The sequence below is a fragment of the Gopherus flavomarginatus genome, chromosome 1, assembly GCF_025201925.1.
Source record: "Gopherus flavomarginatus isolate rGopFla2 chromosome 1, rGopFla2.mat.asm, whole genome shotgun sequence".
Taxonomy (NCBI): Eukaryota; Metazoa; Chordata; order Testudines; family Testudinidae; genus Gopherus; species Gopherus flavomarginatus.
In genome coordinates this window covers 259,291,084-259,719,070 of record NC_066617.1, presented here as the reverse complement: position 1 = coordinate 259,719,070, position 427,987 = coordinate 259,291,084, and the positions used below count along the sequence as shown (strand labels likewise).

At 42.6% G+C, this 427,987-nt stretch overlaps 4 protein-coding genes, 1 long non-coding RNA gene, 1 other non-coding gene and 1 pseudogene across 18 annotated transcripts; 5 read left to right on the top strand and 2 right to left on the bottom strand.

The window, feature by feature from the left end:
- The first annotated feature begins 44,076 nt into the window (after positions 1 to 44,076).
- MCF2L (MCF.2 cell line derived transforming sequence like) lies at positions 44,077 to 324,512 on the top strand. Of its 10 annotated transcripts, none has more exons than XM_050947197.1 (34): positions 44,077 to 44,163; positions 59,687 to 59,894; positions 202,802 to 202,885; positions 214,758 to 214,872; positions 257,511 to 257,601; positions 276,632 to 276,751; positions 278,020 to 278,136; positions 278,653 to 278,802; positions 280,223 to 280,347; positions 289,890 to 290,004; positions 290,661 to 290,780; positions 291,540 to 291,731; positions 292,017 to 292,208; positions 293,702 to 293,861; positions 294,004 to 294,080; positions 294,570 to 294,646; positions 298,097 to 298,163; positions 298,990 to 299,105; positions 300,850 to 300,919; positions 304,922 to 305,014; positions 305,133 to 305,225; positions 306,881 to 307,006; positions 308,879 to 309,100; positions 309,843 to 309,935; positions 311,266 to 311,344; positions 311,495 to 311,561; positions 312,470 to 312,585; positions 313,691 to 313,783; positions 315,393 to 315,467; positions 319,789 to 319,869; positions 321,061 to 321,188; positions 321,867 to 321,979; positions 322,125 to 322,228; positions 322,348 to 324,512. In XM_050947197.1, the coding sequence occupies exons 2-34, from the start codon at positions 59,717 to 59,719 to the stop codon at positions 322,425 to 322,427; spliced, it is 3,729 nt and encodes a 1,242-aa protein (XP_050803154.1). In that variant the 5' UTR covers positions 44,077 to 44,163; positions 59,687 to 59,716; the 3' UTR covers positions 322,428 to 324,512. The 10 variants fall into 10 exon arrangements, with proteins under 10 accessions (XP_050803154.1, XP_050803176.1, XP_050803166.1 ...); XM_050947228.1 differs by lacking the exons at positions 44,077 to 44,163; positions 59,687 to 59,894 and adding exons at positions 99,454 to 99,539; positions 99,793 to 99,871; XM_050947219.1 differs by lacking the exon at positions 313,691 to 313,783.
- Positions 324,513 to 329,252: 4,740 nt separating this feature from the next.
- Positions 329,253 to 332,697, top strand: LOC127049610 (uncharacterized). Its single transcript, XM_050950676.1, has 2 exons — positions 329,253 to 330,160; positions 332,097 to 332,697. Exons 1-2 carry the CDS (start codon positions 329,638 to 329,640, stop codon positions 332,600 to 332,602), a joined length of 1,029 nt encoding a protein of 342 aa, XP_050806633.1. The 5' UTR covers positions 329,253 to 329,637; the 3' UTR covers positions 332,603 to 332,697.
- Positions 331,092 to 331,515, bottom strand: LOC127050833 (uncharacterized). Of its 4 annotated transcripts, none has more exons than XR_007774294.1 (3): positions 331,479 to 331,515; positions 331,321 to 331,373; positions 331,092 to 331,164 (listed from the first exon to the last, which is right to left on the bottom strand). It is a non-coding gene; the product is annotated as an uncharacterized LOC127050833 (long non-coding RNA). The 4 variants fall into 4 exon arrangements; XR_007774296.1 differs by lacking the exon at positions 331,479 to 331,515 and adding an exon at positions 331,427 to 331,463; XR_007774293.1 differs by having other exon boundaries at positions 331,144 to 331,216.
- A 17,946-nt stretch (positions 332,698 to 350,643) lies between the features above and the next one.
- Positions 350,644 to 364,106, top strand: F7 (coagulation factor VII). Its single transcript, XM_050950258.1, has 8 exons — positions 350,644 to 350,746; positions 353,823 to 353,983; positions 354,336 to 354,360; positions 354,451 to 354,564; positions 357,470 to 357,610; positions 361,147 to 361,253; positions 362,351 to 362,471; positions 363,565 to 364,106. The coding sequence occupies exons 1-8, from the start codon at positions 350,644 to 350,646 to the stop codon at positions 364,104 to 364,106; spliced, it is 1,314 nt and encodes a 437-aa protein (XP_050806215.1).
- A 3,231-nt stretch (positions 364,107 to 367,337) lies between these two features.
- On the top strand, positions 367,338 to 388,844 carry LOC127049111 (coagulation factor X-like). The gene is made up of 8 exons (XM_050949490.1): positions 367,338 to 367,450; positions 371,543 to 371,703; positions 374,337 to 374,361; positions 379,685 to 379,798; positions 381,040 to 381,171; positions 383,165 to 383,460; positions 384,745 to 384,862; positions 388,269 to 388,844. The coding sequence occupies exons 1-8, from the start codon at positions 367,372 to 367,374 to the stop codon at positions 388,814 to 388,816; spliced, it is 1,473 nt and encodes a 490-aa protein (XP_050805447.1). The 5' UTR covers positions 367,338 to 367,371; the 3' UTR covers positions 388,817 to 388,844.
- A 16,077-nt stretch (positions 388,845 to 404,921) lies between these two features.
- Positions 404,922 to 414,707, top strand: LOC127043545 (coagulation factor X-like; annotated as a pseudogene).
- On the bottom strand, positions 410,256 to 410,424 carry LOC127043392 (U1 spliceosomal RNA). Its single transcript, XR_007772250.1, has one exon. It is a non-coding gene; the product is annotated as a U1 spliceosomal RNA (small nuclear RNA).
- Positions 414,708 to 427,987: the final 13,280 nt, after the last annotated feature.

The following is a 427,987-nucleotide window of genomic DNA, read 5'->3' as shown; positions in this document are numbered from 1 at the left end:
AGCTTGCAGTTTACTTTCTTGCTTGCATTAGCCTGTTTGTCTTGATCCCACTGGCTGCAAGTATAAAAGAAAACATGTTAAACTGAGGAACTGCACTATTTTGGAAAGCCAGTGGGATCATTGTGATCATGCTATTGTCTGTTAACAAAGCTTTAATGGAAATTTGTCAAAGTATTATGGAAGTGTAAGTATACATGATTCTACTTTGCAGAATCAGTTTATGTGTAGCTTTAATTTTTTACCATATGAAAATATACAGACTTTAAAATGTGGCTTTCTGACTTGTTATATTGTATGCATATACTGTCACTTAAAATGTCCTCATTATATAATGTAAAATAGAATCTGCAAAAGTGCTGTTGGGAATGGGGGGAGTTATCAGTGCATTAAACATTAAAGATGTCTGTAGTTATCTGCACCAAATACTGACATTTATTTTTAATTGTACAATGATAGGTGCATTTATCTGAAAATAAATCAGCCTTCAAATCTAACGTTTAGATTATCCTACAACACTTCATTCACCTGACCTAAACAGTCAAATATTCATACATTACTGTAAAGTTTATTTTCAATGCTATTTTTAACTTTCATTTCTATAGATACCCACACATAACTTGTTTATGTATAGTCATTCATATTTTGGACATTTCAGTAGACTATATAAGCAGGAGATACAAATCTGTTTGCAATAAAATAAAAATTAAAGACTGGTTTCGCTTGTTGATAAGCAATTAAAATCATTTAAGGATCAATATGAAATGATTTCTTATTAGCCTGTAATAAACTGTAAGAAGATAATAGAATAATAGAATAATAAAGTAGTGTTTAAATCAGTTACTGATATGTTTGTACTCACATTTTATTTTAATCGTCTGATTGTGCCAGTTTCAGTGAGCTTTGTTCATCATGACCAAGGGTTTTTTCTTTCGCAATAGTTTGAAAGAGATGTTATATTTTTAGGAAGTGTGTGTAGCCAGAGGAGGAGCAGAGTGATGAAAGTGAGAGTTCACTTGAGGCTTAGGTTTAAAGACAAAATCACTCACTCTGGATTGGTTTTATTGGAGAGGTTCTGAGTTAATACAAATTGGCACCAGTTTGGCAAAGCTTCGTTCCTTCCATGCAGTTTTACAGCCAGCAAGCTTAAAAAAATTTTGAAACCAATAAAAACTATAAACCACACCATGTAGCATATATTTTTCCCTATAATTCCTTGCCCTGGAAAACGGCAGTTTTCTACCCCATGAGTAAAACCCTTCTTTTAAGATAGGTAGGGTACTACCAAATTCATGGTCCATTTTGGTCAATTTCACAGTCATAGGATTTTAAAAATCATAAATTTCATTATTTTGGATATTATTTTAGATATTGAAATTTCACTCTGTTATAAATGTAGGGGTCCTGACCCAACTCTGAAGGCAGGAGCGCAGAAGTAAGGGTGGCATGGTATGGTAATGCCACCTTTACTTCTGTGCTGCTGCTGGCAGAGGCTGCCTTCAGACCTGGGTGCCCAGCTAACAGCTGCCACTCTCCAGCCACCCAGCTCCGAAAACAGTGCAGAAGTAAGGGTGGTAATACTGACCACCCCCCAAAAAATAATCTTGTGAACCCCCCCAACCCTCTTTTGGGTCAGGACCCCCAGGTTGAAAAACGCTGGTGTCCCCCATGAAATCTGTATAGTATAGGGTGAAAGCACACACAACACCAGATTTCATGGTCCATGAGGCGTTTTTCATAGCATGGAATTTGGTAGGGCCCTAGATCAGGTGCACTTAATTAGCTCTCAAAGAATAGTTCCTCCCTGAGCTGTCTCTGAACTATGGTTGGGAATTAACCCGTGAAGTCCCAGGCCATTGTCTGGCTTGTCAAGGACTCCTCTGCAAAATGCTCCTGGGGCAGACAGCAGCAGGGACTTGAAGTTCTTACCCAGGACCACCAAATATTTTTATGCACCATCGTAGTGTAAGGTAGATAATATGTTTGTAGACTGCTAGTGTTAAAATAGGTGTATTATTATAGCCATGATGACAAAATAGCTCATTGGAAGTCTGAAAGACAATGATTAATGAGCCCATAGCAAAATGTATGGATCACATCAAATGTTCAGGAAAACTTATTTTTATTGATTTATTTATCATGTCAGAGGATATTGTTAGGACCATTTCTTCTCTTTTGATCAGATTTTACTTCTGCATAACATTTAGTCATAATCCTGGACAGTAAAAATTAGAGATTTTTATGAAAGCTAAAGATTTCCCTCAATCCCATCACAAAATGTGAGGTCAAGAAATCCCATAAAAGTTTTATTGTAAGACACAATCATTCAGAAATATTCATTAGTTTAACTGAACTGTTTCTGTTGCTGACCCAAGTTTTAAAGAAAAGCTACATCATAAAACTTCATCTGACGGTACTTTAGATTATAGATTTCCCACTCCTTGGTTAGAATTAATTAAATACCCAGCTAGACAGAATTCTTACTGAAACATTCTAAAGATCAATATTTAGTATCTGAACAACAGAAAAGAAGTAGAAGAGCTGTCAAAAAACTGTAATTCTCAAAACAATACTTACATTTTCCATAAGTATTAATATTACATAAAATAAAATATTGTTTAATAATGTCTAATCTGCCTAGTCTTTGTTTCAGTATTTATGCACACTGAGCTGTGGAGAGGTTAGAGTAAGAATCATTAGGCAAATTAACTCCCTGATTGTAGTTATTCACAATTCTGAAACTTTTACCTTTTGATGTTGATATTTTTCATACTAGGTCTCTGCTCAAAGTGAATTTATTTAGGAAACTTTGAGCAAAAATAATTAAATTTTTCCATAGAAGGGGAATGGAAAAAAAATACACTTTTCCCATTTTTTTTAAAATTTGTTTAACTTTGTTTTGAACAGAGTTTCAGTCAAAATGGCAGAGGCTGAAATTTGGAATAGAAATAGTCCTCACTGAAAAGAAGTGTTTTTGTGTTCTGCAAAAAATTGTGAACTTTTGTAAATTGCATACTGAGCATATGCAGTAGATATTTTTGCTAAGTTGGTAAAGTGCAGAAAAAAATAAAAGTTCACTAAATGTATGTATGTGCCTAAGTTAGCTAGCAAATGAAATGTGTCATGAAACATTGCTTTGTATCAGCAGGGACACCTATAACTGAGACTTCATAAGTTATACAAAATCTCCTTGTAAGGCATGCAGAAACGAAGGAATTCTTGGAGAATGAAGTTCCTTTTTGTTGTTTTTAAAATCTTTTTGAGGTAAAAACCTAGGAATTTCTGTACCAAAATGGTTTATATATAACGTTAACAGAATATTAGGGTTGAATTATGGTTCATGGTCACAGTAAGCAGCCCAAGCCCCCTCTTGGCCGTAGACCAAATTGTTCCCATAAACCCCCATGTTCCCATTCAAACAGTTTGAGCTGTTCAGGTATTATGGCTTTGGATTCCACATGTCCCCCACCCCCATCCCTTTGGCTAGGGGAAGCTGGAAATTGAAATACAAAAAGTTAAGATTTTCTTTGTAATGTTACTTTGGCTAATTTGTGGTATTTTATAGGCCGATAGTTCTTACATATGTATCTTAATATATTATTTATATTTTAAATCCCTAAATTATAGGATGCAGAATACAGCAGAGGTAACATTACTATGAGAATTTTTTCATTTCCACATTTCTGTATATTTAAATTAATAAACATAACACTGGAGTCCCAGACAAAAAGTATGTTAAGATAGAGTTATGGTTGAGGGCACATGTTCATATTTTAGAATATACCACCACTGTAGAGTATATTAATTATCCCATAACGAAGCATTAGAAGCCTAGGAAATTCAGAGTTAAGATTAAACCTGAAAGAAATCAGAAATTATTAAAAAATATAAAGGGATGGAATGTTTAGTTAAGATAGACATGGTTTTCCTGTCCCGTGAACATTTTTGAGATTTCAAATTTTTTCCTCTTCAGCATTGGGGCCCCTGGTGGCAGATAATTTTTCTCTGACCAAAAGTTCCATCCTGGACCTAAGAAATGTGCCACGAAAATTTTCTATGAAAAGTTTCAACAAATCGGCATTTTCTGCCATCCATGTGCTAAATTACTTGGCTACAACCTGTATTTTTTCTGCCAGACATTTGAAATGCATTTTACTGCTTTGATAGTGTTCTGAATATTGGGGATGATGAGGTATATCTACTTAGCATTTCAATTGCTTTTAAACCCCTAACCAAAGGGGTTTACTCCATAGGAAGAGGGAAGAGATCATCACAGTGTGTAAATGAAGGAGCTTCCACTGCTACATAACTGCACTCAAGAACAGATACATTTTGTGCTTTGCTGGAGTATGTTTAACATAGAAGTTCAAGAGGAAAGGGCAAAAATGGTGGTATAAGGATATAATAAACTGCAGCAAATAGGAATGTTGGGGGCTTCAGTAAAGACTCATACATTAAGCTAGATGGAATTATAGCCTCATCCTTCAAAATGTGGTTTGTTGGACTGCTGGTCATGTATTCCACACGTTGGTACACATGTGGTTCATGCACCTGAGACCAGAGATTTGTGGCAAGTAGTGTCTGTTGGTCTGTGCATCTGCAGTTGCTCTCTGAACCAAGGGCATAAACAGTGGCACAGACTGATGCCTCTCCAGTCCCTTCTTACCACCACCTGGTCCGAGGATTCTGTGTCCATTTCGATCCTCCTCTGCTTTTAATACCTGTAAATAGTTTTCAATAAGTTTAAACTTTGTGGTTTTATAGTTAGTATAGTTAGTTCTCCCTGCCTCAGGGAGCCTCTCCTCATGGAGGATCATGCCAAGACTATCTCCTGCCCCAGTTCCTTCTCCACCTGTGATGAACACCGCCGCTGCCTTTACTGCCTTGGAGAGCTCACACCGCCAGCAAGTGCAGCATCTGCCACTCCTTCTTGCCTCAAACCCTTGAGGGATGAGAGCTCCACCTGCAGAAGCATCTCATGAAAAAAGCCATGAGACCCCAGTACAGTGGCCTCAGACTGTGAGTAGCACCCTTCTGAGCACAAGCTCTGGAGTAGACACCAAAACAATTAAGTCTAAGAAACCTTCTCATGAGAGTAGGGGGGTGACTACAGCAATAAGGACAGATCCCAATACAGATCTGCCTGTAAAATAAATAAATGAAAAGGATCCTTCCTCATTTTGGTCTGAGTCAGGTGAATCCTCGGGCACAGGTCCTAAAGAACTAGATCTGGATAAACCACCTTTCCAAAAAGGTAAGGTGTGGATGAAAAAGGAGCCCAGAGTTATGGCTGCATCCCACAGGCCAAAGGATCAGTGCCCACCAGTCCCATCTGGGAGGTCCATGTTGGACCCCCATTCAGTGGTCCCAGCACACTCTGAGTGGGATCCTCTGCAAGCTCCAGGAAGGACTGAAACTCTTATCTTGCTGGAGCATATTTTCACTCTGTCTTATCCACAGTTTTCTCTTCTGTCAGGCCTGGTCCTCCTTAAAGATATTTCAGTGCCATAAACCACTTTGAGAAGAAGATCCTCCCCTACCGCATGCACAAGTCAGAGCATTCTTCCACTGGTACCAATGGCACCACTGGTAGAACAGGAGCCTACCTTTTCATTGGACATATCTGATGCTCCAGACTAGTCTTCCCCCAGGCCCTCGAGGGAAACAAGCCCCAACAGAACCCATGAGCAGTCTCGGACCATCCTCCTTCTCTAGGTTATGACTACTTAGGGGACTGTTGGTACTCTGTCTTGGGAGCCCCTCTGAATGGTTGATCCTTCCTACTGGCCTTACTGGGACCCAGGGAATCTGTATCACAGACAACCCAGATCCGTGCAAGAATTGCACCGTCTTCTCCCAGTTGATACCAGCTATCAGAGTTTGCAGAGAAAAAAGTCAAACGGGTCCTAATGAGTGTCATTCTCCTGACTTGATGAGGCAATTGCTCCATCATCTCCTTCCCCCTCTGAAGACCATAGGCAATACCAAGAGTCATTACAGAAGGTGGCAACCGAGCTCCGGGTAACTCTTGAGGAGGTCCGAGACACACAGCATGGTCTACTGGACATTCAGCAACCCTCTGGCCCTAGTAGGGTGGCCCTCCCAGTCAATGAGGCCATTATGGAACCTATCAGGTCTTTGTCATATCCCTGCCGCCTGTGCCCCTACTGTGAAAAAGGCTGACAAATGTTTTCGTGCTGACTAAAAGGGCAGAGGTTTTTAGTAACACAAACAGTGCCCAAATCCTTAATGGTGCAATAGCTACAGATGGGTCCAGGATGCGGCACCCCAAGACTGCTCTAACTGACACAGGTGCTAAATGCCTTGACCTCTTGTGGAGGAAGGCATTGTTATCAGCTAGTCTCCAGTTCACAGTTGCTAACTACCCTTGGTGCTGTTAGCAAAGTACAATTTCATAAATTATTCTAAATATTTGGAATCAAAGACAAACTTTCCCAGAGAGACATGGCTCAGTTTCAAGCCCTCATTGATGAAGTCAGGTTGATGTCTAAAACATCATTCCAAGCAGTAGTGGACACAGCGGACACTACATCTAGAGCCTTGTCATAGTTGTAGTCATGAGTTGCGAATTATGGCTTCACTCCTCAGGGTCCCTGTGTTGGGCTAGATTAGGCCCAGAGGCCCCTTCTGGAGGCCTCAGGGTCCTACCACACCCCATCCCCGAAAAGAGCAGTAGAGATGTCCTCCAAGTGGCCTAGAGTGGCTGGGGGGAAGCAGCCACTCAAGCTGCAGGGAGTAGCCAACCAGGGCCCAGGAAGGCCATAAAAAAGTCGCTGCAGAGCTGGAGACAGTGAGTTGCTGCCTGGAGTTGGAGGAGTGAGGACTGTGTTCCTGGCTGGCTGGCTGAAGGAGCAGCAGGACCACAGACAGTTTGGTGAGGGCAGGGACCAGGGCAGTGAAAAATTGCTCCTGGCTGACTGCTGGGCCTGAACACAGAAGAGCCCTGAGTGAAGGGTGAAGCATCAGTGAAGGCCAGGACCAGTTCAGGGAACTGAAGTCAGTTTTGTTAAAGGGGCACAATGATGCCTGGCTGCTATTGTTAGGGTCCCTAGGCTGGGATCCGGAGTAATGGGCAGACCTGGGTTGCCCCCATAGGCCACTGGGAAAGTGCCCTGCGATTGGACAGTGATAAATCCCCAGAAGGGGATCTGAACTACTTAGTGACCCAGCTGGAGAGCTGGGCCCAGAGAGTTTCTGTTGCCTGCAGAAAAAACCCTGGGGATACAGCCTGACACTAGGGCCAGAACTGTTTATAGATTGCAGGCACACCCAACCCAAAGGAGTGCTTGCAAGAAGTGCTTGCTGTGCTGTTACAGTTCCCCAGGGGGGTCCAGAATACCATCGATGAGTTGCCCTTTGATAAATATAATTTCTTGAGTGAGAAAACCAAGTCCCTACATTCTCTTAAGGATGCTAAGACAACTCTCCACTCAGGCATTTGCACCTTGTCCCAAAGAGAAATTACCACAAACAAACCTACAGATCCAGCTGTACCCACCAGGCATTTTATCACCAGTGCCCTTATAAAACATCACACAAACAACAAAGGGTTCAAAGACCCACATTTGCAGCTTCCTCTGCTTCCGTGACTGCTGCCAATCCCCACCCGCTATCCAGGGGTTTTTTTGAGGGATGCTCGAGGACTGCATACTGATATTAATGCCATGCCATATTGCCCCCTAAACCTTTGGCTACCTAACCCACTTTGCACACAACTGGAGGGCAATAACTGACAAATGGATACTAGAGATCATCCACTCTGGTTACACAATCGAGTTTATCTTACCTCCCCACCACAAGCTCCCCTCCCGGCCTCTTCTCAAGGATCATTCTCACAAGGAGATCCTTCATCAGAAGGTGAATTCTCTCTCCTCCGGTGAAGGTCCATAGAGCAAGTTCCATTCCAACATTAAAGGAAGGGGTTCTATTCCTGCTATGTCACAGTTCCCAAGAAAAATGGAAGATGGAGACAAATTCTTGATTTACACCAACTAAAGATCTTTATTTGCAAATCATAATTTCTTATGGTAACACTGGCACCAATAATTCCCTCCCTGGAGGAGAGCACATGGTTTGCAGCCCTGGATATAAAAGATACTTGCTTTTAGGTGGCTATTCACCACTCCCACAGATGGTTTTTCAAATTCATGATAGGACAACAGCACTACCAGTTTGGAGTACTCCCACTCAGGCTGGCAACAGACCTGGGTTCTCCATGAAAGTGTTCTCTGTATTGGCAGCCCAGATGAGAGACAATGGCTACACCATCTTCCTATATCTGGACCACTGGCTACCAATGAGCAGATAGAGCTGATAGGTCCAGTCAGCAGTCCTATTCTTACTCCGCCTCTGACATCACTGGGGATTTGTACAAACAAAATTCCACTTTGACTTCCATAAAGACTATTGATTTCATAGGAACAATCTTAGACTCATCCTCAGGAAAGGCCTACTTCTCTAGAGGTAGATTTCAGACTGTGGACATATGGATAAATCAAGTCACCCTCAAACCACAATAAACATCTGTCTTTTCCTCCTAGGCCATATGGCTGCATGTCATAGATAACGCTGTTTGCCATGCTCCATCTCCATTGCCTGTAGGCCTGGGTTTGGTCTGTTTACTCATTAGACAAGGAAAACATAAATCCCACAGAAGGTCAGAGCCTTTTTCATATGGTGGACAAAAGTGGACTAAATGTGAGTGGGAGTTCCTCTTCTTCCAGCCATACCCAACACCAACCATAATTACAGATGAATCCCTCATAGGATGTAAAGCCCATATCAACAGTCATACTGCACATGGTCCCCTAGGAAAGCCAAAATGCATATCAATCTGCTAGAGATGAAGGCAGTTCACCTATCCTGCAACACATTCGTCCCCCTCATATGGTTTCGGCACATCCAAATGATGTCAAACAACATGGCGACCGCTTTTTATATAAACAGGAGGGATCAAGATCTAAGGTAAATTGAGCTTGAGACGCCTGCGATAGGATCTAGGAACCCTAGTTCCAGACCAGGACCCCACTGTGCTATACACTATAGTAACACAGAACAAAAAAAACAGTCTATTAGATGTCTTCACTCACGAGGGGGTTGGGTTGAATTCTGTGTAGCCACTCCAACTCCACAAATGTAAACACTAACACGCACATGTTCGTTCTCTCTCTCTCTCTTTAATTCTTATAGGTCCCTCAAAAAGAGACACTGCCTCCTGTAATGCTGCAAAGAATTTCTTGAGTGGGGGAAGGGAAAGGGAAGAGTAGCCCTCCACGCTGCCTACACTCACTCACTCTCGCACACACAGAAGCAGGTGCTGGGGAAAGACTTCAGGAAACTTTCAGGGACAGATCTCTTCCTTACCACCCCCAACTCCCTACAACATAGTTGTATCAATCCAAGCATATATTTGCTGGGAAGCTTATGGGCAGAGAAGCATTTTGTGATGGTAGGGGCTACCTGCCCCTGCTTGGTTCCTCAGTGATTGCAGTCGGACTAGCTTCACACACGTGTGTATGCTGCCACAGAATTTGAGGTGCAATCCAGACCAGTAAAGGCTTGTCACCTCTTACCCTGTAACCTTGAATGCCTCACAGTGCTTTGCTACTGTAGCACCTGCCCTGGGACACTAACAGTCAGCAACAAACATGCAGGTCACACCGAGTGTCTGTGTATAACTGCAGCCCTGGTCCAGCAACTATGACCCCAGCAGTCTGCCAGCAACGCACCCATCACTCTACTAGCCTTAGTTTTACTACTTGCAGGGTATCCCCAACTCACTCCCAGTCCCAAATTTTCCCGAATGTGCTCTAATGTCTAGTCCTCTCCTGGACAGTTTGTTCCTCAAAAGGCACACAAGTACATCAAAGCTTATTAACATCAGTTGGTTAAATACACCCTTCCATTTAAACAAAGCACTGAGTTAATTTCTAGTAAAAATAAATGTATTAACAATAGGACATAGGTTAAGTGATGCCTGATAAAAGGAATAAAGTCAGAAAGGGTTGTAACCAAAATGCATCTAATAGTCTAAATCTTAATCTAGCAAGATATAGCCTTTATCCAAGATGATTTATCGCACCAATCATTCTTCTTCCCAGCAATGACTGACTTTGCATCAGTCTGGACCTTCCACAGAAGTACAAAATGCTGGTTTCCCCTCTTGTCCTAGGCGAAAAATCTTTCCCTAAGCAGGGTTCTGACCTATTTTCATTTTCCAAAGACTTCAATCCCTCCTTGGTTGAGTGGGACCATCTTTCTCAGCTTATCTGATGCCGAAGATTGCTTCTGTCTTTGCTCATACCTTCTGAAGTTCAATTATTTTATTCCAAGAGGCAGGATGATCTCATGCTGTTCTTACCTTCCTGTGGATTTCTCATCCCTTTGCTGATTTCTATGTAAATGAGGCTTCCATTGTTTTAGTTTACACCTTGCTTAATCTTACAGGAGGGACCTTGTTTGGCCATAGACTTTAAAACATAATACTATTAAGTATTCATAGTTCATCGTATAGTGTTCATACGAACATTTCACAATGATATTAACCACCAGTATGGCATTAACATTCAGAAAACACCACACTATATGCACTTTTATAACACAATAATATTGTATACAATCAGTTGGTTCAATTGCTTATCACTTGAGGTTCAGCCTCGTCTTTTATAGAGCAATAAACCTTTGCAATATACTCTTTGAAAAGTAAAACCTAGACCAAGCTCTTCTCTCCTACTGGGGCATAGATGCCACGTTGTCTCCTCCCTCACTTGTTGGCTTGATAACTTTGTTTACCTAATATGTAAAAATGGACCTTCATTGTCTTTGCCTGAAGACTGGGCTAGTCAGAGAAAGAAATACACATTCTTCTTTGAGTGCTTGCTCATGTCGAATCCATTCCAGGTGTACGCACGCCCACGTGTGTGGTTGTCAGAGCTTTTTGCCTTAGCAGTATCTGTAGGGTTAGCACTTGCACTCCCTTGAGTACCGCACTCTTGCGCCAGTATATCAGGCACCACTAACCCTACACCCTTGTGGTTCCTTCTTACCATCTGTGGTAGTTAGTTGGATGCCTTCCCTTGCATTGCAAAGGCTAGCATTTTTTGTCTATTTTCTTTGAGCCTTAGAGTCAATAGTTTTGTTCATAGTAGATAGTGTTAAGTAGTTAAGTGTAGTTGGTAGTTAGCAGTTAGTGTCCCAGCAGGGAGTCCTCCCCAGGTGAGGCATGCCCCGATCTCCTGAGTTTAAGTCTTGCACAGACTGCAACAGGCCAATGCCTGTAAATGACTCCCATAGCAGCTGCTTCAAGTGCTTGGGGGAATCTCAGGTTACAGACAAGTGCCAAATTTGCAAGAACTTCTGGTCCCGCATGCAAAAGGAGTGGGATATTCGGCTTTGGGGCTCTCTTCTTGGAGGCTGCCCTGAGCCTGGCCTCCATGCAGCCCCACCAGGACTTGCCGAGTGCCTTGGCCTCCCTGTGCAGTGTGCCACTGTCACCGGACTCTGTGTGACACTGTTCCCAGTTGCCAGTGCCCAGAAAGATGAAAAACCTGGCACCAAGCAAAAAGGGCCATGGGCCATAGGGCAAAAGACCCACTTCGGGCCACCCAGCTGCTCCAGAGCCGTGTACTTGCTCTCCTCCAGCCAGGGCCACCCAGAGGATTCAGGGGGCCTGGGGCAAAGCAATTTTGGGGGCCCCTTCCATAAAAAAAATTGCAATACTATACAATACTATATTCTCGTGGGGGCCTGGGGCAAATTGTCCCACTTCCCGCCCCCCCGCATGAGCTGCCCTGGGAAAAATAAACCTTCCTGCATCTTGGCACAAACCCAGTTTTGAGAAAACTTCTTTACGAGGTATGACTGGTTCTCAGCATCAGCTAGTGCTAAAAGGCACTAAAGCTCATTAAAAGGATTGGACAAATATTTTCCGTCAAAACTTTTTCTGGATTGAAAACTAGGGGTTTTTGAAAAGCAGAAAAAAATCACGGACAATGTCTGCTTTCCTTGAAAATTTGTTGAAGGGAGCAGCAGAGGGCCAAAAACCCTGGTGGCACTGACCGCTTCACAGGCTCCCGCAGCACCAAGAGCACAGGCCACCCACACCACCGACACAGCATGTACCCCAGGAACTGGCAAAGGCTCTCCACCTGGACAAGCCAGCCACTAAGACCTTTCAGGGGACAGTGAAGCACCGCTGATCCTCCAAGATGAAACAGCACTCTCCACCTCTGCGCTACAAGTCACTGGAGCCACAGCCCTGATGCTCTGGGACTCGTCCTCAGTCACTGGCACCAGATTCCCAGTCACCGCTGTCTCAACATGGAACTTGTAGAGGAAGACACCAGTCTATGTACTACCCATGCCACTTACCCTCCCGTAGATTGTCTTCTAGACGCAGGTCCTGGTCACTCATATCATGGGAACACTCCCCATCACATCTGTGGTTCCCCTGATACCAGTACCCATCACCTTGCTCCTGGCACCGCTCCCTGATGGCAATGGGCAGCAAGCAGACCCAGGCATCAAAAGCCCCACCGTGGTCATCAGAAGGGGAGTCTTGCAGCATGGAAGCCCAGTTCAGCCCCTTGCCTAATCTGCAACAGTGCGAATGGGCACCTGAGGCTGCGTTGACATCAGCACTGACTTGGCAGCACGGCCAGTGGCTGGCGTGGTAGCCTTATTGGGGTGCACGGGGAATGCCGCTTGTGGCAATGCCCCCTTCTCACCATTCATTGGCTGCCGCCTCAGAGCAGCAACTGGAGGCACTGATGGCACCGGGCTCCGTTCACAAGCCATTGCCCAGTGGTCAAAGCAGAGGGAACGGTGACCACCCCTAAGCCTCCCCATTCCCATGGGGGAAGATGCCCCGGAACCTCCGCCATATGTATAATCATCATCCTCTTCCCCGGATGAGGCGGTTGCAAGACCCTCAAGGGCAAGCCCATGGGACAATTTCAAAGAACATCAGGCTCTGCTGAGTCGGGCAGCCAAGAACTTGGGTCTAGAGGCAGAGGAAATGGCTGAGCAGACAGACACCGGGTTTAACTTCCTGTTAGCCTCCACCCTGACCCGTGTCACACTACCGGCATCCTTAAGATTGCCAAGCATCTCTGGCAAAACTCCATCCCTCCCACCTCAAAGAGAGCTGAAAAGAAACACTTTGTTCCAGCCAAGGGGGTTGAGTACCTCTATATTCCCCTCCCTCGGGCTCACTGGTGGTCTCTGCAGCAAAGGAAAGAGACAAACAGGCATACCAGTTCAACTTCCAAAAATAAAGAGGCCAAATGATTGGATCTGTTTGGGAGAAAGATTTATTTGCCATGCAGTTCCGGGCAGCGAACCATCAGGCTCTGGTTGAGCTGTTACAACTTGAACTTATGGGACTCCCTCCATAAGTTCAAGGAGTCCCTTTATCAAGGTTCCTTCCCCACTCTGAACTTTAGGGTACGGATGTGGGGACCTGCATGGACACTTCTAAGCTTAATTACCAGCTTAGATCTGGTATTGTTGCCACCACCCCCAAGCACTACTTTTCTTCCCTGGCTAGTCTTGAGAGACTTCACCAATTTCCTGGTGAACACAGATCCAAACCCCTTGGATCTTAAAACAAGGAGAAATTAACCATCCCCCCTCCTTTCTCCCACCAACTCCTGGTGGATCCAGATCCAGCCCCCTTGGATCTAAAAACAAGGAAAAAATCAATCAGGCTTTTAATTAAAGAAAAGAAAGGTAAAAGAAAGCCCTCTGGGAGAGAGTAGCATACCAGCTACTCTCACAGACAACAGATTCAAAACACAGAGCAAAAACTTTAATACACACAAGAATACCCAAATTTGATAATTCCCTTAATGGTACCATGACAAGTTACAAAGAAAATAAACATAAACCTATTTATCCCTCTCTAAAACTTACTACTCTGATAAGAGGCTGGTTCCTTGATCTTTTTCACTCTGGCTGAAACTGAAACTCTAAACAAAGGAAAACTTCCCTCCTTCCTTTTGAAACATCTTGTTCCTCCATTGGTTCCTCTGGTCAGGTGTCAGCTAGGCTAGGTGAACTTCTTAACCCTTTACACGTAAAAGAGGCATTAACCCTTAACTATCTGTTTATGACACCCTTCCACAGGGGTTGGCCCAAGAATTTGGCCTCTGATGGAGGAGGGCACTGCAGCTGCCAGATGCTCCCTCCAGACAGTGTGGGACATGGCGGGCTTGGCATCCAGAATGGTCGCAGTTGTGATGAGGCACAGCTCCCAGCTTCAGACTGCAGGTCTCTCCCAGGAAATGCAGATCTCCATCCAAGACCTCCCATTAGATGGAAATGGTCTCTTTTCAGACCAGACCGATGCAATGCTGCATGGGCTGAAAGACAGCAGGGCCACCCTTCGCTTGCTGGGAATGCATTCACACCACAGCCTGCAAGGAAGCAGTTCCAGCTGCCCCCGCTGCTTAAGCCTTGTCAGTCTCACCAGGGACCTGCAAAAAGAAGGGACAGAGACCCTAATTTCAGCTGCCATTGCCCTTCTTCCTCCTGCTCACCCAAGCAACCCAGCCCAGCAAAACATTCTGGGAGACAGAAACGCTCATTTTGAGGACTTGGTTGAGAGTGACACCCCAGTCGCCATCCAGGATCCATCCCACTCTTACTTCAACCTTCTGCATCCCTTTCATTCAGCCTGGTCCCAATTCACTTCGGACCATTGGGTCCTGGACATAGTGTCTCATGGTTACACCCTGCAATTTTGGGCCATCCCTCCCTCCTGTCCCTCTTCAGCGACCCTTCTCATGAGCAACTCCTCGTTCAGGAGATCAAGAACCTCCTGCAGATGAGGGCGGTGGAAGAAGTCCCACAGGATATATGGGGAAAGGGGTTCTACTCCTGCTATTTCCTAACCCCAATGGCAAAAGGGGGCCTCAGACCCATTCTGTCCTTCCAACTCCTCAACAAGTCTCTCAAAAAGTTGAAGTTTTGCATGGTCTCCCTGGCCTCCATCATCTCCTCCCTGAATTTGGGAGACTCGTATGATGCCCTCGAATTGAAGGATGCCTATTTCCACATCTCCACATTCCAAAGTTACAGGCATTTCGTCCAGTTTACAGAGGGCGAATGCAATTTCTAATTCACAGCACTCCTCTTTGGCCTTTCATCAGCTCCAAGGGTTTTTACCAAATGTATGGTCCAGGTGGCCATTTACCTCAGACGTTGAGGGGTCCAGGTATTCCAATATCTCGACAACTGGCTCATCTAGGGTAGGTCCTGGAACCAAATTCAGAGAAGCCTTGATCTGGTGTGTTCTACCTGCCATGACCTGGGCCTGTTGATAAATGAGAAAAAATCCTCCTTAAGGCAGGTCCAGTGCATTGAGTTCATAGGAGTGGTTCTTGACTCCACGTGAGCCAGAACCTTCCTTCTGGAGGCTCATTTTCAGGCCATGTCATATCTAATCTCCCATGTGACGAGCTGCCTGCTCACCACGGCTCACACCTGCCTGCAATTGTTCGGCCACGTACTTGGTCAGTGATGCCCGGCTCCACCTCCAGCCTCTGCAAGCGTGGCTGGCATTGGTTTACATCCCCAACACACATGATCTAAACTGGGTGGTCAGGATGCCGGATCACATCCTGTCATCCCTGGATTGGTGGTTGGACACTGAGGGTCAGTATTGCAGGAAGTCCCCTTCACGACCCCCCCAGGGGCCCTGATGTACGCCTTCCCGCCAGTGCCACAGAGTCCTAGTGAAAATCAAGCGGGACAGGGTGAGGGTTATCTTGATAACTCCCAAGTGGCTTGCCAGCACTGGTTTGGCACGTTGCTCGAACTTCTTCCTACAAAGTGTCTGAGCTCAGGGCACTTATGTCAGGCTAAAAGGGGTTAGGCTAAAAGGGGTAAAAAACACAGGTGATGTCGTGCTGGGAGTCTACTACAGGCCACCTAATCAGGTGGAAGAGGTCGATGAGGCTTTTTTCAAACAACTAACAAAATCATCCAAAGCCCAAGATTTGGTGGTGATGGGGGACTTCAACTATCCAGATATATGTTGGGAAAATAACACCGCGAGGCACAGACTATCCAATAAATTCCTGGACTGCATTGCAGACAACTTTTTATTTCAGAAAGTTGAAAAAGCTACTAGGGGGGAAGCTGTTCTAGACTTGATTTTAACAAATAGGGAAGAACTTGTTGAGAACTTGAAAGTAGAAGGAAGCTAGGGTGAAAGTGATCATGAAATAATAGAGTTTGCAATTCTAAGGAAGGGTAGAAGGGAGTACAGCAAAATACAGACAATGGATTTCAGGAAGGCAGATTTTGGTAAGCTCAGAGAGCTGATAGGTAAGGTCCCATGGGAATCAAGACTGAGGGGAAAAACAACTGAGGAGAGTTGGCAGTTTTTCAAAGGGACGCTATTAAGGGCCCAAAAGCAAGCTATTCCGATGGTTAGGAAAGATAGAAAATGTGGCAAAAGACCACCTTGGCTTAACCACGAGATCTTGCGTGACCTACAAAATAAAAAGGCGTCATATAAAAAATGGAAACTAGGTGAGATTACAAAGGACGAATATAGGCAAATAACACAGGAATGCAGAGGCAAGATTAGAAAGGCAAAGGCACAAAATAAGCTCAAACTAGCTATGGGAATAAAGGGAAACAAGAAGACTTTTTATCAATACATTAGAAGCAAGAGGAAGACCAAGGACAGGGTAGGCCCACTGCTCAGTGAGGAGGGGGAAACAATAACGGGAGACTTGGAAATGGCAGAGATGCTTAATGACTTCTTTGTTTCGGTCTTCACTGAGAAGTCTGAAGCAATGTCTAATATAGTGAATGCTAACGGGAAGATGGTAGGTTTAGAAGATAAAATAAAAAAAGAGCAAGTAAAAAATCACTTAGAAAAGTTAGATGCCTGCAAGTCACCAGGGCCTGATGAAATGCATCCTAGAATACTCAAGGAGTTAATAGAGGAGGTATCTGAGCCTCTAGCTATTATCTTTGGGAAATCATGGGAGACGGGGGAGATTCCAGAAGACTGGAAGGGGGCAAATATAGTGCCCATCTATAAAAAGGGAAATAAAAACAACCCAGGAAACTACAGACTAGTTAGTTTAACTTCTGTGCCAGGGAGAATAATGGAGCAGGTAATTAAAGAAATCATCTGCAAACACTTGGAAGGTGGTAAGGTGATAGGGAATAGCCAGCATGGATTTGTAAAGAACAAATCGTGTCAAACTAATCTGATAGCATTCTTTGATAGGATAACGAGCCTTATGGATAACGGAGAAGCGGTGGATGTGATATACCTAGGCTTTAGTAAGGCATTTGATACGGTCTTGCATGATATTCTTATAGATAAACTAGGAAAGTACAATTTAGATGGGGCTACTATAAGGTGGGTGCATAACTGGCTGGATAACCGTACTCAGAGAGTAGTTATTAATGGCTCCCAATCCTGCTGGAAAGGTATAACAAGTGGGGTTCCGCAGGGGTCTGTTTTGGGACCGGCTCTGTTCAATATCTTCATCAACGATTTAGATGTTGGCATAGAAAGTACGCTTATTAAGTTTGCGGACGATACCAAACTGGGAGGGATTGCAACTGCTTTGGAGGACAGGGTCAAAATTCAAAATGATCTGGACAAATTGGAGAAATGGTCTGAGGTAAACAGGATGAAGTTCAATAAAGATAAATGCAAAGTGCTCCACTTAGGAAGGAACAATCAGTTTCACACATACAGAATGGGAGGAGACTGTCTAGGAAGGAGTATGGCAGAAAGAGATCTAGGGGTCATAGTGGACCACAAGCTTAAGATGAGTCAACAGTGTGATACTGTTGCAAAAAAAGCAAATGTGATTCTGGGATGCATTAACAGGTGTGTTGTAAACAAGACACGAGAAGTCATTCTTCCGCTTTACTCTGCGCTGGTTAGGCCTTAACTGGAGTATTGTGTCCAGTTCTGGGCACCGCATTTCAAGAAAGATGTGAAGAAATTGGAGAGGGTCCAGAGAAGAGCAACAAGAATGATTAAAGGTCTTGAGAACATGACCTATGAAGGAAGGCTGAAGGAATTGGGTTTGTTTAGTCTGGAAAAGAGAAGACTGAGAGGGGACATGATAGCAGTTTTCAGGTATCTAAAAGAGTGTCATCAGGAGGAGGGAGAAAACTTGTTCACCTTAGCCTCCAATGATAGAACAAGAAGCAATGGGCTTAAACTGCAGCAAGGGAGGTTTAGGTTGGACATTAGGAAAAAGTTCCTAACTGTCAGGGTAGTTAAACACTGGAATAGATTGCCTAGGGAAGTTGTGGAATCTCCATCTCTGGAGATATTCAAGAGTAGGTTAGATAAATGTCTATTAGGGATGGTCTAGACAGTATTTGGTCCTGCCATGAGGGCAGGGGACTGGACTCGATGACCTCTCGAGGTCCCTTCCAGTCCTAGAGTCTATGAATCTATGAATCTATAAAACCATCCTATACAGTGTTCTACAAGGACAAGCTTTAGTTGTGGCTGCACTCGGCATTCCTGCACAAGTTGGTTCACAGTTTCATGCCAGCCAGGACATTTTCTTACCTATCTTCTTTCCGAAGCCACATAATTCCGATCAGGAGCACAAGTAAACGCTCTGGATGTCTGGAGAGTGCTGGCCTTCTATATCAACAGGACACAGCTGTTCTGTAAGTCAACACAACTGTTTGTTGCTGTGGCAGACAGGATGAAAGGTCACCCAGTGTCTGTTCAAAGGATTTCATCCTGGATCACAACCTGCATCCGATACTGCTAGGAGCTCATCTATGTGCCTCCGCTGGGGATAATCAGAGCACACTTGCCTAGAGCGCAAGCATCATCAGCGGCCTTCTTGGCTCAGATCCGATCCAAGAGATCTGTAGAGCTGCTACCTGGTTGTCTGTCCACACAATTACATCATATTACACATCAACCCAGCAGGCCCCAACAATGCTGGCTTTGGCAAGGTAGTGCTGCAAGCTGCAAAACTGTGAGCTCCGAGCCCACCTCTATTGGCACTGCCTGTGAGTCAGCTAGAATGGAGTCGACACGAGCAAGCGCTCAAAGAAGAAAAAGCCTACCTTTTGTAACTGTTGTTCTTTGAGATGTGTTGCTCATGTCCGTTACCTTCCCTCCTGCCACTCTGTCGGAGTTGCCAGCAAGGAGGAACTGAGAGGGCATAGGGTCAGCGACACTTGATATGCTGTGCTCATGAGCATGGCACTCAAGGGGGCGCCACTGCCGACCCTACAGATACCGCTAAGGCAAAAATATCTGACAATGGTGCACGTCGGTGCACGCACACCAAGAATGGAATGGAATGGAGATGAGCAACACATCTCGAAGAACAACAGTTAAGATAAAGTAGGTAACTGTTTTTTTCTTTGTCTAAGGCAGACTGTTTGCTTGCCAAACACATTTTAAGAATATAATTCTAGCACATATTCATAACTTTTCGTATACACTCTATGCATACATCATATAAGAATATTAATCTGTTAGTTACTAGTTTTCGAATCAGATTTTACATGACACATTTTAGATGCAATTTATAACCATAGTGAGTTGGGCACATAGTACAGTGTGTTGGTCAGGCCAGCTGAAACTCATTACTTGATAACAGTGAGACCCTTACCCTCTAACTCTGGGATGCTTTTAGTCATAAACACCCCTGTTGACGACAGGGAGCACTCCTACCCCTAAAATGGATCTTTACTGGCTCCCGGTGGAGCAGATTGTCATACCAGTGAAAAAGGTCCACAGTAATTATCTTCAATACACAGCAGTTTATTGAGAAGGAATTACACAAGCAGTAAAGGATTTTGGCTACTCAGTTTAGTAGCATTGATTCTTCAAGCGTCATTTAAGGTATCTCAACCACGGTAATTTACTTTGCTTGATTCTTATACTCTTTTTTCCTCAAAGGAGTCACATGTCTTAAAAGCATGCCTAGTGGGCGTGTGGTTACTAATTTTTACCTAATTAGTATTTTAGAAGGGAGGCTGGGGGTGGTGGTACCGAACGAAGATCACCCCACGTTTACTCACTCAGCAATCATTCACTCTGGCTCTCTGCCTGGGGTCTTTGCTGTAAGTTTGCTAAAACCAAGTTGACCTGTGCTTCATGCTGGAACTTTATACATGTGATGTTTACTTTTGCATGGGCCCATATTTGCCAACCAATATGTTCAATATCGATCTTACACGCAGACTTAGCCAGTTCTTTATCAAATTTGCTTCTGCTTAAAGGGAGCCTGTAGTGCAATCTCTATTCTGAAAAATGTAACTTACAAATGAGATTTTTTTTGTTACATAATGTGAATAATTTGATCAAGAGTATTGTCAAGCTTATTCAGTGTTAGGTCTAAAACTTCCAGAAGCCTCAAAGATCAAGCATAGCTACCAGAGCGAGTGAAGCAAGTTCAAACTAGGAAATATTGTAGACTTGTGGTAAGCTTCAAAAAGCAGGCTTTACAGAATTAGATATGGACTTGTGGTCAAGGTGTAAAGCAACCAAACGCTTCTTTAGACTGATTCAAATGTTTTAAGTCTGACAAATTAACCACAGTTAGGACAATTGGCTGCATTTGGTTAATATAAGCTGTGCACCTGTGCATAGATCATAATTTCAAAGTAAACACAACTACCACAGTGAACATTTGGCCTAACCTGATTGGCTGGCCTGCTTCAAAACATGGCGGGCAGATGAGAGAAAATGTGTACAGCCTCAGGTGAGTTTGTGTGTGTGTCTTGGTCTAAGAGGTCATTCTCTTTGATTGGTCTGACCTACACCCCCTGAACCGAGGAAACTTGAACTACGCTATCTGTACCTGGCCAGTGCAAAGAATGGTCTACTAAAGAGTAACATATTCGCGGCAGGGTAAGGTTTTGAAGTAAAAAAAGTATGGTTACATGCAGTATAAGGTAATGGAGTAAAGAAGTTTGGGTTGCTCGAGCTGATTTGATCTCAAGTTGTATCGGTGCTATTGTGTTAAAAATAGTAGCGTCGAACCAATTTGATCTCAAGTTATATCGATGCTGCAGTATTAAAAGTAATATTAGAAGCTGCTTAATAGTATCAAACTGCTTAGGAATAGTAGTAAGTTGTTAATATATAAGGTCTGTACTTGTACTTACTGAGGGCAGGGACAGTACATGTGACGTTAGTAGTCAATAAGTAATAGTAGCTTTGTATGTACCCATGTCTATGTATAAACTGCCAATGTTAAAGACATGCTTTTATAGTAGTAAGTAGCTAATGCATAATATTACCTGTACTTATGCTTGTTTGCAATATAATTTGTCATTTATATAAATCCTTATTCAATGCTGGTCTCTATTTCTCCTTTTCCTATTGTCTGCGTTGCATTTATAGATGTAAGTCATTAAACTCCTCTTTTAAGAAATAATCAGTAGTCTTAGTTTTCTCTTATATGGACACTGCTCAACCTCATTACATCTGTGTTGGGTGGTGGAAAGTAGCGATCACTCGGGGAGCCACTGGGGTCCTGACGTATGCCGCCTCCTTCCTTTATCTCCGCACAAAACTGCACTCAAAAACAAAACCATGCAAAATTTCAGAGCCTACAAATCCACTCAGTCCTACTTCTTGTTCAGCCAGTCGCTAAAAAAAGTTTGTTTACATTTACAAGAAATAATGTTGCCTGCTTCTTATTTACAATGTCACCTGAAAATGAGAACAGGCATTCGCTTGGCACTTTTGTAGCTAACGTTGCAAAGTATTTACGTGCCAGATATACTAAACATTCATATGCCCCTTCATGTGTCAGCCACCATTCCAGAGGACATGCTTCTATGCTGATGGTGTTGAAATGCCTATAGTTATCCTCACGGACCCAGCCTACTCCTTAATGCCATGGCTCATGAAGCCATACACAGGCACCCTGGACAGTAGTAAGAAGCAGTTCAACTATAGGCTAAGCAAGTGCAGAATGGTGGTAGAATGTGCATTTGGATGTTTGAAAGCGCGCTGGCGCAGTTTACTGACTCAGTTAGATCTCAGCACAACCAATACCCCAATTGTAATTGCTGCTTGTTGTGTGCTCCACAATATCTGTGAGAGTAAAGGGGAGACTTTTATGGTGGGGTGGGAAGGTGAGGCAATTTCTCACAGCCAGACAACAGGGCAATTAGAAGAGCGCAGCAGGCTGCACTGTGCATCAGAGAAGCTTTGAAAGCCAGTTTCATGACTGGCCAAGGTACAGTGGGACAGTTGTGTTTGTTACCCACACCCTATATATATGAAAGGAAATAAAGTCAAAATTGTTTAAAAACTGTTCTTTGTTATTTTATGCACAATGCATTGAGAGAAATTATAAGGTATACTGGGGGGGGTGTTGGGTTAGGAGGGTGGAGGAGGAGGGAAGGATAAGTCCAGAAACCAAATCAAAAGTTCGCATATGCCAGCTTTCTGGTGCTTGGGTGATTCTCTGGGGTTGAGTGTGTGGGTCCCTGTAGCCTCCCCCCTCGTCGTCTTGGGCATCTGGGTGAGGAGGCTATGGAACTTGAGGAAGAGGGAGTTTGATTATACAGCGGCTGCAGCGGAAGTCTGTGGTCTTGCTGCCTTTCCCGCATTAGATCCACCATACAGCGGAGCATGTCAGTTTGCTCCCCCATGAGCTTGACCATAGCGTCCTGCCTGCTCTCATTGAGCTCCTCCCTCCTCTCTTCGTGTTTCTTTAATGCTTTATGGGACTCTGCAATTGTTTGCCTCCATGCATTCAGCTGGGCCCTATCAGTGCGGGAGGACTGCATGAGCTTGGCGAACATGTCGTCTCGAGTTCGTTTTTTCCACCTTCTAATCTGGACCAGCCTCTGGGACGGAGTAGATAGGGGCCATGTTGAAACATTTGCACCTGTGGGAGGAGAAAAAGGGAAGGTAGTATTTTAAAAATGCATTGCAGAGAACAAAGGGGGCACTTTGGTATGAGTAAGCCATCGCATAGGGCCAGGCAACAGAATTCAACTTGCAGGCAGCCCCTAGGGGGATGTGGGGTTCTGCTTCTTCTACATTAATTTCAATGCTTTCAAACTGCTGGGCCCTCTTTCCCACAGCAAGCAATGCCTGGTGGGTTTGCCATATAAAAAGAGGGCCTGAGGGCTCTCTGGGATGATCACTGCACGCAACAATCACACACACACACACCCTCACCCAGCTCTGGTCAGGCTCAGAACAGGGATGAGCCATTTACTCTAAACACAAACAACCCAGTGCGTCTGGGTTCCACCCCTCTGCCACCCACTGCATGGCTCCGATCAGGCTCTCATCAGAAGTACCTTCTCCAGGATCCTGGAACAGGAGCCCGCCTTGGGAGTGAGGGGAGGCTATTGGATCCAGCGTTAAGATTAGTTTCTGGCTAGGGGAGAAAACGGATTCCCCACTTGCCGCCTGTGCACTGTCCTCTTCCTCCAATGTCTCTTCCTCCTTGCTCCATGCAACTCCCCCTTTGGAGGTGTCCATGAACAGTGGTGGGGTAGTGGTGGTGTCACACCCCATAATTGCATGCAGCTCACAGTAAAAGCGGAATGTATGGGACTGTGACCCAGAGTGCCCGTTTGCCTCCCTGGCTTTTTGGTACACTTGCCTGAGCTCCTTGATTTTTGTACGACACTGCTCTGTGTCCCTGGAGTAGCCTCTTTCCGTCATGGCCCTGGAGACTTTAGCATTCGTATTTGAATTCCTTTTTTTGGAATGTAGTTCTGCCATAACACACTCATCTCCCCAGCATGTGATGAGATCCAGTACCTCCTGTTCGGACCATGCTGGGGCTCGTCTGCAAATTCGGGACTGTGTGATCTCCTGTGCTGGTGGACTCTGCATGGTCGCCTGTGATGGTGGACTGTGCTGATGGTCACCTGTGCTGCTGGTGACCAAACAGGAAATTAAATTCAAAAGTTCCCGGGGCTTTTCTTGCCCACCTGACTAGTGAACTGGAGTTAAGAGTGCTGACCAGAATGCTCACAAGGGAGCATCCTGGGATAGCTCCCGGAGGCCAATAACATCGAATTGCGTCCACAATACCTTTAAACCAGGATTGTGATTGCGATTTAAGCACTACTCCACATGCCGAGGTGGAGTACAGAAATCGAATTAAAGAGCCCTTTAAATCAAAAAAAAAATTGGTCAAGTGGATGGAATAATTTTTTTTTTGAAATAAATGCTAATTCCGAAATAACAGGCTAGTGTAGACCAGGCCTGAGAGGGGTGAGGTATGGAGAATGCTTTCAGAAGTCTTAAAAAAGCAACACGCTGATGCAGAAACTACAGAACCCAAAACACCAAAAGAGGAAATCATCCTTCTGCTGGTGGCATCTGACTCAGATGATAAAAATGAACATGCATTGGTCCACTCTGTTTTGGATCTTTATGGAGCAGAACCCGTCATCAGCATGGATGTCTGTCCTCTGGAATGGTGGTTGAAGCATGAAGGGACATAGGAATCTTTAGCACATCTGGCACATAAATATCTTATGACACCAGTTACAATAGTGCAATGCGAATGCCTGTTCTCACTTTAAGGTGACATTGTAAACTAGAAGCGGGCAGCTTTACCTCCTGCAAATGTAACCGAACTTGTTTGTCTGCATGATTGGCTGAAGTAGGACCAAGTGCACTTGTAGGCTCTAAAGTAGGGCTGTCGATTACTCGCAGTCAACTCATGTGATTAACTCAACAAAATTAATTACGATTAATTGCAGTTTTAATAACACTATGAAACAATAAAATACCAATTGAAATTTATTAAACATTTTGGTTGTTTTTCTACATTTTCATATATATTGTGTTCTGTCTTGTAACTGAAATCAGTGTATATTTTTATTATAAATATTTGCACTGTAAAAATAAGAGTATTTTTCAATTCACCTCATTCAAGTACTATAGTGCAATCTCTTTATTGTGAAACTGCAACTTACAAATGTAGTTTATGACATAACTGCACTCAAAAACAAAACGATGTGAAACTTCAGAACCTACGAATTCACTCAGTCCTACTTCTTGTTCAGCCAATTGCTAAGACAAACAAATTTGTTTACATTTACAGGAGATACTACTACCCATACCAGAAAGTGAGAACGGGCATTTCAATGGAACCTTTGTAACCAGCATTGCAAGGTATTTATGTGCCAGATATGCTAAACATTCATATGCCCCTTCAAGCTTCAGCCACCATTCCAGAGGACATGCTTTCATGCTGATGACTCTCGCTAAAAAAAAAAAAAAAAAAGCATTAATTAAATTTGTGATTGAACTCCTTGGAAGATAATTGTATGTCCCCTGCTCTGTTTTACCCACATTCTGCCATATATTTTATGTTATAGCAGTATCTAATAATGATCCAGCACATCTTGTTCATTTTAAGAACACTTTCACTGCAGATTTGACAAAACACAAAGAAGGTACCAGTGTGAGATTTCTAGAGATAGCTACAGCATTCAACGCAAGGTTTAAGAATCTGAAGTGTCTTCCAAAATCTGAGAGGGATGAGGTGTGGAGTATGCTTTCAGAAGTCTTAAAAGAGCAACACTCCAATGTGGAAACTACAGAACCCAAACTACCAAAAAGGAAAATCAGCCTTCTGCTGATGGTATCTAACTTGGATAATGAAAATGAACATGCGTTGGTCTGCACTGTTTTGGATTGTTATCGAACAGAACCCATCATCAGTATGGATGCATGTTCTTTGGAATGGTGGTTGAAGAGTGAAGGGACATAGGAATCTTTAGTGTATCTGGCACGTAAATATCTTGCGACGCCAGCTACAACAGTGCCATGAGAACACCTATTCTCACTTTCAGGTGACATTGTAAATGAGAAGCGGGCAGCATTATCTCCTGCAAATATAAACAACCGTATTTGTCTGCGCGATTGGCTGAACAAGAAGTAGGACTCAGTGGACTTGCAGGCTCTAAAATTTTACATTGTTTTATTTTTGAATGCAGTTTTGTACATAATTCTACATTTGTAAGTTCAACTTTCATGATAGAGATTGCACTACAGTACTTGTATTAGGTGAATTGAAATACACTATTTCTTTTGCTTTTTACAGTGCAAATATTTTTAATCAAATAAATATAAAGTGAGCACTGTACACTTTGTATTCTGTGTTGTAATTGAAATCAATATATTTGAAAATGTAGAAAACATCCAAAATATTTAAATAAATGGTATTCTATTATTGTTTAATAGTGCAATGAATCACAATTAATTTAATCGCTTGACAGCCCTGAAATATATATGTGCCTATGCACGTGTGTGTAAAATATATGCAACATAGAATCATAGGAGATTAGGGTTGGAAGAGATCTCAGAAGATCATTTAGTCCAATCCCCTGCTCAAAGCAGGAGCAACACCAGCTAAATCGACAGTGCATATGCATATATGCAGTAGTAGTAGCAGGCTGGTTGCAGCTTTCCATCTCCCAGAATAAAGCAAATAACCTCTCGGCATTCAGTTTCTGAAAGTGATAGTCCAAACTTAACAAAGATTTGGAATGAAGTAAGAGCTCTTAGGCCATGCAACTAAACTGATGTTTTACTGCATATCTGTTCTGTTTTTAAAATTCATGCCTGTATATTGCTTTTTGTTTGTGAAATGGGGTCAGGAAAGGCATTTAATGGCAGTTTTCACCACTAGGTTTTGATCTTGCAACTAATCAGTTGGAAGGATGGATGAGCAAGCAACTCAGAGAGGGGATTAGACAAAAGCAGAAAGCTTACAGGGAGTGGAAGGAAGGCAGGATCAGTAAAGAAAGCTACCTTGCTGAGGTCAGAACATGTAGGGATAAAGTGAGGAAGGCTAAAAGCCGCATTGAACTGGAACTTGCAAAGGGAATCAAAACCAATAGTAAAAGGTTCTACAGCCACATAAATAAGAAGAAAACAAAGAAAGAAGAAGTGGGGCCGCTATACACTGAGGATGGAATGGAGGTTAAGGATAACCTAGGCATGGCCCAACATCTAAACAAGTACTTTGCCTCGGTTTTTAATAAGACTAGTGAGGAACCTTGCGATGATGGAGGGATGATAAACGGGAATGTGGATATGGAAGTGGATATTACTGCAACTGAGGTAGAGGCCGTACTTGAACAGCTCGATGGGTCGAAGTCGGAGGGCCCGGACAATCTCCACCCGAGGATATTAAAGGAACTGGCGCGTGAAATTGCGAGCCCGTTAGCGAGAATTTTTAAGCAATCGATAATCTCGGGTGTTGTGCCGTATGACTGGAGGATTGCTAATGTAGTTCCTATTTTTAAGAAAGGGAAAAAGAGCGATCCGGGTAATTATAGGCCTGTTAGCTTGACGTCTGTAGTATGTAAGGTCTTGGAAAAAATTTTAAGGGAGAAAGTAGTTAAGGACATAGAGGTCAATGGTAATTGGGACGAATTGCAACACGGATTTACTAAAGGTAGATCGTGCCAAACCAATCTGATCTCCTTCTTTGAGAAGGTGACGGATTACTTAGATAAAGGAAATGCGGTAGATATAATTTACCTAGATTTCAGTAAGGCGTTCGACACGGTTCCGCACGGGGAGCTGTTAGTTAAATTGGAAAAGCTGGGAGTGAATATGAAAGTTGTAAGGTGGATAAGGAACTGGTTAAAGGGGAGACTCCAGAGGGTCGTATTGAAAGGTGAACTGTCGGACTGGAAGGAGGTCACCAGTGGAGTCCCTCAAGGATCGGTTTTGGGACCGATCTTATTTAACCTTTTTATTACTGACCTTGGCACAAAGAGCGGGAATGTGCTAATAAAGTTCGCGGATGACACGAAGCTGGGGGGTATTGCTAACACGGAGAAGGACAGGGATACTATTCAAGAAGATCTGAACCACCTTGTAAACTGGAGTAATAGAAATAGGATGAAATACAATAGTGAAAAGTGCAAGGTCATGCATTTAGGAATTAATAATAAGAATTTTGGATATACGTTGGGGGCGCATCAGTTGGAAGCGACGGAGGAAGAGAAGGACCTTGGGGTACTGGTTGATAGCAGGATGACTATGAGTCGCCAATGTGATACGGCTGTTAAAAAAGCAAATGCGATTTTGGGATGCATCAGGCGGGGTATTTCCTGCAAGGATAAGGAGGTGTTAGTACCGTTGTATACGGCGTTGGTGAGACCCCATCTGGAATACTGTGTGCAGTTCTGGTGTCCCATGTTCAAGAAGGATGAATTCAAACTGGAACAGGTTCAGAGACGGGCTACGAGGATGATCCGAGGAATGGAAAAACTGCCTTATGAAAGGAGACTCAAAGAGCTTGGCTTGTTTAGCCTGGCCAAAAGAAGGCTGAGGGGGGATATGCTCCCCCTATATAAATATATCAAGGGGGTTAACGTTAGGGAGGGAGAGGAATTATTTAAGTTTAGTACTAATGTAGCCACGAGGACGAATGGGTATAAACTGGATATTAGGAAGTTTAGACTTGAAATTAGACGAAGGTTTCTGACCATTAGGGGAGTGAAGTTCTGGAATAGCCTTTCGAGGGAAGTAGTAGGGGCAAAAGACTTTCCTGGCTTTAAGACAAAGCTTGATAAGTATATGGAGGGGATGTTATGATAGGATCGTTAATTTGGGCAATTGATCTTGAATTACCACCAGACAGGTCTGCTCAATGGTCTGCGGGGTGATGTTGCATGCGATGGGTACTGAGTTGCTGCGGAGAACTCCTTCTTGGGTGCTGGCTGGTGACTCTTGCCCACATGCTCAGGGTTTAGCTGATCGCCATATTTGGGGTCGGGAAGGAATTTTCCTCCAGGGCGGATTGGCAGGTGCCCTGGAGGTTTTTCGCCTTCCCCTGCAGCGTGGGGCATGGGTCGCTTGCTGGTGGTGTCTCTGCAGCTTGAGGTCTTCAAACCATTTTTGAGGATTTCAATAACTCGGTCCTGGGATAGGGGTTGTACAAAATTGGATGGGTGGGGTTCTGTGGCCTGCCTTGTGCAGGAGGTCAGACTAGATGATCAGATTGGTCCCTTCTGACCTATGAGTCTATGAGTCTATGAGTCTATGAGTTTATTGTAACCCACTGATACATTTGAGTGAATTGTCCATTTGATTCTTCCACCCACCAGGGCACTTCAATACAATCTGATTTGTTATGGTTAAGTCTCTTGTTTCATTAGGGACTTGCATGGGCACCAAAGCAGTCTGGTGAAACAACAGAGTCGTCCATCTATAACAAGTTAAATCTTCAACAGCACCCTCTTGATGGAAACTAATTTACTATAGGCTAGAATGTTTACTATAGCCTATTATAGTTTCTCTGATTCATTCAGTCTTGAATTAGTCAGCTTTAGAGTAACCCTGAAATCAAGAGCCTCCATTATTAATAGAGAAACTGCAGTTATTTCCAGTGAATTCTTGGGATTCATATTCTGTTTCTTTGTAGCACCCTGTATAGAAGCTCAAAGGCTAATGTTTTCACCTCAGAGAAAGAAGGATTTCTAGAGTTACTTTGACCCATCAGGGAGCCGTGCATTTATTGTATGGTGCCTTCTAACCCTGTGAGTCACGTTTGTGCAGCATTCTAGTACATTGTTTAATAAAAAGGCAGACTAGTATGATCAAATTTAATTTTGTGCACATTTTGCTTGAACATAGAACATTCTAGCCTGAAATCCCTATGAGCAGGATTGTCTGTGAGGTCACTTGTTTTTCCTCTTATTTTGCTGCCTTGTAGTGATTGTAGCTGCTAATGCATCTTTCATCTAGTGCTGCATTATCCAGCTTTCTTTTGCTTGTATTCTGTTACTTTCAGCTTTTTATTGTTTAATCAACAATAATTTGATGCCACTTGGAAGAGACCTTGAGAGGTCTTTTAGTTCAGTCTCCTGCACTCAAGGCAGGACAAAGTATTATCTAGACCATTCCTGAAAAGTGTTTATCTAACTTGCTCTTAAAAATCTCCAATGACAGATGGTCCACGACATCCCTAGGCAATTTATTCCAGTGCTTAACAACCTTGATTGTTTTTCCTAATGTCTAACCCAAACTTCCCTTGCTGCTACTTAAGCCCCCTGCTTCTTGTCCTATCCTCAGAGGTTAAAGAGAACAATTTTTCTCCCTCTTCCTTGTAACAACTTGTGTTTTTTAAAACTGTTATCATGTCTTCTCTTCTCCAGACTAAACAAACCCAGTTTTTTCAATCTTCCCTCATAGGTCATGTTTTCTAGACCTTTAATCATTTTTGTTGCTCTTCTCTGAACTTTCTCCAATTGTCCACATCTTTCCTGAAATGCGGTGCCCAGAACTGGACACAATACTCCACTTGAGACCTAATCAGTGTGGAGTAGAGCCAAAGAATTACTTGTTCTGTCTTGCTTACAATACTCCTGCCAATACATCACTGTGGACAGTCATTAATATTGACCCTCTCATCCTCAAGTGTCTCAACAAAACAAAATCTCCCGCACACACTTTGGTGCTTGTTTCATGAAAAACTTTGTTGCCTTTGTTACTTAATTTTCCTGTTACTCTTTTCTCTTGTGTACTATGAATTCTCTCTGGTATATTGGCTCTTCACTGGATAATAATTACAAGTTCCAGTAGTGTGATAATGCTCTACAGTTAAGGTTGTATGGCAGATGGGCAGTTTCCGGTTTTGGACAGGATGTAAATTAATAAAAATTAGTTCTGCAGACTTCAGACATCAGACAAACACATTTCCTGTAATTTCACTTGAAAAGAAAAACTTGATATCACAAATTGTAACACCAGTGATGAGAGAAGCTGCTTTTTATTCCTATCTTTCTGTTTTATAGCCTATACGCTATCCATTTACGGCATGTTGGGCTAGCCCTACTGACTTCAGCAAGCATTGTTTACTTCAGGCTTACCCTTCAACTAGTCAAGTTTCACATGAAATGCGATGACCTAAAACAAGACTTAACAGACACAGATCACACTAACAGAACTTCTTTCCTTGACATCTTAGTTGTATAAGCACCTTACTAATATTACTAATTCCAGCATGCCTTTACAACGTATGCTTTTGGAATTGTACCACCTGGACGGCCAAAAATATAAATATACTCTTAAAATGCTTTATAACATTGTAGACTTGTATTGTATTGTATTTTTTCTTGCTCCTTATCTGTGTAACTGAGCCTTATTTTTTTCAGATGGAGGCATTCTCCAAACTTCTAATATGTTTAATTGCTCGTTTTCATTTCTGCAATGTCCTTTTTGTGGTAATGTAATACATACCCTGTTATGGCCCTTTTAAAGTCTACAGAATTGTTGCCATTGACTTCAGTGTTGTCTGGTTTTCTCCATTCTCTTCTTATTGCAGCTTAACAGCATGGTGAGATTTTGACTTCTGTTTCACATGCTGCAGATATGTGCATCGAGATATCGGGCATATCTATAATGACTTCTGTGTCTGTTTACCTGAGAGATCATAGTTAATGCAGAAACCTACTTGTACAGTTATTTTAAATTGCTGCTTCTGACATGATTTATCTTGCACTTTTCTCTGTCAAATTTCATCTGCTGTCTTCTTGCCTAATCAGATATTTCTTTATTTATAGAGAGATTTATGTTGCACCATTGCCACATAGTCTCTGGATACATTTATAATATAAAACAATACTTTCTCCCAAAGGCAGCTACAATCATCAGCCACCAGCTGATTAGCCACCCTCTCGGCTTGAAAATGCAGCACTCTAATCCAAACTCGTGAAAATGTGTGGGTAAAGAGGCCAGCATTGCATCAGGCTTTGGTGGCTCAACAGAGGAAGTCAGTGCTAGAGCTGAGGCCTCCCCACTGGAAATACTGCTGCCTGTCTTCTGTACCTCAAAGCTAAGGCCTGGCAGCAAGAGTACATCAGCTACTTTCAAACAGTTGGATGGCAGAGTGCATGTAAAGTCTGTACAATAGGTGGGTAAGTCCATCATGGTGCCTTTTTTTTAGTTCTGAAGGTTCTTATCATTATCCTAACTCTTGGCTGCACTAAATAATTTTGTCTTCTGCAAAAGTCTCTTGACGTCTTGTTCACCAAATTTTCTGTTAATTAATAAACATATTGAATAACTCCTGTCTTAGTAATAGTGCACATCCCAATATTAACCTCTTTCCACATGGAGAATTAGCTATTTGTGACCACCCTGTGTTCCTTACCTTTGTTTAGGCTAGTGTTTGAAAGGACTTTACTTCTCACCACGTAGTAATGATATTTAATAATACTGAGTACTTACAATGTTTATGTTTAAGAGCAAACAGCTATCAGTTATGATTTTCATAACACTGCACTGAAGTCAATAGGTAAGTATCCTGTTCACGGCCCTTTGTATTCCATGGCACAATGGGATCAAATTCCATGGCAGCAACCCCTAAAATTTATGGCAATGTACAATTATGCTATTGCCGTGACATAACCTCCAGTTCTAATCCCAAAGCTCCACAAAAACACACACAGCTAGGGCGAATACTCAAAAATACTCAACATAAATGTTGTCAAGTATCAGAGGGGTAGCCGTGTTAGTCTGGATCTGTAAAAGCACCAAAGAGTCCTGTGGCACCTTATTAGACTAACAGACGTTTTGGAGCATGAGCTTTCGTGGGTGAATACCCACTTCGTCAGACCCACTTCGTGGGTCACCCACGAAAGCTCATGCTTCAAAACTTCTGTTAGTCTATAAGGTGCCCCAGGACTCTTTGCTGCTTTTAACATAAATGTTGTTGATTGTTTGAGAATGAGGTTTTTGTTACACTCCCAATGCAGCCTGGCTCCATGCCTCGAGTCCCAACTCTCACGATGTATCCAGTTGGCCCAGTTCATAATCATCTTCCTCATGTTTTTCAGGCGTGAGGAGCTTGCAGCTGGCCAGGGCAGCTCATCTCTCTAACTCCCTTGACCTAGATGGCTCTGCTGGTCCCCAGCCTAACAACAGCATTTATTTCTGGCTCCCCCAGTTTCCTGTTTGCATGTTAGATTATTCGAGTTCAGGCTTCTCAACCCTTGCTGCCTATGTCCAAGAAATGGTGCAGAGAGCATGGATTGTGATCAAATTAACTCCTGGTTGTGGGGAAAATGGGAGAGCAAGAAGCAGCTGTAAACAGGTCTTGGCAGGACAAGGGAACAGCAAATAAAATGGCGACTGCATGGCTGCAGCAAACTCGTGAATTTTCAAGCATTCTGGAAAAATTCCACGTCACTTGACTATATTCACTATATATATATTGCTTAATAGCTTATCAGGAAGAGTGTTTAGTGAGAAAATTTAAATGATTATTCCATGATTCTCCTTTTGTCCTTTTAACCCTTTCAAAGAATTCAAGCAAGTTAAAAAGAGACACATTTTATCCACATAAAAGTTGTGGTGGTCCACAGTAGCACTCCATTGTGTTTTATATCGACCTTTAATGTTTTTTTCACATTTTTCTTATATATTAAACATTTTGATTTCAAGAGACGTGAAAGTCCTTGGGGCCCTGCTGTACAAACACAAGTAAGCAACCATCATTGCTGTAGAAAACTTGCTATCTTGGAGACAAGACCAGACCAATGGTTAAAGAATGAGGATATAGCTTACAACCAAATGAAGCTAGCGATAAGTGGAACAGTTTGTTAGTGTCGTGATACTGAAGTAAATTTCATAACTCTTGATTACCCATAACTCTTTTTTAAAAAGACAGATCTCCGGCCAATTTTCAGTCCTCTTGTATTACAGCTGTTTTAATGTAGAATCACAGTTGTTCTAGTAGCTACGCTACTTTGTTCATTAGTTCTTTCAGAACTCTCAGTTGCCATCTGTCTCTGACATTTTCTTGCAATTTAACTGCTTCCGTGCTGAAATCTATGTCAGCCTTTAGGCAAGGGTAGAACAAAGATGGCACTTTAAATAGCATGTGGATCCTCCAATAGAAAGCTAACATTACACTAGTGATCACTGCCACATTCCACAGGGAGCAGTCCGGAGCAGCGAGGAGTTGTGTCCCCAAATGTCCTGCAAACTTGGGTGTCTCACAAGGATGTGGTGCTCTAGTTCTCAGCCCTGGCGGCTCATAAACAGCCAAACAGCCTGCAGGTCGCACCCTGAGTGTCTGTACAACTGCAGCACTGCTTCAGTAACTGCTATTGTTGACCAGTGAGTTATTAGTTTTCATATGATACCTCACAAGCCATATTTTGTACAAAGATTATTACAGTAGTGCATAAGGTATGAATACAGATGTGAATTTGGTCAAAATTGGGGGGAAATCATCTCCAGAAGGATAGAAAACAAAGAAAAAAAGCATTTATAATTAAATAAGCCCCCTTTACAAATATTGCCACTAATGCTAATTATTCCATCTATTCTTCCAAGTGAACTTTTCAGTAGAAATCCTGCTGAATCAAATAGTTTTCAGTCTTTGTATTGCTTTATTATTTATTACTTGTATTATGGTAGTGAATAGAGGTTCCCATCAGGGACTAAAGCCTCATTATATCAGGCACTTTACTTGCATATAACAATGGACACCTTCTGCAAAGAACTGAAATAGCAAATATCCTATTAAGGGCCCCCTCGCTCTCTAAAACCTTTTTTGATATCTCTCTCTTCTCTGCTATTTCATATCTTCTTTAACTGACCATCATTGGAGTAATAGAAGATCCACTTGCTTACTCATAAGGTTTTTGTGCTCTACTGAAATATTTCTAATTATTTGTTGATATCCTCTTTTCTTTTTGTTCTTTGATTCTGTTATTCTTATGCATCATCCCTATGCAGTCTATGGATTTTAATTTCTTTTCCACTCAGCTTGTTTCAAATGAATTTGCTCATTTTCAAAAATCCCCCATCTTGTACTTGTGTATACTATAGCATCAGAGGCTAGTAGGTGTAAATTTATATTCTGATTCCCTATGCACAGTGACTCAATCGCTCACTCCTATCCCAACTCAGGTTCAAGAGCAGCTGCTTTGTCTTCCAGAACAAGCTTTTTCAAGAAGAAATAATTTGATAGTGAGAGATTGTTTCTGTAAACTATTTCCTGACAGAACATTGAGTCACTTCAGAGTAGGAGAGTGTATGGATAGTTGTTATGAAAACATCTGTAAATTCCATACCTGTGCCATTCAAATACTAAAATTGGTTCCTGGTGCCCCCTCCAACTAAAGAGTGGAGGGTGCAAAGAATGCCTATGTAGCTGCCTACTAGCCAGAGAAGCAGCTTGAGTGAACACATGCTGCCCAGTCATAGATGTTATATTTTTTAGGCTCTGGAGACATTAATACATTCTGGAATGCTATTATCAAAAGGTTGGAAATTTTCAACTTGAACATGTGATCCAGTAATCAGACATTTTAAATAACACTATTGGGAAGTGAGTAGGGAATCAGAAGTCTGGAAGGCTGCTGGGCAGGAAGACTGATTTGATAAGTATGTACTTTCTGAGCTACCCAGACATGCTCAGGGCCTCTCTCCTGACATATTTAGTATGTAGTTTTCAAATATTCATAAACCAACATGTTCAAGCTTATGAAAGCATGTACTTTTTACTGAAGACTTTCACTTACATTTGGCCGGGTTGGGATTTTTAGAGTACAGCATTGGCCTCTACCATTTGAACTAATAGAGTAGCTGGTAGTAGTAGAAGGCTATTTTCTCTGTGAACCTGTCATTAGGAGGAATGTAGAATCACACATTTTCCAGCAGATTTCATGGATATTTGTGAGACAGTAAAGGAATGAGGAGATGCAATGTCTTAACGATTCCCTCCAGAATCTGGAATTTATCTAATGGTTATAGACCCTGCTGTGCCTGTCCCCCGAGCCTCTCCTGCTTCTATCCCCAGCTCTTGTCCTCTCCCCACCACCTTCTGCTACCCACCCTTGGCTCCTGCCTGTTCCCTTCTCCAACACCTGTCCAATCCTTTGCCCTGCTCTTATTCCCCACCGTTACCTGGCTCCTGTCCATATTCCCCTCCTTTAAAGCTATCATCACCAATCCCTATCTCCTACCCCAATCTTGTTTCTGTCCCCCTCTGCTCCTAATCTCTCATCCCCTCAGAATTCCATTTGTCATGGCCTGCATCTCTCCCCTCTATCCATCCGATTTCTTGATCTCTGCATGTCTGTCACTCCTCAGTGCCTGGGCACTAGCAGGGTGCACTGAGAGCAAAGGTGAAAATCTCCCTGTTCTCAGTTCTGTTGCCCAGTAACATAGCAGCCCCAGTTGCCAGGTGAAGCAATTTCAAGGAAGTTCAGCCGTATGTCCAGGATGGAGCCATGGTCAGTAGCGTGAGGATGGTACTTAAGCTTTCTGGTTGCATGTAGGAGCTGTGAGGGGCACAGAATGCTCAGTGCAGACAGAATCTTCAGAGAACTTAGCTGGCAAACTCCAAGAAGCCTCGGCTGAGCTTGTGCAAACAGACTGTTTGGAGGCTTGTAACTTTCCCAAATGTAGTGAATTTTCATGTGGATGGCAAAAGCTGACACTTGGATAAATATCAAATTTCGAGTCCCTGCTCCAAAGGTGGGCGGCACTAGAGCGTCAACAAAAGATGTAGGCAGTAATATGGACAAAATTTATCTTTCCCTGGAAAGGGCTAAACTATTTTAGCTGAAAGGTCCTTAAAATATTCAGCCTAAGGCAAACATCTGGCATGGAAAATATCAACCTGCATGTCATAAACAGATAGCTAAGGGTTAATGTCTCTTTTACCTGAAGCACCTGACCAGAGGACCAATCAGGAAACCGGATTTTTTTCAACTTTGGGTGGAGGGAATTGAGTGTCTAAGTTCTTTTGTTTTCTGCCTGCCTGCTTTCTCTGAGCTTTGGAGAAGTAGTTCTACTTTCTAGTCTTCTGTTTCCAAGTGTAAGGACAAAGAGATCAGATAGTAAGTTATATGGTTTCTTTTCTTTGGTATTTGCATGAATATAAGTGCTGGAGTGCTTTGATTTGTATTCTTTTGGAATAAGGCTGTTTATTCAATATTCTTTTAAGCAATTGACCCTGTGTTGTATTATCTCAATACAGAGAGAACATTTGTACTTATTTTTCTTTCTTTTTATATAAAGCTTTCTTTTAAGACCTGTTGGAGTTTTTCTTTACTTCAGGGAAATTGAGTCTGTACTCACCAGGGAATTGGTGGGAGGAAGAAATCAAGGGGAGATTTGTGTGTTGGATTGCTAGCCTGACCTTGCATTCCCTCTGGGGGAATAGGAAAGTACTTTTTGTTTCCAGGATTGGGAACAGAGAGGGAGATTCACTCTGTTTGGGTTCACAGAGCTTGTGTCTGTGTATCTCTCCAGGAGCACCTGGAGGGGGGAAGGGAAAAAGGATTATTTCCCTTTGTTGTGAGACTCAAGGGATTTGGGTCTTGGGGTCCCCAGGGAAGGTTTTTCAGGGGGACCAGAGTGCCCCAAAACACTCTAATTTTTTGGGTGGTAGCAGCAGGTACCAGGTCCAAGCTGGTAACTAAGCTTGGAGGTTTTCATGCTAACCCCCATATTTTGGACACTAAGGTCCAAATCTGGGACTAAGGTTATGTCATGAGTGGCAGCTGGTGGGAGATAGACAGAACCCAGAAGCCAGTAGAAATATTATATTTTTCTTTTCTCTGCTAAGGGCTTTTTAGCAGAGAGAAGCAGTTGGTTTTAAAAGGGAACCAGAGAGAATTTTTTTTTCTGCTCTCTCTCGCAGTTTGTGGCTTGCATGTTAAGGGTCTTTTGTCATGCAATAGCCCTCCCATTAGGAGGCAAGTACCGGCACTTATATGCATGCAAATAAAGTGGTTTTTCTGGTTTCCTTTCATTGAACATTAGCTAGAGAGAGAAAAGGAAAAAAGCACTGTTGCTAGGCAGACTTCAGGAGGCAACAGAACCTGCAGTTCAGAAGATAAACACCGGAGGGCACCCCAACACAAGAAAACAGGAACCATGACTTCTAAGGCAAAAATTGATGCCGAAGAGCAAATCAAAGAAGCTGAACACAGGCGACAGATGGAGATGAAAGAAAAGGAAGAAAGCATGAAACTGGCAGCCTTCCAAAGAGAACAGGCAGCCCAAGAGGCAGCACACAAAAGAAAACTAGAAGAAGAAGAGATAGCCTACCGAAGGAAACAAGCAGAAGAAGAGTTGGCCCACCACCGAAAAATGGAAAAACACCAAAAAGAAATGGAAAAACAACAAAAAGAAATGGAAAAACAACAAAAAGAGAATGAAGAGAAGGAAAAACAGAGAAAACATAAACTGGAGTTGGCAAAAGCTGGGCTGCATGTGCCAGCCAACCCTAACAACCCGGCGCCAAATATTGCTCCACAGCACAGGAAATTTCCCACCTACAAGGCAGGTGATGACACCGAGGCCTTCTTGGAAAATTTTGAAAGAGCCTGTCTTGGGTACAGCATTCCCGAAGACCAGTACATGGTAGAATTGAGGTCACAGCTCAGTGGACCTTTAGCAGAGGTGGCAGCTGAAATGCCTAAGCACCAAATGAATGACTATAAACTTTTTCTAACCAAGGCCAGATACAGGATGGGGATAACCCCAGATCATGCCCATCGGCGCTTCAGAACCCAAAAGTGGAAACCAGAGGTGTCATTTCCCAAACACGCCTACTACATTGCAAAAAACTATGAGGCCTGGCTAACAGGAAACAACATTCAAACCTTGGAAGAACTGAACCTCCTCATACAAATGGAGCAGTTCTTGGATGGTGTTCCTGAAGACATCACACGGTACATACAAGATGGAAACCACAAGAATATCGCTGAGGCGGGGGAGATTGGAGCCAAATGAATGGAACTGGCAGAAAGCAAGAAAGCTACTGTCAAGGGGAACGATTACCCCAGGGGGCACACAGACCATAAACCCTACAACCGAGGACAGCCAAAGACCCCACATACCACCCAAGTAAAGCCACAGATACCCTACCCTTCAACCTCACCAGTCTCCAGTAACTCACCTCGGCCCAGTGACCCATCAGATGGAAGATGCTTTAAGAGTAATGAACTGGGACATATCAAGGCCAACTGTCCCAAGAACACCATGCGAGTGCAATTCATTACACCACCATCACACCAAAGATCCCCAGGCCCGGATGCCTCTCAAATACCCTTGGAGCGAAGGGAAAATTTGAGAGTGGGCGGAAAGAAGGTTACTGCGTGGAGAGACACGGGGGCACAAGTGTCAGCTATCCACCAATCCTTCGTTGACCCCAAATTCATCAACCCAAAGGCCAAAGTTACAATTTACCCCTTCATGTCACAAGCTGTAGACTTGCCTACAGCTCAACTGCCTGTCCAGTACAAAGGCTGGTCAGGAATGTGGACTTTTGCAGTCTATGACAATTATCCTATCCCCATGCTACTGGGGGAAGACTTGGCCAACCAGGTGAGGCGGGCCAAGAGAGTGGGAATGGTTACACGTAGCCAAACCAGGCAAGCTTCCAGACCCATTCCTGTTCCTGAACCGTCCACAGAGGCCCCGTCTGTGTTACCAGAGACCCAGACAGAGGTAGTGGACCCGGATTCCATGCCTACCACTGAAACAGCCACAGCATCTCCAGTCCCAGGCCCGGAACTGGAACAGCAACCAGCACCAACAAGTGCAACTACATCTTCAAACTCAACGCCAGAGGGCGCCAGCGAGCCAAAACTGGCAGAAGCCACAGACAGCCATACCCAAAAGGCTCGGCCAGAGCCTGAAATACCCTCAGGTGCACCAGCGGAGAGCGGTTCACCAGCAACGGAAACAACCCCATCACCTACATCGCTTCCAGAGGGACCAAGCCCAAGTCCACAGTCTGAGGAAGAACTGGTGACCCCAGACTCAAGGAAACAGTTCCAGACTGAGCAGGAAGCGGATGACAGCCTTCAGAAAGCTTGGGCGGCGGCACGAAGCACCCCACCGCCTCTCAGCTCTTCTAATCGATCCCGGTTTGTTATAGACCAAGGACTTTTATACAAAAAAATTCTTTCTGGTGGACACCGGGAAGAATGGCAGCCGCAAAAACAGTTGGTGGTTCCAACTAAGTACCGGGGGAAGCTCTTAAGCTTAGCCCATGATCATCCCAGTGGCCATGCTGGGGTGAACAGAACCAAGGACCGGTTGGGGAAGTCCTTCCACTGGGAGGGGATGGGCAAGGACGTTGCCAAGTATGTCCGGTCTTGTGAGGTATGCCAAAGAGTGGGAAAGCCTCAAGACCAGGTCAAGGCCCCTCTCCAGCCACTCCCCATAATTGAGGTCCCATTTCAGCGAGTAGCTGTGGATATTCTGGGCCCTTTCCCAAAAAAGACGCCTGCACTCTCCCGTGAAAGTTTCCCACAATTCAGTAGTTAAAAAGTGTTCTTAAAATGTACAAGTCTGTTAGTTATATACTTAGGAGTATATGTAAAGGTGTATGTGTTGTATTAATCTGTTTATTTTCAAGTTCTAGAAGGAAATCGCCGCCAGTGAGCTTCCCCACTGTCTGCAATTTGGGGGGCGTGTCATAAACAGATAGCTAAGGGTTAATGTCTCTTTCACCTGAAGCACCTGACCAGAGGACCAATCAGGAAACCGGATTTTTTTCAACTTTGGGTGGAGGGAATTGAGTGTCTAAGGTCTTTTGTTTTCTGCCTGCCTGCTTTCTCTGAGCTTTGGAGAAGTAGTTCTACTTTCTAGTCTTCTGTTTCCAAGTGTAAGGACAAAGAGATCAGATAGTAAGTTATATGGTTTCTTTTCTTTGGTATTTGCATGAATATAAGTGCTGGAGTGCTTTGATTTGTATTCTTTTGGAATAAGGCTGTTTATTCAATATTCTTTTAAGCAATTGACCCTGTGTTGTATTATCTCAATACAGAGAGAACATTTGTACTTATTTTTCTTTCTTTTTATATAAAGCTTTCTTTTAAGACCTGTTGGAGTTTTTCTTTACTTCAGGGAAATTGAGTCTGTACTCACCAGGGAATTGGTGGGAGGAAGAAATCAAGGGGAGATTTGTGTGTTGGATTGCTAGCCTGACCTTGCATTCCCTCTGGGGGAATAGGAAAGTACTTTTTGTTTCCAGGATTGGGAACAGAGAGGGAGATTCACTCTGTTTGGGTTCACAGAGCTTGTGTCTGTGTATCTCTCCAGGAGCACCTGGAGGGGGGAAGGGAAAAAGGATTATTTCCCTTTGTTGTGAGACTCAAGGGATTTGGGTCTTGGGGTCCCCAGGGAAGGTTTTTCAGGGGGACCAGAGTGCCCCAAAACACTCTAATTTTTTGGGTGGTGGCAGCAGGTACCAGGTCCAAGCTGGTAACTAAGCTTGGAGGTTTTCATGCTAACCCCCATATTTTGGACGCTAAGGTCCAAATCTGGGACTCAGGTTATCACACTGCACAATTTAAGTTTGGCAAAGTTACAAGTGACTTTAAGAAAGATAGGGTATAATAAACCTCGGTTAAACAGATTACTCATGTCACCTTTCTTAAGGTTCTTTGGATACCAGTTGCTTACCTAAATTAAAAGGACACATGATTTGATTGTATAGAGTTTTATTATCTGCCCCTAACAACAGCAATCAATAGTATAGGATAAAAAAAGTAAAATAACATTGGATTATGATTGGATTTATATATACTAGAAAAAAACTGGTAAACATGATAACCATTCAGCCTTTAAGAATCTCATAACACAACCATGAAAGAATACACCATTATTATTCAACAATTATCCTGAGAAAGTGACCTTGTTTGGAATTTTGACTGAGCCTCTCAGAACAGATCCTCACTTGTGCCAATTAGTTATAAATGCTAGTTAATTAACACAGCAGAGGAAAACACCCAAAGCTAAGGCATAAGGCAGTGTGGTCAATTACTCACATGCCACTTCACCAAGATTGCCTTCCCAATGGATCTATAGTAGTCAACCCTTTTAACCTATACCCACACAAATCATATTAGCCCCAGGATATGGTTAACACTCTTAAATATCTAACATGAACTTCTATATTTTATTCACAGATTCTATAGACTGAGTGCAATTCATGAGGTTTTCACACTTAATCTTAGTTTATGTCCGTATGTACCTAGAACTCAAAATGCAGTATCTAACCCTTAATTTATAATAGACACATGGACAGTTTGTCACAATCCTAGTTAACAATAGTAACAGCTTCAGTTTTAAACTTCCTCCACAATAGTCTTGATTGGAACTGTTACCAAACAACAACACTGACAATCCTTAAAGCACCTACACAAGCATGTACACTTCCTTACTAATTAGGCACCTGATTTCAGGCACTATTCAATTGACTGATCTTGGTTGCCACCCAAGAGAAAATCTGTATCACCAGAACTTTGATCAGCCATTCAGCTGAATTACTGTTCACCAGGAGTTAATCCTGCAAACACAAACTTGCAAGCTACCTAAACTGCTGCAAAAAAAAAGAGATTTAAAGTTACCTATTCAAGACAGAATGTGTCTGACGAAGTGAGTATTTATCCAGGAAAGCTTATGCTCCAATATGTCTGTTAGTCTATAAGGTGCCACAGGACTGTTTGTTGCTTTATTCAAGATAGGTACTTGGTAACACCAGGAGCAGGGCCGGTGCTACCATTTAGGCAGCCTAGGCAATCGCCTAGGGTGCCAGAATAATTGGTGGGTGCTGTTTTGCCGGAGGGGGCAGCAGGTGGCTCCGGTAGAGCTGCCACAGTGGTGCCTGCAGAGGGTCCTGACCAGGAGCACTTCCAGATTGTCAGCCTTGGACCTCAGTCTTCTCCCTTTACTTTCTGAAGGTAGAGGACCTAGTGTGCTGAATGAAACTGGTCATTTTATCCCATTCTGCTGAGCAACATAACTTCTTCCTGGAGAAGCTGGTGTATCTAAGGGTGACCCATACTCTAATGTAGACTTGAAATGTCCAACCCAAATGATTATTGTGTCATCTCCACCATCCAGCCAGAGAATGAGGCATCATTTTTGAATTCTTACAACTGCCTTTTGAAAATTCTAATCTTTTTGTGTAAGACTTGTGTTATACAAGTTTGTGATAGAGGAGGAACAGGACTGGCAACAGCTCTGATCATGGTAAGTATTAGGCAATCTTAGCTATAGGTGGTGCTATCTATAATAAGTAACAGTAAGAGAAAACTTCAGCCCCAAGCACACTCTTCAGAAAAGTTATGAGTGACTGAGTTTGGGTTAGAATGGAAAACAAAAACTTATCACCATCCACCTGTCCATTTGTTCAGCTATGTAGCAGTAAATATAAACAAAAATTCAAAAGCCTTCCAAAAAATTTAAGTTTTGGACAGACTTTGAGACCAAAAAACCCTGGATTATCTTCTCCCACTGATCATACCAGGTGAGTCCTGATGGTTCAGTGGTTTCCCGGGAGGACTGGAGTGTTATAACACAGCAGGTGCGGTCACAGGCCCAGCAGCAAAGCAAGAGGAAAGGAAGTTTGCACTGAACTAAGATCTTTTGTGTAAGGAAGGAGAAGCTGGGGCGATTCTCAGCTCTGCGCCGCGTGGGTGGCTGAAGTGGACAGACTACTCTGGCAACTAAGGCGCTGGCTGGGGGGGGGGTCCAAGGTTGCGAACAGAAGCCTGGGACCTATTCCCCGCGAGCTCGGTCCGGGCTGGCTGCGTGACCTCAAGCAAGCGGGAGAACTCTCCCGCGCCTCAGTCCCCCTCCCCACAGCAGTGCTGGGAAGGGCTCCAAGAGCCTTGGAGGGCGGACGGCAGCTTATGTTCCTTTGCATTGTTCTTATTCCTGTCACCAAGGGAGCCCAGCCCCGCGACTGGACGCGGCTGCGTTAAAGGGCTGGCCCAGGTGCGCCAGCTCCTACCCACAGCGAGTGCCTGAGCAACGGGCCGGCGGGAGAGTGCCCAAGGCGGGGGTGGGCGGGGCGGACGCGACAGCCGCTGCGGTGCTCCCGCTCGGGGCTGCTCCCACCCCGGGAACAAAGGAGCGCGGCTGCCACCCCCTGCGGCGAGGGGCGGTAGGGGGCGGAGTTGCTGCCCCCCACCCACCATACCACGCCCCGCCTGGGCGGGGAGGGGGCGGCCGAGAGCCGCGCTTATTTCTCCTCCCTGCCGCGCCGGGGGCGCCTGCCCGCTGCCGCCTGCAAAGGCAAAGCGCTGACACCAGCCGCGGGCGCAGGGGGACGCGGAGCCTGGCGGGCGGGGTTGTGCTCGGCGCTCAGCCCCCGGCAGCAGCACTAGCAGCGCTCCCAGGTGAGTGTGCTCGGGGCGCGCCCCCTTCTCATGCGCTGGACTTGGGGCTGGTCCCCTGGGGGGGCAAACAGCGGAGCCCCCCCCCGCTTGTGGCCGCACAGAGCAGCCTGGGGTGGGGGGTTAAAGCCCCGCCCTTGGCTCCCCTCCATGGGGCAGGAGCAGCCGCTGCAGGGATGTGGCGGCTGCTGGGGGCTCGCGGCGGGGGCACGAGGTGAGAGGCGCGGGCGAGGAGCCGCACCGCTCGCCGAGGTCTCTTGCCTGAGTCCGGCCCGTTCATTCCCCGGGGAGCGCGGCAGAAGCCTGCAAGTGCCCCAGCCCGGCCCGCGCTGCCCCTTTCGGGGCTAAGGGCGCTCCGCCTGCCCCCGCATGGAGCTGCCCGGTCTGAGTTGTCGCTTGGGGTCAGGGCTGGGACCAGCGCTTCATCTCCGGTCGTGGTGTGGGTTAAAGCAGAAGTGCGGGGATAGTTCCCGGCTGCTGGGAAAAATCTGCCACCCGATTGTCCAACCCGGGTAAATCTGATCCATATTGCAGGGTGTCGTCTTTTCAGGTTGCATTAGAAATGAATGAGAGTGCTAGGAAAAAACAAGCCTTGTATTGTTTTTTCCATAGTTGAACAAAGAATTTTTCACATCAAGGGACACTTAAATTAATATTTATGTTCAAAAAATCTCCCTCGTGGTGTTGCTAATAATACCTGATATTATTAAATGTGAAATAGAAATCTATCTAGATATAGAGATATGTCACTTTTTTTTTTCTGCTTGTGCTAGCTGTTTGCATTTTATATTTCACTCAGTTTCAGTTTGGACTTTCAAAATGGATTAGCCAGGCTTCCTTTTGTTTGTAGCCCTTTTCTAATGAGTGTTTCATTCTGGTTTCTATTTAGGAAAAGGGTTATTTACAACCCAAAGACTACAGGGAAAGATATGTTTAAAAACACCTTTTACTGATATGTTTTTTAAAAATAGAAATATTTCACCTGTTAGGTGTTGCAGAAGATTTGCAAGTCCTAAACTTTGGGCCTATATAGATCTAACAGTATCTCTTTTAAGGCCCCAATCCTGTAAGTAATATATACCTGAATGAAAGTACTGCATTGCCAGTGGGTTTAGTGGAATCAGCTTTGCCAACTCTTGCAACATTTGGTTTCTGTCTTAAAGCCCCAGTCTCTGGATTCATTAGGTTCATAAAGTTATGTGATAATCTCAGTTTTTATTTATTTTTTAAGTAAATTTCTAGCCGTTATTGCAGAGGAAAGGTTGAAAATGTGAACCATTAAGGTAAATAGAACCCAACATTTATTATTTAAACACAATCTCATAGTTTTGAAGTCAATCTTATGAATCTTTTGAATGGTTGGGGCTGATTACTGGGAAGTATTTGAATACGTAAGATTAATCACATGGCTGTTTGCAGGATCAGGGTATGTATAAAGAATAACTCATGACAAACAAAATACATTGCTAATGTCAAATACTGTATTAAAAGACAAAACCAACTGCTATTGATTTAATTCACAATTCAGGAACATACTTGAGCACTGGCTTAAATCTTGTTTATTTCATTGGGATTTAACCTCATGTATAACTTTAAGAATATGCTTGTGTTCTTCCTGAATTGGCATGCTTTACTGACTCAAGAATCTACTGTCCAAGAACAACTGAGCATCCATAGAACCTTTTTTTATTGACTTCTGTATCTTTGGTGGAAGAAGGGCCCACTTATGCAACACTGAAGGAAGTTGCATATGTGAGTAGCTGGGGGAGGAGAGAGACCTACAGGAGATACTAGGCCAGGCATGACCAAACTGTGGCTTGTGAGCTGCATGCATCTTTTACAGTTAAAGTGCAGTTTGTGGAGCCATCCCGCACCTCCTTTCTCCTCCTACGGGGCCGGGGTGGGGGGGAAGAGGCAGGAGTGGCGCCAGGGTTTTTGGCGCCCTAGGTGGGGGTCCTTCCGCACTCCCGGTCTTTGGAGCACTTCGGCGGCGAGTCCCAGAGCGAGTGAAGGACCCGCCACAATTGCCGCTGAAGACCCAGAGCATGGAAGGACCTCCTGCTGCCGAATTGCTGCCGAGGGTGGCAAAATGCCACCCCCCCCAAATCCTAGCGCCCTAGGCGACCGCCTAGGTCGCCTAAATGGAAGCGCCAGCCCTGGGAAGAGGGAAGTGGCAGGGCTTGTGGCTTCTGCCCTGTGGGGAGTGTGGTTTTGGGGCTTTAGCCTTGCGGGGGGGCATTAGGGCAGAACCTCCGTGCCCCGGCAGGTGCCACCCAGCAACTCTCAAACTTTTGAAGATTGTAGGCAGCTCAGAGGATCAGTAGGTCTGGCCACCCCATACTATGCTGTAATATTGTAAACTTATTAATTTGAAATGTTAATTTTCCTAAAGGCTTTTAAGTAATTTCTGTAGTTCTATTTTAATGCTGAAGAAGTGTTGTCAATTACCATCTGTTACAAGGTAATAGAACCTGCCTATTAAATCTACACAAGTTTCGTAAACAAAGTGTTCAATATCCAGTTACTTAATTGAATTGAAAAAAACAAGCAGATCAGAAATCAGCTAACTGATTTCTTCCGAAAGGAGCAGAGTGCATGTTTTCCTCTGATCATGCTACAGCAGTTGGATGCTGTCGAATGAACTTTATGCAGAGGAGGGTCCCTGACATTCAAACTTAATTTTTCAAGACAATTATATCATCTCCACAATAAGTAAAATACCAGTGATAAATCATGTGATATATACATTAACATTAAGGAAAGCAGAATACATTTTACATCAAGGTATTCAATAGGCAGACCACAGGCAAATCCAGACTGCCAGATGGTTTTGAATGGATCACAAAATCTTCTTCTTATCGTTGCTGCTGTTGTTCTATTATTTTCTTGGGATTCTGCCTCAACCTAGAAATTTGGACTTTAATGAAAAATAATTGGTTACCCTTTCTCTATGTTCTAAACTGAAGGCAATCTAGTCTGGTTTTTAGGATTCACATACTTAGCCATTGGTGAGCCTGGGTGAAACAAAACTGTGTATAGAATATTGGTAGCATCCTATTTTGGGTATTATGTTTGTCATATCTTTTACATGAGAATAGTGCGCTATTGGTAGAGGTGTTCTTATGACAAATTATAACTCCTATCTGGAGATTTATCAGTGTTTCAGACAAGAGTGTCAACCAACCAACCCACTTGATTTACTTAATTGATCTGCATAGCAAATTCAAATTCTGCAGTATTAATGTTTACTATTTAAAATAAGAAGTAAATTTCTAAGCCTCCTGGTTGTCAAGATAATGTCCAAAATGTGAACCAAGAGGAAGAAAGGAGACCAAGATGGGAAGGGATCAAAAAGGAGGATGAGGAATAAAGAGGAAACAATGGGCTGAAAAAAGCAGCCCTCTTAAAGGGAGAAACTCATTTTCCCAATGAGTGAGGAGGATGTGATGCTTTGGGGGTTCACCCAGATCAGTAAGGTATTATGTCACTACCTGCCATGTAACCCCGGCTGCTTCTGTGGTGTGCAGCTTTGGCTCAGAACGCAATGGCCTCATCCTGGTTTTCACAGCTCGGTTACTCCTTGCCAGGTGGCCCCAAAAGCCCTTCCAGAACCAAGTTTTCCCCAAACTGTTTCCTCTGAAGTGTTCAGTCCCTCTCACTGGACTCTCACAGAAGTTATTCAGTTTGGAGACAGCAAAGAGACACAGAGGCAGGAAGGTGTCAGAAGGAATGGACTGAACAGAGCATTGAGTGATCCATCCCATCATCCACTCCCAGCTGCTAGCAGTCAGTTTTGGAGACTCCTGACACAGAGCATGCATTTGCATCCCTGATCATCTTGGCTAATAGTTGTTGATGGACCTATCCTCCATGAACTTATCTAGTTCTTTTTTTAACCCTGTTACACATTTGACCTTCAGAACATCGCTGGCTAGGAGTTCCATAAGTTGACTGTGCGTTGTATGAAGAAGTACTTCCTTATGTTTGTTTTAAAGCTGCTGATTATTAATTTCATCGGGTGACCCCTGGTTCACGTGTTTATGTGAAAGGGTAAATCGTATTTCCTTATTCACTTTCTCCACATCATTCATGATTTTTATAGATCTCTATCATATACCCCCTTAGTTGTCTCTTTTCTAAACTGAGCAGTCCTGGGCTTTTTAATCTCTCCTCATATGGAAGCTGTTCCATACCCTTAACCATTTTTGTTGCTCTTCTCTGTACTTTTTCCAATTCTAATCTTTTTTTCTGATGGGATGAATAGAATTGCATGCAGTACTCAAGATGTGGGCTTACCATGAGCTTATATAGTGGCATTATGAAATTTTCTGTCTTATCTATCTCTTTCCTAATGGTTCCTAATGCCTTGTTTTATTTACATTGGAGATACAGTCAAGCCTGAAAAAAATAAAATTCCTTTGTCTAGGACCAGGTGGGCTTATGCACAGTCTGCCAAACACATTTGAGGATCATATTTCCAGCAAATATCTATAATTATTTATATATGGCCCATAGATACATCACATTATAGTATTAATTACTAGTCTGTTACCAATTTTCCAATGAAATATTGCAAGACAACAGTAAGCTAGTCAGGTCAGCTGAGACTCACTGCTACATACCAGGGAGCCCTTGCCCTCTGGCATTGGGGTGCTCTTAGAGTCACAGATGTATGTGACAATACTGAGGAAATCGTTACTAAGTTTAGCTATTATGTAACTAGGTCTTTCTGCAAATCTCCCATTGGCATCAGTGGAAGTTGTGTTTATGGGTTGTGGTTAGCAGGTAGTCAGTAAAGTATACCACAATCCTGAACCATAGTTAAAGATGGAATTTGGCCTTCTCCAAGAAATTAATTTGGTGCCCCTTCTCTAATGTGTTAGGGTGGGTACAAACAGCATACTCCACTCAGTGTATGCAGGTAACCTTTGTTAATGTTAGAAAATTGCACAATAAATTCACAACTTAGCACACAACTTTCCTGTGAGGACAAACCCTAAGTTTTTAAACAAATATATTTATACTAGTATAAACCCCATTTAGGCACATCTATTCCGGTGCAACAGCAGGTTTTGTCAATTTAGCTTATGTCTTTTGGGAATGGGTTTTAGTTAAGCTAAAATAAGGTACTCTTATACTGGACTAAGTGTCTTCGTGGGCTGGGTGGGGAAATTATACTGGTATAATTGATGAAAACTTTCCCATAGTTTCTTAAATTTTTAGAATAGTTCTGCATGGCAGGATGCAGCATGGTGGTATTCTAGTGTCTGTCGAGGTATTTCAACATTTCTTAAAGATCTATGCAAGCTAGGTCCATGGAAAGTGAATTTTTTTTGGTAGGAGACAGAGGGCATTTGAGCAGTGGGGGCACAGCACATTAGGTTTGCTAATAATGCTCTAAAGGTAAGTACAAATATTTGGCATACCCAACAATTTAATTGGTATATGCCAGTCCAAGTCCAAGCTGCTTCTGTGGTGCACTTGTGTGAGTGCCACAAGACCCACATGGGTTCTACAGGAATGAAAATTAACACAGATCTTGAGGGCAAGCTCTCTCCTTGAGCAGCCACCTCTCATTTACACATCGGTCAAATCTCCTTTTTAACTAAGGGGCCCTGATTTTTTCCCCCTCTGCTGGTGCCATGAAGAAAATATTTCCAAATCTAGGGATCAAGCTTGTGAGGGAGTTAGGGTCAAATTCATGTAAGGCTGCTTGGGAAGTGGGCAACTCATTTACATAAATTCACTGTCACCTGAGCAGTTTTGCATCTCCTACCTGCATGACAATGCTGATCCCTTATATGTTTCCCTTGCCTTGTGCTCTAAGCAGACTGTACTTAGTCACATTGTGTGTAGTCAGTTTGTGACTGTAAAATGGATGCATGATTTGACCTCATATTTTCAGTTGTTCACAAGCAAATTATTTTCCTAGCATACGCACTATACAAATGGGTTTCCCTGAGTTCAGAGTGTGCATGTCCATGATCCTGTGTTGTGGATGTTGCATTAAAAAAAATTCTTCTCCAGAATTTTGTAATACTTCGTCAGGTGTCTTAAACTGTCATATTTTGGATTAATTTGCAAAACATGTAATTAACTTGTGGGGCTGTCCTCACTAGGTAGGAGGAGAGACTGAGAGAAATAATTTTAATGTATAAATATTGTCAATTTTCATACTAAAAAGAGGCAAGGCTACCTGAAACATGAAAAGATTAGCATGAGAGAAGCTTTTTATTACACACAGTTACACTTGATTATCTTAATCCCCTTTGAAGACTTGTTGGGTCTCAGTTTTACTCGCACTGTAGCTGCGACTGCTCGGAGATTAACTTTCCCTTCTTAAAATCATATTGGGAGGTTGATAATCCTCTACAGGGGATTTTTTTAATAGAAAGTCAAAGTTTATCTTGGAGGACTAGACATCTCTGATAGTTAGATTAAAGCGATGATCACAGTAAGCTTCTGAAGGAGAAAAAGCTCTTCAATCTTAAAGTATCCTACACCTTTTAAAATCAATTTAAATATACCTTGGAGATAAAATATGCTCTCCCCCCCCCTCCGAGCAAAAAGTAAAATGAATATCCTTAGGAAGAAGGTTGAACTTAAGAAATAAAGCTTGCCAGTAGTTTAATTGGCCTTGTTTTGTTAATAGTTCTAAAGTGCATTACATTCTTTATTGGAATTACATGAAAAAGTCTGTCATCTATCTGTAGTATGTCATACTGCATTTAGGCAGATAGTTTCTATATTGTTTTGTGTAAATGAAACCTTCCTAATTGAGAATCATGATTTGTAGACCCATTGTAAGGAAGCAAACAAATATGAATGTGAAGAATATTGCATCATGTGTTCATTAACTTGTTTTGACAAGTGTACTTCAATTTTATTTATAATACTTCATAGTTTTAAATAACAGTGAATGTACTGGAATATATATTGGAATGTTAGTACTGTTAAACCATGTTCCAGCAATGTACTATTAAATCTTTGCTGAAGATTGGGTAAAAACTCAAAATTATTTGTGAGAATTACTGGGTTTGTAGGCTCAGAGGGGAATTAGACACATTAATACTTTAAGTGTAAAATGTTGCACTTACATAGAAATAATGCACAAAATAAATGCCATCAGTGAAATAGCTCATGCAATATAGATCAGTTCAACATGAAACAGCAAAGAAATCCAATAGCATGTTGGCTTGCAATTGGAGGGATATTATGGATTAACATAAGTGATCCATCCCCTGTCGCTCATTCCCAGCTTCTGGCAAACAGAGGCTAGGGACACCATTCCTGCCCATCTTGGGTAATAGCCGTTGGTGGACCTCTCCTCCATTAATTTATCTAGTTCTTTTTTGAACCCTTTGTAAGCACTATATCCAGATGTACATATACCCTTTTCTTAACCTGTGTACTATATAATTTTTTTAACATTTGCTTTAATAAAGTCACAGCCAATGAAGGTTGATGACAATAGAAAATTGAGTTATGTTAACACGCTGAAAGACCATTCAGATTTCATGTACTGTCTGGGTAAAACAGACTGGACCAGCTTTACCTCTTTGGGTGAGGATTATGAACTCTCATGTGTCCTATCCACAGTGTGCAAGTCTTTGAGCACAATCTTCATTAACCCAAGGTGCGCACACCCACCTTTTTCTCCTCAGAGCTTACGACATATAGCTTTCATATATCATATACCTCCTGCAATAAACATCTGTTACATATACCCCCAAAATATTTGCATTCATTGCACACCTTGCTGCACATCCATTATAAATGCCGCAGGCTGGCTTTCTAGATAATGGGCTTGATGCACACATTTCTTGACACGGAGATGGAGGTGCAATTTGCAACTATGCCTCTCAGTTTTGCACTAGGTGGAATGGTTAACCAGACCTCACTGCTAACCCCTGCTGGCTGCAGGGACCCCAGCGCTAGGTTGGGGCTGGTCCAGGCAGGACCCTAGCCAGAGCCATCCCGGTTAAACAACATAATTTTAATCGTTTAACCGGTTAACTTTTTTAACCAGTATTTACATCCCTAGTTTGCACCCTTCTCCTGGGGTTCTGCCAGGGAAAAGCAGCCTTAACTTATGGTTAGGGCTCTATAGGAGCTCTATGAGCTGTAGTGGTGCACTGAGTCATTGCGTCTTCTGGAAGCCCTGGCTATGTCTCTTTTCCAGCCAACAGAATTCACTTACAATCTCTAGGTAATCTTGTCAGAAGACATTTATATTCTGACTGTTTGACTGATCCGAGAACCAAATTTTTATTGTGTTGCTTTGTTGACACATTGACAGATGGTTCCAAATTCTGCCCAGACTTCTCCCATTTGCAACAACATTGAAGTCAATGGGGTTGTTTGCAACAGTAGACAAGTCAGAGCAGCATTTGTATGTAGGAACTCAGAGGGCAGGCAGAACTTTGAGAAGTGGAAACATTTTCATTCTATTACGTTGTGTCGTGAAACAAAAATCACATATCACAGTTGGCGAGTACTGAGCTGAAAATTAGTTTTTTTCCAAAATGGTAATCTAGTTTTGTGCGACTTTTCTGGGTTTGACCAAATCCCAAGACTATTATGAACACTATGTGACTGAGGATACTTCAGTATCTTTGGAATGACCCTCATGGACCTCATATCTGCCAATGGCACAGTGAATGATGCAGGCACATGATAATAGCTTTAACGTCCCAAAGAAATTGCATGTCCTTTTTCCTCCCTTCTGCCCTTTCCAGTCCACCTCAAATCTCTCTCCAGTGTACATGTGACCCTCCACGAGGGCTACTTATCCCTCCATGAACTACATCCACCTTAACTGTTGAAGCCCACACTTCCATCTCCTTTAGTCTCAGGGTATGTCTACATCTACAATTTTGCAGCGCTGGTTGTTACAGCTGTATTAGTACAGCTGTATAGGGCCAGCGCTGCAGAGTGGCCACACTTACAGCAACCAGCGCTGCAAGTGGTGTTAGATGTGGCCACACTGCAGCGCTGTTGGGCGGCTTCAAGGGGGGTTCGGGGAATGCGAGAGCAAACCGGGGAAGGAGACCAGCTTCGCCGCGGTTTGCTCTCGCGTTCCCCGAACCCCCCTGCAAACCGCAGGGAAGGAGACCTGCTTGCTCGGGGGTTCGGGGAACGCGAGAGCAAACCGCGGGGAAGGAGACCTGCTTGCTTCGGGGAACGCGAGAGCAAACCGGGGAAGGAGACCTGCTTGATTACCAGAGGCTTCCTCAGGTATGCTGGGATACCTGCTTATTCCACGGAGGTCAAGAAAAGTGCTGGTAAGTGTCTACACTTGATTACCAGCGCTGGATCCTCTACACCCGAGACAAGACGGGAGTACGGCCAGCGCTGCAAACAGGGAGTTGCAGCGCTGGTGATGCCCTGCAGATGTGTACACCTCCTAAGTTGCAGCGCTGTAACCCCCTCACCAGCGCTGCAACTTTGTGATGTAGACAAGCCCTCAGTGTTTGTGCTTCCTTCCAGTACAACTTCTCTGCCTCCTGAGTCACTGAGCCCATAACCCCCAAATTAAGTTTACATTTACTTATTTTATGTTGTTTAAAATAAAATAAATGAACTGGGCAAACAACTTCATTAAGGCAAAGTTAAGGTTGTAAATATATATCTCTTTAGAAGTTTCTTTCCTTAAAAAAAAAAAAGGAAAGGCAAGAAATCCAAAGTGAAGGTTAAACTAATATTTATGAAGTAATTTCTGATCACTGAGGTGTAACCGTGACACTCTGTATCTCAGGGGAACACCCTGCACCCCCATGTTGATCCTTATAATATGATTGTGTGATATCTAATGCAAAATTTGTCATGTTGTCTCTCTTCGGAAGGCTCATGGTGTACTGAGCATTGTTATAGTAATGTTATAGGTTGTAATTTCATGTATATAGTTATGAGGCTGAAATCGTGTCCTTGTGGCTTAAAGCAAGTCCAGGCAAAAACTCTCTAAGAGCAGAAGGGCAATTCACACCTTATCAGGGCATGTAAGGGACAAACCCAGCCCAGCCTCACAGGAACAAAGGACATTAGCCTAGGCAGCAACCAAGGATCTGTTGGACTCTCCCTCCACCTTCCTTTGGTCAGTTTGGGATTTCAGTGAGGTAATGGTCACCTGACTCTGAAGGTGGGGGTAAAGCCAAGAGGGAAGGAAGAACATGATAAAAGGGAGAGATGTTTGCCATGTTCTTCTTCTCTCTTCTGCCTAGGTTGATCAGATGTCCTGATTTTATAGGGACAGTCCCGATTTTTGGTTCTTTATCTTATATAGGCTCCTATTACCCCCTATCGCCATCCTGATTTTTTCAAACTTGCTGTCTGGTCACCCTCCATCTGCAGACATCACCACTAAGCAACTGAAGCACTGATCAAAGGGGAGAGCCTGGCTGAAGGGCAACCAGCCAGCCTGTGGTGAGAAGAATCTAAGTTTGTAAGGACACTGGAAGTGTCAAGATCAGCTTAGAATGTGTTTTGCTTTTGTTTCGTTTGACCATATCCGACTTGTTGTGCTTTGACTTAATCACTTAAAATCTATCTTTGTAGTTAATAAATTCATTCTATCTCAGTGGTTCTCAGACTTTTGTGCTGGTGACCCCTTTTGCACAGCATGCCTCTGAGTGTGACCCCCCACTTATAAATTAAAAGCGCTTGTTTATATATTTAACACCATTATAAATGTTGGAGGCAAAGTGGGGTTTTGGGTGGATACTGACAGCTCGTGACCCCCCCCATGTCAAGGGTCGGCAACCTATGGCACGCATCTCGCCAGGATAAGCGCCCTGGCAGGCTGGGCCAGTTTGTTTACCTGCCGCATAGGCAGGTTCAGCCGATCGCAGCTCCCACTGGCCACGGTTTGCTGTCCCAGGCCAATGGGGACTGTGGGAAGTGCGCAGGTGAGGGATGTGCTGGCCACAGCTTCCCATTGGCCTGGGATGGCGAACCACGGCCAGTGGGAGCCGTGATTGGCCGAACCTGCTGATGCGGCAGGTAAACAAACTGGCCCGGCCTGCCCGGTGCTTACTTTGGCGAGCCACATGCCAGAGGTTGCTGACCCCTACCCCATGTAATAACCTTGCGACCCCCTGAGGGGTCCCGACCCCCAGTTGAGAACCCCTGTTCTGCCTGAAGCAGTGCATTTGGTTTGAAGTGTGTCAGACTCCCGTTGGGATAACAAGCCTGGTACATATCAATTTCTTAGTTAAATTGACAAACTCATATAAGCTTGCAGTGTCCATGAGGCATAACTGGATACTGCAAGACGGAGGATCCTGGGGTTGTGTCTGGGACTGGACGTATTGGCTAGTGTCATTTGGTTACACAATCCAATGAGCAGTTTACTTGCCAGAGGCTGCGCATGAACAGCCCAGGAGTGGGGGTTCTCTCAGCAGAGCAGGGTCAGGCTGGCTCCCAGAGTCCAGGATTGGAGTGACTTAGCAGATCACCGGTCTGGATAACACCAGAGGGGAACATCACAGTAACCCTACTGCATTTCACTTCACTTTTGAGAAGGAAAAACTGCTCTGTGATGGTGTCCTCCTCAAAGGATTTTTTTTAATTTCTCTTGATTAGAAAATTCCAAATATTAGCCAAGAAATTAGGGAGAAATATTTCCTTAAATATACCCTGTGAGATAATCAAGAGAAACAATGAATAGTACCGTATCAACAAATAAAGTACAAATGCTGTTACACTTTGTAGTATTTATCTTCTGCTAAACTTCCAGCATTACATTTTATAGTTATCTCTGCATGTGTAGTCTCTTGTTTTCATTGTTGCCTGTGATGGTTTGAACACCTGCAGAGAGTTAAATACAAATTAATTTATCATAATATTCATTTTTGTGTATCTTGCTCTTGTAATGCTGCACATGCTCCAGTAGAGGTCTCCTAGACAGGAACCGTTTACTTGTATTCTTTTACTGGTGGGAATGTCATATTGCTTTTTAAAAATGTATTTATTTCTTGCTCTCAGGGTACAAAGCATATGCAGCTTCCATTAAAGTCAGTGGGTGCTATGGATGCTCAGCACCTTAGAAAATCATGCACTCTGCTTTTTATTTTAAAAGTAGACTTAAAAGTACAGCAAAGCCTATAATATTTAGAAATGAGGCAGGGGTGGGAGAAGAGGAGAGTTAACTTGTTTTATTTGCAGCCAACATGACATTTTTATACACTGAGAAAATACAGTTTATAACAGTGTTTAGAGCAGAAGGGCTTTGGTAGGAATGGGGTGTGTGTGAGTGAAGTATAGTAATTAACTCTAATTAGATAATACTTAATCCTTCTCAGACTGTTCCTGAAGGATTTATGGTTAAAACATTGCTAGTTTCATTCTTTATTTACAAACAATCCTTTTTATTCCAGGCTACATTTGCTGAGTCAGTTATTTTTACATCAGTAAGATTGTCACTTTCACATATAATGCAGATAATCCCTAAGTGTACCAGTACTACCATCTATACTCTTGGATAATAATTTTATTCTCAGGCAGTCAAAGTCAGCATTTGGAAATATGGAGAAAGTTAAAGGAAAAGAATCAATGAATATTTTCTTGCTGTAAGTGGAGAGTAGAATACATGGCAATATACCTATCTCATAGAGCTGGAAGGGACCCCAAAGAGTCATCAAGTCCAGCCCCCTGCCTTCACTAGCAGGACCAAGTACTGATTTTTTGCCCCATATCCCTAAGTGGCACCCTCAAGGATTGAATTCACAACCCTGGGTTTAGCAGGCCAATGCTCAAACCACTGAGCTATCCCTCCCCAGTAATCATAGGTCACATCCTTGTCCAGTGCATACTAAATGTGAGTGGAGATGTCATCACATGTCCCTTCGTCCCTCTTGTTCACCTGCCCAGAGTTACTTAGCATAGCTATTTGGGTCTCCAGCAGCTTTGTTCACTGTATTTTCTTTGGCCCTATATTGACTTAAATCTACAAAGGTGTTTATTAGACTGATAGGAAAAGTCTGTCTCAGGTTGCTTCACTGGTGTAATGTGATGGATGTTGACAACAGGGGGCTTGATCTTTACTTGTTCCCGGTGGATTACTGTCATACCAGTGGAAAGGGTCCGCAGTAATTATCTGCAATACACAACAGTTTATTGAAAAGGAATTACACAAGTGGTAAAAGGAGTTATATGCTTAATATACCCCGTGTTAGACATTAAGAGCTATACATTCCTCTTTTCCCCATGCTTATTCCCCTCCACAGTTCCTCACATCTCCTTGTCAATTGCTGGAAATGGGCCATTTTCATTACCACTGCAACCAGTTTTTTCTCTCCTGCTGATAATAGCTCACCTTAACTGATCACTCTCCTTATAATGTGCATGGTAACACCCATTGTTTCATGTTCTCTGTGTGTGTATATATATCTTCCTACTGTATTTTCCACTACATGCATCCGATGAAGTGGGCTGTAACCCACAAAAGCTTATGCTCAGATAAATTTGTTGGTCTCTGAGTTGCCACAAGTACTCCTGTTCTTTCACAAACATACACGATCAGGACCTGTGCTAGCCTTCCACAGTTCCTGCTTGGCAAACGAGAAGGTGGTTACCAATTTTATAGACTGCTTCTTTCCTCCTGGTCTGTTGTTCGTAGCCCTCTGGTCTGTCTTGGATTTCCTTCGAATCAAGCCTTGATTGCCTTGACACCTCTCTGTTCACAGTCTACTCGAGCTCACAGAGCAGAATTTTGGCTACTCTGTCTAGCAGCATTGCTTCCTCAAGTACCATTTAAGGAATTCCAACCACAGTAATTTACTTTGCTTGATTCTTATACTCTTTTTCCTCAAAGGAGTCACATGTCTTACAAGTATGCCCAATGGGCATGTGGCTACTAATTTTTACCTAATTAGTGTTTTAGAAGGGGAATGGTTCCGAATGCAGATCATCTCACATTTACTCAATCAGACATTCACTCTGGCTCTCTGCGTGGTGTTCTTGCTGTAAGGTCACTACAACCAGGTCGACCTGTGCTCCGTGCGGGAACTTTTTGCATGTTATATTTACCTTTGCATGGGCCCATATTTGCGGACCAATAAGTTCAATATCAATCATACATACAGATGTTGCCAGTTCTTTATCAACTTTGCTTCTGCTAAAAGAGAACCTGCTCCCAGCATCCTCTGCAGCCATTCAGCCATGTTTGTCATGTCAAGTTATGCTCACACCATTCATTCAGTATGGCCACACCAATCTGGCACCATCCCAACAATGGAGGGGAAACTTCCTCTTGCTAGAGCCTTGTTTCTTTCTAGACTTTCTCAATGAAGAGCTCTGTGGAGGTTGAATACTTGTCTTTTTCACTAATGGAATTTGGTCCAATAAAAGGTATTAATCACCCACCTTGTGTCTCATATCCTGGGATCAACACTGCTACAACACTACGAACAAATAACTTGGCAGTTATAAATCTCAGGAACTAAGAGATGTCTCCCGCAAAGTTAAAAATCCTATATGAAATAATATAGCTTTATTCCCCAGTTAATGATGATTTATCTTTGATTTCAAGAACAAGTGACTTTGAGGTCAATACACATTTTTTCCACCCATCTATTTCTGTAAATGCAGAAACCTGTGTCTCGCTCCCATCCATAAACACACAGTTAAAGCTCTCACCTTTTTGTATAGAGAATTAACTTTTACATCTCTCCCTACCCCCCAGTTCTTCCCTTCCAGGCGTAGGGCAGCCTCAAGAGGCCCATACCCTGTGTTAGAAGCCAAAACAAGTGGAAACAAGAAGACTTTTAACTTATTAAGTTACTTATATAGCATTTCTTCTTCCCTGCCTTGGTCCTCCTCCCACCACCAAAATGCTCTCAGAGTTAATTTGTTTCCTAACATGTACTTTTCAAATCTGTAACAGTCATTTTACCTTTTCATGTTGCAGGAAATATTTAAATAGTTTTGCTTTTTGCAAATCTTGTATTCCTGGGCCATTTTCTTTATCTAAGCTACCTTGTTCGAGAGATTTTTATATAAGCATTGGTCTCACATTGAAAGTACCCCTCTACCCGGATATAACACGAATTTGGATATAATGTGGTAAAGCAGTGCTCTGGGGGTGGGTGGGGCTGCGCACTCCAGTGGATCAAAGCAAGTTCAGTATAACACGGTTTCGCCTATAATGTGGTAAGATTTTTTTGGCTCCCGAGGACAGCGTTATATTGGGGTAGAAGTGTATATAGAAGTATCTTTGGCTTTCATGCACTTGTTTATAAGTTGTATATTGTTTTCCATTAGGATGTTACAGTTTGTAGTTAAATTGACTTAATCTGTCTCAAGGCCTCTGGTTCAAGACTCAGTGAAGGGCCTTTTCATGCAAGGAAACCTGATGTTACTTTTGGATGAAAGCTAGTTTCACTCATCTGATATCCTGGATATGCACCTGTCCTTTTAAGTATAAAGTAGCTCTGTTCTTTTCCAAAAATCAAAGGTGCTGATAATGTGTGTAACTATCACTGTTTTTAAACTTACCTTGAATAATGCTAAATGTTTTAATTTGTCTCAGTTTTGGCAGAAGTCAACATAAGGCATTTTAATGTCTGCCTATTGGCACTGGAGGGTGATCCTATGTAAGGAAACTGGCAGCTGCAATTGTTTCGTAACAGACAGCCAGTCGAATGAGGGGAAAGAAGACGATATTGAGCCACAAATTGTGGTATCGGACATCATCCAGCTTGTGCGAAAGAAGCAGCAAGTGCCAGCCATGCACGCAGGTGAGAAAAATCTACCAAATGTTGCAAATGTTCCTTGCTGGTGCCAAGCTATTGAAAGCCTTCATAACATACTATCCAAGTGTTGGCTGGTAGGATGGCATAGCTTAAAAATGGTCGCATTCAGCAAGGATTCTTCCTCGAGGGTTAGAATTTTTTAATAAAAAAAAAAAAGTTAATTCTGGAAAGTAGACTGAGAAAAAATATCTAGCCTGGGGTTCAGCTTGACTGTCCTATGAGCTGCCCCTTTGTTCTCCAAGCAGTCAGTTTGAAAGCTCTTCCTCTCAGCAACTGCTCACAGCATTTTCTTGTCTAGGTCCACAGTAAGCAGGATCCAGTCGATTTGGTTAACTGATTGCGGCTTTGATTCCCTGTAAACACAGGGAACATGCCGAGAACATAGGTGCATTGTACCCCAGTGTGTGGTGGTTAAACTCTGCCCTCACTCGAGTAGTAGACACTCATCTTAATCATACCATGAGAAATATCCCAGGCACTTGTCTGTATTCCTCCACTTAACATCCAGTGTTAGAATGCAGCCAACAAATGGATCACCAAAGCACAGCAAATGCCACGTGTGCCACTGTTCAGGGATATACCCCACTACTGACTGCATAGCAGAAATCCTATCTGGGCAGTGCTGCCCACTTTCCATCCAACTAATAACATCATCAGTTCTCAGCGATGGACAGAACAGGAGAGAGCCTCTGCCACTTCAGGAACTCCCACATCACCACCAGGCTGCATGAATGGCTACTTGGCGTTGGGCTCCCACGCCACCTCTGGAGCCAGCTTAACAGGTTCAGGTTGGTGTGGTTCACTGTGCCAGATCAACCACCATGTCCGGGGCATCCAGAATAGCCCCCTGTGCACCTGTGGTGCTGTGGAAGATGTTACATGCATGTTGTATGGTGGTTCTTTGTGTTTGAGCTTCCTGGAGGTCTTCCCAGGCTGAACACTGCTGAATCAGAGGGCATTGACTAGTTCAAGACCACTTAGCTGTTTTTATTTTTGTTTGCCTTGTATGTCTTGTCTGCACATAATTGAATTATATGCTGCTCAAGGCAAGTGAGAGACTGAAGTGATATTGACCGTTCACCAGGTAGAGTCCCTGCATCCCTCATCCCACTTCAATTACAGTACTGTGTCCACTCTGTAGAGAATGTTGTTGTAGCTAATATCAACCTCTAACAGAGTGAGACTAAGAAAAGACTTCCTCTGACAGATTATTTTATAATTAGTTTCTTGTACCTTGTTCTGAAGTGTCTGAGATATTAATAAGCGTTAAAATTAACTTTAAAAGCAACATTTTTTTTCTTAAAGAAGAGCCTACTATTTTACTGAGAAACCTAGTTTATGTACTTGGCTGTAAGGCCTAAGGGATTGTAAAAAACATTAAGTGTAGGGTGATCGGGCTAGGGCAGGAAAAGAGAAAAGAAAGGCAATTAAACTTTTTCTCTACCTGCTGTTTTTTGTATTTGTTACTTTTACTAGTCTAGACTTTTTTATACATTGCTATTAATTTAAAATGTTTAAACTTCAATTTCTAGTAATTTTAAGCAAGAATTTTATGCTGGATTTGCACAGAATACTTTTGCTTTAAATATCTTGTTAATTTCTTAAATTGAAACACTTCAGTGGCTTCAAGCCTGGTGGGTCCGTATTTGGTTCTTAAACGAGGCTTCATGATGATCCTTTGGACACTGTGGATATCCACAATTGCATATACCTTTATCTGGCTATCTCTGCTTGGTGTACTTAAGCCAGTAAGGAAAACAATGTACTGTGCATTCAAGACTATGGTAATTTCAGTTGTTAACTTTGGTTCCAGTGTTGCTCTCAGTGAAGTTTAATACAAAATTCTTAGACTTCAGTGACAGCAGGACTAGGCCCTTCTTCATCAATATGGTCAGTTCAGTACATAGCAGATTCTTCACTGAGGACTATAGCCATCCCAAGTTTTGCACATGTGTTCCAAACTATTAATCACAGTGCAAAAAAAGCACCTTAAAATTCATAGTTGCAACAAAAATTGTTTTCATTCTAAAAAGTCAAAAGTTATAGGAATGTATTTTCTTGAAACTAGATGGCAGGCACAGCCATTAATGTGTTTTTTTTTTTTTTTTTTTTTGGAGGGCGGAAGTTATAAGATTATAAAACTAAGAGCTCAGCATGAAAGCTCCTTCTCCATCATAACTAACAATGTTGCTGGCAACACTAATCAGACTAAAAGAAATTGAATCATTTGTGTTTGTGGCCATGTTTAGTGAGTTCTGATTTTAATAAATTAGCCTCATTGATGATAGAGTTCTATGACTGTTGTCAAGGGATTGCTTAAAAATCAGTTCTAGAAAGAATTACAATTGCATAATTTACATATTTAAAACTAACCATTTTTATATAGTGGGTTGTGTAGGAGGTGGATGATGGATTAGCAGTTTCAATGCTTGTTCAAATGATTTATTCAAGACAAATTAACCTCATCCCTTTGTGAGTTCTGCTTTTAAGAAAACCAGTGTGAGCATAGCCCATTGAAACTGAACACTGTCTTTGGTCGGGGAGTGGGGGAATAGTGCTATAAAATATTGCTGTGGGGAATAAATTACAGAACTTGTGATGGACTTTCTCTTTTCTGTGGCTGTTTTTTGGTTCTCATAACAATCTCTCATGCAGCCTAATAATCTGTGATAGATCGCATTAGAGAGCATTTTCACTGCCTTTATTTGTTTAACCGTTTGAGGTTAGTGGTGTGTTTAACCTTCTGCCTCTCTTTCAAAAGTCAACTTCCTTATTGTATTAGGCATTATTTATATTGGAATACCTCCCTGGAGACCCAGTCAGGATTGGGGCCGCATTGTGCTAGGCACTGCACAAATGTAGAGCAAGGGACAATTTCCGCCTAAAAGGGTTTAGAGTCTAGATTAAGATATGACATGGGGAAACAAACAGTGGAAAGAATAGAGGGCAAGTTTAACAAGGACAGAAGTGTCACATCACACAGCCAAGTTGTGTGTACAATTACTTTTGAAGTAGCATCTGTAATACTCCCTCTTTCCTTGGTTGCCTGTGGAGCTGGTTTTGGGGGGAAAATTGATGATTATTTGTCCCTATTCTTTTATGGAAGAATTTCAAAAGCTTTCAACCAATGCTAGTCAACCTGCCTCCTTTCCCTTAGGGCACAATGTCTTTTTAAAATGGCACTGCCTCCTCCCACTGCAGCTCGGCCTGAGTCAAGCTCCTGAGTGCTGTGCTTGCAGGCGAGTGTCAACTGCCGCCACCTCCTGCGAATTATTTTCCAGAGTATGCTCATGTAGCAATGGTGTCTTTTGACCAGTGGGCTGACCTAGCTTGCTTCCGTGCCTGCAAGCTTTCTGGAGCCTGGTCTTCCTGCAGTTTTTTTGTTCCACTCTCCTCCTATGGCTTAGTGAGGTCAAGGTGGCTCTATAACTTGCTGAAAGGTAAATGTGCTACTACGGCATACTGGTGATAACCATCGTGAACACAGCAAGGAGGAATGCTGTGGCAAGCAGCATCCAAATGAGGGTGCTACAGACAAAGCTTTTACCAAAGTGAAGACCTAAGAACAGCTCAGCTTGGGGCTTAAAGAATCAAAACAAGCAAAGATCTGGAACAGAAAATAAAGCTTGAGAAATCTCTCTGGTGCAAAATTATGCAATAAGATATACTTACCGAATAGAAAATACTTTTAAAATGTAAAACTGAATAAAATGGTTTTCTTTTCTGTTAGTTTTTATGTGGAAAAATTACAAGAGAACTGAAAGCAGCTGAATGTACGTGTGTATCAGCAATTCCTATAGAAGCGCAAAATTTTGTTACAAGAGTAATTAAAAAACAATTTAACCATTGTTGTAAAGCTGTAATTCAGACTCTTGAAATGCTCAACTGTTACATTCATAAACTCTTTTGAGAATGTTTCTTGGCCTCTACTAAAAATGTTAAATTGCATAGTTTTCTGTGTACAGCAACCAAGAGTTTTTCAGCCTTAGATTGCTGGGATTGCTTGCTTTGAGATGTTCTAGCAGGTGTAATTTAATAAATCTGAAACAGATTTTCAGCTAACGTTGTATTACCAAGCCACTGGTATGTACTCATCTTAATGACAGCCTAATGGAAGTACAAGCCAAAAAAACATACAAGTTCTACTAAGCATTTATAAATTCTGCTAAATCCACTTATGCATCGCACTCAAATCATTCACCAGCAGCAGCAAAATCAGGATAAATGTGAGATGTGGTAATGTTTGTTGCTTACTAAATAGTGATCTATAACTGTTTTATCTTCAATTACCTAGAATTGACTGCTCTCTCAAAAAGGGATGGGAAGTAATGCATTTGGATTAAATCCATTCTACTTCTGAATGTCCTGAATGTAACAAATTTCCCTCACCACTTAAAAAAAAATAAATATAGAATTGGAATGCTGAGTGTGCAGGAAAGATAAGTTAGGCAGTCTAGCTAATCCTTTATTTATTCTTGCACTTTACTGGAGAACGTTTCCCAAGAAACTCTTTCGTGGAACAGGTGCTATTCCTCAAGAAGCTTTACCATACTCGATATTTCATTGGAATTAACCTTGGTTTTATTTGGAAGGCTGCAGGGGACAATCTGAAGAAAGTTGTTTTTCAAAGAACTTATTGCAACAAATACAACTGACATGTTTATAGAGAAAATATTGATTAAAAACAGTAACCAGAATGGATGACCAAGTTCCTCGTATATAGAAAGAACTGTAAAATTTGTATATATGTCTCAAAACTGTTGACATTTGATGCTTGGTTTTATATTAGAAATCACTGTGTGATATGGCATAGCAGCAAAAGGATTGTATTTACGCTGATGAGTAGAAAACTACAAGTACCAATATATCGGACTTTAATTTGGCCTTTCACACTCATTTAAAAATGTTGGCATATCTTTTATATAACAAAACAGGTTTGTGTGGGTGGAGCTGTGCAGATAAGCGCTTGTAAACCTAGGTACTGTAGATGGAAACTATTCCACTTTTATTTATATATATAAATTTTAAGACTAGAGATGGGTGAAAATATCTCTGTTCTCCCCCACTCCACTCCATCTGTATGCCAATGTTCAGTCCTTCTCCTAGGAGTGGTTGAATTTCATTGGTGAGACTGTATGTATGTACATAGAAAAGTTTGCGAATTTGCATTAAAGACTAGAAGACCTACTGTGGATAACTGAATCTGGTAAGTGAACAAGTTTGTAGATTTTGGGCAATGGTGATTGACTAATCTGGCCACTGACATAACACGGGGCATAGGGACTAGCAGCTGAGCCTGGTGCAGGGTAGGAGCCACCAGGTAAAGCTGGGGACAGCCAGGTGCAGGATTGTGAGGCTCAGGGGATGGGGGGAGCTCTGGATATGGATGCATGGAAGTTGGGTCTGACCCAGCATGCTGGGGCATCCCCAGCCCTGCCCCCCACCACCTGGTAGTGATTTACCTGTTTGCCAGCTGCTCTGGCTGTCTGCAACAATGCTCCTGTGGTGCTGGGGAGAGGTGCATGGCCTTGTTTGCAGTTTCCCTTTGTTTTCCTGTCAGTCTTTTTTGTTTGTTCTGGGGGGATGCAAATCTGTGGTGGACATGAATTCTGCGTGCATGCATTGATGCAGAATTCCCCTAGGAGTAAGCCATTGGATCTTGTTACACCTTTCTGTGTTTAGACTATCAAATTTCAGTTGCCTGTGTAGGTGTTTCTAGACCATAATCCACTCATCCCTGAACCTTCTCTTTGATAATCTAAATGGATAGGCTCCAGGAGCACAGTTGCTATAAGGCATGTTTTCCAATCCTTTAATCATTCTCGTGGCTCTTCTCGGAATCCTCTTCAGATTATAACTATACTTCTTGCGTATCAGAACTGCACACCATTTCCCACTAGAAGTTGCACCATTGGGGGTGAAAAAGAGGTAAATAGAACTGTAATGGGGAGCACAAACCCCACACAGGCTGGGAAAAGATAATTGAACTGCTATGGACTCATTAAGCCCTGTCTTGCTACACCTGCAGTAGGTGTCAGGCTTGGATGGAGGAGTTTAAGAGGGGAGCCCAGCTCAGTTGGGGACTGGCTGGGAGGAAGAGTAGACTTCCATCTCTCACTCTGTAAGAGGAGCCTGCCAGGAGTCAGGAACTAACTACAGACTGCTACCTGCCAGAGCATCCATGAGGAAAGGTAGGCTTGATGTGGGGCTACTGTTTTGAATTTGCTACCAGCAACTTGTCTTGTGTTGCTGACTGAGTGCTGCAGGTGTTGCCCTGCCTGAAGGGGGTGGCACCTGAATAAACAACTTGTCTTTTTGCACCTGACTGGGGATGCAGCAGTGGTTTGTTGCTAACTCAGGACCAACCCTGTGACAATAACATCTCTTTCTACTTCATATTTCCCTGTTTATGCATCCAAGGATCACATTAGCTGTTTTGGCCACAGTGTTGCATTCAGAGCTCATTTTCAGCTGATAATCTACCATGAACCCGAAATCTTTTTCAGTGTCACTGCTTCTCAGGATAATCTCCTATGCTGTAAGCATGGCCTAAATTTTTTCGTCCTAAATTTGACTTTCCGTATGACAGGCAGTCCTTGACTTCACGACATTCGACCTATGACCCTTCTGAATTGACACTTTGATTTGACTTATGACAATTGGTTTAGAATTTACGATTCTTGGTCCTGCAGTGGAGTGGATTGCAGTTCCAAGTTACAATGTTTCGACTTAAGACGCACTTTTCATGAACCAATTGTGTTGGAAGTCTGAGGACTGCCTGTATAGAAATGCATGGTAAGCTGGCACAAGCAAGCAAAGTGATTCAGATCACTATCTATCCTCTTTGTTGTTTACTAGTGTCCCAATCTTTGTGTCATCTGCAAACTTTTAGTAGTAATGATTTCCTCCTTCCCCACCAAGTCATTGATAAAATTGCTAAACAGTGGCAGGGGCAAGAACTGACCCCTGATGAATCCCACTAGAAACACAGCTGCTCAACTGTGATTCACTGTTAAATTATCTCAATGTAATTATAATTTTGCTCGTTTTAATCCATTTAATGTGAGCCATATTGATTTTGTATCCTTCTCGTTTATTAATCAGGATGTCCTGCAGTACCAAGTGAAATGCGTTACAGAAATCTGTTGCATCAAAACTATTACATTAAGTTTGGTTGATAAAGGTATTAAAGAAGTTACTTTGGCAAGACCTGTTTTCCATAAACACATGCTGATTGACATTACTTATATTATCCTTTAATTCTGTATTAATTGGGTACCATATCAGCTGTGCTTTGTGTATGGTGTGTGCGTGTGCAAGATCTATATATAATATATACATATTCATCATACACACAATGTGCAGGTGGAGTTGGTGGTTTTCTAGAATACTATGAAATGTTACATATAGTGGTGTGATATATTTATAGTAAATATATAAATCCTAGTAATATGAAATTCATTCTTGTCCTCTGTTAAGTCTTTACTGTGAAGCTGGGTGATAGTGGGTTTTTCTTGAATTTTAGCAGGTTTGCAGACTAGTGAAATGACAACTAGCAGGTCGCATTTGAGTATTTTAGGATCCTTTGGGCATGAGATGCAGTTTTTAACTTACATTACACTCATATAGCAAATAGTTATAATTTATGTTCTGAATAATTCATAAAAAATTTAAGTTTAAAGGAAAGAATATCCTATTTCCTTAACAGGATGCACGTTTTTTCTTTACTAAGGTATTCTCATGAAGACGGTGAAGAGAAGTGCCAGTTGGCTAACTGTTAGTGGACTAGATTGTCTTTCGATATGTCCATGAAAGCTCTTTTCAAGTTGGATTGGAAGTGTTCTTATTTATCATTATTTATCTTGAGGAAGGTGGCAACACTTTTATTGAAAGGAGATCTCATGACACAATGACGAATTCTAAACTCTGCCACTAAGAGTGGTTTTGTACTGATACGTTGTTTGCAGTGAAGTCTGATAGCAAAGTAGCCACTTTAAATCTTAAAGACATAAAGAATTGAATCTGGAAACTCATTACTATTTAAAAAGCTGTTTGTTTGTTAAAGTAGGACTACAAATGTCCTTTGTGCATCAGCCAGTGATGTCGTTCCCAACAAAACCCTGTCTTCACAAGATTAAAAATACTATTGAACTGTGCAATTTGACATAAACTTTTATCTGGTAAAAGCTTTGTTCTGCCAAATAGATGTATAGTAGAAGCTTATATCATCTTCAGCTAGAGATATTGTTACGTTACATTAATAATGCATTTTTAAACCATTGGTTGATTGTGACTAAGAATTATACATCATCACTTCTGAATGTATTTTTGTCACACGGCTCAACATTATTCACATTTTTTCTCTTTCATATCTATAGAGCTTGTTTTGTTTGGTCTCTCCTGCATGGATATCTCCATCACAGAGGCGGTAAGGTCTTTGTTTTAAAAAAAAACTTGCTATACTTGTTTAATTCTTGCTGAATAAAAATAGCCTCTTAACTAGCTTGTTCCTTTTTTGCTATCAATTTAGGGTGAAATTCACCCTGGTGAAGAGGGCCTCTTACAAGATCTTCCACAATTCATACCACTCAGTCCCTCAAAGTGTGTGTGTGTGTGTGTGTGTGTGTGTGTGTGTGTGTTTTTGCAGATGGATCAGCTATGCATGTATCTGGCTTAAATGTAGGTAAAGTGAATTTCACCCTTAGGAAGGTGCACATATCACCTTTTGTAGTGGAGTATATGTGATGCTAACTCAGCTTCTAATGAACTTCACATTACCTGTTGGTATACTGGAAGTTAAAGGAAGAAATATTGTATTTTTAAAATCTCCATGCCCAGCTATCAGTTTTAAGGCAACTGCACCTGTATACCTCTTCCATGGTCCACCCAGGGTACCCACTTCTAGATTTCTGTCTCCTTAGCTGTCACTCTCTTGGGCAGAGACTCGCATCTCTCTCTCCCTCCTGACTGGGTTGTTAAGGCTGCATAATGTCTTGATTCATGCTGTGATTTCTAGCAAGCCAGTCTGTCTAAATAGGCCAGTGTCTGCACTTTGCTTTCTCTCCAGAGGTTATGAATAGCATAATTGCAGGCAATTGAGTTTCCACACAGGTCTTCCTAAGCAAGCGCATTTATTCTTAAGGTGAAAACATTACAGGTCTGTCACATCTTAGGTGCATTTAACATGCATGATTTCAGCTTTACGCGGTCAGCAAAAACAAGAAAAAAACAAAAGAACAATTTAAATACTGTTTTCGTAGTGCAGGTGATTCCGCCCGCCATTACGCTCAATGTAATTTTGACTATACACGATTTTTGCTTTATGCGCTGACTGCGGAACGTAACCCCAGTGTAAGATGAGACAGACCTGTACAGAGAGAACCACCGAGAACAATAAAAGAATCTACACATGTTAAAAAGCTTCCCAAAGGTCACTCCAGCTCCAACCTTGGGGTCTTGTAGGTGTCAGTCCTTCAAATCTACAACTGGGTTTTTCGCATTGTTAAAGTTCATGCCTGTCTTCAGATTCAGAACCAGAACCCAGACTGAGCAGATTAGCAGGTTTCTTCATATAGCTTGGGCCTTTGAACTCTAACCTACAGGAACAAGTAATTGGCAGACAGTCCCCCTCATCCCAGCACTTAGCTTCAAAAGGCTGCTTTTGCATATCCGGAGAAGGGAAATACCGCTGCCTAGGTATTCCCCAGGAAATACACTTTATTCTTATTATCCCAAAAGTCCATTCTTGTCTGGCACAATGTCAGTGTAGTCCTTTGAACTCCTGGCCTGACGTTACATTACCCCCTAGAGAGGTTACAGTACAATCGCAGCCCACAATAATACATAAACTGTGTATTAAACTGTTACATACCAGAGTGCTATCCAGACCAGTGGGAGGCTGTGTCACCCCTGCCTTGCAGCCTTGGGTGTGTTACAATGCCTTGCTGAAGTAGCTTGCACCTGGGATGCTCACAAACAGCCTTTTGGCATGCAAGCTACGCCCTGCGTGTTTATGGGTAACTGCAACCTGCCAGCCACACTTGGGTTATGCTCTGGGGTGATGCCAATGCACTCAAAGTCCCAGGTTTTCCCTCACAGACATCTAAGTCTTGTACTGCACAGTCCTCTCCTGGACGGTCCCAATATACTAAGTCCCATTATTCCTGTAAGTGAATAATACACAATAGTTTGTTCCCCCAAGCGGAGTTACCCAGACACTTCAATTTAAACTTGTTTTATCTAATCCAGTGTGTACATTTAATTACAAAGAGAAATGGAGTACAAGTAATGATCCATAAAAGGTCAAAAGTAGTTACAAGAAAAATAAAGATAAAACATTCTCTAGTGCTTCACTTTTAACAAACTATGTTAGATTAAAGCAATTTCTCAACCCATGCTTCTAGTAGCATTACTAGCCAAACTCTTCAGGTCAGGACCCTTCCCCCAGAGTCCAGTGGCTGTTTCCTTTTGTCTTCTCAGGTACAGAGAATGAGATGGCAGGGAGAGAGAAGGGGTTGTCTTGGGGTGTTTACCCCTCTTTTAAAAAAACAAAACCAAACCTATTTTTAAAAAAAAAAAGTCCCTCTTTGCAAAGCATTTCCCGCTGAGAATCAGGAGACAGGCAATCTGCTGGAAGGAGGAGACTCCATGCTGTTTCTTTGCCAAGATGCAGTTCTCTTTGCCCTGCCCCCCTTCTTTGCCAAAGAATGGCCACTTCGTAGGTAATGGCCCGTTAGCTTTGTTAACACTTAGCTGGTTGTCAGCTTGTGGTCTTGTTTTTTGGGAAACTGGTTGAACCACTCCCCAGACTTACCTGGAAAATGTGCTTCAGTCACGATTTCAGCTTGTGTTTATAACATTACATCTGATGTTGCTATATGCATTTTACCCTGATATTACTGATCAAGTTGTGAGTTTTCAAATGGTATAACTCACATGGTGCACTTTGTACAAAGATTATTACAGTAGCATGTAGGGTGTGAATATGGATGTATTCTGTCACATTCATACAATAAAGTTTTTCAAGGATATTGCGGGAAATTGCCGTATCACACTAGGTACCCCTCTGAAGGATCAGGGCTCCATTGAACTTGGCATTATACAAAGAAGAAAGTCCTGAATTACAGAGCTTGTAGTAAGTATCTGTTTGTTTTTGCACAGACTCTGTGTGTGCATTAGGCATGCTCTCTTCTATATTCATCATAATATGCTGACAGTCCTTAATTATAGGTACTACTGACACTATTATAGAAAGATTCTACAGTCAGTAGTAAAGGGACAGACTTTATAGATTTTTACAAGTCTGTTCCTTTACTGACTATAGAACTTTTCTGTAATGGTGTCAGTAGTGCCTATAGTTTAAGGAGTTTGTCAACATGTCTGTTATGAGCCAATATTTTCAGAAGTTTATCAGCTAATATTTTTCTGCTCTTTAGTATAAAATAGTTTAAATTTTTGGAACATTCTTAAAACTCTAGATCCTCAAGGTGAGAGATGCTTACTGGCTAATTGGAGCTATGCATTTAATCATATGGAAATAGACCCACCATACGCTTAGTCTGTTGTTGTCTCATTGCTTCAAATAATAATAAAAAAGGTTGACATCCTGGTTCCATTGAAGTCAGTGGAACTCTTTTGACAGGACTTCACTCAGGATGTTTAAGCTGTGCAGATTAAATCACACCTTAAAACAATGGTTTTCAAACTTTTTTTTTTCTTGGTGACCCACTTGTAGAAAACTGATGCCCATGACCCTGTGACACTGGGGATGAGAGGTTTGGGGGGTGTGAGGGGATCAGGGCTGCAGAGTGGGGCTGGGAATGAGGGGTTCAGGGTGTGGGAGGGGGTTCTGGGTAGGGGGTTGGGATGCAGGGGAGGCTCTGGGGTGGGGGTACAGGCTCTGGGGTGAGGCCAGGGCTGAGGAGTTTGGGGTGCAGGGGGTGGGGCAGGGGATTGGGGCATGGGGTTGGGTGCAGGCTTACGGTGGGTGGCTCCCAGTCAGTGGTCCAGTGGGGGTGCTAAGGCAGGCTTCCTGTGCTGCACCCTGTAAGTGGCCAGCAGCAGGTCTGGCTCCTAGGTGGAGGCGAGTGGCTCTTACCTGCCACAGGGCTCCACACACTGCCCTGGCCCCAATAAAACTAATAAATAAAAAATGAAAGTTTCTGGTGCATCAGATGTTCTTAAATGTCATCTATACAATTTCTTGTCACTTTTTTTTCCTGAGTGGTGGATTAGCACTTACAAGGGTATGTCTTCACTACCCGGGTAGTGGTCGATCCAGCGGGGATCAATTTTTAAATCCAACCCCCAAGCGCACTCCCGTTGACTTCTGTACTCCAGCGCCATGAGAGGCGCAAGCAGAGTCAATGGGGGAGTGGCAGCAGTCGACTCACCGCGTTTAACTTACTGTGGTGTCTTCATCTAAGTACGTTGACTTCAGCTACGTGAGTAACATAGCTGAAGTTGTGTAACTTAGATCTATTCTCCTCTCCCACCTCCCAATGTAGACCAGGGCTAAAAGAGGCTAATGAGGGGGAAGGTCCCCCACTATATCTACCTGCTCATTTCAAAGGCAATAATTTAAAATGCTCTGTCATCACAGATTCAGAAAGGGAGTTAAACATTTCTGGTTTGCTTCAAAGTTGGCCTAGGACAGAATTGATTGAAGGTTATCTGATTACTGTTTGAAATGAATTCATTGTCTTGAACTACTTCCTCATCACATAAAAACCATCAGCACAATTGGAGTCCTTGTTAGAAGCATCAGTAGAAAGACAAATACTGAATTGTCTCACTCCTACAGGCAAATTGGGAAGGTCACTGCCTTGGGTGTGGCCAGAGACCTCTGAGCTGTGGGAGCTATTAATCCAGCCACTGTCGCATGTGCTAAAATGTTAAGAAATGCCAGTTATTTTTTAAAAAATTCTGTTTTATACCAATTTGTTTAGGCATAAAATTTTGCTTTTTAATCAACTTTAGGTATAACTTTCCTTAAGTTTCTTCATGTTAGAGAATTGAGTGGTCCTTTTGTTATGTACTGTATAAAAGATATATTTTTAAATGTGGAAGGAAAAAAACAAGTCATTTTTTTATGTAAACTGGTGTAGCTTTCATGGCAGCAAAAGCCACTATAATTTAAGATTGCAGTGCAGTTTCTGTTATAACCTTTCACTTTAATTCACTTATCAGTTTCTCAGATATTCACCTTGTATTCTGAAACTTTTGATTCTTGTTCAGAGCTGAAATAGGAATATTCCTGGAAGCTTTACCAAATCCATGTAACCACTTAGCCAGATTTTCAATGGCATCTAAGCACCTAAAGGTGCCTAGTGGGATTGATAAAAGTGCTTAGGCAGGTTAGGTGCCTGACTCCCATTGATTTTTCAAATCTGTAAATCTGGCCCACTGTCTACTTTAGAAGGCAGAGGAACCCATTCTTTCTTGTTTAAAATTTTTATTTTTGTGAATGGATAACATATAGAACTTTAAAACTTTATACCTCAGATGTGACTCGTCTATAATGACAAATATGTACATGGTAAGTTTAGGATTTTTGATGTAGTTTATTAAAATTGATTAAAAGTGGTTTCTTTGTGTAGATTTTGAATTTTATTATTGCTCATGGCACTTAGGAGTTGAAACAGTGTGGTTTTTTTGTAATTATTTTTTAAACTCAGTGAAATAAATTACAAATAAAATTTGTAATACTAAGGTTACAAACTTGGGCCCTAATCGTGTATCTGTTTGCTGGAGTGGACCTGTGCAGCATTCCACTAAGTGACATGAGTCAAACTCTCATCACCTAAAGGGAGAAAAAACTCTATATTATATAAAATCCTATTCCTATGAAAATAGGAAAGGGTTGTGCAGAAAAACTATATTTTTATAGTTGAAGATTGATAGTTCCTTTTTTTCATCCTGTTGGACAAACTCCAGACAAAATGCTTATCATTGAGTTCTTTGTCTCTTAAAAATATATACTATAGGTTTTTTAGAATTGCTTATAGTTTAAAAAAGTCATATGTCGAATATACTTTTTGCTAGAGGAAAATGTGTTTTTTTGTTTTAATTGTTAGAGGTTAAAAGCAGGATATTTAATCTGCAGAGTCATTTAGTGAATTGTATTATTTTTTTCAGATCAGTTTATCAGATTGGTTTGAACCTATTTGATTATAAGGTACATTAGAAAAATTATGATTCTTTGAAATTAGTTTAAATTGTTCATAATTACTGTTCTTAAAATGACAGCTACGCTAACCAGTGAACAAGTTATTCTTCAAAACAGATAAGTTTAGCAATTGCACATGGAAATATATTTCTTATGTGGAGGAGATCCTGCTCATATTACATCTGATTAAGTTTAATCCTGTCAAAAGTGTATGACATGTTTTTGAAGAAGCTCAGCTGTTGAGAAGTACTTCCATGAATTACTAAATGCATTGGAAGGAAAAATAACCATTGTAACAACCCTCTTTATGTGTGTGACTTTCTGTCAGGAGGCACCTCAGGGTAGAGTTGTTCCTAGCTATTGCCAGGGAGATGGTGATTCATTTCTGCTTCCTCTTGGGACCCTGCACTAATAAAAGATTGGTCCATGCTGAACTGTTGCTGTATGATCTCTAACTCCAGCAATCCAGAGAGGATTGTCAGTGATGAAGGCAGGCTAGGGTGGTGAAGGCACTTCTTCGGTGCTGCCAGTGAAGTCTGTGGGAGGTGGAGTGCTGGTCCCTAAAAGACTGGGCAGTTCTGCTGGTAGATGTTTCCTGAGTTGTGCCTCAACAACTGATATGATTGGGCTGTGTGTGGAGGTGGTTTGGCCACCTTTGACAGATCCCAGTTTTTACATCTGAAGGATCCAGAGGGAGACTGAACCGTCTAACATAAGAAAAGCCATACTGAGTGAGACCAATGGCCAATCTAGCCCACTATCCTGTCTTCTGACGGTGATCAATGCCAGGTGCTTCAAAGGGAATGAACAGGTAGTAATCAAGTGATCCATCCTGTTGTCCTTCTGGCAGTCAGAGGCTAGGGACACTCAGAGCATGGTGTTGCATCCCCGACCTGGCTAATACCCACTGATGGACTTAACCTCTGTGAATTGATCTCCATTCTTCTTTGAACTCCATGATAGTTTTGGCCTTCACAACACCCCCTGCCAGGGAGTTGCACAGGTTGTGTGAAGAAACACTTTTTTGTTTTAAATCTATTGCCTATTAATTTCATTGGGTGGCCTGGCTCTTGTTTTATGCAGCAGAATAAATAACATGTCCTGATTCACTTTCTTCACACCATTCATGATTTTATAGACCTCTGTCATATCCCCTCTTAATCATCTCTTTTCCAAGCTGAAAAGTCAGTCTTTTTTATTCTCTCTTTATATGGAAGTTGTTGTACACCCCTAATTTTTGTTGCTCTTCTCTGTACCTGTTCCAATTCTAATATATCTTTTGAGATTGGGTCTGGATGTATCATGGATTTATATAGTGGCAATAAGACAGAAAAGATCATATCTATCCCTTTCCTAATGATTCCTAACATTGTTAGCTTTTTTGACTGCTCCTTCACATTGAACGAATGTGTTCAGAGAACTGTTCCCAATCACTCCAAGATCTATCTTAAGTGGTAACTGCCAATTTAGAGTCCATTTTGAAAGTTTTTGTCTTTAGTCATCCTTTATAAAGGGCCAGGGGTGACGGATTCTTCCTAAAAGTGGGGGGCCATGAGGCCCTGCCCCCTCTGTGGCCCCACCCCTGCCCTTCATCCCTTGTCTCTTCCCCCCCCCCAGGTCTGGCCAAGCAGGAAGCTGGAGTCACGCGGGGGAGCTCAGACCTGTTGACCTGAATTTGATGCGTTAGTTCAGGGTTTCTCAAACAGGGGTCACCGCTTGTGTAGGGAAAGCTCCTGGCAGGCCAGGCTGGTGTGTTTTACCTGCCCCATCCACAGATCTGACCAACTGTGGCTCCCACTGGCTGCGGATTGCTCCAGCCAATGGGAGCCGCTGTAAGTGACAGCCAGTAAGTCTCTTGGCCCACGCCACTTCCAGCAGCTTCCATTGGCCTGGAGCAGCGATCGGCCAACCTTGCTGACAGGGCAGGTAAACACACTGGCCCAGCCCGCCAGGGGCTTTCCCTATACAAGTGGCGAACCCTGTTTGAGAACCCCTGGGTTAGTTATGGCTCGCAACTGATCGCATCTGACCAGAAGATTTACAGGTTCTTGTCCAATTCAGTCTACAGAGTTCAATAACTCAGAGAGCTCTATATCGGGAGAGGACTCTCAGGGTGCTTGGCAAGAACACATACACTGAGGACAATACCAAACTGATAAAACCTTTATTGAAATGAACATAAAAACAAGGAATGCAATGAAACTTATAACTTTTAAAACAGTAAAAGAATTCCAAAACTGCTGGTGGTAACATTTCTATTAGACGTACCTTAACCTAACATACTCTCACCCTTCCTTGAGGACCCAGTAATAGGAGGTGAAGGGCCAGCCTTACTCCTGGCACGCCCGATTACGCAACGGTGCTGGCTTCCCCAGTGGTTAGGAATGTTGAGTAGTTATACTATACTGCACAAGCTGAGCTGATAGAGGATAGAATAGCCCATAGAGTATAGGAGAACTAGAAAACACTCAAAGAAACCAAAGCTTCAGGACTTAGAAGAGCCTAGAACAGCCGTCTTACAAGGTATTATATAGGATCCTGACCTATGTAATTCAGGCCCAACCTACTATATCCAAATTTTATTTCCATACCCTAAGAAACTTGTGGGTACCCTTCTCCTGTACGTTAGTGAATTATTACACTTACTTTCTAATATACTAATAAGGATTATCTCACTCCAAAACTGCCAACGTAGGCTTTCTCGGTGCCCTCCAAGTTGTGGTGTATCCTGCAGTTATCAACCGGTTGTAGATGCCAGATAAACCTGTGATGTGGATAGTTCCTCCCTTTGGTTCCCCAAAGTTCAGGGATCATTCTTATCTGTGCCAAAGGTTGCCAGCTTTTATGCTGACATATTCATAACTGATTATACTTTTTGCTATATAGCAGATCTTACAGGCTGGTAGGCATCTTGCATTTCAGCAAAACTTATTAGGAAACATAAGCCTTAACCCATCCTGAATTCCAAGGAATTAATACTAATGAAATATAAGAATAAAATGGATTAATTTCAGAAAAAGAAACATTAATTAATACTGCTGGCTGAATTAGTAGGATATAATAGCTAGGAAAATAATCTTATGGGACACACACCCACACCCACCCACCCCCGGTGGAGGGTCTGCATCTCTGCACACTGCCTGCCCGGCTCTGGCCTGGGGGTGGGATCTCATGGGTTAAAGAGATGCAGCCTGCCTATGGGCTGCCCCACCCTGGGTAGGTGGAGGGTCTGTGGCTTCTCACAGCTGGCTGGGCTCCCCAGACCACTCTTTCCTGGGCCAGGCTCCAGCCTCTGGTCTGGCCAGGGGGTTGGGCCTCAGGGAAGAGGAGGAGTAGGGGGTGGGGCCTATGGCAAGAAGTGGACAGGCTAGGCCCATCCATTTTCAAAAGTGGGAGGGCCATGGCCCCTTGCTTCTCTGCTCTCCTCCCCCCCCCTTTGGTTCCAGCATGCCTCTGAAAAGAATGTAAAGGGCAAGCCTCCAAAAATAATGTGTGGTTTTTTTTGTGTCTTTTTAAGAGAGCGTGTTCATTTTGCACATAGGGAAAGACTCACTCATCTCAGGCATTCTGCTGGCATTGCAAGGGATGTTAAGAGGTATGCTGATAAAGCGGCCTCCTTTGTGTGATCTCATTTTGAATGACGTTCCTTGTATTTCATACCAATTTGCTGTACCTTCTCTTCTATTGTTGAAAAGTATTTTAGAAATAAAGAATTGTGAAAGTGAGGTTATAGAAAGCAGCATTTACACTAAATGAATGCATCCCACCACTTTTAAATTTCATACATAAATATTTTCTCTGTCCCTTATTTTGAGGCTTTTTTCGTACGTTATAGCCCATATTTGAGCCTTGGCACGTGACACGTTTGTCAGTTCACTTTCTACCCCCTTTAAGCAGTTAGTCCTTAATGGACCTGCACATAGTGGACTTGCTCTCTGAGATGTTTGAGAACCTTTACTTGATATGATGGCCTGTAGTTGAGGCTGTACTTTTTGTATCACTGTCATAAATATAAAGGAAAGGGTAACAACCTTTATGTATGCAGTAACGTAAAATCCCTCCTGGCCAGAGGTACAGAATCCTTTTACCTTTAAGGGGTTAATCGGTTCAATTAACCTAGTTGGCACCTGACCAGAAGATACTTTCAAATCTGGGGGTCGGGGTGGGGGGAAGGTTTTATTTGTGCTCTTTGTTGTTCCTTCTGGATAGAGGGAGAGACCAAGCAGGTAACCCATCTCTTGAAAAGATACCTTGAAATGATCTGTCTAAAATTACAGAAATTGTAATTAAAGGCAAGGAAATTTTAGATTTTTGTTATAGCTTGTGAATTTTCCCTATGCTAAGAAGGTTTCTTCCTGTTTTTGTAACTTTGAAGTTGAGCTGAGAGGGGAATCCTCTGTGTTGTAAATCTTTAAATCACTGTGTAAAATTACCTTCCATCTTGATTTTACAGTGGTGCTTCTTTTACTTTTTTCTTTATAATAAAGTTCTTTTTAGGAACCTGATTGATTTTAGTGTCCTAAAAATAGTCTGGTCTGTACTTTTATTAAAGGCAGTTGGTTGGTATATTATTCTTAAGCCTCCCCAGGGAAAGGGGCGAAGGGGCTTGGGGATATTTTGGGAAAATAACTCCAAGTGATCCTTTTCCTGAATCTTTGTTTAAATCACGTGGTGGTGGCAGCAATCTCGTGTAAGGACAAGGAAGGGATTTGTGCCTTGGGGAAGTTTTAACCTAAGCTGGTAGAAATAAGCTTAGGGAGTCTTTCATGCGGGTCCCCCCATCTGTACCTCAGAGTTCTGAGTGGGGAGGGAATCCTGAGAATGGCCCATTTAATTAGCCTAGCTATGAGGAAGTGGAACTGAATAGCTAAAAAGAATATAATAGTAAAGCTCTTCATTGCCTACAGTGGAGACTGTTTAAAGTTTTCTATTTGTGCAAAGTTAGCAGGTTCTGCTTAAGGACAATATTAAGGACCAATGGAGATAATTCATTGCACTCTTAGCATCTGGATATGAAGGGTCTGGGGGCTTAACCATAATTCCTTTTCGTTGCTCTGAATGCAAATCTCATAGCCCAGCAAATCTATCTTCCTAAAATCTGCACTGAGTTTTTTTTCAGAAATTGAATCCTACTTCTGCTCAGCCAGTAGGTGCTGCTGTTGAATCAATAGGACTGAGGCAGTGTAAGGGTGATAGGTTTTGAAATATTCTGGAAACTTGGATTTAACACAAGGGGGGAGAGAGAGTGAGAGAAGGCATTACTGTAAAACAGCAAATACAGTGTACATAATGTTTCCAGTAAGGTATGAAAACATAGCAGATTGGGGATCTGTTTAAGACATCTGCAAGTATATTTATGGAAATTGAGTTATGAGTTGAATGCCCAAACAGTAAGATTGAGTGGTTGTGGGGGGGAGAGAAAAAATAACTTTAATTTTGCCTTCTTACTGTGTGGTAGTTTTGCCAATATTTTAAAATTTGTTTACTTGCATCCTAAAGAAATTCAAATGTTTCATCACTGATGACTCTAACCTATGAAACAACACAACTCTGCAAAAACAGTTCAGGGAGATGACCGATGAATCTAGGAAGCTGAGTAGCACATACTGCCTCCTTAGCTGCCCCAGAACCCGTGTGGCATAAAACAATAAGCAAAAACTTTTCCGTGCAAACCTTGCAACTGGCATCTGGCGTTGGCAGCTGTGCCAGGGGGGCTTAGCTTGCCGGGGGGGATTATACCTGCAGCCCATAGAGCAGAAGTTTTCAGAGAGCTATCCACATATGTACTTCAAGATCTTTACTGAGTGGTAACAGCTAATTTAGAAGCCATCATTATTTATGTGCAGTTGGGATTATTTTTCCAATGCACGTTACTTTGCACTTATCAATGTTGAATTTCATTTGCCATTTTTCATCTCGTCACCCAGTTTTATGATATCCCTTTGTAACTCTTCACAGTCAGCTTTGGATGTAACTATCCTGAATTATTTTGTATCATCTGCAATCTTTGCCACTTCACTGTTTGCTTTCTTTTCCAAATCATTAATGAATATTGAACAGCACAGGTCCCACCACAGATCCTTGAGGGCAGGACCGGCTTTATGAACTGCAGGGCCTGATTCGAATATCTGGTGGCAGTCCGGGGCTTTGGCGGCGGGGGGTCAGCTCCGGGGCTACTGTGGCAATGAAGGACCCCCTGCTGCCAAAATGCTGCCGAAGACCTGGAGTGGACCCCCCCCCCGCCGAAATGCTGCCGAAGACCTGCCCCTGGGGCAGGTGGAGGTGTGTAAAAATAATAATAATAATTTTAAAAAAAAGCGCCTAAGGCACGGGGCCCAATTCCGGGGAATTGGCCTAAAGCCGGCCCTGCTTGGGGGATCCTACTGTTCACATCTCTCCATTTTGCAAACTGACTCTTAATTCCTACCCTTTGCTTCCTATTCCTTAGCCAGTTACTGATCCATGGGAGGACCTTCTCTCTTAACCCACAAGAGCACAGGAGCCACTTCTGTAGCTAGCAATGAAAAGACACCAGTGTCCGTAAATATTATTTACAAATTCTTTTAGACCCTGAATGAAGAATTGTGATAGAACATACGTGCTGATTAATTCAGGTAAGACATTTATCTTTTAATTCCTCCAAAAAATTCACTTCTATCAACTTTTACCTAAAATAAGAGAATACGTTTTCTAAAAATACCATCCATCACACTGCAAATCACCAAGTTGACATTCTGTATCATAGCCTTTCTTTTTCTTGGCACAATTCATGTCAAAAGAATCGAAGTATACTACTCCTAATTATAAGGTGTAAAAGTGAATTGATGAATTTGGTGCTCACAACAATGAAAGGGATGCCTGCCATGTTCTGTTTGCATGATGAGATTCCGTGCTGTGCCTTTAAGGGAGCTTAGCTCAGGGAGAGGGGGAACTAAGGTGGCTTTATGGCTGGACAGGTCCTGGCACAATTTTGACAGGCCTGGGGGATGTAAGTGTATGTTTATGCTGCAATAATAAACCTGCAGCATGAAGCCTCAGAGCCTGGGCCGGTTGATTTTGGACTCAGGAAGCTCAGGCTGCCTGGCTAAAAATAGATGTGTAGATGTTTGGGTTCAGGCTGGAGCCCAAGATCTGAGACCCCTCCCCTCCTTGCGGGGTCTCACAGCCTGGGCTCCAGCCTGAGTCTGAATATCTACATTACAGTTTTATAGTCCCATGAGCGAGCCCCATGAGCCTGAATGAGCTCACCTTTGCCAGCAGCCATGGTGGTGCTGCAGGTCTTCTGTTACAGTGTAGCTGTACTCTAAAGTACATCAGCATCTTTGTGCTGTTCTGTGTCTGCAGCACTGCCTGGAATCTGCAGAATGCTGCATGCTGCAGCTCTGCCTCTTTCAGGACCCCTACTTCACCGTTTGTTAGGGGATCCTTCCAATGCCAGATTGAGTGGCATAAAGGGGTCCTAAAAACACTGCATGCCTTTTACCCAGAGTAATGAAGTCAGAGTGAGGATGAAGATCTCTCCCTCAGTCATTAGGGTAAATGGTGTTTGCAAAAAAAAGTTGCAGAATTCTGTTTTGCAAGTAAGCAAGGATCACACTGCAGAAATGTCTTTCCCTACTGACTGGTAAAGCATCTGCAGCCATTGGTTTCTGTGGAAACCAGTTTTTCTGGGAACGCACTAAACTGAATTTGTCAGTTTTACTGAACTTGAGATTTGTGTTCTCTGGAGTTTAACATTCCTGCATGGAGCTTCTTACTTCATTTGGCGCTCAAACACTGTGTATTGTACTTTTTTTTTAAACTTACGAAGTAAATGGTCAAAGGAAGAGATTAGCTAAATGCTTGGAATTTGTGACAAAGCAACAAGACAGGTTGGTAATTATGAAGCTAAAAGTTAAGGGTGTCCTGTTTTTGACTGACTGCAGAAATATATTTTTGACTTAACCGCTAAGTCAAAAGTTGCTTCTGTGTTACAACATGTTAATTTTTTCTTTTTAGCAATATTAGTTTAATGTTGCTGTTTGTACATAGCTATAGCTGCTTTGCAGAGTTTGGTATTGGAGAGTTGGTGGAAGAGTTATTAATGTGTTTGTTTGTTTCCTAATAAGATTTTGGCAGGAAGTTGGTCTAATTTGTAGTTTGTTGAGATTCATTCAGTGTGAACTGCATGCACATGTGCTCTGACAGAATGGTATTTTGGTGTTGGTTGTAATGTAAGTTTGATTTCACATTTAAAATAATGCTTGTTGCACAGACTTATTTTGGCTTGGAAATTTGAGATGGGTAATTTATAAACACTAAAATATGCTAAATTAATTAATGCAGTGTATTTTGCTTGACACTTAAAAATATCTTGCAGAAGCTAACAAAATGAATAAAAAATGTTTTGAGAAGAGTTTGAAGAGTGAATAATTGTATTTGTTTGTATAGTCATGTTTTGACTAGAACATTTAATGTAGCTTCATGTGAATTACTGAGTCAAAGATATATGAAGTAGAAGTCAGTTTTGCTAACAGGAAGACAGACACAAATCTGTTTCCCATATGTAATTGGAAAATAATGCACAGTACTGAGAAAAGTATCCTCTCTACAGAAACACTTTCATAGATATGTTGATAAAACATTGGTTACAGCTTGGCAAATATAATGGAGGCACCTGGTCATAATTTCATAGCAGGGGTTGCATTTTAAAGTAGGCTTAAAATGGGGCATACATTTCTATTTTTCTCTTAAAGGGGGCAGTCAGTGTGAAATGTCACAGATGGTTAGTTTTTGTGTACTTTGACCTTTTTTTTTTTTGTTTTTTTTTCTTTGTAAACTTTTAATAGGAAGCCTTTGAACTTTGGGCTCAGGCCGAAAATTTTCCTTGACCATTCCCCCTTTCATTGCTGACGATAGGTGTCTCTCTTGAAGTATTGTCTGTCTACAAAGGACTTGATAGAGTAGTTGAACTGTTGCAATGGGGATGTGTGGGTTTTTTGATTTTTTTTTTTTTTTTTTTTTTTTTTTTTTACATGTTTGGATTTAGGATTTTGGCAGTTAGTCATGTTACAGCTGAAAGGTTGTGTGCTTCGTGGTTGTGTGGGTGAGGGTAGAGAGGAGGGTACACACGAAATCTTTTCCATAAGGAGCTAAACTTTTCTGTCTCCTTATCCTATGAAGGGAAGGATTCATGGGTAGCTGCTGAGACTTATATTAAAAAAAAAAAAAAAAAATCTCCCACTGCAGTTCTACCCCCAGGACTAGTCTGTCCCCACCTCATCCAATGCCCACTATCAATTAAACATGAAAAAAAAATCAAATGTAATCGTGAAGCAACTAGTGTTGTTACACACACATGCACATGGCTGACACAAATCCACAAATGTAATGAAAGGCTAGATTAGCAGCATATATCTCTTCCATCCACAAGCGCACACCTTACAGTTACCACAGTTATCATATACTATAGACCCTAGGCCTCAACCGTAACTGTCCCCCAGGAGTGCCAGCCTTCCATCACCCCTTTTAGCTGCCCTTCTGCAGACAACCATTTTCCAGTCTACTTTGTCTCAGCACAGCTAACTGCTATACCAGACATCCACAACTACTAATGTAGGGTGAGGGCAAATGTTCTGGTGTACAGAAGGGTGAAAACTGAGTGGAGTTCTTATGAGGAACAAACTATTGGAATGGATATCAAAGTATCTGATCTCAGCTTTTTAAAACTTTCGTTTAAGATCTTCCTTTCTAGGTTATTTACATCTTTCCTTTCTAAAGTTTCTCTTTATGCTAGAATTAGAAACAGATGAGTGGTTTCTGAAGCAGATGCCAATGTACATCTGTACCTAGAGACCAGGCAGGTGGCTGTCCTCTTAAATGATTTTATTACCTCAGTACAAATTCTATGCATTTGGGATCCTGAGTTGTGCTTCCCAGTGCATTAATCCAGCATCATCAAGCCCATCACTGAATGTTTTGCCTTGATGATCACAACTTTTTGAATAGATTTCACAAGTTTGGAATCTCTTGAAAATATCTGCCCATGTTGTATTGTACACATTAACAATATCCAATTCTGAAAATGCTCTAACTCTTCCAAACCTGCAGCAAATTCACAGAGGAACATGCCCTGTGTCTTGTGTTCTGGTGCAGTAGACAAGAAGCACCCAAGAGAGAATGCATTACCAGATAAACTTGACGTGTCAGCTTCTATCATAGCTGTACAATAGTGGCACTTATTATGGAAGAGGATGAGCAAAAAGGAGTCTGGGGGCATGCCTTCTGTTTGCCTCCTCCCAATAGTTCTTCTCTCTTTCCCCACACACTGTGGCCCACAACTGGTACAATCACTTGACCTTCATTTTAAAGGATAGTTTTTATTTCATGTATAATGTAAGCTCAATGTAAGAGACATTTTTGCATGACTATTGCCATAAATCATATGCTGAGATACAAATGCATGGTTTGTACCATGAAACATCATGATATATTTTTTGTCTTGTATTTTTCGTACAGTTCTCCTTCGTTTCATTGGAATGTAGATGGTCTTCTGCATATTCTGGTAAACAGTACTTGCAGGGCCGGCTCCAGGTTTTTTGCTGATCCAAGCGGTGAAGTAGGGGATTGGGGGGGGAGGGGGAAGGAGAGAGCGCTGCTATTGGTGGCACTTCGGCGGGAGCTCTACTGCGCCGCTTCATAATTCGGCAGCGGGTCCTTTGCTCCCAGAGGGACTGAGGGACCTGCTGCCAAAGACCTGGACGTGCCGCTCCTTTCCATTGGCCGCCCCAAGCACCTGCTTCCTTTGGTGCCTGGAGCTGTCCCTGCGTACTTGATGAGAAAAGGAGCAAAATGTGCACTATAAATATGCCATTTGGGCATGACATAAATCCAGTGTTGGGTTGGAAGGAAATCTTGGTGTAGTGGTAAAGTGTGAATTGCACCTGAAGAAATATAACATGACTTTGAACTGTACTCAAAACTCTGGGGTAAATAGTTTAAAAATTAACAAAAATAAATGTCATTTCAGCCTGTTTAAAACTAGGCACCTTGAGAGAAAACTCTGTGCTCGCAAACCTTACAAAAAGAACAGAGACAGAGTTTTTAAATATCTGTTCAAATGGAAAAAGAAGCTCCAGGATTGTGCCCTGGCAATGAAAACTTCAGTGACTTACATAAATGGATTAAGTCTTGGTTGAAAAACACACTGCCAAACTTCGATCACAATTGGACAGCTAAGTTCAAAGGAGATTCCTCCACAGATATAGATATTGTTATCCTGTTTACAACAATATGTTCTGAGGCTGGAATATAGCCCAGACAACATGTTGTTCATGGCAGCTAGCCTATCACAGACATTGCTCTCTAAGACAGGATCAAGGCGAAGAAAGGGAAAATAAAATAGCAGTGCTGGTAAGTCTTAGTGACAGAGCAATGTTTGTTATATGATAAAAGAAAATTTGCACCACAAGGGTGAATTTGGTGAAAGGAATTGAACCATAATTCCATATTTCTTAAGATAATAGGTTTTGCAACATGGACAAGACATAACAGTATAGGGAAAACTGATTGATTGAGAATCATGTATATAGACCTAGCTTAAACAAGAAGATATAGTAATACTACAAGAATATTTCAAAAATTCCTGGGAAGAAAAAGCAAAATTCTCTTCTTCCAACAGAGTTGTGGCAGCATGGGTAATTTGGAGACCTTCATGCTTATTAATTGTGGGGTTGTTTTCAAATTTTCTTGAAGTAGCAACATTACCAGATACAAGCACAAAAACTCTGATTTTATAACCCACGTTTGCAAGACATGGTATACCATAGTAATTGTTGATGGACCACTATTCGAAGATTCATAAGGAATAGCTGACAAATGAGAACTCCAACCGCTCATTTCAAGTTAAGGCTGTCAGCAATCAAATGGATTGATTAGTGTGTGGAATTAAAATAGTGAAACATCTCCTCAGAAAGTCTCTAGGTAGATGGGGGAAGATCCATACCAATGTTCAAGATTCAAAGCAACACTTTTTGAAAAACAGCAAACCTTCAGACTGCTATTTTGAAAGAACTCTGTAACAGTGAAGCCTGGGAGGGACAGTCTGATTTTTCTATTAAAAATACAAGGCACAAAGTAGTGGTTGAGTATCCCTTCTACCAGGGTAGTCAATTCCCCCCCTCCCCTCACCCCGTTTCAAATTTCTTGGTCAAGGTATTGTCAAGGTCCAGACTCCAGAGAAAAAAAATTTCAAACCACAATAACTATCAAGTTTTTGTGGTCCATTCAAAAGCATCTGGTACAGAGTTGGCCTGCAATCCACCTATTGACTACTGCTGCCTTATACTGCAAAGGAGGAATAAATACATTTTTTCTTGGGATCTACAATTATAAAAATAGAAACTGTAATGTGATGAGCAGTTTTTGTCAGGGGCATTTAGTATACGCTGATTTGTAGGAAAGGTTTAGTTGGTTTGTGTGTGTGGTTTTTTTTGGCTTGTTGAAAAATGGCTGTTTTCTCCCCCAAAAATATCCATTGAAACAAATTTCATTTCATACGAAAACTTTTACAGATTCTTTGATTTTTTTTTAAATTCAGTTAAAATGAATTTTAATTCTGAATTGAACACCTTAATTTTGACAAAAAAAGGAAAAATTGGAATTTTCTGCAAAAACCATCATTCCCTTAAAGTGATTTTTTTTATCCAAAAAGCAAGCAAACAAAAAAACCCAGACCTTCTTCCTGTCTTCCCACTATGGCCGCCACACTTATTTGGACCGCATGTCCTTGTCACCGGTCCGAAGGGCTCTGCATTTTAATTTAATTTTAAATGAAGCTTCTTAAACATTTTTAAAACCTTATTTGCTTTATATACGACAGTAGTTTAGTTACATATTATAGACTTATAGAAAGAGACCTTTATAAAAACGTTAGTGTATTACTGGCACGTAAAAACTTAAATTAGAGTGAATAAATGAAGACCTGGCACACCACATCTGATCTAGTCTGTGGATCCAGAGACACATTTGTCCTTGTAAACAGCTGACGTATTGCCAAAACTAGAATATTGCCATTGCTGTTTATGAATCCGTTTGAAAATAACATCCGAGTTTCTTTGCATAATAAAGCCAAACTGGGCTCAGTGCCAAGAGAATTCAGTCATTCAGAAAAATCAAGAGGGAAAAACCAGTTCCATGAAGGAAGAGCTGGTGCCTAAAGGAGACTAAAATGGTTAGAAATGTATCAGACCATATTGTGCCACAAATGTAGTTTAAAATAACGTGAAAGATACAAGTTTTCAGATATGATCCGTTCCTAACTCTAGGCTGGGAAAAAATATTGATTTTGACTAAGATGTGTGCTGGAGCTTGTGTTGTAAAACATGCCACAGGAAGAGCAAGGACGGTCCAGTGCTTTAGGCTTTAACGTGGGACACATGAGATCCAGGTGCCATGGGGCCACAGACTCCCTTGTGACTATAGGCAAGTCAGTTGGTCAATTTGTGCCTCAGTTTCCCATCAGTAAAATAGGGGTGGCAGTACTTTTTTGTCCTTGTGTGGGTGTTCTGAGGATAAATATGTTAAAGATCGTGAGACATTCAGATACCACATTAATGAGAACCATGCAAGTACCTGTGATAGGGCTGCTCAAAGTAAATTTCAATCTAGGCTTGAGCCTTTTATGTCTTTGAAAGTGTCTTATGTTTCATAGGTATGTATTTTTTTTTAAGGCCAGATTGAACCACTATGCTCTTTGTTATGCGGGAGGTCAGGAGTAGATGATCAAAGAACCTATCCCAGTAATTTCTGCATCAAACCTATAATTTCTGTTTAATCTAGAATATATGTTTTAAAAGGAGATCGTCTTGATTTAAAGACTTCAAGTGATGGAGAATCCACTAAGTCCCTGGATAGGTTATTCCATTGGATAATTAATGTCACTGTTTACAAAGTTGTGCCATATTTTAATTTGTGTTAAGACGAATGTTAAAAATCTTATATTAATCATAGCTTCGTCCATTGCTGCTGCTACTACTAACAGCTAATATAGGTTTGCCATTGCATATTGCAGCTTGATAAGTAGAACTGTTTTTAGATCTGCAGGTCTGTTGTTCATTTTGCAGCAAGATTAATTCCTATCACTTGGCAGTTTATTACGTGTGTGTACAGTGCCTGTTGTCACAGTTCAGGGTAACTGCACCTGTGTTCTCCCTCTGTATGGTCCACCAAGGCCATTCACTCTCAGAATTCTGGTTCTCCAGCTGTCACCTCCCTTGGTGGATGCATGTGTTTCTCCTCCTCCTGAGCAGGATCTTTCCAGGCTTCATAGTTGTTGTCTGTGTTGCAGATTCCCCAGCAAATCAGACTGCCTCAGCAGGCCTGGTTTGCCTTCCTTTTTCGAAGGCTATAAACAACCTAATTGTCTAAAGTTATAAGCTGCTGCACAGCTCTTTCTAAGCAGGCACATTTATTCTTAAGGTAAAAGTATTACAGAAAAAACATATTTAAAAGAACCTACACATGTACTAATAAGCTTACCAGAGATTCTCCCAACTCCAACAAGGTCTTCAAACACCACCAAGGTTTTTTTCCTGTAGTCACAAATTTATTGCTCAGAACAAGCACCCCATGAGTTTCATTCTCCTTCATAGTGTTTGGGTCCTTGATTCTTAGAGACCATAGATTTCTCTTCAAGGCGTAGCTTCAAAATCTTGTGTTCAAGGTGGGGCATCTGTGCATTCCCTTCTCCAGGTATTTCCTAGGAAATCCATTTTACTTGAAAAATTGATATTTTTTCAAAGAGTTCTTTGAGGCTCGTAACACTTCCCGAGGTTTATATTAGTCAGGTCTCCTCCCTGGAGAATTTGCGTACAATCTCACAATAATACATCAACATTTTGCATTTTAATACAGTGAATTTCAAGATATTGCAGGAAAATGCCTTATCTGTCACGTCTATCAGTGGGGCCATCAACTCTGATGATGGTCTTTAGGTGCTGCTGCAATATATATACTGAATAATAATAATACCTAAACCCTAATTTCTGATTTGAATCATTTTTATGAAGTCCGGTGCAACTTAGTAGTTACTGCATAAAACATCACTTCTAAAGATGGACATAAAGTGGAACACTTGAGTCCAGGCTCCCTTGAACTCTGGGGAATTAGGTTCTGAATTTGGAGACTTGGACTCTAGTTAGAACATCTCTGTTGTGATTTTTGAAGCTGAATACTTGGTTTACGTGTGGGAAATACCTGATCTTCTCTCTTGGAAGTAGATAGAAGCATGTAAAGAGGACCTAAGTGCTGCTACTGCTGACAGATAATGGAGGTGGTTCCTCAGTTCAAGTGGTAGCAGTGCAACTGTTGAGCTCACATTTGAGGATCAGCAAATGTAGGTCCTGCAAGGCTATAACCCATACTTGATCAGTGGCTTTTAAATAAATATTCATTTCTATATGTCAGCATTTGTCTTTGCATATTTGAAGTTCCTGTAATGTAGGTGCTGTACAAAGATCATATATAAAAATAAAACTGATGAGATCTGTCCTTTTGATTTAATTTCTTTTGCACTGGTTCTCTGGGGAATGTTGTGATGAAACAATGAGTCTCACAGCATGATATGAAGATAGTGAAGGACTCTTTCTGATTTCCTGGGGAAAGCATTCCAGAACTTTGGGCCTGTTGTTGATAGCTTTCTGGAGTCTACACCTGAGCTCTTTGAAACAGTGTGCTGGGTAATTGCAGATACCATGGTGGCCGTGGAACAAGAGGTTGTTACTGAGGTAGCATGTGGATATCAAGTTAAGGGCTTGGCAAATCCATATCAGAACTTTGAAGTGGATCTGGTAATGCACTGGCTCTCCATACAAGTTGACATGCCAGTGAAATATACTCTTCAGCTCTCTCCATTTAGAGGATGAGTTGCTGTGCTATGTACCAGCTGCAGTGTCCTTGTGTAGGTCGAGGAAGAGTGAGTTACAGACAGTCCAGCCTGGATGAGATTGACGTGTGAATTACTATGGGTAGGCCATGATACAAGTGGAAGAGGTGGAATTGTCTTGCTAACCAGAGATGAAATCAGAGCCTTATGATGCAGGATCACCGAGTCCAGCAAAACCTGTAGAGAGCAGATGCCCCAAGTTGAGGGTAAGGTGTTGGTGCTTGTTGATTCCTCAAGTTAGAGTGAAGAGAGAAGCAAAACCCTGTATAAACCATAGAACTTGTCCATCCCATTGCTTAGCTGCTAATGCTGTAGGGCATGCAACTGTCGCTATCCTTTCTTCTCTAGCTTTTTGTCAGAGAAATCTTGGCGTTCTGAATGAAGAGCAAGAAATATTTATATTTCCTACATGTTTCCTCAGACAATCCAAATATAAGGATGGGAACATGGGATTGTAACTAAAAATCTTAGATTATTAATTAGGAAATTTGGTTTCTGTTCCCTGCTCTGCCATATTCTTCCCGTGTGATCCGGGGCAAGCCACCTACACACTGTACCTCTATTCACCATTTGCAAAAGGAGGATGACAGTACTTCCCTACCTCACAGGGATTTTGCTGCCTAAATAAATGAATGCTTGTGAGGAATCAAAATACTCTGGTGATAGGGGCCATCTAAGAACCTAGATGAGGTCAGATATGAGAGAGCTTACCTACAGAGCAGATAGAGGGTGAAATCCTATCCTTACTAAAGTCAAGGCAAAACTCCCATTGACTTCATCGGGGCTAGGATTTTACCTCAGGGTATGGCTACACTTGAAATTTCAAAGCGCTGCCGCGGCAGCGTTTGAAGTGTGAGTGTGGTTGGAGCGCCAGCGCTGGGAGAGAGCTCTCCCAGCGCTGCACGTAAACCACATACCTTACGGTTGTAGCTTGCAGCGCTGATTACACTGAGGCTTTACAGCGCAGTATCTTGCAGCGTTCGGGGGGGTGTTTTTTCACATCCCTGAGGGCGAAAGTTGCAGCGCTGTCAAGTGCCAGTGTAGCCAAGGCGCCTCAGTCTTTATGGATAAAATCATAACCACAATATATCTATTCAAAACTCTTTATTCATGTACAGCTGGGTTCATAATCATAGTACCTTGTGTGACCCAAGGTGCCTAGAGTAGCTCACGCTGAAAATGTCAAGGTCAGAGAAGGCTGCAAAAAGGAGAGCCAATTTCCCCCAAAACTGGTGGTTAACACTGAACTAGATTCACCAACCAGTCATAAATTGTGCTCCTAATCCCGCACACTCGTTATTTAGGACCTAAATAAAAAAAAGAAGGGAATCGCACAGCCCCGTTACTGCATTCCAGTCTCAGGCTCCCAATCAGCAAATAGCTCAATAAAGTGAGGAGTTATTTAAAGCTTTTTTCACTATACAAAATGTTCTTCTGAACCCCAAAGGGCCAGCCACGTTACCAGATCAATACTAGTTCAGATTTTACCCAAAATACAATGCTGCTAGTCAGTCCTTTAGCATCTAAAACCAAAGGTTTATAAGAAAAGAAATGAATGAGAAGAGAATTGTTACATGGTCAAAACAATCTGGTATATGGATTCTGAAGTCATATGTATCTATCAGGTTATTAATCGTATTGGTGAGTTTTCTGGCTTGTAAAAATCACTCTGGAACACATCCACAGCTTGGATGGATCATTCAGCCCTTTGTTCAAAGCTTCAGTTTGTAGAGAAATTACTCCAGAGGTCAGAAGCAGGATTGAAGACAAAATGGAGGTGTTACAGCTGCCTTTTTGTATTCTTGGCCATGTGGCTTGTACATCCTTTGTCCCAAACACAAACTCTCAGCACATGGGCATGGAAAATTATTTGGAGTCCCGACCATAGGCATGTTGCTACATTGTCCTGCTGATTCATAGGCGTAGGCCCTGTCTTCTCTCAAGGGGTTAATTATACAGCTGATTGTGTTTGATGGGCCATCAAGCAGGCTGGATAGTGCTGATGCCAATCTCTTGCGGGGAGGTGGGGTCACCGAGATGCACAGCACAAGTTTGAGATCTCAATATAACATACATATGTATAACTCATCATACAAAGATGATACATACATATACACAAGCTTGTCATTTAGCAAATCATATTTTTTCCACTGATACCTCACATGGTATATCTTGTATAAGATTCAATATAATTTTGTAATATTTGTACTGATAATATGAACGGTTACTCATATTCTATACTAGTGGTCCCCAACCTCTTTGTCTGGCGGGCGCTAGACGAAGGACTGTGACGCCTCTCGCCGCCAAAATGCCCCAGAAATTCAGCGGCATTTCGGCAGATGCTCGACCGCCAGCCAGGATGTGGGTGCATTTAAATGCCTCTGTGGGCACCATGGCACCCACAGGCACTGTGTTTGGGACCCCTGTTCTATACAGTGTCACACCTTGCCTTGCACCAAGGAAGCATGGAGGTACAATCCTTCTGGGACTGATGCCATGCTGTGAATTACTTGGTAGGGACTGCTAAAAAGATCAGTGTCTCGCACCATCAACTTGGATTCCAAGGGCATCTCTGCCACAGTGTATTCTAGGTTCATTAGCAGAAAGTGCTGGAGTAGATTGTTTGTTCTTCAGTGGTCTCCCGAAAAACCAGTATCTGCCAAGTGACCAAGATGATGTGCTTTTCAAATAAAGGTTGAAGTGTAAAACCTTGAGGGATCCATATAATACAGCTATAGATGTTCTGATGTACATAATGGTTGCCAAACATTTTACAGATTTTCCATGTTCTCCCTGAATTCAGGTGAAGGCTTCTTACTAGTAGAAAACTTCAGGGATTCCTGGTTGTGCAAGAGTCTTTGATCTGAAACAGATGTAACTTCTCAAAGGACAAGATATCACTCATTGCCTAGAACCATGTGAAAATTAGGAGGTGGTAACACTCCTGCATTTGCACATGATCTACAGACATGTATAAGCAAAGCTAGAATTACAAATTGAATTAAATAGTGTCAGAGTGTAACAGGAAAGAACAGTACTAAAGAAAAGTTGATAACTCTAATCTATGGTTGACAGGGCTCTTCAAGAAGTACCAATACTACTCAATTTCTATAAACTATGCAAGCTATTGTGCTGCTTCTTGAGTAAGCCAGTGCAGAGCCAGATGGAAAACTAGTTAACTGAACTAAATTGTGTTTTTCCCCTCAGCCCATGTTCAGCTCTAAGGAATAAAACTGCATTATAATGGATGCCGAATCTGTGTTTAAAAATAAAAGTAGGTGTAGAAAAGAGCATTGATAGGAAAAACTAATTCTCTTGCTGCTTTGAAACTCAACATAGCTTTAAGAAAAGTCCATGTAAACCTGCAGAAATTGGGTCAGATGTAGCCCTCTATGATGGCGGATCTCATTAAGATCAGGAATATTTTTTTTTATTCCTTGCTTATTTATTTTGTTGTTTCTCCTGAGAGTGTAGGAAATGGGAATGTAGACTAGATAACAATGTTTTCTATCCACACTTATCAGCTAACAGAGAATGAAGGGCATATACTGCAGCGTACTTCACGTAACTGGCATTTTCTTGTGTAGCACAGCAGTTTGAGATGAATCCACTTACTGTAATAGTTTTGCGCAGGAGTTGTTGAACCTTTCTTACTAGTGATGATGCATAGATTGGAAAGGATCCAGCTAAGCTCTCATAGCCTGGGCTGAGTTTGCAAGGCAGTCTGTTTTTTAAAATAATTTTTAAACTTGAAAACAATACATTTGATCTGAAATAATTGAGAATGTGGAATCCCACAATGCCACTTTTCAGAATAGAACTGCTCATTAAGGTTTCCTACACAGACCTCATATTTTGTTGTTCAATGAGACCCGCTGAAGAATGAGTAAAAATAATACTAAATCAATGTTCTCTACTCATTTTGCACAAGTGGAAACAATTTCACAAGATGCATGGCAGTAGTGGAGAATCAGGCCCATTATGTTTACTGACTCTGCGGAGAGCTAAAATAACTTTTGTTAAGCTGAGGGCAGACAACATAAGAGAGAGCCACTGCTGAAACAGCATGCTCTGCTCCTGTAAATGACTGTGAAATTGTGTACGTGTATCTTGCATTTCTTGCTTCCCAGGAAATGGTGTAATCTCTAGGTGGCCTTCGCTGTTCAGTACAAACTACGATTTCTTATTCTTTTGTATTTAACTGGAAGGAGTCAACAAGTCCATCTGATCTCCTGAAATCTGGAAATCCTCAGAGAATTTCTTGGACATGGTGTTCCATGGCACATCCTGTTTCAAAACAAACTTTAGATGTTAACAGACAAGCTGCGTGTGTGTTGTGTGCTCTAACTCATGACCCAATAAACTCAGAAATAGAACTGTTACAGAATCATACTATTACTATGGATCTTTTTCCCCTTGCCAGGGTACATTCTTAAATGGATGTCAGGTATATGAAATATCTATCGTACAGCAACCTTTATACACACAGTTTTTATAATATAAAATCTTGCTACAAAAAAATTGATAAAGGGAATAAAGTTAATCTGCTTAAATAAAGAAACCCAAAGCATACATAACAAATTGAGATGTTGTAGGCCTATTGAACTTGGAATTTCTATATGCTGTTAAACTTTGAATAAATTTAATATCTAAATAAGGAAAAAAATTCATATGACTGCTGAGAAAGACCTGATACATTGAGGGATATCTCTTCTCAATTCATTTTATTACTCCATGCCCTATTTACCTTTGTTGTATTAACTGATTTGTCAACACAGGGATCCGTGTATTTTCCTGGAAAGGCCGATTTTCTTCTTGACAGCTACATGGTATTATAGAAATTAAATTTATTTAGCACTTTGTGCTAAATAAAATAAGCCACTTTACAAAAATGAATGTATGTTTATTCTTTACTTATTATTTTAGAAGCAGAAATTTGAGAACCATTTTTTTAAAAAAGTAGTTAAAATAACATGAATGTTTTGAGATACAGCAAAAAAGCTGGACATTCTCACTCTTGTGAGAATGATCAGGTCACCGTTCTACTTTTTACTGTTATAGAGGATCATGTGAATGGCAACATCTAGGCAGTCGAGTTCAAGGAGGATGCAGTAACAGCTTTAATTCTGGGGTGTTCTTGCTCTATGTATAGTTAAGCCAGATCTTTACCACTTTAATAAAGATCTTATATTTAATATTTCATGTTTTTACATATGCAAATATTAGAATCTAATAATATTTTGCTCCTGCATAGCACTTTTGATCCATAGATCTCAGACTTTATAAAAAGAAGGTATCATTTGCCTTTCCTAGATTGGTAAACTAAGGCATAGAGAGGTGAAGTAACTACCCCCAAGGTGTTGTGTGTCAAAGTATGTCTAGGAACCAGACTAGTACAATGGAGCTGGTCCTGGCCCAATGAAAAGCAAAACTCCCATTGATGTCAATAAAAGCAGGATTGATTTCAGTGGAAAAAATATGGAAACTATTTTTTATATTATTTTTATATACATCCATCCTAAAAGTTGATACCCAGCTGAGAGAAATGCATTAAGCATGAGGTATTAGTTTAAAAAAAAATGTGGTATGACAGTCACCTGCTTTTTCTTCAAGAACCGATACACCTATGCAGACTTTCTTTAAACTGCAGGCATGTGTGAATGCTATAGCAAGCAAAATAGGTCTGGTAAAGCCCATCCTATTATTACAAAGCAAACTTCAGCTGAAATGTATCAGGAAAAACTGGGAGAAAGTGCTAGTAGATAATCTAACATTTCTCATTACCAGTGCAGAATTGCTCCCTTTAGTATATTCTCCAGCACTTTTGCCCCAGTTTTAAAAATTTCAGGTGATCAGGCATCTATCGTTTTCCTTGGGAGACCATTTCAGTTGAGTAGATTTCACCATAAGGACACCTAAAATAGGTGTTTGTAGCCTGAAAAACTTGCTGTGTAATATAAATTGTAATGTTGACTTGACACATGCTAAGGGCTTTATTTTGCATTCCTTGTTGTCATAAACAGATAGCTAAGGGTTAATGTCTCTTTCACCTGAAGCACCTGACCAGAGGACCAATCAGGAAACCGGATTTTTTCAACTTTGGGTGGAGGGAAGTTTGTGTCTGAGTCTTTGTTTTCTGCCTGCCTGCTTTCTCTGAGCTTTGGAGAAGTAGTTCTACTTTCTAATCTTCTGTTTCTAAGTGTAAGGACAAAGAGATCAGATAGTAAGTTATATGGTTTCTTTTCTTTGGTATTTGCATGAATATAAGTGCTGGAGTGCTTTGATTTGTTTTCTTTTTGAATAAGGCTGTTTATTCAATATTCTTTCAAGCAATTGACCCTGTATTGTATCATCTTAATACAGAGAGACCATTTGTATGTATTTTTCTTTCTTTTTTATATAAAGCTTTCTTTTAAGACCTGTTGAAGTTTTCTTTACTGGGAAATTTCAGGGAAATTGAGTCTGTACTCACCAGGGAATTGGTGGGAGGAAAAAATCAAGGGAGATCTGTGTGTTGGATTTGCTAGCCTAATTTTGCATTCCCTCTGGGGGAATAGGAAAGTACTATTTGTTTCCAGGATTGGGAACAGAGAGGGGGAGTCACTCTGTGTAGTTTCACAGAGCTTGTGTCTGTGTATCTCTCCAGGAGCACCTGGAGGGGGGAAGGGAAAAAGGATTATTTCCCTTTGTTGTGAGACTCAAGGGATTTGGGTCTTGGGGTCCCAGGGAAGGTTTTTCAGGGGGACCAGAGTGCCTCAAAACACTCTAATTTTTTGGGTGGTGGCTGCAGGTACCAGGTCCAAGCTGGTAACTAAGCTTGAAGGTTTTCATGCTAACCCCCATATTTTGGACGCTAAGGTCCAAATCTGGGACTAAGGTTATGACACTTGTGCAACCCAAACTCCTATTAGTTTGAGAGAAGCTGCCAGAAGCTGGGAGCAGACAACAAGTGGGATGGGTCACTTGCCTGTTCAGAAAGAATGAACAGAAGCACCTGGCATTGTACACTGTCGAAAGACAGGATACTAGGCTGGAAGGGCCATTGGTCTGACCCAGTATGGCTGTTCTTACGTTAGGAGTTGTTGGTACACTAAGAATGTACTGTCTCGTTCTTATATTTTATAAAGTAAAATAGTAGCTGCATATGCTCGATATTTTTTTAATAGATTGTGTATAGTGGAATTCAATCTAGTCTTTTCATAGTTAAGGTTGAAACCATGTTATATTATAAACATTAGTTTAGCTATTCCATCCCCAGCCCAATTGCTTTGGTTAGCAACATTGTTTTTGACTGAAAAATGCCAGATTTGCTCCAACTGCTAAAGAGAAATTCTCTGCAAAAATTAAAATAAATAAATAAATGAAAATTGTGGTTTAGAAGACAACAGGCTAATCTCATAATCAGAATTGGGGACGATTTCTTACAGATCTAGCTATCATTTCTAAAATAGATCAAAGATGAGACACCAGGGTAATACAGAAGTTTTATTGTAAAACCAGTACAGTATACTGTAACTTGAAATGAAATATATTTTTTTTTCTCTGTCAGGAAAATATAAGTATATAAACAAAATTTTGAGATGTCATTGTCTTATTGTCTGTAGCTCAAAAGTTGCTTGTTACTATCCTTCAAATTTTCCACACAGCTACATCTCCTTTTGTAATTATTGTATCTGCTTGTAGTTAATCTTTGAAAATAAGACTTTTAAAAGTATCTAAAGTTTTAGGTCCCTCTTCCCTTTAAAGAAATAAGCTTGATTGTAAAACTTCAAATTTTACAGATTTTAAATAACATTAAAATCTAGGACATACGTTAACTGTTGTTTTTAAAATATTTATGAAGTTTGGTTATAATTTGGCACACTGACAGGTATCATCTTAAGTATCCGTAGGGCTTTATATGCAGAGCAAGGAGAAGTGGAGAAAAATGTATCTACTGCACCCTTTATGCAAGTTGATCTTTGTCGGCTTGCTGAAGGAAAAGAGGCATTGTCCCTTTAAGGGCTCCCTGACAGCAGGTGAGGAGAAAATGCGAAGTTTATGGGGATGGACAGGGTCCCTGAGTTGCCTTTCCTGTTGACCAGAAGAGCGGAGAGGTATTATACCCCATGCAGCCACAAAGAGGCCCTCTTGAGCAGGAGCAGGATTTGGCACACTGACAGGTACAGAACTCCAGGACTTTATAATGCTTATTCAGGGCAAGGAGAAATGAGCCTTGCAAACAATTCCAACGTGTCACAGAGCAGTGAAAAGGCAATAGGAGCTGAAGGGCCCAGGGCTGGAGAGAGAGAGAGAGAGAGAGATCAAGCCAGGAACGCCATGAAGATTTTAAGTTCTATACTGGGCCAGTAGTTTTAATAATATTATTATAAAGGGCAATAGACTGAAAAATATGAGTAAGAGTTAAAGTTGCTACTGTGTGTGTGCATATACTGAGGAATGTACAGTTGGGGAGTGGAAAAAGTAGTTGGTTGGAAATGAACAGTTAAGAAAAAGCTGGTAAATATTCAAAATGCACCATTAGGTCAGCAATCTCTTAAATGTACGTGTGTGAAATACTGGGCTGCACATTCCAAAAACAACCTTACTTTAGCCCCTTATAGCTACCCATTATCCATTTATTAGGGTTCAGTTACTTCATGACTGAATACATGTTGACTCCTTCGTCTTCCTGTGGTAAATAAGTAACTTGATTAGACAGGCACTAAAGAAAAGCATCAAATACTTGGGATGGCACAAAGCAGTATAATTGCAATTAATAGGATGAAAGTAAGGAGAGAATTTAGCTGAATATCAGCAAAAGCAACCATTCTGACAGTGAGATTTATTAGCCCGTGGAATAGTCTCCCAAGGGAAGTAGTGGAAGTCATTGCTTGTGACTTTAAAAAGAAGACTGGATACATGCACGGAAAATGAACTTCAGGGAACAACCATATGGAGGTAGCATAATGGACTAGGTGACTTAGATCTTGTCCATCTCTAACTAGGAATCCAATGCCATAAAGTCAGACATTTTGGATTCCTGAAAATGGAGATGTAGAAGATAAATGGGCTGTTACCAGACAGGATTTTAAGAGCTAAGCTCATCCAAATTATCTTGAAAATTGGTTCTAATATTGGGGATTTTTAAAGCAAACCCAGAGGAGGTCGGGCATAAATGCAAAAAGTAATGTTTTAACTATAACTAGAAGAATGTAAATATATTGTGGACGCTAGTAAAAGTTTATTGCCCTTCTATCTGCAATGAGTGAATTTTCCTATGTAGCAGTTGAATTGGCAAGAGGGTAAAATGAAGACTAATGCTCGCTTAAGAAAGAGGTTACTGCTTTGTTCAGGTTTGCTGAATTGCTTGTTTAAGCTCAGAAGGCTTGCTGTTTCCAATGTGCTGTTGCTTCACTGCAGTTCTTCCCAGTGCTTGCTTCAGTCTGATGTAGAGATTTGTGCTACTGTCTCATCAGTGCTTCACATGAATTTTGATGTTTAACAGTGATGCTGCAGACAAACCAGTGCACAGAAGAGAGAAGTTTTAAGTGATCCTGAGGTAATTAACATTCATGGCTCTGGCTTCGAGCAGCATCCGCCAAGCCTATGCATTGCAAGGGGTAGGGGGAGGAGAGTGTGCACTCACACCTCCTTTTGTGCTGATAGGGGATCTGTGTGGAGTAATTGAAATGCAGGGCTGTGAAGCACTGCTGTAGTGCAGGGTTGTTCTTTTTTCCTTCGTTTTTTTTTTTCTTTTTAATTTCTGGAGCTGGGGGAAACATGTTTGCTGTGGATCTCTTTTGTTTTACCAGAGGATATGTTTGCTGAGAACTGAAGAAATGGCCCTAGAAGAATTGGTGCAGAGATTAAATGCGGTTTCCTGGTGCACTGGTAGGAAGAACTGCTGGTCTGAAATAATGTTTTGTTGATGCTATCAATGAATTTATACGTTTTTTAGTAAATCCCTGTGACTTGAATAGCTTTATGTTCAGCTGTGTTAATGAGAGAGAAAATGTTTGTTATTCATATAAGACTAACTTGTGTTTACATTGACACTCATTATTTTTAGTAACGTTTCATTGTGTTTAAAAAGGTTTTAGTTATTGGAAATTAATGAAGCCAGGTTTAGAAAGATCCTGTTGAATAGGTTCCTATTCTTAGATAACTGCTAGCACAGTCAAATAGTATAAACCCATCTTGAGTCTTTTGCAGTTCAGACCAAGCGGCAGCCACAGAGTGGTGGGAGCTGTAAAGCAGGCTTTAGAAAGCTAATATGTGAAACGAAAATCTAAGGCATGGCAACCTCTATTTTAGGTAGTTCTAAATTGCACTTCCAGGAGGATGAAGCCATGACTCCATAAGTTATAGCAAATTCAGTGGTGCATCTGAATAGGAATAAAACCTGCAGCAAATATCTGTACATGGTTTTAGGGTTATAAAAAGATTAGTTTGATTTCTGACAATTGCTTAGTTTTTAAAGGTATCTGAATTTAAATATTTAGAACTGAGTAGCAGCATATAATGTTTTGATCTGTGGTTGGCTGAGGTCTAGGAGACCTTTCATGGGCAATTGTTTATGCAGAAATGTGAACATATTATAGAATCTGCAGCATACACCTCTTCATAACAGATGTAATGGTTATCTTGAAAGCGCAGGGAAATATTTTTTACGTCCTTTGAAAATATTTTTTTTGCTAGTTATTCTTAGGCAGTTGACAGATGTTGCAAGTTTTGCATCTCCTTGTCATCCAAAGTATACTGATGGGTTCTTGATACAGAAATTTCCAAGTATCATTCCTTGCAAATATTGAAATTTAGAGGATTTATTTTCTTGGGATAAATAACACTCTCATTCCCAAGGAATGAATATAGTATTTTTCATTATTGCATATTGTCCTTTTCACTTTTAATCTGATAGTAGGAGCTAATTTTCAAGATGGCTGACAGCGTTTTCCAATGAAGAGATTAAATACCAAATTTGAAATATACAGATGAGCTGCATCAATTGTATTGACTAGAAGGAGTGCTAGTTTCAGGGAAAGATAGTTTAATAAGATGAGCACAAAACAGTACATTATAAGAGAATGTCACTATACCCATTGTTTTCTACTTGGATTGCTTTTCACATGCCTGAGTCCACCACATACCTTTATCGTTTCTCTGTTTTTGGAAAAATTGAGTGTTCTCAAATTCACAGGTATTTTTTTTTATTGCCTCTCTTGATTTAGTGGGGGGTTTTGATAAAAACAAAAAGCCTGTGACTTATTTTTGTGTACTAGTCATCTAATAACATAAGATGCTGTGCAGTAACAAAAGTGTTAGCTTGAATAATTCCTAAACTAAAAATGTTCCTTTCCCTCTCAGTTGTGGCTGTACTTTGTCTAGGGTATGACCAGCTATGAAGTGTACCTTACATCAGTGATGCCCAGTGTTTACCAATGTAGGTAACAGACTTGTGACTTGTATGGGAGGTTTTTCTTCCTGAACTTCTTCGAGTCTGCAGGCTGGGCATGGGCAGTCTGCACACATTGACAGGCACATCTCCCAAGGCTCCATCTGTGTGCACCCTAACTCACAAGACTGCAAGCCCTAGTTTCTCTCACTGAGGCAGGCACTGACTTGTGTTGCTATTTATTTATGCAAATATATATAATATAATCTATCTTTATCTCAAAATGGGGTGATACTTTACTTAGAATGACACCTTAATGGTTATATGATTTAGCTGTACTTGTGTACACACACGCGTGCTCTCTCTACCCCCCCTTCCATTTCTAAAGTGCCAACCACTGTAGTATCTAGGAACAGTCTTAGCAAAAACTTCTGCATCCTCTTTTGTCTTCCATGAGATTACATTTCTAGGTAACTTTACTTCAGCTGTTGTACTATTTAAACCAAGCTTTGATTTATTTTTTTCATCCTCTTTTTTTAATTTTTTCCTTAAGACTGATTTATTGTAGCCTTCTCGAAGGGCTCTGTTGGCCACCTCCAATTTTTTTCATTGTGCTGCTTGAGTAAAGTCAACCACTCACATGACTTCCACTACCACCCTCTATTCACTAACAGACTTCATTACTGCAGAGTCAAGGTTGCACAGTGGTGTTTCATACCCTTTCAGGAAGTCAAGTTCAGTAAAATTCAAACTTCTGTAAACCCAGAAATCTAAAGTTATGGTGCATACCCATGTAACTGTAACTCTGCCCCCTAGAGCTGGAAGTAGTCACCGGGAATTTATCTGCATCCACTCCAGCTACATTCACCATAGTAAGTTTAAATGTATGGGATGGTGGAGGGATTAGCTAGAGCAGCTTGGAAGAGCTGTAACTGTGATATGAAGAAGTCTAGGGGATGGGGAATGTGAGACCCTCTGTCTGACCCCTCTGTGTGATCAAAGTAAAGAGGTGGAAGTGTATCTTGAGAGAGCTAGTATGCCTTATTTCAGCACTGTGCTGTGTAGGTTGTCAGTAGTAGGGCACAGGGGTCTTCTTTCCCTGGGGATTGTCAGCAGTGATGTGGTTTTAATGAAGGGTAAGTGAAAATATAGTGTTAATGGCATCATGTCCCAGAGGGTGAGAGAGTTGTAAAATTTTACAGATTTTGGTGATCTTTTTGTGGAATAAGCTAAGGGAACGTCTACACTTCGAGCTGGAGGTGTAATTTCGAGCAAGGGTAGACATATGCATGCTAGCTTTGGTTGAGGTAACATGGTAAAATTATCAGCGTAGCTGCAGCAGTGCAGGTGGCAGGATTGGTTAGCCACCCCAAGTACAGTCCCACCCAGGACCCTAGGTACGCACTCAGGCGGCTATCCCATCCAGCTGCGTGCACTGCAGCAGTTATGCGTCTGTTTTTAGCAAGTTAACTCTGTCAAACCCAGTGTGTGTACATTTATCCAAGCTGAAATTTAGACCTTCAGCTCACAGTGTTACATGCCATAAGAGTTGCTTGCACCTGTGGGGGTGCCCTGCCAAGCATCCTGACCCTGGAGGCTTCCACGGAGGCCTGGTCTTGACTCGCTGGGAGTGTAGCCTGCATATCCCTGTCAATGAAAGCCAAGCAGGGGGAACCACCAGGTGTGAGAAGAGTGTCTGTTGGTGGAAGCAGGCAAGAGAGCTGCAGGAAGAGGTGGCTCGTCCGTGTGGCATCTGGGAGTGCCAGGACTTCATCAACAGGACACATGGAGACATGCAGGATGGAGGATACTAGCTGACTATAGATAACTACAGCAGCATCCGAGGAGGAAGGAGAACTATCTGCTTTGCGAGGAGGAAAAGAGCTGCTGGTCGCCTCAAACAGTAGACAGTTCTCCACCCCACACCCAGGTCCCCTGTCCATCAAGGCGAAGAACTGTATGCCGCAGTGGCAACGGGTGGTGAGGAGCGGGCCCATTAGCTAAGGAGGAGGAGGAGCTATTTGCCCCCATGACTGCGAGGCTGATGGCTGCTGCACCCAAGGGGAGGAGACAGAGTGCTGGTGGTCAGTGACTCCTTCTGAGGAGAATGGAGGCATCCATCTGCTAACCTAATGTTATGTCCCAGGTAGTGTACTGCATGCCTGGAGCCTGTATCCAAGATATTACAGAGAGGTTGCCATGGCTCGTCCATCCCTATGATCACTACCCCATGCTGCTCACCCCCATGGGCACTAATGGTACTGCTAGGTCTGACCCTGAGCAGCTTGGCAGTAACTATGGCCTCTGAGTGCAAGGGTGAAGGGGTCGGGGTGCAAATTGTGTTCTCATCCAGGCCCCCAGCTGAGGGTCAGGGCCCAGGCAGGGATGTGCTCATCCTGGAGGTGAATGCATGGCTGCACAGATGGTGTCTGTGGGAGTGATTCAGCTTCCTCAACCATGAGATGCTATTCCAGGAAGAATGACTGCTGGGAAGAAAAGGGGTCCACAAGACCAAGAGGTAAAAGAGCATCTTCGTGTACAGACTCGCCAACCTAGTGAAGACGGCTTTAAAATAGGTTCAAATTGGGCAGGTAAATATAAAAAAGGTTACCTTAAGAGAGTGTTCTGGTGATAAAGAGAATATGCATATCAGATAAGAGAATCAGTAGGAAAGCGTAATCTTCAAGCCCTGGGCAAAATATATAATTTACATTGGCAGCACTCTCTTAAAGGCATCATTTATCTTAAACTGACAAGCCAAAGGGAGCTAAAAGTAGGAAGAGTTCAGAAGGGACATGTGACATAGTGAGATGGAATAGAGACATACAATTTTGTTGCTGCTGAGTCAGACTGAAGACTTTTCTGTACAGGATTTTCAGGTATCTGAAAAAATACATTTAAATGGGAGATTTGAACCTGCTTCATAGAATCTTTCTGAAAAGTGTGTGTGTGTGGTTTTTAGTTCATGATTTCTTTTCTCTCATCCTATTGTGCCAATAAATTCCGCTTTTAGGATAACTTGGATACTGTTAAATGGATCAGTCATTGGTGGGTCTCATGGAGAGTGACTGAACTTAGACTTTGGGAAAGACAGAATCAGCAATGAGTTTTGGCCTGAGTACAAAGTCAGGAGCAAAGGGTTTTGTGATGTCCACCCCCAAACCGTGTTGCCGTATATGGAGGCTGGCAGCAGCCAGTGAGTATGGAGAGAGCCAAATAATCTGAATGATCCAAATCTAGGCCAGAGTATAATATTTCTTAGGGTACATTTACACTACGGGATTATTCCAATTTTACATAAACCGGTTTTATAAGACAGATTGTATAAAGTCGAGTGCACGCGGCCACACTAAGCACATTAATTCGGCGGTCTGCGTTCATGGTCCGAGGCTAGCGTCGATTTCCAGAGTGTTGCACTGTGGGTAGCTATTCCATAGCTATCCCATAGTTCCCGCAGTCTCCCCCGCCCCTTAGAATTCTGGGTTGAGAGCCCAGTGGCTGATGGGGCAAAAATCATTGTCGCGGGTGGTTCTGGGTAAATGTCGTCAGTCATTCCTTTCTCCGGGAAAGCAACAGCAGACAATCATTTCGCGCCCTTTTTGCCTGGATTGCCCTGGTGGACGCCATAGCACGGCAACCATGGAGCTCGTTCAGCTTTTTTTTTGTCTGTTTGTTTGCTTGTTTTTTTTTTTTTGTTTTTTTTTACAGTCACTGTATGTGTACTGGATGCCTCAGACAGAGGCGATACTCCAGAGCTACACAGCAGCATTCATTTGCTTTTGCATGATAGCAGAGATGGTTACCAGTCGTTCTGTACCATCTGCTGACAGTGTAATTTGGCAATGAGATGACGGTTATCTGTCCTTCTGTGCTGTCTGCTGCTATCATGGGTGCCCCTGGCTGAGATCGGCCAGGGACGCAAAAGCAAAACTGGGAATGACTCTCCGAGTCAATCCCTCCTTTATGGTTTCTAAAAATAGAGTCAGTCCTGCCTAGGATATGGGGCAAATGTACTAGAGAAGCACTGTATCAGAGAGCACAGCTGCTCTGTGTCAGATCCTGCAGAAATGATGAGCTACATGCCATTCACGAGGGGTGCCCCTGCAACAACCCCACCCGTTGCTTCCCTCCTCCCCCAACCTTCCTGGGCTGCCGTGGCAGTGTCCCCCCCATTTGTGTCATAAAGTAATAAAGAATGCAGGAATAAGAAACACTGAGTTTTTAGTAACACAAAATGAGGGGGAGGCAGCCTCCTGGTGCTATGATAGTCCATGCAGGACATTAAGCAGTGTGGGGGAGAGGAGCCCAGCATCCCACTGCTATGATAGTCCAGGCAGTACAGAATCTTTTCTTTTCACATGAAAGGGAGGGGGCTGATTGAAGCTCAGCCCTCAGTTATGATGAAGACGGTTACCAGCTGTTCTGTACCATCTACTGGGAATGACTGGGAGTCATTCCTATTTTCACCCAGGCACCCCCGGCCAGCCTCACCTGAAGCCAGCCAGGAGCACTCACGGGTTCATAAGAAGATTGGTTACCAGTCCTACTGCACCGTCTGCCACCATGGAGGGGAAAGGAGCGGATACTGCTCTTCACTGCTGCAGCATCGCGTCTACCAGCAGCATTCAGTAGACATAGGGTGACATTGAAAGAAGTCAAACGATTTCTTTCCCTTTTCTTTCATGTGGCGGGGGAGGGAGTAAATTGACTAGCTATTCCCTGAACCACGCCGGACAATGTGTTTGAACATACAGGCATTGGGAGCTCAGCCAAGAATGCAAATACTTTTCGGAGACTGCTGTGGACTGTGGGATAGCTGGAGTCCTCAGTACCCCCTCCCTCCCTCCATGAGCGTCCGTTTAGAGTCTCTGGCTTCCCGTTACGCTTGTCACGCAGCACTGTGTAGCCTGTAGATTTTTTTTCAAACGCTTTGGCATTTCGTTTTCTGTAACGGAGCTCTGATAGACCAGATTTGTCTCCCCATACAGCGGTCAGATCCAGTATCTCCCGTACAGTCCATGCTGGAGCTCTTTTTGGATTTGGGACTGCATTGCCACCTGTGCTGATCAGAGCTCCAGGCTGGGCAAACAGGAAATGAAAATCAGAATTTCGCGGGGCTTTTCCTGTTTACCTGGCCAGTGCATCCGAGCTGAGATTGCTGTCCAGAGTGGTCACGGTGCACTGTGGGATACCGCCCGGAGGCCAATACCGTCGATTTGCGGCCACACTAACCCTAATCCGATATGGTAATACCGATTTTAGCGCTACTCCTCTCGTCGGGGAGGAGTACAGAAACCGATTTAAAGAGCCCTTTATATCGATATAAAGGGCCTTGTAGTGTGGATGAGTACAGTGTTAAATCGGTTTAACGCTGCTAAAATCGGTTTAAACACATAGTGTAGACCAGGCCTAAGGTGCAGGCAGAGATTGATAGACCACTTCTTTGCAGAATGTCTTCCTCAAATAATGACATAACGTTTAATGTAAGAGTAACCACTTTTGAGGATCACTGTCTAACTCTTTTTTTCTGTCAGTAGCCTGATTTCTTATTTAAATGTTGTACCTGGAGTAAATTAAGATTTGGAGAGTAAAACATGCTAAAATATTGGTGTCACTGAACAGCACTCCATCACCCTTTAGTCTTTGGGCTTTCAGTGTGCTCCATTTTTGTTGCAGTCACTGTATCTACAGCACTTCTTGTAGTGAGCCCTGCTTCCACATTTATGACTGACAGTGCAAGTTGGTGCCTTTTTATTCCTCACCCAGCTCTCATCAGCAATTTTTCTTCCCCCCCCCACCCCCAACAACTGTTCATATCCCAATTAATTTAAAGGGAGGATTATTTACAATAGAAATTAGAGAATCAAACTAAACTGAAATGAAGCAGAGTAATAAACTTGTCTGATTCTAGAAATAACACTCACCAGTTAAATTCTTTGCATTTAAAAACATTACTTACAGCATGTCTATAAACAGCCCTGTCTGACTTCCAGAGTGAGCAAAGTCCCTTATTTTGATTAGTATCTTATCCCAGCCAGTCTCATGTCTATCTGTGTATTACAATCCTTTAACCCATGCTGCACCTCTTTCGCAGGCTGCTTTTCAAATCCAGTTTCAAACCCTATTTTGGGCAGTGCAACGCTCTTGCAAAACCTGTTGAGTAGGTAACTCCTATCTCTCTTCTTTCTTGGTATTTCTACTCTACTCAGCGCTATGGTGCCTGAGCGCCCTGCTGCTATGGTGGGAAAGCTATGCCAAAAATAAGGGTCTTGTATCTTGTCAGGAAGACAGCAAGTTTTAGTGATCATTCTTAGCATTCACATGAGGGAGTTCCATAGCCAAGCAGAGGCTCACTCTGCTTCCATTAATCTTGTTGTCATGGTCCTTTTTCTCTCCTAACTCTCAATGCTTGTGCACCAGGAACCTGGCCAACTATCTTCTGTTCATGTTAGTGTTGAGATTAGCAACCTTGCTAATTCTATCTTGCTACTTAAAATCCACTGACAATGTTTTTCCATTTTTCTTTGCAAGAATTATGGGTTTCCATTATTTGTCTGCTCAATCACAGGTTTTAAATTTAAAAAAATGTAAACCAACGCATAATGATTCCTAAGAGCTTAATATCTGGGCCCATTTAATTAAATGTTTGATGTTAAGCTTCTTCTCTAGAATCTCCCCATCCTTCCCCCAAATTTATACAGTGCTTGATTTTCACTTTGATTTAGAAGATAATCCTATCTCTTTCTCTGCTTCAGTAACATGATTTCCTCTTAATCAGTTTCTTTGGAAACTATAGACTGAGCTGCTCTGAGAACAGACAAGACAGGAAGCAAGGTGGTTATTTTTAAGAACAGCTCCTGTCCTGTGCTGCTGTGGAGGGGGGGAGGAGGAAAGGAAGAGTTGTCGCAATATGATGGGTGAAGGTATCTTTAAATATAGACAGGTTTTTTCTTTAATTGAGCAGTATGACAGGAAATTAAGAAGGTTGTGTAAGGAATACAGCTCAAAGAAGTACACCATTATTTTCACATGAGGGGAGTGGAAACATTTACCAATTTCTTTGTTGTTAATTTTGCACAGTGTGCTTCGCAGATTTCCAATTGATTGTATCAGTGAGAGATCCCTTCCTGTTAAGAACTGATGAGACAGGGAACAAACATTTCCACATCCTCCTCCTCTGATCTAGTATTTGGACACAAGAATGATTATTTTAGGGTTAGACTGATGTATTTAACTTCCTTCTTTATTTTTCTTTTAGTTAGCCATTATAAGGTGCTGATCTAGTGCTGAATTAAATAAACACTCCAGCTGGCATCTGTGATTTTCTATTTATTTATTTTTTAAAGGCCCTGAAAAATTCCTGCTGGGGGCTTATGTGAGCCCTGTGTTGTAGAGCAGAATTCATTTAATCATAACTGCTAAGTTTTATGTAGTTCCATGTGCCACATATTATGCAAGTTACTTAATTAGCTAATTTGCACATTTCCTTATATTTGACTATAATCACAAAACATCAGTGTTGAAAACACTGTGGATTTAGTGGTGGTGAGAGGGTGTTTGAGGCTACATTTCCCGTACAGGGTTTCTCCCGAGAGATAGAAGCTGGTGTGGGGAGGCAGGACCTTGACTCCTTGCCCCGCTAAGTTTGGGCAAGGATTTGAGGAGATCTAGAAGCCGCTCGGGGGAGAAGTAGCAATAACTAGGGCAGTCTGATGGAGGGGAAGCACAGGGGGCTGCTGAACTACTTCTTCCACAAGTAGTCCCTCATCTCCCCTCTCCCTTCCCCCCCCCCTGTGTTGGGTCATTGATGCTGCCACTATGCCACCACCTTCTCCTGGCTGTTCCATGTGGACAGGAAAGTCAGGGGGAGCGGAGAGCACCAGAGGGGAGGCACAGGTGGTCTCTGGACTCCTCTGGTGCCATATCAACCCCTGCTGGTGACCAGGCAGGACTGCAGCCCAAAACTGATTGCTAGCTGAGTATGTGATATCCATCGTGTGCTGCAGAAATGATATTGGGGCAGCCTGCATGTCATTCTCCCACCAGATGCGTGACACTTGGCAGGTCTGTTAAATTAGCCCTATGACCTTTATTAGGGACAAACCCAGAACCTAGAACTCTGCGCAAAAAAAAAAAAAAAAGATGCACGTGGAGTGAGAGGGAAGGAAAAAGACACTCCCTGCTGAAGGCAACAGAGCATCCATGGAGGAATTCCATAGAGACTGCTTCAAGTCAATAGCTGAAGTAGCCTGTGTGGGGCCTTTAAAGTATGTTTGCACGACAATTTAAGCTCAAAGTTCAAACTCAGGCTCAAGCCTAACCCTCCCTTCCCTGTACACACACATTGCACCAACCCAGGGCTCAAACCCATGGTCCCATGACTGCATGGGGATGGAGAGGTCATGCCAGGATTCAAATCCTATTGCTTTGTAGTGTAGACACAGCTCCACTGGACTCATGCTGTTGAAGTCCGCCCAAAGTATCTCTCAATTATATGGGCCAACTTTTGGACAGTCGAGTTTGGTGGACAGTCAGATTTTTCCCACACTGCACCATCACTTTGCATAAAGAATCCAAAGCTTGCTGTGCCTCTGATTTATATTGAAGTATGAGTTAGTAAGGAAAAAGTTATTACAAGTGTCAGGGTTTGTTCTCTGACACCCTTACTGCTGAAACAGAAGGCTGTGAACATGATCATTAAATGTATGACTTCCTAATTGAAACAGCTTAGTTTTAACCCTAAGTAGCAATAAAAAAAGGTAATGATTAAAGGATGTTCTCAGGATAAAATCCTATTTTAAAAAATATGAATGTCTCAAATAACACATTAAATGAATTTAAAAAAAATCTTAATTTGCTTTTCACTCTTTGCTTGCTATTAGGTTGCATTGTGTATTTTGTGCAGACTGTGAACTAGGCTGACCTGTTTCTAATTGTTTTTGCTTTGATTCTGTCAACGCTAGAGAATATAGGCATTGCCAGCATGGTTGCAACTGCGTAGCATGCTGTTAATGCACCGTGTGTCCACATGCTGGTGTGTGCATTTGACTGAAGTGGAAGGAAGTGGTAGGGAGCAAATGACTGAATTCATGGAAGTACTAATAATAAGATAATTGTTCTAAAATTAAATGTGCATTTGGTACGTGAGAGTGCCGGGACTAGAGTTTCCTGAGGCACTAGCTCTTTCTCTATCTCTCTCCCCTCAAAAGGGGTACACAGGAGGTGAGGGGCGATAGCTCTCCATCTTTCACACCAGCCAGTGGAGTTAATTACCATAGAGAGGACTGTTCACTGCATCCTTTTTTAAGGTTGCACAGCAGGCATGAACTACGTGCTGGGGAGATTTGCAAGGCCTTTTGACTAGAGCTGGTCAAAAATGGAAAAACTTCACATGAAAATGTTCTTATTTTTATTGTCAAAAAAAATCCAAATTAACATTTTTTATTTTATTTTGTTTTGGACCTGCTATAATTGTGACCTGAATGCAGATCAGAGCATACGTGGCACAATCCAGCTCATAAATAAATCTTTAGTATAGCAAATGCTTGACTGACTTTACGTATGATATACTATCTGTCTTCCTCAATTTGTTACCTTTTCCCTGCCATGACTGTCCACTATGACCAGGACGCCTCAAGATAGATGTCCCTATTAGGTTAACAATTTAAATAACAAGGATTTTTAGGCAAAATGAGAAACAAAAAAATAAAAAATAATGGTATTATGATTCCATATGGGACAGGACTTTCATAATCACTCACTTGTGGCATCTCTGATCCCACAGAAGTTACTGAGAGTTTCATCATTGGTCTCACTGAGACCAGAGTTACACAAAACTGGAGCACTTGAAAATCACATGCATTGTGTAATAGTGTGTTGTACATGTGTGTCATATTTACTCAGAAAACTTATTGCTGCTGAGTGCAGTCATCCACGGCACTATGATTGAATATAGGGACCGTGTTTTTATATATAATATATAAAATACACACACACACAGTGCCAGAAGTGTGCATGGTACTTTGTAGATCAGCCAGACTTGACAAGAAGGAAGTTGAAATCTAAATTAGATACAACAAAAGGTGGAAACATCAGACAAGTACCTACGGTCTGGAAATGTAGGATAGTCATCACATAAAATAAGGTCATGAGCATTTGATTTTACATAATATGCATTGTGACTATGGTTTTAGAGTTTTATTTTTGTGAGGGTTGGAGATGGAAGGCTTCCTGAATGAAGTGGATTTCAAATAGATATTTGAAAGACAAAAGAGAAATTAAGTGACACGTGGGATTAGGGAGGTCTACAAATTGCAGTGGGCTACAGGGGATTAAATATAGCAGTACCTGAGTAAGGAGGAGCCAAAGGGACCATAAAAGAAAGGAGGCACAGTGAATGTGTATGTCAAAAGATGAGAGGGGAAGGAGTTTAGGTAGCCCCACTTGACATCTTAGAAGTGGGAAATATGAGGGACATCTGTCTAGAAGCACAGGATAGAGGATTGGGAGAAGGATAGGGAAAAAAATATTTTGTCAGATAGTTTGTTCCTCATACCACCATAAAGGCCAGGTCTAGACTACTGTGGTAAATTGATCTAAGCTATACTACTTGATTACATGAATAACGTAACTGAAGTTGACGTAGGTAGATCCATTTACCACGGTGTCTACGCTGCGCTGTTGACAGGAGAGCATCTCACATCAACTTCCTTTACGCTTCTCAGGGAGATGGAGTACAGAAATAGATGGGAGAGTGCTTTGCCATCGACTTAGTGGGTCTTCACCAGATCTGCTAAATTGATGCCACTGCATCAATTGCAGTAGTGCCGATTTAGCTCCATAGTGAAGATATGCCCAAAGAAACTGATAAACCCTTAGCCCAAGGTGGGGAGGGTACAAGTGGATAACTAGCTTCAACATTTCATGCTCTTTGCGGTAGTTCCTCTTTTTTGGCTGTGTATAAAGCTGAGTAAAATAAAATTAAAGCGTTTGTTGATATTGTCATTGTTGTATCATGCCCCTTTAGGTTCCTCTTTGTGCCCTCCGTTAATCTTTCCATGACACCATTTTTATGAAGATCACATGTCACCTGGATACCCAGGCAGTGGCCTAAACTGTTCTCTGCCTCGCTCAGGGTTAGAGTTTGGTCTTACTCGGTCAGCTTTAAAAAGTCATGAAATAGAATTTTTGTTCCAATATTGCTACGCTAGTCATCTTTGTGACACTTTAAAAAAAATAAAACTGAATGGAAAATGGCATAAAATAGCACCATTGAAATTGCTCAGTGTGATTTAGTACAATGTAGAGTGGCTGGGTACAACTTGCTTCTGAAAATATGGCCACTTCATTTCGGTTTGTAAATATGAACTGTGCTTTTTTGAAAGTCTGGGTCTTGCAATCTATTTGCGATAATGTGCTTATGTGACTCACTGAATTTTCTTTAGCTAGCAATTATTAAATCTAGAGGACTTTGAGGGTGGTGAGGAAGAAACTTGTATTGCATTCAGACTCCACAGTCTATAATGTTGCCTCTCTGATCATAGAAACATAAAAATGTAGTCCAGTCTCTTGCTCTGAGATGGGGCTAAATTAACCTAAACCAGGGGTTGGCAACCTGCGGAATGCATGCCAAAGGCAGCACATGAGCCGATTTTTAATGGCATGCTGCCGCCTGCTGGGGTCCCAGCCCCATTCAGCCCCTCTGTCCACCACTCTGTCCTGTGGGGGCAGGAGGCAGAAGCTTGGTCCTGCCAGCAGCCAAGCGCCCCCCTCCCCTGCTTCTTCCCCCAGTGTGATGCTTTCCTGCCCCTCCTCCTCTCCTTCCCTGTGCTGATCAGCTGATCGCCCTTGCGAGAGGGAAGGGGGAGTGAAGCAGCAATGTGCTCGCTACTCTGGGGAGGAGGCAGAGAAGAGGTGGGGATGGATGGGGCCCTGGGGAAAGGAGTGGAATCAACATATCCCCTCCAGCTCCCTGCCGTGAGCCTCTCATGGCATGGTGCTGGGAGCACCCCCACGAACTGAGCACCCCAGCCCTCTGCCATGACCTCTGAAGCCATCCCACAACCCCAGCCCTGACTTCTGCACCCCCCACACATACCCAGCCATCTCTCACCCCGACTCCTGCACCCCCTCACACACGTCCAGCCCCGTCCTGACTCTTGCACCGTCCCACATCCCCACCCCTACCCTGAGCACCAAATGGGAGCTCCTGCATGCCCCCCCACATTCCCACCTGCACCCTCAGTCTGGGGTCCCAGCCACTAGCCCTGCTCAGCCCACTGCCAGTCTGGGGTCCTGGCTGCCAGCCCCTTCCCAGCTGGGGTCCCGGAGGCCCACTCAGCCTGCTGCCAAACTAGGTGAATGGAACCCCAGGCCAGCAGCGGGCTGAGTGGGCGGGCGGCATAAGATCAGCATTTTAATTTAATTTTAAATTAAGCTTCTTAAACATTTTGAAAACCTTGTTTACTTTACATACAACAATAGTTTAGTTATGATATAGACTTAGAGAGAGAGACTTTCTAAAAAACGTTAAAATGTATTACCAGCATGCAAAACCTTAAGTTAAAGTGAATAAGTGAAGACTCGGCACTGCCTAGACTATCGCTGACTGACAGGTGTTTGTCTAATGTGTTCTTAATAACCTCCAATCATGGGGATTTCCCAGCCTCCCTTGGAAGCCTGTTTTAGTACTTAACTATCCTTATAGTTAGTGGGTTTTTTTCCCTAATATGTAACCTAAATCTCTTTTGCTGCAGATTAAGCTCATTCCTTCTTGTTCTACCTTTAGTGGACATGGAGAACAATTGATCACAGTCCTCCTTATAACAGCATTTAACATACTTGTAGACTGTTTGTCAGGTCCACTCTCAGTCATCTTTTCTCAAGACTAATCATGTTCACTTTTTTAACTTTTCCTCATAGGCCAGGTTTCCTAAACCTTAAATCACTTTTGTTGATGTCTCCAATTTGTCCACCTCTTTCCTAAAGTGTGGCACCCAAAACTGGACACAGTATCCAACAGAGGCCTCGCTAGTGTCAGGTAGAGTGAGATAGTTACCTCCTATATCTTATTTACAACAGTCCTGTTAATACACCCTAGAATTATATTACCTTTGTTTAGCAACTGCATCACATTGTTGACTCATATTCAATTTGTAATCCACTACATTGCCTCCCACTGCCATCCTTTTCTGGAGTACTACTGGTTGTCCAGTTGTTCTCCATTTTGTAGCTGGGCATTTGATTTTTTTTTTTCTTCCAACATGTAGTACTTTGAACTTGTCTTTACTGAATTTAATCTCGAGTCTAACTGGGACTGAGATTGCATGGAAGACTGTTATGTCAAAAGATGTACAATTAAAGGAAACAACAATGTAGATGATTTGTTTTCTTAAGCACTTGGAGGAGAGGAACAGGAACAGTCAGCATGGATTCACCAAGGGAAAGTCATGCCTGACCAACCTGTTTGCCTTCTGTGATGAGATGACTGGCTCTGTGGCTATGGGGAAAGTGGTGGATGTAACATATCTTGACTTTAGCAAAGCTTTTGATAGTCTCCCACAGTATTCTTGCCAGCAAGTTAAAAAAGTATGAGTTGGATGAATGGACTATAAGGTGGATAGAAAGCTGGCTAGATTGTCAGGCTCAGCCGGTAGTGATCAACTGGTTGATGTCTAGTTGGCAGTTGGTATCAAGCAGAGTACCCCAGGGTTCGGACCTGGAGCGAGTTTTGTTCAACATCTTCATTAATGATCTGGATGATGGGATGAATTGCACCCTCAGCCAGTTCGCAGATGACACTAAACTGGGGAGAGAGGTAGATCTGCTGGAGGGTAGGGATAGGGTCCAGAGTGACCTATACAAATTGGAGGATGGGTCCAAAATAAATCTGATCATGTTCAACAAGGACAAGTGCAGAGTCCTGCACTTAGGACAGAAGAATCCCATGTACCACTTAAGACTGGGGACTGACTGGCTAAGCGGCAGTTCTGCAGAAAAGGACCTGGGGATTACAGTGGATGAGAAGCTGGATGAATCAGCAGTGTACCCTTGTTGACAAGAAGGCTAATGGCATATTGGGCTGCATTAGCAGGAGCATTGCCAGCAGATCGAGGGAAGTGATTATTCCCCTCTATTCGGTACTGGTGAGGCCATATCTGGAGTATTGCGTCCAGTTTTGGGCCCCTCACTACAGAAAGGATGTGGACAAATTTTGGAGAAAGTCCAGCGGAGGGCTTCAGATGATCAGGGGGATGGGGCACATGACTTATGAGGAGATGCTGAGGGAACTGAGCCTGTTTCTTCTACAGAAGAGAAGAGTGTGTGAGAGGGATTAGATAGCAGCCTTCAACTGCCTGAAGGGTGATTCCGAAAAGGATGGAGCTAGACTGTTCTCAGTATAGTGGCAGATGACAGAACAAGGAGCAATGGTCTCAAATTGCAGTGGGGGAGGTGTAGGTCGGATATTAGGGAAAAACTATTTCACTAGGAGAGTGGTGAAGTACTGGAATGAGTTACCTAGGGAGCTGATGGAATCTCCATCCTTAGAGGTTTTTAAGGCCTGTCTTGACAAAGCCCTGTTGGTATTGGTCCTGCTTTGAGCAGGGGGTTGGACTAGATGACCTCCTGAGGTCTCCTCCAATCCTGATATTCTGTGATCCTTCCCGTATTTAATTGGCAGACTCAGTTGTTTGTATGTTTAACTGGATTTTTGTATGGCTTGTAATGTAGTTTTTATTTTCTGTGGAAGGTGTTCAACTCTGGCTGTTTCAGAAGATTTTTCTTTTTCTTGGTTTACATTAAAACCTACACATTTGTGTTGTTTGTGTTTTTGGTTTTTAGAGCCGATCTCATTTTCTTATTGCATTTAATATGGTGATTTTTAGACCCAAATACTGCAACAGGCTCTGTGCCAATGGACTTCTGTGCCCACATGAAGCCAGTTGTGAGATCAGGGCCTTAGGCTTTACAGTGCCAATCACTGGAAGGGTCCAGTTCAACTCCCACTGAGGTCATTGAGAGTCTGATCAACTTTGTGGGGAGTTGGATCAGTCTTCCCTGGTAAAATAAATTTGCAATATGTGGACTTTGAGTTGTCTTGTTCTCTGCCCAACCTTTATGATTGAAGGAGACTCTAATTTTATAAGATAAAAGATGTCACTTTATAAGATCCCAATGCAAATTATTTTAAACAAGATCTAACTTTAGTGTCACTGTATAAATTAATATAGCTTGTGTTTTATATAGCACATTTGTCCAGAATCTTCCCAAAGTTCCTTACGTACCTTACACAAATACACAAGGAAAGTGCACTGTTTAACATCTCTGGCAACACTCTAAAGCTGGCAGTGAAGGTGAGTAACTTAATTCATTGAAATTACAGGGAGAATTTAAATGGACAGAATGTGGTTACCCAATTTTGGAATTTGCTAATTTACAGGTTTGTACTCAGTGTCTAAGTAAATAGTGTGTGGGTGTAATGAGTAAGCTGCCTCCTTTTGATTACTAGTAGTCTTTTGGAACTGTAGTACGTGTATCTTTGGTCTCTAAATATTTAGCAGTTTCCACCGGTTGTTAAGTTTTTTTATTTATTTTTAATTCGTGATAAGGGAAAATACAGTTGATGTCAGAATGCAGATATTTTATACATACTTAGGAGCTAATGGCATGTACACGGCTAATGTAATATAGAGGGTGAAATTTGAATTTAGAGCTTATTCAAGCTGTCTGGTTTCTTCTTATGGTTGTGATAATCCCTTAAATCGAGGACTTAAGAAGTCCATGTACATCTGAAAGTTAATGAAAAAAGGGCAGGATATATGCAGTGTAGTTTGAGTCAGACTTCCTGGTTTATTCCATACTCTCACTGATTTGCTATGTACCCCTCAGGACCATGCACTTCCCTCCCGCACCCCAGGTGCCTCAATTGACCCATCTATGAAATGTGTAATAGTACCTGTTTTGTGGAGGTGCTGAATCTCAATTCCTTTTTTCTGAGCTTTTTGACATCCTTAGATAAAATTGAACTCTCTGATCAAATCAGTAAATTTAATACCAAATTAATAGATAATCTACTGATACCCGTGTGTGTGTGTGTCTGTGTGTGTGTGTTTTCTATAGGGAACAGTCTTGCATTGATAGGGTATGGATTAGATCACCTAAGTGATCTTTTTCTATCTCTTTTCTGTAAGATACTAGTCAGTAAAATGTCTTTAAACAGTATTCAGAGTACAGTATTTTTCCCACATGTCATTCAGCTATACCGGGTGACAAGTTTCTGAAAGCTTCGGTACATCAGCAGTAAATTAATATTCTTTAAAAGTCTGAATTTGTGAGAGAAATCACAGCAGGGGATCCCAAGCACGATAAAATCTCTTAATGAGAGAGGGATGAACTAATTGTTACTCTTTCCCAGGGTCTTGAGAGAGGCAAGATATTTTCTGCCAAGGTGGTTTTATTTACAAGGGGGGCAGATGCCTACTCATAGAGCTGGTTAAGAAACTTCAGTTTACCCATATTGCGACAGAATGTACAGTTCTTTTAAAAAGAAAAAAAATTGTGCAATTGGGTCAATTTCACCAGAATTTCATTTTTTGAAGAAAATGGGAATGAAAAGTTGTGACAACACTGAAACATCCTGAAATGAAACATTTTGATGATTCATTTTGAAACTACTGTACATACTTGTTCATAAGCCGATTTTTTTAGTTAAAAAGGGAAGCATCAGAGAAGGGGGTCGGCTTATGAATGGGTATAGAGAGGGAGAGGTGGGACACAGCCCCTCCCCCCAACAGAGGGAGCAAGGAGAGGCAACACAGCCAGAAGGGAAGAGTTGGGGCCAGAGTCTCGCTGCTTCTGTCCACTCTGCTCTCCCCCCAGCTCTGAAGCAGCTGCAGCTCTGGGGCTGGCAGGCTGCAGCTGTGCCATTCGGCCCCACTCCCCAGGGCAGGCTGTGCCCATGCCACTGGAACACGCTGCAGCCGTGCCACCTGGCCCAGCCTGCTGGAACATGCTGCGGTTGTGCCGACCAGCCCAGCCTGCTGGAGCAGCTCCAGCCAGGTCAGAGACATACTCCCTTGGCCCTCTCCAGATAAGGTGGGAAGGGATGGGATGGGGAGAGTGTGTGGGTCCCGGGCTAGGCATGGGGGCATGTGAGGGGTTGTCACAGAGGTTACTCCCCTGACTCCCAGTTTCCTCCCACCAGTTGCTGACCCGACCTGTCAGGGTAAGCAGCTGGCACACTGGGACACTTTGTTTACCTAGATTTACTTCCATGCCTGTGGATGCTCGAGGTAAACAAACCATCTCGGCCCACCAGTGGCTTATCCTGATGGCCTGGGAGCCAAAGTTTGCTGACCCCTGAATTATAAGGTCGGCTTATGAATGAGTTATAAAAAAATTTCCATTTTTACTAATCTATCTTGGGGGCGGTTGGCTTATAAACGAACCAGCTTATGATAGAGTATATATGTTACTTTTTTATTTGAATTTATTTAAAAATGTGTATTATATTACAATACAAAATAAATAAAAAAAATTTTAGTTTTGTCACAATTAAATGTATTGATCAAACTAAAACTTTTTTCCCAGAATTTTCTTTCATGGAGAACTTTAAAATTTTTGTTTCTTTAAGTGCTTCCTTGTGTCAATTCCACGTTAGGTGTGTGCATGCTGCGTGCACTGTTACCACTGAGGGAAAAATCTCTGGAATCTGTCAGGCTGGCTGTAGCGCCCTTTGGTGCTGCATGCATATGCGTTGGTATAAGGGGTGCCACTGGCCAGACACTCTGTCAGTTCCTTCTTCCCACCTGTGACGGTAGCTGGAACTACTCTTCTTCAGCAAGGCTTCTTCTCAGTGGTTTTTGGACTCTGTTTTTATAGTTTTAAATATAGGTTAGTGTATATATATTGTTGATATGGAGAGGGATCTCTAACTATTTACATTAACAGTATTGTTGAGGGGCTCTTTGCCCCCAGGGCCAAGAATGCCCTGGTCCTCAAACCTTGTGTCTCCTGTGGCAAGCCTCAGCCCATGAGTGACCCACACTCCAGTTGTCTGAAGTGTTTGGGAGAAACTCACGTGGGAGACCAGTGCCTGATAATTGTCTGGGCTTTCAACCCCACAGAGAAGAGAACAGCTGTAAGACTGAAGGCTGTCCTAATGGAAGCCTCTCTCAGAGCCAAGCTGCTCTGATTCTGCACCAAGCACATCAGCCTCGGTACAAAGTACTCCTCCAGCACTGCGCATGTCCCGGCACCATTCCCCATCTCCGGTGTTGAGGAAGAAGTACAAAAAGCAGCGCACTGATAGAGGGCGCTCACTGGTGCAGAAGAAGGAGAAACATGAGGGAGGCAGTGGAGTGCAACCCATGCTGAGCAACTCCTCCACCCCTGGTCCCACAATGGTATTGTCAACTCTGCCCAGAGTGTCAAGTCCAGTCCAGGAGACTCTGCCAATGCCTGGAAGCAATCATGGCACCAGTAGATTGCTGGTACCATCAATCCCAGAGGCCTTTGTAGCAGCCAGGGGCTTATTGACACTCCCACTCCCACCGATTCTGATGGAACAGCCACTGGCTTCAATCACCATGAGCAGAAGAGCGTGGGGTTCTGAGCACGGGCACTGGGCCTTCCAGGACCTTCTAGGAGCAAGCTGACCGGTACCGCTCCTCATCGAGGTACCGGTCGTACTCGCTGCACTGTTTGAGGTCCCGGTCGCAGTCCAGATACTATTGGCACCGCTCCAGATCTCGGCACCACTCGCGGCACCGTACCTCTTGCAGCTGATCTTGGCATTGCTATTCCAGGCACCAGTCGACCTCCCGCCGCCGCGCTGGTCGCAGGGCCCGGTCCCACTCCCGGCACCGTCACGACTCTCGGTACCATTCTCCATCACCGCGTAGGGACGGTTCGAGTGGACGCAGAGACCCACATCAAATGGTCTCCACCCCCCCTGTGGCCATCTCGTCATCAGTCGATCTCCTCCCATGCAGACACTGCATCATATGGGGATTCGGATAACCACCAGGGACCTCATCAGTGGCCCTTTTGGACACCTTGGGCCTACCACAAAACCCAAGGTGATCCACATATACCATTGCGCTCCGGCCCTTCTCAACATCGGGCGCCAGAGACCACAGTGAGCAGACCTCCCCCGGCGGGTACGGAGGAATCTCCAGCCCACATACCAGACCGCAAGATCCGCCGCCTCAGAACATCCCACAAGACCAGGAGTCGATCCAAGACCCGCTTGTTCCCAGGGTTTCATCCTCTTCTTCCCTGAATGAAGCGGTGGCGGGGACATCTACATCTGGACCGCCCCCCATCGACCTCAGGTCACACCAGGACCTTCTGCACCACATCGCCCTCAATATCAACTTGCCCGTAGAGGAAGTTCCTGAGGTGGATGACCCGGTTGTCAGTATACTGTTGGCGGAGGCCCCAACCAGGGTGGCCCTCCCCTTCATCCGCTGGGTCCAGGCTAGAGCGGATACCATCTGGCAATCCCTGGCATCCATACCCCCCACAGCCAGAGGGGTTGAACGTAAATACATGGTACCCTCCAAAGGGTATGAGTACCTGTATATACACCCCGCTCCTTGTTCATTGTTTGTACAGTCCATCAATGAACGGGAGCGCCATGGCCAGCAAGCCCCTGCTCCTAAATCAAGGGAGGCCAGGCGAATGGATTTGTTGGGGAGAAAGATCTATTCCGCAGGAGGCCTCCAACTCAGGGTGGCGAACCAGCAAGCCCTCCTGAGTAGGTACAGCTACAACACCTGGGAGGCAGTAGGGAAGTTTGCAGAGCTCATCCTGCAGGACTCCCGCCAGGAATTCACAGCTCTCCTGGAGGAAGGGAAGAAAGTTGCGCGGACCTCCCTCCAGGCCTCGCTGGATGCCGCCAATTTGGCAGCTAGAACCATCGCCTCTGCAATTGCCATGTGGCGTATATCGTGGCTGCAAGTGTCATGCCTGCCACCTGAACTTCAATACACTATACAGGACCTACCTTTTGGTGGCCAGGGCCTCTTCTCCCAGAAGACGGACCCTTAGCTACAGAGTCTGAAGGACAATCGTGTAATTATGCGTTCGCTGGGAATGCATACGCCGCAGAGTCAAAGACGATCTTTCCGGTCGCAACCTCAGCGCCCCTGCCTCGGCCGAGGCAAGACTTCACCAGAAGGCGAGGTCGTACCTCTCGCAGACGACAGTCTGGACCTCGAGGGGTAACAATTCTGGTCCCACCAAGCCACCGGCGGGACCGAAGCCAAAACTTTTGAGGGTGCGCCCAAGAGCACTGTACCAATGACCTCCCAGGATCCTTTTCAGTTCGCCAACCGCCTTGCTGCATTCCTCCCTGCGTGGTCCCAGCTAACTTCAGACCATTGGGTCCTCTGCACGGTGGAGTGTGGCTACCGTCTCTTCAGTTTGTTTCAACCCCACCTTCCCACCCTCCCTCCTCGTCCCTCTTCAGGGACCCCTCTCACGAGCAACTCCTTCTGCAGAAGGTTTTGAGGCTCCTTGTGATGGGAGCTATAGAGGAGGTTCTGGAGGAATTAAGGGGCAAGGGGTTCTATTCCAGATATTTCCTAATTCCCAAGGCAAAAGGGGGCCTCCGGCCTATCCTGGACCTGTGAGGACTGAACAAATTCATGAGAGAGTTCAAGTTCCGCATGGTATCCCTGGGAACCATCATCCCTTCCCTGGATCCCGGAGATTGGTGCGCTGCTCTCAACATGAGGGACGCATATTTCCACATCCCGATTTTACCTTCCGCACAGACGGTACCTACACTTTGTGGTGAATCGTCAACATTACCAATTTGCGGTCCTTCCCTTTGGCCTCTCCTTGGCCCCTCAGGTATTCACAAAGTGCATGGCGGTAGTCGCCGCCTCCCTCCGCTGTCGTTGAATACATGTCTTCCCATACCTCGATGACTGGCTTATTCGAGGGACCTCCGAGGCTCAGGTCAGTGCTCATGTAAATGTCATCAAGGCCCTATTCACCCGTCTAGGCCTGATAATCAGTCTGGACAAATCCATTCTGCTACCTACGCAGAGGATAGAATTCATAGGGGCCATGCTGGAGTCCAATCTTGCAACAGCCAGCTTGCCCCCACTGTGGTTTCAGGCTATAGTCTCCCTTATACAACGACTACAAAGCTTCCCAACAACCTCTGTCCGCACCTGCCTCAGCCTCCTCGGTCACATGGCTGCGTGCACCTTCGTTACGAAGCACGCTAGTCTGCGCATGCGTCCTCTTCAGACTTGGCTCGCCTCAGTCTATCGTCCACGCAGGGATGCCATAGACATGATAATCACGGTTCCACCAAGTGTTCTGGGCTCCCTCAACTGGTGACTGACGCTTTTCCTGGTGTGTGCTGGTCGTCCGTTCCATCCGCCGCAGCCCTCTGTGACCCTGACAACAGACGCTTCCTCTCTCGGCTGGGGTGCTCACCTAGGGCACCTTCGCACCCAAGGCCTTTGGTCCTTTCAGGAGCTGGCACTTCACATCAATGTCCGCGAACTGAGAGCGGTCCGACTGGCATGCCAGACCTTCCAGCATCACCTACAGGGCCATTTTGTTGCAGTATTCACAGACAACACAACGGCCATGTATTACATAAACAAGCAGGGAGGGATGCGATCTTCCCCCCCTTTGTCAAGAGGCGATGCGACTGTGGGACTTCTGCATAGCCCACTCGATAGACCTGGTAGCCTCCTTTCTCCCGGGAGTCTGGAACTCTCTCGTGGATCACCTGAGCAGGTCCTTCCTGTCCCACGAGTGGTCCATCCGTCCGGACATCCTCCTTTCAGTATTCCGGAAGTGGGGCTTTCCCCAGATAGACCTCTTTGCCTCCCGAGAGAACAGGGAGAGCAGGGCCTGGTGCTCTCTTCGATAAGGGTGCATCTGCCCGCGATTTCCACCTTCCATCCTGGGGAATCTGGCAGTTCGACCTTCTCTCACCCTATAGTATCCAGATTCCTTAAGGGCTTGGAGCGGCTCTACCCTCAGGTTAAGCGCCCTTCCCCTGCCTGGGATCTCAATCTTGTATTAGCTAGTCTCACGGGCCCTCCCTTTGAGCCGTTAGCCACATGTTCGCTGCTGTACCTATCCTGGAAGACAGCCTTCCTCGTCACTATCACCTTCGTGCTTTCATGGTAGATCACCCGTATATGATATTCCACAAGGTACAGCTGCGACCGCACCCGGCTTTCCTTCCCAAGGTGGTCTCTGCCTTCCACATTAATCAAGACATTTTTCTACCAGTCTTCTTCCCGAAGCCACACGCATTGCGCCGGGAACAACAGCTACATACCCTGGATGTCCGCTGAGCCCTCGCCTTTTACATCCAGAGGACCAAACCTTTCAGACGCTCACCTCAGCTATTTGTAGCGGTCGTGGAGTGCATGAAAGGCATGCCTATCTTTTCCCAGAGGCTCTCATCCTGGGTGATGTCCTGTATCCAGACATGCTACGACTTGGCCCGCGTTCTGACTGGCCATCTCACCGCCCACTCTACTCAGGCTCAAGCCTCGTCTGCCGCTTTCCTGGCCCACGTTCCCATCCAGGAAATATGTCGCGCAGCTACCTGGTCTTCTGTCCATACTTTTGCATCCCACTATGCACTGGTCCAGCAGTCTAGAGATGATGCCGTCTTTGGCTCAGCGGTCTTACATTCCGCAACGTCTCGCTCCGACCCCACCGCCTAGGTAAGGCTTGGGAATCGCCTAACTAGAATGGATATGAGCAAGCACTCGAAGAAGAAAAGACGGTTACTCACCTTTGTAACTGTTGTTCTTCGAGATGTGTTGCTCATATCCATTCCACACCCGCCCTCCTTCCCCACTGTCGGAGTAGCCGGCAAGAAGGAACTGAGGAGCGGAGAGGCCGGCAGGGGTATATATCCAGCACCATAGCAGCGCCACTCCAGGGGGCGCCCTGCCGGCCCACCGAGTGTTGCTAGGGTAAAAATCTCCGAACGTACATGTGGTGTGCGCACATCTAACTGGAATGGATATGAACAACACATCTCGAAGAACAACAGTTACAAAGGTGAGTAACCGTCTTTTCAAGATGTGGCGCTCTCGACATTGAGGCTAAGGAAGAGGAAGAAGTCCCTCCTCTGATACAAGCCTCTTCCTTTTCCTCCCCGTACAGGGACATCTCTGGGCTGAGTAGCTCACTTCCACAGGATGACCTCAGGGTCCATCAGGACCTTCTTTAGCAGCTAGCAGCTAACCTGGGGTTAGAGACTGAGATCCTTAAGGAATCATCCCACTGCCTTAACAGCATTCTGGCTGCAGCAACTTCATTCTAAAGTGGCCTTACCCATTAATGAGGCTGCAGTGGGTTTAGTCAAGGCCCTGTGGCAAACTCCTTCTCTGCCTCCTACCTCAAAGAGAGTGGAAGAGAAATATGTGCCAGCCAGCAAGTCTAGTCTTCCACCACCCTTCAGGTTCCCTCATTGTGTCAGTAGCCAACAAGTGGGCCAGATGGATGCTACCCTCCAAACAAAAAGACGTGTAAAAACTGGATCTGTCTGGGAGGAAGGTTTATTCAACAAGTAGTCTGAAGCTGCATATCTCAAACCAGCAAGCCCTACTGGTTAGATACAACTACTATCTGTGGGACTCCTTGTCCAAGTTCAGACTCTCTCTTCCTCAGGACTCGAGACAAGAATTCTCTGCCCTCTTGGTGGAGGGTAAGAACGTGGTTACTAACCTTCCCTATCTGTTGTTCTTTGAGATGTCATGTCCATTACACGACCCTGTCTCTAACCCCTCTATTGGAGTTGGCGGGCAAGGAGGAACTGAGAGGGTGTGTGGCTTGCACTGCCCCTGATACCGGTGCATAAATGCTTTGCACCTGAGGGTGCTAGAGCTGGCCCGACAGATGCTACTGATAGAAAAATTTCCAGCAACGACGCAAGCGGTGCACACACACCGAACGTGGAATGGACATGAGTAACACTTGAAGAAAAACAGTTACGGAAGGTTAGTGTGGTGTGTTTTTTTTTTTTATTGCTTAGATATGAAATGAAGCCACATTTTGAAATCCTTCACAAAACAGAACTTCCATCCTCTAGTCATCTCTACACATACCCCTTTACAGTAGTTCCTGAAATGGGGCTTTCTTATGATATAAAAAGAGTAACATGCACAATTATTTCAATTTAAAAATTCTACGTCACATTATACCATGATTGTTCTACTACTGAAGATATCAAAATTCTTATAAGAGCCAAGAATATCTTTTGTATTTACTTCACAAATAACTTATTGTACAGTCATTGATATGCACAATGAAATTGCTTTTATTATTTTAGGTGTTTAAACAACTATTTTATGCTGCTCATCTGCAGAATCTCTGTTGGGTCCAAAATACTGTATTCTTAGGATAGAATGTCACTTCAGCAAGAAGTATTTTAAAGGGATGCTCTCATGTATGTTAAATATACCATGTGATTTGTGTTAGTTTATAGTTTGTTAGAAACCATTTTGGATTATCATCCTCATTCTATTTCCCCCCCCACACACACACATACGCCGCCTTGTTTGCAAAAATAAATCAATACATTTCCAAGAGATTGAGGAGAAAAAGCTCAGACCTTGCTCCTGCTGCAAGGTTTTGAATCTGGATTCCAAAAGAAACTACTTCAACATTTTGGGATGTTCAGGTCCAGAGTTCTAGTTTGGGTCAGCCTTTTTAATTTTTTTTAAATCTTCAAAAAGAAAATAAATACTTGGATTTGCATAGCATCTTCCATCTGATTTACTTCATAGCATTTCTAACCATTAATGAATTAATGCCACAGTAATTCACACCTTATGTATGTTGATTCTTGGTTGGACATTAGCATGGTTGTGGAATATTTTGGAGCTGTGCTGTTGAGTAATATCAGTTATCTTTATTAAAATATTAATAATCTGAAAACCAGTTTTATGCCATTTCTGACAGCGCCATTGTTTGTGTTTTAGTCAGATAGAAATTGCATGGATGATTTTTATTGAATTGTGCCCTTAATTTTTTTTTTTAATGAAGGTAAGACAGCACTGTTGCGGGTAAAACTCTGTCAGAGCTGTACTAAAATACATGCTTCAGTTCAACCAGAAGTTATGGGCTCAATATAGGAATTACTGGGTGAAATTCTATGACCGATGTTATGCAGTAGGTCAGACTAGATGATCATAATGGCCCCTTCTGGCCTTAGCATTTATGAAAAGCTTCGATTGTTTATGAAGGCTAGGGAATAGTTAAGAGCTAACATCATGTACATCAGACATGTGGATGCTTAACAGCAAGACATGTAAATTAAAGGGGTTTTGTATCTGTAAAGGTTTAATAGATTTTTGCCACTGAGTTTCTAAGAATAAATGCTACTCTGATGCACTCTACTATAGAGGAGCTCACTTCAGAAGAGAAAGGGAAGCTTGTTCTGATGATCCTTTAATGGAAGTGGGGGTGAAGGTGCTAGATAGCCAACCGATTGTTCACAGAAGGGCCTTTGTGTGGAGATTGCAACAGTATGTATTCTGAAAGATGAACAGACGCTTAGGAGGAAATATTTTTTTAAAGCAATTTTCAAGAAAATTTCAAGTTATAAACCAGTAAATTGATATGAAACGGTATTTTGTTCTATTCCAGAGTTATTTTGTATTTTCAAATAAGAATTCTTAACAGTTTCAGATCTGTTTTCTGGTTCTTAACTTTTATTTTTGGTTTAATTGTATGAGAAAAAGCTCGTTGAACTGCATGAATTAAAAAAAAAAAGACTAGCTTCATAAAGCATTACAAGGGTGTTTGTAAGGGGCTGGATATTGAGGAAGTCTGTTCCCAGCATTTGTCTGCATCATTTGTAGAGGTTCTTTGACTTTGTATAGAAGTTCAGCAATTGCCTATTATTTCCTAAACGTTTGTTTCCAGAAAACTGAAAGAAGAATACATAATCCTGATGTTTAAGCAAGCTGAATGAAGTTGGTAAATTGGAGAGTGAGAGAGCAGACTTTGCATCTGCTCAGTATTTTATAGCGTTATCCATCCATTACAAATGAACTTTGAATTTACTCCTTTTATCTTTGATAACTTAATCAGCTGCTTGTGCTTGATAGTACTGAGCACCAGTGACTTGTTCAGTTATGTTCCACTGAGATACTGAATAGAATCTTAATTGACTATAGTAGAAAATTCTTCCAATAGAATTGTAAAATCCCATTACTTTACTTCCAGACAGAATTGTGTTTATAGACTAGTAGTGTTGAAGTTGGCTGTATATCTGCACTATCATAAATGCATTTTTCCAACTCTTGCTAGTGTATAATAAGCTAATACAAATCTGAAGAGCATTTTTGTGTCTTTTGAAGGAGTTTGACTGCCGTGCTTAGAAATTGCTTTGTTTGTGACCAGTTGGTAAATATTTCATGATATTTCTACACTGTGTATGTAAACAATTTAAATATTTTATTTTTCTACTCTTTCCGGTTACATCACTCTAAAGTAAACAAGATATAATTTTATTAAATTGTTCAGGGAGAAACTGAAACAGCCAAATAGCTAAGGGCCAAAAGTTTATCTCATCCTCTGTGGATGCACAAAACCCTGAATTCAGCTGGACCATAGTGGTACTGGTACATATGAGAGGCAGATTGCACACATGGACTCTACATCTTTTATCAGCTTAGGGCAGGGGACTCAAACACGCGGCCCGCAAGGTTATTTTCTGCGGCCTGCGAGTTCCTCGTGGCTCCTCCGCCATCCCGCAGCGTTTACCTAGAGTGACTCCGGCCTGACGCGCCTGCCTGCTGTGCCCCCGGATTGCTCCGGGAAGCAGCTGGAACCTGGGGGAGGAGGGGCACAAGGGGTGTGTGTGTTGATGTTGCTTCAGGCACTGTGCCCAGCATCTCCCATTGGCTGCGGTTTCCTGTTCCTGGCCAATGGGAGATGTTGGGGGCAGTGCCTGAAACAACAGCAACACCCACCCCCTGTGCCCCTCCTCCCCCAGGTTCCAGCTGCTTCCCGAAGTGGTGCGGGGACAGAGCATGCAGGCAGGCAGGGAGCCTACCCTGCCCCTGGTGCGCACAGGGCCAGAACCCACCCCCAAGGCCCTCCTGCAGTTGAACCCGCTGCCCATAGCCTCTTGCCGCACCCTGTACCCTGACCCCCTGCCACACCTCTCCAGCACCCCGACCCACTGCCCTGAGTCCCTTGCCATGCCCTGTACCCTGACCCCCTGCCACACCTCTCCTGCACCCCAACCCACTGCCCTCAGCCCCTTGCTGCACCCCGACCCCCTGCTGTACCCAGCACCCCTCCTTCACCCAGACCCCATGCCCTCAGCTCCCTGCTGCACCCCTCCTGCACCCGATCCTCTTCCCTGATCCCCTGCTGCACCCCTCACCTCTCCTGCACCTCACACCCCAACTCCGAGCCCTGAGTCCCTGCCAAACCCCACACCCTCCTGGTCCCCCTGGGGGCAAGGAGGGGCGGAGTTGGGGTGGGGATTTTGGGGAAGGGGTTGGAATGGGGGCAGGGCCTCATGGAAGGGGAGGAGTGGGGATGGGGCTGAGGGCAGCAGGGGGGAGGGGTCAGTCATGTGGCCCTTGAGCCAATGTACTAGTCCTCATGTGGCCCTCCTGGTCATTTGAGTATGAGACCCCTGGGCTAGTTCAAATGTTTGAAGAGGGAGGAAGACATAATTTGATTGTGGTAGAGGATGCTACTATAAATCTTTAGAAACGTCCAGTACAGCAGCAGTGTCTGTGTAAACTGATAGTTAAAGAGCTAAAATGGGCCTGAACCAAACCCCCATTTCTTTGTACCTGGATTTTGGAAAAGTTTTTATCTGGATCTGCATTATGCAGAAAAATTATCAATAAATCAGCATTCTTTGATTTTTCTCTGTGTATTAGCCACAAAACTTTTTCTAGCATGATTTTTGTTTGATTGAGATTCACTATACTGTATGTTGAAAACATACAGTCGGTGTGTGGGCACAAGCACGCTTATAATTATTAGGTATCTGTCATAGGAATTGCAATTTCTGTGACTTTCCCATTTCCCTTCTCTGCTTGGATACATCCCTCAGGATGTATCAGGAAATCCAATCTGATTTTGTAATGGGGGCAGGTCAATAGGTGTAGTGCTCTCCAGTTCTATTTTCTGTCTCTAGGGGTACAGAGCAGATGTATTCAATGCAGTAATGCTCAGAGCTAATGGAGGGGTCCCCATGGTCACTGTCTCCATTTGTTACAAATAGGAGCAGAGACAGCTGATATGGCCAAGTCTGACTTGGGCTTTCTGATTGCACAATGCAGAGGACTATATTGCCCATCCCTGCTTCTCACATGAAGCTTACGGCGCAGCAGGGATGGCCGACATGCAAACTTTGACTTGCAAATGGGAAGCACCACTTATAATATTGGAAAAACAGTCTGGACACAGCAAATGTGGCAACTACCCTATAAGGCCTGATTTTTGCAGGGAGGGAGATATTCATTAGGAGGACCCTTAGTTTATGGAGATCTTGGGCATGGAGGTTCCCAATTTCCATACCATTTGTTTGTAGGTATTACTCATGTGAAGGATCTTACAGTAAAGTGTTCTCCTCTTAGGATGTAGGATAAGATTTTTTTTTGCAGGGATTCATTTGTTGTGTCCTTTCTTTATTATTGGTCCCATCTTCCCTGCAAGGCTTCTTGCATAGTGAAGTCATGTCATTTCATCATCTCCTATGTGCATTCAGTGTGTGTAGTTTATTGGTGTCCTTCAACATCATCCTTTGACCATTGTGTATAGACAGAGTAGTACAGCAAATCACTTAAGTGCATTGAACATCTGAGTTCTGGAAATGCCCTGGCACAGTTATAGACAGTGCTTAGACCTGATCTAGTGAATCTCTGAAGAAGACTCTCTCTAAAGAGTCAAAAATCCAAAGCCAAGAATTAGTGAAAGCACCACTGAATACAAGAAAAAATTATGTAATATATTCAACTATGGGAAATCAGTAGTCTCTCTTTATGTATCCAAAAGCTTGGCACATGACATCGAAGCTGATTGAAATGTGTTGTTTGGTTACTGAATTAAAAAAAAAACAAACCCCAAAAAACAGCACATGCAGGCAAATAATTCACTAAGGATAGAATGAGCTGCTCACTTTCTTGAAGAATTGTAACCATGGTAACTGCATCATCCTATTTGTGCCAGGCTTTGAGACAGAATGTGGGATTTGATTCCCAACTGTCAGAGCTTTTCATTTTTACACCTTGACTCTTAGTGACAATTCCAGATGATCTAAAAAGGCCTAGTCTCTTACTCTGTTCAAATCTTGTTTGTGTGAATGCCTTTCATTACCTGTGGTTTTTAAGAAGTGACTATGATAGTTCTCTAACTGATAAGCAGTCTGGAAAAAAAATTCTGATCACGCAGTTTAGAACTAAAGTTTGCTTGTCTGACTAGGAAACTGGTAGACCTCCCTCCTTTAATGTTTCTCACAATTTTGTTTAATTATGTGTTAATTTGCATAAAGACCCTGTTGGAGGCCCACTTGAGTGGTGGTTAAAATGAGCAGTTCAGTATGAATTCTGTGTTTAATTATATTATGAAAATCTCATCCTTTATTCAAAGTTTTACATAGGCCTTTGTCATTTGTCAATCTTGCATCCCTATAGACATTGTCCAATGGAAGGAAAACACAGTGCTGCATTATAACAATGAACTAAAAAATTCTTTTGTCTTCTGACAATTCAGAGATTTTCTTAGCATTTGTTAAAGATCTCTCGAAGATATCATTTATAACACGGCATCTTTATAAGATATTACAAGTAACATACTTCTGTGAAAATGAAATATAGCTAATATTGTACATTTGCAATCAATGTAATACTTCAAAAATATGAAGAATTTCTAAACATATACTTTAATCTAAAACAGTTGTACCTAACAATATGCCAGATAAAACAAGGGGGGAAAAAAGAGGATTATTAAATGCAGGGAAAGGATTAGGACAGACAGTGGAAGAGATGTGAATAGAATTCAGGCTCACTTGACTCCTAGGTCAGTGTATATTGTCCTACCGGTAACCAGAGGGAACATTTTTCTGAAGAAAGCAATGGTAGCAGCAGAAACATCCCTTTTAATACTCCCTGCATTTAGCAGCGAGTCCTGACCTGACTGGAGTAATTCAGTTGACTGAGAGGGAGAAACTAACTCAACTATGTACATAGCCACAAAGCAGCCATCCTCCACTGCATACTTTATTTGTGTAGATTTATACAAACAAAACCTATCCCAGATAAGGTTGCCAGACGTTCACTGCTGACTGGGCCGTTAAAAGTCCAGTTGGCAGCATGGTGGGGCTAAGGCAGGCTCCCTGCGTCTCCCGTAAGCAGTGGCATGTCCCCAGGGGGACATGCTGCTGCTTTCAGGAGCCGCCTGAGGTAAGCACCACCTGGAGCCTGCCCCCCTCCTACACCCCAGCCCCTGTCCCAGCCTTGATCCCCCTCCCACTCTTGAACTCCTTGGTCCCAGCACCCTCCTACACCCCTAATCCCCAGCCCCATCTCAGAGTCTGTACCCCCAGCCGGAGCCCTCGGACCCCCGCGCCCTAACCCCCCCTGCCTCAGCTCGGAGCCCCCTCCTGTACTCCAAACTCCTCATTTCTGGCCCCACCTTGGAGCCCCCTCCTGCACCCCAACTCCCTGCTTCATCCTGGAGCCCCCACCCACACTCTGAACCCCTCATTTCTGGCCCCACCCTGGAACCCACACCCCCAGCCCAGAGGCTGTATCCCCTCCCACACCCCTGCCCAGAGCCCCTGCCCATACTCTAAACCCCTCAGCTCCACCCCCAGCTCAGAGCCGCTTCCTGCACCCGCAACCCCTCATCTCTGGCCCCAACCCAGAGCCTACACCCCCAGCCAGAGCTCTCACCCCCTCATGCATCCCAACCCACTGCCTCAGCCCCCTCCCGTCCCCTGAACTCCTAATTTTTGGCCCCACCCCAGAGTCTGCACCCCCTCTTGGACCCCAACCTGCTGAATCATCTTGGTGAAAATGAGCGAGTGAGGGTGGGGAAGAGCGAGCGACGGGGGAAGGGCAGATGGAGCGAGTCGGGGCAGGGCCTTGGAGGAGGGGCGGGGCAAGAGTGTTCAGTTTTGTGAGAGTAGAAAGTTGGCAACCCTTATCCCAGGCTCTAGGTGCCCCTGCCAACTATTTAAAAGTACAGATCCAACAGCAATCTACAGTATATACACCAATAACTAACTAAGTCTTACAGCAAAATAAATCTCTCTCTTCATAGTTATTACCCTCAAGCAGTGTATCTCTCCTGAAACCCCCTCAGATAATGTTGGGCTCCAGGGACACTGCAAAGCCCATCAAGTTTAGGCTTTTCAGAATAACTGGGAAATGTGTCCCGAAGTTGCCCTCATGGAGGATGCTTCCTCTTTTTAAATGAAGGAAGTGCCAGCTTGAGTTCCCTCAGGGCTTGTCTACATCACAAAGTTGCAGCGCTAGTGAGGGAGTTACAGCGCTGCAACTTAGGAGGTGTACACATCCGCAGGGCATCACCAGCGCTGCAACTCCCTGTTTGCAGCGCTGGCCGTACTCCCGTTTTGTCCCAGGTGTAGAGGATCCAGCGCTGGTGATCCAGCGCTCGTAATCAAGTGTAGACACTTACCAGCGCTTTTCTTGACCTCCGTGGAATAAGCAGGTATCCCAGCATACCTGAGGAAGCCTCTCTGGTAATCAAGCAGGTCTCCTTCCACGCGGTTTGCTCCGGTGTTCTCCGAATCCCCCCCCCCCCAAGCGGGTCTCCTTCCCAGCGGTTTGCAGGGGGGTTCGGGGAACGCGAGAGCAAACCGCGGGGAAGCAGGTCTCCTTCCCCGGTTTGCTCTCGCGTTCCCCGAACCCCCATGCAAGCAGGTCTCCTTCCCGCCGTTTGCAGGGGGGTTCGGGGAACGCGAGAGCAAACCGCGGGGAAGGAGATCTGCTTGCTTGGGGGTTCGGGGAACGCGAGAGCAAACCGCGGGGAAGGAGACCTGCTTGCACGGGGGTTCGGGGAACGCGAGAGCAAACCGCGGGGAAGGAGACCTGCTTGCACGGGGGTTCGGGGAACGCGAGAGCAAACCGCGGGGAAGCAGGTCTCCTTCCACGGTTTGCTCTCGCGTTCCCCGAACCCCCATGCAAGCAGGTCTCCTTCCCCGCACCCCCGAGCAAGCAGGTCTCCTTCCCCGCCGTTTGCAGGGGGGTTCGGGGAACGCGAGAGCAAACCGCGGGGAAGGAGATCTGCTTGCTCGGGGGTTCGGGGAACGCGAGAGCAAACCGCGGGGAAGGAGATCTGCTTGCTCGGGGGTTCGGGGAACGCGAGAGCAAACCGTGGGGAAGGAGACCTGCTTGCTCGGGGGTTCGGGGAACACTGGAGCAAACTGGGGAAGGAGACCTGCTTTCCCGCGGTTTGCTCTCGCGTTCCCTGAACCCCCCTTGAAGCCACCCAACAGCGCTGCAGTGTGGCCACATCTAACACCACTTGGAGCGCTGGTTGCTGTAAGTGTGGCCACTCTGCAGCGCTGGCCTTATACAGCTGTACTAATACAGCTGTAACAACCAGTGCTGCAAAATTGTAGATGTAGACATACCCTCACTAATCTCAGTTGTGACAGAACAGTGAGGAGAGAGGCAGTATCTTATCAGGTTTTACGAGCTTAGCAACAAAACTTATGAAAGATGTACTGTGCCCCTGTTAAAAGCTTATAACTGGAACCTATTTACTTCAGAACACTCAAAGCCCCTTCTCTCCTGCTGTTTGTGTGTCAAAATTTGGCTTTTTGCATCCATCTTGTTCTGTATAGTGTTGTTTTGGGAGGGTCAGAGAGTTGTTAAACAGCCTTATCTAGAATGGCTTGTGACCAGTGCCTCCATTAGTTTGTGTAATAATCACCTTCAGCCCATCTCATTACCTGTGTGACCAGTACGCACTGCTACCCGTGTGCCATCTCCAATCATAGCATTAGCACACAGGTCATAACTTTCTTTTTTTAATCCAATACAATGCTAGAACTGGGAAATTAAGACCTACAATATGAGGCAACTTTCAAAAAGGTTTGACAGCCTTTACCTTTAGGTATTATTTCAAGAAACATAAATATTGCCTGTTCTCTCTAGGATACTGTAATCTTTTTATGGCTAGAAGGGAAGATATATGATGGAATTTCATAACTTGTGAAATATTTTGCTTCTGTTTTAAAATGAAATAATTAAACTGATCTTTAGTGATTTTTAGGGCATGGCTGAACAGTAATGTGGTTTAAAAAATCAAGTGAAGTTTTTTGAGAGCGGTAACTATTTAAATTCCTGAGAGTGAGGGATTGGCCGCTGGGCTATAGTGCATGTATAAATAGACATGTTGTCAATTTACCTCAGTCCTGAAGGGCTTGTATTCATCTGCTATAACAGTCATGGTCCACCTTCGGGGATAGGCTGTCAGTTAGGGCTAAGATTGGACAACTAACCTAATTTTCACATGCAGCCTAATTCAGGGTTTGTCTGGTTTTCTAATGAAGTCAGTAAAAGCAGCAAAGAATCCTGTGGCACCTTATAGATTAACAGACGTTTTAGAGCATGAGCTTTCATGGGTGAATATCCACTTCGTGTGCATCTGACGAAGTGGATATTCACCCACGAAAGCTCATGCCCCAAAACGTCTGTTAATCTATAAGGTGCCACAGGATTCTTTGCCGCTTTTACAGATCCAGACTAACATGGCTACCCCTCTGATAATGAAGTCAGGTGGTGCTTTAATAATATACTTGCTAACCTCCAATATTTACTGGCAAGGTATTGGGGATTTGTGATAGCTCCCTTTTATGGACCCATGCAGCCAGTTAGCTATAAAATTCCTCTTAGTAGCTGTTCTCTACTTCCTTTACCTGTAAAGGGTTAAAAAGTCTCCCTACATAAGTAGAAGAAAGGGAGTGGGCACCTGACCAAAAAAGCCAATGAGAAGGCTCGAACTTTTGAAAATTGGGGGAAAAACTTCCTGTCTGTCTGTCTGTGGTGTTCTCTCGGAAAGAAGGGTCAGAGCAGTTATGCTGTAAGAGCTTGGGCCAGGTATGAAAAATCATCAAATCATACCTAGAAACTACTCATTAAAAATCCCAAACATGTAAGTAGATCAGGAAATGCCTAGGAAGATGCGATTCGGTTTATCTCTGTTTGTTTATTTAGGGCTCGTGGACTCCTCTGTGCTAACCCCAAATGCTTTTCTTTGCTTGTAACCCTTAAGCTGGGCCTCAAGAAGGTTTTTCTTAATGCTGAATTTTTGTAAGTGGGTTTTTTAAATCTAGCAATAGCCTAAGTTTTTTTTCAAATATTTTCTTTTTTTGTTTTTAATAAAATTTACCTTTTTAAGAACAGGATTGGATTTTGTGTCCTAAGAGGTTTGTGCACATGTTTAATTAGCTGGTGGCAACAGCTGTTTTCCTTTTTCTTTCTCAGCTCTTCCCTGGACAGGGGGGTGAAAGGGCTTGAAGGTACCCCACAGGAAGGAATTCCCAAGTGTGCCTTCCTGGATTCTCAAAAGGGTTTTTGCACTTGGATGGTGGCAGCATCTACCCATCCAAGGTCAGAGAAAAGCTGTAACCTTAGGAGTTTAATACAAGCCTGGAGGGCCTCTCTCTCTCAGCTCATGCAAAACCAATCTCTCTTGCCTATGGTATTTGTTCATCTTGTGAGTTTATTTTAAAAAAAATATAATATATATATACACACACAATCACATCATCCTTTGAAAGAGCTATCACACGTATTTATAAAACAAATATAGCACCAGTGCAAGATAATTTACAGGTTCTATAGATAGCATACCTCTATTCAGACATCTGAAACAAGTAAAAATACAAAATAGGAATCACTTTACACTAAAATTTCATACATACGTGCGATGGAATCAACTTATTGGACAATATAATAATTCCAGTTGAGATGTTTTTATTTGTATGTTGGTTTTTCAGCAAGATCAATGATCATTTGTGTGCTGTGAGCTAATTAACAGCTTGAGCTTTTTTAATAAACATCCGCCCTTGTGACGTGCTTTCTCCTCCAGTTCATTGATTCCTGATCTCATTGATCATGTGCTGCTGTTGAGGGACACACATGGCACCTTAACATTTTTTTTCAAATATACAACATGTAAACTGGTGTACACTCTTTAATTTAGAGTGATTGCAAAGCTGTGCTTGCAGCTCTGTCTGCAGAAGCACCTAAGGTGTCCCCCATGCAGGAGCAGTGGGAAAGAAGATGGACTCCTCCATAGAGCAGCAGATCCTTCAGCCCAGCCCACCACCTTTTGTGCTGGGAGCTGGAAGGCATATAGGGTATGTATGCCTCCTGTGTGCCTTGCATCCTCTTGTGCACCAGAACTGCACTGGTGCTGATACCAGAACTTTCTGCACTCATGGAGGAGGATCATTTTGTGCTACATGTGAACTTTTCAGAGCTATGTAGTTAATACAAGGTTGTAGGAAATAACTTACTCATCAGTGTTGGAAAAATTATGTCAGGGATTTCAAGATGTTCAGCAAGATAAGACACCTGTGTGCACACAAAGGAGAAGGAAATAATGAGTGTCAAACAGCGAATTAATTTCATGAGCTCAAAGAAAAACTGAACTTATTTTACTAGGGAGTGGAGGAATGCTTGGACAGTCATAAATTCTCAAAGGAAGATTCAATGATAACTTATAAAATGCAAATTAATGGAATGGTAAGGTTCTTGTGTGCAACCGAAAGTAGAAATTTATTCAGATAAGTGGAAAAATTAAACTTGCTCCATTTCATGATTTTTTTGATTCTACCACTCTGTGCATAGTCATTAAATGTAGTCACAGTGGTGTTCCCCTGTGCATATTACTGTTTACAAAGTAGAAAGAGGGGATCAGGTGCCGTCTAGTTAGTATTGCCAATTAATGTTCAAAGAATATTGCTATCTTTTCAAACTGCTAATTAGCTTGTTGTTGCAGTACAGAGTACAGAAGAAATCCTGTCTCTGTACTTTTTTGTTATAGTAACCCAACAGTAAGGAAAATACTCAGATTTATTTTTTCTGGTGATATGAGGATGGCTGCTGTTTGGGAAATGCTGCATCACACCATCTGTTTCCTTCAGATTGTGAATTGCCATGGACATTGTTGTGATTAATTTCTTTGCTGCTAAGAACAAATTTGAATGCATGAAAGAAAATTAAAAGCTGCTTGTAGCAATGTTATTGTGACTTAATGCTCCGATTTCATTGGGATTGTGGGTCCTTGGTACTTTTGCAGTTTGAGTTACAAAGCTTCATCAAGAAAGGGTACGATCCATCCTTTGTGGCACAGGGAACATAGGAGGTAGGTGGAGAGAACACACAAGTTTTGCTCCTGCTTAAGTGTAATGATTCCCCACATGGGTCATCAGCAGAATTTGAACCATGAGCCTTCAGCAGCACACCACAATCTAGCACCGTTTGAACTAAGAGTAACTTAATTAGCTGGTAGCAGTAGACAGCTGTTTGGTCTCCAGGGAGTCAGATACTATGGGGGAACATTGACACAGATGGTTTGTCAGTGTTCTGCATAAGCATCAGGCGGCTCAGGAGAGTGCTTGACTAGCACGCACTGGCTAGCACAGAGCCCGAAGACCAGCAGTGGACTGCCAGCTATGGGGAATGTCCAGTTGACTGGCATATACTGTCTGCAGCAAGTGCTAGCTGATCACGCACAGTGCTTCTGCTCAGAAGCTGAGTAGCAAGCTGTGAGGTGCACTTGCTCTCCCTAAGCCACCATGCTGTGTAATTGCATGTGACCAGCAGCATCTTACTGCTGCTTCTAAGTCTTTTACACAAGAAAAGGTGGACCTTTGCCCAAAGTTTAGTTTTTGTATGTCACAAAAATTAAATTCCATTCTCACTCGTTTTGCTATTGCTTAGGCATTAAACATCTAATGCAATGCAAATGTCCAAAACAATTTGTTTTTGTACATGTTTAAGCTGATTTTCCCCCACCCCATTTTCTGTTTTTGTGCGTAATGAGTCTTTTTGGTTGAGAGTAATCAAGCTAGCCCATCAGTTTTGTAATGGTTCAAGTATTTTTTTGTGGCAAATTTAATAACATGGAAAGGGAATGAAATTTGCATGAAGTATACCAGTGTTTGTGTGTGTGTGTCTCTTCTTAGTTGTCAGATTTTGCAATTGTCATGTTTATCAGTGTTTTGTTGTTGAAAGTTTAGCATTCCACAGGCCACAACTGAACAATTAACCTTTCTCAGGGAGGCAGATTCAGCCTGTCCTCTTTCTTTCCTGCAGCAGAGATGCAATAGGAACTTTATGCACAGCATTTCACCTGTGGGGCTCCTGATTTCCCTATGCAAGTGGGAGTTTGTCAGCACAAGTAATTTGATATGAATCCTTGCTCCTCTTCTTGACACCCAGCCTCCAGCAGCTCTCAGGGTTCAAACTGTGACTACAGGTGAAAAGTATGTAACTATTAAGAATGCCCTTTTCAACCACCCCTAAGAGTTCCATTGTGTCATAAATTTCACTTAAATAAAAAACCCTCTGCAATCCTTATCATGAGTGAACAAAATTTTACTGGTCTATTAGTATATATGATAGAATTTTTTATAAAACCCCCCACCAAGAGCAGAAACAGGTTTGCTGATGGAGTGGAATACATGCTAGCTAGGGCCCTTCCACCAGCAGAAACTGGTTTTAAATATATATATATATATACCTCACCTGCCTTGTATCTACAAATATTCTAGGAAGTTAGTGATATTCAGCATAATGGGACTTGAAACAAGGATTCTATCTTTAGTTCACTTTTAAAAAGAGAGAGCTAGTTGATATGCTGTATTCAGAATATTTTTTCTGATATATATGTGTATAATGGGACTTGAAAAATATACCACAGATTTACCACAATCCCATTTGTGTGTATGTGTGTATATATAAAAATAATAAATGGGATTGTGGTAAATCTGTTACCACACAAGATATAGTTAAACATAAGTCAATGGAAATAATTGACTGCCAAGTAAAGCAGTGTTATCAATTTCCTTTCTCCCACATTGAAAGAGACGCGGGAGCGGACAGTGCAGAATTTCCTGATATGTTTTAAGAAAGCAGGGATCCATTTCCTTCCTTCCTTCCTTTCCATTGTTAGCTGTTCATTAAAGTCCCAGGAAGTTTCAAGTTTTTCTTTAAGACCTTTCAGCTTGCTTAGTATGAAAACTCACTTTGACTTTGAAAGGTTCAGGTCTGTTCTATGCAGGTTTTCTGTGTGTTGCGGGGATGGAAAGCCCAATCAGACTAGATTGGTGAAAAAGTACACCCTTTCTAGCGTACAGCATTGTACTGGCGTCAATATTTTCTTCTGATTTGCTGGTATCCTGGCCTCGGGGATACAGGCTGGTGCAGATGCGGGCACAGAAATTGTAGTGAGTGTCAGCATTAGATTTCTGCCTGACTGAGTGCTGATTTGTGAATGCTTGAAAAGGACCTCCAAGTGCCCTTCTTCACTGAAAACCTAAGATGTCACTTTGTGACAGTGGAACATTCCTGCACTTCAGCGAAAAGGATGCGAACATAGAGCCAGTGTTACTTGGAAATGGAAAAACAACTCTTTGATACTGTGGGACAGTGCATGCTGCCGTAAAGAATTATCTAACTGGATGTGTCTTCTCTACTTCATCAAAAACAGCTTGAAGTTGTTTTAAAAAGTTGCAGCTCAGTGCAAAGTCACGTTGAAAAATAGGTATTTTTGAACACTTTTGCTGTTGGTTTTTCTGCTAGCCTCACCTGCGTAAGTGAGAGAAAATTTTATCTGCTGTCACTGAAGATGAGAGCTGTGAATGTATTCTGTATAAAGATGTCATATGTTCAGTATTAAGGTGCTAAACGCACTTGAAATTGAAAGAATGTTGTAGCTTCATCTAGAAATTATCTTGGCATTTTCTGTCAGTGAGATACAACTGCAGTAGTTTATTATATCTGTTTGCTTTGGTTTCTGAGGAACAGCATGAACAGTACAAATTATTGACCTGCACCTATTTCTAGTTCTTAAAACTTCTGTCTTTTTCACACCCTTTCCCTTTTTATAACATTTGAATGCCCCCCTTCCCCCTCCCCACTGGGATTACTGGAGGAGAAAAAATTTTTGTGGTGCCATTGGCATAAAAAAACTTCTTTTGGACGTGTCATCAGAACACAGGTCTGAAGAATTAACTTTTTCCCCTTGTTGAATAACTTTGAAAATACAAGAATACATCCATGTCTCTACACGGATTTTTAAGGGACGGACGAGAAGGTCATTACAGATTATTAACAAGAGTCAGCCAAACCCTTCGCAATGTCTCATCCACAGTACTTCGTTCCCTTCCAAAGAGACACTCGCGAAATAACACACGTCGAGCATGGTCTGGTGAGATGTCTTCATGTTTGGTTTTTTTTGCCAGTTAAATATTGTATCTCTTATTGAATAATTGATTTCTAAGCTCCTGGCCCTAAATTATAGTGACATTTTTACTAGGTTTTGCATTTTTCTTTTTTCTTAAATACTTTAAAAAATGCATTTAAAGTTGGAAGTCAGACTGAAGAAAAACTTTGTTTTGACAGTCCTCCTAGACTGAACAGAAACAAGTTGCATTGAGATGTGGCAAGTCATCCTCTTGTTTAATTGTATTGCTAATACTAGAACCTACTTGTGAAAGAAAATAGGAAAATTATCCTATATTTTTATATTCTACCTATGCCAGTTAAGAATTATGAAGTGGCAAAAGCAGCCAGATGTCTGGTGGGGTTTTTTTTGCTTTTTGTATTGTTTTTAAGGGCTGTAAGTGGTATTTAGGTAATGGTTTTCATAGCTACTGTGATAATTCCTCCATTACTGATGTTTTTTCTTAAATATCAGAATACTGAATAGGCATTTTCTAAATTCAGATTATATACATCTGTTGGAATCCAACAGCTGTTCAGAAATTTTGGATTTCTTGTGTATTATATACTATTTATTGAACAGTGTTTATCCTCCTCTCTTCCCCCCTCACCCTTTTTTTCTTACTTTTTAGTATTTACTGGGATTAGTCCGTCTCTTAGGAGACATACAGGAACAAACATATTGGAACATATGTGATTTTGTTTTTCCTTACACTCCTGAGCGTATTATACAATTGATATCCAGATAGCACAGCTTCTTAGTAGGGCTGTTGATTAATCGCAGTTAACTCACATGATTAACTCAAAAAATAATCGTGATTAAAAAAATTAACAATTAATTGCAATTTTAATTGCACTGTTAAAGAATAGAATACCAATTGAAATTTATTAAATATTTTGGATGTTTTTCTATGTTTTCAAATATACTGATTTCAATTACAACACAGAATACAAGGTGTACACTACTCATTTTATCATTTTTACAGTGCAAATATTTGTAATAAAAATAATATAAACAAAAGAAACTGTATTTTTCAGTTAACCTCCTGCAAGTACTGTAGTGCCATCTCTTTACCGTGAAACTTCAACTTACAAATGTAGATTTTTTTTTTTTGGTTACATAACTGCACTCAAAAACAAAATGGCAAAATTTTAGAGCCTGCAAGTCCACTCAGTCCTACTTATTCAGCCAATCGCTAAGACAAACAAGTTTGTTTACATTTATGGGAGATAATGCTGCCCACTTCTTATTTACAATGTCATCAGAAAGTGAAAACAGGTGTTCACATGGGACTCTTTTAGCCTGCATTGCAAGGTATGTACGTGCCAGATATGCCGAACATTCGTATGCCTACTCATGCTTCAGCCACCATTCCAGAGGACATGCCTCCATGCTGATGATGCTCATTACAAAAATAATGCGTTAATTAAATTTGTGACTGAACTCCTTGGGGGAGAATTGTTTTCAGCTCTATTTTACCTGCATTCTGCCATATATTTCATGTTATAGTAGTCTCAGATGATTACTCAGCACATGTTCATTTTAAGAACATTTCACAGCAGATTTAATGGAACATAAAGAGAGTACCAACCTGAGATTTCTAAACCTAGCTACAGCACTCAATCCAAGGCTTAAGAATTTGAAGTGCCTTCCAAAATCTGAGAGGGATGAGTATGGAGCATGCTTTCAAAAGTCTTAAAAGAGCAACACTTCGATGTGAAAACTACAGAACCCACACCACCAAAAAAGAAAATGTGTTGGTTGCATCTCACTCAGATGAAGAAAATGAACTTGCACCAGTCCGCACTGCTTTGGATTGCCATCAGCATGGACGCATGTCCTCTGGAATGGTGGTTGCAGCATGAAGGTATTATACAGACAAAACTACACAGGATCTTTTCAAGGGGGCAAGACAAAAATGCCACATTTATTATAACACAATTTGATTTATGACCAATAACCAATACCTACACACACCCATCAGATGTTCTGCAGCTGCTGTATGGTTACCAGTCCTGAACATAGCTTGAGTCTGTGGCTTGATTTTACAGCTTGGGTTCGTACCTTGTGGCGGCTAACTGGCCAGGAAAGCCAGGCACAAGGAAGGGCTGGGTCTGCCTTCCCATGTTAGCAGCAGAACGTTACCCTCCCAAAGTCTTCCATTTCACCCATCCTTTTTGTAGGCTTTAGTTTGAATCCAGAGTCTATAGGTCTTGCTGTGTCACGCTGCTTCTGGGTTTGGTATGATTGATCACCCGTCAGTTGCAGACATGACTTTCAGCCTCGGACCTGGCTTTGATCTTCCCTCTATTGTACCTTTCATTCTTTTCTTTTAGGGTGGACTCTTCTTACTTTGTTAGGGCTGTTGTCTGCATCTTCAGCTGTTGGTGTTTGAACTCTGTTTCATCAGGACAGGCTGGCACTGGAGGTTGATTCCATCATCCATACGTACCTCATTTGCACATCTAAACTAATAAGATTACAGCAGAGTTTTGCAAAAATGAAGGTTGCAGCAAACTTTTACAAAATGGAGTAAGCATTGTAAAGTGGAGTTTGAGTTACAATATGGCAAACAGTGAACAGAAGTAGGCAAGTGTAATGAATGGCAAACAATGAACAGAAGTTACAATACTGAAATGGTGCAAGTCTCGGGATTTAAGCAGGAATTGGATTGATGGTGAACCTCCAAGGGCAACTGGCTGAACTATGGCTCTTAACAAGCATTTTAATTGTCAATTAGTCAGTCATTGGGGTAACCGGTTTTATGAATGAATGTTTCATTCATAAAACTTTACGTGTGAAGTTACATTAATAAAGTGAACAATTAAACAATTTCATTCATCAGTTCTACAAAAGGACATATTAATCTTTAGTGCATCTGGCATGTAAATATCTTGTGATGCCGGCTATAAAAGTGCCATGAGAACACCTGTTCTTGCTTTCAGGTGACGTGAACAAGAAGCGAGCAGAATTATTTCCTGCAGATGTAAACAAACTTATTTGTCTGAGCGATTTGGCTGAATAAGAAGTAGAACTAAGTGGACTTGTAGGCTCTGAAGTCGTACCTATTTTTGGTACATAATTCTACATTTGTCAGTTCAACTTTCATGATAGAGATTGCACTACAGTACTTGTATTAGGTGAATTGAAATACACTATTGTTTTTTACAGTGCAAATATTTGTAATATAAATAAAGCGAGCACTGTACACTTTGTATTCTGTTATAATTGAAGTCAATATATTTGAAAATGTAGAAAACATTCAAAAATATTAACAGTGCAATTAATCGCAATTACTTTTTTTAATCACTTGATGAAGCCTAAGAAGTAGGTCTATGCCTGATTTTCCTTTAGTACTCATTTTCTTAAAGACCTTCATTGATTGCTTCAGTCATTAAAATACAACTAAAGCCACTAAGAAAAGTTAGTATAGAAGAATAATCTGAACAAGAGAAAATGTTTGTTGTTCAACCAAATGAAGGGTGTGGTTTTGGTTTTGGTTTTTTTAGTATATGGAACATGCTGAATTTACAAGCTAGCTAGTAAATGACCAAGATTTGACTGTCAAACAGCCCAATTTAGTTCAGATTAAACGAGTTGTGTTTATTGGCAATTTTACAGCAATATAAGGAAAAGTCTAAAATCTCATTTAACTACATTTTAAACATGTAAGATTGGACAGTTTGGATTAAAAAAACAACCATCTTTCCTCAAATTTAGGTCTTGTCTGTACTTGGGATTCAGCAATCAGTGGTCAGCAACTAGCATAGCTGCACTGGGGCAACCTGGAGCATAGACAGACAGAGAAGCAGCCATTTGCACTAGGTGACCTTCTTCCAGTTTCAAGTAGTTGTAAGCTCTGCTAGTATAGAAAGCTACACGTTCTAGGATAGTAAAGTTGTCTCTTGATTTTAGCTTGTCTGAATCTCAAAGATACTCCTACTATGCCTGAGAGAAATGTTGTAATGTTATATAATCCTCTTAGTTACAGAATTCTTCTGTTATATTATGTGCAGGTGTTGTTGTTACAAAACTTGTCAATTTCCCTAATGGAGTGTCCCTTTTCTATCTCACCCAAATTTTATTGTTGTTCCAAAATACTTTAGATTTTTAGAGCAGTTTTTCTTTTTAAAGTCTTCCATTATACAAAAGTTCAATTTCCTTTTCTTTTCCCCAATTTACTCTGAGCGTGGAGCAACAATAATTTATTTAAAAGCAGCAAAGAATCCTGTGGCACCTTATAGACTAACAGACGTTTAGGAGCATGAGCTTTCATAGACTCATAGACTCTAGGACTGGAAGGGACCTCGAGAGGTCATCGAGTCCAGTCCCCTGCCCTCATGGCAGAACCAAATACTGTCTAGACCATCCCTAATAGACATTTATCTAACCTACTCTTAAATATCTCCAGAGATGGAGATTCCACAACTTCCCTAGGCAATCTATTCCTAACTACCCTGACAGTTAGGAACTTTTTCCTAATGTCCAACCTAAATCTCCCTTGCTGCAGTTTAAGCCCATTGCTTCTTGTTCTATCATTGGAGGCTAAGGTGAACAAGTTTTCTCCCTCCTCCTGATGACACCCTTTTAGATACCTGAAAACTGCTATCATGTCCCCTCTCAGTCTTCTCTTTTCCAAACTAAACAAACCCAATTCCTTCAGCCTTCCTTCATAGGTCATGTTCTCAAGACTTTTAATCATTCTTGTTGCTCTTCTCTGGACCCTCTCCAATTTCTCCACATCTTTCTTGAAATGCGGTGCCCAGAACTGGACACAATACTCCAGTTGAGGCCTAACCAGCGCAGAGTAAAGCGGAAGAATGACTTCTCGTGTCTTATTTACAACACACCTGTTAATGCATCCCAGAATCATGTTTGCTTTTTTTGCAACAGTATCACACTGTTGACTCATATTAAGCTTGTGGTCTACTATGACCCCTAGATCTTTTTCTGCCATACTCCTTCCTAGACGGTCTCTTCCCATTCTGTATGTGTGAAACTGATTGTTCCTTCCTAGGTGGAGCACTTTGCATTTATCTTTATTGAACTTCATCCTGTTTACCTCAGACCATTTCTCCAATTTGTCCAGATCATTTTGAATTTTGACCCTGTCCTCCAAAGCAGTTGCAATCCCTCCCAGTTTGGTATCATCCGCAAACTTAATAAGCGTACTTTCTATGCCAACATCTAAATCGTTGATGAAGATATTGAACAGAACCGGTCCCAAAACAGACCCCTGCGGAACCCCACTTGTTATACCTTTCCAGCAGGATTGGGAGCCATTAACAACTACTCTCTGAGTACGGTTATCCAGCCAGATGTACATGCATCTGATGAAGTGGATATTCACCCAGGAAAGCTCATGCTCCTAAACGTCTGTTAGTCTATAAGGTGCCACAGGATTCTTTGCTGCTTTTACAGATCCAGACTAACACAGCTACCCCTCTAATAATTTCTTTGTTAATGGTAGCCGTGTTTGTCTGTATCAGCAAAAACAATGTGGAGTCCTTTTGGCACCTTAGAGATGAACAAATGTATTTGGGCATAAGCTTTTCATGGGCTAAAACCCACTTCATCAGATGCATGGAGTGAAAAACACAAAGCAGTATAAATATTACAGCATATGAAAAGATGGGAGTTGCCTTACCAAATGGGGGGTGGGGTCAGTGCTAACAAGGCTAATTCAGTTAAGGTGGAAGTGACCAATTCTCAATAGCTGACAAAAAGGGGTAGAGTCTGTTTTTGAAATCAGGCCTGAATAGTTCCAGTTGGCAAATTAATTCCCGTTCTGCAATTTCTCATGGGAGTCTGTTTCGCTTACAGACAGCCCCCCAACCTGAAGCAAATACTCACCAGCAACTACATACCACACAACAAAAACACTAACCTAGGAACCAATCCCTGCAACAAACCCTGTTGGCAGCTCTGTCCACATATCTATTCAAGGGACACCATCATAGAACCTAACCACATCAGCCACACCAACAGGCTCTTTCACCTGCACATCTGCCAGTGTGATATATGCCATCATGTGCCAGCAGTGCCCCTCGGCCATGTACGTTGGCCAAACGGGACAGTCTCTATGCAAAAGAATAGACACAAATCAGACATCAAGAATTGTAGCATTCAAAAACCAATAGGAGCACAATTCAGTCTCATTGGACACTCAGTAACAGACTTAAGTGGCAATTCTTCAGCAAAAAAAACTTCAAAAACAGACTCCATCCCCAGGGGCGGCTCCAGGCACCAGCGCAGCCAGCACATGATACGGGTGGCCTGCTGGTAACTGTGAGGGCAGCAGCATGCGGCTTTTGGTGACGTACCTGCGGGAGGTCTGCTGGTCCCATGGCTTCGGTGGCAATTCGGCAGCAGGGACGCTGATGGCGCGGGACTGGCGGACCTCCTGCAGGCATGCCACTGAATCTGTGTGACCAGCGGACCACCTGCAGGTTTGCCATTGAAAGCTGCCTGCCTGCTTTGCTTTGGGCAGCGAAAACCATAGAGCCGCCCCTGTCCAGCCCGTCTTCTCAACTGTTGAGAATAGCCCACTTCCACCTTAATTGAATTAGCCTTGTTAGCACTGACCCCCCATTTGGTAAGGCAACTCCCATCTTTTCATGTGCTGTAATATTTATACTGTTTTCTGTGTTTTTTCACTCCATGCATCTGAAGTGGGTTTTAGCCCACGAAAGCTTATGCCCAAATAAATTTGTTCGTCTCTAAGGTGCCACAAAAGACTCCTTGTTGTTTTTCCTTTTTTAATGTTATCTGTATGTATTTTATAAGGTTTTATACCATTACTCTTTAGTCAAACAAGCCATGTGTATTATCAAAGATTCCCATAGCTTTCTAGTAACAGACGTGAATTAGCATGTTTGCTGCAATTCCAAAGGAAGACATCAGCCATGTATTGTAAAAGGAAAGTCTTGGTTTATGGACTGAGAGAATATCAGTCAAATCATATATCTTGTAACTGTCAGGTAACATTCATATTGAACTAATGGGCGCTTGTCAGTCATCGTAACAGACTTAACATGGTTTCAGTGAAAACGCCATGCGACTGTTTGTGAAATGCAGATGATGTCTGACAAGAAAGCCTCAGTTGTATCTTAACAGTAATTTATATCAGCTTTTACTTTTTTATCTTGTGGGCCCTAAGACTTTAGAAGTTGGTTAGTTGCTTTCAACCTTTTCTTTGTCACTGAATTAAACCACTCTTTCCATCCCAGAATCCTTTGAGAATTGGATAGGTATCCACTCACTTTCACTCCGATGTTGGCTACTGGGGATGGGGGAGCTCCACTCTTACTCCATATCCATCCAGGCAAACAGTCCAGAAATCTGGAGACCTTATGCAAGTGATTTATGCCCTAGTTTGTATATTTGATGACTCCGCATTAGATTGTTCACATAAACGACAGCAACTGTTCAGCCTCGCAGGATCTGAATGTCTCAAACGATCTTCAATTCATTTTCTGTTCACATTAATGAAAAAGCAGCTCTTCTGTCCCCTCTGAAAGGGTGGCTCTCTCCCCTAAGCCAAGGTCCTAGCTACTCCCTCCCCTCTGTCAGTGGTGGATTGGAAGAGTCATTCCCCTGACCTTGACCATTTTTCCTTCTCCCTCTTGCCTTGCAGGGGGTCACACTACTACTAGGTTGGTCTCCTGGAATGCAGACACCTAGCCTTGAGTGTCACACAGCCCTACACACGGCTCTTTTCCAACTATAGAGCTAGGGCCTAGATCACTATCCCCAGCCATTGTCTCAGATATACAGAGGTCACAAGTGTTGCCTTGCATAGTACTTCTCTATCTGTAATTCTGATTATGAGTGGGTGGTGGCAGCCATCAAAGTGAGGGTTCTGGAGGACTCCAGCCATGGAGATGTGTGGCCTAAAGCAATGCCCCACAGGTCTGTGGCTCTCCCATCTCTGTGGCAAGCATCCCCTGCACACTGATCTGCCTCAACCCCGATATGGGTGACTTCCTCAAGTGGTGCCAGGGGTAGATCAGTCTCCATGGCCCATGCAGTGTTCTCTGAGTCTGGCAATAATGGAAAGCATCGTAGCAAGTTTGTGGTGGGGGAGCTGGAATGGAGAACCTCAAAACAGCTCTCATATAGGAGTCCCCAAACATCCACTGGATGGGAACAACCATCAGTCTCTAATAAATTTTGTATATATACAAGCTGACCTACTGGTGAAAGACCATAGCTCAGTAGCAAGGCCTCCAAGCCACTTTATTAGTTTATTGATGACAATTGATGCAGCGGTGGTGCATAGAGGCCTCAGCTCTATTGTGCTATGCACTGTATAAACATGCAATGAAGGCAGCCTATGCCCTGACAAGCTTACAGTGAAAGTAAGTAAGTGCTAACTTAAGGTATAAATAAGCACTATTGTAATACAAATATTTATTAACAATAGTAATATATTATTTGTATTAAAATAACACTACGTTTGCAAAGACAACCACTTAAAAATTAGGAAAGGCCAGAATTAAGATTGCCCTTTCTGTCTGTGCGTATGCATTATACTAGTATTTAATTAGATGATTCCTTTTTCTTTCCATCCCTTTGTGGATTGTAAACAGAATTTGAATCCAAGACCTTCAGGCCTACAATACAGACCTCTGCCACTTGAGTTCAAGGAGTATAACTGGTTGATAGCAACAGAAAGCTGTTATAGCCTCTACTTAAACTGGCCGCTAGATGGAGATGTAACACATGCTTTGCCAGTAGGTTACGCAGGTATTTGCTAGACAGCAATAGAATGTTGGGAATGGACTGTGGCCTAATGTTTGTAAATGGGATAACCAAATACTTAAATTTGGCAGATTATTTCAGAAAGGCAGCGTGCTTCAGATTTGGGTCTTCTAGATCAGAAATCTGGGTTCTATTACCAGCTCTGCTAGAAGTGCCAGAACTGTGCTACCTTACATGTAAAATAGTGGGAAAGTATAGATAACCGTGCTTGAGAAGGGTTGGGAAGTGTACAAGAAACATTGACAGCTGTCAATGGACAAAATGAGACCTGAAGAAGAGCTGTCGCTTGCAATCTAGTCTCTTTCACAAACAAGTTGGTCTAATAAAAGATATTACCCCACCCACCTTGTCACTTGAACTCATGGTCACCTGACTTCAATGCATCTTCTGCAAGAGTACAGGGTATTTTGTGGGTCTCACTTGCAGACTACCAGCATATGCTCATTCCCGTCAATGCTTAAAACAGTAAACAAAACCCAAACCCAAAATATTTTCCTGAAACAAGTGCTAAGACTTCAAGGCTTAAGTCTACTGCCAAATGTCAGATGTTGGGTATATCTACAGTAGGTAAATATCTGGGGTGGAGGTAGAGAATATTATGTTTAAAGAGAATTGCAAGAAGCAGTGGAATTACTGGAGGAAATTGTTTGAGTAAAGTCATCTTGTCCCTCCTCTTGCATTTAAGGAACAAAGTCCAATCAATAATAAAATTTGTGCATAGCAGAATAGTGTGATCTGAGCATAAGAAGGGAAAAGTGGAGGTTTTTTTTCCTTTATGATTTTGCATCATCATAGAGATGAATGATGTAAGAATTTCTATAGCTGAAATGAAGAGCTATTATTTTTTCTCTGAGTGGTGTTCTTGGTTGGATTCTCTGGCTCAGGGTAAGTCATCTTAACTTTAAAATAAGTCCCTGATCTTTTAACAGTAAATGTACAGGTTTCAGAGTGGTACAATCTGTTTAGTAGAGCTGTTTGATGTATGTGTCCTGTGTGTGTTGCAGGAAGAATTTTGAGGTAAACAGCATGGTTTATATAAGCCATAAAAATACGTGTTCACACAATCCTTCCTATAGATTTTTCTAGTTCATTCTTTGAATCTTGAAAACACATCTATTTATAGAATGCATCGTTTGAGAAATCTAGACAGTTTATGGTACTGATCAGAGCTTTAAAAATCCACTCTTCTAGGAAGAATAGGGACCCTTCCTGGGCAAGTACCATCAAATTCTGCAGGATCTAAACTTTTGTTTAAAAAAAACAAAACAAACCGTTTCTAACACTTGTATTTGGAAAAGATTGGTTAGGTTTCACTGTTGCTATTTAGATTCGTGTGGGCAGCAGTAACCCTAACAAGAATCGCAGCTTGAGAAAGCTGAGCAACTGCAGAGGTAGGAGGAATTGGAACTAATCTCTGATAGGGGAGTGGGGACCGAAAATAAAGGCTGCGGGAGAGGTAGACCCCTGGCCCCAACCACCCACCCATCTCTGTGGTAGGAGTGGGGGACACTCCTACAGCCCCTTCTCCTGGTGATTAAGTATGAAGGTCTTCACGTTTATCAGACCTATTAGCCAAAGGCTTCTGCAAAATATGGACACCCCCTCCCCCCCCCCCCAAGCAAGGTCCAGGGACAGCAGCCTGATAGAATCCCTCCCTTTCTCAACAGCAGTAAGACGAGCTGGTGATTTCTTAAATGGGCATTGTTCTTGGGCAGTGGAAGATATCTGGATATCTGGACTGGAGGATGTCTTCCTTGTCAATATGAGATTTTGTTTTTGTTAATGCCCAAGCTGTGAATGGATGTGTGGATTGGTGTGAGAGTAAGCATGTGATGGGAAAGGAGATACTGATGGGGTAAATTATTAAAGAGAAACGTAGTGAGAGATGTGAGGACACCAGAATTCTACCATTTCCTGACTTCAGAGTGCTTGACTTTTTTAAGAGTTACAATCTACATTAAAAGAATGTTATGTATAACTAAATAGAAAATTGATCAATAATATGCTTCAGTTAGACACAATGTATAGTTAACTATTTTACTCAATTTAATTGATGAGGCAAGACTTTGGGGAGGCATGGGGTCATAGACTTTGTCCTCAGGCTGATGCATGTCAAGCCCTGGGGCTGCTTTCCTCTATCTCTTGGTCACTAGTAGTGAGAAAAAAAGTTGTTGCCATTTGGTAACTGAGGGTACATCTACGCTACGGGATTGTTCCGATTTTATATAAACCGGTTTTGTAAAACAGATTGTATAATGTCGAGTGCACGTGGCCACACTAAGCACATTAATTCGGCGGCGTGAATCCATGGTCCGAGGCTAGCGTCGATTTCCGGAGTGTTGCACTGTGGGTAGCTATTCCATAGCTATCCCATAGTTCCCGCAGTCTCCTCCGCCCCTTGGAATTCTGGGTTGAGATCCCAGTGCCTGATGGGGCAAAAATCATTGTCGCGGGTGGTTCTGGGTAAATGTCACTCATTCTTTCCTCCGGGAAAGCAACGGCAGACAATCATTTTGTGCCCTTTTTCCCTGGATTGCCCTGGGAGACGCCATAGCATGGCAACCGTGGAGCTCGTTTTGCCTTTTGTCACTGTCACCATATGTGTAGTGGATGCTGCTGACAGAGGCGGTACTGCAGCGCTACACAGCAGCATTCATTTGCCTTTGCATGATAGCAGAGACGGTTATCAGTCGTTCTGTACTGTCTGCTATGCCATTGTAAATTGGCAATGAGATGACCGTTATCTGTCGTTCTGTACTGTCTGCTGCTGTCATGGGTGCCCCCGGCTGAGGTCGGCCGGGGGCACAAAGACAAAAATGGGAATGACTCCCCAGGTCATTCCCTCCTTTATGTTGTATCTAAAAATAGTCAGTCCTGCCTAGAATATGGGGCAAGTATACTAGAGAACCAGAGAGCACAGCTGCTCCGTGTCAGATCCCACAGAAATGATGAACTACGTGCCATTCTAGGGGGTGCCCGTGCAGCAACCGCACCCGTTGCTTCCCTTCTCCCCCAACCCTCCTGGGCTACCATTGGAGTGTCTCCCCATTTGTGTGATGAAGTAATAAAGAATGCAGGAATAAGAAACACTGACTTGTTAGTGCGATAAAATGAGGGGGAGGCAGCCTCCAGCTGCTATGATAGTCCAAGCAGGACATTAAGCGGTGCGGGGGAGAGGAGCCCAGCATCCCACTGCTATGATAATCCGGGCAGTACAGAATCTTTTCTTTACACAGGAAAGGGAGAGGGCTGATGGAGCTCAGCCCCCAGTTGCTATGATGAGGACAGTTACCAGCCGTTGTGTACCATCTACTGGGAATGAGCGGGAATCATTCCTCTTTTTACCCAGGTGCCCCCGGCTGGCCTCACCTGAGGCCAGCCAGCACTCACGGGATGATGATGATGATGACGGATAGCAGTCATATTGTACTGTCCCCCACTGGAGAGGGAAGGGGAGAGGATGCTGCTGTTCACTGCCGCAGCATCGCGTCTACCAGCAGCATTCAGTAGACTTAGGGTGACATTGAAAAAAATCAAGAAACAATTTTTTTCCCTTTTCTTTCACGGAGTGGGGAGGAGGTAAATTGATGAGCTATACCCTGAACCACCCCAGACAATGTGTTTGACCCTGCAGGCACTGGGAACTCAGTCAAGAATGCAAATGCTTTTCGGGGACTGTGGGATAGCTGGAGTCCTCAGTACCCCCCACCCTCCTTCCATGAGCGTCCATTTGATTCTTTGGCTTTCCGTTACACTTGTCACGCAGCACTGTGCTGTGGACTCTGTATCATAGCCTGGAGATTTTTTTCAAATGCTTTGGCATTTTGTCTTCTGTAACGGAGCTCTGATAGAACAGATTTGTCTCCCCATACAGCAATCAGATCCAGTATCTCCCGTATGGTCCATGCTGGAGCTCTTTTTGGATTTGGGACTGCATCACCACCCGTGCTGATCAGAGCTCCACGTTGGGCAAACGGGAAAGGAAATTCAAAAGTTTGTGGGGCTTTTCCTGTCTACCTGGCCACTGCATCAGAGTTCAGATTGCTTTCCAGAGTGGTCACAATGGTGCACTGTGGAATACCATCCGGAGGCCAATACCGTCGATTTGTGGCCACACTAACCCTAATCTGATATGGTAATACTGATTTTAGCGCTACTCCTCTCGTCGGGGAGGAGTACAGAAACCGGTTTAAAGAGCCCTTTATATCGATATAAAGGGCCTCATTGTGTAGACGGGTACAGCGTTAAATCGGTTTAACGCTGCTAAAATTGGTTTAAACGCGTAGTGTAGACCAGGCCTTTGTGTTTATGTAAAATGATGTGTCGATCTCAGTGAAGTTCTTAGGAAGTGGATACATAAAACCAGCACCACAACTGATATCCTTCTGGCAGCTTGGAGGGCTGCCCAGGGTACTGAAAATTTAGGGGCTGGAATCTGAGTGATTGAGTATTTATCTCTAGTTACTCAAATTTTGTCTTGCCAAGGCACTTCTTGACAAATAACCAGCCTTGATTGGAATTTTTTTCCACTGCTGACGATTCTGTTAAATTTATATGGTTCATATACTCCTGTAATCTCCTTTTCTTAATCAGCGAGTAAATTCTAGTTTGAATGGAGAGTTTATAAACTATTTCAGAAAAGTTAAAATCTCTAGGTAAACTATGCAAAAGAGATGTCGTACAATATGTGGGTAAGTGACTGGGATTGATTTAACACATTATCAGTAGAAACAAGGACTGAACCCTACTTATTTGGAACTGAAGACATTTAAGAGGTTTGTTATATATAAACAGTTACCATGTGAAACTTAATTTCAACTAAATTAAAATGTTCTTTTACTATAATAGTTATAGTGTTTCATTAATTATTCACAGTGTGGTTTAACTATTCCAAGAGTTTGTAAAATGGTTTGATATTTTCTTTTAAATAGAAATCCAGCTTTTAGTGCTGTAGCATTGTGTGTGATGTCTAAGGAATGTAACTGTTTTGCAAAGCGTGTATGGCATTTTTTTGTAATTAAGTTGTAGCCATTGAAATACTAACCTATGAGGCTGCCATTTTTGATCCAGTCTAATGATGATCCATCCAAGAAAGCAATGGGTTCAGTGAAGTGCTAGGCCTGATGTTGCTTGTTCAGTGAAACTTCTTTACAGTGATGGTTTAATATAATAAGCTGTCATCTAAATGTTTTACAGTAGGAAAGTGAAATCAGTTGCCATTTCCAGTGAGAGTTTTCTCTATGGTGTAATGTTGAAATGTGAGGAAGCAGAAATTCATTGTGACCTGTATCTGCATTCGATGTATCAGGCCTTTTTTTTTTTTTTCTTTAAAAGCCTACAACTAAACACTTTTTTAAAACATTATTTAAAATTAACATTTAACTTAAAATATTTGCTTTTACTACAAACATTTTGAAAATGTTTTGTTGTACACTTTTCAAATGCAAAAGCACACTATATTTATATCTGGGTTTGTCCTGTTATTCTTGAAATTGAAGATAGACACATCCTGTTTGTTTGAATCTGGATTACTGCACTTTTAAATTCTCATCCTAATAAATGGCAATAATGTACAGTGTCTAGGTGATATAAGTAATAGGAAATTAGCTGCTTGTACGTTTTAGTTACTGAAAAAAATTAGCCTGTATTAGGAAGGGAAATGGAATTGCAGAAAATGACACTTCAGTATCGCTCTTATTCAATTACAAGAGAGGTTTTATTTCTTTAGAATTTAGAGCAAAAGTCGCTTGCCAGTAATCTTAGAACAGGTTTTGTTTTTTTTCTGTGTCACCAATAAGCGAAATCACTATTTACATTCTGGGCAGAGCTATTTGGAGTATAATTTTACTGGTACTCTTTCTCTTTCGATGTTTTTACATGTTTGCAATCTTTTGTGCTTGTTGCAAGCTGTTTAAGATATTCTCCCTATCCTAAAGCAGTGTTTGTGTGGTGGCTATACCTACTTCCTCCTACTATATATACTTGTTATGCATAACAAAACCCCATGTGTTCATGAAATACGTTGTACAGATTTCAAAAGGTTCTCAGGTTCACTATACCCACTGGGCTGGAAACAGCAATCTTTTTGGTGAGGGTTCTAAAATTTAAACTGGGCCATATTGCCACAAGAACAGCCTGTCTTCTATTTTAGTATTTCTACCTCTGTTCCAAGCCAAAATCAGGAAGTACAGAGCCACAAAACTTTCATCAATTTGTTTAGTTTTTATTAAATGGCATTTTTTTAAGTCCCTAAAAATATTGGACAGTTGCATATATATTATACACAACTTAAATTTCTTGCCTTCTGGTTTTTGGATTGGCTGTGGCATGGAGGCTCCATTAGTCTTCTAGGCTGGCTAATTTTTTCTAAAAGCAATGGGCAAAGTTCTGTTGTACATAGTGTGGGTGGGTGGAAGCAGGGTTGTTTTAATTTTGTTTTTTTAACATCTGTTACCAATGGGGTTGCCAACTTTCTAATGGCACAAAACCAAACACCCTGCCCCACCCCTTCTCTGAGGCCCCACCCCCCACTCACTCTCCCCCAACCTACTCGCTTGCTTATTTTCAGGGGGCTGGACCAGGGGGGTTGGAATGCGGGAGGGGGTGAGGGCTCCAGCTGGGGGTGTGGGCTCTGTGGTGAGATCAGGGATGAGCTGTGGTTCCCGGCCAGTGGGAGCTGGTGCGCAGAGTGGGGGCTGTATGCAGGGTGGAGGCAGCACGCGGAGAATTCCTGGCCGCTCTTATGTCTAGGAGACGAGGGACATGTCTCCGCTTTCGGGGAGCCACGTGGAGCCGGGTTGCGAGCCTGCCAGCCACACGCCAACCACACTTTAAACAGCCTGGTCAGCAGTGCTGACTGGAGCTGCTAGGGTCCCTTTTCAACCGAATGTTCCAGTTGAAAACCAGATGTGACACGGGTTGGACCCCCTGTCTGGGATGCCATCTGATATACTGTGGTCCTACTGAGCCCACCAGTTCCACCAGGCTGGACTGCCTCACCCTGTCTTGCTGTGCCAGGTCCTCAAGCCTTCTCTAGCCAAGACACACAGATAAGGCCATACCCAGCTACAGACACAGACTGAAATCAGCTCTGTGAGGAAGGATTCATCTTGGCGATTTACTCAGCACTCATGTGCACACCTCCTTTGGGATGTAAACCCAAAATTATATTGTGCGCTGTACAGAGAGATTTGTACAGCGCAAGCTCATAAAAATTGCCCCCTCCCTCAATTTGGAGGGAGATATAGCTTTTTGCCGCCGGCCCCCCCCCCATATGAATTGTACAAACTGGTTTATAGAAAAAGACAAGTTTATTAAGTATAAAAGACAGATCCTAAGTGATTATAGGGGATGGCAAACAGATCAAAGCAGATTAGTGAGTAAATAAAACAAAATATGCGAACTAGGCGTAATACATTAAAGAAACTGGCTACAAATAGTAATTTCTCACCGTAAATGTTGTTTGATGTAGGCTGCAGAGTTTCTTGAAAGTAAACTGCACTGCTTGCAGCTTAAATCTCCTGGTATACCCTTCACAGGCTGACCTTTCTCAGCCTGGGTCCCAGTCCTTCTCCCCAGATCAGTCCTATGTGTTTCCAGCAGTCATTGTGGGCAGGGATTCAGTGAAGAATCTGTGACCGTGATTAACACATTCTCCAGCCTTAAATAGAATTTACGTGTGGTGGGAGTCTTTTGTTTCCCAGTCTGACTTCCCACCCCCACTTAATGGAAAAACACTGGAAGCCCAAGATGGGGGTCTCATTCCACATGGCATGATCACTTGACCCTGTAGTGTCAAAGCAGCAACCCAAGAAGCTTCTCAGGAAGATGGGAGATTAGTATCTTCAAAGTTTAATTGTTCTTCTAGCTAATTAAGGGTAATTGCCTACTGTTTGGGCATTTCCCAGATGCGAACACTTTTGCAATTGATGCAGAGCTTATATTCCTCACTTCAGATGCAGCAGTGATACATGCATGCAAATAAGATAATCATATTTGGTAAATCATAACCTTTTCAGTGATGTATCAGAAAGGTAGCTGTGTTAGTCTGGATCTGTAAAAGCAGCAAAGAATCCTGTGGCACCTTATGGACTAACAGACGTTTTGGAGCACAAAAGCTCATGCTCCAAAACGTCTGTTAGTCTATAAGGTGCCACAGGATTCTTTGCTGCCTTTTCAGTGATGTCTCACAAGACCCATCTTGCATCAAATACAACTTAGTTATGCCATATTCATATCATAAACATATTTCCATGAAGAATATGGGTGTGATGTGACATCGGACACCTGGCAACCCTTGTTATCAGCCTTTGGTCCCATTGACCACAAGGTCTTATTAACTTGTCTGCAGTTCTTAACTGGGTGAATGCTGTTGTTGCTTTTGTGTGTTTCAGCTCTTTCCTTCTAGAGGGCAATTTTAGGCCAGTGATTATCTGCCTCCAGGAATCTTATATGGGGTTCTACAGAGTTTTTTCTCCTCCTCCTTTATAAGTGACTGTCAGATTGTTTTCTTTGGTCTGAGGTGTCGTCAGCATGCAGTGACATTCATCTCAGTCTAACTTTTTTAATCAGATGTGCATTTGTTTCTAATTTCCTAGTGTTTGGCTGAGATTAGGACTTGAAGGAAGGTAAAATGACTGAACCTGAGTTCAGAGAAGATGGAAGTGATGGTAGGAAGGCAGTGTCTACATTGCACACTTTACATTGGCGTGGCTGTGCCGCCGAAGCCATACCGTTGTAAGGTGTGCTGTGTGGCTACTCCTTATTGCTGGGAGAGTGCTCTCCTGGTGACAAAATAAAACCTCCTGCAATGAGGGGCAGTAGCTTCATTGCTGGGAAGGCCTCTCCCACCACCAAAGCACTATCCACGCTGGTGCTTTTGGTCACTAAAACTTTTGTCATTCAGGGGGTGTTATTTCACACCTTTGAGCGACAAAAGTGTCAGTGTAGACTTAGCCTAAGTTAGGAAAGGAGAGTCTGGAGGATATAGTGTGAGGACACCTCTACCTCGATATAAAGCTGTCCTTGGGAGCCAAAAAATCTTACTGCGTTATATCGAACTTGCTTTCATCCGCCAGAGTGTGCAGCCCCACCCCCCGGAGCGCTGTTTTACCGCATTATATCCGAATTCATGTTATATCGGGGTAGAGATGTAATTATAATCTTCTGCTGAGTAGTCTTGTACACCCTTTGTCCAAGAAGTTCAGAATTTAGTTGTTTTTAGATTCCCAAATGTCCTTGGAATCTCATGTGTACTAGTGGCCAAAATCACATTTTAAAAAAACAAAGAAAAAACTGACTGGTAAGACGATTGTGATGATTTCTCTGAGTTGGCCCTTGTCACAATAATTGTTGCCTGTGATACTTGTAGATCCCACTGCGATATTTCAATCTACACTTGAAGAATATTTAGAAGCTTTAGCTGGTATGTAAAATTGGTGTCATCCCAGCTCACTGGTGCTCGTTACAAAGGATTCTCTAATTACTTTAGTGTCAGATTTAATTCTGGCTTTGTACAGTTAGGGTTAGGAATTCCCCACACCACCCCTGAACTCCCACATCCTCCTGTAGTTGTCAGTTAATTACATGTAGTGTTGCCAATTTAGTCTTTTTTCAACCCCTCCCCCCATGTAAATTTGAACACACCTCTAATTTCAGTTTCTGGGAAAGACTCTGGTTATGGCTGCCTGAGAAATCACCTCCTGAAGTCTCCACAACAGCTGAGACAGACCATGGAAATAAATATTGGAGGACTGGTGGTTGGGCTTATGCTCTGAAATGTGCATCAGATATTGGTCCAATACAGTCTGTTGACTGTTTCCCCTTTTTGACCCAAGCAGCTAGTCAAACTTTGGGGCCCAGAAGATGTTCCAGATGGAAGCAGAAATTAATGGAGTCTGGTATTTAATTTCATGTAATCTTGTTTATTTACAAGGAATGTACAAAATCCTGCCCCACCGAACACAGGAGGGACCAAGAACAAAAGAAGCAATTTCTCAGTTTACAGCCCCAAGTCTCTTTAGCCAACACCAGACCCAAAAGCTCTCTTTCTAGCTTTTTCTGTGGTCACACCATATTCACAAGCTGCTTCTTGGCTTTTTTGCCTCCATCTCTTTTTCTTCTCTGTTCTTGGTTTCTGTGTGTTCAACGTGTGCGCACACGCACACACCCCCCTCAGTTTCTGTATGTTCCATATGTATGCGCACATCTCCACAAAAGCCTCCGTCCATTCAGTCCAAAACTCCTGGGTGCATTCACGTAACCTTTTGTCTTAGATAAGGTCTTGTGATTATCCTTACCATTATGTTAATTGAAGGGTGAGTTCACACCTAGGGTGACCAGATGTCCTGTTTTTATAGGGATGGTCCCGATTTTTGGGACTTTTTCTTATATAGGCTCCTATTACCCCAACCCCCGTCCCGATTTTTCACACTGGCTGTCTGGTCACCCTATTCGCACCTGTCAATCTTTGCAAGGTTTTGACTTAGCTCATAATAAGGCTTCGCCCAACTCATAACTCCTCTTTGGGTATAGTGTATGATCCGTCACCTTTATCGGTGTTGCCCTTTGTACTTTTAGATGACAGTTGTAAATATTTTTTTATTAAAAATCATCAGTGTCTTGTGTTCTGTGATTCTACAGCTGCAGAATTAGTCTGCATATTCTTAGATTTCATGATAAAATAAATACATTTTCTCCTACGATTCCCCATTTTAGCAGAAAATCCAGCTAATGTGCTTACCTATTTTTGTGGATCCAGGGATGGATAATGGGAGGTGAGCAGCCAGCAGTGAGGCTGATAAGGATTTCTAGGGTATATAACTAAGAATTTGAGACTTCCCAAAATATTTCATCCTACAAGGAAGATGCATTTCTTCCCAAGTGCAGAAGTCTTAACCACCTCCTTTGTGCCAGAAACTCAGAACTTCTGCCTCTTCCAGTAAGACCAAAGCCCCAACCCACTGCCAAAATCTGCAGGTCCCCCTGCCCCAAACCCCAACAACTTCTATACTGTGCTATTTATGCTTTAGGTCATAGCTAGACTATAAATTCTGTGGGTGCAGAGAATGTGTTTTCCTGTATGTTTTTACAGCACCTAGCACACTAGGGCTCTGACTTTGAGGCCTTTAGGTTTTACCACAGTACAAAAAATATCCACCACACCCTTTAGTAAACTTATCTAATATTCATTGTTAAACATTTGCACTTTCTTTTTATTTTTGAATTTGTCACTTCCAGTGGTTGGAACTTATGTGTTTTGTCTGCTAGATTAAAGAGCCCTTTAGTATTGGATACCTTCTCCATATGTAGGTATTTATAGGTACATGAGTGGTGGAGTAACAAGAACATTATTCAAGTACTTCCAAGGAACTGGTAATAAATGTTAATATAGTAACATTCCCAGTATTACATATTTTATATATACCACATTTGTTATATCTAATAATTCTTCTTTGCCCTTTTTAGTCCTCTACATTTTTTTCTTCTTGAAGTACATTCATTATTTTGGAAACAATGACATTTGTATTTTAGCTTCCTCTCAGAAGAGAATTCACATACAGTAATGTGGGGTTTAAGGAGAAGGCCTTGCTTTTTTGCAATTCCAGCAATTCATAAGCACACTTGGTACAGGGATAGGTACCTTGAACAAGCATCTGATGTTAAAATAAAATTGTAACAATAATATGTTTTGGAGACTCTTCTATGTGAATTTAGCTTTAAATATTCTTTTAAATATACTTTGAAAATCTTTTTCACATGATAAAAACCACACTGCAAAGCTTTTTAATGCTTTGTGTATGTTTTAGACTAGATGGTTATTTCAAGATTGGAAAGTAAAATCCTGTAACATTACGTAAGCAAAATCTTACGCTGTGTTGTCCCTTCAGAAATATAAAGTGATTTCTTACCCAAATCAGACTGGACATAAGAAGCACTTCAGATGCATGGGCTGACTAATGATAAAGGACATTGATCTATTATTTCATGCAAATGTTGTCAGTTCAACTAGATGAAATGTATATATGTCTTCCTATGAAATCGTGTCATGCTTCCCATTAGACAGTTTGTAGGCACAACAGAATGCCTTGTGGCAGAAAAACAGTCACTTGGAAGAGAATTTAGATCTAGTCATCTTTGTTTAACTCAAGCAGTGAGACAGCACATTTTATTTTACAAATAACCTAAGGGATTGCCTTTTTTTTCTGATCTGAATTAGAAGTGTGACATTGTCATGCTGAAAGCCATTGCTTGGTGCCATCAGAAAGGAGCTGGGCTGGTTTGGTCAACTTACACAATGCCTTAATACAGTACCGTAAGTCACTAATTTACTACCTGAACTACTGGAATTTGTCTGAGATATTGGGGTTAAAACTCTATCTCCTGTGAACAGAGCTATGGAATCTTTAATACTCAGGTCAGAATCTTGGTTTTAAATCTTCTCCATCAGAAGCACCTCTGATAACACAGTACCTATTCATGGCATTCTGGACAAGTGTGATGTAGAACTGACTCATAAAACAAGGACATTATCTGAATCACCAGTACTACTTATACAGCATCTGGTGATATGTTTGGATGTTTAGGATTTATTTTTTATTTTTTTTTAGAAAGCAGGTGGGTCATGGAGTTGGCATTCAGAACCCTTTGTTAAAATTCTGCTACCAATGGAAGGCAGGGTTTAGTGATTTTCTTGCCTAAAGTTCATCTGGTCTTTCTGGATAATACTAAAACATCTGTGCTGAAAATTACTTACCCTGGGGCCATAAAAATGATTCTGAAAAGCAATGGATGTCGCTTTCTGGAATTGCAGAATGCATTAACTGGCAGGTAACTTTTTGAAAATATTTCCCGGAGGAGGATACTCCTGAAATCCCCAACATGGCTTTCTGTTGTCTGCTCCCAGTTTCCAATGTCACAGGTTGAACACTGTACTTTACTGTTAATATACTCAGCATATTTTTCAGGAGGCAAGAGCTATAAATGTTTCCACTAAAGTGAATGCAATATAAACTTAGGTTGCATTGCCCCCCCCCCTTGGTTTCGAGTGTGTGTGCATTTTCCCCTATTTAAACAATCAGATTCCCCAATCCATCCCCTCCCCATGTGAACATACTCAGATTTTATGCACAGTATTTATCACAAGCTAAGGGAGTGAAGTTTGTGGGAGACCCTTGTTTAAATATTGATGGGTCCCTACTGCTTCTAAGTGTCCCATACAAAAAGTGGCCACCAATCCTGGTTAGTTTGAGGTTTTTTGGCATAATTCCCCTCCACACTCCCAAAAACTGTACTTTCGTTACTCTTTTATTTATTTTATTTACTTACTAGATTCAAATTATTTGTACCTAGGCTCCCTAGAACAGGAACTTCAAATACAGGCAGACATACTTTATAACATTTTGGTATTGCCACCAGCTAAGCAATTGGGGTAGACTTGTGATTTAAGGCAAATGAAGTAAAATGCATACAACAAGAACAAAGCACACGATTTACAGTTTGCCAGATTTTGGCATACCTCGGGAGTACATTGACTAGGTTCTCTTCTTGGTTACTGGTGTAAATTTAGGATAATTCCACTGAAGGCTCTGACTTCAGTGGAGTTGTCCTAGATTTGAGCTTGTTTAACTTGGATCAAAATCTCTGTTCCTTGGTGTTTTAAGGTTCCAGTAGAAGTCTCAGCAGTTGGTTTTACATCCTCTCTCCTTTTGGGGATCTGCCTGAAGATCAGCGTTCTGTAGTAGAATTGAATGCTGATTTCCCTCATTACCTGCTAAATTATTATTCCTCCTCTTGTGACTCTCTTTAAATTAGTCACAGCTGGGCTTTCTGAAGCCTAAAGATAGTCAGTTGTCCGGAAGTAGATGACAGATTCACACTTTTCTCTGGATAAGCTGAAGAGGGAACAACTACTATTTTTTTTTCCACTGCCTTCCCCTCAGGGACAGTAAGAGCTTCTACCTTCTTGAGCTGAGGAAGCACAAGAGACACAAGCTAAATTAATGAAGGCTTTCTCTACAGGAGGAGGAGTTAGCGTGGACACAGGTCTACAGGAGAATATCTTCAGAATCTTAGAGGGGAAAGAATAGAATGCTCTTGGCCCCTCCCACATCCTCTTTCCCCAATGCATGTTAAGAGCTCTATTCTAGGGACTTCTTCATCAGAAACCCTGCAACTTGCCATGCAGTTCCTTGGGGAAATCACCTTCCCTGGGTTCCAAATAAGTCAAACTCAGAAAAAACACTCTTGAAGAGACTACTCTGCCACCTTTTTCCTTTCCCAATGTTTCTCTGCTCTACACTCTCAATGTCACACATTTTGGATCCTGGTTATGCTTTACAAATTAGATACATGCAGCAGCAAGGAAATAAAGTGAGCTCAAGAGTGATGGTGGTAGTCAGGTGAACTAGACACTACTGAACATTTTCAAGGGTGGATTTTAGCCAATGACACTGTACACCTTCTCTTGTATTTTCACTGTCTGTGAAGGAGAGACAGGACTTCAGTTATCAAGATCATGTCTGAGGGATCCAGGCACAGAACTGGAAAGAGTTCAGTTTTACTTACCTTTATTGAATTAAGAGCTTCCATATTGGAAGGCTGTATGCTAGTGCGAACACTGCCGTGTTTTGAACCCGTGGTTTCAAGGTTTCTTCCATAGATGGCAAAGCCATCCCTTTTGACTTCAATATAAATGTATTCAACCAAAGTAAACAAGCCTCAGCACCATGATGACCATCACCACTGATGAATAGATGACTTATTTTCCATCTAGCTAGGTTCTTTCTTTGGTATCCATCATCAAAGTAAAGGACAAACTTAATATTTTTTTTTCAGTTCTAGAGCAGGACTATAACTGTGCCACTACTCCAGTACCCCATCCCTGATTGGCTTACCCAGTCTTTGTCTTACTGCAGATGCAGTAGAAGAAAGTGATTTAACATTGTAACTGATCAATGATGCGTTCTATAAGTAAGTTTACATCTCTGTGAGCAAAGTTGTAGAAAACAGATTTTGCTGGTGGTGGGTAGTGTTCATCGGACTGAGAAACTTCTGTAAATGACTGGTTTGAGTGGTAGCCATGTTAGTTTTGTATCAGCAAAAAGAACGAGGAGTGCTTGTGACACCTTAGAGAATAACAAATGTATTTAGGCATAAGCTTTCGTGGGCTACAGTCCACTTCGTCAGATGCATGCAGTGGAAAATACAGTAGGAAGATAGAGACACACACACACACACACACACACACACACACACACACACACACACACACACACACACACACACACACGTCACTCAATTCTAGACCTAAAAGTTGCAATTCTCCAACAAAAAAATTCAAAAACAGACTCCAACAAGAAACTGCAGAATTGGAATTAATTAATTAAAGACTTGGAGTGGATGGGTCATTACACAAAGTAAAAACTATTTCCCTGTGCTAATTTTTCCCCTACTGTTACTCTCACCTTCTTGTCAACTGTTGGAAATGGGCCATCCTGATTATCACTACAAAAGTTTTTTCTCTCCTGCTGATAATAGCCCACCTTAATTGGATTAGTCTTGTTATAGTTGGTAGTGGCAACACCCATTTTTTCATGTTCTGCGTGTGTGTGTGTGTAATCTTCCTACTGTGTTTTCCCCTGCATGCATCCGATGAAGTGAGTTTTAGCCCACGAAAGCTTATGCCCAAATAAATTTGTTAGTCTCTAAGGTGTCACAAGTACTCCTCGGTTCTTTCTGTAAATGACTGGTGGTTCAGATGCAAATTCTGGTATAGGCAAGAAGATGCGGTATCTATTAGCGGATTATTTCTTTTACTTTTCTGCTCACACACTCTAAAGAAATAAAAACTCTCTATAAATAGCAAAATAACTCTTCATAGAATTTAATTTTCCCTTTTAATTTTCATTTGAACCTGGAAAAAAAAAGTAAGCACATTTGTCTGTATCTTTGAGAGTCTGAAGCCCTGCAGTGATGATCATGACACAAATAAAATGGAAGAAAAATGTGGTAGTGGCGAGAAAGAGGATAGAAATTAAAATATCCCCATTTTATTAGCACCAACAAAGCATGTTAGGTTTCTTTCAGTTTGTTTGGGGGGGGGGGGGAAACAGTGGGTGGGGAGCCAGAGACAGGAAAAGATGAGTGAAAATGCTAAAATCTTTGCAGAGTAAACAGGAAAAAAAGAGGCAGAGGGGGGCATTTGACGGCTGTCCCGCACTCATATTAGTCACATGCGTATTGGCTCAAATGATGAGCATGTGTCAGAGCACATAGAATTCATTTTGTGACCTTCGACTCATCCTGATTATGACAGTCAAAAGTTTTTTTGCTTTGCATTATGGAGAAACAGCAACAGAAAACAGATTCATAGAATATCAGGGTTGGAAGGTATCTCAGGAGGTCATCTAATCCAACTCCTTACTCAAAGCAGGACCAATCCCTAGGCAGATTTATGATTCAGTGGACTTTTTGTTGGTGCGGAGGGAGTATTCAACGTCTGAAAAAAGGCAAACTGCCAGTTTTGCTTTATGTACAAAAAGTTTGTTACAAATCTATGATCATGAGGTTAGGGGATTTTATGGTAGTTTGCCAAATCTTATTTCCTTCCTCCACCAACCCAACAGATGTGCATTATATTTCCCTATTGGTAGTAAGTTTATGCTGATTACTGCTTAGCTGAACAAGTTGAACTATAAGGATTTTGATGCATATGTGGGAATGTGAAATTAAAGCTTTTGACTAACTAGACTGTTCTTCAGCTGACGTTGTTCTGCTGTCTGAATCACAGCAAGAGTCCCGCCCATTCTGTCACACCTAGTGTAAAAGTAAACAGTGTAACAGTGCAAATAGCAGTTCTTAAAGTGGTAAATGTTAGCTTGTGCTTCTGTGAAAAAGCTTTGTCTCCACACTTCTACCTTGGACTGGCCAGGAAACACCACAGGAAAACAAAGAAAAATGTCCTTTGTTTTAGGGTAATTACATGGACTGACTGCTTTTTCAATCAGGTAAAGGTATATGCTTCCTGTTTGCCTCACAGAGAATAGGCGTGGGACACAGTGACAGCTGCTGTGTATCTTTTGTTATAATGTCCATAAACAATCCAAACGCTTTGCAGGTTTTTTGTGTTTTAAATTGTATGCAGCGATCTATATTTGCGGGATTTTATAGCTTATTCAAGTGGTTCTTTACAAAGACAGTTTCCATAAAGAAGAAGAGGGGTGAGTATTGTAGGTGATCTTGTTTTTATTTCTGTAGTATAGCTGCCATGAGCAGCATCAGTTTGGTTTCTCCTTTTAGTAACTGAGATGCAAATTGTTTTCCAAAAGCAGAAAAAAACATTTGGGGCCAGGATTTTAATTAGTTTGTTATACTGGGATTTTCCTTCCAGGGAAGAAACCTGAGCTTTGGCCTCAGAATCTGAAGAGTCCTCCTAAAATCTTCTGGAGGACAGAATTATCTGTGCTCATTTGCCGCTGCTTCCCGGCCCCACGCTCCCTGGCAATACTGCTCCAAATGAGCCCTCCGCTGGCCTTTTGCTGATTCTGGGCTCCCTCTCCCTCGTGTGGGGACTGTGGAACCTATTGAAGCCCTGGAGAGGGAGGGCAGGGCAATGGGAGGAATTCAGACATGGCTTTTGAAAACGTTAGCTGGTGCATGGCGAGTTTTCGGGGGCTATGTGGGGCTTGTGCTTCCCTTTTCACCCTTGTCTACTGCTGGACTGGTTAGGTATGTGGTTCTGCCAGCCTTTAGGATTCCAAATTGAGTCAGGCCCTAAAATTATGTTGTTTGGCTTAGGAGAAAGAAATGTGGGGTCTTTTTATTTGCCTGCTGGTTTTTGAGCCTTTACTGCTCACGTTTTCAAGCTTTTGTATGCAACTATGAGACCTAGGAAACATAATCTTTTGTTTATTTTTCTTCTGAGATTCAGCAGGAGATGGAGCATTTAAGAAAAACTCCAGATATCATGAGTTTTGTGATTAATGTCGACAACACAGCAGTGACAGTGGTGGGCAATCTTGGACTCTGGGTGCAGGGTTGAGTGGCCTCAGAGCAGATCCACAGTTGAAAGGAAGCTCCCTGTTCTGGATGCGACTAGCGTACCTTGGGCAAGGAGCCTAATAAGACTGGAGAGCTCTCGTGGGGCCCACTACCCACTAAGCACTAGACTCAGAATTTGGCCCATGATCCCCACCTTACAGATGGCCAGGTAACCGAGGCAAGGAAGTTAATGGGCTGATTTTTCAGGTCCTTTTACCTCCTGACTACATAGTTATTCTGTAAATACTGTGAAGGGTGTAATTTTGCATCCCAAGGAAGGCTCTGTTAGTGAAAGGCTTGTTTCTGATTGATTTGGTTCATTAAAGTGCGGGGGAGGGTGGGTGGAGAGAGGGGAGCTGCACTTCCTCTGTTTTAACAGATCTGTGTTTTTTACTATTGTTCATGTCAAATAATATGTACATAAATATTTTTCAAATCAACACATCTTTATTAACCCTCTTACAAAAACAAAACAGGTCAACTGTACTTTCTCTTAGGTTCCTTCCTGTTACCATTCTGACCTGCGACCTTTCTCTCTCTCCCATTTCAGTTTCCATTCAACTTTCTTTCCACTGCAGATCCATATCAAAGCCAAATCTTTTTCTGGTCCCTTTCAATGGCTCCCAACCTGTTTCCACTGTAATAAAGGATTACCATCTGTCTCCACTTCATTTGAACTTCTGGCTCCCACCCAAGACATTTGGTGAACCTGCTTCCATCCAGACCTGCCTCCCTCTCATGAAAGTATCCAGTTCCTGCTATCGCTTCTTCTCCTGCTCCTTCATATTAAATGATCCATAGAACCCCACAAGTCTGGCATCCTTTGTACTTGGGCGAGAGATGCATGACAGAAGGATGTTGAGTGTAGTTGTGGAGGAAGAATATTTGCTTGATGATGATCTCAAAGGAGTTTGGACTTGAATGAAAATATTCGAAGTGAAGATTCGGATAACCAACTCAGCGTTTGTATACTTAATCATACTGAACCTGTGAACTTATTAAGCTTCACACATCACTGCTGATAATTTCAGCACAGCCCCAGGAGTCTTTTCATGTGACTTCTTCCACTGGAGTTTCAATGGCCACCTTTTAGTAGTAAACATTTCCTTATGCTGTTGTTCATAACCATGATACATCACCCCTGGTAGTACGATATGTGGACCAAATTAAGTTAGACGTGTTAAAGGTAGGTTATCGATTTTGCTGCTGGGATGACATAACTGTGACCAAATGTCACCTGATAACATAACATATATAACCAAATGTTGCACGATAAATTTGGCATGAAGAAATGTCCCATTCTGCGAACTCTTTGCAGCCTCACCTCTTAAGTGGAAAAACCCACAGTGAAAATCCTGCAGCAAATAGAGGTAGATCTAGGCCTAATTATGTATTTTCCTAGGCTTAAATACTTAATAACCTGTTCAGTGGGGGACATAAATAGGATCTTTTGATTCTCTTGATTTAAATTTTAAGCATTTTTTCCTGTCTGAAAATTAGAAATGGATTTGGAAATGTACTTAATGAATCTTGAACCAACTATACCTTTATATCATAAAAGCTAGAGACTGCTTGTGCTTTATTTTGTACGGGAGGGCCTAGTGGTGCAATGTAATCCCTGAAGGTGGCTTTCCTCTTCTGTGAACCTGGAACAAGGAAGTACAGTCCCTAAAATAGTGTCTTGCCTCATTCTGTAGTTATCAGCTAGCAATGATAGTTTATGCCTTCTGTTGAGAAACACTGTTTTTACTGCTATAATCATTTGCAAGGACTTTTTGTTTTTATTCAGAAAGGTATCAATTAACAGTCAAAATATGATGCTTAGTAGCTTCCCCTGCAGTGGTAGCATGTCTCATTAGTGGAGTCTAGATTATTGCAGGATTCACCCTACTATTTTAACAGCGATCTTTATATTGTGAAGTGTTGAAATAAATATTGATAATATCAGCACCTTCATTCTCAGAGGAGTAGATTTTTCTCCCTCATAGTTTTATCAAAATTTCTGACTGAATTAAAACTAGGTACAACAATCAACACTTTCAAACTTCGATGCAGTGAAGGACTTTATTTAGATGTTTAGCTTTAAACAACCAAGTTTGAAAATTGTTATTGCGGTGTCAAGGTGTGGCAAACAGCTGACACGGGTTAGCAAATAATTTATTTCGACAGTGGACTTGTATGTAAAAACTGATTTTCTTAAAGTGCTTTGGGATCCGTTGTAAACCATATAAAATAAATGGAAATTATTGTTTAGTGGTATGAGAGAGAGAAAATAACTTTTTTAGTTTTCATTCTTTTAAATACCATCACAGAAGATTTAAAATGTTTTAAAACCCCTATTAATTTTGTCCTTTTAAATCAACCACTGTATTCAATTACAGTTTGCAAGAAGTGGCACACTAAATCTTTTTTCATCACTTTAAGAATCAACCCTATTATATCTCCTGAGACATTCATTGTCAGGAAGGCGTGCCAGAATGTGTATTGCTGATTTTTATGCAATCTGACAAGTTTACAATATACTTTCTCAATGTAGTCTATAAATGACTCTGGACATATGATGTGTCATGTCAAATCAGGCAATTTAACTGGTCATTGTTTTTTAGATTAATTGCTCTTTTAACAGGCGCCTTCTTCTTTGTACCCATTGTGGGAGGAAACATCTTTAACTGTAACATTTTAATATTCAAGTTTCATTAATATTAAGGCCCACATTCTGCAAACAGTACGCTTAACTTTACTCACATAAATAGTCTCGTTAACTTCAATGAGACCACTCACCTGAATGATGTTAAGCAAGTAATTTTTTTGTAGAATTTGGGCAGAAATTAGTATTTTCATGGCTGACCTTGACCCCTGGGGTTGGCTACCTCTGTCAAGCGCTTCTTCAGTGGCTCAAGAACATGAGTACTGACCTCAGCGCACACAATTATGAAGCAGGGCACAAACCCGAAATTGGCTGAGAGGCCTATACTTAAATTTCACCAACCAAGTATCAAGAATAAACTACTCAGGCACTGTAGCAGCCTAACCATTGAGTCAGACAGTCCCCTTGGGCACTCATATCAGTCTTGTCACCTAGGCAAGCTTACCTTTGTGATTGATGGTCCCTTACACCAAAAAAACAATGATATTCAGGTTAGTCCTAGTCTCCCCCCCACCCAAAAAAAATATTATTTATCCCACATCAGTTGCATCTCAGATCTCGCACCAAAGACAATGCTTGCAAGCCAATCCTATAATAATCTAAAGGTTTATTAACTAAGACAAGAAACTAAAAGTTATTTACGTGGTTAAATCAGGTAAATGTGCATACACTTGTATGAGTTACTATTAAGTTTCAAAAGGTAATAGAAGCGTCTATAATAAGCAAGCTTTATACGTCCTTTAGGGTTAGCCCAGGGCAAGCACTGGGAATATTTTGCTTATGCCTAGTAATCTTTGTCCCTCAGAGCCCAAGCAGCAAAAAAAGATGCAGTTCCTCCTTGTTAGGGCTTTTTATTCCTTTCTCCTTCCTGCTTCCAGGTACAAAGTCAACTGTTGGGAGGAATTCAGTTGCAAGTCTCCTCTTCATGACAGGAGGCGGGATAAAGAGGGGAAGGAAGCAATCCACAAAGCCTTTTGTCTTCTGACATTCCACAATGGTTTGTCTGGTATTGATGGGCCTCCTTTTGTTAGGCAAGAGATAACATCTCCTGTTGGAAACTAGTATTTAATGCTTCTCTGTCTGATCTACAGCAACAGAGCAAACATTCACATATTTCCTTATAACATGGGATAGAGGTAATATAAGTGAGGTTAATGCATGTAGCATTTCATAAAGTCTAAACATGAAACTCCATTTTTGTAACTCTAATACCTATTCTAACAACATTAATACTACAGGTGAGCCTGACTGGTTCCAGCTATGTGTTTGTCAGTATTCAGCTGAGACCTAGGGGCCTTGGCATGAGCTAGCACCTGGTCTGCCAGCATCACAATCTCTTTGGGCTTCTTGTTGGACTATTTTAAAAATAACACAACCTTCTCCCTCCCTTGACAGTCCACACATCTTTATTAAGCCCTTTTCCCCTTTCTTCAATAGTGTGACTGATGAATTTTGAACCCTTCTCTTTCAGGACATGCTGAGGTGTCAGGGGAGCTTGATCTGGGTTTTGTATCAATCTGATGTTTTTTTCTCTGAAGCACACAATCTATGATTCTACGAATAGGAAGCTGAGTCAAAAATAACATTTTAAAAGGCAACTTGTTCATAGTGCCCCCTTTCCTCTTGCTCTTGGCTGTCTCCCTCCCACAGTAGGATACCTATTTCTGTTTTTGTGACAGTGGTTTAGCCCCATTTTTCATTTTGCTTCTGCTGTTTTTCCACAGATGTCATTAAAGGCAGTCTGTGTCTTTCCTTCACGTAATCTAAAAGAAACGTCATCACTTCTGTGTAGTTAAATACATGGTGTCAAGGTATGAACCCCCACTCTGAACCTTAGCGTCCAAAAGATGGGGTACCTGCATGAACCCCCCCAAGCTTAATTACTAGCTTAGAAATGGTAGAGCTGCCACCACCCAAAAATGTAGTGTTTTGGGGCACTTTCTGGCCCCCAAACCCTTCCCTGGGGACCCCAAGACCCAAACCCTTTGCATCTCAAAACAAAGGGAAATAAACCATTCCCCTCCTTTCTTCCTCCCAGATTCTCCCCTCCCTGGGTAACACTGGGAAATCCCTCTCTGTTTTAAGATTCAAGGAGTTGAATCACAGGAAGTTCACCTTCCCTCTTCTCTCCCTGAGAGAGAGACAGTAATCCTAACAGAGAGAGAAATCAGGCTTTTCCTTTCTCCCACCAATTCCCTGGTGAGTGCAGACTCCCTCCCTTTGGGTCTCACACAAGAATAAAAAAACAATCAGGTTCTTAAAAAGGAAAACTTAATAAAAGAAAGAAAAAAGTAAAAATTGTCTCTGTAAAATCAAGATGGAAAATGTTACAGGGTCTTTCAGCTTATAGACACTAGAGAGAATCCTCCCCCCCAGCACAAATACAATCCTTCCAGCAAAATACACATTTGCAAATAAAGAAAACAAACAAAAAAAGACTAAACCGCCTTTCTAACTGGTACTAATTTGAACAGAAGAGATTTTTTCAGAAAGATTGGAGGAATCTGCTTACATGTCTGGCCCCTCTTAGAACCCAGAGAGAACACACAGAAAAAAACCCAAGAAGCAAAACAAAAGCTTCCCTCCACCGAGATTTGAAAGTATCTTGTCTCCTGATTGGTCCTCTGGTCAGGTGTTCCAGGTTTACTGCTAGTTAACCCTTTATAGGTAAAAGAGACATTAACCCGTAACCATCTGTTTATGACACATGGTATCTGAGGACTCAGTTTTCCACATGCTATGCAGCAGGTTAGACCAGTGGTCCCCAAACTTTTCACACCCCCTCCCCCCCAACCTCTGTCTGCACCCACCCGCAGGAGACGGGGCCAGGAGCAGGGCCGTGGCTGTGGTTGGTGGAGGGTGTGGACAGGGGTAAAGAAGCCAAGGCTGGGGCTGCAGCTGGGTGGGGTTAGGTCTGGGACCAGGAGTGGAGCAGCCACTGGGGACCAAGGCTGCGAGCAGGGCCTGGAACGGAGCTGAGGCGGTCGGCAGGGCTGGAGCAGAGTGGGGCTGGGTAGTGCTCCCTCCTCACCCCTTGCGAGGGCTGGCCCAGGCCCAGCAATGCCCTCCTGAAGATTCCTTCATGCCTGCTTGGGGGGTGTTCCCCACAGTTTGGGGACCACTGGGTTAGATTCTTGACTCCCATAGCTGTTAGTAGTTGTCTAATCAGCCAAATACAGTGCTGAGTTCACACTAGCTGTTGCATCTAAGTGACTGTGTTGCTAAATAAGAAAAAAAAATGGCAGCATGCGCCCGTGCATATATTTTAAGATTAATAGAATTTCTGATTTCCAAAACACTGTTGTGATATCCTAATAGGGAAGAGGAGTAGCCCTGCCTGGGAACATTTTATACTGCAAAAACTGTAAATGAGGTAATTTTTAATTACAATTGCTGTCTAAGGTTTGGAATTCAAGGTCTTGAGCCAATGTATAAATAATCTCTACATGCCATTCAGGTGATGATCTGTGGCAATCTGTTAAACTTCAAGAGGGAGTGGGTATAGGCAGCGTATGAACCATTGGCTGGTGGAGGCTAGTCCTCGAGCCCCACCCCTTCTCCCTAAGGCCCTGCCCGTTTTGTGCCCCCCCGCTGGATCCCAGGGGGGGCCCCCCCACCGCAGCCACGGGCCCCCACGCCAGGCTAGAACCTGGAGCCCTGGAAGGGAGGGCGGCATGGCCCCAGTCCTCTCAGTCCCAGAGCGCTGGGAGGGAGGGCGGACAACGCGGCCTCAGCCTGAGCCGGGGCCACAGCACAGGGAGATGCAGAGCAGGAAGCTGGGAGGGCCTGGGAGCGGAGAGTTCACGGGACCACACCTGTCTGTTTGGGGCAGAACAGCATCCCCAGCCTATGATACCTGCTGCCCATGGCAGTAGGGTCTTATGCTTGAGGCAGAGTACAGAGAGTCAAGAGATCTGGGTTCTGTTTCTTACTTTGCCAAAGATGTATTGTGTGACATAGAACGACTCACTTGAATCTCATTGGTTCAACTTCCACATTTGTAAAATTCAGATACTAGTTCACAGGTATGATGTGAAAATTAATTCACTAATGTTTGCAAGATGCTTTGAGTTTTTCAGATGGAAGGCACTATGGAAGTCCAAAGAGTTTTATATGAGATCTAGAGCAGTTAAAATATTTTCTATGAGGTGGCTGGTTTTTTAGTCTAACTGTAACTTTTTAAATATACTTTAGGCTCCAGCCACATTTAGTTTTTATAGATCCAAGAAGCATAATAGTGAATGCTAAGAATGAAATAGCTGCATTTCTTTAGTTGTTGTTTAGTTACACTCTCAAGCTGTATTTTAATGCAGTGTACTGTACCAGCTTGTTTGATATTTATATTTAAGGTATATGTATTGTAATAAATGTTAAGTGGGTTTGAGATTATAAGCATTTCTGCCTCACTAAAAATGGATGTGTGAAAGGCAGACGAGTAAAACTTTTGCAAGTACACAGTTAAAATATTCCGTGCAATCCATTGGTCACTTGTTTTCTGCTGGTTCTGTATGTATAGAACTGGATGATAGCCTGGATTGCTAAATATATAACTGAAGTTTTCCCCATGTAAATGGATTGTTGTGGACAGATATAAGCATCAATCCAATTTGTTTATCCCTGCTGTTCTATTTTCTTGACCTCTCTTGTTGGAAAAGAGCTCTTATAAGAACAACTGGGGGAGGGAACCCAGGAATTTTCATATAGGACATCTAATTACTTCTGCTGCCACTCTCATTTATCTTCTTGCTCTTCACATTAGTGAGTCTGGATTGCTGCTAAATAATCTTGAGACCATTAATTAACAGATAATCTATCCTTCAGCAATTACTTTAAAGGCTCAAGTAAAGCAAAACTGCTAAATATTTAGTGTGTGAAGGGTCATACAAAAATAATTGGTTTTCATTGATTTTCAAAAGATTGCCTTTTGTTTTTAAAACCTGATGAACGTTTTCACCACTGTGACTTTGTAAGTAAAATAGGGTTCTTTTTAGAGAAGGGAACTGTTTGTAGCACATTTGGATTTATACATCTTCATAAGGAACAGATGCTTTATGGATTTACTATGAGGCAAAATATTCTGATCTAATTCAGTCAAAGATGCAAGGGTGAGATTTCCCTACTAAATATGAAATACCCAGTTAAATTCCAAGGGATTTGCTAATCAGAATGGTCTTTGGGGAAGACAGCTGTCTGTTGGACAATATATTTCCTTGTGTTGGGAGGGAAAAAAGATCGTTTTACTTGAGAGGTTACCATTTGTTAAATGTGGGGCTCGTAAAGGGAGGTTTTTGACATGCAACATTGAGAGCTTTAATTTTTTTAACACATTCTTGTTCTGATAGTATTTGAACAGCGAATGTGTTCATACTCTTAGTAAATAAACTGAGTGTAATACGTGCCAGTTCTTTATACAATAAGACTGAAACTGATAAATAGCCAGTAAACAGCTAACCTTTTGCCAGACCTCTGATCATGTTGAAAGGCACACTTGCTTTGCATGTAATTTGAAGAAAGGTATTGTATCCCGCGGAGCTTGGCTTTGACTGAAAGATGGAATTTTGTGCTTGCTTTGTGTTCTGAAGGCAGGCTTACAGATAAATAGGTCACTGTCTATGGAACTGCTTTGCACTACATTGATTTGTGGCAATATGACCTTAAGTCTGATCTCCTTGCTGTACAAGGATGTTGCAGAATTGTGGCTCCTTCTGAAGAAAAGCACAGGTGTGTCCAGCTTTATATTTGTTTTCCGTTTTTTCCTAGTGACCTAATTGCATTGAAGTTATGTCTTACTCAGTAACTTTGGCAAATAACGCTATCCTATTGAGGAACATGTGTCATGGGGTGGAGTGTAAGGGCACAAAAAATTGAACTCTTACGTTTTCAGCGTGCATAATATTGTATAAATATACTGTCGGGGGTGGGGAAGAGATTATGTATATGTAAATTTGCAATGTATCCTTCTATTTTTATGCGTATTACATAATATATCACACTTACCAACTACATTGCTTTGCAGTTGCAAAAAACCAGTTTTGCTAGAGATTCATTTAGTAAATTTTTATAACAATTAGAACCACTGTTATAGCTAGTAGGAAGAGGGTGCTATCTTGGAAAGCTATTCTGCTCTCCTTAGACTACACTGCTTGAGCTGTAATTTTCACTCTGACAAATATTTGTTTTTTGTACTGATCTCTATGAGAAGCCCTGTGCAATAAGGAGGGGGGGAGGGAAGACGGTTGCTTTTTCAGGGGGCATTTGTCATTCTAAAATTGTTAGCGTTGGAGGCTCAAACAAAAATATTGTTTTAAATACCTTAATTAAAGAGTTCAGCTGAAATCTTGTTTCACTTGGGAGGTAAATGGAACATGGAGATATTTGCTATAAATAGTACAGCTGCAGTCCACTAGAAAACTGAAAAGCATGTTTTGTGGAAATAGTGACATCCAAAAATTGCTTCCTTATTCTCCTTCTTCAATTCACATTTCCAGTTCCGTTTTCTATTATTTGGTGTGCATGATTGTTGTTGAGGAATACCAGAGGAAGGACTGTAACTTGCTGGGATGGCATTTACATTCCAATGTTGCTGCTTTTCAAATGACACATTTAAATGAAACTGGTATGCGTAAGGGGTGGCTTTTCTGTTTAGAATAACTAATTAAATTATTTGTGTGTGAGCATTCACTGCACTCTGTGTTCATCAGTAGCCATTCCTATTACTGCACTTGGTATGGAGGAACATACTACAAGGCATGCTGCATACGAATGAATATAAGGAATAATTAAAGGTAAGGCTAGAAAGATTAGAAGGCTGGGAGGATTAATCATTAGATAAAACTTTTTTGGTACTTGTGTGTTGTAGGGAGGTGTCTATATTTTAAAACATGCTGTATATTTAGAATATATTTTATCTTGTAAGATCAGTGAATATTCTAGGTAGAATAAGATCATTTTATGAACTGTAGCTATCCAGCCCAGCCATGATAGTGGTGTACGAATTTAAATGTATGGGTCTGAGTTAAGTGCTAAATAATGGTGAGAGTTTCTGCATATCACATCACTGAGCTCCCTCTTTCAGTAAGGTTTTATTAAAGTTGAACAAAATGTAAACACGTTAGCAGGCAGCTTTGACTGGCAACTTCCAGGGCACAGTTTTGATCTCAAATATGTAGCTACATATTGTGAGCCTGCTCATTATGGCCCAGATCATCCCTCCCTGGGATCCATGTATGATAGGGGTCATTCCAGAGACAGGTGGAAGGAAGGGTCAGCTGTCTTCATGGCACTGTTACTGCCCTCCTCCAGACCCCATGGGAGGAGTTATAGGGTCCAGGATCCATGAAGGGGAGGGAATAAAGATGAGGCAGGCTGAGGCAGAAGGAGGAGAGACATTGTCCTTTTTCACCCTATGAGGATTCTCCAGAAAGTAAAGTATTTTCCCTTGCTGAGCTTCCCTGGTGGGGGCAGCCCTGGTAGCAAGGCTCCAGTGGAGGGGGCCGAAGGACAAGGGCAAACAGAGCAGAGGGATTGTCTGGAGGATAGGACACTATTTCTGGGACTCAGGAAAGCTGGGTGTAATTCCCTGCTTTGCCTGCAGCTATCTTGTGTGGCTTTGGGTAAGTATCTCTCCCTCAGTTTCCCCTCTGTAAAATAGAGCAGTCATAGTTCAGTACTTCAAAGGGGTGTTGTGAGGACAACAGTAAAGATTGTGAAGTGTTCAGATACTACAATAATGAGGGCCATGATCAGCCCTTTTGATAGGACCACGGGCAGGCTGTCTGGGATTAGAGTTGATGCCTCCTGCGTCTCCCAGGGGAGCCAGGCAGATAATTGGCTATGGGGGAGGGCCCACTAATGGGACAGTGTGAAGTGACCTTTCTACAGGTTTTCTCCACAATGGCAGGGATCTTGGCCACGAGAGCAGCTACATTCCTATGTATCTGAAATCAGTATAAAGCCCTACAAGCTGTAGGTAAGGGCAAAGCCAATGGCAAGGGGGTAATTTGGAATAAAAATAGGTATGTTCCAGTTACTGATACATGCAACAGAAAACAAGAAAGGTCATATGTTGAGGAGCAGAATGCAGGCTGAATCATCCACTTCTGCTGTAGCTCAGCATTTTGAGTGAACTAAGGCCCTTCTTGTAAAGGAAGAAAACAAAACGGAGCCATTTTTCTGTCCTTGAGTGAGAGTTTCAATGGAGTGTGGGGTGGCCTGGTCATGGACAGAGCCCTCCTACTGTAGCTATGTGGGATACGCCATCCTTCCGGGAGGGGCTGCATCCTGCTAAGCCATGAGCTCTTAATGTGAGGACACAACCCCAGAGGGTCATGAACAGGCTTCAGAAAGCAATCTGTTTACAAGCTTTCTTTAAGAAATATTTTCTGAAGTTACCTGTTTGTGGCATTTGAATATTTTCTCTTTCTGTGCTTTTTGGCAATATCAGATCTTCATTTGTTTTTTTTAATCCTAGGTCTATACCAGACACTTCAGTTGTTTTTGTTGCAGTTGTCATATGGATTTTGTTAATCTTTAAGGCAATTTAAGGCACATGGACCTAGATAACTGAATTTTCTGTATCCTATTACGGATGGATTTTTATATTATTTTTACAGTTTTGCAGGCCAAACACCTGTAGCTTAGGTTGCACATGTTTCATATCAGTTGCTTGTATTTATCGTAACACTGCTTTTGCATGTTTTTTCTCAACCCAAGAGCATGAGTAGTTTGGTTTGTTTTTTGTTTTAATTTGAGTTTAAATGGTTTAGCCATTTTCAGTAAGGAAAGAGAACAGAAAACAAATATATGTCTGCTGTCATATATAAATGTTTGTTTACTTTTTTGAATCTCTAGCACCTGATCTGGGAGGTCATTGGAATTTGAAATTTGGCAGGGAACTGGTCCCTAGGTAGCAAATGTGTCTTTCGATGATCCAGTGAGTCTAATGATCATATTTAATTAGAAATATAGCTCAGACAAAATCCCAAATCTGAACATCCCTTACAACTGAGGAAGCTCAAATCTAAAGTTTGCTGTTACACCTCTTAACTACATTTAATCTATGAAAGGTTCTGCCTGTCATCCATGTAATGTTATCTGGAAAGAAGGAGACTCCTGGAGAAATGAGTTTTTAAATGAGCTTTTCAGGCAGCTCTGAAATGGGCCTTTGGGATGTTGATGTTGTCATCTTTTGCTCTCTGACACTTTTTAAACTATTTAAGCTGGCTTGCGCAACCTACATGATCTTCTGGGAGCATTTCCTCTTCAAAGTGCAGTCCCAATGCAGTGTCTTGGGTGCTCTGTTCTGTGCAGAGAGCCAGGAGCCTTTGAAACTTAGGGTATTTCTATACAGCAGCTAGACACCCACAGCTGGCATAATATAGAATAATAAACTGCTATTGGTTTGTTTTCAAGCTTTGCTCTGTAGGTTTCATACACACGCGCTTGGAATATTCAAATGTAATTTGAACTTTCTTCTTATTACATATGGAAGGAAAACTTTGCGTGTTTCCAATTGTGGGTAAAAAGAGTCAGAGAACTGAGAAAATCTCTCCCCATTAATTTGCTTTTCACAGTCAGCCCTCAACAAAAATAACTTGGAATCCTTGCTCAGAAGTGTGGAGTTGATGGCTGAAATCCATACAATACAGTGTACCTTCCATACAATATATTTTTTTTAAGTTTTATAAAAAGCCATATGCCAGATCAGATCAGACACTGAGCAAGTGCTCATTTTGAACCCTAGAGAGGGGGGAGAAAAGAGAAATCCTTCCATGCCTAATGTGCCGATCCATCTCCAACATGCCCTTTGTGCTGAAGAATAGGGAAAACTTGGAGTGTGTGGGATAGAGCCAGCATGGTTGACTACTTCAGCCCCTGGGAATTCTCATACATCAGAGGAATGCTTAGGTGCTCCATTAGAGAAGCTAGACTAGGGATCCTGTATCTGCTCCTATTTCTTTAACCTATAACAGTTAAACATGGGCAGTACTTTACAGATGCATTCAGATGGGTCAGGGAGAGCTCATGTATTTAATTGGATTTTCACAGGCTCAGAAACAGGGCCGGCTCTAACTTTTTTGCTGCCCCAAGTGCCAAAAAAAAAAAAGCACCGCTCCACCGAAACAACCCCTCCGAGCACTGTGCCGCCAAAACAACACCCCACTCCAACCGCCACACTGCCCCACCGAAACAAACAACCCCTGAGCACCGCCTGGCTGAAACAAACAAAACCAAACCTTGAGTGCCAAACCAGAAAAAAATAAGAGCTCCGAGCACCCCTCCGCCACCCGAAGATTGGCCGCCCCTTACAAAATGCCATCCCAAGCATGTGCTTGGTCGGCTGGTGCCTGGAGCCGGCCCTGCTCAGAAATGCCAGAAAAGCTTGCTGTACTAACTATAGCAAAGAAATATTAAGGAATGGCTAAAATTACTTAGTAACTGCTTCTCTTCTTTCGCATATCCAAGCTGCTCTTTATAAATTTTTTTTAATAATTGGAGATATACCTATCTCCTAGAACTGGAAGGGACCTTGAAAGGTCATTGAGTCCAGCCCCCTTCCTTCACTAGAAGGACCAAGTACTGATTTTTGCCCCAGATCCCTAAGTGGCCCCCTGAAGGATTAAACTCACAACCCGGGGTTTAGCAGGCCAGTGCTCAAACCCCTGAGCTATCCCTCCTCCCATTTATAATGGTGGTCTTGTAGATAGATGCGTGAAGCACAAATACCACAAAATATATTGATCAGCAGTGTTGTTTTCATCCATTGATTGAAATTGTCATGCTTGAGTGTACAGGAACATACTCTGTGATCAACTTTCACTGAGGTAAATACCCCACATCTGCCTCTCCAAGTAGAATACAGCATAAGTTCACACTGCAGCAGTATCTGGTGGTAACCTGAAAATTACCTCAAATTGTAGGGGGGGGAGAATATTGTATTTTTGCAGTTTTGCACTTTGGCTCAATGTATTTTTCTAACCACGTAAGATTCAAAGTTTAAGGCAGACTGCCAGGTGGAGAACCACATGGCTGTGGTGCCAGGGCTTCCAGGCTGCAAGGGAGCCTGAAAGTCCTGGGAGCCCCCAGCTCTGAGACAGGCCTCCTGGTGGACTGTCCGGGAATCAGCGAGCCTGGAAGCGTGGGCTCCCCAGCAGCCTGTCAGATGACATGCCAAAGAGCAGGGGATCCCCAGAGCTGGGAATGATTTTTCCAAATAAACAAACCATCACAATTTTCAAATAAAGCTGAAATTTTCCTGCAGAAAGTGCATTTTCTATCAGAAAATCATTCCAACAGAAAATTGACTTGTTCCAATTATCTGCTGTCACTGATGTACCACGTGTACCTTCTGAGGCCACCTTGATGGTACCTAGGGTGACCAGATGTCCCAATTTTAGAGACAGTCACGATATTTGGGTTTTTTAAATATGGGCTTCTGTTACCCCCCAACCGCTATCCCAATATTTCGCACTTGCTATCTGGTCACACTAATGGTACCTGATACCATGATCCATTGCAGCTGAGATCCTCCTAAGCACCTAACCCAGCCGTTTTCTTGAGGAAGCTGGAGAAGGAATTTTCAGAAATTTTGGAACTTGCTCCCCTAGCTGATCCTGCAAAGCCTGAGGCTGCCTCTCAGGGCATGCTGCAAGGAATGTGCGTTCCCATTGGTTTTTCTCTTCGGGGGAGCTCTGTTGATGGAGGGTGGAAATAATGTTGGGGTGTTAGGCTGGACAAGACCATTTTGAACATATTTTCAAACATAATTGTGCAATTCCCTCAAGTTTTAAAGGGAGATGTATTTCTTTTAAATCTTGGTAAAAACAACACCCTATCATTTTGATAAGGCTTTTATCAAATTTTCTTAATACAGTAGGTCTCTCCAAATTCCGTAGCTGAGGTACTAAGAATTTTGTTTCCTCTTAATTCTCATTTCAGACTAATATTCAGAAAACTGTATTAACTTTGTTTGAGTCTTAAAACTGACTACAGCCAGTCAGTTAGAAAAGTGTAATATTCCATTCAGTCCACAGAGGCCTGTTTGATAAAGTACTAAATCAAACACATTTGGGTCAAGTTCCATTTTTCTCATTTAAGAACTTGCTAATGGAACAATCTTATGTTCAGTCTATCACGCGTTTTCTATGAACATGTTTCTCTTCTTCAGAAATGTCATATGTGATTGTCATATGCAATTATAGACACCCTCATGTACTTAGAATAATAAACTGAAATTGCTAAAGTTAAAAATGAACATTTCAGAAATGATTTTAATATTCTACACTGTGTGCACATATACACCCAATAGTAATTGTTTAAAATATTGTCTATTTCAGAAATGTTCCAGCTTTTATTAATTTAACTTTGATTTTGTGGTGGCGGTCTTGAGGAATCTGAAGTTAGAGTACTGATGTAGATAACCAACATTGAGATGCACACAATCAGTGCTCCCTCTCCTCCAGCCACTCAAGGTGAATGAATGAATGATTTCTAATCTCTTGATATGCAATTTCTTTTTGCTTCAAACCTGGGTCTTCCATGCATTGGTCTCGCTATGCTGGGTCATCGTGAAGGTCTTGAGCACAGGTCTGTCTGTTGCTGACATACTGCAGCTACCGTATACAATAATGTATATGTGACTTAGTTCATGATAAACTATGAAGTAATCAAGAATCCCTGCTGTCACCTCACATTGGCGGTAACGAACATTACTTGGAACAGAATAGGAAGCATCTAAAAGTGTCAAGACAGTGTTGGGATACTTGAGAGCAGAATAAAAACCAGAGTATTGAAGCACATTATGACTCAAACTGTGATTACTAGACTCTGTATATATGAAAGAACTGGAAATCTTCTGTAAAAAGAATTCCCTTTTTTTCCTCATTTATTATTTTTTTCCTCTTACTTTTTTGTTTTGTGTTAAGAAAAAAAATCTTAAGTGTTCAGGATAGTAGAAACCATCTTGGATTTCCTCAGTACAGGAAAAAACAATTATTAAAGGAGTTCTGTTTCTGATCTCTAAACTGATGTGTCCTTGTTTCTTAGAGACTTTCCTTAAACTAAACCAGACATTGATTAGTGTTTGGACATGTCCACTTGAATGACCTCATTTTAAGTTTGTTCTGAATTACTCAAAAACTTCAGCTTGTTCTGCTGGGTGGACATGGGTGAAATAGAAAAACTGACATGGTTTCTTCTGCCAGGATATGTGGTGTGCTGTTACACTCAGAGTATCTTGCAAGTACAGTTAAGTTAGACTATACATCCTAAGGAAAAGAGCAACCCTGAATCAGAAAGTGCCTCAAAGGTGCAACGCCCGCATGTGCCTGGAGATGAAAGTAGTTAGACAAGGTGAAGCTAATGCTCCAGTATCTGGGACTCAGTATCGCAAAGGAAAATAGTAAAACATAGACAAGCATTTAAAAAATGGTTTAACACTAATTAAGTGTTTGGATTAGAGGCCCTTAGAGAAGCATTTAGAAGAATTCAAAACCTGAGTTGGCTACTGACACTGTCAAGACATACATGTGAGTGACTGGAAATATCAGAACAGTGAGCATCTCACATGCTGCATTGGGTGCTGCTGTACTGGCACACCGCCATCAACATGCACTTCAGCAAATTGTTTGCAAGAATGATCAGTGCGTAATCACCATGTATGAAAGATGACCGTCGTCATGCTGTGAATGATTCTTTGCCAAAGCCTCAACTTATGATTTTAATGAAGAACCAGATGGAGACTTTAAAAGGAAAAAAAAATGCCTTGTGCTCATGGTAACAGAAAGCCATAGTTGGTGTGAGCAGAGCAGGTGGCATAATCTGCATCTGTGCAGTGTCCTTTTATTTTTTTTCCCCTCATTACATGCTTTGCAAGTGCCTGCTCTGGAATGTATTTTTATTGCTGGTACAGTTGTCTCCAGGAATTAAGCTATGTGTTTAACATATAGTGAGAACAAATTAACACAAATTTAAAATGCGCATTTGGTGGGAGTTGTTTAAATGGTAGCACTGAAACTTACTGTATCCACACTGCTGAGTCTGTAATGGAAGGGTAACTGTGTGGTTCATTTTAGTTTGTATTCACTTATAGTGTTAACCATTTATCTTTAATCTTCATATCTTCCTTGCTTGTGTGGTATGCTGAAGTTACTGCTGGGGCTGCTCAGCATAACTGCCGACAGTGCTTTCACTTGAGATGTAGATGAGCCTTCAGAAGGTGTTCCATGATCAGACTCCTCAGTTAGCAAAAATATCCCTCTTTTATAATTGAGCCTACTAGACGGTTCTGCGCCATGCCTGCTATTAATCTCTTTCCACTGCTTAATCACACCAAAACCGCTCTATTTTTAATAGAACACTGGGGTCAAGCAATGCAGTATACATTTTGACTGTGTGGTTGTGCATATGTGTGCTTTAAACATGAAAAGTGCTGTGTGAGTGCTAAGTGTGAGGGAGGAAATAAGTAATGGGGCTCTACTCATGACACCACGTGCTTTCCTCACTCCCTGGATGACTGTTCCCTTTTCCCTTCTTGGGTCAGCTGTGCTCTTTCACAGATGGTTGCTATTTACTTCCCCTTTAACTATTAGCTGTTGACTCTCTTTCCCCCCAGCCTGCAGCCTACCTTCTTCTCTTCCCTAAGGACACTGTTCCCACCCCCTGCCCTCAAAATGGGGACCTCCATAGCTAAAAGCATGAACTGCTATATCTTAAGCTAAAGAGCTGGACTCTAGTTTAAAAAAAAACAACCTAGAAGTATATGTAAGGGAAGGGAATCTTACAGGTGCATCCTCTGTGCTGATCTGCAGAGGATATGATCCTGTTGAAGCTCCATTTATAAACAATATCCAAACATGAATAAATTCTAACTGAATTAATATTGATCTTATATGGGTTCAAAATGATCTTGTATACCATAAATAACATACATGTATCATTATTTAAAAAAATCTAATTTATCCTTTCACCACCCTCATTGAAATGCAGACATTTCTAAAGGGAAGACTGAATGATTGCACATAGCAATAGCAACAGTATGTCACAGTTTAAGAAATGAAGATAATGAGAATTCCATATCCTGTTGACAATGGGAACTCAGACCTTAGGTGGCCAGAAGGTAGCTGCTCAAATTAGAACTCATCCAAGATGCAAGGACTAGCACCTGTCGTCTTGAAGTGTCATGGAACATTTTAATGACTAAAAGTGGTCATATAAAAGCTATTCAAGCAATAAAGTGCCTAATATCACAGTGCTCGGGCTTATAAGGGAAGGAATGCCACTTACTGAATTCCCAGTATCGCTTCCTCTAGCAACCTGTTTACTTTCTTTCTGAAGGGCAAGACCTTGATTAGCTTGTACAATTTTACATTACTGCTCCCGGTAGCATGTTAGCGGGCTGTTTCAGTCCTTCATAAAGGACATCCTTCCTTCCTGTGATGAAGTATATGTAAAGACATCCTTCCCTCCTCCTTAATTGTATACTTTTCAACTCTTCAACTGGCTAAAGCAGGAATAGGCCCTGCTGCTGTGAGCTCACCCTGCAGTGGCAGCTCCTGTCCCAGAAGGCTGGTTGAACTTGGCTTCCTGCTCTGGGTGTCGCCACCTGGCCTCTGGCACACAGTTGCAGTGCTGCTCAAGTTTGAATGAATAGTGCTGTGACCCTGTGCATCAGGTTGCAATGCCACTCACTTGTAGTTGGCTCAGCCTCCCTGCATCAGGAGCCAAGTCGCAACGCTCAGAGCAGGGAGCCGAGTCTAGCCAGCCCTATGGGACATGATCTACTCCAACCATGATGGGATTTGGGGGGTCAAAGCAGGACAGTCTTGTGAACCCTAGACTGTTGGAAGGTATGAAATTGCGATGTTTCTCAATGTGAAGTTGTCAAGGTTCCTTCCCCACTCTGAACTTTAGGGTACAAATGTGGGGACCTGCCATGAACTCTTCTAAGCTTAATTACTAGCTTAGATCTAGTAACTCTGCCAGTGTTTCTGTCATCCAGAAATTTCAGTGTCTGGATCACTTCTTGTCCCCCACCCCAAAAAAAAACATTCCCCTCCCTGGGCAGCCTTGAGAGGCTTCACCAATTCCCTGGTGAACACGGATCCAAACCCCTTGGATCTTAAAACAAGGAGAAATTAACCATCCTCCCTCCTTTCCCCCCACCAATCCCTGGTGAGTCCAGATCCAATCCCTTATATCTTAAAACAAGGAAAAATCAATCAAGTTCTTAAAAAGAAAGCTTTTAATTAAAGAGAGAGGCAAAAATCATCTCTGTAAAATCAGGATGGAAAAATACTTTACAGGGTACTCAGATTCATATAGCCCAGAGGAAACCCCCTCTAGCCTTAGGTTCAAAGTTACAGCAAGCAGAGGTAAAATCTTCTCAGCAAAAAAGAGACATTTACAAGTTGAGAAAACAAAAATAAAACTAATCCGCCTTACCTGGCTGTTACTTACAACTTTGAAACATGAGAGACTGATTCAGAAAGATTTGGAGAGCCTGGATTGACGTCTGGTCCCTCTTAGTCCCAAGAGTGAACAACACCCAAAACAAAGAGCACAATCAAAGACTTCCCTCCACCAAGATTTGAAAGTATCTTGTCCCCTTATTGGTCCTCTGGTCAGGTGTCAGCCAGGTTTACTGAGCTTCTTAACCCTTTACAGGTAAAAGAGGCATTAACCCTTAACTATCTGTTTATGACAGAAGTAAATTAGAAGCTATGTATCAAATAGACTGATATTCAGGGTAGGTTTAATACCATGGAAGTGGAATAACATGATTCTATGTAAAAAACTCAGAATGTGAAGATCTGTTTTATTTATCATAGTTCTAAAGAGGAACCTGTTTCTCCTGAATGGGTGGAGAAACATGAGCTGTCTCCTACCAGTAAGCCTCAATCAATTGTCTAGTTTCAAAAATAAGACTTTAAATATTTAAATGATTCAGCTATGTGTCGGATACCTAATGCTGAATTTGAACTGACAAGGCTATTTGTTTTCCTTAGTAGCTGGCATTTAAAGACACTTTTCAGGTATATAACCTGGCTAATTTGATGGAATGTTGAGGAAGATGAAGCATTAGTGTTTTTAAGTTTACATGCCACAGCCTGACTTCAGTGTACCAGAAACAAGATATTTCTGATGGAGCTGTTTTATATAATTTACAACTTGCCTTCTCATGGCACTTCATAAATTACTTGCAATGGAAAGAGTCCCATTGTGGGTTAAAATCTTGGGGGATTGGTCACTTACAGTTTCTGATCCAATAACAGAAATTTAGGTTGCAATGGAGCTAGAATTGGGTGAATAATTGATTTTGTTGGTTTGACAGCAGTTCTGAAAAATTGGGGGGTCGGGGGGTGGTTTGTGTTGAACCCAATCTGAAATATTTAGCAGTTTTTGCTGAATCAAAAAAGTTCATTGCAGGTCTCTTCCAGAGCAGGGATTTGAACCTGGGTCTCCCAGATCCTCAGTGTGTGCCCTAACCACAGGTCTAAATGTTATATTATGAGGGCTTTTGGAACTGGCAGCATCACCACTCCTCTGGCCATTTGGGAATGACCAAAACTATTTATGTCAAATGCAAAATTAGCTTTGGATCAACCAAAATGGCTGTTTGGGTCATCAGATGAAATATTCATTCTAAAAGTTTTTTGTCCAGCTCTAAATGTACCTTAACATTAATTCTACAAAAGATCATTTCTATTGGCCTGCCAGTCAGGCTGGTACTTTAACTGTGAAACAATTCAACATGGTTACAAACAGCGCACAAATCAACCAGAATAATGCACTACACTGTCAGGGATTGGAGAGAGAAACTCCTGTTGAATACTGGCTTAATGGTTCAAAACAACTTCTTAACTTGCTTTATTTGTGGAGCTAGCAAATATCAAGACCACTACAAACAGCATTTCTAAAAAAAGCTACGGTCCATTTCAGTAAACAAGAGCTTTTAGGGGAGAGTTCCCTCAGTGTCTTAACTGGTTAATTGGACCCAGTCCTCCACTTTCAGGGCTACACAAAGAAATTGACTGTTGGTGATGGGGGAGGCAGAAATGATGACAGAATGGGAAATGAAAGCTTTTCCCACCTTGAGGAGTTGAAGGGAATGCTCTGCAAGTCATTATGTTGAATGTATGATTACTAGACTGGATAGTGCTTTAATGAAGATTTTCTGTTGAAGACTTTCTTAGTACAATACTGTTTGTGTAACTTGATTCAGAGGGGACACAACAAAATCAAAAGTGGGCTAAGCAACAGAGTTTTTTTTAAAAGAGGGGAAAAAATCAACCCAAAACTATTTACAGTTTCTAGTATCAAGGGGTACCTGTGTTAGTCTCTATCTGTAAAAAGCAACAAAGAGTCTTAACACTTTATAGACTAACAGATCATGTTATGGAGATAATATTAGTCTATAAGGTGCCACAGGACTCTTTGTCGCTATTCACAGTTTGTTTTCAATCATGTTGGACTTGGTTCAGAAAGACTGTAATAGTTTTCAAGAGTTATACAAAAGAACTTGCCTTTAAATAAAAATAAAGGGAGAAACAGGTTGGCTTTCAACTCCATATAAAGTAAAATACCGCAGCATATTGCAATTGATTGCAAAGAGTCTGATCCAATTCCCATTGATTGAATGGGATCTGACCCTAAACAAGGGAAAACCGACTGATAGGATTATCTACAGATCCACCTAAATATTATTTTCAGCCTCTCCTCCTTGTTCAGTTGTGTTGTAAGAAAAGATTTTGCTTTCTCATATTAGAAAGATGAATTCTCTTATCTGCAAAGAATCTGAGCTTGATATGAAAAAGCACAGAGGCCTTTGTACCAATAGATATAAATTCTAATGCAAGCACCATCATTCCTTTCTTCAAATCTTTGTTGTTCTAGCTACAGATTTTGGCCTTCACAACATCCCCAGGCAATGAGTTTCAGAGGTTGATTGTGCATTGTTGAAGAATTTCCTTTTTGTCTGTGTTTTATCACAACGATGTCACTCAGGGGTGTGGATATCTCACACTCTGAGCAATGTCATTAAGCCAACTTGATTTTCTAGTGTACTCCCGGCCTTAGGCTCCAATTCCCAGATCCTACAGACTTCTGCATAGGGCCTCTGTTCTGGTGCAAGGATCTGCACTGTTGCATCTTCTGGCAGGATTGGGGTGTTCAAGGTACTCTTACATATAAGCAGCATGGTTTATTTCACCTGAAATATTATTTCTGATTTTAAGAAGAGTTCGCTTTGTTTATATGAGAGGACTTTTGGCACTGTTAGGTAATTTGATTCACCCTTTAAGATGACCTCAGATAAAGATAAAGAGCTTTCCAGATGGAAAGCAGCTGTAAATTGCTAGCCATTAATGGGACCCATGGTCAGGACAAACTGAACAAAAGAACCATGCCGATGGAGTTTAAAAAAAAAAAAATGTGAGGAGACAAACCTTCCCTTGGGAGAGTTTTATCTTCCCAGTCTTTTTCAGTGTACTTGGCCTCTCCAGAGAGGGTTTTGCTTCTTTTCTTTTCTTCCTTGTACTGTGGCATGAGAAACAAAATAAAAAGAAAACACAAATTGATTAGTGGGTGGTCCCTTATCTCCTGGAGAGTACCTTGACCTTTCCAGGTCTCTAACTGATCTGAGGGAAGGGAATTTATATATGCAGCTACATTCCCAGAAGACCCTGCCAGAAACCCAAATTACAGTCCTGGCTTCCCTGGAGACAACTCCTGGCCTGCCTTGCTGTTCTGGTCCTCTGTGTGAGTGGGTCAGCTTGAAGAGACATTTTGATCCACCCCATTGAAATGTTGGTCCCCAGCCCTAGACCAGAGTCAGCAGTATAGACTTTCACACACTGTAAACTGAGACTACATCATCCTTCCCACCTGTGACTGCATTCTCTGTCCCAAAAGCATTGTTATTAGAATGGCTTGGGAGGGAGTGGCTAGGAGTCCCCTCTCAAACCTTCAAAGGCCAACACACCCCATTATAGGACTTCTGTCAGTTACTGTAGCCTCTTTACTTGTGGTAATCAAATGAGGCTTCCCAGACTCTGAGACAGACACCTGTTTCTAGAATTTCTGGAGTAAAGCCTGTAGTAAAGGGGGGAGAGGGGTACTAGCATTAAGTTCCCTCTCCAGCACACCTAGTCTAACTAGGTGACCTGTGACAAATAAATGCTTGCTTCTCAGTTGGCTCCAGATTTGTTTTCTCTGTAGACATACCCTAAGTTTCACTGAAAGTCAAAAGAACTTAGATTCCTAAGTCTCTTGGGTACTTTTGAGAAGTTTTTAAAACATCTTTTAACTTTCTTGGTTTACTTTGTCAGAACTTGAATATATTGATCACAGATGATTTTAATGTCCTCTTTTTAATAGGCCTAAACACCTAGGGCCAGATTTCCAAAAGTGCTTAGCACCTGAAGTTGGGGTTCGATTTCTTTTTTCAAGAGGTCAGCTCTTATTTAGGCATCTACTTGAAGTGGTCAGATTTTCAAATAAGCTAAGCGTGCAGCAGGTCCCATTGTACTCAACATCTGAGTGTAATGGGATCTGTTGGTTGCTTAGCTCATTTGGAACTCTGGTCTTTCCCTCATTAACCCCATCTAGCTTTTTATCAGTATGGGAAAGACAGTGGCCAGAAATCCCTCCTGTGATGTAATTCTCCACTTCCTGCTCCCTTTGATAAATTTCTTATCTAAAATTAAGCTTTGCGGGGCATATGTTTTTGAAAATCAGTGGCCCCTATAAGAAAGGACCGTGCTATGACAGAAGAGTGCGTCCAGCACTTCAATTATATTCAGTCACCTAGTCCGTTTTGTATTTATTACATTTAGTACCTTTTCAAGTATAGGCTTAGCAGATAAATATCTAGAAATGGGAATCTGATCTACAGCCCAAGGGAACTCAAAAGCTGATGTTTCTGACAATCCTCTTCAACACTTCTGTTTTTAGAATTTAAATTTCTTCTAGCTACAATAAATACATCATGCAAAGTCCTCCCTTATTGCTGTAAAAATCTGTTAGCTGAACCACAGGTTTTTTATTGGTTTTTTTTTTTTTAACATCTCATACCATTTTAATTGATGTAAAAATAAGACAAAAGATCTGGGACTCCCTTTCAGGGCTAGAGTTGATGCTGTATTTGTGGGGGAAAGTACCTGACCATCTTCCTGTCCTAAGGTGAAATCCTGAACCCATTGTTATCTATGGGAGTTTCCAATGACTTCAGTAGATCCAGGTTTTTACCCCAAGCGTTTGGTCACTTTTACTGTGTTTGGTCTCCTGCTGGAATACATTATGGAGCTGAGATTTTGTGCTGCTGGGTGAAAACATGGATGTTAATGAATAGTAGCATAATCTTGATTCCTACTCTAATATAGCACAGGCTTGATCGTGTTGCCGTACTGAAAACCTGAGGCAGCTTGTGGAGGTAGGATTCTGGCATGTGGTGATGACATTTATTTATTTATTTATTATTATTTTGCATTGCTGACATAACATGGTATTTTGTTACCATGTTAATGCAGCCAGACGAGCTTCTGATTTTATGGGAACAAGTGCTGCAACATAGTTTATTTGGAGTGCTTCTGTTGTAAACTGAGCCAATTAGACTGAGCTTTTCAAGTTGTTTTGTCCTAGGGTGGTACTTTAAAGTAATTTTACTACTGTTTGTTTGATCCTGACTCTGGGCTGAAGAACCGTGGGACAGGACTATGCTTTCGGATGGCAAGTAGAAATCACACCTCTTTCTAGATTTAATATAATATATGGAGATATGCCTATCTCATATAGGTCTCTTGATGACCTTTCAAGGTCCCTTCTAGTTCTAGGAGATAGGTATATCTCCAATTATTATTATATTATGGAACTGGAAGAGACCCTGAAAAGTCATTGAGTCCAGCCCCCTGCCTTCACTAGCAGGACCACATACTGATTTTGCCCCAGGTCCCTAAGCGGCCCCCTCAAAGATTGAACTCTCAACCCTGGGTTTAGCAGGCCAATGCTCAAACTACTGAGCTATCCCTTTTCTTTTGCAATGTCACAAATGACATTTTCTGTTTTTTATATTCTATTCTCATAATTTTTCTATAATATCTTTGATGGTCCTCTGATCTATAAGATACTTTGAACCATTCCGCAAAAGTTTCTGTTGAGCTTTGCCTTTGTTTTGTTTTTTACTGCATTTTGGCCTTTGTTTTGGTGGTTCATTGCAGAATTTTCGTGGGAGGGTATGGATGCATCAGGAAGATCTGATATAACAAAACATTTAAAATAACTTCTGTTTACCCATTCAAACAATTGTCTAAACCAGTGGCTCTCAGCCTTTTCCATATTAGGATACCCTTTTCATCCATCAATATGGAATGGACAGGGTGGTCATAACCCCACATGTCAAACTTAAAATCATAATTTAGTTTTAGAAATGTTCTGTCTTTTTGACAACTAGTTAGGCTTCTGTTGGTAATTCAGAGAACTGTACTCTAGCACATTTGTACAACACTTGATTGAGATCTTCAGGTAGAATGAATTATAAAGAAAAAAATCAATGTGCTTTACAAACATTAATTCTTCTGTACTTCTTATGGGTGTTATGCAGTAGGTAAGTTACCATCATTTAACAGATAAGGATGCTGCAATATAAAGAGGATGTGTGACCTTGGGAAATTCACAGCACTTATGTAGCAGAGGCAGGAATAGAAACTGAACATGCTGAGGCAGTCCTATGATTTAACCACAAGACCATCCTTCCTCATATGTCATGGTAGTTCTTGATTTCTAAACTGATCGTGTATGATGTTCACTGTTCCTCTTTATTCTGTACGTGGGCACCTGTATTTGTCTATCTTACCTTTCTTTCTTGAGATGTTGGTCTTCTATTTTAAAGGGACTTTTTTCTTGCTTAATTCATTTGTCACTGAGAATGGCTTCAATATCCACTGTGAGGTTTCTAAATATTGACTGAGTTACTAAAGATGATAACTTTTATGCCATTTCATCCTTACAAATACTGGTCCCAGTCCAGCAACTTCTATTCCTGCTTGTAGTCCTATTGATGTCAATAGGGCTAGTGGCATGAGGATGAACAGAGGTGAAGGATTATGCCTAGAGTAGCTATTCTGTCTACATTTCTGATAGTTTATAGGGTTTTTTCCTTATACCAGACCCTCTATTGTAAATTTAAGTTTGACCCGAAATTTAGGCTTCTTTAAATTTAAAGAGAGAAATTAAAATTTTTACTAGGTTAATATGAATGGAATTTAAAATTTCATGTGTGCTATGTAACTTGACAGCATGTTTCTAGTGCAAGAGAACCAGAAAAGGAAGCTGACTAGACACAAAATTGAACTTGATTAAAATAAAAATGATAGTATTTTATCTTATTGTCTGACTTCAATTAAATGCAAAACGTAGCGTATATTAAATTTTAAAAAAAATTCTTTCTAATAGTCTTAGGTTCGGATTCTGCAAGGCACTTTTTGCAGCTGGGCCTCTACACCCTCTGGCAACCTTGCCAGACTGGGGTCAAAGATGTTGTTAGTTACCCTCTAAACATGTTTTTAAATTAATTAATCTTGATAGCGTCCCTGTTACTTAGCAGTTTGTCCCATCATTTTAAGCCATATATTCACCACTGTCAGTCTTTGATCTGCTTTCTTTCTTTGTCAACTCTTTCATTCTTCTGAAGTATTGGAGCATTCATTCAATCACATCTTAAGCACTCTAGAAGTGAGAACTACCTCATGCTTCCTTGGTATACAAGACAAAGATGAGGCGACTTTGGATATGTCTACACTGGAGCAGGAAGTGTAATTTCAAGCTTGAATAGACGTGCCTGCGCTAGCTCTCATTGAGCAAGTATGTTAAAAATAGAAGGGCAGCCATAGTGGTGTGAGCAGTGGGACAGGCTAGCTGTCCCAAATACAGTCCCATCTGAAATCCCGGGCACATACTCAATTGAGGCCAGTTAGGCTGCCTGTGCATCATTAGAAGCGTAAACCCTGCATAATCCGGAGATGACTTGAGCTAAGATGTACTTCTCCCTCCACCAGCATTTCTGATTAAATTATTCTGCAAACAGAATTTTCCCTCATATCTGTTTTGAAGCATTGAATAATTTACTTTCAATGTCATAAATCTATAATGTGATATAATTAGTTTTGTTGTTACTTCAGATAAAATTAGTTTGAGGCAATTTTGATTACCAGCGATTTGCCTTTGCAGTTTTGATGTTCCCTTTCTTGTTTTCTCTTAGCAACCTTTGCTTTTATAAAGGCCTGGTCTACACTCGGGGGGGGGGGGGGAAGGAAAAAATCTAAGTTATGCAACTTCAGCTACGTGAATAACGTAACTGAAGTCGATGTACTTAGATCGACTTACTGTGGTGTCTTCACTGTGGTGAGTCGACTGCTGCTGCTCCCTCGTCAACTCCGCCTGCACCTCTTGCGGAGGAGGAGTACAGGAGTTGACTAGAGAGCGCTCAGGGGTTGATTTATCGTGTCTAGTCTAGACATGATAAATCGATCCCCGCTGGATCAATCACTGCCTGCTGATCTGGCAGGTATTGTAGACGTATCCAAAGAGTGATATTTTATTACATTCCGAAGTATATTAACACAATAAAGTGCATGCAGGAAATAATTTTGTAAACCAGTTAGTTATACAAATTATGCATTACTGAAAATATGCTATTGTGCATTGAGTATGTTACTTTAGACAATACTTCTTGAAATTCAGGAACAATAGTAAGAGAAAGAGATGTATAGGAAGAAGAGGAGGCGGGAGAAAGAACTACCAGAGTCCAAAGTAACATAACTGAGGTTGTTAACCAGATAACGTATTGTGACAAAGTTCTTCCCTTGACTCTGTCGGTCCTGCGTTTCCTGGTGGATTTTGCTAGCCTCAGAGGCTCACTGTGATCCTCCCACATAGCCCTTCTCTCTCCAGAGGCAAGGGTCACAGCTTACTGAACCATTTTCATCATAAGCCAACAACGGAGGTGAGGAGAAGCAATCTCCCTCTCACAGTCTCTGTTGTCTCCCAGTCTCTGATTAATCATGGAGGGGAAGGGGGAACCTGGGCCCATCCTCTACTCGGGGCTCCAGCCAAGGGACCCTAAAATTAGCAGCTATGGTAGCTGACTTTTTGGAAATAGGATGTGTGCAGTTCCCTGGGCCACTTCCCTACAGCAGCCCCCACTCAATATCTCCTTCACCGTTACCTCAGGGCCTCCGTCCTTACACCTGATATGGATTTGTAGTGCTTCTTTCCTCTAACAGCACAGCTCCCTCCTATAGCTCCTGACGCCCACACCTCACTGACCAACTGGGAGGCTTTTAACTAGTTCCAGCCAGCCCTTGATTGACTTCAGTTGTCCCAGTCAATCTAGCTATCTCCACTGCATTCTAGAAGGATCTTAACTGGCCCCAGGTGTCTTGATTAACCTGGAGCAACTGCCATTTGGTTACCATAGTAGTAGGGATTTGTTTAGCCTGGGGCTAACATACCTGTTCCTCACTACTTTTACTGTAGCCATCTGGCCTTGCTGCATCACAGTATATACAGATCAGAATGGAAATAGCTCTACTTATAATGTTCTGTGGAAAATGTCAATATTTCACAGCAGTTTTTTGTTCTGATTTGGAATGAGAACTTGAAATTTTGAATTTTCCCACAGAAAAAGCATTTCAGAATTTTTGAATTTGGAAAAATCTAATGGTTTTGGTTTGTATTTCCCTCCCACCCGCAAAAAAGGAAATGGGGCAGCCAGCTGTTCCAAGTCCAAGGACATCCTCAAGCTGCCCCATAGTCAGTGGGAGTCAGAAGAATGCCCTGCCGTGAAGCAGAAAGTCTAGAAGCCCTGAAAGCCCCATCTTGAGCTTGTGCTTCCAGGGATGCCAGGCTTCTGGCTGTGAGAGTCCTACTTTGAGCCTCTGCTTTTATGGTATGGCGCCTGGAAGCCTTGGGGTCCCCAATCCTGGAGCAGTTAGCATGGTGGGTCTGCTCCGGAGCCACAGACCTTGCATGTGTTTTCATAAAATGTTATGGGTTGGTTCAATCTGCATTTTCTGACAAATTCCTAACCAGCTTCAATTATAAGTCTTATTGTGGTATGCGTGATTTAAATGATTAATGTATCAATTTGATGATGAAACTGACCAATTTCATGGTTGTATGCAGTGTTGGTGTAGCCGTGTCAGTCCTGGGATATTAGAGAGACAAGTTGAGTGATGTAATGTCTTTTATTGGATCACACCTGAGAGAGAGCTCTGTGTAGCTCGAAAGCTTGTCTCTCTCGCCAACAGAAGTTGGGTCCAGTAAAAAGAGATTTCCTCCTGCACGTTCTGTCTCCAATTTAATGATGTAATCCGTTGATTTCTCTGTCTGTCTCTAGGTATATGTTTAGTATCAGAGGGGTAGCCATGTTAGTCTGGATCTGTAAAAGCAGCAAAGAATCCTGTGGCACCTTATAGACTAACAGACGTTTTGGAGCATGAGCTTTCGTGGGTGAATACCCACTTCTTCAGATGCATGTCATATGCATCCAGATGGTTAGCAAAACGTCTGTTAGTCTATAAGGTGCCACAGGATTTTTTGCTGCTTTTAGGTATATGTTTGCATATATACATATACATGCACACAAAACAGGTGACATGACAAAGCAGAGAATGAGATTTGTCCCTCTGAATATTTACCTGAACACCAGGATTTACAGTGCTGATGGTCAGAAGAGCAGGCAATAGGAGAAAGCCATGGAGTGATCTATTTCCACAATGTTCCTGTGAAAAGACTTTTTTGAAAAGATATGCAAAATATTTTTAGAAGACCTCATATATCCTCATCCTCACCCTGTGTGTTCGGAGCAAGGAGGGGGAGGCGGAACAAGCAAGAAACAAGAGATTCATCTGCAGGTTAAGTAGGGTGCAAGGGGAAACTGTTTTGAATGTTTTCAGAGTATGTAATTTGGTAGAGGTTTAACCAACTAAGGCTCTGATTCACTAATGGAACACAACATAGGCACTAACATTTTGGTCTTGGCATCAGTGAAATTAGGCTGTCTTCAGTTTTTTTCTGAGGCTTCAAAATCTGTTTGGATAAAATGAAGAACGAGCAATCAAACTCCTTTATATAATGCAAACAAGGGCACTAATAGGATTGTTCACATGTGGGGACATAAAAATGTTTCCCTGAATTTTATGAAAAATGATACCTTGGATGCTCAGGTGCGTGCTGGACTCCTCAATTTGTCGAAAATTGGGCATGCAGAATCTTTTATTGTCAATATTACTAGGAGCTTAAATTTCTGTTTTGTTTGTTCCTGCAGATGTGGGATACCTTACTGTGTCTGTACATATTTTTGGAAAACATAGACTTTGAACCTGTAATTAGATCTGTATGGGCAAATTGGTTCACCTGTGCACATCTGTTTGCAGGGCCAGAACCCTAGGTTTTAAAGTATGTGTGACACTGCAGATGGAATCTTCATTATATTTCTGTTGTCCAACAGTAAACTCCCCCTGCTTTTGATGGACTGGATTTTTTTTCTCTGTGGGAGGGCTGATCATCCAAGACAGATCTTTCAAAAGAAATTAAAGAACGTAATTCAGTTATCTCCTGTACATATCAGAGACTTGCGTAACAGGAGGCCCCAGAGTTAAATCATAGTTAACTGTTAAACACATCTTCTTATGGATTTGAAAGTAAAGTATGCAGAGGCCTTTTGGCTAACTAGAGGTTCACTAGTTACAGAAAGATTGGTTCAATCACTGCGTGACCTTGAAAGAAGTGGTCCGTGCTTCTTCTGTCAAGCTGCCAGAAAGAGAACAGTAAAGTTCTGTTTCAGAAAATAAGTTGCTACTTATCGGGAAGAAATGAAACTGATAATTCTTTGGCTACTCTTAAAAAAGCACTTCTCAGAATTTTGCTTGGATGAGATTCATTCAATTAAAAAATATTTCTCTCTCGCATTTTTAATCTTCCACAGATTTCAATCAGCCTATGGTTGCTGTTTGCCACTTTACTAGTCTTTAAGTTCACTTAAACATTTTTCTTTCATGGGTGAGATACTTATAATTTTCTACTCCACACCATGCACTTTTGATCTATTGCCAAACATGATCCAATTGTAAGAAGTAAATTCCAATGATCTACACAGGATGTACTTTTCTGAAAAGAAATGACAAAAAAATAGCTCAAATGCTTAAATTTAACCAAATGAAAATGCCAAGTTGGGATTGAAACTCCATCCTTACTTTGATTAATTAATCTAAATATTAGATATAATTAGAAACGTGCTTGAATGAGGCAGAAAAGTGCATTTTCGATTAAGTTCTTTAACTTTTCATTATTGCTGTAGGTTTCACATCTGCAAAAGCATAGAAATTAATTGAAGGTTTTATGTTTTTGATCCCTTAGAATGATATATTTAAATGTTCTCTTATGTTGCCATCAGTGCTATTTGAGCTCCCAAAACATCCAGATGGTTAGCACTGAGTTAATTATGAACAGACAGATGAAGATGAGCCATAGCTGTCAAATTTTAATCCAAAATCCCAAGTGTGTTTGGACTGGGATTTTGGTCTGAACCATTTATGTAGTGATAAAGGTTAGCTGTTAATTTTGATGTAACTCTAGACTTGATAAAGGTTGAGGATCCTTCAGATTTGAGGTGTTGTTGCAATCCCATTTCTCAATTCCGCTCGTAAATCAAAAGAACGTTTAGAGACAACTGCTGATGTAAATTTAGTGATCTGATTTTCTAAAGTTGCACTTAAATACCATCCAGTCCACAACAAATGACAGAATAGATGCATACTCAACATGGCTTTTAATTACCAGGCTACCTGCAGGATATATTGCTCTTGTGAAAAATACTTCTTATTGTCCTATAGTGTTGCATTGGCAGACTACATGCTTTCCTCCATTATTGTTAGCTAAATAGGCCCAAATGTTGTTTACATGGCAAAAGCATACTCCAGGACTGGAAGCAGAAACAACTGGACAGTCTAAGGCCTAGTCCACACTGTGTTTAAACCAATTTTAGCAGCGTTAAACCGATTTAACGCTGTACCCGTCCACATGAGGCCCTTTATATCGATATAAAGGACTCTTTAAATTGGTTTCTGTACTCCTCCCCAACGAGAGGAGTAGCACTAAGATCGGTATTACCATATCGGATTAGGGTTAGTTTGGCCGCAAATCGATGGTATTGGCCTCCGGGCGGTATCCCACAGTGCTCCACTGTGACCACTCTGGACAGCAATCTGAACTTGGATGCACTGTCCAGGTAAACAGGAAGAGCCCCGCGAACTTTTGAATTTCATTTCCTGTTTGCCCAGCATGGAGCTCTGATCAGCACAGGTGGCGATGCAGTCCCAAATCCAAAAAGAGCTCCAGCATGGACTGTATGGGTGATACTGGATCTGACCGCTGTATGGGGAGACAAATCTGTTCTATCAGAGCTCCATTACAGAAGACGAAATGCCAAAGCATTTGAAAAAAATTTCCAGGCTATGATACAGAGTCCACAGCACAGTGCTGCGTGACATGCGTACTGGAAAGCCAAAGAATCAAATGGACGCTCATGGAGGCAGGGAGGGGGTACCGAGGACTCCAGCTATCCCACAGTCCCAGCAGTCTCTGAAAATCATTTGCGTTCTTGGCTGAGCTCCCAATGCCTGTAGGGTCAAACACATTGTCCGGGGTGGTTGAGGGTCTATCTCGTCAATTTACCCCCCCTCCCCCTCCATGATAGAAAAGGGAAAAAAAATGTTTCTTGACTTTTTTGTATGTCACCCTATGTATACTGCATGCTGCTGGTAGACATGGTGCTGCGGCAGTAAACAGTAGCATCCCCTCTCCACCCCTCCCTGGTGGCAGATGGTACAGAGCAGAAGGACTGATAGCTGTCCTCGTCATGAGCCCATGAGTGCTCCTGGCTGGCCTCAGGTGAGGCCGACTGGGGGCGCCTGGGTAAAAATAGGAATGATTCCCGGTCATTCCCAGTAGATGGTACAGAACGGCTTGTAACCGTCCTCATCATAGCAACTGGGGGCTGAGCTCCATCAGCCCCTCCCTTTCATGTGTAAAGAGAAGATTCTGTACTGCCTGGACTATCATAGCAGCTGGAGGCTGCCTCCCCCTCATTTTATCTCACTAACAAGTCAGTGTTTATTATTCCTGCATTCTTTATTACTTCATCACACAAATGGGGGGACACTGCAATGGTAGCCCAGGAAGGTTAGAGGAGGAGGGAAGCAACGGGTGGGGTTGTTGCAGGGGCACCCCCTCTCTCGTGAATGGCATGTAGCTCATCATTTCTGTGGGATCTGACACGGAGCGGCTGTGCTCTCTGGTTCTCTGGTACACTGGTTCTCTAGTACACTTGCCCCATATTCTAGGCAGGACTGACTCTATTTTTAGATACAACATAAAGGAGGGAATGACCCCTTGGGTCATTCCCATTTTTCTTTGCGCCTCCAGCCGACCTCGGCCAGGGGCACCCATGACAGCAGCAGACGGTACAGAACGACAGAACTGTCATCGCATTGCCAATTTACAATGACATAGCAGACGGTACAGAACAACTGATAACCATCTCTGCTGTCATGCAAAGGCAAATGAATGTTGCTGTGTAGCACTGCAGTACCGCATCTGTTAGCAACATCTAGTAGATCTATGGTGACAGTAAAAAAAAGCTGAACGGGCTCCATGGTTGCCATGCCATGGCGTTTCCCAGGGCTATCCAGGGAAAAAGGGCGCGAAATGATTGTCTGCCATTGCTTTCCCGGAGGAAGGAATGACTGATGACATTGACCCAGAACCACCCGCGAGAATGATTTTTGCCCCATCAGGCACTGGGATCTCAACCCAGAATTCCAAGGGGCGAGGGAGACTGCAGGAACTATGGGATAGCTACGGAATAGCTACCAACAGTGCAACGCTCCAAAAATCGACGCTAGCCTCGGACTCTGGACGCACGCCGCCGAATTAATGTGCTTAGTGTGGCCGCGTGCACTCGACTTTATACAATCTGTTTTACAAAACTGGTTTATGTAAAATAAGAATAATCCCGTAGTGTAGACGTACCCTTACTGTTTTTATCCCCATTCAACTCTTCTCTGCTGGCTTAGTGGTATCAGGAACCAAACGTGTGGACTCTGTCACAGTGACCATTCAGTAACCACAGGTAGTACTAGACTGGCACTATTCTATTTGATCAGATCTACATTTTAAAATGGATATTAGCTATAGTATTTTAATTGAAAACTCACTGTCTCACATTCTCAGTTCCGTCTGTCAGACTCAGTCATGTGCTGGCAGTGGTATTTCAATGCATGTTAATGTGAGGGCAAAATAAAATATATAAAAGACCAAGTGAGAGTCAGACATACTAAAAACAAGTGGATGAAAATGAGACACGGTGGCATGATGGTCCACAACAAAACAAGAACAATGCAGAGAAATACTTTCATACAATCACAAGAGCAGCAATATTTAATTTTTAGATTACCTGAGAGAATGAGACCACAGCTGGAATAAAGAAACCACAAATCTAAAACTAGGACAGTCACACTTTCTTGTCCAACAACCAAATTTTGAAGTTTTAGCTGTCCCAAGTCAAATAATGTGGCGGGAAATCAAACAATTGGAAAAGTTTGGTTATATTTGTCGTTAACACCTACTATCTTAGCTTGATTAAAATCCTATGTTTCCAGGAATAATTTAATCACTGAAGGTATCAGGAAATATGTTCTTCCAAGTTTATTATAGCTCAGTTAACTCAGGTGCATTACCTGTGTGGAAGGCTCCTTCCTCTGAAGTTTATCTTACTCATGTGATATAATGTGCCAATAATCGTCCTGCTATTTAGACACCAGACTAGATGGACCAATGGTCTGATTTGGAATAGTAAATCTTATGTTCCTATCATAAAGAATATTCATTGTAAAAACTTTTATTATTCTTAAGTATTCGTTCAGCTACATTTGGATTTAATAGCTAGTGTAGTGAGTGCAATTCTGAATGTATATGTTGCTTTAGACATATTGAGAAGTCTGGAGATGCCTACATAATTTTATAGAACATTCTGAAAATGTTACTCTGTGTACATTACAGGAGGGTTTTAGGAAGAGTTGACTGTATATGAATAGCACCATTTTCTGCTTTAAAAAAAAATGATCTGAGCAGGCTGTAATGAAATTTGAGTTTGAACTTCAAGTGCAAAATCAGATTTACTTCTATCCTATAGTATAATCACTCCAAAAAATATTGGACTCAACAGCCATCCTATCCTCCTTACTCTCAGCAGAGTTATGTTACTTATTATCATTTGTGAATATATTAGTCCTGGCGCACATGGAAAACCAAAGGATTGCTCTTGCCAGAAGACTGAATGACTTTCTCCAAACACGTGACAGGTGTTTCAAAATTTGAATAGCTCTATATGTCGCTGCTCTGGAACTGAGAGTTTGTGTGGACCATGATTCTCTGTAAAATTACATAGCATTGTTTTTTGTTTCAGAAGAAATCATGCATCAGGATATCATTCCCCTCTGTGCTGCAGATATTGAAGACCAGTTAAAGAAGCAATTTGCCTATCTGTCAGGTAAAAATTGGAAAGTTCCTTCTGAATCTTTTGTTCAAATGTGTGGTTTCAGCTGTTTCTATCCACGCTTTCATATAGTCACTGAACACTATTATCAGGGCAGCCATCATTTTGTGATCTGTATTTAGAATGATTCATAAATATGCTATTCTGGAATTCACAAAAAATGTTAAATATGATTAAAACGAATTATTTATATAATCTCTAGTAGTGCCAGCTGGCTGGCTTAGTGGGCAGCATCGCAGTGCTCCTTATAGATCTATAGATAAGGAGATCCAGGTCTGAGGCTAACCTCAGATAATCACACAAGGATCAGTAGGAGATAACGTTGTAAAAAACTGGAGGAGGACTTCAGGATTTAGCCTACTGTATAGAGGACTTTGTGAATTGAGACTTGAAAAACTCTGTATTTGATTACTCTAAACCCAGTTACTAAAAGAGCTTTTTAAAAAAAACCAAAAAAACCCCTAAATATACATTAGATGTTGCAAACTTACTCACCTAGGGTGTGTCAAGAAACAAGAAAAATGTAGAATATAGTTTCTTACCCTTTTGACATGCAGAGAATATAATGGTAGGTATAAATGTCCCTAAGGGATTACACTGAAAAAAACACCCTATTAGTTTCTCCTTACCTCACCCAGCTGCTCCACGAACAGAACTAGACTTCTTTTGCTTTCTACCCATCTCTCAAACCACCCACACAAGATTGAAAACTAGCCATTCCTTTCCCTCAAAGGCCAATTCATTCCTAATCCCATACTGTCCCCAAATCTCCCACTTTGTTGTTGTTAGCCAACCATCACGATATTGCTTTCTCGATGTCCATGAGGGTTCATTCCTAGACATTGCCTTCCTATGCTCCAACTATAAGAACAGAAGAACAGCCATACTGGGTCAGACCAATGGTTCATCTAGGCCAGTATCCTGTCTTCCAACAGCTGCCGCTGCTAGGTACTTCAGAGGGAAAGAACAGAACATGCTTTGCTGAAGCCACACCATATCGAGTAAGCCTGACACCTTACTGAAACCACTGAGCAAGTCTCTACACAGCACTGAAATACAAAAGAGCATTCTGAGAGACTACTGTTCACACCGGCGCTTTTCGTCGGCAAAACTTTTCTTTCGGAGGGGGTGTGTGTGTGTGTTTAACACCTCTTTTAACTTTTGTTCAGTTGCCAGGGTAGAGAGAGCCTTAATGTCCAGGGGAAAATAAGCAGAGATATTTTGTCTTGAAGTAAAGACATACTTGATGTTGGAGGGGAAAGTTGGAAGTGAAGGACCCTCCTGGTATTTAATGTAAAATTCTCTTGTCATACATGAGGTCTGTTATGCTCTAAGGGCTTGTCCTATGCTTAAAACAAAATTACAGTGTCACAGCTGTGCCACTGCAGTGGTGCTGCTGTAGCACTTCAGCATAGACAATACCCACACCGATGGGAGAGGTTCTCCCATTGCTGTAGTTGGTCCATTTCCCCGAGGGGCAGTGGCTAGGACGATGGAAGAAGTCTTCCGTCAACTTAGTGCTGTCTGTGTGGGGACTTCGGTCTTCTTAATAACGCCACTCTGAGTGTGGATTTTTTACACTCCTTAGCAACATAGTTAAGGCCCTACCAAATTCATGGTCCATTTTGGTCAATTTCATGGACATAAGATTTTAAAAATCAATAATTTCATGACTTCAGCTATTTATATCTGAAATTTCATGGTGTTGCAATTGTACGTGTCATGACCCAAAAAGGAGTTGAGGGGGTGGTCACAAGGTTATTGTAGGGGGAGTTGTGGTACTGCTACCCTTATTTCTGTGCTATTGCTGGCAGCAGTGCTGCCATCAGAGCTTGGATCTTAGCTCTGAAGGTAGCATCAGCAGCAGCACAGAAGTAAGGATGGCATAGTATGGTATTGCCCCCCTTATTTCTTCACTGCTGCTGGTGGGGCGCTGCCTTCAAATCTGGGTGCCCAGCCAACAGATACCACTCTCTGGCCACCCAGCTCTGAAGGCAGCACAGAGGTGAGAGTGACAATACTATGACTCCCCTAAAATAACCTTGCAACCCCCCTGCAATTCTCTTTTGGGTCAGGACCACCAATATGAGAAATACTAGTCTCCCCCATGAAATCTGTATAGTATAGGGTAAAAGCGCACACAAGACCAGATTTCACAGGGGGAAACCAGATTTCAGGCTGTGACACGTTTTTCGTGGCCATGAATTTGGTAGGGCCCTGAACATATTCATGCTGACCTAATTTTCTAGTGTAGACCAGGCCTAAGTTTTGGTTTTCTAACTAGGGGCGAAAAGGTGCTCATGATCATATTATATAAGAAAGTCTTACTAGATAACTGCAAGAAGCATTTACTATTTTTCCCCCACTGTGTTAAACCCTATTTTGAATAGAATAGATGCAATCCAATTGAATGCAATTTTAAGCTTCCTTAGCCCCCCAATATTCTTTTTCACACAGCCACAAGCATATTCAGCACTCATTATGTCCACAGTGCAGTGGAGCTTAACAAGAGCATCTATTTCTCATTCCAGTTTATTGAATTTGTACTTTACTCATAATAGATTGAGGGGTTGACATTTTTGTTTTAAAAGCTAGTGCAGCTGTTTAATAAGGGGATTGTGATAATTATTTACCCTTTTTTTGCAGTTTACCATTATAGTGCAGTTTGACTTTTTTTATGCAATTTAACTTTTTATGCACTCCACATTTATCCTAGTGTTCATATTAAAGTGTGTTAATAGTTAACTTTTCAGTGCTCTACTATACAGTGTTGCTAGGGGTTCTGGAACGCAAGAGCAGTGTTACATAACTTCAGTGACAGAATATTAAACAGCTTACTCACACTTGCATGACTTTGCTGCTCTGCTGTTTAGGATATTTATTTTTGTCCGTGAGAGTGCTGGGGTTTTTTAATACTACTTTGACCTTGTAATATAAAATAAATTACAAATAATGGAAGTATATAGATTAAGATTTTTTAAATAATTTCCCTTTGAGTTTTTAGGCTTGGTGCATTATTTGTTGCCTTAGGTAGATACACTTAAAATGTAGCAAAAATAGCAGTGCTGCATATAGTTGAATATGCAGTAATTTCTCTAACAAAATATATTATTTATTTAGCTTTGTGAAATAGTTGTCTGAATGTAGGACCATAACAGGAAGTCAATGAACCTCAGCACAAAGCCCTATCCACCTTGGGCACCCAGGGCCGCCTGGGGGGCGGGCAAGTGGGACAATTTGCCTCAGGTCCTGCAGGGGCCCTGCGAGCCCTGGCCCAGCAGCAGTCCTGGTCTTCGGTGGCATTTCGGCAGCGGGGGGCCCTTCAGTGCTGCTGAAGAGGTAGAGCGACTGAAGGGCCCCTGCCACTGAAATGCCGCTGAAGACCCAGACTGCTGCCGGGTGAGTACAAGCGCTGCAGCTCCCCCGCTTCGCCCCAGGCCCCCTGAATCCTCTGGGCGGCCCTGTGGGCACCTCTTATGGGTAGGATACCATGGCCTTTTCCAAACTTCTTTTTGTGATTGTGGGTACCTCTGGATCAGTTAACTCTATCTCTTTTTCCCTTAAGGGAAACAATTATTTCATTTCCTCTGGTGAGCAGACAGCATTTCTCTCCCTATGTCAATAGCCCCATCCAAGTTATACTTGAAATTTAACAAAATACTTCATATTTAAGAAACAGAGAAATGAAATAGTAAAACTAAGAAAAGCTTTTAAACGTAACTCTATTTAGTCAAAAGCTATGAAAAATCAGGCTAGTACAGACTGAGTTTAAAGACTGTGGCTGTTGCTCTTAGATGTGTAGATGTTTGTTCCACCTAATCTATGGGTAGCAGTCCAGCCAAATACCATTTTAGCTCCAGACAGGGGTCCAAGTGATCCGTTTGTGTAGCAAGTTCATGCCCAGCCCTACAATTAAAATGATGTTCCTTGGCATGTCCCTTTTAGTCATTGTTCTGTCTACAGAAGAACTTTTCTTGTTTTGGAAAGCATGTAACATTTTCATCAGAATGTTCAGACCTTAGGTCAGCTGTTCTTTTCAGACATCACTTTGAATAACTCACTCCCTACAGTGGTATTTTTCTTTTACTTTACTATTGTTTCTATTTTACTTGGTATTTTACTCTATTTTTATCTTTGTTACTCTTTGATATACAATCTTCTAATTTCCTTCTGTGCTTCAGAGTTCTCTGCAGCCTTTGGGCTTGGCTACACTCGAAACTTCAAAGCGCTGCCGCGGGAGCGCTTTGAAGTGTGAGTGTGGTCGCAGCGCCAGCGCTGGGAGAGAGCTCTCCTAGCGCTGCACGTACTCCACCTCCTCATGGGGATTAGCTTGCAGCTCTGGGAGCCGTGCTCCCAGCTCTGGGGCACTGTTTACACTGGCGCTTTACAGTGCTGTATCTTGCAGTGCTCAGGGGGGTGTTTTTTTCACACCCCTGAGCGAGAAAGTTGCAGTGCTGTAAAGCGCCAGTGTAACCAAGGCCTTTGTTACCTTTTCCAAGGACATTCTCTCCCTCTGTGGGTGATCAACACTTTGCTTAGGGCTTTGTTCCTTAGCACTTCATGTTGTTTTCTCACTCAGACACTTGCTTGGATTTTTTTTTCTCCCGAGTGAGAAGTTTCCATATTTCCTTTATATTCACACTTAAACTCCCAGCAATTGTTTATGCACAGGTACGTTATAATAGAATATAGATGAGTAAGAATAGACAGACAAGTGTATCTTATCAAAATGTTATCTGCCCAAGCTAATTGTCACAAGCACCTTGAATATCATAAAACATGATAAAATACAAATGACTTCTGGCCACCACGAATACTGAACCACTCATTCCAGCACCCTTTTCTGTGTATTGTTTTCTGGTATAACATGTAATGTCAAACAAACTGTAGATTAGATAATCATGGTAAGAGATTCACTATCTCCTTTAGTAAGTTTTATAATACACATTTACGCCTTTGTTTGTAATTCCCATGTTACCTGCCTTTTCTGATAATTATGCATACTTTTTGCAATTGCAACTTGAAAATTAGGTTGAAGTACTAGTTTTTAAAGTATTTGTTCTTGGTCCTTGAGATTTGTATGGCAAACCCAGGTATTATGTTCCTACTTTGCATCTTTGTTTTATATTTTACTTTAGTATTAGCAATACTCTTCCTTTATACAGTATGCAAATAACAGGCATTGCAAGCTTTGTACACTAACTGTGGAACTCTTTTCTACAGTAGCCACAGGAATGACACTGCTTTTAAAGATTTGTTCAAAACTGTTGGCCAGATCCTTTCTCATGTTCCAGGCCCTTTTTACTGCCCATAAACTGTCCAGAGAGCCCTATAACAACTGTGTGGGTAAAATGAATTCTCATAGGAAAATGACAAAAAAAAAACCTGGCACCTTTTAGGTGAACGTTTTTTGCAAAACAGTCACTCCATATCTGACCTCTCAGTCCTCATCCTCAAAGAACCTGCACAACACCTTTAAAAGACAAACCTGGGAGTTTAAATTCATAACTTTTGCTAGATACTACAAATCATGGGCTGAATAGACACACTGGATTTATGGTTTGTTTACATCAATCTGTAATCCATTAACTTCACCCCACCTTTTTTTTGTGATCCTATGACTGAAGAGGGGTTAGAGGTCTCTTACAATATATTAATTCCTTATGTTGAACAATCTGTTCCAATTTGTATTTGGCTATGACACTGAGTACATATCCCAAACCTGAACAAGAGCTCTGTGTAGCTCAAACACTTGTCTCTTTCACCAATAGAAGTTGGTCCAATAAAAGATATTACTTCACCCACCTTGTCCCGCTAGTATCCTGGGACCAAAACAGCTACAACACTAAACAGATTTCACCAGTTGAGGATTCCCTTACCATGATGGATTCCCGAGCAGATGTACAGCTACACCACTCCCATTGCAGCCCCAGGATAAGGAGGGAGTGTAAAGCTCTGCTGTACTCTGGCAGTTCTTGGCTGGTGGACAGTCCCTTGTGAGGCCATATCCAGCCAGCATAAATTAGACATCATAGAACTAGCCTCCAAATCAGCAGCCGGCTCCTTTGCCCCAACTAGCTGCGGACAGAGGGTGCACTGTAGAATGTGTGCCCTTATTTTCATGTTCTTGTATTCTCTTGTGACTCTCCTGAACAGAAAGAAAAGGTGCTTTATAAATTAAAAGAAATGACTCAGATCTATTTATTAAGCCTCTAACTAGCAGGAGGCATAGCTGATTGATAGCTGTGTGATTCTCTACATTTGATTGTTGTTCTTTTGTCTGTTTTAAAGTAGACAAAATGCCTGGTCTTGCAAAACTCCAACTTAATGTGTAGCCATGTTGAACCTGTTTTATAGTATATGCCGTCAACAAAATAAAAAATATAGTATGTTATCCCCTTGGCAAAAGAGAGAAGACTAGAAACTACATGTGTTCAGACTAACCAGAGCAACCTTAAATTTTGGAATTTTGTGCTTTGATTTAACAGTTTTAATATTGTATTAATCCTGTTTTCAAGGGGCAGGGGAAATAGAGTGAATCTAAAATTTGGAAGTCATGTTGGATATCTTACAGCTTCTGCTGGTTTTCAGAAAACAGATTAGTGGTATAACTTAAGCTGAAATTTTGCTGATAAAAACCAGGAATTAAACATATCTAATCTATTTTATCTATCTACCAGATTCTCAGGTAGTATAAATTGGCATAATTCCTTTGACCAAAATGGAGCTACAATGCCCAAACTGAGGCTTTTAATATTTTGTAGGGTAGGAGGAGGGGGAGGTTAAATCCACGTTGCCAGTGGGACAGCTGTTACCACTTCCCTTGCATTGTTCCAGCTGCAGACCAGAGTTTTAAAATTTTAAAATAAAGTTACAGTAATAAACTCATTTTTGGTGCCATACACAATTATTTTAAAATTTATTATTTGTCCATATAGTATTAGATTTCAAATATATTCTCAAATTTGGCTAAATTGTAATTCAGTATAGTTTGTAATTACAGATACTTTTGAATCCCTCTGGATGAAGTGGAACCCTAAGAAGAAACACAATATGTGTAAAACTTCTTTCTTGTTTCAAAACACATTTCAACATGTTTTTTGTCTGATCTTTTTGCTCTATAAGGAATGCAGTAGAATAAATAAGAATAATGAAGATTTTAATCAACTCCATACAGTTAAAATTGTTCACAAGTATGTTGAGTGCTTCTGTTAATAAGTCAATTTTCCATTTATAGAAAATGGAAATTCCAAATGAGAAGGAGGGTTATTTCCAAACACTGTCTCTTCAGGCTTGCGTTGACTTAGGAGTTAGTTACATTTGTCCCAAGTGCTTGATTCTTGGCATCGCTCGATACAGAGAAATGGAATGCAGCCAAATTAGGGCTTTTAAACTACTGGTATCGATCTGGGCCACTTAATCATGCTAATACTTTTGGGTTTTGTTTGCTTATATCAATCAATGGAGAGACCATCCATTTTTGAAAAATATGAATATCAGTTACAACTTCCCACCATGGATTTAGGTCTGACGATCCCTGTCCTTACTCCTTTTAACTAATACCATTTGCCTTCTAATTACCCCTTGCCATATCGTGTCCATTACCCTTTCTGACCAAAAGGACTGGAAAAAGTGCTTTTGAGAATCCATCAGTACCGTCACTCAAGTGGAATGGTCACTACTGAATGTTGCACAGCTGCCCTCCATCTTTCTCCTGTCACTTCACCAAAAAAATCTGAGAAACCTTCTTCACTATTCCCAAACCCTTCTAGCCCTAAGGAGAAGAATCTGTGTGCAGCTTATCTGTTTGGGGGCTTTTTTCTTTCTGTAAAATGATTCTAGATGCTAGCCTATGTTGTTCTTCTGCTATGACTGATTAATACACTTGTTGATTCAATGATCCAAGCAGAGAATTCTTCTTTACTTTGAGTCTTTTATTCATTTTACTATAGTGCAAGTAATTCAGTCACTTTGATTTCACATTAACGCCATACTGAGATGTAAACGTTATTAATCATTTCTTGTTTGAGATTGTACATCCGATAATTGATGGCAACATGCTCAGATACCATTGTAAAAGAACCTGAATAGAGCAGAACGTCATGAAGCATTCGTTTGCCATGTCTGTATGCACCCCTACAAGTCCTTCTGGAATCACACTTCTTCCATGATATTTGCAAGCCCTCCTATGCCTTTCATAAAGTGCTACATTAGAGAAAATAAAATACAGTATGTGTAGAAAACACCACTACTGTCACCCATATGTTGTCTGTTTGGATTTTAAGTTTTTCAAGGAAAGGACCTTGTCTTTACACTTACCTGAAAGGTGCTTAGAGTGGTTTTTGGTAGTATATAAAAAATGAGAGAGGCTGGAATTTTCAAATGAGTCCAAGGGAATTAGGCACCAAAGTCCCATTAGATTTGGATGTCTAGCACTTATAACCTCTGAAATCCCCAGCCCTGGCGTACCATAGTTCTCAAGTGAAAACTGTTTCTCTGTTTATCTATCTATCTGTTTATCTATTTTGATTTAAATAATTAAAACATGCCTATACAAAGCTCATGGTGCTTTTGTGCATAATTAACATTAAAACTTAACCCCAGCATTATTAAAACAGTCAAACAGGAACTTTGCCTGCCAGCCACCTACCAAAAAAAATAAATAAATCCTTTCTACCTCTTTGTTGCTGCAGGAAATATAGGCTCAGTTTTCTTTAAAAAATATCTGTCAAATAGATGGTGTTTGCCGCCGGCCTGGAAGATTATCAAATTCAAGCCACTTCATACTGAGGAGGAGTCTGAGTCCCAGACTCCTCTCAGAGAACACTCTGGTGGCAGACTCCTCTCTTTTAAAACAAGAGAGGTCTGGCTCAAGCACCACAGCTGGCTGTATCTGGGACAGTGTGTCACAAAGAGAGAGGCTGTCCCTCAGATAGGCAGGTCCAAGCAGGATCAATTAGCAGTTGAGGAATTGTTTCCCATTCAAAACTGTTAATAGTTGAGAAATCTAGGACTCTCAGGCTTATAAATGGAATGGGGACAAATGTATTCTTAGCTTTTTGACTTTTTGCTTTTATTCTTCATACACATCAGTAATAAAAAAAAAAATCTCGCAAGTCAACTGCTTGAAAATGTGAGGCTAGTTCTACAGAATATTCCACCGTTGTCTTTTCCCAGTCCATTAATTCCTTGCTCTAAGGGATTGTCCTATGATGTTTAAAACAAAATTACAGTGTCACAGCTGTGCCACTACGGTGGTGCTGTTGTAGCACTTCAGCACAGACAATACCTACACGGATGGGAGGGGTTCTCCCATTGCTGTAGTTGGTCCATTTCCCCGAGAGGTAGTGACTAGTACGATGGAAGAATTTATAGATTTTAGGGAGTTGTGCAGCAGTGAATTAGGCCCCGATGATCTAAATTGCAGCTAGCTTCAATAGAATGGGCTGCTTATATGAATCAATCTTATTCATGTGAGTAATAAGTCTTGCACATTCAAATCTCAGTGTTGGGAGTTACCTATAGGTAAATTGAAAAGGTCAGGGAAATGTTATCTGCCTTTCCTTCACATACCTAGGATCATGCTGTTCTGTATTCACCTAACCTAAATAGGAGTCGGTTCAGGAGGATGCTTTCAGGCACGTGCAATTAACAAAATAATAATAAACACAATTTAAGACTTATTAAAAGGTAGATGAATTTATGCCTCATTCATAAGCATCTTCACTCAAAGAAGCAAGATCTATGGAACATCAACATTTAAAAAAAGACCAGATTACCCCAGAAAAATATATGGCATACAAATAATAATTAGTACTTCAGGTCAAATGACTCCAAAATTGTTTTCTGCATTATGGCCCTGAAGCAGAAAATCATTTAATCAACATGCCTAGCTTTAAGCATGTGGTGATGTGTTGCTAGATAAATATTAGTGTTACAATTGACTGTGATCGTTTTAAACTTTATAATGTATATTGCAACCACATTATTCTCTTTTTGTGTTTGCTTGCTTGCTTGCATCTTTGTTTGCTTATGTTCCAGGTTTCTGGCTTTTCTGATTTGTAGAAATTAATTGGGGCAAAGCAAGCAGCCAAGAGGAATACCACAGATTATTTATAGTGGATGTCTGTTTAAAACTACTTCATTTCAGACTTTGGACAGAAGACCCTCCTATATTGAAAAAGTATATTCTAGAGAAACCCGAACACTCAGAGTTTAGTATCAGAGGGGTATCCGTGTTAGTCTGGATCTGTAAAAGCAGCAAAGAGTCTTGTGGCACCTTAGAGACAGTCTATAAGGTGCCACAGGACTCTTTGCTGCTACTCAAAGTTTAGGATTCTCTGAAGTGTAGAAATAAACATTATTTTGAATAGGAAGAATATTTTTAATAAAACTGATAGAGGAAAATGTTTGCTCTCTCTTTTTGGGAGAGAAAAGGGAAGAGATTAAGATAATCAAAACTGACCTTGACTTACATTTGTTTTGAATATTTATATGGCTAAAATTAACTTTCATATGCTAATGCTTGGCTATGTCATAAAGGGTGTGCTGCTAAGCCATGCTGTTTACACAGTAGTTATAATTTTTCTTCTTGGAATTCATCCAGGATGATTCATTTTTAGTACAATTTACGTTCAGGAGTTTTACAGAGATATCCCCATGTTGCATGAAAGTAAGCAGAGCATAGTAACACAAAGTAACCAGGGTAACACACAGAGTCGTGGTATATATGCTTTTCTGATTATGAATGGTTTGGAGCAAAATTAATTTTTATCAAAATAACTCTATGAATGTAGATATTTCTGAGTTAATGTCAGGTGCACATATATTGTTTGTTGTATCCTAAATTTTACAGCAGCATTCTAATTCTTAATATTGTTAGAAATAATATTACAGCTAATTTATTCACATTGTCAGCTATGAGGTTGGGAAAGAATTTCCCCATGGTATTGGTAGGGACCTTATTGATTGTTTTGGGGTCTCCTCCTTTTGTAGCACTGAGCAGGGATAATCTTTTAGGACTGGGTGGGGCTATCCCACACTATTAACTTTGTGCAGTTGCAGGGGGTTAGAGAACCTTGGCTCTTTTTATTTATTAATTAATCATATTTTTAACTGCAGTGGTGACATGTAAAAATACTTATATCTACAAAACCTGTGGGAAATAGATTTTAAACTACTTCACTTCCCCTTTTCTTAATTTAGATTCTTTGTAGTTCTGGACAAGTCACAAAAGGTTCAAATAAACACTCAGAAGCTCAGATGTTTAATTATACTTTATCTCTTCCACTTCTGTCTGCAGAATTGGACAGGAAATCTCACCAGAAACAGACTCTTGTTGTTCTGCCACTTCTTCCAGACGAGTGGAAACTGGAAGTGTGGAGCCTTGCAAAAAATAACACAGCAGGGGATTACATGAGCATTTTCACCCCTGTGAAAAGTTTGACTCCGCTCTGGGTGAAGGTTCCAACTGACTCTAATTTGGGTGATTTTGGTTTTGAATCGACAGATTTTATTTTAAATAGTTTGTCCATTTCTCATTTTATGTGGCTTATCTTTGCATTCAGGTAAAGTAAATTGTGTGCAAGGCGCAGAGCCATCAACGCAGTGTTAAAACCAGTTCACCGTGGGAACAAAGACACTTTGCCCTTTTATTTATTCATTTTTAAAAAGTTGGAAGTACTGGATATGGTGGATTATATTTCCTAAATGGTACTTGAAAACTGGATTACTCAGAGTAAATATCCCCATTTCTGAGGACTACATAAAAACTATTTAAAAAAAATTACAATAATTGGTTTGCCAGCAAATATTAACTACATAAGGTGATTAATTACATATCGGCACTTTTGCTTGTGCTTTTTAGGTGGCAGAGGAGAAGATGGTTGCCCTGTTATCACATTCCCAGACTACCCAGCTTTCAGTGAGATCCCAGAGAAAGAGTTTCACAATGTCCTGACATATCTAACTAGCATTCCAAGGTAGGTGCTTGTTGTGCCAGAGAAAACAGCAATGGTTATCAAATATGTTTACATTCAAACATCTGTCACACAGGTTGCAAAGTTCAGACTCTGTGACCAAGTAAATGGAGAAAAGGAACAGTACAATTTGTCTTACGATGGATTATAGTCATTAAGAGTTTTTATTGGTAAGATAGCTCAAAACGAGAATTAAGAGAGAGTATCTATACTTCACTGGCACAATCAGAGAAAATAATTCTCTGCTGCAAGCAAATGCAGTTTTTGAGCTATGCCCCTCTATTCTGTGAAAGGAATTGGCTGGGTCTTGTTTCACTGCATTCACTATTTAATTTAAAATTTACACATGCTTTGGGGGTGACATCTCATTCTTGTTAACAAAACCAAACGTGGAAAAGCCTGAATTATTCTGTGGGGTCATGTCTCTCCTGTCTGGACTTTTGAGGATTCCCTGTTTCACCAGTCACTGTTTTACACCATGTTACCTTGTTGAGGCCCCACAATGGAACAGCAGCCTTCCAGCAAAGGAAACGCTGGGCAGGACACCGCACAGAGCATGAGTATACTACTTAGTTATTCACAACTTCTTCTACTGATCAATATGTGTATTCTCTTTTTTCCCCCAGCAGCTGAGCACACTTTCACTGCAGCACTTCCATCTCCTTCTGGTTGTGGGGCACAGAAACTTGCCTAGCAATTTACCATGGTTTTCTTCCATAGCAGTGTGGCACACTTTATTAAGCCAATGGGCCAGCACACAGAAACCATGTTTTATTGTAAGCTTATTGTGGAATCAAGTTGATTCCAATTTTTCTGACCTCCAGAATGAGAGAAACACATTTTATTTTATTTTATTCTTTTAAATTTTAAAATCTTCTTTGTTGCTAAATATACCCCCCTGTTCTTAGCCATTGGTTTTGCAAGGGTCAGATGTAGGATTTGACTTTTTACTTGATCGACCTAAGGTATCTTAATAATGGCTAGGTTCTTTATGTGCAGAGACTGCTTATTATGTTGACCAACGTTGTCGTCTTGTTAACTTGTACTCCCCCATCCGTCTATGTCCATCTGTCGTCTTGTCTTATACTTCGATTGTAAGCCTCTTTGGGCAGGGACCATCTTTTTGTTCTGTTTGCAAAGCACATAACACAATGGGGTCATGGTCTATGACAAACATCCCTAGGCACTACAATAATACAAATTATAAATAATAGGGTAGAATAGGGCACTACAAATATTTGGCCAACATACTGCACTACCCCAAGGTGTGTTGTTTTGTTGCATTATTACAACAATGTAGGAGAAGTGTAATTAAACTATACATAGCTCTCAGATTTAGAAACAGCTCACTTATAAAAGCACGATTATCTAGTATTGTCCCTTAAGCAGTGTTCTTTCCCCTTTGCATCACAATAATAGCAGTATGTGAGCAGGGGAGACCAAAGTAAATTGTGTAGGTGCGGCTACTAGACAGTATTTGAAATAACAGTTGGTGGTAGGTGGCCTCTGTATAAACTGTTGTTTATCCTGTACTCTTTTTACAGACATATTTGTTTTCTCTTTTGCATATTATTTAACTTTAGTCTCACCTTTTTTCATACCTTGTTTGCTACTCTGTAAAGAGACACCATGACAGTGGTGGTCTGTTATACGCACCACAGTGCTACTGGCAGTGGTCTGAGCTGTACTTGATGACTCTGCTGTATACCAAACCATGGGTAGACTATAAGTAGGTTTCATTGGTTTGAGCATTGGTCTGCTAAACCCAGGGTTGTGAGTTCAATCTTTGAGAGGGCCATTTAGGGATCTGGGGCAAAAATCTGCCTCGGGATTGGTCCTGCTTTGAGCAGGGAGTTGGACTAGATGACCTCCTGAGGTCCCTTCCAACCCTGATATTCTATGATTCTACTCCTGTTCTTTTTGCGGATACAGGCTAACATGGCTGCTACTCTGAAACCTGTCTAAAGCCAGTGTGCCCACACAACTGGAGTTCTGAAAGTGTGTGTAATTAAGCAACTGGAAGTCTAATGGTGGGGAGGGAAGCACTACTCCCAGGGGCCAGACTGTTGGACCATGGGTCCCAGCTCTTAGGGAAGGGGGTGCTAGACAGAGGATCTGCACCCCAAGAATGTGCCTAGAGACTCCAAGCTTAGGGCAGTGCCTGAACTCGGAGACTCTTGAGGTTTAAAACCCCGTGGATTCGGAGAATGCCCAGTTAGAAGGAGCTTTACTAGGGATGTGTGCATGACAGTTCTCCATCACAACCCACAAGTCCTGCCTGCCCAAATACTGGATACAAACTTGAGCCTCTGAGGGAAGGGAATGGTGCAGATGAGTGAACCAGCATGATGCCATGTGTATAGGTTTATATGTATAGATATTGCAAGCTAACAAAGGAAATGGGTTGGGGGGAGGTCCTCAATCCCTTAGCAGTTTGAAATATTCTCTTAATTTTTTTAAACTAAACAAACTATAATAATTTTATTTAATGCAATGCAACTCCCTCAAGTGGATATGGTTGGAATTACAAAGTGTATTCATATTTTATAGATACATGGATGTAATATAGTGAACAAAATCCTCTTGAGAGCATCATCTAACGTGCTTTGTAATCTTTGTAAATGTTAAATACAAAGCTCTTTTGTGATCAGTTTTATCAACCATATACATTTAATTCTTCCTACTCTAGCAGTGCAACTCATGGATTAAGGGTGAGTGCAGTAGGGCAGTGGTTTTCAACCAGCAGTACGTTACCCCTGGGGGGGGTACACAAAAGTCGTCCAGGAGGCACATCAATTCATCCTGATATTTGCCTAGTTTTATAACAGGTTACATAAAAAGCATTAGCAAAGTCAGTACAAACTAAAATTTCATACACACAGAATGAGAACGTAAGCAATTTATCAGTAGTAGTGTGGCTGTGACACTGTTGTATTTTTGTCTGATTTTTGTAAGCAAATAGTTTTTAAGTGAGGTGAAACTTGGGAGTATGCAAGACAAATAAGACTCTTGAAATGAGTACAGCAGTCTGGAAAGGTTGAGAATCACTGCTGCATAGAGTAGACTATGAATAATTGGTAGCTAATCCCTTTTCTGCTCCTGTTTTGATTAGATGCAGGATGTATATCTGTGTTTTAAGTTTGTCTCTTTAAAGAAGACCAATAAAACCATTGTCTCCATAGCAGCTACTAATGTTTTTGACAGATACCAAATAAAGTAGGGTTTTATCTTATGTAAAGGGTGGAGTTTCATGTTTTTGTTTTGCTTTGCTTGTAAAGAAAACTAAAGTTTAATCAAACCACATCACATTGCTTTTTAGAAGTTTTTATTGTATTGTAATCCCCCAGCTACAACAATTGAAGCAACAATGCAGGGATAGCAACCTAAACTACAATGCATGGTAACTTACTAGGGAGATGCAGCCTAACAAAAATATTTAAACAAAGGGCCTGATACTGCAAACTCTTATACAGATTAATAACTTTAGTCACAGGAGTTAGTTCCATTTGAAATCAATGGTACTGTCATTTTAGTAAAGTTATGCACACGCTTAAGTGTTTGCAGGAGTTAAGCTTAATGTTAATAATGTTACCTTACTGAGATGTTGTTAAAGTACCTTGAACAAACTAGGAATCAGTACAGATCAGTGACCCCACGGGCTTGTCTTCACATGCAGCACGACAGCGACGCAGATGCACTGATATGGTTGTGTCACTGTAGCGCTTTAGTGAAGACACTCCTACTGATGGAAGAGCTTCTGCCATCAGCATAGTGAATCCACCTCCCCGAGAGGCGATAGCTATGTTGACAGGAGAATCTCTCCCATCAGCATAGCGCTGTCAACAAAGTGGGTTAGGTCAGTATAACTCATAGCTCAGAAGTGTGGATTTTTCACACCCCTCAATGACATGGTTATACAGACATAAGACTGTAGTGTAAACCTGACCTTAATCTTATGAGTTAGAAATATTCATGGGGCTTAAAAATAATTCCCTCCAGGGCTGCTCTCCTGGTCTGGTGGAGAAAGCAGAGAAAACTGTTTCTTGCTGTTCCACCTCTTTACAGGGTGGGTGCTGTAATCATAGCTGCTGCTGAGCTATCGAGAGGAAGATGAGATAGTACAGGACAATGATAGTTGATAATTAATAAGTGGGTGAATGCCAGAGGACCCCAATTTGCATTGTCCAATATCAAGCATCAATATCTTAGTGGTACAGGCACCCTTAAGTATTTTTAGGATATGTCTACACAGTAATTAAAAAATCCACAGCTAGGGTGACAAGATGGGACTGTCCCTATAAAATCAGGACAATTTGGTGTGTGGGGGGGTTTCTTATGTAGTCTCCTATTACCCTCCACCTCCGTCCCAATTTTTTACACTTGCTATCTGGTCACTCTACCCACAGCTGGCCTGTGCCAGCTGACTTGGGCTCACGGGGCTGGGCTAAAAAGCTGTTCCATTGCAGTGTAGACATTTGGGTTTGAGCTGCAGTCTGAGCCCTGGGACTGTCCTACCTTGCAGGGTCCTACAGCACGAGCCCAAACATCTACACCGCAATTAACTGCCCCTTAGCCCAACTCTCAGGAGCACAAGTCAGCTGGCACAGGCCAGCCCTAGGTTTTTAATTGCAGTGTAGACAGACCCTCTGTAAGTTTCATCAAGCGGGTCACAGTAGAAAGAAAGAGGCTTCAAAACACTCAAAGTAATTTCAGAAGGACATAAATTGTTCTCTCCTCTCTTTCACTCTCTTTTGAAAGCATTTTTTTCTTTACTGTAAAATATGCTCTCTTTATCTCAGTAAGTTGACTTTTAAGATGGGGGATACACCCATAGGCAAATGCTATGTGTATTTATTCTGATCCAACACAGTTGTCATTTAGACATATGTTTTGTTAAATTAATAATGTGGACACATCCTTGGAGTATAAGGTGCAGCACAAGTCCTTAGTCCAAAGAAATGAGTAAATTACCCATTGTATAGAATTGACAGGATGTCTCAAACATATCACTTTGTTTCTGGATCCTTTGCAGTTTCTACTGCAGCCAGACTATTAACAATGGTCAGTATGTTCTCTGAGAGGAAAAAAGGTATGCTTTATTGTTGCTGTATTATGTTCACCTTTTTTAAAAAAAATAAATAAAGCTACAATTTCTGTTGATCCAAGAAACTTGAAGATTAAAACCCTACGTACCTAACATGGATCCTCCTGCAAATTGGAAATTTCAAAGTTTGTATCATTCAAGAGAAATGGAAAAACTACAGTACAAAAATCTACCAAATACGGGAGCCCATCCTGACCTCCAGACTATAAATACGATACACAAGATTTTTACCTGCATACAGAAGAAATGATATTGCACAGCAGCTTTCTTTTCATAATTCACTTGCTTAGCCACGTACAGGAGTCTGTCCCATTTTCTTTCCATTTCTGTCCTTTTAATTTTTATTTCATTGAGATAGATAACAAAATAAGCAATTAATAAGTTTCTGTTGACCCTACTTTTTCATATGTGATAGCTATGGCACAGAGAAAGTTACTGATTTTTCTTGGGGACCCTGTAGCCTAGGGGAAAAAGCATCAGATTTAACACCAAAAGCCAATGCCTATCTTAATATCTTTGAGTCCTTGCTCATGCCCATTCTTCTTAAGTCCAGCATTACCAGAGATTTTTTCCCTCGGTGGTATCCTGAGGGCTGGCTCCAGTGCTTCTGAAGCCACACACTTATGCACTGGCTTTGCAGCCTCTCAGTTCCTCCTTACTGCCCATAATGGTTGCTGGAAGGACCATTCTTGCTATGTCCAGACTTCTTCCCAGGGGGTTTTGGACTCCTCCTTCATTCATAGTTACAGTTTAGCATATATAGTTTTTACACGTAGTTTTAGTGTATATAGTTAGTGTAAATACATAGCTCCTATCGTCAAGGGACTTCTTCACCCTGGGGGCCGGGTATGCCCTGATCCCTATTCTTCAAGCCTTGTGCCTCCTGTGGCAAAGCTGTATGTGACCCTGTCATAAACAGATAGCTAAGGGTTAATGTCTCTTTCACCTGAAGCACCTGACCAGAGGACCAATCAGGAAACCGGATTTTTTCAACTTTGGGTGGAGGGAATTGTGTGTCTGAGTCTTTTGTCTGCCTGCCTGCTTTCTCTGAGCTTTGGAGAAGCAGTTTCTACCTTCTAGTCTTCTGTTTCTAAGTGTAAGGACAAAGAGATCAGATAGTAAGTTATATGGTTTCTTTTCTTTGGTATTTGCATGAATATAAGTGCTGGAGTGCTTTGATTTGTATTCTTTTTGAATAAGGCTGTTTATTCAATATTCTTTTAAGCAATCGACCCTGTGTTATATCATCTTAATACAGAGAGAACATTTGTATGTATTTTTCTTTCTTTTTATATAAAGCTTTCTTTTAAGACCGGTTGGAGTTTTTCTTTACTTCAGGGAAATTGAGTCTGTACTCACCAGGGAATTGGTGGGAGGAAGAAATCAAGGGGAGATCTGTGTGTTGGATTGCTAGCCTGACTTTGCATTCCCTCTGGGGGAATAGGAAAGTACTTTTTGTTTTCAGGATTGGGAACAGAGAGGGGGAGTCTCTCTGTGTAGTTTCACAGAGCTTGTGTCTGTGTATCTCTCCAGGAGCACCTGGAGGGGGGAAGGGAAAAAGGATTATTTCCCTTTGTTGTGAGACTCAAGGGATTTGGGTCTTGGGGTCCCCAGGGAAGGTTTTTCAGAGGGACCAGAGTGCCCCAAAACACTCTAATTTTTTGGGTGGTGGCAGCAGGTACCAGGTCCAAGCTGGTAACTAAGCTTGGAGGTTTTCATGCTAACCCCCATATTTTGGACGCTAAGGTCCAAATCTGGGACTAAGGTTATAACATGGTGGCAGTGGGTGGGATATAGACAGAATCCAGAAGCCAGTAGGAATATTATATTTTTCTTTTCTCTGCTAAGGGCTTTTTAGCAGAGAGAAACAGTTTGGTTTTAAAAGGGAACCAGAGAGAATTTTTTTTCTGCTCTCTCTGGCAGTTTGTGGCTTGCATGTTAAGCGAGAAGCCATTAAGAGACTGTTGAGGGTCTTTTGTCATGCAATAGCCCTCCCATTAGGAGGCAAGTACCAGCACTTATATGCATGCAAATAAAGTGTTTTTTCTGGTTTCCCTTCATTGAACATTAGCTAGAGAGAGAAAAGGAAAAAAGCACTGTTGCTAGGCAGACTTCAGGAGGCAACAGAGAGCCTGCAGTTCAGAAGATAAACACCGGAGGGCACCTCAACACAAGAAAACAGGAATCATGACTTCTAAGGCAAAAATTGAGGCCGAAGAGCAACTCAAAGAAGCTGAACGCAGGCGACAACTGGAAATAAAACAAAAGAGATGGAGATGAAAGAAAAGGAAGAAAGCATCAAACTGGCAGCCTTCCAAAGAGAACAGGCAGCCCAAGAGGCAGCACACAAAAGAAAACTAGAAGAAGAAGAGGTAGCCTACCGAAGGAAACAAGCAGAAGAAGAGTTGGCCCACAGAAGGAAACAAGAAGAAGAGGAGGCGGCCCACCACCGAGAACTGGAAAAACAACAAAAAGAGAATGAAGAGAAGGAAAAACAGAGAAAACATGAACTGGAGTTGGCAAAAGCTGGGCTGCATGTGCCAGCCAACCCTAACAACCCGGCGCCCATTATTGCTCCACAGCACAGGAAATTTCCCACCTACAAGGCAGGTGATGACACCGAGGCCTTCTTGGAAAATTTTGAAAGAGCCTGTCTTGGGTACAACATCCCCGAAGACCAGTACATGGTAGAATTGAGGTCACAGCTCAGTGGACCTTTAGCAGAGGTGGCAGCTGAAATGCCTAAGCTGCAAATGAATGACTATAAACTTTTTCAAACCAAGGCCAGATACCGAATGGGGATAACCCCAGATCATGCCCGTCGGCGCTTCAGAACCCAAAAGTGGAAACCCGAGGTGTCATTTCCCAAACACGCCTACTACATTGCAAAAAACTATGAGGCCTGGATAACAGGAAACAACATTCAAACCTTGGAAGAACTAAACCTCCTCATACAAATGGAGCAGTTCTTGGATGGTGTTCCTGAAGACATCACACGGTACATACAAGATAAAAATCCCAAAGATATCGCTGAGGCGGGGGAGATTGGAGCCAAATGGATGGAACTGGCAGAAAGCAAGAAAGCTACTGTCAAGGGGAACGATTACCCCAGGGGGCACACAGACCATAAACCCTACAACCGAGGACAGCCAAAGACCCCACATACCACCCAAATAAAGCCACAGATACCCTACCCTTCAACCTCACCAGTCTCCAGTAACTCACCTCGGCCCAGTGACCCATCAGATGGAAGATGCTTTAAGTGTAATGAACTGGGACATATCAAGGCCAACTGTCCCAAGAACACCATGCGAGTGCAATTCATTACACCACCATCACCCCAAAGATCCCCAGGCCCGGATGCCTCTCAAATACCCTTGGAGCGAAGGGAAAATTTGAGAGTGGGCGGAAAGAAGGTTACTGCGTGGAGAGACACGGGGGCACAAGTGTCAGCTATCCACCAATCCTTCGTTGACCCCAAATTCATCAACCCAAAGGCCAAAGTTACAATTTACCCCTTCATGTCACAAGCTGTAGACTTGCCTACAGCTCAACTGCCTGTCCAGTACAAAGGCTGGTCAGGAATGTGGACTTTTGCAGTCTATGACAATTATCCTATCCCCATGCTACTGGGGGAAGACTTGGCCAACCAGGTGAGGCGGGCCAAGAGAGTGGGAATGGTTACCCGTAGCCAAACCAGGCAAGCTTCCAGACCCATTCCTGTTCCTGAGCCGTCCACAGAGGCCCCGTCTGTGTTACCAGAGACCCAGACAGAGGTAGTGGACCCGGATTCCATGCCTACCACTGAAACAGCCACAGCATCTCCAGTCCCAGGCCCGGAACTGGAACAGCAACCAGCACCAGCAAGTGCAACCACATCTTCAAACTCAAAGCCAGAGGACGACAGCGAGCCAAAACTGGCAGAAGCAACAGACAGCCATACCCAAAAGGCTCAGCCAGAGCCTGAAATAACCTCAGGTGCACCAGCGGAGAGTGGTTCACCAGCAACGGAAACAACCCCATCACCTACATCGCTTCCAGAGGGACCAAGCCCAAGTCCACAGTCTGAGGAAGAACTGGTGACCCCAGCCTCAAGGGAACAGTTCCAGACTGAGCAGGAAGCGGATGACAGCCTTCAGAAAGCTTGGGCGGCGGCACGGAGCACCCCACCGCCTCTCAGCTCTTCTAATCGATCCCGGTTTGTTATAGACCAAGGACTTTTATACAAGGAAATTCTTTCTGGTGGACACCGGGAAGAATGGCAGCCGCAAAAACAGTTGGTGGTTCCAACTAAGTACCGGGGGAAGCTCTTAAGCTTAGCCCATGATCATCCCAGTGGCCATGCTGGGGTGAACAGAACCAAAGACCGGTTGGGGAAGTCCTTCCACTGGGAGGGGATGGGCAAGGACGTTGCCAAGTATGTCCGGTCTTGTGAGGTATGCCAAAGAGTGGGAAAGCCTCAAGACCAGGTCAAGGCCCCTCTCCAGCCACTCCCCATAATTGAGGTCCCATTTCAGCGAGTAGCTGTGGATATTCTGGGCCCTTTCCCAAAAAAGACGCCCAGAGGAAAGCAGTACGTACTGACTTTAGTGGACTTTGCTACCCGATGGCCGGAAGCAGTAGCTCTAGGCAACACCAGGGCTAACACTGTGTGCCTGGCCCTAACAGACATCTTTGCCAGGGTAGGTTGGCCCTGCGACATCCTTACAGATTCAGGGTCTAATTTCCTGGCAGGGACCATGGAAAAACTGTGGGAAACTCATGGGGTGAATCACTTGGTTGCCACCCCATACCACCATCAAACCAATGGCCTGGTGGAAAGGTTCAATGGAACTTTGGGGGCCATGATACAAAAATTCATCAACAAATTCTCCAATAATTGGGACCTAGTGTTGCAGCAGTTGCTGTTTGCCTACAGGGCTGTACCACATCCCAGTTTAGGGTTTTCACCATTTGAACTTGTGTATGGTCACGAGGTTAAGGGGCCATTACAGTTGGTGAAGCAGCAATGGGAGGGGTTTATGCCTTCTCCAGGAACTAACATTCTGAACTTTGTAAGCAACCTACAAAGCACCCTCCGACACTCTTTAGCCCTTGCTAAAGAAAAAATTCTTCAAGCCTTGTGCCTCCTGTGGCAAAGCTGTATGTGACCCGAACTCCAGCTGCTTAAAGTGCTTGGGGAAAACCCAGGTGAACAAGAAGTGCCGGGGAGGGATAGCTCAGTGGTTTGAGCATTGGCCTGCTAAATCCAGGGTTGAGAGTTCAATCCTTGAGGGGGCCGTTTAGGGAACTGTGTGGTGGGTTTTTTTGGTTTTTTTAAACTGTCTGGGGATTTGTCCTGCTTTGAGCAGGGGGTTGAACTAGATGATCTCCTGATGTCTCTTCCAACCCTGATATTCTATGATTCTGTGGTCTGTCGGGACTTTAGACCCCACTCATGGAAGCTGCCCTTGGACCAATTTCAGAACTGAGGTGCTCCACTTTGGTGCCAAGTACTTCAGCATCGGTGCTAAGTGCTCCCCTGGCAATGAGCTCTTCCTGGCACTGTTCACTATGCCTGGTGCAGAGGAGGAAGCACAAGAAGCAGTGCACCAAGAGAGGGCACTCCTCAATGCAGAAGAGAGACAAGTGGAGTGAAGGCAGCATAGTGAGACCCCCGTGGGTCATTCTTCTGCTCCTGGGCCTGTGTCGGCACCCTCGATGACAGGGTTCAATCTGGTGTTGGACCCTCTGCATCAGTGCTGGGTGAACCCCTTCTGCGGGGATGCTAGCCCACCAACTCCGCCTCCTCTGCTCAAGATCCCCCGTCCCCCTGGCCAAAGGAGCTAGGCTAGCTCAGCCCCAGCGCCACCCTTGTCTGCTGGCTGGATCTGAGCCCCTGTTGGCTTCAGGGTAGAGGGGGAGGGAGGGCGATGTCTGGGGGCAGAATATGGGTGGAGGGGACAGTCTGGATCAAGGGAGGCATAGCCTGCCCTGGCCTTTGATACACACCGCCCATGTCCCTCCACTGACACCAGGAAGCCCCTGCAGTGCTAGCAGTCTGATGGTGCCATCAATCCCAGAAGCTTTCCAGGTGGCTAGGGACGTTTTCTTGGCCGGTCCCACCAGCCCCAGTGGGACACCCGTCAGAGCCAGCGTACAGAAGCAAGAGGGAACAGTGTTGCCTCCCCTCCCTCCAGCATCTTCTAGAGGTAAATCTTCCCTTATCCCAGTGTTCCGATCTCCAGTGCATTGTTGGTCTCCAGAAACCCACTGAATGGAGGCAGAAGCAGCTACCACTCCACCATGGTTGCTAGCAAAATGCTTCTCTTTGGAGTCTGAAGGTGAACCTTGTGTGCCACTGAAAACCCACCACCCGTACACAGCGTATGCACCACTGGGCTTTGGTGCCAGTCCCCCGACAGGCACCTGGTCAACGGGTCACTGATGGATGCAGTGGCCTTTACTGGAACTCAGTACAGAGTCCTTCCTCTCACTGCTCTAATTCGCTGGTTACAGAGAGATGGGCTACCGCTCCTTCCTGCTTGGGACCTGACCCTGATTCTGGTACTGACCCCAGTACCAATGTCCACCGGAGCCATCTCCTGGATGTAGTTGAGGATGAGAAAGGATCCCCTCCTTTGGAAGCTTCCTCTTCCTCCCTAAACAAGGCCATCATGGCTCCCATTAGCTTGCTTCCACAGGGTGATTTTAGGGCCTATAAGGACCTTCTGAAGTGGGTTACTGCGAACCTGAGCCTGGAAATTCGGGAGCTCAAAGAGACATTGCACAGCCTTGTTGATATCCTGGCTGCAGTAGCTCCATCCAAGATGGCCTTGCCCATCAATAAGGCGGTGATGGGACCAGTCAAGGCCCTGTGGAAAATTCCTTCTTTAAACCTCATCTCAAATAGGGCAGAGAAGTAGTAGTATGTGCTGGCAAGCAGGTTCAAATACCTGTACTCACACCCCCTCTGGTCTCTGGTGGTATCTGTAGCTAATGAAAGGGACAGGCAGAGCCAGTCGAGCACTACCCCAAAACAAAAAGATGTAAAGAGATTAGACCTTTTCAGAAGAGAGGTTTATTTGATAGGCAGGCTTCAACTACAAATCTCCAATCAGCAAGCTTTGCTGGGAACATAAGATTTTAATTTATGGGACTCCTTGACTAAGTTCAGAGACTCCTTGCCCCAAGAGTCAAGGGGATGGATCACTCGGTTACCTGTTCTGTTCATTCCCTCTGGGGCACCTGGCATTGGCCACTATTGAAAGACAGGATACAGGGCTAGATGGACCTTTGGGCTGACCCAGTGTGGCCGTTCTTATATTCTTAGGAGTTTGTGATGCTCTTAGAAGAGGGTAAGAATGTAGCCAGGACCTCTCTCCAGGTGGTTCTGGATACTGCCAACTTGGCAACCAGGACTAAGTCCTCTGCAGTTACCATGAGGTGCAGTTCCTCCATGGTGTAGTCTTCTCCAGATGTGGGCTAGTATCAGTTTAGTCCCTTAGCAGACACCACTTGGACGCAGTGCTTGCATTTCCTTCTCTGGTCCTCGCCTCCTTGGGCTGGTGGAAAGGCCTGAGATTGGTGATGAGGGTTTGCCCTTTCTTACCTCTCAGCCATTGGCAACATTAATCTCAGACATGTCGGACTTAGTGTAGAATGCCCACCTCAACAATCTCAGTACTCGAGGCCTCTGGTCCCAAGAACTTTCCCTCCACATAAAGGTCAGGGAGCTCCGGGTGGTACACTTAGCATGCTAAGTGTTCCTCCCCCAGATCTCAGGCGAGGTGGTGGAAGTCCTGACAGACCCAACTGTGGCCATGTTTTACATCAATAAGTAGAGAGGGGCTTGTGTCAGGAGGCCATTCCTCTGTGGGACTTCTGTGCGAAGAACTCTGTTCATCTTGAGGCATCACATCACCTGGGAGCCTGGAACGTGCTGGCGGATCACCTCAGCAGATCCTTCTCCTCTTACCCTGAGGGGTCCCTTCATCCAGAGGTCACCAAATTCATCCTCCAAAGATGGGGGCCTCCACAGGTGGACCTGTTCGCCACTAGGCAAAACGGAAAATGCCATTAGTTTTGTTCTCTGCCTGGACACAGCCTTGGCTCCCTTTCTGACATCTTGCTCTCATGGACAGGCCACCTACTTTACATCTTCCCCCAATGCCCTTGGTTCACAAGATCCTCCCTAAAAATCAAATGGGACAAGGCAAGAGTTATTCTGACAGCACCAGTGTGGCCATGCCAGCATTGGTTCGGCACACTCCTGGATTTCTTGGTGTCAGCTCCCACTCTGCCTCCCTCTTCATTCAGACCTGATTTCACAAGACCACGGCCGATTACTTCACCCAAACCTTGCCTCTCTGAACCTAACTACAGGGTTGCAGCTTGGCTGAACCCTGAAGAACAGGCCTGCTCAGAACAAGTTGAGCAGATCTTGCTAGGCAGTAGACAGCCTTCATCCAGGGCTATCTACTTGGCCAAGTGGAAGTCTATCTCTGTGTTGGGCTTCTGAATGTGCTCTCGTTCCATCTTAAGCTTCCTTTCACTCTCTCTTAGACTACTTGCTCCACCTAAAACAGCAGTGCCTGGTCCTCTCATCCATTAAAGTGCATTTGGCAGCCATCTGAGCCTTCAACTTTCCAGTTAACAGCAGGTCATTGTTCTCCCACAAGATGATGACTTGGTTTCTCAAGGGGTTGGAAAGACTCTACCCTCAGAAACATAAGCCGACCCCTCCATGGGACTTCAGCCTGGTTCTGTTGAAGCTTACAGGCCCCCTTTAGAGCTGTTTTCATCATGCTCCCTGACACTTCTCTCCTGGAAGGTCGCCTTCCTGGTGGCAATCTCCTTGTCCAGAAGGGTCTCTGAGATCAAGGCCCTTATGTCAGAGACATCCTACATAGTGTTCTTCCAGGATTTGGTCTAAAAGTGCCCCCATCCGGCTTTCCTGCCAAAGGTGGTGTCACAATTACATCATAACCATGTCATTTTATTACCAGTCTTCTTCCGGAAACCTCACAAAAACTCCAAAGAACAATGGCTTCAGTCGTTAGATGAGCTCTTGCCTTTTATATTGAGAGGATTAAACACTTCCACAGATCCACACAGTTCTTCATAGCAATAGCAGAAAGGATGAGAGGGCTACTTGTGTCAACCCGGAAGATCTTGTCCTAGATAACCGCCTTGTATTTGAGCTTGCTGCAAGCTGGTGAATGTCCCTCCTCCACCCATCTTAACCTCTCCATTCCACAAGAACCCAGGCTTCGTCAGCAGCGTTCCTTGCACAGGTCCCAATCCAGGACCTCAGCATAGCTGCGACCTGGTCATTGGTGCATACCTTTGCATCCCACTATGCCATCACCCAACAGGCCTGAGACGACACCAGTTTTTGGGAAAGCAGTGTTGCGGTCAGCATGACCACGAACTTTAAGCCCACCTACTGGGGTTCTGCTTGTGAGTCACCTAATGTGGAATGGACGTGAGCAAGCACTCAAATAAGAAAAAATGGTTAAAATCTAGCTATGAATCTACTTATGTGGGCCTCATCCCCATAGTTTCTGAGCACCTAATGTCTAAATAAATCTATCTTAATTTACCTGTGCATGGAAATGATAGCTGTTTAAAATAAAATAAAAATTCCAACTACCAAACTTAGTTTCTAAAGCTCGTTAAGGTTGTTAAGTAACAACTTGCTCTTCATCTCTGCCTCACTTGCACAAACTTTTATGTTAACTTAGTTTGTTCTACTCTTTCCCTTTTTGTAGACCATCTCTTTTTGGTCTCTGATTTGGGAGAATGCCATTGCCCCTGGGTCCCAATTGCTTTAACTCTAGAACTCGACTCTTTATTCCAAGAAGCTCTCTTGAGTTCCAGGAACCTCCATTGTTTGACATTTTTAAACCAGACATTAGAGAATAACCCTGCAATTAGATCTTTTGCATCTCATGGGTTCTGAGGTTCTGTTACTGCAGTTCTCCCAAACTTCAGGGAATCCCTGCTTTATTATCATTTTATATAGTACCACAGATGAACATTGCTGTACAGCGAATCAAAGACTCCAAAAAGCACACGGCCTAACAGTTCAAGTTGATGTAATATGCAACAATTTTGCAGCTTCAGTGTCTGCTTCCTTCTGCTGTGTTTTGGCTGCACTCACTCACTCTCCATCGGTTTACAACCCAAGGTAAAGATGCAGAACCTACATCGTCCTTTTACACTCACAATCCCTTTCCCAGAGTCACTGGCTAGAATGTCCCAGGGCTTCCAGTTAAATCTATTGTGCTTTGTATACTATTCCTTTCACATGGCACAGCTGTTGAGCTGTTGGAAATACTATAAGTTCCTGTGAAAGAGGAAAATAATCAAATTTGGAATTTGTTTCAAATGATTGCATTCAATCATAAAGCTGAATAGAATACAAAAGTTTTTGTACCATCCATGTGCCACTGGTTCAGATGTGATGACATTTTGGCAAACATTACTTAGAGCAGTAGCTCTCAACTTTGCCAGAGTACTGTTCCCCTTTCAGGAATCTGATTTGTCTTGTGTACCCCCAAAGTTTCACCTCACTTAAAAACTACTTGCTTACAAAATCAGACATAAAAAATACAGAAGTGTCACAACAACACTATTACTGAAAAAATTGCATACTTTCTCATTTTTACCATATAATTATAAAATCAATGAATTGCAATATTAACACCGTACTTACATTTTAGTGTATAGTATATAGAGCAGTATAAACATTTCATGTGTATGAAATTTTAGTTTGTACTGACTTCGCTAGTGCTTTTTATGTAGCTTGTTATAAAACGAGGCAAGTATCTAGATGAGTTGATGTACACCCAGAAGACCTCTGTGTACCCCCAAAGGTACATGTATCCCTAGTTTAGAATCATTGACTTAGAGAATGTCTCGGTTTAACTGGTTTGAAATTGTTTTGAGCTTGGTTTGAGTGGGTGAAATTCAGTTCTGTGCAGACAAAACCTATGTTATCAATTAAATCCCACTTTTATAACCTCAGGTTTTAAGAGGGATTTAAGCAGTGCATGGCTCTTGTAAAGGCCCACTGCCCGCGGGTAAATTTTTTCACTTATTGAAAACAAAGAGCAAAGGTGAGCATTGTAAAATGATGAAAGTGAATTATTAAAACTGTCAGACATGGTACAGGAACTCTGACAACCACATTGTTGCTCTTGTTTGAATCACTCCAAGAATTTAACAAATGTTTTTCCCTTCTTATTCTTGTTCTTTTCCATTTGACACATGTTGATTGGCTATTTTTCCTCCTCTGTTTCTAATGAAACTTTAACATAACTTTTGTCTTTTGGATTCACTGGCAACACTGATTATTGAATAGGTGTAAATATTTCTAGTTTTTTTTATTTCATTTGTTTGATGTGGGTGCCACGCATGTCACATTCCAAGATTTTTTTGAATTACAAAACTAGGAATTTAACATTTGAATGCAAAATGGTGATTTAGAATCTGGTTGATATTACTTGCTTATGACTTTTTTTTTAATTGTCACACTTTCAATCTAAATTATTAGTGTCTCCATAAACAGAAACTTTTTTGTTCATGTAAAAGATTCAAATAAGACGGTATTTGGTTTTAATTCTCTTTGGTTTCTAGATTTTTTTTAAGCAAAGATGGATATAGAAATTCTCCCTAAAACTCCTGGCTGTACACTTCAGTAGGAACAGTACTTGTTCCCTGAAGAGTTGCTGTTATGATTGTTTACTTTACCACACCTAGGAGTAATCTCAAAGAATTCCCTAACATATCCTGTATGTGCAGCCTGAAGATCCTGTGTTTCAGCTTTGTTTTGATACACTCTTTGCTGTGTAAAGACAGCTGGATGTCAAAGCCAACTCCTTGCCCTTAGTAAACATTCTGTATTGTAAATCAGACTTTGTAAGCAGTGTGGTGCACCAATGAAGCAGCCCCATGCTGAGCTGAACCCCATAACTGCAGGCATTTCTTAAAATCCAGAAACATAAGAGAAACAAGCATAGTGAGTTCCTCACAGCTCTGGAACTATAATAAATGCTACAACCTGAGCTGCTCCAGCAGAAGATGAAGAGAAGCAGAATAGGACTACTCATTACTAATGTAAGGGGACTGTTGGCCCCTTACTAAAACTCAGTGGGAGCTTTTTGGTTGGCTAGCTCCTAGTATCAAAAACAAAGGGGAAGAGTTGATGGGAAATCAGGACTCTAAGCCCTCGTCCAGACTAACCCGCGGCATCGGCGGGTTAAAATCGATTGCTCGGGGATCGATATATCGCGTCTAGTCTGGACGCGGTGTATCGATCCCCGAGCGCGCTTACATCGATTCCGGAACTCCATCAATCCGAACGGAGTTCCGGAATCGACGCGGAGAGCCGCGGACATCGATGCCGCCCCGTCCAGACTGGTGAGTACCTCGATTTTAGAAATTCGACTTCAGCTACGTTATTCTCGTAGCTGAAGTTGCGTATCTAAAATCGATTTTAATTCCTAGTCTGGACGTGGCCTAAGACTGACAGTCCCCAGGAGCAATGGGGAGATGCCAGTGCTCCAGGTTAGCCTGATTGACAGGGTGAGCAGGCTAATGAGGGAGTCAGGAGGCTGAGCGGGGGGGTCCAACCTATGTGTGAGCTGGAATTGCCTGGAACGGACATTCCAGAGACAGCTGGTTTTGGTGTCCCTGTGCCACAGAGTGGGGTTACATATTTTTCTTTTACCTTGCCCATTTTTCCTTATTTTTTTAAGTTGGTTGCTGTTTTATTAAAGTGTATTTACCTGAAATATATGCAATGATGAGTGGGTCAGGGAAGTGTCCTGTGCAGAGAGAGCACCCCAGAGTGGGAACACCCTAGCCCCTGTCCTAAGTGACCACAACAAGGTTGGGGGTTGAGCCCCCCAGGAATCCTGGGCCCAGCCTTGTTGAGGTTACGAGGACTCTGCCATGCAGGAGAGTGGAAGGGGAGCTCTTAAGGTCAGGCAGGCCTCTGGGTAAAGGAAGTGGAAGTGAGGACTCATCCTTTTGCTAGCCCATTTCACCAGGGCCGTTTATAAGCCAGAGAAGTTTCTCACAGTAACAGGACCATTCCCCCATTGATACAAAGAAGCTTCACTGCTCCCTCTGACAGGGTTAACAAGTTTTTTTCCCCCCCTCTCTGCATTTCTTTTCACAGTATGCCAATCTTAATCCTAAACAGGTTAGTCCCAGAAAATCCCATAACTTTCCAGCTGAATTAGAGCCCTTTAATGTATGGGGTGTACTCCATTTAGGGGCAGGAAAAATATCGCTAAAGAACGTTATAGTATAATTGTTTTTATCAATATACTTTTGAAGACTATCAGACTCATTTTTACAGTAGCATTTAAGGAGTGTGACAGATTTGGAGCTGCTCTCTAATTTATGAATTCTGTTTGCTGGCCTACTTATTGAGATGTTTTCTTGTTTTTATCTTCACAGAACAGTTAATAATTTGGTACAGGAAAGTAATACCGGTTGATGTAGGGTAAGAAAATTAACAAGGATCAAATAACATGAAGTTAGGGGGGAGGGGACACAACACCCACAACAATCACCTTGTTCAAAATGTTACCTGTGAAAGTGCTGCAAAACACTACAACCCATAAGGCATAGAAGGTTTTTTTCCCCTCCAATACTGTTGCAAGACAAGGCAAGGTCTGGAAAGCCCCAGACATGTGCTGCTGTTTGTACCTGAGGAACACTTATGTGTGCAGCTGTAACGTCTTACAGGCAGAGTCGCCAGCACTTGGGTTCACCGTGGGGGGGAACAGTCTCTAAATTGCACAGTTCAGTTGTGATGCTGGGACACTGGTAAAATAAAAACTGCCTGTCGTGGTGATAAGTATGGTGTGCTAGCTGAAGAGGACCACTCCTGGCATGAACCCAAGGAGTGTTATTTTAATTGGTCTATGTTCTGTTAATCTAAGTTTCCTGTAGTAATAAATAGACTTCATTTAAAGAAACTGGTACAAAATATAATGTAATTAAAATAAAAGTCAAGTTAAAGTCAGGGAAGGATGCTTTAAAGGGAGAGCCATCTTATACGTAGAATTATACCCTGGTAGACTGTACCACAGAGGGTGAGCTTGCACCCTCGTTTCACATTTTAAGCCTAGTATTAATGATGGTTCAAATAATTACAAGTACTGTAGTCTTGGAAGTGTGTTGCTTTGTAATGAACTAAAAAGAACACGCGAAGACAGAAATATAATGCAAATAAACATGCTAATGTAGAAAAGAAAAACAAAAGCAGTGGCATGTAGACCTAGCTTGGCATGAGTAATTGGACATGGATGAGGCCTCATTTCTTGGGAGACAGAATTGAGATGGAAAATGGATCTGCAGGCTTGAGACAGAATGTCTGTACTAGCTAAGATAAGCGGAAACACCCAGGGCACCATTTGCAATGGATAAGACAACAATTGATAAGATGAGTTGGGAACATAAAGATGAGGTAAAGAGTAAGTTGTGCGTGGGCAGAGCATGCTGTACAGGAATTGGTTCCTACAGAAGCACCAAGCCAATCCCAAAATGCATAATGCAATGTATAGTAAGTGCAATGTAACTAAGAAATGTATATAAAGGACGAGGTTTGTTTTTGTCACTTTGAGTGCATCCTATACCCAGTCCCTACACTTGAGTCTGATCAACTCAATGTAGCTTTACTGTATGTCAAATAAAGTAACCTAAGTAGTGAGACGAGTTGAACTGAGTTCTTGGGGAACCAAGCGGAAGAGGTCTCAGTGTGGGACCGAAACACTGTATTGATTTGACATAATAGTTTGTCTGGATAGCCATCCCCTGCAAATACTGAGAGTTAAGGGACAATGCCAGAACCATTGGTGCTGAGGACTTGACTCAGAAGGGTCAAAGCCTGGGAACACCTGAAGAAAAAACTGTAGCGGTGTTTGAAAGGGCACCAGCTGTTTGTGGGAACCAGACTGAGACAGGACACTCTGAGTGGATTGAAGAAGTTAAGTCTGCCTAAGTTACCATTAGGGGGTGGTAAAAGTTTGGGTACTATAGATGTGGGTAGACTGTTTTTAAAAATCCTTTTTCTCTAATGCTTATTACAATTGATAAAATAAACGTTGGTGATAAGAAGGATGTCTGATCACTGTATACAGCTGGTCATGCACTCCTGAAGAAAAGAACTGTTGGTGCTGGAACTGAAGCTGAATCTGCAGCTTAGGAATAGTTGATACACAGGGTACAGTAGCCCTAGACCCAGTCTAACAATGGGAGAATTGCTTAATTCCACCCCAGGATGGGTAAAGGCACCAGGCCTGACATCTTAGGACAAAAGTACAGCTAGCTCTGGAACCATGACATGGTGTGTCAACTTAAAGGATCACCCTCAGATCTGAAAATTGTGTACCTATTATTATAATCAACACCTAAGATAATTATAATTGATAGATGAGAAAAGAAACATACAGATATATTTTCAGTTGGCTTGCTCCTTCCTTTTTGACAGTAGTTTGTGCACAATCAATTTCACTGTTTGTGTATTAGTCAGTAATCCCTTATTTTATGTGAGTTTTTTACATATCTACAAGGGACATCTCTCTCCTGTCCGGATCTCTCTCCTATCTGTTCCTTGAAAAATCTTTGCTCATGTCCTCCTGAACCGACTGATTTCATCTGTCTCTGAAGCTAATCTACTGAGACTCAGGCCTGGTCTACACTACGCGTTTATACCCATTTTAGCAGTGTTAAACCGATTTAACGCTGCACCCGTCCACAGAACGAGGCCCTTTATATCGATATATATACCGACGAGAGGAGTAGCGCTGAAATCGATATTAGCATATCGGATTAGGATTAATGTGGCTGCAAATCGATGGTATTGGCCTCCGGGCACTATCCCACAGTGCACCACTGTGACCGCTCTGGAAAGCAATCTGAATTTGGATGCAGTGGCCAGATAGACAGGAAAAGCCCCACGAACTTTTGAATTGCATTTCCTGTTTGCCCAGCATGGAGTGCTGATCAGCACGGGTGGCAGTGCAGTCCCAAATCCAAAAAGAGCTCCAGCATGGACCGTACGGGAGATACTGGATCTGATCGCTGTATGGGAGACAAATCTGTTCTATCAAAGCTCCATTACAGAAGACGAAATGCCAAGGCATTTGAAAAAAATCTCCAGGCTATGATACAGAGTCCACAGCACAGTGCTGCGTGACAAGCGTAACAGAAAGCCAAAGAATCAAATGGACGCTCATGGAGGGAGGGAGGGGGGGACTGAAGACTCGAGCTATCCCGCAGTCTCCGAAAAGCATTTGCATTCTTGGCTGAGCTCCCAATGCCTGTAGGGTCAAACACATTGTCCGGGGTGGTTGAGGGTATATCTCGTCAATGTCCTCCCCTTCCCCCTCCATGAAAAGAAACGATTTTTTCCCTTTTCTGACTTTTTTCAATGTCACCATATGTCTGCTGCTTGCTGCTGGTAGATGCGGTGCTGTGGCACTGAACAGCAGCATCCTCTCCCCTCCCTTCCCCGGTGGCAGACAGTACAGTGCAGTAGGACTGGTAGCCATCCTTGTCGTCATCCTGTGAGTGCTCCTGGTTGACCTCAGGTGAGGTCGACCAGGGCACCTGGGTAAAAATAGGAATGACTCCCGGTTATTCCCGGCAGATGGTACAGAACGGCTGGTAACCGTCCTCATCATAGCAACTGGGGGCTGAACTCCATCAGCTGCCCCCCGCCATGTGTAAAGAAAAGATTCTGTACTGTCTGGACTATCATAGCAGCTGGATACTGGGGTCCTCTTCCCCCCCCCCACCCCCGTTTAATGTCCTGCTTGGACTATCATAGCAGCTGGAGGCTGCCTCCCCCTCATTTTATCTCACTAAAAAGTCAGTTTTTCTTATTCCTGCATTCTTTATTACTTCATTGCACAAATGGGGGGACCCTGCAACGGTAGCCCAGAAGGGTTGAGGGAGGAAGGAAGCAACGGGTGGGGTTGTTGCAGAGGCACCCCCTAGAATGGCATGCAGCTCATCATTTGTGTGGTATCTGACACGGAGCGGCTGTGCTCTCTGGTACACTGGTTGTCTAGTATACTTGCCCCATATTCTAAGCAGGACTGACTCTATTTTTAGATACAACATAAAGGAGGGAATGACCTCGGGGGGTCATTCCCATTTTTGTCTTTGCGCCCCGGCCGACCTCAGCGAAGGTCAGCCAGGAGCACCCATGACAGCAGCAGATGGTACAGAACAACTGATAACTGTCATCTCATCGCCAATTTACAATGGTACAGCAGACGGTACAGAACGACTGGTAACAGTCTCTGCTGCCTTGCAAAGGCAAATGAATGCTGCTGTGTAGCGCTGTAGTGCCGCCTCTGTCAGCGGCATCCAGTACACATACAGTGACAAAAGGCAAAACGGGCTCCATGGTTGCCATGCTATGGCGTCTGCCAGGGCAATCCAGGGAAAAGGGCGCGAAATGATTGTCTGCCGTTGCTTTCACGGAGGAAGGAATGAGTGACGACATTTACCCAGAATAACTCATGACACTGTTTTTGCACCATCATGCATTGGGATCTCAACCCAGAATTCCAATGGGCAGGGGAGATGTGGGAACTATGGGATAGCTATAAGATAGCTACCCAGAGTGCAACGCTCCAAAAATCGACGCTAGCCTCGGTACATGGATGCACACCACCGAATTATTGGGCTTTGTGTGGCCGCATGCACTCGACTTTATACAATCTGTTTTACAAAACCAGTTTATGTAAAATCGGAATAATCCTGTACTGTAGACATACCCTCATTGCGGACATGATTTTCAGTCTCAGGCAAATACAAGAAAAATATATCAAACCAAACCTGTATCTGTTCAGTGTTTTCATTGATCTCACAAAAGCATTTGATACAGTCAGTAGAGAAGGATTATGGATGATCCTCAGCAGACTTGGTTGCCCACCAAAACTGGTAAGGATCATTCATTTATTTAATGAGGGGATGCAAGGCCAGGTACTTTTTAATGGAGATATCACTGACTCCTTTCCCATTTCAAATGGAGTCAAACAAGGCTGTGTCCTTGCCCCTGTACTATTCAACCTCTTCTTCACTCAAGTTCTCAACCATGCTACAAACTGGTTCAACAGAGGTATATACATCAGATACAGACACGATGGTTCAGTCTTCAAAGCTTAAAGCAAAAACAAACATAGCAAAACTACTAAGTGAAGTACTCTTTGTGCATGATTGTGCTTTCTCCTAGCATGCACAGAGGATCGTAGATGGCACTGCTGAAGCATCAAAATTGTTTGGCCTCACAATCAGCCTGGAAAAAACTGTGGTGTTGCACCAATCATCTTCACCACTCTGGCCATATCCCCTAGTGTGTCCATTAGTGGAATCCAGGTAAAGCAAGTTGGCAGTTTTACCTACCTCAGCAGCAACATCTCCAGTGATGGATCTCTTGACAAAGATCACAAACAGGATGCAGAAAGCTTCTCAGGCATTAGAAAAGCTACATAGCAAAGTCCTGAAATCCCACAACACAACCCTTTCAACAAAAATAAAACTTCACAGTGCTTTTGTGCTCACATCTCCCCTCTATGGCTGTTCGACCTGGACACCATGCAAATGGCATATCAAACAGCTAGAGGCCTTCCATATGCACTCTGCGCGCCATTATGGGGCTCTGCTCACAGGACAAAATTACCAACCTGGAGATTCTCCAAAAGTCAAATGCCACAAGCATTGAGGCCATGCTGATAAAAGCCCAGCTACGCTGGGTTGGACGACACATTAAGATGCCTGATATCAACTCCCCAGAAAAATATTCTGTGGAGAATTGGCACAAGGACACTGGAATCAAGGCTGCCCCAGAAAGCACTACAAGGACAATATCAAGAACAGCATATGCTCCGGTGCAATAAAACCAGATCTTGAGATGTGTGCTGCTATGCTGATCTATTTAACATAGCCCACACTCAGAGCTTTCCAAGCCCTTGAAGAGGACAGAAATAATTGATTGTTAGCTGCAAGGGAAAGGCATCATACTACTGCTATAGCTACCAAGATGCTCACCAATGACTTTGTTTGCCCGATATGCTCACAAGCATGTGTCATGCTTTGGACTTCAGTCACTCCAGAATCGACAAAAATAGCATGAAAATGTCACATCAAACCGATGGACTAAACAAAGAATGAGAGAGTTCTTTTTTTTTTAAAAAAAAAAAGATGTTATTGTAAAAGCACAGAAATGGCCAGGGGACTAAAGGACATTTTGTAGTACTTGAAACAACTTTTTGTGATGATTTTTTTTAATTGATTAAATTTCAGACTGATCGTGACTAACAAAAATGTGGTAAACATTTCAAGTTTGACATCTTTCAATAATTACAAAAATGAGGTCTGAGTTAACAGCTTTAAATGTAGTGTTGCTTCAGCTCTCTGCAGCTCCTGTTTACATAAGTTTAACCAACATGAAGCACTTTTGGTACAGTGACATATATATTTCTAGTTCTCCGGAATATAGCCTGTCAAGGATAGTATGTCCTGCTTCAACCATCTGTACGTAAGACAAGTCTGTGTCTATTCTCCAGAAACACTGCAGTTCTTGGAATAGCTCTGACAAAGACAGAAGTTAATTTGTGATCTGAAGAATTTATCTATTTTGCCTGTACAATATGGAAACATCTTAAATTCCTTTCTTTTGAAGGATTCAGTCCACCGAAAAACAGCCACAGTTAAATATGTAATCTTTTAAAAGATCAAAGGTCTGTTAAGCAGGAACTCTTTTAATAGCTATTCTTTGTTTGTGCAAACGCTTAAATTTTCACATGGAAGAAGTCCTGTTGAAAACAATGAGACTGTTCATTTGTGTACATGTTTGCAAGCTTGCGGTCTCAAAGGACAGAACCAGACAGTGTGGAAAGAGAATCAATATGCACAATACAAGCAGAGTGATCAGGGGAATGCCTGGTCATGTTAGTTTTTTATTTGTAATGTTAGCTTTATATCCTCCACTTCATGGCACCAGTGTAAGCTTTTGAAAATGGAAACCATCCCTACAGATATGATGGGAAAGCATCTAGTGCTACAGTATTATAATTAATCAATAATAATGTGAATATTTAGGAGGGATTTGAAAGTGGTTTGGCAAACAAGTTGATAAAGGGTGCTCCAAGAATAAAGAGCAACATGGAAGATGTCAGAGAGACCAGTGAAAGAAAGATGTGCAGGATACGGATACTGATACTATTGGTGGAGCAGAAGAAGTGAGAGGAACAAGCAAAAGAGGTGGTCAGGTCAGAGGTGTAGGCAGGGGCTGTGCACTTCTGTGTTGCTGATGAATGATATAAGGGATTTATCAGTTAGATTGAGATACAGGAAGGCAGTATGTGGTGTGGAAAAAGGTTGAGGTCTGAGGGCAGGGGAAGGGGATGATAATGATTAAGGTTCTTGTTCAAATTCATCCCTAAGACACACATCTTTCTTTTTTAAACAATGTGAATACCTGGCATTGAATGCAAAATTACCTGTCAAACCTAAATTAAATGCAATGTTAAGCAGTAGGCATTTAGAAATAAAGTTTCTAGTTTTTAGAAATAAAGCAGGTGCGAGAATATTAACCATGTGATACCTAGTACAATCCATGGAAACCATATGCCTAAAGTGCTGCCCAGCTATTTTGAAAATGTATCCCTTAAATGTTGCTGCTATCAATATGAGTACATTGCTTTATTCAGCTGGATAATATTTAATCAATGAGAGAGTTTTTTTCTCAATCTAGACCAATTAATTAGACCTTTGGCTAATTAAGCCAGGTGGTTGGGTGGAAATATGTCACACAGTGATATTGTCAAAATCAATAGATACCGATTTGTGTTGTGGAGCAGTCCAGAAGTGCCTATTGCCCAGCTTAATAAAGAATTTGATCTCTCCACAGGGATTAAGAGTAGCCATCCTCCTCCTTGGTGTCCTTGCCTTCTGATCTGCAAAACATTGATAATAGCCTGTCCTAGTTGTATGTTGCTGGGGTGGCAAATATAGTAAGCTGTGGCGGGTACAATTGTGGTGGATACAATAATTAGATGGGGTTCAGAAGGCAAAAAAGGTGGAGACTAATGAACTAACCATGGGTATGTCCAGGGATGGAATACTGATGGACAAATTTCAAGAGTCTGAAAGATCAGTCCCTACAAAGTTTTTGCTTTCCGTTTTCTTTGCCTCTGCCATATCTGACCTCTAAATAGTCCTGCCACAACACAACCCCAGACTTAGCTGGCCTATCTATGTCTGTCCCATGATCATCACCTTCCCAAGAACAGTTCTGTCACTTTGTTCTTTCGTTCTTTCCCATGTAATCACAGCTGTATGACCTCCCTATTCCCACTTCCCACTGAGGCAAATTACAGCCTGATCCTTATTTATGCTACACACAATGCAATATTGATGAAAAATTCCTCTGTTCCTTTATGCTGCTCATACCTATGCTTTGAACTCCTGAACTATACCCATACACAACCTAGGATATCCCTCATTCAGTGAGATCCTGGAATACTTTGTGTGATTCTGAAAAGTACCCATGGGACATGAGCTCACAATACAGGACACCAATATCAAGCACAACAGCAAAGGGAGCAAATGACAGTTTTCATCAACGGTGCAATCAGGATAGAATTTAGGAACAGGAGAAGCATCGGGGGCAGGGAGGAGGAGGAAGGAAATAGTATTTTAAAATGTATATGTAATTTCTTATCTGAACCAATGAGAATATTAAAACAGGTTCCCTTTCCTTTCAATAAACAAGAAGGCCAAGGTTAAGGCTGGTTCAGATTTTTTTCTGCGCTGCTTCATCCATGACTAGTAAGGGAAGGGCGTAGTTACCAAAAACAAAACAAAGATAAGGCCCCCAAGGCACATAGTTTTAATACACATTTCTAAAAAATACAGATACTTTGTACAGGATTCTAGTATAGCATGAAAACAGGAAATTATAGCATGCACTCTGTGCTGTCATACTACTATTCACTCAGACTGATTTTCTCCAATAGACTACTTTTATAACTTTGATTTTTAGTATGACTGGCTCTGAGTTATGTGGATATTATGCTTTCCCTGTTGGCTGCTAGTTCATTAGTTGTTATGGATGAAGTTTAGTATTTATTTCTGGGAGTAGTCACAGCATTTTTTTTTACTCAGTATTCAGTTTTTAGCACAAACCACTAGAGGCCGCTGTTGGACATACAATGCCCTGAATGATCTGTTTTTAAATTTCTTTAACAAACTGGAATCTCTTCTCCCTTTTTTCTCCTGTATGTTTATTCTAATGGGAGTTCCTCCAGTACTTAAGGAGAGCAGATCCCCAGAACTGTTGTGACAATCATAAATATGCTTTTACCACAAGTTCATTGTAGATCATTTTTAGGTGGAACACTGTATGCACATCAATTGGCAACTTTAGGCTTGAATACGGATGCTCCCCATTCCATTTCGGAACACCTTGCATAAATCGAATTTTGCCGAAGTCGAGAATGTATTACCAAACATTATACTTGCCAAAAAACCCCAAAACCTTATGGAACTTTTTCCGTAAGTGCAGATTTGCATAAGTCGGGTTTGCATAACCCAGGGAGCATCTGTAATGCACTAGTTGTGATTGTAGGCACGTCTACACTTAGAGCTGGGCCTGTACTTCCTAGCTTGAGGAGACGATAGCTTTAGCTCTGACTGAGTTCGCGTGCTAGAAAGAGTATAGCAGAGGCAACAGCAGCTTTAGCTGCCCTGAGTATGGCCCCATCTGGGATGCTGTGCATGTAGGAGGGGCAGCTGGACCCTTGCACCATTTTGCTGCTGTGGCTACACTCTACAGAGCTAAGGGGGATGTGTCTCTTCAAGCTGGGAATCACGCACCCAGCTCATTGTAGACATACTCTGTGTGAGCTAATTTTTTCTTCTTCCCTTTCCTTTGTTGATGTTCTAGAAGTGCTGCAGAAAGTTCTGAGCTGACAATGAGAGAGAATTGAAATGACCCAATAAGTGATTAATTATCATCATCTACTCACATTTGTATTGTGGTCTACTTGTTCAAAACACTTTATAGGCACTAACTGGTTAAAACTTACAACCTACTTATGAGAAAAGTGGATAAGTATTTGTCACAGACCATAGGTGTCAACTTCTATTGGTATGGTAAGTGCGTGACTCCCCTCTGCCCTGCTCCAACCCCTTCCCCAAAGTCCCTGCCCCAACTCTGCCCCCTCCCTGCCCCTATTCCAACTCCTTCCCCAGCCCCGCCTCTTCCCCTGAGTACACCACGTTCCTGCTCCTCTCCCCTTTCTCCTGGAGCTTGCTACAGCTGTTTGGCGGTGGCAAGCGCTGGGAGGTAGGCAGAGGAGCAGGGACATCGCATGCTCAGAGGAGGAGGAGGTGCAGTGGAACAGCAAAACTGGCTGCCGGTGGGTGCAGAGCACCCACTAATTTTTCACCGTGAGTGCTCCAGGCCTGGCGCACCCATGGAGATGGCGCCTGTGTCATAGACTGTTACAATTCGTGGGTGCAAATCTAGACCATTAAGGAGTTTTCACCTCAGTTCCTACATTCCTGGGTGCCTCACAATGCTTTGCTGCTGTAGCTCCCAATCTGGGCTGCTCACAGACAGCCTACTAGCATATGGGTCACTGCCTGAGGAGTGTCTGTGTGCTAGACAGCTTTGGACCAGCTGCCCTGACCCTAGCAGCCTGGCTGCAGCCCCACTACCCCACTCTGGCTTCCACCAGCCTTGGTTACAACCAGCAGGGTGATCCCAACACACGCCGCGGTTCCAAATTTCCCCAAACTATGTACCCTGAAGTGTCAAGCTCGCTCCTGGACAGCTCAGATATAATAAGATTGGTTTGTTATTCTAAATATGCAAAAATACATCACATCTTATTAACCTGACTGGGGTGAATCCATCCTTCCCTTTAAACGCAGCACTGAGTTGGTTTATAGTAAAATAAAATAAATGTATTAACCATAGGACCTAGGTTAAGTGATGCCAAGTAAAAGGAATAAAGTTAGAAGGGTTTACAAACAAAAGTGAAAACAAACATCTATAAGTCTGAACCTTAATTTAGCAAGCTACAGCCTTTGTTCAAGTTTGTTTCTCATATCAGTCCTTCTTCCTAGCTGTGGCTGGCTTTTCCTGAGTCAGGACCTTCTACAAAAGTAGAAGGCATTGGCTTCCCTTGTCTTAGGTGGAGATCTTTACCTAAGTAGGTTTCTCACCTATATTCAGTTCCAGGAACTTCAACCCCCCTGCCCTGGGTTGAGGATCCATCTTTCTCAGCTTGCAAAAACTGTGACCTCTCATGTCTGTCTAGTAATGGATGTCAAAGGTGGCTTCTGTCCTTGTTTATATCTCCCAGAGTTCAATTACTTTGTTTCAAGAGGTAGGATGATCTTATGTTCTTCCTTTTATGTGGGCTTTGCATCCCCTGCATGATTTCTGTGTAAATGAGGCTTGCATTTTTTCTCATGCCACCATGCGTAATTTACATAGACAGGTAGATAGCTGTGGCATTCCCTCCTGCCTGGGCAGACTGTAAAGCCTAATATCAGTGAGTATCCATAATTCCTCATGTCGTGTTTAATAATACGTTTCACAATTATATTAATCAGCAGTGCATCAATAGCTTTCAGAAGAGACCTCACTCCATACACTTTTATAATATAGTAATGTAGTATACAGTCAGTCGATTCAGCTGCTGAACACTTGAGGTTCTTCCCCCACACCCCGTCTTTATAGACCAGTAAACCTTTGAAATGGATTCTTCTGAAAAGTAAAACCCAGACTAAGCTTCTCTTTTGTGCTGGATGTAGACTCCATGCTGTCTTCTCCCTCACTTGTGATGGGTGTGATGAGTCTTTGCTTAGGATAGACCCACCTGTTTAACATCTCCCCCGACACACCTGGTTTGAACACATTTTAGTTCATTCCAGCATATCTCTGTAACTCTTAATACCCATCATGACACGTAAATATATGATGCAAGAATATTAATGATCAGTAAGTTATTAGTTTTCAAATGATACCTCGTAAGCACGGCCCTACCAAATTCACAGCCCACTTTTGTAAATTTCACAGTCATAACAATTTTTTAAAACTTGAATTTCATGGTTTCAGATATTTAAATTTCATAGTATTGTAACAAATCATGAATGTGTTTTAATATGGCAAAATATAAACGTGTAAAGCCCTCAATTTAACAAAAGCGAGGGGGTGGGGGAGTGCTGGTTTCAAATGTCACTAATTGAATGTGAGCATGAAGAATCCTGAAACTCTCTCTTCATTCCCTATCTCCGCTCTGAAAACACCTGTCCATGTTTAGACGTAGCTTTCTCTGCATCCATGAGTTTGTTGGGACTCTCAGACAGCGTGGAGCTAGCCTTGAGAGATGGGAGATTCTGCTTCCACTGAGTTACAAAACTGCAGCACAGGCAGGACCGGCGCTAGAGTTTTTCACGCCCTACGCGCACGGCCATTTCACCGCCCCGTGTGCCGCTCCCACGGCTCCGGTGGAGCTGCCACAGCCGTTTCTACGGAGGGTCCATTGGTCCGCGGCTCTGATGGAGCTGCCGCAGCCATGCCTGCGGGAGGTCCACCGTAGCCGCACAGGACCAACGGACCCTCCGCAGGCACAACTGCGGCAGGTGCACTGGAGCCACCTGCCGCCCCCTCCGGCAAAATGCTGCCCTCTGAAAATCCTGGCGCCCTAGGCGATTGCCTAGTTCGCCTCAGTGGAAGCGCCGGCCCTGAGCACAGGCAAAGTATGGTCCACTTCTTTCGTGATATTTTTGTAAACAGGAATCTCCAGCCTACAAGTCTCATCAAAGCCAGGAATTGCATTAAGCAAGGTTAAATCCATCAGTGGATTTTTTAGGGGGGTGAGACATTGGGGATGGGGGGAAGGATAGCTCAGTGGTTTGAGCATTGGCCTGCTAAACCCAGGGTTGTGAGTTCAACCCTTGATGGGGGCCATTTGGGGATTTAGTTGGAGATTGGTCCTGCATTGAGCAGGGGGTTGAACTAGGTGACCCCCTGAGGTCCCTTCCAACTCTGACAGTCTGATTAAAAAAAAAAAAAAAACCTACCCGCTTCAAGCAGGCAGCCTTGATGTGCAATAGAGGAGACAGACTGCTCCCAGCTTGCGTCCCTGAGGCAGGGAGTCAGTTTTATTTGTGTGTTCGTCTGTATCAGCAAAAAGAACAGGAGTACTTGTGGCACCTTAGAGACTAACAAATTTATTTGGGCATAAGCTTTCATGGCTGATGAAGTGGATTTTAGCCCATGAAAGCTTATGCCCAAATTTGTTAGTCTCTAAGGTCCCACAAGTACTCATAGAACTTTGTTTATAAACTGAGTGATTAACAGCTGATTAAGTTAAGAAAGGGTCTGTTAGGATGTTTCCTAAAGTTAAATGATCTGTTCCAAGCTTGGTGAACTGCAAAAAGTAAGTAACTGAAATGATTGAAAGTAATTGTAGATTTTTCTACGATTGTTTCAATTGTTATATTCAAGAGGTAGTACAAAGTTACTAATATCTTCTTTTGAGAAGATAACTGATTTTTTTAGACAAAAGAAATGCAGTAGATCTTATCTACTGGGATGTCAGTAAAGCATTTGTTACAGTTCCACCTGAGAAATTATTAGTTAAACTGGAGAAGGTGGGGATTAATATGAGAACTGAAAGGTGGATAAGGAGTTGATTAAAGGGGAGACTATCACAGGTCATACTGAAAGGTGAACTGTCAGACTAGAAGGAAGTTACTAGTGGAGTTCCTCAGGGTCAGTCTTGGGATCAATCTTATTTAACATTTTTATTCCTGATCTTGGCACAAAAAGTGAGTGTGTGCTAATAAAATTTGCAGATGACACAAAGTTGGGAGGTATTCCCAATACAGAAAAGAACTGGAATACCATACAAGAAGATCTAGAATACCATACAAAAAGATCTAGATGACCTTGTAAACTGGAGTAATAGAAATGGAATGAAATTTAATAGTGCAAAGTGCAAGGTCATGCATTTAAGGACTAACAAGAATTTTTGCTATAAGCGGGGGACTTATCAGTTGGAAGTGACAGAGGAGAGAGACCTGGGTGTATCGGTTGGTCACAGGATGATTATGAACCCTCAACGTGATGCGGATATGAAAAAGGCTAACGGTCCTGGAATGCATCAGGTGAAGTATTTGCATTAGAGACAGGGAAGTGTTAGTACCATTATACAAGGCACTGATAATACCTTATCTGCAGTACTGTGTGCAATTCTAGTCTCCCACATTTAAGAAAGATGAATTCAAACTGGAACAGGTGCAGAGAAGGGCTATTAGGATGATCTGAGGAATGGAAAACCTACCTTATGAGAGGATACTCTAAGAGGTTGGCCTGTTTAGTCTAACCAAAAGAAGGCTGAGAGGACGTATGATTGCTCTCTATAAATACATCAGAGGGATAAATAGAAGAGGGAGAGGAGATATTAAAGTTAAGCACCAATATGGACCCAGAACAAATGGCTATAAACTGGCCATCAACAAGTTTAGGTTTGAAATTAGGCAAAGGTTTCTAACCATCAGAGGAGTGAAGTTCTGGAGCAGCCTCCCAAGAGAAGCAGTGGGGGCAAAACACCTAACTGGCTTCAGAACTCTGCTCGATAAGTTTATAGAAGGGATGGTAGGTATGGGCCACAGAGACGTGCTGGCCACTGCTTTCTGCAGCTCCCATTGGCCAGGAATGGCGAACCACAGCCACTGGGAGCGCCAGAGGGCAGTACCTGAGGATGGTCAATGTAAACAAAATGTCTCATGGCCCGCAGTCTGAAAGAATTAACACAAAACTTTTAAAGAAATGTTTCTATTTTCAGGCTTCTCCCATTCTCCGTAAATTTGCCATATGAAGTTATGATGGATTATATACAGTTGAATTAATGACGATTCACCAAAAGATTAAATTTCTGTTCAAAGATTAGGATGATGCTATACATCTTTTGGATTGTAGCGTTTGAGGTGACCAGTCACCAACATGAATCGGATTTGAAATATGAGGGTATAGTTTGCTTAAGGAGACAACTATGCATATAGCTCTGTGGACCTACCAGATATTTAAAGAGTTTATCTGGATCTTTTACTTTTATGCTGCAGTGACTCATTATTATTACTTATTTAGAAACAGTTTTGTCCTCAGATGTGTGACCTCGCTGAGAGTCTCATACCACACATCCATGGAAAGAATTTGGCCCTAAGTTATTTTCTGTCTAACCAGCTAAGTGTCATATCATCATACAGTTGTATTTATAGTTAGCACTGGGGAAATAGTTTCATTATATTTGCTTTCTACCTATATTATTTCTTTGCCACCAATATAATGAGATGTATCCAAACCTAAAATTCTTTGTGTGCCATAAAAACAGTAATATTTGGGCAGAAAAAAATTAAAAAGAGAAGTAAATGTTTAAAATGGGTTCAGTAGTATGTCAAAATTACAGAGCTTTGGAGGCTAGCAGCAAAATTAGCTGTCCAAAAGGATGGATACCTTTCTGCTTTTGTTCTGAGGGTTAAGATACTGTACCACTCTTAATATATAACACCCACCCCCCCGGAGTGCTAGAAAATATAAAAGGGCCTGTATTGATAGAAAATGTCCAGAGGCTGAAGATGCTAGCCAAAGAATTGATCTTATAACCTTGTACAAGACAATCAAACAGCTCACGGGAAACTTTAGCAGTACTAGAGGCCCTATTAAAGATGCAAATGGAAAGACTCTTAGTACAGAAGAATAGCAAAGGAAAAGATGGGCTGAACGTTTTCTGACTATTCTAAATGAACTAAGCCGAAGCAAACTATTAGAAATATGTGATGAAGATCTACCACTCTAGAGCTTGATACAGATTTAGGAGATATTACAATGGAAGAAGTTAGAAAAGCCATCAGTAAGCTCAAAAATGGGGAAGCAGCTAGAGAGCAGGTCCGTCCTTACCCATACACAAAGTACGCAGCTGCACAGGGCACTAGGAAATATGGGACACCAAATTTCCTGGTGCCCTGCTCATCTGCATGCTGCTCCAGGCCCTATCCAGTTTTTCCCCAGGACCCCTGCCTCTTCCCTTCCCCCACCTCACCACCTGCTCCTTTCCTGCCCCGCCCCCCACTCCTCCCCGCAGAGGCCTGGGGCCCCACATACACACGCTATGGGAGATGGGGCTGTGGCTGCGTAGGGCCCCAGAATAGCTAGGGAGGGCCCTGCTGGAGATAACATCACTTGCTTTGAAAATTTCTGCAGTAATGAAACAGCCCTCCTGTCAATTGGGTAGAATATGGAATGAAGAACCCCACCCAGTGGAAGAGATGCCTTATAGTAAAATTTCCAAAGAAGGGTGACCTTACCAACTGCAGTCACTGGAGATGAATCACATTACTGTTAGTGCCTTGAAAAATTTTGTGCAGCACCATCCTGGAATATATCAAGAAACAAACTGTCCTACTTAGAGAAGAACAAGTAGGTTTTAGACTACTGAGCTCATGTAAGACCATATTATTGTTCTCAGACATATGATAGAACAAAGTGAGGCATGTAAGCACCTCTTGTGATAAATTTTATAGATTTCCATAAGGCTTGTGACAGTATACACAGAGACAGTCTTTGGAAAATTAAGGCATACTATGGAATACCAGCAACAATAATTAGAATAATCAAGGATCTATATGGTAATGCCAAGTGCAGTCAGAGATGGTGACCATATCAGCCAATGGTTTGCAGTGACATCTGGAATATGGTAAGGGTATATTATGTCCCCATTATTGTTTGCAATGGTCATTGACTATTCATGAGGAAAGTAACCACGGAAAGCAACCAAGAGTTGTATGGACAAATGGTAAAGCACAATTGGATGACCTCTCTTTTTGCTGATGGCATTGTCTTGCTTAGTTCAACACATCACTTTATGGAAGAAAGGACCCATCCTCTGGCAGATACAGCAGAACAAGTTGGTGTATTCTTCAACAACAAGAAGACAAGATATATTGCTATCAGTGTTCCAAAAGTAACCATTCAAGTGGATGAAGAAACACTAGAAGATGTATGTCATTTTACCTGTCTAGGGAGGGAGATATGCAGTGATGTCAGCAGGGATAGTCAATAGGCAGACTGTGGGCCTAATCTGGACCGCCAGACGCTTTTGAACGGACCCCAAAATCTTTTTATTTACTTAGTATTTTCATTGTTTGTTTTTTTCTGAAGTCTGGACCTTGACTATACCTCGACCAAGAAATTTGGACTTTGAAAAGAAGAACTGGACTACCTCTGATGGTGACTCTATGCTAGATGTCAAGGAAAGAATATCAAAACCAGCAAACAACTTCAATAAACTTGAAAAGATTTGGAAAAGTAGTATGATTGGCACTGACACACAATTATGAATTTTTAATATCAGCTTTGTCTGTCCTCCTTTACAGAGCAGAGTCATGAAAATCTATTAACAAATGTTGATAAGAAAGTAAACTCATTTCAAAGTAAATGACTGTGGAAGATCTTCAGAGTCCATTAGAAAAAGTTTCTTTTAACATCAGACATTCTAAGGTAGACCAAACCAATCTAAAGCATCAAATATGGTAAGAAAACAACAGATGTACTTAGGAACTGATTTAAGGATGCCACCAATATAACTTCCATGGAAAGTGAAAAGGTGGACAATATCTGGAAAGAGAAAAGGAGGTATTGAATGTGTGGGAGGATAAAAAGAAAAAATTGAAGGGAACCACTTCATCAGAAGATTTCAAGGCCAGTCATACACTTTCTCCTGCTCATGGTAAATGACAGAGAAAGAATACTGTATTTTGCTTTTAAATTATTTCATCATTTAGATATTTAAAAAATTTAAGGTAGTTTTGAAACTATTCTAATATTTTGTGTCTCAGCCTATCCCTTAAGAAAACTGCTTAAAAAACTTACAATTAATACAGTTTTTACATGGTAAAGTGTCTAAAATGTCTACAGCATTACAAAGTTCAGTGTTCAATTCAGACTTCATATTTTAAAACATGCATAACATATCATCTTAGTAACTGACTCTACAAAGTTTGCTTTATCCAAGTGAAGGACCAAAACAACATACATCTTCAGCTAATAACATTACTTCTTAGAGCTTATTATTTCTAAAGTGAACCTAACTATATGGTTTCTACAGTGAAGCCAGAACTAGTATTATCAGTTATAGAACCATTTCCCAGGTCCAAGTCCTAAAGCATTCAAAGTAGAGCTTTATGGAGAATGCAGAACCTCATTATTCCATCATTTACAGAAGAAGGTGCAAGACAATTTCACTCATTTTTGAAGCAATAATTTCCCAAGTTAACTGCCCTTGACTTTTGCCTGTTTTAGATGGTTAGTAGTCCTGCTTCACTGGATCAAAACATAAAAAACTCCCAACAGAATGGAGAGGTAGAGAGCTAGATACAGGACAACTTAAGGAGTTCACGTCAAGAAATTTGTTAGGCACTCAAATACCACAATGGTAGATGCAGTATAAGAACCTAAACAGGTTTTTTAAAAATGAAAAAAAAAGCCAATTCTGAAGTGGTGGTAATCTTTGATGGAGAACAAATTAATAAAGTGAGACCTCTTCAATGCAATTGTTCAGTGTCTAGCTAGTGGTCTTGGTCTTGCAATTTGGGTTCTATAGTGTATTACCTTAAGGTGTGAATTTCTTCTAATATTTTTAGTATGCTGCATAGCACCGCAGTATTTTCAATTAAATTACATAACACCCTAATGTTTTGCATCTGACCTATTTTCTTTAAGCTGCAGTTGCTGTAGAGGAAAGTTCTATTTTACCTAATTTATACCATTGTCATCTCCACATTTTTGAGTGTTTTACAAAGCTTACATAAAGTGGATGAGTAGATTCTTGCTTCTCTTCTAGTTACTAGTACATATTAAAGGATTTATTTTAGTTGCTGTGGGCCCATGAAAGCTTATGCTCAAATAAATTTGTTAGCCTCTAAGGTATCATAAGTACTCCTGTTTTTTTCCAGAGCCACATGCTGACTGGTGAAAGAAAGTTGTGTCCAATGCTCCCAAGAGTGTCACTCTTGTAGCCAATGCTTCCATTGTCTGAGGAATGCAGACATTTTAGCAAATCTTTGAGGTAGCTCAGGTCCTGCCCATTGAAACTTTTAAAGATCAGAGCTCTTTATTCCCCTGGAAACACGTCTTGTCAGTTATCATCTGGTTTCTAATCACCCATTCCTAAACAAGGCAAATGAGAGTAGTGATGCTGATTACCATTCCTGGTCTTCTCATAAGAAGCAAATGAAGAATGATCTCTGACTTCAGATAGCCACATCTGCTGGAAATGTCTTCTACTATCAAAGGTGCCAGGAGACTCTGGTATCTCTTGACACATGAATACCTGCCTTGGCAATCAGTTTATCCGTTACCTCCAGGCATTGCAAGGCATTGTATCTGAGAATGAATCAGGGGTCCTGAGAGAGGTCCAGCTGGCTCAGAATATAACAACTCACCTGCTTAGGAACACAGATTGCTGTAAACATATCACCCTGGTGTTCTGGTCACAGTACTAATTCCTCATTGAATACTGCTATTATTATTTGTATAACTGTTGCCACTAGGCACCTTTTCAATAACTAGGACCCCATTGTGCTAGGTGCTGGTGAAACACAGAACAAAAGGATGGTCCTTGCTCACCGAAGTGTCACTGACAAAATGTATGTTCATCTGTGGAAAGTTTAAATACCTAGCACATTAGTATAACCAGGCAGATGTGGTAAGGGCAGGGAATAACTGACATGCATTGTCAATTAACTTCCATTTGTTTTTAATAAAAAAAAAAAATAAGCAACTTGTCGTTACTGAAATACACTTTATTAAATCCACATCATTTAGTTATTTAGGTCAAAAATGATGTAATCCTGTCCTCCCTTTGAAAAGTCTGATCTCTGCTTTAGTGAGTTACTGTAGCAAGGCGATCTATTGTTGTTGTGTCAGTGCAAAGAGCAATATATGTAAGCAATACTCATGCAACAGTATAAAAGCAGCAGAAACTTTTTTGACATCTTAGATATGTACCAGTTATCACCACCCATATCTTGGAGAAATGTAAGGATCTTTCAAATGATGAATACATGATTGCTTCCACACGCCATAGGGGAAAGTTGCTTTGTGAAACAGCATGTGCTATAAGCTCTCCCACCCTTTCCCCTGGTACATGAGATCATAAATCTTACAACAGAAGACAAAGGCGGGAGATGTCCCCATAGCATAAAGCAGAACATTCACTGAATGAAAACTTCATCCATTACTGTACACTGTCTGAGATATGTGCTTGAAGGGAAGGGAGTAAGGGGTTATTTCAGTGCCCCTCAGCCATCTGGCACTGCATTATGGGATACTGGCCTTGAAAAGGTGAGACCCAGCCTAGGGTATAATTTTTGTCCAATTTACTTTCTTCTCCCTCCCTTCACTCTTCCTTCCATCCCTTCCTACCTGTAGTCTGGGAGCACTACTAATATAGTTGATTCAGTACCTTTTTAGCTACTCTTTTTTTCTAAGTCATGTTCTGTTCTGTCTGCTTATAATTATGCAGAGTATAGAGAATGATGCAGACTCCCTGGTGTATTTTTATTTATTTGGGGAAGGATGGGAGATGGAGGAAGAGAATTGTCTGCTTGGTGGTTTTTTGAGTTTTGTACATTTATAAATTGCCTTTCAGAATACAAATAAAGTACATAAAATAAATGTGTATAAACTAATATCAGGTTATATGTATATTCACTGAAAACAGGGTCTAACCTGCTCTGCCTATTATTAAGGTTGCCTATAACTTCCTATTCTAATACCAGGTTCCAGTTGCTTATAATTTTCACAAATGTTAGGTTTTTTGGCTGAAATTTTCCATGCTTGCTGTTGAGTGTGTTTGGAAAATTTCAATCCAAAAGGTTCTGCAGTTGGAGACCTAGATTAGGAGGAAATCAGTTGTTCTGTCAATGTTTAAAAAATATTCTATCAGCCTTTTATTTGAAAAACTCTAGCACCACGAAGGTTTGGAGCAGTGACTTGGAATTTGGCAGATGGGTGGCCTTTGCCATGCCTGTGAAAAGCCATTCAAATTTGGCTACATTATTAGCCTATAAAAATTACAGTTCATATATGCTCAGCGTAGATTTGCTACAGCTTCTCAAACTTGTGTTTGTCATGTACTTTTGACCATCTTACATGCCCTCTGCCTATTGATCCATCTTTCACTGGACTTAGGCTAAATTCCAAACCTCTGAGCCATTTCAAACAGCTGCCATTTTTAAATAAAATTGCTTAAGAAATGTATGTATCTTTCCAGATTATGTGGAATTTCCTCCTCAAAATCACACTGTTAGTATTGAGCCTTGGACCAGTGGCATGTGTAAGGTCTGATATCTTGCAAATCTTCAGAGCCATTAGGAGAAACATTGTTATGATTATTAGTATTTCCAATTGTTGTTTTTGTGCCCACACATGATTTCCAAGAAGAAATGGTAAACTTTACACAGCCCCAGCCATTGCAGTAACAGACAGTTAATGAAAATTCTCTTGTAGTTCAAGTATTAAACCCCGCTACGATGTTTTGTATCTGAAAGTCTGCGGCTGAATATTCAGCAAAAATAGATGCCCTGCATGGTGTATTATCTGTAGAATTTTAAGACAAGATGTTGGATTTGAATATTATGTTCTTAATAGAAATGTTATTGTTTTGAAAAACAGGGAAAGTGGGTTTCCTCCAAAATAGAAAAAGAAACTCCAACTGTTACAATACAAAATTGTAAACTGGTAGTGGTTTGGGGCCATACTACTGAGATGACCAATCTGAAAGCTATGTATGAGTGGTCCCTGTGGCTCCATGCAGGATTTACATGTGCAGAACAGCTTGCAGGATCAGGGCCTTAGAGTGGATGTAGGAGCAACCCTGAGGTTCCTTGACTCTGATCTACTGGCATGTGTTGTGGAGATGACTCACTTGATCTGCAGCATCCTGGAGTGCATCCTGTTGTTAGAACCCTCTGGTGTTCAGTGTGAGAGTTAGCCGTGTGTAGTATAGCCATCACATGGCCTCAGGCATTAACAGAATTTTCTTATCCATTTAATAATTAAATGAATTAACATTCCCAATCTGACCTAAAATGGGGTATCAGCATTCCCTAGGTGGAGCATATAGGTTAAAAAAGTAAGAAGACTAATCAAAAATATAAAGGCATTGTAAAGCATCATGAACCCCAAAGTAAGCTACAGCTGATTATTTGAACATTTGCATATTTTGTGTGAGTTTATGTACTGGTAAATTTACAGGGCTAGAATCCGCCTCAGATAGAGTGGATTGGTCAGGCTTATGAGTTATGTGCTCAAAAGCTGTATGTACTGGTGATAGTTATCCTAAACCAGAAATATGAGTTAAAGGCTGCTTGTCTTGGTTCTGGGAAGCTCAGGGGCAGCGGAAGCCTTTCTGTGGTAAAAGAAAATAAATCTTTTGTTTTGGTTGATACATATGTTGTTTAGGTTTTCCTTTGTTAGTTATTGTTTCTTTCCTTTCTCATTACTTTTGGAAGCCTAGTTCCACTTTTTGGCTCTGATAAAAATGTAGCCCGCACTTTTGGCCAACTTGCAGTGAGGAAAAGGAGGATGGGATACTAAGACCTATAATAGAATCATAGAATATCAGGGTTGGAAGGGACCTCAGAAGATCATCTAGTCCAACCCCCTGCTCAAAGCAGGACCAATCCCCAACTAAATCATCCCAGTCAGGGCTTTGTCAAGCCTGACCTTAAAAAGCCTCTAAGGAAGGAGATTCCACCACCTCCCTAGGTAACCCATTCCAGTGCTTCACCACACTCCTAGTGAAAAAGTTTTTCCTAATATCCAACCTAAACCTCCCCCACTGCAACTTGAGACCATTACTCCTCATTTTGTCATCTGCTACCACTGAGAACAGTCTAGATCCATCCTCTTTGGAACCCCCTTTCAGGTAGCTGAAAGCAGCTATCAAATCCCCCCTCATTCTTCTTTTCTACAGACTAAATAATCCCAGTTCCCGCAGCCTCTCATAAGTCATGTGCTCCAGCCCCCTAATCATTTTTGTTGCCCTCTGCTGGACTTTTTCCAATTTTACCACATCCTTCTTGTAGTGTGGGGCCCAAAACTGGACACAGTACTCCAGATGAGGCCTCACCAATGTCGAATAGACTTGAATGATCACATCCCTTGATCTGCTGGCAATGCCCCTACTTATACAGCCCAAAATGCTCTTAGTAAATTAATAGTAAATATTAATTCAGGAGACCACAGTTAATGACTGAAATTTTCATCCACGATAACACACAATATTTATATGTATTGAATGTAGCTAACAATATGTAACTCATTTATGATAAACCATCAGTGCTAAATAAGCAAGAAATATTTCCATATCATTTTACAAACCTAGAATAAAAAAGCACCATCATTACAATATGACAATAAACAAACCACGATCATACATAATTTTTACAAGCACAGCATGCAAAGCTTCCTACAAACTATATAATTCTGCATCAATTTATATTTTTCTTTAATTATTGCTGTGTTCTGCTACAGTATATATTATTCCATTTACAAGTTGCTAAATATACCAAAAAAATAGCAATTCAAGTCAGTCTATCTTGTACTTGCCTGTCATTTTCATTCTGTTGTGACTGGCTGGCAGCCAAGAGCTGGCATTACACAATTGGTTTTGATAGGAAATCGTCGGAGCAGATCTCTTTATCTGTACTCCGTGACTGTAGCACCCGAAGCTGAACAGAGGAGAAAAACAAAGCTCACCTTTACACAAGGATTCAAGTGTGATCTTTCTCACAGATGTTTCCATTTCGAAGAAGTGCATCTTATCTTACCTTTGTAGTATATGACTTTGAGCTCTTAGATGCCTTAAGGATTTTTTGCTTTGGTGAATATAACAATTGCCCTAAGAGAAGATTTCTAACATGGACAACTATGAGAATTTCAGATGGAAGGAGTAATGTAATGCATGGATCATAAAATATTGAGTTTTTGAAGAGATTACGACACAAGTAAAATAAGAAGCCAGTCCAGAAAAGGAATAAGAAAACGGATGCAAAAGGAAAATGATTTTGTTTTTATCCAGGAATAGTGATACTGAAAACTATATAAAAGATGGATTATATTGGCAACAAATCCTAAAAAATCAAAGGGGTTTATATTCCACTGAAATAATAATTGTTCAGGGTATGTGAAACCTTGCCTTCTGTGGATAAGCACAATTTATGGCTTAACTGGCTGGCAAGCTGTATGGAATCCTTTTGGGAGTGCTCCTAATGGTATATCAGATATATTCATATGTGTATTTTAAATAAACAACTTAAGGCTCAGCACAAGAAAAGTTAACCTACTATTTTTTTTAACTGTGAAATATTACTAGAGAATATCAGACAGTTTCATCTGTATGTTTAACTACAGGTTTTTTTGCTCCCCCAAACTTAGTTTACAAGATGCTGGAATTGGATTTATCCTTGTCATAGATCGAAGGCAAGACAAATGGACCTCTGTGAAAGCCTCCATTCTGCGAATAGCGGTGAGTTCTTTTTTCAGTTAAGGCCTTTATAGTAGTTCTTCCAGATTGAACCTGTCTCAGATATAAAATGCTGTAAACCTTTTTTTTTCTTTTACCAGCATTACATAACTTTTTGTTAAGGAAATATATTCTAACTGTTCTTACTTCTGTTTCTGATTTAAACCACCAAGACCCAGTGGTATGGTGAACAGCAGGGGTCGGCAACCTTTCAGAAATGGTGTGCTGAGTCTTCATTTGTTCACTCTAATTTAAGGTTTCATGTGCCAGTAATACATTTTGATGTTTTTAGACAGTCTCTTTCTGTAAGTATATGCTGTATAACTAAACTATTGTTGTATGTAAAGTAAATAAGGTTTTTAAAATGTTTAAGAAGCTTCATTTAAAATTTAAATTAAAATGCAGAGCATCGCCCTCCGCCTCGCCGCTCCCCCCTACCCCACCCCCCGACCGGTGGCCAGGACCCGGCAGTGTGAGTGCCACTGAAAATCAACTCGCGTGCTGCAGGTTGCCTACTCCTGGTGTACAGTATGCTTGTAATGTGGTCTGCAAAGTAGCTTCATCCCTACCTAGGTTCAAATGGAAAATAGCTTTTTCATTGGTAACCCAAAGCTAATAGAGCTGAGCCATGATCATTTCACTGATCAAACCCGCTTTGTGTTTTTATGAGGATGATGATTTTTAAAAAATGCTATTTTTGGTTTAAATTGAAATTTTAAATTGAAACCATCTCAGTATTTGTTTAAATATATGAAACTCCATCAACAAAAGTATATTTATAGGAGGAAGTTTTGTGGTTTAATATTTCAAAAGATAGATACTACATACATTTTAAATCTGCTAATTCTAGTAACATAGTTTTAAAACAGGTTTCAAAGAAAATTCCAGAGCAGATGTTTTAAGTTGTTTCAGCATGCATTTCATAACGTTTTAAAAAAAAATTACCAGAGCTTAACTAACATACCTTTCAGTTACTAATTTTTAAAAATTAAATATAAACAGAATTGTTAAACAATACAAGTTATTTTATTACATAAGCTGCAAAAGAGAGGCATGACTAATAATAAAAAATGAATATAAACTTGTATACTGATTGGGTACTAATCATAACCCTTTCTTATATTTTTTGCCTCTTTCAATCTTCTCATGCTGGCATTAATTACCATTATTTCAGAATGTTTACCAGTAAGTGCAAAACCATAGAGCTGTAACCATTTTCTGTGTAAGCGGTTCTCCTCCTAGGAGGTAAAAGCAAGTCAGAATCAAAGCTGCAAAATATTTGCCATCTTGGCAATGCTTCTTTGTTCTTGTGGCATTGCCACAAGGCTTCTTGTCCATTGTAGCGTAGCAATTTGTTTAAATTGGTTTGACAATGATATTCCCATAATAGGACTTGGAATTTTCTGGATGTTAAAATGTTTAATAAATCATCAAAAAATGCTGCAAAAATGAATCCTGATAGTACTTCATGAAAATTTGAGATCCAGCATTGAGAAGATTCCTCTACTAAGACCTGAAAAGAGCTGAGTTTGGAGTGGTTGGAGGTGATTAAAGAAATGGGATTCACTCTCCGGTAGTTTGTGAACTGTTCCCAAAAATCCAGCTTTTCTGCTTGATGTTATAAAATCGCAGTTGGTTGCAAAATTGTCTTTGATGTTGGGTTCTTTAGCAGCCATGATAAAGTTTAGAGCTTACAGTAAGCTCTAATGTTGTGGTTTTAAGCACCAGGTACATATGAACTGCTCCATCTGTTGAAGAAATGGGAGATTTTTGTCTTTCACAGAACATAGAACCTAAATACCTACTCACTATGATACCTATGAGACCTGTAATAGCAACGACTGCAATGGTAGCTGGTATCTAAAACGTAACTTCCTTCTTCAGGCAAAAAGGGAGACTCTGGCAAATATGCATAGGCTGTTGCAGTGGAATCATAAATGTTTCCTTCTCTCGTTATGTACTGTTCTGCATACTATTTTAAAAAATTTAAAAAATCAGCGATTCCTTAGCTGAAGTTGCACACGTGCTCAGCTTTGGCCTAATGCTGCTTCCATTGATGTCAGTGACAAAACTCCCATTGTCTTCAATGCTGAACACGTTTGAAAATTCCATTCTACCAACCCAAATAAAAATGTCATGGCTAGATAGAGGTGACATTATGACTAGACTGGATGTGTATCATGGGAGACATTTATGAATGTTTTAGCAACTACTAATTAGAAATCTACTTTGCTAACAAGAAATGCACTCTCTTATATTTGTTTGTTGGGACTGCTCCTGTACACAAGTTTTGTTTGCGTTGCATAGATTCATTTAATCACAAAACAAAATTAACTTAATGACACAATGAAATTTTGATTTAGGTGCAGAGATTGTATTAGGGGCAGTAAGTGGCAAACAAAGAGCTAATGCAAGGGTCCCCAATGCGGTGCCTGCAGGTGCCATGGTGCCCGCCGGGGCGTCTAAGTGTGCCTGCGTACTGGCTGGCAGACGAGCATCCGCCGAAATGCCACTGACAAGCAGGGTCATCCAGAGGCATCGCTGCCGAAATGACCTCGATTTTCAGGGTCATTTAGGCGGCGACGTCTCTGGATGACACTGCTCATCGTCGGCATTTCAGCAACACCTATTTACATTGCCGCTTGTCGACAGCATTTTGGCGGATGTTTGTCCGCCACCACGGTCCTCCGTGTCTTGTCGTCTGGCATCCACCAGACAAAAAAGGTTGGGGACCACTGAGCTAATGCCATTATAACAGGGCATTCTCCCTGCTGGAGTATCCTTTCAGGGCTGCGTCTAGGGGTTAGTTCTGCCCAGTGTGATGCCCCTTCCTTCTCTCAGTTCATGATACAGCTCCTCATGCTCTCTAGGAGTTGCAGTGTTTCCTCTTCATGGCTTGGCCCTCTGACCAGGCCACTATACAGTTTTCCCCTTCTAGGGTAACACAGTCTCAGCAGACCAGCTATCTAGTGCCATTCTAGATAGTCTTTTGATTCAAGACTGTGCCTATTCCTAGTGGCTGGTAGGAGAACCTGAGTCTACCTGCTACTCTGGGTCCCAGCCCAAGGACCTTACTGTAAGTAGCCATGGTCTGTACTGTCTCAACTTTTGCTACCGTTTCCCTGGGCCTCTTCCTACTCTGCTCTCCACAGGCTTTCTTCTACCCTACCCTCTGGGTAAACCCTTCCCTCAAGGTCAGGCTGCTAGGACTTCTGTTCCACCCCTAGCTTTCCTCCTTTTCTCCTCACTAGGCCCAGAGACTGACTGCAGACCTCCCCTATACAGCCCCCTTCTGCTCTCACTTCCTGGCTTTATATAAGCTCTCTCCTACTTCTGTCCAAATGGGATCCACCTCCAGTTAGGGCTTGTCAGTCAAGCCTAAATCTCTCCCCAGGTGAAGCCTACTGGGTTACGATAGAACGTCAGGGTTGTGAACACATCAGGAACGGAGGTTGTTCATAACTCTGAAATGTTCGTAACTCTGAGCGAAACATGACGGTGGTTCTTTCAAAAGTTCACAACTGAACATTGACTTAATTCAACTTTGAAACTTTGCTATGCAGAAGAAAAAAGCTGCTTTCCCTTTATTGTTTTGGGGAGTTTTTGTTTAACACACTATTTGCCTTTTTTTTTGGGAGGGGGGGCGGGGGAGAGGGTCTCTGCTCCTGCCTGATTGTGTGCTTCCAGTCCCAAACGTGATGTGTGGTTGACTGGTCAATTCGTAACTTTGAGGTTCTATTGTAAGTAGTCCCTTCTGAGCCACCTTAACCCTATTAGGGGTGGTGTGGGGTGAACACCTCATCTCATACGTTCCCCCTCAAGACTGCAACGTTTGAGGGTATGGACATTTTCTACCCTGCATCTGCTGAAGCTGGGCTCACAGATCATCCCTCTCCTGCTCTAGTTCACCCACTAAGAAAAGCAGTTTGCCCTTCTGTTCCGTGGTGTCCCATCTTTGTCTGAAACTGTCTGTCTTGTACTGCTACTTGTAAAGTCTGGCTCTGTCCATCATTTTCTCCTGTAACCCCTTCTCTGCTCTGCAGATTCCCTCAGCACCTTCTCTCAGCGTCTGGGTCCAGTCAGTATGTGGGAAGGACACAGTGTTCACCTCACCCTTCTTCAGGTTGGTCTTTGTAGGCGTCTTTCTCTCCCCCAGTTCTCTCTTGCCCTCTGTCATCACTGCCCTGTCAGCCTTCTCTACTACAGCTGTGCTCATGCTGTGGTCCACTAATCCTTTCTTCCAGCTCTTAATCAGGACCTTGCCCTTCCCTGGGCTACAATTCTGTTTGTTATGAGGACAATGCCTCCTCATCTACCCTGATTCCCCTCAGGAAAAACAGGTGCCTCCTCCTTCCTGCTCTCTCAACAGATGGGATGCCTCTGGGCTTTTTTGCCTTCCCGCCTTCAGAGTGGGGTTCTTGTCTCCATACCAGTAAAGGCACTCCATTTTTGTGTGTTCCTGCTGGCCACAGGCTTAGCACTGCCTTGACTGGGCTTCTGGACTCCTGGCACTGGAAACACTTTTCCATTTCCCTCCTCTCTGCTCACTTCCTAGAGGATCGTAAGCTAACTTTGCCAAATAACCATGTAGGTAGACCAGTGCTTCCCATTGTCTCCCCTGATTCTGAAGGACCTGTGTCAGGTTTCCCTCCCCACTCTGAACTCTGGGGTACGGATGTGGGGACCCGCATGAAAGACCTGCAAAGCTTATTTCTACCAGCTTAAGTTAAAAACTTCCCCAAGGCACAAATCCTTTACTTGTCCTTGGACGGTATTGCTGCCACCACCAAGTGATTTAGACAAAAATTCAGTAAAAGGGCCACTTGGAGTCCCTATACCCCCAAGCTCCTTCACCCCCTTTCCTGGGGAGGCTTGAGAATAATATACTGATCAGTTGGTTACAGTGTGAACACAGACCAAACCCCTGGGTTTTTAGAACACTGAAAATCAATTAGGTTCTTAAAAGAATAATTTTATTTAAATAAAAAAAGGGAAAAGAATCGCACCTGAAAAAATCAGGATGGAAGGTAACTTTACAGGGTAGTAAGATTTAAAACATAGAGGATTCCCCTCCAGGCTTAGCTTCAAAGTTACAAAAAACAGGAATAAAACTCCCTCTTAGCATAGGGAAAATTCACAAGCTAAAACAAAAGATAATCTAATGCATTTCCTTGCCCTTACTTACAATTTCTGTAATCTTAGATGCTCATTTCAGGTATGTTTTCAGGAGATATTTTTCCTGACTGGGGTCTCTCTCCGTCCAGAGAGGGAACAGAGAGCACAAACAAAACCTTCCCCCCAGATTTGAGAAAATCTTTTTTCCTTACTGGCCCTTTTGGTCAGGTTCCAACCAGGTTATTTGAGCTTCTTAACCCCTTGCAGATACACTGAATCTTTATCTGCTCAGGAGGGATTTTATGTTACCTGCATGAAGTAGGGCCTTGATCCTCTGTCTGTCAACCACCTTCAGTGGAAGCCTCAACTCTGGGGCCCAGCTCAGGAGAGTATATCTGCCCTCTGCAAAGAAAGCCTCCATGCACAGTGGGCTACATAGCTTCCTTTCCCTGTCCTTTTCCTGCTACCGGCCTTCACACTCCCCTTATGTTGAGGCGACCTTCTTGCCCCCATTATCCATCAATTTGTAGTGGGGCACGCTTCCTGCTCAGGCGGCATCGCATGGGTGCATCTGGGAATTAGCTCTGCCCAGTATTCTCTCAGCTTGTACCTCAGCCCCCTCTTGCTCTCTGAGTCACAGTGCTTCCTTTTCATGGCTTGGCCCTCTGGCCAGGTCACTATACAGTTCTCCCTTCCGAGGTAACAGTGTCTTCCTGGACTAGCTGTCTGGGTGCCATGACACAAATGTATGACTTTCCTAGTGGCTGGTAGGAGAATCTGGGCTCGCCTAGTAGTCTAGGGACCCTACTATCAGCAGCCAAGGTCTGCACCATCTCAACCTTTGCTCCTGTTTCCCTGGGGCCTTTTCCTACTCCACCCTCCACAAGCTTTCTTCTACACCACCCCTCTAGGTAAACCCTTCCCTCAAGGTCAGGATGCCAGGGCTTGTGCTCCACTTCTGGGTGTCCTCCTTTTCTCTTCACTAGGCCCACAGAGTGACTGCAGACCTCCCCTCTACAGCCCCCTTCTGCTCTCATTTCCTGGCTTCACACAAGCCCTCTCCTACTTCTGTCCAAATGGGATCCACCTCCAGTTAGGATTTGTCCGTCAAGCCTAAATCTCTCCCCTGGTGAAGCCTACTGGGTTGATTAGCTCCTTCTGAGCCACCTTAACCTCTTCAGGGTAGCGTGGAGTGAACACCCCCATCACAGCCCTGTTTAACTATTCTGCTCTCAAAACCTGAGTAGTTGGATAAGATTGTGCAAACAAGGCAAGACTTCTGACTGGGGATTCAATTAGAAGCAAAATATTTTACCTGTGGAGTTTTATGTAACACCCCTGGATAGTGAGTGCTGAGAGAAGAGATTATCAACTAATCTCAGAAAAGACGGGCCCTCACACCAGAGTTGAAAAGTGGATCTCTTTTCCTATCGTATTTTAGGGTTTTATACTGCCATCTAAAAGCCGCATATCTGAGGTGTCTTCCTTCAAAAGTCTGTTAGCAGTGGTGAAGTCCCTGATGGATTTCTCAGTGTCTCTGGCTCGCCTTCGGTTTATAAGAATATAACTTGCGGTATGTTTTTTTTTAAGTTTTGTTGTTCGATGGGGTGAAGGGGGTGACTTATGTGTGTGCCCTCTCTTTATGATAGAAAGGTGTTATCAAACAGTAACGCTTTGCAGCGTTTCCTAAAGGTGACCAGACTCTGGATTCATCTAATCTGCTCTGGAAGTTTGTTCCATGTCTGGTTCCCCTTGACTAAGAATGCTTTGTATCCACTTCTTATGCCTTTCATATTGGGCTTTGTGAGCTGCGTTGTCCTGTAGGACTGCAGCTCTCTTAGTGGTTCATAGCAGTCTCCCATGTAACTGGGGCTTGATCTGTTAATTAATTTGAAGATTAGACCCAGGCCTTAAACTGGCAGCAGAAGTGGACTGGTGATCAATGAAGGGACTAGAGCAGGGATTGGCAACATTTGGCATGCGTCTCACCAGGGTAAACACTTTGGCAGGCCAGGCCGGTTTGTTGACCTGCCGCGTCCACAGGTTCAGCCAATGGGAGCTGCAGGAACTGGTGGCCGGCACGTCCCTCGGCCCACGCCGCTTTGCAGGCCCCATTGGTCTGGGACGGCGAACCGCAGCCAGTGGGTGCCGCGGTTGTCTGAACCTGTGGATGTGGCAGGTAAACAAACCATCCTGGCCTGTCAGGTGTCTTAGCCTGGCAAGCCATGTGCCAAACATGACCACAGCCTAAAAACCCATGGACGAACCTGGCAGTCACATTTTGTACTATCTAGAGCCTTTGCATTGTTTTTACAGTCAGCTTAGGATACAGTGAATTGTAATAATCTAGATATTAATCTCTGTGGCCAAGGCCTGGCCCAGAGAGAGTGAAATTTTCTACTGAGCTGGAGATAAAAGATGTTTTTAGTAACTGGTGTTACATAGTCATACAAGCTTAGTGATGAGTCAAACAGGAGTCGTCCTGTTGAACCATTTTGGTGAGTGGGGGCCGTATGACTTCATGGGGCTGGGAGTTGAGGGAAAGTGTTTCAGCTAGTTCTTCACAGCATGTCCCCCACAACCAACCACCATCACTTTGGGCTTGCATGGACTGAGTTTAAACCAGCTCCTCTTCATTCAGCAGCTGATATTTTATAGGCATTGTGGTATCTTAGGAGTGGCAGTGATTGTCAGCAGTGAAGAATACCATTATGTTCATTTTCTGTCTGTGTATTGTTTTGTATCTGTTGAGATATTTCTGATTTGTGTAAAACTTAGAGTTTTTTAAAGATAAGATACAAAAATTTGTTAGTTACATTGAGAGAAGTGTAATTATTATTTATTTTTGTTTACATTGTGAATTTAACAGCATTTTGTGTAGAGACATTTTCACTATTTCCCTGATATAGTCAGTCAATTTTCTCTTTTATTACATGGGTTTTTAACACAAAAAAAGGAGAGAAAAATACTTTTTAAATGGGGTTGTAAAGCTACAAGCATTACCAGGGAAACTTGAGGACAGACCTGGTGCCTAGAACTACTTTTAATTATGTTTTTTAAACTGACTGACTAGAATTTCAAATTTAAAGATATTCCCCTAAGCCCATCTAACTCAAACTTCCCAACAATAAGCCCATATAAGAGAGCTCATCTTGCGCAGGAATCTGCCATTAAACCATGTTGGGTGATTTGGGCAATTTACACTGTTAATGTAGTTTCAATAGAAGTATCTGCTTGCTACTTTATATACAAGAATTCTGGCATATGTCTTCTGACTTGCTACATATAAGTGAATGTAGAAGGACTGAAATTGCATAACATTTTGGGTTATTACAGAGAAATGTAGATATATTGAGGTACTATACATAAAATGAGATTTCACGACTACTCATTCTAGTCCAAATATTTTAAATAACTAAAATATGGATCTGACCTTGTCATGTGAAATACGTGATGCTATAGTCAGTTTCTAGCCCTCTCTCATATTGGTTCACATACTTGTCAGATGTCATCTCTGAATGCAGTTATTTATTCAGTTGATAAGTGAGAAGTCTTAAAAACTGTCTTTTGGATTAGCCAGTTATCTGTCAGAGTAGACCAAAGGAAAGCAGTGGCAGCCTGAGGCTTTCTGAGCTCTTGGGCAGCAGATCAAGTTGTATTGTAGTTCGTTGGGGAAAACATGGATTGATGAACTGTGAATCTGTCAGCTATAGAAAGTGGAAATTCTGCTCTTCCCGGGTGATGTTTACTATACCCATTCTACAGTAGCTCATCATCTTAGTATCCAGCATAGTAATGAAGCATAGAATGCTTCTTTATCAACCCTCCACAAGAGTTCCTTAATCCTAAGGTGAGTTTTGGTGCCATAGGAAGCTTGCATTTCAATAACCTTCTAAGCTATCATTAAAATTATATATAAATTTATTCACTTTGAATTCTGCTTTAAACATAGCTGGGTTTGATTTTTGTTTGTAGGTACTTTTAGCTTTCCACAAACTGGGGCATAGTTGGAAGCTTCCCGTCCCTTAAGAGGAAGGGAGCAGCTCAAAGGTGGCTTCTGCAAGTCTGGCCAGCTGGAGAGGAGCAGCCTACTTCCCAGCACTTAACAGAAGCCTTGAGGAAGCCAGTAAGTGGGCTGCTCCTCTTTCATTCAGCCAGTTGGCTGCTCTTCAGTGCTCCAGATGTGGGACACTCAGAGGACAAAAGAAAGCATGGTACAGTACCTGGGAACATAATTGATCTTCATTTACTGGAAAGCTCTGATTTAGTGGGTGTACTGTATGTCAAAAAAATTTTTTTCCCCAAATCTGAAAGGCCTTGCTGTTCTCCATTGGACTGGACAATGGATGGTGTCAAAGCCAGGAATCTATAGATACACAATAAGGTAGGGAGATGGAGGGGTGTGTGTGTGTGTGTGTGTTTTAAATGAACAAATGGAATAGATTATCCAGTGGAACTAAAAGTAGTATCGGGCTGTGTTAACCACTGAATCCCTCAGCCAGTTTGTGTAGTTTTGCAATATTTTTTATATTTATTTTTTCTCTCCTTTGCTATATGAAAAGCTCATACGCACACAAGCTGAAGCTAACTAAGGTTCCAATGCTCCATGTGGATGACCCCCACTATTGAAGCCAGTGGACTCCATAAGGGCCCACCCCAGCCACCTGCATGGAATCTGCTTGCAAGATTGGGACCCACCTAACTATACAAGGCTAACAGTTAATCTGTCTCTGTACAAAATGCTGTCGAACAACCGCCGAGAGAGTATTTTTTTCTCTGCTCTCTTTCATTTCTAGTCATCTTAGAGGTTATTTCTGACCATCAGAGCTGATGAACATTTCAGCCAGAAGTATGATTTTTTTTAAAGGATTTTGCATAATCTGAAAAACTGATGACCATCAAGGCTATCCAAAGGTGGTGTGTGGGCCTCATCAGACCTCTGTATAATTGAGCTTTAACGTGTGTGTGTGTGTGTGTATACGCATTCTGCGAGTGTATCTAACTTGTTTGTATTGATTCAGTGTTACAAATGGCCACCTTTTTTTTAACAGCTTCATAACTGTGGCAGGATCTAGCAACACTGACTCAGACATACAAGAGGAGATTCCCTTCATCTTTTACTTACCAAGAAAGTTGGCATCCTTTTCAGTATGATTTCCCTTCAAAACCTTCTTTTTGGCTTCACTGTGCATATAAATACTACAGGGAGTGGGCTAGTCCAGTGATGTAGCAGCTGTTTACTGTGGTAATAGGAGAGAATGTAAATCATGGAATGGATTCCGGATTCTTCTAGGCCGGTATAAGCGGTTTATTGTAGCCTCTAGGGGTATATCAATATTGCAGCTGGGAGTGAGCATTCCTGCTCTGTTAGACAGACCCACACTAGAGAGGCTCGAGCTAGCATGCTAATAATAGCAGTATGGACATTGCAGCTTGAGCTGGAGCCCATCTGACCCCCTAAGCTTGAAAGCACAAGCCACAGTGTCTACACTGCTATTTTTAGCATGCTAGCTCAAGCTCTGCTAGCACGAGTGTGTCCACCTCTGCTGGGAGGTATAGTTCTAGCTGCTGTGTAAGCACATACCACAAAATAAGAGCCACTCAGAAACGTCTTTGTTAGCCTACACAATGTAGAGCACAAACATGGATTTTGGAGAAGGAGTCTTGCACAGCGTTGCCATCCTAGTCAGAAGTGAGGAGCCACTGTGAGAATGTTAAACATAAGAGATTAAAGAGATTCTGTCATGATTTAGTCATAGAGTAAGGTAATATCTTTTATTGGACCAGCTTCTGTTGGCGAGAGAGACAAGCTTTCAAACTGCACACAGAGCTCTTCCTCGTAGGTATTTTATAATGTTAACTTTATACAGAACAGATTATTAAAAAGAAATAATTTAAAATAGGTATCTTTTCATCATGTTATGCTATTTGTTTACTTTGGGAATTTCACTCTGCTTGGACAATAAAATTAGGCTGGTCATTACTATTTATGTTTGTAGGTACTTTCAACTTTTGGTTCTTCTATACCAGCATAATGGTTCACAACAGTGCAGGGAATGTTTTTAAATTTTAAAAACAATAACTGTTCTCACTCTGAATTATTTTTAATTTAATGAAATAAAATCAATTCAGAAATTACAAACCCTGAATTTTGATCCTAAACTGAATTGTGTCCCTCTAAAAGGGCTGCAGAGTATGCTTCCTGAAATAACATTTTAGGGGAAAATGTTAAACAGGTTAATTAAAGATTTTAGACTTGGAAGATACTATTTGTGGAAATTATTCCTGGTTATTTAGGGTTTCTTTTTCTTTTTCCTTATTGATAGCTGTGGGTAATAGGTGTGAGACTACCTTGCAAGAAATTTCAGATTCTCATGTACACTGAAACTATACAGTAACTCCTCGCTTAACGTTGTAGTTATGTTCCTGAAAAATGTGACTTTAAGCAAAACAATGCTAAGTGAATCCAATTTCCCCGTAAGAATTAATGTCAATGGGGGGGTCAGGTTCTGAGGAAATGTTTTCACCAGACAAAAGACTATATTATGTAAGTACAGTATAAGTTTTTAACAAACAATTTAATAGCATGCACAGCAATGATGATTGTGAAGCTTGGTTGAAGTGGTGAAGTCAGAGGGTGAGATATTTCCCAGGGAATGCCTTACTGCTAAATGATGAACTAAAGCAGCCGAGTCCTCAAGAGTTAACACGTTACTGTAGCCTCACACTCTACAGAGCAGCACAAATGGAGTGTGTGTGTGTGTGATAGAGAGAGAGAGAGAGAGATGCACATTGGCCGTTTAAGTATACTGACCCCGCTCTAAATACACTGCCTTTTTAAGTAGACCAGCAAGTTGAGAGAGCCCCTGCTGCCAGCTAGCTCCTTCTGTCCTGAGCCCTGTCATGTCTCCTCCGTGGTCTATGGAGATGAGGGAAGCATGGGGGCAGGAGTAGGGGGAAGGGGACACCCTGACATTAGTCCTCCTCTTCCCTTCCCCTTTGTACAGCAAGCAGGAGGCTCCTGGGAGCAGTTCCAAGGCCGAGGGCAGGAGCAGCACGGGGCAGTCAGGGGAGGGACAGCTGAACTGCCCGGCAATTGATAGCCTGCTGGGCGGCTGCCACATAGGGATCTTAGGGGAGCTGATAGGGGGGCTGCTGGTCCACCCTGGTTCCAAGCCCCCACCAGCTAGCTCCAGTGGGCTGCTCTTTCTGCAAGCAGTGGACAAAGCAGGCGGCTGCCAAACAACGTTATAAGAGAGCATTGTGCAACTTTAAACGATCATGTTCTCTAATTGATCAGCAACGTAACAACGTTAACTGGGACGACTTTAAGTGAGGAGTTACTGTCCTACCTTCAAGAAACATCACTTGGATCAATAAAACCATCTAATAAAAAAAAACCAACCCTGTTTCTATGAGAAGGCTACTGTAGTGTGAGTTAAGTAAAGAGACTATTAGTAACAATGTACATTAGTCACAGAACATTAAGTACCTAATTCAACTGTTTGAAATACTATTCAGTGCAACCTCATTTCATGGTTTGTAGCATTCTGCTTGAGCATCACAAAAATGGATATCATACAGTCGAAATACCGCATTGCCTTCTGTGATGTTGAGAAGCACATATAGTAAATTCTTGGACATTCTGTGTATTAACTTGTTTTACTGCTGCTGAGGTTTCGGTAGTGGTTAGGCATCAGGAGCCAATACTGCTTCTACTGAAGTCAGTAGTAAAACTCCAGTTGACTTTGGGTCTGATTCTGCTCCCACTGAACTCAAAGGGAGCTTTGCCATTGACCTGAATGGAAGCACAATGGGATGGGGTCAGGCCCTAGGTTTGGGAAACCTATGCTCCCTGGAATTGCTAGTTAAATTCTTAGCAGATCGAGTCAGCTTTCAGACATATGAGACAGATAATAAAATGCATAGTATTCAGTTTGTGCTTCAAATGAGACCTTGAAAACAGAGTTCCTGTCCATTTTGTGCAGGCGCTAAATGTTCTATGGCACTTTTTGTAAGAGTTGTCACATGCCAGAATGTCCCCGCCTGTCATCAATGTGCAAAGTTTTATGCCCTGAACAAATCTGTAAGGTCACTACGCTCTCTTCATTCAAATCCCTCCATCAGACCCACTTCTGTTGTAATATCCACAACATATCAGTGATGACTAAGTTGTTCAGCAGGTAATAGCTAATTTTATTTTTATTTATAACTATGAGTAGAAGATAGGTTAGCTGTTGTTCAGCTAGAACTCTGTTTAGCCACATAATCTTATGTTCATTGCCCTTGTCCTCCTTCCTTCCTGTAGTTTTTAAGACTTCCTTGTTTCATCTTATTTAATATTAGATTGTACGTTTTCAGGGCAGGAACAGTTTTCCTATGTATTTGTACAGCACCCCACATAATGGGCCAGCAATTCTGATTGGGGCCTTTGAGCCATAATTTAAATAATAAGAATAGCTGGCTGCTGTCTTCCACTCCACAGGTGGCTACATTTCAGTGGTGGTAGATGTAATATATGGTTTGGGAAGCATTGTAGGAGAGGCACTATATAAATTATTATTACTATTACACAAATATTTCTTAACACCATTGTCAGTAGTATGTACACATACAAGATGGTTTCAGTCACCTGCACACCGAAGGGGTTCTGGTCATGGAATATACTGTATGTGGAGGAAGTGTTACGTCAGTTGCACATGGATGTGAATATTTAGATCCTCTGAGGTCAAACATTTATATATTGTGAATGCTGACTTTTTTTGGCAATGTTTACCTTCCATTAGTGCTCTGATAGTGACAGCACATCTTGGCTGCAGTAATTTCACTGCATCAATTGCCAGAAAGAGATGTGGTTCCAGGAAAATTTATCTTCTTAAATGACAGAACTGATGGAAATGTTGAACTGAAGAAGTTTCAGGAACTTTCTTCTGACACTTAATGATGGACAGCAGAGGAAGATACGAGGTCTTTCTTTCACATGCATGGCTATCCTACAAATATCCAACCTATCTATGGGAGGGTAACATTATTCCTGGAATGACTCACTTCATGGATTAATACTGCCTGTAAGGATGTTAATATGCGATGCTGCTATTTACTGGTATTGCAGTGAATTGATATGTCTGTGTACCATTGCCATCTACTGGGTGGCATTCAAGCTGTTCCACTGTATTTACTGCTAATAGCTAATGGCGATTCAGTCGGTAGAGGGGTGTGTTTTTAGTCCCTTGCTCCAAGGTCTGTCCATGGTGCTGGTGTGATGTCCCAAATGGCCACAGCGGGCACCATAGTGATAAAGTGAAGTCCTAAGTTGTGAGCTGTTTGGGACAGAGACTCTGTCTTGATGTGTGTGTGGAGAAGATGTACCATGTTATGAGTACCATCACAGCATGAATAATAGCAGCCTGGGTGGCCAAGGATTTGGTAGTGTTGTATAAAAAAGAATGTACAGTAATTTTTTTTCCTGCATATTGTAGGACTCTTTCTACCAATTTTCTCATTTTCTGACCTGGAAATCCATAGCTGTGCCCTGAGTATAAAATGTTAACTTTTTAAGTAAAATTGTTCTATATTTTTCTCCTCTCTCTCTCTTACATTGTGAAAAATTTGACGTACAACAAATGAACATTAACCCATAGTAACAACATATTAAATTAATCCATGGTTTATCTTCTTAATAAGTTGTCATGGAGCACTATTAAGAAAACACTGTGTGGTTTGTTATGTCTGCTTACTATACAGTGGGCTTCATAACAAATATGCTGCTGGACTGGGGTGACGTGGGTTTTTTCTGTCCTTTTGTCTTTGCTCATTCTAAAGTTGGCTAGTTCATGAAGTTAAAATGTGTTTTAGGAATGTCTCTTTTGTCATGTCCTTGTCTCTGCAAGTCACCAGAACTTTCTGAAAAAGGCATAAAAAGAGTGCAGTTATCTAGCTAGTGTTGATATGAGCTCAGATAAAGAGGAACAGCAGGCACCCATCCAGCATTGTTTACAGTAGCAGTTCTCTTATGTTACCACTTCAGGTAAAAAGATTTACATATTCCTTCAAGTGCTGCCTCCTTCGCTGCTATACGGAGTGCCATTTACAGCTGGGAAAGGGAGTGTACAGATAGGAGAAATGGAGGCAAGTGGAGATGAGAGCAAATTTGTAGGCAAAAGTAGAGTTGTACAGAGCTTACACTTAATGCAGAAGGAGAGGGGAAACTATTGGGCAGTTTTGAGTGTGGAGTGACTTAGTCTAAGCAGCAGGGAACAAAACTTATCTTGATAGCATTGTTTCAGATAGACTGGCTGTGGTGGTCTCTTTTAAGCTAATGCCTGAGAGAGTCAGTTATGGAGTGGAAATCCATCAACCTCATGAAGAAACTTGCACAAATACAGACAGATATCATCTTCCTTTCCAAATGCAAACGGATGGACATCATACCAAATGGACTAAAGGTAAAAAATCCACTGCTATCTACATACTACACAGACCACAGTGAGAGATTATGCCATACTCTATCAAAGAAACTGAGGAACCACCTGATCAGCATCCTATACAGCAAACAGGAAAACATCAAAAAAGAGCTCTCCAAGCTGGAGACTCTCATTAATAACCAAACTTCCATACAAACGGACTTCACTAAAATAAGACAGGAGATCTACACTAATCACTTCACCTCTCTACAAAGGAAAAAGGACTGTAAGCTGTCTAAACTCCTACCTACCTCATGGGGCCACAACCGTGGTACCCCTAACCCACCCAGCAATATTGTCAATCTATCCAACTACACACTCAGCCCAGAAGAAAAGTCTGTCCTATCTCGGGGACTCTTTCTGCCCTGTCACCCTCACCAACATGATACAGTTCTGCAGCAATCTGGAAGCCTACTTCCGCCGTCTCCGACTCAAAGAATACTTTCAGGACAACACTGAACAGCGCACTGATACACAGGTACCCTCCCACCAACAGCACAAGAAGAAGAACTCCACATGGACTCCTCCTGAGGGTCGAAATGATAGTCTGGACCTCTACATTGAATGCTTCCGCTGACGTGCACGGGCAGAAATTGTGGAAAAACAACATCGCTTGCCTCATAACCTAAGTCGTGCAGAACGCAATGCCATCCACAGCCTCAGAAACCACCCAGACATTATCATCAAAGAGGCTGATAAAGGAGGTGCTGTTGTCATCATGAACAGGTCTGACTACCAAAAGGAGGCTGCCAGACAACTCTCCAACACCAAATTCTACAGGCCACTTCCCTCAGATCCCACTGAGGAATACACTAAGAAACTGCAACATCTACTCAGGACGCTCCCTACACTAACACCGGAACAAATCAACATACCCTTAGAGCCCCGACCAGGGTTATTCTATCAACTACCCAAGTTCCACAAACCCGGAAATCCTGGACGCCCCATCATCTCGGGCATTGGCACTCTCACTGAAGGACTGTCTGGATATGTGGACTCTCTACTCAGACCCTATGCCACCAGCACTCCCAGCTATCTCCGTGACACCACTGATTTCCTGAGGAAACTACAATGCATTGGTGACCTTCCAGAAAACACCATCCTAGCCACCATGGATGTAAGGCTCTCTACACGAACATCCCACACACAGATGGAATACAAGCTGTCAGGAACAGTATCCCTGATGATGCTACAGCACAACTGGCTGCTGAGCTCTGTGCCTTTATCCTCACACACAACTATTTCAAATTTGATGACAATATATATCTCCAGATCAGTGGCACAGCTATGGGCACCCACATGGCCCCACAGTATGCCAATATTTTTATGACCGACCTGGAACAACGCTTCCTCAGCTCTCGTCCACTCACGCCCCTTCTCTACCGACGCTACATTGATGACATGTTCATCATCTGGATCCATGGGAAGGAGTCTCTGGAAAAATTCCACCACGATTTCAACAGCTTCTACCCCACCATCAGCCTCAGCCTGGACCAATCTACATGGGAGGTCCACTTCCCAGACACCACGGTGCAAATAAGTGCTGGTCACATTACCACCACCCTATACCGAAAACCTACCGACCGCTATGCCGACCTTCATGCCTCCAGCTTCCATCCCGGGCACATCACACGATCCATTGTCTACAGCCAAGCACTGAGGTACAGCCGCATCTGCTCTAACCCCTCAGACAGAGACCAACACCTACAAAATCTCCACCAAGCATTCTCAAAACTACAATACCTGCACGAGGAAATAAGGAAACAGATCAACAGAGCCAGACGTGTACCCAGAAGCCTCCTACTGCAAGACAAACACAAGAAAGAAACCAACAGGACTCCCCTGGCCATCACATACAGTCCCCAGCTAAAACCTCTCCAACGCATCATCAGGGACCTACAACCCATCCTGGACAATGATCCCACACTTTCATAGGCCTTGGGTGGCAGGCCAGTCCTCGCCCACAGGCAACCTGCCAACCTGAAACACATTCTCACCAGTAACTGCACACCGTACCATAGTAACTCTAGCTCAGGAACCAATCCATGCAACAAACCTCAATGCCAACACGATATCTACACCAGCAACACCATCACCTAACCAGATCAGCCACACCATCACCGGTTCATTCATCTGCACGTCCACCAATGTAATATATGCCATCATATGCCAGCAATGCCCCTCTATGTACATCGGCCAAACTGGACAGTTGCTACGGAAAAGGATAAATGGACACAAATCAGATATTAGGAATGGCAATATACAAAAACCTGTAGGAGAACACTTCAACCTCCCTGGCCACACTATAGCAGATCTTAAGGTGGCCATCCTGCAGCAAAAAAACTTCAGGACCAGACTTCAAAGAGAAACTGCTGAGCTTCAGTTCATCTGCAAATTTGATACCATCAGCTCAGGATTAAACAAAGACTGTGAATGGCTTGCCAATTACAAAACCAGTTTCTCCTCCCTTGGTTTTCACACCTCAACTGCTAGAACCAGGGCCTCATCCTCCCTGATTGAACTACTTCATTATCTCTAGCTTGCCTGCATATATATACCTGCCCCTGGAAATTTTCACTACATGCATCTGATGAAGTGGGTATTCACCCACGAAAGCTCATGCTCCAAAACGTCTGTTAGTCTGTAAGGTGCCACAGGACTCTTTGCTGCTTTTACAGATCCAGACTAACACGGCTACCCCTCTGATACTCAATTATGGTGGTAATAGTTCACATGGCTAGCAATAGGTAAGGTATACAAACAGACCAGAAAAGATAATCATAATGCATTCAAATGGTAATGGAAAAAGGTAACTGTAAAAGAACTACACCTGTAAGTTTTAATAAGCCTCCTTTTTGTCAATCTACTGTCCTTGAACTATAACATTTATTTCAACTACATAGCCGTAATAATTGCTCTGGACAGTATAATTCATCATCCAAACACTTCACAGTCCAAGGTGAAAAATAGTTAAATCCTAATTCTCATAGATGAGCGGATTCTAAAATGTTCTGATTACAGGCCTTGAGTTTTTATTCAGTGAAGCATTTGTGTAGGCCTTTGGTACAGTCAGGACATGGTTTAGCATGGGTTTCATATAGTCTAAAGCAGGGGTAGGCAGCCAAAGGTGACACGCAAACTGATTTTCAGTGGCACTCACACTGCCCGGGTCCTGGCCACCAGTCCGGGGGACTCAGCATTTTAATTTAATTTTAAATGAAGATTCTTAAACATTTTAAAAATCTTATTTACTTTACATACAACAATAGAAATAGAAGAGATCTTCTAAAAACATTAAAATGTATTACTGGCACATGAAACCTTAAATTAGAGTGAAAAAATGAAGACTCGGCACGCCACTTCTGAAAGGTTGCCGACCCCTGGTCTAAAGATACATTTATAGAACCCAGGAATACAGAAATTAATGGGACACACCTGTTTAATGATACTTACAGGCATCTTTCCCAGGAAACCTGCAGCTGGTCCTTGTTCTGCGCCCAACAGGATTTATCCACCGAACTCTCTCAGACCTCGCTTTCAAATTCAACAGAGATGAATTTAAAATGAAGGTACCTGTAAGTATTTCTGTGCCTCAACTATACTAGCAGTGATCTGTTAAGATACTTAATGTGGACAATGTGCACATTAGCAAATGGAAAAGAAATGCTTACATGTTACTTTAACAATTTGTCTATGCTGTTCCGTGTTGGTATTTTGTTCCCAGGGAGTGTTTTTAGACAAAAGAGTATTTTAACATGGGAGTAAACATAAAATGAGTAATCTAATATCAAGCACTTAGCTAAACCCTAGAGTTAATATTAACATTTATAAATGTACGGCTTTATGTAAAATATAGTGTATGTACTTTTAAAAAACTATTTTGTTCATTTATATCTATTGTGTAGTGGCAGATCTTGTATGTTTACATCATTGAGCAGCAGGAGGATGATTTCATTCCCATCTGTTTTCAAACTCATATTGCTGAATATCATTTGTTTGCTAACACTCCAGTTCCTCCTAACTAAAACATCTTATATGTAATGTAATTTTTAATGATACACAGCTACAGGGTCTGATTTTTCAACCCAGCCGCCATTGTTTTCTTGCCCATGATTATTCGTGAGAACAATTAATGTTATTTAAATGTCCAAGTACCTGAATGCAATCATAAAGTAGATACCAAAGCTGTCTAAGCTACATCAGTTTATAGCCATTGAAATTGTGGGTAAAAACTTGCACTCACAATATTTTTCTGAAAAGTGGAGCCTGGATTTTTTACGTCTGGCCCATAATATAGTATCACTGGACGATTTGTCATATGGCTGTGATGACTTTCTTAAAAACTTCTTTTTACCCTAACTAGGGGGACATCTTCCTCAGTCAAAACTGGATTATATTTGGGAACTAAAGCAATCATTCAAAACTCCAGTTGCGTGTTGTAATTTTTGTCTCACCCTTTCCGCTCAAGTTAAGCCACATGCCTATGATGTCCTTGGTGTGATGTGAATTAACCGAATACCATAGCTTTCAGAAAATAGCCATATGTAGTGTGCCAAAAGCAAAGATTGTACGTTGTACAGTAGATATGCCTGCCTTAACGCATACTGTTCAATCTGAATAAAATGCTGGTGGTTGTGTCTGTAGTCATTACATTTGTAACATCTTGCAGCATAAACTACTATTGAGTTGGTGTGCTGTTCTGTACACAAAGGGAACAAATCCACCCTGTGCTTCTTCCCTTGATTTCAATGGCCTGAGTAAAGACTGCAGGATTTGCCCGAAAATTCCTAATGAGTCTTGTCATTTATTTGGTCATATTAATTCTACTCCTTTGTGGTTGCAGATCATAATGCTGGGCTCAGTAACAGAATTGCATGGTTATATTGACAAAACACAGCTAACAGAAGACCTTGGTGGCACTCTGGATTATTGTCATAACAGATGGCTCTCTCACCGCACTGTAAGCCTTAGTTGTTGTTTTTATTTTTCGCGGTTGAGTGGGCCCTTCTGAGTTATACTCTGTCAGTTAGAAAACACATTATAATTAATGCAAGCTGACATCAACTGAGTGAGGAGATTATCTCAGTGGAACTTAATTATCTTAAAGAAATAACATAAGTAATAACTTTGGGAGTGGTTTTCTTAGGGTTTTGGAGCAAAGGAATATTGTTGTGTGGAGGGCTGGGAGGCAGGGGCTGGGTATTTGTTGTTACAAGAGAAGGGGAAAGCTCAAGTTAAAAAATGACTCAGATTATAAAAATGTGCAGAGAATGCGTCTGATGTAAGCATAGAGAAAATATGCAGTTAAGAAGCTAATGGTGAAGGTGTTTTATTTACAACTCTTGCTAGCAAAATATTATTTAGAACTTTTTTTAAGCCAAACTTTTCGTTGTAGTCTAAAGTTTGCATTTTACTATTGAGGGGGAGTGGTGGTCGGAAGATGAAATGTCTTTAATGGTTTTATATATTCCAAAAGGCCATAGAAAGTTTCGCCCTAATGGTTAAGCAAACAGCTCAAATGCTTCAGTCCTTTGGAACCGAATTGGCTGAAACAGAGCTACCAAATGATGTACAATCAACCAGCTCCCTTCTTGCAGCACATAGTGAAAAGAAGGACAAAATGAAGGTAGGTGTGTCGTATGAAAGTACCCCTGCTTTTAGTTAGCACATTATTTTCATTATAAGTAACAATAAAAATACAACAGAAAAAATTGAGAGCTTTTGAAAATATTTAGATAATATTAAGAATGTGAGATCTTTGAAATCTTCTTAAAGCTGTCTGGCTATATTGGAAGTTTAATAAGGATCTTTATTCCTTGCAAAAATAATCCTGGAGACTAACAAGATATAGCACATACAAATTATGATGTTATGTTTCTGTAATGGAAATTGCTGTACAACCAAAGATATAGTAATGGGATTGTCTAGATTTTCATTTTTTATTTGTTGTAATGTGTGCACATATATATGAAATTCTGATTATGAATGGACAAACCCAATAACATATATATATATTTTTAAACATCAATAACTTGAACCAAAACTAGTTTGCCAGCAGCTTCAGAATATAGCAGCAGAAAATCTCCACGTAATTGTGCACAACCAGATGCACTTGAAATCTTGAGAAAGTGTCCGTTATCATGAAACTTCCAACACAGGTTTGAGAGGTTGGAACAAGCTTGGAAAATGTTGAGGTTTAACTTTGAGTACCTTTAATTCATTACTTTTAATCATAGAATCATAGAGTATCAGGGTTGGAAGGGACCTCAGGAGGTCATCTAGTCCAACTCCCTGCTCAGAGCAGAACCAACCCCAAGTAAATCATCCCAGCCAGGGCTTTGTCAAGCTGGGCCTTAAAACTTCTAAGGAAGGAGATTCCACCACCTCCCTAGGTAACCTGTTCCAGTGCTTCACCACCTTCCTAGTGAAATAGTGTTTTCTAATATCCAACCTAAACCTCCCCCTCTGCAACTTGAGACCATTGCTCCTTGTTCTGTCATCTGCCACCACTGTGAACAGCCTCGCTCCATCCTCTTTGAAACCCCCCTTCAGGTAATTAAAGGCTGCTATCAAATCCCCCCTCACTCTTCTCTTCTGCAGATTAAATAAACCCAGTTCCCTCAGCCTCTCCTTGTAAATCATGTGCCCCAGCCCTCTAATCATTTTCATTGCCCTCCACTGGACTCTCTCCAATTTGTCCACATCTTTTCTGTAGTGGGGGCCCCAAAACTGGACACACTACTCCAGATGTGGCTTCACCAGTGCCGAATAGAGGGGAATAATCACTTCCCTCATTCTGCTGACAATGGTCTTACTAATGCAGCCCAATATGCCGTTAGCCTTCTTGGAAACAAGTACACACTGCTGACTCATATCCAACTTCTCATCCACTATAATCCCCAGGTCCTTTTCTGCAGAACTGCTGCTTAGCCAGATTACTTTATTAAATTGTTCTCGCTATTCTTCCTATAAAGAACACTTTATCTATGGTACTTGGCAAGATTTCTTTAGAAAGACCTCTAAAACATGTTTTTCATTTTCTGCAGGAGGATTTGAGGTTAGCTTTAAAACAGGGACATGATATCCTTGAAAGTAATAGAAAGCCAGTTGCTGAGAACTCTGACTACAAACTCAACCAAGATCAACTTGACAATCAAACCACTGTGGAAAGGTGAGGTGAATGAAATATGGAGTGTGCATTAGTTTATATTTTACTCATTTTTATTTTCTAGTATTTAATTTTTATACATTTAGTTAGCAAACTGGCAAAGTGATTCAAGGTGGTAAATATTTAGAAGGTGTTAGTGGGCAGTAGCTCGTCTGCTCCAAATCCTCTGTTGAGCAAAGTGCCGCAGGGTTCTATTTTGTCTCCTTTGTTGCTCAGTCTGCATGCAAGGGAGATAAGGATTCAGTTTGGGTTTCAGTGCCATCAATATACTGATGACACTCTGCTCTGTATCTCCATTTCATCTGGTTCAGATGATGTAGTTGATCAGCTGTCCCACTGTCTGAAGATTGCTACTTTTTGAGAGATGGCTGGCTGAAACTCAATCCAGCTAAGATGGGTGATATTGTTTTGGGGGAAGCAATAAGGGAGATCTTTTGGGTTTATCCACCTTTTATGACCAAGAACCTAGGAGTCATGTTAGGTCACCAGCTGTTTCTGCATGTCCATATAGCAACTAGCAGAGAGTGCTTTTCTTCCTTCATCATCAGATAGAAGGTTGTAGTCTTTCAGGGTACGTCTACACTAAGAGATTATTCCGATTTTACATAAACTGGTTTTATAAAACGGATTGTATAAAGTCGAGTGCACGCGGCCCAGTAAGCACATTAATTTGACAGTGTGCGTCCACGGTCCGAGGCTAGCGTCGATTTCTGGAGCGTTGCACTGTGGGTAGCTATCTCGTAGCTATCCCATAGTTCCAGCAGTCCCGCCCCCCTTGGAATTCTGGGTTGAGAGCCCAGTGCCTGATGGGGCAAAAATTGTCGCGGGTGGTTCTGGGTACAGCCTCACCCCTCCCTTCATGAAAGCAGCAGACAACCATTTTGCGCCTTTTTCCTGGGTGAACTGTGCGAACGCCATAGCACAGCAAGCATGGACCCTGCTCAGATCAATACCGCAATAGTGGACGTTGTAAACAGCTCGCGCATTCTCATGCAGTCTATGCTGAACCAGGACCTGCAAAGCCAGGCGAGCAGGAGAGGGCGGCTACGGCAGCACAGCGACGAGAGTGATGAGGACATGGACACAGAATTATCTCAAACCGCAGGCCCCTGCACTTTGGAGATCCTGCTGGTAATGGGGCAGGTTCTAGCCACTGAACGCCGATTTTGGGCCCGGGAAACAAGCACAGACTGGTGGGATCGCATAGTTTTGCAGGTGTGGGACGATTCCCAGTGGCTGCGAAACTTTCGCATGCGCAAGGGCACTTTCATGGAACTTTGTGACTTACTTTCCCCTGCCTTGAAACGCCATAATACCAAGATGAGAGCAGCCCTCACAGTGGAGAAGCGAGTGGCAATAGCCCTCTGGAAGCTTGCAACGCCAAACAGCTACCGGTCAGCCGGGAATCAGTTTGGAGTGGGAAAATCTACTGTGGGGGCTGCTGTGATGCAGGTAGCCAAAGCAATCATTAAGCTGCTGCTACGAAAGGTTGTGACTCTGGGAAACGTGCAGGTCATAGTGGGTGGCTTTGCTGCAATGGGATTCACTAACTGTGGTGGGGCGATAGATGGAACCCATATCCCTATCTTGGCACCAGGACACCCAGTACATAAACCGCAAGAGGTACTTTTCAGTGGTGCTGAAAGCACTGATGGATCACAAGGGATGTTTCACCAACATCCACGTGGGATGGCCAGGAAGGGTTCATGACGCTCATGTTTTCAGAAGCACTGCTCTGTTTAAACTGCTGCAGCAAGGGAATTGCTTCCCAGACCAGAAAATAACAGTTGGGGATGTTGAAATGCCTGTCGTTATCCTGGGGGACCTAGCCTACCCCCTGATGCCATGGCTCATGAAGCCATACACAGGCAGCCTGGACAGAGATCAGGAGCTGTTCAACTACAGGCTGAGCAAGTGCAGAATGGTGGCAGAATGTGCATTTGGCCGTTTAAAGACTCGCTTGTGCACATTACTGACTCCCTCAGACCTCAGCCAAACCAATGTCCCCTTTGTTATTGCTGCTTGCTGTGTGCTCCACAGTCTGTGTGAGAGTAAGGGGGAGACCTTTATGGCGGGGTGGGAGGCTGAGGCAAATCACCTGGCCGCTGATTACACGCAGCCAGACACCAGGGCGATTAGAAGAGCACACCAGGAAGTGGTGCGCATCAGAGAAGCTTTGAAAACGAGTTTCATCATGGGCCAGGGTACGGTGTGACTGCTGTGTTTGTTTCCCCTTCATGAACGCCCCCCCCTTGATTGACTCCTTCCCTGTAAGCAACCCGCCCTCCCCCTTCGATTACAGCTTGCTTAAGGAAATAAAGTCACTATCGTTTAAAAATCATGTATTCATTATTAAAAAGTAATTTATAAAAAGAGGCAGAGAACTGACAAGGTATCCCGGGTGTGGTTTGGGAGGAGCATAGGAGGGAAGGAAAAGGCCTTAAATACATTTCTATGTAATGACAGCCTTTTGGTTGGACTGTCCACTGGGGTGGAGTGGGCGGGTTCACGAAGCCTTCCCCCATGCGTTCTTACACGTCTGGGTGAGGAAGATATGGAACATGGTGAGTGGTGAGGGTGGTTACACAGGGGCTGCAGCGGCACTCTGTGACCCTGCTGCTCTTCCTGAAGATCCACCAGACGTCGGAGGATATCAGTTTGGTCACGCAGCAGCTCCAGCGTTGCATCCCGCCACTGCTGATCTTCCTGCAGCCACCTCTCATCTCAAGCGTCTCTCCTATCCTCACGTTCGTCCCGCCTGTCCTCACATTCACTGGCATCTTTCCTGTACTTTGCTACCACGTCCTTCCACTCATTCAGATGAGCTCTTCCTTTGCGGGTTACTTCCATGATTTCCGACAACATTTCGTCTCGCGTCGTCTTTTCCTTCGCCTTATCGGAGGGAACCTTCGGGATGGAGTAGGGAGGCTTGAAAAATGTGCAGCTGCAAGAGGGAGGGAAAAAAGGGAGAGAAGTATTTAAAAAGATACATTTTACAAAACAATGGTTAAACTCTTTCATAGTGAACAACACTGTTCACCTTACGTAGCACATGTGATTTCACTACAAGGTCGCATTTTGCATCTTAATATTGAGTGCCTGCAGCTCTGGTGTTACAGATCTCACAGATGCAGGTCCGGGCATCAGAATTCAGCTTGCATGTGGCCATGGTAAGCCATTGTCTTTCAGCTTCTCCAGCCTTCATATACACAGTGGCTTCTGATGCTTCTTTCCTGTTAACATGCAGCAGCAGAAGCCAACCCCCGCCCCATCCAATTCTCTAGGATGATTGCTTTACCCCTGCCCCCCACCGCATGGCTGGTATCATGGAAGTTCACTGCTAATCACCCCCCTTTCTGCCCCCCCACTGCGTGGCTGGTAGCCGGGACGATTCCTGCTAGCCAAACGCAAAAAAGCTTCGCTCTATCCTTCCTCCCCTCCCCCCGCTTGGCTACGTGCAAGGAAGGATTTCTTTTAAGCAACAGCCTAGTAGGAAAATGGCCATCTGTCCCCTTAATTAAATTCCTGAATTTCAACCAGGTTACTGTGAACGATATCACTCTGCTGAGGATAACAGAGCGAGATAAAGAACGGATGTTTCTTGAATGCCAGCAATCACCGGGACCATACGCAACTATGCTTTGTCATGCAATGATACCCAATTACTTGCTACATGCATGGTGTGGTAAAGTGTCCTACCATGGTGGACAGAACAAGGCTGCCTTGCCCGGAAACCTTCTGCAAAGGCTTTTGGAGTACCTCCAGGAGCGCTTCATGGAGATGTCCCTGGAGGATTTCCGCTCCATCCCCAGACATGTTAACAAACTTTTCCAGTAACTTTACTGGCCGCCAATGCATCCCAAGCCCTCATGGCAAATCAATCATTAAAAAACACTTGCTTTTAAACCATGTTTTATATTTACAAAGGTACACTCACCAGAGGTCGCTTTCATGGCTTCACTGTCTGGGCTAGTGGCTTGGGAGGGCTGGGAGGGTAATTCTGTCTGAGTCACAAAAAGCTCCTGGCTGTTGGGGCTAACGGAGTGCTATGTGCTCGCTGCAAGGTTGTCCTCCTCTTCCTTCTCCTCCTCATCTTCCCCCTCCGCAGAATCCTCAGCCATGGTTCAGATTACAACCCCCACCTCGGAATCCACGGACGGGGTGGGGTGGTGGTGGCACAGCCCCCTAAAATTGCATGCAGCTCAGCGTAGAAGCGGCATGTTTTCGGCCCTGACCCGGACCTTCCATTTGCTGCTTTGGTTTTCTGGTAGGCTTGTCTGAGCTCCTTAACTTTCACTCTGCGCTGCACAGAGTCCCTGGTGTGGCCTTTGGCCATCATAGCCTTAGAAATTTTTTCAAATATTTTTTCATTTCCTCTTTTGGAACGGAGTTCTGTTAGCACTGAATCCTCTCCCCATATAGCGATCCGATCCAGTACCTCCCGTGTGGTCCATGCTGGAGCTCTTTTTTCGATTCTCAGGAGACTGCATTGTTACCTCTGCTGATGAGCTCTGTGTGGTCACCTGTGCTGATCACAGCTCCACGCTGGCCAAACAAGAAATGAAATTCAAAAGTTCACGGGGCTTTTCCTGTATACCTGGCCAGTGCATCGGAGTTCAGACTGCTGTCCAGAGCGGTCACAGTGGTGCACTGTGGGATACTTCCCGGAGGCCAATACCGTTGATTTGCGGCCACACTAACCCTAATCCGATATGGTAATATCGATTTTAGCGCTACTCCTCTCGTCGAGGAGGAGTACAGAAACCAATGTAAAGAGCCCTTTATATCGATATAAAGGGCCTTGTAGTGTGGACGAATGCGGCGTTAAATCGGTTTAACACTGCTAAAATCAATTTAAACGCGTAGTGTAGACTAGGCCTCAGATACAGACTTCATCAGAGACATTCATGTCCTTGGTACCTCTAAATCAGTGGTTCTCAACCAAGGGTACGTGTACCCCGGGAGTTCGCAGAGGTCTTCCAGGGGATACATCAACTAATCTAGATATTTCCCTAGTTATACAACAGGCTACATAAAAAGCAGTAGAGAAATCAGTACAAACTAAAATTTCATACTGATAATGACTTGTTTATACTGCTCTATATACTATACACTGAAATGTAAGTACAGTATTTTTATTCCAGTTGGTTTATTTTATAATTATATACACCTCTACCCGGATATAACGCAACCTGATATAACACGAATTCGGATATAACGTGGTAATGCAGTGCCCCGGGGGAGCGGGGCTACGCACTCCGGTGGATCAAAGCAAGTTCAATATAACTCAGTTTCACCTATAACGTGGTATGGTTTTTTGGCTCCCGAGGACAGCATTATATCGAGGTAGAGGTGTAGTAAAAATGAGTGTCAGTCAGCAGTTTTTCAGTAATAGTGTGACTGTGACACTTTTTTGTATTTTTGTGTCTGATTTTGTAAGCAAGTACTTTTTAAGTGAGGTGAAACCTGGGGGTATGCAAGACAAATCAGACTCCTGAAAGAAGTACAGTAAACTGGAAAGTTTGAGAGCCATTGCTCTAGATTGAGTGGTGCAATGTGGTCTGCTTGGGATAAGTTAAAAGGCCACCCAGAAACTTCAGCTAATGCAGAATAGAATGTAGTGGCTCCTCGCTTAATAATGTATGATGCATGGCACATAACATTGTTCTGTAATCTACTGTGACTGGCAATTCAGTGTGTAGGTTTTGACCATTACGAACTTTATTTGATTCCTGGTTAGTTTAGACTTCCTATCTCCTCACATTCATACCTGACAGTTGAGATTGGCTGGGACTATCCAGCTGACAACTGGCTTGGAGGCAAGATGGTCTCAGTGGAGGGCTCATGACTCTGGAACTCTCACCCTTTGGGCTTAAGAGACCAACTTAGCTGATCTTGGGGTACATAGAGCGCGCTATATATTTACTCAGATCTTGTCTGAGAAGGTGATTGAAATGGAGAGAGTTCTTTTCCCTTAATTACCTCTGGGGGAATTCTGTGCCACTGCGCAATGCAGAATTTTGCAGAATTTAATGTTGTGTGCGCAGAATTTCCTTTCTCCCACAGAAATGGGCTGCAGTGCTTCTGGGGGCCACTGAATCCAGCAGAGCCCAGCGTGCACATAGAAGACACTGCCAGGGGGAGAGAGAGATAGAGAGTTCCCAGCAGCAGCAGTTCCTGGCACACCCTGGGGAACGGAGATTGCAGTGTGCAGGAAACTCCATAAAGTCTGGGTCCCAGCATCAGGCTGTTTCTCCCTGGGCTTTGAGGAGTAGAGGGTGTCTAGGCAAGGTGGGGGCCCAGCTGGGCTCTGGGGGGTAGGAGGGCAGGTGTGTGGGCTGTTCCATGGCTGGGCTTTGGTGGGGAGTCGGTGTGGGTATCTGGGAAAAGGGGGGCCCTGGCTGGGCTCTGGGGGGAGAGTGGGTATCTGGGCTGGGGGTTAGCCACATCTGGGCTCTGGGGGGTGTAAACTGGGTTCTAGGGTGGGAGGAGTCCTGGTGTCTGACGTCCTGGCTGGGTTCTGGGAGGGGGACGGGAAAGGGACAGAGAAACAGGAACTGGGTTTTCATAGGGGGTTTCTTTAGCTCTGTACTTCTGGAGGAATTTTTTGTGTGTCTGTATTGTTACAGACATACCTGCTGACAAGTATTTTGAAAAAAAATTACCAAAATAATTAGGGCTGTTGATTAATCAAAAAATTAATTGCAATTAAAAAAAACTTAATCTCTATTAATGGCAGGTTTAATCACACTGTTAAACAATAGAATGCGAATTGAAATGCATTAATATTTTGGATGTTTTTCTACATTTTCATATATATTATAGTCTATGTTGTAATTGAAATCAAAGTGTAGTTATTTTTTATTACAAATGTTTGCACTGTAAAAATGATAAACAAACGAAATAGTATTTTTCAGTTCATCTGCACTACAGAACTGATATGAATCTTTGTCATGAGAGTGCAACTTACAGATGCAGATTTTTTTTGGTTTCATAACTGCATTCAAAAACAAAATCACGAAGACAAACAAGTTTGTTTACATTTACAGTAAATAATGCTGCCCTCTTCTTCTTTACAATATCACCAGAAAGTGAGAATAGGCATTTGCATGGCACTTGTGTACCCGGAATGGCAAGGTATTTACGTGCCAGATATGCTAAACATTCGTATACGCCTTCATGCTTTGACCACCATTCCAGAGGACGTGCTTCCATGCTGATAATGCTCATTAAAAAAGCAATGCGTTAATTAAATTTGTGGCTGAACTCAGGGGAGAAATGTATGTCACCTGCTCTGTTTTACCTACATTCTGCCATATATTTCATGTTAAAGCAGTCTCGGATGATGACCCAGCACATGTTGTTTATTTTAAGAACACTTTCACTGCAGATTTGACAAAATGCAAACAAGGTACCCATGTGAGATTTTTAAAGATAGCTGCAGCACTCGACCCAAGCTTTACGAATACGAAGTGCCTTCCAAAATCGGGAGGAGTGAAGCATGCTTTCAGATGTCTTAAAAAAGCAACACTCCAATGCAGAACTACAGAATCCGAACTACCAAAAAAGAGAATCAACCTTCTGCAGGTGGCATCTGACTCAGAAAATGAAAATGAACACGCATTGGTCCTCACTGCTTTGGATGGTTATTGAGCAGAATCTGTCATCAGCATGGATGCACATCCCCTGGAATGGTGGCTGAAGCATGAAGGGACATATGAATCTTTAGCACATCTGACACATAAATATCTTGTGATGCTGGCTACAACAGTGCCATGAGAATACCTCGTACTTTCAGGTGACATTGTAAACAAGAAGTGGGCAGCGTTATCTCCTGCAAATGTAAACGAATTTGTTTGAGCAATTGGCTTAACAAGGAGGAGGACTGGGTGGACTTGCAGGCTCTGAAATTTTACATTGTTTTATTTTTAATGCAATTTTTTGTACATAATTCTACATTTGTAAGTTCAACTTTCATGATAAAGAGAATGCACTACAGGACATTTATTAGGTGAATTGAAAAATACAATTTTTTTGCTTTTTACGGTGCAAATACTTGTAATCAAAAATAAGTATAAAGTGAGCACTATATACTTCATATTCTGTGTTGTAATTGAAATAAATATATTTGAAAGTGTAGTAAAACATCCAAAAATATTTAAATAAATGTATTCTATTTAACAGTGCAATTAATTATGATTAATTTTTTAATCGCTTGACAGCCCTAAAAATAATTGAAACTGGCATGATCATGTAGTGGTGTTTTTGACAAATAAAATTTTCAGAATTTTGCAGAATTTTAAAATATTATGCACAGAATTTTTAATTTTTTGATGCAGAATTGCACCAGGAGTACCTTTTATGCATGGGTGAGGGCAGAGCTTTTGGTGTATTGCTGGCCTTTTTACATGAGCTTAAACATTTTTTAAGCAATTGCTAGGTGCCTGATATAAAAAATAGAATCAAACTGGTAGAGTTAAGTATTAGATATTAAGGCTTTTCTTGTGTTTTGTCTTAATTTACTGCCAAATTTTAAGCCCTTATATGACTATAACACAGAGATACAAATTTGAACAGTATTATAAAAACAAAGATAATTTCCCCAGGATGATATTTTAAGTTGTTTCTGTGTGTCATTTTGTGTTCCTATATATTTGCTTTAGTTCCAACATTTTCCATTTTCATTTTGAAGAGCTTGGCATTCCAACTAACAGAGTTTGGCAGAAGCAACTTTATTTCTCGCGTCGCTCCAATTAGTTACCTACAAGCCATCTGTTCATTGTTTTGAGTAGTTTATCCAAAATGTCCCACGTAGCTGTGATATCAGAGGAAACCTGGAGTGAACTACAGAGTCCATATAAACTTCTCTTCTGAATTAATTTTAATTTTTTAATTCATCCAACTCCTAAATGCTTCAAAAAAATTTTTTTCAAATTTCTGGTGAATTTTTGTGATGCTGTAAGTGAGGCAAAATACACCTCAATCCTGACCTGATGCCATATTGTTATATTCTAATTACAGAAATGTACATTGTAAGGATAAGTACTCAGATACCATAGTGCTAAGTGCAATATTCACGTCTATATACATAGGTAGGTTGAACAGTAAAATAGGCATAAAACATTTGGGTTCAAACCTGTCTTAAATTACAAGTGGAACAAGTTCTTATTTATCACACTTGTAAACTGCAGATTGATAGTCTCTGCACAGGAGAGAGAAGTATAAAGGGTATTACAAACCAGAACTTAGATGTGGGTATGTGCCGCATCTAGATCTAGCCATTGCTATCAGTTTTCCATGAATGCTAACATTCATGGTGGATTTCTGTTTTACATCAATATTATTCAAGAAACCACTTACATGCAATATCAGAAATGAGGAAAGCTGCCTAGTAGTATAGGAACACTGTCTACTGTACTGCTAACATTAGTCCATCTGATTGCTTTGAAAAAGATTTACTTAAAGGGAAGCTTTGAGTTGTCCACTAAAGTATGCTATTGTCTCTTAAACTGTAACTATCACTTTAATCCTGAACTTTCTTTTAGGCTTCTGGCTCAATTAGATGAAACAGAGATTGCCTTTGATGAATTTTGGGCTAAACATCAACAAAAGCTTGAGCAGTGTGTACAGCTTCGAAATTTTGAACAAACTTTTAGAGAGGTGAGAGTTTCTTGATGGTGTTTTAATATTTTACATTTGTCACCTCCTTCATTCCCAAAGGATGCAAAAACACTTCCCAGATTATTTACATTCAACGCCCTCTAATCCTTAAAGCAATGTATTTTTTCCCTTACCTGTTTATGTGTCTTTCATGTGCAATTGAAAGTTTTCTTCCAAACTTTTTTCTTGTACTTGCCTTGGTCTTACATTCCACTATCACAGTATGTACCCTCTGGGCAGTCAGTTACTGTCAGTGATACTTCAGGGATTACCATTAGGGTGTGATGTTTGCAGTGTTGTTGCAGCCATGTTGGTCCCAGAGTTTGAGAGAGGCTAGGTGGGTGTAGTAGTATCTTTTATTGGACCAGTGTCTGTTGGTGAAAGAAACAAGCTTTTGAGATACACAGAGCTCTTCTTCAGGTCACTAGGGAATGATATAAGTAGGAGCCTTGTTGGTTTGAATGCTTCTCTCTAAAGACAAAGTGTATTCTCCTTGCAATGTTCTGATCTCCACTGACCAATGGGCATAGCTGTTCAGTGGTTTCTTCCAAACCAGTTATCATGTAGCAGCATATTATGCTGGCTGTATAACACTAGTCTTATTAATGAGGCAGGTGAAATCACCCTCTTGGATATACAGTTGTCTCTCATTTCAGGTCAAAGCAGCTTTGAGTATTGCGTCCGAGAGGTTATCTGCTTTCACAGATGTGGGAAACAGTGTTTCACATGTGGAGCACATTCTGAAGGATCTTGCCAACTTTGAAGAAAAATCACGTGTATGTTCTTGTAATTTCTCCATATTTCTTAGTCTACAGTATATTTTTGTTTTTTGGAAAAAAAAAAAGTGAAGAATTAGTTAGTGAATGTATTTTATGACCCAAAGCCAAAACTCAGAACTGGATAGAATGTGTCTTTCCTCCCAATGATTAAAACAACCAATGTCATTAAAATTTAGAACTAATAAGACTATCAAAAACATTAAAAATGTGACTGGCAAACATTTCTAGTGTGGACGCATAAATGGAAAATATTTTCTTTTCAGTTTCCTTATGTATATTTTGTAGAGGAATAGTTATGTCCATATAGATAACCATTGTAACCACAAGGCTTTAAGGCACTGGTCTGGGATTCAGGAGATGTGGGTTTGATTCCTGGCTCTGTCACAGCTTTCATATGTGACCTTGAACAAGGCATTTAATCTGTCTGTGCCTCAGTTCCCCATCTGTAAAATAATGATAGTACTTCTGACTGCACAGGTGTTGAGATTAAATCCATTCATGTTTGTGAAGCACACAAGTACTATATTGAAAAGGAGCACCGAAGTATTTGGACATCTGGAAAGACAGGAAAACAACTTTATTTATTAGACAATGCAACAGTTAACAATTTAATAAATGAAATTATTTGCATAGCAAATAAATGCACTTTTCCATAGCAGAATACATGTTTGAGTTTTATTTTGGGAGCTTTTTAAAGAATGTTAACCCTAACATTCTAACTAAATCTAGTATTTTAAAAATGTTTTGCTTTCTTAGGAATCCTTAGAAAACGCTAGGGTGCTAGCTTCTCAAGGTGACCAGCTTGTTCAAAACAACCACTATGCTGTGGACTCCATTCTTCCCAAGTGCAATGAGCTCCATCATCTCTGTGATGCAGTTGCTACAGAGACAGAAAAGAGGAGAGGTGGTCTTAATAAATCTCTGGAACTGCATAGTCTATTGGAGAAGGTAAATTTTATATGAAATAGTTCTGCTTCCCATCTCACTTGCTAATAATATTGCAAACGTGATGATCCCATATGTTTGAGAAGTAAATAATGACCAGTAGAGGAAGAATGTTTCCAGTGTAAAACGGGCATTTGCTAATAGGGAGGGAAAAAAAATCAGAAATCTGACTTTTCCCCTCTCACATAGCTGAACATTTTGTAGATGTGTGAAATGTATTCTGCTAACCATTCCCTTAAGTGTTTCCACTGATGTGTTCTCTGTCCTGTTTTTGTTGTGTGTTTCCAGTCCATGAGGTGGTGTGATGAAGGCATTTACCTGTTAGCGTCACAGCCTGTAGACAAATGCCAGTCCCAGGACGGCGCAGAATCAGCTTTGCAGGAGATTGAGAAATTCCTGGACACGGGGGCAGACAATAAAATCAAGGAACCGAATAAAGTTTATCAACTATATGAACCCATTCTCAACCAGGACCTAATGGTACCCTTAGGATTTATGCATGTGCACATATGTTTAGTCAGTGTTAATTTTATATTTGGTTTCTTGCAGGGCTGATGTTAATGGTAAACCACATAGCTGGCTTCCTAGGGCACTGAACTGTTGTTGGCACTTTGAGCCTGATTGCTCATTCTACTCACCAACTCCACCTGCAGTAGCTGACAGCAGCTCTTGGGGGCCTCTGGGAACTACAGCACCAGTATTACTCTAGCCCAGCCCTACTTTTATGTGAACCCAGGACTGCTTTTATTTATTGGGGTATGGAGGAGGAAGGGATGGTCTTCCCCTTTAAAGACTTCCCCTGCAGCAGCCAAGGCCACCTGCTATGACAGCTTCAGTATAGGATAGTTAGCAGTTCTACCTCTGCCAGGCCACCGTGCACCAGTGGATGTGACTGGAAGTCACAAGACAAACATGCCTCTAGCTTGATTGTGTCTGCCCTCCACCCCCAACTCCTGCCTCTGGTTTGCTGCCAAATACATCAGGGATATGTAGCAGTGGCCCTAGTTTCTTGGATAGTAGTGTTCAAAAGAGATTCTATCAAATGAGTTCTTGTGTTACATGTTAGCAAATACTGATTCTGTGACGTGTATGCTCTTTAGAAAAATGAATTGTTCTAAATGCAATGTCACTCTCTTGTGTCTCTTACCATTCTTAGCTATTCTATTATGTGATGTAATTAAGTTGTCCTAAATCCTTAAGTGACATAGGAGTATAGGTCCCATTTTCAAAAGTGACTCTGGCACTTAGAAGTCTAAGGCTAGGTCTATGCTTGGGGGCAGGGAGGTCGACCTAAGATACGCATCTTCAGCTATGCGAATAGTGTACCAGAAGTCAACGTATCTTAGGTCGATTTACCTGGCCGTGAGGACAGCAGCGAGTCGACCGCTGCCACTCCCCCGTCGACTCCACTTCCACCTCTCGCCGCGGTGGAGTTCCGGAGTCGACGGCAGAGCAATAAGGGATCGATTTTATTAAATCTACACTAGACGCGATAAATCGATCCCTGATAGATCGATCAGTACCCGCCGATCCAGCAGGTAGTGCAGATGTACCCGAAGCTCCACTGACTTTCAGTGATGATAAGCTCATAAGTGCTGAAGTCAGTTTTAAAAATAGGAACTTAGACTCTTACGCCACTTACATACTTTTGAAACATTTACCGTTAATGTGGAAGTTTGAATCAGTCATAATTTATTTGATTTCCCTAAATTTACAACCTGGTCAACAGTGAAATATTTTGATGGTGATGTACACTAATGTAATTGGAACTAAATATCTCAGTCTGGCATTATAAATTATATTTTAGTTAGAATGAGGGAAGAATTTCTCTCTAAAGTTTAGAACATTATTTCTACATGTTCCTTTTTATATGCTGTATAAAAGCTGCACATATTGGAGGTTATTGTACCATAAATGACAGCATGACTTGTAAGTTTATTCAGAATCATGATAATTTTATGCTATTTCTACAGGAACACGTGCAAAAAGTTTTTCAAAAGCAGGAAAGCATGGAAGAAATGTTTCAAAAGAGACAAGTGAGCCTTAAAAAACTGGCAGCTAAGCAGACCCGTCCAGTTCAGCCAGTGGCACCAAGACCTGAAGTCTTTGTAAAATCTCCTTGTCTCTCTCCAGGTAAATTGCTGCAAAAAGCTATTAAGTCAGGTTCCTGCACTACACCAATGAACTTGAAGAGAATTTAAGTTGTCTGTGGTTATATAAAAGACCTCTGTCAAACCTGCTCCAGTTTAACAGCTGCTGTTTGATTCTGTACCAGGTCTTCAAAGAGGCTCTGACTATGTGTCCAACACAGAAGATAACATGCTCCGGAGGATGAACTACAGAAGACTAAAAGTAATTCTGCATTTGTTTTATCTTGATCATTCTCTCCAGTGTCCAAGCGTGCACACACAGAGAACTAGAGAAAGTCACAGTGCTTTGTGAAGTCACAGAACTCAAAGAAACACAGAAAGCCCCAGACGAGAACTCTGGTAAATCAAGTTGTGGTGAAAACAGAGTTCTATTTTGTCCTCTAGGATTGTACCGTTGCCCTGAGATCATTTTTCCTTGGAAGAAAAGTAAAAGCAGAACCTTTCTAAGCTGGTGGGCTGGCTTCCTCTTTTGTGGGACACTCCATTTATCCAAATTTTCTGATGTTCCTCGAGACCATCTGATAAACTTTCATTCTTTTGCCCTTGAATTTGCCTCATAGTTACCTTCATTGTTAATAGTTGCAGCCTCTGTTATAAATAAAATAGTTCCATATGTCAGTGGTATAGCAGATAGATTGGAAGTACATTTTCCTATTTTCCCTCTGACATACTTTTTCACATTGTGTTCCAGTGTGAAATGAGTGAAATCCGTCAAAGCAGAGGTGGATCTGTGATGGATGATGAAGAGAACCTAGCTGTGTTACGAAGGTGGGTACAGCTTGGTATACAACAGCCAGCATGTTGTTCTGATTGGACTTATCAAGGTCTACCATTACCATTTGATTCAGCAGATTCACATGACTATGATGTCATGGAAGTGCGTAAAATGGACTTCTATCTTGCATGGTCCCTTACAAGTCGTCTTCCTATAGCAAGAATGATATGGGAGGATCTAGATTTCTTAAACTCCTCAAAATTGCATATTCCAGCCTTATTCATGGTTGGTTTTGTGTTCTGCTTCCTTCAACCAGCTGTATAAACCTTCTGTAAAAGCATATCTTCGTCTGCACATTGAGCATGACATTCCCCCCCATTGCAGTTGTCGTCTTTTCCACTGGCGCAGGACTGCAACTTGCTGGGATTGTTTAAATATCCCCTTTTTTATGACAAGATTAAATCAACAGATATTAAGACGATGCTGTAACTTTTGAAAAGTGAACCTTAAGAAAACTGTTTAGTTTTACATTTGGTTACGATTCAGAAAAGCATCTGAGCTTTCATATGTTTCTCTGAATCAAGCCTCCAGACCAGGGATCAGCAACTTTTGGCATGCGGCCCACCAGGGTAAGCACCCTGGTGGGCCAGGCCGGTTAGTTTACCTGTAGATTTGGCCAATCGCGGCTCCCATTGGCCGTGGTTCACTGTCCCAGGTCAATGGGGGCTGCGGGAAGCGGTGCAGGCTGAGGGATGTGCTGGCCATGTCTTCCCGCAGCCTCCATTGGTTGCTTACCCTGACAAGCTGCGTGCCACAGATTGCCGAACCCTGCTCCAGACTTGTGGAAGATAATCTAAGCTAGTGGAAGTGAATCAGTTGTGCTCTGTGGGCTACATTGGACTATATTTTCCCATTTTTAGTATGCAGATTTTATTTTGGTTGTACCATGTACCTAATTTTACTACTTCTAGGCCAACTTTCCATAATAAATGCGTAAGTGAAAGGAGATTTTAAAGTTTCAGTTCAGATAGGTATTAGAGGTTTGAATAGTTATCAAGCCTTAAATAAACTACCAAAGGTTTTGGTCACCATACTTCGCAATTTTCAGATGATTTTTCCTGAAATTTGTGTGGCTGGTTGATCTGTGTTTAAAATGAAGGACAAATGTGTAAAAATTGGCCATCAATAGATTTAGGCTGGAAATTAGAAGGAGGTTTCTAAGCATGAGGAGTGTTTCTGAACAGCCTCCCGGTAGGAGTTGTGGGCAGCAAGCAACTTAATCAGTTTTAGGAGTGAGACTGACAAATTTGAGTGGGACTGTAGGATGGGGTTGCTTGTGGTGTTAGGGGTTAGGGCTCAGCAGATGTGGGGGTCACTTCCAGTTCATGTTGTTTGTGCCTAAAATCTGATTCTTCAGGACTTCAGCTAGTCCCCCTGCCAGAGTCAGGAAAGGTTTCCCTTGCCCCAGTGTATTCTAGTGGGTTTTTTCCTCCTTCCTCTGAAGCATTAGAGATGGCCACTGCTGGAGATGGGACACTGGATTGTGAATTCTGAGGTGGTACTGAGAATTCTCTCAGGGGCTTGGCTGGCTAATTCTTGTGCACGTGCTCAGGCTCACATGCTGAGCGTATGTGGGATCATGAAATAATTTGTCCCAATTTTCTGCCTGACCTAATGGTCTGGTCTCCTACAGGCTGTTGTCATAACTGTCCTACTCAGATCTGAACCTTAGAGTTCAGAAAATGAGAAGCTAGCATGAAACCTCCAAACTTAATTACCAGCTTGGATTTGATATCGCTGCCGCCAGCCAGAATTCCAGTGTCTGGCTCACTCTGGTCTCCCCAAAACCTTCCCTGGGGAACCCCAAGACTCAGATGCCCTGAGTCTCACCACCAAGGGAAATAACCCACTTCCCTTCCCCCTCTTTACCTCCTCCCAGATTTCCCTGCCCTGGGTTCCCTAGGAGATTCCCTGCTTCAAGTCCTTGAAACACAAGTACCAAGAGATTAAATCTCTCTCTCCCCTCACCCAGAGGGTATGCAAAGTCAGGCTTTGTAAATCTAACACAAAGAGATGTTCCCCCTCCCTTTGTTTCTTAGCCTTAACCAGTGAAAAACACTTAAACAGGTCTTTAAAAGAAAGCTTTATATAAAAAGAAAGAAAAAGACATAAAATGGTCTCTGTATCAAGGTGACAATATACAGGGTCAATTGCTTAACAGAAAAAATGAATAAACAGCCTTATCCAAAAAGAATACAATTTAACACATGCCAGCAACTACATACATGTAAATACAAAAAAACAATATAAACCTATTGCCTTACTATCCTTGTACTTACAACTTGGAAACAGAAGATTAGAAAGCCTGGAGATAGAAAGATCACTCTCAGAACCGAGAGGGTCACCGAACCAAGACAAAACAAAGAACTCACACCCAAAACTTCCCTCCACCCAGATTTGAAAAAGTCTTGTTTCCTGATTGGTCCTCTGGTCAGGTGTTTGGTTCCCTTTGTTAACCCTTTACAGGTAAAAGAACATTAACCCTTAGCTATCTGTTTATGATACTGTGGTACTTTGTTCTAATTTTGGCTGTTGGGTGTGATGTTAGTGGCCTGTGATATACGAAGGTCAGACTATGGGAACTAAGTATCAGAGGGGTAGAGGGTTAGTCTGGATCTGTAAAAGCAGCAAAGAGTCCTGTGGCACCTTATAGACTAACAGACGTATTGGAGCATGAGCTTTCGTGGGTGAATACCCACTTCGTCGGATGCATGCCGACTATATGAGCTGTCAGTCCCTTCTGGCCTTAAACTCTATGTTTGGGGAAAGCTCAAGAAAGTCCCTAGTATTCCTTTGTCCACATCACAGAACCACCATATGAATTCCAAAATTAGTAATCTTGGTCCGGTACAGATCTGGGGTTGGCATAGCAGGGTTTGCAGACTGAAATGTATGGACTCACCTATCTGAAAAATCCTTCACTATAGCCAACGCCAGCCATCACTGTTAGTTCTATGTGTTCACGAGCATATGACACTTCACCCACCCAAAACCATAGTGAGGAAAAGAAATCCATGTTAACTGTGGAAAACAAATGTGACAGAGACATGGCATGATATTTCTTCATCCTATGCCATAAATACTGATGCATAAAATGGCTTGAATATCAAATGACCAACTGAATTTAAAATGTAAAAATCTATCTCCAGTAGCACATTGCAGCTCTGACTCCAGCTCCTCCAGCACTTGAAAATGAAGCCGAACCCAGGCTTAGAGCATTTGATGTCACAATCTGCCTCAGTATATAATCTTCTGATTTAAACAGCATCCACCACCCTTCCCATTTTTAGGAAAGACATTTTGACATAAAATATGGATATGCAAATATATATGATATTTATATTCTGCATTAATTGTGTCTGTAGAATAGGCTAAGGAATTTTATAAGGAGATTCATTAGTCTGTGAAATTAACAGTCCTTCCTTAATTATCTCTGTTAACAGCCATGTAATTAATGAACTTATTGAAACTGAACGAGCATATGTGGAAGAACTTCTTTGTGTTCTTGAGGTAAGTCTATTTATCCGTATATCTGTTGGTGGAATTACTCATCTGAGGAGCCGACACCTTCAGTAGTTTATCCTTTAATTAATAAATTCTAGCAAATGTACCATACAAAAAAAACCTCGTTTGCCCTATGTATTATCCGTCTGGAAATCATTTTGGGTGGACTGCCCCAGTGTCCCCAGGGCTTAGGGAATAGCAGTGCTGGTCTAAAGTCACCTTGACATTCTCCCCTCCTGAACTATGCTAGGTGATTAGACCAGAGAATCTGGCTCATAGTGCCCAGTGGATAATGTCTACATTTGAAAGTCAGACTTAAAACAACTTTGCATGCATTTTTTTTGTGTTAAAATGCTAAAGGACAGGATCTGCAGTGATTTTTGTTATCTGCCGTAGCGTTATAAATGTGAGTGAGAGCAAGAACAGTCGTCTGAAATATCAGTGTTTAAGGTTGCATAGACACTATAGCTAGCTTTATACATTTCAACTGATAGTTTCAAAGAGTTACGAAAAAATTGCAAATTACATACGAATAAATGATGTGGAAATATGCTAGTTTTGCCTTGAATGCAGTGATTGATTGTATAAACTTAGTTGCATTCTTATTTAACAAGAACATTCAGTAATTCTTCAGATTAACTCTTTAGAGTTTATGAATGTGTGTACAATCCTTCTGAGCATTCCTTTTGATGGCAGTCAAGAAGAGCAATGTTGAAAGTGTTAACATTACATAATTGATGCAGAAATCTTCTGTTATTGGCTGCTAGCAGACTGATTTGTGGAAGGGAGACAAGTGTTGGAACTAATTAATCTGCCTCTCTCCATGTCACAGGGGTATGCGTCAGAGATGGACAATCCTTTAATGATGCATCTCATTTCACCAGGGCTCCTAAATAAGAAGGATATTTTGTTTGGGAATATGGAAGAAATTTATCACTTTCACAACAGGTTAGTGTCTGTGTTCAATCAAAAAAGCTGTGAGTGAGTGGATGGGTGAGGGTAAGAGAATGAATGTTTTCAGTTGTGTTATACCATTTTATGTAGTACTGCTTGGGTGAGGGAGGGGTCTCAGATTTTTTTAATCATATTAAAGGATGCTAACTTAGTCCATCCTCAGTATCTGATACATTTAAATCCATATTGCATAGGAAAAAGAAGGCAAAGTACCTAAGGGAGACAAGGAACCTTGCATAGAGCTGTGTGAAGCTATCTAATATCTGCAAAAAGCATAAAACAACCAGTGTTTTGCTGTGTGCAGTCTGTCCTTTCACTCACCCAATTAATGGAGGAAAATTAACAGTTTCAAATATAATACAAACTGTCTTGCAACCATTACAAAGTTACTGTCATCACTCCATAATAACGTGACCGATCCCTGGATATGGGCCTTTTCTTCCTGCCGCTAAATATTAACTTCTTGCCTCAGCCACTAACCATTTTACCCCAACCTTGATATTCTTCTGTATGGTGATGGCTGCTGAATTTACACTCTATTAGGGAAATTGACCTTTCACAGGAGTTTGAATTAATGGCTACTGTTTAGCAGATCTTCCCCCACAGGGCAGAATTGGAACTGGTATAGGAAAGATAAAAATATAATTTAAAATTCAGTATGAAGGACAATTGTTACATTCCTTATACAGTCATGTAGGAATTGGCCAACAATTTTGATTAGAAAATTGCCAACATGTGATCTAGTTAGGTTTTTTTAAAAGTAATTTCACATACGATACTTGCCCTTGGGCCAATGTATGTGGTTTTACAATCACATTTTTCTATTTCTTTAAATATTTTTCTCACTCTTTTGGGTGAAAAGTCCACACACAATGTGAAACTATCTAGAGGAAATAGCACAAAATGCTGCCAGATGCACAAAGTAAACAAACAGAAAACATTTTTCTCCAATCCCATTCAGTTATAGTAATCTTCTGTACAATTTCTAACAGTAGGTTAAACAAAAATTTCAGAAATATAATTTTTAAATTGGTGGTCCCTTTCAAATTATGAGATGGGTGAGCATGTTTAGTTTTGTAGTACAGGTTGAACCTCTCTAGTCCGGCACCCTCAGGAATTTGCCAAACAGGTCAATGCAGAGTGCCAGCAGGTCTCCATAGGTATGGGAAGTAGGGTGCGGTGGAGTGATAAAACACCCCCAGGCTTTGCGCCCAGCATTGCCCCCCCCCACCTGGGGGGACCCGCTGCCACTCGGGGTCCTGGCTGCTGGCCCCAGGTCCCAGCCGCTGGCCCCATGTCCAGGCCCAGCTGCCAGCCCCAGGTCCTCCCCCTCCCTCCTGGAACTGCGAATCTGCTGTTTGTGGTGCTCTGAGAGCGCTGGGAAGGAAGAGGAATAGTTGGTAAGCGCGGAGCCACTGGCATGCAAGAGGCGCAGAGGGAGGGGGGCAAAAGGGGGAGCTTGGTGCCGGTGGATGCTCTGCACCCGCTAATTTTTCCCTGTGACTGCTCCAGCCCTGGAGCACCCACAGAATCGGCACCTATGCCAGACCATGGATTTTGCCGGACCAGGGAGAGCCGGAATAGAGAGGTTCAACTTGTACAATATTACAGCTCTGATGTTTCCTAAACTTTAGAAAATGAATTCTATGGAGAGAGCCTAAGGAAGTCTATGTTATTACAATTGTTTTTTATTTAGGATATTTTGTCATATGACCTGACAAAGTTATTTTCTTTATAGAGTATTTTTGAAAGAACTAGAAAATTACATAGAATACCCAGAGCTGGTGGGAAGGTGTTTTCTGGAAAGGGTATGTATCATGTATACAGTGCGTTTTACTAGATCGGAGTGGGCAAACTTTTTGTCCCGAGGGCCACATCTGGGCATGGAAATTTTGTGGTGGGCCATAAATGCTCACGAAATTTGGGATTAGGGAGTGAGGGCTCCAGCTAGGGGTGTGGGCTCTTGGGTGGGGGCAGAAATGAGGAGTTCAGGGTAAAGGAGGGGGCTCCGGGCTTGGGCAAGGGGTTGGATGTGGGGGGTGAGGGGGAGGATGGTTAGGGCTCCGGCTGGGGGGTCAGGCTCTGGGGATGAGCGGTTGAGGGTGCAGGAACGTGCTCCTGGGTCTGAGGGGTTTGGAGGGCAGGAGGAAGATCAGAGATAGGTCGGGAAGTTGGGGGACAGAAAGGGGTCGAGGTGGTCCTTGTGGTCTTTTAATGCCATTTATCATTCTGGAACTGAGACTGTGATGATACTTCCTCATAGGGAAGTCGTAGCGCCAAATTCAGGCCTTGTAAATGTAACTCAGCTCTGAGGTCTGGCTGCAGCCTTCTCCATTTTCTCCTCAGGGTTCTTGGTTCACCTACAAGGGCAGCACCCAAGGAAACCCCTCATAGTGAAGAGAACATAAATGAGCTTTAGATGCTGTAGTGAATGAGTCAGTCCACTAGAGACCCGTTGTGGTATTTCAGGAACACTCCCCTCTAAAGGAGTTACATAAAAATAGGCGCAATGCCATTGTAATTTACTGAGTGCACCTGTTCATGCCAAGACTAAAATTGGGCCATGGTTTGCTGCAGCCATTAATATTTTATAATGCATTTGTGAGGGCTTTTTTACAATAGTATTTTTTTCTTTGTAAATGAGGACAAATATCCATTTTTAAAATCGGTGCAAATTCTTCCACTCAGAGGTCAGAATTGAATGACCCATTAACTGTTCCACTGAATGAGCCAACATGCCTTTTAAAGCAGAGATGGGCAAACAATGGCCTGCGGGCCACATGCGGCCTGCAGGACCATCCTACCCAGCCTTTGAGCTCCTGGCTGAGGCAGGAGTTCTGGGGGGCAGTCGGGACAGGGAGCAGGGGCAGTTGGATGGGGCAGAGGTTCTGGGGGTGGTCAGGGGACGGGGGGGTTCAATAGGTGTGGGGTCCTGGGGGGCCTGTCAGTGGGCAGGGGTGTGGATAGGGGTCAGGGGACTGGAAGCAGGGGAGTTGGATAGGGGGTGGGGTCCCAGGAGGAGGCAGTTAGGGGACAAGAAGCGGTGGGGTTTGGATGGGTCAGTGGTTCTGAGGGGGGCAGTCAGGGAGTGGGAAGTGGGAGGGGTTGGATGGTGGCAGGGGCCAGGCTATTTGGGGAAGCACAACCTTTCCTACCCAGCCCTCCATACAGTTTTGCAACCCTAGTGTGGCCCTCAGGCCAGAAAGTTTGCCCACCCCTGTTTTAAAGCATTGAATTGTTAGCTAACATAGTGATCCATGTGAGTGAATGTTTTCAATGCTATTATAGTTACACATGTGGCTTGAAGCAGTTGTTTAACACCAGCGTTTGCTCCTAAACTAGTGGGCTGGACTCCATAAGTGTTGCTTTTAAAATATATATATAATGAATGAATAGGTTTGCTTGATTTAAAGACTATCTTCTCCCCCAAGTTAAACCCAGACATGATATTCAAGATGCTTGCCACAAAGAAACTGGGCTATCTTCACAGAGGAAATAGAAAAGAAACAGAAAAGAGAGTAGAGCTGGGTAAATACTACAATAAAAAAACTAATAGCAAATATTCATTAAAATAAAAACTTGCATTTGCTTTCATAATATTCACAACCTGTAGCACTTTTGGTCAGAAAATGAAACTCACTACTCTGCAGAGGGCCAATATAAAGCCTATGTAACATGTAAGCCTCATTTAAATTATTTAGAGGGCTAAAGTAGAACTTAGGCTTTGTCTTGGCCCTCTCTACAGGGGCAAATTTGACCCAGAAGATGATAGGTTCATAAATGCCTATGTGAATATAACACAAACGTTTCTCTACTTTAAAAAGTTTCAATCATACAGTCGGAGCAGAAATAATACCACATGGCTTATGTGATCAGACGTACCCTTGAATAATAAATAGTAAAACCCAATGAAGACATTGACTAATGCACAACCAGTTGGGTGATTTAATATACAAATTAATCAAATTCAGATCTGTACACAGATAACTCCCAAACAGAAAAACTGCAAAAGTATTTGAATAAATTATGTGCTACAAAGACTTTGCCCCACTCCACAAGAGTATACCACATGAGTCTATTCATGGCAGTAGCACTGATTATTTCTGAATGGATAGCAAAGGTTTGTGATGGATTAGCCATCAGCAACATTTACCACCTGGATGCAGCTGGTGACATAGCAACCTACCTCTAAAGAGCACCTCTCTATTTTATAACTGTTTGCTTATACTTATGGTTACTATTATAATGCTATAGAGACTTATTTCTTTTTCATATATTAGTTTAAGTAAGGGATTCACATATATATATATATGGCTTGTACACAAGGCGGATTTACAATGAAACACAGGGTGCCCTGGCACGGGCCCCCCCTCAACAACAGGGGGCTCCAGGGCCGAGCATGTGCAGGGGCAGAAGCTTGGTCCTGCTGGCTCCTGGGGATCCTGCTGCAGGCTCTGCACCGACCGGCAGCCAAGCTCTCCCCTCTCCCCCCAGCCTCTTCCCCTGAGCATGCTGTGTTCCCACCCCTTCCCCTCCCAGCGCTTCCACTGCCTCCGAACAGCTGTTTGCTGGCACTCAGGCCCCTCTGGGAGGGAGGAGGAGGAGGCCGAGAAGAGGCAGGGGTAGGGCCTTGGGGAGGGGGTGGAATTGGGATAGGGCAGAGCAAAGGCAGGGGCCTGCACTCCCCCTACACATACCCCCATGCCGTGAGCTGCTCAGGGCAGGGGGCTGGAGTGGGACAGGGGGCTGGGAGCCACCCCCATGATCCCAGCCCCCTGCCCTGACATCTGCACCCCCTCACACCTCGCCCAGCCCCATGCCCACCCTGACTCCTGCACCCCCCACATCCCCACCCTGAGCACCAAATGAGAGCTCCTGCACACTCCCCACACATTCCCACCTGCATCCCTCACACCAGATGGGAGCTTCCCCAGGTAAGCGCTTCACGCCCCAACCCTCAATCCCCTCCTGCACCCTAACCCCCTTCCAGATCCTGAATCCCCAGCCCTGACTCCTGCACCCCCTCACACACCTCCATCCCCCTGACTTCTGCATCCCCCCGCCCCCACATCCCCACCTGCACTCCGCACACCAAACGGGAGCTGTCCCAGGTAAGGGCTTCACACCCCAACCTCCTTTCCCAGCCCTGAGCCTCCTCCAACACCTTAAGTCCTAGCCAGACCCCACATCCCAATGTTTTTTACCTTTAATAAAGTGCTCTGATCCAAAGCGCTTTACAGTAGTTAGCTAATGGTACAAACAATATTTGGAAAGATTATTAAGTGGTCCGCTAAGACTCCCAGCGATTTTCAAGTGGTCTGTGGAAAAATAAATTAGACTACAAAAACAATCAAGGTACCTCACTTTATTTTCATGTACTTCCTATTACATGTAGGAGGAGGAAGAATTTAAAAAAAAATGAAAAATTGGGGCGGGGGGGAGATAAGAGAGAAGACCCTTTTTCTTGGCTGGGTCCCAAGGAGGGGCCCCAAAAATGAAACTGAGCACAGGGCCCCACTAACTCTAAGTCCGCCACTGCTTGTTCATATTTAACAGACATTTAAACTGAAGCAAGAATTAACAAGAAAATGTTGTTTTGAAATTCTGCAATACAATGTGCAAATTCATAATATCCTTTAAAATGATAGTGAATATTTTAACTATTTTTTGCCAATAAAGTTCCAGGGAATTTTACTGTTGTTTGTCTTGGTTTTTCTTAGTCTCATAAGCAGGCATTCCTAAGAATTGTAAGTACTTTTTAGTAAAAGTTCAGTACTCGAATTCACAACAACCTTTTCCCCCAAATTCAGATGGAAGATTTCCAGATTTATGAAAAATACTGTCAAAATAAGCCCCGATCTGAAAGCTTATGGAGGCAGTTTTCAGACTCTGCATTTTTTCAGGTATATTTATTTATTTCTTCAAAATATTTGTATTTATAAATTGATATATTTTCTCAATGTTTCTAAGGCTGAAAGAAGAAAGACTTTATGTATTAACGAAGTGCTAAATTCATTTTAGGAATGTCAGAGGAAACTTGATCACAAGCTGAGTTTGGATTCCTACTTACTGAAACCTGTTCAGAGAATAACCAAATACCAGTTACTGCTGAAGGTAAGGGATACAGAGTGGTATTAGTGCTTATGCTTTTGAAGGTTGCACATTTTTAAAAATTATATTTTGTAATTGTGTGTCACTACTTGTCTCATCCTACCCAGAGAAAAGCCTAAAAGACAGCAGAAATAAGAACATACGTGTACTTTCAAGTCATGAAGGCTGATGGACAGATCTCAGTCTGTCATCTTCTTGTTCCCTTCTCTTGTGTCTCTGATTCTAAAAGCAGGAAATGGGCAAACTAGTGTTTCTGTGTGTAGTCTTTGCTTAACAGTTGCTTTTGCCTTTATTCTCCCTCCCTCTGGGTAAACAGAAGGAGGACTAGGACAAATTGACTTGCAAGGAATACTTCCCATTTGCTTAAAATTTGTGACCGTTGGAGGAATTTGCATTATGGGCTCCAAAATGTGCTCAGAAAAATGCCTCTGTAGTTAAATAGAAACTCTGCAAGACAATGCAGAGGGGTACATTTCAGGTATCAAGTACTTCTTAATTGACACCTACTGTATGTTTTTAGAAAATATATGATGTTGAATTTTATAGTTTTATATTAGAAGCCTGAAATGTTTGAAAATGCTACACCAAATTTCCAAACATTTAAGACATGTCTGATTTTTTTTCCATCATAAATTTATTTAATGGACATTCAAGACATAACCTTTTCCATGCATGTAGATTACTTGTTTTAACAAGTGCTTCACACACAAGCAAGTTAAGATTCCAAAACTAGTTTTTAAAATCATAGTACACTAATTATTTAAAAATAACATTTGGACCAAATTTGCCTGGGCACAAATCCATTGAAGTTTATCAGGCTATAACAGGGATGAATTTTGCTGACTGTTTAAATATGAAGAGTGAAATAATCAAATGATTTCAGAAGTCTCTCTTAAAATATCCTTAATTCCTGCAATCTGACCTGCCTAATTCCTATGTGATCTCCCCCTGAAGTTAGTGGAGCACCACATGGGCTACATGGATCAAGCTGCAGGACTGGTGCCATAGAAAAGAAAAGAGCATCTTCACTTAGATTGTAAAGTCTTTGGTGAAGGATTTCCTCCTTGTTAGGTTTTGGGCAGTGCCTAGCACAATGGAGCTTCAGTCTGTGACCAGGGCTCTAGTCCGCAATATAAATAATAACAGTTTAAAATGAGCATGACCTATACTTCAGTTTTAGAGGTAGGTAACAACAGAGAGATTTTCCACAAAAATTCATGCCAATTTTCCACCGTTTTAATAGTAACTGTTTGCAAGATTGGGCTGCATAAGCCTCATTTACAGAGATTTACCTACTTTATCATTTACTAATGTTTGTAAAGTGCTCTGTGAATTGTTAAGTCCTGTGGTAGAGGTTAGCAGTAGAATTTAGACCCTTCCGACTCCGAGCCTTATATTTAATCCACTGCCATGTGGCTTTTAGAGATTCCCATCTTCTCTTCCTCCTCTGGCCTTTTTCAGATGTGGCAAGTGGGGAATTTTTGATTGAAAACGTCACAAAGGACCGGATTTTTGGTTTTGGGTTTTTTGCACAAAATTTCATCAGCTAACTTTGAAAATTTGCCTCAAATTCAGTGTTGAAAGTACACTCATCTTGAGTATTAATAGTTATCTGTTTACAAAACTGAATGAGCATTGCATCATTGGTTTTTCCATAGGAAATGCTGAAATACAGCAAAAACTGTGAAGGAGCTGAAGATCTGCAGGAGGCATTAACCTCTATACTCGGTATTCTCAAAGCAGTCAATGATTCCATGCACCAGATTGCCATTACTGGCTATGATGTAAGTGACAGCATTTCTTAATTATATTTATACAGATACACACACCTCATTTTGTTTTGTATAACAATGCAAATGGGATTGTGCAACTGTTTTCTTTTAACTAATATCTGAGCTGTGTTGTCAAAAATAATGAGAAAATGGATTTCTTACATTTCTCACCAAACTTATTACTAATACAAACTTTTAATAGATTTTATTACAAGTCCTAATCCCACTTCGCAGATCCCAATTTTCCTCTTCAAATTTTCCTTTTCAAATACAAAGTTTTATTCAGCAGTGTACCTCAGAAAGAAGAAAATAAGAATTGTCATGTCAGTTGTCCATTTCTAGTGTTGTACACTGCCTGACAGTAGACAGTGCCACATGTTTCAGAAGAAGGCATTGTTAATGCATGCCTAATACTTTATCCTTGGAGGGAAATTTCCTCTAGAGATGAACTGATGGGGGAGTTGTGTTGTAAAACCAGCCCCGGGAATTATAGCATCCTTTATCCTGGAAAGCAGTGACTTGGAAAAAGATTTGGGGGTCGTGGTGGATAGTCACGAACATGAGCTCCCTGTGTGACTCTGTGGCCAAAACAGCTAATGCACTCCTGGGCTGCATAAACAGGGGAATCTTGAGTAGGAGTAGAGAGGTTATTTCACCTCTCTACTTGGCACTGGTGTGACCACTCTGGAATACCGTGTCCAGTTCTGGTGTCCATTATTCAAGGAGGATGTTGATAAATTGGAGACAATTCAGAGAAGAGCCATGAGAATGATTAAAGGATTAGAAGACAATCCTTAGAGAGAGAGAGAGACTCAAAGAGCTCAATCTATTTATCTTAATAAAGAGAAGGTTAAGGAGTGAACTGATTACAGTCCATAAGTACATATTTGGGGAACATTATATTTAACAATGGGCTCTTCCGTCTGTCTGAGAAAGGTATAACAATCCAACAATTGGTAGTTGAAGGTAGGCAAATTAAGACTGGAAATAGGTGGAAATTTTTAACAGTGAGGGTAATGAAACATTGGAACAATTTACCAAGTGTCATGGTGGGTTCTCCATTACGAACAAGCTTTAAATCAAGATTGATGTTTTTCTAAAAGATGTGCTCTAGGAATTATTTGGGGGAAGTTCTGTGGCCTGTGTTATAAAAGAGGTCAGACTAGATGATTGCAATGGTTCCTTCTTGCCTTAGAATCTTATTCTGTAGGGTTCCCATTGATTTCAGTAGGGCCAGGATTTCACCTCCAAGTTCCATTTTATCTGGACCACCAAGTAAAGAGGTTCAGATAAGACTTTTTTTTGTCTTTGGCTAATCTCACATCATTCTATATCATATTTCTCTTCAGTATTTGATGTGCTGTTGGGTATGTATAATGTTACATATGATTTGTTGATGTGAGTTTGCATGTAATGGTGGATTCCTCATCCTTTCTTTGTTGAAGATGGTTAAACTCTAAATAAGAAACCGCATTGCTGCTCTGATATGCTACTTCTGTTCTCCTTAGGCTAATTTGGACCACCTTGCATCACATAACTTGGTGTAAATTCTTCCCACTTCAAGATTAATAAACCAAACAAATTATGTATAAAGGAACAATGTCAACTGTTTTTTATTTTACGAAAAAACATTTTGATAGAGCACCTTTTTTACAAATGTACACGCTCGTGCGCACACACGCGCACAAATTACAGGAGTTTTCTGCTCGCCTGTCTAATGCTATCTAACGTTCTTGGGTCCACCTTCCCCTACTGATTGTGGGAGTTTCGGGCGGCGGCGGCAACAACAACAGTATTGCCAGGACAACATTTTCAGATGGACATGTGTTTTTAAGTTGATATTGTCTTTTCAAAATGTAAACAACTTCACTGTTCTTGTTTCAGGGAAACCTGAATGAACTAGGCAAGCTTTTAATGCAAGGATCCTTCAATGTATGGACTGATCATAAAAAAGGTCACTCAAAAGTGAAGGATTTGGCACGTTTCAAGCCAATGCAAAGGCACCTGTTCCTCCATGAGAAGGCAGTGTTGTTCTGTAAAAAGAGAGAAGAAAATGGAGAGGGATATGAAAAAGCACCTTCCTACAGTTATAAGCATTCCTTAAACGTAAGCTATTTAGCAATCATAATAAGATAAAAGTCGTATCTAAGTCTTTGAGCTGCTTTAATACAGTATATTATGTTCACACACTGAAGACATTTTATACCTATAACTTTTATTTGTAAACAAATTATGGGCCCAAACACATTATGGGTTTGCTATCTTAAACCCTCCAAGAATTTTTTGCAGCATGGAATTTGCACTTTGAAACAAGTCTGACCAATATTGCTATAATCTCTGCCTCTTATGCTATTTACTGTGTCCTTTCTGTCATCCCCATCTCTCCATAGCCTCCTTTTTTTAACTCCAATATCTTCTGTTTGACATTACAAAATCATATTAGGCTAATGTAGTCCAGATTGCGATCTCCTTATCCATGTTAAATTGGTAATTGGGACTACTGGGGGAGTAAGGTCATCCAAAATATAAAGGAGTCCAAATCTGGCCCTTAAATAAGAGAGAATTTATGAGTCTTCCTTGATTAACTTTCATCCTGACACATTGGTGACAGCTGAGAGTAAAGCCCTAAATCTCTCCTGCTTCAACTGCATAATGCTCAGATTGTACATGATCAATATATTCTTTTGTCTTGAGTGCAAAACCTCAGATCAGTGATGAAAAGATTACTCTGCTGAATAGGTTTAAACAGTTCAATGTACTGGGATAAAAGAAGGTGACTAATGGGCTTCTGTTACCATTATTTTAATTGATATTAAGCATGTCAACATCAGTTTGTTGTGTTTGCCAGATGACAGCTGTTGGAATAACAGAGAATGCTAAAGGTGATTCAAAGAAATTTGAAATCTGGTATAATGCGAGAGAAGAAGTTTACATCATTCAGGTAATGGTGCTTCGCTTCAGTTTAAATGAACTCATTGGCTTATATTTCTGTTTTACGTACTGATCATTTTTAATTTCTGAGCCATGCACTTTCACAGAATAAGTGATGAGGTGCTTTCCACACCTACTGTATGTTTGGAAGTATTGCTCCTACTTACAGAAATTGTTTGTCTTAGCAATGTCACTTGGACAAGGAGCCTAAGTAGAGACATGCGCAGCAAGTCTTGTGTAGCCTGAAGAGGGTTAAAAGTTGAGACTCTTTTCTGGTTTGGGTATGAGCCAGTAATGCTTTCTGACTTCCAATAAGGGAAGTAAATGGAGCCTATATACATCACTATACAATCCAGATTCATAAAAAAAGTACCTAGTGAAGCATTTTTTCATGTTTGTGCATAAAGGTCTTTGAATATGTGTAAGATTCATTTAACTAGATCCACAATATGTGCAAATCACTACTGCTCAGTCGAAGTCAATGGAACTACAGTAGTTTACACCAGCTGAGGATGTGGCCCATTGACTGTAATAGAAGCCATTCATCAGAAAGACAGGAAAGAGGAAAAATATAACTCTTAATTTCTCTCTTCTTCTGATAAATTATGAAGGTAAAAAGTGAAGTATTATTCAACAATATAAAGCTTTTTGGGACACAATATGTAAGATTTTACAAGGTGTAATGATTTTTTACTGTATTATTGTGTACTGGTATAATGAGAGGAAAACAGAACCCACACACAGAGGTGAACGCAGAACGTACTTTAAACAGAAGAGGCACTCTTTTAAAAAAAAAAAAAAACACAAAAAAGAGAGTGAATGTTATGTCATTTTATAACATACTAATCTACAGCTTGCAGCCCAGTAGTTTTGTGACACAGTTCCGATGTCATTGACCGAAAAGTGGAGTAAAACTGTGTGAACATATCCCCTGATCCTGCAAGAACTTACAAATGTGCTTAACTTTACTTACCTGAGCTACCCATTGACTTCAGTGACACTGCTCAGGTGTGTAAAAGTCAGCATGGGTGTGTTTGCAGGATCCAGGCCTTTCTGATTAAAAATATAAGATTCCCAACATTTCACAAAAAACAATTTGCATAAAAAAAGACTTGTTAATTTTCTCATTAGAGAAATGAAGTCTTGACAGTGACAAAGATCCAGTCTCCCTGCCTCCTCCCCAGACCAGCTAAAAACTTAAAATAATTCCCCTTCTCCCAAGGCCCTGGGAGAGAGAGTTGTGTATCTTTTCTTTAGGGCTCTTCCTAGGTGTGTGTTTGCAGGCCTGTTTAGTGCAACTAGCTTTCAATATTTGATCACTGGTTTCTTTTTTGTGATAGGCACCAACTCCTGAAATTAAAGCTACCTGGGTGAATGAAATTAGAAAAGTGTTAACTAGCCAACTGCAGGCATGCAGAGGTAAAACATTCTCTTTCCTTCTCCCTTCTACACAGTGCAGTTTTGTACTGGAAACCCCATTCTATACATCAGAATTTTTTTTTAAAAAATCAGAATACAAAGGCTCTGAGTACAAATACATTATTTGATAGGTATTTTTCTTTCTCGCAGAAGCTAGTCAGCACAGAACACTAGAACAGACACACAGTTTACCTATGCCTGCACCGACTTGTACAAGGTAAGTAAATACGTCGTCAAATCAATTTGGTGGGCTAAGACATAGCAGATGGTTACAAAATACATTAGGCTTAACCAGTGTTGTTCATCTGTAGTTTTTGTCCACTTGCCTCCTTCTATACATTTTACTACTTAATTTTTCTTTGCTGCTGCTGCTTTTCTAGACAGTAGAATTACAGACCGGGGGTTTAAATAGCTTTTGAACTTTTACGTATTGCTTTAAATGAAGGGCTAATAGCAATGGTATGAACTAGAAAATAACTCCGTCTAGCACACCTATATGTGTCAAAAACATACCAGATTGTGTGCGTACAGAATAAAGCATTATTTATATATTTTATTGTAAAAATTTGTATATTAAACTCCAAGAAATAAAGGAAAATGTACTATACATCTTTGATTTGAATGCAGCAGTGAAATGACAACTAACACGTGCCAGCTGTACAGGATTCTAGAGACAGCCCTCTCCTCCCCAGCCTGGAATCTCACATTGAGATGGGAACCCCTTATGGTTCCACAACTCTATTTGTTTCCTCCTTCACCACTTATCTGTCTGCCCAGTGGTAACAGCTGGCAAGCCAACTTCATTCCATCATTCTTAGCAGAAGGGATGTTCAGGACTCTGCTAAAGCAGAGATCACCAGACTAGGGGCGTGGGGGGAGGAGTCCTGAATCCTTTCTCAGCCACAGCAGCAACCATAACACACATGGCTGCAATCACTGGGTGATAGTTCCCATCCTACCTTTCCAGGGAGCAGACGCTGCGGTCCATGCACACTCTTCAGTATGCATGTCTGCAGGAAGGAGCAATAGCCTTGTGGTCTGCAGAAGGGGCAGATATTTGCCATCCCTGTTCAGACTTAGAACTACAGGAGGTTTATTGTCTTATAATTTTCTTCTGATAAACAGTCCTTCAAGGATTCAGGGAAGAACTGTCAAAAAAGTAGAAGAGAGAAAAACTGATCCCACAAGTCCAGAAGGTTGTGTCACCTCAGTAGCACCAAAGTACCCCGAGAAAGGCAAAGGTGAGTCTTAGTTACAATTAAATTATCCATGGGCACAGAGTATCTTACCAAAGTGGAATGGAGAGTATCCAATGTAAAGTGAGAGCTAGGAGTATGCTTTGAGCAGGGGTGGGCGAACTACGGCCCGCAGGCCGGATCCAGCCCCTCAGGGCTTTGGATCCAGTCCGCAGGACTGCCCCCCTTGGCGCCACTCTCCTGAAGCGGATGGCACCATGCCCCTGCAGCCCTCGGGCGGGGGGCAGAGGGCTCCGTGTGTTGCTCTTGCCTCCAGGCACCACCCCTAGCAGCTCCCATTGGCCAGGAACGGGGAATTGCTACCAATGGGACCTTTGGGGGAGGTACTTGGAGTAACAGCAAGGGCAACATACAGGGAGCCCTCTGCTCCCCTTCCCCCAGAGGCCACAGTGCCTCCTGGAGTGATGTGGGGCCTGGGACAGGGCAGGCAGGGCGCCTGCTCTGGGCCTGATGTGTGCCACTGCCACCCTGGAGCCTGAAGCCCTCCTGCACCCCACCCCCCAATTCCCTGTCCTAAGCCCCCTGCCTGCACCTCACAACCCTCATGCACCCCAACCCCCTGCCCTGAGCCCCCCATATACTCTGCATCCCTCCTCTGCCCCAATCCCTTGTCCTGAGCCCCCTCCCACACCCCAGCCCCCTGCCCTGGCCTTGCATACAATTTCCCCACACAGATGTGGCCCTCGGCCCAAAAAGTTTGCCCACACCTGCTCTTGGGGGATTTTTTGTTACAGGGCCAGCATTGTAGATAAACCCTGCAGATTTGATTGTTTCCCAGATTTCTCTTTTACTGGTCAAGTGTCTTGACACTACCTCAAAACTCTCTTAAAACCCTGCCAAGAGTATTCTGATGAAGAGCCCTTCATTCCTCTGTGTTTTGGTTCCCATCACTGAGTTCAGTCGCTGGACCACTTCTAAATGTAAAGGTCTGCACAGTGGTGATAAGCTGTTACTTGGATTCTTCTGCAATGCGTGAACTTTCTGTCTTTTATTTCTCCCTCAAAATGCTAGTTCCGTGGCAGAGTGTTGGATGATTTTGCCTTGACCTTTTATCTCCTCTTTCTCTCTTTCCATCTCTCTTCATTTGTAGATGATACAGTAATTAGTTCTACCTCAGAATGCTCTACACTGTCAAAAAAGCGCTTTACACTTCAGGGCTTTACTAACCTCAAAAGTCAGAAAGGTAAATTTTTAACAAGCTAGATTCTATTTTCCAAACAAGGATGCAGTTGGTCTGTCGAGTGTGTGTTTCTATATGAATATATACATGCATATAGGGATATATATCTTAGCTCCTCTACTAAATTTAAGTTAGTTTTTGCTATCATAGACCCTCGCAAAGGCCCTACCTGAGGTAGAAAGTCTGCTGGGGGGTGGGGGTGGACAGTACCAAGTGCCTATAATCTCCCTTACAGTTGGTGATAGGGTGTTTTAGGGCCTGGTGCTAGCCAGGACAGTGGAGTGGTCAGAGTGACATGGGGGGTGTGCTGAATCCAGTTTATGTACATATCAGTTCCCTCCATGGAGTCCCCAGAAGGTATTTAAGCTGCTCATCTCCAGTTAGGGTGACCAGGTGTCCCAATTTTATAGGGACAGTCCCCATTTTTGGGTTTTTTCTTATATAGGCTCCTATTACACCCCACTCCCGTCCCGATTTTTCACATTTGCTGTCTGGTCACCCTATCTCCAGTGGAAATACTGAAGGAGAGTAGCAGTGGAAAGCTCATTTGCCTACCTCAGAGTGAATGAGCAGCAACATGCTCCACCTTCAGTAAATCTGCTCTGGGTTATCATCTGTATTAAAACCAGTAGGGAACCGCTATTTTGTTAGAAGTGTTTTCTTATTGACTTCTTGTTAATCAAATCTGCAGTACTTAATGCAAGGCTGTGCAAGGGGTGCTGCTATCTTCAAGGATATAAGGAAATAAGAATTCAATTCTTTTTAAGATGACCAGATATCCTAATTTTATGGGGACAGTCCCAATGTTTGGGGCTTTTTCTTATATAAGCTCCTATTACCCCCACCCCCCTTCCGATTTTTCATACGTGTGCTGTCTGGTCACCCTACTTCTTTTCAGAAGAGGTCTTCAGTTTTGCTCTGACACAGGAGCTGGTCTGAGTCAGAGATACTTTCTTGCTTCCTGTTGCCAAATAAATGCATTTGTAGAGTTGTAGAGTCCTTCTTGCTTTGGATGACTCTTTAAATAATCTGCATTGCACTAATATGACAATATGTGATTTTCAAGCATCCTCTTAACATGTCTTTTTAAACCCTGATTACCTTTGAGTTCTTTCTGGAGAGACTGTATCAGCATAGTGTATAATACTCAGAGCACATATGAGGTAAGCACTAATATTCCGTGCTTGCCTTGACAGAAACTCCATCTCCTACTGCTAAAAACCAGACATTGCCAATGATCCTTCTGACAGGACCAAGTATTGCTGTAGAATTAATTTTGCCAAAATAAAATGATCATGTTCATATGATGTTTGCCCCTAAAATGCAGATTAACTGTATTCTGTTGATTTACAGTTTTTAGAAAAAAAATCATATTCATATCTGTAATTGTGAAAATATCCTTGCCAGTTTAGCACATAACGGATGTAATACTCCAAAAATTAATTCCTTTTATTATAATCAATCAATGGCAACTAAAATAAATTAATCAGTAACCATTTACTGTATTCCAGTTTAAGCTCAAAGGTATTTAGCATGCAGTCTACCTATTCTGTTTTTTCCAGTTCTTCAATATCTCTCTTCTGTGTTTTTTTGCCTATTTATCATACTGCAGCTTCTCCTACCAGCCCTGACAAAAAAGCTAAACGACATGAAGTAAAGAGTGATCCAACTCCTTTTGGTTTAAGAGGTAGAGTGATAACATCTTTTCTACTTCACAATAAGCCATAGATCTCTAATGTAATATTCATATCAAATAAGTGTAGGTGCACATACGATAGTGTGTGCACAACAGTATTATCATGGGCTGTTTTTTCCATGACACTGGTTCCACACCCTTCTTGTACACTCTCAGTCAATATTTCCCCTACAGAACAGTCTCTTCTTCCAAACCCCACTTTCCAAGGCTTCTTCAGCCGTGTCTTTAACCATGTGAAAGCCTAGATGGTATTGCAGGTTTTGGGGTGTGGGATTATCCAACAGCATTGGGGAAGCAAAAGTGGATGGGAACCTGGGCGGCAGTGACCATGAGATAGTCGAGTTCAGGATCCTGACACAAGGGAAAAAGGAGAGCAGCAGAATACGGACTCTGGACTTGAGAAAAGCAGACTTTGACTCCCTCAGGGAACTGATGGGCAGGATCCCCTGGGAGAAAAACGTGAGGGGAAAAGGAGTCCAGGAGAGCTGGCTGTATTTTAAAGAATCCTTATTGAGGGTGCGGGAACAAACCATCCCGATGTGTAAGAAGAATAGTAAATATGGCGGGCGACCAGCTTGGCTTAATAGTGAAATCCTTGCTGATCTTAAACACAAAAAAGAAGCTTACAAGAAGTGGAAGATTGGACATATGACCAGGGAGGAGTATAAAGATATTGTTCAGGCATGCAGGAGTGAGATCAAGAAGGCCAAATCACACTTGGAGTTGCAGCTAGCGAGAGATGTTAAGAGTAACAAGAAGAGTTTCTTCAAATGTTAGCAACAAGAAAGTGGTCAAGGAAAGCGTGGGCCCCTTACTGAACGAGGGAGGCAACCTAGTGACAGAGGATGTGGAAAAAGCTAATGTACTCAATGCTTTTTTTGCCTCTGTCTTCACAAACAAGGTCAGCTCCCAGCTGCTGCACTCGGCAGCACAGCATGGGGAGGAGGTGACCAGCCCTCTGTGGAGAAAGAAGTGGTTCAAGACTATTCAGAAAAGCTAGACGAGCACAAGTCCATAGGGCGGAGGGTGCTAAAGGAGTTGGTGGATGTGATTGCAGAGACATTGGCCATTATCTTTGAAAACTCTTGGCAATCAGGGGAAGTCCCAGATGACTGGAAAAAGGCCAAGGTAGTGCCCATCTTTAAAAAAGGGAAGAAGAAATATTTGGGGAACCATAGCCTCACCTCAGTCCCTGGAAAAATCAGGGAGCAGGTTCTCAATGAATCAATTGTGAAGCACTTAGAGGAGAGGAAAGTGATCAGGAACAGTCAGCATTGATTCACCAAAGGCAAGTCATGCCTGACTAACCTAATTGCCTTCTATGATGAGATAACTGGCTCTGTAGATGGGGGGGAAAGCAGTGGATGTGTTATTCCTTGACTTTAGCAGAGCTTTTGATACAATTTTCCACAATATTCTTGCTGGCCAGTTAAAGAAATATGGACTGGATGAATAGACTATAAGGTGGATAGAATGCTGGCTAGATCATCGGGCAGTGATCAGTGGCTCCATGTCTAGTTGGCAGCCGCTTTCAAGCAGAGTGCCCCAAGGGTTGGTCCTGAGGCCAGTTTTGTTCAATATCTTCATTAGTGATCTGGAGGATGGCGTGGACTGCACCCTCAGCAAGTTTGCAGATGACACTAAACTGGGAGGAGCTGGTAGATATGCTGGAGGGTAGGGATAGGATACAGAGGGACCTAGACAAATTAGAGGATTGGGCCAAAAGAAATCTGATGAGGTTCTAAAAGGACAAGTGCAGAGTTCTGCACTTAGGACAGAAGACTCCCAGGGACTGCTACAGGCTAGGGACTGAATGGCTAGGAAGCAGTTCTGCAGAAAAGGACCTAGGGGTTACAATGGACGAGAAGCTGAATATGAGTCAACAGTGTGCCCTTGTTGCCAAGAAGGCTTTATGGAATATTGGGCTGTATAAGTAGAGGTCATTGCCTGCAGATCGAGGGATGTGATCATTCCCCTCTATTCGACATTGGTGAGACCTCATGTGGAAGTGTCCAGTTTTGGGCCCCTCACTATAAGAAAGATGTGTAAAAATTGGAGAGAGTCCAGCGGAGGGCAACAAAAATGATCAGGGGGCTGGAGCACATGACTTATTAGGAGAGGCTGATGGAACTGGGATTGTTTAGTCTGCAGAAGAGAAGAATGAGGGGGGATTTGATAGCTGCTTTCAACTACCTGAAAGGGGGTTCAAAGAGGATGGACCTAGACTGTTCTCAGTGGTAGCAGATGACAGAACAAGGAGTAATGGTCTCAAGTTGCAGTGGGGAGGTTTAGGTTGGATATTAGGAAAAACTTTTTCACTAGGAGGGTGGTGAAGCACTGGAATGGGTTACATAGGGAGGTGATGGAATCTCCTTCCTTGGAGGTTTTTAAGCTCAGGCTTGACAAAGCCCTGGCTGGGATGATTTAGTTGGGGATTGGTCCTGCTTTGAGAAGAGGGTTGGACTAGATGACCTCCTGAGGTCCGTTCCAACCCTGATATTCTATTATTCACTTTGCCTATGCTGCAGGGTGTTCAATGCACTCTAAGAGTATGGCTACATTTGGAATTTCAAAGCGCTGCCCCGGCAGCGCTGCGAAGTGTGAGTGTAGTCAGAGCGGCAGCGCTGGGAGAGAGCTCTCCCAGCGCTGCATGTGAACCACATCCCTTACGGGTGTAGCTTGCAGCGCTGGGAGCCGCGCTCCCAGCGCTGCTGCCCTGATTACACTGACGCTTTACAGCACTGTATCTTGCAGCGCTCGGGGGGTGTGATTTCACACCCCAGTTGCAGCGCTGTAAAGTGTGAGTGTAGCCAAGGCCTAAGTGTGTGTGCGCAACCTCTACACATTTGGAATCTGAAGGTTTGTGACATCTGAGCTCTATAGGAAACCAGCAAAACCTGCTAGACTTCCCAGCTAGTATGAAAGGTCTGGACTTGGAGGCTATTACAAGGAAGAAAAGTTTTGCTTAGGAGTCTTTGCAAAGGTCTGGGAACTCTTAAGAGGGAGGTTCCCTGAGAAGATGCAGGGAAAGGTGAAGACTGTCCTATGGGAGTCTGTTGCAGAGTCAGAATGGAAATTGGATGTCTAGTCCAGTACCTTATCCTCTGTAGAACTCTATATGGATTTGGAGAGAAAATTATTTTATCCTGGTGGCTCAGATAATTCAAATCCAGTTCACATGACAGCTTCTGCTTTTTGATGAAAAAGCAATTTTTAATTCATATATTTGGGTGTGAGTTAGATCCTACAGCCATGTTTTTAGAAAGCACATGCCTTAGAAAACACTCAGACAATGATACTGTTATATCATTGAGGTTCTCTGTCCTATAAAGTTTGTTCATTTCCATTTGTACCATTACAATACAAGCTGCTTATCCTGAGCTCCCAGCAAAGATTTCAAATACAATCCTTGCATAGACTGTTGATTTGGGAAAGCAAATAACCAAGAAACTAAATTTAAAGTGTCCTGACATTTGCCCTGTCATGCACCTCTGTTCCCATTTTTCCTTTCCACCACTCCTCCTTCCCTCTGCCCACCAAAGCCTTGGGAGGATAGATGGGCTGTGCCACTCAGTTGAAATGACTGGTGTAAAACTGGTGCAAGTTCAGTCAAAGTCAGGCCCTGTAACTGAATTATACCCTCCTACTGATATCTTTTCTAGCAACCTCTTTTCTCATAGGTTCTCTGCCTTTTTCTTTTGCTTCCTTCTAATGTTCCTCAGGTAGACAGTTATTTGGGAAAAAGGACATTTTTTTTCTAGTTTGGTGTTTTGTCGGCGTTGGGCTAGTCCTGCTTGAAAGTAATAAGAAATCACTCTTAGACATTCTGTGGGCTTTTGTGTGTTTTCCCCAGTGTGGATGTAGAATCACTTTTGACTGTTTTTTTTTTTTTATTTTTAACTCAAATGTTACCCTTCATGAATAGTAACACTACTGTTATCTGAATTCCGGTAGTGTCTAGCACCCCAACCAAGATTTGGGGCCCAGTAGCTCTGGGCGCTGTATGTACACATGGTAAGAGGTAGTCAGTACCCCTAAAGAGAGGGAGAAACAGGATGCAACATATGAGCAGAATGGTAATTGGCAAACACCAAGTTTAGTCCTCTGTTTTTTGTAAATGATAGCCTGGAAGAATTGAGCACCAGGAACAGACCGCAAAATTACTTTCCTCTATTATGTTGTTTTTTTAATTTAAAAATAATGAACAGGGTTCTAGCTGCATCTCACAAGCCCAGCAATAAAGGTAACTTTCAAGCTAAAAATGAAATTTGAGTAGAATGAAGCTGGAACTTATTACTCAGTTCTTTCACAGATTCAAGTTCAGTATTAACACTGGACAAGGCCAAATGGCTCAGTACTTCTAATCTTCTACCAGCAGCCCAGCGCAGGCAAGGTAAAGTATCAGTCCTGGGCTACATGAACCTATGTTTTTGGTGTGCTGTGGATTAGAGATTGTTTTGGCTTTACTCTGCTAGTACTAGAACACTTTTTGTGACATGTATTGTCTGGACACATGGTGCAGGAAATAGAAACTGCCTCGTAGATTCCATGGAAAGCAAAAATGCTGGGTCCCACCCCCCAACATAAGTGATGATTATCATGTTTTTATATTTAGAGTTGGCTTGGGGAATGTTCCTCCTGTCATTCTTTTCACTGGGTATTAATGATGTAACCATTTGTCCTGAACAGAAATTTATCATAAAAAATTAATTCTGAAACTTTCCTAATCTGTTTTATCATGATTTGCTTTTATGATTAATAACCACATGCATATGTTTGTGGTTACTTTGTTCTTTTAAGGACCTGTTGACCTTAGTTTGATTTTATTTAGAAGGGTGAGTTGTGCACCCTGGATGTGATTCAACATCGTAAATAAGTTAAATGGGTTAGCCTGCATTACTTGTCATGAGAAAAATAACGCTTTACAATGTGATACATACATCTTTGTTCCTGGGGTGATTACTGCAACAGTTTTAATCATGATGAATTCTCATAGTATTACTGTGCAGTTTGTCACCCCAATTTGGCTTTGAACAATAACAACCTGATCTGCTGAGGTGCTGAAGTCAGTGACTTCAGCAGGAACTGCAGGTACTCAGCAATTTGGAAAATCAGGCCACTATTGCCACCATCTGATTATCCTGTTAAGCTGCTTTGATTGTCACACCTACCCGCCAGCTTTCACCAACAGCAACACACAAATTGGAAGCAATTTCTGTTTCTACTGCCTCCCAAGAAAAACAGTCGTACACCTAGTGTGTGTGTGTGTGTGTGTGTGTGTGTGTGTGTGTTTAAAAAAAGGGACTTTTTCTTTTCTGCTTATTTTCTTTCTAAAAACATTTAGGCCCAAATTCATCACTGCCATAAAATAGCACAACTTCGTAGGAATTGTGCCAGCAGTGAATTTGGCTCCAAGGGTATAAATATTTTCCAACCTAACATTTTCCTCCCATTTCTACTTGATATATAATTAACTATTACAGACTTCGGGTTCAATCCTGGTCTCATTGAAGTCAGTGGGAGTTTTTCTTGTTTCTGGGACACTTTCGCAAAGTTAATAACTGTAGGCTATTTGTTTACCAAGGTTGGGCTAAAACATCTCATTCACTTGATGCCTCTGAAGAAAATGATGGTTGGTCTAGTGCTGAGGACCCACTTAATTCATCAGATGCAGAGGAAGAAGAAGGAGAAGGGGGAGGAGAGATTAAGCTGGTAACCAGAAATATTTTCTTTACCAATTTAGTGAAATTTGTATCGCTAATTAATATAGTAAAAGTATCAAGGGAATTTTGTTTGAATGTGCAGCAAAAAAAAAACAACCCACGCTTGAAGTCCTTAATCAGGCAAAATTTAAGGTTGGGTTTGCATAAGTACCTTGTGAAAGTTTTTTTTGTCATTTGGACTCATAGCATCTGCAGTTGTTTATATTACATACAAAAGAACTGTGAAAAGTAACACAGGTGTCTATTGTTTACTGCCTCAGTAATGAATAACAGTGAGTTAGAAAACCATATCATCCAATGAAAGAGCATATATAAATCTCTGCTTCCCTGACTAGTTCACCTAAGCGTTTTCTGGACTTTAATCTGCTATTTAGAACCTGAATGAGGGGGGTGGTTGGGTTTTGTTTGTTTGTTTTTTTAAATCAATTGATCTGATGGAGAGATGTTTCTCAGGAAGTCATTCAGGATGTTTGTGAGAATACATTATACTGACTTCATATTTTGGGTGAATAGCAACATTTATTGTCCCTCAGAGTAAATATTCACCTCAACTTCACTGTGGTTTAAAACAAATTACTCCTGCGGTACAAAAGTCAATATCTGCTTAATATCTTTTATTTTTACTGTACAGTTTAATTTGTTTTTGTTTTTCCTTCTGTGCATTTAGACTCCTGGTAAATACACTGTTGTGACTGATTATGACAAAAGAGGTTCTGAAGATCTTGCAGTGAAAAGTGGAGACCTTGTTCAGCTGATCCGTGAAGGGGAGGACAGAATTTGGTATGGAAAATTGTGTGTAGCTGCTTGAAAATGCACACAAGTACCGCATCAATTGTGATGTCATATACTTGGAAGAATTTGTGTGTTTGTATGAAGAATATATTTTAAAAAATTAAACAGTTTGACAGTAAAATTCTTTTCTTAGGTATGTGAAGAATCTGAGCACGGGGAAAGAAGGTTTGGTGCCAGCGAACAATTTATTGATGCTCATAGGCAACTCAAAATCAGCTCAGTCTTTAAGCAGCTCTGGTAAGAGATTAATTGTAAATGTGGCAATGGTCAGTTTAGCTAAACATTTATATAGTACGCATTTTGAAAGAACAAAAGACATTTCATGTTTCTTGTGATTGTTTTCCCTCCTACTCCAGAATCAGGCACTGGATGCAGTACTTTGAGTTCATCATCAAGTTATAATGAAAGTTGCAATGCTGGCAGCACCAGCTTCTGAGACATCAAGGGCTAATGCTAACATTTCCCCAAGTCACCTGTGAACATCCAGCATCTTATGCAGACTTCTGAATGTTGGACTGAAATGGAGATCCAGCATATATGTGTTGCCTGTCTCATGTTTTAAATGGTGATTTACGGAGCCATCCCTAGGAAGAGCTCGGTGAAAAGTATGTGGAATCTGAGATTCTAAAGAAAAGTAAATGATCTGAAATGGGATCTTCTAGAAGCTTCTGATCTGAAGTCCGAATCTCAACATACGTTTTCCCATGGATATTGCCATCAGATTTCTACAGACTCACCATTTTACCACAACCAGAAGAAGAACAGGACAAGACAGGAATGTGTTCCTCTGTGGTAAATCCTATTGTAAAATAATGAAATAAAAATAATTGTATAATATAGAAATAAGGATAAGAAATCCGAGTTTACAGTTTACTCTCCCAAAAACCTTTCTGTAAGGATACTTCTGGGTTAATGCAGTATATGGAGTGTCTTTTACAATAACCAGGAATTAAATGTAGGTCCAGCCATTCTCTTGTCTTGAATTTTTAGCACTCTGCTTTCTGCAGTAAAATGCATCTTCACAGGCTATGGTGCGAAAGAAATGGACAGTTCACTGACCACAACAACATCAAAAGAAAAGACTATTTTATCTTTTCCAGCATTTTTACTGTGTCTAATGGCCATTTTTGAGGTATTTTGGCCTCTGAACCAAGTTCTTTACCAAGAATCACTGTGTTTACATAACATGGTAATTTAATAGCATGTTTGATACAAAATTATTTTTCATTACTAAGGTACACACTGAAACACAAAATGTTTGTATTACTTAAGTGATTTCTTAATAATTTGTAATACAATGTGGTTATCTTCAGCTCTAACAGTTAGAAGATGATTGCAGGCAAATGAAACTATGCTAGCTACACTATAATGCTGAAGATTTATTGTGAGAATTAGAAACCTGAACCTTTTAGCTAAGGATGTATGTTTGTAGATTTACTAAAAAGGATTAAAAAATTTAAACAATTGTGTATTTTTTTCTATAAAATGGGAGGGTGGGGGCAATAACTTTATTTTAAAAAAATCTGGACTGTGTTGCGGACAAATATTTTAAATCCTTTTTTAAAGGGAGGGAAATCATAAACATACAGTTTTTCAGAGTATAATGTAAATGCTGTAAATTATCACCTCAGATATTCTTTGCAGTTCAGCCTTACAAATGCAAACAGTGTATCAATTTTAAAAATGTTTTGCTTATACTGGAATATCATTTTTTCCTGGTCTCTGTACTGTATTAATTAAAATAATCTGGAGTGTTGAGGGCTTGATTTTCAGAAGCACTGAGCACAGTGAGCTTCTATTACAATCAGTGGGAGCTGCTGGTGCTCAGCACCTAGAAGTCTATCTTAATAGAAGAAATCTAGATTTTACACTTGATGATGTGAACAGCTAAAAGAGAAATGCCTCAAAGGAATGATCTTACTTGTCTAGTTTCCTGAAGGGATTCCTGACCCAGTTACAATCAAAATGCAGCTGGCTGTGGCCAGTGCATAAATGTGTGTATAAATACCATATATATGTATGTGTCTGTGTTTGTGTGTATATATAATGTAAAAGATGTATTTATAGTCTTCATGCTGCTGAAAATGTCACTTTACAATTCATAAATACTTAAGTTTCTTGCAATACTGCAGTATGAAGGCTGGTCAGGGTTTTTACTTTATGCATCATTTCCAAAAAAGGATTAATCTGTTCCTTCTTAAAGTATCTTAAACTGTGCTAGCCAGGACTGTTTAGCCTGATATGTGATAATGAAATAACAATGTGCAGAGATATCGGTTTGCCTTCTTTGTAAGTTATTTTGTAAATGATCTGTAATATAATTTACTTAAATATATTGCTCTCAAACAGTCCTATAATGAAACTGTCCTTTCAGCTGTCTCATTGCAGCATCCTTTCCATTATTTTTGTGATCTTATACACACCATTGCACTTTAATACAGCACATTTCACTGTTTCCTTTTCTACAGCTGTTGTAAATTATAAGTACAAAATCAGAGGTCTTTATTGGATGTATGAAAGTTTGATGAATAAATTTCAGCATTTCTTGCTGGATGTCCTCAATATGGAGGTGCTGTTTGCTTTATTGTCTCAAGGTGCTCGGACACGGTTGTGATATGTGTCATAAGACCATAAATACCTCAGTAGAGCTCAACAGGACTGTAATGGCTGGCTTCAAAAAACAGGTTAACACATTCTGAGTAGACCTCACAATTCTACCAGAATGAGCCTTTTGAAGGATAACTTTTGTGTGTCCAAACCATTCGCTCTCTTCATTTAATCCACCTCTCAGAATTCCATTCCCACTTCTCCCCTGGTTTGCTCTTCCAACTCTGTCAGTTTCACAGGGCTGGGGAGATGGGACCAGCCTGCTGATTGGATAATAAATTTAAGATGCTGCCAGGTTGGTTTGACAGTCGCCAGATTTCTTGGCTGCTTGTTGCAAATGTTTGTTTTGGTTCAATTTTGGGGCGTGGAAGGGGTGTCTTTCACAGATCTGGTTGAGCTCCCCCTGCTGGATACTCATCAGACTGGTATGAGAGGATCCAAATGCTGACTCCCACATGCCTTTACTTGCTAGGGCTGGACAGAGTTGAGATACTGTCCCTGGCTTTGGGCCTGTAGGCATGCACTCCAGGTGCAGGCCTTCTATTTGATGCTCTCGTGTCAGGGGGGGTACCCTGAAGCCTGATTGCCTAGTTCCTGAAATTAGTGTCATCTTCTCCTAGCTTCCCCCGCGTCTAGTGCGTATTGCCCAGGATCCCACCAAAGGTGTGAGCTTTTGGGTTTACAGTTTGCCTCTTCAGGGATACACAGTAGTGAAAACCTACAGATAGAGACAGCACAGGTTTGTAAAACTCTATTACTGTTTACTTAGTAGAATGGGAAATACACAGAGCTATACAAAATAACAAATATACCTAAATGCATTTCCCTGGCTCAGGTTTCTCACCACTCTGCGAAGTTCTTTGGACTTGGGGAGAGTCTCCTTCTCCACATGGGCAGAGCCAGATTCCATCTCCTGCACGTGGCTTCTCTTCATAATGTTGGTGTCCTCTCTCTCCTGTAACTAGCTCTTTCTAATCTTGGCTCATCCTGCACTTAGATCAGACCACCCCATTGCTATGAAAGCCTGCTTATCTCTTTCCCGAATGCTTCCTGTGTCTCCAAAACCCTTTTCCCTTTCTTCTTCCTGTGAGTCCTTTTTAAAGCCCTGCTTTGTCATCTTTGTATTGTTTGGGAATTTTCCACTCTGTCCACTTCATGCTCCCTGCAGACTAATTGCAAAAACTAGCTTCAGCCAATCTCCTTAGCATACCCATTTTTTAGTTAGTTCACGGTCGTTAATGATTCTCCATTGTCCCTGGTCTGGGAGGTACTGTACTGCAGCCCATGTCAGTAAATGGTGGATTCCACATCCACACACAGGCATTCCCAGATACAGCAATTTCATAACAACCAGAATTTGTAAGTTGTACATAGACAAATCCCCCAAATTGTCATGGGGGGGGGCACCACTGAGAAGTCTATCTTGAGGAAGGTGGAGGTCCCATGCCACCTCCTCCTTATGCCTGTCATGATAGCAGCCAAGGTAGAGGAGAGTGGTTACTAAACTCTAATTTACTGTATCTGAAGAAGAACATGCTTTAGTGCTCTAAGAGTTAATGGTATCTTCAGGGCACCCCACTGTGTCTAGGTATTGGAAGGCAGGAGGTGATTTCACACTAAATTGAGATATTCTAGGCTAGACCTGTGGCCAACCACTGCCATGTGTCAAAGTCAGGTTTAATTTCATGCCCTCTCTCCCCCATCACCACTGGATATGCTGCTGAGACAGCACTTCAATCCATTGGGTCAAAGAGCGTGTCTTGTGTACTCAATAGTGGCCTCTGTGTAGCCAATTAGAGAGCCCCAGTAATTGGCTCCAAGAGTCCAGTGCTCCTGAGCTACAAACTGGCAGCCACAACATGGGTTCTGCAACTTTAAAGAAACATGTTCCTAGGCCAGTTTTAGTCCAGTGGAATGTGAAAAAAATCATGTTTTTATACAGAACTTTGAATGATGACAGAGACAGCTATTTAACTCGTTTCCCACTGTAACACCATAGTTTCTTTTCATGTTTCCTGTATTCTAGATAACTGGCTCAAAGTAGAAGCACTCTCCTCTAGTGGGTGTACCAAGCTGGGTTTCCAGGGAAGACTTCAGGATGAGTTCATTGTACTGTGTAGAACTATATTCACTGAAATAAACTAACTTTTCAGATAATCTCCAATTCTTCAAAGACTACACTGGCTTCCAACCCTCTTCCAGGTGCTATCTAAGAGTTTTATTTTGAAATATGGTATAAAGTTCTATCTGGTATGCATCCTGGCTACCTGAGAACACTACCTCCCTCCATAAACATAGACATAAAAATCAAGATTAGATTTGTGCAGATCTGGAATTTGCTTCTCCCACTCACTGTAACAAAGCAGAGCTTGACCTTCAAGACTTGGTGACAATCCCATCTAAATACTGTACTACCTAAATGCAATCGATAGGATGCAATAGAAATACCTAAGATGTTGAAATAGCTCCATTTGTTCAGGCTTCCATCTGTGGGAGACAAGTGGGAGGTTGGTTCAAACTAAAGTTGAAATCCATTTATGTTGACGATAGTCCAGGGGTACGCAACCTATGGCACGGGTGCTGAAGGCGGTATGCAAGCTGATTTTTAGTGGCACTCACACTGCCTGGGACCTGGCCACCGGTCTGGGGAGCTCTGCATTTTAATTTAATTTTAAATGAAGCTTCTTAAACTTTTTAAAAACCTTATTTACTTTACATACAACAGTAGTTTAGTTATATATTATAAACTTATAGAAAGAGACCTTCTAAAAAACGTTAAAATGTATTACTGGCATGTGAAACCTTAAATTAGAGTGAATAAATGAAGACTTGGCACAGCACTTCTGAAAGGTTGCCGACCCCTGCGATAGTCAATATGTGCTTATTTAGCGTGTGACAGATGTCAATATTGTGGTTAAAAAAAAAAAAAAGGCCTTTTCTGGCAGGATAAGAGGACCAGGATGCTGTCTTGGGGATCCATAAACAGAGAATAGAAAGGCCATGTTATGGCTTCCAATGAAGAAGCAATTTTTGGAGCTGTTATAGCAGAGTGCTTGGTAAGTGATCTCTGTCCTTTACAAACAGCTTGAAAGGATAAGGGCCAGCTGCTGCATGAGACTAACCTCAGGCCTTTAGCCAGAGATATTAACTTCGCTCTATTTGTTTTTGTTCTAGGGAACTTTCAGAAACCCCCTTTTAATTCAATTTTTATCTAATTATTTTTAGAATTTATCACTGACCAGTCAATTTCAGAAAAAAAGTTAGGACCTTTCAGACCTTTTAAAATAATCTTATTACAGTGTTGCATGTGAAATTACATTTGGTTAGAAATAGGGACCAAGATACGCTGTTCACTTTATTCAGAAGGGTTATGTTTGACCTTTTTAAATGGCATCAAAATCTTTCAGTCACTTTTCACATGACTTTAATCGGCAGTAGTTGGAAATCTGGTCAAATAAATTGTTCTCTTAAGATTTCCGCCATCCTAAGATTTTGGCCTGATCCAAGCCAGAACTAAATGCATACATATGCCTAGATGTCTTCTCCAAAAAAAAACAAACAAGGTGGATTCAGAACAGAGCTCTGAATATGTGAAATTGGAATTCAAGGTTTGGCCAAAATTTTTATTCAATGTGTAGATCACTTCTGAGATGGGCTCAAACAAAATCCCAGATTTGAATGTCCCCTCCCCCAATTTTGGAGTGTTCAGCATCCAGATCTCTATTTTGCAGCGTGAGCCCACTTCTTACACAAATACTAGACCAGTTAAGTACTAACAGTAAAAGGGGGGGAGGATAGAAGGGAGAGACCCAGTACATGCAAGAAGTTCGGGTACCACCCACTAATACCCCTTTCATCAGGAGAGTCCTAATGTTATCTGTAAAATGTCTCTGAAAGGGCTGCCATTGAGTTAATTTAGCAACAAAGCATCTGCAGTGAGAGAAGCTAAAAGATTAACGACAGGACAGCTGCAAGGGGAAGTAGATTGTGTTTCAAAGCAGTTTAACAGCAAATGTTTTCTGGCAAAAAGAAGCTGTAATAAGATCAAGTTTTGTGGAGTTGTGACATTATCCAGGACAATGATGTCTCGCAGAAGGCGGCAGTGCGCCGGTGATACAGTTCAGCCCACTGTTAGTATAAATCTGAATGTCTGCCCTAAAGTCTCATACAGTGTTTGTTTCCAAAATTAATTTAACATTTGATGTTTACATATATTGGCTCTCTACTCTTTGGTTCTTTAAAAACAAGTAGCTAGCAACTCCTTTGTCCTCCTAACAAGATGGTGAGCATACACATGAGAGGGAAAAACTAAACCTAAAATAACAGATTTCAGTTCCAAGAAGCCAGAGTGAGTCTGTTTTACTAAAAAATGTCATTTTAATAGAACTGGAGCTAGATGCCAGTTTCTTTAGGCCACACTCCAGACTAAGAAAAATCCAGTGGCACAGTGAGCCAGGACCTGTTTTTGACTCCTGGCCAGTCCCTACAGTCCAGTGTGGGCGAGGCTGATACAGAGGAAGGAACCTCTGGTAAGTTTGCACTTTGCTTTGATATTGCAAGGGACACGTCTCTTCATTTACTCTTTTATAATCACGCTAGAAGAGGTAGTGAAATAACCAATAGAGGAAGAGTTACTATCTGCTTCTGGGCTTGTCTACATCAGAAAGTTGCAGCGCTGGTGAGGGAGTTACAGCGCTGCAACTTTGAAGGTGTACACATCTGCAGGGCATCACCAGCGCTGCAACTCCCTGTTTGCAGCGCTGGCCGTACTCCCGTTTTGTTTCAGGTGTAGAGGATCCAGCGCTGGTGATCCAGCGCTGGTAATGCAATGTAGACACTTACCAGCGCTTTTCTTGACCTCCGTGGAATAAGCAGGTATCCCAGCATACCTGAGGATACCTCTCTGGTAATCAAGAAAACTCCTCTGCCCTGTGCTCACCTGACCCCTCCTTTAAATGCCCCGGGAAATTTCAAAAATCACCTTCCTGTTTGCTCAGTCAGGCGTGGAGTGCAATTAATCAATCAATCATTCAGCGACCATGCCTCCACGCAACAAACGAGCCCCAGCATGGACCAATGCAGAGCTGCAGGATCTAATTAGTGTGTGGGGAGATGAGGCTGTTCAAACACAGCTGCGCTCCAGAAGGAGAAACTACGATACCTATGGTCAGATATCGCAGTCCATGCTGAGAAGGGGCCACGAACGGGACGCCTTGCAATGCAGAGTAAAAATTAAGGAGATGAGGAGTGCATACTGCAAAGCCCGTGAGGGAAACCGACGCTCAGGAGCAGCCCCCACAACCTGCAGGTTTTACAAGGAGCTGGATGCCATACTTGGGTGTGACCCCACCGTGAATCCTAGGAGCACAATGGAGAGTTCAGAGCAGGGAGAAGTGGGGGATGGTGTAGAGGATGAATACAGTGATGCTACTGGCGTTGAGGGGGACACCCCGGAGTCTCAGGACACAGGCAGCCAGGAGCTCTTCTCCAGCCCTGAGGAGACTAGCCAGTCACAGCAGCTGGAAGCGGACGTTGATGAGGAAGCTGAGGATCGTGCTCGTGGTAAGTAGATTGCAATGCTTTGTGATAGCAGGATTTTCGTTATGGCTGATTGCATGCATGCCTAAACGTGGAATAGCCCATTGATGTGGTCTATGACATCTGTGTAATCTGCCTGAGTAATCTCTTGAAAAGTTGCAGCTAGATCTTGGGCAATGTGCTTTAACAAGTTTATAGGTAGAGCCAGCGTGGTCCCTGTCCCGGTCAGGCTAACTCGTCCGATCCACTGTGCAGCGAGGGGTGGGGGGACCATGGCCGCACACAGGCGAGCTGCATAGGGGCCAGGGCGGTATCCGCATTCCTGTAGAAGACCCTCCCGCTCTTCCTTGGTAACACGCAGCAGTGATATGTCTGGCATTATGAAAGCCTGTGGATAGTTTAGGGATAATTGAGGGCAGGTAGCTAGAAGCACGGCTCCCCAGCGCAAGGCGGTCTGTTTCCTCTGCCCCAATCCACCCCCCCCTGCCCTTCCCAGCACGTAGGCATCCAGGCGGGGTGCTTCTTCCTCACCGATCCCCCCTTCCAAGCGTGAAACCTGCCCTGCGGTGTGCTCTTTCCTTCACCGATCCCCCCTTCCAAGCGTGAAACCTGCCCTGCGGTGTGCTCTTTCCTTCACCGATCCCCCCTTCCAAGCGTGAAACCTGCCCTGCGGTGTGCTCTTTCCTTCACCGATCCCCCCTTCCAAGCGGGAACCGTGTCCTGCGGTGTGCTGTGTCCGTCCCCCACCCCCCTTCCAAGCGTGAAACCTGCCCTGCGGTGTGCTCTGTCCATCCCCCACCCCCCTTCCAAGCGGGAAGCCTGCCCTGCGGTGTGCTCTTTCCTTCACCGATCCCCCCTTCCAAGCGGGAACCGTGTCCTGCGGTGTGCTGTGTCCGTCCCCCACCCCCCTTCCAAGCGGGAAGCCTGCCCTGCGGTGTGCTGTGTCCGTCCCCCACCCCCCTTCCAAGCGGGAAACCTGCCCTGCGGTGTGCTGTGTCCGTCCCCCACCCCCCTTCCAAGCGGGAAACCTGCCCTGCGGTGTGCTGTGTCCGTCCCCCACCCCCCTTCCAAGCGGGAAACCTGCCCTGCGGTGTGCTGTGTCCGTCCCCCACCCCCCTTCCAAGCGGGAACCGTGTCCTGCGGTGTGCTGTGTCCGTCCCCCACCCCCCTTCCAAGCGTGAAACCTGCCCTGCGGTGTGCTGTGTCCGTCCCCCACCCCCCCTTCCAAGCGGGAAGCCTGCCCTGCGGTGTGCTCTTTCCTTCACCGATCCCCCCTTCCAAGCGTGAAACCTGCCCTGCGGTGTGCTGTGTCCGTCCCCCACCCCCCTTCCAAGCGGGAAACCTGCCCTGCGGTGTGCTGTGTCCGTCCCCCACCCCCCTTCCAAGCGTGAAACCTGCCCTGCGGTGTGCTCTGTCCATCCCCCACCCCCCTTCCAAGCGGGAAGCCTGCCCTGCGGTGTGCTCTTTCCTTCACCGATCCCCCCTTCCAAGCGGGAACCGTGTCCTGCGGTGTGCTGTGTCCGTCCCCCACCCCCCTTCCAAGCGTGAAACCTGCCCTGCGGTGTGCTGTGTCCATCCCCCACCCCCCTTCCAAGCGGGAAGCCTGCCCTGCGGTGTGCTCTTTCCTTCACCGATCCCCCCTTCCAAGCGGGAACCGTGTCCTGCGGTGTGCTGTGTCCGTCCCCCACCCCCCTTCCAAGCGGGAACCGTGTCCTGCGGGGTGCTTTTTCCTCACCCGGCCCCCCTTCCGAGCAGGAACCAAGGCATCCCACTAACATGGGAGAATTTTAAGCAAAAGTACTCACCCCATTGCTAGACATGTCTTAGCTTTCTTGAACTCTACAGTGTTATGTGAGGTATGTGAGAGGGATGCTACCTACAGTTTCAAATGTCCTTCAAAAGTTGATAATAAACAATGATGCCCCTGTGTATTACATGTCTCTATCTCTATTTTTTCTAGGCAACTCGAGTAATGCAGCTGTGTCACCGGCCTCACGTAGATTGCAGAATTTGAGGCGCAATCCTAGGAAATCAAAAGAGGAGCTGATCAAGACCGTCCTGAACCACTACAACAGGGAAAGTAGGAAGACTGAGGAGTGGAGAAAAAGTGTACAGGAATGGAGGCTGACTGAAAGCAGGAGACAGGAATTGTCTGCCAAAAGAATAGCCAGGCAGATGATGAGACTCCTGTCTCGCCAAACCAAGTCTTTTGAGTCTCTTGTAGCCATGCAGGCAAATATATACCGTGCTAACCCACAGGCTTCCCAAAGCACTGTTCCTTGTCCCCCTGTGTATCCTCAAAATAGCTTTATGCAGCACCCAGTTCCTTATTATCATCAGCTGCCCCCAACACCTATAACATCACCTACTAACCAAGATATGTTTAATTCTTACCCAGTGCACTCCACCCCCATCATTATGCAGCAAAGTAATGGTGAGTTGCATCAGACGGTTACAATTGAGTAAAATAGGAAATAGTAAAACCTCTGAATGTACTGTGAACCACCCATACCCCCTTACCTGTTTTTTACTGTATGACAAATAAAAGGTTTTGGTTTGTATTTCTTTCCATATGTTTTATTGGTGACAGAAATGGTTAATTATACACAGCAAGGTAAAGCAAAGCACAACACATGCACCAAACATTACTGCTGGCTCTCAGCATCAAATTGCTCCCTTATAGCATCCCTAATCCTTGAAGCCCTTTCCTGGGCCTCCCTATTAGCCCTGCTCTCTGGCTGAGCAAACTCATTCTCCAAACGTCTAACCTCGGAGGTCCATTCCTCACTGAACCTTTCACCCTTCCCTTCACAAATATTATGGAGGGTGCAGCACGCGGATATAACTGCGGTAATGCTGCTTTCCATCAAATCTAGCTTCCCGAACAGACTGCGCCAGCGAGCTTTCAAACGGCCAAAAGCACGCTCCACAGTCATTCTACAGCGGCTCAACCTGTAGTTGAAACGCTCCTTGCTCCTGTCAAGCTTCCCAGTATATGGTTTCATGAGCCATGGCATTAATGGGTAAGCGGGGTCTCCCAGAATCACGATGGGCATTTCCACGTCCCCTACTGTTATATTGTGATCTGGGAAAAAGGTCCCGGCCCTAAGCCTCCTGAACAGGGCACTGTTCCTAAATATGCGTGCATCGTGCACCTTTCCAGGCCATCCAGAGTAAATGTCAGTGAAATGCCCACGGTGATCCACAAGCGCTTGCAGAACCACAGAGAAGTACCCCTTGCGATTAATATACTCCGATGCCAGGTGGGGTGGAGAGATAATAGGAATATGCGTCCCATCTACTGCCCCTCCACAGTTAGGGAAGCCCATTTCTGCAAAGCCATCTAAAATGTCCTGCACGTTACCAAGAGTCACGGTTCTTCTTGTCAGTGTTCGATTAATGGCCCTGCAAACTTGCATCAGCACCATTCCAACGGTGGACTTTCCCACTCCGAACTGGTTCGCCACAGATCGGAAACAGTCTGGAGTTGCCAGCTTCCAGACTGCAATAGCCACCCGCTTCTCCACAGAAAGGGCATCTCTAAATCTCGTGTTCATGCGCCGCAGGTTGGGGGCGAGATCATCACAAAGTCCCATGAAAGTGGCTTTCCTCATACGAAAGTTCTGCAGCCACTGCTCGTCATCCCATGATTGCAGGACGATGTGATCCCACCACTCAGTGCTGGTTTCCCGAGCCCAAACGCGCCGGTCCACGGAGCAGAGCACGTCTGTTATTGCCACTAGCATTGTACTGTCTGCATATTGATGCGATTCAGTACCATCGTCCGACTCCTCAATGTCAGTCACACGCACATTTAGCAGCCTAAGGATTAGATCCACAGTAAGGCGAGATGTGCTGGCAATATTCATTAGTAAGGTATTCAGTACCTGAGGATCCATTCTTGAAAGATAATGCAGAAAAACCGCTTTAGAGTCACAATGCTGCCACAGTGCTCCGCATGTGTACCAAAGCAACGCTGGCCGTTGGAACAGGAACAGGAAGCAGAAGGACAATCACACTTCCTTCCCCTTCCCACAAGCCCCAGCGCCGCTGTGGGACGAGGTGCCCTGTGGGATAGCCGCCCACAATGCATCACTCCCAACAGCGCTGCAGTGTGGCCACATCTAACAGCACTTGCAGCGCTGCTAGCAGTAAGTGTGGACACTCTGCAGCGCTGGCCCTATACAGCTGTACTAATACAGCTATAACAACCAGCGCTGCAAAGTTTTAGATGTAGACATGGCCTCTCACTTCCCTTTACAGTTAGGCAGAGGAGACCCTGCAGAACAGTTTATGTGCACTGGGATGTCCAGTGAATCTTCCATCAAGATTGCAAGGAAACTTTTCCTGGAGGTAGTCTGCAATCTTCTGCCAAAGGTTTCCAGGGAGGGCTGCCCTATTTCTTCTGCCATGGTAGGACACTTTTCCCACACCAGTCAGCAATTACTTCAACAGGCACCGATGCAGCACACAGACTAACAGCACACAGACCTGGTCTGCAGCAGGATGCATGCACGAGCAGTTCTCTTTCAGCCTCCGTTACCCCCAGGGGTGAGACATCAGCTAAAATCACCACCACCTGTGGAAAACAGTGCCAGTATTCCGTTCAGTGGCCCTATCCACATGTATTTATGCCCGTGAGGTATCACCCCACTTTATTGTCCCCACTCACTCCCTTACTTACCATAGCTGGAACTGCCACCATGCTCTATGAATCCCAAGGAGAAATGTGAATGCAGTGCTTTGAACTTGTGCGCATCAAGGGGAGTGAGTTCAGTATAGCAAGTTTCCATTTATCTGGTGAATACACTCACAATAGGACCTCTGTGCATCTTTGCAGCTGGAAACGTGTCCTTGAGGGTCTCTCCATCTACATCAGTGGAGCAGCTCAGCCAGATGAGGAGAAGGAAGAGGAGGAAGGATGACATGTTCCAAGAGATCCCGCAAGCCTCTGGTACTTCAGATACCAAATACAGGGCTTAGAGGATCACCCTTACAGACAGCATGGATGGGGATTGAGCAGAGAGGAGAAAGGCACAGGAAAAGGAGAGAGATGTGCAGCAGGAGATGCTAGCACTTCTCAAGTGGCAGACAGAAATGCTGAAGACTCTTGTTGACCTTCAGATTCAACAATCCCATGCTTGCATCCCTCTACAGCCCATCAAGAACTGCATTCTGGGACCTCCGTATACACCCCTGCCACACATTCTACCAGCCACCTGGGGCCGCTGCACTATCCCTATCACTCCATTGCAGGGGAGAATACGGGCAATCGCAGCCGCACATACACTGACCTGTGAGAGACAAGGCTAATCTGCGTGTTTGTGAAATGGAAATGAGTGTTCTTTCCCTTTCAAAGGTTCTTTTCCCTGTATTTTATAAAGTTTCATTCAGTTATAAATGTCTGGATTTGGAATAAAAGTCTATTTATGGAAACTTAAGTCATCTATATTAGGTCACAACATATGCTTGCTTGGGCTGCAATCATTCACAGATAATAGCAATGGGCGCATTTGCAATATTATTACTACATACAACACTCATCACAAAGTTCATACTGGGGTGCAAGGTGGTCTGGTGGCAAAATAGGGATATGCGTGCCATCTATTGCCCCACCATAATCTGGGAACCCCATGGCTGCAAAATCAGAAAACTCACATGACTGGAGTACTGTCATGGATAGATATAAACTGTTCAGGAAGGACAGATGAGGGAGAAAAGGTGGAGGAGTTGCATTGTATGTAAGAGCAGTATGATCGTTCAGAGCTCCAGTATAAAACAGGAGAAAAGCCTGTTGAGAGTCTTCGGGTTAAGTTTAGAGGCGAGAGCAACAAGATGTTGTGGTGAGCGTCTGCTGTAGACCAAGAGCCCAGGAGGATGAGGTAGACAAGGCTTTCTTTGGGCAGCTAACAGAAGTTCCTAGATTACAGGCCCTGGTTTTCAATGGGGGACTTCAGTCATCCTATCGTCTGCTGGGAGAGCAATACAGCAGTGCACAGATAATCCAGGAAGTTTTTGGAGAGCGTTTGGAACAGCTTTCTGGTGCAAGTGCTGGCAGAACTAACTAGGGGCTCTGGTCCTCCTGACCTGCTGCTTATAAACAGGAAAGAATTGGTTGGGGAAGAAGAAGTGGGTGGCAACCTGGGCAGCAGTGACCATGAGATGGTCGAGTTCAGGATCCTGACAAAAGGAAGAAAGGAGAGCAGCAGAATATGAACCCTGGACGTCAGAAAAGCAGACTTTGACTCCCTCAGGGAACTGATGGGCAGGATCCCTTGGGAGGCTAATATGAGGGGGAAAGGAGTCCAGCAGAGCTGGCTGTATTTTAAAGAAGCCTTATTGAGAGTGCAGGAACAAACCATCTCGATTTGCAGAAAGAATAGCAAATATGGCAGGCGACCAGCTTGCCTTAACAGAAATTTGCAATGAGCTTAAACAAAAAAAGGAAGATTACAAGAAGTGGAAACTTGGACAGATGACTAAGGAAGAGTATAAAAATACTGCTTGAGCATGCAGGGGTGTAATCAGAAAGGCCAAAGCACAATTGGAGTTGCAGATAGCAAGGAATGTTAAGGGCACTAAGAAGGGTTTCTACAGGTACGTTAGCAACAAGAAGGTGGTCCGGGAAAGTGTGGGACCCTTACTGAATGCAGGAGGCAACCTAGTGATAGATGATGTGGAAAAAGCTGAAGTACTCAATGCTGCTTTTGCCTCAGTCTTCACAGACAAAGTCAGCTCCCAGACTGCTGCACTAGGCAGCACAGTATGGGGAAGAGGTGAGCAGCCCTCAGTGGTGAAAGAACAGGTTAAAGACTATTTAGAAAAGCTGGACATGCACAAGTCCATGGGGCTGGATGCAGTGCATCTGAGGGTGCTGAGGGAGTTGGCTGTTGAGATTTCAGAGCCATTGGTCATTATCTTTGAAAACTCATGCCGTCGGGGAAGGTCCCAGATGATAGGAAAAAGGCAAATATAGTGCCCATCTTTAAAAAAGGGAAGGAGGAGAATCTGGAGAACTTCAGACGGGTCAGCCTCACCTCAGGGCCTAGAAAAATCATGGAGCAGGTCCTCAAGGAATCCATTTTGAAGCACTTTGAGGAGAGGAAGGTGATCAGGGACAGTCAAATGTATTCACCAAGGGAAAATCACGCCTGACCAACCTGATTGCCTTCTATAATGAGATAAATGACTCTGTGGATATGAGGAAAGTGGTGAACATAATATACCTTGACTTCAGCAAAGCTTTTGATACAGTCTCCCACAATTTTCTTGCCAGCAAGTTAAAGTAATATGGATTGGATGAATGGACTATAATGTGGATAGAAAGCTGGCTAGATTGTCGGGCTCAATAGGTAGTGATCAATGGGGTGATGTCTAGTTTGCAGCAGTGTACCCCAAGTGGAGTGCCCTAACGGTTGGTCCTGGGGTCGGCTTTGTTCAACATCTTTATTAATGATCTGGATGATGGTATGGATTGCACCCTCAGCAAGTTTGCAGATGACACTAAGCTGGGGGAGTGGTAGATATGCTGGAGGGTAGGAATAGGGTCCAGAGTGACCTAGACAAATTGGAGGATTGGGCCAAAAGAAATCTGACAAGGTTCCACAAGGACAAGCGCAGAGTCCTGTACTTAGGATGGAAGAATCCCATGCACTGCTACAGGCTGAGGACTGACTGGCTAAGCAGCAGTTCTGCAGAAAAGGACCTGAGGATTAAAGTGGGCAAGAAGCTGGATATGAGTCAACAGTGTGCCCTTGTTGCCAAGAAGGCTAACAGCATATTGGGATGTATTAGTAGGAGCATTGTCAGCAAATCAAGGGAAGTGATTATTCCCCTCTGTTCGGCACTGGTGAGGCCACATCTGGACAATTGCATCCAGTTTTGGGCCCCCCACTACAGAAAGGGCAGTGCCCTAACCTCTGTCTTATCTAGTTAAATGGTCACAGGTCACCCTGCATGCCACAGTGACCTACGAGGATGGCTGGGAGATCTCAGTGGTCATGGGAAAGAAATGCTCATGATAATCCACTGGGCAGTCAATGGCATGGTCCATTGGTCTGTGCAGTGGGACTAGTGTAACAAGTGTTTATGTGAAAAGCTATGTGATACCCGGCTTTAACTGTATTGAGCCATTGAATAACCCTGCCTGTCTCAGTCCCTATGGCATTCTCAGACTTTGGTCCATAGATATGTCCCTAGGCTGGGTGCTGGCTAGCCATGACATTAGCTCACCCTACCTAATTCTGTCTATTGAACTGCAGTATCCTTCTGTAGCTCCCCAGTCTGAGGTAAATCAAAAGCTATTCACTCTCCTCAAATCCACTCTGGCTCAAGCACTGACTTACCTTGCAGCACTAATTCCTCCCTATCTGACTTTGGCTGCCATCTGGATCATTCATCTGCAGTTTCCAAACCTGATAATGGGCTCTGCCAATGGTTGCACTTACTCAAGGGCTTTGTAAAAGTCACGGGGGGCTTTCCGTTTCAAAGCTGGCACAGCTCAGAATGGGTTTCATAAATACCATTTTGCTGAGCTGTCTTAAAGCAGAATTGAAGGTGAAACCATGTATTTAATAGGAATGCTGACCGGTGCTCCTATCAATTGTCAGATGGATATAAATATGATCAGCAGGAATGTTCTAAAATCAGGGGCGGCTCTAGGCATTTTGCTCCCCCAAGCACAGCAGGCTGGCAGGCTGCCTTCGGCAGCTTGCCTGCGGAGGGTCCGCTGGTCCTGTGGCTTCAGCGGACCTCCCTCAGTCCGAAGCCGCAGGACTAGCGGACCCTCCGCAGGCAAGCCGCCGAAAGCAGCCTGCCTGCCGCCCTCACGGCGACCAGCAGATTGCCCCCCATTGCTTGCCGCCCCAAGCACGCGCTAGGCATGCTGGTGCCTGGAGCCGCCCCGTCTAAAATACTAGTTTCTTTACATGTATTTTAAGTTATCTGACCTGTTTAGAAGGGACAATTTTTGACTGGCCTTCAGTTGAAGGTATGGGCTACATTTAAGTGGACTGCTCTAATGGGTGCTAAATAGCTAGCCAAATTCTGCCCTCAAATAGGTGGATGTTTTTAAAGAATTTATTTTACAGATCTAATATAAAGAGGTGCCATTCTCCTCGGTTGTCCTGTGCTGCTCTATTAGTGTACGGCTCCAGCAGTAGCCTGCTGGGAGTCATTAGTCTGGTCTGGTATGCCTCACTACTGTTGTCACTGATTCCATGCTTGTTGATAACTTCCTCTGCAGTCTCATTGGTTGTTTCTCAGAGTGTAGTTCTACTGTAAAAAGCATGGCTCTCTAAAATGGCAGGTAGGGTTCCATGCTGTTTCTGTCTCAATGATCCTAGATCAAATGTTCAAGCTACCTGGCCTGACAGTGCAACCAGAGCTCTGAAAGTCAAGCTGGGTTTTCTGGTGTGTGCATCCCCACCAATAATGGCTTGTACTCTGCTGAGCTGGTGAAGGCTGATGTGTGGTGGTGGGAGGAATAGGCAATGAAAGAGCGTCTCAGACTTTATTTAAAATAAATAAAGCAAAGTTGCCATTTTCAAACCTGGATGCCCACAGTGAGGTGTCTAAGTCCATATTTAGGCAGCTAAATAGAACTGGTCTTATTTTTAAACCTGATCAGTTCTCAGTCAATTTCTCTTTGATTTCAGTGGGAGCTGGATTTGCTCTGCACCTTTGAATACCAGGCCCACTTACATTTAGGCATCCAAATACTTATTTAGGCACCTAGCCAAAGGAGACGTGCCCATTTCAAGAAGCTGGAGGGATTCCATCACAAACTAGCCATCTAGCCCATGACCAGGGAATAGCTGCTTCCACCAACACCATCCTGCCCACAGCCAGCCACCCTAGAGCCAACTCGCCTTGTCACCACTTCTTTACTGTGAGGAGCAGATGCCAGATAAAGGAGCCACCTCGTGGTACACCTGTGAGTTACTGGGGTAAGGAAACATGTGGGGCCCAAGAATTGATGTATTTGGGAAGGACATTATAGAATTATGGGATATTTCTTGAGGGGAGAGTGTTAAACTGATGGATTGGGGTGCGGTGGGGTGGGGTGAGGGGAGACACCAAGGTTTTACCCAGAAAATGTCTTGTACTGTTGATTGAGATGGGAAGTTTTTCGAGAGAGCCCATTGTTTAAATGTTGGTAGCACATTACTATCCTTTTAGTAATAAAAAGAACATCTGCAAGCCAAGTCCTAGCCTCAGTCACACCTGTGCAAACCCAGCAGGGAGGGAACCACGGGCAGAATTTGGTTCTGCAGTTGGAACAACAGGCACATTGACCCATGAGCCAGAACAGAATCACTCTTCCACAACTGAACTATCACTAAAGTCAGTCAATCAGACTCAGACAATGCACAGTGAGATTAATAATTAGTTTATAATTAACTAATAAGGTGCCTTTTTTAGGTCATGCTTCACTTGAGGTCGCTCAGTAAGGTTTGTACTACTGTTTACCTGTACATTTATTCACCTACCCATTCAAGCCTGCTAGCACACAATTAGCTGAAAATGCTTGGGCACGTCATGGCTACCTTTATGTAAAACAAAAAACTCCACATGAAATAGCGATGGATGCACACTGACCTGACAGCTGAAACAAACTTTTGTCCTTAACTGCGGGAATTATTTTCTTCCAAGACTACACATTTAAATGAATGTTGATATACATAAATGTACTAAAAGCTTTGTGTGTAACAGACCCACCTGCAGCAAAAAAAGAAGAGTGATTTCTGCAAAGAGCAGGGTAAAAAATGGTGTGAAAAACAGCTTCTTGTTCTCTCTCTTACACCTCTGTAAAAACAAAATTAAGTCAACAAATCAATGGAATTATTATGGATTTAAATCAGTGTAACTGGAACCAGAATCTGATCTTGATTATCTGCTCTTTAAGAATGATTTATATAATCGAGTTAGAACCTTGAAACAATTTCAGAGGCAGGAACTTCTTTATCCACAATGCAGTGCAGCTGAATGATCAGACCTCTGGAGTCTTAAAGTGATGGGATGGAGTCACATATGAAAAACAGACTACACTTTGCTGGGTAGAAACATAGGACTGGAAAGGACCTACTCGATCATCAAGGCAACTTCTCAGGCAACGCTGTCACATAATTCCCATGTGTGGATGTGAGACCAAAAACAGGACATGAGGAGAATGCTAAACTCTTCAGTTTCCTTAGCTTGTAGTCTGGAGGAAGACAGATCATTGGCCACACGCTACATGAAGTCCCTAGTATAACGAGGCACATGTAGCTCTTCTGTCAGCAACAAGGGGCAGGTTCCGTATCAAGGGGTTCCACTTAACATTACCAAACAGAACCATCTTGAGCCCTCAACCCAGAAATCTGGAAAAACTAAACATCACCCTGCCTGCATCTGCGAGGCAGTACTCACCTCCCGAACCCTGATGCAAGCACCATGGCTCTGTATAACCAAAGAAAATGTTTATTAAAAGGAGAAGGAACACAGTACTAATTTGGAAAAACACTGCAACAGTGATTCAAAAGTAAGAAAACACCTACCCCTCAGTATCTTGGGGCAGCAGTCCTGTGCCTCAGTTTCCCACCTTGCTCTGTGAAAGTCTCTGGACTAATGTCCCTTTAACATACCACACTCCTTTTGCCCTCTGCTGCCCCCCTCTCAGAGTTGGTTGTCTGAGTCAGTGAAGTCCCAGAATCCAGTGGAGTGTTCAAGTAGGATCATCTTCTGCCTTGGGGTGGTAGTCAAGCGATGTCTCCACAGCAGCTTGCTGCTGCTACCTCCTGCCACTGCCCACCTGTGTCACTTCCACCGGTTCTTAGTGAGTTCAACTCTTTGTGATGTCTTTGGCTAGTGAGGAACCTCACAGCTGTTGCATCCTCTTCATTGCCTTTCTCTGTAACGCCATCCCCTGTAGTCATTCCACCAGCCTCCAGGTGTTGCTGGAGCATCAGGAATATCCATTTACATTGATAATTTGAAGGGTTTAACTAGAGAGGCTGTAGCCAGTTTGACATTGATTATATATTTGAACCAAATGACCAGGGCCGGCTTTAGGCCGATTCAGCTGATTCCCTGGAAGCGGGCCCCGCGCCTTAAGCGCCTTTTAAATTTTTTTACTTACCCCGGCTGCGGTCTGCTCCGGGGTCTTCCATGGCCCCGCTCCCCTGACCAAAGCGCCAGCGGGAGCGCGGCTGCCCCACAGCCCGGCTCTCCCAGCTGGAGCCCCGACCAGAGCGCGGCAAGCCCCACGGCCCCGCTCTCCCGGCTGGAGCCTCGGCTGGAGCAGGGCAAGCTGCCCTGCAGTCCCTGCTGGCGCCCCGGCCGGAGCGCAGCAAGCCGCCCTGCAACCCCGCTCTCCTGGCTGGAGCCCCGGCCGGAGCGCAGCAAGCCGCCCCGCGGCCCCGGCTGGAGCCCCGGCCAGAGCGCCGCAAGCCGCCCCGTGGCCCCGCTCTCTTGGCTGGAGCTCTGGGCCCTTTAAATAGCCTCCAAAGCCCTGGGATAGCTGGGAGCTGCGGGGGCTATTTAAAGGGCCGGGGCTCCAGCTGCCTCTGCCACTCTGTCCTTTAAATAGCCACCAGAGGCCCCCCCCCCGCCGCCGCCATGTATTTTCCAGGGCTCCCATGGCTATTTAAAAGGTCCGGGGAGGGTAGAAGCAGAGGAGCCCCAGGCCCTTTAAATAACCCCCGGAGCCCTGGGATAGCGGGAGCCTTGGGGGCTATTTAAAGGGCAGGGGCTCCAGCTGCCTCTACTGCACCCCCTGCCCTGCCCACACCAGCCCTGCCCCCCTGTTATAAACAGATAGCTAAGGGTTAATGTTCTTTACCTGGAAAGGAGTAACCTGAAACACCTGACCAGAGGACCAATCAGGAAACAAGACTTTTTCAAATCTGGGTGGAGGGAAGTTTGTGTGTGAGTTCTTTGTTCTTTGTCTTGTGTCTGTCCCTCTCGGCTATGGGAAGGATTTTTCTGTCTCCTACTTTTCTAATCTTCTGTTTCCCAGTTGTAAGTACAAAAGATAAGATAGTGATTTATATGGTTTTTATTTTGTATTTACATGTGTGTAGTTGCTGGAGTGGTTTGAATTGTGTTCTTTTGAATAAGGCTGTTTATTCATATTTCTTTTAAGCAATTGACCCTGTATTTGTCACCTTAATACAGAGAGACCATTTTTATGTATTTTTCTTTCTTTTTACATAAAGCTTTTTTTTTTAAGACCTGTTGGAGTTTTTCTTTAGTGGGGAACTCCAGGGGATTGAGTTTGTAGCTCACCAGGGAATTGGTGGGAGGAAGAAGTCAGGGGGACATCTGTGTGTGTAGATTTACTAGCCTGACTTTGCATTCCCTCTGGGTGAAGGAGGGGGGTGGGGGGGGAGTTTGGCTCTCTCTTGGTACTTCTGTTTTCCAGGACTGGAAATGGGGAGGGTGGAGTCCCTCTGTTTAGATTCACGGAGCTTGCTTTGTATATCTCTCCAGGAACCCAGGGAGGGAACACCTGGAAAGGAGGAGGGGGAAGGGAAATGGTTTATTCCCCTTTGTTGTGAGACTCAAGGAATTTGGGTCTTGGGGTCCCCAGGGAAGGTTTTTGGGGGGACCAGAGTGCCCCAAAACAGTCTAATTTTTTGGGTGGTGGCAGCTTTACCAGGTCCAAGCTGGTAACTTATCTTGGAGGTTTTCATGCTAACACCCATATTTTGGACGTTAAGGTCCAAACTGGGAATATGTTATGACACCCCCCTGCCTGCAGCCAGCTCTGCACCCCGTGCCCACAGCAAGCCCCTGCCAAACCCCCTGCCCTGTCTCCAGCCAACCCCTGCCACACACCTCTGTGGCCCTGCTCAAAGCCAGCCAGCCAGCCCCACACACAGCCCTGCCCGCACCAGCCCTGAACACCCTGCTCGCCCTGCCCACACCCAGCCCCGCACCCCCTGCCCTGTCTCCAGCCAATCCCTGCTGCACCCCCCTGCCTGAAGCCAGCCAGTTCCGCACTCCTCTGTCTCCAGGCCTCTCAACCCCTGCTGCATCCCAATGCGGCCCTGCCTGAAGCCAGCGCACCCCACACCCCCGTCTCCAGCCAGCCCTGCACCCCTTGCCCTGCCTGCAGCTAGACCCTACTTCCAGTCAGCCCCTGCCCTGCCTCCAACCAGCGTCATGTCCACTGCTGCCCTGCAGTTCCCAGGGTAGTAACCCTGCACACCTGCTTCAATGAGGGGGGCAGGGAGCAGCTGGGACCCACACATGTGCACACCTGCAGGGAGTGGCAGGGACCCACGCATGTGAAATGGCAATCATTAATAAGCAATCAACAGCATATATGATGCAATGTACATAATATATAATTGTATTATTTATATAGTTATGGAAAGTAAATAATACATGGAAAAAACAAAAGGCTTTTTTTTTTACACTTTTTTTTTTGTAGTCATCCCTGCCAGGGCCCCACTGAAAATGTTCGAATTGGGCCCCGCACTTCCTAAAGCCGGCCCTGCAAATGACTGCTTGTCAGCTGTCCATGTGTGTCCTTCATGATCACCTTAACTTTCTTTTTTATGCAGAATGTGACTGGGCAGCAGGGACCCCACAAGAGTTTAAAAGAACACTTCTTTACTTTTTTAAATCTGTTTTTCCCACACTTCTTGTTTCCTATATGAACGGTGTACCTCACAGGTTTAAGGGATACCAACAGAAAAATGGTCATACTGGGTCAGACCAAAGATCCATCTAACCCAGTAGCCTGTCTTCTGACAGTGATCAATGCCAGGTACCCCAGAGGGAATGAACAAAACAGGTAATCATCAAGGGATCCATTCCCTGTCACCCATTCCCAGCTTCTGGCAAACAGAAATTAGGGACACCATCCCTGCCCATCCAGGCTAATAGCCATTGATAGACCTATTCTCCATGAACTTTTCTAGTTCTGTTTTTAACCCTGTTATAATCTTGGCCTTCACAACATCCTCTGGCAAGGAGTTCCACAGGTTGACTGTGTGTTGTGTGGAAAAAATACTTCCTTTTGTTTGTTTTAAACCTGCTGCGTATTAATTTTGTTTTGTGACCCCCTAATTCTTGTGTTATGAGAAGAAGTAAATAACACTTCCTGATATACTTTCTCCACAACAGTCATGATTTTATAGACCTCTACCATATCTCCACCCCCTTAGTTGTCTCTTTTCCAAGCTGAAAAGTCCCAGTCTTATTAATCGCTCCTCATATGGAGCATTCTGTACTCGTAATAATTTTTGTTGCCCTTTTCTGAACCTTTTTCAATTCCAGTATATCTTTTTTGAGATGCACATCCACACACAGTATTCAAGATCTGAATATTTTCTGTCTTATTATCTATCCCAGGGGTCTGCAACCTTTCAGAAGCAGTGTGCTGAGTCTTTATTTATTCACTCTAATTTAAGGTTTTGCATGCTGGTAATACATTTTAATGTTTTTTAGAAGGTTTCTCTCTATAAGTCTATATATTATATAACTGAACTAGTGTTGTATTGTAAAATAAACAAGGTTTTTAAAATGTTTAAGAAGCTTCATTTAAAATGAAATTAAAATGTTAATCTTACGCTGCCAGCCTGCTTGGCCCGCTGCTGATCTGGGGTTCTGTTCACCTAGGCGGCAGCAGGCTGAGCGAGGCCTGCGGCCGGGACCCCGGCTAGCAAGGGTCTATCAGCCAGAACCCCAGACCAGCAGCAGGCTGTGCGGGGCCGGCGGCCGGGACCCAGAGGACTGGGGGCAGAGGGATGGAGTCAGGGCTGGGTATGTGGAGGGGGTGTAGGTGTCAGGGCAGAGAGGGGGCTGGGTATGGGTGGGGGTGCCAGAGTCAGGGCTAGCGTTGTGGGGTAGAGGGGGATGAAGGAGTCAAGCAGAGGGCTGGGTATGTATGAGGGAGGTACAGGGCTCAGGGCAGGGGTCTGGGGGTTGTGCGGGGCTCAGGACAGAGGCCGTAGTGTGCGCGGGGGAGTCAATCTCAGGGGAGAGTGCTGGGTGACTGCCCTCCTAAGAACTCCCAACCCCGCTGCTCCTTGTCCCCTGACTACCAGCTCCTGGAACTCCTGCCCCCAACTTCCACCCTCTATCTCAGCCTCCCTGTTCCTTGTCCCCGGACTGGACCCTATCCCCTACCTGTCCCCTGACTGCCCCGACCCTTATCCACACCCCCGTCCCCAGCCAGACCGCCGGGTCTCTGATGCCTATTCAACCATTCCCCACCCCCTGACACGACCCCCAGAACTCCCAACCCACGCAACCCCACACCACTCCCTGCCTGCGCCAACCCCTCTTCACACCCCTGCCTCCTGACAGGACCCCCCCAGAACTCCCAACTCTTACAGCCCCCCCAGATCCTTGTCCCCTGACCCCCCCCACCCTAACTGCTCCCCCAGGACCCTCCTTGCTCCTGGTCCCCTGACTGCCCTGACCCCATCCACCCCTTGCCCCCTCACAAACCCCAGGACTCCCACCCCCCATCCAACCCACCCTGCTCCCTGTCCTCTGACTGTCCCCAACCCTTATCCAACCCCCCCCCCCCCCAGCCCTGGGCCCCTTACCATGAGGCTCCACACAGAGCTAGATATGCTGCTAGGTGGGATCACACAGCCCCGGCCCTCAGAGCGCTGCACGCATGTCAGCAGAGCTCCAGTTGAACAGTGAGAGTGTCTGCCTCCCCGTGGAGCCAAACGCTGCCCCGCGGGAGCGTGCAACCCCAACCCCCAGAGAGCTGCGCGCGGCGGCAGGGCTCCAGGGGAGGGGAGAAGGCAGGGGAGGGGCCAGCAGCTTGCTGCGCTCGGCCCGGCACTTCAGCCCGGGAGCGCGGACCCTACGGCTTGCCGTGCCGGGAGAGTGGGGCCATTTGCCCACCCCGTGTGCACAACTATGCTTCTGCTCCCTGCCCCCACGGGGGGAGCAGAAGGCAGAGGAGAGCGGGCCTGCTGGGCAGGATTTTTAATTGCATGCTGGAGTCCTGGAAGGCTCCAGTGTGCTATTAAAAATTGGCTCACGTGCTGTCTTTGGCACGCATGCCATAAGTTGCCGACCCCGATCTATCCGTTTCTTAATGATTCCCAACATTCTGTTGGGTTTTTTACTGCTGCTGTACATTGAGTGGATGTTTTCAGAGAACTATTCACAATGACCTCAAGATCTTTCTTGAGGTGCAAAAGCTAATTTAGACCCCATCATTTTATATATTTTGTTGGGATTATGTTTTCCAATGTGCATTACTTTACATTTATCAGCACTGAATTTCATCTGCCATTTTGTTGCCCAGTCACCTAGTTATGTGAAATCTTTTTGTAGCTTTCACAGTCTGCTTGGGACTTAACTATCTTGAGTAGATTTGTAACATCTGCAAATTTTGCCACCTCACTGTTTACCCCTTTTTTCCAGATCATTTATGACTATGTTGAATAGGACTGGTCCCAGTATAGACCCCTAGGGGACACTACTATTTACTTCTATCCATTCTGAAAACTGACCATTTATTCCTACCTTTTGTTTCCTATCTTTTAACCAGTTACCAGTCCATGAGATGACCTTCCCTCTTATCCCATGACAGCTTACTTTGCTTAAGAACCTTTGAGGGACCTTGCCAAAGGCTTTTTGAAAATCTAAGTATATTATATCCACTGGATCCCCCTTGTCCACATGCTTGCTGACCCCCTCAAAGAATTCTAAGTAGATTGATGAGGCATGATTTCCCTTTTCAAAAACCATGTTAACTCTTCCTCAACAAATTATGTTCATCTGTATGTCTGACAATTTTGTTCTTTACTATAGTTTCAACCAGTTTGCCCAGACTTACCGGCTTGTAATTGCCAGGATCACCTCTGGAGCCCTTTTTAAAAGTTAGCATCACATTAGCTATCCTCCTGTCATTTGGTACGGAAGCTGATTTAAATGATAGGTTACAAACTACAATTAGAAGTTTGCAATTTCACATTTGAGTTCCTTCAGAACTCTTGGGTGAATACCATATGATCCTGGTGACTTATTATTATTCCAAAACCACCTCTAATGACACCTCAATCTGGGACAATTCCTCAGATTTGTCATATAAAAAGAATGGCTCAGGTTTGGGAATTTCCCTCACATCCTCAGCCGTGAAGACTTATGCAAATAATTCATTTAGTTTCTTCACAATAGCCTTATCATCCTTGAATGCTCCTTTCTCTTCTCAATCATCCAATGGCCCCAGTGATGGTTTAGCAGGCTTCCTGCTTCTAATGTACTTTTAAAAAATGTTGCAATTACTTTTTGAGTCTTCAGCTAACTGGAGTTCCCTCCTGCAGAGAGGTATCCTCAGTGTGAGAGGATACCACAATATCATCTTGAAGGAGAGTCCCAACTAGGGGATCGTTTCCCTCTGCTCTTGTTGGATGTTCTCCTTTCCTGAGACTTCATCCTCCTCAACAGCACAGAGAATGTCAGACTGGGGGGTGGGACCATTCTACTGTGTCTCGGAAAGTCTAATCTATGTACCTCTGTCTCCCTTAGCTCCTCTAGTTCAGCCACACTGGTCTCCAAAGCCCATACATGGTCTCTGAGGGCCAGGAGCTCCTTGCGCCAAATGCACACATACACCACTTGCCCATAGGGCAGGTAATCATACATGCTGCATTGGGTAAAGTAAACTGGATAGCACCCACTCTGTTGCTGAAAATGAGAGAGAAAATACTTGTAAATGTCACTTCAATCGCACAGAATGTTCAAAAGCCATGACATACCATTACATGATATGTTATAGATTTTTTTTAACAACATCTAATTTAGAAGTAAGTCAAATAAAGTAGATGGGAATCCATATAGTCTTAGTACACAGAAGTATATAGAAATGCTGGTTTGTGAAGCCAGCTTCTTTTTTTAAGTAAAAATGTTAACAGGGAGCTATATACCCAAACATCTATATTTTCTTCCAACTGGTCCATTACGGAGGGTTAGCAACAAGACTAAATGTGGCACCAAGCAAGTGCTCCAGCTAATACATAGTAATTAATTCCTACTCTAGGGCTTTTTTGTGTAAGTGCCATCATTTTTACAGGGTGAGTCAAAGAAGTCCAAAAAAAAATGTCATTGCATGTGGTGCTAGATATAGAAATATCAGATACATGTCCTTGTGCTCTCACTTGCATGACAGGAGTATATTAGGGGAGGGAATGGGGCATGAAGGGGACTTCCAATAGTGGAGGGGTGGAGTATTTTGGGACTCATTCTATGTTATAACTTCTCATGTCTTCCAGCAGTCAAACTCCCTCCTTCTTCCCTGGAACACAACCCATGATTAGCCCCTGAAAATCCTAGGAAATGAGCTTTCTGGGAATTAGCCAGATTCCAATAAACAAAAGATGCCCTAAAAGGGCAGTTTTTTCTATATTGTAAACCAGATGTCCAAAAAGGATGTACAGCACTGTACATAAAGGCTAAGTTACAGGAACAGTGTAAATAATATGCAAATACATGGGCTGGCATCTTAGACTTTTCACATGAGAGAGATTTCTTCTTTGCTAATCATTCATGACTTCTGCAGGGACATGATGAGAGCTGGCAATAGTATAAAAACTGCTCTTCCCTTCATTGCTGTGACATGCCTGGAAGAGCTGCATTCCTTTATCCTAAATAAAATGAAGAATAGACTGGAAAATACACCAGGCCCTGTGGAATTCTCCAATCCCCACTGACAAACATGCTCCTAACCTTGCTGATATCTTAGTTAAATCTTTACTCAAGAATTTTGTAAACTATGTGTTCTGATACCACTAGCCCTTGATATACATGAACTCGTAGGAATGCTTATTTCCAGATACAACTTTATCTGTCGATTCAGTCAAACCACTACAATTATTAATGAAATGGAATTTTGCTCCACTTCTTTTCTTTCCAATATAACTTAAGTTCCTTGTGTGGTAGTACATAGTGATAAGGTACACAGCTCCTTCACTGCAACAAAGAGAGAACAAAGCACAACCTAGTACTTCTTGCCAGTTAATTAGTGTCACAATATATATTAAGTCTGTCAGCGGTTCGGGGTTTCCACTGGGGACCAAGAAGAAAAAGAACTTGGTACATTTTAAAGCATCAACAATGTGACCACATTCAAAGACACTGCAAATCTGTACCTTGACCCCAAACAGCCTAATCTTGGCTTTCTGATTCATGTGCAAACTTCTCGGATGGCTCTGTACAAAATGCAATGTTGTACTATTCAGGCTGAGGCTTGTAATTTGGCACTTACGTTTCACATTTAATAGCCTTCTGGATTGTTAATAAGAACACACTGCAACATTCACAATAATCAGCATGGCCTTTTCACACTAGGAATGGGAATTCCTCTCAACCAAGATCTTTGCCTATTTTTAAGAGAATGTATTGAGGGATTTGTTTGTACATTTCTTCATGAATAGAATTATTTGCATGAGTTTCAGCTCGCTCTGTTTAATGACTCCCCAACCCCTCCTCCAGGTCAAAGCCTCTGAGACAGAGCTCTTTAGCCATGCAGTTCTTGCTGAAATGTCAACATGATATTGGGACACTGGCTTTTCAGTGTCATCATGGTTTCCAGACACTACTTGGTTTTGCTTCTCTGCTTTCTGCTGCTGCTTCCTCTTTTGCCAGCTGCAGGTATGTCCCGGAAACAGCTGTAATGATGATTATAATATTGTTAGTCAAATGATTTTCTTGTGAAGAGTGCTGGATCGTCCACAGCAATGGCTGTACAAAAAGATTACTAATGAATGTATTCACGTCTGCACAGTGTTGTAATGTGCTCATTGTTTTGATTGGAGATTGTGTTCACGCATTTATTGTGTCAATTGGGAAAAATTGTTTCTAGGCTCATATGTGTAAGTTATCTCACCATACACAAAGCTACAGACCATCAACTGCCTGCCTACTAGATGAAGCCAGCAGGAATTCAAGCCTATATGTGGTATTTTAAAAGCAGAGAAGCAATGATCAGGCGTTCTCATTCAATCCACAAGAATTTACAAAGGGGATATTACAAACAATGTATTGTAATATGAGGGTGAACCAAGGCAACTGAAAATCAGGTGCCTGGTCTTTAATATGTGCCTCAAAATCAGCTCCTAGGGAACCAAAGGGCACTAGTGATCATAGAACTCAGACTATCCACAGACTGGCACGCTTCAGCAACGGTGGTCAAACATTTTAGAAAAAAATACAAAAAAGAAAATTCTCAGATGATTCCAATAATCTCCATAGTATAGAGGTATGGGTGTGTGTGTGTGTGTTTGTGCCCTTAGATAGATAGGTATTCCTATACTTTAATAAATTAACAAGGACAAATGCAGTAAGAAATGCAAAGAATTAAAAATAACAATACTCAACATACTGAAAGGATAAAACCTGACATGAACATAAGCAAAAGACATTGTGCTGCGTGTAATGCAGCAAATACTGTATAGAAGGTAATTATCATGGTAGGGGATCTATTGCAGGGGTTCTCAAACTGGGGGTCGGGACCCCTCAGGGGGTCACAAGGTTATTACATGGGGGTCACGAGCTGTCAGCCTCCACCCCAAACCCTGCTTTGCCTCCAGCATTTATAATGGTATTAAATATATTTTAAAGTGTTTTTCATTTATGGGGGGGAGTCGCACTCAGAGGCTTGGTATGTGAAAGGGTCACCATTACAAAAGTTTGAGAACCACTGATATATAGTGATCCCTTCTGTGTTTTTAAATGAATATATATTTTAATGACGTTAATGCTGATGTGGAGGCTGGTAGACCAGGAGACTGAAGTCCTCTATTATAAGTATCATGATCAGCGCAAACTTGCCCACCCCTATCCCATCAGTGTGGCTCGGCACTGCCCTGCAGAGATATCTCCAAGTGCAAGACAGTTCATTCTCCATTAGGAATTATCTTCCAAGTGCAAGACAGTTCATTCTCCATTAGGAATTATCTTGTCGAGGAAATGGATTGGAAGTACTCTGCTCAAGCTCCAGCCTCTATCCCCAACTTTGCCCACCATCCCAGAGTAGGTGCATGTTTTTGCCAAAATGCTCAGAAGTGGAATAGTGAGCAATATTGTCATTTAAATTGTCATCACAAGGCTTCAGAAATGTTTATTTAATATATGGTAGAACATTGTACACCTCACAGACTGACTATTCTTACAGTCTACTGTGTAGAGATTCAAAATACACTGACCTGCATTATTTATGATCAGTTATCGTTATATATCAGTTTAGGATTTGTTTAACAATAGGGCCTAAAGGCACCAGTAAGGACTGGTTCTCCACTACACCACAACCATAACTCTCTTTTTAAAAAGAAAGTTCACATTATTCACAAACTGGTGTAGACAAGAGATGTGCTGTCTTGAGTACCACTCCAGTCCGACTTCTGCTCTCCTTGCACATTAACCCTGGCTGAGACTGCCAGGAAGAGCGCCACATGGTACTGGTTTGCTACATACAAGCACCTCTAGCTGGTGCAAAGGCATGGCAATTGGGCGGTTCTAGGCATTTTGCTGCCTCAAGCACGGCAGGCAGGCTGCCTTTGGCAGCCTGCCTACCAACCTCGCGGCGACCAGCAGAGCACCCCCAGTGGCTTGCTGCCCCAAGCATGTGTTTGACTTGCTGGCAATGACTGGCTCAGAATGGAAACTCATCCTGCTCTCCTTTGCCGGCAAAGATATTGCCATGGCCCAGAGTCTTTTCAGAAGAAAAGTAAGTGGGAATAAATTAGAGCAGTTGTTCTCAAGCTATGCTTTATGGACCATTAGTGGCCCGTGGACTCCGTCCAGCTGGTCCAAAGAAGCTAAGAGTAGATGAAAGCAGTGGGGAATGGAGTGGGGGTAGTGGTGGAGGGGATTGAGAGTCTGGAAAAGTTGTGATCCATCCAAAGATCTTTATCTTACCAAGTGAGTTTATATGGAAAATATAGTAAAACACAAGGGTAGGCAGATAAATTGGGTAAATATGAGAGGCTACATGCCACTTGTCTAATTCTCAGCAGTGTTGTTGTTTGGCTGCCAGAACTAAAGGAAATTCTGTTCTACTTTTGTTTAAACCTACCATGTGGTGCATGGTAAGTCTTCATTAATTATTTGAATGCAGAACTGCTATAATTCTAGAATCACTACCACTTTCTCAAAAGCTTTGGCCTACATAAAAATTTAGGCTCGGTCACTTTACTTCATGTGCAGCAGGGTAGGTAAATAATGTCTCTACAAAATTGTGCAATGTTGCACAATGGGAATGTGCTTGGCCTGGCCTGGCCTGCTCTAAACATTGTTGCAAACAATTTAAAAAGTAAAGGAAGCTGAAATCTCATTGGCTTATACTAGAACTTTAGCGTTGCAAACACCTCAGGAATGGAGGTTGTTCATAACTCCGAACAAAATGTTATGGTTGTTCTTTCAAAAGTTTACAACTGAACATTGACTTAATACAGCTTTGAAACTTTACCATGCAGAAGAAAAATGCTGTTTTCCCTTAATTTTTGTAGTAGCTTACATTTAACACAGTACGATATGGTATTTACTGGGGGGGGGTAGGGGTGGTGGTTGTTCTATGCTGCTGCCTGATGTGTACTTCCAGTTCCAAACAAGGTGTGTGGTTGACTGGTCAATTCCTAATTCTGGTGTTCATAACTCTGAAGTTCTACAGTACTTTATTTCTGGAGAGAGAAAATGTGTGTGCAGAGTTCCAATTATTTCAATTTTTCAGTCTTCTTAAAGCAGGATCAGGCAAACAGCTTGCTGAAAAGACAAAGAAGAGCGAATAGCCTCTTTGAAGAGTTAAAAATAGGATCACTACAACGGGAGTGCTTTGAAGAAAAGTGTTCGTATGAGGAAGCCAGAGAAATCTTCCAAGATGATAAAAGGACAGTAAGTCAGGGGTAGCACTGGCTCAGGGGTCTTCTGTTGGCCTGATCTTTATCTTGCATCTTCCCATCTTATTAGTAGAAACATAAATGGATTTTGATCCTTAAGCCCTGAGAGCTGAAAAGTGTCTAATACAGTACTTTTGTCTTACAGAGAGCTGCAAATTAATATTGTGTTAAATTTTAGGCATGTTCCCTAAGTAGCCACAACTTTATTCAGCCTTCAACTATCCATGTGCTAGACCTCTATAATTTGTTTGTGATGGTATTAGACAATGTATTTATGCTTTGTACATGAAATGATGCATAATATTGTCTGGATAATTCCTTATGCCTTTTTTGCCTCTTTCTTCCAGATGGAATTCTGGCAGAATTATGTTGGTATGAGAATTTTGTGTGTTCTAATAATTACCGAAATTGCTCCATTGGAATCCTTCCTGTGAGCCTTATTGATACTGTGTGTTTTTCCAGATGCTAACCAGTGTGACTCTGACCCCTGTCAGAATGGTGGGACATGTGTTGACCAATTTCAGGCCTATGTTTGCCTTTGCCCTGAGGAGTATAAGGGCAAAAACTGTGAAAAAGGTCAGTTATTAAATCTTTAAAAAACAAACCACTATGCAAATGCTAGCTGCTCTGATAAATACATTGCTACCAGTCCTTTTTAAAATTAACAAACATTATTACTGGGCATTGTTCTAGCAGAAAAGAGGTTGCTGCCACTGTTAAAACTGCTATGTTTGATAAAGCATTCAGCAAACAGGTATTGCAGTCACTCTTCACAGTAGACACGTAATCATCAGAGTAGATCTTCTAAGAAGTTCACTTTTTCAAGCACCTGAGAGAAAAGGGGCATTTTTCCAACTGAATTATGGTAACCTTTTGCCTTAGAAATATGGTGTCATATTTGCAAATGACCATCAGCTCAGGATTAAACAAAGACTGTGAAGGGCTAGCCAACTAGCAGTTTCCCCTCCCTTGTTGGGGAAACTGCTAGAAGAGGGCCTCATCCTCCCTGACTGAACTAACCCTGTTATCTCTAGACTGATTCTTGCCTGCATATTTATACCTCCCTTGGAAATTTCCACTACGTGCATTTAATGAAGTGGGTATTCACCCACGAAAGCTTATGCTCCAATACATCTGTTAGTTTGTAAGGTGCCACAGGACTCTTTGTCACTTTTTACAGATCCAGACTATCACAGCTACTCCTCTGATACTTAAAAACTAAACACACGTTCTAAATCCTAAATTTTATCAGGCTGTGCAAGATTTGAATCAGTTTTTCTTGGCCTGTGGGACTTTGCAAGCAGTTCACAGTTCATTCTAACTAGTTAAAACCATCCCTTCCTCCCACTTCAAGGAGACTTCTCTTTGTCTTCCAAATGATTTTGTTTCCAGATGTTGAGATGGGGAGGAGAGAGAGGCCCTGTGGTGATGCCACTGTCCCTCATTTATACTTTTCTCCAGGTGCTGGAAAAAATCCATGCTGTGTCATGGGATTTAGGTAGCCCTCATGGTGTAGGTGCGCTGCTGACCATCCTTCATTATGAATTGCAACTTTTTGCTTGTACCTTTTGTCTACCTGAGGTTTGGCATGTAAGGCCGCTGTTTGCAGTTTCTTTGTCCTCTCTGAGGGGCTAGTCTGTGGACATTTCCCAGACTCTCAACATGTTTCAGTAGCAAACGTAGTAAAATCTCATAACAATATCAATATGTAGCAAAATCTCATAACATCATATACAATGATGATGCATACAGTTCAACAGGACAGTAATGGTCAGCAGATTATGATTTTCCAGTGATACCTCACAAGGCATACTTTTACAATTATGATAAATCTTTGTGCAAAGGAGTGACCATGATATTATATATGGTCACAGTGTGTAAATACATGCACATGAAAACAGTCCTTGCCTACACTTTCATTAAAAGAACAATGGACCAGAGCCAATGCCTGGTGACATCAGTGGGAGTCTTTCCATTGATTTCAATGAACATTTGATCTAGCTCTATATACTGACTATTGAATTTACTACATAAGTACAATGTAGGCCCAGAGGAGGATCAGGAGCTTGTCTGATCTAAATGGGTTGCCTCACTAGTGGTTTTAATTACTGTTAAGCATCTGTAATAAGGCATCCATGATCAGTCCAGCCTATATTACTCTCACCTCCTACAACCCTTCCCATTTCCTGCTCCTGCTTCTCTCCTGACTACTAGCTCTGTCTTCTTGGTCCAGTCCTAACTTTTTTTGCCATCTTTTCATGCTGTCCCACACTAGAACAGCCTCTTAGTCAATATTTGCAAGGTTCCTTCTCCACCCCCTTTAAAGAACTTGTGAAAACCAACCTATTTGCTAGTGTTTCCCATCTGGAATATCCACACAACCCTCCATACTTATTCTGGTTGGTTAGTTGGTTGGTTTGTTTGTTTTGTTTTGTTTGTCCCACATGGTAGCAGCTCCTGTCTCTGGGGCAGGTACATTTCAAAGTACTGGATAAATAATTATTATTCTAAAACACTCATAAATGTTCAGCCATTCAGACAGCTTGAATTACCAACCATTCAGACATGTCTTTTCTCCAGAAGAGAGGTCTGCAGTGGATTATCCTATGGCCTTCCCAGTGCGCTGCTGTGGGTGAAAGGAATACAGTGGTTACAATTTTTAAATAGCAAAGAGTCCTGTGGCACCTTATAGACTAAGTGCATCCGATGAAGTGGGTATTCACCCACGAAAGCTCATGCTCCAATATGTCCAGGGGTGGCTCTAGCCATTTCGCAGCCCCAAGCACAGCGGCACGCCGCAGGGGGTGCTCTGCTGGTCGCCGGTCCCGCGGCTCCCGTGGACCTCTTGCAGACGTGCCTGCGGAGGATCCGCTGGTCCCGTGGCTCCGGTGGACCTCCTGCAGGCATGCCTGCAGGAGGTCCACCAGAGCTGCCTGCCGCCCTCCTGGCGACCAGCAGAGCACCCCCCGTGGCATGCCGCCCCAAACACGCACTTGGCGTGCTGGGGCCTGGAGCCACCCCTGAATATATCTGTTAGTCTATAAGGTGCCACAGGACTCTTTTCTGCTTTTACAGATCCAGACTAACACGGCTACCCCTCCAATAATTTTTAAATAGACATATTTGACAACAGTTACCATATGGTTACAACAGTGATATCCTATTCTAATTATTGTGACTATTGCTCTATCTCAGATATCATATTGTGGTAACTGTTGATAAATGCTAATTATTTTGAATGGCAGTCACTGTATGATATCTGGTGCATTTTTTGATCCTTTAATTTGTGCTAGAGTATTTAGTTCCCTGTCCTGTACAGCTCTGTCATTAATATTTGCCTACCAGAAGCAGCTTTCTCTATCAATATATCAACGTTACTGAGTTGCAGGTCACTCTTGGTCAAAATTTATGAACATAATTGACTCGAGTTAAACACAAGACACCACATTCCGGAACTAATGTGGTCTTTTCACGTATTTAGGTCTGAATGACAAACCGACGTGCATTAATGAAAATGGTTACTGTGAACATTATTGCATTGACAGTCCAACCATGATACGACAATGCTTTTGTGCAGAGGGTTACGTACTAGCAAGTGATGAAGTGTCCTGTACTCCCCAAGGTAAGGTGACTACTGCAACATATTTGATGGGTCACTTCTTTTTACAGTTGTCTCATGTCAATTCTTATCCAATGAACAGATGCTTTATTTTAATATATGAGTCAAGACAGGAGTAATCCTCATAAAACCAGTGAGAAATCTATGCTCTTTTTTACTACTGAGTAAGACCAACAAACTTGGGTACTCTTCTCTAGGGAACAGCACTCATCTGAAGAGATAACAAACTACAGCTGGGTTTTTAAAGTGGGGGAGAAATTAATGGGTGCCAAACTCCCTCGGAGAATCCCTATCTAAATTATGTCATTAGTGCAGCAAGGGATTGAATGCATCAAATTGCCTCTTCGAGCACAAATCTGGGTACCATGAGATTATGTGGCCTCATGAGTAACTGCATCTATGCTCTTTTTTTCAAGTTGCTATATAATTATGCTCCAAAACATCAGCTTTTATTTTCAAAATATTAAGGGGGAGATTTTCAAAGCTGAAATGAGAGCCAGGCACCTAACTCCCATTTACTTTCACAAGGAGTTGGGTGTCTAGCTGCCCTTTGTGCATTGGTAAATGTCCCCCTGTAGCTCTTATGACCACAGTGGAAACCTTCAGAGTGTGAACTGAGCGCAAATTGCTGCAGTGGTGCATGCTTGAGTCTACAGAATGCCCGGAGCAGTAGTTCTGAGAGGAGTGACTTGCTCCCATTCATCTCACCGGGGTATTGATACTGAAGACTAATGGTAACAGTTGAACAATTGGGGTGTAAACACTGGAAATTATTTCACTAAGAAACATCAGTCCAATCATATGCTTCTCCATTCTTGGCGGTTGCAGCAGGTATTGGAGTGGGGGCAGTTGGTTTCTGTTTAGGGTTGTCGGGATGAGGACCAAGGAATTCCAGACTCACCACAAACCTCTGACCCAGCCAAAATGGGGAAGAAAACAAGATGTTTCCCTTCCTCAGTGCCCAAATAATCAGTTGTCTCCTTGATTCCAAAAAATCAAGACCGCCTTCCTTGCCTTCCCATGTAGCAAAAGTCCCTACCCAGCTGTCAGACCCTTCAGCTCCTTCTGACAACTTCTACAATGCCATTATGCATTTTCAATACCAAAATCCGCATCACATTTTATTGTTTATAAACTTCATGTGCCCCTCAGTATATTTGAGAGTATGACTAGATTGCAATTAAGCAACTGTGGCTGGCCTGGATCAGCTGACTCAGGGGTGGCTCTGGCTATATGGTGTAGCCATTCAGGCTAGGGCTGGAGTCCCAGAGCCTCAGCTGAACCCCGAGCCCTGAATCCACAGCAATTTTATAGCACAGCAGCCTGATCCACAGTGAGTCTGTCAGCTGACCAGGACCAGCCCCAGATGTTTAATTGCTGTGTAAATGAGCCCTTGGTGACATTACCCCTCCTGAATGATTAGAGTTAGATGAAAAGAGATTGTTAAAGAAGTAAGCAGGAAAGGTAAAAGGTAAAACAATGGCCTAGAAGATGCACCCCAGAAAACACTCAAATACAGGAGCCAGGTTTATGGCCTATCCTGGCTACAGAGATGTTTTACAAAGGCTGAGAATCTGGAGATCAAAAGACACCAATCTGTTAACAGAGCTACCCTACAGAAAGGGATGGGGAGAAAGGGCTGTCAGGTGCTGCAGGAAGACACAGGCAGACTGAGAGTCAGGGATCTGCAGCAGGCATGCTGTAACACAGTCCCTAAATACAATGAGAAGCACCATGGCTGACTTATGTCTACTTATGGCCTTGAGGGGAAGGCCGAGTATAGGTGAGGCAGTTGGAGTGTAGGCCTCCGTTCTTGTAAATCTACTTTTCTGAGTACTGTGCACCTATGGGCAAAATAAATCCTACTTCTTTTGGGGAAGCTGCTTCTGTGGCCCTACTTACAGGTGCCCAAGGGAAACTCGTGCAGATATCAAGCCCATAGGATGTGCTAGGTGTCAGGGTTGGCAATCAGAGAGGTGCCACCTGGAGACTCAGTCAGGGAGTGATTGGATCGTGGAGTCTCACCTCAAAGAGAAGTGGAGGTACAGGCCCGTCACTTAAAAGGGGAAGTGATGAAGCTACTAGTGAGAGGACAGGGGGATATCTCTTCCCCCCCCCCCCCATGGCTGCCTTTAGGTGTGTGTAAGTGTGGCGCCTTTTCAAGCATATTATGCACTTGATAAGAAGAAGTGTATGACTCAAATTTCCATATGCGGCTGGAGAACGAGCCCACCTCACACTCACCAGTCAGTGGCAGCTCCTGTGCTGCAAGGCTGGGCCTGGCTCTCTGCTCTGGGCATTGCAACATGGCACAAAGGGTTACATAGTGTGGTGACCCCGCACACCATGTCACAACACCACTAACTCAAATTTATCCTGGCTGCCCCTCCATCATGACGGAGGGGTGGCTGGGCCAGACCTGAATGGCACTGTGACTCTGTATGCCAGGTTGCAACTCCTGCAGTGAGGAAATGGGCCCCACCCCGTGCGCCAGGACCATCACTGCAGAGTGAGTGCGGTGTGGCCTTGCTCTCCAGCCTCCTCCCCACACCGTCCCCTGTGGCTTCCCTTCTGCTCTGAGCTGGGTTTAGGGTTGCAGTGCAGGGGCAGAGAGTGCGGCAGGCATGATAATCTGTGAAATGGGCAAGCCACCGTGTATAGCTGAAGGTGACAACACCAATGACCCATCACGTACGTCTCACCCTAGCTGCAAAACCTGGCTGTGCCAGTAGAAAGGGGTACACTAGGGGGACTGGAAGGTCTCAGATGGGTCAGCCTACCCAGGTACTGTGACAACACTGAACACTGACCATTTGGGGGCAGCACAAATTATATTGAATTTAATGCTCAAATAAATCAATGAGATACTAATTGTGTTATTTATATTCCTATTTAATTCATTAACAACTAATTTACCTGAGTCTGTCTTGGAATTTCCTGTCTGCTGCTTCAGGAACAAGAATTGACTTCCTCAGAGTGCTGCAGAATCCTGCAGGTTTTAGATGCCGCTTGTCATAGAGGACATGGGGCCTTGCTTCCTAAGTGGGTAGGAGACAGGACCTCTCCATGTGCACCTCAGGAGGTCAGCAGTTTTGGAGGGGGAGGGACAGGAAGTTTAGTAGCAGCAGATCAGGTGTCATGGAGGATTCAAAGAGAGCCCCTTTTCCTGCTCGCTTTAAAAGATCATCATGAAAACCCTGGAGGAATTAGAGGGGCACTAAACACAGTATATCGATGCCTTTTCCGGAGCCTCCTGTGGTACCTGAGCGCAACTTCTTAACCAACTGGTCTATGTTGTAAGGCAACACCACTTGTGGGCAGTGTCCGGTCAGAAAAAAAACATTTATTCACTGGGCGATTTAAAATACGCTGTGATTAGGAACACCACTAGACTATTGGCTGAATTCTCTGCTGACATGTCTCATGGAGGGAGTTTTCTGGAGTAACCCTAACAGAGAATTTGGCCCTGTGTGTTTTCCAGTAGATTCATTGTATTTATTCACACTTATTACTGTGATTTATTTATTATTTTTTCACAGTGGATTACCCATGTGGGAAAATACCTGTTTTGACAAAGCAAAGCGCAAGTCCACGGGGGAGAATTGTAGGTGGTTATGTCTGTCCTCCAGGTGAATGTCCATGGCAGGTGAGTTTTCTATTTCATTTTTTGTCATCAACTGAGTCCTTGGGAAAGGGGCTGGATGGACAGTGCTGGATAACAAACCCCTCTGTTCAACCACAGAACAGCTAAGGCACAGCAAAAGGTAATGCAAGCTCCCACCCACTGCCACCCTCTGCTGGAGTGACTGCGTTTCCAAGCATGAAATGGCAATTCAGCCTCCTCCATGCCCTGCCCATCCAGTCCTTGGCCTTATTGCTGAGATTGCCCACAAGCCTGTCGGCCGTAGTTACTGGGATGTGAACTCTCGGGCAAAATAGGCAGAATCAATAACGTATGTTAGCACCATTGTCCCATGGAAGATTTTTTTCCCCTCACACTTGCCATGCAATTGGTGCGAATGATGTGTTCAAGCATGAGGGAATAAAATAAAGAGAGAGAGAGTAGCAATGCAAAACTCTCCCTAAATTCTGTGTGTACAGTAGCCAAGTTGTCAACTGTCTACTTTGGCGCCAGGCATGAAGTTTCTTTTTCGGCAAATAGGACAATGAAACCCTTTATTTCAGGACTAATAATTTTAGTAATTTAGAGGCAAACACATTCCTGTGAAAGATTTAAATTCTGAAGAGGCAAAGCACAAGACATACAAACGTTGCTAAGATCTCAGATGCTGATACCTTTACTCTCGCAGTGTACCTTCTTCCAAGAGTAGTCCTGACGTGATACTTTTGCTTGTAGATTAAGGAGCTACTCAGCATGAGCATTTACAGCCTACTTATAAATGTGTTTGTATCTGAAGCTGGGATTTTCAAAGAGCTCTAAGGGAGTTATGTGCTCAACTCCTATTGACTTTCAACAGAAGTTGGATGCCTAGTTCCAGTACCCCCCAAATTACTTTAAGCCTGAGTTACTAAAATGATTAGTCTAAAAACCTAGACCCCCTTGGGCTATGCACATTAGTCCCTGCCTTGAAGATCAAATGGTAACTTCACCAATCAACAGTTAGGAAAATGATGACTACACATGGTCCTTGCAGGCTAAGTAAGATGAATGTTCTCTGTAAATTCTACAGAATTTCAGGTCAAATAAATTGGTGTAACGTAAGTTTCTTTTGCATATTTCAGGCTCTGCTAATAGAGAATGAGAAAGCAAAGTGTGGGGGTTCCCTGCTGGGACCGAGCTGGGTAGTTACTGCCGCTCACTGCTTAGAGTACACACATCCCGAACAGCTCCGAGTAAAGCTGGGTACGTCTTTCACTTGCCTCACTTTTTCAAACTTTATGGCCCAAAATTTGTTGTCAGCTTCGCTTGGGTAAATCCAGAGTGATTCCTCCCAAGTCAGTGGAGTTATGCCACATTTACATGATGTGACTCTGCAAACATATGAAAGGGTTAAATACAACCAATATCTGTCAAAAACTGATTACAAATACAATGGCCAGGAGCAGTTAGCTATTCCTAAATGTCCTCTCGGCCATAATGTAAATCTCAAAAACCAGAAGTCTTACAAAATGACAATTCCACGGTTGGGATCAAAGTTGATGAATTACCCCCATTGTAATGGAGATGGGCGAACAGATTAATTAGAACAGAGTGCAAAGGTGTGAATGGCGTCTGCTTCTGCACCCTGGAATCCAGCCTTGAGAAGGGTTTGGGGGCAGTGGCAGTCAGGGCCAGTTAGCAGCATGACTCCAGGAGGAACTCTGCAGTCAAGGAGTGGTAGAGGAAAGGTTTTCTCCATGGACAATCAGCGTCAACTCCTCAGTCCCTCCTGTTCTTGACCCACTCCCTCATTGGCCCATGGATCCTTCAGGGTGTGGGGGAAAGTGGGGCTCATGCTGTGGAGGTGGCACTCTGATTTCTTCTCTCCCACTGCTGGGAAATGCAGATGCCAGAGGAGTTACTCTCAGGATGAATTTGGCTCCCAGTGTGTGGTACTTTGGTTATATATATATATATATATAACTTAGTCATGGAACCTAGTCTAGTCTTTTTCTATGCCAGAATTTAGTCCTGGAACAGCCAAGCTGGGTAGTTCTAATGCAGTAATAGGCCCTCTTGAAGCTGCACCCTTACCCTGCTTGCTTCTAATGCAATTCTGTCACTGAACCCTATTCCACGTCTTCTGTCAAGGGAGAAAGCTGGAATGAAGGAAGAGACTCTAGGAGAAACAAGTACTGTCTCGGCTGAACCACAGAAAAGCAGGATTCAGTCGTGGCCGCAGAAATGTACTAAGAAGAGAAGAAATGTCAGCTTAGTGATCTCCTTCCATAAGAGCTGTGTGGAGTTAAGGAGCTTACTATTTATGTGAACCTGACAGGTTTAATTCCTTTTCTAGGTGAATACAGAATAGACCATGAGGATGAAGGGGAGCAAGAAAGGAAGGTTTCTGAAATCATAATGCATGAAAAATATATTCCACAAAAAACTGACCATGACATTGCCCTGCTGCGCCTGGAGGCGCCTGTTAACTTCAGTGATTATGTGGTACCGATATGTTTGCCTGAGAAACAGTTTGCAACATCTGAGCTGTCCTCCATTAGGTTCTCCACAGTGAGTGGATGGGGGCGTCTAATAGAAGGAGGTGCAACTGCTGCTGTTCTTATGAGAGTTGATCTGCCACGTGTAAAGACACAAGAGTGTATACAGAAGGCCAACTTAAATATTACAGAAAACATGTTCTGTGCAGGAGACCTCAGTGGGACTAAAGACTCCTGCAAGGGGGACAGCGGTGGACCTCATGCCACAAACTACAAAAACACCTCGTTTCTGACAGGGATTGTCAGCTGGGGGAAGGGGTGTGCTACCGAAGGCACTTACGGGGTTTACACAAGGGTGTCTAAATATCTCGAATGGTTGAATAATCACATGGATTCATAAGCTGACAGGCTTCCTCTAATCAGAACATTTCCAAATTGTGAGTTGTCTTCGAGTCTCACCTGGGACACTTCCCTGTTTAGCATTCTTTCTGGAGCTTAAATAAATTACCCACACATTTATATAATGATTTGAAACCAATCTCTTTCCTGTTCAGTCACATTAAACTCATTCACCTGGCTGCATTGTTTTGTACATTATTTTAAAAGAGGAATTACTCTGCAGCAACCTTTTTGAAGGTTGTAACATTTATAAATTATATTTCCATAACCTTACCTTACATCACAGTTGCAAAGGCCAAAGTCAAATCTTCATATGAGTGATCTGTCCTAAGACTCCAGAACCAAAGAAATGGGAAAAGATTCTTTCCAGGTTTCTAAGTCTTTACTGAGGATTTAGTTTCATTTTTCTTACATCAAATAAAATAAAGTAATATTGCTAATAATTATAATATTGACCCATATTTGTGACTGGTACATCTGACTTTAAGGTAACTTTGCTCTGGTATAACATTATTATATTATGAGAACAAAGGGAATTGGAATACTTATTATACAACAACAGTGTTCAGTCTGTGGCTTTTGTCATTTGTGTGTGTAGAATGATACATTTTCAGGCCAGAACCATTATGTTCTGACCTCCTACATAGCACAGGCTATTGCTGCTTGCATGTGCCAATATTTGTTCTCACATGCAATTGATAGTATGCGAAAAATTGTGAATGTACAATGAGAGGCTGCACTGTGGTCTCTTTGAAAATATGTCTCCATATGTCATTATGAAGGCAACATAATATATTAAGGAAGAAAGGTAGATATAATAGATCTGAATTTTAGAAAATAATTTACTCTCAAATTAATTCAAATCAGTCTGAATAGGGGTACTGTCACAAGGACTGGCTGAAGAACAGTAAATTAATGATACATGGTAATTCACTGAGACGGGAAGACATTTAGGGGGGTTCTGCAGAGATCCATACCAAGTTGGGTCTCGTTTTATTTAGCATCTTCATTAATGATACAGTATATGGATCACATTCAAAACAGCAGATGCCGTTAAATTGGGAAGAGCAGAAAATTCCAGTAAGGACAAAGAGATAATGTAAAGGGACCTAGAGAGATTTTTAAAAATGGAAGAAAATAATGAAGGAAGATCCAGCTTGGAAAAATGAAAACTAATACATCTAGGGGAAAAGATAATCCAGATCACAGATATTTAGTGGTGGCTGAGAAATCTGGAAAGTAATAATGCAGAACAGGCCTATAGTGACCAGCAAAGAAAGCACAACTTTGCAATGAGGCACTTAATAAAAACAACAATCCAGTTCATTTTGAGATTCTAGAGACAGGACATCTTGGAGCAGAGCGTTAATAGTTTCTCTATGTAGGGCTCCATTGTGAATGTGATGTTAACTTCTGGCCTGCTCATTTACAGAAAGATACTGACAAACTGGAGGGTATTCAGAAAACAAGCAGAATGACAAGGGGGCTAGATGGACGGCTTTACAAAGGACGTTTTAACTACAATTCTAATATCTTGGCTAAATAAATGATTGAGGCAGAGTGTGAAAGTGGGCTCCCAAGGTATCAAAGGTGTGAACTCAAAGGAAGCAATTGTTTAATTGGGTTCTACCTAGGTGCAATGGGGTGAAACTATCAAAAGGAAGATTGAGGCAAAATATCCTGACAAATTTCCTGACAGTGGGATTTGTTCAATTGAGATATAGTCCCCAAAGCATGTAGTGAAAACCCCATCCCTTGTGATATTTAAAGCTTGACTGGACAGAAGTCTAGAAAATAAGTGAAGAAGTATAAGAAACAATCCTGCACAGCCAAGAGTAGGGATTTCCTTGAGGACCAACAAACTCTGGGGCATCTATAGCACTTCCACTCCTGATGCTGGAAGACAGAAGGAAGGGCTCAGCTTTAAAAGATCTTTTTCTGGACTGGGGGATGGGGCAACAGGTATACCTGCTTCTCCTCTGGCCTCAAATACTGAAGTTGTTGAAAACAGGTCAGCTGGGTCCGGTTCTTCACCCTGAAGATTTTGGAAGAGAAGGGTGTAGAAAGCAACTGAAAACTACTAAAGGTAACTGGGTGGACACCTCAGGGTCTGATTCAGGAGGGGGTCAATTTCTAGACTCCACAGGAGTCAGGGAATTACTGAGCTCTTCAACCTTCCTCCCCACTGGACCAAGAGAAGGGAGGGGGCACTCTTATCTCCTGCCAAATGGGAGTGTTGGACCCAACGGAGGCAAACCTAGCTCTGCACACCTCTTGCAGCTAGCACAGATGAGAACAGTGGCCTATTAAACAAAGCCATCTAATCATGAATATTAGCTGTAAATATTCAGCCTTATTCAGATAGCCAAATATGGCCTATATTGTTGCCATCCCAGTCATTTTTATTCAGTTTGCTTACTAATAGATTCCTTTCCATCTCTAGGCTATAAATAGCCTAGCTATAAAAGCTTTGTCTTCTTATACTGAAAAATTACAAAGCACCCGATGAGATTTATTTCAAAATTATTTAGCTTTTATTACACATAGAAAAGGTTTCCAATAAGTTTTCTGATTAAAATAGCCAGCTTCTAAAAACTCATCTACTCCAGCATCCCCAGCTCTTCTTCTGCATAACTCTCTTCAGAGCATATAATTAAGCAGACATGCAGATTAGAGAATCAGTTGCAACAGCGTTTCCTCTTCAGTTTGTACTCAGACCTCATCTAACCAATAGAAATGCAACAGCTCACATGGATCCTAGGCTTTTGTGCACGTACTTTGGAATAATTAACATGTTAATTAGTGAATGAGCAGCCTGCAATGCACACTGTTAAGACCCTGCAGGACATGTTTTCAATTTAGATTCAAAATGCAACATTTCCTAGAAAAGTGCTTCAGGGGAGGACTTCCTTCCCTTTGGTGTTCCTTGCATGGAAATCTATAGGTGATTATTCCCAAAATACAGTCAGCTTCCTGCTTCCTGTATGTCAGGGCCAGAGGTAAGCAGAAGAACATTTTATTTTTCCTGGGGTTAGGGCTCCAGATTTCTCTAATTCAGTTCTGTCTCTGACATTGCCAAGAAAGGCCCAATCATCCAATCAACACGTTGAGTTGGACAATCCACATCCAAAGATGCATAAACACTATTTGTTGTAATAAGAAGTACAGCACAGTAAAGCACGTAACAGGAAGTCTGGTACTGATTAACTCTTGGTCAGTGACAGCCCTGCAGTGTGGGGGGAGAGAGAGAAAACTGTTTTCTACAGATGAGTGTCATGGCTGGCCAGTTTCTCCTCATACTGCTTTCCACTTCCCTAGCAGGTCTCCTGCAAGCTGAAGGAAATGGTAAGGGAATCTTTACTTTTTGCCTGTGAGGCTGGTTTGGGGTTTTACGTGAGGAATGAGCTCTTATGTGGCAGGACAGGAGCAGAGTAAGCCAAGGGGAGCCGCTCCTATGCTTGAGTGTCTCAGACATCTTAATTTTTCAGGTATCTAAAAGGGTGTCATAAGGAGGAGGGAGAAAACTTGTTCACCTTAGCCTGTAAGGATAGAACAAGAAGCAATGGGCTTAAGCTGCAGCAAGGGAAGTTTAGGTTGGACATTAGGAAAAAGTTCCTAACTGTCAGGGTGGTTGAACACTGGAATAAATTGCCTAGAGAGGTTGTAGAATTTCCATCTCTGGAGATATTTAAGAGTTAGGTTAGATAAATGTCTATCATGGATGGTCCAGACAGTATTTGGTCCTGCCATGAGGGCAGGGGACTGGACTCGATGACCTCTCGAGGTCCCTTCCAGTCCTAGAGTCTATGAATCTATGTTGGCGTTTCATACATGCAGTGTGTGTGTGATCAGTTTCAGCGCCATGTACTGTCGCTGTGAACTGGTTTGCCTAGAGTTTTAATGTCATGTCCATACTTTCAGTTTTCCCAGTCAAGGTGTGGGGCAGATAAGGGTGGGGCAGGGGCAGGACCTGGAAATACAGCCCTGTCTGGGGTTAAGAGAAAAAAGAGAGGAAATGTCTCTTCCCACAGAGATGAAGGAGGCAGAAAACAACCCCTCCCATCTTGGAGAAAAACTACCCTTCAACCCAGAAGCTAGTGGGGGGTGGGGAGGGTAGCCTCCTTCCACCCAGCAGCCTTAAGGAGGGGGAATGGAGACATAAAAGGGAAGGGGAAAATTCCCTCCAGTCCAGGAGAGGGGGAGATGCATGCGGGAGTGGAGAAAGGAAACCAACAAGAAATGAAGAATGCAGCTCCAGTCAATAGAAAGAGAAGTCTCTACCCTACCCCCCGACCTCCCCCACTTCTTCAAAGCCTGTGAAAAGGAATCTGAAGAGAGGCAGATAAGCTTGTGAGAGAACACTACAGGGAAAAGAGAGACAAAAACCAAAATGGAGTTGGGGTGGGGAGGAAAAGAAATAAAGATCTGTATAAGAGTGGGGGAGAGGGGAGGGCAAGAAGAGACAGACATTTTAGGGTTTACTGTTTACTGTTATTGATATTTTAATTTAAAAAGGGCTAGTGTCAAACTGCTTATGCCCCCAAAGCTACAGTACCATCTTGTGCGGAATGTACATCCTCTGCACTTCCTGGGAACGAGATGCCAGATAGGTAGATAGTTTCCTAAATCAAATGAGGCCAGAGGGAGCTAGCGTGGGACTCCAGAAGCCGGGGCTTCAATTCCCTGCTCAGTCACAGGCTCCCTGTGTGACCTTGTGTAAGTCAGTCATTCTATGCCATAGTTCCCCATCTGTAAAATAGCACTGCCCTCCCGCACAGCGCTCTTGTGAGGATAAATACATTAAAGACTGGAAGTGTTCAGATCCTATGGAAAGGGGGCCATCCTGGGGACCTTAAATAGACCAGAAGGTTTGCTTTGCCTTTATCCATTCTTTAAGTCCTCAGTGCTATTGTGTTTGGCTTGTTTGCGACTGCAGTACTGCTTAAAACAAACTGTCACTCAGTAGTTCCTAAGTACAAAATCATCCTCCAAGGATTCTGTCTTGGAGCGATTTCTTTGCCAGCCTGTTTAAATCCCCAAAAAACCCTCTTTGCATGTTTCCCAACTGTTCTGCTTTACCAGGCAAACATCCTACATCTCGCTACGTTCTGAGGCAGGAATATTTAGGAAAGCAAGAGACCAGCCTCACAGACAGAACAGGCTGGGTCATAAACACTCCATTCCTAGCTGTAATAATCAGCGCGGCAGCATTTAGAGATTAAAACCACACTATTACATTGCTGCCTCCTGTCACTTCCTCAGAACTACAGAGCAGGAAAACAAATTTAAGGATAAGCAAGATAATGAGTGAACTGTGAGCTGTAAATCATTTAGCCAGACACTCGCAGCTACATTTACAAAGAGTTAGACCTCATCCTGGCTGTAGGTCCATTGAAATCAATGGGAATCCATGCAGCAGTAAGGTACTACCCTATGTGAGTAACACTGGCAGAATCTGGCCCCCTGAAAACAAAACACCAACTGTCTCAAATCTAATTAATAGAATCTTAGGCCTGGAAAGGCCCTAGAAAAATCATCTAGTCCAACCCCCTGCACCCATGGCAGGTCTAAGTACTGTCTAAATCATCCCTAACAGGTGTTTGTCTAACCTGCTCTTAAAAATCTCCAATGACGCAGATTCTACAACCTCCCTGGACAATTTATTTCAGTGATTAACCACCCTGACAGGAAGTTTTTCCTAATGTCCAATCTAAACAGCCCTTGCTGCAATGTGAGCCCATTGCTTCTTGTCCTATCCTGAGAGGTTAAGGAGAACAATTTTTCTTCCTCCTTGTAACAACCTTTTATTTCCCTTAGTGATCATTAAAGTGCATAGTTAATAAAAATCATCAATTAATTAATAGTAATCAAGTGTACAACAAAACAGACCAGGAACTGCATGTTCTGTGCCAAAGGAGGCCGCATGGTTCACTGGATAGGGCATGAAGCTGTAAGACTTGGGTTCTAGCCCCAACTCTGCCACTGACCCGCGGTGTGAAAAACACTCTTTGAGTTCAGTATGTTTAGCAAAACCCACCAGCAGGTCAGCGTTTACAGCACAGTAACTGATGACGATTAGAATATTCAATATTTATCCCTGTATGGTGGTATTTTTGACTCTGGTATTCAGGGCCGGCTCCAGGCCCCAGCGCGCCAAGCGCGTGCTTGGGGCAGCATGCCGCGGGGGGCGCTCTGCCGGTTTCCAAGAGGGCAGCAGGTGGCTCCAGTGGACCTCCCGCAGGTGTGCCTGCGGAGGGTCCACTGGTGCCACAACTCTGGTGGAACATCCGCAGGCACGCCTGCGGGAGGTCCACCGGAGCTGCAGGACCGGCGAGCGGCAGAGTGCTCCCCGCGGCATGCCACCGTGCTTGGGGCGGCGAAATGGCTAGAGCCAGCCCTGCTGGTATTAATATAATATAATGATTTATGTGCATGTATCGCTGCCCTCTGCTGGAAGTAACAGCACTGTTCACGCATGCAAGTGGTTGAGATGGCCCTGCTAGAACTGCTTCTTCGATTTAATTCAATAGCAGCTGCCCTTTTAACCTATGGGGCAGCAGTTCTCAAATTTTTACCATCATGCCCTACTCTTATTAAAAGAAATGAGCTCAGGCCCCACCTGCGCTAGACACAATATTCATATGTAGCCAGTTAGTTAAATACCAGAATGCAATTATAATCACCTTACTCTGACATGTTTAAATTAGATGGGGATATTACTGAGGGCAACCTGGGTTGTTACTGGGTCTGAAAGAAGAGCCTGGGGCAGCACAGGGGCATTTGGGAAGATGGGGTGGGGTGGGAGCCTGGAGTCTTGGGGATTGTGTTAGCTGGGGGTGGGGAGGGCGGCTCCTGGAACAGTCTTACCCTGACTTACCATTTCGTCCCTCCTGGAGTCCCTGTCCCGTCCACCTCCTGGACAGCTTCTCCTGCTCACCAGCTTTCAGAACAAAGCAGATGGACATGGTCTTCCTGCCTGTCAGTGCCACATCAGCCCACAGCAGCCAGGAGGACTTGCTGTGTGGGGAAACCTGGCTGGGGCTGTGAAGCCCTGGCAGGTGTGGGAGAAACTTTATTTGGTGCTAGAGCAGGGTATCAAAAAGCAAAGCGTAAGCAGCAATTTGCATTTTCTTATTTTCAAGATTAAGTTAAGTTAAGACAGAATTCCAGAGTCCATCCACATCCTGTCAAGGGAAAACTGTTTGAACAGGCTTTTTTGGAGAGATACCGGGCTGTACCTTGCCGGCATAAGAAGTTGATAAATATGGGCCAGAATCTTTTATTCTGCTTGGGGTAATGGTGCCTTAAAATAGGTTAGGGTTTGTTATTGGCGGGGGGTTGTTTTTTGTTTTTGGTTTTTTTTGACTGAACTTATTGAATCCTTTCTAACGGAGTTCTTTGGCATCAGTTTTAAAATGTCGCTTCCTTTCCATTTAGTGTTTTTACAGGAAGAAAATGCAAACAAGTTTTTGGGAAGAACAAAGCGTGCTAATTCCTTTTTGGAGGAGCTGAAGCAAGGGAATATTGAAAGAGAATGTTATGAGGAACGCTGCTCAAAAGAAGAAGCCAGAGAAGCCTTCGAAGACACACAGAAAACAGTAAGGACAAATCAACATGAAACAACTAGGCCTTCATCAGCCAAAGTGAAAGGCCCCTATGATCAGTAGTTACTTTTGAACATTAAACCCACAGAGTGATTTCAAGCTCTTTCTGTTTTAAATATTAGAAGTAGGCAGACTGGCAAAGTTTGGTTTTAGAACACCAGAGGAGCAGAGTGAAACATACAACATCTGAGAAGGCATCCAGTCCTAGTTCAGGTCTTGCCAGATCAGTCCATGTTAAAGCCGCCTGTTTGCTTTTACCTGGCTCTGATCTGTTTAGTTTAGACAATGACCTACTTAAAGCATCTCTAACACTGTTAGTATAAAACACTTAAAGGACGGATTCTCAACCCCTCCTGAGCTCTCCGTGTGTTCAGTGGAGCCCCTTTCTGCATTAAGAAGTACAGGCCAGGCAGAATAGATGTTTTCACATGAGATTTGAAATGAGATGGAGAGAGTACAAGAAGGCTGATTGAGATGGCAACCACTGCCGAAGAGAAAGTTCTCGTAAGATATTAACCAAACTTATCTCAAGGTGCCTGGTACGTCTCAGATATTTAAGGGCTGGATTCGCTATTCCACATGGAACTTGTGTCTGCGGTGTAAGCTAAAGCTGCTGATGTGCAGCTCTAACTTGCATTGAGGCTCGTCAGCTGAGGATCAGGGACCTTGTAGCAGGCTGGACTGGATGATCTGATGTCTTTTCACAAGCTCAAATTGAGGTAGTCGGTGCTAATGGCGGTTCTTGTCAGCCTGGCTTACTGACTATACTGGATGATGACCTCCTTTCAGTGTCCTTATGTGATATTCTGATTCTCCTGCTGGCTTTCCGCCTGTGCAAAAACAAAGCATCCCCTTAGGTCTTGGAGAGGGAGAGTGGGTGGGAAAGAGGCATGTCTGCCAGCTTTGAAGAGGTATGTTCCGGCTGCAGAAGCATCCTTCAGCATTGATAGCAGTAACAGTATGAAGGAGGGCCTTGAAGAATATACTTCTTTGAGCAGCGGGAAGGTTACCAACCAGGCTGGCCTTGAAGAGTCCATGTTCATGTCCCCTTCTCATCAGAGAGGAAGCTAATCCCGGTGCTAGTTTTAGAGCCTATGTTCTGAGTCCCAGCCTTGCCGTGACTCTTGGTAGCAGGAAGAAGGCGGAGTCAGCCAGAGAAGAAATAAGAGGCCAGAAGTGGGGAAACCAGGAGTGAGAAAGGCAAAGGAGCAGGAAAGAGATGTGGGATTTAAGGGGAGGGTTGGAGAGATGGAGATCAGAGAGGCTTCAGTGGATTGGGGTGACTAGAGAAGGGAACACAAAATGTTTGGAAGGCAAAGAGTGAAATTTGGTGGGGAGATGTATTTTAAAAGGTGGGTGAGGAATTGGGGGAGGAGCACAAAGAAACTAGAGGGAGGGAAGAGGTAAGATGGAATGGAAAGTGAGATAAAAATCAAGACAGCAGAGCCACACAGCCTGAAGTTTAGTAACTTGGATGTAACATTTATATTCCCACATTTTATACTGTATCCTTGGGAAAAAATAGAGAGACTGCTCTAAGCTATAGGGCATGGGAGGATTTTAAGGGAAGATTGTGGTTCGGTATTGTGGTATGGATTGTAAATAAGAGTGTAGGGGATAATCTTCAGGCTGACTGTGACCTAAACGTAAGTGGTTGTCACATTTTTCCCTATAGTCTGAGCATTAGGGCCCTATTCTTCCACCACAGGATTCAAATAACTTCCATGAAGTCAAACAGGTTCATTTCTTATAACTATTCTTCTCCTAAGGCAACAAGGTCTATTAAAGCATTGTTAGGATTGCACAAAATATTAGGAAGTGGACTAATTAAGAAATGTTAGCTTAGCTGTAGTGAACATCTACAAGAAGCAATATATATAAGCTATATATCTAACCAGGAAAACTGAAAGAAAAGAGGCCACAAGAGAGAAAGAGGGAAAAAAATAGCACTTTGCCTTCTTTCAGTGTTAACTTCATATAGGATCAAAGCTGATTGAGGCCTTGGTTACACTGGCACTTTACAGCGCTGCAACTTTCTCGCTCAGGGGTGTGAAAAAAACACCCCCCTGAGCGCTGCAAGATACAGCGCTGTAAAGCGCCAGTGTAAACAGTGCCGCAGTGCTGGGAGCGCGGCTTCCAGCGCTGCAAGCTAAACCCCATCAGGATGTAGAGTACGTGCAGTGCTGGGAGAGCTCTCTCCCAGCGCTGGCACTGCGACTACACTAGCACTTCAAAGCGCTGCCGCGGCAGTGCTTTGAAGTTTCAAGTGTAGCCATACCCTGAGATACAAAACATCACCAGGGCCCTATTCTCCCACCATAGATTGCAGAGTTGCCAATTCTCCCTATAGCTGGTTGGTTTTTTTCTTAAAACTCCCTCTGGGATCAGGTTATTAGCTCAGTAGCTCAACTTTCACTGATACAAAAATGTCTAGACTTCATGGTTTTGTTTAAAGATGCAGTTAAAGTAGAACACTGCATTGCGAGGGCCTGTATTTACATCCAACTTAAGAAGTTCCACTTTAACTGTGTCTTTAAACAAAACTATCTTTAGTATATTTGTATGAAAGCTTCTGTATTAGAGTTTGATTCACTAATCTCTGCCTATCTGTTGTTTTTCCCCATTAGGACGAGTTCTGGAATAAATATATAGGTAAGGGGTACTTTAAATTGTACTTTGTTCTTAAACCTCAGATAAAATATATTATAACATAATGGACACTGAGGCCTTGTCTACACTACAGGGAAAAGTCAATCTAAGCTACACAATTTGAGTTACGTGAATAGTGTAACTCAAGTCAATGTAGCTTAGATCTACTTACTGCGGGGTCCACACTATGCAACATCGAGGGGAGATGCTCTCCCATTGACTCCTCCAACTCTTCTCAATCAGGTGGAGCACAGGAGTTGATGTGCGAGCGATCTGCGGTGGATTTAGTGGGTCTTTACTAGACCCACTAAATCGACTGCCAATGCATCAATCTCCGCAGTGTCTATCCTTCAGTAAGTGTAGACAAGCCCTGAGAAATACAGTTATAAAAAAAAATTGTTGGCTGATAAGTAAACAACACTGCTGTGTGACCCCTAGAAGCTTCAGTTTGCAATGGTATTTGCATAGTGACTATTACTGATTTAGTAATATATTAAATCGGGACTGTGGAGTCCAGTACACATGGATTTCACAGCAAATTGGCCTTTTTGCTTAGGTCTGGACTTCCAAGTTCGCCAAATTCAAAGCTACAGGACACATCTCACACACACACACCGCTCCCAAGCCCTGGGACAGCACTACTTACGCTTTCCTGATTTTAAAAGGAGCCCATTGGCTTCCTCCATCTGCTGCCACCTGCACCCTATCACTCCTCTCCTTTGTTAACTGAGTCAAACCTTCCCCATACCAGTTCTGAGGGTCTGTTTTCCTGAGGTCAAAGAAGAACCTGGCCTTCCTCATCACTCCTAACTAGTATTTGACTGGCCTGGCCAGGTTTTTTTTAATGGATTTGCCAGTTGCCAGAAAAATAATTTAATCTGCCAAGTTTTTTTTACAGGGTCTAAAGATTTACATTATTATCACAATACACTAGGATATCTAATGTTAAAGATTTCTGTGTCCAGCTAAAGATGCTGCAGTGTTCTCACTTGCACAGTTTAAGCAATAACAGATCAAAACTGTTGAAAATATGACAGCTGTCTGGCCAACAACGCAGAAGCGCACTGCACATGTGAGAGAGAGGGTTTGAGTCATGTGAGAGCAAGGAGACATGCAATGTGATCAGTTTTATCTATGTGTGTGCTCTCTAGATACTGTAGAAGGGGGGGATTGCGGAGTTGCCTTGTGGTTGGGGTTGAGGCAGACTTCCCTGGAGGGGGGTTGCCTTTCTTTTGCATTTCAAAGGTGGTAACCCTAGCCCCAACACACACAGAACAGCACATATGTCTTCACTGCAGAGTTAGCCCAATCTAGCCTAGCCCAGCCCAGGTAGAGCATCCCCGGTGCAAAGCACCAACTATGCCAGACCCATGTGCTGGGATGGGTTTCTGGTGGGATATTCCATGGTTCTTAACGTGCATTAAATGAGCTGCTCTATGAATTCATTCACAGGGTGACCACGCTCTTTCTCTCTGCCCCTCGCATGGAGCTGCTGTCTGGCAGTGACATGAGAACAATACTGTATGCAAATAACTTTCAAGCGGAGCTATTTATTAATACAGACAATTCTAAAAGGGAAAGCAAACAGCGTGTGGCAGCAGGCACTTTTAACAAGAATGTCATTATGGAATTCACTCTGCAAACCACAATGTGATTCGTAGTGTACCAGGCTGACTTCTCTGCTCCTCTGGTTCTTTCCTGTCTGCTAGACATAAACGTGTCATTTGGGGGACATTTCCCCAAATGATGGGGCTTACTGTTACCACATCTTACAACGACTTAGATGTTGGCATAGAAAGTACACTTATTAAGTTTGCAGACGATACCAAACTGCTTTGGAGGACAGGGTCAAAATTCAAAATGATCTGGACAAATTGGAGAAATGATCTGAGGTAAACCGGATGAAGTTCAATAAAGACAAATGCAAAGTGCTCCACTTAGGAGGGAACAATCAGTTTCACACATACAGAATGGGAAGAGACTGTCTAGGAAGGAGTATGGCAGAAAGAGATCTAGGAGTCATAGTGGACCACAAGCTAAATATGAGTCAACAGTGTGATACTGTTGCAAAAAAAGCAAACGTGATTCTGGGATGCATTAACAGGTGTATTGTAAACAAGACACGAGAAGTCATTCTTCCGCTTTACTCTGCGCTGGTTAGGCCTCAACTGGAGTATTGTGTCCAGTTCTGGGCACCGCATTTCAAGAAAGATGTGGAGAAATTGGAGAGGGTCCAGAGAAGAGCAACAAGAATGATTAAAGGTCTTGAGAACATGACCTATGAAGGAAGGCTGAAAGAATTGGGTTTGTTTAGTTTGGAAAAGAGAAGACTGAGAGGGGACATGATAGCAGTTTTCAGGTATCTAAAAGGGTATCATCAGGAGGAGGGAGAAAACTTGTTCACCTTAGCCTCTAATGATAGAACAAGAGGCAATGGGCTTAAACTGCAGCAAGGGAGATTTAGGTTGGACATTAGGAAAAAGTTCCTAACTGTCAGGGTGGTTGAACACTGGAATAAATTGCCTAGGGAGGTTGTGGAATCTCCATCTCTGGAGATATTTAAGAGTAGGTTAGATAAATGTCTATCAGGGATGGTCTAGGCGGTATTTGGTCCTGCCATGAGGGCAGGGGACTGGACTTGATGACCTCTCGAGGTCCCTTCCAGTCCTAGAGTCTATGAATCTATGAATCTTTGCCAGAAAGCCAGTGTCAGTTTCTGGCCAACTGGCAGTGCAGGAAGAGGATTTCTGGAACTGCATCTCAGTTCAAACACAGTGGAAATGCAGCAGAAATAGAGCTGACTAATGTAGGGTTAATATGCTGAGCCAGTGTAGGTGATTTACAGTGCAGAAAGAGGGTGGAAGGTAGAAGAGAAAGTGCAGCCCAGGTAGAATTGTGAATGAGCTTGGAGGTCCAACAGCACCTGAGTTTGGTTAGCCTGCAATTCTCACTGCAAAGTAGGTGGATTGCCAGCCCAGGTTGAAGGTAAACCCAAGCTCAAGCCTATATACTCAGTCATGCCTGTCAGCGCAGGCCTAAAACACCTTCAGGACCAAGTTAGAGGTTTTTCTGCGTAGACAGAATGAGGTTAGGGGCAACACCCAAGCTATAGCCCAGGCTAATTCTTCAGTGAAAATGTACCCTAAGAATGGGAAACAAGTTAGCTGTGGTTATGACCCTGTGACAGATAAGCTGGAGAATCAGCTGATTTCCTGATTATCCTGTAAGGAGGCAGCCCAAAGAGAGGAAGACAGAGAATAATGGAGGAAGCCCAAGTTCAAAGAGGCACAGAGGGGAGGCAATTTAGTACCTGACCTTAGCTAAAGCACTGTAGCTATACCACACTACTCCCATGTTCTTGGTTGTCCTCGCCTCCCTGCTGCAGAGGTGTCAACAGTCACAATATTTAGTGTTTTTCTTTAAAAAAACAGCTCCTGGAGTCATGTAATTAGGCAAGAATCTGTTATCATTTTTTTTAAAAAAACATTGTGGCTGTGGAGAAGAGTTTGAAAATGTGACCCCTAAAGGCTCAATGGCTGGAAGGCAAATAATAGGAACACCAAATTTATTATTCTTTTTTAAAATCTTATAAATTTTAACCCACTCACATGATTTTGTAGTGACCTGACTCACAATTTTGATTGCTTGGGGACTGCAATACCACTGCAAGGTAAATACAAGGAAAATACCAGCAGAATAGGGGATGCTCCTGAGACATCTCTCCTGTTATCTGAAGATTTTGGGTGTCCTCTAAGATCTTTCAGGTTATCTGGCCTTCACAACCCTCAGCACAAATGTTGCACTCTCTGACAATGAAGTAATACTGAAGCCTTTTCTATAGTAGGCTGAGTTATGTACCGCTATATGTGAGTAGAGCTGGTCAGGAGTTTCTAGCAGCCTTTTGTCAGAAAATACCAGTTCTTGGAACCCAAAATGTTTTGCGGAAACTTATCGGTTTTGATGAACTTTCAATGAGCCACATGTTTGAACCACAGCTTACCTGTTGGACTGCTGGGGAACCCAGGGCTTTCAGGATCCTTGCCATGGAGTGTAAGCCTCGGAGCACCTGCTGTAACCTGGCTCAGCTCTGCATGAGGGAGCCTGGAAGCTCTAAGAGACTTGGCTTGAGCCAGGGTTCTCAGGGACTCCAGGCTTTCTGCTGGGGAGCCTGAAAACCTCAGAAGTCCAGGCTCTAGACAGGGGATCTCAATCTAGGTTCCTGAGTCTAAGTAGGGATCGTGGAAGGCCTGGGAGCCCCATCTTACGCTGGGGTTCTCCAGGCTTCCAGACTCCATGCTGCAGGGCTAGGAGCCTGAAAATCCTGGGACATGTTTCAGGAGCTGCAGTTCTGGGGCAGCCCTGGCATATGGTTTATCTCTGGGCTGGGGGCCCCAGGGCTTCCACACTTCTAGCCAGCTGGCTCCCTGGACTGCCCAACTCCTACAAGCCAGTGATCCAGCTGTCCTGACAGCTGGGCTGCCCAGGGAGCCACCTGGCCTGAGACCCTGGAAACCCTGGGTGCCCAGCCTGGAGCAATCTGTGTGGTGGGGTTGCATGGCAATTCTGTCAGTTTCACAACTGCTGTTCAGTGCTGGGCATCTGTCACACTGGCAATAATCATGTAAATTTCAGTCAGCAGCAGCCACGGTCCGCACAGAGCATATTTCATGTCAATACACCATGTGGTGGTGTTTCCAACACGAAAATTTTAGGGAATTTCGAGTTTATGGGAAGTTTTGAACATTTTGGTTTTGTTCAGAACATGATCCATTACATACTAATGTCAAAGCAGCACAGAATGTATGTGTATGATGATAAGTCTAGTGCATGATATTAAACTGTATGTATACATGTCATTGTTTACTGCTGATCTAGGACCCTCTTGGAAATAGAGTATTAAATCTCACAGGATTATCTTGAGATAACATTTTAAATACAAGTAACAAAAAGCAGGGGCGGCTCTAGGCATTTTGCCGCCCCAAGAATGGCAGGCAGGCTGCCTTTGGCAGCTTGCCTGCGGAAGGTCTGCTGGTCCAGCGGCTTTGGCGGACCTCCCGCAGGCATGCGTGTGGGAGGTCCACCGAAGCCGCGGGACCAGTGGACCCTCCGCAGGCAAGCCGCCGAAGGCAACCTGCCTGCTGCCCTTGTGGCGATGGGCAGAGTGCCCCCCGCGGCTTGCCGACCCAAGCACGCACTTGGCGAGCAGGGGCCTGGAGCTGCCCCTGACAAAAAGGACAGTAACAAAATTCACCATTCAGGAAAACTTCAAATCTCAATGAAAATGTTTATATTGTATCTTAAAAGCTGCTGTGGCCTCTTTTTGCAGACGGGGACCAGTGCAAACCCAATCCTTGTCAGTATGGTGGAACGTGTAAAGATGGAATTGGCACATACACTTGTACATGCTTGGATGGATATCAGGGCAAAAACTGTGAATCTGGTAGGCCTCTGTTTTTACTGTAGGATGGTGATGAAATATTCAAAGAGCCAGTGGGTGGACAATATTTCTCATTTCCTTAGAGTTAAGGAATAAATGATAGACTATACGGTTGGAAAGTTTTGACAGGTCTGAAACCAACAATACTTGGCTTAGGAGGCCAGTGCAGTCAGGCATTAAACTACAATGTCTTCGCAAATAGATAAGGTTAATAAATGCTCAAAAACTTCTCTTAATGTTGCAAAGCAGGTGCCCAGTCCTACAACCCTTATTGATGTGGGTAATATTTACCTCACAATCAGCCTGAACTCAGTAAGAATGCTCAGTTGAGTAAGGGATGCAGAACCTAACTAATATAAATGCAACTTATTTGAGCTCCCAGATATAATTCTTCTAGTATTACACCATTTATTGTCTAGCAAGAGGAGGAAGAGACAAATCAGGGGAGAATGATTTACAGTAGATAATGCAGTGACTTTCTACCTTCCTGGGTATCCCATTCTCCTTGGGGTTCCCTATCTTCATCTGAATCCTTCCTGAATATCCACTTCTACTGGGACAGCTACAAGAAACAAACAATATCTCTGTACGTATAGCGCTGCAGCAGCGCTGCTGTACCGATACAGCTGAACTGCTGCAGCATATCTGGTAAAGACGCTCTCCCATTGGCATAAAAATACACCTTCATGAGTGGCATAAGCTATGTCAGCAGGAGAATTTCTCCCAACAACATAGTCCTGTGCACACAAAATGTTTATGTCAGTGCAACTTATAAGTCATCCACTTATTTATTTATCTTGTGAGCGAATGGGTAATGTTTATCAAATGCTGGGAGAGAAGAGTGAAGGTCATTGGAACTGAGGCCGGGAATTTGGCTGGGGAGAACAATGAGGGATATGAATTATACAAGGAGGGAGGAATGGAGGAATAACATGCCTACCAGCACCCTGATCTCTTTGCTTCCATGTTATACTCCTTTCCCCCACCACTTGTTTGCCTTTGCCTTTTAAAACTATCCATTCTTTGGGGCAGAGACTACGTCTTCATCTGTGGTTTGAAAGTGCCTAGCACATTTTGGGCACTATCGCAACATGAGGAATAATGCATCTGCCAGAGACAGGCTTGAAACATTGCAAACAAAAAGACAAAGGCTCTGGCCCAAGTTTACAAGCATTATCAACTGCATGCGCCTTTATAAAGTCACCACTCTTTGTCATTTTCACACCCATGTGTCTTTGATGTAGTTATACCAAAATACTGCAAGCTGAACAATGGCGATTGTGACCACTTCTGCAAAGCCATAAGAAACGGTGTTGAATGCTCCTGTGCCACTGGATATGTTCTGGGAACAGATGAAAAATCCTGTATTCCGACAGGTATGAAGCAATGCACTGATAAGGATGGATTCTCCCATTGCTTTGATGGTGGCAGAAAACTAGACCCGCAATCATTTCTCATTTAAACAGTTTTCCCTCAAGTACAGCTTGCTCCATTTAAAAAAAAAAGTGTACACAAAATACTACATTTATAAACTGTTTTTGTCATACTAATATAGATTAACTTTATATATTAATATACTGATATTATTCATAAAAGAACCAAGCTCTGCTTACGTACATTGATGGTATTCGGTTCCTCATGTATTATTAATCTTTAAATTAAAAAAGAATGTATTTAATAAATATAAATGATTGCACTTGTTACGAGATCCTTTATAAGTAAAAAAAACAAAACAAAAACCCAATGTTTAAAGAGTCATATGAGTCATAAATATAGCACTTTGCCCAGATACTCATTTTTTGTAAGAGTGGATGCATGATCATAACAATTTAAATAATTGAAAACATTTCTTTTTGAAGATTTTGAAAGCATACTTTCAGTGAAATTGTTTGCTCAGCATTGTCTCTATAGGAATCGAGCACTGTGCACAGGGCCAGTGCAACCATTTAGGCGACCTAGGCAGTCGCCTAGGGCGCTAGGATTTGGGGGGCAGCATTTTCTTTGGCAGCAACCACGGCGGCCGGATCTTCAGCTGCTCCGGTCACCGCCGGCATTTAGGCAGAGGGAGCTGGGGCAGGGGAGCGCGGGGAGGGCCACCTGCAGCAAGTGGGGGGGACGGCACGCAGGGGAACGTCCCAGCTCCCCCCTGCCCTGCCTCCTCCCCATGCACGCTGTGGCTGCTTCACTTCTCCCACCTTTCAGGCTTGCGGCGCCTAAGCTGAATGGTGCTGCAAGCCTAGGAGGCGGGAGAAGAGAAGCGGCGACAGCATGCTCGGGGTGGAGGCGGGACAGGGGTGAGCTGCTTCACTTCTCCCGCCTCCCAGGCTTGCAGCACCAATCAGCTTAGGCGCCGCAAGCCTGGGAGGTGGGAGAAGTGAAGCAGCAGTGGCGTGCCTGGGAAGGAGGCGGAGCAGGGGTGAGCTGGGGCAGGGGGTGCCTCAGAGCGGAGAGTGGGGAGCTACCACAGGGAGGGCGCCTCAGGGCACGGGGGAGCTGCCACAGGGGAAGTGCCACAGGGCAGGGGCTCGGGGACGGGGGAGGGCGCAAGGTGGAAGTTTTGCCTATGGCGCGAAACATCCTTGCACTGGCCCTGACTGTGCATGAAACATAGCACTGTGGACAAGCCTTAGAACAACAGAAATGTGATTGGTGTTGGTCCAGTCTGGTCTTAGGCTCAGTGATGTCTGCCAAGCCCCTGCTCATGCCTTGAAAAATTTCAGGGAATCTGCTATTGTAAAGATAACTGGGTAAATGATTCAGCTGTAAAATGACATTGTTACGCTAGTATTATTATTTTTTGTCATTTGTAGAGTATGTTTTCTCTTCTCTCTATTATTTATACAAACATTTAAAACACTGATTGTGACATCTATTTACTTACAAATCATTTTCCTCCCTCCTAGGCACAGGTTTGTTTACTTTAGGGCTTCTTATAAATGATGGGGTTCTGGAAGTTTAAAAAAAAGTGCATTGAAATTGTTTGTTCAGGATAAAAAACAAAAATCAATAAAAGTACTTGGACACTGCAAATGAACAGAAGCACAAGAAATGTCACACAATGAACTTTCTAACCATGAAAGTCTCCACTCAACTTAGCTGTCCTGAAGGGACTCTAGTGTACATTTAAATGTCTAAAGTTACTATATTCATAGAATAACAGGATTGGAAGGGACCTCAGGAAATCATCTAGTCCAACCCCCTGCTCAAAGCAGGACCAATCCCCAGATTTTTACCCTAGTTCCCTAAATAGCCCCCTCAAGGATTGAACTCACAACCCTGGGTTTAGTAAGCTAATGCTCAAACCACTGAGCTATCCCTTCCCCCCTTGTTAGGGCATCAAATATAAACTCTTTGTCGTTGTCCTTACAGAGCCTTTCCCATGTGGGAAAATTTACGTGAAAAGAAAAAAGAGGTCAGTGAGTTCATTTGCTAACAGTAGCAGCGTTACCAGTGAACAAGATGGCAAACTCAATGAACTGCATAACAACAATGGGACAAACCACAAGAACATCACCAGTATCACAGACAGCCCAGACCTTCATCTTCAGAATGAAACAAAAGCTCCCGATAGAAAAGAGACTGATCCTAAGACTAATGTGTCTCCAAATCCTCATACAAGGATAGTAGGTGGTGATGACTGCTTGCCTGGTGAATGTCCATGGCAGGTAAATATGTATGTTTTATATCTTACATATAAAAAGATGTGCAGTGTTGTTGTAGCCGTGTTGGTCCCAGGATATTAGAAAAACAAGGTGAGTGAGGTAATATCTTTTATTGCATCAATTTCTGTTGGTGAAAGACAAGCTTTCAAACTTACACAGAGCTCTTCCTCAGGTCTGGGAAACATACATCGAGTGTCACAGCTAAACACAACGTGGAACAAATTGTTTAGCATAAGTAGTTAACACATATTGTGAGGGAACATTCAAAGTGAAGTGGCCTGTTAACAGCTCTCCAGTCATGGGGGGAAAGGAACAAAAAATTCTGGGCTGAAGGTAGTGACGAGGGAAGAGATTGAGGGTTACTGAGTTACAGATTGTTATAGTGAGCCATAAATCTAGTGTCTCTGTTCAGTCCATGATTTTTAGTCTCTAGGAAAGTTATGAATTTAAGTCCTCAGGCTCATCTTTTGAAGGTGTTCTCTAAGTTTCCATTGAGCATGAGGACTGATAGGTCAGATACAGAGTGAGCCCTTTGTGAAAAGCGTTCACCCAGAGCTGATGTGGTATTTTTCCCCATAATCATTTTTCTGTGTGTTCATTCAAGAGAGTAGAGATTGTCTTATTTCACCCACCTAGTTGTTATTGGGGCGTTTAGTGCACTGGATGAGGTACACCGCATGTTGTGATAGGCATGTGTAGGACCTGTGGATCTTGAAAGGTGTATTGTGGGAGATATTGATCATTGTAGCAGTGGGGATGCATCTGCAGGTTTTGCATCTGTTGTTCTGGCAGAGTCTGGTGCCAGTTTGAATTGGTGTGTCCTGGTCTGTAGGGAGCTTGCTTCTGATGATGGCTGAAGAAGTTAGGGGGTTGTTTGAAGCATAGAAGGGTGTATATATACTGTTGCTGGGCAGATACAAATATAGGCAATCCTAGACTTTATGACCTTTGAATTATGATGGAACAGCACTTTCGACGTTTGTAAATTGACATCCTGTTCTGACTGTACAATGTCGGTTCCGACTTTACAAGACTCGATCCCGAAGTGTTCCTATGGGATTTGAGTTACGACGTTTTCAACTTACAACGTGATTCTCAGGAACCAATTTGTCATAAGTCCGAGGACTGCCTGAATATACGCACACTGGCATATACTGTAGCTGTATGTATGTACAGTATATAAAAAGCTATTACCTATAAAGAAAAGGTTGCTTTAATTTTAACCAGCAATTTATGAATTCTTATGTTTTTGTATCCTCTGGAGTCACCCATTTTCTCTCCTTGCAGGCTCTTCTAATAAATGAAAACAAGGAAGGGTTTTGTGGAGGGACAATTTTGAGCCAGTTTTATATACTTACTGCAGCTCATTGCATAAACCAATCTAAAATCATTAAAGTTGTTGTCGGTAAGTGACTGTTATTAGTTTATTCCTTTAGTATAAGAACAGGTATTAATGACAAACAATATGTACTCTAATCTCTGTTTGCAAGATGCCTTCTGTCTCTTTCCCCATAGCTTTTCATTTGGTCTTGTCAGCTATCATGATTACCTCAATTTGTCCCTGGACTGGTATGGAAATGAGTGATTCACTTTGTAGCTGGCATCAGTGGAAATCCTTTTTCCTATTGGTGAACTGTGGGGACATGATAAAGAACAATAGTTTTAGCATTTTTACCCCTTCTTTCTCTCCCCAAGATACTAAGAATATTGCCTTTTCCAAAACCTCACCCTCTTTACCAGCCAGAAACTCTGAAATCTCAGGCTTTAGCTACACTGGGACACTCGGGGAAAGTTAAGATGAATTAACTGAAAGAGGTTTAAGCTAAAGAAAACTTAAACCATGGCTACACTAGAAAGCTTACAATGGCACAGCTGGACTGATGCAGCTGTGCCGCTGTATGGTCTTTCATGTAGCCACTCTACGCTGACAGGAGAGTTCTGAAACTGCATTTGGTGAGACTGATAGGTGATCTCGTGGTGATGGAGAGGTTCAATTACTATGATGATAGAATAGTATCCACCATTTTTGACACCATGAACCATTGGGCACTGCTGCTTTGACTGTGAATCCTGGCAGAAATAATGCAATCACACTGGAGATGCACTCAAGAGAGTACCATTTCAGCAGCTATCCTTGTGTATTTCAAAAAACCAGCACAGCAGTATCTAATCTCCGGTTCACACACAAAATCACCTCCAAGACCTTGGAACACTCTCCAAAAGAAAGCAAGAAAGAACACTCATCTCACCATATTTAAAACACACTCTAAAACCTTGTATTGATTCTTCAGTACGAAAGTCTTCAAAGGAGCAAAGAAAAGGAAGCAGCCCATTCCAAAACAGTAGCTACAAATTAAACCAAAGCCAGACTGGAGGAATTATCTGTCCCATCTGAAGACCCATTTTTCCTGCAAGCCATATATAGTACATAGGTGACAATGATAAGCCAGTGCTCTGCTCCAACCCAGCTCTTTCAGAGATTACATCATCCCAATGAACTTCTGCAGCAGCTGCAGTCAGTGGAGGTGTGCTGACTCAAAGTTCCCTGGTGTTGGAGGATATGTCTACATAGCCACTGAGAGGTGTGACTCCCAGCTCAGGTAAACATATATGCACTAGCTCTGCTCAACTTTGGGAGACCAGACATCCCAATATTAGGGGCTTTGTCTTATATAGGCAACTATTACTCACCCCCCACCACTCCCTCACAAAAAAACCAGCGTCCTGATTTTTTACACTTGCTATCTGGTCACCTTAAAGCTAGGACAGTAGAAATAGCAGTGTAGCTGTGGCAGCACGAGTGATGGCTTGAGCACCTACCCAAGGAGTTAGGAAGGATTGTACTCAGGCAGCTAACTCATGCTACCCCAGCCACAGTACAACTTCTAATACGCTAGCTCAAGCAGATCTCTATCCAAGCTGGGAATCACACCTCCCTCCCAGCTGCTGTGTAGACATGCTCCGAGAGTGATACGGGCTAGGCAGTCTCTATAGAGACTTCAGTATGAAATTCACCCCTGACAGAGATAAACCAGGGTCTAGGTCCCATCATCTTCACGTTGTGATGCAGGACACACAATGCTCTTTTTGAAAGCTTGCTCCAGCCTCTAAGTATTGGTTACCCTCTGGTGACTGACTCCTATTTGGTGGACCATACCCTCCCCCCATTACCTGAGAGATGGGCCCTGCACAGTTAGTAGATTTGGAGGAAGCTGAGGAGAAGAGGATTATTCCAAAATTTGAGAAATGTTGATTTCTGTTAAATAAATTATAAAAAGAACCCCCAAATACTATGGCAAAAGGTTCTTTAGAAATACACACACAAACGTGAAAAGTACAAAGGTGGTCAGTTCAGAATTAGGTTATTTGCATTGTTATTCATCTTTATTTGTTTTTATGGGGGCTTTTCTCTGTTTGGGTCTTTATATATAATTAAACAATGGATATCTTTGTTTATCTAGAAATGATTAAAGTCATATTTCAGGTTCCTATGGCATTACATAAATATCAGCTCTCCATCCGCTTCTGCCCCACAGTCAGAATCCTAATGCCAATCTACAAAACCATCAACAAAGTAGGAGTTGATTATCTTCAAGAATTTTTGCAGCCAGTTAAGTCATATTTCCGAGGAATGCTGCAGCTGGAGAAGCCCAGAACAGACTTACAGACAATTGTCCAGAGGATCTTGGCAGAAAGACCAAAAGCTGTAGAACCCCTTTCTAGAGGACTTCATACGGAGTCCAGGTCTGACAGACATACCTTCTTAGATGTAGAAGAACTGGCTTGACTGTGGATGAACTCCTCTCTCTTGGGAGTTGTCTACGTACAAAGGTACACCAAAAGGTGTGAAGTTAAACCAGTTTGGCTAAACTAATGCAACTTTTCCTGTGGACCGTGTTACATTTGTTTAGACTTAACTTGAACTTGTTTAGTTTGCCTCCTATATAAATTAGGTTTAAACCTGAGTGTACATACAGCAAGATGCACCGGTTTAGCTAAATCAGTTTAATATCACACCTTTACTTCAACTGGTATAACTTTGTGCGTAGACCAGACCTTGGAGATTTCATGAAATAGCATCAAGGTGGTAATAATATCTATATCTGACAACATTTAGATATTAGTCTGAAATATGTTGCAAATTTGGAAAGGCCTAAAAATGACCAGTTCAATAGTTGTTGCTTTAATTTTTCAAAAAGAAAACATCTCAAGCTTTAGGCACCAAAAATACAGTTTGTAGTTCTACAACAAAAGCAAATCCTACCCTTTGTACAACAGCAAGCCAGAAAATTTACAAACATTATCAAACTCAAAGTCCTAACCCACCCAGTTCCCAAAGAAACCCCATGCAACAACACTGAAATATGTGGGACGCTGTTCTTTTTTGCTGATAGCGAGAATGTTAAAGAATTTTGAAGCACAAAGAAGCTATGTTTCCAAATTATTTTGTGTGTTACCAAATAAAGGGCCAAATCCCATTCACACTTGTAAGCATGCCTATCCTATATGGCCCAAGTGGTAGGCAATAGAGAACAAAACATTGTATTAATTCCTAAATGAAATCACCATTTTAATAGTAAGGTCCTAACTCAACGTTTGTTTACCACTTTCTGTAAACATGTATAACAGTGCAAAGTGCAAGTAAAATGCTCCCAAATCAGGATGGGAGGATTGTCCACCTGATTTGCACAGTACAGAAGACTACACAAGGTGCAAGGCCATGGAGTGTTGGTCCCTTAGTTTTTCTAGGAACTATTTATATTTGTTGTATAGTGTCTCATAATAATTATGTTTTTAATGATTTCACACAGGGGAAGTGGACAGAGATAAGGAAGAAAACACTGAAATGATGTACTCTGTGGAAAAAGTGCTTGTACATGGTAGATTTGTTTCAGCAACTTATGATTATGACATAGCCCTTATAAAATTAAAGGAACCTATAAAGTTTTCTATATATGTTATCCCGGCATGCCTTCCTGATGCAGACTTTGCTAACGAAATTCTGATGAATCAAAAATCTGGAACTGTTAGTGGTTTTGGACGTCTTTATGAACATGGACGGGTATCCAACAAACTTAAAGTGCTTCAAGTCCCCTATATTGATAGAAATTCATGCAAGCAAACCACTAACTTTGCGATCACAGAAAACATGTTCTGTGCTGGCTATGACAATATAACAAAAGATGCATGTCAGGGAGACAGTGGGGGTCCACATGTAACTAAATACAAGGACACTTATTTTGTTACTGGTATAGTCAGCTGGGGAGAAGGATGTGCAAGGAAAGGCAAATATGGAGTGTATACAAAAGTGTCAAAGTTCCAATCCTGGCTAAAAAGGACATTTAGACAAAACTCTTAATTATATTAAATTAATTTAGCATTAATTTAGCATTCTGTTTCACACACTCAGCAGATTCATAAATAAGAGTTCAGTCTCTTTTAGCATTTCTGCTGAAATTCTATCCTGACAGCTTACTATTTCCTTTGGGAATTACAGTACTCTTTCTTCATGAGTTAACACATGGTTTTCAGCATGCGTGCTTCCACTTAAAACAATGCTCTGTTTGATCTAAGGACTTTTCATGAAACAAGATTGTTTTTTAGATTCCACTTTGGGTTCCTGATTTACAGTTTTCCAAATTGGTCTGTAGGAAACTTAGGGTTGTTGTGGGGTTTTTTGTTTTGTTTTGTTTTTTGATGAACACTCTCCAGTACTTGAGTTGGAGTGACAAAACAAATGTACAAATAGCATTTATATCAAAATAGGCGTGGGACATGACTGAAATTAAACAGAGCATTTACAAAGCCTTATGGCCTCAGGACAAACTGTCTAATCTTCCAAATGACTCTTACACACATACATACACACACATTAAAAAGCTAAAGAAGACCAAGAGGTTACTCATTGCTAAAACTGTTCAGCAAATAAATCTTTGACATTTGATACTAAATAACTGGGTATTTCATAAAAACAAAATGTCTGGTTGGTTTTTAGAAAATTAATTTAGAAAAAAACTTGATTCTTATCAAGAAATCATATATATTCATCATATATCTGTTTGTTTCTCTTTTTAAAATACTTTATCACTCTTGTTTCTTTTATGGACAATAATTAATGAATTTAGTATTAATGTGGATGTTTTAGATACTTGTATAGAAATGCACTATTGTTGTACATCTGCATTTACCAACAAAATAAAGTGTTATCTATATTTATTTAGTAAATAAGCATTTGCAAATATATATGAACAAAATCTCTCTGAAGACTAGAAAAAGCCTGTGTCCTCCCAAACAGCTGAGTCTGACACACTGCATCTGCTTTATGCCAAGTTGGAGAATAAATATGGACCTTTTCCCTCAGCTTAAAAATAAGTCATTACGTAACAAGATGATGGGCTACTTATAAAGAAGTGAAACTCTGTTATGACCTTTGATTTGTTTGTTTAATTTGTAAAATCCATAGTTATGGGGGTTCAATACTTTTTTCATTCCCTCTCTTCAAAATATCGAATTTTCTAGTATTTTGTTCAACAAACATTTTGAGCTGTAAGTTGCTTCATTTGAGATAAAACCTGCGGCAGAGGCCTTCATGGAGTTCCCAACAAATTGTTCCACCTGAGGTAGGATTTGACCCACACACATAATGATTCATGGGAGCATTAGGGTCTCTGCACCAGCTCCTTCCCTCCTATTGGCCTGCCCTCTGCTTCCTGGCAGTATGGCTCTAAAGGATGCCCCCTAGTTGGCTGTCCTGAGGATCTCACTTAAAAGGACCTACATAGAGGCCTTTGTGGGAAAAGTAATACTCTAGGTAAAGACTTAAACTGTATAAACTTATTGCTGTAACTTCAGTGGGAGTGGTGTGCAGGAATGCTGTTCCCACCCAGCCATGTCCCCACTCAATGTGGGGTGCTAGTCATACAGTCCCCACCACAGATCCTGACTCCATGGATGCTCCGGGGCTCAAGTACCCACTGAAAAAAATAACGGGTGCTCAGCACCTGCAGGGTCGAATTAAACTTTTGTGTCCCTCGACGCCTGGACCAAGGCCCCACCCACTGCTCCGCCTCGAGGTCCTGCTTCTCAGCCTCTTCACACAAACCACCCCCTTGCCCACCACTTCATCATGAGGCCCTGCCCCAGTCAGCCTTCCCCACACACACGACGCCCTGCCCGATGCTCACGTGCGAGGGGAGGGGGCGGAGAAGAGCACCCACCAGCAAAAATGAAAGTCAATGCCTGTGGTCCCCACCGCTTCTGCATAGATCCCAACCCTTCAGAGAGCCCTCTCTGCTGGGTCCAGAGAAGGTGGTGGAGTGGGAACAGTTCTGCAGAGTGCTGATCCCTAGTCTCCAGGCAGGAAGAGTGAGACTCAGCAGCATCTAGCTCTGAGACATGGAGCTCACTGGCAACTGAATTCAAACCTAGTCCATGTTAAGGGGGGTTTATTTTCTATATAGAAATGGATTGCTTCATAGCGATGGCGTTCAAATTAGACTTTTGAATGATTTGCCCAGCTGCAATACCAACAATAATCAAACTGAATGTGGACCATGGAAACTGGGATGATCGCTAGAAATTAATTCTAATATGCACAACACCTCGTTCTCTCTCCCATTTGCAGATTTTGTTAAAAAGTCTGGACCAAACCCTCTTTTTCCCTATTAGGCCCATGCTGAGTTTGTGCAGAGCTAGATTCAAAAAATGAAAACCCTCCTTCTGAAGCCATGAGACTCTTTGTGGCAGGGTCAGTGAGAAAATAAAATGAGCACAGTTCTTTGCAGAAGACATGGTTATAGAAGGCTCTCAAGCTATCAGGAAATGGGAGATTATGTGAGAGTTGCAGGTGAGAGGGGGATGGGAGAGAGTTCAGATAACTAGGGGAAAGATAATAAAATGGATCCATTGTAGTGACAGTCACGGGGATGCAAAGAGAGAATATTCATCAAAAAGAAATCATCTAACAATCTGCTTGCTGGGCCTGTTAGGTGCTACTATAATACAGATAATAATAGAATTACTGGTGGAGGCGAGGAACTTCTAAAATCATTTTCCAAAGACTTATATATGGAGTTTGAACAGGTGTGAACAAGAGAGGGGCAGTTTTGTCACAGAGGAGAGCCCTCTTGCAGAAAAGATGGCACTGGCAATATTGTATTGGTTGGCTCTTATGCCTTCATCTTACTGACATAATAAGTTGTGAGCAGGCACAATGCCATTTCAACAGATGAGCATGCAAGCAGAGAACATGTATGTGCATGAATTTAATGTGCTTGGAACAGCAATGTCAGCCTTCTATGGATGTGTGTAAGTGAATGTAGCTCTTGTGTTCAGAGCTAGATTATCTTTAAAAACCCAAACATAGTTCTGAGGGTCAGTTTTCATCCTGTTCAACGGAGTCAAAACAGTTTCTTGTGTCAAGCACTTTCCCCACCCTGCAGCCAAAGGCGGCAGGTTATACGGGCTCCAGGTGCCCCAGTACCAGGAATATTCAGGGCTGGGGGCTGTGCTCCACCAATATCTGGAGCTGGATTTTTCCCCTGGCCCTACCTGGAGCGGGCACCGGCCCCGGAGCAGCCCTCCTCCCACCCAGTAGCATGAAGCGGCCGCTCTCCTCTGAGCACATTTCCAAAATCGACGTCTTTCCAGGCAGCCGGCACTGGGCTCCGGACTCGGAATCCGGAGCCGGGTTTTGCATGTGGCCACCAGCTGGCTCTCCGCTCCCTCCGCACCGGAGGGGAAGGGGCGGCAGTGCAGCTCCCACCCCCCAGTGCGGCGAGGGACTGAGGAGCAGCAGCCCCCTTGGTCCCAGGCAGCCCTGTGCAGAGCAAGGCTGCTGCGCAGCAGGGAAGGGGGCTCTGAAGCCCAGCTGGTGCGGGTGGAGAAGGAAGGAAAAGGGGGGGGGGTGTTTTTTTCTCGTGGTCTCTCTTCACCGGAGGGGGCAGAGGGAGCAGCAGGCAAAGGAGGGACTTTGTGTTATTGCCCCCCCGCACTGTACTTATCCCCCTCAGTGTTGCACCCGGGGCTGTGAAACTGTGCTTAGTGCAGCTTGGGGGGGCGGGGGGTTAAAGGTGCTTTAAGGTGCCAGTTCTGTCTCCTCAGTCTCACTGCTGACTAGCTGCAGACCCAGGGCTCAGAATTCAGCAGTGTTCTCAGGGACTGTACAGTGCTCTCTATAGGAGTTTTCAATTGTCTGCTAAATGCTTCAGCAATGCCACCTTTTCACTTCGCTATCTCCTGAATAGTGGTGACTGAGGGCAGGGGGGAGGGAGTGTAGCCGATGCCAATTTGAGGTGAATAGTCTCTTGGCCAGATTCTACTGGGTTTATGGTGCTTTGTGCTATGGACTGGAGAAAAGTGGCTGGTGGATAACCAGGAATCTGGTTAATAATTGTTCTCTAAATTCAGCTTTCTTCTTTCTCTCTTTGTGAATTATCACTAATTCAAAATAGTAGTGTGCAAGCTGACGGGATAATGGTAATAGCATAATCTCTTGTTATAGCATTGTAAACCCTAGTACCTGATTAGTAATTGGATATGTCGGGTGGCAACTTTTTTTATGTGTTCGCTCCCCCTGATGTTAGAACCTGGCTACACCACTGGGGAGGGGAGCTTCCTAGACCTGAGCAGCTGGGGCTTGGGTGAATTTTGTGATACCCTGCCCCCCCTAGCCACCACCCTGCTGTCCCCACTCCTGCACCACGCTGGGCAAGGGGCAGCCCCATCCCTAGTGAGGCTATGGTGAGGGGCAGCAGCAGGGGAGGCCGCATGTGATGGCAACCCCCTCCAGTACCCACATTAGGGGAGGCGAGTGGGCTTTCTGGACCTGAGAGGGGCCCTAGGAGCATGGGCAGTGACGAGCGGGGGGAGAGGAGGGGTACCTCTCCTGGAGCTTGCTGCTGCCAGTGGGGGGTTGGGGGGAGTTCTCTCTGGCCCTAGCCCTGGGGAAGCCTGTCTGTACCCCAAGTTCCTTATCCCCATCCCTGTCCCACCCCAGAGCCTGTGCCCCCAGCACCCCAACCCTGAGCCCCAGCCCTGAGCACCCTCCTGCACAGTGAACCCCTCCTCCCAGTCCCACCCCAGAGTCCTCACCTGAGGGGAAAAACACGCAACTTAAATTTGGTGGGCAGTTTAGAGTATCATAGAATATCAGGGTTGGAAGGGGCCTCAGGAAGTCATCTAGTCCAACCCCCTGCTCAAAGCAGGACCAATTCCCAACTAAATCATCCCAGCCAGGGCTTTGTCAAGCCTGACAGTAAAAACCTCTAAGGAAGGAGATTCCACCCCCTCCCTAGGTAACCCATTCCAGTGCTTCACCACCCTCCTAGTGAAAAAGTTTTTCCTCATATCCAACCTAAACCTCCCCCACTGCAACTTGAGACAATTGCTCCTTGTTCTGTCCTTTGTTACGACTGAGAACAGTCTAGATCCATCCTCTTTAGAACCCCCGTTCAGGTAATTGAAGGCTGCTATCATATCAACCCTCATTCTTCTCTTCTGCAGACTAAACAATCTCAGTTCCCTCAGCCTCTCCTCATATGTCATGTGCTCCAGCCTCCTAATCATTTTTGTTGCCCTCCACTGGACTCTTTCCAATTTTTCCACATCCTTCTTGTAATGTGGGGCCCAAAACTGGACACAGTACTCTAGATGAGGCCTCACCTATGTTGAGTAGAGGGGAATGATCATGTCCCTCGATCTGCTGGCAATGCCCCTACTTATACAGCCCAAAAGGCTGTTAGCCTTCTTGGCAACAAGGACACACTGTTGACTCATATCCAGCTTCTCATCCACTGTAACCCCTAGGTCCTTTTCTGCAGAACTGCTTCCTAGCCATTCGGTCCTTAGTCTGTAAAAGTGAATGGGATTCTTCCGTCCTAAGTGCAGGACTCTTCACTTGTCCTTGTTGAACCTCATCAGATTTCTTTTGGCCCAATCCTCTAATTTGTCTAGGTCCCTCTGTATCCTATCCCTACCCTCCAGTGTATCTACCACTCCTCCCAGTTTATTGTCATCTGCAAACTTGCTGAGAGTGCAGTCCACGCCATCCTCCAGATCATTAATGAAGATATTGAACAAAACCGGCCCCAGGACCGACCCTTGGGGCACTCAGCTTGAAACCGGCTGCCAACTAGACATGGAGCTGTTAATCACTGCCCGTTGAACCTGACAATCTAGCCAGCTTTCCATCCACCTTACAGTCCATTCATCCAGCCCATACTTCTTTAACTTGCCGTCAAGAATATTGTGGGAGACTGTATCAAAAGCTTTGCTAAAATCAAGGAATAACACATCCAGTGCTTTCTCCTCATCCACAGAGCCAGTTATCTCCTCATAGAAGGCAATTAGGTTAGTCAGGCATGACTTGCCCTTGGTGAATCCATGCTGACTGTTCCTGATCACTTTCCTCTTCTCTAAGTGCTTAAGAATTGATTCCTTGAGGACCTGCTCCATGATTTTTTCAGGGACTGATGTGAGGCTGACTGGCCTGTAGTTCTCTGGATCCTCTTCCTTCCCTTTTTTAAAGATGGGCACTCCAGTAGCCTTTTTCCAGTAATCTGGGACCTCCCCTGTTTGCCATGAGTTTTCAAAGATAATGGCCAATGGCTCTGCAATCACATCCGCCAACTCCTTTAGCACCCCAGATGCAGCGCATCCAGCCCCATGGACTTGTGCTCATCCAGTTTTTCTAAATAGTCCTAAACAACTTCTTTCTCCACAGAGGGCTGGTCACCTTCTCCCCATGCTGTGCTGCCCAGTGCAGCAGTCTGGGAGCTGACCTTGTTTGTGGCGACAGAGGCAAAAAAAGCATTGAGTACATTAGCTTTTTCCACATCCTCTGTCATAGGTTGCCTCCCTCATTCAGTAAGGGGCCCACACTTTCCTTGACTTTCTTCTTGTTGCTAACATACCTGAAGAAACCCTTCTTGTTACTCTTAACATCTCTTGCTAGCTGCAACTCCAAGTGTGATTTGGCCTTCCTGATTTCACTCCTGCATGCCTGAACAATATTTTTATACTCCTCCCTGGTCATATGTCCAATCTTCCACTTCTTGTAAGCTTCTTTTTTGCATTTAAGATCAGCAAGGATTTCACTGTTAAGCCAAACCGGTCACCTGCCATATTTACTATTCTTTCTACACATCGGGATGGCTTTTTCCTGCAACCTCAATAAGGATTCTTTAAAATACAGCCAGCTCTCCTGGACACCTTTCCCCCTCATGTTATTCTCCCAGGAGATCCTGCTCATCAGTTCCCTGAGGGAGTCAAAGTCTGCTTTTCTGAAGTCCAGAGTCTGTATTCTGCTGCTCTCCTTTTTTCCTTGTGTCAGGATCCTGAGCTCGACCATCTCATGGTCACTGCCTCCCAGGTTCCCATCCACTTTTGCATCCCGTACTAACTAGTATCATTGTGTTCAGCACAATACTTGATTATTTTACACCCTTTAAAGTATATAAAGTTGTATACAGGTGTTACGAAGTGGGAATGTTCTTAATGTTTTCTCTGAATACTGTGTGGGTGCCTCAGTTTCCCCTATGCATTTCTTAATAATCTAGATGGTGGGATAAGGGGGTGTGATTGTTGTAGAGCCCTAGAGGGCCAGTGTGATACTGTATGCACAGAGAATGGCCGAAACCCTGTCTCCGGGCAACTGGTGGCCTGGGCCGCTCTCCTGCAAGGTGCCAAATGAAGGTGTTGAAGAACAAAGAGTTCATGTGGCCTCCTAGTGCCTGGAAAAGAGACAAAGGCCAGAGGAGGGAGTGTTAGTGCCTGTGCGGACTTCCGGGAAGTGCATGGTGTGGAAGGGAATGCTGGGATGCTCTGGAACCACTCCTTTGAAGCCAGTCAGGACTCTAGGGGAACCTCCTCTCTCTGAGCATACTGTCTCCAGGGCAAGAAGCTTACATCTTCCTGGGTCTGACCTCAGAGCATTCAGCATGCCCTTCCACATCGTGCGCTTTCTGCAGTGAATCCACCCAGGAGGGGTCCTGGGAAGCCAGAGGTCCCTGCACCCCAACTCTGCAGTCAGACATGACTCTCAGCCAGCCAATAAAACAGAAGGTTTATTAGACGACAGGATCACAGTCTAGAACAGAGCTTGCAGGTACAGAAAACAAGACCCCTCAGTCAGGTCCATCTTTGGGAATGGGGAGCCCAGACCTAAGTTCTGGGCTTCTCCCCATTTCTCCAGCCAGCTCCAAACGGACACTCCCTCCTGTGGCCTTTGTGTCTCTTCCGGACAAGGAGGCCATCTGATCTCTTTGTCCCCAACACCTTCAGTTGGCACCTTGCAGGGGAAGCTGAGGCACCCACACAATATTCAGAGAAACATTAAGAACATTCCCACAAAATATAATACTGTATATTGAAGCAGGCAAGTGCTGCTTCTGACTTTCTACTTTTAATTGACGCTTGTAATCCTGTGGCACTGACGTGTTGTAGATTCATTGTATCCCAGCAACAAATTCTTGATTTTTAAGACCACTAATAATCAACAATGGATTTTTCCGATAGTGATATTGTGCAATAAAGAGAAACTTAAATGCCTACGGCTTCCAGTCCATGTTTACACTATTTAATAAAATATATATATCAGAAAATATATATATCGGCTTACAGGGCGGGAGTGGAGGGGAGGCATCACCATTTTGGGCACCACCAAAAATTATACAAACCTGCCGCCTATGCCTGCAGCAGCTACACGCTGCAGCTGTCCAGCCCCACCACTGCAAAAGCACTAAATTACTTGTACAAGTCCACCTCCCACCCATCTCATTTCATATAATATCTTGCAAAACCTACAATGAGCTCCAGTGCCACAAGAATAAAACAGAAACAAGGAAAGTGCTACAATAAAAACACGTTTACCTAAGTTAATGTTTTGTACAATCTCATTTAGCAAAGTTTAAGCAGTTCAAGACCAAAGCCAATCAATACAGCACAGACTAGCTATGTAAACTGGCAGATTTTAAAATACTGACAATGAGGAAGGTGAACAAATGAACTAACATTAAGCAAACACTGGATGGACTTAAAGCTCAATTCTTAGATGGATTTAGAACCCACGGAAACTAAGACGACAACTCCTCTGACTTTAATGGGTACAGGATTTTTTTTAACGTTTTTAAAACGTAGACACCAGAACTGGATGCAGTACTTCAGTATCTCTCACCAATGCCATATACAGAGGTATAATCACTATCCTACTCACTACTCTACTGTTTATACATCCAAGAATCACACTAATCTTTTTCCACTACCACCCCTATATCCTTTTCAGTGACTGCTTTTCAGGATCTGATCCCCCCATTCTGTCGGTGGGCCTGAATTCTTTGGTCCTAGATGTATAATTTTGCATATGACTGTTTGAATGGGCCCAGTTTACCAAGACATCCAGGTCACTCTGTTTGACTGCCCTGTCTTCATCATTTTTAGCACTCTGCCAATCTTAGCGTCAGCAATCAATTTACATTTACTTCCAGATCATTGATGAAAAGATTGAATAGTATCAGGCCTACTACTAATCCCTGCAGAATCCCACTGGAAACACCCCCATGCAGTGATGATTCTACACGGACAACTTTTTTTTAAAGATCTGTCAGCAAGTCAGTTTTTACTCCACTTGAAATGCCCTCAATTGATACTGTGTAGTGCTAATTTTTAACAAAATGTTGTGTGGTACTAAGTCAAACACCTTACAACAGCCTAGGTATATTACATCTACACAGTTACCTTTATCTCATTATTTTTAAAATGTGAGGCGTTTTAATTTTTAATGGCAAATCCTACACTAGGGCGTAGTCAAAGGTGGATCCTGGACCAAATCTAGACTTCCCGATGCTTTTGAATGGATTCTGAAATCTTTTTATTTACTTATTATTATCATTACTGATTTTTTTTAAATTATTTTCTCTGGAGTCCAGACCTTGACTGTACCTTGACCAATGTGGACCTTGACAAAAAGTAATCGATGACCCTGTCCTACATCTACCCCACTCTGCCACTTTTGTGGCCACAGTGTGGTTTCACTGTATAGGAGGGGGGCAGGATTTGGGGAACTTGTGCACAGCGTTTGCAATGAGCCAGAGAACCCAGCTTTCATGGAAAACCAAGTTTTGGATGGGTTGAGCTGCGAGATGAACTGGATTTGGGGTAAGTAAATCTACTGCTCTAAGCTCTGCTGACCGTTTCCCCCTGCAAAGCACAGCTGCTGGAGTGGCAGGGTCTACTACATTCAAAAGGCTTCACTGCTGCTCTGTTTTCTGTGGTGGATTCCTTCCATTCAAGCCTGGTGCCAAGGCTTGTTGATCAGTTCTTGGTGCCCAGGGCAGGGGAAACTTTCCAGGTGTATGGACTAGCATGGGAAAATATACTGTCATGAGTGCAAGGCTCTAAAGAGAATGGTAAGGTGAGAGAAGTGGACAGAGCAAAGGGTACAAGATGGGGAATAGGTGGATCAAGAGCTGAGATGTAAACAAGACAGAACTATGAAGAACCTTGAGGCTGATGGCAAACAGTTTAAACTCCATTGTAAACTATTGCTTCATGTTGCAAAAATTGTTGACAGAACTTCAAAACTTTATGATAAATATTTTTAGAACCTTTAAGTGACTTTGGTAAAATAATAATCAGACCATCAAAATAAAACCCCACTGGTATCCAGTATTTGGGTTTTAGATGGGGGCAATCTTTTGAGGGTCAGATCACTGGTTGACTTTTAAATGCAGCTTTAACATTTTATTAAATGTAAAGACCTAACAGCTGACTACTTCCAACATTTACCCCAAATTCACCAAATGGCCAGCATCAACTGTTTCTCTGGGATAGGCTATATGAGGGTGTGTCTACATAATTTGTTCCAAAGTTCAGGCCAGGAACACAGAGGAGACTTTTTCCAGGGCATTGCATAACCCTAGATCAAACAGACTTAGCCAAAGAGCAGAATTTTTTGGGCTTGAAGCAATGACCTTTGCTTATGCACACAGGCAGATGCGCACCTATGTTGAAATTTACCACTGTGCACAAGGCCTGCACAAGACTCTATGCAACACTTAAGCCTCATATTAATGGTTTCAAAGGTACATAATTCCTTGTGTAGGCATGATGTAATCAGGTCAATATTGCCCATAAGGCCCAATCCTGCAAGGTGCTGAGAACCCTCAACATCCACTGCAGTTGTTTGGAAGTTGAAGTTGCTCAGCAACTCGGACCAGACCCAGCAAAAAGGATTAGATACAAATGTTCTTAAGTAAAGATAAGCTTATTCAGTGGAATTACAGGTCTATGTGCTTTTCCAAACTTTTCTAAAAGCTTTTCAGACCTACCCGATATATTTGAGTCTTGTGAATCCTTTTGTCCCCTTAAAGGAAATTCATGTTGTTGTCAACAGCGAATCAATTAAAAAACACAGTTTTTTATCAAGGGACTGTGGTAAGTAAAACATGTATATAATCATGAAAGATAATTGTATGCTGCTGTATTTGTCTACAGGCCTGACTAGCCACCAGGCATTCTACAGATGAGATAATGTAAAGGTTACACTGGAAATCAATGTGCCATACAAAGAATGTGAGGGGAAACAATAAATAAAAGGCTGGCAACAGAGCTATTATCTTGTTGTCTGCACCAGTCATTGCCTTGCTGGTCTATGACACTTAAAGAATATTTCTGCCCCAAAGATTCTCTGTGTGCTGTACGATTTTATATATACACACCTTCTGGTAGGCACCAAGAAATTTCCATTGCTCTTAAGCAGTAGTCGGTAAATGATATTTTCTTCCCTGATGTGGAAAAACTAGAATCCTTTCCTTTGTTTCTGACGCTCCTGCTTCCATTTTCACTTCATCTGCACAAACAATGGCAGGTGACTGTACAACAAAATGGTTCTATATATTCACTGGCAAAAAACTTCATTTATGCAGCATAAAGGTTTCCCTCTGTTATTTCAGGCCGTGGCTACACTCAAAACTCCAAAGTGCTACCGCGGGAGCACTCCTGCGGCAGCACGTTGAAGTGCAAGTGTGGTAGTGCGCCAGCGCTGGGGGAGAGCTCTCTCAGCGCTGTAGGTACTCCACCTCCATGAGAGGATTAGCTTACAGTGCTGGGAGCGTGGATCCCAGCGCTGGGGCACTGTTTACACTGGTGCTTTACAGAGCTGTAACTTGCTGTGCTCCGGGGGGGTGTTTTTTCACACCCTTGAGCGTGAAAGTTGCAGCGCTGTAAAGCACCAGTGTATCCATAGCCTCATGCCCTTCCAGAACACTGAGTTCAGCAAAACTCAAATCACTGACAACCAGGCCGTAAGGAATGAAAGTAAGTAAACTTAAACGTCTAAAAATCAGAGAATACAGAGTTGAGGTACACAGCCACACACCCTTAACTCTGCCACTGCGAGCTGACAATAGCCACTGGGAATTAGCTGCGTGCATTCCAAGTGCATGCACTGTGTTGTGTGTAGCTGTACAAAATAGTGGAGGGATTTAGTTGGAGTGGTTTAAATAGCTGTGATTAAGTGATCTGGGAGGCCCTACTTTCCGGATCCAGTTCTTTGTTTCTTCTCTCCTTCCCTTTCCCTCCACTATATGTGTGATCAAAGAAAAGACGTATATGTTTACCTTGAGGGATCCATTGTGTCTCATATTGCTGCTGAGTTACTTATGCAGGTTGTGTCAGTAGCAACACACAAGGATCTTCATGCCATGGGGATTGTCAACAGTGAGGTGGGAGGTAAGAGTGGTATCTGCTTTGAATGAGGGGGAAGTGAAAGTATACAATTAGATGAAACTGTGTGTGCAAGGGTGAGGGTGCTGTGAAAATTAGCAGGTGCGGGGTTATTGCTTTGGAGTAGGCTAAATGTTTGATTGTAGGGCAGATGTAGGTATCTCCTGTTCAGCCCAGCTCCTTTAAACATAAGTTTTGTCTAATCAATAATAAGGCATTAGACTCTGTCCTACAGCAGTCACATCACCTATCCCATGAGTGTTCTTGCAGTGTGTGAGTATGTGTGCTATGGGCATACTGGTTCATTGCTGAAAGAGGGCAGAGTTAAGGCTGCATGTATTGCTTGCTTTTCAAAGGTTTGAGTTTCGCTGAATTCTACATTCTAGAATGGCACAGGATCCTACCAGGCAATCTTAACTCCACATTTACTATGGTTTTGGTCAGTGAATTTCCTTGTTTTCTGAATAGAAAGATAATTTTTTTTGGTAGGCATTAGTGGTCATTAAGGCAGTTGTAGTTATCAGGTAAGTTTGCAGCAGAGGCACTACAATGGCTAGCTAAATGTAAAGGATACCATGTGATTGCTAAGTGCTCCTCCCCCCTCCTGTACAGTTTGCAATAATAGAATGAGGATAATGTTTATGCTTTGTAATCTTTAGAGGGTGGAACTGCCAATGAGGCAGGGAGAGACATTCCATACATGGTCAATGACCCAAAATGTTGACAGTTTTATTCCATGTTGGTTACAGTAACTATAAGCTTATGACAGAAAACCAGAGCTTGCTTCTGCCAGTAAGGAGGGGGGAGAGTCCTCTCTGGCCCTAGCCCTGGGGCAGCCTGTCTGCATCCCAAGTTCCTTATCCCCAGTCCTGCGCCCCCCAGCACCGCAACCCTGAGCACCCTGCTGCAGTGTGAACCCCTCATCCCCAGCCCCATCCCAGAGCCCTCACTTGAGGGGGAAAACGTGCAACTTAAATTTGGTGGTCAGTTTGAAGTATCATTGTGTTTAGCACAATACTTGATTATTTTACATCCTTTAAAGTATACAGGTGTTACAAAGTAGGAATGTTCTTAATGTTTTCTCTGACTACTGTGTGGGTGCCTCAGTTTCCCCTATGCATTTCTGAAGGATCTAGATGGTGGGATAAGGGTGTGTGATTGTTGTAGAGCCCTAGAGTGCCAGTGTGATGCCGTCTGCACAGAGAATGGCCGAAACCCTGTCTCCGGGCAACTGGTGGCCTGGGCCGCTCTCCTGCAAGATGCCAACTGAAGGTGTTGGAGAACAAAGAGTTCATGTGGCCTCCTAATGCCTGGAAAAGAGACAGAGGCCAGAGGAGAGTGTGTCAGTGCCTGTTTGGACTTCCGGGAAGTGCATGGTGTGGAAGAGGATGCTGGGATGCTTTGGAACTACTCCATACAAAGCCAGTCAGGACTCTGGGGGAGCCTCCTCTCTCTGAGCATACTGTCTCCAGAGCAAGACGCTTACACCTTCCTGGGTCTGACCTCAGAGCATTCAGCATGCCCTTCCACACTGTGCGCTTTCTGCAGCGAGTGTGCCCAGGCAGGTCCTGGGGCAACCAGAGGTCCCTGCACCCCAACTCTGCAGTCAGACGTGACTCTCAGCCAGCCAGTAAAACAGAAGATTTATTAGACGACAGGATCACAGTCTAAAACAAAGCTTGCAGGTACAGCAAACAGGACCCCTCAGTCAGGTCCATCTTGGATGGTGGGGAGCCTAGACTCAAGTTCTGGGCCTCTCCCCATTTCCCCAGCCAGCTCCAAACTGACACTCCCTCCTCTAGCCTTTGTGTCTCTTCTGGATCTCTTCTGATCTCTTTGTCCTCAACACCTTCAATTGGCACCTTGCAGGGGAAACTGAGGCACCCACATAGTATTCAGAGAAAACATTAAGAACATTCCCACTTTTTCACAAGTGCAACAAAATATAATACCATATATTGAAGCAGGCAAGTGCTGCTTCTGACTTTACACTTTTAATTAACCCTTGTAATCTTGTGGTGCCGACGCATTGTAGCTTCATTTTATATCGGCTTACAGGGTGACAGCGGGGGGCGGAGCACCACCATTTTGGGCACCACCAAAAATTATACAAACCTGCCGCCTATGGTTGTATCTTGAGCTATTCCTTGCTCAAATAACCCCAAATCTGGACCACCTAACACCACTGAGCATTCCCACAAAGCACGACCGATTTCAAAATGATCTGAGAAAGCCTGTGGATTTTAAAGCACATCAAAGAGTAATTCTAAAGAGAAAGCACTTCTCAACCTTCACTACAGCAGAGCTGGTGCTCTGCCCTAACTGAAAAAGGGAAATACCCTTTGGAAGCAGGGTTATAGATAATGGGGTCTCTAGATCCCTATTAATGTGCCACCTCTGAGTGCTCACAATGTTAATTATAAAAAAGAAATCCGAGTGAACAAGAATAAAGAAGTGCCATATGGGAGACACTAGGGGAAGAGTGACTTTTTCAAAAGGCTTCTTGAATTTTCTATAATAAGAAGAAAATACAAAGTACAGATTGCTGCTTTTTGTAGCTGGATATTGCTCAATGGCAGTGCTATATGTGAGTGGAGCCATTTTGATTGACATCCAGGGAAATAAAAGCATGGGATAACTACTCAGTAGGTTGAGTTTTCTTTAAAAAAAACCAAAAAACAAAAAACCTCAAACAATAACATAAGGAAAGCCTAACATGCAACCTAAATTGCAAATAATGTAGCTTCTGACTCACTGTTTCGTTATTAACTTGATTGGAATAATTATCTTTGTATCCAGAGTAGATGCTCCATTGACCTTAATGTGCAGAAAGAATCAGCTTGTAAAAAACATATTTACAATTTCCCTTTAGTTTCACAGATGAGGCCTGTGAATATGGTGACATCAAGTGGTGACATGTTTTTAAGCTAACTCCATTAAGCAAGCCAAACTTTCTGTACTGCATTACTAATTATACACACGATGCCCAGTCTTGAGAGAGAGCGAAGAGGAACGAACCAAACCCTGAATACTCGTAGCATTGTTATTGTTATAAAGGCAAACATTGTGTGGGGTTTTTAACAGTGAAAATTTACACCAGTTTAGCTCCATTTAGATGAATCAGAAAAAGTCTGTCAAACTCTAGCAATTGGGAATGCAGTACACCAAAGAACTATGAAATGTTGTAGGACTCTAACTAGACAAAAGCCTGATTTTTCCCCTTTTGAAATGCACATGCTTTTTTATTTAATTACTAAGGTGCCTGTCTAAACTGGGAGTCAACCTTTCTCAGACTATCGGCCAATCCTCAGATGAACTGAGCTCAATAGGCGCAGTTGGGTGGGAGCCAAAGGCCCTAAACCACCTTTATGGTTCCCTTGATCCTTGACCAGGCAAGGGCCAGACTTGCTCCTGGTACATGTAAGAGTAGCCACAGGAATGCTTGAATTTGTGCCAACTAATTGTTTACAGTACTAGTGTTTATACAGATATATATGTGTGTTTGTGTACGGCTAGTAGCTTCTCCAGTTGCTCTCAAAGATTATACAAAGATAGCCCATGTCTCAGTTCCCACTCCGCATGAAATAGAAAGTGGAGAGCTGCTAAAGTGGGTTCCTCCTCCCATCTCTTCTGAGGGTGTAGAACTGCTACTGGCAGCCAAAAGCGAGAATGGAGATGTCATGAAAATACAGCCCTATGGAACAAATTCTGACCCTGGTTATTCAATGCAACCCCAGTAGTCAATGGAGTTTGACTGGTACAATCGAGTTGAGAACATTTTCAGAGATTCTGAAAGGCAATGTTAGGAATTTCCTTAACCTGTTATTGCCCTGGTAAATAGTTTATGGGAACAGTCTTATTACTAAATCCTAAACCAGTCTTACTGTGTAATCCTTCTACCAGTTATCGGCCAACTTCTACCCGTACTGCACTTATTTATGGCACTAGCGGTCAGCTTTTTAGCAGCTCTCCCCTTTTTGTGTCATGCAAAGTAGGGACTGGGAGATGGGATGGATGTTCAGAATGTGGTACTGCCTGGCAGTTTTCAGGATAGCTGGCAAACCTGTTCCACCCCATCTGTCCAAAGGATAAGGGGTTGCCGCTTTCCTCGAATGGGAGCATTGTTGTACCACTAAATTATTTATTTTTTTAGGTCATCATTTGTTGACATTGAGCCCAGGCATTGACCTTAGAGTTACTGAACTTTAAACTGGAACATTTCTGATTTAGTGATTTCCCTGAAAGCTCTGCAGGAATGCAGGCAAGCTACAGTTAATTATTACTGTAGATCAAAATGGCAACTCACTTTTGGACAATATGCTTTCTTCTTTTTGTTCTCCTTTTCCTTCAGACAGAACAGACAGGTATGGCATTTGTTTTGTTGTTGTTTTAATTTGGCTTTGTGATGATCTTCCTAAAACAGCTTGCTGCTGGGGAGCCTGGAAACCCTAGAAGTCCAGGCTCCAGACAGGGGATCTCAATCTAGGTTCCTGAGTCTAAGTAGTGATCGTGGAAGGCCTGGGAGCCTCATCTCATGTTGGGGTTCTCCAGCTTTCCAGACTTCATGCTGCAGAGCTTAGAGCCTGAAAATCCTGGGACATGTTTCAGGAGCTGCAGTTCTGGGGCAGCCCTGCCATGTGGTTTATCCCTTGGCTGGAGGCCCCAGGGCTTCCACACTTCCAGGCCAGCTGGCTCCCTGGACTGCCCAACTCCCACAACCCAGTGATCCAGCTGTCCTGAGACCCTGGAAACCCTGGGTGCCCAGCCTTGAGCAATCTGTGTGGTGGGGTTGCATGGGAATTCTGTCAGTTTCACAACTGCTGTTCAGTGCTGGGCATCTGTCACACTGGCAATAATCATGTAAATTTCAGCCAGCAGCAGCCAGTGTCCGCAGGGAGCATATTTCATTTCAATACACCATCTGGTGGTGTTTCCAAAATGAAGATTTTAGGGAATTTCGAGTTTATGGGAAGTTTTGAACATTTTGGTTTTGTTCAGAACATGATCCATTACATACTAATGTCAAAGTAGCACAAAATGTATGTGTATGATGATAAGTCTAGTGCATGATATTAAACTGTATGTATACATGTCATTGTTTACTGTTGGTCTAGGATCCCTTTGGAAAAGCAGTATTAAATCTCACAGGGTTATCTTGAGATAACATTTTAAATACAAATAACAAAAAGGACAGTAACAAAATTCACCATCCAGGAAAACTTCAAATCTCAATGAAAATGTTCATACTGTATCTTAAAAGTTGCTGTGGTCTCATTTTGCAGACGGGGACCAGTGCAAACCCATCCTTGTCAGTATGGTGGAACGTGAAAAGATGGAATTGGCACATACACTTGTACATGTTTGGATGGATACCAGGGCAAAAACTGTGAATCTGGTAGGTCTGTTTTTACTGTAGGATGGTGATGAAATATTCAAAGAGCCAGTGAGTAGACAATATTTCTCATTTCCTTAGAGTTAAGGAATAAATGACAAATATAGGGTGGGAAAGTTTTGACATGTCTGAAACCAACAATACTTGGCTTAGGAGGCCAGTGCAATAAGGCATTAAACTACCATGTCTTCGCAAATAGATAAGGTTAATAAATGCTCAAAAACTTCTGTTAACATTACAAAGCAGGTGCCCAGTCCTACAACCCTTATTGATATGGGTAATATTTACCTCACAATCATCCTGAACTCAGTAAGAATGCTCAGATGAGTAAGGGATGCAGGACCTAACTAATATAAATGCACCTTATTTGAGCTCCCAGATATAATTCTTCTGGTATTACACCACTTGTTGTCTACCAAGAGGAGGAAGAGGCAAATCAGGGGAGAATGATTTACAGTAGATAATGCAGTAACTTTCTACCCTCCTGGGTACCCCATTCTCTTTGGGGTTCCCTCTCTTCATCTAAATCCTTCCTGAATACCCATTTCTGCTGGGACAGCTACAAGAAACTAATGATATCTCTATACCAATACAGATGAACTGCTGCAGCATATCTGGTAAAGACGCTCTCCCGTTGGCATAAAAATACACCTTCATGAGTGGCATAAGCTATGTCAGCAGGAGAATTTCTCCCAACAACATAGTCCTGTGCACACAAATGTTTATGTCAGTGCAACTTATAAGTCATCCACTTATTTATTTATCTTGTGAGCGAATGGGTAATGTTTATCAAATGCTGGGAGAGAAGGGTGAAGGCTATTGGAACTGAGGCCAGGATTTGGGTTGGGGAGAACAATGAGGAATATGAATTATACAAGGATGGAGGAATGGAGGAATAATGTGCCGACCAGCACCCTGATCTCTTTGCTTCCATGTTATACTCCTTTCCCTCACCACTTGTTTGCCTTTGGGTTTTTAAACTATCCATTCTTTGGGGCAGAGACTACGTCTTCATCTGTGGTTTGAAAGTGCCTAGCACATTTTGGGCACTATCGCAACATGAGGAATAATGCATCTGCCAGAGGCAGGCTTGAAACATTGCAAACAAAAAGACAAAGATTCTGGCCCAAGTTTACAAGCATTATCAACTGCATGCGCCTTTATAAAGTCACCACTCTGTCATTTTCACACCCATGTGTCTTTGATATAGTTATACCAAAATACTGCAAGCTGAACAATGGCGATTGTGACCACTTCTGCAGACCCATAAGAAACGGTGTTGAATGCTCCTGTGCCACTGGATATATTCTGGGAACAGATGAAAAATCTTGTACATCGACAGGTATGAAGCAATGCACTGATAAGGATGGATTCTCCCATTGCTTTGATAGTGAAAGAAAACTAGACCCGCAATTGTTTCTCATTTAAACAGCTTTCCCTCAAGTACAGCTTGCTCCATTTAAAAAAAAAAAGTGTACACAAAATATTACATTTATAAACTGTTTTTGTCATACTAATATAGATTAACTTTATATATTAATATACTGACATTATTTATAAAACAATCAAGCTCTGCTTACATACAATGATGATACTCGGTTCCTCACGTATTATTAATCTTAAATTAAAAACTAATTTATTTAATCAGTATAAATGATTGTGCTTGTTATGAGATCCTTTATAAGTAAAAAAACAAAAAATCCTATGTTTAAAGAGTCATGAGTTATAAAATATAGCACTGTGCCCAGATACTTATTTTTTGTAAGAGTGGATGCATGATCATAATAATTTAAATAATTGAAAACATTTCATTTTAAAGATTTTGAAAGCATACTTTCAGTGAAACTGTTTGCTCAGCATTGTCTCTATAGAAATCAAGCACTGTGCATCAAACTTAGCACTGTGGGCAAGCCTTAGGACAACAGAAATACAGTTGGTTTTGGTCCAATCTAGTCTTAGGCTCTGTGGTGTCTGACAAGCCCCTGCTGGTGTCTTGAAAAATTTCATGGAATCTGCTATTGTAAAGATAACTGAGTAAATGATTCAGCTGTAAAAGGACATTGTTACACTATTTTTATTTTTTTTTGTCATTTGTAGAGTATGTTTTCTCTTCTCTCTATTATTTATACAAACATTTGAAACACTGAATGTGACACCTATTTTCGTACAAATCATTTTCCTCCCTCCTAGGCACAGGTTTGTTTACTCTAGGGCTTCTTATGAATGCCGAGCTTCTGGAAGTTTAAAAAAAAGTGCACTGAAATAGTTTATTCAGGATAAAAAACAAACATCAGTAAATGTACTTGGACACTGCAAATGAATAAAAGCACAAGAAACGTCACAATATTGAGCTTTGTAACCATGAAACTCTCCACTCAACTTCGCTGTCCTGAAGGGACTCTAGCGTACATTTAAATGTCTAAAGTTACCATACCATTAGAGCATCAAATATTAACTTTTTGTTGTTGTCCTTACAGAGCCTTTCCCATGTGGGAAAGTTTACGTGAAAAGAAAAAAGAGTTCAGTGATTTCATTTGGTAACAGTAGCAGCGTTACCAGTGAACAAGATGGCAAACTCAATGAACTGCATAACAACAATGGGACAAACCACAAGAACATCACCAGTATCACAGACAGCCCAGACCTTCATCTTCAGAATGAAACAAAAGCTCCTGATAGAACAGAGAATGATTCTAAAACTAATGTGTCTCCAAACCCTCAGATAGTAGGTGGTGATGACTGCTTACCTGGTGAATGTCCGTGGCAGGTAAATACATATGTTTTATATCTTTCATATAAAAAGATGTGCAGTGTTGTTGTAGCCGTGTTGGTCCCAGGATATTAGAAAGACAAGGCGGGTGAGGTAATATCTTTTATTGCATCAATTTCTGTTGGTGAAAGACAAGCTTTCAAACTTACACAGAGCTCTTCCTCAGGTCTGGGAAACATACATCGAGTGTCACAGCTAAACACAAGGTGGAACAAATTGTTTAGCATAAGTAGTTAACACATATTGTGAGGGACCATTCAAAGTGAGGTGGCCTGTTAACAGCTCTCCAGCCATAGAGGGGAAAGGAACAAAAAATGCTGGGCTGAAGGTAGTGACGAGGGAAGAGATCGGGGGTTACTGGGTTACAGATTGTTATAGTGAGCCATAAATCTAGTGTCTCTGTTCAGTCCATGATTTTTAGTCTCTAGGAAAGTTATGAATTTAAGTCCTCAGGCTCATCTTTTGAAGGTGTTGTCTAAGTTTCCATTGAGCATGAGAACTGATAGGTCAGATATAGAGTGAGCCCTTTGTGAAAAGCGTTCACCCAGAGCTGATGTGGTATTTTTCCCTATAATTATTTTTCTGTGTTCATTCAAGAGAGTAGTGATTATCTTATTTCACCCACCTAGTTGTTATTGGGGCATTTAGTGCACTGGATGAGGTACACTGCATGTTGTGATAGGCATGTGTAGGATCCGTGGATCTTGAAAGATGTGTTGTGGGAGATATTGATCATTGTAGCAGTGGGGATGCATCTGCAGGTTTTTCATCTTTTGTTCTGGTAGGGTCTGGTGCCAGTTTGAGTTGGTGTGTCCTGGTGTGTAGGGAGCTTGCTTCTGATGATGACTGGAGAAGTTGGGGGGTTGTTTGAAGCATAGAAGGGGTGTATATATACACTGGTTGTTTTTTTTCCACCAGAGGAGGGTGCAAACGCAGTCCCCCACTACCACAAATTAAGCAGTCGAGTTTCCCGCATTTGGGGAAATCGCAGGGGTCAGCACATCCGCAGTGCAATGGATGAGCCTCACCCTGGGAAAACCACCTTCGTGATCATGATATATATATACTGTTGCTGGGCAGATACAAATACAGGCAATCCTCGACTTTGACCTTTGAGTTATGATGCAACGGCACTTACAACGTTTCTAAATTGACATCCTGTTCTGACTGTACAATGTCGGTTCCGACTATACGACGCTCAATCCCGGAGCGTTCCTATGGGATTTGAGTTACGACGTTTTCAACTTACAATGTAATTCTCAGGAACCAATTTGTCATAAGTCCGACGAATTCCTGAATATACACACACTAGTATATACTGTAGTTGTATGTATGTATGTACAGTACGCAAAAAGCTATTACCTATGAAGAAAAAGTTGCTTTAATTTTAACGAGCTATTTATGAATTCTTATGTTTTTGTATCCTCTGGAGTCACCCATTTTCTCTCCTTGCAGGCTCTTCTAATAAATGAAAACAAGGAAGGGTTTTGTGGAGGGACAATTTTGAGCCAGTTTTATATACTTACTGCAGCTCACTGCATAAACCAATCTAAAATCATTAAAGTTGTTGTCGGTAAGTGACTGTTATTAGTTTATTCCTTTAGTATAAGAACAGGTATTAATGACAAACAATACTTACTCTAATCTCTGCATGCAAGATGCCTTCTGTCTCTTTCCCCATAGCTTTTCATTTGGTCTTGTCAGCTATCATGATTACCTCAATTTGTCCCTGGACTGGTATGGAAATGAGTGATTCACTTTGTAGCTGGCATCAGTGGAAATTCTTTTTCCTGTTGGTGAACTGTGGGGACATGAAAAAGAACAATAGTTTTAGCATTCTTACCCCTTCTTTCTCTCCCCAAGATACTAAGAATATTGCCTTTTCCAAAACCTCACCCTCTTTACCAGCCAGAAACTTTGAAATCTCAGGCTTTAGCTACACTGGAACACTCGGGAAAGTTAAGATGAATTAACTGAAGGAGGTTTAAGCTAAAGAAAACTTAAGCCATGGCTACATTAGAGAGCTTACAATGGCACAGCTGGACTGATGCAGCTGTGCTGCTGTACGGTCTCTCATGTAGCTGCCCTAAGCCGACAGGAGAGTTCTGAAACTGCATTGGTGAGACTGACAGGTGACCTCCTCGTGGTGATGGACAGAGGTCAAATTACTATGATAATAGAATAGTATCTGTCATTTTTGACACCATGAACCATTGGGCACTGCTGCTCTGACTGTGAATCCTGGCAGAAATAATGCAATCACACTGGAGATGCACTCAAGAGAGTACCACTTCAGCAGCTATCCTTGTGTATTTCAAAAAACCAGCACAGCAGTATCTAATCTCCGGTTCACACACAAAATCACCTCAAAGACCTTGGAACACTCTCCAAAAGAAATCAAGAAAGAGGACTCACATCACATATTTAGATCACACTCTAAAACCTTGTATTGATTCTTCAGTACGAAAGTCTTCAAAGGAGCAAAGAAAAAGAAGAAGCCCATTCCAAAACAGTAGCTACAAATTAAACCAAAGCCAGACTGGAGGAATTATCTGTCCCATCTGAACAGACCCATTTTTCCTGCAACCCGTATATAGTACATAGTGTGATGGGCTGGATCACAAAAACCCCTTTGGGAACTGCCAACTGATGTCATGTGCCCCAAAGCTGCAGACTTAATTGAAAGCAGCTTACAGAAGTGTTCCTGTCCTTAACACTCAGATGCCCAACTCCCAATGGGGTCTAAACCCCAAATAAATCCATTTTACCCTGGCTTATACAGGGTAGACTCTGTATAAATTGCACGCCCTCTATAATACTGATAGAGAGAGATGCACAGCTGTTTGCCCCCTCCCCGCCCCAGGTATTAATACATATTTGGGTTGATTTAATTAGTAAAAAGTGATGTTATTTAATATAGAAAATAGGATGTAAGTAGTTTCAAGAAGTAACAGACAGAACACTGGTATTGGAGGATATGTCTACATAGCCACTGAGAGCTGCGACTTCCAGCTCAGGCAGGCATATACACACTAGCTCTGCTCAAGCCAAGGCGACTAGATGTCCCAATATTAGGGGCTTTGTCTTATATAGGCAACCTGAGAGATGGGCCCTGCACAGTTAATAGATTTGGAGGAAGCTGGGGAGAAGAGGATTATTCCAAAATTTGAGAAATGTTGATTTCTATTAAATTATAAAAAGCGCCCCCAAATACTATGGAAAAGGTGCTTTAAAATTACACATACAAATCTAAAAAGTACAAAGGTGGTCAGTTCAGAATTAGGTTATTTGCATTGTTATCCATCTTTTTTTGTTTTTATGGGGGCTTTTCTCTGTTTGGGTCTTTATGTATAATAAAGACCCTATGAACAAAATTAAACAATGGATAATATCTTTGTTTATCTAGAAATGATTAAAATCATATTTCAGGTTCCCATGGCATTACATAAATATCAGCTCTCCATCCGCTTCTGCCCCAAAGTCAGAATCCTAATGCCAATCTACAAAACCATCAACAGAGTAGGAGTTGATTATCTGAATCCTAATGCCAATCTACAAAACCATCAACAGAGTAGGAGTTGATTATCTTGGAGAATTTTTGCAGCCAGTTAAGACAGTCATATTTCCCAGGAATGCTGCAGCTGGGGAAGCCCAGAACAGACTTACACACAGTGGGCCAGAGGATCTTGGCACAAAGATCAACAGCTGTAGAACTCCTTTCTAGAGGACTTCATATGCAGTCCAGGTCTGACAGACAACCTTCTTAGATGTAGAAGAACTGGCTTGACTGTAGATGAACCCCTCTCTCTTGGGAGTTGTCTACGTACAAAGGTACACCAAAAGGTGTGATGTTAAACCAGTTTGGCTAATGTATGCTAATGTTTGCATTATGGCTAATGTTTGCATGTAGACAGTATTACATTGGTTTAGGCTTAATTTAAACTTTATAAATTGGGTTTAAACCTAAATATACATGCACAAAGATGCACCGGTTTAGCTAAATCAGTTTAATATCACACCTTTACTTCAACTCATGTAACTCTGTGTGTAGACTAGACCTTGGAGAATTCATGGAATAGCATCAAGATGCTGGTAATATCTATATTTGACAACATTTAAATATTGGTCTGAAATATGTTGCAAATTTGGAAAGGCCTAAAAATGACCAGTTCAATAGTTGTTGCTTTAATTTTTCAAAAAGAAAACATCGCAAGCTTTAGGCACCCAAAAATACAGTTTGTAGTTCTACAACAAAAGCAAATCCTACCCTTTGTACAACAGCAAGCCAGAAAATTTACAAACATTATCAAAGCCAAAGTCCCAACCCATCCAGTTCCCAAAGGAACTCCATGCAACAACACTGAAATATGTGGGACGCTGTTCTTTTTGGCTGATAGCGAATATGTTAAAGAATTTTGAAGCACAAAGAGGCTGGATTTCCAAATTATTTTGTATGTTACCAAATAAAGGGCCAAATCCCATTCACACTTGTGAGCATGCTTATCCTATATGACCCAAGTGGTAGGCAATGGAGAACAAAAACATTGTATTACATTCCTAAATGAAATCACCATTTTAACAGTAAGGTCCTAACTCAATGCTTGTTTAGCACTTTCTGTAGTATTCTATACCTGTGCAAACTGCAAGCAAAATGCTCCCAAATCAGGATGAGAGGATTGTCCATCTGATTTGCACAGTACAGAAGACTACACAAGGTGCTAGGCCATGGAGTGTTGGTCCCTTAGTTTTTCTAGAAACTGTTTATATTTGTTGTACTGTGCCTCATAATAATTATATTTTAATGATTTCACACAGGGGAAGTGGACAGAGATAAAGAAGAAAACACTGAAATGATGTACTCTGTGGAAAAAAATATTTGTACATGGTAGATTTGTTTCAGCAACTTATGATTATGACATAGCCCTTATAAAATTAAAGGAACCTATAAAGTTTTCTATATGTGTTATCCCGGCATGCCTTCCTGATGCAGACTTTGCTAACGAAATTCTGATGAATCAAAAATCTGGAACTGTTAGTGGTTTTGGACGTCTTTATGAACATGGTCGGGTATCCAACAAACTTAAAGTGCTTCAAGTCCCCTATATTGATAGAAATTCATGCAAGCAAACCACTAACTTTGCGATCACAGAAAACATGTTCTGTGCTGGCTATGACAATGTAACAAAAGATGCATGTCAGGGAGACAGTGGGGGTCCACATGTAACTAAGTACAAGGACACCTATTTTGTTACTGGTATAGTCTGCTGGGGAGAAGGATGTGCAAGGAAAGGCAAATATGGAGTGTATACAAAAGTGTCAAAGTTCCACGCCTGGCTAAAAAGGACATTTAGACTTTTAATTATATGAAATTAATTTAGCATTCTGTTTCATACACTCAGCAGATTCATAAATAAGAGTTCAGTCTCTTTTAGCACTTCTGCTGAAATTCTTTCCTGACAGCTTACTATTTCCTTTGGGAGTTACAGTACTCTTTCTTCATGAGTTAACACATGGTTTTAGCATGCGTGCTTCCACTTAAAACAATGCTCTGTTTGATCTAAGGACTTTCATGAAACAAGATTGTTTTTTAGATTCCACTTTGGGTTCCTGATATACAGTTTTCCAAATTGGTCTGTAGGAAACTTAGGATTGTTGTGGGGTGGTTGTTGTTTTTGATGAACACTCTTCAGTTGAAATTCGGAGCTGACAGTACTTGAGTTGGAGAGACAAGACAAATGTACAAATAGCATCTATATCAAAATAGGCGTGGGACATTACTGAAATTAAACAGAGTATCTACAAAGCCTTATAGCCTCAGAGCAAATTGTCTAATCTTCCAAATGATTCTTATACACATATATACATACACACATTAAAAAGCTAAAGAAGGCAGAGAGGTTACTCATTGCTAAAACTGTGCAGCAAATAAATCTTTGACATTTGATGCTAAATAACTGGGTATTTCATAGAAACAAAATGTCTGGTTGGTTTTAGTAAATTAAACTAGAGTACAGTCAATGGAAAAAAAACTTGATTCTTATCAAGAAATCATATATTCATCATATATCTGTTAGTTTCTATTTTTAATATATTTTATCACTCTTTTTTCTTTTGTGGACAATAATTAATGAATTTAATATTAATGTGAATGTTTTAGGTACTTGTATAGAAATGCAATATTGTTGTACATCTGCATTTATCAACAAAATAAAGTGTTATCTATATTTACTTAGTAAATAAGCGTTTGCAAATATATATGAACAAAATCTCTCTGAAGACTAGAAAAAGCCTGTGTCCTCCCAAACAGCTGAGTCTGACACACAAAGAGAGAATATCCATCAGAAAGAAATCATCTAACTATCTGTCTGCTGGGACTTTTAGGTGTTACGATAATACACATAACAATAATAGAATTACTGGCAGAGGAGAGCAACTTCTAAAATAATTTCCCAAAGACTTATATAGAGAGTTTGAACAGGTATGAATAAGAGAGGAGCAGTGCTGTCATAGAAGAGAGCCCTTTTGCAGAAAAGATGGCACTGGCAATATTTTATTGGCTGGCTCTTATCCCTCATCTAACTGGCAGACTAAGTTGTGAGCAGGCACAACAGATGAGCATGCAAGCAGAGAGCCAAAAGAACATGTATGTGCATGAAATTAATGTGCTTGGAACAGCTACGTCAGCCTTCTATGGATGTGTGTAAGTGAATTTACCATCTCTTGTGTTCAGAACTAGATTATCTTTAAAAATCCAAACATAGTTCTCAGGATCAGCTTTCATCCTGCTCGGCGAAATCAAAATAGTTGCTTGTCCCCACCCTGCAGCAGCTACACGCTGCAGCTGTCTGGCCCCAGCACTGCAAAAGTACTAAATTACTTGTATAAGTCCATCTCCCACCCATCTTATTTCATATAATATCCTGCAAAACCTACAACGAGCTCTAGTGCCACAAGGATAACAGAGAAACGAGGAAAGGGCTACAATTAAAAACACATGTTTACATAAGTTAATGTTTTGTACAATCTCGTTTAGCAAAGTTTAAGCAGTTCAAGACCAAAGCCAATCAATACAGCACAGACTAGCCATGTAAACTGGCAGATTTTAAAATACCGACAATGATCAAGGTAAACAAATGCACGTGGTCTGAGAACTAACATTAAGCAAACACAGGATGGACTTCAAGATCAATCCTTAGATGGATTTAGAACCCACAGAAGCTACTAAGAAAACTCTGACTTCAATGGATGCAGGATTTTTTAACTTTTTTTTTGAAAATGTAGACACCAGAACCGGATGCAGTAGTTCAGTATCTGTCTCAACAATGCCATATACAGAGGTATAATCACTATCCTATTCTGTCATGAGTGCAAGGCTCCAAAGAGAATGGTAAGGTGAGAGAAGTGGACAGAGCAAAGGGTACAAGATGGGGAATAGGTGGATCAAGAGCTGAGATGTAAACAAGACAGAACTGTGAAGAACCTTGAGGCTGATGGCAAACAGTTTAAACTCCATTGTAAACTATTGCTTCATGTTGCAAAAATTGTTGACAGAACTTCAAAACTTTATGATAAATATTTTTAGAACCTTTAAATGGCTTTGGTAAAATAATAATCAGACCATCAAAATAAAACCCTGCTAGTATCCAGTATTTGGGCATTAGATGGTGGCAATCTTTTCAGGCTCAGATCACCAGCAGACTTAAATGCAGCTTGAACATTTTATTAAAAGAAAGACCTAACAGCTGATTACTTCCAGCACCACTAGCAGTCTACCCCAAATTCACCAAATGGCCAGCATCAACTGCTTCTCATGAAAAACCTGGGATAGGTTATTTGAGAGTGTCTCTACATAATTTGTTCCAAAGTTCAGGCCGGGAACACAGAGGAGACCTTTTCCAGGGCATTGCATAACCGTAGATTGAACAGACTTAGCCAAAAAGCAGAATTTTTTGGGCTTGAAGCAATGACCTTTGCTTATGCACACAGACAGATGCGCACCTGTGCTGAAATTTATCACTGTGCACAAGGCCTGCACAAGACCCTATGCACCACTTAAGCCTCATGTTAATGGTTTCAAAGGTACATAATTCCTTGTGTAGGCATGATGTAATCAGATCAATATTGCCCATAAGGTCCAATGCACTGAAGTTGTTTGGAAGTAGAAGTTGCTCAGCAATTTGGACCAGACCCAGCAAAAAGGATTAGATACAAATGTTCTTAAGTAAGGATAAGCTTATTCAGTGGAATAAGGTCTATGTGCTTTTCCAAACTTTTCTGAAAGTTTTTCAGACCTACTTGACATATTTGAGTCTTGTGAATCCTTTTGTCCCCGTAAAGGAAATTCATGTTGTTGTCAACAGCGAATCAATTAAAAAACACAGTTCTTTATTAAGGGACGGTGGTAAGTAAAACATGTATATACTCATGAAAGATAATTGTATGCTGCTATATTTCTCTACAGGCCTGACTAGCCACCCGGCATTCTACAGATGAGATAATGTAATGGTTTACACTGGAAATCAATTTGCCACACAAAGATTGTGAAAATAAATAAATAAAATAAACGGCTGGCAACAGAGCTATTATCTTGTTGCCTGCACCAGTCATTGCCTTGCTGGTCTATGACACTTAAAGAATATTTATGCTCCAAAGATTCTCTGTGTGCTATATGATTTTATATATACACACCTTCTGATAGGCACCAAGAAATTTCCATTGTGCCTAAGTAGTAATCTGTAAATGATATTTTCTTCTCTGATGTGGAAAAACTAGAATCCTTTCCTTTGTTTCTGATGCTCCTGCTTCCATTTTCACTTCATCTGCACAAACAATGACAGGTGACTTCACAACAAAATGTCACTGATAAAAAACTTCATTAATGCAGAGTTAAGGTTGCCCTGTGTTATCTCATGCCCTTCCAGAACACTGAGTTCAGCAAAACTCAAAGCGCTGACAACCAGGCCGTAAGGAATGAAGTTAAGTAAATTTAAACTTCTAAAAAACAGAAAATACAGAGTTGAGGTACACACCCACACACCCTTAACTCTGCCACAGGGAGCAGGCAATAGCCTCTAGGAACTAGCTGCATGCATTCCAACTGCATGCACTGTGTTGTGTGTAGCTGTACTGTGATGGGGCAAGGCCAGATGGCTACAGTAAAGTAGTGAGGAACAGGTATGTTAGCCCCATGCTAAACAAATCACTGGTGCCATGGTAACCAAATGGCAGTTGCTCCAGGTTAATCAAGACACCTGGGGCCAATTAAGATCCTTCTAGACCACAGAGGAGATAGCTAGACTGATTGGGACACCTGAAGCCAATCAAGGGCTGACTGGAACTAATTAAAAGCCTCCCAGTTAGTCAGTGAGGCACAGGTGTCAGGAGTTATAGGAGAGTGCTGTGCTGATTTTGAAGCCATATCAGGTGCAAGGAAGGAGGCTCTGAGGTAATGGTGAAGGAGATATTGAGTGGGGGCTGCTGTGGGGAAGTGGCCCAGGGAATTGTACACATCTTATTTCCAAAAAGTCAGCTACTATAGCTGCTAATTTTAAGGTCCCTGGGCTGGAGCCTGGAGTAGAGGGTGGGCCAGGGCTCCCCCTTCCCCTCCCTGATTAATCACTGAGACTGTGAGACAACAGAGACTGTAAGAGGGATGATTACTTCTCCTCACCTCTGCTGTTGGCTTATGATGAAAATGGCTCAGTAAGCTGTGACCCTTGCCTCTGGAGAGAGAAGGGCTATATGGAGGGTCACAGCAAGCTTCTGAGGCTAGCAAAATCTGTCAGGAAATTTGGGACCCATGGAGTCAAGGACAGAGCTTTGTCACAGAACAGAATAGTGGAGGGATTTAGTTGGTGTGCTTTGAAAAAGCTGTGATAGTGATATTAAGTGATTTGGGACGCCCTACCTTTCTGGATCCTGTTCCTGTCTCTTCTCTCCTTCCCTTTCCCCTCCACCATATATGTGATCAAAAGAAAGAGGCTCATGATTTACCTTGAGGGATCCAGTGTGTCTCACATTGCTGTGTTGGGTGTGTAGGTTGTCAGTAGCAACACACAAGGATCTTCATGCCATGGGGATTGTCAGCAGTGAGGTGGGAGATAAGAGTGGTGTCTGCACTGAATGAGGGGGAAGTGAAAGTATACAATTAGATGAAACTGTGTGCCAGGGTGAGGGGGCTGTGAAATTTAGCAGGTGTGGGGTTATTGCTGTGGAGTAGGCTAAAAGTTGGACTGTAGGGCAGATGTAGGTATCCCCTATTCAGTCCAGCTCCCTTAAACACAGGCTTTGTCTGAGCAATGATAAGGCATTAGACTCTGTCCTACAGCAGTTACATCACCTCTCCCATGAGTATTCTGCCTATCTGTAAAGGAAGTATGTGTGCTATGGGCATATTGGTTTATTGCTGAAAGAGAGCAGAATGATCAGTGAATTTCCTTGTTTTCTGAACACAAAGATGTGTTTTGTAGGCATTAGTGGTCATTTAGGCAGTTGTAGCTATCACAAAACTAGCAGCTGAGACAGTACTGAGGCCAGCTTGAATACAAAGGATACCATGTGATTGCTAAGTGCTCCTCCCACCTCCTGTACGGTTTGTAATAGAATGGGGATAATGATTGTGCTTTGCAATCTTTAGAGGGTGGAACTGCCCAGTACTAAGTTTACCATAGCACCAGACCCAGAGTCAGAAGGGACCCTGGCCAGCCCTATCCCCTGGCCAGCTGGGCCAGGCAGGAAAGCTGCCCCCCACCCTTGTTCCACCCCCACTCTGCCCCAGTCCCACCCCTTCCCCTGAGGACTGCAGCAGGGGTAGAGTCTACCTTGCACTCACCAGGCAGCAGTAAGTGGAGCAACCTGGCCACAGCCTGCTCGGCTTCTCTGGCTCCCAGCTGTGCCACCAGTGAGTGCTGGGGGGGTGGTTCCCCAAGGCTGGGAGCCAGGGCAGTGGAGTGGAACGGGCTGGGGCCAGGTCACTCCACTTCCTGCCACCTGGTGACTGCAGAGTAGGCCTGACCCTGCATTCACAGGGTGGCAGGAAGTGGAGTAACCTGGCCCAAACCTACTCTACTGGCTGTGGGGAGGGGGGATGGTTTCCCCCCTGCTTCCCAAGCGTGGGGAGAAGATGGAGTGGTGAGGAATGGGCATGAGATGGGGAAGAGAGGGGAATGGGGGAAGCTGGAGCCCAGCATGCAGCTTTCCCTTGGCAGAAGCTGGGGCTCCCCTGTTAAGCGCCCCATCAAACCCTCACCCCTGATAATCCCTACCACCCCAATGAGCCCCAACCACCTGAACCCCTACCCAAATGAACCGCACCTCCCCTACACCTAGACCCCCTGCTGATCCCAAACACCTTCACCTGGATCCCCTGCAGATTCCCATTGTCCCTGCACCTTGAACCCCCCAATGAGCTTCTGTGCATCCAGATGTCCCACTAAGACACCTGCACCCAGATTGCCTCACAGAGAACTCTTACCCCCACCTGGATCCCCCCATACTAAGTATCTCTGCACTTGGATCCTGCTGCCAGGCTGAGCCTTCTCACCCACACCTGGTAAACCTTGCATGGGGGGCCAGGGCCCCATGGTGTTTCTGGGACAGGCCTGGCCCTTGCACTGTGTCAGGGTTGGGTGCAGCCACACTGAGTTCCAGTCCTGGGGCGTGGTGTGGGAAGGCTGCACCTCCATGCAACCAGTGGCCTATGCTCCCCACTGCCATGTTGGAGCCTCCACATTTATTTATTAACAAATACCATTTGCAGAATTTTAAAATATTGTATGCAAAAAAATTTTTGGTGCATAATCCCCTCAGGAATATGGGGTGCTGTGCAGCTATGATGATGGGACTGTGAGGAAGGTGGTGGGTAGTGGGGAGAGCACTGGGCAAGTGGTGTGGTGTGCAGGGTGCTATGCAGTTGTGGTTGGAGGCCAGCAGGGGAGGTCTCTGGGCAAGGGGACACTGGGTATGAGGGCAGGGCACTGGCCGGGGGGGTGGTGTGGTGCAGGCCCACCCTCAAGGGGAAGGGGCATGCTGACAGCACAGGGCTGGGCAGGCCAGTGTGCATCTGGCAGCTGTAGGGTTGTAAGCACTGCCCTCCCACTGGGCAAGCAGAGTGGGGCTGCTCCCACTGCACTGTACCTCATTGCACAGCCCTGCCCTTCACTCTGAAAACTGATCATCCTGGCCCCCTCCACTTTGCCCCATGTGGGCCTACAAGTATGTTTGGTGCTGGGCCTATAAAGTTAATCCAGCCCTGGAACTCCTAATGGAGCAGGAAGAAACATTGCAGACATGGTTGACATCCCAAAATGTTGACAGTTTTTTATTCTGTGTTGGTTACAATAACTTTAAGCATATGACAGAAAATTGGTATGTGTATCTCCTCCACCCTTATCCCTCACCATCCCCTGCAACATATAATGTTCTTGCCAACATTCCCAGTTAATTCTCCCATTCCTGTTTCATTAAGCCCTTAGGACCTTAGAAGCCATTAGCACATACAACGCAGCTTTTTCCTCTCTGGTGGCCTCTGTTGCAGCTTACTAAAAGGTTGCACGCTTCCTTGGTTAAGGAGACTGAGCTGTATATCAAGGTGTGCTGTGTGCCCAGCCAGTTCCAAACAGTCCCTGCCTCCACCCTGGTCAGCCTTCTCCAGCCATAATCTGGCCCACCCAATCCATCTCCTCTCCAAACTGGCCCTTTTCTCCTGCAACCATTCTGGCCAGCTCTGTCCACTTCACATGGGAGTGCCACATATTTTAACTTTTTATTTCCTGTTTTTCAGAGGTTTCAGTTTAGCCACTGTCCACATCCTGGAATGGTAGGAGGCACCACTAGGCAAATGTAATTGCATTACCAAAGCTTGAGGGTATTAAATTTCTTTTAAAAAAAAAAAAATCTCAGCATCCTCATTTTACTACAGCCTAGCTCTTCCTCCATTGCCTTTGGCTCCTAGGCAATGAGTTCCTCAGCACACAGATGGACTGGCTATGTGTTAGTACCTTCACAGACTCTGAAGCAGCTCCTTGACTCCTTGCTCTCTGCCTGCCCAACTCAGCCTGCTTCTCCCTCCCCACAGAGAGGCAGACCCTAGCATAGAACTCACTGATTAAGGAGCTGGGAAGTTGATGCAGGAACAGTGCAGAGACTAGCATGGAGTCAGTGGGGACATTTTGAAGGGGAGCAGGAGAGATGGTAGAGCAGGGGGCATGAGAAGAAAGCTGGTCCAGTGGTTAGGAGCTGGAACATGACAGGCATAGGCTGAATTTCATTCCTTGCTCCATGGCAGACCTCCTGTGTGACCTCAGTTTCTCTGTGCCGTAGTTCCCCATCTGTAAAGCTGGGATAATAGCACTGCCCTGTCACACAATAGGATTGTGATAATAAATATTTAAAGATTGAGGGGTTCAGATACTACAGTGATCGCATCCCTATACATGTAGAAGCAGGATTTTATAATTATAGTATGAGAATTAATGCATGATTTGATTTTTATCCTGTCAGCCACCCTTTTTAAACAGCTGAAAAGAATGATAGATCAGAACAATCCTTACGACTGATTATGGTCACCCTTTCCTTTTAGGATAAGTTATAATGTCTACTATGGTTTCCTATATGTATTGCAAATTAGGCACTCTAGTTGAATATACATTTCTTTGTTTTAAGGTTTTAGTAAGTAAGACAGGATCTTGTATTGTATCTATGTTAAGGAGATTAGAGAAATGTTGAGGGCCTGAAGCCCCAATGTTAATTGTTTTAGTTATAAGATTTAGCAAGGCTTGATTTACAACGTATTCTGTTGAATATAAAATACTGCTGTCTGTATACTTTTGACGGTTTCTGTAAGAGAGAGTTTGTGTGAATGAGGAATGCATGCATCAGGAAAAGAGAAGGTGTGAAAGCCATCACAAATGTCCAGATGGTCAAGAAAAAGTGAGACTTGGAAAGACCAGGAGATAATCAGAAAACATCCACTGTATCAGATGATAAACATATTAGCAGAATTGACAACCTCAGAGGAGAGGCAGGCACCCCAGAATGTGAGACAACATGCAGGAGATAATGATGGGAAGCCCAACAATAACCATCAAATAACACCACTTAAGGACTAATGATTACAGGATGACATTGCAAAATGCATGGACCCAAATGGGAATTTACAACTATAAAGTTGGGGTGTTTTGCCATGGAACCCTGGGTTCAGTCCTGCAAAGCCTCGGAGCATCAGATAGCGACCAACAAGAGCCCAGCTCCTCACTTGTGCTCAATCTAACTGGCCATTGAATTGACTAGAGCTACAACAGACTGGTAACTATAACATCAACTGGCAGGACTGTGTGTATGTGACTGAAAAGCATATGTTAACTGTTGTAATTTCAATAAATGCAGTGTTTTTGCCTTCTCTATAAAGATCCCTTGTGCTTCTTATAAGTATAACATAAGTACCTATAATGTTTGTGGGAGTACAGAGCTGAAGCTTCCCCCAACATTCCTCACTGCACGACCCTGACCCCCTCCTTTCTATCTCATTCTTCCCTGCACCAACTCTCCTCTCACTGCTGATCCCCATGTTCACAACTACTCAGACTCTCATACCAATGCTCCATCTTCTCCAAAATTCCCTCAATTGTGCCCATTGCTCCAAGGCTCCCCTACCCCTCTCCAACACAGCCCCACACAGCAGCTCCCCCTTGCCACTTCATGGCTTTGGTAAGCTCAGAGGGCCATTGGGAAGTGGGAACATACTGGGACTGTGAGGACTCCACATACTAGCTGGAGGCAGAAAGGAGCAGGAAAGCAGAGGTGCAAAATCCTAACCCCAGATCTGGGCCTTGTTTGTGAGGAGGGGGCATTATACATCCATCTATAGCACAAGGGGCTCAGACAGCTGTGCAGTGGCTTAGTCATCTCAATGAAATGTTCTCAACTGAATGAGAACAATTCATGGATGTGAATACAGCCTGAAATAATAGCTATGAATGGAGCAGTTCACACATTTCAGGTCAGTGGGTGTCCCTTCCCCAGTGGAGTACTTGTGAGCCTGTAACAGGCACCAAGCATGCTTGTTCTCACCATAGTCACAGCAACCTGTTTGTGGTGCCTGCTCCAAGTGTGTCTGTACTGAGCTTCCCCAGATGTGGGTTCACAGGGGGTGGGGTGAGGTGGAAGGGAGCGGGGCTCAGATGGATCCAGAGAAGCAGGCCCTCCCAGACCCTGGCTTATGTGGATGTCTTCCAGAAGGGCAAGAAGCCCCTAGATCCATGCTTATATTAAGGGCTAGGGAGAGAGGCAGGGACCCCAGACATCAGGTCCCACATGGCAGGGGAGAAGGTGGGGCTGATCCCTGCTACCCATCACCATGTTCCTTCTCCTGTCCCCTCCACTCCCTGCCCCACTCTCCTCTAGTCCCATCCACATTTACCCCCCCTCCTCTCAGTCCCAACCCCTTTTCCTCCAGTTGCTTTTCATTCCTGTCCCCTTCTCCCCCACCCATCCCTGCTTTCTCCCATCTCTCTCAAACACACTCACAACCCCACCACACACCCCTCACTGCTCTTCCCTCTACCCTCATGCCTTTAGCTTTAAGGTTATGTCTACACTAGCACTTTTGTTTATAAAACTCTTGTTGATCGGGGGGGGAGGAGGAGAAAAACCATACACTCCGACCAATGTAAGTTGCACCAATGTAGACAGTGCTATGTTGGCAGGAGATGCTCTCCTGCTGACAGAGCTACCACCACTTGTTGGGAGTGGTTTAATTATGCCAACAGGAGAGCTCTCTCCCATCAACATAGAGCGGCTACAAGGGAGACCTTGCAGTGGTGCAACTGCATCGGTACAGCTGTGCCGTTGTAAGGCTTCTAGTGTAGACATGTCATAAACATCTAAACCATTTATGAGCACATCATGTTAACAGGCTAGATAAACCCCTGGACCTTAAGCACACTAAGGTCTGTTATTGAGCAAATATGATTATATTGGTCATACAGTCTTTCAGATTCCCTTTAGTTAATCCGATGCTAATTGATTATAGCAGAGTGCCAGCCTTACTAATCCCTCAGGTGGAAAAGTAGCACCATGCCCAGCAATCCTTCTCACATATCTGCATAAAACATGTGTAATAATCATTCAGAAAACAGTTAGTGTCACTTCTAAATTAGCTGTGCAAATAGGCAGGGTACATTTCCCAAAAGGAAATAAAAATGCTTGAGAGGTAGTCAGTAGCAACATGCCTAGAGATCATTTCTGTCAATGGTAAGCTTTGAATTTACAGTGCATGGGTCTTGCTCAAGTTCAATGACTATAGCATGTCCCTTGGAGCCATCCAGCTACTGTAACAATGGACTGTTTGCAAACCCTCTGGCTTAGGCTTGATGCACATTCACATTTCAATCTCTTTGACTTGTGAATGTTTGCATGTACCAGGCTAGCAAGCCAAACATTTTCAGAGACAATGGGTGCCATGTACTAGCTGAGCTAAATGTCAAGTGACTGAGATCAGTAGGAGAATGTGGGAAAGGGGGAGCATTTGTGTGTTTTTGGGGATTGGATTGGGAGAGGGGTTATATCTTGAGCTATTCCTTGCTCAAATGACCCCAGATTTGGACCAGCATCCCCATAAGGCAGGACGGATTTGAAAATTATCTGAGAGCCTGTGGATTTTAAAGCACATCGAAGAGTACTTCTAAAGAGAAAACACTTCTCAACCTTTACTACAGCAGAGCTGGTGCTCTACCCTAATTGAAAAAGTGAAATTCCCTTTGGAAGGGGGGTTATAGATAACGAGGTCTCTAGATCCACATTAATGTGCCACCTCTCTGAGTGCTCACAATGCTATTTATGAAAAAGAAATCCAAGTGAACGAGAATAAAGAAGAGCCATATTTGGAGACACTAGAAGAGTGACTTTTTTAAAAGCTTTGAATTTTCTATAATATGAAAATACAAAGTACAGATTGTTGCCTTTTGTAGCTGGATAGCACTGCCTTCGCAGTAATATGTGTGAGTGGATCCATTTTGATGTCTAGGGAAATAAAGGCATAGGACAACCACTCAGTAGGTTGTTTTCTTTTTAAAAAAACCACAAACCCAAATAAAGCATAAGGAAAGCCTAACATGCAACCTAAACTGCAAATAATGTAGCTTCTGACTCACTGTTTTGTTATTAACTTGATTGGAATAATTATCTTTGTATCCAGAGTAGATTCTTCATTGATCTTAATGTGCAGAAAGAATCAGCTTGTAAAAAACATTTACAATTTCCCTTTAGTTTCACAGGTGAGGCCTGTGAATATGGTGACATCAAGTGGTGACATGTTTTTAAGCTAACTCCATTAAGCAAGCCAAACTTTCTGTACTGTATTACTAATTATACACATGATGCCCAGTATTGCGAGAGCACGAAGAGAGAGGAACGAATGAAACCCTGAATACTGGTAGCATTGTTATTGTTATAAAGGCAAACATTGTGTGGGGTTTTTAACAGTGAAAATTTACACCAGTTTAGCTCAATTTGGATGAATCAGAAAAAGTCTGTCTAACTCTAGCAATTGGGAATGCAGTACACCAAAGAACTATGAAATATTGTAGGACTCTAACTAGACAAAAGCCTGATATTTTCCCCTTTTTATGCTGAAATGCACATGCTTTTTTTATTTGATTACTAAGGTGTCTGTCTAATCTGGGAGCCAAACTTTCTCAGACCATTGGCCAATCCTCAGATGAACTGAGCTCAATGGGCGTAGCTGGGTGGGAGCCAAAGGCCCTAAACCACCTTTATGGTTCCCTTGACCAGGCGGGGGCCAGACTTGCTTCTGGTACATGTAAAAGTAGCCACAGTGTTTACGCAGATATGTATGTGTGTTTGTGTATGTCTGAGAGCAGTTGGAGAAGCTACTATAGATTATACAAAGTTATCCTGTGTCCCAGTTCCCACTCCGCATGAAACAGAACGTGGAGAGCTGCTAAAGTTGGTTCTTCCTCCCATCTCTTCTGAGGGTATAGTACTGCTGATGGCAGCTGACAGTGAAAATGAAGATGGCATGAAAATACAGCTCTACAGAACAAATTCTGCCCCTGGTTATTCAATTCAACCCCAATAGTCAATGGAGTTTGACTGGTGCAATGGAGCTGAGAACATTTTCAGAGATTCTGAAAGGCAATGTAAGGAATTTCCTTAACCTGTTGTTGTCCTGGTAAATAGTTTATGGGAACAGACTTTTTACTAAATCCTAAACCAGTCTTAACTGGTAGGAGGAGTACACAGTATTTTTCAACTTCTACTTGTACTGCACTTATGTATGGTACTCAATCAGGAATTCTCAAGCTGGGGGTAGGAACCCCTCAGGGGTTGTGAGGTTATTACACGGGGGGGCGGGGTCACAAGCTGTCAGCCTCCACCCCAAACCCTGCTTTGCATCCAGCATTTATAATGGTGTTAAATATATAAAAAAGTGTTTTTAATTTATAAGGGGGGGTTCGCATTCAGAGGCTTGCTATATGAAAGGCATCACCAGTACAAAAGTCTGAGAACCCCTGTACTAGATGTCAACTTTTTAGCAGCTCTCCCCTTTTTGTGTCATTCAAAGTGGGGACTGGGATATGGGATGGATGTTCAGAATGCGGTGCTGCCCAGCAGTTTTCAGGATATCT

Bases quoted from the DNA above. Each gene is read 5' to 3' on its own strand.
- LOC127049111 (XM_050949490.1), top strand. From the start codon at position 367,372: ATGAGTGTCATGGCTGGCCAGTTTCTCCTCATACTGCTTTCCACTTCC. The intron at 379,799-381,039 runs GTAGGCCTCTGT...TCTTTGATGTAG, and splicing joins GGGCAAAAACTGTGAATCTG to TTATACCAAAATACTGCAAG. The intron at 383,461-384,744 runs GTAAATATGTAT...CTCTCCTTGCAG, and splicing joins CTGGTGAATGTCCATGGCAG to GCTCTTCTAATAAATGAAAA.
- LOC127049610 (XM_050950676.1), top strand. From the start codon at position 329,638: ATGCCTCCACGCAACAAACGAGCCCCAGCATGGACCAATGCAGAGCTG. The intron at 330,161-332,096 runs GTAAGTAGATTG...TATTTTTTCTAG, and splicing joins AGCTGAGGATCGTGCTCGTG to GCAACTCGAGTAATGCAGCT.
- MCF2L (XM_050947197.1), top strand. From the start codon at position 59,717: ATGTCTGCCTATTGGCACTGGAGGGTGATCCTATGTAAGGAAACTGGC. The intron at 280,348-289,889 runs GTGAGGTGAATG...ACTTTCTTTTAG, and splicing joins AATCAAACCACTGTGGAAAG to GCTTCTGGCTCAATTAGATG. The intron at 311,562-312,469 runs GTAAGTAAATAC...TCTGATAAACAG, and splicing joins CCTGCACCGACTTGTACAAG to TCCTTCAAGGATTCAGGGAA.
- F7 (XM_050950258.1), top strand. From the start codon at position 350,644: ATGATATTGGGACACTGGCTTTTCAGTGTCATCATGGTTTCCAGACAC. The intron at 354,565-357,469 runs GTCAGTTATTAA...TCACGTATTTAG, and splicing joins GGGCAAAAACTGTGAAAAAG to GTCTGAATGACAAACCGACG. The intron at 357,611-361,146 runs GTAAGGTGACTA...ATTTTTTCACAG, and splicing joins AGTGTCCTGTACTCCCCAAG to TGGATTACCCATGTGGGAAA.